At 42.7% G+C, this 576,716-nt stretch overlaps 1 protein-coding gene, 3 long non-coding RNA genes, 1 other non-coding gene and 2 pseudogenes across 9 annotated transcripts; 4 read left to right on the top strand and 3 right to left on the bottom strand.

The window, feature by feature from the left end:
• Positions 1-52,067: 52,067 nt before the first annotated feature.
• Positions 52,068-52,248, bottom strand: LOC113592531 (uncharacterized; annotated as a pseudogene).
• A 172,546-nt stretch (positions 52,249-224,794) lies between these two features.
• NBAS (NBAS subunit of NRZ tethering complex) lies at positions 224,795-556,122 on the bottom strand. Of its 3 annotated transcripts, none has more exons than XM_027077936.2 (52): positions 555,921-556,121; positions 553,553-553,607; positions 551,319-551,355; positions 548,557-548,634; positions 548,153-548,200; positions 542,752-542,795; positions 532,821-532,954; positions 530,222-530,355; positions 528,397-528,495; positions 503,093-503,231; positions 494,909-494,977; positions 486,510-486,638; positions 476,527-476,590; positions 475,309-475,502; positions 473,860-474,117; positions 473,007-473,132; positions 469,215-469,366; positions 468,173-468,313; positions 467,834-467,912; positions 462,252-462,356; positions 461,464-461,600; positions 435,043-435,126; positions 428,455-428,608; positions 423,203-423,388; positions 421,353-421,526; positions 411,365-411,498; positions 405,371-405,433; positions 402,876-402,998; positions 398,633-398,735; positions 394,721-394,950; positions 391,513-391,625; positions 385,025-385,156; positions 379,847-379,960; positions 375,164-375,321; positions 374,064-374,153; positions 354,533-354,697; positions 351,339-351,452; positions 350,894-351,017; positions 340,027-340,103; positions 339,506-339,643; positions 327,303-327,532; positions 323,148-323,258; positions 315,119-315,369; positions 313,711-314,045; positions 277,250-277,468; positions 274,148-274,350; positions 271,732-271,821; positions 261,702-261,897; positions 248,197-248,336; positions 244,374-244,518; positions 237,721-237,849; positions 224,795-225,216 (listed from the first exon to the last, which is right to left on the bottom strand). In XM_027077936.2, the coding sequence occupies exons 1-52, from the start codon at positions 556,035-556,037 to the stop codon at positions 224,941-224,943; spliced, it is 7,140 nt and encodes a 2,379-aa protein (XP_026933737.1). In that variant the 5' UTR covers positions 556,038-556,121; the 3' UTR covers positions 224,795-224,940. The 3 variants fall into 3 exon arrangements, with proteins under 3 accessions (XP_026933737.1, XP_026933738.1, XP_053057193.1); XM_027077937.2 differs by having other exon boundaries at positions 385,025-385,138; XM_053201218.1 differs by lacking the exons at positions 224,795-225,216; positions 237,721-237,849; positions 244,374-244,518; positions 261,702-261,897 and having other exon boundaries at positions 248,198-248,336; positions 555,921-556,122.
• Positions 251,818-278,983, top strand: LOC106980365 (uncharacterized). 3 transcript variants are annotated; one of them, XR_008289673.1, is made up of 4 exons: positions 251,818-252,120; positions 256,265-257,232; positions 258,745-258,983; positions 269,453-269,496. It is a non-coding gene; the product is annotated as an uncharacterized LOC106980365 (long non-coding RNA). The 3 variants fall into 3 exon arrangements; XR_003426993.2 differs by lacking the exon at positions 256,265-257,232 and adding an exon at positions 278,575-278,983 and having other exon boundaries at positions 251,836-252,120; positions 269,453-269,524; XR_008289674.1 differs by lacking the exons at positions 256,265-257,232; positions 269,453-269,496 and adding an exon at positions 278,575-278,983 and having other exon boundaries at positions 251,837-252,120.
• Positions 279,288-280,221, top strand: LOC128311312 (uncharacterized). The gene is made up of 2 exons (XR_008289676.1): positions 279,288-279,553; positions 280,070-280,221. It is a non-coding gene; the product is annotated as an uncharacterized LOC128311312 (long non-coding RNA).
• LOC128311311 (uncharacterized) lies at positions 344,532-350,881 on the bottom strand. Its single transcript, XR_008289675.1, has 2 exons — positions 345,899-350,881; positions 344,532-345,676 (listed from the first exon to the last, which is right to left on the bottom strand). It is a non-coding gene; the product is annotated as an uncharacterized LOC128311311 (long non-coding RNA).
• On the top strand, positions 449,356-449,461 carry LOC113592547 (U6 spliceosomal RNA). The gene has a single exon (XR_003412454.2). It is a non-coding gene; the product is annotated as a U6 spliceosomal RNA (small nuclear RNA).
• LOC106980346 (60S ribosomal protein L12-like) lies at positions 503,646-506,477 on the top strand (annotated as a pseudogene).
• Positions 556,123-576,716: the final 20,594 nt, after the last annotated feature.

Genomic DNA, 576,716 nt, shown 5'->3' with positions numbered 1-576,716 from the left:
TCCCCCATCTGCTCTCCCTAGCAGCACAGCTGGGCTTCTAACATGGCAGCCCAGTGCTTCCAAACACATGTGGTCCAAGAGGAAGGAAATAGAAGCTTTCAAGCCCTCTTCAAGCTTGGACTCAAAGCCCAAGAATATTACTTGCCCCACCTTCCATGTTAAAGCAGTCCCAAGCCCAGTCTAGATGCAGAGTGCGGGGTCAAAAGAGCTATCCAGACAGGCCTCAGAGGCCTCTGTGCAGTCCAAATGGCTGATGTGCTTGGGTAACACTAGCTCCATTTCTTGCCTGCAGAACATATTCACCAAATAATGTCAAATGACTGAATGAACATGTAATTCTCCATAGTCCAGATTAATGCTTTCATTTTTGGTTAAATAAAATCAAGGAGGGTTACATTTGTGGCTGGCTCACCTGTAGCAGCTGCCATTTAGAATGTTGTCAGGCTCGGCGCCCCACGGGCTCTTCAGGGAGATTATTTTCCATGCCTGCTTAACTAGCAGTTGTGTTGATAGGCCATTCAGGAGCTTTCAGCAGAAACGTTGCTGATTTTACCACCCCATATTTTAAAAAAGAATATGCCTTGACATGATCATAACCAATAACACTTGGAACAGGATGTGTGGTTGCTATTTTCAAAATATTTCTGTTCATTATTTCAGAGTCTTTTCAAAACAAAGATGTGGCTTTTTTTCCCCAGCCCATGTGTCAGGCCAAGGTTTACCCTAGAAAAGAGGCCACCTAGAGCCTGTGATTTCGGGGGCCCAGGAAAAGAGACAGACCTCCAAATCTGTGGATTTCTCACCTGCTGATTGTTTTCTGGGAGCAAACTATGTATTTCATTCCATAAAGTCACATCTGGTTTAGAAGGAGGACAGAGTGAGTAGAATCCTCACCATGTATCCATGACTACTGATAAACGTCCCAGGAGGGCAGGTTACAAAAGAACAGGGGGAGATGATACCAGAACAAAGGGATCCCTAAAAGGTAGGAAGAGGGCATGGAAATGAGAGTTTTTTGAGACAAAATTTCGGTTACATCCTTCTCCCAGCCACACCACTGACAAAAGATAAGCCAGCTCCAAGCTCAAGTTAATAAGGAATGTTGACTCTGCTTCTTCTCTCCCGTTTTTGGGGTTTTTCAGCTTAATATTCAAGAGGCCCTCAGTGACCCAGCCTATCTTTCTAGCCTCCTAAGACACATAGCAGTGTGCCACAATATTTGTGGAAGGAATAAAGGCATGAATGAGAAACTATCCCTTTCCCAGTAAACATGCCTGCTCCAGCCACATGGAAAGCCGTACTGTGACCCAAAAAACAAAAACACAGAGTTTTGCTACTTTTGCCTTCTTTTTTTGATGTGTTCTATCCCATGAACTTGCACCACTGAAATTCTACTCTTCCGTCATGGTTTGATTATAAACACCATGTGTTTTCAGAAGTCTTCCCAAATCTCTGCATTGATAAAGAATTCCTTCTCTCTAGATCATCCAATCACTTCATCATTACTTCCAAAAGAATAACTCTTAAGTGTGCCCGGTATTATCATTACTTGGACAAAATTTTCTGGATGGCAAATTAGGAAGTGGGGATACAGTTCTGAATAGAAGGCAGACCATGCTTCAATACTAACCACATGCAAAGGCTTGAAGAGCTGAATCTCCACGCCAAGTCTGCGGTTGCAAGTGGCTCTCCAGATGGTAAGTGATGCTAGAGGTCAAGAGGAAGGCAAGGATCAGATCACTTACAGTCTTGGGTTCCACCTCAGGAACTTGTACTTCCCAGGGAGTGATGGAGAGTCACTGCCGGGATTTAAGCAGGGATACGGACCATTTCTTGTCCATCTTTGTAACCTAGGGTCAACAAACACAGTGCCTGGAAATAACCACATGGCCAGGAATTCAGTGCTTACTGTGTGCCCAGCACTGTGCCAATCACTTCACATACATCAGTTAGTAGACTCCAATGAAAGTTTATGCCATTAAAATGAATGGAATTTCAGCTCCATCCTATCTAGCGTAAAAATAGAAACTGTCATTATAGCTTCAGCAGAGAGAGTTAGAAAATTATAAGTTTAAAGAAGTTTAGTCATGAAAAAGGAGAAGAATAAAGGAGAGAATTTGATTATTGCTCAGCTAAAGGTCAAACCAAAAAGATTCAGGTGATAAAAAAGGATGGGTAATTTTTTTAAGTGGTAAAAGAGCTAAAAAGGATTTTATAAACACTTTAGGGGAGGAAAAGATAAACCACAGAGAAAAATGGGTCTTCTAATAAATGAGTGGGAAAAGAGAATTAACAATAAATGAGAACAGCTGAAATATTGAACTCATCCTTTGCAAGAAAAATGAGAGGAAATAACTTAGATTCTGAGCAAGTAATAAAAATCTTGCAAAATACTTAATAGGGATAGAAATCTAGTGAGGGAATATTCATTAAATTTAATTTATCATTTTTAAATAGACAGCCTAAAGCCCTCACAAGGTGCTTTGCCACTGGAATCAGATCAGTTCGTTCCCTCCCTAATTTGGCTTCTGAAGACACTGCCCCTTAGGAAAGACACCGTCAGTATCACCCCCTCAGGGTCAGCTTCTCACTAGAATGCAAAAGGGACATTTTGAGGAAAAATTTCACATTCATACAAAAATCATGCAGCTGTTTTTCATCAGAGCAAAATAATGATCAAAATCCCGGTTTCAAAGAAGTCAGGCTCAGAGGGGTCCATGCTGGCGTTTCACGTTGACTTTTTATAGCTGAGAAAATCAAGGCTCCGGGGAAGGAATGGCTGTCCCACGATGACGCAGTCACATCTGGTGGGATGTCAGACATAACACAGCCTCACCCAGGAGCGTGGAGCAGGGCTTGCAAGAGGAGATCCGGGTGAAGTTATCACCTGCCCCAGCTCCTCTGAGCCTCTCCTTCTCCACTGCCCTGTTAGGCTGGGTTGGGCGCCCCCTTCTGGACACTCAGAAAAATACGGGCATTTCTCAATCTTTGCTTTCACCCTGTTTCACACTGACTTGTCTTCTCCTCTTTTTCCTCCAGACTGCGAGTTCTATGAAGGGAGGGACTACACCCTATTAAATGGTGTCACCCAAGTGGCTACTCAGGAAATGCTTGTTGAATGAACAAATGGATACATGAACAAAGTGAAGACTCCAAAAGTAGATTGTTGAACACCCTCGAGATGTAACTATGAAACCAGAGTGGAGACTCTATAACCAGGAACATATGTGCTGTCTCCATGCCACCCAGCACCCACCCGCCTCATGGAGAGGCACCTGGAGAGCTGGACCAAAAACTCAACTCTCTTTGGTGACCCTTTCTTGTTCCCTGTGGGCTCCTCCTCAGGGAATAATTAACCAACAAAGAGCCTGGCCAACAAAGAAATAAGCAGGATCTGCATAATGCCACTGACCTATTCACCTGCTTCCCTTATGTGGCTTGAACTGAATGCCATGCAGGGAAAGCGGCCCAGCTGAAGCACTTGAAATCTGGGAAGAAATGGGATTCATCACAATGAAGGCAGGGCAGACCACACGCGGCTCAGGTGTGTGTTCAGGAGGCTGTGAGTGGAGGTGACTTCTGAGCAGGTGCCTAGTCTCCTCCTGGAATGCCTTCATCGCTCAAGTCCAAATCCGTTGGGCCCAAAGGTGGCTTCCCCAAGGGGGCTTGTCTGACACCCCAGTCAGAAGTACCTTCTATCTCTAAACTCACAAGGCATCTTCTTGGTCTACTGTTAGCCTTTGTCACAGTTGGCTCTATATACTGATTGTGCAGTGTTGTCCGTTGGGAGCTTCCAGAGGGCAGGAAATATTCCGAACTCATCACTTTATTCGTGCTCTCTAATTCGATTTCCAGACCACAGCAGTAAGAGTGGTCGTAAGAGTGGTAAGAGTAGCAGGACTTCATAAGAATCGTGGTGAGTCACACAGCCGAGGGCAGCAGCAGCATCACAAGCGGGGCACCTCTGAACACCTGCTATTCTGCCGGGCACTACGCACAATGTGTGTCTCCCTATTTCACCTAATCCTAAAAGCAACCCTAAATAGCATGTGTTTAGTATCTCCTTTTTACAGGCTTCTCCTCTCATAAGAAAAAAGAAAGATAAGCGGGATCAAATAACTTACTTACAGGTGACAGAGCCAGGATTTTCACACCCATGGCTCACGGACATCGGAATCTGCTCTCTAATCAAATGGGTGCACTGGCTTGGCTACTAAAAGGTGCAGAAATCCTGCCACTGGCTGCAGTGTCAACCTGACTTCAATGTCATCCCGAATTCAAAGGCACCACTTTTCCTGGAGACCCACCTTCAGTCTCCACTGCTCCTAAATGGGCCGCCATGCTCCATCTTAGAGAATGTGGGAGTTGTAAGGCCCTCGGAGATAAGCTCACCTGGGACGGAAGCCCTGGAAGTTCACGGCCTGCCTAAGTCACTGGGGCTGAAAAGAAGCAGCAGCCTGGTAACCTGGCTCCCAGAGGCCAGACACTCTCTTTGTTATTCCTCAGTTTTTCTGACATTGAGATGCCAGGCTCAGTAGAAAACCCATGTGGAAGCACAGAACAATTGCCTTCTGCTCAATTCACGATGTCAGAGCCCAGGACTGCTGTTATTTAGCATTGACGACAAGGGAAACACCATCAGCATGGCCAATTTCCCCTGCTCTAGTCTGCCTCCTGTCCTTTCCACCCCCACACTTACTGTCTGTGAGTTGACAGCAATCCTTCAAACAGAAGCTCTGTTTATTGGGGCGCCTGGGTGGCTCAGTCAGTTGAGCGTCTGACTTAGGCTCAGGTCATGGTCTCATAGCTCGTGAGTTCAAGCAGCGCGTTGGGCTCTGTGCTGATGGCTCACAGCCTGGAGTCTGCTTTGGATTCTGTGTCTCCCTCTTTCTCTGTCCCTAACCCACTGGCATTCTGTCTCTGTCTCTCTCAAAAATAAATAAACATTAAATTTTTTTAAAAAAATATTAGAAGCTCTGTTTATTACAGAGCTGAGAGCTGGGTTTCCATGCCTGCCCCCAACCTCCTGGTCAATGAAATTAACAGCTAGGCCTCTTACCAAATGCATTTGCTTCCTGTCCCTCTTCACTACAATTTGTGTCCCCTTACTGCCCTGGCCGCTGTGGGGTAAAGAATGCCTGTTCCCTCTACTGGCATCAGGTGAGAAGGTGGGTCTCTGGGCGGGCTAGTTTGCTGCCCCCTTTCTCTCGTGATCAGTTCATCTCACCTCCCATGGAGGCGTACCTAATGGAATGGTGTCTTCTCTATCAGAACCCCAGTAATGGCTTCCTAATGTACTTGACTGTCCCTATGAATGAGGCACATTGGCACATAGACACAAGGCCTGAAAAAAATTCCAAAGGTTCCTTCCTGTTCTATCTGCAGTGCGATACTGGAAAGAACACAGTATCTCATTTCCTCTTGTGTAAACGTGGTATAATATCCACCATGGTTCTGAGAAGTCAGTGAGGCTAAATAGTAAAGTACACACAAAGCAGTAAGCAGTGTATGGATACATACTAGACGTTCGGTGGCCAGTAGTTCTTTCCTTCCCCTCCAACCTTCCCTCCAGAGGTAGCTGCAATGCAGTCACTTTCCCCGAGCCCTCACTGAGTGCCTTTCTCCGCCCCAGCCCAAATTATGAAGATGTTTCATTGACACTCATAATTTCTCATGACAACGGTCACATTCTGAGTTTCGTTATTACTATTCACGGATCTTTGAGTCCGTGACAGGGATCTTGTCTTATTCCTCTGGCTTGTGGCAGGTGTATGGAGTTTCACTGGATTGAAATGGATAGGACTTCACACTACTGGCACCACCCTGAGCTTGCTGTGTGACCTCTCTTTGTACCTAAACTCACGTACTTACAATAGAGGAGGGCAAGGCTAGAAGAGAGGCTGCTGTCTGAGGGCATCAGCTTGCAAATTGTCCTCCTCACATCTGCAACACCAGCATCACCTGGGAACTCCTTCGAAATGCAAAATTTCAGACCCCCACCCTACACCTATTGAACCAGAAATCCTAGCGCTGGGTCTGAAAGACCTGTGTTTCACTGAACCCTCCAGGTGATTCTGATGCCTGCTTATTGAAGATTGAGACCCACTGACGTTGGAGCTTCTGAGAACTCCCAGAGTTGTATGCAAACAATGTGTGGAGTGTGTGTGTGTGTGTGTGTGTGAGTGCACATGTGTGTGAGCACACACAAACACACGTGCAGGTTCAGTTCCAGACCGCCACAACAAAGCAAGGATTGCAATAGCATCAAATAAATTTTTTAGTTTCCCGGTACATATAAAAGTTAGGTGTACATTATACTCTAGTCTATTAATTATTCGATAACATTATGTCTAAAAAAACAATGTATATACCTTAATTAAAAAACATTTTATTGCTGGGTGCCTGGGTGGCTCAGTCAGTTATGCATCCAACTCTTGATTTTGGCTCAGGTCATGATCTCATGGTTCGTAAGTTCGAGCCCCACATCTGGCTCTGTGCTGACAGCGCAGAGCCTTTTTTGGGATTCTCTCTCTCTCTCTCTCTCTCTCTCACTCATGCATGCTCATTCTCTCTCTCTCTAAATAAACTTTTAAAAAGTTAAAAAAATCACTTTATTGCTAAAACAATTCTAGCCAACATCTTGAGCTTTCAGCGATTCATAATCACTGACCACAGATCACCAAATATGACACAGATACATTAAATGAGCAAATGCTATTGGAAAAATGGCACCACGAGACTTGCTGGAAGCAGAGTTGCCCCGAACCAACTCATAAAAAACACAGCATGTGCGAAGTGAAGTATGTTTGTATACGTATACTATGTTTTATACTAGATCACATATACTATATATTACACAGTACAGAATATGTAATTAGGCAAGTATGGATATATACTCGCATGTCCTTTCCCTCAAGAGAGTCTGCATAACTTTCATTGTATTTGCAAAGGTTTCATGACCTTAAAAAGAGGTGGACACCCTTGGATAAGCCTTGCCCTGCAGTTCCTTCCTGATAAAAAATATCTTGAGTCTTACTAGAAAGAAGAAGCACATGTGACGATGAACATAAATGCTACCTAATTGCCACACTGATTGATTAGATGAACATGAGCTAAGGGACTGGGAAAATGTGCCAACGTGGAGTTCAAAATGGAATGGTCTTTTTTTAAAAAAAAATTTTAATGCTTATTTATTTTTGAGAGAGAGACAGACAGAGGGTGAGTGGGGGAGGCATAGAGAGAGTGGGAGACACAGAATCTGTAGCAGGCTCCAGGCTCTGAGCCCTCAGCACAGAGCCTGACACGAGGATTGAACCCAGGAACCTTGAGATCATGACCTGAGCCAAAGCCAGAAAGTTAACCAGCTGAGTCACCCAGGAGCCCCCAAAATGGAACAGCCTTTACATAAGTCTGCCAACTGCTTCCAGGATGAAATCCATCCTAGACCTCTGTTCCTCCCCACACCCTGGTGCCAGTGCCCCTTCCGTCCCTCAAAAATCACAGCTTCTCAGAGGTAGGAGGGTCTTCAGAGTTCAGCCGAGCCCCGGCTATGTATTAAGACCCACTAGGGAATTGTAGAAAGTACCAGAGGCAGAGCCTCCTCCCAGAGACTCCTCCATAATTGGTCTCTATTTTTAGAAGTTCCCCAAGTGATTCTAAGGCATGGAGGGGAGTGTTTCTCAAAAATTATTGTGTCTGTCTCCCTGCACTGCAACAAAACCAGGTCACTTTTAGGCGTATCCGCCACTGACCCTGCTATCAAATGGTAGAGGCAGCAGCAGAGGCTAGGGGAGAAGGGCTGTAAATGAGGACTTGGAATTAGAATTCATTCATGAGCTCAGATCCCTGCTTTGCCGGTTCCTGCTCTCAGAACCACCCGGAATCTCATGATCTTTGGAAACGGGGTTTCTTTGGCGGTAAAAGAAAACAACAAAACAACAAAACAAAACAAAAACAAAAAACCAGGGGCGCCTGGGTGGCTCAGTCGGTTAAGCGGCCGACTTTGGCTCAGGTCATGATCTCGCTGTCCGTGAGTTCGAGCCCCGCGTCGGGCTCTGTGCTGACCGCTCAGAGCCTGGAGCCTGTTTCAGATTCTGTGTCTCCCTCTCTCTCTCTCTGCCCCTCCCCTGCTCATGCTCTGTCTCTCCCTGTCTCAAAAATAAATAAAACGTTAAAAAAATTTTTTTAAACAAAGCAAAAAACAAAAAGGAGAGTCCACATGCTGAGAAGGAAATGAAGCCAATGAAGGAATTTGTAAATGGTGAGGCACTTAGGTGTGGTGATAAAATGATGCTCCAGGGAGGGGGTGGGGGGGGATGAGGGCCCACTGACCATCTCGGTGGGAGGCTGGTGACAAGCTTACCCTCAAAGAGTCAGGTGGCACTGGGAGGGGAGGTGGCGGCAGCAGCCCTACTGAGCTTCTTCCCCAACCTTTTGGAGTGAGGAGCACTGAAGGGTTAACGTACTCCAAAACTGATGCTCTCAGGCTCTGCCTGCTGCTGGCAGGATTGCTTTTGTTCATGCTAATTAAAAACAGGTGCATTTGCCTGCGACTCAGGCTGGGAGGCCTTCTCAGGCCTGGTTGTCCTGGAGACTGCCATCTCCACAGGCAGTCAGTTTAGGGGGAAGGGTTCTGGCTTCATTTGCATGTGAGAACTCGGGTTTCACCTGAGCTTCATAAAAAGAACAGAAAAAAATGATAGGTGCTTAGCTGTTCTCCGGGAGAGAAAATGGCTTGACTATTGCCGCAAAGGCAAAAAGTAGCAAAGAATGAACGCGGCTGCTTTAAAGGCTCACGGGCAAGAGCCTTTGTAAACGGGCAAGAGCTGCGGCTGGCAAGCCAGAATTCGGGTTCCAGAGCTGCCTCAGTGCCTCTGTCTGACCTTACACAGCTGGACAATCATACCTAACATTGTACACTATCTCCTTTAAGCCTGTTTTTATTCCAAACTTAAAGAGGTGAAACTGAGGTACCAGGGGACCCGTTGCTCAAAGTTACTGGGTAAGCACGAGCCACAATCCAAATCCAGCTCTCCTGTGCTTTCCTATCTCCACCATGCTGCTTTCTCCTGCTCTGAGCTTCCAACTCCTTCACAAAATGAGGAGTTCACGCTATCCTCAGCTTCCTTCTTGCCTCCCCGCCCAGAACACGGGTCCACCCCACTGTGGAAGAATAGACTGTTTTTCCTCCAGCCTAAACCTGTTTTGCCATCTCAGAATCAAGACCCCTCAGCCAGTCCGAGCCTGGGTTTTCTGACCCAGCTAAGGAGTCAAGGGGTAGTTGAGAGACAACACTGAGAAAGAGACCGGCCCATGCAACAGACCAAGGGCACCAAATATTAATTTGACTTTGAACTTGGTGGTGAGGCAGACTTAAAGCTGGTGGGTGATATGGATGTCAAAATGAAGCCAAGGTCTGATTTATAGTGGCTAGGATCTGCACCCAAGGATTTGACATCAGATTATGACCCACCCATCCCCACTTTTTAATTTATGGCTCTTGAGCCAATTTAATTGGATTTGTCTTCAGTGGGTCTGTTTATTGCCATTTGAGAAGGCAGGCTTATAAGAGCCTTTGAAATTGTGTTGGGATGGTGAAGAATCCGAAGATAAGAATTCCAATACTCCTTCCTAATTTCCCCACACAGTGTGAAGCAGGGTGAGAAGAGTCTAAGTTAGTGCATTACCAAGAATGACTTGGCTGGATTACAACTTGGGAAAAGTTTAGCAAAATCAACTTCTTTTCTCCAAGTCAGTCACTTGAGGGTTTGAAAACTTGTCTCTCTGTTCCTTCCTTTGAACAAAGAAGCTCAAAGTTACCTCTCTGAACCTTCCCCTCAAATTTAGCTCTCAAATGTTGTTGAAAGCAAATTTTCGAACAATCTACCAGCTTTTCAAGATCACTCAACTTAGCTGTCACTCAACAACTCTGAAGGAGCTGTAAAAAAAAAAAAAAAAAGGCAGAAATTGCACTGGTCTTGAAGTCAGAAAATGTGCTTTTGTTTTTTATCTCTACCTTGTTTGACCTTGAACAAGTCACTTCCCTTTTTGACTCAAGGATTTGCTCACCTATAAGACAGAAGAGCAAGGACCTCTACCCACCCCCCCTTTCTGCCTCAGGAATCCATGAAGATCATCTGGGATGGGAAGGATACATGCCAGGCAAATCTGAAACACTCTCATCACTTACACAATCGTGCTGGCTCTTCCTCAGGGCCAGGGATCATGAGGCAATTGCCCAGTGGTAGCACAGGACAGTACATGGGTTTTAGAATGAGGCACACTGAGATCACACCCCAGTTCTACCATTGAAGACCCTCTCCTATGACCTCTGAGCCATATTTTCTGCTATAAAATAAAAGTAAGATATCACTCATTTGTTGTCAAGATCAAAGAAAATGATTTAAACCCCAATAGCTAACATAAAAATCTCCTGTAGTCTAGTGGTTAAGCACCCAGTTTCTACTGACTGTCTGGTTCAGACACCCTATAGAACTTCTTAGCTGTGTGGTCTTGGACAAGTTACTTAACCTCTCTGTGTCTCAACTTCCCCATCTGTAAAATAGGGAGAATTGTAGTATAGTCATAAGGATGAGTAAATTATTTAAAAAGTGCACAGAAGGATGCTGTCCATGGTAAGTGCTACCTGTCAAGTCATTTTAACAAGAACGAATGCACATCTCTTCTTCACCCAAGCTGCACTAGTAGACAGAACTAATCATAGGAAAGGGTAACCCTAACTCTGACCTTCATCACTACCTCAAAAAGACGAACTCTTCCAATCAGGAAAATCTGCCTCCCACAGGCACATACCCAAAACAGAACAAACACAGAGAGAAGAATCCCATGAAGTCACCACCATGCCAAATGACCTGGTGGCTTAAAAAAGAAGTGAAAGGGGAGACACAGATGTGTCTGACAGCCCTCTTCTTGTTTCTCTGGTTTAGATCTCTCCTTTCATGTGCTTAGTCACTGCAGAAACTGGGAATCCATCCTCTGACACACTGAGCTTCTCTGGGTAACTTATAAAATTTCTCACCAGGTATTTATTTAAAAAAAAAGAAATCCCTTTAACAAGTCAATTTAGAAGTCCTATGGTGTTCATCTGTTACAAGGGGATTTTTATCTGAAATAATGTTATAGGCCAAGGTTTCATTTTGCCTGCTATTCTATATCCTGGTCTGGAGCTATTTTATTTTAAACAACACAAGGCATAGACTGAAATTTCCCAAGAGCATTTCAAAGAGCAATTTTTCATTTCCTGCCCCTATGAATTTATGTTCTTAAAATAGAATTGTGCTAAACATTTTCTTCTGAAATCAGGTTAATATGAACATGAAATGAGAAAGAAAAAAACTTGAAGGAACATTAAACCTCTTACAAAATGCATTTATAAGAAGCTGTATCTTCCTCATGAAAATGAAAACAAGCTACTCATTGGCATTGGAATGTATTTAACTTCCATTCACTCATTAATTCACAAATATGTGTGGAATGCCTTCTATATTCCAGAGGCTGCCATCAGCACTGGAGTTTATAGTCTGTCGGGAAAGAAGGACAAGTAAAGAGATAAGTAGAATATAGGCATGTGCTGTAGTAGAAGCAGGCACAGGTGTGAGTGGAGTTCAGAGCTCGATACCCCAATCACTGAAAGGTGATCAGGGAAGGCTTCCTGGAAGAATATCCCAAGACCTGTAAGAGTTAGGTAGAGAAGAAAAGGGCCTTCACTACAAGGAGGAACTCATGTCTAAAACCACAGAGGCCCAAAGATCGGGAAAGAAAGCAAGGGTAAAACATGAAAGTAATAGAGGGCTAGAACATGAGGCCAGAGAGAAAAGCCAGGACCAGACCAGGGAAAGACATGGAACCTCAACTAAGGAATTTCACTTCTTTCCTGACAGGTATAGGAAGCCAATAATGGACTTGAAGCAAAGAAATAATGTCTTCAAGTCTGGGTTGTAAAGGGATAACCTGGTTACTGTGTGGGTAGTGGAGTGAAAGGCATTAAGGCACGGGAAAGGAGACCGGTAAAGAAGCTTCTATAATGATCCAGTGAAAAGTGATGAGGGCCAGAATAAAAGGCAGTGAATGTGAGAAAGGAGAAGCAGGCACAGCTCTGAGGGTAACTGGAAGAAAGACACCAAAGACTGGTGTTTTATCATCTTCCATTCACCCCATCACTGAGGCAAGGATTTCTGCCCTAGTAGCAGAGATGACCAAACATACCACACTTGACACTGGACAGCAGATGAGACAGCCATTTATGAGTTGCATATGTTTACAACCGGGGCAGAGGACATCACACACAGCACAGGGCCACATGGGGAGGGCCTGGGAACAGACTGCACCAGCAGAAATAATGGGAGGCAGATTTTATAGTATCAGTAGGGTGAGGTGCCCCGTGCTTCCCATGGGAGGATGTAATGGGCTTGTTTGAACAATTCTGTGAGCTGGCAGGGAGATGAAACCTGTTACTCGGGTATAAGCAGGAACCATGCCTTGTCCCATGATAAAAAGCATTGTTTAGCTAGGGGACCTTATCTGCAAGAACAGAATTGGGAACAGAACAAATGGTTAAGCCATTTGAGGGTCTTCCTGATTTTACCAGATGTCAAAGAAGCACATAATAGTGAGTCAGAATGTTGGGTCCTACACCATAGCATGTTACTGAAAGAACATAGAAGGAGAGAGGAAAGTGCAGATATCTCTGGGATATCTGACTTTTGGAATGATGATACACTTCTCTGAGATAAAGGGTTCAGAAGGTGCATATTTTAGAGAGATCATCATGTGTTCACTTTGAGCACATAGAGATGAAGAGACAGAGTATGAAGTTCATAGGTCAAGTTGGAGATGCCTAATAAGTAACTGCATATAGATATCTGGAAGGTCAGGGAAGTTTCACTCTCCACCTTCTGAAATTCTTTCTCTTTACATACACCCTATTCATGGTTTTTGGCTTAAGCTACCAAGTTTTGGAGTGTTTGTTATGCAGCAAAAGCTAACTGATGCATGCACATTGTAAAGTAAGAATGAGAGCCAAGTTTCCAGTGAACGACGGGACTGACCCTGGAGGGGCAATAATGGAGACAGAGCAAGTGCATGTGACGAGTTTAATTTCCTTCCTATTTTTCTAGACAATCAGCTTATTATCAAAGGTTTCTGGTGAGAAAAATTATTATTTATATATCTGCTGGTTCTTTGTGGAAGAGCATTTAACAAAAGTTAGGAGCCCTGTGTCAGGAGGTAGTATAGTTTAGTGGTTAAAGGCTGAGACTCTGGGGTCAGAAAGAATTGCATTTGACTGTAAACTCCTTGCTTCTCTTTTATAAGCTGTGTGACATGGCACAAGTTACTGAACCTCTCTGAGACTTGTGTGGGTTTTTTTTTTTTATCTGTAAAATGGAGATAATGATGGTACCTATTACATTGTCATAAAGATTAAATCAAGATGCTTGACAACATGCCTTGGGGGTTGCTGGTATCCTCTCTGCATTAACCTGCCTTACCATACAGAGAAAAGCCAGACCCCCACTCTCTGACTTTGGTTTCCCAACTGTAAAATAAGAAGTTTCCATTAGAAAATCTCTGAGTCCCTTTGCAATGCTAACATTCTATGAAAGCAAAGTATTCAATACTTATAAGGCGAAAACATTCTGTGCATTTTTAAAAGACATTTAAATAAGTGTATTGCAGCTTTACAGGAAATTTTCATTGTTTTCTTGGATTTTTTTTCCTTAAAAAAATATCAGAGAGCTGCTTGTCAGTACCAAGATAAAGCATATCGCATCTAAGTTATATCCCGCTGACAGTCTGTTTTGTAGCATTGCTAAATATCATGCCTGGATTGCTTTCAGTAAAAAAAAAAAAATAAGAAAGATAGCATACATCAAGTCCAAAGAGCAATTTTTCTCACTGTAACTACTGTAACGTGCCACAGCAATCTTGCCTAGCAGATGGACCACTGTGTGATGGTTAGCTGCTAAGCCCTGTTTGATAATTTATTGGCTCTTCCTTGTCTCAGCAGATGCCTCATGTATGCAGATATGGCTAAGCCCACAGTCTCTGAGTCTGAGGTTATTTTCTTTCCGGTCATCCCAGCAAGGCAGACAGTGCATCACATGTACAATGTTTATTGTTCTCTTCCCAAGCCTGTTCTCAACTCCCTGTCCATAAGGTAGGCCAGATTGTAACATATTCCTTCTTTGTCACCCATGAATAATATGAGAAAACAGAAACAACACATGTGCTTTTTCATGTTCCTCCCAGAAACAAGTCATGTGCTGGCTGGACCATGTGCAAGAAGATCCAAGGATTCTGATCTACATAGAAAGGGTCAGAAAGTTTTAAATGAATGTATCAGTTACCTGTTGCTACGTAGCAAGTCACCTTAAATTTGCAGCTTGGAATAATGCACATTTATTATTTCACAGTCACTGTGGGTCAAAAACTGGGCATGATTTAGCTGGTTCCTCTGTTACAATCTCTCATGAGATTGCAATCACAGTGCTGGCCATGAGTGAGGTCTTATCTGAAGGCTTGACTGGGGAAGAATCTACTGCCAAGTTCACTCACAAGGTTGTTGGTAGGATTCAGTCCCTGAAGGCCTTTGTTTCTTGCTGGCTTCTGGCCAGGTGCCACCCTTATTTCCTTTGTCAGATGGACCTCACCAACATGGCAGCTTGCTTCATCCAAGCCAGAAGGGGGAGAGTCTACAGGAAGATGCAAGTTATTGACTTCTATAACCTAATAACAGAAGTGCTGTCCTTTCACCTTTGTCATATTCTATGGTTAGAAACAAGTTGAAAGGAGAGCATTACACAAAGTGTCAATATGAGGAGGCAGAGATCATTGAAGGAGATTTTAGAGTCCACCTGCCACAGCAGAAGTCAAAACTAGGCTTCCACGCAGGGTTAGGCAGTGGGGACCGTACGGCCTGGACATTGCTCTGCTCCCTCAGCCACATGCCCTGAAGCAGCACTGTGGCCACCCTGGATAAGAAATACAATTTATCTGACATTTTACACAAAGGTACCATATGTACTAAAAGTAGCCTCCAGTCAAAAATGCACATGCCTAGGGAGAGGGGCACCTCCATAACCAGGAAGAGGTGGGGTCTATGATAAACTGGCAAGGTAATGCTCCCACCCAAAGGCATTCAAATTCTTCCTCCCCACCTCTTCCTACCATGACCTCCCAGATACAGCCTCTTCCAAACAAATCACATGTCTGGGCCAAACACAGCCAAGGCCTCCAGATGTGACCCTTTTTGTATAGCTTGCTGCACCTGAGATTCAGCCCCTTCCTTCTGGGAGGGGAGAGGGTTCACAGTCCTTGTGAATTTGTGTTCCCTTCCATGCTTAGTCCCGAGAGCCAGCCATGGAGTAATGGAGTAGGGACTGCCCTCTCTAGAAGGCAGGTCTTAGACTGCTGACCTCACTCTACCCTGGGATCATCTTGCCTCGCATCCTAGTTCTTTGTGCTTCATCCATTCAGTGAGGGATTTCTGAGCACCTACTCTGTACCAGACACTGCCGGAGGATGGAAGGATGGAAATGAGATTCTTGCCCTGGAGAAGGCAGAAATCCATGCAGAGAAATCAATGCAATGAAGTTTTCTCTGTACATAATCTCAATCTGACCCAAGCAGAGTTGGGGCACAAAGGGATGATGTCAGAAAAGAGTTCAAGGAGGAAGAGATGTTTGGTTTCACTAAGCCTTTTAAAACTAAGTGAAGAGAAGTACTGTGGGCCAGAGGAGAGCATGCAAAGTCAAGGAGCGTCCTCTTAGTGGCCATATCTGTAAGACAGATGCAAGAGACTGATGCCACCCGAGAGCTGCAGCCCCAACCCTGAGGGTCACCTGGACCATACTAACAAGTCTGCACTTAGCCCTGTGGGCAACAAGAAGCCCCTGAAAAGCTTCTGACAGAGGCCACAGGCATGATCAGATTGGCATTTTATAGAGCTCACTATGGCCTCAGTGGGGACAGATTAGAGAGGTCATGCTTAAAGCTCTGGGCCAGGCATGAAGCTTCCTCAGTGATCCAGTGGGGAGGGAGGTGAGGTATGGATGGAGAGATGTCAAGGGGCAGGGCTGATGGGAGAATGATGGTGAGAAGCTAGCCTGCACTGGGACAGGAGGACTAGGGGTGGCACAGAGGCAGCCAGAAAAAAAGAGTTCCTGCCAAAATCTCAGAACCATTTAGAAGGAGAAAGGAGAGTATAGGGGGCAACTCAGTAGATGGTAGCACCAATTTCCAGAATAATTAGCATAGAACCTGGAGCACCTTTGAGCAGAAAGATGTCAAATCTGCTTTTGTACATGTGGAACATCATGTTCCTGTGGCTTATTCCAGTTGAGATGAACAGTGAACAGGTGTATGCACAGGTCTAGAGCTCAGGGTAGTGGTCTTTGCCACTTTCTTAAAATCATAATTTTTTTTTCTTCCAGAGAGGATGGTTTTAGGCCTGTCCACCTAAAAATATATAGAGTCTTAGTAAATAAACTTAAGAATGAATGTTTGGATTTTAGCCTTTTACTGTTGCAGAAAAAGGAAATGAGGTTTCTCTCATTCATCTGTGAGCCTAGAAGGTGTGATGTCAGTTCCGAGCTGCTAAGAGAAAGAAGTTGCTCCTCGAGCATGAGATGCCTTTCAAGTTCAAACCCAGAGCAAGGAATGACCTGGACTTAAGGGACCATCTTCATGTCATGTGTTGTGAGTGAGTGAATGAGTGTAAGCGAGCGTGTGTCTGTGTGTGTGAGTGAGCATGTGTGTGTGTGAGCGTGTGTGTGTGTGTGTGTGTGTGTGTGTGTGATTTGTAAGCTTCAGAAGTCATCCTCCCCAAGCACTATACCTGACTGGAATCTAAAGAATGGTAACACATAGAATTGCAAAATATAATTTCTACTATATATTTTTTACAACTCATCTTTGCTATAATGACAAATATGGTGCTAAACGCTTTTCCATCTTCCCTACCAAAATCTACCCACACTCACACCCTTTTTCAAACTCAAATCTTCTAGCCTGCCATTATTAATATTCAAGGAATATTTATTGACTATCTGCTATATGCCAGGAACCCAGGTAGGTACCTGTGTGTTCAGAAATTGAAGGTCCCTATTAAAATGAAGATGTCACCTTGGAGATAAAGCATATGAAACTAAAGGTGACTTTGGTATTTTACCAATTTGGGAAGCCTGGACCCTGGCAGGACCTGAGTGACCAGACAGCAGTGACTGAGGGAAGTTGTAGGAGGAGGGCACAGGCTATGGGTGGAGGAAGGTGGGTCTGCTCTGGGTCCTACTATTTCCCGGGTGTACTTGAGTAAATCACTCTCCTTTGCTAGACAGTGACTTTCTCATCCCTAAAATAACGACATAGGTTAGAGATCATTTAAGTTTTACTGATGGTGAGGTGGAGGCATCTGAAACCCTGTTGGGAAGATGGTGGTTTTTGAGAAATGGTTGGTAAAGGGGCTGGTTACTCACAGGAAGTAAAAAAATATCAACTACAACTCACATTACTATTTTCCCTACTACTCACCTTGGGTAAACAGTGTTTACTTATTCATTCATCACTGCAAGCCAATCTCGGGCCAAGCTCTACATGGACACTGGAAATAGACACTTCCGGGTTCCCCTTCCTTTTAGGAGCTCGGAGTTCATGGGGAACAGAGCTATGCACAGATCACTGCAGTGGATGGTAAGTGCTGATGGAGTTTGTACAAAGTTCAGTGGAAGCCAAGAGGGCTAAGTATGGCAGGTAGGCCCACCAGAAGTGACACTTCATCCATCCAACATGTGCTTCTCTAGTGTTTGCTCCAGAACAGGTGGTAGTCCCTCCCTCTACAGTCCCAAGGTGAACCAGACAAGGTCCATACTCTGCAGTGAAAAAGCATACATTAGAGTTCAAAAGAAAAAGTAGAGATTTATTTATTGAACAAGGGAAACAAAGATATCCCAGTACAGAGGAAATGGCACAGGCCACAGCTTACAGTGTGGAAGAGGCAGGGACATTAAGGAGCTTGCAAGTGACCTGCTCTGGCCTATCCCAGCCAAGCATGCATTCTGAGGAGGGAGAGGAGATGAAGTTTAGGGACAAGGCAGGTGCCCCGTGCCCTGCAGCCCGGTGGACCACCCAAGCTGAGGAAGGGGATGCACAGGAAGGCATCAAAGTTCTCTCAGCTGGAGATCTGAGGGCCTGATCAGATGTACATCTTTTGGAAAAATCTTTTCTGCAGCTGGGAGAGACTAGTTTGGAAGAAAAAAAGACTGAAAGCAAAGTTTTGCAGTCATTTAAGAAGGTGAACTTTGGAAAAGAACTGTTACTACACTCTCTTTAGTCTACTTTTACCGCACTAGCCTGCGGTATGTGGTCATTTCTGCATGCCACGTTCAGCCAACCCTCTATGAAACTCACATACAATGCACCTGCCGCGGTAAGGACACATCTCCTTTCTGATATTCCCAAGAGTCCGCACATCAATGTGGAGGGTGGAACAATCTCGAAATTTAAGGGGAAAGAGATTTTGAGTGATACAAACTAAGATCAATCCAAGAACAACACAATCAAATAATTTTTTCCAGGGAGCTTCTCCGGAACCTTCAGAGAACACTGAATGCAGGTTACGGCCACTGAGAAGATATAAGAGATTTTAACATCTCCCGAAATATATGCAGGAATATGTAATGGACTACTTGGTGCTCATTTGAAATTCTGCTTCAGACTAAATCTCCAGAAAGAAGTTGCTTTATATTCCTTTTACTACCGGTGCCTCACAGCTGAATCCACAGAGCCACAGGCCTGCCCGCTACATCTCCTCTCCAGACATATGCAGCAGGCTTCCAGCGTGCATTCATTTATCAGACATTGACATTGACAACTGAGCAAATTTAAGGCAAATCCTAAATGCTGTCCTCGGTGGAGCAGAAATACTCCAGTGGTATCCCCTCAGGTTCCTTGTTATTTCATATATAATAGTGTCCCCTAGTTATCTGAAAAGACCAAGCTAGAGGTTTCCTTTTGACCAGAAAAAATGGCCTTCTGTGAACTTCAGTTCTCATTTTCCCCTACAAAGTAATGAATGCCAACAGTAGTCAAACCTTTTAGGGAAAGGTGCTGAGGCTCTCACTTCGTTTTTTGGCAGTTCAGAGAAGTGGAGGAATTTCCCTCCCCCTATACAATCATTTCTCCAATGAAAACCTCATTTAGATTCACGCGTGATACTTCTAAAATGCAAGCATATCCTACAGGAGAGCTTTCTCTGCTTTCCCACCTTCATTTGAAGTATATTGATTCTATGATTCTCCAGCACCTCACTGAAAGCTGCCTATTCCTGGACTGACAGTTTCGATTGGAAACACATGTGTGCGATTTAGACAAGGGTAAGTACATTTCTACAGTGACTTCTATTTCCCCATAGCTTCATGACATAAAAGGTATGGCTTTTACAACGATCAATTTTCAGACTCAGAGCCTAGCACCCCAGGTCATGCAGATGAGGAAAGTCTACATGGTGCTCACAATGTTTTTTATTATAATTATGTATCAATAATAATTACTCATGTTTTTACTCTTTTTTTCCAATATACAGAATTCTCACAAAGATATCTCATGAGCACTTCCACAAGGAGATTTCTAGGCACTGTCCCTAGCTCTTCCCCCCCGCCCCCCCCACCCCACACAAAGAGATATTATTCTAGAAATTTCCCAACTAGAAATATTCACAAACCCTAGAACTCAGTTCTTCTCTTGGTATCTGCCATGACATAACAAGACTACCCACTCCCAATTTGTCAATTATTCACAAAATCATTTAATGTAGCCTTATTTGTGACCTACAAAATAAGCTCATAAAACTTTAGGTTATGATTATGTAAAAGTTCAGAAAGTGTCCAGAAAAGCACTTTGTGAGCGGCATCACCCTCTGCATTTTGGCTCGTGTGTCTTCTCCTTTTGGAATGGAATTTTCCCCTTTTCCATATGACAAGATTATATTCATCTTCAAAGTCATTGTTCCAATGGAATATTTTCTGAATCCTTCAAAGCCATTGCTCCAGTGGAATATTTTCTGAGTCCCCACCCACATGGAGTGGTTTATTCAATCCCTCCTCAGTGATCCTCGCATATCCTTGTTCTTGCTACAGTTCTCATATGGCTAGTTGTATATTTTCTTGTCCTCTTAGTAGACTGTGAACCACAAGAGGGCAAGAACTGTGTCTTACTGTTAAATTAAGCTAAATTAAATATGGTGGAACGGAATGAAATTTATTCATCCAAATTTTCAAATCCCCCCCCCCCAGATCATTCTTCCCATGAGAACACGCTCCTAATTTCAAAATAGAAGTCAATGATAATGTGAGATTCACTTGTAAGAATCCACTCATCCTGTAGCCTTGTTGCCCCTGTTGGCCACATTTGTTCTGGAAAGTCTGCACTGCCTCCTAATGCAGTGAGTCTGAAAGTTGAGTGTGCTTAGAAATCCCTCAGGAAGTATTCAATTCATATTTCTGGGAAGAGTGTGATTGGGCCAAAATGCTACAATTTAACAAATTCATTAGTGGTCCTGATACAGGAACTCGTGAAATCTCACTTTGGAGAAACATGGTCTTGGTGAAATTAATAGAGATCTCACACCTAGTCCCCCTGAAGCTCAAGAGACCTGAAGCTCAGAGCTTCTCATCCAGCGACCACCTGTCATATTCTAGGCTTCCCTGGAAAGTGCTGGCACTCTGCGAGGCTTTTCAAACAGCAGTGAGGTAAACTAAAGAGTTCTGATTGAAGGCAGAGTGACCTTCGTTCCAATAGGCTCCACTAATGATTGGCTCTGTCCCAGAGTATAAAAGTTGGGGGCAATACCATTATTCCAGTTAGCAGTTGTGCAGATAAGGAAAAATGCATACAATAGTTCCTGTTATATAATAGTTGCTCAATAAGAGAGAGCTTTCTTCTCTTCTTTAAAAAATTGTGGTACACATAACCTAAAATTTACCATTTTTAAAATTAATTAATTAATTAATTAATTTATTTATTTATTTATTTTGAGAGAGAGAGTGAGCACACATGCATAGGGGAGGAGCAGAGAGAGAAGGAGAGAGAGAATCCCAAGCAGGCTCCCTGCTGTCAGTGCACAACCTGATGTGGGGCTCAATCCCACAAACAGTGAAATCATGACCTAAGCCAAAATCAAGAGTCAGACAGACACTGAACTGACTGAGCCACCTGAGTGCCCCTAAAGTTTACCATTTTAATCAATTTTAAATGTACAGGTCTTTGGCATTAAGTATATTCACTCTGTTATGCAACCATTACCCCATACACATCTAGAACTTTTTCTTCTTTCCTGACTGAAACTCTGTATTCGTTAGACACTCACTCCCCATTCCTCCCACCCTTCAACCCCTGGAAACCACCATTCTACTTACTGTCTCTATGAATTTGACTATTCTAAGAACCTCATATAAGTGTTCTATGTGTCAGTTTGGCTGAGCCACAGTGCCCATATATTTGGCCAAACATTATGCTGGATGTTTCTGTGAAGGTGTTTTTAAATGAAATTACCATTTAAATGAGTAGACTTTGAGACTGCCATCCATAATGTGGATGGGCTGTATCCAATCAGTTGAAGGTCTGAATAGAAGAAAAGAATGATCTCCCCTGGTTAAGAGGGAATTCTCCAGCAAACTGCCTTCAGACTTCATCTGCAACACTGGCTGTTGCTGGCTTTCTCGCAGACTGCATTTGGATTCAAACTGCACCTCTTTCCTTAATCTTTTGGACTTGAAACCCTCCACAGTTGCATGAGCAAATTCCTTAAAATAAATCTCTTTATACATGTGAACATATATTGGTTCTATTTCTCTGGAGAATCCTGCCTAATACAAAGTAGAACCACTCAATATTTGTTCTTTTGTGACTGGTGTATTTAACGTAGCATACTGTCTTCAAGTTTCATCCGTGGAATACCCTGTGTCAAAATGTCCTCCTTTTTAAGGCTGAATAATGTTCCATCATGTGTACATACCACATTTTGTCAATCCATTCATCTGTCAATGGACTGCTGAGTTGCTTCCATCTTTTGGCTGTTGTGAATAATGCTGCTGTGAACACAGGTGTAGAAGTATCTGTCTGAGATCCTGCTCCCTTTTGGGGGGAGTGGACTCAGAAGTAGAATTGCTAGTTTGTATGGTAATTCTATGTTTAATGTTTTAAGGAATCACTATATCATTTCCACAGCGACTGCACCAGTTATATTCTCTTTAGCAATGCACAGGCTTCCAATTTCTCCATATCTTTGTCAAGATATTTGGTTATTTTCTGTTTTGTTTTGTTTTTGGACAATTGCATCACAAGTTTGGAGTATTATTACATTTTGGTCTTGATTTTCATTTCCCTCGTAACTAATGATGTTTAGCATCTTTTCGTGTACTTATCGGCCATTTAAGTATCTTTGGAGAAATGTCTATTCAAGTGCTTTGTCTACTTTTCAATTGGGTTTTTTTGTTTTTTGTTGTTGAGTTATGGGAGTTATAGAGAGAACTTAATTGTTAACAAGGGTTATGGATTTTTTTCCACAGGGTATTTTGTCTTTTATTCCTTTATCTTTTTCGTATTTACTGTTTTCCACTTTATTTTTCCCTTTGTCTTAATTTCTCAAGACTTGTTAGCTTGCTACTTGCTAGTTTTGTAGGTTATTAGCCTCTTCCTGTTAATCTTATGCTGTACCAGAAACATTCAAATAAATGTTTTCTTCCTCTAAACAACCCCTTCTAGTTTCTTCTTCTGACTTGAGAACTCCCTAGTGTCATGTCATGAAGACCTAACTGCACGATCTTCTGCCTTTGATTCCAAATGCCAGTCTCCTGACTATATAATGACTGGAATCCTGGGGTGACTACTTTTATTTCTAAGTACATACCTTCCCACAGCACATAGGAGGCAAACAAAATGCTTTTCACAATAGAAAGAAAAAATATAAGAGTTAGATACATTTTTGTTTGTGAGAAGCTTATATCATACTTAGGGAGAGCTTTGGTAGAAAAAAAGAAAAAATATAATGATTATTTACATAAGATACGGTTATGTAATATAAAATAAATACATAATTCAATGTAGCAATATTAGCATACTTCTCATTTTTTGGTATATATAACGGGCAATCATTTTCATGAGTCATATTTTTGTCACTCAAATATTTCTTCATTGATTTTTACCTGAAAGAAAACTCAGTTTAGTTTAAAGAGTTAGTCAGGTTGGTATTTTTTTTAAAGACCATGTATGTCACCATGACATTAATTGCTATGATACAAATCACACAATAGGATTTTATAAATCCTATGATAGTTGGAAAGAACCAAAGGGAAACAGTGCCCTTTGCAGAAATGAAAGAATTTTGGACAGGGAAGAGCTACAGCTGGAATCTGTTCCTGTAGGTGCATCAGTACCCTCTCCACCTACCATTACTATGCTCTCGGAGGGCAGAGGTTCAGCCCAAGGTAAGCGCAGGGTCAGCCCTTAGTCCCCATGTTCCAGACAAAACTCTGGCATTCATTTGTAAGCAAGTTCTAGGTGACCTTAAAGCATCTGGAGTGCAATAGATACCTGGCTAGGAGCCTGCTCCTAGGAGTAGAACTTTACAAGGGTCAGACTTGAGCCAGACAATCGTTTCAAACAGTCTGCCCTTTTGTCCTCAGTGTAGGATTAGAATAATGTGGACCTCTGCTTCCAGCATGGACTAGAGAGCACCAGAATTGCCCGGAGTGACGTTTTTTTAAAATTGTGGTCCAAGACCAGCAATTTCAGAATCAAGAAGGGGAAGGGATGTTTATTTAACATGCAGATCCCTGAGTTCTATCCCAGACCTACTAAATTAGAGTACCTGAGGATAGCCTTGAAGAAGATCTACTGTAACCAGCTCCCTCAGTGACTCTAAGGCTTGAGAGCCATGGGCTGAGATCTAGAACTGCTAACATATGTCAGAATTATATACCAAAATGTTCGCTGACATTTCCATGGTCAGCAATTTTCCCCATGATGAAAAGGATTTAATGTTGAAATAAAAGTTTGACTTTTTTATAGTTCTTTATATAACACATATTAAATGGGACTTTTCTTTGTTTTTGAGTTTCTGTTCAAGTTCCAATGTTAAGAAAAATGACCAATACTCACATATTTTAAGGAGAAAGCCAATGCTTATAGGCTTTGCCAAGAGACAGCAAAATCCGTGCTACAACTCTATCCCACCCTAAAATTCCAACTTATACAAACTTTTATTATTATTATTATTATTATTATTATTACAAATTCAAAGGATACTGATCAGAGTGAGACTTTCTTTGAAAAGCATTGTCAACCAAGAGAACCATGGCACCATGCCTGTCCTTCCCACGGGAGGTTGCTCACCACTCCAGTCTGCAGCTGTAAGACGCAAAGCTTCAGTGAATTTAATTTTTGACATTGGGATCACCCCAGGGCTGGATGTTTGCTGAACTGCAGAAATTCATAGCTTCATCCTAAGCTGCTTAAAGAGGAACTTGGTACAAAGAATTCTTGGGACAGCTTGGCTTCTGACCCTTAAAGTCTGGTATGGTACCAAGACTGGTGATTGGGGCTGCCCCAAAAACAGAGACTGGAAAGAGAGGTTCTTCAATAGGAGCAATCTGTATTTTCACTGAAGGAGGGCCAAGGGAGCAGCTGCTCCATGGCCGAAGGTGCACCCTCTTGAAAAAACCTCACCCAAGACAACCACAAGGAAGAACAAGGAGCCCCCAGAAGACAGAGGCTTTGCAGGTAAACCACTGAAGCAGCTGAAGAGGAGACATAAGAAGTCTGTCTGTGAGCACACTTACCGGGTCAGGGAATCCAAAGGGGGAAGAACTGGAGTGGGCCTCTGAATATCCCCATGGAAAAGTCAGCATCTGGGAATCTGCTGCAGAAAGGGAAGTGACTCAGATTTCAATAATGCCAGTCATGCTGGACTTTGCCCCTCTCCTTTACCTTATCCTGAATTATAATCCTGAAAACCACAGAAACTTCACAGGGGCAAGGAGGGGGGATCAGAAGAATACAATGGAGGGACAGTGTAGGACAGACCCTGTCGTGCCCATCACATCTTGCTGTAGAATTTTAGAGTCAGCATGAGCTGAGAGACCGGAGGAGCATGGAATAGGATGAGCAATGTAGGTTTTGATTTAGATTGGACTGGACTTTTTAATATCTGAAAATCAGACTGCCCTTGCACCTGAGAATGGCTGAAAGCTATGGGCTCTGCCAGCAAAATCATCCAAGGACCGGGAAGTGATATCTGACAGAGCAGGACTGGCGGGGGGAAAGGGTAAAATAAAGTCGTTTTCCGCTTGCACTTTTTGGAGTCTCACCTGTTCAATAAACCAATTAAAACCCTGTTGTCACCAGAAGCCCATGTGTGGTTTTCGCCAATGAATCCTGAATGGACAATAAAGCTGAATATTTTCTATGTTGTCAGCATAGGAGAGCTGGCCAGGCTTTGACATTGGAGACTTAAAAAAAAGATCCCAAAGAGAAATGGATCACATTATTGACCAACTGCTTGCAGAAATATTGCTTTTTAAGTCCCAACCCTTTGTAGTAAACACCACTTTTTAAATTATTATTATCACAAAACAGCAGCTGGAGAAACCAGAGAAGGGGTAGGAAAATGAAGGTATTTAATTGTCTAAATCTCACGAGCTCCATTGCTAACTGAATATCTACCCTTTTCCAACAGACAGCGAGAAGAAAGTCAACTCAGCTTTGGAATGGGGTTTCTGTGAGCACAATGGCTGGTGCAGGGAGCTCTTCACTGAGGGCAATGATGTTGGAGTACTGAGGCCAAAAGACCAGAAAAATGAATGAATGAATGCATGAATGATGAATACCTAACAAGAATGTTAGGGAATATGATCCCCAACACCACATTGGAAGAACTGATAGCCTGGATCCATAAAGACGCCATCCTGATGAGGGAGCCAGGGGAACATACTGGTGGTGATCTCCAAGCTTTAATTGTCCAAGAAACTCCTGGAGTTTGTAGTTCCTTTTCTGCAATTACAAGGGCATGGTGTGTAGGTGGGCTTGTTGGGTTTAAAGAATCAGAAGTAGACAGGCTCCTATCTCTTCCACATTATTGATTCCAGGGCAGGCCTACGGGAGACAAATGTATGTGCACCACAGTCCTGGGTGATCTGTGATCACACGCAATGTGTGACACAAATTTGCTCATAAGCAATTGGTACGTTGGGAATGAAATCAAAATAGTGCAGAAGTCACAATTCACAGCATTTTCTCCCAGCATCATCTTGTGGTACAAGTGACAACAGCTGCACATAAGTCCACAACCCATCTGTGGGCAGCAAGACTTGGGAGGACCCAGCACTCAGCGCTATGGTATGTACCGTATGCACCTTCTTCCTCCGGGTGTGTTTGGCCACATGGTCTGCTTGTAAGAGCTCCCTACATGATTCTGCCTGACCTATGTGCATTTTGCTCTGGTCTCTTGCAAGAGGCAGCCCAGCCCTTCCTTACACCCCCTTCTGCCAAAGCACTTCTACACTTTTCACAGTCCAATTCCATATATACTCTAGTATTTTTCTTTTACTGTGCTGGTGTTTCTGTTATGAATCTTATTACTTTTTCTGGTGGTATGGTAACAAGGTTGAGTGACGTGGCCGTGATTTTCAGTGCACAGTTCTGTAGAATGTGAGGTATTTCCAGATGATCACCTTACAGCAGAATCGTGTTTACTTCCTTCCTGTGACAGCTTGGCAGAGTGAAGTTGGAAGAGTGAGGGTCCCCGATTCCACCCCAGATGCATCTCAGGACCTTCAGGGTAAAGCTGTACAGCAACCTGGCCCTTCGTCCTGTTTTCCCCCCCTTCCTTGTCAATGCCTGTCTGGGCTGGCATGGAGTAACCTTTGAGACCAAGATTTCAAACCGGGCACCTAGCTCCTCTAAAAGGCCTCGAGAGTGACTGGTAGGGACAAAAGAGAATTATAGGCAGAAGTCCACGGCTCCCCACTAATGATCCACTTTTATCGCTTTCATAGATTGGGCTCCAAAAACAGTAGATGTGGGTAAAAAAAAAAAGCTTTTAAACCATTGCTGGGCATCATCTAACCTATTTCACAGTTGAGGACATTGAGACACACAGCTGGCTGATGACCGAGCCAGGAGGAGGCTCCTGCTTTGCCTTTACTTTCAAAGACCAAACTGAAGAAGAGGGTTTATATAACTTGCCCAAGTTTGCATAATATTAAAGGCACCAACACGACCAAGGCATCAACTAGCTTCCTGAATGCTATTTCCTGAACTGAATCCCTAATCTATGCGAAAGAAACTGCAGGAACACTCAGTACTTTTAAATTATGCTGGGGTTATGGCCAGACTGCTAAAAGGGAAGGCAGTTATGGCAAAAGCCATTGTTTATACTCCCACCCTCCTTTTTGTTAGTTTTCCAAAGCCCTAAAAATGTTAAAGTCTCCTTACAATAGATACCGTCAATGTGGTTTCTATAGTTACTTTTGATAATGAAAAAAGGCACGTTTAGTTGAGATTGGAGATACTGGAGACATTAGAACTAATATTCCACTGAATACTGTTAAGGCAGGCAGCTCCCTGCAAGCTGTTTTTTGTCAAAAGAAAGATGCTTCTACGCAGGAGCTTTATTCCTCGCTTATCATATACAGTTATAAAATGTGAAAGCTGGAGCAGTTTTTCAAGGCCTTCTACCACAATCCCCTCATTTTACACAGGAGGAAACTGAGGCCCAAAGAGGTTACATTACTTGCTCGATAACACACAGTGCAAACTGGCAAGTCTGGGGTTCACGTCTGATTTCCAAACCAATGTGCTTTTCACTCTACCATTATCCTCTCTCTCTCTCTCTCTCTCTCTCTCTCTCTCTCTCTTTGAAATGTGTTTATTTATTTTGAGAGAGAGAAAGAGAGAGAGAGAAGAAGCAGAGAGAGAGGGAGAGAGAGACAGAGAGAAGAGCAGGGCCCGACACAGGCTTGAACTCAAGAACCACAAGATCATGACCTGAACCAAAATCAAGAGTCGAACGAGCCACCCAGACGCCCCTCCACTTTCCTTCTCTTAATTAATAGACACCTTCACTGAAGCCAGATGGAACAAAAATATTTTGTGTATAAATATACTCCTCAAACATCAACAGTTCTTTCAATAACCTTCTAGTCCTCTCTTTGTCCATAAGCAACCATCTTTAAAGGTGGAGGAAAAAAACACAAAACATAAACCCCACAAGTTCAATAAAATGATGGATGGTCCAGGGCGACAAGGTAACTAATTATTAACTGTAACATTAAATAAGGAGTTAACAAAGATTAATCTTCCAGTCTTATGCAAAGTACACAGATAACTCATTAGTTTTGCTAATTCCTCTTTTTTTCTGGCATCCTGAATAAATGGCCCACTTTAAAAAGAGAGAGAGAGACAGAGACAGAGAGAGAGAGAGAGTGATCTTGCCTGTGAGGGAGGACCTAGCAAGCCAGGGGTGAGCAGGTTTCCTGAAGGATATCCAAAGTCAGCAGAATTGATGGGAATTCAGTAAGAGGAGACTGTGATACATGAGCTGTTTTCCCAGCACCGCCACGTTTGTGATAATCTCTTCAATTACGTGGAGCTGCTTTGCAATTATTTTTGTCCCAATATTAGAAATTCTATAACCGGTTTTTCATCTTGAATTTTAGCTACTAGAAATAAAAGTATTTCATTTTGAAAAGACTTGTTTGTATAACATCTACATGTATCCACGTGGAAGGTACACTATTCTAGGGTGAATCTAACATATGTGGTTTTCCCTTCATTGAATTGGAAAAAAAGAAAAAAAAAACATAGTTGGTTTTTGAGGGGTGCATATATGGGAGACTCATATAAAGCACTTTGATTTTAAGTAATGAGGTACCCAGGGAAATTTAAACCCCAGGATCTAGCAGACCTCAATGGTCTGAGATTTTACAAAAAGCAAAGGAAAGATTGTTTTCTATTAAAATAATGTTTATATTATCAGAGGACTATGAAAAGTAAACTTGACCCCATTTTCTCCACTCCTAGTCCCCCTCACTCCCCATGGGCAGCCATTACTCACAGCTTGTTTTAAAACTCTTCCTGTGATGTCAAATAATGTAATCCAACCTCTCTGCCTTGCTTTGTCCGTTTTAGATAGAAACGTCCGATTTTCCAGTATCAAACTGGGATATAAACAATGATGAAATTACACATTTATACAAACTTCAACATCTCCCCCCTCTTCCTCTTGCTTCTACTAGTGCTAAAATGTAAACTGAGGCACATTAAAGTTTTGAAGAGTTTCTCGGAGAAACTATCCATTAGAATAGGGCAGCACAAACCAAAGTGGTTAAGAATGCCCCACCTATGGGAGCTAGGGGAGAGGTTTTTATAGAGAAGATACAGAAGCAAAACAAGGAAAGTATCTGATTGGTCACAGCTTACTCAGTTACCTTATTTGGGGAAGTCTCATTGGCTGTTTGTGATTGGTTTTCCTTGGGTCTCACTCTCTAATTCAAGTGCATTGACTCCAGCTTGGGTTTCGGTTTGCTGACTGACACAAACTATCACGACATTGGAGCCACTCTAGTCTGATAGACTCCTTGCTTAATTACTTTGACACTAGTTAAGGATTATTTATGCTCTGTCAAGGTTTATAATACTGAAACCCTCATCTGTAACTTCTGTAAGTCTTTAATACTGAGTCTATAGGTTAATTCAAAGATAGAAAGAACCAAGTAACATAACTGGACCCATAATGGAAAAAAGTCCTATGTAATACAAAAGAGAATTTTCCAAGCAACCACGGTCTAATGAAACCTCTTTTCATTTCCATGTAGTTTTTTTCATTCACTTAGGTCAGTGCAGTTGTGCCCTCTTTTATACCCTATCATCCTCTTTTGTGGATTTCTTTTTTATTCTGCTAAAATAGCTCCTAAAGAAATTTTTTTCATATAGGGTACGTGAAAGGTGAGCTCTGAAATCATGTACGTCTGGAAGTGTTTTTATTTTGGCTTTAACTTGATTGATGGTTTGTCTGGATACACAATTTTAGATTCAAACCATTTTCTCTCAGAATATTAAAGACCATGCTCTATATCTACTCCCCCAAAGCTGCTAATGAAAACAATCTATGTTGGCCCAATGCTTGTTTCTTTGTAGATGACATGTATTTTTCTCTCTCAGAGCCTATAAGATTTTCTTTCTCTCCTGGGATTTCTGAAATATATATTTTTCATTAATCCAGGATATATATTTTTTGACTAATCTAGTTCAGCCTTCAGTGCACCTGCCCATGTGAAGATTTAACTGCTCAACTCAGAAAATAATATTCCTTTTTTTTTTCTTTGGATGACTTCATTTCCTGCATTGGTTTTGTTTTCTCTTTCTAAAATTGTGTTTGGATGGATGTTAATCCCTTGGATCTGTCCTTCACGTGTCTTAATTTGCTTCTCCTGTTTTCCACCTCTGTCTGTTGATCCTACATCCTAGACTTTATCTTCGTGATCAGTTAGTCATATCTGTGTCCTTATCCAGGCCACCCATTGACATATTTTCATTTCATCATCATATTTCTTTAATTTCCAATGTCTGGTTATTTGCTGACTGCTCACTTTTTCATATGGGCCTTTCCACATTACATTGACACAATACACTCTCAGATCTAAAGATAATGAATAGTTTCTTTAAGTGTCTTATTGCACCTTGAATTTTCTCTGTGGTTTATTTAGGTCCTTTTTCATGCTATTGGATTTTGCTCAAATCTAGTGATTCTTAGTTTTCCAATTATACTTATGGATGAAGGATAATATGGACTCATTATGGGTACTGTTAGGGTTTTCCTCAGTAGTTGCATAAGTCTGTTAGGCCAATAACCCTCTCCCTTTAACCAGCCCGTTACAACAGGCTAAGTGCCATACCTGTCTGCTTGCCAGAAATACATCTCCAGGCTATTTCAGAGTTCTGCAGCAGAAATTTTTGCACGTGCCCAGGCACAGATCCTTCTGGTCTCTGTCTTCTTCAGGATGCTCATCATGCCCACATATTCTTGACTCTGCTGCTAGACCTCCCTCTTGTTCACCCTTGGGTGCCAGTCTGGAGCAGGGCACCATAAGAGAATCTGTTGTCAGTAAAACCCTGGCCCACTCAACCTCTTCCAAACATAAAAGTACACGTAAATATGTGAGTGCTGAACCCCATCTCCCAAACCTTCTCCAGATAGTGCCAGCCTGGAAGTACTTCTAGGTTGTTTCTACTGAAACAATCAGAAGAATTACTATATCTACATATAAAGTGCAAGTCAACACATACTAAACTGGACCAAAAACCAATGTGAGAGCACCACACCCTTGCCAAAATAAGCACTGAACAGGAAAAACCTCAGCAGAATCAGGGGATCTTTTAGGAGAGAGGCCCAAGATTTTTCTACTCTTCCGACAAAGATAAATAAACTTCCATTGGCACAGGCTGATCCATTGTCAACCAAAATCTCATTCGTATATTTTTATTTTTTAGTTTTGGGGGAATGAGAATGGAGAAGTAAAGGCTTGGAAACTGCAATTATAACGGACTTATGGGTGAATTGGATATTAAAGTATCTTCATACCTACATCGGTTTTCTCTGTTGTATCCCTGAGAGCCAGTCTGGGGCAGAATGAAGAAGGATTCTGCTTCAGGTGAAATTTGAGCCTATTCAAGGCAATGAGAGCATTCTCTGAGAAACAAGGTAGAAGAATTGGATGTAGCAGGTCACCTCATCTCTAAAGTCCTCTGTGACCATACCAGGAATAAAAGGCCACCAAGCTGATAAATATGGTATGTCCATGGTCTTTCTTACTTTCTCATCTTTAGCCAGTTTGGAGTAGATGCAAAGTTGTGACTTATTGAAAGAGCTTGGATGGTGGGGGAGTGTGGACAGAGGGGAGGCAGAGTGATGTGCTGGAGAGAAACAGATGGATGGGATGAGAAGGAAATAGGGCACCAGAGTGGAACCTGCCACCAAGTAGCCAATCTTTTGATGAGAAATGGACCCCATGGCACTGACAGGCCAAGGCCATAACCTATCTCCAGAAAGTGTGGGAAGCCCTGCTGTTTAAGAAGCAGGGTTCTGCTAAGTTAATAGCTTCTAGAGAAACCTAGGGATGTAATTCTAAGAGATTATTGACAAGGGAGTCTTGATGCTGTGGGCTTAGAACCATAACACTATTATAAAACAGGTATATTAACCTCCTAGGAAAGGCTATCAGCTTAAGACAAATCCTGACACTGGGCACCTGGGTGACTCAGTTGGCTAAGTATCTGACTTCAGCTCAGGTCAGGATATCACGGTTCATGCATGTGAGACCCGCACTGAGCTCTGCACTGACACCATGGAGCCTGCTTGGGATTCTCTCCCTCCTCTCTCCGCCCCTTTCCCATTCACTCTTTCTTTCTTTCTCTCAAAATAAATAAATAAGCTTAAAAAGAAAAATCAAACCCTGATATATAGATTTCACATTTAAAAAAATAGAAAGAAGTAACAGAAGAACAATGCAGGGGTGTGGAGGGAGGAGGCGGGAGACTGTCCTGCAAGCCCCCTTCTCTTAGGGTTAACCCATCAGATGAGCAGGGGAGAGCCAGGGAAAAACAGGCATTTCTCTTTGAAGCAGAGATTTTTATGTCTAGGAGGAAACCATGAGTTAGGGAAATTAAGGGATGTTACACAAGTTGCTCTGCTAATGACAGTCAGAAATTTGGAACCTGATCAGTCTCATTCAAAATGAGATCTCAAAATCTCCATGCAGTAACAGAGAGTACACTGAGAAAAACTTGGCAAAACATTTCTCTAAAAGTTCAACCGTGATTTACGTGAAAAGTATCATTAACACCAGATTCTGTCCTGCCCTGGACAATGCCTGGACACAATATTTTTTTAATTTAAATTCAAGTTAGTTAAAATACAGTGTAATAATGGTTTCAGAAGTAGATTTAGTGATTCATCACTTACATATAACACCCAGTGCTCATCTCAACAAGTGTTCTCCTTAATGGCCATCTTAATCACCCATCTAGCCCATCCCCCCACCCAACTCCCCTCCAGCAACCCTCAGTTTGTTCTCTGTATTTAAGAGTCTCTTATGGCTTCCCTCCCTCTCTGTTTTTATCTTAGTTTTACTTTCCTTCCCCTATGTTCATCTGTTTTTTTTCTCTTAAATTCCACATAAGAGTGAAATCATATTATATTTGTCTTTCTCTGACTGACTTATTTCATTTAGCATAGTATATTCTAGCTCCGTCCACATTGTTGCAGATGGCAAGATTTCATTCTTTTTCATTGCTGAGCAATATTCCATTTTATGTATGTATGTATAGATATAGATGATATAGATAGAGATAGATAGATATAGATATAGATATAGATATAGATATAGATATAGATATAGATAGATATACCTAGATAAATAGATAGATAGATAGATAGATAGATAGATAGATAGATAGATAGACACCACATTTTCTTTATCCATTCTTCAGTTGATGGACATTTGGGCTCTTTTCATCATTTGGCTATTGTTGATAGTGCTGCTATAAACATTGGGATGCATGTGCCCCTTTGAATCAGCATTTTGTATCCTTTGGATAAATACTTATGAGTACAATTGCTGGATCATAGAGTAGCTCTATTTTTAATTTTTTGAGGAGCCTCCATACTGTTTTCCAGAGTGGCTGCACCAGTTTGCATTCCCACCGACAGTGTAAAAGGGTTCCCCTTTCTCCACATCCTCACCAACATCTGTTGTTTCCTGAGTTGTTAATTTCAGCCATTCTGACAGGTGTGAGGTGGTATCTCATTGTGGTTTTGATTTGTATTTCCCTGATGATGAGCGATGTTGAGCATTTTTTCATGTGTCTGTTTGTGATCTGGATGTCTTCTTTGGAAAAGTGTCTGTTCATGTCTTTTGCCTATTTCTTCACTGGATTATTTGTTTTTTGGGTGTTGAGCTTGATAAATTCTTTATATAGATGTGCAATTTTAATGACAAGAGAGAACTATGCTCCTTGCCCCTTTCTCTTACAAAGCTTACCAAGCAACTGTACCCAAGTAACCTTCTTTAACATTTCAATACAACTGCAAGCCGTGTGATTATGATTATCTGTATTACCTAACCAAAGAAATTAAGGTCCATAGCATTTAAATGTGCTGCCCTATTAACTCTGAACCCTCTTTCCAGGCAATCCTCCACTCACGTGGCGTGGCCACGGGAGTAATGCATAGATCAGGAAACCATAGTTCAACAAAGCCCTCTCCATTTGGCATAACCAAGGAAGCAGATTGTAACTTCCATCCAGAACAGCCTTTCTTAGTGATACAAACCCCTCCATGTCTCACCTTCCACTGCCAATTGCTGATATCAGGATACCCAACCCATCAGGCTCACAATTGCCCTTACACCACTCACCCCTATTAAGGACACACAGTGTCATTTCCTCACCAGGGGTACAGACCCTCCCCACCCTTCCACAGAGGGTGGAAGTCTAGAAGTCCTGGAAGGATTGGGTGTACTGGTTGGGTGCCTTCAGGGCAGGGCTCTGACGTGTTGCCCTGGCCTGGCCCTGAACTGGTGGTTCTGATACAATCTGAACACTGACAGCTGGATTTCTGTTCCATACAAGTCACTACTACCTTCCACCCTCATCCAATTTCTCATCTGTCTAGTTTTTACATCTCTGCTTCTGTTTCCTGTTCTATCGCTTGCTGTTTCCTATCTCTATTTCAGGAAGACTTGAAAAGGCATTCCTGTAAACTGTGCAAGACAATGGTGTAAAACTACTGCTTTTCTTCAGTATTTCAAAGCACCCTAGAGCACTATGGACTTGGACAAAGACCTTCTGGCTCCAGGCTCTGTGGACTTTCCTCCCTATCCCCTGCTGCCTCTTGGCCTCTATTTCACCATCTGCAAGGTTTGAGGTGGGACTAAGCCAAGGAACCTTAAACTGAGTTCATAGGCTTTTGAAGGATTCTTTAATGGGCTTCATGAGAAATGCAAACCCTCTGAACCTCTTTACAGACCACATGTGTTATAAAGATAGACATGCATTTTTCTGGGAAACAGTGTCTGTGGAATTTCTTTAAGTTTATTTATTTGTTTTGAGAGAAACAGAGATAGCATGAGTGGGGGAGGGGCAGAGAGAGAGAAAGAGAGAGAGAGAGAATCCCAAGCAGGCTCTGCACTGCCAGCACTGAGTTCAATGTGGGACTCGAACCCACAAAACTGTGAGGTAGTGACCTGAGCCAAAACCAAGAGTCAGATGCTTAACCAACTGAGCCACCCAGGTGCCCTGGGAAATTTTTTAATAGATCAAAGATGACCAAAAGGTTAAGAATCACTTTTAGAGGTTATGTCAAAAGTCTCTCCCAGCCCTAACATTCTATAAACCAACGCAAAATGCTAGCATGGTCTTGTTTAATATTAGTCTTCTCACAGGTCAGAGGACTTAGAAGGAGACATACAGATATCCGGCTCAATAAATAAAAAGGGAAAAAAACTCAGGAGAATTTTCGGCTCACATGAAATTTTATTCAACCCTAATACATTCCAGAGCATGGCCTGGCCCTTCAGCCTCTGGCTTGCCCTGCAGTAGCCAGCAGGCAGCACCCCCACAGAACTAGTACACAGGGAACAGAATCTGAAATCTCTGATTAGACTCCATCTTCCCGAGAGCACAAATCTCCGCTACGACCTCTCCAGCTGCTGCTTGAAACTCCAGTAAAAAGTAACCTGACGCCTCAGACATCTGATTGCTAGGAGTTTCTTACATTGAAAGGACATGTACTTTCCCAATGCTTTCCAGTTCTATGTACCGGAGCCACAGGACAGAATTGTAAACCCTTCTCTGCCAGACAACGGGGCAGGTGCAAGCGGGTCCTCACTGCCACCTGAGTCTTCCCTTCTGTCTTTAACAATCCAATACCCACCCTGACCCTCCGGAGACAAGATGCTACCTAGGGACCTACTCTGGGTTGTCAGGGCTGCTCCTGATGAATGGTGTCCAGACTTGAACATACCACTTGGGGAAAGTCTAGAACTCCCAGGAAAGACCAGCATCCTCACCTCTCCCTCACACACAGCTCCATTCTCCAACTTACCACATAGCAACAAGCGCCTGCCTACATTCTGACTCCCTCACTAGACTGCAAGCCCCCAAGAGAGGGAACAATCCTCTCCTTATCTTAACACCTTCAGCCCTTTGTCCCAGTCCTTTTAGACATGTATGAAATTCTACTATGTGCCGGGCATTTTTATAGACACTTGATATTCAGCTGTGGACAAAACTGACAAAATATTTGCTCTCCCGGCACTTTGCAAAAGGGATGGAGTGTGAACCGAGGCAGGGTAGAATTTGTCACATAGGAAGCATCTAATAAAACATTCATGAATGGATAGAGTAAATGGCCAGGGGAAAGGTAGGGAAGACTCATAACCCACTTAGTAAGTGCCTTCGTTCTTTCGGTGACAATCCATGCACCTGTGGAAATTCTAAATGTCCTGTTTCTGCATAAATGCGTCAGAGGGCTCTGGGAGAATGACAGGCCTCCTTCCCACCCACAGCAATGAGGGGAAGGAAGACAGGCAGCTCACTTCAGCGGAACATTTCCACGTAAACCTCTGCAAGCTTCGAGAAGCGTTTGCCCTTTCTTCCATGGCTACTCCCAGGAAGAACAAAAAGCTCTTTTTAGAAATCGCTGACCCTCATCTAAGTGCAAAGGAACATGGACGCTTCGGGTGCACATCTCTCCTGGCCTTCAGCCCTGGGCTTTCTTGCAGATGCACTTTTCAGGAAGGAGGAAGGCAGAGCAGATGGATGGTTTGCTGAAGGGCTCAAAATACTTCCTGGAGTATAGAAAGCAGGGTGATTGCTGTTCATGCTGCCGCTGTGTGTCACCCACTCCCAGGGAGGGCTGCACTCAATTAGGAGACTTGAAACTCAATTGTCATAGCGACAGATTATCTGATTGTCAAGATTTTCTGCTGATTTTTGTCTTAGGAATTGGTCCTATTTTCAGCCGCAGAGTGTTATTGGATTTAGTATCTCCAGTCCCTTCTACACTCTTGCGTATTCTGGTCTCTGCTTTCTCGACTTACTTTTCAACATGTAAACATAATTCCCGCACAGAACAGAGGAAAGACTCTCTGCTGGTTTGAAGATGGGTTGCAATGGTCGTTGCTTCCTTTATCCAATTGGCAGGTTTACTATGTCTCTCGGACTAGTTGGGAACTTTTCCAGCAGCGTCACCGATATTCCAGACCCCAAACCATGGAATATTAGATTGGGGGATGATGCTTCAGGAAATTGTCTTCCACGGGCTCCTGGGTGGCTCAGTCAGATGAGTGTCTGACTTCACAGCTCAGGTCATGATCTCACAGCTTGTGAGTTTGAGCCCCACGTCAGGCTCTGTGCTGACAGCTCGGAGCCTGGAGCCTGCTTCAGATTCTGTGTCTCCCTTTGTCTCTGCCCCTCCCTTGCTCGTCCTCTGTCTCTCTGACTCTCAAAAATAAATAAACATTTTTTAAAAACTTTAAAAAAATATAAATTATCTTCCAAACTCCCTACTTTATCATATAGAAACAGGCTGAGAAAAAGGAGGGGATTTTTCCAAAAGTTTCTCAGAGAGTCTAAGCTAAGCCAAGGTGATTTTGCTGCCTCATTTAGGATTTTTCCCCCCAGTGTTCAGGGCCTGCCAGCTGACTTTAAGGGACCCTGAGTCCCATTTCTCACAGGAAAACATGGAATGTCAGATCTGGAGTCCAAACCCTCTTTGACACATGGGAAGAGGAAGGTCAGGAGAAAGGAAGGATGACACAGTGTGCTCAGGCCTGACCCACGCACATGGTAGGGGCTCAATTCAGAACAGCTTAGTCTGAAACTGAAGTGGAAAGTGATTTTCATTTATGCTGAAAGCATAATGTTAGTGGTGTGGTCCCTTTCTTTGGAATCTCAAGCCCAGTAAAGAATGGTAAGACCCAGCTTCTACTAGTGCAAGAGCACGGAGCCAGGGGCCTCTCAGCAGAGCTGGCTTCTCTGAATACACCAGCTTCAGCAAAGGAAACACAAAGAGGGGTCTCCTTACAGTTTTACCGCAGCTAATAAACACTATGTTCCTTCTGTACTCATTCTGAGCATGAGGCTATTCGCATATTTGCCAGGCTCTTGCCTTCCATGCTTGAAAACACTTGCATAAGTTATCAAATGAAACGCTATTTAAGCAGAGCTTCTAGTCATGTTCCTAATCAGAGACTCTCAATGGCTCACCAAAACCTTCAGAATGAAGGGCCGCCAGATACACTTGCAGCAAGCTTTCTGCACCTGTATCAAAGAGCCTCTCTATTCCCTCAACCCTACGCATAAGCAGAACTCAAAGGGCCACTAAGAGTATACTTTCTTAGCAACTTCACGTATATTTCCACATTAGAACCTAACTTTAATCCAGAAGTTGGAAACGTTCTTAGTTGGCAAATAATGAGTGTATCTGCTATAAAATTAGCTACTGATTATGGTTCCTAGAAGCTACATAATTCCACTGCAGTGTTAACCTAGAGAATTCATAGAATCCCAGAATCTAATATCTGGAAGAAAATCGTCTAGATTCATTAATACATCCCCTCCTCCTCCAATAATTAACACAGTGCCTTGCATGTTGTAAATATTCAAGAGATCTTTATGTAATTATTAATTAATTAATTAATATTCCTCAATCCCACTTAACCTCTGGAGACTGAGTCTCAGAAAAGAGGTGTGGTTTACCCAAGCTCACAGAATGTCAGATTCAAAATTTAAAATTAGGTGCTCGGATTCTTTTATTTTCACTTACTTTTCACTTTTCTTACTCACTATATCCCTCATACGATCCCTTCCATTTTTTAAAATTAATTTTTCACATATCATAAAAATAACCTCAAGATAAACTATTTTCTTTTCATTTTTTAAACTTTTTTCAGCTTCACTGAGATATAATTGACATATAACATTGTGTAAATTTAGGGTATACAGTATGATGATGTGATATATGTATACATTGCAAAACAATGACCACAAAAAGGTTAGTTAACACATCCATCACCTCACCTAGCTACCTTGTGAGTGTGGGTGTGGGGGTGTGGGGGTGTGTGGTGAGAACATTTAAGATCTATTCTCTTAGCAACATTAAGTATCTGATGCAGTATACTGATAACTGCAGTCACTATGCTGTACGTTACATCACAAGATTCCTGATCTCATGTAATCTAAATCACCTCCCCAAACCTCCATCTCCTAATACGATCACTTGGAGCTAGGGTTTCAACATAGGAATTATGGAGGACCTGCAGTCCATAAAAGACATCTATTTTTTTTTTCCCCTTCCTCTCCCTTTGGCTCTTTGGAAATTTAATCATGCAAACGTGTTCAGCACCTACTTGGTTCTAGGCTCCGTGCTAAGCAAGCAGAACTTACAGATAATTTAGCGTCTGATCAGAGAAAGAACATAAAACAGAAAATTGAGGCTGATGGGATAAGAGCTATGGGGAAGGCTTGCCTGTATAAAGTACTCTGGGTACACGGAAGAGGAGCAGGTTCATCTGGCCTGCCAGGTTGGGGGCATTTCATACACCACGCTGGTCTCCATGCTGCCAGTAATGCATGCTTTTAAGCAGAGAAATGACCCGGTCGGTGGTGTTTCAGAATAATCTTTCCAGCAGCGAGCATTTTTAAGGTCAGAAACACCCAGCACTCAGCAGAGAACCCAACAGAGAGGTCAGTGATTCTAGTAACACTGATGGAGTTCCTACAATATGCCAGGCTAAGGACACATAATGTGGAGAGTAAAATCCCTGCCCTGAGAAAGGGAGACAGTCATGTAAACAAGCTGTTAAGTGCTAGGAGATAAGTTCACTTAGGAGAAGCAGCTGACCCTGTCTGGAGAGTGTCAGCCTGGCTGCCCAGACAGGATATGTAAGCTGGATCATGATAGAGAGGTAGCAGTTAACCAAAAAATGAGGCACAAGGCACGAGAGGAGATGAGCAGGGAAGAATGTTCTGGGAAGAAGAAACAGCATACACAAATGCTAAAGGCAAGAGAAAGCATGTCTCAGTCAGCAGCTGGCCTGGCTTGGTGTGGCTAGAGTTGAGACGAGCGGGACAATGGATGCGGCAATGGACAGGACACGTTTATCCCCCTGAACTGAAATGGCTGCAGGGAGAACGTAAAACCTGGAGGTGAGAGCATAGAGGCAAGGAGACCATGGACGCCAGAACAAGGCGAGTCTGATGGGAGAAGAAAGATGGGAGCTGGGACCGAGGTGGTAAGAGTGGAGATGGAGAGAAGGCACTGGATGGGACCAGTTGACTGAAGATGGGGTCATCACAAAGACACCAGCAGACAGAGGGGGAGGATTCACGTCCATTTGAGTACAAGGTACAAGAAAACCTTAAGAACACTGCACAGGGCACATGCCTCCGCAGGGGTCTCCACCTCAAAGGGGCAAACTCCCCCTTGGGATTCTAGATCCCAAAGATGGGATCTCCTGACAGAAAGACTGCCAATCGAGATGAGAGCTCCCCACCCCCATGGAATATCTGTTTTGGGTCACCACCAACTTTCCTAGACGTTTAGCTACTCACCTGCCTTTCCAGGTGCAGAAAATCAGCAAGAACCCTTGCCAGTTGCTGAGACCAGTCTCCTAGGGGCTCCATCTACCCAACATGTCCAGGCTTTAGACGTGCCCCAAATCCTATCCCATGGGAAATGAGGAATGAGAGAGCACCAGAATGGCTCCCAGCGTGGATTGTGCTGTGAGCACTGAGATAGGAGGCGGAGGAAGTTTTGTTGGACATGATGGAAGTGAGCAGAGGGAGACAGAGAGGACAGAGGGATAAAATTATAAAAAGGAAGATGTCTCAGAATATATAACCATAGAAGGTGATGCTTCATGGAAAGCAATGTGGTGCCATGGACAGGATAGGCACAAACGGGTGCCTGAGCATCAGGGGTCAAACACCAGGGCAGGATGTTTTACCTCCCTGAACCCCAGAGTCCCCAGCAGTGACGTGGAACCACAATCCCCACCCTGCTTCACTCCTAAAGTTCTCAGAAGGAGCAGAAATGACATGACACACGTCAACGTGCTTTGTGCACAAACCTTGTGCTGATTGATGTAAAGGCAGAAATTATCTCAGGAACCTGTAATCACTATGAAAATAGCTCCTGAAAAAGTAAATTGAATGTTCAGAGCGGGAATGCCATGGGCCACGTGTTTTACTACAATGTGCCACAATGAATTAATCAAGTTCCTGCTGTGTGTGAGTGCATGCATGTATGTCGTGGGCATGGCACAGGATGCAGGAGGCAGGAACAAAGGCACAGAGCATGCGCAGTCACCATGTATCTGAGGAAGTGTGATCCTTACTACTACCCACATTCGGCACCACTGTACCTTCCAAGCAGCCGCAGACCACCAGGCTGCTGTGCATCTTGACTTTCTCTACCTGGAAACACGCTTTGACCCTCCATGGGGATAAACTCAATAAATGTTACAGGTTGAATCGTGTTCTCCTCAAGACTCCTATCTTAAAGAACTAATCCCAGTCTCTCAGAGTGTGACCTTTTTGGAGGTAGGGTCTTTATAGAGGTAATCAAGTTCAAGTGAGGTCCTTAGAGTAGGCCCTTATCCAGTATGACAGGTATCCTTATAAAAATGGGAAATTTGAACACAGAAACATGCAAAAAGAGAAGAGACATAGAGAAGATAGTCATCTACAAGCCAAGAAGAGAGGCGTAGAAAAATCCTTCCCCTCTAGCCCTCAGACTCTCTTCCCCTCCAACCCTGCCACCATCTCTATCTCAGACTTCCACCCTTCACCACTGTGAGACTCTGTTCTTTAAGTCACCCAATCTGTGGTCCTGACAGCAGTCCTGGGAAACTAAAACAATAAGGATCTAAGCAGATCCAAAAAGCTCCCAGATCCCCTCTGGGAGCCCTAAGGGATAGACATCCCATCCACACTGAGCAGTTGTGGCCCAACAACAGTTGGCCAAGCAGCTCAGACCAGCATATCTTTGGTCCAGAGGGAGGGGAGCTAGCTATCCACAGAAACTGGCCCTGTTTCTCTGGGCAATACCCAAGATCTTATTGGTGTTTAGTTAAAAAAAAAAAAAAAAGCTCTGTGATCAAATAAGTTTTGGAAATGCAATGCTTTTATTTCTTGACAATTTATAGCATATATTAACTTTTCAAAAGATTTTTTGAGGAAAGAACCTTGTTTAGCTATATATAACCCAGGAAATTCCTAAGTATATCTGACCAGAAAACATCTACTAACCTTGCATCGAACTCCAGTGTTACACAAAGATCAGACAGGAGATCAGGGCACTAGGATGTCTTTCAGGCACCTCCAATTCTAACATTATATGAATTAATCAACTGGATTTCAAAATCTTCTTGGGGAAGTTTCCAATCCCATACTCATCTTCGTAGCCATGTCCCATGACTTCTCCTCCAAAACCCCTTCTTCAACTAGGTTGGGTTTTTTCTTGATTCCATGTTACACCTGCCCCCATTGGTGCCAAGCCTTGGCCTTACCTAATGATTCTGTCCCTCTTTCCTTCATAAATACATACAATTCAGCCCTCTGTACCTGTTCCATCCACTGCACCAAGGAAGCCTCCCCAGCTGCCATTTATTGAGTGCCAGTTAAGTCCCAGAACACTTGTCACTTCATGTCTTCAACACTATGAGCAACTCGAAACTCAGTTATACTCAGGGGCATGCCAGATTTACTCATTTGGTAAGTAGCAGATATGGATCCAAACCCATGTCATGCTGACCCTGGAGTCTAGGGTCGTCTTCTCTAAACCTTTTTACCTGGGTTTATTCTCTGACTCCACCAGGTTCTCACGGATGGAAAATTTGCCTTGTCCTTTAACTTGCCACATTTTAAACTTGTCATCAAGCCAGACTGTGAAGTCAGGAACTATACCTTCCACTTCTTGTGATTGCCCTAGAGTCATATTTAATTTAAGTTAATATTTTCTCTGTAGAGACAGAAGGCAAGGTGAAAAGTGGGAAAAGCCCAGAATGAGAGCAGCAGACCTGGGACATAGTCTCCCCAACAACCAAGGGCCATGTGTCCTTGGAGGGTCCCTTTCTCTCTTGGAGTCTTTATTTTCCCATCTGTAAAGCTTTGGGTTTAATGACAGCTAACTTTCCTATTGGTGTTTGGCAACTAAATCAGCAGCACCTGAGAGCAAATGTTAAGGGGCATCAGAGCTGACCTGTTCACAGACAGGAACCAGCTCAGCAGATAAGTTAGCAGACGGGAAGGAGCCAAGGGGGCCCGAGTGGCAATAATGAAGCAAATTTATCACTTGGTTACTGAGATTTATATTAAAGGAATGAAAAATGAAGGGCGGAGACCTAAAAGAGGAAGAATGTTTTAGGAGTGATTGGACATAGTTACCTGTTATGAATCTTCCACCTTTAATTACTCTTAAAGGTGGTTATTAATTTAATACTTTTATAGGGCTTGGCTTTTGAAAAAGTAGACAATTATGGAAAGAAGGATGAATGATACACAGAGAGTGACTTTGAAAAGTAATCAAAGGAATACACAAGCTATATGCCTTGAACTTAAAAATGAAGATGGGACCCCACATCAAGGATATGATGGGGTCCTACTAGGTCAGAAATAATAGGGGCTTTGAGATCACAAACCAGATGACCCAGAGCATTGGAAGAGTAAGTCCCAAGGTTTACAAAAGGGATCTGGAGGGAAGGAAGGCTGGGGATGACAGGGGACATGGAGAAAAGACGAAGTGACATGAAAGAGGTTTGGGTGGTCCAAATTCAGGATTTCAGGTTCATGTCTTTCAGGATGATGAAGAAGGAAGGACCTGTGGAGATGATTATGCACATGGAGCAAAGGGCACTGGGATGGGGCTCCAGATACCTGTTCCCACCTTTCCTCCACCATGACTGCTTGGCTCTGAGGCCTTGAACAAGTCACTTTACCTGAAAGAAGATGCTTCTTCCTCTGAAAAATGAAAGGTAATACCTACCTGATCTAAGGGAGTGTTACCAGCGGCAGGTAAAGTCTGTAATGCACTAAGAAGCTGAGATGTGCCATACAAATCCAGTGTCTTAAAACAGCCAAGAGTCACTGTGCTCACTCTCTGGTGGCATCAGACCCAACCACTCACCAGTCTCCACAGCACCTGCCCTTCTCTAGACCTCACAATCCTTGCTTTGACCGTTGCAACCACCTCCCATTTTGTGATTTCAATCCATCATCAACCACTTCCAAACTGCAAGTGTGATCAAGTGTCTCTCTTTCTTACAACCCTTCCCATCATCCTAGATTGCACTTGAAGCATATGAGGCCCTTCACGAGCTGTCTTCAACCCTCCATTTCCAAACATTGCTAACCCCTTGCTGTCACAATGCTCTCCTACAGCCAAGTTGATCCACTTGGAGTTCCCTGAAGACACCTTGATCTCTCATGATTCCAGGCCATATCACATGCTTGTTCCTTTTCCTGGAGTAGCCCTTTCCATATGGCATGTTCCAAATCACCCTTCAAGACCTGATTCAAATACAATCTTCCCTGAGAGGCTTTCTCCAACTCCCCAGGCCCTTAATACTTCTGTGACTTTTGATTTTTACCAAAACATTTGTGTGGTGACACTGTAATTTCTATAATTTCCCTTAGGAAAAAAAATGTTCCATAAACTACTTTTTGAGTTTGATTCTCTACTTTTTTTCTTCATAGCCCTGAAAATTCTTCCTTATTAACAGCTCCAAGGGCTGTGTTTTAGAAATGATGTTTTCTTTTATTTTACATTACTTGCTAGAGCTAAGTGGCCTTGGGGAAAAAATGGATATGAGTGGTAGGTCATCATCTGCTATATGGAACATTTCTGTAAACCTAAGAGATTCACAGAGGGGAAGTCACCTGCTTTTGTTAATTCTGGAGAGTCACTCTCTCATTGAAGATTCCCTTCTGTGCCTTCACAGTGCTCCATGCACAGCTCTAGCAGAACCTTCATCCCAGTATTTATGGCTATCTACTTCTCAGCCTCCCGTAGAGGGCCCTACATGGTTTGTGGCCTAGAACTATGTCTTTATCTCCATACGCCCCAGTAGGTAGCCCATTTTGTGAGACATGGCTGGCATTCAATTTAGAAATGTTCAGGGAATGAATAATACTACCTAACATCTATGGAGTGCTTGCTATGTGCCAGGCAGTGTCCTGAACACCTTTTGTGTATTAACTCATCTCATTCTCACAGTAATCCTGTGAGATAGGCATTATAATTATCCTCATTTTAAAGATGAGAAAACCAAGGCCCCAAGGTTGTGTAGAAGCCTGATTTGGAATTGCAACATTCTAACAAGAGAGCCCATATCTCCACCACTACCCTGCCCTGCCTCTCGTGTGGAATAAATAAACCCTTAGGGGTCCCATTCTAATGGAGCTTCTTAGCCTTTTATCAGTTTTGAGAAAGAAGTAAGACAGGTAGGCCTAAATGCTGAGTTGTTTCATTCAGTCAGTATTCAATGAATGATCACTTTGTGCCAAATATCTGTCCCAGGTTCTGGGGGATCTGACATTGTTTCTTAAGAAATGAACAAAATCTGGGCTTCTTTCCAATCCATCACCCAAAGTAACATTTCATATAACCAAATAACATTGATCATATGCTATGTTTGAGGTAGGGGGAGGTTCCCTGCCAGAGGCCAGCTTCCTAGAACCAGCAGGTTAACTTGACAGCCACAGACTTAAAGACCTGCATAAGGAGGCCATCAATATCCAAGGCAACAAGATGGAGGGAACATTGTTTTCCCGACTGCTGGTCCAGAATTCCCCTTAGGGAGACAGTTTTCTTTGGAAGAGTTGAGTCCCTATGATATGGGTGGTCAGCTGCCCCCAAGCTTCTACAGAGGAGAGCTAAAGAGATGAATAAAAACTCACTGCTCCAGGAAAGCAATCTCAGAGGAATAGGGGTGAGGAAGGAAGGTGAGCAGGGAAAGAAGAGAACCAGGCAGGATTATACGAGAAATTATCATTTAGTCCTTGTAACAACCCTCTGATATAGGCACTGTTGTTATTCCCGTTTTACAAATGGAGAAACTGAGGCAGAGCAAGGTTGAGTTGGCAGAAGTGTGTGTGATTTCTTAACTCTTACCAAATTTTTCCAAAATGCCTCAAAATTACTGGTGAGTGTAATACGGTGAATATTTTTGTTGAAAGCAAGTGTTAGTGCTAAGTTTCAGGTATCGGTTGAATTCGTCGGAAGAAGAGGCTGTAGCATATGTAGACACAAGTCTTTTGGGACACGAGGGAATTGAGATGACAACACACATTATCTCTGTGAGAATAACCGCCACCAACCCAGGCACAGGAGAGAGGGCTACACATGTGCGCTATAATTGGCTGAACTGCTGGGAAACAGAAAGGATGTTCTGTAAATCTGATGGGATTCAAACTAAAGTGCCCTTGGAGGAACGGAAGAATTGTCGATGGTTAAGTGACATTTAAAGGAATCTCTCTGGACTCTGCTTCACCTTCCAATATGTTCTTTGTTAAAGTGATGTGCATAAGACCAAGGTGGTGATGGAGGGTTGGGTTCTTTCCCTCTTCACAACTGCCCTTCTCACATTATATGGAAGTAAGCGTATTTCTCACTCTTTCCCAAACTGGAGATGATGCTCTGCTCATGTGTAAAACTCACCAGGGCACAAAATAAAGTATTCAAAATCCAGTGAAGAATCTTCACGACAGTGAAAATTCAGGTCTCAGGTCATTAGCCATCGACTCTCGTGTCTGCAGAAGACTCAGACCTATCTTTTCATTAATGTTCAGTAGGCCATCATTATAGGCCACTGAATCTTCTTGACTGGTGTCTATAGTCAGCTTCTAATAAATTGGTGTTGCTGTTGCCAAAGGAAACAGATTCTAAACTTGTGTGACATAGAGGCTGGCTAACTGGAATGTGTAGGTAAACCCAACCTTGTACCTTTTTTAATAAATAAGGTTCTATTAAAACACAGTCACACTCACTTATTTACATGTAGTCTATGGCTACTTTCATGCCACAACTGCAGAGCTGAGTAGCTGAGACAAAGACCATCTGGCACACAATGCCCATAATATTGACTCTGTGGCACTTTACAGAGAAAATTTGATGTAATACACACTTTTTCAAGTCAGGTAGTTCAAAAAAAAAAAGAGACTAAAATGATGGTTTCTACTGAAAACGTGTTTTCATTCTGGGAATCTAGAATTATGGTGTGTGCTAGAAAGAGGGTGCCTACATGACCAGTGTCCAGTTAAAACCTCAGATGTTGAGTCTCTAATGAGCTTCCCTGGCTGACAACATTTCACATGTGTTGTCACAACTCATTGCTGAAAGAACTAGGGTGACTCCACTGAGAGAAGACTCTTGGAAGCTTGCTCCCCATTTCTTCTAGACTTCACCACATGTGTTTTTTCCTTTACTGGTTTTTCTTTGTGGGCTCTCCCTGAAATAAATCCTTGCTGTGGGTATGACAAACAATATGCTGAGTCCTGTAAGAATTCCTAGCAAATAATCAAACCTGGGGGTGGTCTTGGGGACCTCAGACACAGTAGAGTAATAAAAAGACTTTCAAGCATAAAATATATTACATTAGGATAACATTCTATGAGAAAAATGAAAGGGGAAGGTAAATTCTAAGAGCAAAAGGAATAAGGCAAAATTTTCCACTATTGAAGAAAATTTTTCTCACTATTTTTAAAATGGAGAATTATGAGTAACCATTTGAATGATGTTTAGAACCCACTGGATACATTTAAGAGTGATATAAAAGGTTTATTTTTAAAATGTCACTATTTATAATTTGTTGAGATTGAAATGTATAAAATTTAGAAATATGTGAAGGAATATACAGACTTACAAAATAGGTAAATAAATACAATTTAAGGCTATGATGACTACTAAAATAAGTGTTTCTCGATCTTATTGAGGGTTACATACGCTTGAGAAACTTTGGTGAAAGCTGTAATAACTCTCCAGAAAAAGCACACATATACATACATATACAAAATTTTGCATATGGGAACTTCTGCTTCCAGCCAAAATGAACAGAGACTAGATTTACCCTACTGACTCAAACAACAATAAAGGATAAAACACATAAAACAACAATTTCAAGGCACTGGATATTAGGCAACAAAGGACAGTGGTCCATGAGAGACAGGAAACAAAGCAGGTAAACCTTATGATTACCCAGGTTACTACCTTGAGAAAGTTCCTAGCTGTAGCACAGAAAGGGACAATCCAGGCAGAACTTCACTGACCTACTGGGTTGAGGAGATGGAGTTGAGAGTCCAGGTAAACCTGAGTGGCTAGCCTTCACAAAATACAATCTCAGAGAGAAGAGAACTGCACAATTATATCTGGAAAGTTGCAAAGGTCTTTCTCACGTAGTCAGCAGGCTAGCAAAAAGGACAAGATAAAATAGTATTCGGTCCTCACAAGGGACAAAAATAACACCCATTCCCATCAACAAGACTGGAACACCTCATCATTCATGGAACATTGGAGAGAGTACTCAGAAGAGTCTTAGTTCAGTATTGGAAAATAATTAGCCCTAGACGACACCCTGCTCATTCCACCAAACGAATCTTAAAAGCAAGACCCGAAAGGATCAAACTGTTCCCAAGTTACTTCGCTGATCTTCTCGGCAAACGTCAAGAATATTTATAGGTATACGATATCCAACACCAAACAAGGAAAAACTCATGATGCCTGGCCTCCAATCAAAAATTACCAGGCATGCAAAGATGGAAAAAAATAGGACCCAAAGATAAAATAAACCAATAAACTGAAACCATCCATAACTGACATAGATGTTAGAATTAGCAGGCAAGGACATTAGAGTAATTATTATTATAACTATTCCATATGTCCAAAGAGTTTAATAAAGTCATGGATAATATTAATGAAATCCAGATCAAACTTCTAATAATGAAAATTATATCTGAGAATTAAAAAACAGGATTAATGACAGATTAGGTATTAAAGAAGAAACTGCAATGACACAGCAGCAGTAACTATTCAAAATGAAACACCGAGGAAAGAGAGGATAAATTCATCAAGAGCACGTAACAATCCTAAATGTTTATGTACTTGACAAAAGAACGTCAAAATACATGAAGGAGAAAGTGATAGAACTACAAGGACAAATAGACAACTCCACATTTATAGTTGGATGTTTTAATACTCAATGTGGATGACTATTTAAAAAATAACCAGAAAATCAAGAAAGATATAGATAACTTAAAAATAAATATGAAACAACTTGACCTAATTAGCATTTATGGAATGTGCTACACAACAATAGTGCAATACACATCATTTTTAAGTGTACATGAACACTGATCAGGATAGACCACATTCTGAGCCATAAAACAAATCTCAAAAAGGTTAAGGGATTCAAGTCATAAAAGTACATTCTTCCATCAAATGGCATTAAATTAGACTGATAACTAAAAGATCTCTTTAAAAATCCCCACATATTAGGAAACTGTGCAACATATTTCTAAATATCCTATACATCAAAGAAGAATTCAAAAGAGAAATTAGAAAAGTATTTTTAAAAGAATGAAAATAGAAACACAAGATATCAAAATGTATGGCACAGTATGCTAATAAAGCAGTAATAAGAGGGAAATTTATAGCACTAAACATCTGTATTAGAAAAGAATAAAGTCTCAAATAAATGGCCTAAGCTTCCATCTTAAGAAGCTAAAAAACAAATAAATAAATACAAAGAAAGGAGAAGAAAGGAAACAATAATGATCATAATGGAATTAATGAAACTGAAACAGAAAAACAATACAGCCAATCAATGTAACCAAAATCTAGTCTTTTAAGAGACTAATAGGGATACCTGGGTGGCTCAGTTGGTTGAGTCTCTGACTCTTGATTTTGGCCATGATTACATGGTCATGCGATTGATCCCCATGTCATGCTCTGCACTAACAGTACAGAGCTTGTTTGAGATTCTCTGTCTCCCTCTCTCACTCTCCCACTCACACTTTCTCTTTCAAAATAAATAAATGAACTTTAAAGAGACTAATAAAAATGATACCTTTAGCCAGACTAGTCAGTAGAAAAAACTAAAACAAGGCATAAGTCACCAAGAGCACTACAGATTCCATAGTTATTAAAAAGATAAGAGGGAACAGCATGGAAGTTTTTTGTGTGTTTTGCATCCATGAAATACAAACAGACCAACACTAAACCATCCTGCACACCTAGAAGACTGATTTGAGGATTAACACAACAATCTGCACAACCTGAGCCACAGAATTTAGCAGTAATTCCTTTTCTCCCTTCAAAATGACAAAACGAAGAAATTCACCCCAAAAGAAAGAGCACAAAGAAATGACAGCCAGGGATTTAACCAACACAGATACAAGCAAGATGTCTGAACCAGAATTTAGAATCACGATAATAAGAATACTAGCTGGAGTTAAACATAGACTAGAATCCCTTTCTGCAGAGGTAAAAGAAGTAAAAAATAGGATGAAATAAAAAATGCTATAACTGAGCTGTAATCACGGATGGATGCCACGGTGGCAAGGATGGATGAGGCAGAACAGAGAATCAGCGATATAGAGGACAAACTTATAGAAAACAATGAAGCACAAAAAAAGAGTGAGATTAAGGCAAAATAGCACGATTTAAGAATTAGAGAAATCAGTGACTCCTTAAAAAGGAACAACATCAGAATCATAGGGGTCCCAGAGGAGGAAGAGAGAGAAATAGGAGTGGAAGGGTTATGTGAGCAAATCATAGCAGAAAACTTTCCTAACCTGGGGAAAGACACAGACATCAAAATCCAGGAAGCACAGAGGACCCCCATTAGATTCAACAAAACTGACCATCAACAAGGCATATCATAGTCAAATTAACAAAATACTCAGGCAAGGAGAGAATCATGAAATCAACAAGGGGAAAAAAGTCCCTAACCTACAAGGGAAAACAGATCAGGTTTGCAGCAGACCTATCCATAGAAACTTGGCAGGCCAGAAAGGAGTAGCAGGATATATTCAATGTGCTGAATCAGAAAAATATGCAGCCATGAATTCTTTATCCACCAAGGCTGTCATTCAAAATAGAAGGAAAGACAAAAAGTTTCCCAGACAAACAAAAATTAAAGGAGTTTATGACCACTAAACCAACCCTGCAAGAAATTTTAAGGGGAACTCTCTGAGGGGAGAAAAGATGAAAATATACATACATACATACATACATACATACCCAAAACAACAAAGATTAGAAAGGACCAGAGAACAACACCAGAAACTCCAACTCTACAAGCAACATAATGGCAATAAATTCATATCTTTTGGTACTCACTCTAAACATCAATGAACTCAGTGCTCCAATCAAAAGACATAGGGTAACAGAATGGATAAGTAAATAAGATCCATCTATATGCTGTTTACAAGAGACCCACTTTAGACCTAAAGACACCTTCAGATTGAAAATAAGGGGATGGAGAACCATCTATCATACTAATGGTCAACAAAATAAAGCTGGACTAGCCATACTTATATCAGACAATCTAGACTTTAAAATAAAGACTGTATCTGGGGCGCTTAGGTGGCTCAGTCAGTTGAGCGTCCAACTTCGGCTCAGGTCATGATATCACAGTCCATAGGTTTAAGCCTCGCGTCAGGCTCTGTGCTGGCAGCTCAGAGACCGGAGCTTGCTTTGGATTCTTTGTCTCCCTCTCTCTCTGACCCTCCCCCACTCATGCTCTGTCTCTCTCTGCCTCAAAAATAAAATAAACTTAAAACAAAAAAAATACTGTATCAAGAAATGCAGAAGGTCATTATATCATAATCAAGGTGTCTATCCACCAAGAAGACCTAACAATTGTAAACATTTATGTGCCAAATGTGGGAGTACACAAATATATAAATCAATTCATCACAAACATAAAGAAACTCATTGATAGTAATACCATAATAGTAGGAGACTTCAAAACCCCACTCACAGCAATGGCAGATCATCTAATCAAAAAATCAACAAGGAAACAATGTCTTTGAATGACACACTGGACCAGATGGACTTAACAGATATATTCAGAACATTTCATCCTACACTTGATCTTAGCCAAAAGGCCGAGAAGTGATCAGAACATTTCATCCTAAAGCATCAGAATACACATTCTTCTCCAGTGCACATGGAACGTTCTTCAGAATAGACCATATACTGGGACACAAATCAGCCCTAAGTAAGTTCAAAAAGATCGAGATAATACTGTGCATATTTTCAGACCAAAATGTTATGAAACTCAAAATCAACCACAAGAAAAAATTTGGAAAGTTAACAAATACTTGGAGACTGAAGAACATCCTACTAAAGAATGAATGGGCTAACCAAGAAGTTAAAGAGGAAATTAAAAAGTATACGGAAGCCAATGAAAATGACAACACCACAACCCAAAACTTCTGGGACACAGCAAAGGCACTCATAAGAGGAAAGTATATAGCAATCCAGGCCTTCCTAAAGAAGGAAGAATAACATCAGATACACAACCTAACCCTACACCTTAAGGAGCTGGAGACAGAACAGCAAATAAAACCCAAAACCAGCAGAAGACAGGAAATAATAAAGATTAGAGCAGAAAGTAATGCTATCGAAACCAAAAAAACAGTAGAACAGATCAATGAAACCAGAAGCTGGTTCTTTGAAAGAATTAACAAAATTGATAAACCACTGGCCAGTTTGATCAAAAAGAAAAAGGAAAGGACCCAAATAAATAAAATCAAGAATGAGAGAGATCACAACCAACACAGCAGAAATAAAAATAATAATAAGAGAATATTATGTGCAATTATATGCCAATAAAATGGGCAATCTGGAAGAAATGGACAAATTCCTAGAAACATATACACTACCAAAACTGAAACAGGAAGAAATAGAACATTTGAACAGATGTATAACCAGTAAGGAAATCGAATTAGTAATCAAAAATCTCCCAAAAAACAAGAGTCCAGGGCCAGATAGATTCCCAGGGGAATTCTACCAAATATTTAAGGAAGAGTTAACACCTATTCTCTTGAAGCTGTACCAAAAAATAGAAATGGAAGGAAAACTTCCAAACTCTTTCTATGAAGCTAGCATTACCTTGATTCCAAAACCAGAGACCCCACTAAAAAGGAGAGTTATGGACCAATTTCCCTAATGAACATGGATGCAAAAATCCTCAACAAGATATTAGCCAACTGGATCCAACAATACATTAAAACATTTATTCACCATGACCAAGTGGGCTTTATACCTGGGATGCAGGGCTGGGTCAATATCCACAAAAAAATTAACGTGACTCATCACATCAATAAAAGAAAGGCCAAGAACCATATGATCCTCTCAATAGGTGCAGACAAAGCATTTGACAAAATACAGCATCCTTTCTTGATAAAAACCCTCCAGAAAGTAGGGATAAAAGGAGCATACCTCGAGATCATAAAAGCAATATATGAACGACCCAACGCTAGTATCATCCTCAATGGGGAAAAACCGAGAGCTTTCCCCCTAAGGTCAGGAACAAGACAGAGATTTCCACTCTCATCACTGTTATTCAACATCATATTGGAAGTCTTAGCCTCTGCAATCAGACAACACAAAGAAATAAAAGGCATCCAAATCAGCCAGGAGGAGGTCAAACTTTCACTCTTCGCAGATGACATGATACTCTATATGGAAAACCCAAAAGATTCCACCAAAAACTGCTAGAATTGATTCAAGAATTCAGCAAAGTTGCAGGATATAAAATCAATGCACAGAAATCGGTTGCATGAAGTGACAGAAAGGGAAATCAAGGAATTGATCCCATTTACAGTTGCACCAAAAACCATAAAATACCTAGGAATAAATCTAACCAAAGAGGTGAAAAATCTGTACACTGAAAACTATAAAAAGCTTATGAAAGAAATTGAAGAAGACAAAAAAAAAAAAAAAGGAAAAGGATTCCATGCTTCTGGATAGGAAGAACAAATATTGTTAAAATGCCAATACTACCCAAAGCAATCTACATATTCAATGTAATCCCTATCAAAATAACACCAACATTCTTCACAGAGCTAGAACAAATAATCCTAAAATTTGTATGGAACCAGAAAAGACCCCAAATAGCCAAAGAAATCTTGAAAAAGAAAACCAAAGCAGGAGGCCTCACAATCCCAGACTTCATGCTATACTACAAAGCTGTAATCATCAAGACAGTATGGTACTGGCACACGAACAGACACTCAGATCAGTGAAACAGAATAGAGAACCCAGAAACGGACCCACAAACGTATGGCCAACTAATCTTTAACAAAGCAGGAAAGAATATCCAATGGAATAAAGACAATCTCTTCAGCAAGTGGTGCTGGGAAAACTGTACAGCGACATGCAGAAGAATGTACCTGGACCACTTTCTTATACCATACACAACAATAAACTCAACATGGATGAAATACCTAAATGTAAGACAGGAAGCCATCAAAATCCTCAAGGAGAAAGCAGGAAAAAACCTCTTTGATCTTGCCCGCAGCAACTTCTTACTCAACACGTCTCCAGAGGCAAGGGAAACAAAAGTAAAAATGAACTATTGGGACCTCATCAAAACAAAAATCTTCTGCACAGTGAAGGAAACAATCCACAAAACTAAAAGGCAACCGACAGAATGGGAGAAGATATTTTCAAATGACATATCAGATAAAGGGTTAGTATCCAAAATCTATAAAGAACTTATCAAACTCAACACCCAAAAAAACAAATAACCCAGTGAAGAAATGGGCAAAAGACACGAATAGACACTTCTCCAAAGAAGACATCCAGATGGCCAACCGACACATGAAAAAATGCTCAACTTCACTCATCATCAGAGAAATACAAATCAAAACCACAATGAGATAACACCTCACATCTGTCAGAATGGCTAACATTAACAAGTCAGGCAACGACAGATGTTGGCAAGGATGTAGAGAAAGAGGATCTCTTTTGCACTGTTGATGGGAATGCAAGCTGGTGCAGCCACTCTGGAAAACAGTATGGAGGTTCCTCCAAAAAATAAAAATAGAACTACCCTATGACCCAGAAATTGCACTAGTAGGTATTTATCCAAAGGATACAGGTGTGCTGTTTTGAAGGGACACATGCACCCCCATGTCTATAGCAGCACTATCAACAATAGCCAAAGTATGGAGAAAGCCCAAATGTCCATCGATGGATGAATGGATAAAGAAAATGTGGTATATGTATATATACATATGTGGTATATATATATATATATATATATATATATATATATATATATACACAATAGAGTATTACTTGGCAATCAAAAAAGAATGAAATCTTGCCATTTGCAACTATGTGGATGGAACTGGAGGGTATTATGCTAAGTAAAGTTAGTCAGTCAGAGAAAGACAAATATCATATGACCTCACTCATATGAGGACTTTAAGAGACAAAACAAATGAACATAAGGGAAGGGAAGCAAAAATAATATAAAAACAGGGAGGGGGACAAAACATAAGAGACTCATAAATATGGAGAAAAACAGAGCGTTACTAGAGGGATTGGGAGAGGAGGGATGGGCTAAATGGGTCAGGGGCACTAAGGAATCTACTCCTGAAATCATTGTTGCGCTATATGCTAACTAATTTGGATGTAAATTTTTAAAAAATTAAATTAAAATAGAAGCAAAAAAATAAGAGAATGCTAAAAATAATTTTATGCCAATAAATTCAACAAGTAAGACAAAATGGACAGTCTTTGGAAGACACAACAACCAAGTCCACTCAAGAAGAAATAGGTAACCTAAATGTCCCAATATCTATAAATTAAGTATTTGTAGTTTAAAACTTTTTACAAGAAGAAAACTTCATGGCCAAATGACTTCACTGAAGCAGTCTCAAACATTTAAGGAAGTAATATTACCAATGCTACACAATTGATTGCAGTAATTAGAAGAGGAGGAAATACTCTACAAACCATTCTGTGAGTCTAACTTTGCCTTGATAGTAAAACAATAAAAATAGTATTAAAAAAAGCATTAATAAGGGCGACTGGGTGGCTCAGTCAGTTAAGTGTCCAACTTCAGCTCAGGTGATGATCTCATGGTTTGTGGGTTCGAGCCTTGCATTGGGCAGTGTGCTAAAGCTCAGAGCCTGGAGCCTGCTTCAGATTCTGTGTCTCACTCTCTCTCTGCCTCTCCCCACTCATGCTCTGTCTCCCCTTCTCGCTCAAAAATAAATAAACATTAAAAAAAATTAACGATATCCCTCATGAAGATAAGTGCAAAATTCCAAACAAAATTTTAGTGTATTAGTCCAGAATACCTTTTTTAAAAAATAGTACATCATGATGGCAGTGAGTAGAATTCTGTTCCCTGAAAAGGTATGTTCAAGTTCTAATCCACATTACCCTGTGAATGTGACCTTATTTAGAAATAAGGTCTAGCGTCATATTGGAAGACCATGTCAGCACAATATTTTAAGAAAATGAAATAAAAGCCATACATATTGAAAAGGAAAAAGTAAAATATGTTTTTTTCACAAATAACATGATCATCTATACAGAAAAAAGTTCTGATGGAATCTATAACAAAGCTACTAGAACTAATAAGAGTTTAGCAAGGTTATGGGATACAAAATCACTATACAAAAATCAATTGCATTTCTATATTCCAGCAATAAACACTCACAAATTAAAACAAAAAATACTATTTACAATAACATAAAAAATATCAACCACTTAATAATAAATCTGCCCCAAGTGAGCAAGACCTATACAGTGGAAACTATAAAACACTGCTGAGATCAATTAAAGCCTTAAAAACTGGAGGAAATAAACTGTGTATGTGGGTTGGAATACTCACTGTTTTTTAAGGTGTTGATTCCCCCACAAACTGATCTATGAATTCATGCAATACCAATCAAACTACCAGTAATATTTTTTTGTAGAAATTAACATGCTAATTTCAAAATTCACATGAAATGCTAAGAACCTTGAAGAGATAAAACAGCTTTGAAAAAGAAAAAAGTTGTAAGGCTGATAGTACCTACTTTCAAGACGTTTTATAAAGCTACAGTAACCTAACAAGGTGATATTGGCATGTAGACAAATAGATCAAGGAAATAGAATAGAAAATTCAAAAAGAAAAAAAAAGAAGATATATGAACAACCAAATTCTGACAAAGGTACAACATCATCTAAGTGAGGAATATTTAAGAAAACAACTTAAAACTGATCACGTACCTAAAGGTAAAAGCAAGACCCATAAATTTTCTGGAAGAAAAAAATGGGAATAAATTTAAAGCAGTGGTTTCTTAGAATCAACGTAAAAGCACAACTGCAAAAGAACAAAAGCTAGACCTAATGAAAATTAAAAACTTTTTGGCTGCAAGTAACATCATCAAGAAACTGAAAAAAACAACCCACAGAATGGAAGAAAATACCTGTAAATCACTTATCTGATAAGGGATTTGTACCCAGAAGGTTAAAAAGGCTGATTCCACTTCTGGTGCTTGACAGCTCTTGAGCCTCATCACTCCTCTTTCCCCTTCTGCCACACACTTGGCATGCTGATAAAAAAAAGCTGAGGTCTTGCCTCCTTTGGCACTGTCAAGAGCCCCAACATGTTAACAAGAACCATCCTCCTAGCTGTATCCCCAACTGCAATAGAATACAAGTCAATCTCTTTCCTTACTCTCCCAAACCAGATGTAGACTCACTTAGAGGTTGGGGAAGGCTACTTCCTCCCCCCTAAAGAGACTAATTATGTGAGTAATAAAGCGTCCCATACCCTCTTGGTGCATGTGTGGTGATATTAGTATTGACATCCAAATCAAATTTGGGATGAGGGGTACATTACACTTCTATAGGGTCACCACAACACAGAATATATAAAGAAATCTTACAACTTGATAATAAAAAATAAATAACCCAATTTAAAAATTGGCAAGAGATTGAAATAGACATTTCTCCAAAGAACACACGTAAATGGCAAATTAGTACATGGAAAGATGTTCAATATCTTTAGTCATTAGGGAAATGCAAATCAAAACCACAATAAAATACCACTTCACACCCTCCAGGACGACATAATAAAAAAGATAGACAATAGCAAGTCTTGGCAAGAATGAGAAAAAAATGGAACCCTTACACATTGCCAGTGGGAATGTAAAATGGTGCGGCTGTTTTGGAAAATAGTTTGACAGCTCTTCAAATTACTTCAACATAAAGTTACAGATGACCTAGCAATTCCACTCCTACACATGTATCCAAGAAAAATGAAAACAAACACCCATGCAAAAACGTGTGTAAAAACGTTATTCAAAATAGTCAAAACATGGAGACTCAAATGCCCATCAACTAATGAATGGATAAATAAATGTGGTATATCCACACAATGGAATATCATTTGACTATGAAAAAGAATCAAGTATAGATACGTGGTACTACATGGACGAACCTTGAAAATATTAAGCTAAGTGAAAGAAACCAGTCACAAAAGAAGTCACTCATTGTATGATTCCATTTATATGAAATGTGTAGAATAGGTAAATTAGTGTTTGCCTGTGTCTTAGGGAAGTAGGTACCATGAAGTGACTGCTTAGTGGGAAGGGTATTTCTTTTTGGATTAACAAAAATGACCTAAAATTGATTGTGGTGACAGTCGGGTAACTGTAAATGTACTAAAACTATGGAAATGGGTGAACCTTATAGTATGTAAATTATATCTCAATAAAATAAATCTTTCTAACAACAACAAAAAAAGGAATTCAATGGAGAAAGGATAGTTGTATCAATAAATGGTACTGGGAAAATTAGATATCCGTAAGCAAAAAGATGAAATTCAATCTATAGTTCTTTGTCCCAAATACAAAAGTTAACTAAAAATGGGTCCCAACAACAAAGGACCAGGAGAAAAGAAAAGTCAAGACTGGGGAGGGGACAACAGCTCTTGAGACAATGAAGGCAACAGAAGGGTTCCTTATACAATAAGAGCTAGGGACACTCAATAGTGGAATTTCTGAAACTTGCACAAAGACAAGAATTGTCCAGAGAGACCCCTTAAAATAAGCTTTTAAAAAATCAGTAACTCAGACCCCTATTGAATCAGAGTCTCCATGGGAAAGTTTAATATGCATCCCATGTGAGCCTATTGTTAGGAAATACTGCCCTGATGCATACTTTTTTGCTTGTAAATGAATATAAAATATAACTAAAAATTTCAAATGACCTATTTGGATCTTTAGTGATTCCAATGTACAGTATAAAACTCATTTGTAATATGAAAGGCTATACAGTAAAGTGTTTAAGAATCCAGACCTTTACAGCTGGATTGCTAGAATTCATACCCATGCTCCGCCAGTGGACAATTTAAATCTATCTTCATCAACAAGATGGGACTAATAAAAGCATCCAAGATGCTCATGAGGAATGAATGGAAAAACATCGCCATGAAAAGCATTTAGCACAGTGTCTAATGAGCAGCAAACTTTCCATAAACCAGAGCTCATATCATGATCATAGAACAACAAAACCTTCTCCCCAAATTCTGTTTTAACTGGCATTGCCTTCTAACAATGATGGAACCCCCATCAGCTCTGCAAACCCCTTTGATCAGTTCAGGTATGCTAGTGATAAATTCTTCATAATAAAGGGGTGAGAAATTATAAAGAGAGGGCCCAGACCAAACATGGCTGAAAAGGGGCAAAGGTAATCCAATCCCCCATTCTCCTCATCCCTGGAGAACAGTCCATCCAAGAAGGGACTCTGAGAAACAGAAATGTCTAGTATATAGTTTTACATTTTGCTGGGAAATTATGACATAAACTTACTCCTCTGTCTCTCCCATAAGAACTCTAAATTGATCACTAAAGCTTTTCTGAACATCTAGTCTTTAAGGGGAACATGAAAGTAGTACTCTGTTGACAGGGTTGACATAGTGGGAAGCTCCAGGTATGGGCACAGGCTCCAAGGACTGGGAACAAGTCCTGGGTCATAATAAAATAATAAAATAAGTTTGCTACTATTAAAAAAACCTATGTTAATATGAAAATATTGTAATGAAATTTATCCCCAACAAAACCCTACTCCCGAAGGTAAAGGTAAGGCTCTCCCCTAAAGAGCACAGGTATTCCTGGCTTAAAACACCAAGAGACAGGTTCTCTAGTAGAAAACTAGAGTAGGCAAATCTCAGACAGGCAGAGTAGAAGTCTTCTCTGGACCTTGGTCTCTTGGACCTGGATTTGAGGAATCTGATACTCTTGGGAGCATTCCAAGTGGAGTTAAAAGCTGAACTGGGCCAGATGAAGGTGGTCTGGGAGTCAGATTGGAAGACCTCTAAAGTTTGGGCTAGGTGACCCCAAACTTGAAGACATGTCAGCTATCCCTTGTGAGACCAGATAGAGAGTCAGGTGTCATTCATTTCCAGCCTGCCACCATCAGCTCTTAATAAAACTTCATACAGCTTCAACACAGCCATGCTATGGGATATTAAAGCAAGGTTCTGTTGCCTCCTGTTCAGTATCATCCTTGAAGAGGGAGCAATGCCCCCCAGGGGCCAGCAGGGTGGTGACAGTGACTGGTACAACATTCCGAGGGAAAGTGAATCTCCAGGAAGAATCATAGCAAGATCAACTAGCCCCCTCCTATTCTCTCTTTATTGTCAAAAAATGTGGGTTTAAACGTTATTTGTTTCTCTCATAGCTATAAATTTTAGCTCTTGCTGAACCAATGTCTTGAATTGTTTTCTTATTTCTACATAAAATTTGGTTCAACTCATTAATATAATATAGTAGATCAATCATAATTTGATCATTTTATTGATGTGAAACTGCCAGAGCCATTGTTTCTTAAATCCTTTCACTTTCTCTTTTCTTCCACCACCACCAACAACCTGTTGGCCTTCTTTCTTTTACGTGCCGCAAAGAACATTTCACCCATCACAAACCTGACTGCTTACTAACAATGAATATGAAACAACAACACCACAATGAGATGTGGATGCTGAACAGCCAGCCAAGGTTACTCACCACTTCACGGATTCATGAAATTCATATTTGCATCAGATTATAAATGACTATACAGGTCATGGGATTTACATGGGTCATGGATCGTCAAAACCGTGAGTACGAAAATCGTCAAATACCAAGACACTACTGCATAAAATCTCACTGTGATAAGCTAAGTGGGCTAAGCCATCCCTATGGCTCTTGCATCTCCATCAACTAGACACATCAACCACCAGTGTTCATAATGATGCCCATGATGGAGTATCTAAAGAAGCATAGGGACATTTCTAGTTCAACTCTGCAATTCTCCCAATGCCTAACAGAGATCTGTACACAGGAAAAAAAATGTAAAATGTCAATCAATGCTTGTCAAATGCTATGCTCCATTAAAGAAGGCAGATAAAAAATAGAGGCTTCTAAAATTAAAATTCATTCACCATACTAATGAAATTAATCCAAACAGTATTGGATACCTAATATGGACCAAACCTTCCTACACATGATGATATTTTATGCAGGCTAAAAGAAGTTAAGTGATTTCCTTGGGTCACACAGCTAGTAAGCTGTGGAACCAGATGTTAAGTCTAGGTCTCCAGAAGTCTGAAGGAAGGGCTGCCCCTCAGAGAAAGCATGTGGAAAGAACCTTCAAAGAAGAGGGAAACAGGAGATGGCAGAGGGGGCTATATTTCTAGCATCCCAAACTGATAAGAGGCCAAAGTAAAAGACCATTCTGGCTGTCATCTAAGCCCTCAGTTGTCCCCAGGGCTGGGATATGCTGAGTCATCAAGTGTTTTTGAAATCAGAAATGATGTCTGACAAATGATAATTGTAAATAATACTTGGCTATAACCATTGAATGCATGATGGGGAAAGGGCCTTTCCCTTAAGATGGTCCCTTTCTCCACACCCTTCACCAGGGCTCAGTCTACCCCTTTGGTATTCTCATGACACTCTTTCTTAACCCAGTCTCGGGTATTGTGGTCCCATGGAGCTATCAGCGGCTAATCCCAACATAAAGGTTTTAGCTGTAAGGTATCTCAGGCCTTGATGTGTGAATTTCAGAAGCATCAATAACCCTGGTGTCTACATGTGAAGATCAAGGATAAGCTAAAACCTTCCCAGGGGTCATGAAATGGCCACCTATTGATGGACACCTAGTCCCAAAAAGTTAGAAGACCTGCTGCATCAAATAGACTTGGACCTATGTGACTGCTTTTGAATTATGGTACATAAAATTATTACATAAAATAAGCCTCTACAATCAAAGGGATGACAACTTGGGAATACCTTAAGACGTAAAATTGATTTGATTTTATTTTAGGAAGGAATTTAAAAACTGGCTTTGAATGTGTGCATTCATCTGATTCAAAATATGCTTTTGACAGACATAGGTAAAGCAGCTGAGAAAAAAAATAGAATTTAAAATGTATCCAGGGCTTTCAAAGCATCATACGAGCTTCATTGACACACACAAAAAAGAAGCTTCAAACCACAAAACAGGAACAATAGAATCAAAGGCAAAGGAAAATGAACAAACAGGATAAAGCTAGGTATTCTTTCTTCCCTAGGAATATTTTTAGTTTATTACTTGCTGTTAAAGTTTACTGTGTGCTATTAAAATCCTGGGCATGTGTTCTTTATGAATATTTTAATTGCTTTGTTTCAGTAAAGTTTGTTGGGAAGAGGTGATCGCCATTATTACACGCATTTAGTATAATGCTCCCTGTTGCCTACTGAATCAAGCTAAACTCTTCAGCCTCATTCGAGACCCTACAAAATGATTGTAGCCAATTTCTCTAGCCTTTTGCCATGAATCCCTCTGCCTGAAGGGCCATTCCTCCTTCTCTATGTGCCCAAATTCTTGCCATCCTTCAACACTCAGATCAAAAGCCAACTCTCCCCCAGCATGCTTCTCAGATTCTCCCAGGGGAAGGGATGATCTCCTCCTCCCTTTAATTTTCATAGGATTTAACCATAAATTATCACAACCAATTTATAAAAACACCACATTTGGCCTTAAATAACAGTTATTATTATTTATTTTTCCTACTGTACATTGAGCTCCCTAAGGGAAGACACCATGCCTTCCTTATCTTTGGAACCCTGGGATTATCTAGAAAATAGCTTGTCACATAGAAGGGGGTCAAAAAATCCAGTGAATGAATAAAAAAGCTATAGTGTCTATAAGCATACTTGATGAATAGAAAGGTAGAACAGGTGTATAGCAGGACTCTTTGGTATAGAGTGGAAGAGGCAGTCATGCGGTGGGCCAAAGAAATGACTTTGCTTGTGAGGGAAACTATAGGAATACTGTGAACCCAGAAATGTAATCAAGAAGACATTTTGCAGTGCAAGTTGATTAGCCAATATTAGAACAGCAATGAATTAAGATTACTATTCCAGGTCAATGACTTCCCACAGTATGTCCCTATTTGCAGTCCTCATTTTCAGCAAATGTTTTATTATGAACCCTGCTTTAATAAAATACTCATAAAATCTCAAGACTGAAAAGGACCTTAAAGTTCATCTAGTCTTGAGGCCCAGTCTATGTTTGAGATGGCTGGATAACATCCCTGTTGAGGGGTCATCTATTCTCTGCTGAGATGTCTCCTATGGCACGCAGAATTCTAAAAATAACCTCCAAAATTACATAGCCCATAATCCCTGAACCCTGAAACACTGAACAATAGACAGCACTGGACTGTGGTCCTTGAGAGAAAGAACTATAAGAGGTGTACCAGTCTGGGCCCTAGCAATTAAGGAGGCAGATTTGGAACTAAGAAGCAGTAATTGGTAACTGGAACACAGGCTGAACCTCCTGCTTCCCCTAGCTTTCAGCCTGAAGGCACTTTTCAGACTGCAATGCAGGAAGATAGAGTCTAAGCAGGGCATAGCACTGTGACTGAGCTGAGATGTAGGGATCAGCATATGGAACAGTTGTTCTCAAAAAGGGAAGATTGCCTGAGTGGCTCTAATCTAATCACAGGAGCCCTTAAAAGCTGAGAACTCTCTCCAGCTGATAGTAGAAAAGGGAGTCAGAGATTCAAAGCATGAGAAGGACTCAATACCTCATTGCTGGCTTTCAAGATGGCAGAGACAACAAGCCAAGGACTGCAGGTAGCCTTTAGAATCTACGAACAACCCCCACCTGACAAGCCACCAAGGAATGAGGACCTGACCTACAACGTCATGGAACTGAATTCCGTTAACAACTTGAATGAACCTAAAGCAGATTCTCCCTCAGAGCCTCCAGCTAAAAGTCCAGGCCATCCATATCTTGATTTCCAACCTTGCAAGACTCTACACAGAGTAATCTGCTGAGCCTGCCTGGACCTCCAACCAATATAATCGAGATAATAAATAGGTATTGTTTTAAGTTGCTAAATTTGTGGTAATTTGCGGTAATTTGGCAGCATTAGAAAACTAGTACACTTCCAATGACACAAGGTGACTAAATACACTCCTCCAGTGGCAGCCTCTTCTATCTTTGGAGCACTATGGTTAGTAGAAAGCTCTTCTTTTCAATTCAACAAATTATTCCTTCCTATAACATGCATTGATCCTACCCTATTACTTGGTTTACTTAGTGCAAATTCGATCTTTCCTCATGACAGTTTTTCAAAAATTAAAGATGTTTCTCATGTCTCGTCCTTAGTCTCTTATAGCTTTCTTTATATTGCATGGTTTTGAGTGTTTTTGCCATCCAGTTCATCATCTTATGCACATGGCCTCATTTATCCAGATGACTGATAAAGTGAGGCACTCTTGAAAAATATGGTGTCAATGCACCCCGTGTTGGCCCTACACCACTTCTGAATGTCTTAGGCCAGCACCACCAACTTTCTCTAGCTTGAAGCCCATGTCCAATGTGCATGGATAATTGGTACTGCAAGATGGATTACCTTTCAGCTTCCAAAGAGAAACTGCCTTGATATCTCTGGGTCAGCCATTGTTTTATCGTGACTGGTAGAAGAAAAAAAATGGTCCAGAAGAAGTCTGATTTTCCAGGCTCCTACTTGGCAGCCACCTAAATATATGCACACTTTATGAAGGAACACCCTTTCTGACAATGATGGAGTAACTGCTACCAAAGTAGCCCTCCCACTGTCGACAGCCATAAAACTGGGAAACAAAATATATTAAGCAACTCTCTTCAGACACTGAACAATAGACAGCACTGGACTGTGATCCTTGAGAGAAAGAACTACAGAAGGTGTACCAGTCTGGGCCCTAGCAATTAAGGAGGCAGATTTGGAAATAAGAAGCAGTAATTGGTAACTGGAACACAGGCTTAACCTCCTGCTTCCCCTAGCTTTCAGCCTGAAGGTATTTTTCAGACTGCAATGCAGGAAGATAGAGTCCAAGCAGGGCATAGCACTCTGACTGATGCGAGAAGTAGGGATCAGAGTTCAGAGCTGATGTTTTGGCCAGAATTCATAGACCTGGGTACCATAGGGAAGGAAGAAGCACAGAGAAAGTGCTCCATAATTCTGTATTACGGGTCATCTTAAGTATTGGGCTACATATTTAGCTGGGCATGTGTAGAGAGACTCCACTAGGTCTGCTAAGAATAGTTCTGAAAGGCGTAAGAGTTCTAACTAACTAGAGTAGACTGAACTTGCTGCAAATTCATTTGAGATGCTGGAAAGTCCATACCTTAGGAGAGTACAACACTATCTCTATAGGGAGGACTATTCTAAACCTAACTATAGTGGAGTGAATACTAGTCTCAAGAAAGATAGGTTTATATTCTAACCATTAAAACTTGTGAATGTGACCTTAGTTGGAAAAAAAGTTTTTGCAGATGTAATTGAGTTCAAGATCTTGAGCTGAGATTATCCTGGAATATCTGGGTGGGGCCCTAAATCCAATGACAAGTATTCTTATGAGAGTGAGAAGAAAAGACACAGAAACATAGGAAGCCAAGAGAAGATAAAGATGGAGATTGGAGTTATGCACAAGCCAATGGATGCCTGGAGCCACCAGAAGATAGAAGAGGCAAGGAAGTATTCTCCCCTAGGGTCTTCTAAGGGAGTACAGCCCTAATTGCAGCTTGATTTCAGACTCTGAGCTCCAGAATTGTGAGAGAATACATTTCTGTTGTTTTCAGTCACAAAGTTTGTTGTAATTTGTTAAAGCAGCCTAGGAAAATAATATACCACCCTAACAAAACTGAAAAACAAACATCAAGAGGGTCAAGCTGACCCACTAATAATATGCCACCCAAAACTCAAAAGTCTTTAGAAGACAATAATATTCAGACCTTCAACCATGTAACATTTACTAGCATACAATAAAATATAATAAGACATGCAAAGGAGCAAGAAAATGTGACCCAGCAGCAGAAGAAGAGGAGGAGGAAAGAAAAGAAGGAGGAAGAGGAGAAAGAGGAAGAGACAGTGGAGAAGGAGGAGGAAGAGGAGAAGGAAAGAAAGAAAGAAAGAAAGAAAGAAAGAAAGAAAGAGGGAAGGAGGGAGGGAGGGAGGGAGGGAGGGAGGGAGGAAGGAAGGAAGGAAGGAAGGAAGGAAGGAAGGAAGGAAGGAAGGAAGGAAGGATGGGAGGGAGAGGGAAGGAGGGAGGGAGGGAGGGAGGGAGGGAGGGAGGAAGGAAGGAAGGAAGGAAGGAAGGAAGGAAGGAAGGAAGGAAGGAAGGAAAGAAGAGGAGTGGGGAGGGAGGTAGTGGGAATGGAAGGAAGAAAGAAAAGACATGTTGGAGTTTGCAGACAAGACTTCAGAACAGTGATTTTAAACATGTTTAAGGATTTAAAGAAAAGGATACACATAATAATTGAACAAAGCATCTCAGTGAAATGAAACTAATAATAGTAATAAGGAACCCAATGGAAATTCTATAACTAAAATATACAGTATCTTAAAAGAAGTTTGTAAATTTCTGAATTTTTATGTAAATTTTATCTCATTTAAGAAGTAACATGACACACTGGAAATATCCTAAGGCTTGACATTCAAATTCTGGCTTCACAATTTACGAGCCATGAAATTTTGGACAACTTACCATAGTAGATAATATGTTTTTTCTGATCTGAACAGCATCCCACTTTCTCACCCCTTTCTCTTGGCTTTGCTTTTTGTCTCCACTATAAACAAGGGTTCAGGTGAACTTAGCCATGTTATTAGAAATCCCATTCTTTGCCACAGTGATTGGTCTGGAGAATGGTAGCACCTGACCCAAACGGAGACGATTAGTGTCTCTTGGAATTTTTAAATAGAATACGAGAATAGGGTCAGGTTTTTCTTGGTCAGAAACTCCCCTATGTCTAATTAAGTAATGCTCTTCTCTCAGGGTTCCTGACTGGCCTCACTGCTACTCTTCAGTACACATTTTTAAGTTAATCTACTTCTATATATCAAAGTAGAAAGTTGCAGAATTTGGAGAGGTCTTGATGTAAATGTTTTTATGTCCCCTCCCTCTGCAGTTGGGAATAGTAAACAGTCTCCTGCTATTCTTCAGCCATACACATTATACCGCCACCCATTATTTTCCCAAAAGCCCATATTCTGTCATGCCTCTACAACTTTGCTTATGCTAAGTTCCACCTAGAACTCCTCTCTCTTCTCCTCTTACCAAAATTCTATCTATTGCTTTAACACTCAGTCTAAAGATCATCCCCTCTGTGAAAACTTCCTTGGTCCTTCCAAATTAATCTCTCAATTCTAGAATTTTGTATGCATTGCCATGAAATTTGTGTTAAAGCTCATTCTGTTGGTGTCTACCTTTCTTACTTGAAGTGTGGGCTTTGGGAGTGGGGAAGGGAGGCAAAAATTGTGTCTTCATTCATCTTTGAAACACTCACTGATCCTGCCCAGTGAAACTGTGCACATATAATGATTAATCAATATTTATTGAATTCAATCAAATTTTGCATTAGTAAAGACTTATCTCAAAGAATTTTATTTATGCACATATTAAAACTATAAAGAAGGGTTGAAAGAACTGGGATTGATTTTCTGAGTATAGAGAAAAAAAATCAATAGAGTGCTGGTTTTGAGTGTAGCTAGCACATAGTAGGTAGACAATGAACACTTGTTAAAGTGAGTAGCATGACCCAGACCACAGCTGAGAATCAGAAGAATCAAGTTTCTGGATGCTCTTTCTTTGTGTCACATGCACTCCTTCTCATTTACATTCTTGTCTTTGTACTTCAGTAAAACCCAGTCTTTGCAACATTGCATTTCAGTGATGCTCCCTCCAGCCCCTACTACCTTTCTCCCAACTCCTGCCACAGTATAACACCTGGTATCTGTATGAGAAGACTCCCCTTTAATCTCACTTTTCAGAGAACTCTCAGGGTGCCTGGTAGGGGATTCCGATTGCAAAACTTGAATATGAGGGGGCATGGAAGTTCATGGAGAGCTCTTTTCTACTGAATTCCATTAGTCATAGCCAAGGTTGGGGGAGAAAGTTTTCATTTTTTGTGAGTCACTGTTTATCTGCCTATAAATTTAGTAATGAAATGCTTATGCCACAGGGATGAGAAGAAATTTCATTTTTGCTTATAAAATCCTCAGGGCATGTTTGGATACAAAGTGCAATAACACTATAAAATATTGCCCTGATATTGCTATCTCCAGGCCTGGAACTCATTTCTGCATTATGAGAAGCAAAGAAGATTTATGGGAAAGATAAGGAGATAGCTTTTCTCAAGTATTTAAATGAGGTTTTTCTTTAAATAGATAGTCATTGTGTGCTCGTGTCCTGTTGTTAGGGACTGAGAAAGTATATGTCAGTAGCTCTGGAAACGTATCTATCGGTAGTGAGGTTAATACTCCAGTAGGAGTAAGAAACAGTGACAATTTATTAAGCATCGTTACAAAACCACTTTCTACCACCATTATCTTAAATCTTCACAACATTGTTGTAGAGTAGGTGTTATTAGTAGTTCACAGATAAGGAAATTGATGTTCAGAGAAAGTTGAGCAAATTTCTTCAAGTCACACAGCAAAGTAGTGGCAAAGCTGGAATTCATAACCAGATCCTTAGGACTCTGAAACCTTTGGCTTTCTGCATTACTAGTCTATTCAAGGCCAAGTAACATAGATCCCTAACCTAGATCCCTAACCTACTATTCACAATCTGATTTCCAATTCCTATCCTTGGAAACATCTGGCAACTCCTCATTGTCTTTAGGAAAAAGAAAACAGTTTAAAATTAAATACAGATGGGAGAAGGATGACCCCAGCACATGGTGTAGATGTGTTGCAAGCCGCTTTGGGCCTAGGTTTAAGTGCTCTGGGGAAAAGTCTAGGCCTATAATTTTAACACAAATGTAAGTGTGGGTCTCCTTTGTTTACATAAAACCCAGCAGGTAATGGTATCAACACCACCCCCATCCTGTCCCTCTCCAAACCTCCTGAAGGAAATTAAAGGCACAAAATAGCTATAAATCTACAAGGTCAAACTGAATAGAAAACGAAATATCCACATGTAAAACGTTTCCAAAAACTGGGAGGCAAGAAGCAGACGCTCTAGAAGTTCTGCTCCCCGCACACCAGCAGCCCGACATATGCATCATCCCCTAAGCACAGAGATCACTGTGAGGAGGAAGCTGGGTGCCCCCTCTGAAGAGACTTCCTGGCAGCGACTTGTGGAGACTTCCTGACAAAAGGACAACTTGTTGCCAAATCACTTCATAGGGAAGCTCATCACAGGGTTATCCCCACTCAGAGAATTCAATCATGTAATTCTTAATTGTTTGATTCATAAATGTGAAAAGTCAGGGCGGGGGGGGGCGGGAATCACTAGATTTGTGAAAATGGCCTCTAATGTGAAAGACAGAGGCAAAAATAAATAAATAAATAGGAATCTAGACATAGAGGAAGCAAAGAATAAAAAAATGTATTTTTTGAGAAGATAAGAAAAGATAACACATCCTTTGGACAAGAACAAGGTGCTATAGAAAAGTAAAATCCAGAAAGCAAGAAAAATGCTTTTTGAAAGTTAATATTTGGTAGCCAAAACTTTTTATTTCAATAAAAGCATTGAAGGATGGAGTGGGGCAATCTCTCTGAAAGTAGATCTAAAAGAAAGAGAGGAAGATAAGAAAATTAGGTAATGAATCCAAAGCATCCAACACCTATTAATGTGAAAAAGGAAAAAAAGGGGGGGGGGGAGAAAAACTAATAAAACAGAAGAGAAAAATGTAAGAGATAATGCAAGAAATTTTCCCATAAATGAAGTACATGAGTCTCCACCAAGTGCCTGGCAAACGCCCAGCACAGTGAATGAAAACACCGTGTTAAATTATAGCAAACTGATATTCAGAACCCCAAGGATTAGTAAATGCTCTTCAGGACGTTCAGGGAAAAAAGCAATTCACAATTAAGGAGCAAGAAGTAAAATGACATTGGGTTTGTGGACCTCGCCTACAGTGAAGTAATGCTTTCAAAAACAAGAGGAAAAATTATTTTAACCTAAAATTCTCTTTATAGTCAATCTATTAATCATGTGGAAGGTTAGATTAAATGTATTTCTTGATAGGCAAAGATCCAAGTATTTTCCTCCCAAGAATTTTTCCCCAAGAAGCTATTAGAAATTGTGCTCATGAAAACAAATATGGCAGAAACAACTAGCTATCCATCAGAAATCGGAATCTCCCTTCCATCCATAGACTTTTTCCCGGGAACCTGCTACCCAGGCAGGGACTACTTTCCCCAGTGCTGTTTGTATCCGGATTTGGCCACGGGACTACTTCTCAACAATAGAATGGAGGCAGAAGTAAAGTATGTTGTTTCTGGTCCAAAGTGGTTAAGAAAGAAGAAGAGGTTTCTTCTATGTCCTCTCTTCTCCCATCTTCTCCCATCTTCTACCCTCTAGGGTAGAGCTTTTAGGACACCAAAGCTCTAGGGTAATGTGGAGACATAAAATGGAAGGGAAGAGATGAGAAACATGAGTGGAAGATAAAATGTCATTGTGTTAAGTCGCTGAAATGCTGGGGTTTATTTATGATGGCAGCATTACCCTATGTGGCAGCTGGTCTCAAACATGGCTGCCAACCAGTCCTTCCATCGCTCTACACACATGCTGTTCCTCATGTCAAGAGAGGACGTCTGATTCCTCTTCCTGGAATCAATGTTTGCCTTAGTGACTCCTTTGAACACTAGAATGCAGCGAAAGTGATGTTCTAGGACATCTAAAGCTAGATAATAAGTCTGGCAGATTACCTATGGGCATCTTGAAAAGCTCATCCTTGGGATGTTCCCTCACAAAACCCAGATGGCATGCTGTGAAAAGCCCAAGCTACATGGAGAGGCCATGTGCAGGTGCTCTGGTTGACTGCTCAAGCTGAGCTCAGCCAACAGGCAGCATTAACTGCCAACCGTGTGAGGGAACCAGGACAACCAAACCCTAAGATGACTGCTGATAACCCAGCACCCAGTCACTACCACATGAAGCAGACCCCGCTAACCCACTGAATGATGGGGATAATACGCTGCTTCAAGCCAGTGAGGTTTGTTATGCAGCAGTAGATAACTGGAACACTTATATAGTATGGCAAGGGAATAAATCAAGAAGAGGAAGACATGGATTCCAGGAAGTAAGAACAACCACTACTGATAGTTCTAGGAGGAGAGCAGTGCAGCAGAGCTAGAAAACAACTGGTCACTTCTGGAATGGGAGAACGAGGATTTCAGAAGAGCGAGCTTTAGGCAAAACAGAGTTGATGAGTTTTCTAATGTAATTGAGCATTTGGAAAAAATGCTGGACAGCATATGACATTGGATTGAATGTATGGGAAAAAAATAAGAAAAGATATGCAGGCAACCAAGCAAATGAAAAATGAGGCAATTACTTGTTCAAGAAAAATAAAAATTAAATGAGAAAAAAATACCATCATTATAAATAATGGAACCCTAGGCAGAAGTGAGACCTCCATTCTATTTCTAGAGCCAGCAAAAACTCTGTCTCTTTATACTTCCCCCCCGCCCATGCTCCCCACCCCATCTCCATCTCTCACTCCGAGGGGAGTTGACTTGAACACTGAATTGGCCAGTTTCCATCCAGAACACTGACTCGTCATGGACACCATGCTAAAGGTCATGTGCATCCATATGGACATTTCTTTTCTTGCCTCCTTCCAAGTGGCTGCGTGGGTGGGAGACCCATACTGTGAGATAACAGGTAATAGACAAGCAGGATTCCTTTAATATTAGGACTATGTCATCTTTGGCATTTATAATGGCAGAAAAACTTCCTTAAATGTTTTTAAATTAAGGTCTAAGATTGAAATGTAAAAGCCCTGTAGTCTGGAATACTATGATTCAAAGAATTAGCTTTGTCAAAGGCAGAGGTAAAACCATAGTAAGAGGCTGGGAAAGCTTCAGAATTAGTATATTTGCAAAAAACTGTTGTTTAGAAAAGGAACATCAGAAACATAAGAAATAGCTCTGGTTTTGAAAACAGATTTTTGTTCTCTAATCAAAAAAAAAAAAAAAAAGGAAAAGAAAGAAGGCAAGAGAAGATGAGATTCTCTCCTCTAGGAAACACTACCAGTCTTACACATGATAAAGGAAACATGAGGACAACTTCAGGAGTAGGTCAAAATTTTTAAACCTATTTGAAAAACTGAGAACAAACTGAGGGTTGATGGGGGGTGGGAGGGAGGGGAGGGTGGGTGATGGGTATTGAAGAGGGCACCTTTTGGGATGAGCACTGGGTGTTGTATGGAAACCAACTTGACAATAAATTTCATATACTGAAAAAAAAGAAAATAAAATAAACCTATTTGGGACAGCCTGAGAAAAGGAGGGTATGACAGAGACACGGAGCATGTCCCACCACTGCAGAAATAGAGGTGGCAACAAAGAAAGCTTCTAAGCTGCACTAAAGTAGAATAAGACAGACAAAGTCTGTACACCTAAAAAGCTGAGATAAGGCAAGGATTTGGAGACGGGTGGATAACAAGGATAAATGGTTTCTCTCTGAGCCTCTGGAGCTTAGACTATGGAAAAACTACAGTTTCAATTCAGAAATCTATTGAGGACAGGAGTCTTTTCTATATACCTGCATCAGAGGACGTGGAACTGTGACTGTTGGTTTACCTGTCTAGAAGCTGGCCAGGTACCTAAATAAAACTAGTCATGTTGTTCAACGAATGTTCGTTATATGAGTAAGCAAATGGCTGCCATTTGACTTCTGAATCTCATATGCTTAATTTGAAACCACTTGAACACAAAACAACAACAACAACAACAATGAAATGCAATAAAGAATTGTATTATTAATTCTGCAATACACTGAGTAAATTAGTGTGTTCACATATGGTACAGCAGGGCACACTTAGAAATCTCAAGTCTACTGATCATCTAAAGCCAGTTTCTGACAGCAACCACACAACCTTCTATGAAAGCCTCAGGGTGGATAAGTAAAACGTTAGCCACAGCCACATGAGTAGTTGAAATAACTAAAGATCCTTTTAAACACCGAACTCACATGTAAATTGCGGATGTTCATCACTTTATTAATAGGATACTATTTTCAGTGTGTGTTTTAGTTAGGAGTTATCTTACAACTATCCCAGAACCGGATAAAATTGAGCCTCATTTTCAGAGGTTTAAATTTCTCACAGGTGTGTCTCTGGGCAGCATAATTGGTACGAGGGGGAAAAAGCTATTTTCAACTCTCTAACGAAAAAGATATGGATTGGAATGTTCCATTATAATTCCCATATTAATATCCCCTGCCAACATATAAAATGGCCCATACATTTAATACCACCAAGTAGAATGTTGTTAAAAAATTAGTCTAACACATTGAGCCTCCTCCCCTGAGGATACACTATATAAACTCTGGCTTGCACCATAATACCTTCAACCACTGGAAAGAAAAGGAGGTTTTCATATATCACACATTCCGTCAGTTTCCTTAATTTCTCTTCATTTCCTATTTTTTTTAAATAATCTAACAGAAGTTAGATCAAGACTATTAAGACTTTCTCTTATCTTTTAAGACTTTCCTATTAAGACTTCTCTTTTACAGTAACAGTTTTCATGCATTTTTTAAAGAAATTGATAACAAACTGCTTCGTTTGCAGAAAATACACCATAGTTTGTAATGTCAAATTCATTTCCTTGAACTTGGCAATACACTGGGGACCACTCCTCTGGACATTGACTGCAAAGAGGCAATCCTAAATTCAGAAGAACAAATCTTCATCCTACGTCACCACTGCAGCATCATGCAAACCTGAGCAAACACGGAGTATGACCTAAATGTCCAACACCTGGGAGATGCACGTGTAAACTGTGGCACATACACTTCAAAACAAAACATTACATTGCCATGAAAAGAGATGCTCGTAGAAATAGTAATAATACGAGGGGATGATATGCCAGAATTTCAGGTGAAAAAGAAAGGCGTAAAATGGTTCACAAACAGCATCATTACAACTCTGTTTTAAAAAGCTCTGGATGGTTCCGTCAGTTAAGCTCCAGCTTCAGCTCAGGTCATGATCTCACAGTTTTTGTATTCGAGCCCCACGTCAGACTGTGCCGACAGCTTGGAGCCGGCTTCAGATTCTGTGTCTCCCTCTCTCTCTGCCCCTCCCCTGCTCACACTCTGTCTCTCAGAAATGAATAAACTGAAAAAGAATTTTTAAAAAAACCGCTGCGTGCATAAAACAGACTGCAAAGAAATCTACCACAATTTTACCAGTGTCTGTTTGGGTGATAAGATTACGGGTAACTTTTCTTTTTTCTCTCTTCTTTTTTTTTTAATTCCCTTTCTTCTGGTTGATTTTAAGTGACCCTTTTTCTCACTGTAATTCTTAAATTGTTAAAACAGCAAGAATACTTGTTTGTCAATTGAAAATGTCGGGCGCAAAATGCTTATGTTGGTCCGCATCTTGAAAGGCTAAGATAAAATTGGTAAGTAATGACAATATTACTATTAATGATAATAGAGATATTAGGTAATATAATACAGAGATATTAGATAATATAATATTATATTATTATCATATAATAATAATAGAGATATATTACACTGAGTATCATGCTTTTAACTTTCCAAAATAGTGTTTTTAATCTTCCAATTTGTCACAGTCTTAAAACATCTCTCTGAAGCAGATTAAGTTATTTTACCACCCTTTTTTATTCAACATAAACTTACCGAGCACGTCATGTATCAGTCCCTGTATTGTGTGTAGGGAATACAAGAAAACAAGTCATGGTTCATGAATTTGAAGGGCTCACAGGCAAGAAGAAGCAAATGAAGAGACAGACACCAGTGGTAATGGGGGAAGGGGACGTGGGAGGGATGAAACGCGCCCGAGGGAAGCAGGAGCATCTGAGCCTGGTCCCGAGGCATGAGTGGGAGTCGGCCAGCTGGAGGAGGAGGGTGGAGGAGTGCGTTCCTCCACAACCTGGACGTGACTCTCAGGAGCTGACAGACCGCACCGCCCAGGAGGGTGGTCCGCAACTGGTACCCACGGGGGATGGAGTGAGGACTCCAAAGTCGAGTGGCACCAGCTCAACTGTCAGGGCTGGGACTCGACCAACAATCCTGGGTTTTCTCTATTGACCTCAGGGGGAAAAACTTGAATTTGGAATTAAAAAAAAAAAAAAAGTCTGATTCATGGGCACCTGGATGGCTCAGTCCATTAAGTATCGGACTCTGGCTCAGGTTGTGGTCTCGCACTTCATGGGTTCAAGCCCTGCATCAGACTCTGTGCTGAGCCCTTGCCCCATCTCTCTCTGCCCCTCCCCCATTGGTTCATTTCCTCTCTCTCTCTCTCTCTCTCAAAAATAAGTAAACTTTAATTAAAAAACCTGATTCATGACTCTGCTCTGTAAGAATCACCTTGCTAAGTCTGCGTCTTGTGTGAAGAAAGGGCTCCTCACAGGTTGTGTGGAGCTAATGGAATAGTGGCTATGATCTTAAAGTCCTTTGTGGACTCTCATATAATAAGGCACCATTAACACTCTTCCTGGTTTTACAGGGAATCACGCCCTTCCTTCCAAAAGTTGCATAGTCATGGCCTATTTCCCTGCAGTATTACGGCTCTCAAACTCTCCTCGATACTAGAAACCCCTGCTGCCAAAGTGCACCCTTATTTTTTAAATCAGAAACCCCAGATGTGTGGTCCAGGCATGGGTCAATTTAAAATTCACCCATGTGGTTCCAATCTATAGTCAAGTTCAAGTTCTAGAGTATGAGTACTCAGCTACCCAGAGGGTGGTCCAAGAACCAGCAGCACTCAGGAGAGATATAGAATCTCAGTCCCCACCCAGACCCGCCCTGTGAGAACCTTCCTTTTAGCAAGCTCTCCAGCTGACTGGTGTACCTTAAAATATGAAAAGCACTGTTCCAGCCAGATTCACTCATTCAGCAAATATTCTCAGTTCCTACTCTCAGTTGACTGTCAGAATAGAAGACAATTAGTCCCAGTCCCTCCCTCAAAGATGCTCTCTAGTAAGCAAGGTAGGCAAGCACATGGGTTACTGAGAGGGGGGAGGTGCACCTTTCTCCGAGTTGCAATCAGGGAAGGCTTCCTGGAAGAGGAAGCATTGGTGTGGAAGAGGCAGATACCGCAAAGCTCTGTGGAAACCACGTTAGAGGCAGAGGCTTGCGGTTTGGAGGTTTCAAGTTTAGGGAGGAAATCCAGATTGGTGACATAATGTGTGTGAAAATGCTCCGTAAACTGTAAATCATTATGCAAATGAGAGCATATTATTCCTCGCAAGTTCTAGTGGTCTTTCTCATAATAACGTTTCTGGGAAATTAAACTAAACTGTAGCTAAAGGAAATCATCAAATCAAGACACATGTTCAGCTACGTGCTGCAGTCCAGTGAAAATAACTCCCGACAACACTACCTGATGTCAACCATGCTCTGCTCAGGCTATCTGCCAAGGGTCACAATACACTCCGCTCTGCCGGGACAGTCTTCATTGTGCCTGACCTCCCAGCACAACCTTTATGATGCCTCCACTCATTCTCAAAAGTGTCCCACTGTGGATGATTAATATATATGGTCACCCTGTGTTGGACCCATCAGTGCTTCAAAAAAATAAATAAACAAATGGGATTTCTTCATTTTCCATTTCAGGACTCCACCCCGCCCCTACACCCCAGCAGGTTCAGTATCCAGGCTTGTGTGGAGCCAGCCCTGAATCCGAGTGTTTTCTTTGCTCCAACCAGTCCCGGGAGCCCCAGACATTATGCCCGTCCTGCTCCCGTGTCCTTAGGCCAAAAGTCCTGAGTGAGAAGCAGCAAAGGCTTCCAGGTGAAAAAGGACCCCACCAGTCATTGATTTGGCCCCCAGTTGCTGCAAGGTGAGGGAGGGAGGGGACGATGCAAGTCACAATAATGCACCATTCAACAAGCCTCCACTTGTACCAGCACCCCTGCCCTTTCTTCACTAGAGACCCCAGCCGCCGCCATCAGGCATGTGGCCAGTTGCACAGTCATGTCTCCAGACTTGGATTCCAAGGAAGCCAACCATACTGCTCACGGAGTCATCCAAAAGAATAATCTTATGATGTTTGTGCGAACTTGTTACTGATTTCTGAACTGTCACTAAGCTCCCCACCGTTGTCCCTGGGAAGGGACCCATAAAGGGAGTGGCCATTTGTTGAGCACACACTACAGGCAAGGCATCCTGCAGGGCCCTTGACTTGTATTATCTCATTGGACCTTTGCTCAGAGTAGCCCGGGAAGAATGCACCAGGCCTGCCCCTTTACATCGAAGGAAAATGACACCGGGGGAGTTTTGACTGCTCAACGTCACAAGTTAGTGTACTGTGACCCACGTTTTAACTGAGATCTGCCCCATGCTTTTTTTATTGCTAACACACTGAAGACAGATTATTCCAGTGTACGACATCAGTAGGGAACAAAAGAACGAAATCTGAGGAGCCACCTTCCACCTGGTGTTTCCACTCTCGTTCCCCTGCTCTCCAAACCTCTGTTTTTCCTAAGACAATCTCCAGCCATTCCTCTCTCACTGGGCATGTGGACACGATACTTCTTTCTAGAAGGACGCTTCGCCCGCCCTAAGGAAAATCATCCCATTCAATTGCACCAGTCCTCTCATTGGCTCAGATAACTGTGTGTCATAATCTGCCCTTTCAAAGTGCTAGCAGATTCTTTGAATTCGGAGTTGTCTAAAAACGCTCAAACCATATTTTATCTTTACTGCTTGAAGTCAGTGTGTTCACACAAAGCCCAGGAACTGGCAGAAGTAAAACAAAATCCAACTCAAACTCTCCTACATCTGCTTTGCCAGTAGCCTGGCATATAATATATTCCTAAACATCTTTTAAAGGTAACCAAATAATCACATAGACTGTAGAATTCAATCCAAACCAAATCAGTGAATATCTACGGAACACCAGTGTAGTTCCCTCCATTGTTTCAGAGGGTTGTAGTGCAAAAATGAATGAGCCGTGTCCCTAGCCCTCTAGACAAATTAGGTGGGGGAGATAAAACATGCACAGAAATAACTATCGTACAGGTCCTTCTGGAAATTGGAATTTACCCTTATCATAGGACTTGACACTCTAAATGCCATTTGTTACCTGCATTTTTCTTTCCCTGCACTGAGCTCCCTAAGCACTGGGAACTTGTCCTAATTTTTGTCTTACATTCCAGCACCAGACTCCAAGATTGATTCATAATGTTTACTCAATACATATGCGTTTAACTGGATCGAATTGCCTTAAACTTGAAACTGATGGCAATAAAACAAAACTGGCAACCTATGAGAGATGACCATTTTAAGTAACCCTTGAAGGAAAGTGGAGGTTTCGGCTAGTGAGAGCTGGTGAAGGGATTATTCCCAGTGGTGGGACTAGAGAGGGGAAAGATGAGGCGGGGGGAGTGATATTCACCGCTGGAGCTCAGCCCTGCTGAAATTCTCTGCCACCCTCAATGCCCAGCGAGGTTTGCAGCCTGAAGCAGCTCACGGGTCAGAGAGCCCACCCTGCAAATGCCAGGATGGAGTGTGGGAGGGCAGGATGGAGGAGATATGGAATTCTGCCTCTGCCTCCGGGAGCTCAGGATCTTGGATGTGGCTCATGCTCCTCAGGTCCCTTCTAACAAGGTTCCTAGAGAGCCACAGCCTGGGAGGAGCCTATGTGCCACTTCCCCCCCAACTCCGGCGAGGTCTACCTGCCAGGCGTGCCCAGAGCTACTCCTCATCCAGTCTGGGGTTCCCCACCCCCTGCCGATCCCACCTGGATGCAGGTTCTGCCAGGAACGAGGCTTCCTTCCTTATCTTCCCTAACCTGCCCTCAGCACAGGCCAGAGCCCCTTCAGCCCTAAGAGCCTTGCATCAACACAGGCATCAGGTAACCTCTCACGGGAGAGCTGCTCTATTCCTAGCTTATTCCCTGATGGGCTCCACCAGTGATGACTAAACCCCCATCCTTGGACCCCAGGGACGGCTCACTGCAAAACAATCCCGGGACTACACAGTTCTAGTTCCTACCCCCAGAAATTCGAAGTGGGGGAAGATGTGTTGCAAAGGAATCTGCATTTGTAACAAGCTCTCACTAGACTCTGAGAAACATCGAGGTTTGGAACTCACCATTCCTTCCATGGCCGCTGCTGCATCTGTTTGAAGCCCTGTGACAGCTCAGCATCTTCCAGCCTCATGCTGGAGAGACTCCCACCTTCCCCGGCACCTTGGCCTCATTGCTCAGCAAAGGCGGAACTCTTGCCCCAAACTGAACTAACATCAGCCTGGGCGCATCCTTCTCTGGCATTCTGCTGTTCCTCACAGCTCAGGGCTGAGCTGTGGCCCCCATGGAACTTCTCTCTTATCTTCTGATGTCCAGCCTGGCAGCCCAAAGCCCACCATACAGGCCCCCTTCTCCCCCTCCTCTCCAACCTCCCCCCAAAATTACATGCACAGCATTGTCCCAACTGTGGCCCACCAGGTCCTCCCAGAAGACAGCTTAGACTCATGTGACAGTGGCATTCTCTTGTGTCTTCTTCTGAGGTTGATAACAGATAACATGAAAGCCACTGTCTGTCACAGTGCTTGGCACACAGTAGATCTCCAATACCCATCACATGGACCTGAACCTAGAGAAGGCAGAAGAGCCCCTGCTGGGTCTGTGATGGCCAAAGTCTTGGGGACACTAATAACAGTAACAGCTGCTAATATTTATGTACTATGTGCCAGGCATTATGTTAAGACCTTTATATATATGAGCCTGTTTAATCCTAATGACTCTCCCAGTTAAGTACCCTCGTGATTCCAATTTATGAATGAAGAAATCGAGACCCAGAGGGGTGAAGTAACTTGTTCAGGATCACACAGCAGACGCGTGGCAGAGTTTCGATTTCAACGCAGATAGTCTCAACGCCAAATTGCATGCATCACCACACTGCAGTGCTACCCTCCAAGGTCAAATGCCCCCCCCCCCCCCAGATCAGGGGACATCTGCTCTTGCCTTGTCCACCTGCCCATGTCACAGCCCAGAGGGAAATACTTCCAAAATAATTGCTCTGGGCTGTTGGAAGATTTTGTTGCTTCTTCAAGATGACAGACGCCCTCGTGTGCTAGGAACAACGTTCACAACCTTGAACTGACAGGGCTGAATTTAATACTGTGAGAAGGAGCGGTGTGCCAGGGACCCTGGAGCTCCTTCTGTTTTCCAAAGGGCAGAGAAGCAGATGCTGATATTCTAAGAAAATCGCTCCTTAGATAAACCAAGTACAAAATGTTTCAAGGGCTCAAAAGAAAAGAGCTGCCAGCCACCCCACCCCCCAGTTTTCTCTCCAGCAAAGCTGTGTGCAAAGTTAAGGTCCCTCCTCCCTATCTCAAGGAACCCAGTGGAGACACACTGGAATTTTCAGAAAATTCTTGTCCAAGCAAGAGGAAAAATAACAACAGAGACTTAAAGAAAAAGCCTCTGCTTGAACACAGAAAGTCCGAGTTTCTAGCCCTATAACGGCATTTGTGCTTTTGTTTATAAAATAATGTGATGCTAAATACTTTAATAAATTATAAGCTGCTTCTCTTCTCTCTCTAGTCAGACACATAAACTTGCTCTTCTGCCAAATAAACTAGGTCGGATTCAGTTCAGTTCAACATTTGCCCAGTACGTCTTGAGTAGGTGGAATTAGCAGTTTCTGGGCGCAAAAGGAATGTGAGATGAACATTCATTTTGTATGCTCCCTCTTCCTTTGTCCTCATTTCTCCCATCCAGAAAGCTGCCTCTCCAAGGGACTATTCTTTACCCACCTGCTACCTGTAAACATCACAACCTTCCAGTGAGAGACTTCGAATGACAATAGCAACCCCCCCCCCCATCCACAGGGGATACATTCCAAGACCCCTGGTGGTGCCTGAAACCTCAGATAGTACCAAACCCAATATATACTTTGTTTTTTCCCATATACATACCTACGATAGATTTTAATTTATCAATTAGGTTCAGTAAGAGATCAATGACAATAATAATAAAATACAACAATCCTAACAATATATACTGTCACAAAAATTATTCGAATGTGGTCTCTCCCTTTCTCTCTCTGTCTTGAAATATCTCATTGTCCTGTTCCCATCCTTTTCGTGATGATGGGAGATGATAAAATGCCTACAAGAGAAGGTGAAGTGGGGTTACGCAGGCACGTGACGAAGCGTCAGGCTACAATTAACCTGCCAATGGGTCAGGAGGATTATCAGCTTCTGACCACAGTTGACTGGGGGTGGCTGCAGCTTTGGAAAGCAAAATCCCAGATAAGGGGGAAAGCAACTACTGCAAACTGTGACCCCAACCAGGTGGATTTCGTACTTTCCTGCTGGTCCCTGGGAAAGAAGTGTGGGCCCTATTCCCTATTCCCTGTGTTCTAACTTTTGCCCAAACATGATACTACTCTGGGTAAGTTGCTTGATCCTCCCTTTGACAGATTTAAAAATCAAAGACAAACAGAAAAAAAAAATGTAGGCTCTGGTTATTTGAGAGGCATGTCCAAGTTTACAGAGCCAGTAAGTGAAAGCTGGGACTCCACCCAGGCTGTCTGCCAACAGGGCCCTGGTGCCCACCGCTCTCATGGATTGGGCAGCAGAACTGTCTCCAGAAGCAAATGCCAGCTTCTGGAGACTGTTACAAGACCCTAACTCTTAGACGCCAGTGGCTTTGTCCTCAGAGTGTCCTTGGGCAAGGTGGAACCTGGCCTACATGAAGCCAAGGAAAGAAAGGAAACAAATGAATGCACTTGGTTATTGGCATGTTGCAGAGAGAATGTACAAGTCGTGGAACGCACTAAATCCAGCATCAGGCTACCCCAGGGGACTCCAATTCCTTTCCCTCCCCAGATCCACATTCTAGATTTGCATGCTGACATGAGCTGCTATTTCTCTTCTGATGCATATATTAAACACACACACACACACACACACACACACACACACACACACACACACACACTGCAGTTTCCATGGGAACTGTCCCTAGGAACTTCCCATCTTTTATTCAATTAAAATTTCACCCTCACATCTTCTTGAAGTGGAACACACTTTCATTCACAAGAGGACAGTGAGAAGAAGGTACTCTGATGGGGTTCATTTCCAATGAGCAGGCTGTATTTCTGCAAACCTGATCATCTTCCCAGAGATTCACAGCGTGCTGGCAATCACCGAAGCAGTCCTAATTAACGTTCGGGCGAGCAGGCACGCTCGGGCGTGGACCTGGGGGAGCGGGAGAGGGGGGCCCTTGTAGCCACAGCTCCACGCGTCCAGCCAGCGGCCCTTTCAGGGTCACACACACTTCCCATGCCCCTCCAGCCACCGGTGGCAACTAGGAAGAAGGGGGCAGTGATGCCCATTCATTTGGGCCTGCAGGAAGTCTGCCCTTGGGAGGGTCCTCAGAGGGGCCCCACTGAGGTCTCCCTGCCCGCTCTCAATTGAGAACAAGGATTACAAATGAATCTTGTAAATACAATGGCCAAGGAGCCATTAATGGAAAACAGCCAACTATTTGGAAGCACCACAGAGGAGGCCATTTACAAACTTACCTGGTAATTTCCAAGGAAGCAGATATAAGGACCGCTTGAGCTGATGCACAGATGTGATCGTTTAAAATCATTTTTATCTATTCATTAAAGCATTGGGTTGGAAGCCAAAAGACCTAAGGTTCACGTCTCATTTCCAACATGACGGCCGGTGTGTGGCAGCAAATGACTCAAGTTCCTTGAGCCGTCAATTTCTCATGTGGAAAACAGGGCTAATAATACATATGGCATAAACCAGATAACTCAGTAAATGAGAAATAAAGACTGGGAGAACTTGCCAATTGCAAAATGTACCTGTTAGTTGGTTTTATTATAATTATTGTCTATGAGGCAACACTTATGTGCAACTTGTTTGCCAGCCTGGGAGTATGGAATCACAGTTCTGATTTTTGTAATTTTTATTACTTCACAAATGTTTTGAGGGACCAAACAGTGAGTGACTAATATCAGGGCCCATTTATACATGGATAGGTACCATGCTGGCTAAATGGGGCTGAGATCCAACTTTTTTTTTTTTTTTTAATATGAAGTTTATTGTCAAATTGGTTTCCATACAACACCCAGTGCTCATCCCAACAGGTCAACAGGTGCTCTTCTCAATACCCATCACCCACCCTCCCCTCCCTCCCATCCCCATCAACCCTCAGTTTGTTCTCAGTTTTTAAGAGTCTCTTATGTTTTGGCTCCCTCCGCTCTAACCTTTTTGTTTCCCTTCCCCTCCCCCATGGTCTTCTGTTAGGTTTCTCAGGATCCACATAAGAGTGAAAACATATGGTATCTGTCTTTCTCTGTAGGACTTATTTCACGTAGCATAACACTCTCCAGTTCCATCCACGTTGCTACAAAAGGCCACATTTCATTCTTTCTCATTGCCACGTAGTACTACATTGTGTATATAAACCACAATTTCTTTATCCATTCATCAGTTGATGGACATTTAGGCTCTTTCCATAATTTGGCTATGGTTGAAAGTGCTGCTATAACCATTGGGGTACAAGTGCCCCTATGCATCAGCACTCCTGTATCCCTTGGGTAAATTCCTAGCAGTGCTATTGCTGGGTCCTAGGGTAGATCTACTTTTAATTTTTTGAGGAAACTCCACACTGTTTTCCAGAGTGGCTGCAGCAGTTTGCATTCCCACTAACAGTGCAAAAAAGTTCCCGTTTCTCCACATCTTCTCCAGCATCTATACTCTCCTGATTTGTTCATTTTAGCCACTCTGACTGGCGTGAGGTGATATCTGAGTGTGGTTTTGATTTGTATTTCCCTGATGAGGAGTGATGTTGAGCATCTTTTCATGTGCCTGTTGAGCATCTGGATATCTTCTTTAGAGAAGTGTCTATTCATGTTTTCTGCCCATTTCTTTACTGGATTATTTGTTTTTCGGGTGTGGAGTTTGGTGAGCTCTTTATAGATTTTGGATACTAGCCCTTTGTCCGATATGTCATTTGCAAATATCTTTTCCCATTCTGTTGGTTGCCTTTTAGTTTTGTTGATTGTTTCCTTTGCTGTGCAGAAGCTTTTTCTCTTGATGAGGTCCCAATAGTTCATTTTTGCTTTTAATTCCCTTGCCTTTGGGGATGTGTCAAGAAATTGCCTGCGGCTGAGGTCAGAGTGGTTTTTTCCTGCTTTCTCCTGTAAGGTTTTGATGGTTTCCTGTCTCATATTCAGGTCCTTCATCCATTTTGAGTTTATTTTTGTGAATGGTGTAACAAAGTGGTCCAGTTTCATTCTTCTGCATGTTGCTGTCCAGTTCTCCCAGCACCATTTGTTCAAGAGACTGTATTTTTTCCATTGGATGTTCTTTCCTGCTTTGTCAAAGATTAGTTGGCCATACTCCTGTGGGTCCAATTCTGGAGTCTCTATTCGATTCCATTGGTCTATGTGTCTGTTTTTGTGCCAATACCATGCTGTCTTGATGATGACAGCTTTGTAGTAGAGGCTAAAGTCTGGGATTGTGATGCCTCCTGCTTTGGTCTTCTTCTTCAAAATTACTTTGGCTATTCAGGGCCTTTTGTAGTTCCATACAAATTTTAGGATTGCTTGTTCTAGCTTCGAGAAGAATGCTGGTGCAATTTTGATTGGGATTGCATTGAATGTGTAGATAGCTTTGGGTACTATGAGTTCCAACTTTCTTATCAATCCATCAAAGCAGGATTCCTGCCCAATAGTAGCTAGCAGCTTTAACCCAGAATGGTCAGTATCTGCAAGTAAAGCCCTAAAGCTTAATTGAAACACTGAAAGTCACAACCCCTGGATGTCCTCCTAGGTAATTCTAGACTAGTCTGGGTTCAGGGCATAAATTCTCTCTTTCTGCTACTTAACCGAGCCCTGCAAATAGGTATAAAAATGAGCCATTTTCTTCAGAAAGTGGGAGATGCCACTTTGCAGAGGGCAGGAAAACAGTTTCTGTAAGGACAGAGATTGTACGTAACACCCCCAGTGTGGCACTTCAGAGTCTATGGTAGATGATTGCAATCATTATAACAGAAAGCAGAATTCTCCAGCGTTTATGCCCTGCCTACCTCCTTTGTGGTCAGCTTCTCCCAGGTGATGGGACTATAATGAATGTTACAAAGAAATTGTGAACGAGTAGTGATGAATATCAAATAAACAGTGGCAAAGCAAAATAAAGAAATGCCATTTCTAATTTCCTTGCAAACGAAAATGTTCCATAAGACCAGAAGCATGCACGGCCTTTGGAATGGCTCTGATTCTAATGGCAAGGGTACTCAGGGCCACTGCTTGCTGAGAGCTCATGATGTGTGAGACACACACAGGCACTTGACCATCACCATCGCACTTAACCTTGCAAAGAGCCTGGTGTGGTAAGAATCCCTCTCCCAGTTTTACAGGAGCAGCAACTAAGGTTCAGAGAGGTTGCAGGATGCAACACACAGCTGCCAAAGGAAGGGAAGAGCATTTGAGTATAAGCGTGCCTGATCACTGGTCCCTGACCCCCACTGGGTGGGGCTGTGGAGAACAGAGCATTTGTCTCAAAGCTGTTCAAATCAAATAGGCTATACAACACATTGTGAGTCTCCTGGGAAACTCAATAGGTTATGAAGAGCTCAAGGTTGATGGCAGAGTTGTGGAATAATCTCTTTGCTGTGGAACGTCCGCTGTCCTGATCTTTCTTACAGGGTTTTCACATGTATCCTACCACAATTGGCTGCTTATTCCAAAATTATTTATTGAATATCTACCATGTATGATGCAAGATATTGGACATTTTAGGAGACTAAAAAGATGATTACAATTTAATTCTTAATCTCATGGAGTTAAGAGTCTAACAGGGAAAAATCTACAGTTATATTACAAATATAATCATACTATAATATAATGCAACATAAAACAATGTCAAATCCAATTACAGGTAATATTATATAATATCACCTGTTATATCATATTATATTATATGGCCCAATATAATATAAAGCATTAAAAAAGACTCTAGTGTTCAGAGCAGAGATAGATTAATTTCCAGAGCAGAGGTCAAGGTAGGCATTTAGGGGGTATAGCACTTTATCTGGGCTTTTGGGATATGAGTGTTGCAAAGGGAAGGAAGAGGAACAATCTAGGCATGAGGAGCTGATTCTGTGTCCAGCGCCTTTTGAATGATCAAAGAAAGTTTAGACGTGTGAGGACAGTTTGGGAGTGCTGTGTATTATTGTGTTCAATAATTACTCACTTCTTCTTGCACGAAGAAGTACTCGGGAGCAAGTACTAGGGAGCATTTACCTGCATGCAGGTAAGGTTCTAGGTACTCTAAACACAGCGGCAAACAAAACCAATAATTTCCCGTATTCACAAAGCTTACATTCTAATGCAGGGCCTGCAGGTAATCAGTACATTCTTTGGCATCATCAATGTTCAGGGAAGAGATGGGTTGTGCTGTTTTTATATATACAGGTTAAGGAAGGTCTTTCTTTCTCTCTTTAAAAGATGAGACACTTGTGTGGACTGCTGTCTGATTACCCAGAGCCCTGGTTTCCTGAGCGTGAGAGACAGGAGACCCCCATTTCTCCCTCTCCTAGACTGAGTCCCACTAAGAGATCATCAGCACTTCTGATGGAATTCAAGATCTAGCTTCCCAGAAGTCATTGCCACTTTGTCACTTTTTTGAATTAGATTCTAACCAACCAGGGGCAAAATATTTATGTCAAGATAGTTCTGGCTGCTAAGAAGGAACTCACATTAAAGCACCTGATATTTCAAGTTCGTGACTGGATTAGTTTTAATTAGAATGCTCTCCCGCTCCTGAAAGATAAATGCAGGACACAGTATCAGAAAATCGGCTTTACTCTTGTGACTTGTGAAAGATAAATCAACTTGAGAAATTTCCAGTCATTTCCAGACATCTATTTTTTAAATGCCATAAAAAATTGGGACATACTTAAAATTATTTTTTGGCCACTAGAACCTATTACATTTAGGAGAGTTTCAGAGCCCAGGATTCATATGTATAATCTCGAGTTATCTTCACAAATTGGATTCCTGGCCCCTGGTCACTAATAAACTTAGTCTCCTTCAAAGTATAAAATAGTTTCATTACCATCCAGTTCACTTAACACCGCCTTGGCTTTGTCCTACTTTTTACTCGTGCGTTCTGATTTGATGCCAAATTTTCAAAGTAAGCAATTCCTAGATCTGCAAATGTATGCAAACAATTTACAGTTTCTGAGAATTTAAAAAATCACCTTCACTTAGAGATAAGGAAAAGTGCTCACAAATCACCTTTTTAAATATTTTTTCATTAGCCTTTCCTGATATCTTAATGTACTTCAACATTTTAGATAAGAATCCTCGAGAGTTTGCCCCCACCAAACTGGCATCTGGTAATGTATTGCTTGCCAAACTCGGTAAGGAGATACTGTTATTTTTATTATTTTGATTACTTTAAAAAATGTTTTTAGGGATCAAACAGTGAGCAACAGATACCAGCCTTTATCACATGATGAAGTTTATATTCCAGCAATAAAATGATGTCAGTAAGACAGCCAGGATCTGGATTCTCCTAGAAAAGCCAGAAGTGCCTGCCAGTTCGGGAGTGACCTTAATACCAAAGATGACAACAGTTAAACACTGTTTCACTCATACTTGCTACAATCCACGCTACAAATTTTGGCAAGTCTAAGTTACTTGTGCTTATAAAAATAAAATCTTGAGATGGAAATTCTTCAAAATTGTATTTTATTGTGGCAAGAACTCTTCCCACGAAATCTACTCTCTCAGGTTTAAAAATGCACAGTGTTGTTATCTATAGGTGCAATGTTGCACAGCCCAGCTCTGGGACTAATTCATCTTGCAACACTGAAACTTCATATTTGCTGTTTAGCAACTCCTCCCCCTCCCCTCCCTTCCCCCCTCCCGCCACCCCAGCCCCAACCACCATCCTACTCTTTGTTTCCATGAATTTGACTCCTTTAGATACCTCACCCTTTGTGAGGTTCTTTATTTAGAAGAGCTCGTCGTTGACTGACAGCCTAGTGTGCACAGTGCACTTTATCGTTACACGGCATCCTCCAGCTTCTCCAAGAGGTGGGCATTACTGCCACGGAGGTTAAATGACAGCCCCAGGCCATAGGCAAATGGATGGTGAAGGCAGGACTGGAGCCCAGGAAGATCTAACTCAAAGACAGCGGCTTTGCACTGCACCACTTTCCCATGGCAAGGTAAGAGATGGGACACCCTCGCGGTATTTCTTCCACGTAGATTCTCTTTCCAGAGGATCCTTGGCCGCCACTCTGCCAGCATTTGGGAAAATGCACGACCCCAACTGAGGCAGGCTCTCACTGCACGAATCTCAGGAGACTATCTAATTCCACATTTACCAAGCAGTTGCCCAGAACCAGGTGGTGTGGTAGCCTGGGCCGTCTTGTGGTGGCTTTCCATGGAGGGTAAAGAATTTACTTCAGGAGACATGGAGAACCTTTGAAATATTTGAGAACAGGTGACAGGATTAAGGTTTTGATTTTAGGAATAATTTCCAGCAACATGTAGAAGATGGATGGGATGATGGTTAGACCAGGGTCAGGGAGACCAGTTTGAAGTTAATGCAAGATAAATGAGCAAAGAACATGAAATAATGTCAAGAAGTATGTTTGGCAAACAGCTTGGGAAAATATTCCATTTTAATAGAAAGCCAATACATTTAAATGATATTAATATATGCTTTTAAAATTAAATCAACCAAGTCCAAAATTAAGTACACCTGGTGCCAATGAGCATATACTATAATAGACAAACATCACATAGTTCTTTTGTCAGTACGTACCAAGAACTTATAATATTCTTTGATCCGGAAATTCTTTTTTTGGAGATTAATCCAAAGGAGCTCTTTAGAAGACAGGAAATAAGTTTTATACACAAATATGTTCATTATGGCATTTTTTTATAAGAATAAAAAATTGGAGGGGCACCTGAATGGCTCAGTTGGTTAAGCATATGACTTCAGCTCAGGTCATGATCTCACAGTTCGTGGGTTTGAGCCCTGCGTCGGGCTCTGTGCTGACAGCTCGGAGCCTGGAGCCTGCTTCAGATTCTGCGTCTCCCTCTCTCTCTGCCCCTCCCCTGCTCATGCTCTGTCTCTCTCTCTGAGAGACATTAAATAAACATTAAATCATTTTTTAAATTTATTTAATAAACTAAGTATTTATCTCAAAAATAAACATTAAAAAAATTTTTTTAAAGAATAAAAAATTGGAAAAGATAACTAGATACAATATAGATATGGTTTACTATGGCACAGCTGTTCAAAGAGTCATTACAAATCTATTAAAATACATAATTATGAAGATGGTTTTAAAAAAGAAACAGCTTGCTAAATAATTACCGAAAATATCATATAAATTATATACACAATATGATTACAACTAGACTTTAAAAAATAAAATCTACACTAGGAAAGATAGGAAGGATTCCCATGATAACAAAGGTGACCTCTATTTGGTCATTTTTCCTTCTCTGTCTCTATAAAAACATAAACTTCTTATAGTAAGTATATTTACAATTAAAATATAATCTTTTAAGTGTCTTTTCCAGATTTCCAGGAACTTTCTCTGCAAACTCAGACATCCACAGAAGCCACCTGGTTATGCATATCCAGCCAACAGCAGTACTCAGGACATGCCAACAAATTCCTGCAGGCCCCCACAGGCTAGCAAGTCTCTGGAGCTTTCTGAGTTTTGTTAATCCTGGCTACCGCAGGAGGAGGCCTGTGGTTATCCTGTTGCGGATTATTGTGTTTCTGACATTCCTTTGTATCTTCTCTATTCCTTGATGTTGGTTGTGAGCCTCCACTTAGGATCCACTTAAAACATCCTTAAACGCCATTCAGTCCTGCTTTGTCATCATTAAGGCAGACATTAAGCCAGTCAGGAACTCTCAACCACCCGAGGGGGAACTTGGACAAGATGCCAAGGACACATTTATCATTTCCCTTTGCTTTCTTCCAAGGGCATGTGTAATACATGGGCTGATTTTCATCCTCGCAGAATTTGAACTAATTTTAAAACTAAATTATCAGGATACACTAGGTGAGCCAATGATCTAAGGCCAGCCACTGAGTGCAGCCATGATCTCCTTTTCCCCCCACATAATGAGTAACTCCACTTGGAAGCCAGCAGTGACGCTGAGACTCATTGAGACACTTGCTGTTTGATAGGTGGGAAGCCAATTCTACCAATGTTTTTGATTTTCTCTTTTAATATTTGTCTCATTTATTCAAGAATTTTAAATCCAAGCACATTGTATAATGTCTCTCTCTTTTTTTTTTTTTTTTTTTTTTTTTTTTGCGCCATCCTGGTTTTTAAGCATATATAGTTTATTTAAGGGAAGTAGATGTCTTGGGGAGCCTGGGTGGCTCAGTCGGTTAAGTGTTCGACTTTAGCTCGGAGTCATGATCTCTCAGTCCATGAGTTCGAGCCCCACATCGGGCTCTGTGCTGACAGCTTGGAGCCTGAAGCCTGCTTTGGATTCTGTGTCTCCCTCTCTCTCTGCCCCTCCCCCACTCTGTCTCTCTCAAGAAATAAATAAATACTTAAAAAATTTTTTTAAAAAGGAAGTGGATGTTTTTATTTTTTCTTGTGGAAATGTTTTTTTCTTACGAAAGTTTTTTTTTCCTTTGTGAGCTCTATATCTTGCTGAAAATTAGTGATAGCCAGTGTAGAAGGTCCCTGTTAATTAGCTTGGGCCCTACCCCAAACTTTCTGAGCTTCCAATTATCAGATTTTTCTGGTGGGAAACTGTGGTTCTTTCTCTGGCGAGGATGTGGAGAAAGGGGAACCCTCTTGCACTGTTGGTGGGAATGCAAACTGGTGCAGCCGCTCTCGAAAACAGTGTGGAGGTTCCTCAAAAAATTAAAATTAGATCTACCCTAGGACCCAGCAATAGCACTGCTAGGAATTTACCCAAGGGATACAGGAGTGCTGATGCATAGGGGCACTTGTACCCCAATGTTTATAGCGGCACTTTCAACCATAGCCAAAGTATGGAAAGAGCCTAAATGTCCATCAACTGATGAATGGATAAAGAAGACGTGGTTTGTATATACAATGGAATACTACGTGACAATGAGAAAGAATGAAATGTGGCCTTTTGTAGCAACGTGGATGGAACTGGAGAGTGTTATGCTAAGTGAAATAAGTCAGGCAGAGAAAGATAGATACCACATGTTTTCACTCTTATGTGGATCCTGAGAAACTTAACAGAAGACCAGGGGGGAAGCGAAGGGGGAAAAAAAAAGTTAGAGAGGGAGGGAGCCAAACCATAAGAGACTCTTAAAAACTGAGAATAAATTGAGGGTTGATGGGGGTGGGAGGCAGGGGAGAGTGGGTGATGGGCATTGAGGAGGGCACCTTTTGGGATGAGCACTGGTTGTTGTATGGAAGCCAATTTGACAATAAATTTCATATTTTAAAAAAAGAGAGAGAAAGAGTATACTGCAAACAAAAACTACCTATACCCAATGCCAGATGTTAAGCAGGACTTTCACTGGGATGAGAATAAAGGCCGAAGAATATGAAGTAACAGGATGTGTTGAAAATGAAAACAGCCTGGGTTTAGCATTCAATCTAAGTTCAAATCCCAGCTCCACAATTTCCTGTACACATGACTTCAGGCAGGTTATTTAAACTTTCCAGGTGTCAGTTCCCACCTCTGTCAAATGCAGATAAGAATACCCGAATTATAGAACTATCGTGAAGATGTATAAAATAATGTTTCAAGAGTGCCAAAACATAATAGGAAGTTTAAAATGACATTATTTGGTCCATCCAGCTGAGTGAGAAGTCCCTGTGCAACAGATATTCCAGCACTGACACTTTCCCTATTACTTGGGGCAATACCTTCCAATAATTAGGACCTTCGCGAACCACTCTCAACAGCAGTGATAATCGACAGAGCTGATCACACCCACTAACAGCCCTCAGCAGTGGCAACTCCATGAACAACTGTTACCAGTGAAGAGTCTCCATGGGGCCTCATCATCTCCTGCCTCCGGGATTCTGTAGTACACAGTGACTTCCTCAGTTCTGTCTAGAGGGAGACTACACCACTGTTCTATGCTTCAGGATTCTACTGAAGATGCATTCTTTTTGGAACTAATCCACTTGGGAAGTCTTGATGCACCTCCAGTTCTCTCCATGGTCCCCCAAGGGCCAACCCAAGTTCGTGACACCTCCTCTCTCCAAGTGCTCTCCCAGCCCATTCACACCTCCTGGAAGCACAGTGCATTTGGGTACCCAGGGCTTGGTACCCAGTGCATTTAGGTGCCCAGTGTATTTTGGTACCCAGTGCATTTAGGTACCCAATGCATTTAGGTACCGGGGCTTGGTACCCAGTGCATTTGGGTACCCAGTGCATTTGGGTACCCGGGGCTTGTTACCAAGTGCATTGGGTACCTAGTGCATTTGGGTACCCGGGGCTTGGTACCCAGTGCATTTGGGTGCCCAGTGCATTTGGGTACCCAGCGCATTTAGGTACCAAGGGCTTGGTACCCTTGTGCATTTCAGTACCCAGGGCTTGACCAGAGCCTAAACTCCCCTTTCTCATATCCCTTTCAGCAGGGCACTACCTCACCGATATAAATTGTGCTTCAGAAATCACTCTGAATACCCATAGATTCTCAAGGTACAGACACCTCTATTAGGGGCTACTTGCTTACTATGTAACATAATTTCACGCTCTATCATAATACTTAAATGTCTTCCTGAAACTTATAGAGAAGATTTAAAAAATGAGCAAAATTAGGCACACATTGTATTATTCCCCCCTCCCCCCCACCTTGAAGTACAATAGGAAGAAGCACATCCCCAAATCAGACATTTAAATTATTCTAGTGACCCCCAAAATTTTTTAATTAAAATTTTTTAAAACCTTCATATAGTCTAGCCACTGCCACCTCATAACCTAAAAAGTCATTTCCTACCCATTGGCCCATCTGATCACCATAAAATTCCTGTTAAACAATTCAGTCATCCTAATGTAACTCAAGTGAAAACAAACAAGGATCAGCAAATTGAAGTGATTTTCCCAAGGCCATCTAACTACTGAGTGACAGTCAGTATTAGCATCCAGTTCTGAGGAGGGTTTGGCTCTTAGTTCAGGGCTGTCTTCAATGCACCAATAGCTGAGGGAATGTTAAACTACCATCAAGCATGACCTCTGGTTAGTGACAAATATCATAAATGCCACCAAGTAAAAATCTTGTCCCTTGTTTCCCAAAGATTAGTGGAAATAGACAAGAAACCATGAATACTCTCTTGACCAATATCATAAATGCCACCAAGTAAAAATCTTGTCCCTTGTTTCCCAAAGATTAGTGGAAATAGACAAGAAACCATGGATACTCTCTTGACCAGTATCCAGCCGTCCCATGCATACATGATAAGCTATCTCCACAACATTCAACAGCGGAGAAGCTGGCGACTCCCTCACAGACCGACAAATACGTATCACACCATCAGCCTCAAGTTGTTTCCTTGGTGTAGTAAATACCCATTAGAGAAAGATCTGCCTATTTCTTTCAAGGTTGCTTTTAGAAAGCCTCTAACTCTCGGCCCAAGATTCCTAAATTTGAACTGTTAAGAATACTAATCATCCCGAGAGCTCCCACTGAAGGTCTTTGTGGCTGCTACTTCAGGTAGGCTCAATAAATAATGCAGGAAGTAATCGGTAAGGCCCAAACTGTGAAGGATGGACGATGTCTCCACACCTGTGGTGAGGCTCAGATGTCCCTGTGCACTCAGCAGTTTGCACTACAGGAGAAGAGCCCCCAAATTATGAAATTCAGAGCTTATACAGGGACTGCTGACACATCCACCCATCATCCCTCTCAGAGAGAGAGAAAGAGAGAGAGGGAGAAAGAGAGAAAGCCTATATTTTACTCTGGAAGGCAAACAAATCCTGTCAAGGGAGGGGAGGGCAAGTCTCCAACCCAGAATATAAACAATTATCTGTGGGGGAGATGAAAAGGTGTCTCTAAAAAGGGGAGCAAATGGATCTGGAGGAGAGCAGGCATCTTCTCTCTCTGTAGTTGGTCAATTTCTATTGCACAGAAGGCCTGAAATGGGCAGGAACACCAAGAAATCCAGGGAGGATTGTGTTCTAACACTAATCAGTCTAGCAAAGAACTATAAACCCAGGAAACATATTTTTAGACCAGGTGATATGAGGTGATATCTACACTGCTCTCCAGCCTAAACAAAAAGAAGAAGGAGGAGAAGGGGAAGTGGGGAGGAACGAGGGGGGAAGGAAGGGGGAAAGAGGATGATGGAGAGTAAAAGGCCCTTGATTTGGGAATCTTCTGACTCAGAGGACTCTCTGAGCTGCTGGAGAGAAAGGGAGGCAGCAGGGAACTTCCTCACTTACACCCTCCAGATCTCAAGGACATCCTTTGCCTGGCCTGATAGCTGAAATGAGAGAAACCAGTGTGAAGGACACTCAACCAAGTCCAAGTTGCTAGTCACACAACTCAAGTTGGGACCTGTCTTTGAGCGCTGCCCTGGCTCAGCCTCACTTCCCAGTATGGATGCCTCCCCCTAGTGTTTCATGGCAAATCATAATCTTCCAACAAGCACTCACTCCCACCGCCTTCTTTGTTACTCAAGACAATCCTGTGAAAGGGGTAGACCCACAGGTAGAACTAGCTCTGTTTTATAGATGAAAATAGACTGTAGCTCCAGAGGAACAAATAACCAACAAGACTGCACACGGTGGGTGAATGGCAGCAACAGAATTTAAGCCCATTTCCTGTGTGGAGTTTCTGTGATTTTGTGCGAATGAAACACCACTTCCTGATACCTACACTAGAGCAACACAACCATGAGATGTTAAAATTTAATAAATAATTTTGGCTCCTTGTTGGGTCCTTAAAACAAGTATGATTATTTTCCACAGCATCGGCTTAGCTTGTCATTGTGGTTGCTATTGCTTTAAATATTTAAAAGATCATACAATGATTTTGGTATTATGAAGCTTGAACGTTTCACATTGACATATGAGTTAAAAAATTGGGTTGCATTTTATCCTCCTTTCTTAATCAAGGAGTTAATCAGTTAATTAATAAATGTCAGTTGCAATGCAAGACTGTTCCTAAACTTTGTTCCTAAGTGTGCAAGGGTGAAAGTTATTTCTGCACATAATATATACATAGGCCCAACGAAGACAACCTTAATTTCTGAGAATCAGATAAACACTGTCTTTTTTCCTGAAATGGCAGTTGTTTTGCCATGTTTTGCACATGTTTTTTGTTCTTTCTTTAAACGCACCTGACTTTTAGTTATTTTGCACAGAACTTCATGCTCGTATAAGAAAATATTTCACGCAAAAAGTTGCAGCCTTTGAGTGCTGTAAGTTTGTCCACCAACTGTGATTATGTACTTTATGCAATCCAATAAGCCACAGAAGAGTCTGGTTCAAAACATACAGTTTAATGAAATGGTAATGATTTCATTAATATATCAAGCCATGTCTAACTTCTTTCAAGGAACCTAAGACAATTTATATCCACTCTGAATGCACAACAAGTTAATAGTGCAATTGGCAATAGATTAACTGCGTTCTCTACAGAGTCTTGATATAGATATTTTTGCAATATCATTAGAGATTGTTGTAAAGGAACATGAAATGAGGTATAACATTGAAATGGCAGAAAATTTATTTTTGGTGTTTTTTTTTTTTCTGGTTATAATTATACATGAGGTGAATAATTGAGCCAAAATTCAAAGACCTACTTATTAAAGGTTTTATATTCACAGATGCCTACCTGCCTTGTTAAAAAGCCAAAGTACTTCCTTTATATCCCTTCATTCATCGTTCCTTGGAGAAACCTTCGTTGCAGGGTAGGCAGAGGAAAGGGGGCTGTAGTCAGAGAGATAGAAAGGAAACCAGGATAGTGCACAGACATGGAAATCAAAAAGGGTTGATAAGGCAGTGATACGCTCTGAGGGCCTCTGTGCCAGGCAAATCATAAATACACCATTTTATTTGAACATGATAATCCTATTTAGACTTTACAATTATCACCCCATTTTCCAGATAAGGAAGTGGAGGTTGAGGGAGCTGTCCAAGGTCATAAAGCTACTATTGTAGAACTGAAAGGATAACTCCATTTTTATTAACTCTTAGCTGCATGCTCTTCCTCGCTCTGCCACACTGTCGGACATCTCTCCAGGGGAAGAACTTCCAAAGGGAAAGAGGGTCAACAGTTTTAAACATCCTAAAGTGGTTGAAGATAATGAAGGCAAGACTTGAGTTGAGAGTCATGATATTCTCAGTAACACTTTCAGGAACTGGTGCCTAGAATTTGTGAATGAGGAAAACACATTGCAAGGGGGGGGTGGGGTGGGGATGAAGAACCAAGGAGAGCAAACATAGAAACTTTTCTTTGAAGAGGTGTGTGGTGAAAGGGCAGAGAAGACACAACGGGACCCAGAGAGGATAGTGGACTTGAACGAGACTTCTTCGTGATGGGAGCATGAAGGCCGAAAGGGGGGCTGGCCATGAAAGCAAGAGCAGTGATAACAGAACAAGATTCCACAGGAAGGGCAAAGGCTCTGTTGAGGAGGATGGTGAGAGGAGTTGGCAGAAAAACAGAACCAGTCAAGGCAGAGAGGGCGTTAGAGACAGAGGAGAAAGCTACAAGGACTCCATTCTGAGAGCAAGGGTAAAAAAGGGGGAGATTGGGAACATACAGTGTAGAGTTTGTTCATCTTGCTGTAGGGTCCTCAGAGATGAGATATGACAAGTGGCTTTTATGGGTAAAATAAGTGCTGCATGGTGTCTCCTTTATTTTGAGACATCCCAAACAAAACTCGTTGGCATAGTGGGGGAGAAAGCACTATAATCGTGCTCACGTTAGATCCTGAAGCTATGGAAGTCTGAAGCAGAAAGATGAGCTTAAAGTCACTAACAGATTAAAATCAACCACCACTTACCCAGTGCTCTGCACCAGATGCTATACAAAAAGCTCACAATGCAGAGATAAATAAGGTGGTGACCCTGGAGAAGCAGAGTCCAGTGGACGAGGCCAAGGTATAAGTAATTATCACCCAAGATGAGTCCTTGAGAGGAAGAAACACAAAAGGGAGTGATCACAGAGGAGTACGTAATATTACGTTACCTCCAGGGCCTGCCGCATAGTAGGATCTGCATTGTTGTGTTGTCGGCTGAATTAATTAATTCTGCCTGAGGGAAGGCTTCAGAGAGGAAGTTACAGGTATCATAGGCCTTGAAGGATGCATAAAACACATTCAGTCTGGTTGAAATGGACTCTGGGGGCCCAACCTAGAGCTAATTTAAACATCCACCTTCCTTGGCCTGATTGAAGGGACCTAAAGACTTCTTAGAACAAGCAGATCTAGGCTCACAGGCATAAAGAGACACACAATGGCTTAGCTCCTGGCTGTTGATAGCTGTTGGAAGGCTCTGGACAGCCCTTAGCAGGTTAGGAACACCAGATTCCAAAGGGCCACATGCGTGCCTTCTAACAGAGGTTATCCCAAGGCTCTCTTAGGTCATGGAGAAAGAAGAGAAGCTTTTTAGTCAGGAGAACTGGATCTAAGTTCCACATTAGCCATTGACCACCTGAGTAATCTTGAAGGCTCAGGTTCCCCAGAAAACAGACTCTGAAATGGTGAATTGTGAGCAGATGGTTTACTGGGGACTGCTCTTGGGAATGTCACCTGAACAGAGTGAGGAAAGACGACTGGGAAGAGGGAGAAGTTGAATGAGCACGAGGCGTCAACAGCTGCTGCAGGAAAGGGTGCCTTGGTTTTCAAGGAGACAGAAGGGTGATGCGCCCAATGATATCAGTCCTGCTGGCCTAAGGAAGGGACAGTCCTTGCCACTTGGAGTCTATATGTTCCTGCTTGCTTGACCTTTCCCAATTGATTTGTAAGAGGCATCTCAAACTGTTTAAATACTCCCAAAGGGAACTCTATATTTCTTCCCCACCCAACCCATTCCTCACTCAGTCTATCCTATCCGTAAAATGGATCCATTGCCCACCAAGCTGCTAAGGCAAAACACTGGAAAATCATCCTTGAGTCCCGTCTTTACCTTTCAACTCCCTCCATGTCCAATCCATCCGAAGATCTTGGCAACCATAACTACCAAGACTTATCCCATGTCTGTTCACTTCTCGGGTCTCTACCATCACTTCTGAGCCCCAACCAAGATCCTCTCTCGCCTTCGGCACTAGGTGGCCTCAAAACTGCTCTCCCTGCTTCCGTTCTTGCACACTATACCCATTCTTGTCATATCACCTGGAGTCATCTTTTTAATAGTTAGAATACCCTTGGTTTTTGAAATCTTTTTATTTCATTATGTGTACACATACACATACGTATATAATTTTGTGTGAAGGTTATTGTTCATATGCTTTTTTAATTAGTCTTTTCTCTGTTCCTGTTTTGTCTGGTTCTCCCATCTTTCCCCTCTACTACATCAGCCTCCCCACTCCCCAAACATCACAGTCCATGCTGATAAGCTATGTTTCTCCACGTCTGTACCCATGTTATTCTCCATTACTTCAATCCTATGAGATACATATGGGCATATACATATATCTGCATGTATATGGAAGACATTTTGTCAGTTTCATTTACAAAATAGAACCCTAATATGTATATTTCCTGCATCTTGCTTTTCTCACTCAACAATACTTAGTGGGAGGTCCTTCAAGTCAACTGAATACCTAATTCATTCTTTTAAAGACCATATAGCATACCATGGTTATAGTCTGTGCCATATGTATCATAATTATGTGCCATCATTTATCTAATGATTGCCTTATGGTGAGTATTCGCCAATTTGTTTCCACTTTTATTTTGTTGTTGTTTTGCTTTGCCATTATGAATAACGCTCCATGAATCATCTTTATTTATGAGTCCTTACATCTTAGGAATTTAATCTCTATAAGGAAGGTCACCAGGATTAGGTCAAAGAATATATGTACTTTTAATATTAATAGATGCTGTCCATTGCTTTGTAAAAAGGCTATAAATTTTGAAATCTCCAAGTGAAGACTGAAAGTGCTATTTTCCTTTCATACCTGCCAAACATCAGTTTTATATTTCCCTTTAATTTTGCCAGTCAGTGGGTGTAAAATTATGTCTCATTGTGATTTTAATTTCCATTTCCTAAACTGAGAGCTCATTTAAACATCAGTTAATGTTTACCGGCCACTGGTATTTGCTTTTCTCTGAATTGACAATTTATGCCTTTTGTTCATTCTCTTAATGGTTTCTTGCCTGCTTATCAACTTGTAAGAAATCTTTGAATATTCAAAATACCCATGCTTTGTGCATTACTGCAATAAAAATATTATCACAGCATATCTTTGGCAATGGACTTTACTTGTGGAGGTTTTTTTTGTATATATAAAATTTTAATTTTCATATATTCAGATATGCCTTCATATTCTTATACAGCTTTTGGGTTTGCACTGTTAATTAAGAGGGTATTCCCAATTCCTACACTATACATGTCATTTTCTATATTTGTCTGCATTAAACTCTTTAATTCATCTGGAATGTATTTCTATATATGGCAGAGGATAAAATATGGCCTAGGCTGGGTGTCTGTTTTTATTTTCTTTCAGATGAACAGCTGGCTGTGTCAGCACCATTTATTAAATATTAAAGTCCCCCATGTAAAATAGGCATATTTACAAGTTCTCTATTTTGTGTCCCATTAATCTACTTGTCCATTCATAAACTAACCTCATACTGACTTGATTACAGTGGCTTTATGGTCTAAGGGTACCTAGCAAGGCAAATCTCTACTCTCTAATTGGCATGACCTTAACATATAATACTAATTAAGGGTAATTAGCAAGTTTGTGATAGAAAGTCTTCCTAACCAAGAATAATGTATATATTGGGGTTAGGCTGCTTTTTTTTTTTTTTTTGCATCTTTAAATAAAATTACTGTAGTTTTCTTCATATAGATTTACTGCTTTTCTTGTTTCATTTACTCTTAAGTGCTTTAGATTTTTGAGTATTATAAATGAATTTTTTTTCCATATCAGATGAGAAAAGCATCAAATTTTTGTAGGTAACTTCTATACCCAGCCACCTGACCATAGTCTCTTAATAACTGCAATAATTTCACTACCGTCTCTTGGGTTCTCAAACATAAAATATATTATAAGCTCAACAATATAGATTTGTTTCTTCTTTCCAGATGTTTGTTGCAATTATTTTACTTTCTTGTGTTTTGCTGTGTTTGTTGTTGTTGTTGTTGTTGTCATTTTATGTTGAGGTACATTCCCTCTAAACCTACTGTGTTGAGAGTTTTTGCCATGAATGGATGCTATGCTTTGTCAAATGCTTTTTTCTGCATCTACTGAAATGATCATATGGTTTTTATCCCTTCTCTTATTGATGTGATATATCATGTTGATTGATTTGTGAACATTGATCCACTTAGAATCCCTGGAATAAATCCCACTTTGTGGTGAGTAATTTTTTTAATGTATCATTGGATTCAGTTTGCTAGTGCTTGTGTTGAGCATTTTTGCATCGATGTTCATCAGAGATATTTGCCTGTGATTTTCTGTAGGGTCTTTATCTGGTTTTGTAATGGGTGTAATTTTGGCCCTATAGAATGAATTTGGAAGCTTTCCTTCCTCCTATTTTTTTATTTTTTTAAGTTTATTTATTTATCTTGAGAGAGTGAGCAGCAGAGAAGCAGAGAGAGAGAGAGAGAGAAAGAGGGAGAGAGAGAATCCCAAGCAGGCTCCTCGCTGACAGCATGGAGCCCAATGCAGGACTTGAACTCACAAACTTTGAGAGCATGGCCTGAGCCAAAACCAAGAGTTGGACGCTTAACCAACTGAGCCACCCAGGGACCCCCTCTTCTATTTTTTGGAATAGTTTGAGAAGACTAGGTACTAATTCTTCTTTAAATGTTTGGTAGAATTCACCTGTGAAGCCATCTGGTCCTGGGCTTTTATTTGTTGAGAGTTTTTTGATTAGTGATTCAATTTCATTGCTGGTAACTGGTCTGCTCAAATGTTCTATGTCTTCCTGATTCAGTTCTAGGAATTTAACCATTTCTTTCAGGTTATCCAATTTGTTGGCATATAATTTTTCATGATATTCTCTTATAATCCTTTGTATTTCTATGGTGGATTTTCTTATGTTTTTGTATGCACTAAAATCTCCCTGACTATGTTAAGTAATGGAGGGAACAGTAGACAAGCTATACAGTTCCTGATTTGATTAAAAAAGCTTTTCCATTTAGAATGATGTTTACTACCAACTTTTCGTTGTTAATATTGCCCTGGTTGTTGTGTTCAGTCTTGCTCATACTTACCTAGTTTTACTTGGTTCCCATTTTTCAAGTCTTCATTAGGAATTGCTGCTGAATCTTACCAAGAGCCTTCTCAGCATTACAATGATACAGGTTTCTCCAGCAGTTTGTTGATATCGTGAATACTGCTGACATATTTCTTTGATGTTGAACCTTAGTTTTCTGGAAAACAGCTCTGCCTCATCATCACATATTATTCCTTTGATACATGGCTGGAATGTATTGACTGATATTTGGAATGCTTGTCTTTATAGTAATGAGGGTGGTTGTTTTTTAGTTCTGTGGAGTAGATGGATTACCACAGAAGAAACCAAAAGATGACGGAAGGTCTACCATTGAAAAACTCATCAGGAACCCATGAGCTCCCAGCTGAATTTCATCTGACCTTTAAATAACAGATAATTGCATTGTTTTCTAATCCAGCGACTTTCAAACTTCGGTATGAGTAAGAATCATTCAGGGGGCACCTGGGTGGCACAGTCGGTTAAGTGTCTGACTCTTAATCTCAACCCAGGTCTTGATCTCAGGGTCATGAGGTCAAGCCCTTTATTGGGCTCTGGACTGGGCATGAGGCCTACTTTAAAAAAAGAAAAGAAAAAGAAAAGAAACAGAATCATCCAGGAAACCAGGTGGAAAAAGTAAATAAATAAAATCTGAAGCCCAAACCCTGCCGTACTTCAACAAGTGCAGGACTCGATACCTTTTTTTTTTTTTTAATTTTTTTTTTAACGTTTATTTATTTTTGAGACAGAGAGAGAGACAGAGCATGAACGGGGGAGGGTCAGAGAGAGAGAGGGAGACACAGAATCCGAAACAGGCTCCAGGCTCTGAACTGTAAGCACAGAGCCCGACGCAGGGCTCTTGAACTCACGAACCGCGAGATCATGACCTGAGCCGAAGTTGGACGCTTAACCGACTGAGCCACCCAGGTGCCCCCAAGAGTCGATACCTTTAATTAGCTTTCTAGAGGATCCTGACACACACCAATGTTTGAGAATTTCTGTTCTAAACCATTTAAGATGCTCCCAACTCAGGGCACCTGACTGGCTCGGTTGCCGATTAAGCAACTGACTCCTGATTTTGGCTCAGGTCATGATACAGCTCAGGTCATGATTTCACTGTTTGTGGGATTGAGTCCTGCATCTGGCTCCATGCTGACAGCTCAGAGCCTGCTTTTCTCTCTCTCCCTCTCTGCCCCACCACTACTAGGGCTCTCACTCTCTCTATACAAACAAACGGACAAAAAGCTCCCAATTCACTTTATGAAGCCAAAAAATTTTAATACCAAAATCACATAAATCTAGAGCATTTTTATCTTTTGTAAAACATAAATCAGATTGTGTCAATGTCCTGCTAAAAATGTGAATGGTTTCCCATTGCACTGGAATAAAACCCAAATTCCATACTCTGGCCTATGATGCCCTGCATAATTTCACATGCCGTATTCCTCTGATAGCATCCTGCTCTCTACACCACAGCTTTTCTACCCTCAAACCCAACAAGTTCAGTCCACGTTAGGGGCCTTCACAATTTCCTCCACTCAAACACTCCTCTCTGGATGTTGACATGCTCACTCCTTCTCAGCAGTATCAGTACCAGCCTAATCTGTCCCTTGGGGCTCCTGGGTGGCTCAGTCAGTTAAGCAACTGACTTTAGCTCAGGTCATGATCTCATGGTTCCTGAGTTCCAGCCCTGCATCGGGCTCTGTGCTGACAGCTCAGAGCCTAGAGTCTGCTTCAGATTCTCTGTCTCCCTCTCTCTCTCTACCCCTCCCCAGCTCATACTCTGTCTCCTCTCTCTCTCTCTCCCTCTCTCAAAAATAAATATTTTTAAACATTTTTTTTAAAAAGTCTGTCCCTAACTACAGTCCTAAAGTCGGTCCTTATCTCTGATGTTTTCTCTTTTATTCTATCTGCCTGTTTAATTCCCTCTTTCTCTTTCTCCCCTATAGAATATCACCTCCATAACAGCAAGTTGCTCATCTGTCTTGTTCACCACTAAATTTCCAACAACGAGAATAATTCACACTGAGTGAATTAATTCGTTCCTTTATTAGTGTGTAGGCTTCAGGAAGACACACCTTTGTCTGGCTCATATATGTGGCCCCAGAGCCTGGTGCTCAGGAGGCATTAGCTCAGGATATGTGTACTCAGGAGGCATTAGCTGAATGAGCAAATGAATGCTTGTTGATTTTGTCTCAGCTCCAAAATTCATAGTAGAGGGTAGCTGATTTCAAAATATTGCTTTTAGAGCTTGTCAAGCACTGAAAACTCTGTAAGAAACAGGAGGGGAGACTGGCCTTAGGAAGAACGTCCCTCTAGGAGGGTCCAGCTACAAATTCTCATCAACGCGTCTTCTCCCAAAGGTGAGACTACCCTTAAAACCATACCTGAACTATAAATCTTAAACCAAAATAAGCTGAAAATGGTCATCTGGTACACTCTCTGCCTTCAGGTTCACCATCGTTATTTTACTTTACAGATAGAGCTTGTTAGTAACAAAAGAAAATAGAGACCTTGGGATTAGAAAGGGGGGAAAAATGAGGTAAAAATACACAAGTCGAACTAGAGAAATTTCAGCGAACTGTTGGGACAGATAAAGGAATTTGAAGAAACCTATCCCAGGGCCGTGGAATACACCCCTGAGTGTGCTGAGATGAGAAGTACATGAAAAGAGCTGATGGTGTCTGCTCAGGATCTCATGCTATGTGTTGGCATTCTTGTGTGTCCTGCTCGGGTATCATCAGGTGACAGCAAAAAGCAGGTGAGGGGTGGGAAAACAGAGTTATTCAGAAAGGGGACTGATGACTGGAGCTAATACCATACTGAATACCAAAGATTTGCCAAGACAGTAGATTTCAGGTGCTGTCCTCACCAAAAAAAAAAAAAAAAAAAAGGTAACTGTATGAGGAGATGATATGTTAATTTCTTTGTAGTAATCATTTCAATACATATATGTATATTAAATGACCACACTGTATACCTTTAATATAAACAATTGTTATTTTAAAAAAATAAAAGGAAAAAGGATGGAAAGGAAGCAGTCAGAGGACAAACATGTCTTCCAGCCCCTCTCTGCCGCTGACTGTCTGAGAGGCTCTGCCAGGGCCCTTCCCAATGTTTTCTGTTAAATAAAGGACAGTGGGCAGCATGGGGAGGGGAGAGCCCTGAGGAGGAGGAAGGGGAGGGGAGAGGGAGAGCAGAAGGGAGAGGAGAGGAAGAGAAGAGGGAGAGGAGAGGAAGAGGAAAGGGAGAGAAGAGGGAAAGGAGGGGAGCAGAAGGGAGAGGAGAGGGAGGGGAGGGGTAGCAGGAGGGAGAGGGGAGGGAGAGGAGAGGGAGCTGCTAGATGCTTTCAGCTCAGAGTCTCAAGTCAAATATTTGCAGTATTCTCTCAAACACGGCTGAGAATTCAAGAAGGATATCACCTAAAAAGGATTCATTCTTCAAAAACTGTTGGCAATTTAGTCCTCTGAAAGGCAGTCTTTTTCGTATGAAAAAAAATTCAAGCTCACAGCCTCCACAGCTTACCGGGAAGGAAACTTTTCATCATGCTCTTTCTGCTCTTAATTGATTTAAGCATCTGTCTGTTGTCTTCAGAAGATCATCTTCTGGGAAAGCAAGAAAGTTGATATTTTTAAGCCCAATTTTTCACCTCAAATCACCTGGAAGATTGTAACAGGAAAAAAGAGCTGAGCGTGTTCTGGAACAGCTAGTTCAGGGGGATAGAGCATAGGATGGGAAGGGGACAGCAGAAGCAAGGCAAGGGTTAAGAGAAGGTCAGAGTCTGAACTCTCTGGGCCACAGTCATGCACGAAGCCAAAGCAGTGGAGCTTTTTAAGTAAGGGGACAACTGGTAGAGGTTTGAGCAGGGTAAATCCAAATAAGGACATCACAGGCACATACTCTGAACACGAACAAATAGCCAGACACGAGAGTTCCCGCACCCCACACTGGCCTTGGTGGTGGATCCCTTTCCAGATGCCACAGCCAAGAAGGAGGCTGGAGCAGGTGTGGGAACCCCCCTCTCGGCCAGGATGAGAACAAAGGCAAAGAGGCATGCTCTGTGCATGGGGTACAGAGAGGACTCCAGCTCATGCCCTGACCTTTTCCACCTCTGCATTTCTTGTGTAGAGCCATCAATACAGCTTTTAGTGTTCGTGCTCTAGAAGGACTTCTCAGCCTCAGCACTACTGACATTTTGGGTCAGATGACTCTTGGTTGTGGGGCTGTTCCGTGCACTGTAGGATGTATAGCAGTATCCCTGGCCTCTACCTAATAGATTCCAAGAACACCCCTCCCTCCCAGTTATAACAACCCCAAATGCCTCCAGATATTACTGATATCCCCTAGTCAAGAATCACTGCTAGGGGCACCTGGAAGGCTCAGTCGGTTAAGCATCTGACTTCAGCTCAAGTTAGGATCTTGCAGTTCATGAGTTCGAGCTCTGCATTGGGCTCTGTGCTGATAGCTCGGAGCCTGCTTCAGATTCTGTGTCTCCCTCTCTTTCTGCCCCTTGTCCTCTCTCTCTCTTCCTCTCTCTCTCTCTCTCTCTCTCTCAAAAATAAATAAACTTTTTTTAAAAATTAAAAAAAAGACTGCTAGAGATTATGTGGGTCACCTAGCCTCTCAGTTAAGAAGTAGAATTCCTAGGAGCAACAACCACAGCCATTTCTCCTTTATCGCTCTTACTCCCTTAAAAACCTAGTTTTGAGTCTCAGATCTGCCACTAAGCCTCCACTCTATCATTTGATTATAAATATAAAAGAAGAATAGCATTTTGATATGTTTTCATACAATTCTATAGGTTCTATACTAATATACCAATTACTGGCAGTCGAAAAGTATGGAGAATCAAAAGAAAAAAAGCATTAAGAATCTCACGCTTGGAATTTATGATAACTGATGTGAGACTGAGAGCTACAGAGGTTGTTACCAACCAGGGATCTCATGTAATTAACTGCAGGCCCTGTCACTAAGCAGCTGTGTGGGCTTGGACACGTTGTTTGGCATCTCTGAGCCTCCGTGACCTCATTTTTGACCTGAATTATTTAAGGACCATAATCTCGAACTTTCTACAGTCTGTTAACGAAATCATAGTCAAGCTGCATGACATTCTCAGTGAATGTTACCTGGAGCCCCTCCAATCTTACTTCTGGCTGAGGCCCCCAGACAGTGAATGCCAACTACACCCGCAGGACATGGTGAGGTAGAAGACTGGGCTAACTACCCACACCAGCCATATTGGACGTTATATAAAGGACAGGGAACACTGGAGAGAGGATTTGGGACAGGCCATCAGTGTTCGATAGTTCTTCCTCCTCCCAAATTCCAAGCCTGTAACAGGGGCTTCAAGACCACTGGGAGAGCTCGTCCCACATCCCCAGAGTTTGTGGGACACAACCCACTCATGCCTGAGAAATCTGAAAGTCAAGGGCACTGTGGCTGACACCTGCCCACAGGACAACCTAGCAAAAAGAAGCTGTGGCCCAGAACCAGAAAAAATCCCCACGACACAAGGTGTGTGACTAGATGGGAACACCATGAGAGAAAACTGGCTGGGAGTTATCCTAGAGCCTGCCCAAAAAGACCTCTTAAAAACCCAAGGATACCTCAGCCAGAAAAATCATAGACATGTATCCCCGAATGGCCAGGATCTTCACCACTGGTATCAAGAGCCAACCAGAGAAGGGGGCCGGAGGGCAGTGCTGGCTCCACAGGGTGGAAAGAGTTGGCTTCTTTTCTGTCACACTCCACATGGCCCATCGGTTACACGGGTAGTCTGCACCCAGACTTTACTGTCCTCCTGGACTGCAGCCTTCACAACCAGCAAGTGGACGTCCTCTACACTCAAAACAGCCTCCACATCCTAGCCTATACCCCACTCGTCTCAAATAATTAGATTCTTAACTCACTAGTGCCTGGTCACATTTTTTTAAAATTTTTCTTTACATAAGTAGTACATGAATATATCTACTTGTTAAAAATTCGGACAAAGCTTATTAAGAAAAATACTCTAGGGCCCGGTGAAACCAGCTCTTCCTCAGGGAAAACACTATTACCAATTTGGTTGTTTTCATTCAGCTTTTCCCCCTGGCCAATCACATGCACAGAAACCGAAACAGAGAGTATGGTTTTCTCATCGTTGTTGTTGTTGTTTTTAGCATAAATGATACATTGCTCTATATTTTAATTTTTCACTTAATAACATTAGTCCAAGGTCTTCCCACGTCAGCATGTATGGATTAATTCATTCTTTTTAAAAAAAAAAAAAAACTATCTGTAGTATTTCATAGTACGGTTGTACCAGCATTCCCCGGCTGATGAGTATTTAGGCTGGTGTTTGTTTGTTTTCTTCCAGGTTTTCACTCATAAACAATGCTGCAATGAAAACTCTTGCAACTGTTTACAAGAGTTTATAGATAATTTACGTGTTTAAATGTTTCCTTAGAGCAAATACCCGAGAGGTTGAATTGCTGCATTAAACGCGCATACGTATTTTAAATTTAGGTAGAAGTTGTGAAATTGCTCTCTAAGAATTCAATTCATACTCCCACCAACAATAAATGAAAGGAGTTGCTTTTCTGTGCCCTTTCTAATATCTGAAGTACCAATATTTGGGCTTCAATACGTTGTATTTTTTTTAATGACATCTCATTTTTGTTTTAATTTGCATGTTCTTGGCTACGGATGACCTCAAGTCCTATTCACGTTTGCATCCCTAATACCTAGCAGAGTCACGGACATGAAATCAATACCAGTAAGTATTTTTATAAGGTTTTCCAAATGCAATCGCAATGGCAAAAACCACTTACTATATGATATGTTAGGAGGTATGCTAGGCACTTTATATGCATTCCTCATTAATTCCCTCAACTCAATTATTTTTCCTTCCTATTTTATAATGAAAAAAAACTGAAGCCCTGCAAAATTAAATAAATTTCACAAGGTCAAGATAATCAGACACTACAAATTCTAGCCCAGGTTGGACTCCAGAAACTGAGTCACATTTCACCTCATCACCCCCAAATCTTGGTTGAGCACCTGCTCTCTGCAAGAAGCTGCGGGGGGGGGGGGGGGGGCTCAGTTCATTAATGCTGTGCCCACTCCAAGCATGACCAGAAGGGCCTGGCGTTAAGTACTGAGCACCAGCATACAGTGGAAGTTAGCACACAGCAGAGAGCTCACAGCCACCAAATGCTCTCTCCCCATGCACACTTGCTACTCACTGTAATTCCTGACGATGAGAAGGCAGCGCTCCATCCCTATCTGACAGATGTCTGAGTCTCAGAGAGGTTGTGAGCTGTCCAAGAACAGCAGTAGGAGATGCCAACTGTCTGTGGAGCGGCCTAGAGTGGGAAAACATTTGGAGTAGCTGAGGGAGGTCCCTGTAGGCTGAGCAAGCAAGGAAGGTTCTGGAAGAACTTGACAGAGGCCTAGAATACGGGTAGGCTTATGAGGGGACATGGAACACAAAGAATCAGTTTGAGGCTTCCAAACGCCAACATCAAAAAGGCAGGAGTATTGGTTCAGATTCATGAAGGTGCTTTGTTCTTCTCTATGGTAGGAGCTATAATCCCTCTTTCCTCCACTACCACTAAAGTCTCTGGACACGTCCTGAGATCTTGCCCTCAAGAACCCTCATTGATTTATTTATAATATAATATAATATAATATAATATAATATAATATAATATAATAAATATAATATAAATTTATTGTCAAATTGGCTTCCATACAACACCCAGTGCTCATCCCAACATGTACCCTCCCCAATGCCTGTCACCCATTTTCCCTCTCGCCCACTCCCCCCATCCACCCTCAGTGTGTTCTCTGTATTTAAGAGTCTCTTGTGGTTTGCCTCCCTCCCTCTCTGCTTGTATCAATTTTTCCCCTTCTCTTCCCCCATGGACTTCTGTTCAGTTTCTCAAGATCCATATAGGAGTGAAAACATATGATACCTGTCCCTCTCTGACTGACTTATTTCACTCAGCATAATATCCTCCAGTTCCATCCATGTTGCTGCAAATGGCATGATTTCATTCTTTCTCATTGCCAAGTAGTAGCCCGTTGTGTATATAAACCACATCTTCTTTATCCATTCATCCGTTGATGGACATTTAGGCTCTGTCCATAATTTGGCTATTGTTGAGAGCGCTGCTATAAACATTGGGGTACAAGTGCCCCTATGCATCAGCACTCCTGTAGCCCTTGGGTAAATTCCTAGCAGTGCTATTACTGGGTCATAGGGTAGATCTATTTTTAGTTTTTTGAGGAAACTCCACACTGTTTTCCAGAGAAGAACCCTCATTTTAAAAGGTTGGCATTTGGGCCATGAGAGGGCAACATGGGACCTGAGGCATACTGCTTTGGCTCTGCTTTGGCTTTGGGTCTCTTTCTCTGATGACACTAATCATGGAGTCCCACTGGGGCCTGTCACCCCCCCTTTATAAATTCCATCAGAGTAGGGGCCAAATATTCTTCGTACCTCCCCGCCCCATCCTGACTCTCTCTGCCTACAGGATCCAGCATCACTGCTACCAACACATGCACAGCACTGCACAGTCACAGGCTTTCTCTCTAGCCAAGAGCGGATATTACTTACCTGATACCGGGAACTTTTACCATATGAGGGACCCGCTACTAAAAAATTAGTATAGAGTAACTCACAAAAACGAGGTGAAAATGAATAATGATTCGGAATTGGAAATAAATTATTCCAAATTGCCAAGTTTTACAAGCAGACAAATACGATAACTATCACAAGATCTAGAAAGCAACATAACCATCTGCCTGATACACCCCAACAATCTTTTTTTCTACATTTTGTGGCTGCATGCTCTCTGATCCTCCTTTCTTTTGACAATGGTTGGCTACACCTATTCATATAAAGACAAAAAAAAAAAGCTAATGCAATCTCTCCTCCAGCAGGATTAATTAATTTTTTTATTAGTAGTAGTTGGGACGCATAGAACATGGGACTTTATATACAGACATACTTGCTGATTTGATATCCCTGCAGATTAGTATTCTACAAATATAGTTATTCTGCGAAATTCCACTTCACGTATTCTCATCAAATAACCAAAGTAGAGTGAATTTAAAATTATATACATTATTGACTATATTCTCAACAGGAAAACTTCCCATTTGGTCACTGCATGAAAACCGGACATCCCACTTAGAGTTTTACGCATCTCATGACTGGAAGAATTTCCCACAGCTTCTGGCTCTTTTCATTTCATGTCTGGTTTCTCCTGTGCCACTCACACAGGTTTGATGCCTGCTGCCAGGGAATGTGTTCATACTGCATTATGACCTCTGACCCCACACCTTTGTGTTCTGATCCCAGTTGAGTCAGCATGGCAACCCAAGGAGGGTCACTGGAAGCCCTGACCCCCCCCCCCAGGGCAAGCAGCAGTAATTTATCCCTGAAAGTGACCAGGATCATGTCAATATATCCCACTGAGCACAGCAAAAGCATCCCCCAAATCAGTCTACTTTGGCCAATCCCACAAAAGCCTGCTGCCACTCCATCCCCGCTCCCCGACCTGAGGAGAAGAGATGAAACGGAAACCAGGGTGGAGTAAAATGACGGTCTTAACCAGTTACAGGTATAATATCTTACTTTTGCAAACTTTACAGAAAGACCTGATCATGTGACCATAGGGTGAGGGGCCCTGAAGCTTCCTCTTCATTGGCCTCTTGGTAAACCCACCTCTGCTATGGCACCTGGTTCCACGGAAAACGTGAGTAAACCTTTGTAGTAATAACCGACCTCTTGTGAAAACAGAAATAGTGGAAGCAGAAGACCTAAATTTGAATACAGACCCTGACTCTGACTAGCCAGGTGTCTGCCTTAGCCAGGGCAGGCGACTTATCTTTGTTGAAACTTAAGTTTCCTAATCTATAAAATGGGAACAATAGTACCAGTCCAAGAAGCCCTTGCACAGCGCAATGAGAGCGTCGAGCACACAGTGGGCATGCTCACTTTGCAATAGTTGCATATTGAACGAACAGGTTGAAAAGGGACAATCAGGAGGCAAGTCTCGGCTTCCTGTGCTAACAACCTCTTAAGTGCCTTCGGCTCAGAAGCGTTCTATGATTCAAAATCCCCATAGAAATAAGCCGGGGAAGGATTTAAAGAAATGGTTACATATGATTCTTCACAGGCTAATCTGTGGCTCCATGTGGGTCAAAGAAGATTAAGGGCTCCTGGAAATTCAAAGGCTGATTACTTCAAATCCCATCCCAGGAGTCAAGGGGATGCAGTCCAGCTCAATATTCTGTGCACAAGCCAGAATTTTTAAGAGAAGCATTTCAGGGGAAGCTAACATAAGGTGAAGGGTTTCCAGAAAGCTGTGACTTAAAAAAAAAAAAAAAACAAAAAACTCCACTGAAGCAGAGAGCTACTCACAGCCTCCACACCACACCCAATCAATCGGTTCCCTCTCTGAGCCTGTGGCCAGGTCCCAACTCCAGCTCAGGTGCCCCTGCTACTGAAAACCAATCTCTCCCTGCAGCCTCTGAGGCCCCGGGGAAGGCAGAAAGGGCCACCCTGGAAGCCAATCATGTCCTGACTTCGTCACTTCCTACCCAGCTCCTCCTCTAAGCTCTGCCAAAGGTGAGGAGGTAAGGATGTGCTGCCCGTAGAATGGGGAACAAATTAAATGGCAGTTTCAATCTTGTAATGGTCAGGCAGGTGGTGACGTGAGTAATGCCTCGTCAAGAAGGTGATCCACCTTCTCTGTCTCTGGGGAGGAGGGTAGATCCGCAGAGAGGGACAGAGGGGAGTGGCGAACAAGCAATCAGGGAGGGCCTAACCAGAGGGTAGGCATCACTCAGCTGCCCTGCAGGCTGGCCCAGCTCAAGGCTTCTGGAAGACTCCCTGGAGCTTGAAGTACCTATAAGGAGAGAAGTCTGATAGCCGAGAGGGGGCTCAACAGCTCCTTCCCCAGGGCACAGTGCTACTCATCGCCAGCATTTCCTGCTGGCCCACTGAGAGTCGGACACATTCCTTATCTCACTGAATCCTCACCGCAGCCCAACAAGTATGACCACAGGTGGGAAAATGGAGGCTCAAAGAAGATAGCAAGACTGGTCCAGGGCTCCACAGAGCCCAAATTCACAATCAGGAAAGGATCTCTGATGGGTCTAAGGTTGCAGATTGGCTTGTTTGGTTAAGCAAGTCTTTGCCCAGTCTTAAGCATGTGCCCATGTATGACCTTGAACCCTAAGAGGCTCTGAGGAAGGGCAAAAACTTCTTGGAAAATTGGTCAGAACCAGCAAAAAACAGCGTGATGGTGCAGTTGTGCTGGCCAGACTCAGCAAACAGACCTGTACTCACAACAACCAGCCAATCTTCAACTATCACCTGAAGGTTTGTATAAACCCACCATCCATGCTTCCTTCTCAAGCTCTGAGTTGTTGCCTTTACGAGCCCCGCCTTTGCCTTTGACCTGGGAGACTGTCCACAGGGCCACTCCCCGCCAGACCTCCCCTCTACTAATCAGTCCTAGGTCTCACAGCTGTCCCTGGTCATTCTTTGAGGTTGAGTCCAAAGATCTCTATCCCGTGGTGCCTCATCCCTCTGAGGGTGATGCTGGCCTGCTTTGCCTGGAGGTAAATTCAGCTTAATACTCACAGGTCTCAAATTCTGCTTCTCTTTCATCAGTGGGTTTTCCTTGAACTACTGCCTAATTAAGCTTTCCTCTCCAGGCTTAATCCCCTCCAATCTAACCTACGATCCCTGGCAGATTAAATGTACCAAAGCTTAGCTTTGATCATGTCAGCTTCTCCCCAGAACCTTTCCACAGGAGTCCCCTTTGAATCAGGTCGGACTCCCAAAATCAGTATTCACATCACGTGTTCAAGCAGAGCGGAACTGCCTAATGTTCCTTGAGCAGAGAGCATACCTCACGCTGTTGAGATGCTCTGCTCTGCACACGTGGTCTCACCATGATGGCACTTCAGGCCTGGGTGAAGCTAGAGAGGCCTTTCTGGAGGAAGGCATTGCTGAGTCTCCGTGGTAGGAGTTTCAGGAACCTCCTCAGGAATCAAAGAAGTAGACGGGTACCAATGCGGACATCTGGGTCCGTCTCCGGGGGAAGCAGAAACCACATACGGGGCAAATAACTGAGATCCAGGAGCATTCTTGCTCTCCCACATTTGTTCTCTGTGTCTGTGTTCTTTTCCCGTAAAAACCCTTTCAACAAAAGTAGCGACAGGGCAGGGGGGCCAGAGGGATGATGTGTCAATATCCCCCTTGTAGGAGGCGGAGGAATCCCCAAGGGAGGCGGTGGTGTTAGGTGAGATCATCATGAAGATGTGCCTGTTGGTCCACCCATGAGGTGGACCTAGGCCATCGGAGGCTCCTCATCTCCCCTATCCTCAAGACTGTACCAAGGACATAGCCTTGAGAGAGTGATGCGGTGCTGAGACCATCTAGGTGACATACATGACTGAACCCAGCTAAAGCCTTGATATAAACTGCTAGGCTTTGGTGGGCAGGTGCACAGCCCTACTCACCTTGCAGCGCCCAAGCCAAGCCTCATATAGAAGTTCCCTTGCTTCTTAAATCTGACCCCTCCCCATCTGGAGTGGCCACCTCCTTCTTCCTTCTCTCTGCTCTCAGAGCCCTCAGGCAGGTTACAGGTTATTCCTGGGAAGCTCCCAAAACCAACAAGTAGCTGTTGAAAGGGGAATAAACCAGGGTGAATGGCTCGGGTGAGCCAGAAGGGAAGGCGTCTGGGACAGGGAGATGTCCTAAGTGGCTGAGACATGGGAGGGGCGTCCGGATCTGGTAATTCGTTCAGAACAGCAGCGGTCATATTCTTTGACTGTATACCAGATGAAGGAACAACTGAATCGTGACCAGAGGAAGAAATCCTCTGCTGCCCAGCACCTGCCCAATGGTAGACCTGTGCAAACAATGAGCGTGGCACATTGGTGCCCTTGGTGCCCCTGCACCATCATGATGGTGAGAAGCATTGATGACATTTCTTCCGAGGGCGCTGCCAGCATCAATGTGCTATACCTTTCTTTCTTCCTTCCTTCCTTCCTTCCTTCCTTCCTTCCTTCCTTCCTTCCTTGGACTATCTCACCATATGCACAGATTTCTTTCTTTCTTCCTTCCTTCCTTCCTTCCTTCCTTCCTTCCTTCCTTCCTTCCTTCCTTCAGTACTGAATAGAAATAAGCCCTGGGAAGGTGGGATCATTTTCAGGGTTGAAAGCGCACGTTGCAAAGTAGGCTTTGAAACAGACTCTATTTTAGTGACTGAAAGTGAAGTGAGAAACGAAGGTGATTTGTGTTTGTGCTTCGTATGTTTCTCTATTTGCTTTAAACATGGACAGTGTTTAATAGCACATGCAGCTTCTAAATCCTCCTGATATTTTTGGAGCTGAGAATTGCTGGAGGCCTAAGCATAAAAACTCTGTCCAAATTGGTTCCTTTGGTAAGAAGAGGAATAACAAGGAAGGGAGGGGACCCTCAGAGGCTGGTGGCCTTTTCTCTGCATTCTTGTCGGTCTCGAAATGGGTAATTACCATCCTCAGGGTGAGAAAAGGCAGAAGAGACAACGTCATGCACCAGCTGGAGCTGAGTAGTGCAGCATTAGTGACTGCTGGGCAGTTTGGTTCCTCTCTATGATTACACAGGGTGTTGATGAGAATAGAAGAAAGCAGAGTGTGCGGAGAGGGGAGCAGAGAAACAAAATCACTCCAGGAAATCGGGAGAAATAAGTGACATGAGCAGCAATAAGGCTAATGACCAGGGAAAAAAGGAGAAGGAAGGAAGTACAACTTTCACAGGGAAGCTGTTGGCACTGGTCTCATTTGCGTCTCTTCCGAAGGGATGACCCAGGATGAAACCAGCTCAACGCCACTCACCAATGCGCTGTGCGTTCTCCAAGGAGAGGAGCCCCGAGGGGCTGTGACCTTGACTGCACCCCCTTCCTCACCAGAAGTCATCCCACACCAGGTCCAAGAGAAGCCAGATACCCACAGGAACTCTGGCCTCCTGCCTGATAGCAGTCAAATCAGTAAGTGGAAGAGATTCTGGAATCTTCCTATGTCAATTAATAATTAAATTTGGCAAACCATAACCGAAGACTTAACCCAGAAGCCAGCAGTCTTTGTCAGAAAAGGGCCAGAGAGTAAATATTTCAAGGCCACACGGTTTCTGTGTCAGCTGCTCAACTCAGCCATCATGGCATGAAAGCAGCCAAGACAATACATAAACAAACAGGTGTGGCTGTGTTCCAATAAAACTTTATTTACAAAAACAGGCGGCAAGCCAGATGTGGTCCACAAGCTGTCATTTGCCAACCCCTGAGTTCAGTGATAATAACAAATCCTATTTGACAGCACTTTACCATCTAGGCAGCATCCTTGCCTCCTCACTGGCTCATCTCGGTAAGTTGTAAAGAGGCAGAATAGGGATTGCTAGACTCATCTGACACACAAGGAGCTTGGGGTTCTCAGAAACCAGTGCAGGGCACAAGGTCCCACAGTCTAGACCTTTCTCAAAGTCAGATGTTAGCATAGCACACACTGCCAAGGGCCTATGACCTACAGGATAAGTCCTACCCTTCTTGGCTCAGGCCACAGGGATCCCCCGGCTCTGGCCTCTGCCTCTCCATCCTCCACCCTTTGTTGAGATCTCCTAAACCCCAGCAACTTCAAACAGTATGGCATGCCCCCAAGTCATCGCCCTGTGGCAGTCCCCTGGGCCTTTCCACATCCTGCCCCTGACACATGAAAGCCCAGCTCCACTCTCCACCCCTTACTCCAGGAGTTCTTAGGCAGGCCAATGTGCTATCTAGAGAGGACCCAAGAATTCCCCCAAGAGTGACAAAACCTGGCTTCTCATTCTAGTTCTGCAAGGGGGTACATGGCCCTCTACTGGTGAGCCAGCCCTCCAGCACTCAGCTCAAGGTCTCTGCCAGAGGATGCCTCTGACCCCACCCCACAGGGCACCAGGGCTCCTGCTCACATCTGGGTGATGATCAAAGCCCTCCGCACCCCCAAGTGTCAAGTCTTACTGTTCATCATCTGCAAACTTGGGTGTTCAGGCAGAGACCCTCGTGTCCACCTGTGTCCCCAGCACAAGGCTGAGGGTCTGGGACGGAGCCAACCATAGTGAATGGTGGTTGACTGGATGGATAGAAGAATGAACCAGAGGACAAGGGTCACAGATGAGGAAATGGAAAAATTCTCACACGGCCATTTCTAATAAAGGGTGAGGCTGAACAGAGGGAAAAATTTAAAATTTCCGGGGTACTTGGGTGTCCTGGTTGGATGAGCAAATGACTCTTGATTTCGGCTCAGGTCATGATCTCACTGTTCGTGAGATGGAACCCTGTGTCGAGCTATGCGCTGACAGCAAAGGAGCCTGCTTGGGCTTCTCTTTCTCTCCCTCTCTCTGCCCCTCTCCTGTTTGCATGCGTGTGCTCTCTTTCTCTCAACATAAAAAAAAAAAAAACATTTAAAAAAATTAAAAATTTCCTTTGCTACGACATAAAATTTAGACAATTCCCCAGTGGTGTTTCCGATGACTTAGATTCCAAATAATAAAATGAGCATTCTATGAGACTGCCTGTTAATATGCTGATGTTGCATGATTTGTAGGTAAGGAAAGGGGAGGGGAGAAGGTCTGTGCATGGTTGAGTCCCCACATTGATGAAGAATCGGTGACAGCTGACTTGACAATAAACTCCCGCTCCGAACCCCCGCAGTCCAATTATTTCAGCTATATTCAAGCCTATTGGTGCTACACATGCAGAAGAATGAACAGCAAAACTGTATTAATGAGGTTCTTCATAAGAAAGAAAAATAAATGCAATGTGCAGCAAAACATACTAACAGGGGGCTCAGTGGAGTATAGAATTAAGATTTCACAAAATAACTACAAAGGCAGGGTTCATTTCTGGTGTGGCCAGGGAGAATATGGAGGGGAAAAAAATTAACCTAGGAGTCAGAACACAAGCCTTTGTCCTGACTCCCCATCTCTAGCAAATGACTTTACTTACATAAGACTCAGCTTCTTCATCTGCACAACATGGGTAATGATCAATGCCCTGCTCACCTCACAGAGTTGTGAGGGTTTTAACAAGATGACCTCATTTTCTCAACTACAGATAGCTATAAAGAGGCAAGGTGTTACCCAATGGCCCAGGCTTGCTTCTATTCAACCTAGCAATTACCTTCACTGAAGGACAGCAGGATGCTTCCCGTACGAGATGAATTTGGCCCATGTTTTGCTTTCAACACTGAGACTTCTGTTGGAAATGAAACCTAAATGCACTGGCTAGCACCAAAATATAATTGGGGAAAGGCTAGCATGCCACAGTGAAATGCCACACGTTAACAGGAGCTCCCAAAAGGATGATGTATCGAAATCAGATTTCAAAAGAAAGAACCCATTCTGCTCAGTTAGCAAAGACTGATCAATTCCTAAATATGATCTCCCAAAATAAATATCAAAATCTCAACCATGTATTTTCCAGCTTTCCAGAAGCATTCCAATTAGACAAATCGATCCAGGCAGCGTTAATTGACCAGCCCCACTGGGTCAGACCCTGTGCTGAGACTTGAAAATACACTATGCTCCACTCTTGAGCTCCTAGGCTAACAGCAAACCGGTCAGGAAGAGAAAGTATTCTGGAATGGCGTGACAGGAGCTAATGCTGAGGAGGCACAGAGAGGGAAACCATTCTCTGCACATGTGTGGGCAGTCATCCTAACCACCAGGAACACCGATCCGCTGGAGTGTCCCCACTGTGCTTTGTTTATCTGAGATCATGGAAAAATGCTACCCACACCCCCACTCAAAAATGCCCTTCCTGGCATCAGATGCAAGGGCCTGAAACCCATTACTGGATTTCAGATAAAAAATATTGCCATTTCTAATTTTTTCAAATCCCTGCTGGTCTTGGGCAGGGGAAGAGAGGATTGTTTCTCTTTTTTTTTAACGTGAATTCTAGTTAGTTAATATACAGTGCCATATTGGTTTCAGGAGTAGAATTCAGTGATTCATCACGTACTGTTTCAAGAGAACTCCAAGCGCATAATCTCAGCCAATCCCCATTGCACTAGAGTGAGACAGGCTACATTAATCCAGTTAGAAAGGAAGGCACTGAAGCTCAGAAGGGTTAAGCAGCTTTCCCAATGTGGCACAGCCAGCAAATCCTGAATCCTCCCCTCTCGAGTCTCTTCAAATACTGCACACCTCAAGCATCACAGATTCCATTCCATCCTGGGACTCCCCACCCCCACTCTTTAGGGCGAAGGAAGTACAGGTGAAGCAAGTGCCCTTCTATTCCTAAACTGCTGATGTTTATGTCAGAAGTAGGTGTTAAGTTTTGCCAAATGCTTTTCATGTCTCTGTTTATATGATCATATATTTTTTCTTCTGTCATCTCTTAGAAAATTCGTCGGACTCGAAGTGTTAAGCCAACTTTGCATTCTTGACATGATTTCCACTTGGTGGAAGACCGATTTACTAACATTTTCTTGAGGGCTGCTGCATCTATGTTCACAAGGATTATTGGTTCTATTTTCCTGCAATGTCTTTGGCTTTAGTAGTAGAGTGATGCTAACACGGAGCTCGGCAGAGTATAGAATAGAAGACAAAGTCTCTTCTATTTTCTGGAAGAATTTGTAGAGAACTGACATTATTTCTTCCTTGAATGTTTGGTATCATTCACTAGTGAAACCATTTGGACCTTTAGCATATTAATCATACTTCTCCCTGCAATTCCTCGTCAAATAGTCTCTCCATCTGTGCGGTATCTGTGTTGGATTCTGATGGTTGCTCTGTTTCTTGGGAGCATGTTGCTTTTTCTTGCCTTCTCTTGCCTTTTCACATACTCCATGATCCTTTGTTGCAACCAAGATAGGAGCGCAGGACAGGACAGACTGAGGTAAATCATTGTACGTCTAAAAAAGGACACACCTTTCCTTTGGGGCTGAGTCCTGCTGGGGCTCTCATGTGAGGGTTTGCGTTAATCCAGTCAGGTGCTGGGCTGGGCTGGAGCTTTGTCATTGCATCTGTCTTGATGCTGAGTTTTGGTCTCCCCATTATGCTGTGTTTCAGAAAGGCTCTCTTTCTATACTCTTGGTCCTCTCCTGTCCCTCCCCAACAGTACCCTGCTGTCATTTGTTACTGAAATCTTAGGTTGGTGGGAGGGATGGGGGTGGGCAGACCCATCTCTGTAGTTCTGATTAGCCTGTACTCAGGCCTGGGTTCCTGGAGTGTGGCCTTCCAGGAGCCCCTGCCTCCTCCCTTCTGCAGTTGTGGGCTCCACACTGGATCCTTCCCTTCCCTGGGGATGAGCAGAATGGCCTTGCTTGGGGCCCCAGATGCTGAGTGACTCTGCAGCAGACATGGAGGGAAGGGTGGGGCCCAGTTCCTGGCACCTCCCACATGGCCGCTGTTTCTTTCCTTCACACCTTGTGCCCGAGTCCCTCATACAATAGTCGGGGTTCATAGGTCTGTGGGAAAAGCCTGCAAGTGGGTCCAGACCCCCAGTGTCAGCAGTCCCAGAGGCTTGGCTCTGTCCCTCCAGGGCATGCCCAGCCCTCACCAGTGTGTCAGCTGCTCTTGGCCAGCTTATCTTGCTCGTGGGGTGCCTGCCCCACGGGGGATATGTTCTCACACCTCCCCCCCGCCCCTCCGAGGCACAGCCTCTCCTTGGATTTCCCCCAAGTCGCTACCCCCCATGACCTCGGTCAGCTCTCCACTGGGTTCAAAAGCAGTCATGAGTTTGAAGGAGGCCCAGCCGTCTCTCACTGCAAGGGCGGTAGCAATACTCTGCCCCCTCTCTCCATCCTGGGATAGAGGCCAGATTCAGTATCCTTCTATGGCTAATCTTTATTTTAGTTCTAAGGTTTAATTTGAATGAGCTGAAAACCTACCTTCACTGAAATGTCTTCTTCCAGTTCACACAAATCGTAAAACTTAAAAAAAGAAACTTTAAAAATTATCATCATATGTCTAACTCAGAGAAATATCTTTTAAGCATGGTACTCACATAATTACAGAACTGGGGGGGGGGGGGCGGGATGGATGATCACTTAGACCCAAAAAACAAACTCTGAACATTCCGTATTCTTTAGGCTCCTGAAGCAATTAAAATGAGAATCATTTGAAGGCGGACAGAAAGCAAGTTTCCTTTCTGGAATAACAAGAAGGTGGTGCTCCTGCGTGGAAATAGAAAAAGCGTTCTATTTTTATTTATTTTATTGTTTGCCCCTCTAATACTGGCAGTGGCTTTATTTTTAGTTCACTCCTAATTAGTCGTGCAGAAGAAGTCAGACTCAGTCCAAAGTGGAGAAAAGAGTTATTCTAGGCAACTCCACACTCACGATAACCTGGAAGGTACTGAGCGAGAGATTTAACTCCCAGTATGCTCAACGCCAGGGCATTGGTGAGGGGTCACCAAGGAGGTGACTGGGCCCTGAAGGGTTGGGTGCTGAGAGGCAATGTGAAGGCAGGGCAGAGGCCCAGGATCACAGTAAAGGGTTCCAGAAAGACCCATGAATCAGTGAGGTGGGTGTCGGCGGGGGCAGAAGAGAAAGCCAGGGGTCCGCCGGAGGGCGGTGTGGGGAATGTGCATTCCGTCTGCCAGGTGCTCTAAGGGGCTGAATCTGTTGAGCAGGATGGATGCTCAAGGGGTGAGGCTGGCAGCGAAGCAATCAGGGTCTCCCCTCGGTGCTGGCAGGACGATTGAGACAAAGGTTGGAGAGCGATGACACAGGCAGAGGAGCAAGAGTGGCTCGCGCCTGAACGGGGTGAGCAAGGAAAGGAGGAGTCAACAGTGGCTGAGGTTCTGGGCCTCACATCCGCCTTAGCAAAGATGTGGTGCTAATGGGGGACAGGTGGCTGAGGCAGGCCAGGCGGCGGCTGAAAGGGCTGGACACGGGCCGGCGAGGCGGGTGCTGTGTCCTGGGAGGGAGCACACGCCCTGCAAGCAAGAGACCTGGGCTACCGCCTCAGCTCTGCCCCTTACCAGCTATGTGACGTCGGGCAAGTTACCCTACCTCTCTGTCCTAGCTTCCTCAGCTGCAACGCGGGGATACTGGTCTCTGAGCATTCGGTATAGCCGAAATTAGAAAGCTGCTAGAAGAGGGGCTCCTGGGTGGCTCAGTACGTTCAGCGTCCGACTTCCGCTCAGGTCAGGATCTCATGCTTCGTGGGTTCGAGCCCCGCGTCGGGCTCTGTGCTGGCAGCTTGGAGCCTGGAGCCTGGTTCGGATTCTGCGTCTCCCTCTCTCTCTCTGCCCCTCCCCCGCTCCCTCTCTGTCTCTGTGTCTCTCAAAAATAAATAAACATTAAAAAACAAAACAAACTGCTAGAAAAGGCTTAGCGTGGTCCCTGGTCCAGAGCAAACAGAGATTGTTCTTTAATCCTGTGCCCTGAAAATGTCTATGGAAATCTTCCATGTGCCCAGTACTCTGCCCAGCAGTGGGGCCACGGCAGGGAGGAAGACAGTCATCGTCCCCGCCCTCCGGAGCTCGAAGGCCCCCAGAACTGCCGGTGCAGGGAGAGCTCTGGGACCGGGAAGGAGTAAGCTGGTGCACAGAACAAAACCACCCCTGCAGCAGGGAGAGGAGGCAGAGGAGGCGAGAGAGCAAAGCAGCCTGGGCGGCGGGTGACGTGTCCCCTCCGTCCGCGCCTGACGCTGCCTCTCTGCCCTTGAAGGCCCTTGTGCAAGGCAGGCCCAGGCCCTCGTGAGAAGCAGCCCCATCTCTCTCCACCCACCTCCGAGCACAGGCTACCTTCTCCATCAGCCTTCTCTCCGAGGCCGGAAGCGCCAACCGCAGCAGGCTTTCTGGCATCAGGAAACAGGATGGATCAGCTTCAGGCTCTGCCTGGTACTGACTTTGGCTCCCTTACTTCTCCCTCTCTGAGGGCCACTTACAGCCTCAATCCTACATCAAGTGCTAACTCCTGTTCAGCCCCAGGTCAGACTGAAGGGAGCCCGGCTCAAAATCCAGAGACCACCACCATTTCGAGGCCGTGGCCCCCGCTCTGCCTGGAACTCGGTTCAACACCACAGCTACTCCCTTCATCCTAAGACCAGCAGCTCAGCCCTGCCCTACGCTGGGCTCTTTGCTGGGCATATATCCCGAGTCTTACACGGACTGGGCGGTGTCCTCACACTAGGGCTCAGCCGGATAAGACACTGCCTCCCACCACGAGCTCTGTCTGGGATGATAACAGGCCACCAGAAGGCACTGTGGTCAATGTGCAGCAGAGAGAAGGAAGTGCTGGGGGACACAGAGGACAGGCTCCCAGCCCAGCCAGGCGAAGAGCCTGGCAGGCAGGGCAAGGAGCCGAGAGGACGGAGGATGGGTATTTAAGGAATTGCACCCTTCTCAGTGCAGCTGAGCCTTTCTCCAAAACCTGGAACGTCTCCTCAAACGCCAGTTCCATCCAGGACTCATCGTCTGTGCCCACGGCTCCCAGATGCCGGCCGTCTGCCTGCCAAGAGCTCAGGTGTCACCTGCTCTCAGACTTGCCACCATGCGTCAGCCACCTGCAGGGGCCACTCTGCTCCCCCGCCCCAGGCTCTCCCATGCCACCACCTGCTTGGGCGGCCTTGTCTCACCTCGTTTGTCACAGTGCTCTCTGGGGCACTGCCTCTGGGGCTTTCCTGTCTCCTGCAGATAGGAGGACCCCTGCTGCTCAGTGGCTCTCAGCTCAGGGCACCAGAACCCACTGGACCTGTCCGCTCTGTGCCGGCCCCCAGGACATGGCCCCCCTGAGCTGCGACTAGCAAAGGTCTGCCAGCTATGGGCACCTCCCGGAGGTGGGGGGTGGCTGGAAACAACCCTCCTCCCAGCACTTCGGCACCTCGGGCCTGTGGACCTAAAACAAGAACCCCTAAGCCATTTGCTCTCCGAAGTGGTGCTGAACTCTCCCGGTGGAGAACCTGCAGAGACACATGTCCTCCTCCGGGGCTGCCATCGGGCAAGCGACATAAGTGCCCACTGCCTCGCCACACGGGACTGCAAGGCTGGCCATGCATCCAGCTGGGGGGGGGGGGGGGGACAGGTGGGGGGGGGTGCAGACAAGCTGGTGACAGAGCCCAGAAGCCAGCAGATACCTGGGGAGCCACCAAAGAGGGACACACAGAAGCTGGAAGAAACCTTTGTCCATGTGTGTGTGTCAATACCAGAGGCGCTGGGGAGGCCTTCCCAGCTGCCTGCTCCTGGCAGCCCCAGCCCCGGCCGCAGGGCTGGACGCCTTAGGTGCCCTGGCCTGGAGCCCCCACACTGGATTTTGCCTCCTCAACTGAGACTCTAATCGATGTTCCCTCTCTCTGCACCTCAGCTGTATCATCCATGAATAACCCGAGGCTTCAGCTCTTTCCACAACATGAGGTCTCCGTTACATGCTTTCCACTTCACACATGTCACTTCTCTTCGCTCGTGCTGTCCCGTCACCAGCCCCAGCATAACCCCCCACAACACTCCCTCTGAATGCCCGCTGCATTTGATACGTGCTTCCTAAAAATCTTTCTTTCTCTCTCTCTCTTTTTTATGACGAGGCTTGATCTCTGCTATAGGTCTACAATCCTTTCTCTGAAACCTGAGGGGGCTTCAAAATTCAGAGTTTTCCAGATTTCAGAAAGGGGCAGAATGAACATCATGTCTAAGGTGTGCGTGGCACCAGCTACGTTTTAGGAGGCGCCTGGCCACTCGGCATTAGCGACTCCGCAGCAAAGCATACAGATGGGAACCTGCACCCAGAACGGGATCAGGGTGACTCAGCTCAGCTCAGAGCAAACACCAGGACTGCTGCTACAGGGTTGAGAGGCCGCGGTAGGCGGTGTGGGTCACGGCAGCATGGGGTGGGCCACGCAGCCCCCTGGAGCCCTAGAGGGCTACAGGCCAGTGGCACAGAGAGTTTGTACAAACGGGGCTGCTGGTGACGCGGCTGCTGGACAGAGCCCAGCCCGGGCATCCGGATTGGGCTCTGCTAGGGTTTTCGCCTGCCCCGTGTGGATGTGGGCAAGTTCTGTATCCTGAGCCTCATTCTTACGTTCATCAGGAGACCACGATACTGCCCACGGGCTCATAATGACAGGAACGAAGGAAGCCGAGAGCGATAGAAATCTAAGGAATGGCGGGAGGGTCCTCTGGGCCTGCCCAGCCCTGGTTTTCTCCACTGGATCATGTTAAGTGAGGGTCTGCTTGTCCCCTCCTTGGCAAGCCCCTCAGGGCATGTGCTGAGCTTTTTCTGTCCCTATTTCCAGTACCTAGAAGAGAGCTTTGCAACAAATGAGGATTCCATAAATGTTTGTTGAATGGATGAATGATAGAATGAGTCATGGAGGATGTACTCAAGGGTTACTTGGTGGCTGAACAATGAACACATCCCACATCCTCTTGTCCCCCTCGTGTTCCACTGTCCTCTGAGCAGCCACCCTTGGCCACTGACAACCACTGTGTCAACACCTGCAGAACTGACTGTGCATCAGTCAGCAACCTCAGCAGAACTGGGTGATGGGCACCCTGCCAGGTGAAACAGGTGCAGAACGTAGAGCCACAATGGGATTTCATGGAGACATGAGAGAGAAGAAAGCCAGTTACAGACTGCGGCAGGAACACTGATTCTGAGTTGGACCCATCTGCTTGTAAATTCCAACTCAGCCCCTGGCCAGCTGTGGTCCTGGGGCAGGAGCCCTGATCCTTGAAGGGCCTCAGTTTCCTGTTTTCAGTGAAAATAATAACGAAACCTGCCTCCTAGAGTTGTTGTGCATATTAAAGGCACAAAATAAGCAGCCAGAAGGAAGGTGTTATTATTTTACAGTGCAGACAATTGCTCTTTAGAGTGAGATGCAGTCTCATACCATCACCATAATTAGGTTAATTGCTCTAATATATATTGCAATTAAGGCACCATGTTTGTCTCGGGCATTTTATCACATATCACTCGATGCCATTCTGAATGTCACGGAGGGACTTTGATCAAGTCAGTGATTGACAGATGGCAAACATCAATTAAGGAGCAACCAGGTTTATTTTGTCCTCCTTGCCTCCTTCTAGAAATACTTTTCGAACCCTCGCAGACTGTTCAACCCCTACCCACTTTTTCAAGGGCCAATTAAAATGAAACATGCCCTAGGAAAACGTTCTTTCTTGTTCCCCAGCTGTAAATACTCTCTCAGCCCCATGCACCTGCCATAAGGTCCCATCACTGTATTACAGTGACCGTGGACTTCTCTCATCCCCCTTCTTGATGTGGGGCATCTGGAGGGCAAAGGCCAGGTTTGACTCATCTTTGTCTCTCTGGTGCTCAACACAGAGACTGGCTCTTAAAATACCCCCAGCAACTTCATATAACCCCATTATATGAAGCTGGGAGAAGAAAGAAAATTTCCAGATCCTGAGTTGGGGAAAGCAAACTAAAGCAAATGAAACACATCGCCTCTCAACGAGAAAGAATGAAATCTGGCCACTTGCAGCAACGTGGATGGAACTGGAGGGTATGATGCTGAGTGATAAAGTCAGTCAGAGAAGGACAGGTATCGTATGTTTTCACTCCTATGTGGATCTTGAGAAACTGAACAGAAGTCCATGGGGGAAGAGAAGGGGAAAAATTGATACAAGCGGAGAGGGAGGGAGGCAAACCACAAGAGACTCTTAAATACAGAGAACAAACTAAGAGTGGATGGGGGGGTGGGGGAAAGGGAAAGTGGGTGATGGGCATCGAGGAGGGCACCTGCTGGGATGAGCACTGGGTGTTATACGTAAGCCAATTTGACAATAAATTATATAAATAAATAAACAAACAAATAAAGAAATAAAAATTTAAAAATAAACACATTGCCTCTGTCTTCAGTGGGACACTTAGGACCTAGCCTGTGCCCATGTGCTCACCTTGACAGCCATAGTTTTTGAGTCAGGTGCGATGGCCCTGGAGATGCTGGGGACTTTCCACAAAACCCCAGGGCATGGAGAATGTTGACACAATCAACTTCTCAATCCTGGACTTTTAAATACTCTTTCCTCCAATCCGACCTAAGAGAACAGTTGGGGTAGAGGCTGGCTTCACGGTGCCTCTCTCTGCCTCCCCTTTCATGGGCATCCTTCTCCCACCTCCCACCATGCAAGAGAAAGATACACCTCTTCCCCACCTGAAAGCCTCTCAGACTGTGCTACCTTGGAGCACGGAACAAGGAGAGTGGAAGCTCTCCGAGTCCAGAGCCTCCTCGGGCATGGGACAACAACCACCTGATCCATCTCGCAAAAACATAGCTTCCAACAGAGTTTACTTTTTACGTTTAGTTAGTAAGTATAAACATTTGTAAGATGCAGCTATATATAAATGGCAAATTAAAATTATTGTAATAGTAATCCAGGGCAGAAGAAAATGTTGACACTTAAGAGCCTTAATAATTAAGGGAATTTACAAATTATATTTCAAAGCATGTACATGTCTTTGTGGCAGAGATGTACGGTAGGGTGATTAATAAAAGACTTTAGGTGTAAAAATATATACTGTGTTCACTTAAAACCCTGAAGGGGAAAAGGAGTGGAAATTCAATATCAAGGATAAAAAGGAACAGTATAAATCTGCAGCCGTTAAAAAGTAGGTTACTCGTGTTACAGTTTTAAAGATGAATAATGGTGAGTTAGAATCACTATGGTTTTTATATTCCGTTAAATACATTAAAAGAAGGGATGGGACATTTTTATTATAAAATGTCAATAGTTTACAGTAAGCCTGAAAATTACATCATTTGTAGCTCTTTATAAGTATGATTAAAATGTTTAGATATATACATTGATTTTAAAATTGTTTTAGGGCTATGGCATGTTTCTCTGATCTGGATTTCTACATTTTAACAAATAACTCTGTTGAAATCTGAGAAAGCAAAGGTGAAATGAGGAAAATACTGCAATAGGCGATGTCCCACCCCACCCCTAGATTTATATGTTGAAGCCTAACCCCCAATGTGATGATACTTGGGAAGGGGAGGCCTGTGGGAGGTAACTAGGTCATGGGAGTGGAGCCCTTACAAATGGGGCTGGTGCCCTTATGAAAGGGATCCCAGAGAGCTCCCTCCCCCCTTCCACCTTCCGCCACCCCTGCCACTATGTCCCTGAGGACAAAGTGAGAAGGTGCCATCTGCGAATCAGGAAACAGATCCTTACCAAACACTACCTCTGCCGGTGCCTGAATCTTAAACCTTAAATTTCCAGCCTCCAGACTGCGATAAATAAGTGTTTGTTGTTTAAGCCCCCCATTGGGTTTTTTTACTGTTTACTTATTTGAGAGAGAGAGAGAGAGAGAGAGAGAGAATGCATGTGCACAGGAAAGAGGCAGAGAGAAAGAGGGAGAGAGAGAATCCCAAGCAGGGTCCATGCTGTCAGCACAGAGCCCAACAGGGGGCTCGATCTCAAAACCATGAGATCGTGACCTGAGCTGAAATCAAGAGTCAGACGCTCAACCCACTGAGCCACCCGGGCACCCCTGGGCCCTGCATTCTATAACATTCCATTACAGGAGCCTGAACGGACTAAGATAATACCCATGAAATTAGAAAGTCAAAGAAGTTAATATGGCGTGTGTAGGGGCCGGCCCCAGATTCTTACCCTGGCAAACACCTCCAAGTCACCGTGTGACCTTGAACACCTCCCTTCCCTTCTCTGAGCCTCTGTTCACCCACAGAATGGGAGAAGTAGACAGAAAGTTCTATAAAGCTCTTTGTAGGTTTAAAATACTTCATCACCTAATTTCCTAGAAAGCAGACCCAGCTCAGAGAGGTAAAATAAAGCCTCAACAGATTTAGTTTGAATTCAACTACTCAGAAACAACTCTCCCCAGTCCTGGGTCCTCTGAAGGAGACCTGGTGTCCTTCCTCCTCATGGTGTGGGACCATCTCGAGGTCTAGTGACCAAGAGGAAGGAGGCTGGGGTGCACATGATGTCCTCCAAGCCTTCCCAGGCGGCACATTTGCCTCAAGACCAATTAGCAAATGAAAGGGAGAGAAAGAGAGGAAAGAATGGACCTCTCTTCTTTCTGAGCCCAACTTCAAATCCAAAGCAACAAATGAGGCCAATTTACCTGTCTCCTCACAGTTTAAAAAAAAAAAAAAAAAAAAAAAAGCTAGTTGCTGGAGTTTGGAGGCCTTATGGTGCGGTGGCTGAGTGATGTCCCCAAATCAGCCGAGACAATGGCTGTGTCCTGGGGGTCAGTCCCCTTAACACTGGACTCTTCGACGTATGCACTCTTTAGAAGCATTCTGCTCGATATTTACTGATTCTACAAGCTCAGCCTCTGCGCTGAGCTCTTTACACAACTTCTCTTTCCATCATTTCAGCAAAGCTTGAGACAGGTGTTGTCTCTCCATTGCACGGATGAGGAACTGTTTGTTCAGAGAGGCTAGGAAAGGTGCCCCAGGAGGTCAGCTCCTGTAACCTGCAGTGTTGCTGTAATCTGCTGGTTGCTGAAACCTGGGTTCGAGTGCAGTTCCACGATTGGCCACTCGGGGACGCACTGACACTCCCAGAGCCCCATCTCCCTGGAAAAGAGGGTAGGAGGCCACCGCAGCTGCCTGTGGCAGAGGGGTGTTCTTTTCCAGTAATGAGAGGATAGCACACATAACGGAGTTCTTGTCTCACATCCGCCTTTGGAGTAGGAATTTTCTCCTGTGCACTGTCCGGGTAGGGAAACTGAGGCTAGGGGCGCAGAAGTAACTTGCGTGTACACAGCAAGGGGCCTAACCTCACCTTGAATCCTGCACAGCTGTTATGATAGATGTGTGGGGTGCCCAGTTTAAGGGAACAGATGGGAATTTCACATCGGCATCTCCGCATCATTCAGACGGACAGATGCACACTTCTGATCCTTCTTCTAAGGAACCTCCAGATGGTCCAGCTGAGTATGACATGTCAAGTGCGCTCCTGGATACGTCTTCCAGAGCACCCATTAAACAATGCTTGAAAGCAGCAATTTCTATGCTGAGCTCCACTAACCGCCAATGTGTTTACAAAATGTTAAAACTGACTCCAAAAGGAAAAACAAAGGAAAATTTGGGAGAAATCAAATAAATGTGGGACCGGGATTATCACCCTCGAAGATTCAGAGTGTCCATTAAGATGTTCAGAGGCTTTTTAAAGCCCTGTAGCAAAGGGATTTGTTTAACTGAGCTACTGCCTCTGGCTTTGGCCTATGTCATTCATTATGTCCAGCGTTTGGTAAATGACATTGGTCGATGGCTACCTGTGTGATCTTGGGGTGAGATCGCCTGAAACACTGATATAAAAGGAAAAGAGAGAGACACTAAGGATGAATCATAAGCAATCGGCAATGTTCTAGGGGAGAGCAGAGAAAAAGACCAGTCAAAAGTTTAAGAACCTAGTGGAGATATGATAGAAGAAATAAATACTGAGAGAGAGTGGAGGTTTATGAATCAAAGGAAAGAGTTTCAGGAAAGATGCATTAGCACGGTATCTGCCATTAAAGGATGGAGAGTCAGACGGACATGGGAACACCAGTGGCTCCCCAGACAACGGGGGTGAGATACAATCTCACCAGCTCTTCCTCTGCCTTCTCCTGCTCCTCTTCCTCTCCTCTTCCCTTCCTGAACAATTCAGTCCTACAGACATTGGGTGGAACTGAGCTAGGTGCTGGTGGGGTGGGGGTGGGGGGGGGGAGGAGCCACTGTTCCTGGTGAGGGGCACAGGAGCCGGAGAAGGAGGAAGAAGCTTCCGTGAGCCTGGGACCGGGTGGGAAGGGATGCCCGGAGCAGGGAGTCAGAGCCTGAACCTGGGCAGCAGCACAGGCTGGGATGCCGAAGTCTGGACAGGTTGGGGGACTGTGTGTGTGGTAGACACGGGTGCAAGGCTGGTTACCCATGGGGCAAAGATGAAAAAAGACAGTCCGTTACCAGAGTGGGAGTCAGATTTCTCACTTTCAGGGAAGGGAGTTACAAATACGGAAAGGATGAAAACCAGAATGAACTTTCTGTCTTAGACTGAATTACACCTATTATGTGAATTTATGGTTTTCAATATCCAGCGTGTCCCGAAATATAGGTATAGTTTTAAGCTTTGATAACTTCAGACTATAAATACTGCAAAGTTACAGAACACAGCATTTGAAAGATTAATCATTTACGTTTCTTTTACATGTATTTAGTTTGTGAATTTTGAGGTACAAAGCGTCCGTTTTCTCAGTCCTTCTGAAGATGCAAAGCAAAATTTTATAACGTATTCAAAATTTTCATAATTAAAAGAGTGTGATGGAAAGTTAAAGAATTAAACTTTCAAATACTGTTTTTTTGTGTGTGTTTGTAGTCTTTATGCTTCTGACATTATTAAATCTTAAAATGCCACTAAAATCATGGCATACTATATACAAATGCTATTGGGGTGATACAGAGCTAAGGAATGTGCACGTGTATATGTGTATTTATAAATACACATATACTATTATACTATACATGTTTGTATTTTTTATCTACAGATATCAGTGTTCTACATGGCAGAGATGAACACCACTAACACCCAAATCTTGGTTTGTAAATACCGTTCTCCATTAAAAGGAACACTATGTATACAGAAGATGCTTGAATAAATTAGCCTTAGAAAAACACAGCTTCACCTCTACTATATTCTTGCCAAAGAACATAATCGCCAAAGAACATTAGACAAACCTCAACTGAGGGACAGTCACCAAAATAACTGGCCTGAAATCTTCAAAAGTATCATAGTCACAAAAGTCAAGAAAAAAGTGAGGAAGTGTTCCAGACGGAAGGAGACTAAGGAGACAGGACACGAGACATACGAAGCAGCCCTAAAAACAATGCATCTGCTCTTAAAGACATCAGTGGAGCTACTGGCAAAACGTAAAAGGGATCAAGGGTTGGCGACTTTTTCCAGTCTTTTTCAAGTTTAATTCAAGTTTCAAGTTAATCAATGTTAATTTCGTGGTTTTGTGTGTATGTTGTGGTTATGTGCAAGACTGTCCTTGTCTGTAGGTGTGACAGGGCACCAGGCGGGCAACCTCCCCTCAAATGATTCTGGAAAACAGAAGTGATCTGCACTGCACTTACAACTTGTCCATAAGTTCAAGGCTGACTTAAAGGTTTTCCCAGTGAAATGAAAAGGAAATATTGATTCTGAAGACACTCCATTTATTCACCTGCCAAATGAAGTGTTGGTGGCTGCCGAGGCTTATTGAGAAGACGATAATGTGCATACGTTTTTCTGTTGCCTAGGAAAACACCTTGCAGACATTCAATATGAAGTACAGAATGACTGGAGGGACAGTGGAATACAAAGAAGCCTTGGGGAAGGTTGGATGAGCCAATGGCAAGAAGGAGGAAACAGCAAACCAGTTCTGGAGCAAGAAAGACCTCACGGAATTTGAAGGCAAGGGACTAAGGATGCTGCACTCACTTCCCCATTTTGCTGACATTTGCCAATATTGTCAAGGCCAATGTAGAGTAGTTTCCCCCTACCCTGTGAATGGCAGGCCCCTTGGGCAACCAAAGAGAAACCACTCACTTTTCTGCCTCCTTCCTTCCCTTTAGGTTCCCACATGCAAGGTCAGTGTGCATTCAAAAATGAACAGTGTACCTTTGTTGTAAACACCCAAAATACCAAGTTAAAAAAAAATTGGTTGAGGGCTGCCTCGACGGCTCAGTTGGTTAAGGGTCGGACTCTTGGTTTTGGCTCAAGTCCTGATCTCATGCTTCATGAGTTTGAGCCCTGCATCAGGCTCTGTGCTGGCGGTGAGGAATCTGCTTGGAATTCTTTCTCTCTCTTTCTCTCTCTCTCTTCCTTCTCTGCCCTCTCCCACTCACGCTGTCTCTGTCTCTCTCAAAATAAATAAATAAACTTAAAAACAAGTGATGGGGAGCTGAGTGGTTGGGCAGAAGAGGAAGAGAGACTATTCTTATACCCTTTGTTATCTTTTCAATGGAAGATCGTGTCAGTAGATCAGTGATTCTCAATGGAGGGGGTAGCAGGCAATGTTGCCCCCTATAGAACATTTGGCAATGTCTGGATTCATTTGGATTGTCACAACTGGGGAGCAGGGGTGGGGAAGAGAGGGCATGGCTGTTACCAGAATCCAGTGGGTAGAGGTCAGGGGTACTGCTAAACAGCCTACAAGGCACAGGACAAGCCACAACAAAGAATTATCCAGTCCAGAGTGTCAATAGTGTGAAGTTTGAGGAACCCGAGAAATATACACAAATTTAAAAAAAAAAAAAAAAAACAAAACCAAAAAACAAAACTTTGGCTACTGCCTTGAAAAAAAAGTTTTTTAATGTTTATTTTTGAGAGAGACAGACAGACAGACAGAGCATGAGCAGGGGAGGGGCAGAGAGATTAAGAGACACAGAATCCGAAGCGGGCTCCAGGCTCCTAGCTGTCAGCACAGAGCCTGACGCGAGTCTCAAACCCACGAGCAGCGTGATCATGACCTGAGCTGAAGGCAGACGCTCAACTGACTGAGCCCACCCAGACTCCCTGGCTGCTACTCTGAATAAAAATAAACATACCAGAGATCACTGAGCAGATGGCTATTGACGTTTTAATGGGCTGAGCCGTAGAGAAGACAGAGGATGTAAGTTCCTATTCACAAGGCGGGCATGACAGGGTACTTATTGTACATACAGCCACTTATTCTAACCTAGGCCATTGTGGTTGGGAGGCAAGATGAAGTCCTTGAGGCACAAGTGGCACTGGGTAAAAGGAAGCGGCTGGGATGAAGGGGTCAGAGGCCAAAACTTAATTTGAGTTCTATTGATTACTACTTTCACAGCCAGCCAGGAACTTCCACCTTTCCCTATCTGTAAAAGGCAGCTAATATCCTCACGCGGTCATCCGCTGAAGCCTGGATTCTGGTGGCCCTCACTCCACACACAGGCACCACATAAAAGCAGACCTGGAAGGCTGGCATTTGTGTTAAGCGGCAGCCCACATCCCCCAGGATTCCTTCGCTCTTGTTCCTAACAGCTCCCATTCTCCAAGTCCTTGCTTCAAACACCAGCTGAAGTGTCTGCTGTGGGCCTGTGTGCCTGAGCAACATTCTAGCCTCCCTGCGGGCCTCCGAAGCCTGTCTCAAACTCTCCATGCTTGACGCTGTTTTGGAGCATCCCCCGATCTTTCTGATCCCCAGCCCTTGCAAAATCTGTCACGAGACTGGGGTCGGTGCTGGTTGCACTAGTACATCGTGTTGAGGTGCAAGGGTCACTATGACATGACGGAAATGGAAAGAATCTGTAGACTCAAATATGCTCCACATGTGGGGAAGTTATTCTTGTTAAGACAACCTCTCACTGTGTCCCTCACATCCTTAGAGCCCGGCATAAACCGATGCACAACTGATGTTCAGTAAATGCTTCTTGTTGGTGAAGGTCATGGGTGCAGGGTGGGGAAGGAGGGGAGAAGTTGAAACACAATGCCCAACCCCTCAAAGCTTACACACAGTGAGGAAGGAAGACAGAAGGCTCTAGAACCAGCAGAGAACCCTAACTGGAAATGGACAGGTGGGACAGGTGGACATGTCCCCTTCAGAGACTGTGTCCCTGAGAGTGCCAGCGGCCCCAACATAACCAGCAGAGTCCTCCCTGTGCACAGACTTGATTAGATCCACCCTGGGGTACTGAATTTGTATTTCTCATGATATACATATCCAGAAATCATCCAAAGAAGGCAAACAGGGCTGAGAGACTCTGGACTTCTTCCTAGAAGGACAGACTGAAGAAACCAAAGATGGTGACCCTAGAGAAGAGAGGCATGGACTAGAAACATTCTGTGTAACCCTGGGGACTGAAATGGGATGATGGGAAGGATTTCAGCTCAACGTCAAGAATTTTCCAGTAATTAGAGTCTGTCCGCAGCAAGAAGGCTGGGCTATGGGGAAGTATGTACTCTTAGATGTGGAGGATTTCAGCTCAACGTCAAGAACTTTCCAGTTCCTCAAAAAATTAAAAATAGAACTACCCTATGACCCAGCAATAACACTACTAGGAATTTATCCAAAGGATACAGGAGTGCTTATTCGTAGGGGCACACGTACCCCAATGTTTACAGCAGCGACTTCAACAATGGCCAAATCGTGGAAAGAGCCCAAATGTCCATCAATTGATAAATGGATAAAAAAGATGTGGTTTATACATACAATGGAATACTACTTGGCAGTGAGAAAGAATGAAATCATGCCATCTGCAGCAACATGGATAGAACTGGAGGGTATTATGCTAAGTGAAATAAGTCAGTCAGAGAAAGACAGATATCCTATGTTTTCACTCATATGTGGATCTTGAGAAACTGAACAGAAGACCATGGGAGAAGGGAGGGGGAAAAAAATAGTTTCAAACAGAGAGGGAGGCAAACCCGTAAGAGACCCTTAAATACAGAGAACTGAGGGTTGAAGGGGGTGGGGGGTTGCAGGGGTGGGGAAAATGGGTGACGGGCATTGAGGAGGGCACTTGTTGGGATGAGCACTGGGTGTTGCATGTAGGTGATGAATCACAGGAATCTACCCTCAAAACCAAGAGCACATGGTATACACTGTATGTTAGCTTGACAATAAATTATATTAAAAATAATAATAAAATAAAGCAAAGTAAAGTAACTTTCCAGTGATTAGTGTCTGTCCGCAGCAAGAAGGCTGAGCCACGGGGAAGTATGTACTATTAGACGTGAACAATGATAATGGAGAAGGATGCTGGAGCCGCTTCAGAGGTCCATGCAGAGGCTGGTCACTTAACGCATCAGACAAAGGCCTAATCACGGGTAGGTCCCCAGGACCCCACACTTGCTGAGTGATGCTCAGTGAACCACCTAATGCCCCGGGGCTCTGCTCCATCCTCCATGAAAGAAGGATAATTGTATCTGTAAGCATCAAAGTGAAAGAAGATCTGCAAGTTCGCTCGCCCCGCACAGGGTGTGGACTTGGGTTGCAAGTCTCCCTCCCCATGAGATGTTCTCTGGAATGCAGCTCTGCCCCACCAGTGTCCCTGGGGGCTCACATCTCAGGGCCACCATCTGTGCCGAAGTGAAATTTTCTGCGGTGGAAACAACACAGTGAGAGCCCTGGATTTAATGAACTCAGTGGACTCCCCGGGCTGTCTGCATGAAGATCAGATTTTATTGAAAAGAGGGACATAGTACAGGGCCTGCAGAGCCCTTGAGCCCTGCTCTGACGCGGGCATTCACCAGGCAGTGGCTTCCTTCCCACTCAGGGGGTCCGCAGCCATCCCAGCCTTCCAGGGCCGGCCACAGGTCAGGGAGCACATCCAGCCAGGTGGGGCGGCGGAAGGAGGACAGCTCTCCAAGTCAGGGGTCCCAGGGACCCTCTCTGAGGCTCCGTGTTTCACCTGTCAAACTAGGGAGAGCATCATAATCCTCTTTGAGGCTACAGGGAGGGTTACGGGAGACAGTGCCGGGCACAGAGGCACGTGCCCACTCCCCCTGACTGCCCAGAAACAAAAACAGTGTAGCTGTGCAACATGGGACAGGAGCCTCAAAAGTATAAGACATCGGCTACATGTCACATAAATCAGGTTCAATTATTCATGTCACGTAAATCAGGTTCAATTGTTCATTCAATTATTGTACCAGTGTAAAAAAAAAATTACAATTATTTCACCTATACAGAACCCTGAGTACTCCCTTCTGAGAGAGGCTGAAGAGGACAGATATGAGGACAGAGAGGGATATGGTGATAAAACTGTGTCCTAGGGGATTTGGAACCAGAGACACAGAGCTTGCTCCCCTGGTATAAAACCCCGCCTAGGTATAGGTACTCGAAAACACACATGTGGGCACAGACACCCACACATGCAGACTCACACACACTTGAACCCAAATAGGTCTAAAATGTTCACTGAGAGGCAGCCTGGTGTGGAGAAAAAGCAAAAGCTTTGGAGTCCAAACTACATCCTGGGTTTGGAGTTTTCTTATTAGTTTTATGACTTTGGGCAAGTTTACTCCTCCAATCTTCATGATAACTAATTTTCAAAGTCATAGAGAGTAAATTAAATCATATAGGTAAATCGCCCAGCCTAACGTGTGATTCGTAGTATTTGGTAAGTGGGAGTTTTGGGTGGTAGTCCTTTATTAATGCATGGGATTGCATTAACATACACTGTGTGTTGAAGAGTCCCCCACTTGGGCGGACAGCTCCGGGGCCACATGGGACACAGTGGTTGGAGTAAGAACCCATAGGTCCCGCTCCCAGTCCTGAGCTCCACCCACCTGCTCCTCTGTGAGTGTGGCTCCGAGGGAGACCCACCAAGTGAGAGAACCCAGCTCCAGCCAGGAGCCCTATCAGTCTTCCAGCTCCCTCCGAGTTATTTGCACAGAGACAATCCAGCAGGAAGCAATCTCAAATGTTTGTTTATGGAAACCATTTGTTTGCAAAATTCCTTTTTGTGTACATCACTAAAACTCTTCATTTGTAATTCCCCATCTGTGGCTTCCAGAAAAGCAAACCTTAAGGAAACCTTAAAGAAAAGTGTCACATGAGTAAACCTGCAGAAATATACATGAATCAAGAGGGCCTGGCAGGGAGGAAGAAGAAATCCAGGGGCCCAAGCGAGACACGGTCCACCAGCACCCCCTAGGATGGACAGCAGAGACCCCAGGAAGCCCCCTCCAGACCTCTGCAGTGAGAAGAGAAGGTCCCATCTGCTGGGCATTAGCAGGGCCATCCACGGTTCTGGCTACCACTGCTGTCACCAGTAGGGATAGAATGGGTCCTCTGGGGACTCACTGTAGAAGAACAAACCTGTATTGTTGCTGTCCCAGCTGCTGGCACCTTTAGCATTTCCCCAAGACTCAGGTTTTGCAATCTCACCTGCCACAGCTTTGAACCAGAGAGAGTATCTTCGCCATTGAGCTTGAAGGCTACCTCTCAGACTATCACCTATTATCTCGTGTTATCACTACACAGAAAATGGACTCGGTCAAACCACACAGAACAGCGAGACGCAGGGGCTGCCAGTGGGGCTGTTTATACTGGAGGAAGGATATTTGAAAACCCATCTCAGAATGTAACCCAGCATGATCCTTTTATATGCAATTATCCCCCAGTTTGGCATGAAATTCAAATAAATGTTTAGAAATGCTCCAACCTCCGGATGAAAGCTATAATTAATGTATCAATGATTTTTTTTTTCTAAAGGGCATGCAATCAAAAAGAGGAGCCAGCATATTAGAGCAATTAATGGAAATTATACAGAGTTGTGAGGACAATGGGTTTGCATTCTGGTTTTAAACATTTTCAGGATTTAGACACTGTCAGGTCAAAATCTGTTGTGGCTGGAACCCAAACTCTGATTAATGTCTGTGGCTCATGAAGGGCAAATGGCACAGGCAGGGTGAACTTTACAAATAGTAAAAAACAAAAGACAAGATCCTGCCACATGGAACTCAAAATCTGAACAATATGTAAACTAAACAGCAGATGGAAGCTGAGTTTTCAATCAAAACAGTGTGGACAGGGAAAGGACACTAAGTCTAGGCAGAGGTGGGGAGCTTCTGGAAGGACCGAAATGGAGCCAAGGTTATCAGCACAAACAATGCCTTGTTGCCAACATTGGGTCCCTGAGCCACGCGTCTTTGCTGTTCCCCAGCAGCCAACTTCCGATGGCTGAGCTGTGCCACAAACATTCCTGTTTATTATATTATCAACGCTCGAACTGCTCTAAAATCACCCTTCTCCTGCCCTGCAGGCAACTCAAGGGCAAATGCCCGACTTTGTATTGTATCCCTCAGCTCAATGCCTGGCAGAGTAGATTCCCAGGAAATGCTTATGAAATCACATTAGATTGAGTGCTCACTTCTCATATCTATTTAATTTTTAGGCAGGGTCTTCTCTTTGGGCTTCTAGAAATGTACATGCATCTTCCAAGACTCCCTGTATGTTGCCTCCTCCCAGATGCCTTCCTGAACTGCCATAGCCCGTGGTAACTTGACCCACGTCTTAGCTCCAAAATCATTCATCATCTCTATATTTCTTTAGGTATCTCTACCTGACCTGAAAGCTCCTGGCAGATGAAGAGAATGTCTTCTTCATCTTTGCATCTTTCACAACTGATTTTTTAAAATATATTAGATGTTATGGACTGAAGTGTGTCCCCCAAAATTGACATGTTGAAGTGCTAAGCCCTGTACATCTCAGAACGTGTATTTGGAGATGGGGTCTTCAAAGAGGTCATTAAATGAGGGTCTTGAAATGCGATCATATGGGTGGAGCCCTAATCCAACAGGACCGTGTCCTTAGAAGAAGAGGGACAGACACAGGACTGTGTGCACAGAGTAACGGCCACGTGAGGTCACAGCAAAGACATGCCTGTCTACAAGTCCAGGAGAGAAGCCTCCAAAGAAATCAACCCTGCCGGCACCTTGATCTTGAACCTCCAGCCTCCAGAACTATGGGAAATAAACTTCTATTGTTTAAGCAAAGGGAGATCAGAGAAAGAGGGATAGATTCAGCCTCCAACTTCTGAATTTGACAAGCACATTGATAATTTCCAGAATACTCCTAGAATCAAGGATATGCATAAGTTAACTGTGAACACCAATTTAGGACAAGGCAGAAATGACTTAAAGTTGACAGACTTTGGAAGGAAGAGAACTGGGGTTGAAGCATAGCTCTGTCCTTTATAGGTCATGTGTCATTTCAAGTCCCGGGACCTTTGTTTGCTGATATTTTTTTCCTCAGGTTTGAAAAATCTCATCTAGTGTAAGCCCGGGACTGCTGCGAGCATTACTGAGTTAATGTGGGTAAAGTATCTACCCCACTATTGGCACATTCCAGACGCTGAATTAAATAGCAGCCATAATTAAGAAGGCACCCAAGGTGGGAAGGAAAACAGAAATTCTGGAGACACCGAGGATGATACGTGCTCAGTATATGCTTCCTTGGAAGGTTCTGGGCCCACATCTCTACTGAGAGCCTTCACTCACGCTGGAGTAAGAGGCAGAAGTGATGAGTCCTGACGAGGACTCTCCTTGGCCAAACTTTTGCCAGGCTCCCCCAAGACCTTGATCTCCCAGGCCCCATCCTGGGACCTTGTCCTCAAGAGCAAGAATCCTGCTACATCAGTGCGGTGAGATTCTCCTACCCTCAATATCTAGTCATCCTTGATATTTGGCCAAATTCCTCCTTTCCCTTTATCCCCCCTAAGTGACATCCTATCACTCTGGCCTGGCTTCAGCAAGAATCCAGTATGGTCAGCTTAGCAAGAGTTCCCCTACCTTCCTGGTAATTTTCCATCCACCGACCCCCCTCAACTCCATCCCTTGGCCATAAATCCCTTACTTTATTCAGAGGGGAGCCCCATCTCTCTCCCCTATTTACAAAACCCCATGGCAGCGGTCCTTCCAATAAAATCTTCCTCACTGTCTTTAACAAGGGTCAGAATAATATTTTCTAACACTCCAAAGCTCACTGTGTGGGCTTGAATACAGTCTCCTCTGGGGGGCAGAAATAGCATCCTAATCATCATTTGAACCCCCGTAACTATCACATGGCAGTTCTGATACACTATACTCATAATAGTAGCAGTTGGTAAGCATAGGAAGACAAATCGTCATTCCTACTCAGATTTGCTTTTCTAAACAGCATGCTGAATTGTTCTGACCGCCCCAGCCAGAAACCACCCCTCAGGAAGGTGCCTGCCCCTGGCTCCTGTCGATTCTGGATACATCCCCGTATCTCCCAATGAGAGAAGAATGTGAGGACACACACACTTCGCCTCTTTCTGTCTGGCTTGTCAAAACTCTTGCAGCAGAATGCTCAGGCCTCCCTAAAATAGCTCCTGATTACCATGCCCAGCAGAAAAGCTGCTCTGGAAATTGTCGGGTTGCCCAGAGAAGCGATTCCATCAGTCATGACAAAAGCCTATGTTGTCCCTCAACACTCCAGCTTGCAATGGTTACCATCAGAGCCTCCTGGGTCATGCTAATGAGTTCTTTTTCTGAAAGATCTCCATCTTTCAGAGCACCAAGCTTGGAAGTCATGCTCACGGTGGGAACTACAGCTCTTATGGTTTTGTGAGGCTCAAGAAAAAAAAAAGCAGATGTGGGAAAGAATTAGGGAAGATGGCAAATGTCACCACTGAAACCGTTTTCCAAATTCTGAAGGATTAAAAGCCAGGAGGCTTTTCTCACCTCATCTCTGTAAAATCTCCAGTCATGTTCAGGGAGAAAGATAAATAATTAACTTTTCAAGGCTGTTTTTCCTCAGCACCTACATACAACATGGATCCAAGCGCAAAGATAGACCAATGCTTGACTGAAAGTAGAGAAGCATTATGACAGAGAACCAGGGGTGACGCATGGAGCGGGAGTTGGAGTTACCTGGTTCTTGATCCAGATACACCTGGGACCCCTTGGATGACATCGGCGAGGAAAAGCGCTCCTGACCCAGGTGCACCACCTCTGGTGAAGACCTCCACCATGAGGGGGTCAGAACTCTTTATTTAAAAAATGAATTCACTCGGAGCACTGGGTGGCTCAGTTGGTTAAATGACTTTGCCTCAGGTCATGATCTCGCAGTCTGTGAGTTCGAGCCCCGCGTCGGGCTCTGTGCTGACAGCTCGCAGCCTGGAGCCTGCTTCGGATTCTGTGTCTCCCTCTCTCTCAGCCTCTCCCCTGCTCATGCTCTGTCTCCCTCTCTCTCTGCCACTCCCTCGATTGCTCTCTCTCAAAAAGAAATACACATTAAAAATTTTTTTTAGTGAATTCACTTTTTAAAGTGGAACTCGATGGTCTGTTGAATTGCTGTCCCCCATGGGCCTGCTTGCAGTGCAGTGTCCTGGTTTTTTCTGTAGGTTTCCCATTTGAGGGAAACCAAGGGCCGGGAAGAATGGCTCTACAGCCCATCTCACTGGTGCCCCACATCCCGCCCCCAACAGACCCAGCTCTCCCCTCAGACGTCCACCGCTGAGGCCCCTAATCAGGCCTTGGTTGGCTCTTTTTGTGTGCCTAGGCTCCATCCTGGCCCCTCTCGTAGCATGGATAAAGCTCAAATGCATCCACATTTAGACTAGAGGACTCCACAGTGGCTGCACCTGCTGTTGGCTCCTTGCTGCTCTACCAGCTTCATGCGTCAGCTCCTCAACAAGAGCAGGCACATTCTATGGCTCCCCTGGGCCTCCCAGCCAAAGGCCGATCAATTTTCCTGCCCTAGGTAACGGCTCTGTACCAGGACCACCAATCCCCTGCCGTGGAAAACTCCATCCCCCCTCACACCAGGGTGTGCCCTTGTCTTCAAGACCCGCACCGCCATCACAGAATAGGCACCTTAGCACATTTCTCAGTGTACCGGTTCATCACGCCTCTGCTCCATTACACCATGACAACATTTCTTTGGAAGACCACAATGGAAAACAGATCAAGTGAAGCTCCTTTGGGAAAAGAAAAAACGGTACCTAGCCTGCTCCTTTATCTTGCAGCAGCCCACACAGGGCCTCTGATGAGCAACTTAAAAGCAAACGATTCTAGCTCTAATTCTTCACTTTGGCAGATGGAGAAACGGAGGCCCAGGAAACGACATGACTGGCACGAGAACACACAGTGGGTTAGTAGTGAAGTGGGTGTGGCCACAGCATCCAAAGTCACCCACTCCAGTGTAAACCCACCCCGCATGCTCTTCTGATGACGTAAAATCAACACACCTCCACTGAGAAGAAGGATTTATGTTCCCAACCCAGAGGAAGAGGAGACAGACATTCCTAGTAAGACTAACTCTTTAAACCAGAGGCAGTTTGCCCCTCCCCCAGGGGCAAATGTCTAGAGACATTTTTGTCACGACTATTTTCCACTGGCATTTTGGGGGTAGAGGCCAGGGATGCTGCTCTCCACCCTGCGACATACAAGACAGCCCCCATCACAAAGGATTGTCAGCCCCAGACGTCAACAGTGCTGAGGTCGAGAAACCCTGCTTCAAGCCATGGCAGAAAAACACCAACCAGAAGCAGGAAGACACATGGCTTCACGGCACACTAGAGGGAGGATGTGGATTGGTCCCGTCTAAGAGGACAGTACAGTACACATCTACACAGTGTCTTCGTCAGCTGGCAGTGAGGGAGAGAGCAACAAAGATCTAATGAAAACATTATCAAGGGAAAAAATGAAGTATACTGATTAAATCTTTGTAATCTAAGAGTTTGTAGAGTAAATAGACACGCAAGCAAGGATGGGTATACATACGAATGAACATTTGCATTTTTCTGCCTAATTTTTCAGATGGATCTCTAGAAGAGATTCCTGTTTCTAAGGTCCTGGCAATATTTCCTCATTACTTTCCAAAAGTGTCACCAGATAAAACCCGCACCAGCAGTGTATAGAGTAGCCACCTCATGGCCCTTGCCAATTATTTTTTTGTCTTATACTTAATCTTGGTTTATATAGCAGGTTAAACGGTCACCTTGTTGTGTTGTTTTCATTAACGTTGGTAATGCTAAGATTGCTTTACTTGTTTATTGGCCATTTGCATTTATTCTTCAGTGTATTTCCTGTTCAAGTCTTTTGCTCATTGTGTTCATTAGAGTTTTAGCGTTGTCTCATTGATCAGTATAAATATTTTTATATATAAATGTATGAATCCTTTACCGTGACCATAAATATTCTTCTAATTTCTCATTTGCCTTTTCAGTTGTCTTAGTAGTAACGAAGCTTCTTAAAATTTGTTATTTAGTCAAACCATTTAATTCTTTACCATTTAATTCTTCTAGAGAGAGGACTGCCTCTTTTAACAGTCCTTACCTGCCTCTTTTAACAATCAGGTAAATAGTTTCCTATTTCAACCCTGGTGTTGTCTTTATAGTTTTACAAACATTTAATTATAAATATTTAAAATTCTCAATAGGAAGCAATAAGGGGAATGGTAAATATATTGCCAGTTGGAAGTCACAGAGAACTGAAAATATGATATTGATGTTCCTCAACTACAAATGAGTATGTCTTGGGGAGCCTGGGTGGCTCAGTCAGTTGAGCATCTGACTCTTGATTTCAGCTCAAAGTTGTGGGATCAAGCCCCCCATCAGGCTCTGTGCTGAGTGTGGAGCCTGCTTAAGACACTTCCTCACTCTGTCTCTCTCTTTCTGCCCATTGCTTGCATGCACATGTTCCCTCTCTTGAAAAAAAAATTAATTTTAAAAAATAAAAATAAAAAAATAAAAAATGAGTATGACTTCCCATTGTATTTATGACTTATTTTACATACTCAATAGACCTTTTTAATTAAAAAAGAATTATAAGCATCTAAGACATATAAAAATGTATAAAGAATAATATAACAAAGTCTCCTGTATCTCAGCTTTAGGAAATAAAACCATATCAATAGACAGGGGAAGGCACTGGAGTCTGCCCCCAGCCATACCCCCTCCCTGCCACACTACAAGTAACCATAATCCTGAACTTGTGTTTATCATTTCCATGCATTTCCTTTCACTTTTATTGCTTAAAAAGTAACAGACAAATCAACAGAATAGTTCAAAGAACTCAAAACTAAACCCAAGTTCCTATGAAAATTTGTGCAATGTCATAGGAGACATTTTAAACCAATGATAAAAACAATGATTTAATCAAAAATGTTGGGATGACTGGCCAGCTATTTAATAAAACTAGGCTGGATTTCTATCTCATTCCAATATAAAAATTAGTTTCATTTGGATTAATAATATAAACATGAAAGAAAAAGAAGGAAAGAAATGAAAAGAAGAAAGGAAGGAAGGAAGGAAGGAAGGAAGGAAGGAAGGAAGGAAGGAAGGAAGAAAGAAAGAAAGAAAGAAAGAAAGAAAGAAAGAAAGAAAGAAAGAAAGAAAGAAAGAAAAAGAAAGAAAGAAAGGAAGAAAGAAAGAAAGACAGGCGCCAAGTGGTTCAGTTGGCTAAGCGCCCAACTTCTGGCTCAGGTCATGATCTCATGGTTCATGAGTTCAAGCCCCGCATCAGGCTCTGAGATGACAGCTTTGGATTCTATGTCTTCCTCTCTCTCTGCCCCACCCCCGCTCACACTCTGTGTGTGTGTCTCTCTCTCTCAAAAATAAATAAACATTAAAAAAAATAAAAATAAAGAAAGAAACAAAGATGAAAGAAAGAAAGAAAGAAAGAAAGAAAGAAAGAAAGAAAGAAAGAAAGGGAGGAGAAAATATAGAGGAAAGAAAAAAATATGTGTATAATCTCAGAATGAAGAAAATCTTTTTAAGAAAGCTATGACCACAAAAAAATTGTAAGGAAAAATACCAACAAATTATATTTTGTTAAATAAATAATTTTAAAGAATCCATGGGGGTGGAGAACCATAAAGTCAAAGACAAAGATCTGTGGAGGGAAAGATCTACAACTCATGTGACAGATACAGGGCAAATTTCCATAATAAACGAAGAGCTCTTACAAACTACTACGGAAAACCTGAAACCCACAACAAAAAAACAAGTAACAGATTTCAAGGAGTGTGCTCACACACACACACACATACACACACACACACACACACAATCAATGGATATATAAAGAGGGTCAATAGAACTCACAGTGAAAGAAGCCAGTATATCTCTTTTTACCTACAATAATGGCAAGGATTAAAGGATGGACAATACCCAGTGTTGGAGAAGGTGTGCCACCTCTGTTAGACCCAGGGCCCTTGGGTTCCAAGCCTGTAAGTCTTTCCCCTCCATTCCACGCCAACAGCAAAGGCCAATGTGCCTTCTCTCTCCTGGTGATATACCATCTCACCCATGCTAATGTGGAGGAGGCTGAAGGGTAGAAAATGTAAAGAAAATGTCTGTGAAAATGTCTCCCAGCATCAGACTTGGATGGGGACCTCCATACCTGAGGCGACTGCCATTGTACTGTGGCATCAGGTTCTCAGATACCTTCATCACTGTTGGCCAAGTTCTCAGTTGAGCTGCCCCCAATGGATTCCTTCAAAATGGCTGTCACCATGAAGCAGGCTAGTGGAACACTCGTGGCTGTCCGTCAGCACTGATTTAGAGGGCCAGTGCTTGTGCACCCAGTCGTACATTTGGATGTCCTACCCATGATTCCATACTTTGTTAGTCCCTGTTTCACGAAGAAACAGAGCAATATTTCACAACTGCTCAGAGCTTTTAATAGGAGCGGGTAGGATTGCTGTATCATAATTTAAACAATCAAGAATGAAATTAACAACCTTATTTATGCTATACAATCAAATCACAAATTACACAGAGAAATTCTGTATTTTTCAGTCAAGATGTCTCTCTTTTCTATATGTTATTTCATAAGGCTTACACCACTAGGCCCTGATGTTTTTCCAGCATGTATGTGGTCCAAACATTTAGTCCAACAAACTTCTTTCTGTGTCAGTCATTTGCTAGGCCCTGGGATACAGTGATATGAATAGGACACCACCCCTTCCTTCAAAGGTGTTTCATGTAATAGTGGGAGCATGGATGAGGTGCTGATATGGTCCTAAAGTGTGTGATGCCTTTGGGAGGAGAGAGAGGGGCAGGAAGGTCATGGAGGAAGTCTCTGGATCATGACTTTGAAAATTGCATGGGAGTGTTCAAGATGTACAGAAAGAGAAAAGGCATTTTGGACATTGGGCCAAGCATGTGCAAAGGCCCTGAGATATAGTTGGACTCGCAGAGGCCTAATGCTCAGAGTAGATTGTCAGTAAATCATCTGACAGAATCAAAGTTTATCTTGCAGGCAATAGGGAACCCTGAAAAAGTTTCCAACAGGGAGTAACAAGGTCAGATGAGTAGTTTCCCTATGGTGGCTGGGACGGGAACAGAGCTAGCAGGGGTAACACAGTATTACTATTATGAACAATAATGGGAATACTAATGAAGCTAGCATAACACATTCTCTCGCAGGGCACCTTCTTTTACTGCTAGAAATAAATAACACCTTGTCCTACACTGGGTCTTTCTTTTAGGAAGTTCAAAGAAACTTGTTGACTTTGCCTCTTTAATCTTTTCCAAATTCTCTGAGAGATAGGATGAGGAAAATGACACTTCTATTTAGGCACTCACAAAGACTTTTTGAGTCTAGTGTGTGTGAACTACACACATGAAGGGCTTTGATCTCTTTCAATATCACCCCACCCTCTTCAGGGGAAGAGGCCCTAATCCCTGGACCTTTGGGGTGAGGACAGAGCTTTCAGACTCTAGATCTGACTGCAGTAACTTTCCCAAAGCTTTTCCTCGTAAAAATTTGAGACCACAGAGAAAAAAAAAAAAAAATGAAAATCACAGACACGAAAATCAGTAGTTATTCCATAACCCAAAGATGATTACTTTTCACATTTGGATGTATTTCCTTCTGGTCATGTTGGCCACATAAGAAAATGAGGGAGGATCCAGAAGAATATACAATTTTGTACCCTAATAAATTTAGATCTTACACAAAGTAGAGTGGGACACAAGAAAATGTGCATTATATAGGGAGGAAAAAGAGGAAAATGTACTGCAGTTTAAGATGACCCAGTCCTGCCAGACAGGAAACTGCACACAAGTGAAGGTCACATCCACAGTAGCTTTGCTAGACTGCTCTCAGCTAGGAAAAGTGCAATGAAGTTTTAAGTTACAGGGGACTAACGAGGTGGCCTTAGAATCCCCTCCAAATCCTGGATAATCTGACGATGAAACCGTGAAATGACAAAGTACCAGATTAATCTCAGAGGCTTTAACCCTGATTAAGTTTGATTCTTCTGAAAACAGGAAATGTGAAATTTTGAATCAAACCAGGGTGAAATGAACGAATTCAGCCGCTCAACCAATGACCTTGATCAAAACACTGAGCTTCTCTAACCCTCAGTTTCCTCGTCCATAAAGTGGGAATGATAGTTCCTTCCTCATGAATGTTTAGGAATTTAAAAGAGAGAATACTTAGGCACGCAGTAAGCACTCAATAAAGATGCTCCTCACCATCCTGTCACTTTCTGGTCCCTAAGAAACCAATCAGAAGCCACCACCCACTTTTGAGACCTCTGGTGGGGGTCTATCGGGTCCACCACCTTCATGCCTCCTTTCCACACACATTCCCAAGAACGCAGGACCTTCACGTGCCCTCTACTCACCTGGATCCCTCCCTGTCACCCCTGCCACCACCTCTGGAGCAGCAGAGCCTGAATTATGACATATTCACTTTCTGAAGCTCTTTTCAGGAAGACCTCCAGTCGTGCTTCCATCTGATGTGCCCAATCCTTTCCCGAGAAGTTCTTGGCAGACGTTGCCATCCTCCCCTGGGCTTCTGCTGCCCTCGGCACGGTCCCCCAGGTGGCACACACTCTTCACGTTGCAATTCTATTTCTCAGCCCTCCGACAGACAGTGAGCTCTTCGAGGGCAGGGCTGTGTCTTTGTCATCTCTGTAGAGCTGGTCCCCATCTCCAAGGGCCAGACACAGAGTAGATGGCCAATACCTGCTTACAGAAGGAGTGATGCTTATAATCACTCGATCTGTATGGCATGACTTTTTACATCGGCAAAGCAACAGCTCTTCTCTTTCCATGTTTGACTTTGATATAGAATAAAGGAATAGAAGAACTCAAGCCTACCCTAGAGGTTCATAGTAGACGAAGGGAGCAAGGAGCACAAGCCAGACCTTCTGCCCCAGAAGCCAGTCCTGTCACACCACAGACATGCTGGCAATGCTCCAGGCAAGCAAGCAAATAGGTCTTCTCATTCAGCACTAGTGGATTAGGCAGGCTCTTAGCTGGAAGAGGACAGCATGTTCTCCTCCAGAAGACCTGAACCATCACGGTTAATGCCATCTTCTTGAAGCCCAAAGGGCTCCCATACACCTAGACATGTTTTATTAGATCTGAGCTGGTGAGAATAAGGCCTGGGTCCACACAGATTCAACTTCAGAGCAACACCATCCTTAAACACTCTCATGTGCCAATTACACTTCCTGCTGCTCTCCACAAACATTGGTCTCATGACTAACACTTGAAGCCCTCCCCAGTTGGGACAAAAAGAGATCTAATTGTTCTGGTTGTCTATTACTGCATAACAAATTCCTCCAAAGCTCAGTGTCTTAAAAAAAGTGCGGGGGCAACAATTGACTATATCTCATGATTTTATGGGTCAAGGACTTGGGGAAGGCTCAGCTGGGTAAGTCTTCTGCTCCATATGGCATTAGCTGAAACTATGCAGTGGAATCAGCTGGCGGATGGGCTGGTCTGGAGGACCAGATGGCTTCAGTCTCATGTCTGGCACCTTGGTGGGGATGGCTGGAGGGCTGGGCACAGCTGGGCTGAAGGGTCATCATGCGACCTTTCCAGCACGATGATCTCAGAGTAGTAGTCAGACTTCTTACCTAGTGTCTCAGAGCCCTTAGAAAGAGAATTCAAGGAACCCGGAAGTATAAGCTTCCAATTTCTTAAGGTATGTAATAGCATCACTTCCATCCTAGTCTATTGGTCACAAAGCCCACTCAGATTCAAAGGGTTGAGATAGAAACCCTGTATGTTGGTGGGAGGGCTCCCAAAGAATTCACAGGCAACTTTAATCCTTCAGATGGAGAAGGACTATCCTGCAGAAGCGGCCAACTTCTTCCCCCTGAATTCTCTCTGTCTCTCAGTGATGTTTTCACAGCCATACCCACGGTCATCTCTGTGGAGCTGGTCCCTCGCTCCAAGGGCCAGATACAGAATACACAGCCAATACATGCAAAATCCATTTCCCTGTGAACCCAACATCCCCAGGCCTCACTGGCCTGTGAGGAGCAATGGGGTCATGTTAACTTCAATGTAGGATTTTGACTAGCATGCCATCCCTACCTGTACAGTTGTTAAACCTTCACGGTTCACTCTCCACAAGCTACTTCTGGGAGCTCTTGAGGGGCTTCTCCAAGAGGGGTGTGTCCAAGATGGTTTATTCAGAAGTAAGTCCTCCCAGGTTGTGCCTTACCCTTCATTGAGCAACTCAGCCTAGACACAGCGATAGAGAGACAGAAAGAGATCTCACATGCCACATTCACATACCTCCTACCATGTTACTGGGACCATCCAGTGGACCCCAACAAGGCCACTAACACTGCACAGCCAACAGTCCACAGGCTTCCCGGACACTCATGCCCTCTTCTGTCCCATGACCTCTTCATCCACAGATGCTACCCAAGAATCCCATTCTGTAGAGAGCTGCTCACGAGGCAGCCACATCCTTCTTCAGGCCTCCTCACCGGAGAGAAGCTCTGTGGGCCCGCAGGCTCTCTCTCTTCCCCATCCCATGTAGTTACGGCCAGGGGCCTTGTCCTTATGGACCCGAGCCCAAACTGCCCCACTCAGTGTGTTAGATGACTGCCCTCATCAACCGGAGTGATACAGGTATGGCTCTGACTGGTTGTGTCCTGAAGCCTAATTGTTTGCGACTTTGGAAGCCACATCGAAGGCCAGCTGTTTTTGTCCACCCACGGAGGTCGTCTTTTCCAGAAGGCACAATGCCACAGCCAACAGAGTAGTGTGGACTCAGGCACATCTGGGTTTGAGTCACAACTCCCTAGACGTGGAACCCTCAGAAAAGTTTTTCACCTCCCAGCCTCGGTGTCCACGCCCGTGAGACAAAGATAACGACATCTGTCCCACGGGGGGATTGCAATAATTAAATAAAACAATTTAATGTAGAATCTGGCTTTAAAGAGTGCTCAAAAATAATAGCTATTAAGAAAGTGAGGGCAGTGGTAGTGGTGCTGGAGGTATTATCAGACCGATTTACCTAGTTCTGACTCCAAGCCCTCTGCCGTGCCCGGGGCCTAGGACCATCTGTGACTCTGTGTCACCCACCTCCTGTGCCCGGCTCAGCTCCATCTGCTGTCACAATGATCCGTGTGCCAACCTTCACCCCCTCGCCACTCATCCAGCAGTTCATTCACACACAACACGTGCAGAGAGGTAAGGGACAACGTTTCCCCCCCACCACCCCCCCACACTTTTGAGGAGTTTCTCCTCCTCTGGAATATTTCCATTCACACAGGTCTCCCTGTGGTGGGCATAGCAACCCAGAAATAGGGCAGCAGATATGTGAAGCCTGGGGCAGGTATGTGGGGTAGAGCGGAGGGGAGGTGACGGGTGCCACCCGAGGGGCAGGGGCCAGCCACTCCCCAGTGCTTTCCTCCCAGTACCCCACTGTTCCAGAGCCTTGGAGTGGGTGGGCTTCTGCTTCCTGCCTCCGAGCTCGCACTTCCGTGGCTCACAAAGGGCAGGGCCTGCCTCCCCCCCCCCCCCCCCCATCTCCCCAGTGTGAGCCCTGAGAGGACCCAAAGCTGATGACGGAGTACACAGCAGCAGCCTTTTAGCGTTTTTTAACTAAAAGCTGGGTTTTTGTTCTCCCCCACCCCCGGTTTGTCTGGAAGGAACAAAATGTCCTAGTCTACTCCACATAAAATATGTACCTCCTTCAGCACCATTTGCAAAAGTGTTCTAAAATTGAAAACTGTTGTGGGCTAAGATGGTCTGCCCTCTCCTGCATTTTTTATTCTGTCTCAGAATTCTGCCGTGATGAAGGAAGCACAGATGTTCAATACAGGTAGAGCCCGCTTTTACCAACATAACACACAGGATCATCAAGCCATTTTCACCCATCACGACAAGACTGGTTTTTCCAGATCTGTACAGATGCATCCGGGAGGGGAGGGGCATTCAGGGGCCCCTGGAATGGCTGAGCAGTTTGTAAAAAACCAGCCTGTTCTCCTGAAGGTGAGACTAGAGAGATGGGAAAACATGAGCCTTGTAAGGATCAGCGTGTCAGCCTCGGCTCTGTGCTTCCCAGCTCCGCGACCCAGGACAAGTGGCTCAAGGTCTCTGAGCCTGGTTTAGCATCTACAAGATAGGAACCAAAATGCACACAGTGGTAGGTTTGCCGGTTAGATCGAATAAGAAAACATATAAAATAGCTACCATGGTAAATAGTACATGGAAGGCACTCTACAATTGCTTTTGTTGTCATGATAGAAGGAATGTTCAATGAATTGCAGCTCTCGTTACGTAATTAATCCATCATTCCCGTGACTTATTTTCTGAAGAGCCAGTATTAGAAATAGCCCCGTGTCTGATATGAACTCTATCCTGCTGACTCCAGATCACCTGCTGGGAGTCCCCACGCTTCTTCTGTTCCCGTCCCTCAAGGCAAGACAGAGATCCCAGCGCTCGTTAAACTAACACATCGTACCCTCTATCTTCCCGTACTGGTCTCAGGAAAAGCTGACTCTCACACACACACACACACACACACACACACACACACACACACACGGGAAGAACTTCTCACGGAGGACTGTGTGCCCCTCACCCCCACATCACCCACCCACCTCTCTCTCTCCCATTCACGGTAAAGATAAAATTGCAGAACACTTAGATACTATAAGGCAGAACATATTATGCTCAGGTACTGTAAACCACTTTAAAATTATTCACTATATAAAAATCTATTGGTTGGTTTACTATAAAGATTAATTTTATGTGTCAACCTGACTGGGCTACATACAGGGTGCCCAGATATTGGGTCAAACATTATTCGGTTTCTGTGAGGGAGTTTTTAGACGAGATTAACCTTTACATCAGAAGACTGAGTAAAGTAAATAGCCCTCTCTAATATGGGTGGGACTCATCCAATCAGTTGAAGGCTTCAAAAGAACAAAAAGGCTGAGTAGGAGGAAACTCCTGCCTGATGGCTTTCAAACTACAATATCTTCCCCCCATCCCGTCTTTGGACTTGAACTGAACTGAAACTTGGCTCTTCTCAGGTTTCAAGCCTGTCGTCTCCAGCCTGGAACTAAACCATCAGCTCTCCTATTTAGTCAGAAATTCTCCAGAGAATTCTGACTAATCCATCACTAGATGTTGTTCTTGTCTGTGCATTAAAACGGGTATCTGAGTAACTTCTAAGCAATACTGGTCACATACTAAGAGGTAGTTAAAGAAGATAAACTGAGGGGTTTTTGAACGTGATGTGTGTAGTCAGGCTTTTCTCCTTCCTCGCTCTGCCCTTCATCCCTAACTGGTCAGGCTAATGGTGTTTGGCTACAGATATTACAGATAAGGAAGACAAAGTGCCCAGCTCGCTCCCCCTACAACAGTGCCCCTAGAGGAAGGAAAATAGTAAGTGTCCTCGGGAACTCATCAGCCAGTCACTCTCTGAGGCACCAAAAAATAAAAAAAGAAAGAGACAATCTTGAAAATCAGATCCTTTTCAGAAGGACCGCCACCAGCCAGTGGTAGCAAAGGAAAGGAAATGCCAGCTGGTGTGACGTTGACGAAAGTGAAGACAGAAGCCATGTCACGTGGAGCTGGCACACGTTGACCTGGGTGACACGTGTTCCCAGCTTTTCTTTTTCTAGCTCACCCCTTCATTCACTCCTCGTGTAGCCACAGGACAAATACTCCCTGAGCTCCCATGGTCCCAAGCTCCTGCAGCAGGGACTCAAGAGGGCCTGACTGGCTAACTAGGTGGCGCAGGAGCGGGAGACGCAAGGGAGGGGAAATCCTTTAGGACAGGAGGCAGCGTGTGCGGGCCAACAGTGGCTGAGTCAAGGGCAGGGAGCGGACAAGAAAGAGCACTGATCCGGGAAGGCGTCGGGAGGGAGAGCCCGCCTCTGAAAGGAGAGGTGCGGTGGGCGGGCGCAACAGGGATAGGGACAGCTCTCAGGCTGAGAGTCACAGTTTCCCTGGTCCACGAGCAGCAGAAGGTAGCCGTGCTCTTGTCTGGAGCCACAGGGGAAAGTGCCAGTCAAAGAGTTTGCACCTGATACATGACTCCACAGGGACGAAGAATTTTGGAGTATGTCCTAAGAGCTGTGTTTTCAAAAAAATCAGTCTGACAGGGGACATATTTTTTTCCAATTTCCTATTTTTCTGTTAAATTCTTTCTTTCTGTTTGTCTATAAAGGCCCTGATGCTGAACATGCAAGACCTTTAAAAGTGGAGAAAAAGGTGACAAGAGGCAGGTGTTTCCCTCCTATGGTAGAGTCTTCTGTACATGTTTCATGTCTCCCACTGGAAGGAAGGTTTCTTGAGACTGGCGGCCAGGGCTGCACATGAGCCCCCGCAGAGTCTACGCCCTGCCCCTGACACGTTGCACAGCCGTCTGCAGGGGGGCCCAGCAACTTCCGTGGGCTTTCCCTTGATGCTTCCTATTCAAGCACAGGATGAACCTTAGGACCACAGGATGTTAGATCTTGAAAACATCTCTTCCAATCTTACAGAGGTGGAGACAGAGAGTGGATGTGAACACCACCAAGCAATGAGTCCATGTTGGATCCAAGACAAGAATCCAGACCAGCTAACTTCTGGTTGAGTGTTGTCCTCACTCTAGAAACTGACTGGGATGGGAGAGAGGACACCTGCATTCAGGCCGATCGGGGGGCCTGTAAGACAGACGGGGCTCTACCGAGCTATGCCGGATCTAGGCGGCCAGCACCAGACAAGCACAGAGCCAGGGGATCCACCTCCGTCCCCACAGCCCCGTCCCCACGGCAAAATTACTCTCTCTCTTCTCCCAGGAATGTTCCCAGCCTCTGGAAGGCTGGATCTCATTATGCCAAATTACAAATGGTTTTGTAGTGCTTCGTGAACGTTAGAATGCTTCAAGGTCGAAAAAATGTAATTGCCTCTCAGTATATGCCCAAATAATTATTTTAAAGTCCCTAATCATCCCAGAGTCACAGAATACTCTGGACCCTCTCTAATCCAATTCTTCATTTTACGTATGGGAAAACTGAGGCCTGGGGGAAGACAAAAGACTTGAGACCTGCCCAGAGTGGTGTTCCCAGCACTGGCTTAGAGCTGGGGCCACCGGCTCAGAGACCCACAGACAGCATGTGGCGGGGCATGCAAGGCTGGGGTGCAGGAGAACGGGGTGCACTACAGGGTGAGAAGGGCTGCAGTGAGTGATCCAGCAGTCGTCCTGACTCAGCTCCAGAAATTGATGTGGGGACACACCGGCTCAAGGTCACAGGGAGTTCTTTCCCAAAAAAGCTGAAAGTCAGATTTTCCTATTGTCAACAGTGAGGATTTTTTTTTAACCTTCTATGGACCAAAAGCACGTGTCTGTGGGCCAGGGGTGGTAGGCACACCGGGTCCAGCCGCGGCCGGTCTCGTGGTCTCTGCTGCCTTGAGCGCTGGTCTTTTAAGCCTGATTGAGGGGTGATGTCACATCTCTTGAGTCACTGGGGACGCAGAGGCTGTGAGTTTCTAACTTCAGCTCTCTCCACCGAAGCTGACCCCCTCAGTACAGGCAACTCGGACCTCTGGGTGCATCACTTCAGCTCTGTAAAGAATGGCTTCCCAGGGACGTACAGTCTTAAGTAAACTTGACATAAGACATCCGCCTGGGGACCATAACGGAATGTGATGGGCTGATCCCAGCATTAACATTCCGGTATCCATGTAGGGCCCAGGTGTTTTCAGTAGCATAGCTGCAGGACAGTCACCCAGCTCGAGCAAGCTATAAAAACCCAAAGAGAAACAACGAGAACATCCCTTTACACTTACGCCCAAACCCCACTGTTGAAAATTACCAAGACATCTATGAAATTGTGCTCCAAATTGAAAAGTAATTAAAACAGGAAAACATGGCCTCATCTCATTATGTTTCCCTCACTGGGGAGAACCCACCTGAGGCTGTAAAATCCCTCTGGGTAGGTAGCCAGCTAACGCGCCTGCTGCCCAGATGCAGATTTATGTTGACATTTCTGCTGACAAAATGCCCCTCTCCTTATTTGGAAAAGCCACAGGAAGCCAGAAGGCTTTCATGCCGGGCCTCTGCAGCCCTGTAGTAAAGGCATTTCAAACAGTTTTCACCCTGTAGCCTTAGGTAGCCTACAGTGTGAGATTCGAGGGGGATGTCCTTCTTGGCAGTCTCCTCCTGCACAGAATCCTCCAGCTGACGCCGTGTCCAGCTAAGTCCTCAGAAGCCCTGAGCTCTGAAAAGATTATGGTACCTGGTGCCCAACCCTCACCTACACCTGTAATTCAAAACACACTCCAAGCCCTAACACAAACAAAACTTAAGCAGTGATAAAGTCAAAATAGCCTTTTCCTAGATAACTATGGTTAAAAACTTCTGGATAAGTCCATGAAATCGGAATTTTTTTTTGGTGCCCCAAAATGTCCAGGATACCTGTTGAGCAACTAGCGACTGAGTTTTGCAGAAACAGGGTCTCAGTGAGGAGAATAAACCTGGGCCACCCTCTGACACAGATACTGCCACGAGGGCTCCCTTAGGGGTCATCTAGTTCAGTGACCTTCACCTTTGGCAATGGAAACAGTGGCCCCCGTCCCAGTAGCGAGGTGTGAACTTGATCTCAGAAATTTCCAATACACCGTACTGCCTATTTTGATTGCCAGTGAGTAAAATGCCCACCCAACAGGCGATTTAAAGATTGCCAAGTAAGGTACGCTTTGGATGCTTCTCATACGAACTCCTCATTCCATCATTGAACTGCATAGCTGGTGGTGAGTCAATTTGCATACATTTCAAAAAACTTACCTGCTCTGGCTTCAGGAGCCCAGCGTGATAAATTATGCACCCTTGCCAAAGTAGGGAAGTGCATGCTCCAATTAGTTAGGAATGCAAAACACAATTAATTAGGTATGCAAAACGCAGTGAGTCCTGGACCTGAAACAAAGGAAGAGAGAGGGAGTTCAGGGTAAAAACAGAAAAAATATGCTCCCAAAGAAATGAAGTCATTCCTTCTGCTTTTTGTCCCCTCCCCACCTGGATGTGCTCTGCAAATATGTTACAAGTCTTAGTTTTCTTTTTAGCCTTTGATTCGTTGACATTCCCTGTTTCTGTAGTGATGTACTTCCTTCACCAGGTTCAATGCTCCCTAGCTGTGGATGCAGTCAGAACTTCCACCAATGTGTCCAATTCACGGATAATTAGTCCAAACTAAAAACATAATCTGTTCAGGGTAATTGACTCTATATGAAGTAAGGTTCAAAAAAAAAGGAAACATGTCTACTTTGGGCTTCACAGGTTTGCATATGGCATGATTATTTCTTAAACCAAGTTGAAATCATATGAGGTCTAATCCCCTTTTAGATCTGGTGGGTCACTGCTGGGGGAAGAAGAAGCAAGCCGAGTTCCATAAACAGAGCACTGAATCTTTACGCAAAACTCAGAATTTACGTGGAATTATTCTAACATGTTTTGGGGGGTTACAGTTACTCAAACACAGCCAAGCATTTATTCCTGGCACCAGAGATGTTCAAGGCCCTCCACGGGCTGGCCTAGCCACCTTTAAAACCTCAATTACTGATAGTAATCCAGGAAATGAACTGAAATTAAGAAGGTACTCTTCTATTTCTGCCTAGCGATGTTCACAAACATGTTCAAAACATACTTTGTAAGTTCCTATAGGAAATATAAATTGGTACAACTTTCGGGAAAGCCAATTGGCAATAACACTTGGAGTTATTGGAATTACTCACAGTAATTTCACTTCCAGAGATGACTCTAGGAGAGTAATTGGCAATACTGACCAAGAGTTTCTATAAGGAAGTTTATCATAGTGTTATTTACACGTATGAAAACTTGAAAAAATTTAAATGACCGACATTAGAGAATTAGGTAAATAAATTATGTTACAATCAATGGTTAAATATTATGAAGCCATTTAATATGGTGTCTACCAGGCTCCAGGCCCTGAGCTGTCAGCACAGAGCCCGTCGCAAGGGTCGAACTCACAAACCGTGAGATCATTACTTGAGCCAAAGTTGGATGCTTAACTGGCTAAGCCACCCAGGTGCCCCTTTTTTCTTTTTAATATAGAGAAACATTGTATTTTTCCAATTTATTGCAATGCAAATGTATTCCTCTTTAATACAAAAGAGTTTTTAAAAAGAAAAAAGACAATTCTTTATACTTTACAATTCTTTATAAATGTAAACTGTTTTTGAATTATAGTAGATGTTATAAGTCAGTTTCTAGCTACTAAGTTAAGAGACATAGAAAGTGAGCTGTGTTAATTTTAATAATAGTTTCAGAAAGATATACAATCTATGGAACCTTCGTTCCTAGCCAAACTGGAAAATCAGCTTCACATTTGATGGATCTCATTTTAAAACATACAAAAGGACGCTTCTATAAAGCAAAAGCCCGTAAAAAAGTCATTTGCTGAGACCTGTCATTCCTGTCCAGTTCGGCCCTGGCTAGCTATTAAGGTAACTGTTTGGAAAGAACATATTCCCCTCTCTGGTAATCAAAATGCATCTTTTCCTCCATCTGTCTCATAATGAGAAGTCATAATCTTCTTTTTATGACATCACCACAAAAGACATCAATGGAACAAAAAAATACCTTGCTCCTGGTAATAATAGTGTTTGTTATGGAAACTGTAAAATGTTCCCATATAGGTGCAATCCACTTTAATGAAGCCTTGTCAAAGAATACATTTTCAAAACATCGAAATCAGATATCGCAGAGCCATGAACTTGCTGTCTTGGGAAAAAAAAATGCACCTCAGGGATTAAGCTTGGGGCTGAATCAATTTTCTTATTAAGAGGCTGCATGGCTCAGGACGTTTGCAACAGAAGCCAAGCCAAGCCTCTCACTTTATGTTCAGCCCAGCAGTCCAGAACTGAGACTCCTTTGAGCTTACAATCTGGGGACTGATGGTCCCAAAGATTGTGCCAAGCTTCCCTCAGCAGGCTGAACCCTGCGGTGCCCCCACAGGCTCCCTCTGCCATGCTCTCCTCCAGACTGAGCCCTAATCTAACCGGAGAGACAGGGTAAGAGACCCAAAGGACTCCCACTACTGACTCCGGGATTCGGGAAGTTCCCAGAAGAGGGGCATGAGGCAGTCTGGACCCAGCCACATTCTAAGAAGAAACCATAATTTTCTTTTCATGTTACCTAACCCTTTTATTTAAATTTTTTTCAAAAATTTTAAGAGTGACATCTGTGCCCCATGATTTTAAAAAATTACTAAAAGGTACAGTAAAAACTAATCTTCCCTATGGCCTCTGTGGTTCACCTTTCCCACCCCTCTTAGGTAACCAACGGAGATAGCCTAGAGTGTATCCTTCCTCACTTTCCTTCCATGCTCATAAAACATACATGGGGGGGGTATTCAAATAAGGGCATTCACTTAGTCCTTCAGGCCAATAGCTATAGATCTAGGAAAACAGCATTTTCTCTCTTTTTAATTTATTTTTAACATTTATTCATTTTTGAGAGAGAGAGAGAGAACACGTAAGTGGGGGAGGGGCAGAGAGAGAGGGAGACACGGAATCCAAAGCAGGCTCCAGGCTCTGAGCTGTCAGCACAGAGCCCAACGTGGGGCTTGAACTCACAAACCATGAGATCACGACCTGAGCCGAAGTTGGATGCTTAACCGTCTGAGCCACCTAGGTGCCCCAGAAAACAGCATTTTTAACCATTCAGTTCTGATCTCCTGAACACTCACTCTGTAACAGGTGGTAAGCTGCAGATAGGACCTGGGTGGGGGCCCCTATCCTGGGTGTTCCTTTGTAGGGCGACAGACACATGCCTGCAAGAATGCCTCAAGGAGGTATGAAGTCAATGCCAAGGAACATCCAACCACATCACCCCAGACAAAGTAACAATGAGAGCTAGGTCCAGAAGGACGAACAGATCTCACCTAGGGTACAAGGATAAAAAGAGCATTCCAGGATGTAGGGACAGCAAGTACAGAGGCATACGGGCATTAAAAGAAACAATAAGAAGTCTGGTATATCTAAAGCTGGGATTTGTGGTGGGCAGAGCAGTGATAAGAAATGATAATGGGTATTTAAGCTAGAGTCAAACCTAGGAAAGGCTTTTTGTAGCAGACCAAGGAATTCACTTTTTATTCAATAGGTAATTGGGAGCCACTGAAGGTTAAGAGCAAGGAAGGGGCCATTGCAAAGGTGGAAGTCAGGAGGAGGGAGGACCCTGGGTATCTTCCTCCCCATCTCTGCTTCCTGGGGCATCTTTGGATGTGACTCGTCTCCTCCAGGGTCTCCAGGCCTATGTGACATTTCCAGACCTGCTGAAGCTGCCACCGTCCAGTCCCTGCTTCTAGATAACTGGTAACAGCATCACCTCCCCTGTTCATCCAGCCCTTGATCTAGAAAGGGATTCCTGCCACTGCTAATCTCTGGGTCGTTCTCTGGATCTTCTGCTTGGCTGTGGGTTCTGTCACTTCCTTCACCCGTGTAACCAATTCCCTGCTGAAAATTCTACTAAAATACTTAGAGTGGTTCCTATTTTCTGCCAGACCTTCACTGATACATAGTCCTTCCATTTTGTCAGGATATTACGAGGCCATTAAATTTGTTTCACAAAGGGTTTTAGTAAAGTGAAAAGGTATTTATGTTATAATATGAAAAAAATCACAAAATACAGACCCATCTACAGTTATCACCTCAACTATGTTTTTAAAATGAGATTTTTTAAGACCACAAAGGCAATGTTAAAATGTTTATAGTTGTCTCTGTTTTAGGAAGTAGAATTTTTTTTCTTCTTTTCACTTTTCCATATGCTCATAATTTTCAACAATGAGCATATTTTAAAGTGTTTTTTTTTCTGAGAAAGTATTTGAGTATTTTTACTCAGGATAAAAGTATACAAGATTTTTTTTTTTTTTTGTAAACAAGTGCCTTGAAGTTTAAATTTGTGGCTTATGTTTCTCCAATAGTTTTTAGATAGGTTTTTGAAAAGTTGATTCAGAAACGCTCAAATGGTACAAGACCTGTGGAAGGGGATTTGGAATATCCAACAAAGGTAAATGAATATTTGCCCTCAAAGTCTATTTATTTATTTTAATGTTTATTTATTTATTTAGAGAGAGAGAGAGAGAGCGTGCGCAAGGGAGGGGCAGAGAGGAGAGGCAGAATCCCAAGCAGGCTCTGTGCTATCCAGAGCCTGAGGTGGGGCTTGATCCCACGAACTGGGAGATCGCGATCTGAGCCAAAATCAAGAGTCGGATGTTTAACCAACTGAGCCACCCAGGTGCCCCAGCCCTGAAAGTTTATTTTGTAAAGCTGTCGTCTCCTGGACGGAGTCCGACTGGGAACCAGGCACATAGCCCGTGACTCCCTGCTTCCCCAGCTGTGCGTGAACAGGCCCGAAGGAGCCACGCCGCGTCCCCTGCCCCGGCCAGCCCTCTCTCCCGCTGCCTCCCGCCACCACCCGGAGGTCTGGAGCGAGCAGGACCTTCCCTGTGCACATTAATACCCCTCCCCCTCCCATGATGAACACGGCCCGTGGTTCGGTCGGAGGCCATGTGGTCCCCTTCCCCCAGGCCCTGGCAGGGAGCGTAAACTTCCCCTGAAAGCTGCACATGATTACCTCCTGGGTGGTTCTTCCCATCCGCTGTTCTGCATCCCCACCGCCATCAGAGGGCAGAAGGATCACAGTGTCTGCGAGCCCATAGGAGGCTGTCCTAGAGGACGGGTCTGGAAGCAGTGCCCGGGTTCCCCAGCCCTGGAGCTGCCCTGACCCAGCACAAGCACAGGCCACGTGAGGCTTGACGGGGGGCAGACACTCGGGTCTGGACTAAAGGCACCTGGGCCGGGTGCCAAGAGGCCTATCAAGACACAGAGCTTGCGGCCTACCTTTGGATCTATGAGTTCTGTCAAACCAGCTTTTCTCGAGACGCTTCGCTTTAACACAAAACAACAGCTCGGCTCAGATGTACAAATATGAGCAGTTGCCCTCAGCCCCAAGGTTTTCCAAGCCCCACATTCACTGCTTTGCCTTTTCCAGGTCAGCTGGTCCTTTAACATGAGATGGAATACTGCCCCCCCACATTCACCAGCCGATCAAAGAGAGACAAAGACAAATTAGGTAATTAACAGCCCTTCCTGCTGTGATTCAAAGCCACAGCTGACATCCAGACCCAGCCTCCTGGGCCCCCAATGCAATCATTAGTGGCCCTCATTGAGGCCATTCTGGGGGCCACAGAAAAACTCTCTGCAAAACAAGTAAAAAACGAGAAAGATCTTTGGACACTCAGAGACAGTCCTGCAGCCCAGGAGCCCTTCTTAAGGCCATCCCAGTGCTTCACACCCCCAATCCTCCTTGTGGAACCCACAGTCTCTGAGACCAAGGACTGTCTGCCACCCACAGACAGCAAGATGCCATGCCACCAAGCACCTGTGACACTCGGGAGCCGTCAGCAGAGCAGGAAGGAGCAAAGAAGGGACTGGGTTTGCATCAGTAGGTCTGAGGCTCAGTCTGAGGGTTTGTTCCCTGAGCTCTCTGTCGTGATTCTCGTAGGCCATCAGCCACTTCACCCACGATACAAACTTGCTCTTTCTGACCTCCCTAGAATCGATTTGTTACCATCGCAACACAGACAAAACCAGGGAGATAATCTTCATTGAGAGTGAGCATGGGAGAGAGATGCGCAAGGAAAGAAGGAAGGAAGTGGAGCCTAAAACAAGGGAATGGGTGAGATTTGGATGCATAGCCATTATTATAAAGGTAATCCGTCTACTCTGAACATACATGCCTTTGGCTTTAAGAGTGAAAAGCGTTCAGAAGATGGAGTTTTTAAAAAAGTCTCTTGTTCTTCCTGCCGCAGCAACATGACCAATATTACACACAGCTACAATATGGCAACACGGTGGTAAACTAAATTGCGTTCTTTGTCAGAAATAGCTTTGGGAAGATACACCAAAATTTCTGTGTAGGAACATTTGGGGGAAATGACATTAGAACACATTCTATAGTATCAATGTTTTTCCAGGCAGTTGAATTAACGTGTGGATGTCTCCAACATGTCCCGTTTCATGGATTTCGATTTGAGGTGTTTTATTCCAGCACCGCGTGCCTCCTACAGTTGCTCAGGTTGTGCACTGCACAGTCCAGAAGGCATCGTGCACGTTTTAGTCTATGGGATGTGTGCCCCTGACACTGTGCAGTGCACATTCTGGGACCATGATGTAGTGACCTGAAATGACACATGGGAAGAACTGCTTTATATAAGCCATGAACGGAAAGTTGTATTGGAGAAGATACAATCTCAACAATCAATTCTGTAATAGTAACTGTGTTTTATGGGAACACTACAGAAACATAACCAGGAGAATTGAAAAACAATTCCAGAGTGAGGTTACAGAGATAGCATCACACATGAAATTTATCCACAGCATCATTTACCAGCAGGCTATCGCAGCAAGGAAATATAAGACACTAGGTGCACATAGTGTCACAGAATACCATTCACATGATTATATATAAGGGGAAAAGGATATTTGAATAGTTGAATTTTCACAAATCTTCATAACGATGTAAGGTATGACCATGAACTTCTTTTGGAACGCACAGTGTACTTGAAATAGTGACTGAACTGGAAGATGGGTTACGCATTTTTCCTTCACAAAGAGTGTCAAATTTGGCGACCTTTTCTGTGATGATTCAGTGGCTCTGAGCAGTGTGCCACAGGTTGATTTTTTTTTTAAATAAACACATTTAATCTGACCCTTTGGGGTGAAGAGTGAGTGATGAAGTAACTGCTTTGCTAAAGGAACTCAGACGGAGAAGAATACTTTTGAAAGCATTTCCATCCCTATGTGATTTTCTTACCAATATACTTGATTATCAACTATAACAACATTCACACGTGCACACTTAAATGGATGTCTGCAGCCTGCTTAAAATCTTCCAAATGAAGTTTCACTGGGTTTTGGACCCATTTGTTTACAAATGTAAAAATGAAATATCTTCCAATTAGTTTGCAAGAATAACTGCCTGACATCAGGAAGACAGAAATTTACTAGCCCAATTTCAACAAAAACCTTTGCATAATTGGTGGATGGCACTGAAAAATGAGAATCATGATTTAGTAAACACAGCCGCCAATGCCCTTCTTTCATGTGGATGGACGCCTCTTTGTAAGGAATCCTTTTCAACTCTGACAGCCACTAAAGCCAAGTTTTTTTCCTTTTTTTAAAAGTTTATTTATTTTGAGAGAGAGAGAGAGCATGGGGGAGGGACAGAGAGATAAAGAGAGAGAGAACCCCAAACAAGCCCGGCATCGCCAGTGTGGAGCCCAACGCAGGGCCTGAACCCACAAGCCGTGAGATCATGACCTGAGCTAAAGTCAGGTGCCCAACTGACTGAGCCACCCAGGCGCCCCAAGCCAAGTATTTTTTTTAACTGAACTTAGAACGTTGCTACCTTGCTATGTCATCTAATGTTAAAATTTTGAAAATGAAGCATATCCAGCCTCAATACTGGATAAAATATCAATTCTAGAGGGAACAGGGTGGCTCAGTTGGTTAAGCATCCAACTTTGACTCAGGTCATGATCTCATGGTTCACAGGTTCAAGCCCCACATCAGGCTCTGTGCTGACAGCTCAGAGCCTGGAGCCTGCTTCGGATTCTGTGTTTCCCTCTCTCTCTGCCCCTTACCCACTCATGCTCGCTCACTCGCTCGCTCTCTCTCTCCTCTCTCTCTCGAAACTAAATAAACATTAAAAACATCTTTTTAATAAAATCAAATATTAATTCCAGTGCAGAAAACAAAAAGTGGCAGGTAAAAAAGGATTTTATAAGGCAGAACACCTGTAGAAACTCATTTCCCTGAAAGATGATAGAGGGTGGAAGAAGAAGGTTCAGGAAGGAAGGTGGACCTCAGTCTTCAGCGAATAATCTGAGGGCTCCTGAGTACACAATCCATCTGTGAGAGTAGAGATCACTGGGGCTTCTCCCTAACCCTCCAGAGGATGCCTCTGCATGGCTTTGGGGCCATTTCTCATGCTCCCGTGCTCAGTGACCTGCCCTTCAAGACCCATCTCAAATGTCCTTTCCACGACGTTCTCTAAGCCATGAGTTGGAGGTGAGTTCCGCTTCCCTTCAACCACCCTGTTCAGCAGCACAAGTATGGCCTGTTAGGGAAATTCCAAAGAAGAGGATCCTAAGTGTCCAAGGGTAACTACCCACAGTGACATGAAGGAAACCTCAAAATCGTGAGAGAACACGCAGGTTCAAAATCAAGGAGGCAATAAAGCATCAAGGTGGTGGGCTGATCCAGGTGCGTGGTCCAGGACTGCATCCATACACGACACTCTCCACCCAGGCTGGTGTGCTCCCGTCCCTATCACTCAGTATGCCGGGGTGGGGGGGGGGGTGGGCGGGGATCAAGTTGTAGCCATACATCCATGTAACAATATTTAAGAAATATTGTCAGATATTGTCAGATGCAGGGCCAGGCTGGGCACCTTCTACCTGATGTTGTAGTTATTTCTGCTCCTCCCTGAATTCCCCTACCCAACAGTGCTCCTATAGGGCAGACCTCTGTTCAGATTCGCAACTCCATGGGGTCTAGGATAAGGGCCCTCACAGATTTGATGAAGAGAGAGGGGATCTGTGAGCCCATCGTGAAGCCAAGGGACTCTCTCCAAAACGAGAGGCAGCTGGCTTGATTACAGGTTTCAGCTACCCTGGATAGCTCTCTCTTTCCTCCCCCCACCAAGACTAGTTTTTGTCTTCATGTCAGACTAACCTAGAATAAGTGGAAAGAGCAAAAAGATAATGCGGTAACAATTCCAAAGTGTTTTCCTTGTCTCTACCCTTGTCTGGACCTCTGCTCTGGCCAGATAATCCATAGGCCTTGAACCAAGACTCAGTCAGACTGTTTGGAAAGAGGTCTTATTTGTTGAGGCTTACAGCTTTTGGAGGGTTGCATGTGGAACATTGAGGAAGGAAGGAAGGAAGGGAGGGAGGGAGGGAGGGAGGGAGGGAGGGAGGGAGGGAGGGAGGAAGAAGGGGAGGGAGAAAGGGGAAGGGGACGGGGACGGGGAAGGGAAGGGAAGGGCTTGCCCAGGCCAGCCAGCAGCCAGTCAGTCAACAGAATCACCCTGATCGTGGGTAAAGAGGAAGAAAATCAATCTCACATGGGTCTGCTCCCAACACAGCCATGTTCTTAAGCCTCCGTCTGAACCTTCAGTCCTGTTGTCTGTGAGTCTAGAATGTTCCTCTGCCCTCTTTCACTGTTGTGATGGTTAACTGTATGTGTCAACTTGACTGTGCCATAAGGTGCCCAGATTAAACACTATTTTGGGGTGTGTCTGTGAGGATGTTTCCAGATAATATCAGCACTTGAATCATGGGCTCAGCAAAGTAGATTACCCCTTCCCCCAATGTGAGTGAGCATCATTCAATCCACGGAGGGCCTGAATAGAAACAAAGGCAGAGGAAGGGAGGATTCCTTCCCTTCCTGTCTGTTTCTTTGAACTGAGACATTAGTCTCCTCCTGCCCTTGGACTGTGAATTACATCATTAGATCCCCTGGTTCTCAGGCCTTTGGACTAAAATTACACTCCTGGCTTTCCTGGGTCTCCAGCTCACTGAGAGCAGATGGTGAGACTTCTCAGCCTCCATAATCTCATGAGCCAATTTCTCATAATAAACATATGTCTGTATATCTACCAGTTCTGTTTCTTGTGGAACTTGACTTATATACATGTCAAGCTTCCTTTTGAAAAATTTTACTGATGCCTCACCCTAAAAGTAAGGTCCATATTCAACATCATTACTATCACCTGAGGAACATCTTAAAATCCAGATTCCTAAACCTACTGATTCTCTGGCAGGTGACACATGCATTGAAGTTTGAGAAGTTTTATTCTATTCATTCAAAAGGCATACACTAGGCACGTAATCTTTGCCCTCACTGTACTAGGTTTTTCCTGAATGTCTTCACTTTGTATAATAGTTCTTTATCTTCCCCCACTATTATATTGCAAGATACTGGGGAAGAAGGACCATGTCTTACATTCCTTTGTATCATTGGGATGTCTGGCACAGAAAAGTTGCTAACTAAATGATTTTAGATTAAATGATTAATCAAAATAATGTTTCTATATCTCTGGAGAAGCTGTATTTTTTCACCTGAAAGTTTTATTTCAAGAGTTTAATTCAGGGAGCCTGGCACTGGTCCCAGAAATGAAGGAAGTGCAACAGTTATGGTCTGGTCAGAACAGAACTGGCACCTCCATGGTCTACACGGCTTACATACATCACACGTCCAAAAGAAAAGTTAGCTATTTTGAGGACCATATAAGTTTATTATTATGAAACTGACTAGCAACTGAAGATCATAATGGTGTTCACGAAGCAGCTAAGTCCAGCCTTCCTATCTCCCCCATTGTGCACCAGTGAGAAATTAGCTTCTGGATGGAAGGTAGGACTTGTAATTATGCATTCCATTAGGAATCACTTATTGTCCCTCTAACCTGCACTCAGCTGTCTGCTACACTCTGAGATACAGAAATAAAAGATAGGCTTCACTTCCAGAAGCAAACTATGTCACAGGACCACTTATCTGCTACATTTTTATTAGACTGAGGATGTCTCAGCATAGAAAAATCTTTTGATACTGCACTGATTCAGTCACCCCAAGTTTTTATGGTCCCTCCCCACTTTCTAGAGAGTAGGAGATGTCCTCTATGGCTCATTGAAGACACCATTTAAAATCCATTAAAGAGTTCAGAACCAAGGACAGAACTCTCTGGCACCTGGAGACAAAAATTCAGGTCTAGTTTAATGCAAACATTTAATTAGCCTCTACCTACTAGGTAATTCAAGCTACTCGGGATTCAGGGATTAAGGAGGCACAACCACAATCCTATAAGAAGCCCCCAAATATGGCTGTGACAGGGACACAGCACACATGTACAGTGTGATGTGACAATGATCATCAGTCATGTTCAGATGATATTTCTCCCCTTGTCCTCGAAGATCGTCAGAACTTTATCAGTCGTGTCCTTTTCCACAGAAAAGGCTAGGGCTTGTTTGGAATAGAAGTTGGCAAAATATTTCACAGATTACGATTGTCTTTTGCCTTAGGCTACATCTGTCCAAATTGGATTTACTTGAACAACGGGATAGCTATTACAACAGCAGTCTTTCAGCACTGTAATCTAATGAGATGGCTGTGGATACTATTAAAAGTTAAATCAGTCGATAAATGAAATATTAAAATCACCAGGGAATTGGCCCAATGTACAAAATATTAACACTGCAAGCTCTAAATCAAGTGCTGAACATGAATTTTAGCCAAAGCCATTAAAAGAGTGTGGACTCTGTCCTGAATTTTGGAGCTGTGCCTGAGGAGAGTTTTTCAAAACCTCAGGTTCTCCTCTTGTTGGAGCCTTGGTGTGAGAGAGCTCCACACTGAGGGCTCTCTCAGGACACTTGACACTGGAAAATCTCTGGAGCCCACAACATTTGGGAAATGATGCATCAAATCATAGGGCAATGTGACGAGTGCTTTATCTATTAATCATCACATTGCCCCACTAGACCATGATGGCCTTGAGGACAGGGGCTGGGTCTCACTCACCTCTGTATGCCCTTCTCTTAGCACAGTGTCTTTCAGAATACAGGTGCTCACCAAATGTTAACTTCAATCTCCTTCCTCTGATTCCTTCTCTCCCTTCCTCTCTCCCTCCCTCTCCCTTTCTCCCCTTTCTCTCTGGGTGCCATAAGAGTTCCCTGTCAAAGCTGTATGCACCCTTTAAGGCTCAGTTCAAACACCACCTCTTCTTGGTGTCAGAATCACACTCTCTTCCACAGTCAACCCCTCCTCACATGGCTTGATGTTTGAACGTTTCTTGCACCATTTTTTTTTCCATTGAGTTACAGTTACCTGTACAAACACATATCACTGTCTTTTTTCAGGTTCTCCTAGACTCAGGCCCTGAGACAAGGATTCAAGTTCAAATGGTTTACTTGGCAGATGGAAGGAACACTTGAATGGGAGCAGCCTAGAAATACAGGAAAGAAGGGTGGTAAATAAAAAGTGTGGTACCAAGCCAGTTACCAGTAGGTGACTGGTACTTTATCTCAAGAGACAACTCTGAAAAGCGTATAAAAACCATCCCTCCAAATTATCCACCTAAGGGGCAAGATAGCTGGGGTATTTATACACCAGCTTCCAGAAATACTTACTTAAGGACTGCTCCCAGAGATTGCTCCCCAGTACATCTAACCTGCCACATTACAGCCTCCTTCCGTAATTCCAGGGGGAAAAATTCAAGCACAGGGTAGGCTAGGTCTCTTCCCCCTACCACCTCCAAATTCATATGTTGTAAGCCTTAACCCTAATGTTACTATACGTGGAGATAAGGCATTTAGGAGGTAATTACGGTTAAGTGAAGTCATAAGGATGGAATCCTAATCCAATAGGATTGGTAGCCTCAAAAGGAGAGAAAGAGAAGTCTCCCTCTCCAAGTGCATGCACCAAGGGAAAGCCATGTGCGGACACAGTGAGAAGGCAGCCATGTGCAAGCCGGGAAGAGAGCATTCAGCAGAAATGAATTGGCAGGAACCTGAATCCTGGACTTTCTAGCCTCCAGAGCTATGAGAATAAGTTTCTGTTGTTTAAGCCACACAGTCTGTGGTATTTTGTTACAGGAATCCGAATGTTTGGAGGGTTGTACACTGAAAGGTCAGAAGAACGTGGGAGGGACACTGAAGGTATCTCTTTTGTCCCATGTACAGGACCGTGAGTCCAAGAGCTTCGACCATGCAATGTTGTCTTCCCTGAGTACAAACCAGAGAGAGAAGGGAAGCAACACTTCTTGAGCCCTTACTACATGTCAGGCACCATGCCAGACATTTAAAAAAAATCTACTTTATTAAGGCATCATTCACATACAATAAAATGCGCACATTTTAAGTGTAAAATTTGGTGAAATTTCACTAAGGTGCATAGACATGTAACTCCCCCCACAATCAAGATATGGGACTCCTTCTTTCACCCAAAGATTCTCTCGCGCCCCTCCCCAGTTAATTCCTACCCCACCCCTGGTTTCAGGTTACCATTGATCTCTTTCTTTCTTTCTTTCTTTCTTTCTTTTTCTTTCTTTCCTTCTTTCTTAGGGAAAAAATGTGTATGGAGGAGGGACAGAGGGAGAGAGAGAGAGAGAGAGAGAGAGAGAGAGAGAGAGAGAGAGAGAATCTTAAGCAAGCTCCACATTCAGCATGGAGCCCAATGTGGGACGCAATCCCACAACCCTTGGATCATGCCCTGAGCTGAAACCAAGAATCCAGATGCTCAACGGATTGAGCCACCCAGGTACCCCACCACTGATCTGCTTTCTATCACTACTGATCAGATTTCTCTTACCTAGAGTTTCATATAGAATCATAATATGGAGTCTTTTCTGTCAGGTCCCTTCTGTCTGCATGTTTTTTGCGAATCATCCATAATGACTCATGTATCAACAGTTCATTCCCTTTAATACTAAGCAGAATTTCATTGTATGAATATATCATAATTTATTTGTTTGCCCACTGGTGGACTTTTGAGTTGTTTCCAGTTGAAGCTATTGTTAACAAAACTCTTATCAATATTTGTGCATAAGCTTTTCTGCAACAAATGCTTTTATTTCTCTTGGATAGCTTCCAAAGAGTCAAATTGCTGGGTCATATGGTAAGTAAGTACATGTTTAACTTAATTAATTAATTAATTAATTAATTAATTAATTAATTAATTTTGGAGAGAGCACATGAGTGGGGGAGAGTGGCAGAGGGAGAGAGAGAATCTTACCGGCTCCATGCTGTAAGATTGGAGCCTGATGGAGGGGCTCAATCCCACAACCCTGGGATCATAACCTGAACTGAAATCAAGAGCCGAACACTCAACCAACTGAGCCAGCCAGGTGCCCCAGTGCATGTTTAACTTTGTGTGAAATTGTATGCTAGGAATTCTTAATTTATCTCATTTAATTTTTTCACCACTCAACAATGAGGGTAGAATTAGTCCTGCTTTTTGAGTACACTGAGGCTCAGAGAAGGGAAATACTTGCCTAAGCTCATACAGCTGGTAAGGATGGATTTGGGATGCACACCCAAGTTTATCTATCCCCAAATCCTGTGTTTTTTCATGAAATCAACCCGCTTTCCTTTACTGACTCAGCAAGAAGGACTTCACGTTGAAACCACCCCCCCCCAAAAAAAAAACCAGATAAAGACTTACTTACATCCTTCTAATCCCTAAAATTACCTAGTCCAAGAAAGGTTAGATGATCCCATTGGGGTGAGGCAACCTTGGGATGGAGAAAGAAAGATGATTACAGAGGCAGAGAACTTGGCTGGGCCAGACATAGGACAAGCACAAAGATACTACCAGCTACCACAAAAGCTGCCAAAATGGAGAAGACAAGCTTATACCTACCAGTGTAGAGCTCCTAGTTCTGAAAGCCATAAGTGATTGCCTACAGCCTGACAGGCTGAAAATATAACCAATGAATAATGAGGATGAAAGAACCAGTCCTTGCTTTTCAGTCAGCGTCTGAGAAAGAGTTTTAAAACTCTGCCAGTGTCGAGGCAGCAAAGTGATTGCTGACCAAAGCAATCTAATCAATTAAAACCTAGTGAATACTCCTCCACACAGGCTTCAGAACTCACAAATGGGAGAATCTATTCACTGGAACGAGGAAGTAGTTGGGGTCAAGTTCAGATCTCTACAATCTGTAAGGGTGGAATTGACCTGTATGGCAAATCTGTTACTGCTAAAGATGCCCACTTTGGCTAAAGTCCAGAAATAGATACTATTAAAAATGCATTCGAATGGCCATGTTTACATCTCTATGGTCAACTGAAAGCCTCTGCTCATATAAAATGAAGCCCCCTCTGTATATTATAGTCTTTAGTGCCTGTCAATACACAATAATGTGCTTGAATTTCATATAATTAGAGTTCTTGAAAAAGTGGGGAATATTCCGTGAGTGCATGGCCAGTATAGGAGATTAAACATATACATTACACAACAACAACCAGGAATCATACATTTTAGTGTGACCCAGTCACCCTGATGAATCACATAACTACTGGGGGTCTCCGCCTTGCCACTTGGAACTAAGGGAAACAACCTCTAGGCAACTTACCTCACGGGATGCTCTAATGTAGAAGTATGCCAGAAGGTACTTTGGGAATAAGTGGTGCTGTGTTAATGTAAGGTTTTTAAACATTTAAATTGCATAGCTATTAAGTGCTTCTCTGTTTGTGTTAATTGTTCATTGTTAAGATGTATTTCTGGCAGATGGAACACATATGTTAATCCCTTTCCCCTCGAAAGGTCACTAAAATGGCAGCAAAATCATTTTAAAAGTGTGAATCCACAGAGACGAAGGGACTAGTACAGGAAACCACTGGAAGTAAGAGAAGTCGATTAATTTCCAAAGCTGGAGGAGAGGCTAAGGGAAGCTTCACTCAAGGACTATATTTTTTTAATATGAAATTTATTGTCAAATTGGTTTCCATACAACACCCAGTGCTCATCCCAACAGGTGCCCTCCTCAATACCCATCACCCATGATCCCCTCCTTCCCACCCCCATCAACCCTCAGACTGTTCTCATTTTTTAAGAGCCTCTTATGGTTTGGCTCCCTCCCTCTCTAACTTTTTCTTTTCCTTCCCCTCCCCCATGGTCTTCTGTTAAGTTTCTCAGGATCCACATAAGAGTGAAAACATATGGTATCTGTCTTTCTCTGTATGGTTTATTTCACTTAGCATAACACTCTCCAGTTCCATCCATGTTGCTACAAAGGGCCATATTTCATTCTTTCTCATTGCCACGTAGTACTCCATTGTGTATATAAACCACAATTTCTTTATCCATTCATCAGTTGATGGACATTTAGGCTCTTTCCATAATTTGGCTACTGTTGAGAGTGCTGCTATATACATTGGGGTACAAGTGCCCCTATGCGTCAGCACTCCTGTATCCCTTGGGTAAATTCCTAGCAGTGCTATTTCTGGGTCATAGGGTAGGTTTATTTTTAATTTTTTGAGAAACCTCCACACTGTTTTCCAGAGCAGCTGCACCAGTTTGCATTCCCACCAACAGTGCAAGAGGGTTCCCGTTTCTCCACATCCTCGTCAGTATCTACAGTCTCCTGATTTGTTCATTTTAGCCACTCTGACCGGCGTGAGGTGGTATCTGAGTGTGGTTTTGATTTTTATTTCCCTGTTGAGGAGTGACGTTGAGCATCTTTAATGTGCCTGTTGGCCATCTGGATATCTTCTTTAGAGAAGTGTCTATTCATGTTTTCTGCCCATTTCTTTACTGGATTATTTGTTTTTCGTGTGTGGAGTTTGGTGAGCTCTTTATAGATTTTTGATACTAGCCCTTTGTCCGATGTCATTTGCAAATATCTTTTCCCATTCCGTTGGTTGCCTTTTAGTTTTGTTGATTGTTTCCTTTGCTGTGCAGAAGCTTTTTCTCTTGATGAGGTCCCAATAGTTCATTTTTGCTTTTAATTCCCTTGCCTTTGGAGAAGTGTCAAGTAAGAAATTGCTGCAGCTGAGGTCAGAGCGGTTTTTTCCTGCTTTCTCCTGTAGGGTTTTGATGGTTTCCTGTCTCACATTCAGGTCCTTTATCCACTTTGAGTTTATTTTTGTGAATGATGTAACAAAGTGGTCTAGTTTCATCCTTCTGCATGGTGCTGTCCAGTTCTCCCAGAACCATTTGTTAAAGAGACTGTCTTTTTTCCATTGGATATTTTTTCCTGCTTTGTCAAAGATTAGTTGGTCATATTTTTGTGGGTCTAATTCTGGAGTTTCTATTCTATTCCATTGGTCTAGGTGTCTGTTTTTGTGCCAATACCATGCTGTCTTGATGATTACAGCTTTGTAGTAGAGGCTAAAGTCTGGGATTGTGATGCCTCCCTCTTTGGTCTTCTTCTTCAAAATTACTTTGGCTATTCTGGGTCTTTTCTGGTTCCATATGAATTTTAGGATTGCTTGTTCTAGCTTTGAGAAGAATGCTGGTGGAATTTTGATTGGGATTGCATTGAATGTATAGATTGCTTTGGGTAGTACAGATATTTTAACAATATTTATTCTTCCAATCCATGAGCATGGAATGTTTTTCCATTTCTTTATATCTTCTTCAATTTACTTCATAAGCTTTCTATAGTTTTCAGCATACAGATCTTTTACATCTTTGGTTAGGTTTATTCCTAGGTAGTTTATGCTTCTTGGTGCCATTATGAATGGGATCAGTTTCTTTATTTGTCTTTCTGTTGCTTCATTATTAGTGTATAAGAATGCAACTGATTTCTGTACATTGATTTTGTACCCTGTGGCTTTGCTGAATTCATGTATCAGTTCTAGCAGACTTTTAGTGGAGTCTATCAGGTTTTCCACGTATAATATCATGTCATCTGCAAAAAGTGAAAGCTTGACTTCATCTTTGCCAATTGTGATGCCTTTGATTTCCTTTTGTTGTCTGATTGCTGATGCTAGCACTTCCAACACTATGTTAAACAACAGCGGTGAGAGTGGACATCCCTGTTGTGTTCTTGATCTCAGGGGGAAAACTCTCAGTTTTTCCCCATTGAGGATGATATTAGCTGTGGGCTTTTCATAAATGGCTTTTATGATGTTTAAGTATGTTCCTTCTATCCCGACTTTCTCGAGGGTTTTTCATTAAGAAAGAATGCTGAATTTTGTCATATGCTTTTTCTGCATCGATTGACAGGATCATATGGTTCTTATCTTTTCATTTATTAATGTGATGTATCACATTGATTGATTTGCGAATGTTGAACCAGGCCTGCAGCCCAGGAATGAATCCCACTTGATCATGGTGAATAATTCTTTTTATATGCTGCTTAATTCGATTTGCTAGTATCTTGTTGAGAATTTTTGCATCCATATTCATCAGGGATATTGGCCTGTAGTTCTCTTTTTTCACTGGATCCCTGTCTGGTTTAGGAATCAAAGTAATGCTGGCTTCATACAATGAGTCTGGAAGTTTTCCTTCCCTTTCTATTTTTTGGAACAGCTTGAGAAGGATAGGTATTATCTCTGCTTTAAATGTCTGGTAGAATTCCCCTGGGAAGCCATCTGGTCCTGGACTTTTATTAGTTGGGGAGATTTTTGATAACTGATTCAATTTCTTTGCTGGTTATGGGTCTATTCAAGTTTTCTATTTCTTCCTGTTTGAGTTTTGGAAGTGTGTGGGTGCTTAGGAATTTGTCCATTTCTTCCAGGGTGTCCAGTTTGTTGGCATATAATTTTTAATAGTATTCCCTGATAATTGCTTGTATTTCTGAGGGATTGGTTGTAATAATTCCATTTTCATTCATGATTTTATCTATTTGGGTCATCTCCCTTTTCTTTTTGAGAAGCCTGGCTAGAGGTTTATCAATTTTGTTTATTTTTTCAAAAAACCAACTCTTGGTTTCATTGATCTGCTCTACAGCTTTTTTAGATTCTATATTGTTTATTTCTGCTCTGATCTTTATTATTTCTCTTCTTCTGCTGGGTTTGGGGTGTCTTTGCTGCTCTGCTCCTATTTCCTTTAGGTCTGCTGTTAGATTTTGTGTTTGGGATTTTTCTTGTTTCTTGAGATAGGCCTGGATTGCAATGTATTTTCCTCTCAGGACTGCCTTCACTGCATCCCAAAGCATTTGGATTGTTGTGTTTTCATTTTCGTTTGTTTCCATATATTTTTAAATTTCTTCTCTAATTGCTTGGTTGACCCACTCATTCTTTAGTAGGGTGTTCTTTAACCTCCATGCTTTTGGAGGTTTTCCAGACTTTTTCCTGTGGTTAATTTCAAGCTTCATAGCATTGTGGTCTGAAAGTGTACATGGTATGATCTCAATTCTTTTATACTTATTAAGGGCTGTTTTGCGACCCAGTATGTGATCTATCTTGGAGAATGTTCCATGTGCACTCGAAAATAAAGTATATTCTGTTGCTTTGGGATGCAGAGTTCTAAATATGTCTGTCAAGTCCATCTGATCCAATGTATCATTCAGGGCCCTTGTTTCTTTATTGATCCTGTGTCTAGATGACCTATCCATTGTTGTAAGTGGAGTATTAAAGTCCCCTGCAATTACCACATTCTTATCAGTAAGGTTGGTTTGTGTTTAATTGTTTTATATATTTGGGGGCTTCCGTATTCAGTGCATAGATATTTATAATTGTTAGCTCTTCCTGATGGATAGACCCTGTAATCATTATATAATGCCCTTCTTCATCTCTTGTTACAACCTTTAATTTAAAGTCTAGTTTGTCTGATATAAGTATGGCTACTCCAGCTTTCTTTTGACTTCCAGTAGTATGATAGATAGTTCTCCATCCCCTCACTTTCAATCTGAAAGTGTCCTCAGGTCTAAAATGAGTCTCTTGTAGACAGCAAATGGATAGGTCTTGTTTTTTTTTATCCATTCTGAAACCCTATGTCTTTTGGTTGGAGCATTTAGTCCATTTACATTCAGTGGTATTATGGAAAGGTATGGGTTTAGAGTCATTGTGATATCTGTAGGTTTCATGTGATGTCTCTGGTACTTTGTGGTCCTTGCAACATTTCACTCACAGAGTCCCCCTTAGGATCTCTTGTAGGGCTGGTTTAGTGGTGATGAATTCCTTCAGTTTTTGTTTGTTTGGGAAGACCTTTATCTCTCCTTCTATTCTGAATGACAGACTTGCTGGATAAAGGATTCTCGGCTGCATATTTTTTCTGTTCATCACATTGAAGATTTCCTGCCATTCCTTTCTAGCCTGCCAAGTTTCAGTAGATAAGTCTGCCACTAGTCTTATGGGTCTCCCTTTATATGTTAGAGCATGTTTATCCCTAGCTACTTTCACAATTTTCTCTTTATCTTTGTATTTTGCCAGTTTCACTATGATATGTCATGCAAAAGATCAATTCAAGTTACGTCTGAAGGGAGTTCTCTGTGCCTCTTGGATTTCAATGCCTTTTTCCTTCCCCAGATCAGGGAAGTTGTCAGCTATGATTTGTTCAAGTACACCTTCAGCCCCTTTCTGTCTCTCTTCCTCTTCTGGAATTCCTATTATATGGATATTGTTCCATTTGATTGCATCACTTAGTTCTCTAATTCTCCCTCATACTCCGGGATTTTTTTATCTTTTTCTCAGCTTCCTCCATAATTTTATCTTCTAATTCACCTCTTCTCTCCTCTGCCCTTCAATCTGAGCTGTGGTAGCCTCCGTTTTATTTTTCACCTCATTTATAGCATTTTTTAGCTCCTCATGACTATTTCTTAGTCCTTTGATCTCTGTAGCAATAGATTCTCTGCTGCCCTCTATACTTTTTTCAAGCCCAGCGATTAATTTTATGACTATTATTCTAAACTCCTATTCCATTATATTGCTTAAATCATTTTTTGATCAATTCGTTAGCTGTCGCTACTTCCTAGAGTTTCTTCTGAGGAGAATTCTCCCGTTTCGTCATTTTGGATAGTCCCAGGTGGCAGGGAACTGCAGGGCTCTTCCCCTGTGCTGTCTGGAGTAACTTGCGTTGGTGGGTGGGGCCGCAGTCAGACCTGATGTCTGCCCCCAGCCCACCGCTGGGGCCAGTCAGACTGGTGTGTACCTTATCTTCCCCTCTCCCAGGGGCAGGACTCACTGTGGGGTGGTGTGGCTCATCTGGGCTGCTTGCACCCTGCCCGGCTTGTGGTGCTGCTTTGATGGGATCTGGCGTATTAGCCGGGGTGGCTCCACAAGGTGCACAGGGGCGGGAGGGGCAGGCTCAGCTTGCTTTGCCATCAGTGGTCCCCTGTGGGAGGGGCGCTGTGGCACCAGGAGGGAGGCCGACCCATCAGAGGGATGGACTCACAGAAGCACAGCGTTGGGTGTTTGCACAGTACAAGTAAGTTCGGTGAACTGGTTCCCTTTGGGGTTTCAGCTGGGGGATGGGCGAGGGAGATGGCGCTGGCCAGCGCCTTTGTTCCCCACCGAGCTGAGCTCTGTCTTCCAGGACTCAACACCTCTCCCTCCCAGTGTCCTCTCGCCCTCCTGCTCTCCGAGCAGAGATGTTGACTTTTAACATTCCAGATGTTAAGTCCTGCTGGCTGTCAGAACTCATGGAGTCCGGCCCCTCCGCTTTTGCAAGCCAGACTTCGGGGGCTCTGCCTTGCCCAGTGGGCTGCCCCTCCACCGTCCCGGCTCCCTCCTGCCAGTCCATGTAGCACGCACCTCCTCTCTGCCCTTCCTACCCTCTTCCGTGGGCCTCTTGTCTACGCCTGGTTCCAGAGAGTCCGTTCTGCTAGTCTTCTGGCGGTTTTCTGGGTTATTTAGGCCAATGTGGGTGGAATCTAACTGATCAGCAGGCCGCAGCGAGCCCAGCGTCCTCTTACGCCACCATCTTCTGAACCTCTCCAAGGACTATATCTACAGGAAGTCACCTAGGAGCTCAGGACATAGGGTTACCAGGTCCCCTGAAGGCAGGTGGGAGGCATAAGGCACAAGACAAGGAAGGAAGGTGAGAGTCTACACAGAGAGGGCAGATGCCACTGGAACTCTTCCCTTCCAGACATTTATTCTTTGATCAGATGTACACGCCCCAGAGGGATGATATGCAAGATAAGTCACTGGGGTATGGGAAGAAAATACTAGAGCTTCTATTTCTAGTTTTTCTTAACACAGAAATAAAACTAGGCTCTACTAATACTTACTACACTGATCGGGAGTCATACATGTAAGGTGCTCATATATATACAAAGATGGACAGCAAGAGCAAAGTCAATGTTAGCTCAAGAGAAGTTGGACCAGAGAGTTACAGCCTGTTTGTCAGAGTAAGAGAGACAGCCTGTAAACAGTGGCATTACATGAGTCTAACCACCGAAGAGTGGAACACTCTGACCCCCTTTCTGTGTCTAAGGAAATACTTCCCATTCAGGAGATGGGAAGGTACCTTTCTGGAGAATATGGTCAACTGGAGGGAAGATCAAATCATACTGACAGTCAGTGTGCCCCAGTGAAAACTGTTGGAAACTCAATGGTTCCACTTGTAGGCAAGCCCTCTCCCACTTGTATTGTATACAAAGACACAGAGAAAACTCCATTTCACTTTTGATGTCACTTGTAAATATGAACAGACAACCTGAAAGAAACAGAAATCTGGGGAAAGCCTCTAGCATGAAAAACAAGGACCAAAATAAAAAACTTGAAGGAAATAGAAACAAAAAAGACAATACAATGAAGAATTCCAGAATCCCAAAATGATTTCTGGGGACAAACAAAGCAAAACAAAAATATGTATAAGAAGAGAAACAGGAACATAATATACGATTTGAGTATAGAAATAGTAATTAATAATGACTTCATCGGGAAGTAACTATAAGACAAGAACGGAGGGTGTGTGAGTGGGCACTGGGTTGTAAGGAAGCTAAATTCCTGTCCGCCATACTGGGAGTCAGTAGGTGATGCCTTAACATGGCAAGCCATGAAATAGTACAGGATTCTGGGAAGATGGCAGTGAGATCAGTGGTTTTTAAAATCTAAGTCACAGCTCTAAAAACACATAGAGCAACTAAGGTGGAAAACACAAAAACCCACATATGACCTCTACAACAAAACCAGGTGTCAGGATACACCCATGAGCTCCCGAGTTATGAGTGGGTTGAGGACAAACCACATGCAGGCTCTCAGCGTCTGCACAGAAGGACGCAGCGCAGCAATGGGTAGATGCAAGAACTGTAAAGTAACCAACAAGCACTCACCAGAGAGCTCAGAGGGCCCATGTTGTGACAGCCAGAACCGTGAGGGGTTTACACACCCCAGTAGCACTTGAGTCCATGGTGCCTTCCATATGCTGGGAGGGGGATGGGCCAGTCCGGGCCCCGTGAATTCTCAGAATCACTCAGCCAAAGTTTTTTTCCAGGAAGAAGTAACCACAGTAAAACCACTGCTGGGAACAGAACCTACACTGAGGAGGACAATAAAGGGAAAAGAAAAAAAAATAAAGTCTAGATAAAACTGGAGAAGGAGAACAGAGCCAGGAATGCTTAGAACAATAGAAGAGGGAACTCTCAAGCCACAAAATTAGAGAAACTCTCCCAAACCAGCTTACTTTCTGATAGTTCAAGAAGACTAAATCATTAAAAAAAAAGAAAAAAGATCGTCACAAGGCATCAAGACAAAATGCAATGCAAAGTTATAAAAACAAAAAAAAAGAAAAAAGAGTAGAATAACATCACTAAGGATAATGAAAGCACACCAGAAAGACAACTCAACAAAACAGATAAACGCTACAACTTAATATCTCAAAATGGGCTAAAATATATTGAAAGGTGGTACAAGCTCTGAAAGAATAATATTATTCAGACTCATAAAAAATTACAAATGAACTAAAGAACACAGAAAATTAGACATTTGTAAAGTTCACTTCAGAAATGAAGGCAAAACAAGGAGGCATAAACACAATAGATAATGCCTTAAGAGAAGTAGACCATTAAAGGAGGGGGGCTGGAAGGAAAAAAAAGTTTTTAAAGAAAAAAACGAAAAGAATTGCAGATTAAAAAATAATGAGAACACAGGTAATGAAGAACATATATAATGGAGGACCTCAAAGACCAAAAACCTCAATAGGGGAACAGATTAAGTTCTAGATGTAAATATCGATTGATAGAAAATACAAAGGATGGAAGAACACATTAAACTATACTGTGTTAATGCAATCAGCAAAATCCCAACTGTGGGAAACCCAACAGGACAAATAATCTAGAATCTCCCACAAATAAATTACAAGGAAGTCAACAAAATGGAGAGGGATTCCATTAGTTGCTAGAACTGCCATAACAGAGTACCACAGATGGGGAGGGATGCTTAATCAACATAAGTTTGTTTTCTCACAGCTCTGGAGGCTGGAAGTCCAAGATCAAGGCGTTGGTTTCTTCTGGAGCCTCTCTCCTTGGCTTGCGGATACCCACCAGTTCTGCCCTATATCTGTGTCCTAATATCTTCTTATAAGGACAGTAGTTACATGGGACTAGGCCCCCATCTTAATGACCTCATTGCAACCGACCACAGCTTTCAAGAGCCTAACTCCAAATACAGTCACATTCTGATATACTGGAGGCTAGGACTTCAACATATGAATTTGGGGGGTGGGGGTGGACATAATTCAGGAGCCTGTAGATTAAAAGAGACTTAAAGGGGCACCTGGGTGACTTAGTCAACTGAGCGACCGACTCTTGATTTTGGCTCAGATCACGATCCCAGCATCAGACTTCGCACTGAGCATGGAGTCTGCTTAAGGTTCTCTCTCTCTGACTCTCTCTCTCCCTCTTCTTCTGCCCCTCTACCCCACTCAAGATCTCTCTCTCTAAAATTAAATAAATAAATAAATAAATAAATAAATAAATAAATAAATAAAAATATAAGAGACTTAAAATTAGCACCTTCACAAAGTAAATATTTGGGCGATAAGACTATTAAGAAAAGTAAAGACGTGGAGACAACAGTTAGGATAGCAAATAATTTAGGGGGGAAGATCGGGGCTGTGTTTGGCCATGGGCATGCAGAAGGCATCGAGGGCGACTCCAGCTTCTATCTCTTGACAAGGGAGGGGTTTACAAGGGAGTTCCTCTTCTAGATTTTTTTCTTTAAGTAACCTCTCTACCCAGCATAGGGCTCCAACTCATCACCCCGAGATCAAGAGTCGCACGCTCTGCCGACTGAGCCAGCCAGGTGCCCCTGGAGCTCCTCTTGTAATAGTTCATTATGCTGTACGTGCTTTATATAGTATTTGTGTTATGCTTAACAAAAATAAATAGAAAAATAAATATGTTGGTATTCTGGAACATGATGATAAATATAAGAAGTAGTTGAAAGGATCGGAGGTTTCTGCATTTGGGAGAAATGGAGGCAGGAACTGCACATACATACTTCAATGCCTACAACATAAATCCTGTAGTTGCTAAAGGCTTTTCATTTACCTATAGTATACCCTTATGAAAAGTATAAAAATTTAAATTAAAAAGCATATATTCCCATTTGGGTCTGTCTTGGTAAACCGTGTGAACTCCAGTGACTAGCCCATTGCTAGAAACTTAGCACACATACCCAATAAATAGACTTCTAACACATGGACACTTGATTTCATTCCAGAATCAGAGACAGACAGTATCTAAACCCAGGTGTGCCTCGTTTACCTTGGAAAATGGCTTTATTTTTTTATTTTTATTTTTTTTGAAAATGGCTTTAATCTGTGCCTAGAACATGGGCACATCCATGTAGGAAATCACATGCTAAAACATACAGTAGTAAGATCCAGAGTTTGGATTTGATTATTTAGGCAAATTCACTTCATAAATAGTATTGTGGGGGAAGATTTGATTATATTTAGGATATGTAAAAGTGACCAACACTTTGTCAGTCTCATAGTAGATGTGCAAAAAATTTTCAGTAATTATTAATAGAGCCACCAACCTAGGGCCTCAGCGAGTGACACTAAAAATGGACAATGAACACTGGCCAAAGCTCTTCTTTTGCTAAGTCACAATCCATATAGAGATATTTCCAGGCCAATAGCTAATCTTCAGCCCTTTGTGATGCTTGAAAAGAAGGTTCAAGAACATCTTCTCACACACAACATATAAACTAAGTTTTCACAACCAAAGACTGTGAGGGTATTAGCCACAGAGAGTTGCAAAGATGGGCTGATGTTCAACTCAATTCTATTGGTCTTTAGGTAGTACTCAGCCACCTTTGGATTTTCCAGACTCCACTGAAATGATGGTCCTGCGCTTCATTGACAGGTACAGACCCCCGTGAAGGCTCACAAGGAAATTTTCTTTTGAAAAGACATCAGTCAGCTCAGGCTGCCACAACGAAATACCATAGACTGGGTGGCCAAAACAACAGAGCATTTATTTTTCATGTTTTTGGAGGCTGAGAAGTCCAAGATCAAGGTGCTGGCCAAGTTGGCTCCTGGTGAGCACTCTCTTCCTGGCTTGTAGACGGCCACCTTCTCACCATACCCTCACATGGCCTTTTCTCTGAATGCACACGGAGAGGAGGAGACCACTGGTGTTTCTTCTTCTTATAAGGGTGCCAGCCCTATCAGATTAGGGATCTGCCCTTATGACATCATTTAACCTTTGTCACCTCATCAGGGGTCCTATTGCCAAATACAGCCACACTGGAGCTTCTACAGTGAATTTTGGGAGAACGCAAACATTCAGTCCATGACAAAGGGCATCATCAGTAACAATCGTATATTGATAACTTACATGTTGTAGCACTTTACAGTTTACAAACACTTGCACACCCTATTTTCGTTTGAACCTCTCAGCAGAAGGCAAGCAGTGAAAGGATTATTGCATCACATTTGCAGATAAAAAAAAGTCTTGGGATGTTTTAAAAGATGCAATTAAACCAGCTACCTTTCAAGAATTTCTTGATTTAATGCATATACAGGTTGGGTGTTTTTATAAGAAAGAAAACAAAATCACATTAAATATGTATGTTAAGCTCATTTTACCATTCCAGCAAAAAAGATTTGGAAAAGTGGAGTGATCCTTTTTTCTTTCTCTCATGAATTCTTTTATTGTTTTTTTTCCCCACCAGATGCTAACAAGACCCAATTTTCAAATCAATGCTCTACAAATTAGTCACAGTACAGGAAGTCATGCCCCTCTGCTATATACATCAGCCCTCACGTGGCATCTGGAGCCATGCAGGGTCAGTTCATACACAGCCACAGCTTGAAGGTCTGGGTCAAGAAGCCGACTACCCCCAGTACCACACTCACTGGGGCAATGGAGCCTGCTCGAAACAGCTCGGCACTCAAAAGGCAGCTGGCCTACCCCAGTAGGCAGGAAATTAAGCCACGGCCACTCCAGACCAATTTCCCTGCCTTCTATCCAACCCATCCACTCTAGGACCTACAGAGGACAGACTTTTCTCATCTGGGACTCAGCTCCTCCTCTGCATCTGATGGCTACACCTCCCTGACTTCCCTGAGGAAGACCTTGCAAAGTATGTCCCCTCAGAAGGCCGGTCTCGAAACTTAACCCCAAGAAGAAAAGGAGACTCTGTTGAGAAGTCTGGAAGTTCTTGTCTGAGCAGTCAGACATGTTCCTAACTGCTGGCCTTCTCAGGGCCTTTGCTGTGCGGATGCACTGATCTGCTAAAAGGAAAGCATTAGAGGGGCGCCTGGGTGGCTCAGTTAAGCGTCTGGCTCCTGATTTTGGCTCAGGTCATGATCTCACTGTTTGTGGGATCCAGGCCCTCGTCAGGCTCTGCGCTGGTAGCCTGGAGCCTGCTTGGGATTCTCTCTCTACCCGCCCCCCCACCCCCCGCCCCTCCCCTGCTCATGCTGTCTCTCTCAAAATAAACAAACATTTTTTTTTAAAGGGAATCATTAGAATGTACGCTTTTCCTACAGTGTTGGGAATCCCTTACGGGGGACAGTAATACCTCTTCCCACCCCTAGGGCTGATGTCACCAGAAATGCTTTCTGAGAAACACTGTCCTGGGGGGCAGGGACTGCACTGCCTCCACCTGCTCTTCCTGTCTGTGGGCCACCCTTGGCCTGTCCCAGATTTGCCTCAGCCTCACCCATCCTCTCAAGAGACAGGGTGCTGGGGCCACACAGGCGCCTGCTGGAACATTCTGTGTCAACATTCTGCTATGCACCTGGAGAGCAGCCAGGACTGGGCCACATAGGAGGAAAGGCAGGACGGCAGAGCTCTACTCTCACTCTGCCCTGGGTTCGTCGGGAACTGGCTTTATTACCAGGAAAAAAGAAGCAGTTCGTTATTGACCGGCCCTAGTCATTTGCTGCCCCTTGCTCTCACTCACAGGACGCCCCTCTCGACCCTGACGGTGAGCAGGGGAGGCCTTCGAGGGCCTGCGCGGACAAGGCAGACACTATTGATCCTCAAGTCTTTTGCTATCGCTGGTTCTCGGCCTGAGGCAGTCATTAATCAGGAATTTTGCGGGCAGCTGGACCAGCACGAGTTTATCAGTGAAGTTCACCGTGGAAACTCCTGCAGAAGTTTCCATGTAGACCAGACGTGGGTTTATGCTCGGCCACTGTCGTCATTAAAGGACATGGAGAGGGGTGCCTGGGTGGCTCAGCCGGTTAAGCCTCCGACTTCAGCTCACATCATGATCTCACGGTCCGTGGGTTCGAGCCCTGCGTCGGGCTCTGCGCTGACAGCTCAGAACCTGGAGCCTGCTTGGGATTCTGTGTCTCCCTCTCTCTCTGCCCCTACCCCACTCACACTCTGTGTCTATCTCAAGAATAAGATAAATGTTTTTTTAAATTAAAAAAAAAATGAAGGACATAGAGAGCCCCAGGTGCCCCCCACTGCCCGTTTTTGTAACCAGGTTGCCACATGGTGTCTGGCTGGCGGAGGGAGGGGGGAGTCAGATGCTCTCTCAGTTCCAGGCCCTACTGTCAGGAAGACCTGGCGGCTCTGCTCCGACGACGTGGGGACTCCTGTGCCGCCACATAGAGCTCATCGCCCTGCAGGAGGGACTGCGTGGAGAGGCCACGTGGAGCGGCCACAGAGACCACAGAGAGCGGCACCGCATCCCACCAAGCCCAGCCTTCCAGCCTTCCCAGCCAAGGCGCCAGACGATGAAGAAGCCAGCTGGGTTGTACGGGTCCCCACAGACATCACGTGGGACAGAGGTGAGCCAGCCCCACCCTGCCCGATCCAGTTGCTGCCCCACAGGAGCCTGAGAGTAATGAACGTGATCACTTTCGGCCACTGCATTCTGGAGTCGCCTGTGAGGCAGCCGTAAATAACTACAATGGAGAGTAAGCCAAGGGTTACAGACTTTGGAGTCAGGATCCCAGAGCCAAAGGGCGAGCCAGCCGGAGGGGGTGGGGTCAGCAGAGGGAACGGCTGAAGACCCAACGGGCCCAGAAAGGGACACGTCACAGAGGGGCTCAGACTCAGCCCAGACAAGTGCTCTGTGTCTTCTGTTTCTTTTAAAGTTTACGTATTTATTTTGTGAGAAAGAGAGAGCACGGGCATGGGAGAGGGGCAGAGAGACAGGGAGGAGAAAATCCCAAGCAGGCTCCGCGCCCAGTGTGGAGCTCGACGTGGGGCTCAATCTCACAATAGATCACAACCTGAGTCGAAATCAAGCATCAGACACTTAACCAACTGAGCCACCCAGGAATCCCAAAAGTGCTCTGTGCTTCTGGCCGAGCCTGCGGTCTGCAGCAGGCAGAGAAGGGAGGAGCAGGGTCTTAGGTCTGGTCACGTCTCGTGGCCTCATGGAGGAGTTGGCCACACCTGGCACGGAGTCCCTGCCGTCTAAAGAGACACACGCTCCCGCACTCTCGGCGTCTTGGCATGAAACCTCATGCACACACATGCTATCAGAGATCCTCACCCCAATCTTTTGTGGCCAGCAGTGCCATCACCCCATTTTATGGCTTAAGAAATGGAGGCTCAACTGTAAGTGACAACCTGGAGGCATCGGACAGTGCACAGAGCTGGTAGGACTCCCGCCGGAGTCCTGGATGTGGGACATGTGGAACGTCCCCTGTCATCGCTGGGCAAAGGAGGTGAGGTCACTGCTCATTACTTCTTCCCCTGGATGTGGGTCTGAAGGGCACACACTGGAAGTCCAACCTTCCCTTTCTTAAAATAGCTAACACTGGCAACATGGGTTTGGCTCCCAGCTCACCCCTGACCCGCTATTGGAACCCTGGACCACTTATCTGAACTTTCTGGGCCTTTGTTTCCTCCTGAGTCAACACGGATGTCGATAGTATTTACCTTATATGGGAGCAAGTGCACAGTTGGGCCTCTGTGGCCCTTCCTGTGAATGAGGTCGGAGAACCCAGGACAAGCCTCCAGCCCCACTCTCTGTGGAAGGTGGGGTAGCCAGAATACATTTTCCTCTGTGCTGTCTTCCCCACAAAAACTGTGATGTGCACTACCATGGGGTTCTCTAAAGTCTTCGAGAAATGCAAGAATACGATAAGCAGGACAGAGCTAACAAGTGCTGAGCACTTAATATGGAGACTGTGCATCCAGTTCGTGTGCATTACCTCCTTTCTTCTCCACCATAATCCTATGGGGTCAAGACCATTATTATCAGATGTTTTGTTGTTTTTTTTTTTTTTTTTTTTTTTTACAGACGAGAAAGCTAAGACTTAGGATAAGTGACCTGCCCAAGGTCTTGAAGCTAATACCAGGGCTGTTACTAAAATCTGCTTTGAAGTTGGTACTTCGACCCACCACGTTACATCATTATTGGTGATCAAAAGGATAATATCAACAGCAAAAACTACTGGGATTTTAGAAGCCATGTCTATATGATACGGCAGAGCTGCCCGAGGGTAAGTGCACTTGGCTGTGGAAAGGGCTGGGACTCAGGAAACAAAGGGACCTTGATTGAAAATACAGGCTGCCCCTACAAAAGCTCTCTTCAGGGCCTTTAACAGCGGCAGAACTGAGCACCTGCGGGGTTCCTGGTGCTCGAAGCCCTACACCATTCATCCACACACCTCTGCGCATAGAAGTCACCGCCCCTTTTGCAGCAGAGGAAACTAACAAAAAGGTCACCAGCCAGGAAGTGGCTGGGCTGGGGCAGGAATGCAGGAAGTCTGTGCCCCGTCCCCACACACCTCCAGCCCATAGCTCTCTCTGGTCTGCCAGCTACCCATGAGGAGGGAGGGCAGGGCTCAACTGTTTCTGGAGGTCCTGATGACCAAAAATGTTTAGAACCCAATGTGGGGCTTTAGGTGGGCAAGTTTGAAGGACAGCCTGTCAGCCAACCGAGCTCCAATCTATGCCTCCTAAAATCTGAAGGCCCTCGGTCCCACCCGCGACACCAGAAGCTAACAGAGGCTGACCATGAACATGTTTCTTTTCTCACTTCAACCAGCAAGTGCCTGTTCCATGTCAGGGTGTTGGTTGATAAACATTCTTGGCCACATTGAACGCCCACCACACACCTTCAACGTGGATATATTTGTATCCTCATTTTAAAGCCAAAGAAACTGATGTTTAGAGACGTAAGTGACATACTCATGCCTGTTCCACTCCTCCCTCGCATTCTTTCTACTCTAGGTGTGTCCGAGGGATAGGAAAGGGTGGGTTAATCTTGCTCAACCACCTGAGGTAGAAAGCTGCTATATTCTTCCTTTTCAGGTAAGGCAAGTGAGGCTCAGTGAGGTCGAGGGCTCCTAAAAGCCCCCAGAGGTGAAGTGAAGGATTTAGGATTTGACCCTGAACTGTCATTTGACCGTCATTTGACCTTGATTCCCTCTGCATCATCCCCTTTGAGGGCAGGGACCTGGCTTGTCCCCCTTTGGCACTCCACGCGTCAATGTGCCCTACACAGAAAGAGGATGGAACCCAGGAAAGACAAGAAGGAATGGGCACTGGGCAGGGATGTGTGACACGGTGAACAAAATGTGTGAGGAATATCAGGCAGCCCACAGCCTCCGCCTCCCCGCCACGCTGGGGGCCACTAAGGCACCCCTGAGCTTTGCTTTGCTTCCACAAGAGGTATCTCTGGGCCCCGGCCTTTCTCTCCGCACGTAACCTTAATCCCAGTAGGATGCCTTTTGCCACTGTCCAACGGCCTATTCCCAGCTCTCCTCAACCTCTTTCATTCCTTTTTGGCTTCCACAACATCTATGTTTCACTCAGCCAATAATTTTGCTCAATATCTAATTCATCTTCTGTCTTGATAGAAAGCCAAATGGGGACGAGATACAATTATTTGTGGATTTCCAGCCAGCCCATATGTCTACCAGCGTGAGGGTCGGGTTTTCCTCGCAGGCAATCTTTGTTTTTCGTGGAATTACATTCTGAGACAGTGGCCTGCTTTGACATCCTAAAGGACAGGCAGGACACATCTTTCATCTCTCGGTGCCTCGTAGCCACGGTGCTTAAAGCCCTTCTGTAGCCAGAGTCTGCGGCCCGCCGCTGTCGCCACGACCAAGGCGAGAGAGGAGTGTGCCCAGGGGACGGTCGAGGGAGCAGCGGGCAGAGTGTCACGTGAGCCACGGCTGATGTGGGGATTCCTCTCCTCACGCTAGCAAAGGTGGGAAAGGCCGGAAAAGGTTTCAGGTGCACGCGAAAGCATTTCTTTCGTCTACGGAAGTGAGCAGCAAACCAGGAAGTGTAGCTAGCCATGCGACTTCGCCACCATAGACATGCAGGTATGTTTATATCATGTGACAGCGACTGCAGGTATATCAAAAGATTGTTCACGCACATGACTACTTCAAGCTGGCGGGAGTTATTACATCTAAACCAGATCGTGCTATTAAGTTTGTTAATAGAAGCACAAATAGGACTAGATCACAAATTGAGGATTTAAAAGTTTTTCTCTCTAGCGTATCAACATAATCAAACATTATTTATGTCTCACTCTCTGTAATCCTATGTAGTGTTTTATTTTGTGCATCAGGAGACGCTACTTGGAGAAGGGGATCCGCAGGCTTCATTGGACCACCAAAGGGGCCCACGGCGCATCAGTGGTTAAGATCTTCTACTCCAAGGGAAGACCGAAGCTCTTCTACCCCCTCTCCAATGGCACGTAGAGAAAGAAAAAGGAGGAGAGAAAACAGAAGGAGGAAGTGAAGGAGAAGGAAGAGGGCTGGAAATGGTACCAAAGGAATCCAGAGGACCAAGAAAGAAAGCAGATTTGGAGCTGTACAAAACCATTCTAAGAATATAGCAAAAAAAACTCAGTGAAGGAAGGAGAGATTTAAAATAAAGAATCTGAAAATAAATCTTAAAACTCTACACTCGAGTATCTACTGCAAGACAAACACTGAAATGAAGAACCAAACACCCAGAGGACCCCGCTCTTGTTCCAGGGACTCCTAGAACGGCTTCTGCCTGAACCTGCTGAGGCCAAGGCCAGAAGGAGGAAAGTTCTGGGTTTTTCATGGGATCCTCCTGTGGAATGATAGGACCTGAACGCCTTCTCCCCGGCCGCAAGCAGCAGAGGATATAATCCGGCCAATGAGCTCCCGGATGACGCTGAGCTCCAGCTCAGTCCTCAGGGCAGAAGTGGAGTCCCCCTGTGACTTTCTACGGGGATGGCCCAAAGCAGGCGCCACCACTGAGGCAGGGGTGGGGGTGGGGTGGGGCCATGGGCTGCCGTCCCGGCCACACAGGTTCCGGGTCAGAGCAGCTACTGGACCAGCACCCTGCCCTCTCTGTTTCCCCTTCAGTGTTTGCGTCAGATCAGACACAGCCTTCCAACACCGATGTAGCCGAGGGGGCTGCTGGGACCCACGCCCCTATGCCCTGCTTTCTAGCATCGTCCCCCACCCCTTTCACCAAGGGAAGGAGGTGGAGAGAGACCTGGCCGGAGATCAGGCTCCCCGGAAGCAGACCCTGACAGCAGGTGAGGGGTGAGGGGGACCACAGACAAGGGAAGGTGGGCAGAGGACTGTTTTCAAGGCAGCTACTTCCGGGGGGGCGCAGCGCTCAATCCCACTGCGGGAACTCTGCAGGCCCCGTAAGCGACCCGCAACTCAGTTACCCCGCAAGGAGCCAGGGAGCTGGGGTACAGATGGCCCACATCCCCCCAGGGCCTGGCTGAGGGCTGACAAGGTGGCACTGATGGTGGTGATTGGCTCTGGCAGCAGCAAGAGAAAATCTACCCGCCTAAAAACGCAGGTGCTGGCATCTGGAAGCCAGCTGGTCAGCACTTGAGGAGGGACAGGGTAGAGGACGGCAGGGCCCCAGCAACAGGGCTCCGGGGCTGAGATTTATTGAGCTCTTATTAGATACACACTCTCCCGAGTGTTCTACACACTTTTCTTATCATCACGTCCCCGGAGGATGAACACAACTGGCTCCACTTTACAAAGGAGGAGTCGGGGGCTCCCTGCTCTGTGTCCAAGGTCGACCAGGCTGTAACATGCAAAACTCAGAGCTGACCACAGGCTTGTTTGGCTAGAATTTGGCTCCTTGATTTTTCTGTCTGCGTCTCAGAAGGCCCTGCGGCAGGGCCGGCTTCCTGGGCATGTGACCTGCGCGTTCACACAGGGCTCTGGGCTCCGAAGGGTCCCCTGCTTGGTTCTGGGCTCTGCAATTTCACCCTCTTCAAACTACTTTTTGAACAAGGGGGCCTGCATTTCCATTTTGCGTTGGGCCACAAATGACACAGCAGGTCCTGACTCAGGGCCGTGCCCACCCAGGCTCTAATTTCTCTAAGAAACGCATCTCAAACCCTTAGCCACTCAAAACCTGACTGCCTCGACAGAAATTGAAAAATCCCCATCATATGGATGATAATCTTCCTCCCCAAAGTTACACCGAGAATTAACAGGTGATAATGGTTTAACAGCACACTCCCAGCAACAAAGACAGGCCAAATTATTTCTCAATGGCCCTGGCTGTTTCTTTAATCTTCTTACTTCTTCTCTCTGTCGTGGCACAGCAGTTAATAACTTGCAATAAATCCAAGCAGCTGTGACTTGAAAGCTACTGAGGCCCAACCAAAAAACAGATCTATATTTTCTTTGAGGGGTGGCATCTAGGTTACCTGGGCCCAGCAAGGATTCCTCGATATTAAGGCTGTTCTTTTAAGACCCACACCGACATCTCTACAGTCTCACCCAGGGACTTGTATTTTTCCTTTTAATCACCTGCACCCACCCTTCTCCTCTAACCTTTCCAGCCGGCTTGCTCTTTAAAGCGCAGTGGCTGGATTATCAGACAGCGGTGATCACAAACGTGGCGTTGAGGGCAACAGTCGCAAAGCCTGAAGATGTTGGTCCCCCCAAAGACCGTGTTCGAGTCCCATTCTGGGGCTGCAGCCATCGCCCGGGGTACCTGGACACCGACGTGCACAATGTTGTGCGACTCCAGAGGATTTACTGAGGCCAAGAAGGCATCACGTACACCTCTGCGATTGCAATTTCCCCGTCCGGCGAAGCCCTCTCTACTTGTTTCTTAACATTTATTTATTTTCGAGAGACAGAGAGAAACAGAGCATGAGCAGGGAGGGGGAAGAGAAAGGGGGAGACAAAGAATGCGAAGCAGGCTCCAGGCTCCGAGCTGTCGGCACAGAGCCTGACGTGGGGCTCAAACTCACAAACTTCGAGATCATGCCCTGAGCTGAAGTCGGATGCTTAACCGGCTGAGCCACCCAGGTGCCCCAGCCCTCTCTACTTACAGACTATGTGATACAAGCCAAGTCTGAATTACTCCCGTCTGCCTGGCAGAGTGTATAAACGGGCCCCTTTATTCCCTCCAGCCGAACCCCAGAGAACACGAAAGGGCATTCCCAAGGGACCACAGGCCCAGTCTCTCATCCCAGTTCCAACATCAAAAAAGCTCAGAAAACTAAGTTTTTCTCGACTTATTTGGATTATCAGACAGCAGTGATCACAAACGTGGCGTTATTTGATCAAAACCTGTCCTGAACGTGACTGCAGCCAATACTGTCTTTAAAGATCTCTTTATAAGGAATATTCCCACTTTCGCAGCAGAAGTATTAACGGTTTGACTACAAGGTCCCACCCCAGACCTCCAGGGCTATTCCATGATACAGAACACACGCACCATGTAGCGGTCCAAGATCCGAAAAGTCCAAGTTCCACACCACATGCATTTCCTGGGGTTCGGCTAAACCCTTAACACAGCAACCACAGGGCACTCACAGCTCAGGGCATCCTGTCAGGCAGTCTCTCGTCCGAGAGAAGGGATGAGACACATTGCTGCTGGGGAACTTCCCTGGTGGCATCTCAGACTGGCCCTGCACTCAGAAGGCTGGATACGGAGGGCAAGGTGAGCTGGGAAACAGAGGCAGGTCCCCGCTGGTAGGTCAAAGGTTCAATAAGGAGGAAACTTACATCCAAGGCTTGTCTTGGGCACCACGAGACTCTGCGCCTGCCTAAGTCTTAAAAGCGTATAGAGGGGCCTCTGGGTGGCTCAGTCAGTTAAGCAACAACTCCTGATCTCAGCTCAGGTCATGAGCTCACGGTCTGTGAGCTCGAGCCCCGCATTGGTCTACCCACTGCCAGTGCCTGGAATTCTCTCTCTTTCTCTCTCTACCCCTCCCCCACTCATGCTGTCTCTGTCTCTTTCAAAATAAACAAACTTAAAAAAAAAAAGTGTACGTAGAGGCCTTAACTGAGTTCAGCCATGTACAATGTCCAGATGGCCACCTTGCTCTCTCAAGGCTGCATCTGTGAAATCGCTCTGCTGTGGGAACGCTGGACGAAATACACAGGGAAGGGGGCAGGAGTCTCCGATTGCCCGGGGCCATCTCGCAGGTCACCCTGTGGTCATGTCCCCCGGATGACCTCTACCCCGACACACACGCATAAATGAAGTATACAAAGTAGGACACCATCATTTCTGGTTTGGGGTGGGGGAGGGGGAGTGCTTCATGGAGGAAATATAACAGGACCAGGAGATGGCCTGGGAAGGGGAAAGTCATTCCCAACCAGGCAAAGGCATGGAGGCCGGAAGCTGTGGGGAGATGTGGGACGAGGGAGGTCACTTTCAGAGAAGCCAAAGGTCTAAGGGAGAATAGGAAATAAAGCTGGAACGCCCACATGGGGGTGGGGCGCTTGAATGCCACACTGAGGCCAAGCTTGGCAGGGCCACTGGGGCCGTTTTCGGGAAATTAAATCCTGGCAAGGCTGCAAAGAGCCCAGAGTGGCCGAGTGGCCAGGAGGCAGCTTCTGGAATCCCATGGAAAAATGACTAAGCTGTGGCCCAGGCGGTGACTGGCTGTTGGAGTCAGGGGGAGCACACGCTGGAAAGACGACAGACGGCCTAAGCGAAAGGGGCCTGGGAAACATGGGCAACCCCGGGTCTCGGGCCACAGGAGCTGGACATTTGTGCCGCAGCTGGGTGGGCCAAGGCACCCACGGGTGGGCGCCACTCCCCTCGTCGTGAGCTCACGACTGGTGCACCTGTGGCGACCCCACCGGCTGCACCCGTCAGGGCTCAGTACCATCAGCAAGGCTTTTCTTCATTTGTATTTCTCTCCCGACTTAGCCAGTGAGGCCTAATTATTTAAATCTCAATTAATCTCCATAAGGGTTCTTGCATGAGAAGTTTGTTTAATTACCTCCTTTCAACTCCCTGCTGCACATGGCCTTGTTTGGCTTATTGATCACTCGGCCTCCACACTTCTCTCTCGGGGCTGGCAGCTCAGTAGCTCAGAGGACATTCTTCAGCAGCACATCCGCGGGTTACCGAGCTCTTCCTGTTACTGCCCAGGGTGCACCCCGACAGAGGACGGGGCTCGGGACAGCCATGTAGTAGAAAACGAGGTGGAGGGGCGCCCGGGGGGCTCAGTCAGTTGAGAGTCCGACTTCAGCTCAGGTCATGATCTCGCGGTTCGGTTTGTGAGTTCGAGCCCCGCACTGGGCTCGCTGCTGTCACCCTGTCAGTACAGAGCCCGTTTCAGATCCTCTGTCCCCCTCTCTCTGCTCCTCCCCTGCTTGCCCTCTCCCAAAAATAAATATTAGAGAAAAAAGAAAAGGAGGTAAGAGTCTCACCAGCAAAGGCCCCCACCTCCTGTAGCCACGAGCATCTCTGGCCAGTGCCAATGATCCATGCGAGGCATTCCACGCCCCCTCATGCTGGCCAGACATAGGTCCGCCCTGTGTCTGTGCCCCCACGGACTCTCCCCACCACTCGGTGTGCTGCCTACCCTTTGCCCATGCGAATCCCTCCCTTCCTCCAGGGCCCCATTCATGCCCTACCAGCTCCAAAAGACTTTCCTGCACACCCGCCTTCCCGTCACCTCCGTGTTCCCAGAGCCTTGCTCAGCACCTGGACGGGCAAAGGGACCCCTGCTCCTTGGAGCTCTTGTTATGGACTGAATGCGTGTGCCCCCCCCCCCCCATTCACCTGTTCAAACTCTGATCTGATGGTATAGGAGGTGGCTGCATGTCTACACAAGTCTGCCCTCTAACACTCAGGCCAGACTGCAGCATGCATGTCCAGAAGCTCCGAGAGATGAGTTCAGGAAGCCACTTCTGCCCTCTCACATGAAGGGGGCAAAGGCGGGGGGGGGGGGGGGGGGGCGGGGAGGAGGAACTCAACACTGAGCTCCCCAGGCAACAGGGAGCTTCTGAGGAATCTGAGGAGAGGGGACAAGGAGATTTGCATGCAGCAGGTTACAAAACAGTATGGCTGGGACCATCCCATTTTTTTGGTAGAAGTGTGTGTGTGTGTGTGTGTGTGTGTGTGTGTGTGTGTGTGTGTCTGTGTGTGCGGGTGTGCGCGCATGTATGTGTCTTTGTTAGCTGAATTCTAAAAATCAGCATATATAACTTTCACAACAGAGAGTGAAACAAATTCACTTCCTTTTCCAGCAGGTACTATGTGCCTTTTTGAATGACTGCTGTTAAGAGCAGAGTACCGGTTAGAAGAGACTTTCAGACTCGTCAACAAGATGTGTGTGTGATTTGAGCAAATCTTCCGCAGAATTGTGAGAAAACCACCTCCACACCCACCCCTCTGCCCACCTCCACACACCCCCCCTCTGCCCACCTCCACACACACCCCCTCTACCCACCTCCACACCTAACCCTCTACCCACCTCCACACCCAGGCTCTACTCTTTATTATGCACATATGCAACATTCCTCTCCATGTCTCTCTCTTTCTCTGTTATGTACTGAATGTGTCCCCCCTCCCCCCACCCCCGCCCCAAATTTAAATGTTGAAATCCTAACCCTCAGAGCTGATGGCAGTAGGAGGTGTGGCCTTTGGGAGGTAATTTAGGTCACGCCTCCTACTACCATTACCAATTTAGGTAATGAGGGGGAGCCCTCAGGAATGGGATCAGTGTCCTTTAAAAAGGGACCTCAGGGAGCTCTTTTGCCTTCTGTCTGCCCCATGAGGACACAACGAAATGCGGGCAGTCTGTGACCTGCAAGAGGGTTCTACTGGAACCTCTTGTCATAGCAGCCCTCCCTGACCCTCGCTAGGATTCTGGCTCTCCCCCTCACATGCACACATCACATGTGCACACGCAAATCTCTAAGGTCCAAGAAGAGAATGTCCTAGAAGATCAATATTCAGACCATCTCAAAAACAAGAGTGGAGCACCTGAATGCAAGGATCCTGACTTCCGCTGGAGGCAGACATGCCTGTGAAGCAGACGGATGGAGACATAAACACCGTGCTACCTGTTGGACTCCAGGCTCACCTGGGGCTCAGAACTGGGGGGGCTCTTCACTCTTTCATTCAAGTTTCCCCACCCCAGATCACACTGATGACACTACTTAAATCATTTGCTTCTTTATGGCTTTTATATCTACCCCCTTTTTCTAATAGTCTATTTAAAGCTGGAAAATGAACCTCATTTTTTCTAAATGTAATTTGAGCAAATTTGCATGATACACGCAGTAACAAGTGGGTCCTGAATTATGTATGATCCTTCTAATGGGCCGGAGCTTGTTGGGAATGTGTGATCTTATAAACTACTGGGTTTGCTTTTTATGGCAAATTGAACACCATTCCCCCCCTCTTGCTTTACATATTCTCCTAATTAGGGGAGATAAAATAGATTTTAGACCTGAAAAAAGTGATTTCTTTCCAAGAGCCTACATTTGTATGGAAAGTTAAGCTCATTGCAGTCAGCTGCACCCTCTAATTTAGAGCTGTTGTCAGCATAAAGGATAATCATAAAAGATTTCCCCATCAGGAGCTCTTACGCAGTCGAGATCCTAAGGTGACATTTTCAAGTTAAGTAGGGGACCGTGAGCTGTGCTCCTGCGGGCGGCCTCAGAGACTTTGGGATGGGACTTGGATTTCACTAAGGAGGATCGATTTAAAGGTGTTCTACATGTGGCTTGTCTATTCCTCAGGAAGCAGAGTTAAGTTTGAAATTAATAACGATTGCTGCCCCTTATTGAACGCTGACAGCACGCCAGGAGAGGCACTAACTGCTTTTGTGCTGTGGTCTTGGACAGGAGGCGGTTCGTTGATGGCACAAGGCCACTCGGCAGTGACGGAGAACCCCTACTAGGGATTCCAGGGGATTCTGGAGTTGCAGTGGCCTTTCTTGCCCTTCTGTACAGGGGGAGAAGTGGGGTGGGTGAGGGTGGAGGGTGTGAAGAGGTGCGGGCACGGTGGGTGGAGGAAAGTCTATAATTATCCCGAAGTATTGCGTCATCATGAGCCTCGTAGTGGGGTCACTTCTTTCTGCTTTCACCCCAAACAGGAAGACATTCTTTCAGAGACTTTAAAATCCCTTCCCCTCGCTACAGGCTATCAACACACCGACCCTTTGGAGAGACCACACACCGGCTGACTGGGTTCAAGAGAGAAAGCGCCAGAACCCACCACCATTCTCAGGGTGAAAGAGGCACAAGCCTATCCTTTCCGGGGCCCATGGTGGGGGCCTGAAGGGAGAGGCTGACAGTCTGAAAGCAGTGGCTTAGCCTCCGGCCCCTCGAGAAGAGAGAGGAGGAAGAGGCCCCCTCCTGCAGCCTGCCTTTTCTGGCCTCGTTTTCAACCTGGGCAAGCCCTCCTGTCAGGGCGGCTGCCAGCGGGACTGTCTTCTCCTTCAGGAGGGACCCCATAACCACACAGATAGTCAACCCCAACAAGACAGTCACAGAACACAGTGATATCGGCCAGGGGGTGGCAAACTGTCTCTGGAAAGGGCCACATAGTAGATATTTTTGGCTCTGTGGGCCATACCACAACCGTTCAGGTGTACCACTGCAGCAGGAAAGCAGCCATAGACAATATGTAGATAAACCAGTGTGGCTGTGGTTCCAATAAAACTTTATTTATAAAAGGAGGTGGTGGGCCGGATTTGGCCCACGAGTCAACCCCTGGTCTAGACATCCTGCATGTCTCAATGGTAAATAACATCACACCGAGTATACTAATGATCTAGCCATGCTGTTTATGGCCTCTTCTCTAGTAATAGGTGAAAACCTGCCTGTCTTTCTGTGACACTTAGTATCTTGTCTTGATTGTCTGCTAAAAACTACTGTGAATAAGAACATTCATGTCCCCCGGGCAAGCAACTCTTGCACGGAAGTCCATTCCACACTCAAGAGAGCCACGAAACATCATAAGATGTGAGAAAAACACACCAGCTTCTTAGAACACAGCTCTGACTGCTACAATTCCAAACAAAAGGACTTTTCTGAATCAAACATCTGCAGTCAGGTTAATGGCTCCTTCAGTTTTCCCCAAGAGCAAATGGAAGGAGGGTCTTCACTTTGCATTTCTGTAACAACCTGCAGAGATTTCTCTTGGGAATAAAAGCATCATCTTTGCACAGGGGAATTCACCTCTCTACCCCTGGGAGGGGGGAAAGTGTGCTCACAGCTATTCATCAGGATTCCAGAAGAAGTCTCAGGATTCTGATGCCGCTACCCTGACAGACAATAAATGGGCCCAGGCCCTGGGGCAGAGCATGGGCCAGATTTGGGGCTGGAGGAGGTCACATCTGAGCTAAGATTGGAGGGTAGGCAGCAGTTAGGCAGGTGAAGGGAGAGAGAAGAGAGGCTCAGGTAGGGGAAACAGCAGAGGCAATTTCTCTCCTTGAGGAGAAAAAGAGCCCAGAACCTTCTAGAATCTCAAATAGGTTCAGTGGGGCTTGAGGGAGGAACTCAAGGGTGGTTCTGAAGAGGTAATTAGGGGTTGGGTGATGCAGGCTGGTGAAAGTCGAGTTATATGATGTTGGGAAGAGGGTCTGTGAAGCATTTTAAGCAGAAAGGTGATGTCATCACATTTCGCTATGGAAAGAACAGCGATCAGAATTCATGGAGCATTCTGCTCTGCACCAGAACCTGCGCTCCGCTTTTCAAACACTATCCCGTTTATCCCTGGGAACAGCCTGGTGTAATGGCGACGAGCACAGGGTCTAGAAGCCAATTCCGAGGCCACACACCAGCAAGAGAACCCCAGGCTCCTGGTTCTCCTCTAACCTCAGACCTCAGAAATGAGCTGTAGGCCTTTTGTCTTCAAAACAATAGTTAACAAGTGAAAAGATCAGCCCCCACCCCCCCAATATTCAGAAGATGCTCATTTCGTGGCTAATTTCTTCAGACTCAGAATGCATCACTTTTGTGCAGTTGCTGAAAGAGACCCCATCAAATCATAAAGAGAATTTATTCTATAAAGAGTAGGGTAATTAAGACACATTAGTTAGCTCAGCGTGAAACAAAGAAGCCACTCAAAGAAGTCACCTTTCCCTGGAAGAAAAAAGAGAAAGAGAAGGTAATCTTTTGTTTGCTCCCCTTTGCCTTCCAGATGCCAAACTTACTTTTCACATCTTAATTTTTCTGCTGATTTTTTGTTTGTTCTTGGAGGGTAGGAGGTGGGCGCTGTTTTTGCTCAAGTGCCCTGGCCTGGATTCCGGGAGCAAGGCCAGTGTGAGCTGCAAGACAATGAAGTAAGTTCTGCCTCTTTCGGAGGCTTCAACCACAGCATGACAATGACCCCAGCTGTGCCTCTCCAATTTACTTTTTTCCTCTGAAATGTCACAAACACAGGCCATTATCATCTTTTTAAAAAGTAAGAGGCTTTTTAAAACTACCAGAACGCTGGGGGTGGACAGCAGTGGGCAATGCTTGGAAAGAGAAGACAGAATGGAGATTGTGAGGGCGACTGAAGACCGTCTGATGTCACCAGCAGGCCTGGCCCTTCTGCCTTGACTTCCAGAAAGCTCAGAGCTTGACCCTGTGTGTAAGTAGTGTAGGTATGATTTTAAGATAGTAAGTGTGGTTTTAGTGTGAGTTGCTGTGTGTTTTACTTTCTGCCTGTATGTGTGGTTTTTGATCTTCTGTGTGGGGTGTGTGTATGTGTGTGTGCATGCCGTATGGAAAGCCACCTCAAATCTTCTGTGGAATTAGGCAGGAAAGAGACATTTCAGAAACCAGAGAATCCTGCTGCGGTGACCATTTGTTAGCCCCATTTGTGAAACGGAAGCATGAGAGGAACCATTCCCCGGAAACTGAGCAAGGGTCCTTGGCCCCCAAGCAGTCCTTCAGGACTAATAGCAGGGGTATTAGAGTGCATGCCAGCTTGTGTTTTACAAGCCACAATAAACCTGCTCTTCTTTTTTTCTTTTTTTAACATTTATTCATTTTTGAGAAAGAGAGTGAGCAAGCAGAGGAGGGGCAGAGAAAGAGAGGGAGAGAGAATCCCAAGCAGGATCCACACCATCAACACAGAGTCCAACGTGGGGCTCAAACCCACAAAGTATGAGATCATGACCTGAGCTGACATCTGACCTGAGTCAGACCCTTAACCGGCTGAGCCACTCAGGTGCCCCCCACCTGCCCTTCTTATAATGTCACTTTGACATTCTTCCCATGGAGAGGAGAGATCTGTTTCCCCTCCCAGAATCTGGCAGGTTTGTGGCTACGGTGGAAGGGACGCCATGTGGCTCCCAAGGTGAAGTCATGAAGGTGATATATGACTTGTGTTCAGCTCATTTTTGGACACTTGTTCCTGGAACCCGGCCACCATGCTGTGAAGCCCAGGGAGCCGCATGGAGAGGCCACATGGAAGTGCCCTGACCCCCAGCCCTCGCAGAGCTCCCACCAACAGCTAGCCTCCACGTGAGACGAGGGATGGGTTTCCAGATAATTCTACCTTCCAGCTGTCACATCACCCCAGTCTTCCAGTCTTCCCAGCTGGAGCCCCAGACAACATGGAGCAGAAACAGCCCTTCCTGCTATGACCTTTACAAATACCTGACCACGGGATCCACGGGCAGAACACTCTGGGAGTTGTCTGACAATGCCTGTAACTGGCACACAGTGGAAGGGGAAGGGAGTGTGAAGTTTCTCAGCACTGTCGACAGTTACCACTTGGTGACCTCCAACAAGTCATTTCACCTCTAGGAGGCTCAGGGTTCTCATCTGCAAATGGGAATAATACCTCCCTCATGGGGACTTGTTCAGAATTTTGTATAGAAAATTTTGTACGGAAAAGCATTTGATAGATATCAGGAAGCACTGTTCAAAGAGGAAGAATTATTATCTTTAAATTTCAGAAATGTCACCAGTAAGCCAAAGGCAAATTCAGCAGGAATCTTATATGACTGTGGGTGACAAGGCCGGATGGGGTCATTAGGACAGGGTGTCTCTGTCTCTCAACTTTTAACTGTGACCTAAAAGGTAGTCATGAGAATCCAGGAAGTGAAAGTGTACATGAAAAGCATTTAATGACATAGTCCTACTAACTAGCATTGTTTTGAGTATTAAGTTGTAGAACACGTTTACATTAAGGTTGAAAATAGAACATTTCTTAGGAAAGCCCACAAGTTTTCGCTTGTAGCCAGGAGTATACCCACCCCAGTAGGAGACTGGGGATTCTTCTCCAGGACAAATGTCCAGGGTCTGGCAATTTCGTAAGAGTTCAGTAAATGTGGACCATTGTTTCTGGTGCCATCTGACGTGGTTTTATTTCTGTGCAGAATATTTCTTTTGGAGGAAATCTCCCTCTTGGGGATTTCTTGGATCAATTGGCTAGCTCTTTTTTGGTCCTGATTTCTCCCTCCTCATTCCTTATTCCTTCCTCCTATTTCCTTATTTCCTCCCTCCTTATTTCTCTTTCTCACCCTCTCCCTCTGTAAGTCTCTCCAATTTGGAGGTTTGAGTTGGTACAACTCGCTATTGTGAAGTTCCCTCTCTTCAGACTCAGCTCCTGCTTGTAGAGTGTCTTCTCTGAGCTCAACACTCCCCCGCGTGCGGGCGCAGCGAATCCTGGTGACTGACAAGGTAGGGATCGCTGCTCCCATTTTACAGATGAGAACAGAAAGGCTCAGAGAGACTTGTGGTTTCATCCAGAATATACCACGAGAGAGGCATAGCTTGGATGGAAGCCCAGGCCTCTGACTTCACTGTTCTTTCCTCCCCATTCCAGCTAGGCTGAGGGCAAGCTCCCCTCCTTTGTCCGCTTCTACCTCCATGTTCTAGAGGCTTGGGATGATGTCACTGCATTTTAAGTAATTTCAATTAGCCCCTCAAACTGAAGCAGGAGGAGTGTCTGCAAGTTGGTTTTATGAAGGCTAGACTCATTTTGATACAGAACCAAGATATTTCATGTATAATGTTGGCATATTGTCGATTATCCACAGAGTCTGTTTTTTCATCACAAGCCCAAGGGTTCCCTTTACCAGATTACACTCTTTCCCCAACAAGAAAGGGGCTGGTGGGTACTGGAGAGGGTTCGTGTCCGACGTGACTGAGTCGGGCATCGCACAAACCCAGATGTTATTACATCTGGATGTTTGTTTGTTTGTTTTTCTTCCTGGAAAGAGAAATAACGAGCTCTTGAAATTCAAATTCCCATGGACTCTGAAGTCATGAACATATTTAAAACCAGTGTGAGGCTGTGACATTTACAATCACCGAATTCATGTCGGAGAATAAATCCGGAATCACCTACATATGGAATATCCATTCATCTCCAGCCATGTGTTGGGCTATGTATGCTTCAGCACTGAAAATATTCAGAAAAGGTGACAGGCTCGTGTTCTGGAGGTAACCACCCTCAACCGCCAGCCTCTAGACACTCAGCACATGTGCTAAAAATCAGGGGAACCCAGAGACACAGCAGCAGGGAGGAGAGAACGGAACAGCGGAGAGAGACAGGGCCTGGCCGTTTGTCAGCTCCTACCTGAACGGGCGCACTTGGCTTTGCCTGGAGACACAGGTGTGTGGGCTGACCGCAGCAAAATGAATGTCACAGCCGGGACAGGCATGTGAGTTTCTCAGCCAGAAACGCATCCCCATTAAAACCAAATGAGGCTCCCGCAGATGACGTCGGGAGCGCTCAGCCGCTACTGCCAGAGGGACAATTTTTGAAGAGCTAAAGATGCTCACCTCGGCGAGGCTGACAGGCAAACACATGAGGGACGCTTCACTGGCCACCTACCCTTCTGAGGAGACATCTGCCAGCCCTTGCTGTGTGAGTCATCCCGGGAGGCCTTGCTAAAAACTCCAAATACAGGTTTATTTATGCTGCTACCTCCCATTGTCTGGGGGGTGGGCTGTGAAAGCTTCCTGTCTTCCTCCTCTCCAGCCTTGTCGTCCTGTGTCTGGAGAGGGTGGGGACCCCACCATGGCCGGAAGTAAACACCCAGTGTCCAGATCTCTCGAGAGCATCTTTGTTTTACTTTCTGAACCTGTATCTGGCACACTGGTGAGAAGAGTGAAAGCGCTGGAACTTCAGAAGAACCATTTCTCCACATTTCTCATCGGTTTTATGCCTAGAGGCCAAGAAAAGGAAACCCAAATATTCATCCCGCCCTCCCTCAGCAAGTAATTTTTGAGCACTAGTTCTGGGGAGCAAACAAAGTGAGCCACAGATTACCTCCACACAGCTTCCTCCGCTGAAATGTGCGCATGGTGGTTTTCTGCTTTCAGAGTGTGTCTTGTCACCTCAAAGAGAGAGGAAGCTTCTGGAAGCCCACTGTTGTCTACTCCTTCGGGCCCCCCGCAGAGCTTGGCCACGTGTTCAGCACCCTTCTAGGATTCCTTATCTCACTTAAGGCCACAGCCACCCTGTGAAGTCAGTTAGGACCCTCGTTTTACAAATGAGGAATCTGAGCCTGGAGAGCCAGTGGTTCTGCAATGGACCGATGTTTGTGATGCTCTGGTCCAGGCCTCTGAGCCCAGACTGTGCACTGTGTTCATACCGCAAGGCAAGGAAGACACAACGCTGATGAAAGGAGTGAAGTTTTGATCCCGAGGCTCTTATAGTTTAATGGGCGAGTCAACTGAACATCAGGAGGAGGACTGAAGTTGGGAGAAGCCCAAAGAACTTAAGAATAAGGGTAAGGGGAGGGCACCTGGGTGGCTCAGTCAGTTAAGCGTCCTACTTCAGCTCAGGTCATGATCAGTCTGCTCTTGGGCTCGAGACCCGCGTCGGGCTCTGTGCTGACAGCTCGGAGCCTGGAGTCTGCTTCAGATTCTGTGTCTCCCTCTCTCTCTCTGCCCCTCCCCCGCTCACACTCTGTCTCTCTCTCCCTCAAAAATAAACAAACTTTAAAAAAATTTTTTTAAAGGAGGGTGCCTGGGTGGCTGAGTCGGTTAAGCATCCGACTCTTGATTTCCACTCAGGTCATGACCTTACAGTTCCTGGGATGGAGCCCCGCTTTGGGCTCCACACTGAGCCTGCTTAGGATTCTCTCTCTCCCTCTCTCTCTGCCCCTCACCCCACTCATGCTCACACTCTCTCTCAAAATAAATGAATAAACTTAAAAAAACAAAAAAGAATATGGGTAAGTCTGGGAGCTAAGGTCATTGGCTCAACGCTCCATCCAGGGGCCTCGTCTTGCCACTGGGGCCACAAGCACCGCGTCTGCTTCTCTGCAGCCCGTCAGAGGTTTGCCAGTGGTGGCTCTGCCCCTCCAGCTGCCCTTGGTCGGACTGTCATGCCTTTCACTGCCTGGCCCCGGGGCTCCCATGCTCACTCTCCCGCACTTGGTCACACATGACACCATAGCATGCATTCCACACATCAGGCAGTGTGGCTTCGGGCCAGGAGTGCCCCTCTACCCCAGCTGCCTTGACAAAACTTCCAGAGCCGTGTGCACCAAGGCGATTTCCAGAACTCATCCCAGGAAAGCCTGTCACAGACCCAACTGTCAAAAACGTCACTCCCTCAGAACTCCTGGCAATCTCCGAATCTAGTTAAAGAAAGGTAAGATTTGTTTACTAATGGAATGGCTTCTGTGTTTCACCCGTTTTATTACCGACTCGACTAGGGTTCCATTCAGAAAGCCCATATTGAGCAAATGCCCTGGGTGGGGCAGCGTGCAGGCGCTGCGGCAGACGGGAGGCCAGGACACAAGCCTGGCCCTCCAGAGCCCCTCCCCCCCCCCAAGGCAAAGGCTCACTATGCGGCCATGACACAACACGTCCCAGCAGCCCACGGCTGCTGGCTTTGCTTTCTGTGTATTCATTGTTTAATAAAGGCAGCAGAATAGGAAAAAGTAGGGGGCTTGTAGTCAGCCAGCTTCTTGCCTAGGGCCTGACACGGCCTGATTCCTCAGAACACACTGGAGATAGTTGCCCTCTCTCCGCGTAGTCAAGGCAGCTCTGTGCCCTGCCTGTACCCATCACCTCCCGTATCCATAGCCCCGAAACACAGGGTGGTTGCTGGGATGTTGAGAGACATAATTATCACATCACTTCATGAGCGAATTAGGAGCAAACAACTCATTTCCTGGGTCTCCTGTCGAGTTTAAATACAAGACAGCAGCCTCAGACAGGGAGAAATCTGGCAGATCTTACCTGGGGCCCGAAGCTAGGCTAAACACCGTCTTTGAAAAAGAATGAAAAAGGCAGAGGTGAAGGTGTGTGTTTCCAGACTCCTGGCGCCCAGCTCTGTGCCAGGGGCGGGAGAGGTGGCAAGGACCCTCATGCCTGCTCTCTGTGCCCCTGGGAACCAGCCTGAGGTGTGGGACTAACATGACACAACCAGAGACCCTCACTGTGTGGTGCCGTGCTCCAGGGACTCAGAGGGTGGACAGACTCAGGTCCTGCCACTGAGGAGTCCCTGTGTAGTGAAGGACATGCAGATGTCCGTGGTGACTACAGTCCCCGCCACGAAGACCCAGGTTGGGAGAAGGCGAGTGGCAGGGCCCTAAACCCAGTCTGGGGGTGTCCAGACAAGCTCCCAGCAGGTGAAACATCACCTCAATTCTGGAGAACAAGACAGAGACGAAGAGGAAAACATTCCAGGTCTAGGGCAGCACTTACGAGTACAGGACTGGGGACATGTTCAGGCAAGGGGGTGCTGGAGGTTTACCGGACGTGGGGTCTCACCTGATCCTGAGAAGCCACACAGGATTAGCCCAGGAGAGGACGCTTGACTTGTGTGAGCCCTGGGACTGCAGCTCCATGGGACAGCAGTGGCTGAGGCCTCGCTCACGCCTGTAACTGCAGCCTCAGCAGGATGGCAAGACAGCTGAAATCCTGGCCTCATCACAACTGATGGGAGATATACAGAAAAGAAAGAATTAAGAATAAGAATACCTGTAGCCTAGAGATTTGAGACTTATTTCCTTATGTAAGTTCATAGCAATCAGATGAAATGACCCAGAGAGAATCTTCCATGGCTAATCTTCCCATTGTAGGAAAGAGAAAACCTTCTTAGATCCCAAGCTCTGTGGCCCATCAGTATGGTTTCCTGAGCGTGGGAGATGAACCTGGCATCGGGCATTTTGGTTTGTATCTGGGAGCGTTTGCCTGGATGGTCCCTGGTAAGCAACTTACATCCAGCTTGCCCTAAACCCCTGCTCTAGGAAGCCCTCCTCACTTACCGAACCCCTTGATCCTGTAGGGTGGACTAGAGCCACAAACTTTAATCCTAAGGTTCTAAGACTACTCATTAGGCCTTGTTGGAGGGGGGTCAGGGGCACAGGCTTTCTCAGAGCCAAGCCCAACAAAATCACTGCACACAGCCTTGGGCAGGACTCTCTATAACTGTCTATAAGATGAAGGGGGGCAGGCAGCTGAGTGGGGTGTGGGAGCTCAGAGGGCATGCACGGGATACAGGGGAAAGGACAAGGGAACAAGAATCAGACAGGTCTGGGTTCAAGGTCAAATCTCTCCAGCTTACAAAAGCTACGTACCTGCCGGAAGTCAGGTGACCTCTTGGGGTCTCAGTTTCCTCCTATGTCAGCTTTCAGATAGCATCCGAACTCTTATCAGGAGGTAAAAGCTTTGTATTATAGCCAGAAGACAGTGTCAACATCTGGTCAGTTCCCAGGACCCTAGAGCACAGGGACAGTCTTGTGTAGATGTTAACTTTACTGACCAAAGGCCCTGAACAGGCTGAAAGGCCATGAGCCAGGTTCACAGAATAGGAGTCAGCAGCCTGGTGCCCAAACCCCTGCTAACAGAATCTCCCCTGAGGAGGACCCAGGAGGCTACTGGCTCCAGAGCGAGGAGGAGCAAATCTGATTCTCCTATGAGTCTGAACAAAGAGATGTCCACCCCAGTGAGTCTGTAGCTGAGCCAAATATCGTGCACCAGAACGAGAGTGAGGCCTTCCCCACTAGCTCTCCCTTGGCTCCACAAGATCCAAGTTTTTGGAAGTTCTCTTCTTTTTAAATAATTTTATTTTATTTTTTATTTGAGAGAGAGAGAGAGAGAGAGCACGCTGGGGAGAGGGGCACAGGGAAAGAGAGAATCTGAAGCAGGCCCCATGCTCAGTTCATAGCCCAATGCAGGACTCAATCTCACGACCCTGGGATTGTGACCTGAGCTGAAATCAAGAGTTGGACGCTCAGCTGACTGAGCCTGCCGGGCACCCCCCTGGCAGGCCTCTTCTGAGGCACCCTGGAGTGTGCCTGTTCTAACAAAGGGTCCTGCTAGTTATGTTTTGCTAAAAAAAATTATGTTTTGCTGAGTAAATCTGAGGATCTAATTGGCTTTATTAAGCAATTCATGAAGTGGACGGCATTCCCTCCAGCAAGCAGATGGGAGCTCCACAGAGGGGCACCAATGGATGGTTTTCATAGGGAGGAGGGCAGGGTATGAAGGGATTAGCGAAAGAAAAGAGGGTTCCAGGCAACATCACCTTCCCTGAAGGGGAAGGGAAGGGGGTCTTTTGGGGGGGATCTCCTCATCTTCCTTCAGAGGATGGAGAGAGCCCACGTGACAGATTACCTCATTGGTGCCAACCAGAAAATTCCAGATTGGCTGGCTTAAAATTTCTTGCCTGGAGAGGTTGAGACTGCAATTAAGTCTTGCTTTGCTGTCCTGGGGGTCAAGTGACTCCATCTTGGGCCTGTGGCTTTCTTTCTAACAGTTTATAGCAAGAAAAGCATTTCCTTCTGAGCCGGGTCCAGTCAGCTACAGAGAGTGGGCACCTTCCAGCTCCTCCCTTCCTATCCAACCTTGCCCACCAGAACCGTCTTTATTGAAGCAAAGGCACGAAGGACAGAAGTCAGGGTTGAGATCCGCAGCCAGCTGGGACGGAATACATGAAACACGGTTAAAGGGAGTTTCTAGGCTCACACAGGTTATAGAGCAAGACTGAAAAAACCTCGCCAGGATTTTTCAAAGCCACTTCAGGTAAGAAAAAGTATGGAGAATGATTTCTGAAAGCGAGGGCAGATAGAAATTCAGAAGCTCCAGCCCAGTTAGCTTGATGTCAATTCTGGGCAGAAACCTGTTGATGGGGATCAGCCAGATGCATGAGTTTGGTCGGTGACACTGACATTGCCCGTCTCACTTTAGAAATGTGCTATGGGCAGAATCCAGCTTCTTTCACCCAAATACTTGGTAAAATGCTTTTTTCAAAGCAAGATGAGGAAGGAGAAACGGCATAATGTGCGTTGAGGTAGCCATTCACAGAGTGGAGCTATCCCTTTGGAAGCCACTTCGTGGGAGAGCTGACCCACTGGTTGTTTTTGCGTGGAAATCCACAAGCGGGTTTTATATGGTGGCAACTTTTGCCTCAACTTGCCAACAATCAGAGCTGTTCAATAATACACTGACATCCTCCGAGAGGGAGCTCCCCGTCACAAAAGGTATTCAACTAACATATTAACATCTGCTAGCATGGCTCTTAGAGGCGCACACAGTGTCGGGGTACAGAACGAAAAGACCCAAACGCCAGGATTTGCTTGGCCAATCACCACCTCCGCGACCTTGGGAAATTCCCTTAACCGTTCAAACTCTCGGCCAACTCTTATGTAAAATGAAGATAATTTTTTATAGGGAGGCTGTGAGTTCCAGGAGATGGTAAGTCATAAATTAAATGAGATAATGTCCATAAAAGCATTTTATAAACTAAAAAATGCTGTACTGATGTGTGTTATCATTAAGATTTTAGGGGCTTGGAAATACAGGACTCTTGAGGCTGGTAGCATTTGGTGCAGATTGCAGTATTTGGTGCTGGCGCTCTGAAGCCTGGATAGAAATAAAGTGCCGTGGAGCAGATCACGCCAGCTCTGGCATGTGGTGCGCAGATTATTACTCAAACTTCTCATTCAGTCGTAATGATTATTTTAAAGCATCAAGGCCAGGCTAGTTATATCGGCTTGCAAGTTGGCATATTTTTATCTTGGTCTATTCCAAGTTCGAAAAATGATATATTGGGTATGCTCTAGGTCCGGCGACAGTCCAAGAAATCCCCTACCTAATTAAAGAGGTTGACAGATGGAAAGGAGTTCGGGACACGGTATCCCCAGCTCACTGCTGGGCTTGGAGCAAGGTTGCCGGCTGTGCACGGAATCTCTGTGGGGAGAAGGATGCCAAGCTGGACAGGGTGGCTTTCCTCCTTCTGTCTCGCTGGGGCTACACAGGCACTGCGTCTGGGGTCGGCTTCTCAGCTGTGACTTCTGGCGACTGGCCTCAGTTGCACCGAGAGCTTCCAGTTGGGAGAGTCGGGTGCTGGCATCTGGGGCCATGAGTCCTCTTGATTCTCATTCGCTGTGTACCGTCTTTCTGGTAGAAAGGCCGTTCGGCGAGAACTTGTGGAACAAGTGCTCAACCCAGCAAAGCTTTTGTCTCTTCTGAATAAGACTTGAGCGCGGTCTTGTCCCAACTCAGCACCTTCTAGCCCTAAAAGCCACCAGAAGTGAGAACGGAGTCACCAGCTGACCCTGCACTCACTACTGTCCTTCCGTTCCCTTGGGTTCTAGCCCTTCACCCGTGGACGCCATGAGGGAACCAGGCCTGGGGAGGCAGGTGAATTCCAGTGACCCAGTCTATCTGGTGGTGGAGCTAGGGAGAAAACACTTCAACAGAAGACGTTCCTTACATTCTCTGGGATCCCCACGCTAAAGGATGGCTGAATTGGGTGATTCCTGAGGATGTTTCCAGCGCTCTAAGCTATCGCACATTTGCTGCTGAAGAAGAATTACATTTCTAAAATATCATAAGACAATCTAGCAGAGAAGCACCAGCTGGGGGGGCTGCCACTTGACTGGCTGAATATCCTTGGGCCAGCACTTGGTCTCTCTCATATTCCATTTTCCACCAAAAAAAAGAGGATGAAACTCTTTGACTCCCAGAATGAACTCAAGTTCTAGAGAAAAACAGGTATGTCAAGCCCTTAAAAGCTTGAATCGTACCTAGTAGGGGTTCAATAACTCCTTGTTTGTTCCTGTCCCCTTTATCTCCAACAAGGGATGGACAGCATTTTTTTTTAAGAAAGTGAGGACTCCTTTGTCTGGAGGCTTGACAGATAATGTGACAGGAAAGAGGGGAGCTGGAAGGACCAAAGTCACGTGAGAGAGATCGAGGCTCCCGTCTCCTCCACGGTGGGGTGTTTCTAAGACTACCAACCCCTGGTGGCTGTGGGGGGGGGGCTCCCTTCCCACACTCCATGTGAGTCCCCGGGGGGCTGGTGCCATTTCCCGGTGGCTTCGAGCGGCACTAGATGCCCCTTTCCTGAACCCAGGAGCAGGCAATGTCCCACCACGACTCCAGACGGCAGGGCCACCCACTTCCAAGCTGGGCCGTGTTCCGGACGCTGCATTTTATGGCACGGTATTCGCAAGGCTCTGCATTTCTTGACGCAGTAAATCTTCCTCCTTCTTCCTGCAGAAGGAATTGCCATACGCGCATAAAAGTGACTGTAGGAGAAGTTTTAGGCATCTCTCTGCCCCTTTCCCACCATGTAAGCATTCCTGCGGATCCCGGCTTGGTCGCCCAGATGGTCTATGAGAAGAAATCCACAGCAACTCATCACCGGGCGTTTCTTCTTGCCAAGACGCACAGAAGGTTTATGTTTCATGATGGAAAGGTAAGTATCTCGAACAAGGCAGAATCCAGGGTAATAAAAGCTCCTTTTATTTCATATTCTCTTTCGCAGTGGTGGGTTTTATTCTGAATCTCACTAGACGCTTGACAAGCATAAAAAGCAACCGTTTCCTGCCTTAAAAATGTTGCCTTCTGAGGTCTTTTTGTTCCCTTGAACCCAGCCAGCCTAGGTTCTCCATGGGAGGGCAGAGATGCTGAGAAGGATACCATTGTTTGCACCGGAATAGCAGCTGTGTGGGGTGGGGGTGGGGTGGGATCTCTCCCACAGGCAGGGCGACAGGTCCCCTGGCAGAGGGTGGCAAAGCTTGTTTGTTTTCTTCAGGTATCTGTGTGTGAAGCTAACCCGTGTGACTGCCGCAGCCTTCTTTCCGTGCACGGGCCCTGTGCCGGGCACACACTCTACATACCGGATGCAATGCTGGTGCTTCCAGTTCTGTATCCAGCCATTTGCGTCACCCTCAGAAAGGTTCTCATCCACTGTTGCTGGATTTCAGAGAACCCAGAGAAAGCCATGGGCGTCTTCCTTCTCTCTCTCTCTTACACACACGGAGTAACAACGCATGCAATTTCGTGGATTCCCTGGGCCCCCTTCATGAAGCCCATCCATTAACCCACAGGATACTGGACCTCCGAGCTAAGAAGTTTGCTCTAATTTGTGCCCTATCTGGGAAGTAGCCTCCAAAGGCATCTTTCCCCCTTGAATGTGAGCTCTGTGGGAGCAAGGTCACCTCACATTCAGCTCTGCGTTCCCCACAGCCCATTAACCCAGGACCAAAGTGACAATGAGAGATAGATTCCAGGTCCAAGTCAGCAAGGGCATTAGGACCCACCAGATGACTCTGCTTAATCCGTGACTGAAAGAGATTCTGCCCACCGAGCAGAGGGTAGAACGATAGCACAGCTTAGGCAGAAGCCTCTTTCTCGGCAAACCCTTCCCCCCCCCCCAAGATCTGGGGCCGTGCTCCCAGTCCTCTGCAGCGGCCAGCATCTGCTCCAAGCACCTTCACAGCAAGCACCCCCCACCCCTTGCATCTGCTTGCGGGGACCACGTCGTCACCACCCAGAGGCCCCCTCCTAGGGCGACTATGGTACTGATCCGGCCCGAGTTGAACAGGCCATGACACTCACGTGTCTTTTTCCATCAGAAGCAAGATATCTAGGTATTTCACAGAAAGCTTCATCGAGCCCATTTTTTGACCCTAGAGATGAGAGCCGGTCTGTGAGTGTCACTTGGATAAGCCAAGGTGGTGGTGACAACTGTGGGAGGGCCAGGGAACAGAGGCAGGGATCTGGAGGGAAATAGCCAGTTTCCATCCCCACCCTTCTGTTGAGAGGCAAGGTGACCCTGTCCTCACCTCCGTTTGCTCATCTGGAAAGTGGGGATGACAGTACTTCCCTCGCCCTGTTGTTTTGAGAACCCAAGGCTGGGGATGGGCCTTGATACCTGTGGAGAGGGCTGTACGGGAAGAATATGAAGAGCGCCACCCTGAGTGCACAGCCCCAGCCTCTCCGCACACCCGGCGGGCAGGGGCACCCTGCCTGCCAGCTCATCCCACAGGGTGGGGGCCCTGAGCCACGGCACTGATTCCAGAGACCCCGATCCCTGGGGACAGGACATCTCCAGGTCTCCTCCTCCGGGACCAAGAGTGCTGACCTTACCCAGCAATTACCCTTCCCTGGTAAAGCTCTCCAGCTCCCAAAACTCGAAGCCCCGCAGTTAACAGCCGGCGAGAAGCTAATAAGCCCTGAGCAGTGAAGAGCCCCGGCCCGCGGATCCTGTTGCCATGGCAACTCCTGCAGGTGTTCCTGAAAGGAAGGAGGAGGCCAAGGGGTTCGGGTTGCCTTTGGCTCCCTTTCCGAAAATCTAACAGTAAGAAAGGTCATTGGGTGAGAGAGGCCTCCTCGCGTGGGCAGCAGACACAAAGGCCCTCGCCCGGGGTTGCACGGCTAGTAACCCGCACGGAGCGCCACCATCAAATCCGCTCTTCCCCGCTCCGCCCGGGCTGCCGTCGCCGGGAGTTGGGGAGACTGTCTCTGCCGCCCAGGCCTCCCACCTTCTTGTCTAGGTCTGCAGACACCTGTTCCCTCCCGTTCCCTGTCACCATCCAAAGGAGATCTCAAGTAGGACAGCTGCTGAGCCCCAGGTCCCCACCCCTGCCCTGGATGAAGGGGGCACACGGAAGGGGGCTCCCTTTCCTCCTGGTGTCCCAGCCATTAAGACTAAGCCCACCAGGGGCTATAGGTGGCCGGTGAGCCCTGCCTTGTGGAAAAGGACCAGAGAGAGAAACCCACAGGCAGGGAAACTCACAGAGGGTTGGTAAAAATAAGAGGGGCTCTTGTCGCGTCTGAGCCCCTAGATCTGGTGTTCCCAGAGGTCCCCTACACCCTGCCCCTTCTGTGGTTGGTTACGGGAGCAAACAGTCGCCCCTCCCATTGCTCTGAGCTGTGCTCTGTTAATAGCACAGCTCCCACCCCCCACATCCTCTAAGGCTGTGGAGACCTCAGCTTGGTGCGGGGACAGTCACCGTACCTTTCTGCTAGATCTTCTGTCTCCTGCTCCTGGCACCTGAAAGCCTCCACCCCAGGGAAAGGCTTAGAAGGAGCATCAGGAACAAGGAGGGAAGAAATCGGGGCTGGGGCTGCCTCTGGGGAATGCCTTTCCACATCCCTAAAACACCCTGCAGGCAGCCAATCACCTGCAGGGGATACGAGTAACATCACGAAGTCTGGGGAACCAGGAGGTGATTTCAGTGCAGAGAGCTCTGACACTCACAGCAGGGGGACCTCACCTCTATGTGCCTCAGTTTCCTCATCTGTAACAACACCCACCTCACAGAGTTGTAAGGATGGAAGTTGAAGAATGGAGATGATGCACAGAGTGCCAGAGTTTGGGCAGGATGTACATGGGTGCCTAAGCCCTGCCCCGCACCCCCCCCCCAGCACTTACTATAATCGACAAGGAAAAACAAGGGAGGGGGATGGTACCCCAGACCTCAAACCAGAGAAGTCCAGCCACCTGTTGCAGACCTAGAGGAGTAGCAGCTTGTTATAGAGCAGATGGGACTGGATTGAAGGAATGTGGTAAACACGACTCTCAGTCCCTCAGCCCTCCACAAAATCCATGCAGGCTCCCAGGAGGTGGTGGAGGATGCTGGCAGAAACTCACTGAGCCCTTGGGAAGACAGCACTGAGTGCTGGAGGTGAGGGAGGGCCACGCAGAAGCCCCTCACAGAGTCAGGAGTTGCTCTCGGACAGTGGGGGAAACACCAGGAACTAGAAGTTAATGACGGATGTCTACGGACGTCACAGACACAACTCCTAAGCAACTTTAACCAACCCGCAGTAGCAGCAGGTCAGAAATGAGTGGGAATGCAAACACGATAAATCAAAACTTAGAAGATGAGGCCAAAGTGACCTTTCAACCACCCAAAACACCCCAACGAACTTCAGTTTGCCTAATCGAGAAAGAGGAGAAAACCCTAACGCACAAAATCAGAAATGATAAATTGTATATAACAAAAAAATACAGACACAGAAGACAAAAGCTTTTTATAATTTTAGGCTATTATCTTAAATCTCAAGAAATGGGTGATTTTTGAGAACAATACTAATTTACCCCCCAACTGAGTCAAGGAGTAGAAAATGACTCTGAAAAGACTGATCACCATAAAAAAAAAAAAAAGAAACAAGAAAAAAGAAACAACTGAAAATGTTGTCAAAGAATTAACTCCATAAAAGATACTAAGTCTCAATGGTTTTGAGTGAGTTCTTCCAAACTTTTAAGATTCAGTTAATACTCACGCTAGGTCAGTGACTTTAAAGCGTTAAAAATACTTTTCATTTTATAAAGCCAGATTTAGTTCATCTAAAATCTCAGACCTTGATAAAGAGAATCTGGATGTGCACAAACACTACAAGCAAGTCTCATCTATTATGAAAAAATGTACACCTTTCACATAAAATACTGTGGTTGCATCCAGCGCTAGAGCAAACAGATGATTCACTAGAATCCCCAATTAGCTCTTATCGAAGAAATGCAAAGAATTTGAAAATAGGCAGAAAATGCAAGGTTTCATAGTAGGAGAGTTACCAGTTCAGCTCTTCAATTGATTGAAGAAAAAAAATTAGTAAGATTATTCTATGTTGAAATACATTTGATAAAATCAATATACAACCATTTCTGACTTAAAAAACAAAAGCAAAAAAAAAAAACCACCTCTAATGTTTTAAAAGGATTCCTCTAGGAGTAGAAGAGCTCTCCCTTACCGTGATGGAGGTAAAACCCAACTGTCTTTGGAGCTGACGGCCAGTCTTTTTCCCGGGGCCCAGGTTCCTCGCCCTCCCTGGCAGTCCACCTCCTCCCCCTCCCTCCAGCCTCTGCCCCTCCAAGTGGGAATGGGTCTACAGGTCAGAGGCCACCTTTTCAAGGGGGGCTTGAGGACTCACGTCTGAAACTTGTAGGCCTGTGCTCCCAGGATTCATTCACGGTGGGGACTCCTACCGCTGGTACACTTCCAGATCACCAGCAAGCTCTCTTTCTGGGATTTATCCTGGCTCCCCTGGAGCATAAGCCATCCAGACAGAATCCAGAATGTTTCCCCCTGCAGACATTTGCCACGGGATAATATTACAACCTGGAATAGATGAAGGCGGTGAACACGACGTTATGACCACTGCTCAACACCCCCCACCCACCCCAGCCCTACTCCCAGCTCACTGTAGGCCTTTCCACACGACGGAAGAAGGCTCCACTTTAAAGGAGGGAGATTCTGAAATATGCTGCCACACGGAAGAACCTGGAGGACATCATGCTGAGCGAAATAAGCCAGTCACCAAAAGGCAGATAGTATGTGATGCCACTCATGTGAGGTTCCTAGAATAACCCAATCTACGGAGACAGAGAGTAGAAGGGTAGTTGCCGGCTGGGCAGACAGGGAGACGGGGAGTTGTTGTTTAATGGAGTTTGTTTTGCCAGATGAGACTACTGTGGACAGTAGTTGCACGACAATGTGAATCCACTTAATGTTACTGAACTGTGCACTTAGAAATGGTTAAGATGGCTAATGGTTTTGTTTGTTTTTACCATAACACAACACACACCCTGCTGCTGCTGTTACTACTACTTGGGACACGGGAGTCAAGCAGGAGTTTGAGGCTCCTGTCACCTACTGGCTGCGTGATTTGGGGACACTGTTTAAGCGGTGAGGCTCACTCTACTCTGTAAGATGTGTTTTAAAATGGTATTATCCAGGGGCACCTGGGTGGCTCAGTCAGTTGAGTGTCCTACTCTTGGTTTCGGCTCAGGTCATGATCTCACAGTATTGTGAGTTCGAGCCCTGCGTTGGACTCTGCACTGGCAGCATGGAATCTGCTTGGGATTCTCTGTCTCCCTCTCTGCCCCTCCCCAACCCATGTCATCTCTATCTCCTTCAAAATAAATAGACTTTAAAAAGAAATGATAATATCTAGCATCAAGCTTGCTGTGGAGATTGCTTACAAAGGATGTTGCACATTACAAGAAAGTCACCAATCCAAACATGATGTAAATAAAAGGCTTTGATTATCATGCTAGGGAGCTTATCTTGTAGAGCACAGAGAGCCACTGGAGGCTTTAAGTTGGGGGATGACAAGATTTGCTCTGTTTTAGAAAGATGGCTCTGCTGGTTGTGAGAAGGGTCCCTGAAGTAGTGAGAGTGGAGGTAAGGACACTGGCTACCCTAGTGTGGGATCCAGGTGACGATGGGGGTCTCCATGCCCACTGCAGTAGAGACAGCAGCTTAGGGAAACATTCAGGGAGTTGGCCCAACACATGTGGGCAAAGGTGTGAGAGAAAGGAGGGCCCGGTGGTGCTCACTCGAGCATCACAGCAAGGTCCCCTGCAAAGGGAGATGCCAGGCATGTCCAGGGGATACAGCAGAGGGCTCAGGAGGCACCCTATGCCTGGGATGAACGGTGGGGCAACCTTCAGGCAGAGGCTGGGCCACCTGTCAAAGGCACCGAGCAAGGAAAGAGTCCCAGCGGGGGGGGGGGGGGGGCTGGGAGGCTGCAGTAGGGGACCTCCAGAGATCCCTCCCACCCATAGGGCCGATTTGCTGCTCCCTCACAGAGAAACCAATCTCATCCCATCTACTCTAAGGTATTTCCACCAACTGTGTGCGTTTACTGGGAATTAGGTCTCCAAATGGGAACATCCCTCCTCTGGGTCAGGAGGATAAAAACGTCCACTCCAGTAAGAAGTTAGGGCTCAGAGGACTTCTCTTTCGCCTAATAGATCCTGGATACATTTTGGATCATCTCCTCTACACAAGGAGACCTTCTGGCTGTGGTCGACCCCTTGATTCAAAGTGCGTGGCCACAGAGACTATTAACAGGACATGCGACGCCGGGACTCTCCAGGAGTGTAGAGTCACACAGAAGTTAGGCTCTGGAATCAGACTGGTGTGACTGGTCCTGACCCTCTCTGTTTGGGCGACCTTGGGCAGGTCAGTTAGCACCTCTGAATTCCTCTTCTCGTACGTAAACGGGAGACAGTACCTACTTGCCTTGCCGGAGTGGTTCACGGAGATGAGACCTTGCGCTACACGGGTGCTCAATAAATTGTACTTTATCTTTAGGGTGCCCGGATGGCTCAGTCGGTTAAGTCTCCGACTCTGACTTCAGCTCAGGTTATGTTCCCATGGTTTGTGAGTTCAAGCCCCACATCAGGCTCTGCACTGAGTGTGGAGCCTGCTTGGGATTCTCTCTCTGCCCCCCCTCGTCCCCCGGTCTCACTCTCTCTCTCCCTCAATAAATAAATAAACTTAAAAACATTTTTTTATGTTTATTCGTTTTTGAAAGACAGAGAGAGACAGAGCACAAGCGGGGGTGGGGCAGAGAGAGAGGGGGACACAGAATCCAAAGCAGGCCTCCAGGCTCCGAGCTGTCAGCACAGAGCCCGATGCGGCCTCTTCCAAAGAATAGAGCAAGGGATCCCATGGACCGAGAGAGAGATCATGACCTGAGCCAAAGTCGGACGCCCAACTGACTGAGCCACCCAGGTGCCCCTAAAAACATTTTTTAATAAATAAATACATAAATAAAATAAATTGTACCTTATTCTTATTGCTAATAGTAGCAAAGAGTACAATTCTTCGGTTAAAGCAAAAGAGTTATAAAAAAAAATGGGCTACAAGCAAATTTATCAAAGGACAGGAGGAGGCCTTTTCCAGTCTCCCAGGAAGAAGACGTGAACAGTGGGGCTAACTTGGACAAAGGGAGGCAAGGGAAGCCAGCGCGGGGAGGACAGTGCTGGAGACACACAACACCGGAGACCTTCAAGTACCCAGAAGAGAAAGTCAATGCCTTTTCTAAGAGACAAATGTCTCAGGGATAGGGTGGCTTCACCCCCCGGCCTGGGCCACAGGCTGGGGGGAACAGAGACCCTCTTGGAGTGGCAGCAGAGACCCACGCGGCTCGGCTGCCGCCACTGTCCTCAGAGCCCGGGATGCCCCTTGCAGTGTCCTCATTGGTACACAAAGGGGCCACCTGCCTCCTCCCAGAAGGAGAATTCTGAGCATCCTGACTGCTTGCCCTCAGCCCGGCCCAGGCGTAGCGGGGGGCCCGTGACACTGCAGGTGCCAAAGAGCAGCAGAGGAGATCGGGGAGGTCACCTGAGGGTCTTGGAGACCACTCCCGGACCCCAGCTGTGCGGACTGTCCGTCCTGGTGACGAGCCGTCTCCGCGGCTGTCCTCTCCTCCGGCCTCTGCCCTCATTCTGACACACCCTCCCCTCCCCGAAGACCCCACGAGAAGCACTGCCCTGCTGAATGGGGGCCTCCCAACGATGGAGAGGTGGAGTCAGGAGGCACACAGAGAAAACCAAGCAGGGAAGCTGCCCAGATTCACGAATTAGGCAGGCCGGTGCTCAGACCCAGATCCGGGCTCCAAACCAGTCCTTTGGCCCAAGCGGCCCAGACTCGGCAGCAGGCCCGCCGTTCGGTGTCCAAATTCCATCAGGAGAAGGGCTGCCTGTCTACGGTGGAGTGGAATTTCCACACTGGCCCCTTCCCATTGTCAGGTGAAACATCAGGAGAGCCCCTGCCTCTAGAGCCTCTGCAGGGCCACCTCAGTCACCTCTCCGACAGCTTTCGCCACTGCCCGACTGTCATTGAGGGTCTCGGTCTCTGAGATCTGCCTCGCGTGCTCTGAGGTCCCCTTTCAGGCCTCTGACAACCACCAGGCAGGAGCTCACAGTCCAGGAGTTGAACACCAGCATCCAAACCAGAGGTTACACGTTACTCCTGAGTCTGACGTGCGCACGCCTGGCTCGCGACCCTGAGCAGGTTGCCGCGCGGTGGCTCTGGGGTCTGCAGCATCCGACTGTAGGGCCTTTGCTTCTCGCGTCTCCCATGGCCGGTGGAGAGAGAGAAAAACCAGCGCGTGGCTGCTCAAACAAGACCCTTCCTCTTCTTCTTTTCAAGCCCCGGAACAGATGCTAGCCTATTTTCCCATTGTCTCATTTTCTAAGCCATCTTCAGTTTATAATGAGTTTAAAGTTATTAAGAAGAGATACGGAGTCCCAGGCGTTGGAGCGCAATGAGAGCACAGAGCTGCTGCGTTTACAGTAAGCTGGAGAAAAGGCAGCCTCTTCCAAAGAATAGGGCGGAGCTGCCTTTGAATGCTCTCCTGCTACACTGACCACGATGAGTTTCTTTCCAAAGAGAGAAGGCCCGGTTTTCAGGGGGAAGGTTAACGTACCACAGGCAGTGCCGTTCGGACACGGGGAGCCAGCTGATTCCGGCCGCCTCGACTCCACGTCTAAATTTAGTGGCAGGTTAAGCAAGTGGTGGGTCTTTTCATCCTTCTGTGAAGCCACTCCCCTTTAAAGGCAGCACATGCTCACCTCGCAGGTGAGGGCCTGCCAGAGTAGGCGGTGCTGGCCGGCACTCCCAGACCAAGGACTCCAGCCCCTCGTGCTCCAGGCCACCTTTCCAGAGTGAGGCTGGTGTGGACGGAAGAGCCACATTCAGATCCTGTCCCGTTCCTTGTTTGCTTCTGAGTGAAAGGCAAGCGGGTAGGGACACGGCTAACGAGAGACAAGAAGCCAATGACATAAATCTGGTTCTCCCGTTGGCTGTGGCTTCCCGTGATTTGGTGCCTCACCCCTGGATAACAGTCGGCGTCACGGTGGGGGTCTCAGCATCAGTGAATTTTAAATTCTCCTCAGGTTATTCTAATCTGCAGCTTGATCCTTAACCACGGGTCCTGATGAACTTCAAAGTGGAGATGGGCACTTCTGAAACCCTTGGCTCATCCTCCTTTTAGTAAGCTAGGTGATGCCCCAATAATTTTCTACAGACAACAGGCATGGTGGCCAAAACCACGTGTACGGTTTGGGAAACATGGAATGCCAGGGAAAGTTTGAACAAAGGCCCCTAGGTATTGTGTGGGAAGTGGGGGAGTCTGGACATTTTCCAATCTGAGCTCTTGAACAGAGATCTCAGAAGGCTGGGATACCAGCAGGCAGCTGGGAAGACTCAAAGAACATTCCATAGACCCCTTTGCCATATGATCAGCTCATGAATGGAAAAGAAAGATGGAAAATACAGCCCAGTGCCATTCAGATGCCCACCAGGAAGTTCACCCGGGTTCTTCAGCAGAGGGAGAAGGCGCCACGACGACTGGGGTTTTACCCAGCAAGTGGCCAAGGTTGAATCAGACTACCTCAGATCACCAGGCAGTTCCATTACTTACTAGCTTTGTGTCCCTGGGCAAATAACTTACCCTCTCTGGACCTCATTTCCTTATAAGGTTATCATGAGGATTAAATGAGTTAATGCATTTCAAACTTGGGGTGTATGTTTGGGGGGAACTCCCTCGGCTGAAGCAGGGCCCAGCACCACTGACAGAGAGGAGTCCTAGGCAGATGGTGGGTTCAGCAGGGCACAGAGCAGGCCACGTGGTATTACCTTAAATACCTGGAAGGCATTATTAGCCCTACTTATGCGTAAGAAGACGAGGCTCCGAGAGATGAAGTTATCCGCTGAACGTGGCACTGTGTTCACACCCAGGTCATCAGATACCAAAGGCTCACTCCCTACTCCGCCCACCGTTGGGTCCACTTTCCAGGCCAGCAAACCTTTAAAATCTGGGTGTGAAGGGGCCAGGGCAACCCTTTCTTATTCTGCTTCGTGTGCAAAGAGGAAGGTTTGAGATAACTACTAGGAGCTTTTTACAGGCTCTGTGCTCGCAGCTCGCAGAAAATAAATTATCTCCTTTAACATGCATGGTGCACATCCTAAATACCGACACAGAGACCACCTCAGTCTTCTAGAGTATTTTATGCAGTTGGGAGGAATCTGGAATGCATTCCTTCATTTTTTCTTTCCTTCATAGAAACTGTTCAAACTTTGCAAATTTGATTTCTGGTAAGGACATGAGTCAGATCAGAGCAACGTAGTTTATATGAAGGACTCCCTTCCCCCCCTTTTTTTTAATATAAGGGGAAATTTATTTTAGTATTATTTATAAAAAATCAGAGACTAAAATTCCAACAATGAAGACATCATTACATTATTACAATTGGCTTACGAGTAGGTATTAACCTGCTCTAGAATAATTTTAAAGATAATTTCCATGGTATGTATGTATTTAACGTAATTTATTGTCAAGCTAGCTAACATACAATATATACAGTGTGCTCTTGGCTTTGGGAGTACATTCCCATAATTCATCACTTACAATCAACACCCAGTGCTCATAACAACAAGTGCCCTCCTCAACATCCCATCATCCATTTTCCCCTCTCCCCTGCTCCCCTCCCCAATCAACCCTCAATTTGTTCTCTGTATTTAAGGCTCTCTTATGGTTTGCCTCCCTCTCTGTTCGAAACTATTTTTCCCCTTGCCTTCTCCCATGTTCTGTTCAGTTTCTCAAATTCCACATGAGTGAAAATATGATACCTTTCTCTGACTTATTTCACTCAGCATAATACCTTCCAGTTCCATCCACGTTGTAGCAATGGAATTCATTCTTTCTCATTGCCAAGTAGTATTCCATTGTATATGTAAACCACATCTTCTTTATCCATTCATCAGCTGATGGACACAGCCACTCTGGAAAACAGTGAGGAGGTTCCTCAAAAAATTAAAAATAGAATTTATCCAAAGGATACAGGAGTGCTGATCCATAGGGGCACATGTATTCCAATGTTTATAGCAGCGCTATCACCAACAGCTAAATTATGAAGGACTCCCTTCCACATAAGCACTGCACAGTGGCCGGCTGGGGATGTGGAGACCCACAATTTGCTGTTGGCCTCCAGCAAGGCACTTCAGCCCTCTGGCCCTCAGTTTATCAGTCTATAGAGTCATGGTGTTATGTTCATGTCTAGGGCCTATAATTCTGCAAGTTGGAAGAAAAACATGGCTGGATGGATTCCATTCAAATGGTATCTCAGAAGAGTGCTCACCTTGTTTTCAGTCACCTGAAATGATGGAAGGTATCCAGAAGGTTAGAAAAAATCCATGTGACCAGTAGGCATGCTTCCTGAGAGAGGCTTGATCAGTGCCATCTGGTACAGCTGGTGCCCTCAGAGTTCTAGGAAGGCCTGTTTGGCCTTGTGGATCTCTCTGGACAGGTGTTCCCTAACTGGGGAGAAAAATGTTGACCCCTTTCCTTTGAAACGTTTCAGAGGCTTGTGTAAGCCATTCCCAAATTCCAGGTGCTACCAAAGGTTTGGACAAGGAACTCAGTGCCGGGGTAGACAACAGGTCAGGAGTCAGGGGAGTGGGCTATTAAGCCAATAAATCTCATCCAATGATGAAAACTTTTTGTTGTTGTTAGAGGACTCTGTGGCTACATCCACAGGAGTAGAAATGAGATGAAGCCAATGATGAGGACGATGGTAGGGAGTTTAAGGTAAAGCGACATTATTCTTAGAGTGCGTGCCCAACCAGGTAGGACACTGGTGACAGTGTGGGGAGATGTGGAGACTAGGCTGCCCCGGTATGCCACACGCCGAGACCCACACTGAGCCACATTACATGCAGCCCACAGGCTTTGACAGAGCAATATAGAAACGGACCATCGGTTACCTTTTCAAATTAATAAAAAATTCTTCCTTATAACAAAGGATTATCCTATATAACATCATCCCATCTGTCTAAGTTAAACCTTCTTATTAACACACGGCCACCTCCCACCTTCCCTCCTGCCACGCACTTCTTTGGAGTTGGGGTAATGACCAGTGTGCGTCAGATGGGGCCTCACCTGGTCCGCTGGTCACCGAGTTGCTGTGGCTTGAATCTGGTGTGAGGCGGTCACAAGCGCAAAGTCCAGAACTTCCATACCAAGACTCCACCTTCAAGCACCCACTTCTACAGCGGAAGCAAGTGCCAGGGAGTCATTCATGGGGATCCTTATCCCCCTGCACGGGAAACACCCCTTCTGTGCGGGTTTTCCTGAGTGTGTTGCCATCCACACCTTTGCTATTTGCTAGGATCAGCTCTATGCAAATTAGTGATCCCCTCACTAGGAAATGTGTGCATACCAGTTAGCCCACCCACCTGGTTATCTAGGTGTCACAGACATGCAAATGTGCCAACCTTAGTACGGTGATGGTGTAAGTATGGGGACCCCTAATGCAGTAGGCATCTCATATGCTCGGGTTGATCTGGCTGTGGCCTCAAAATCATGATTCACATACTATAACACTAATGAGTGAGGGTAACATTTCTTGGGCCCCTACTATGTATCTCACAGAGCCTAAAGCACACAACCTCACATAACTCAACAACCCTTGGCACAAAAACAGACACTCAGATCAATGGAACAGAATACAGAACCCAATATTGGGCCCACAAATGTATGGCCAACTAATCTTTGACAAAGCAGGAAAGCATATCCAATGGAATAAAGATAGTCTCTTCAGCAAGTGGTGCTGGGAAAACTGGACAGCGACATGCGGAAGAATGAACCTGGACCACTTTCTTATACCATACACAACAATGAACTCAACATGGATGTAAGACATGTAACTCAACCTAAATGTAAGACAGGAAGCCATCAAAATCCTTGAGGAGAAAGCAGGCAAAAGCCTATTTTATCTTGGCTGCAGCAACTTCTTATTCAACACATCTCCAGAGGGAAGGGAAACAAAAGCAAAAATGAAACTATTGGGACCTCAACAAAATAAAAAGCTTCTGCACAGCGAAGGAAACAATCGGCAAAACTAAAAGGCAACCGATGGAATGGGAGAAGATATTTGCAAATGACTTATCAGATAAAGGGTTAGCATCCAAAATCTATAAAGAACTTATCAAACTCAACACCCAAAAAACAAATAATCCAGTGAAGAAATGGGCAAAAGACATGAATAGACACTTCTCCAAAGAAGACATCCAGATGGTCAACCGACACATGAAAAAATGCTCACCATCACTCATCATCAGGGAAATACAAATCAAAACCACAATGAGATACCACCCCACACCTGTCAGAATGGCTAACATTAACAACTCAGGCAACAACAAATGTTGGCGAGGATGCGGAGAAAGAGGATCTCTTGCACTGCTGGTGGGAACGCAAGCTGGTGCAGCCACTCTGGAAAACAGTATGGAGGTTCTTCAAAACATTAAAAATAGAACTACCCTACGACCCAGCAACTGCACTATATCCAAGGGATATAGGTGTGCTGTTTTGAAGGGGCACATGCACCCAATGTTTATAGCAGCACTATCAACAATAGCCAAAGTATGGAGAAAGCCCAAATGTCCATCGATGGATGAATAAAGAAGATGTGATATATCTATACAATGGAGTATTACTTGACAATCAAAAAGACTGAAATCTTGCCATTTGCAACTACGTGGATGGAACCAGAGGGTATTATGCTAAGGGAAATTAGTCAGAGAAAGACAAATATCATATGAGGACTCATATGAGGGCTTTAAGAGACAAAGCAGATGAACACAAGGGAAGGGAAGCAAAAATAATATAAAAACAGGGAGGGGGACAAAACAGAAGAGACTCTTAAATATGGAGAACAAATAGAGGGTTACTGGAGGGATGGTGGGAGGGGGAATGGGCTAAATGGGGAAGGGGCATTAAGGAATCTACTCCTGAAATCACTGTTGCACTATATGCTACCTAATTTGGATGTAAATTTAAAAAAAAAACAAGAAACAAAAAAACTCAACAACCCTGCGACATAACAAAACCCTCATTTTACACATGGTTGACTAAGGTTCAGGGAGTAGAGAACTTTGCCCAAAGTTGCATAACTAACTTGAGGCATTCCTCCTCCATCCCAGGACATCTGCTCCAACCAGTGACCATCCCACACACACTCCGTTTCTAGCGCAGCCCTACCCACCTCCACATCCAAATGTCTTTATTCGCTGTATTGTATCCAGAAAAGATGGTTCTGAATAAAGGGTGAGGAGTCGAGTCTCTTAGTCAAGAAGAAAGTACATTGACCGGTCACGGCCAGAAAGAAAACGTGTACACGACGCTCATCACTTATATACAGCTTTATTTGCATTTTTGGAACCACTGAGAACGATCAGCAGGTGCACACGTGGCCCATGGAACAGCATTTGGCTTTGGGGTTCCTTCCCACCGGGTGGCTGAGAAACCTCGACCATGCAGGCCCAGACCGGACTCACACCCAGTGCTCTCCCGCGCTGAGCGCCGCGTTGAAGGTTCGCAAGGCCCGGTGCGTCCCCCGCACGGCCAGAAGGAGCGACCCAGCTTCGGCTCCGTGGCCGGCCTCCCGCAGGTGTCTGGCCAGCCCCTCCGCATCCCAGGGCCCCTGCTGCGGGCTGGCCAAGAGGTGCTCGATGATTCGCGGGTAGAAGGGAGTAGAGATGCACTTGGCCAGCAGCCTGGCGTCCAGGAGCAGGGAAAGAAGTTCTTGGTCGCAGTTGGAGTCATTCACCTTCAAGAAATGAGACAGGCAAAACATGAGAGGGGCCCTGCTCACTTCTTCCTGCCAGAGAACTCATCACGCACGCCCCCCACTGGCTGCTCCACGCCGCCTTTCTTCCCGCTTTCATCATCCTGCACCCTTCACCGGGGTTCACGGCGCTCACGCCAAAGAGCACACACGGGGGCGCGAGCCTGAGCTCACACACACACGGGACCACAGACACGGTTCCCCGGCAGCAGCAGACGCAGCCACGTGCCAAGAGCCCCGAGCCGCTGCCACAGCTACCAAACACCGAGGGCCAGAAACTGCCAACTGTGTCCCCATCAGCCCTGGAAGTCACGGATCAGGGAAAGGAGGGTAAGAACGCTGGCACACATTGTGGCAAGTCATGCGGCCAGGACGGAAGCTGAATTCAGGCCAGTCTTGACTTCAGAGCCCAGGCTTTCAACAACCACAGTTACCATCTCGTTGGTGCTTCGCCACGGCCCATTTTCTTTAACCCCAAACCTCTGCTGTATGTAGAGGCCCAGGCAAACAATTCTTTCTACAACAGAAAAACCTGTTTACTCCACTGAGAAAATATATCCATCAACCCCACTGATGTAACTAGGAAGACGGACAGGAAGGCTTTAGGTCGTTCTTGCTTAAGCCTCTAGAAAGCTCAGTACCCAACTTACCTTTTTAAGACATTTTTGTATTTTGGAGACCAATGTCATGTGGCCTGTTTTACAGGCTCTTTCAGCTCGGATATCCTCTGTGTTTCCTCCCTGGTCTTCTCTGCTTAGTCTCTGTATGGTTTTCGACAGGGTTGACACTTAGCATACGCTTTTCTATTTTCTATTATTTCCACATTTTTTTCTATAAGGAATCAATCAACGCTCGTCGCACGTCAAAATCCGGAGCTCCTCATTTACATGGGGCTGTCATAAAACAGCTTCAGGACAGTCCTCCCTAATGTCACTGAGCATTTTTAGCAATTTTGGTTGTAGGGACCACAGGAATAATGTGGCATTTCAAAGCCAATGAACTAATGTTTGGACCAACTATGTTATACAACTGTTCACAGGGTGCTCGTCCTGCATGTTCTGTGACAAGGAGGAAACGCTACTGAAGACGAGGTCAACTGCATCTATGGACTGCAAGAATGAAAGCCAGAGCTGTTCTGAGAATGAGAGTCACCGCCCGCTGTCAGAGAGCATCCATCTTTCCTGCAACTTAGTGATCCTTTAAAACCAACCGCAACGTCAGTTTCAAGGCCATCTCCTGGGTGACATTTTCCCTACGTGTCTCACCTAAGCTGATTCCTCCTTCCTTACAGATGTTCTTCTGCGGGAGTAATTCGTAGGTCTGGCTCCCTTGCCAGACTGGGGGCTTCTTCAGGGCACAGAGGCTTTATCCTCCTCTCCCAGCATCCAGTTTAATCAACTGTTGTTACGTGGCTGGACGAACCCACATCATTGAATGCTGTCACACTTTTGTCAAGGGCACAAGGACACCCTAACAGCACTATCCCAGCAGAGGATCTGAACAGAGCCAGATTCCAGGACTGAAGAGTCTCTTGCAAACCCTGGGCCTCGTGCTTTTGTCAATACGAGCACATGCAGCTCATCCACTTCAGACTCAGGAAGACACTTAGGTTGAGCTCAATTTAGCATCTCTTGCTGGTTTTTGTTTGTAGAGGTGGGATGGTGGGAAAGGAAAGGGCTGTGGAAGACCGGTGAGCACTCTCCACTGGGGTCTGCTTATGGGTTCTGTGTCTCTTCTTTCCTTCCAGCTTCCCTCCCTCTCTTCTTCAGAGCTAGGAAACAGGAGTCTTACCCCTATGTGAGTGCTGCCCCCACTGTCACAGTGTCTTCCATTTGCTGAGGGCCATCCACGTGCCAGTGAGCACTCAGTCTCAACCTTAAAGCATCCTTGCAAGACAGTTACAATCTCATTTGATGGATGAAGAAGCCAGTTCAGTGAGGTCAAAGTCAATGTGCCCAATGTCATGTGGCTGCTGAACGGTGAGCTGGACAATGAGCCCTCATCCTTGACTAGTTGTGTATTATTTGTTTACCTCCAGAGCAACGATCTCGTCTTCCTTGTTTATCCCTGCATCCCCCATGGCCAGAACAGTGTTGGCCACAGCTGGGGGCTCAGCAAGACTTGTAGGATGAATCCAAGAATGAGTAACCCTAAAGCTCTCACCCTTTCCTTGAACACTACTGCTTTCCTGAGCACATGTGCACGCACACACATAGGGCATCTGAGTTACTGTGTATTTTTTTGGTTCACCCTTAAAAACAAAGAATCCCTGCACCCAGCCCTCTAGGAGGGAACAAATATGTGCCAGGATGCTACAGGCAAATGTTTGATACAATAGACAGATAAAAGACTCAGAATCCAAACACTGCAGGGCAATACATTCTTCGCTGCCCTGAATAAGTCTTCAAGGCTAGGACACCTTTATTATTCTCTCTGTTTCCTCACGAACCCTTCCTTTGGGGGTCTGAAAGACTCCTAGAAAGGGAGTGATGGATTTTTCCAGCTTGAGGAAGAGAAAGGGGTTCTGTCAATGCTCACAGTTACTACTCCTCTTATCCCTCTCTTCTGTTTGCTTCTCTCCAGGGCGAGGACATCCTCGAAATCGGTTTCCTGCTGTCCAGGTTGAGGTCAGGGGCGGGCGGCCAAGCACTGACCCTCTCAAAGCTCTTGGTCCACTCCCTTGGCTAAGAAAACAGAAGGGGTGCCTGAGTGGCTTTGTAGGTTAAGTGTTGGACTTTGGCTCACATCATGATCTCATGGTTCCTGAGTTCCAGCCCTGCACTGGGCTCTGCACTCTCAGGACAGAGCCTGCTTTGGATCCTCTGTCTCCCTCTCTGCCCCTCCCTCGCTCATGCTTGCTCTTTCAAATATAAATAATAAAACATTAATAGAAAGCAAGCAAGCCAGCAAGCAAGCAAGCCCAAGGCAGAAGTCACAGAAATGAAATACAATGATTCCCCTTGGGCCCTGGCCCACTCAGATGTTGCTGACCTCCACTGAGCTCTGTGGTGGCCCGGCCAAGGCCTAGGGGGAGATTCTGGTTTAGCTTCTCGTAATCAGGTCCTGAGAAAATGGGAGTGGCTGCCTTTGTTCTATTTCCTTTCTCTGACCTTGCACCTGGCTCTGGCCCTTTGCAAAAGGTACAGAATGGTCAGAGCATACTTTGTAATTGTCACGCACACAGGAAATACCGTGTAGACACTTATACTGTGCACATTTGGGACAAAATAGAGAAAGAACACAGAAAGAAGGATGGCCTTTGTGAGGACTCGTTCCAACAACTGCATCTTAAAGAAGAGGGGCCTGAGGGTCAGAGAAGAAATGGATTGGCCAAGGTCCCACACCAGGCCTCCTTGCCTCGGGGGCGCCAAGGCCAGACTGAGTCACTGTCCTCAGTCCGGCACGGTGCCCGACGGTGCCCCAGACCTTCCCAAGCATGACGGCCACATTCCGAGCTGCCTGCTTAATGTGTTGAGCTTCAACTTTTCTTCATTTTTCTTGTTTTTGACTGAAATTCTAACAAAGTACTACAAGTCTGGTAGCTACCCATCCCTCATTCTAACCCAGTGTATTTTCCTTTTTCAAATCAAGAAAAAAAGAAAAGGTGGAAATAGTTTGAAAAAACAAGTCCTCTATATGTGGATCCCACAGGAAAATGACTTCCCTCCTTTCCTCTCTAGTAATTCTCCACGTGCAGAGATTTTGTGGTCTACTTCATTCACAATATATTGAAAGATTCGTAAGTGCTTTTACACAGTTTTCATTCTTAAAGATCGCAATGGCTACAAAATAGTCTATTGAAGAGAGAGAACAGTTATATACCTTCTCCTGCTACGGATATGTCAGTTGTTTTTAAATGTCTGATATTATCGAAATACCAAAAATCAATTTTTTTTATGTAAATGCTTTCTCTGAGTTCTAGAACTTAAATTATCGACCCTGATTTTAGTTGTAATAAACATTCTAATCTGTTTGCTATTCTGTTTTTATTATTTGTTTTACAGAAGTTTTACATTTTTATAATGTCAAGAAAAAAACTGTTCGTTTATGATTTTTTTCTATTGCTTTAAATATTAAAAGTTTTAGTAGAATTCCTCAAAGGATCTGATACACACACACACACACACACACACACACACACACAATTTTACTGACTTTTAAAAATATGTAACTTTTTAATTGATCAAGACTTATTTTGGTATACAGTCTGTAGAAAATCACACATTCCTGACATTTGCTTGATTGGTGCTTTTAGAGCTTGAGGAAAAAAATATGTTCTGTCATTTCTGGACTCAGCTGGATGTTGGAAATAAATATGAGACAAGTCCAGGAGGATCAGCTGATTTAATTCCTCTGATCAAATAATTCGGAATTCGAGTCAGAGGCAGTCTGGTCTTGGGAAGAGAAGACAGACTTTGGGCTAGAGACTAATTTCCAATCCTGGTTTCTTTGCTGGACAGCTGTGTGACCCTGTTAAGGACAATCTCTCTGAGCCCCAGACCCGTAGACCTCAGACTATCCCTGCGGGTTGTGATAATCTATGTTTTTAAGTGCCTAACACAATGCCTGGTGCAGAGTTCAAGTTCAGTAAATGGCCAAAGTTGTTACAGTCAGACAAACCAGGCATGATGCATGTTCCAGAAGGAGAGGACATACATCTATCATAAAATGACAAAATGCTTGCCATCTTGGTCACTGATTGTTTCTTCTGTCAGTAATTAATTTTTGAGAATAAAAGAAACTTTGCAGATCTTGGGAAATAAATCTATTAAAGCACAAAGTGCTATCATCTTCCAAGCCATTAAAACGTTATCTTCTTAATTCCAGTTTCAACAACAGGTAATGAACTTTCTCTGAATTAAAGTCTCCGACTTTATGGATCTATACAAAACTAAGAGTAATTATAGTGATGAGGTAAGCTGAAATTCGGTAGGTACCTGAAATGTATGCAGGGCCTCATTCCAATAATTCTGCAGAAGATTATGTACTATTATTTCACTGTTTGCTGGAGGACAGGGTACCTGTCTCATTTTTACATATACTGCTACTAATGAAAGTTATTAAACATCAACTGCAAGGGCAGAAAAATAAAAGGGCAGCATGAGTGTATACTCGGATAAGGAAAATGCCTGCAGGATTTCTTTTGTTTTCTGTTTATTTGAAAGATATTCAGACTCCACTTCTCAGCATAAATACCAGCCTCTCCTAGCACAGGATTTCACAGTATGCCTCTTCTGAAACCAAAATTAGGGCAAATCATCTAACTTCTGCTCTAACACTGAGAGAGAATCTTTGAAAAGCCGAGTCTGATCGCTTCTATGACCACAGCAAGCACTGCATCGTGGGCCCTGAGTTTTGCCGGTTCCACACTTTGTACTTACCCTGTTCCTACCTTCGTTTCTTGTGCTGTTATTTCACATATGAATCTCCATACCATTCCTTTAAATAGAGGATGTGATTTTATTTTATCTTCACAAACATCCTGCCCATTCCTCACTCCTACACACACTAACAGGCTAGCACAATGGATGCTTAGCACATCTGCTCACACTAAGTAAGTCAATCAACCACCAATGAGGCCTAGAAATTGAATAGATTAACTGACAGAGAGTGAGCTGCCTGTCACCAGAGGCATTCAGCTGAGAACTGTGAGAAGGCAGTGTTGAGGGAGCTCTTCAGGGTGGAACAGACTCTCATCAGGGAGGGACTAGTTGGAAGCCTGGATAGAGTTAAAGAGGAGACAAAGAAAGGAAGAAGGTTTCTTGGTTTTGCATAACAATGTTAATCCAAACGTGTTTTCCTGAGCATCTTTAAGGCTCTCCCTCCTCTGATCTAGACACAGTGCAGTGTAAGTAATGTCTGTGGGCTCCAGTGCCTTCAAGGCAAGACAAAAGAGGCTAAGAGTCACCAATGCTAAATATGTGAAGGACTGTCCATGGAGGCATCTAATCCTGAGCAACTCCATCGGGCAGGGCCAAAATCAACATGTTCAAGGTAAAGGTGCAGCTTTCAATCCCAATCCAGAGGTGCTCCCTTACTATGAGGTTTATCAAAAAATGGCCGAGAGCACCCCGGGAGGTGGTAAGCTCTCAGCCCCCAGCAGTGCTCACCCAAGACCCAGGTTTCCTAGTGGGTTTGAAAAAGGAAGCCCTATAGTGGGCCACTTATTAGACCAGCTCAGAGCTAATATGATTCGAGATGCTCTCAGCAATTTCATTTCTCTGCAGAGACAACCCGTTTCCAGGATAAGACAGCCTGCCTCGTCACATGAATGCAAGCAGCATTACAGGCTTTGAACACTGGATCTACAGTTTAAATTTCAGCTCCAGCCGTTCCTAGCTGTATGACCTCTGGGTGTGTGTTTCCATCTGTGAAACTAGAATGCCACCTTTTCACAAGATTAGTAAGAAGATAAGGTGAGGATGTGCCCGTAACGATGTCAGGAAAAGAGCCAGTACTGGAAAGACACGGGTTGTCACTAGCTTCAGAGAGGAATGCTTAATTAGGTGACAAGGTCCGTAACCCCTCATCTGTCACCCCTTGAATTCTTCTTTCACTAGGCACTGCAGTCCAGGACAGGCCCCAGGATGGAGGCCGGGCAGAGGCGGTGAGCAGCACTGACGAGGAGGAAGGAGTGACGAGCAAAGCTACCACAAGTCCGGAATTATGAAACGGGGGGTTTCGGTATACAGAACTCTTAGCGATCGATGTCTGCTTACTCTGAGGAAATGAGCGAGTGACTTTCCCAGTGGAAAATACTCCAGAGACGAGATTCGAACACAGCAGCAGGAAGATTCTTCTTGGAGAGAAGAAAGTTTTGGAGGTGAGCTCAAATCTCACTGGGGTTGATGGACGAGGGGACCCAGCAGTCCATACCGACGGCCCCTGACTCGCAACACTCTTACAATTTTTTGACTTCACAGTGGTGCAAAAGCGATACACATTCAGTAGAAGCACCACTTTGATTCTGCATCTTTTCCTGGGCTAGTAATACCCAGTATGATCCTCTCTCATGGTGCTGGGTGGTGGCAGCGGCCGCGGCTCCCCATGAGCCACACGACCACGAGGGTCAACAACCAATATGCTGACACATCTTCTGCACCCGGACGGCCGTTCCGTTTCTCACTTTCAGGACAGTCTTCAGTAAATTATATGACACATTCATACTTCGTCATAAAGCAGGCTTTGTGTTACATGATTTTGCCCGACTGTTGGCTAACAGAAGTGCTCCGAGCACATGTGAGGCAGGTGAGGCTAAGCTCCAGTATTTGGTAGGTTAAATGCAGTAAGTGCCCTTTTGACTCACGATATTCCCAACTTGCGATGGATTTATTGGGACGTAAGCCCATGGTTAGCTGAGGAAGATCTGCACCACGCCGGGGTTTTAATTATTCATCGACAATATAAGCTCTAAGAAAGACTTTCTCTTGCTCCAGCAAAGAGGCTGCTGGCCATTTGCAAGAGGTTACATGCTGAACACTAGAGGCGGGCAATTGCAGAAAAGCTTCGAGAAGGAAATGGAAGAAATGCGGTCCAATCTCTGGCATCAGCACTTAACGCACCACCCGCTGAGCTGTAAACACCTGTAAAGCTGTCAGCCTCTTGTAACCAATAGTGAAGTAACACGTGCCAACATCAAGCACGTGGCGCTGTTTTCCCACGTGGATCCACGTGCTGCGCAGGCGCGGCTGCCTACCAGAGGAGTCCCTTGGTTTTGTCTTTTAATGTCAACGGGAACTACCGTCAATAACCACAAGGGAGAAACCGAAGTTACTAATGAACCCAGGCCCTCTACCAATGGACAGAGTGAATAGCAAAATAAAAACAAACAAAAAAGCAAATGTTATTATGTTTTCCATTGCAATACCACATATGATTTCAAACAGAAAAAAAATTTAATAAGCCAGAATAAAGACAGCTAGTCAGGAGTCCTGTAAAAAGGCCTACTGAAACTCTGCCCTTAGAGACGGGTCACATCACCTTTTAATGGTGCTGGGAGAGCAATGGTGAACTACAGCTACGTTCTTATTTCATTTATAGAGCATTCTTGAAGTGACAAAGTGACAGAGATGGAGAACAGATCAGTAGTTGTCACAGGTTGCTGTCACAGGGGGGGAGCATGTGGGGGAGGGAGAAGGTGGCTGTGGCCACAAAGGGTCCCCCACAAAAGATCCCTGGGATGCAACTGCTCTGTGTCTTGACCGTGGTGGTGGTGACACAAATCTCCATGGGACAATATTGCACAGGACTTCACACCCAAGTGAGTGCCTGTAAAACCACTGCCATCTGAATAAGGTCCAGAGATTGAATCAGAACATTGCACTACAGCTATGCAACATGCTACCGTCAAGGGAAACCATGTGAAGGGTACAAGAGATCCCGCTGTACTATTTCTTCCAATTGAATGCGAATTTGAAATTATCTCAAAATAAAAAAGTTAAAAATTTTTAAAAACTGGAAAACCCTGCCAAACTTCAGCTCTTGGGAGGATGCACAAGGTCTGACGATACTCAGCATTTCCATGAACACATTTTAAGGTCACAGATGGGTTGGCCTAATGTAAAAACTCAACCTCAGTGCAGGGAATTGCAGTTAAGTGCCATTACCAACCTCCCCCAGGTAAGGGCCTCAGTGGTCGGTAAGTAACTCACCTCAGCAACTGACATCTCCGGTTTTGATTTGTGGATCTGAAGGCCACTGAGGTTTTGGGTGTCATCATCACAACCCCAGACAAACCACCCACAGTCTGAAGGGCTATTTCACAACCACAGAGCTTTAGCCCAATGCTGCCCATGACACGGAAGTGTTATGGAGGTAACTCAGCACCATTTACAAATGACTTGGGTGTTGCAGTGTGCCCACTTGGTTTCTTACTGTGATAGCCAGTGGTAGAGGGTGTGCGTGGGTGTGTGTGAGCGTGTGTCAGGGGCGTGTGTGTGCGCGTGTGAGACTATGTGCCAGGGCATGTGTGAGCATGTGTGTCAGGGGTGTGCGTGGGTGTGTGTGAGCGTGTGTCAGGGGCGTGTGTGTGCGCGTGTGAGACTATGTGCCAGGGCGTGTGTGAGCATGTGTGTCAGGGGTGTGCGTGGGTGTGTGTGAGCGTGTGTCAGGGGCGTGTGTGTGCGCGTGTGAGACTATGTGCCAGGGCGTGTGTGAGCATGTGTGTCAGGGGTGTGCGTGGGTGTGTGTGAGCGTGTGTCAGGGGCGTGTGTGTGCGCGTGTGAGACTATGTGCCAGGGCGTGTGTGAGCATGTGTGTCAGGGGTGTGCGTGGGTGTGTGTGAGCGTGTGTCAGGGGCGTGTGTGTGCGCGTGTGAGACTATGTGCCAGGGCGTGTGTGAGCATGTGTGTCAGGGGTGTGCGTGAGCATGTGTGTCAGGGGTGTGCGTGGGTGTGTGTGAGCGTGTGTCAGGGGCATGTGTGTGCGCGTGTGAGACTATGTGCCAGGGCGTGTGTGAGCATGTGTGTCAGGGGTGTGCGTGGGTGTGTGTGAGCGTGTGTCAGGGGCGTGTGTGTGCGCGTGTGAGACTATGTGCCAGGGCGTGTGTGAGCATGTGTGTCAGGGGTGTGCGTGGGTGTGTGTGAGCGTGTGTCAGGGGCGTGTGTGTGCGCGTGTGAGACTATGTGCCAGGGCGTGTGTGAGCATGTGTGTCAGGGGTGTGCGTGAGCATGTGTGTCAGGGGTGTGCGTGGGTGTGTGTGAGCGTGTGTCAGGGGCGTGTGTGTGCGCGTGTGAGACTATGTGCCAGGGCGTGTGTGAGCATGTGTGTCAGGGGTGTGCGTGGGTGTGCGTGAGCGTGTGTCAGGGGCGTGTGTGTGCGCGTGTGAGACTATGTGCCAGGGCGTGTGTGAGCATGTGTGTCAGGGGTGTGCGTGGGTGTGTGTGAGCGTGTGTCAGGGGCGTGTGTGTGCGCGTGTGAGACTATGTGCCAGGGCGTGTGTGAGCATGTGTGTCAGGGGTGTGCGTGGGTGTGTGTGAGCGTGTGTCAGGGGCGTGTGTGTGCGCGTGTGAGACTATGTGCCAGGGCGTGTGTGAGCATGTGTGTCAGGGGTGTGCGTGAGCATGTGTGTCAGGGGTGTGCGTGGGTGTGTGTGAGCGTGTGTCAGGGGCGTGTGTGTGCGCGTGTGAGACTATGTGCCAGGGCGTGTGTGAGCATGTGTGTCAGGGGTGTGCGTGGGTGTGTGTGAGCGTGTGTCAGGGGCGTGTGTGTGCGCGTGTGAGACTATGTGCCAGGGCGTGTGTGAGCATGTGTGTCAGGGGTGTGCGTGAGCATGTGTGTCAGGGGTGTGCGTGGGTGTGTGTGAGCGTGTGTCAGGGGCGTGTGTGTGCGCGTGTGAGACTATGTGCCAGGGCGTGTGTGAGCATGTGTGTCAGGGGTGTGCGTGGGTGTGCGTGAGCGTGTGTCAGGGGCGTGTGTGTGCGCGTGTGAGACTATGTGCCAGGGCGTGTGTGAGCATGTGTGTCAGGGGTGTGCGTGGGTGTGTGTGAGCGTGTGTCAGGGGCGTGTGTGTGCGCGTGTGAGACTATGTGCCAGGGCGTGTGTGAGCATGTGTGTCAGGGGTGTGCGTGGGTGTGTGTGAGCGTGTGTCAGGGGCGTGTGTGTGCGCGTGTGAGACTATGTGCCAGGGCGTGTGTGAGCATGTGTGTCAGGGGTGTGCGTGAGCATGTGTGTCAGGGGTGTGCGTGGGTGTGTGTGAGCGTGTGTCAGGGGCGTGTGTGTGCGCGTGTGAGACTATGTGCCAGGGCGTGTGTGAGCATGTGTGTCAGGGGTGTGCGTGGGTGTGTGTGAGCGTGTGTCAGGGGCGTGTGTGTGCGCGTGTGAGACTATGTGCCAGGGCGTGTGTGAGCATGTGTGTCAGGGGTGTGCGTGGGTACGTGTGCGCAGCAAAGCCAGTCTGCAGGTGGGGAGCCCCAGTTCTAGCTGCAGTCCTCACGGATGCACTCGGGATGAAGAATCTTTACAGTGAAACCTGATCTACTGGCCTCTGGAATTTAGGAAGCACTAAGGAGCTCCCTGCAGGATGAGTACAGAAGGGTGATGGATAACACATCTCTGTAGTCTTCTCAGAGAGGCCCATGGCCAATTTAGTGGGAACGCCTAAGCAGAGACACTAAGAGACGACAGTGGGGAGAAGGAAAAGCACTGAAAACATGGAGCCTGATTTTCTTCTGTTGCTCCCTTCTTCCTAATTTCTTGGATTTGCAATAAAAAATGGGCTAAAGAAAAAAAAAACATTGTAATTCTTGGGTTCTTGTCCATTGCCAACACTATGCAGGGTTTATCTGAGCACAGTTGGATGGGGGGCTACAGCAGACAGGTCCCCTCTACTCCCTACTAATGCCTTGTTTCCAAAGAGGCCCCTGCTATGATCAATCATCAGTGATAATGAAGAGTGGTCATAAAAATGTTTGCAGAAGCTTTATATTATTTCAGAAATACATCTCAATGAATAAATGCATTAGATTCTTTTCATTTTGCTCATTATGACAATTTCCAAATGGAATTATTGTCTACTTTCTGTAACCATAGACCTAACTTTCTGTATCCGTTGTCATTAAATCTCTTCACGGTCTTGTTTGGCAAGTATGTACCCAGGTTCTAGAATTCTCTTCTCCTCTCTTGTCCCTAGAAAACATCCTCTAACATTTTTGTTAAAAAAAAAAAAAACCAAATATAATTGTGTGTGTGCGTACATGTGTGTGAGTATACACGCATACCTAAAATTATATCTGTGTGTGTACACACTCACAAAGACACACACACACACACAAATTTTACAGTGAAAGAATGATCTCTACAGAAGGATTTCAGTAAGGATCATACAATGGAAATTCATTAAAACACAACTCTGAGCTACCTATTTCTAAAGTGTAAAATTTGAAAAGGGAAGTGAAAGTTTCTTCCTTAATCACGATAACAAGACAACCAGCCTTGAGGGAGAAATCTCAAGCCTTGACTTTAGTACGTCATTCCTCAAGCCCAGACACTGCTTCAACGGCGCGTTAGTTTGCCAGGGGAAACAGGGCTTGAGATTTTAGAAGGTGCCAGTAAACATTACCTGCAGCCACTGTCTCACCTTTAATTAGCAGGCAACCAAACACATACATCCAGGCACAGAATCCTGCCTGACGCGACAAATTCCTGTGATCTACATTTCAAGTGGCAAGGACACGTCCACTTGTCCTGGGCTGCTCTGACATTTCTTTAAAGGGTATACAATAAATACACTGGCTTCTCCAGAGAAACTGCTTCATCATTCGGATTTGTATTCTCAGCACATGAACACAGAGTCTGGTTCATGAGAGAGGTTTAGTAAATGTTTATAGAATAAACAAATATTTACTTCTTAGACAAAACAGAAACAGCGTGGTCAGAGAATACTGCAGACAAAACAGCCTTAAATCAATCACGGATGTTACTTCTGAGAATGACAATGCGAATTCGTTTCTCCGAAGCACAAGCAACGGTAAACTCCACCGGGGATACCTGGACGAAGGCGGTGATGTGCTCCAGCGCCGTGGCGTGAAGGCCGTCGTCCTGGCTCTCGAGGAGAAGCTTCAGGGCTGGGAGCGGCAGGGACTGGCTGAGCAGCAGTGAGCTCAGCGCCCTCACACCCTGGAACCACAAGGGCAGTTACGTGAGCAAGCAGGCAGGAGGCACCCCGGATGCCAGGTGCTAATCTGGCGGCGTCTTTCCACACCTTTTCTAGGAGGGTGTGTGCAGAAAGCGCACACGGGACCACACGGATTGTTTGGTATCTGCTTCACTCACTTCACCATGTATATTGTAAACATCTTTCGGCCCTATCAGATATTCACTCGATATTCACCAGATATTGCGTTTAACAGCTGCAAAGTCTCCCTCCGGGTGGACACAGGACTGTAATCTATTCTCCTAATCTCTCAGAGCCCTAGTTTCCTCACAAGTAAAATGGAGGTAATTATATCTACTTTGCAGTTTTGTGCCTGCATGCATGCATGCGTATGCATGCGTGCGTGTGCATGCGTGTGTGTGTGTGTATGTGTGTGTGTGTGTGTGTGTAGACACTTAAATGATACAAATGATTACAGGTTGTTAATATTATCACCAAGATCCAGTTATCCTCTGCAACAATAAGAATCAGCAACTTACGTATTGAAAAACGTGTTTATAATTCTACTGTCAAGGTGAACTGAATGTTTCATGAAAAGTATCTGTAGTCCAAAAAACTGAAAATGCATTTGGATTTTATTCTCAGCCCTTTATTACCCTAGCTGAACCTGTCATCAGAGAGCAAGAGTTTATACAAGATAACAAACGATGGCCCTTCACAACAAAAGTACAAGAACACAGGATATCTGCAAGCTCTTCCTCTCCGCGGAGCTATATGCTCCCCCGGTGTCCTGAATGTAGCTATAACAGAAAGAACAGAACATGTGCACTGAGGACCAGAGAGTGCAACCTCCTTATACAAAACAGGGGTTGTTTTTGAAAACTAAGAATCCCTGTCCCCCATGGGACTGGCCTTTCTCCTATGCTGCTCCAACAGCAGCATTCCAGAGAAGAAACACTCTAATTTATGACATTTTGATAATTTCTTTACATTATTATAAAGTCTAGATAAAACAAGGGTGACACGAAGAAGCTCTTATTCAAAGCCCCCAGGAGAAAAGCGTTCTTCAGAATCCCACTCACTGGAGTGTTTTACCCTTTTCTCCTTAGCACATCTCGGCTGGAAACCAGCAAGGCCTTCAATTTCAGACTGGAAGGTTGTACTATGTGAACTTGGGTGGAAATGATCAATACCGGCAGGGAAACATGTTTGTAGAATGTGCACTTCAAGCAACATGGACTCTACCTCACACTCTGTATGCCCTGAAGCACACGGTCCTACGAGGAACCTCACCGAGCTCCTGGGCCAAAGAGAAATGCGGATCTGTCCTCTGGGATGCCACAGCCCACAGAGAGTATTTGGGAGGAGGAAATACAGACTCTCACACACGACAATTTCACGCAGCTGTCCTGCACCAACTTGCTTCTGTCGCCCTCCACCTCCTCCTCCTGGAATGTCACAGCGATGTTCCCCCACCTGCACGTTGCTCAGACAGCGCTCAGACCACACTGCCCAGGAGACCTCGTGGCCACGACAGACTATTCTGTCCAACATGGCAGCCAGGAGCCTCACGCTTATGAGCATTTGAGATCTGGCTGGTGCAACTGAAGCACTGCTTTAAAATTTTTATTCCATTTTCCTGAATTTAAGTTTTAATAACTGCAGGTGGCCAGTGGTTACTGTCCTGACGGTACAGCTACAGTTTTGAGTTTCTGCAGACCTCTGGGTCTGTGCACAAGAGGTGACCTCTGCTGTTTCTTTTTCTGATGGACCCCTATGGGTTCATTGAGTCTCCGCTGAAAAGGGCACAGGAAAACCCCATCTCCTACCAAGCTGCCTCGGATCTCCGACGTTTGGCAACTCCTATATTCCGACTACACTATTTGTCATCTTGCGATATTGTAATTAACTCATTTGTTCAGCTGCCTCACTTGAGGGCAAGGATATTTTCCCTTCTCTGTATTCCAAATTTGCTTGGTATAGACTATACCTAAAAATATTTGTATATCACTCCCTCCCAGCCCTCACATTTACTTACTCACTAAGTTCTCTGTAACAGGTAAACAGGTATTTCCCAGCAACTTATGATATTTAGACTAAGCGTATCACTTGGCTGACCTTAGCTTTGATGACAACTTTTACCAAGATAACCTGTATACCCCTCTGACCAGGCACGATGGACAGATTATGCCAAAGTACATGTGCCTACCTGTCTGGGACATGGTACTTAAAGGGACTTACCTTTCCCTTCGCCCCCACTTCCCATCCCCTAAGTTCCCGTATTTAGAAGGTTGTTTTTTCTTCGTGGCTCTTTAGAATGCTTTTATGTCTAGCCCGTTACTGCTCACGGTACTTGCTGACTTACGGCCATGATGGTTTTGCTGACAGAAATATACTTTACCTGAAGTATAAAGTCAAGGACATCCAAGAATGGAGGAGTACTTTTTGAGCTACTGAGTACTTTCTATCTCTTAGCTAACAGTTACTGGCTAAATACTTACTCTGTATTAAAATACTCTACTAGGTCCTTCGGTATGTTCCCCTGTGTTACAAGAAGAGTTTATCGGGAGATTTACAGGGGGTTCTGGGAAGCTCTAAGAAAGGACAAAGTAGCAAAGAGAACCATAAAATACCTCATCAGCACCTTCCCAGCTCAAACCTGTCTGGCCATCAGGATACAGAACGAGAGGCCTTGACTCAAGAGGAACAGGTGCATCTGGGCCCAAAGCCAGGCCAGAACCCCGCACAAATGTGATTCATGGTGATGTCCCCAAGGCATGGTCCCTGTGGCTGATGGTTGTCAAAGAAGCAGGACCGGTCTACTAATGGTCCTTCTGTCCTTGCACAGCCCTCCTGCTCGTCCTGGGGTATCCTGCACCCAAACGTGCTGCAGGATCTACAGCAGGAGCAGAGGGGCACAGAGATGCAGGTCATCTGATCTGCAAATCAACTCTAGACTCTATCAAAAGTACCTCAACTATGAGAGAGAACAATCACACTGAGACTTAGAGGCTGCAGATTAGCTAGGCTCGCTCATTAGCTGGGCCTTTAACTCCCAAACACCTGACCCAAAGCATGTGTGTGACTCTAGTTCATGCTGTGCTTCAGCAAAACCAGGGGCTTTCAGGGTCAGTCACAAAGAGCTGCAACTTGGAAGTTTAAATTTGTAAATGCCAAGAAACTGTTTTATGCTGGTTTCTAATTCTGAATATCCCCCATTCCTGAGAATGCTTCATATATTGCCATGGATACAAGCTAAGAAGGATACAGAACTTTCAAGACTACAGAAATATGATCTGCGAGCAGCACTGATCTTATCCTTCTGGTAATATTTTCCATCAGCAAAACCAACATGGCGGGAAGTAAACAAGAACCAGGAACAACGGCAGGCATTGCATAAAGACATTCTGAAGAGTCACGAAGAACAGAAAACAATCTCTAAATATGGGAACTCAGTGGGGAGACAGGAAATGTGGATGAAGTACCCTGTCCTAGACAGTTGGACAAACGTACTTTATAAACCACAGAGTAGAGCAACCAAAAGTAATAAATTTTAAAAAACTGAGTCATGGATCATTTTACCACCAGAGTGATATTAAATATTATGCACTTCTGAAATTAGACAATGTAATTTCCAAAGGTGGTAAAATAAACTTAAGAAGACATTTCCATTTCTTAATTACCATGTTCCTTCCTCTGTAACCATTTTAACTCACATTTGAGCACCTTTAACAATCAATAAAAATAGTACCTAACATTTGCAAGGTTCTTTTAATCATGGCATCCTAAGAAAAAAAAAAATCTGTAAACATACCCAAATTCAAGACAGAAGAGAGGCAGCGTAAGGAAAATAAAGAAAAGTCACTGTGGCAACACAACTCGTTTGATAATGATTATCTTTCACCTTATCAAACCGGAACTGAGAAGCGCTAATGGCTTACTTCAACATGGGCTTTAATCCAGTACCTTCCCCCCTGCCCCAAGATGGAAACTCGTGATTAGCTGCTTTGGGTGCAGTTGGAAATAGCCTCCAGTCAGCCTCCTCAAAGGCCTGGAGACCTTGGGGAATACTCAGAACTAGAGTCCCCTCGGAGATCACATGATCTAACTCCTTGTTTGTTTCCGGGGCCAGAAAAGGGAGGGGCAGAGCATCCGGCGCTTTTCTCATGGCCACAGATCACGCTGTGGCCCAGTCCGGAGAAGGACAGTACAATTTGCTGCATCACCAGGGCTCCTGCTGCTCTTGTACATCTGATATCCCCTGCCCTTCAGGTGCTCCCAGTCCCAAGAAAGAGGACAGGCTCTAATCCCCTTCCCTGGTGTGTGAGGAATACTCTAATAGACGTGTGCTTCAGGCACTGTGCTATGTATTCTGAGCTCCTTAAAACACCCGGGAAGCATTGGTCCGATGATTCTGAGATTAAGCGGGACCACTGTAAATAAAATATTATTCCATTTGTCAAGGCACCTCAACCTGGCCGTAGAAGCATATTAGGGAGCTGAATCATTATAGTTATTTAACTTCTCGTTCAGTCACCAACTTTTTTTTTTTTAATAGGAAACAGAGCACAATTTACAATGCGTTGGTCAATAAAAAGAAGAACAACATACTTCTCCCTGCATGTCCTCGAAGGTCGCCCCTAAACTTCACATGCAATGCTGACAGCTCTCACTACTGCTTTGGGCACTCAGATAGGTTTATCACCCGCTGCCGGGTGGCTGCAAGATAACACATGTAACTGTTACTGAACCTCAAATATGTAATGAATGGTATGATGTCAAGGTCAAAGATGCAGTGGCCATGTTCTCAGCTAACTTACATTCCTTGCCTCAGAACTAACGGTAGTAAAACCAAACCAGTGAGGATATTTAAATAAAAACCAAATTCTCCAGGTAATGATAGAGATCTCGACACACTAGAGCTAACACACTACACGCCATTCTTGAAGGAAGTATCATAGAAAAGGGGGATGACAATGAAGCTTATACAAGCACATAAAACATGCACATTCAATATGCAGACACCCCAAGCGTAGGAAGCATGGCTCACTAGGAAGTATTTATTTTCCAAGCATTCAAGTGGAACGTCGGTTTGATGACCAGATCTGCCCTTTGTTGCCCGAGTGACCAGGAGCCAGACCTTTGCTCTCAGAGCCTCAGTTCCATCAGCTGTTAACTGAAGGTCAAGGAGCCTCCTTACCGGTGGTGGAGAGGGTTAAGTGGGACGATGGAAGTTGAAGCCCAAGAGTGGTAGCAAACGCTAGTTTTACTGCCATTACCACCAGCCTGCGATACAGAGACAGTCGGGCCTAAATAGTGCTTCCCTAACTCAGATTCGGCAGAACTGGCATTTCTGGGGTTTGGTCCTGACCTAACGGTGCTTGATTTTAGGTTACGGTAAGGCGAAGGTGAACCCCTCGTCACGTACATACCACTCACCCTGGTGAGGGCAATAAAGTGTGCTGAGTCCCCGCTCCACACAGTAGGTTGAAACCCGCTGCAGGTGAGTGATGACACAGCCACGGTTCCCACCCTTCCAGTGCTCACAGTGCAGTGCGACAGATCACAGGTAGGTAAGTAGCGGAGACAAGCAAATCACACACTCTGGCATAAAGGGAAGTTATTTCTGCTGTTGGTACTTTAAATATTTTATACAAGAATTTTGTCATTCTGGTGGTTGGAAACCTTTAAATGGAAAAAATATTTTAAAATTCGATCAGAAAACACTTAGCCGGTCCCTCATTCAGAAAACAATCCATTAAATGTACATTCATAATGAGAATATCTTCCTTGAGTGATTACTGTGAGGATTCGAAGCATCATATTTACAATTTTATTTTCAAGTTTACCTCCTATGTGGCAGGAACCTGAAAACCAATTAATCAATTTAGTGCCATTATCCAAATGCTTATATTTAAGACATGTAGAAGTTGCTCAAACAGCATACTGCTGAGGTCAGATTCACAGCAGGGAGCTGTAATTAATATGTACTTATTTGAGAATGTACAAATTTACATACATTAAACAAATGCCTCAGTGACAGCCAAATTATGGGCTCAGAGAGAGAATGGTGGTCAAAATGGAGGTGGCTGAGTCTTTATCGTGTTTACAGAGATTAAACATTGTGGTTATGTGATCTTCCTACAACAATGGCAGAAAGCACGGAAAAGCGAGAGCGGCTGGCCATCTGCCCAGAGGGGTGCTAACGCTTCCCACTCCATCACCACCTGGTCCGGTTCGGGCAGAGACAACACAGGGGCTGGCTACGCAGACCCCTGGGGACGTAAGCTTGAGTTAGACATGAAAGGGCATCCAAGAGGAACTGGAAGCTGAGTCACACCCTAAGATTTGCAAAGGGAATCGGCTTCAGAGCATCCTTTCAATACGACTTTTCTTCATTTGATCTACTGGAAATTATGGGCCTTTGCCTACTGATAACTTCAGCCAAGTGTTCCTCAAGCAGAGTCGCTGATGACTGCTTCTAATAAAGAGTTTGGACAAGGAAAAGGGATGCCCCCCGGGAAAGCCACTTGAAATACCCGCTTACCTCTGCGGGGAGCATCTGCTTGGTGTCATATAAAGAGCGGCACATTCTCAAAACCTCATTCCCCAGTCCGTCCTTGTTCTCCGATGTGCACCTGGTCAGCATGGCTGTTGCCAGTCTCACCCACGGATTGCTGGTTATGCTGGACCTGAGGGAGGAAAACACGAGACACTGGGAATGGATGATTAACGCTCTAACAACTGCGGTGCGGAATTTTTAAAGAGAAAAGAAATGCCACCTTTTGAAACAAAATGCTTTGGGCAAACTACAGTCTCAATCTAGATGCTGCGTTCCTCCTTCAAGTCTGTATTGTAGAAGGGAGAACATCTCACAGAGAAAACAGCTTGCTGTGGCATTACCAAGTGCCCAGCAGCATGGAGGCCGTGGGCAGACACTATGAGCAGAGGCCTCCCTCGGGCCATAGGCCGGCTCCCTGGCTTCCTACTTGGGTGACTCAGGGAAGTCACTGAAACTCTCTCTGCCTAGTCATTTAGTGCTGGGGAAGCCACCCAACCTCTCTGGGCCTCAGTTCTTTTTCATTCTGAAAGAGCAATTTAATGTTTTCTTTGCAAAATTGCTTTGTTCAATGAATGATGTTTGTAATTGTGAATTATCGCTCTTAATTGCAGGCACATTTCACTATCTACTACCTAAATAATGGCTTTTGTTTATCATAGGATTATGACAGACTCAGGGGTCAGGGCGGGGCTGAAGGACACAAGGGCGCAGCAGAGGTCAGCCTGTGAGCACAGACCGAGGAAGCAGCACATAAGAGGTAGAGACATCACACTTCATACAGCTTCCTTATTTCTGAAACATAAAAGCATCCAAAAGTTTGCTCTGTTTCCTTCCTCTGGATGTCAGGACCTCATGTTTCATACCAACATCACAATTTACATTTCAACAGACAAGGTAAAGCACATTCATCCCATGGCCTCAGGAACAGGGTACCAATTTTACTTAGATACATTAAAATAATTTTCCTATTTATGAAGATTCTGTTGTCTCATTAGCATGGCTCTAGAGTCTAGACGCTGAACACCTAAGGATGGTTCTTCCCTTGAAAGGGCCTTATCCCTCGCCCCCTAAGAAAAATGTCAAGTGTAACAATGACAAAGGGACTCACTAGCCTCTGGCAAAGCCTTTGTGTCTCAGCTCAAAGGAACAATGTGTGAGGATAAAGAGTCCTGCTTCTTCAAGGTACAAAGCTCTGAGAGTGTCTGGTAGACTGAGGGGTCTTCTTACATGCAAGGACCCACCCTCTGCTTTCCTGTTTCAAAGTCTGAATTCCACCTTTCTGGGTTTTCCCTACCAGGCCGCCTCACTGCAGTAGGAACACTGGCCTGCCCAAACAGTGGGCCCTGATGGGCCTTGTGGCTTTGACGACAATTATCAAGATGTACTTTGCACCAGCCAGCTTTGATACACTGGATGAGAATTATACATGTCCCATAAGTACGAATCTATTATTCTTCCCATGCATTTTCCCACAGGGGAATAAAACTAAAAAACCAAAATTGGTTCCAGTAAATTAGCAATCACGTGGATCAGGCAGATTTCTCAGTTTTTACCTTTATTGGGTTAACTGGCAACATTCCGTCATTGTCACACTATCCTTCCCTTCCTCCTGCCTTTCCTGATTTTTCTCCCCTCTTTCCTTAACGGGGGGTGGGGGGTGATGATTTTGGAAGTGAGGTCACACATTTGATTGTCTGGGAACAGAAAAGGGACTCAAAAGTACTTTAAAGAATCTATTGGTAAGGTGTCCCATCATACAGTGTCTTGTGGTGAAACACAAATTCGGGAAAGGAAAAAAGCCACAAGAGACCACTTTATTTGACTTATCCTCAGGTACCCGCTTGGATGGAGACACAGCTGGTCAGAGGGGTTAGGCAGACTGGTAGTGCATTGTTTCGATTCTAATGATTTCGTAAAGGAGGTTTTTAGAACACAGGTTAGCAATTTAGTGGTTTCACCTCATTCTGGCCACAAAAGAATATACCTTTAAAAACTTAGGTTTTAAAAACCTGCTAATGCATTAAATGTTTAAAATGCAATACATGCCTTAAGCAATTAAGCTGAGTTCACTTCGTGTGGGTAAGCCAGTGTTTCGAAATGGTCGCTGTTCTAAACGTCACAAGAAACTGTAAAACCACAGTAAGCTCATCTACTAGACGGTATCGTTTTCCGATTTTGAAAAATTCTCTTTAGACTGAGACATCCGTTTGGAGGGTATGAAGGAATCCGCAACGCAACCCTGATTACTTTCTTAAAAAGCAAAGCGTTACTGACAATCTAATTAGTGAGTGAACCGCACACCATCGTCACATGAGAGCTGCTTGGGACCCTTCCAGAGAGGCGGGCTCAGCAGGCCCAGCGGGGGACCCTGCTCCCAACGAGAACCCGTGGGCTCCGGGGCAGCCCCGCCATGACAGCTGGGACCCAATGGAAATGCTGCTCCGATACAGGGTCACGTGGGAAACTGAAGGCTTGAGTGTGAGAAGCTGTACTGCAGGGCCTCAAATAGGGAAGGTGAGACCCGAATCTTAAAAGCTACACATCCGCATGTCATCTATGCCACAAACGGTAGAGATCAAAAGAAACGGTCTTCCCCCTTTCTGAAAACACTCGTTCGGACACAAAACAAAAACACCGCTCTCCTTGGTTGGCTTCAGGAATTCCAACAGGCTCACCCTGGGGTTAAGTGAGAGGGCCTTTGCCGGCTGTTTGGTAGCAGTCCTTCACAAACTGCACACGGAAGAATGACTCTTCAGGGAAAACCTCCGTTAGCTCCTGGGGGCACAGAGGTGCGCGCTGGCGCGGGCAGAGCCGGTTGCTGGGCCCGGGGCGGGGAGGGGGGGGGGGCGCGGGGGCGGGCAGCTGAGTCGTGGGGCAGGCGGGCCTGTGGAGCATTTAGAAAATTGGATGATGTCACTCTCCATGCAGGTTTACTGAATGAATTAAGACTAAGCGTAAACCGCACGTGACCCTGTGTGTCCTCACTAAATGGGAACTATCAATTGATTCCATTCGGATTCTCAAGTCGGCACTGCAAGCTGTGTTGAAAGAGACTCAGAACATTTCCCGGTGAAAATACTGGAACGGAATTATTTTGCTGACGTTATAAATCAGATGTTATTATAAAGCACTGATATTTTTGAATAAAATATTCAGCTGTAGGGGCAAGGAGAAACGGAAAGAAACAGCAATGTTTCCAAAAAAAAAAAAAAAAAAAAAATTTCAATTTTCTCCAAAGGTTGATGCTGATTTTATATATTTCTTCTCACTGGCTCTTTTGAAGGTACTGAATTAAAGATTTTTTTTTTTTTTTTTACTCTTTATTTATTTTCAAGAGAAAGAGACGGAGTGTGAGTGGGGAAGGAACAGAGAGAGAGGGAGACACAGAATCCGAAGCCGGCTCCAGGCTCCGAGCTGTCAGCACAGAGCCTGATGCGGGACTCAAACTCATGAACCATGAGATCATGACCTGAGCTTAAGGTGGCCACTTAACTGACTGAGCCACCCAGGCTCCCCTGAAGGTACTGGATTTTTAAATTTTTTTTTTTTAAAGTTTATTTATTTTTGAGACAGAGAGAGACAGAGCATGAACGGGGGAGGGTCAGAGAGAGGGATTCTCAGAATCTGAAACCGGCTCCAGGCTCTGAGCTGTCAGCACAGAGCCTGACGCGGGGCTCGAACTCACTGACCATGAGATCATGACCTGAGCCGAAGTCGGCCGCTTAACCGACTGAGCCACCCAGGCGCCCCCTGGATTTTTAAAAGTAAAGAACAGACCAAGGAAATTTAACTTCATGTTAACACTCACACGTGGTCGTGTTTCATAGGCGGCCAAGCTTGCAGGAGCAAAACCAAGTGCTGAAACTCAACCTCCTGGTGGCTACATTCCAGGAGCTCCACGAAGAGAGAATAGCGGTTTTCTTCACTCTCGATGTCAGCTATGTCCACCTGGAAGTGGAAATACACACTTGACACTGGTGGCAAAGGCTACTTCACCGGTTTACAGAAGAATTCGTATTTGATGACTTTGAGGAAACATTCTCGAAAACTTTTACAATGTGTTGGGAGGTAAGATTCAACACCACCACCTTCACCTCCTCCCTACCGCCCCACCACCCGCAAAAAAAACCTTCAAAAGCTCTCTCCTTTACCCAGCTTAAAACGTTAGAACAAATCACAGGAAAGTTCTGAACGTTCCTTACGAAAATAAATTTAAACAAGTAGATTTCCAGAGAGCTGGCTTAGTGATCTCCTAATATACGTTAAGTTAAAATACAGAATTATTTTATATGAAACTATAATAATTCGTCTTACTTAACATTAGCCAATTTTTTTTAGTTTAAATTATCCTCCATGTACTTCTACTTTTCATTTTAGCATTTTTTTTTATTGCTGAGTCTTCATGCTGTCTAGAAAATTTCTCTAGACTTGACTAAATTGTATTTGTTATGATTTTTGTTGCACATCAAAATAAAGCAAAATATCTTTTATTTGAATCTCCATTTCTGATGCAAAAGAAGTCCTGATCAGTAAAAAACACTAATTTTTCCTCTCATCGCATAACTGAATATTTCCTTTATTTACACTGAGGGAGTCCTGAAACGAATCACATCTCCAACACCTCTGTGGATGAAAATGTTTGCTATGTTAAGTTAGAAAGCAGTTTTAAATATAAAAGTAAGCCAAAAGCCGTTTTGCCTGTTCCCTAGCCTCTCTTAATACAGATGCGCCGCATTTGAGTACATTACATACAGATGATGATAGAGGCCTTGAAAGGATAAAAGAATGGATGGTTACCTACACATTTGTTAAATTTTCTGTACAAATACATATTTCCAAAGCATTTAATTTAATGGTCATTCTGGCTCTGGTCCCAAGTAGCCACCTGAAAAGTCACAGCATATAGTCTGCATTCTCACAAAAGCTGACATGTACTATGAAATGTTCAGTAATTATAGGGGAAGTCCTGCTCACATGGTGACCTGGCAGATCAAAACCTGCTTGAAAGCTCCACGTCCTTCTTCCGTGGACTAATAACCCAAAAGCATTTTACAGTTTGGGAAATCATTTCATGACCCAGGAAGAGTTCACCCTTATAACTGTTTTGGGTGGAGAACAGCACAGGTGTTATTAGCCCCCCTTTATAGATGCAGAAACAGGCTTATCTGTCCCAATAACAAGGCGAGCAAGTGGCAGAGCCAGTAGGTAATTATGATCATATCAGAATGTTCTGGAATTAGAGGACTCAATAAGCTAGACAAGCCCTGAAATATTTAAATAGGGGGTCTAATTGGGAGTTAGGCAACATTTTCTCACCTATTTATACAGAAATGTTTAAAAAAATTCCAAACTGAAGAAATCCACCTGTTTTTCACCTGACCTCCCACCTTCAACTCCTCTCCAGGCTCAGGGTCTCTCATATCGTCCGCATCCACCACGTGCGCCTCCCCTCGAGAACTTTGATCTTGTTTTCTCTGCCTGCCACATTCTCTCTGCAGATATCTGTATGGTGCATTCGCTTATTTCCTTCAAATTCCTCAAATGTCACCTCATCAGGGAACGTGCTGTGTAACTGTCCACCTTAAGTAGCATATTCCCCCACACCATCTGTCTCCCTCACCTTGTTTTGCACTTACAAGGATGGGACATGTTTCATATGTATTGGTTGATTGCCTTTCTTCCTCTGTAAGAATGGAAGCTCCTTGAAAACAGAGACTTTCACTTATTTGTTCACTGGTTTATCCCTACTCCTTAAAATAATGCCTGACAGACAGCAGATGCAGAATACTATTGAGTGTATGAACTAATGCGTATACAAATGAATAAATGAAGACAATCCATCATTTATAAAATATTTTAGCACAGAATAGTGATACTAAATATTCACGAGTTGCCGTAAAGTTTTGGCTCTTCTCTCTCTTTTTTTTTTTTTTTTTTTACTGGAGACAGACATGAGGCTTAAAACGAAGATGCCAGTGAGAGGGGGATCACTAAACATGACTCAAAGGAGGCCCACGTATTGACATGATGTCTCCACCAACAATGCCCTGTGGCTACTTGTGTGATTTCAGTGCAGTCCCTCTCTTTGGGTCCTATTTTCCTCATTTCAAAAATGTGCTCCCAGAAGCCCTGAAGTTTCAGAAGATCTGAGGAGGTGCCTGAAGGTCTGTGAGAGGGAAAAGGGAAGGTAAATGGCTGCTCTTGTTGGAGTTACAATCCAAGCTTTTATAGCCTTTTTGTAGGAAAGGTTTTGTGGGTTTTTAAAAATGTTTATTTTTGAGAGAGAGGGAGAGAGAGCGCGCGCACACACATGTGAAAGCGAGCGGGGGAGGGGCAAAGAGAGAGGGAGAGACAGAACCCCAACCAGGCTCCACGCTGTTAGCACAGAGCCCCACGTGGGGACTGAACTCATGAACCATGAGATAATGACCTGGGCCAAAGTCAGATGCTTAACCGACTGAGCCACCCAGGCAACCCATGGGTTTTGCATTTTAAAAATAGTTAAAAACAACTGAATGATGCCTCTGGTGTCAGTCCTCCAGTTTCCATAATTAACGACTGTATGATGAATAACAAGCAGTTGCTCCTTGACATGAAAGGCAGAGTCTACATAGGTTTCCTGAGGACACCACGAAAAGGAAGAGATTAGGAAAAAGTGATTCTTGCTTCCAAGATCATTTAGATTTTTTAAAATATCTTTTGAGAGAGAAAGAGAGAGAGAGAGAGAGAGAGAGAGAGAGAGAGAGAATCCCAAGCAGGATCTATGTTGTCAGTGCAGAGCCTGACGCAGGGCTTCATCTCCTGAAACATGAGATCATGACCTGAGTTGAAATCAAGAGGCAGACGCTTAACCGATTGAGCCACCCAGGTGTCCCAAGATCATTTAGCTTTATTTTCAGAAACTGTAACAGCCTGTACATTTTTAGGAAGTGTAGTGTATCTAAAAGGAGAGAAAGATTTTTAAAAAACTATAAATTAGGGGCGCCTGGGTGGCTCAGTCAGTTATTTGGCTCAGGTCATGATCTCATGGCTTGTGAATTCGAGTCCCGCTTTGGGCTCTGTGCTGACAAGCTGGAAGCCTACAGCCTGCTTCAGATTGTGTCTCCCTCTCTCTCTGCCTCTCCCTGACTTGTGCTCTCTCAAAAATAAACATTAAAAAAAATAAATTTTAAATAAATTTAAAAAAAGCAGTTTTAAATTATCTATCACTGTAGCTGCAAAAGCTTCACCTTACATGAGAGAAGAAAATGGGCCTGAAAATGGACTCGAGTGCATGTTTTTTTAACACGAGAAAGAATATGCCTTGCCAGATAATCAGTACACACAGTAAAACCTTAGATTATGAGTAACTTGTTCTGTGAGTGTTCTGCAAGACAAGCAAACCTTTCTAATAAATTTTAACTTGATAAACGAGCAATGTCTTGCAATATGAGTAGTATATGACAACAAATCTCATATGATCACCAACGGAGCCAATGTTTCTCCCTCTCCCCCTGCCTCTCTCGCTGTGGGACTGTGGGTGATCACCAATGCAATGTCACATTTCTGCAAAATCCTCAAAAGGAGGCAAAAGCAAGTGTCATTGGCCAGGTTCCTTGTTCAAGTTGCACTAAAAGGAAAAGATTCCACTGAGCGATAGATAGTAGTGATTCCATTAGTGATAGTGAAAGTCGTGCTACACAATAACCCTCTTCTCTCGTCTCCCTCATACCAGCCACGAAGGCTTTCAAAGGTAAGTGCAGGTTCATTTGTTTATTTTTCTTTACATTTTGTATTTTCTTTATTATTTTGTATTATATTACAGTATTGTAGTCATTTTTATGTGAGTATTTTTGGGTTGTGGAACGAATCATCTGAGTTTCCATTATTTCTTGTGGGAGAATTTGCTTTGATATACAAGTACTTTGGATTACAAGAATGCTTCCGGAACAAATTATGCTTGTATACATATTAAAATATCTAAATTGATCTAAATTTACCAAGATAATATAAGCTTATCTTGCTTATCATATCCTATAAGATTTTAAACATAAATTCAGGTAACCAAAACAAAATGAATTTTTGTATAAAATATACACATATACAAAGGACTTCCAGCCGGAACAAAATGGCTTTGACCCATTTTTCCCTACTCCTCTCTTAAGCACAACTATAAACTTTGGAAATAATGAGAGAAAACAAAAGAACTCTTAAAGGTGGTAAAAAGAAAGTTAACTAGTTGGGACCCGAGGACTGGAGAAACAACACAGGTCCGGGGTCTGGCATCCCCTCACCCAACCGAAGGATACTCAGACTCAGTATTTCCTGACTCCTGATCGAAAAATACAAGACAGGCCAGGTAAGGTCATTTCTCGTCAGAGTTCCAGAAGGAAGGGAGAAAGAACGTGGAGTTTAAAGAGTATTTTAAGAAGTAACATTTAAAAACATCCCAAATCTGGTGGAAGACATTAACCTACAGATTCAAGAAGATGAGCTAACCCCAAACAGGGGTTAGTGAGTCCAAAGAAATCCATGCCCGGACACATCATAATTAAACTCTTAAAAATTAAAGACAAAAAAAAAAAAAAAAATCTTGAAAGTGGCCAGAGAGAGAATACAGTACCTATAGAGAGAAAAGCAATTTTAATAACAGTGTATTGCTTATGTGAAGCCGCAGAGGCCAGAAAGAACTGGCCCAATATTTCTCAAGTATTAAAAGAACTGTCAATTACAAATTCTATATACAGTAAAACTATCCTTTAGGAAAAAAAGGGGAAATGAAACCATTCTCAGGGAAGGAAAACTAAAAGAATCTGTCACAAACAGCCTTCATCTTAAAGACTGGCTAAAGAAACTTCTTCAAATAGAAAGGACATGGGTTTTGGCCCAATATATTTTTCTATCACAACTAGTAACGCTCCTCATTAATGGCTGCAAAAATTAAACAATCTTAAATTGAAGAAAATCACTGTGTCATATATCTGACAAATTATCTGGAAAAACAAAAGAGGGAAGTATTGTTTTGAGTCAATAAAAGAGAAAGCAATGGGTCTCAGAACCTGCAGAAGTCATGGGAACATGACATCAACATTAATACCACAGGAATTTAAATTCTCCAAAATACGTGGACACAAGGTGTCGCGTGAACATGAATGCAGACCTAGGAAACAATCAGATTCTCTCTTTTCCAGAGGGTAGCACAGTTCCTATTCAAATATGTATTCCCAGATCCTAAATACACTTCAGGCAAGGGTGAGCAAGCAATACAGTATCTAAACAGCTACAAGATGAAATGGCCATAGAACATATTTTAACATAGAGGGAAAACCAACTGGAGGTGGCTAGCAAATGCTTCCTCACACCTCACCAAGGAGACTGTAAAATAATGATAAAGGACAATTTGGTGAAACACGCGGCTTTCAAGATAGTGCTGATAGAGTCAAAGTAACATGGAAAGACGCCATACTTTGGAGGTGTTGCTGGACCTTTCTGACCTTAAGGGCCTCTTCTGTAAGATGAAGGTAACATAGTGCATGATAGTTCTGGTTATTAAATAAGAGAGTGTGAATAAAATAGGCTGCAGAAAGACTGGCCCATGGTAGGCACATAATAAATGACAGGTATGATTTATATTACAGCTCCATATAAAAATATGGGCTGTGATTTCTTCTAATAAGAACTGGGTCAACAGATTAGATGGGACAGGAGAAGAACACAAAGAAATGTGGCTGTTTTGGGATAACGGAATCATGGGTTAACTTTCATCCCTTTTTAGAATCTCATTTATTTGTACAATATAGGATTTGCAATGGCTTTATAGCATGCCTTCTAGAGATGAGAAAAAATAATTAGCAATTCCTCACAAGTTTTTCTTCTATGTTTTGTTTGATTTTATCCTTTTTTCCCTCGAGAGAGAAAGTAATAATATGCCTCTGTCTCTCTGAGTGAGCGGGGGGCGGGGGGTGGTGGTGAAAATGTCCAATATTTCACAGGCACCCTATAGTTCGCGATGATTCCATACAGACACCTCGAACTGAACATTACTGGATTTTAAAGGACAAAATTCACATGTGAGTCAAACATAAAGATATCTCTTTCCCTTTTGTCTCTAAAAGCAATGCTTCTGTCTTCACTGAATTAGGTGACTTTAGCCCTTGCTGTAAGTCAATTTGTCAAGTAGCTACAGCCTCCTTATCAGACATTGAGTCACTGTCCTTGAAAAAGTGGACCGAGTCACCTATTCTCAGATGAAAACAGCTTTAACTTGAAATTCCTCTGTGGCTGCCGACAGTGAACATGACTGTCGTAAACTGAGGCGCCCCTCCTGAAATCTGCATCTTCCCACAGGCACGGACAACGTGGCTTATTTGATCTTCAGATATGTGTGAATATGAAATCAGTATTAATGCACATAACCATACTATGTGAACAGAAAATAATTAGCGTCACGTAAAGGATTGCTCTCAATGTACTAACATCAATCACCACAGTCCTACCTTCCATATGGGCTGATGAGCTGTTACACTGCCTCTCCGATTTATGAAATTTTGGGGGTAAATCTGAAATTATTTCAAAACTAAAAGTTAAAAGAAACAAACGAGAGAAGTCGTCCCCAGCTACCTCATATCCTCACCACCCTGCAATATGCAAACGCTGGGATGTTTCCTGCCTCTCCTCCCCTTCGTCCTCCAACCCTTCTCTCTAAGCCCGAGAAGGAAGGAAGGGACAGCACTGCTATGCACGACGTCAGGAGCACCACCTGTGTGGTGAAGAAGGTTCTTGCACCTCTGGGCAGGAGGCTCTGGATGTGATTCCCCCTCTACGGACAGAGCCCAAGAGGCTCCCCAGCTGACCTGGCCCTGGGGGAGGTGCCCCGGGGTGGAGGAAGCAGTCCCACCCAGGAGCAGTTGCTAAACCCGAGTGTGCGTCCCAGGAAGAGGTTGCGGTGACCCAGGAAACGTACAAGGCTCTGAAGAAGGTCTGCCTAGTGAAGGGGAGAAGCAGGGCCTCCCCATCTGACCACACCACCCCCCACCCCCCAAAAGCGTCCTTTTGAGTGAAAACACAGCCCTGACCTCCAGTGTCTTTCTCCACAAAACTAGTTTGTCCTCTGCTCTTTCCTCATGCTGCTCTGTCTTTAGCAACTTAAGCAAACCTCAGAGGGGCACTAAATGTGTTTCTTGTCCCCCCACGTCTAAGCAGTCACCGGGCCCCCTGGGATTAACTCCTTCAGCTCTCTTTACCCTCCTCTATCTTCACAGCTGGTACCAAGTTCAGGGCCAAGTTTGGGCAACCTGACCCCTGCTTTTGTCCCCTGCCTGGCACCCTCCAGTCTGTTGTTCGTGAAGAGGTCAGAGGGTCTCTCCTAAAAATGCATCTCTGATCACGCTGCTTCTCACGTCTCTCTCTCTCCCACGCGGTCTCCGCACCACCATGGTAAAATGTGCACAGGACACTGGGGGCTCTGCTGCGCTGAACTGAGTTCGGGAAATCACCTCCTCAGAGCAGTCTCTCCTCACTGCCTCCAGGCAGGACGACTGCATGCCCTGCCCTGAACCCTATGCACTGTGCAGACTCTTAACAGCAGCGTTAGAGCCTTCGGGGTACGGACTTCTTTGTGCATGTATCTACGTGCTCCGCTGGATTGGGATCCCCACACGAACAGCGTACATTTACCTGGACCGGAGTTAGAGACACACACATACCATCCCATTTAGTCTTCACACATCCACGCATTACGTCCGTTTTACAGACGAGGAAACTGAGGTTGTGAGAGGTTTAGTAACTTCTCCAAGGCCACAGAGCGAGTGAGTGGTAAAACTGGGATCTGAATGCAGTTTTGTGTGAAGCGCCCAAACGCTTTACTGCTAACTGTCTGGTCTCTTGTCTATCCCCAGAGTATACAGGGAATGGTGCATAAACCATGCCGGAAGAATCTTCGGTGAATATTTCACAGACCACGGTTACTAGGCATGGCATTTTTCAGCATGTTTTAATTGAGCAGCAAAGAACATACGCAGTGCTCTGTACTGAGCCAGGGAAAAATGTTACTGGATGAAGCAATGCTTTCTGTTTTCTGAATCAAGCTCCTCATTCCCCTTGCCTAGTCACACTCAACCCAGGCAGTCACAAGCAGAAAGACAAGATGAACAGAACACACGTGACATGGTGCAATGCTACCCAGACGTTAGAGCTGAGTATCTTTCCCTGGCAGATGGGAAGAAGTGTGGTAAAGGGCCAAGAAGACAGGCATTGACATCAGACAGAACCAGGTTCAAACTCCAGTACGATCGTTCACAAGCTGGGTGACCTTAATAGGTTATGTGACCTCATCTCAAACAGAGACTGGTAACGACTTTGCAAGCTGTTCTAAAGAGTACACGCAGTAATGTGCACTTAATACACATTCCTCAGTCCCATCTTCTTCCTTCGACGATGCCCATGACAAGAAGGAATATCTTTAAAGGAAAGGAGCCCTAAGTCATCAAGAGAGGCCTTCCGAGGTGTCCAAATAGTTGCAGAACCCAGTAACACTGACGCTCTCTCAACCTGAAGAGGCACATCAAGCTCTATTAGAACATTTCAGATCTCTTGCTTCTGTCCAGACAAACATGCTTGTGAATCATTTGCTTCCATACGAGAAGCAGCCGGCTGGTCAGAAATCACTGGGAGCAAAGTACAGCAAATTAATACAAAACAGTATCAGTCTAAAAGCACCAGGCCACTCTGTAAGGAAACCTTTCCATTATTCCAAGGAAATCATTTTGCTTGTACATAAGCGGGAAGCAGCATGGTCTGAGCCTTCATCATTCACGGCAAGAACAGCAGATTGAAGCTCAGGGGTCCTGGCCTTGCCATTTTAAAGGTGACCTTAGATAAGTTTTTAAAAATTGAATATTCATTTATTCAGCAGATATGTACTGAGTGTCCTTAAGATCCATGTTCTCATGTTATTTATATTCTAATGGAAGAAGAAAGACATCATATAATAGAATGACAGACAGAAGGACAGGCAGGGAGAAGTGAGCAGATACTGGTGATCAGAAGAAAACTCAGAGGTTGCGAAATTGATCGTGACTGGGGCCTGATTTAGGATGCAGTATTTTAGAAATGGTGACATTTAAGCTAAAATCAGAGGAAGTAACTTCTTGTTTCTGGACAGCATGTCCTTTTCTATAAAATGTGACTTCGGAATTGGCATGCTTTTGAAAGTCTCCTCTGGTTCCAGGAATCGGTTTCCATGGCTAGCAAAGATATATTACATGTACGGGTAATTCACATGTGTGGGATATATTATATGTGTGTGGGCACATAGGCACATATATTTTTAACATCAAATCTTATCCTATACTTGATTAAGCAAACCATTTAGGGCAGGGAGTCTTAGCTTTGAAGACATTTAAGGTGACAGTAAATTCTTTGTAAGAAACTAAATCTAGCTTTGCATCCTGAAGCTGTTCCACTGGTCTTGGTCTGATAAAGAAGTGTGTATTTTGTTAATGTTTTGGCAAAACAAAGCCAAACTGGCCTTTGACCAGAGGAGTTAATATGTCCTTGCATGTTTCAAAGTAGGCAAAATGCATGAATTTGTAATAAGATTAGGAGTTTCCTTAAACCAATTTTTCTAGTGATCACTTACAACCACAAATCCAGACAGATCGAAATTTTAAAAGGTGAAACTCTAAGCCACATGTCCCTTTTTATACAAAAACAGAAAAAACAATAAGGTGAAGGGGTATGGAATCTTTTAAGGAAACATCAGTATTTTGACCCATATTTTTCATGCACCAGTTAAGCAGAAAATTACAAAACCTGAAAAACTCAGATAAATTATACCAAGGGAAGTAATACAATACATTCCTCCCTTCCCCCTCAAGTCTTCCCCCTTCCTTCTCTCCTGTACTCCATGCTGGGGCACTTTTCTGGAATGGAAAAGGAGGCCTCTCAAGCTGTTGAAAAATGAGGGCCTCTGAATTTTTAATTCTGTTAACTAATCCTTAGAAAACTAGGAATTGCTGTCTCTCTGAGAACCAGTGAGGTAGCAGGCTCCACAGACTCTGCGTTTAATTTTGCAGGAGCTGGCTGGTTTCCCGGCAACACATTGATTTGTAGGGCCACTACTTTGGGCACCTCGAGGATAATTAAATATTAAGTCCCTCTTTGATGTATGCAAAGTCTGCCTAAGAGGATTACCAGCCACAGCAAAGGTAGCAGTCCTATGTTTTCTGGTAATTGAACGTTGCAATATCATTATCTATTCTTATCTTTGCTCTGTAAGAATCTGCCTCTACCCTTAACATTACCTTTGAGAACAGAGAAAGGGGTAGGGAGTGGAGAAAACGAGAGCCTGTGGAATCCACATTTTGGGGTCTTCTAGGTGTTTGGGGTATGGAGATGAAGAAGACTCTAATGTGTGTGGAAGAAAGAAGAGTGAGCAAACCATCCTCTGCCTCCTCCAGCTCAAGGTTCCATTTTGCAAACCAAGAAGGCAAGGCTCACGGTTTAGGAATCTTTTCCAAGATGATGAAGCAATGGAGGTGGGAGGGTGGCCAAGATAATAGGCTTCTGAAGGATTTGTGCACCAGCACCCCGATCTTTCTACTGCTCGAGTGAAAGGTAAAACAGTTTTTTAAAAACAATAATGGAGACGGCTTCAGATTTGAACTAGGAGCGTACTTCTGTAACACTCTACAAGTTGCGGCCATTCCCACTGTGAAGCCACAATTTTTCCACATTCGCTTTCCATGTAGCAGTTATTTACAATAATAAACAGAGTGCCCTGGCCAAATACGCTTGCCCTCCAAAACAGATTTCACACAGCAATGCCAGACTGACACAGAATACTTAATTTTTATAGGAGGAGGAGAGATACTCACTGATTTGATTTATTTTGGAAGCGTATAGATGAATGACATAATTAAACTATGGTAGTTTTGTTATTTCCACTACCAAATACTTTAAAGAAACTCAGCTCAATAGCTCCAAAGAACAGGGAAATTGCTCTTGTATGAGGACAAAGTAAGAGGGGGAGAACCGAAAAGGGGTAAGGAGGCACGGGACGAGTTTTACTGGAGTCAGGGGTGTTGGGAGAGAGGTTTTCTAAGGGCCTGAAAAAGTTTTCGCCACCAGAGCAAACGGTGGTGAAATGAGACTGTTCGTACACACCGTGCAAAGGACAGAAACCAGACTGCGCTCAGTGAAATGGTCAGGTCAATTTAGAAAAGTACACGAGAAAGGAATCTTAACAAAAGGCTGAGCTCCCTTAAATCCTGTATTTGGAAAAAGTTTTGCTATAAAGAAATTAAAATCTCAGAAATATCCAGAAATCACTGAAATCATATAAAAGATGGTATACCTTTTATACCTTGTTCTCTGGGTAACTGGAAAGTTAAGAAAAGCTTAAAAGAAGAAATCATGGTTATACTCCTACTATTTCTGAAGCATTTTGGCCCAAATACGAAAGTGTGTGTTCTACTGTTTCAACATGACAGGTAAGATAGATGTTTTCCCTTTCCCTGGCCTCCACATTGTTTGGTAGTATTTTTGGTACACTGATCTCACATAACGCGAAGTGAGGCTCCAACAGGAGAAACCGGCCTCATCGTTCTGCCAGGCTTCAGCCAACAGCGAAGATGAAACTGAGCAAGGTTGAGCACTTGAAAAATGGAGGTTCTGTCGGAAAAGTACCTAACAGTAGGGGCGTTCATTTGTTTCAGAATGAGTCAGAATCCAAGATTCCACGTGGCAAAAATAATATGACCTAATTTTGAGTTTAACTCAAGAGATGCTACGTGAACCTTCCTGTCACTAAAAACAAGCATACTTCTAACGTCTACTGTGCCGGAGACCCGGAATATATTTTGTAGCCTATTGCATCTGTGTTCATAGACCACTCTTTAGAAAGACTGTTAGTGATCCCTTCATGTAATGCAAGGCAACATGTTGAGACTAAGTATGTTGGTAAGGTCATGGGGCTTCAGAAAGAGTATTATTCAGATACCAGTGACTTTTAATACAACCCATTTCAGGAATTTGGCAAGATTAAGAAAATACCTGATAATCCATCTCTTCTGAATCTCAAATTCTCTAATTCTAAAGAATACATAAGAGTAATTACCCACTTCTCTCATGTAGGAAAATAAGAATACTTAAAATAATAATTGTGAAGTTCTGAGATGAGTCTCAAGATATTCTTAATATCTGATGCATTTTTTAAAAGAAAAATTCATTGTTCTTTCTATGTAGTAATAAGGACATAAACATTAATTAGAAAGCGAAGCTTTAAAATTAGAAGGTACATTGAGTTGCAGTCAGACTTCCAGGAAAGTCTCTTGCAGAGCAGATTATGTGGGAAGCCTTATTTTTTTGGCGTATGGTCTGCAGGCTGACACACTTGACTGAGATTACTGATCCTTACATCCTATGTCTTTAGGCTGCATCAATTTAGAGTTTGAGCCAAACTTCAATGGCTACCGTATTTCTTTGATTTAGGAATCAGTATTCTCATTTACTCAATCAACAAGTATTTGAGCTCCCAACGTGTGCCCAGCATACTTAGGGGAATTCAAAAGACAATATATCCTCCAGGGCTTCTGAATTTTCCACAGTAGTGGGGAGACAAGACAATAATAGTAACAACAATAATTATTATAATTATATTATAATTATAATTATTATATATTATATACATAATTATATATTTATAATCAAAACATACATAATTATATATAATAATAATGATTATTATTATTATATAGCTAAAGCTCAAATGTGTGGAATTCAAAGTTTAATTAAGTTTGAAGTGGTCAGGGAAGGTTCCAGAGAGATGGCAGACCAAGTGAGTCTTGAAGGATGAGTGGAGAAACTAAGATCTTGTGTGTGCCTATGTTGTCAATATAGGGACAGAAGAGAGAGGAGGGCACCTGCCTGCCTGGGTAGAGTATGAAAAAAGTGAATTAGCTAAACTGCACACTGAATTTCCATTTAGATCCGCATTTCTCCAGGGACAGGGAGAGTTGCGATAATTAACGGATACTGTCAAGAATCCTGACTATATCCTCTGAAGAGAAAAATGCCACACACATGTGAAGTGAATGAGACATCGCTCCAGCACCTATGCACGTTCAAACACATGGAAAAATCCAAACCAATTCAATCCAATCCAATCCAATCCAAACGTATTTAACTACTAAACAGCTGGACTGAGGAACACAGTGGAAAATCTGCATTACCAAGCTGATTATTCACTGGAGGGTGGTTTGAAGTAATCGAGAAATAACCTCCAATTATTTTTAATAGGGAAAGCATGCAAAAACCAGTCGGACACTCCCTTACCTGTCTCTGGGGCCAAGCGGCTTTGAGAATGGCTTCCGTTCGAAAGAACACAAGGAGCTTGCCATCCTCCTCAGTCAGGTTAAATGACTGTCCCAAAATCTGCAGCACCTGAATGCGGGGCCTCACGGGCCAGGTGTCGTCAGCACAGAAAGGCCGCAGCCACACCAGCAGGTCCTCAGAGGAAACCAGGTCTTCCCTGAAGGGCAAAACCAAGGGTTAGGCAGAAACTCCTAAACCTTCTTTAAAAAAAATTCCAGTAACCCAATATAGTGATTGAGCCAAAGACTTGTTTGTTGGGTGACCTTGCCTTTTTCCTATTGAGAAGAGAAATTGAGGTTCTTCTTTTTTTTTTTTTTTAATTTTTTTTAATGTTTATTTTTGAGAGAGAGAGAGACAGAGACAGAGACAGAGACAGAGACTGAGTGTGAGCAGGGGAGGAGCAGAGAGAGGGAGACACAGAATCCAAAGCAGGCTCCAAGCTCTGGGCTTTCAGCACAGAGACCGACGCGGGGCTCGAACCCACGAGCCGTGAGATCATGAACTGAGCTGAAGTTGGACGCTTACCTGACTGAGCCACCCAGGTGCCCCGAGAAATTTAGGTTCTAAATGGCTTAAAGAAACCATATTAGGTATTTAAAAAATATGTAAAACGAATGTAGTTTTTACATATTTTACAGTATCATATTGAGTTACATAAAGCAGATGAAAAATAACCATGTTCTTAGCTACTCTATTTCTTATGAAAAGCTTAATAAGTATGTATTTCTATTAATGTTACTAACAGAGGTAGGCATCATTCTAAGTAATTTTAGGTAAACTAGTTTATCTAAACTAGCTGACAATACCTATGCAAAATCATTATTATAAATATTCCATTTTATTTAATTTTTTTTCCATTTGCAGAGATAACTGACATAACATCATATAAGTTTAAGGTGAATAATATAATGATTTGATATATGTATATTGTGGAATGATTATTAATAATAAGTTAACATCCATTACCTGACATAGTTACAAAATTTTTTCTCGAGATTAGAATTTTTAAGATCTACTCTTTTAATAACCTTCAAATATATAATATTGTTAACTGTAGTCCTTACGCTGTACATGTAAATTCCTTTTTATAGATGAGGAAATAGCCTTTAAGGAAAGGCTATGATATGCCCACACACATCTAGAATAGCGCAATATGACCCCAAAGTCCATGTTCTTTCTACACTTTTCTCTCTGATAGAATTTCAATACGGGGTTAGAGTATCAAGTTTTCTACTAAAGATAAAATATGAATGCAGGTTATTAAAGACCTGGGAAGTCTGAAAGGCTTCAGAGAAGGGAATATTTGTACGACTTTCTATCCAGTGCTAGAATCTATTCCTTTGTAAACCCAAATGGGCCATCTCAGAAAAACAACTCCTTTGATGATGATGTCAAAGAATTACTATTGATTACGGTTAAGAGGCCTCATATAGATACCTCACGTGCACAACAGCCCCGGAGAGCAGTGCTACAGCACTGAATCATACAGGTTTTGCTGTAACGACATCCTTATGAGGCTTCCAGCAATATATCACCAAGTCCCAAATTCCACGACCCAACAAGACCACAGGATATTTTTTAAAATTCTACAATACCACTGATTGTTTCTGTTACTACACATTCTATAATACACCTGTCAGTACAGTTTCATGGAAATTCAAATTAAAAAACAATTCATCATTTGTATTTAGGAATAAAAGAAATTCTAAAACACCATGGACAAGTGGCTTAAGCATTTTCTAAATCTACGAAGTCGTTTGTTAGTTTTAACTATGTGAGCCCTTGACATGTATCAAAAACGGCAAAATCGGGGTGCAAGAGAAGTAGATTTCTTGGAAATCTATGTGCAAAGTGAGCAGATGGTATCATGTGGGGGAAGAACATTTTGGGGAAACGTGATGGACCTGTGAGCCCTGGCCCCACCATGTGCTAACAACTCTAGATAAAAACCATGAATGTCATCATTCCCATTTTATAGTTAGGTACCAGAGGTCCTGAAAGTCTGTCTCTTGGGAGTCTGTGAAATCTAGATAATGTATAGAACGTACTTAGCCACAGTACATGGCACAGAGGAAGTACTTAATAAATAGTAAGCATCATCTGCATAACGATCATTATGATTATTATCAGTATCATGAAAGCACCAGCTTGTGCATGATGACACAGGGATGAAAATTATAGGATTCCTGCCTTCAAAGAACTAACAATGGTCCAGAAAGATTTTGAAAGTGACTACTATTCAAATTACTAATATATGTAAATATGAACAATCATTTTGGAGGAACAGAGAGTAGGGCCAGGGAAGGCTTCACCGAGGTCGTGGCATTGGAACGGGATCATAAAGGTCAAGTGGGCTACGTGTCAATGGCAAGGTGAGAAAATATCATCCAGATCAAGAGAACAGCAAGAAAAAAGAACCAAGGATTTCCAAGGACAGAGCACGTTCAGGGAGCAATGCAAGTGGGCGGTAAAAGAGAGGAGAGAGCTAAGGCAGCACAGGCCTCCTCACCTGGGTAACCGAGAGCACGCACCCCCGGCCACAAAAGCAGTGCAGCTTCCTGCTTTGACAGCACAGGATCTGCAGCTGTCAGGCTCACATTCAGCTCCCAGAATCCCCTCTTCCTGACAGCATGCCAGTGACCGGGAAGTCACTTAATGGCTCTGAGCCTCAGTTCCTCATTAGTAACTTGGAGAGAAGTACAACCCCTTACTTTTGAAGCTTTTGAGAATTAAACAAATATGTGAGTAATAAATTTCAAGCACATAATACATTATCAGACCTATAACTAAGTGCTTCGATTAACTGGCAACCATTATTACTGAGGCCAATATTTGAACTTGGACTCTCTTACTGCCGTTATCAATGACTACACGATGCTCCCGAACCAAATAGGGGATATGTTCCAGAACACTGTGGCAGCTGATTAAAATTATTTAGATACTGATGTGATATAGAAAGATTATTATAATGTTTTCCAAGTCAAACTGAGTTCGATTCCATTTACATTAGAGGTTATCATGCAGTTGATAACACTTGATATTTTGGAGGAATCTGCTCTAACTGCGGGTTGACAGTTCAAACACATAATGAAGTCGGCAAAATTCATCCCCAGAACAGAAATGCTGTGTTCTGGAAGCACCGTGTTCCAAATGAGCTTCACTGTATGTCCACGTGAATACTGGTGTTCAATAAGACCACACAGAAACGAAAGGCAGCTCTATAGGAGAGCTACCCAAGGACATGGCCTGGACGCTATCTCCCAAAGACATCAACTGCAAAATGGTTAACATTTTAATTTCAATCTGAGTTTTTAAAATCCATAGTCAGTCACTCTCATGACTCATCAAATACACATACACACACGTACAGAGAAAGAGCAGGATTTTTGATAAAATGGTAACAAATCGGCAAATCAAGGGGAAGCGTACATAGGTATTATGTTTTTCTATCCTTACAATTTTTCTGTGGGTTTGAAATGTTTGAAGTAAATAGGTGGGTGAAAAATAACCAATTATGACTTTTATAATGTCAAAAAAAAAAGACTGAGAAGAAGGAAAATGATTCCATTTTTAGAGTATCTTATGAAGGCAAGGAGAGGATTTAATGAGCTTAGGAATAAAAAGAACATTATTTCAAAACATTTTTACTTTATTATGAAAGTCATACAAATGTTTTTAAAAAGTTATAAACAGATAAAAGAAAAAACTGCTCATAGTTTCACTGCAAATACATAGACATTTTCCACCTTTTTCTCTACGAGTATTTTCTGGGGAGGAGGTTTTTATACTGCACAGAGTAACTTACTACTCTATTTAAAGAAAAATTAACAACTACTGGAAACACGTTCATACAATCGGTTTGGGATCAAAAAACAAAGAATCCTCTGAAATAGCTCTATTAACGGAGAAGGACAGCAGCAGCAACAAGAACAACAAAAATATACTCGCCAAACGATTAGTTCTATAGTGGAGCATGACAGGATACTCACAAAAGGAAGGGAACTGTCAACAAACAAAAGCAATTATTGAATCAAAGCAAAAAGACAGGTTTTGAGAAAATTAGTAAGCCAATCCTTGGTAAAAGAATTTTCAGATTCTGCCTGGCATACTCATACGAGGAGAACTCAACCTTGCACTTAAACAGTTAAAGTACACGAAAAGACATGGCAAACACAAAAAGCACTTTACATAATCTTGATGCACTACACAAAATGAAATTACCGTTCTCATTTGAGAATGGGGGAAGGAAAGATACTGCATTCAAACAGGAAAAACACAGACCACTGTGATTTCTTGTAAACATGAATGTCACAGAATCTGAATGCCTAAAGGGAACAGAGGGTCACTTAGTTCAATCTTCTATATTCGAGTTCAAACTGGCAGCCACATTTGTGTGTTGCCTTGCACGGCATACGACAATGTTTCAAAATTTAAACATTTTACAGAAAAATCAAGATTTTCCAGTTCCTTTTCCCGGCCTCCCCCCAGTTTTACTGAGATACTAGCGACATACGGAGCTAAGTTTAAAGGTGTAGAGCATAACGATTTGACTTACGTGTACTGTGAAATGATTACACAATAAGTTAACATCCATCACCTCATTGAGATTTAAAAAAAAAAGGGGGCGCCTGGGTGGCTCAGTCGGTTAAGCGTCTGACTTCAGCTCGGGTCGTGATCTCATGGTTCGTGAGTTCGAGCCCCGCATCGGGCTCTGTGCTGACAGCTGGGAGCCTGGAGCCTGCTTCGGATTCTGTGACTCCCTCTCTCTCTCTGCCCCTCCCCCTGCTCACACTCTGTCTCTCCCCAAAATAAATAAAACGTTAAAAAAAATTAAAAAAAAAAAAACCTTTTTTCTTGTGATGAGATCTCTTTGGATCTATTCTCCTAACAACGCAGCCCCTCTTGAAAAGCTGAAAGACGACAAGCGGGCCACTGTTTCCTTTAGACAAGGCGTGTGTGAGCTCCCGTGCCCCTCAGCCTCCACCACCCCCAACCTCTCCTCAAGCCCAGCCCACCTTGCTCATGTCCGTTACCTGCCTGGCCTCAGTGGGAAATGAGTGTGCAAACCCTGATCTGTAAAATTCTAGGTGAGGTTAAAAAGGGAGGGAGGAGGGGCGAGCAAGTAAACGTAAGTGAGCGAACAGTGAGAGACACCAACACTCATATTCTAAGTAGGTCCCTTGACTCAAGTCACGGACCCACACGCCACGCACACTTTGCTCCCTGCATACAGGGCTGGGTGGGGTGGACGCTCCCCAGTGCAGTACCTTCTGTTTCCTGGCTCCCATGAAATAACTGGGTCCCGGCAAGGAACAAGAGATAACTGCAAATAAATGAATGCCGGGACACATCAATGGTATCGCAGGAGTGTAGGAAGAAGTGTGACTTTTCTTCAAATAATTAACAGAATTAAATTCTATGAAAAGTTCCTGCAAATGACATCATTTCGACGTGCATACACGTCCAATCTCAAGTCTGAACTTTTGACAAATACTAAGAACCTCTTTGTGGCTGCTCTTGAATGTATGCAACCCAGAATCTCTTCCTCAGGTTCATTTATCAGTAAAAACCTGGGTGCATCTCACTATAATGAGGCAGGAATGACAGCTATGAAGTCTTAAGCAGAACCTGAGCTGGCCTCGAGAAAGACCGCAGCGGGAGGGTGGATCCGCCGTGCTGCCCGTTGACCAGGGCTGTTGGCAGGGCTCAGCGTCGCGGCACATGATGTTCATGCTTTGGGGGCACTCGGCGAACATCTGATGATTTACTCTGTCCCACAGAGCACGAAGACTAAGAAGAAATCAGATTCTATTTGCTTTAGTGGGCTTTCTCTCTTTTTTTTCCTTTCATTTCCTGTGCTTAAAAATACTGTGAAATCGCTAGGTAATACCATAGAGCTCAATGCAGTCTGAATATCTGACACTGCTGAGTATACATGAAGCTTTTACACAGCTGAAGCTGGACTGTGATCGAGGAGCAATTTAAACAAACAAATAAAATCTTCTAAAATACTCCAATACTTTTGGAGGAAATCTTTCTTCCTTTTTGAGTAGCGTGCAGAGGAATTCCTCATTAATTATCTGTTTTCTGAGTGGATTTATTTCTGCACGTCCTTTTGAGAATCACTAATATGCCGGTTCACACCCATGGGTCATTCCTGTTAGGAAACTGTTTAAAGGTATACGAAGGCAGGGAACAGAAGAGGGAATGAGGCCAAGGCAGAGAGAAGTAGACAGAAAAGGCGAGAAAACTGAGGGAGGTAACGCCTGAAGACCTTGCTACATGAAGTTCAGTCCCTGGACGGAGGAGCACTAGGGAGCTAGTTACAAATGTAGAATTTCAGACCTACTCTAGTAAAGTCTGTATTTTAATAAGACCCGCAGGCAATTCCAGGGCACGATGGCATTTGAGAGGTGCTACCTCACTCACTGTCCATTGCAGGCTCTTTAATGTCAGAAGCAGATGAGATATGGTGAGAGAAATTCATAGCATGTCGTTAGCTGGGCGACCCCGGAAAAATAACAAAACCTGTCTGAGCATCATTTCCTAATCTATAAAATGGAGACAACAATAATAGGATAGGGTGGTTGTAAGGATTTGGTGAGTTGCTGAGAGCCATTCCGGAGATCTTGCCACTGACTGATAGATGCTCGTTAGCTTTTTGTTTTTAAACGCATGATGATATTTTCTTAATTCCGGGTTTACCAAATATATTGTTTTAGAAAAATATTATTTTAGTTATTGGAGGCTTTTAAAATCCATTTTTCTTAAGCAATCTAATTGATTAGTTCTTAACTCAAACAGGAAATTTGGATTCTATTCTTAAAATATGTTATAGGCATACATAAAAAATGGGAGAAAACATACTCATCAATTTAATGTGCACGAGCCTCTCAATAATTAATTACCCTAAACTCGTCTTCAATTGTAGAGGTTGTACAAGATTTTTGACACTATTTCAAATTCTTACGATACTCCCCCCTGATGTCCGGAGGCAAGAATGTGGTGACACTGGAAAGGAAGTCTGTCTGTCCAGACACTCCACTGGTGGCCTGTCTGGGTGTGGTGGCTGTGGTGGCTGACACTTAGCACAGGTGAAAGAGGAGGGAAAGAGGGCTTTACGAATGGGGCAGAAGCTGCAGGTCAATGGCAAATCATACTTGTACCAACATAAGGAGTCAAAGGAGGATGTACCCACGACGCCATAAAACCCAACACGTGGTGGTAGCCATGACTCTCCGTATGCAGTCTGCCTGCCAGGACACTATGGGATGGCGTATGCCCAACCTAAGAGCACGTGAATGTGTGTGACAGCTGACAGTGTGCAGAGAAAGAGGCGACTGGCTCTCTAAACATGCCATGGAGGGCAGTGGATGTTCAAGTTTGGGGGCGGGGACCGAGGGAGGCTGATGGTATGTCCCTGAAATACCCAGGCCTGGTGTGGCCTCCTGGGGGTCAGGCAGTCAGGTCAGGCTAAGTAGTGAGTGACTGAGAGGGTTACTTCAAAAGGGTCCGAGTCCCCATGTCGCTCCAAAGACCCCACTGAGAGCTACGTGGAAAGGAGGGACTCCCCCATGTGACGCTGCTGGGCAGAGTTTTGGGAAGAGAAACTGAAGCCAAGGATTTGGGTTTAAAATCCTTGTGGATCCAAAAACTACTTGTCAGGAATAAAAGTTATGACTTTGTCTTTCTTCTTCTTTTTCTTTTTTAAGAAAAAAGAAATTGTTCGCTGAAGTTTTTCTGTTGAGAAGACTTTGTTATTCTGTGTCTCTGGAATAAAAAAAGTAAGATCTCGTCTGTTTCTCCATCCCCCGGTGTCTTCCTCTTTGGAAATCAAAGCTAAAAGAAAAAAAAATAGTCTGTATGCAAGACACCCGAGTTGGATTCCTGTGTATCTGTGGCTGGAAACCCACTAAGAAAAATACTGCCTTCTAATCCCTCTGTGACGTGTCCCCTGGAAGGGGCTTAGTGCCCTTCCAGATCCCTGTCATCCCGCGAGGCCAGGCTCCGGGGCGTCCTGCCCTGAGAGCAGCTGTGCTCTGACAGGAGCGGCCGGCAGCGAAGGGGCGGCCGGGCAGGTGTGAGGAGGCGCACGTCTGGAAGGGGGCTGAGGGTCTCCCACGCGGCGTCTCTGCTCTGCCGCATCTGCAACGCTTCTGGTAGTTTCCTCAGCCCGGAGTACCGTCACCCTCCTCCTCGTCCTCACAGACTCACATTTCACAGACCAGGCCCAACGTGGCCCCTCGTGTATCCTGCTCTGACCTCCCCAGGCAGAATAAACTGCTCCCTCTTACTGTGCTCTCTGTCCAGCACCTGCCCCTCCAGAGTGTGGTAACCAGGGCTGGGGGAGGGGCACGGGGGGCTTGTCACCCCTGCAAGACTGAGCTTCTGAGGTTGGGGGTTATTTCCTCCCCGTATCTTACTCCTCGTGACTCAGCACATGGTGCACATGTAGGTCATCTCATTTCTCTTTAGAATGAGAGGTAAATCGGCCCCTGCTGTGGCTTCCTTCTTACTGAAAGACCCACGAGCAAAGGGGATCAGAAGAAGCGTGTGAAGCAAAAGGCTGAGTCGGTAGAGGCCCCTGACTGCCGTGTTTTCCCACTTTGACCAGTATGGCTTATCCTCTGTCTTCCAGTCAAACCTCGGGCACAGAGCAATGCATGGAAATAGGCTGCAAAGGCATCTGAGAGCTGAATTACGACTCAGAGCCTGGCTGGGATCCTGGTTCCATCTCCCAGGCCTACGACTGGGGGCAAGGCCTCCTCCGAAAATGGCAACAGCGTACGCAACCATCAGAAATAATATTCAGGGAAGCTACAAAGACCAATGGGAAGACTCACAATAGCAAGCAAATAAAAAAAGAACAGGAAGTGTTTATATATTTTGATTGAAGCTATATAAAAATACATCTGTACCTGCACAATAACTAGAAGGTAATGTACAAATAAAAACAATTACAATACTCAATGAACTATGAGGAGTTTTTGCAAATATTTCTTCATTGGTATTATTATATCATATTTCCTATTAAAAAGAAAACGGAGGGGTGCCTGGGTAGCTCAGTCAGTTAAGCATCCGACTCTTGATCTCAGCTCAGACCTTAATTTCAGGGTTCTGAGTTCAAGCCCCACACTGGGAAACCTATAGGAAGGAGAGGGAAGGGGAGGGGAGGGAGGGGAGGGGAGGGGAGGGGAGGGGAGGGGAGGGGAGAAAAAAGAAAACTGAGGGGCGCCTGGCTGGCTCAGTCAGTAGAGCATATAACTCTTGATCTCAGGTTTGTGAGTTCAAGTGCCATATTGGATAGAAAGATTTTGTTAAAACAAACAAACAAACAAACAAACCCACAAAAACAATATAAAAAAAGGAATTGGGGCCCGGCCTTACAGGGATGACATGAGTAAAAGCCACAGGAAAGATGTCTGTAAACTCTGGTGAATATATAACCACCCACTTGATGCTATTAACCCTGTCGCTGCCACTGGACCTAAATGAAAAATTCTTTCTAAAAATGGCATTAGAGACACACATCTTTCTAGACTCATAAAACCTGTACACTCATAGTCCTCCGACAAGACAGACCTAACATGTATAAAGCTCTAAGAAATATATAAACATTCTAGAAATTTCCATACTTCACTCAGTCCAGCTAACCTCTCGGAGATGTGAACCCCTCTCTCCTAAGAAGCTCAGAGCAGCTCCCCCTCCTGGCCTCACTCAAGAGGTGGTGAGAAGAAACCATACTCTCCCTGCAGAGGGGGCTCTGGAGAGAAGGGGGGTGTCCTGCTGGAGCTGAGGAGTGAGAGGGCAGCTGTGAAACTGTGTCTCCAGATGGAGAGCCTCTGTAGTGACAAAGTTCTCGGCAATTCCTTCCGAAAACACCTGGGAAGACTGCTTCCTCTCGGCAGTTTCATAAATATGGATATTCACAATAATTCTAAGATCCTGCGGAGTGCCACGAAGCGAGACACGCGAGCCGTTCTAGGCTTACCCCTTGTCCACGCTGGCGTGGACGGCTGCGACAACACCTTCCAGGACCTGGAGGGGGTCCCTGGGCCCACCGAGCTCAGCGCTGCCTCCGCTGCGAAGGGAGAGAGAAAGAACCGGTTCAGAAGGGGGCTCCGGGCTCAGCAAGCAGCACGGCGTTCGCACTCGGAGCCCGGCTGGGCTGTGGCAGTGCGCGCTGCCGGCTCCCAGCCACGCGGGCTGCGTGTGGTCCGCGAGGGCACTGAGCCCTACACGACGTGCCAAAGGTGTGGAAACGAAACGCCTTCTGCCTTTAAGACGCTCACGGTCTCATATGTGCTTGTTTTGCTGGCAAGAAAATACAATCTACCTGCCTCCTGTCCTCCAAAAAACAGTCAATGGACATTATTATACGTGTGCATTAAATACATAATCATCCAAATTCTCCAGCTGGACTTAAAAAAAACCCTAATATTTACGTGACGCTCACTAGGCACGAGACACCGTTGAATGCTGTACGCACATGTACCATTTAATCCCCAACAGCCCACAAGGTAGGTACTATTATTATGCCCATTTTACGAGTGTATATATCTGGGACTCTAGTAAATTTTGAAAAAAAGCGACAGAAGACAAGTTTTAGCTGAGTGTTCTGAATAATTTCAGCGGTAGGACTTAAATCAACTGCTGGATTCAGTTCTTTACACGCCTTTGTTGTTTCATATCTACCAAATTCTACTAACTTTCTAAAAGGTGAACGTTATGGATGTTGTCAGTAGCAATTTCTTTTCCTTTGAAAAGGAGGTAGCTGAACTTCTGAAGTTCCCTCTCCTCCCACTACTGAAAGATTTAATTCACATTTATTGAATATCTTCTGTGTGCTAAGCATAACGTTTATTAGGTGAGAACCAAATCTTAGTAAGTGGAGCTGGGTGCAGGGAAGGAGAGAGAAGTGTAATTTCTGGCACAATTTTACAAGGGTCAAAATATCACATATTTTCATTATCTACAAAAATGGGCAATTTTTAGGAAACAAATTCATCAAAGCACCGATTTTTCAAAATGTTTTGTTTTTGTGAGGTTCATCTGTATTTTGATTTAAGAAACACTAAAAAGATAGCCATGAATCAAAAGGTGCAAAATGTGACCAACGAGGATCTGTCATCAATGAAAAGAGGAGAGGGGCGCCTGGGTGGCTCAGTCAGTTAAGCATCTGACTTCGACTCAGATCATGACCTTGAGGTCTGTGAGTTTGAGTCCCGCGTCGGGCTCTGTGCTGACAGCTCAGAGCCTGGAGCCTGCTTCCGATTCTGTGTCTCCCTCTCTCTCTGCCCCTCCCCTGCTCGTGCTCTGTCTCTCTCAAAAATAAATAAACATTAAAAAAAAAAAAAGAAAAGAAAAGAAAACAGGAAAGTGGGTGGCTCTTATAACCACCACCACCACCAAAACATAATAAGCTAATAACAGAACACTGCTTTATTAACTTGACATTTGTTATTTCTTACAAAGTGTTATATTTTATTTCTCTATCTCTATCTCTGTCTCTGTCTCTCTCTAAACATTACCAGATACCTCAGATCATTATAAGGTGAAAACTGTATGAGGCTGGGGTAATTAAACTGATAAAGGCTCATTTGATTTCAGTTCAGCTGTGGAAAACTGACATGCATTTAATCAAAAAGTTCCTCAAGAGCAATGCAGAATTACAAAGAATGCTTAAAAGGAGAATACATTAAACACAACCAAATCTTTCAGCCTAATTGCATTATTCACAGAAAGCACTTCATGCCTCATTCTTCTTTTAGCTTAACTTTCCCCCTTTTCTAACCCTCCCGGATGCATTCCCACGAAGACACCCGCATACTGACATAAAGCTAGAATTTCTCAATTGTTGGTTTCAGACCATTAACTGCAGGTAAATAAAACTCTAAGAGACTTAACAGATGTCTAACTTCTTCAGTATACGATTAACCTTGCCTTGTGCATACTTCGAAAGAAGCTTCTGGGAGCCATTTTGCAAGCTCTGAAAAGAAGTGTGAGTAGAAAAGTCAGGATGTGTACATCCCCCGGGGGTCACATGATGACCTGACATTTAGCTACCTGCTAATCTTGGCCCTTCCCTTACTTCAAGAATTATTTGGGGATGGGGATGATGGCGGGAGGAGGGGGAGTGGCAAGAGGGTCTAACCAGAAGTTAATTTCAGGGTGGGTTACACACAATACCAATGGGGAAACACTTTCATGGTTCTCCACCCTTGAGGTATTTTAAGACATAAGACTTTGAGAAATCTGATAATAACCTCTCACTTTTATGAAGTACTTCCTAGTGAATAAAATGCCTCTACGTACATGATCGTTATTTTTACCTTCGTGACTGTGAAACGAGTGCCATCACTGGCAAACTATCGCCTCGGCTTTCCGGGGACTCTTTTCTGGCTTACCTCAGGGCAGAAACTATTCTCCTCACTGCATTCTGCACTACGTCCTTGGGCGAGATGTCGAGAGGGCCCACGGCCACCTGCAGCAGCTTCTGGATCATTCTCAGAGGCAGGCCATCTAGACACATGGCCACAGCTTGATCGTGAACTTTCCCCTTTTCTGATCGGGACAGATCATACAGGCGACTGTATTTCTGCAGCGCTTCCTGAAAAGATAAGGGGCACAACACCTAAACATCAAGTAGAAATAAGGTGTGGCCACATGTACAGAGTGAAGCAGATTTAGACGACTCTCAAACCAAACAAACACACTCGAACTACAAAGGCCACACGGAAGGAGATGTAGTGGTTTGCAAGAGCTTGGGCTTCCCGGACACCAGGCTGGAGTACAAATCCTTGCTTTTTCGCATTTATTAGTTGATGAGCCGTCGGGACCTGCAAAATGAGGATGATGACAGAGATTCTTGGGAAGAGAGGGTGTTGTGAATGTTACGTGAGATCATATAAGAGCCAGGCCTTTTTAGCACAATGTCAGACACAAAGTGAAACTCATGAAGTCTGAGTTTCTTGATTATTATTGTGATTATTATTATAACCACATAACAGCTCTGATCTGCACAAACCCAGGTAGTACACGTGTGTTACCTAATTTAATGCTTAGAGTGAGCCTGCAAAGAGTTTTAATTAGCTCCGTTTTACCAAAAAGTAAATTGAAAACCAAAGATGTTAAGTAACATGCCCAAAGGCACATGGGGATGTTCAGGGGGACTAGGATCAGAATCCAAAAGACTACATCTCCCCACCCCCATGCCACACAGCCTGCCCCTCTTCGATAATATCTGTAAAAATTAATGTGACAACAAATAATTTATGAAATGGGCCACAAACTACTATTTTTCATCATACCAAATGTGGTCACTTAATGTTTAGAATGCTTTCCAGGTTCTTTATAAGCTTCTCGGGTAACCTAGAATGCACTGTTTTGCCTTTCAGAACCACCACGTAAAAATCCGTTAACTGGACAGTTGATGATACTGAAGAAATACTGTTCATGTTTTGATTGTGATAATGTTGCAGTGGTTGTGTTCACATGTATCCTTTGAGAAAAAGATAAGGAAATATTTAAGGATAAAATGAAATGATGACCGGGATTTTCTTGAAAATAATCCACAGGAGTGGGGAGAGGGTAGGGGAGGTAGGCATGAGATGACGGGTCACATTCTGATGACTGTTGATGCTGGGAGTTGGGCACATGACATTTCGTTTTACTCTTCTCCCCACTGTGAGACTTCTGATAACAGAAAATGCCCATGAGTTCAACAGAACAGTTACTCAGGTCCCTGCTGAGCAAGAGGGAACTGAGGCGTCACAGGATAAAAACCTCGAGTTTAGACCATGCTAACGTAGGGTGTGAGGGATCTTCTTTCACTGGGTGTAGAATTAAAGAGGTGAAAGTTAAAGCCTGAACTCAAAAGGGACAAATGTATGGGGATAAAGGTTATTTCCAGTGTTTGCTATGAGAGGAACTCTAATAAAATCAAATAGGGTCCAATTTAGGAACCAGAAGAGTATCCTATTATGGACCATCCATGGTCTGACTGAATAGCGTTTGCAAGCAGTCATTCGGTACCTTTAAATCTCAGCCTATTTGAAACAAACAGCTGTTTTTGTTAATAACCCCCCTGGCCCCATAGACGTGATTCAAGTCACTAAAAGATAATACTTGTTCCAAGGACAGTAATGACAATTCTCCAGATTTGAATATAGCATACTTAATTAAAAAACTAAGCAAGACAAGTATGTACATTTTTATACTAATCAGCATAATCATTTTAACTTGGAGGAATTCAAATTTTACCCTAGTTCTTATAATTATGGATTACAGTACTCTACATGTCAGTAGGATAAAATCAAGATTGGAAAAGCTGATCCGTTCCCTGCAAAGGCTTCTATCTGGCTTGCACATCATTTAATGTTATTCATTAGGCAGGCGACTAGCACTGAAAAATACAAAATGAAATAAAACTGCTATCAAACTTTTGAATTCTGCTCATTATCTTTTCCACGAGAGTTTGCATTTATGTGTCTCCTTCACATTTTGAAATCTTCCTTTTGTTCATTATCTGAACTGCTCTCCACTGACCGATCTTTCTAGTCAGGAATATTTCTTTACAAGCCAAGAATACGATTCAATCAATATGTAAGGTTTTAGAAAAATAAAAGAGGAGATTAGTGGCCACTTACAGGTTCATTTACCGTAACATTAATGGGGCAAATGAAATATTGCTTATATATCTAAACATTGTTTTTACCTATATGAATCCATTTACTTATTGATCTGTCAACTCCTCAGTTATGGAAAAGAACAGCTTAAACTCCCTCGGCTGTAACAATACAGAAGAAAAACTAGAAAAGCTACAGAGGGTTCCCCTGTGTTGTCCTAACACCCTGTCCTAACTGCCTCAAGAATCATCCTGGGCAGGGGGCTCCTGACTCTCACGAGAGTATTTTCTGAGACACCATGAGGGTCTCAACCAGAAACCATGTCGGAACAATTGTATCAGCCAAAAAAATGCATATCGATAAAATTAGGTTGGAAACAGAAAACATAAACAGGATGGGGCGTATAATTAAAAAAAAATCTGAAGCAGGCATGGATGGCTCTTTCTGGACTTTTTGGAAAATTCGGGGGAAAAAAAAATCTATCATTTTTCAGTTGGAGAGCAAAACACTTACCGGCTAGAAGCAGGGCTTGCAAACCACCGACCCCATCCTTTTTCAGCCTCAGTGACCACTCCTTCCCCCAGGCACCCATCCTGGGCCATACCCCCCGGGTGCCCATCCCCCACCCCAACCACCTTCTGTTCCTCAATCCCGTTAAGTGGCCCCAAATCCTCTTCAAAGAACCGCAAACCTGCAAATGGGAGTCCACAATCAAGAGGTGATGAAGAGGCTAGAGGATAAAGGGTTGAGGGACATTTGCAAGGACATCTGCAAGAATGAAACCTCTATCAACACCACTAATACGGCTCTAAAGGACGAATGTAAGCCCTACTGAGGTTGCCAGAGGGAGTGAGCATGGAGAAGAAGTTTTCCCTTCATTACCTGCTCACTATTCCTCAGAGAAACAAGGAAGCTGTGGTTGAGGGTTTCCAGGTGAGCAAGTGATTTCTCCAGATGGCCCCGGGCATCCGCATAGGTGATTTTAGAGTCACTAGCTTCTTGAATGCTGTCTTCTGAACTTCTTTTCCGCGGCTTCTCAATAAAATGCTGGACTGCCTGGACAGCCTTTCTAGTCATCTCTTTGCGTGCTTCCACGGACAGCTTCAACACAAAAAGGTATTGAAGGGCAGTGAGACAAACTGGCCCTGCATTTGTATTCAATACGGTATTAATAAGGTGTATTTAATAAGGTGTTAGCGAAGTAAAGAGAACAAGAGTGAAACGTTGATATACAACTTTAATTGGTGCCTAGGACTTTTGCTGTATTAGTTTTTCTTCTGTGAGGAGAACAACAGTGAGGTGCCATATGCACTATTAAGGTAGTAAATCCAGATTTTTTTTTAATGCTAAAATGCAAAAGTAGGTGGTGTTATGATGAAACTAGCATTCAGATAGATTACTGGTTACAATGCAGAAATGAGGAGTCATTTCTACAGTTACAATTCCCAGTTTCAATCATTTATTACAAGGAAATGATTAAAAAGAAGAAAATTGTATAGGCATAATGATTTCAACTGGAATAATACTCTAAAATAAAATCTCAAAAGCAACCTAATTGCCTGGTAATAACAGAAATGGTAACTAACTTATGATAAATTACTAGATAGAACATTATGCAGCCGTTAAAATTAGATATAAAATCAGTATTAGCAATTTGGAAAGTGCTTATCATAAAATGTTGAATTTTAGGAATCAGAAATCATAAAACTGTCTACACCACGCTCGTATTAAAATCCGAACGAAACCTGTACGGCTGAACAGAAATACATACACGCACACACACACAGACACCAGTGACTGTTATGTTAGGGTTATGAGCAATTTTGTTCTCAATTTTGTCAATTTTCTACACTAATGTATTCATTCAATTACTCACCATTTGAGTTGTGACACGCGAAAGTCACTTTCTCAGGTATGCACGCGTTGTCTTTTTCTCATAATATTAAAAACATTAAGCTTGCTTGGCCTCAAGTCTAAACGTAACCCATCTTGACGGACACACCACAGACTGGTGAGCCACGCTGGGCTTTTTGAGGCCCCGCTGATTTGCGCTGTTTTGGATCTTAGATTTAGCCTCATGTCAACTACTCAAGCACATTTTTACTACAGCCTTAAAAGGGCTCTGTGTTGATTTAAGTAAATAAAATAAAAAACAGATGAGGAGTCTTAGGACAAAATCTTATCTTTATTTTCTTTCTCAACATCAGGTACCCTGTGTGTCTGGTTATTCTGAAAAATACCACAGACATCAACATGGCACCTGCAACCACACCAGGAGGCAAACCCCGCTCAACCCTCCCCACCAGCTGCCTCCAAGTCACTCTGTGTAGAATTCATGTGGCATAATGAGGACAGCTGACATTTTCTTCGGTCTATACAAATATGAGTAAAAAGGAACTTTAGGAAAGTACTATTTCCACTGAACTGTAATTAAGTGTGTGCTTTGCAAATGCAGCTTCAAGTAAGTTTTGTGGCCAGACTGCTACCCCCAAGAACCTTGGCATACAACAACATCAGAAGCGACTACTGACCATCAGTATCAGTTCATCATTCTCCTCCCTTGCATACCCCGTGAACTCTTTTCTGTGGTTGAGAAATACAAGATCACAGAACTTGTGTTTAGTTCAACAGCCCTCCTTACTTTCCCCCATCATATGGATGGAAGGACTGAGCCCTGGGGAGGTTCTGTGATATGTTGGGGTTCCTCGCATGAGTGCAAAAAGGAAAAGCCAGAAGGCAGGGGCCTTGGTCATGGATCTGGTGCTCCCCTTTCACTGCACGTCACACAGCTTCCACTTTGCCATTTCTACCCCCTCACGGGCTCTGACAGAGCGTATGATGGGTGCACACTGGCCGAATGCTCAACAGAAGGAAAGACAAATAAGAAAATGGCCTAGAGAGTCCTTCCTTTCGACTCACTCCTATCTGCTTCCCCAAGAAACACGGGTTTGGGGAATGTTTGGATATCCAGCTGGCCAAATGTCTATGCTCTCCCAGCCCATCAAAGGGCGTGGAAGGTTTCCACAACAGACTGGCAAGAGAGTAGGAACAGGACAGGCAATTCCCCTGTGTGGAAAGCAGCGTCCTGAGAGAAACCACTGGTCTCTGTGCCCTGGGAGGAGTCCAGACGCCATCTTTGTTGTCCGAAGTCAGTCTTGTGACTGTCAACAACCCCTGGAATAGTTGGTAAGTGTAGGGAGAGCACTAACCTCACAAAACCCGTGTTTGATTTTTACTACCGGGGTGACACTTGACAACATGCTTCAAGCCTTCGTTTCTTCATGCATAAAATGCAAAAAAAGTCATCCGCCACACAATGTCATTCTGACCATTTAAATGAGAGAATATGCAAAACAATCAGCAAAATGCCTTACCCATAATAGTAGGAAACTCAGGAAATCGAGGCTCAATTCTAATTTGACCAACTGATACACCACCCAGGCCGTCATCTACCTGTTAGGTTTTTATCTTCCTAGTAAATGTGCCATGTAATCTCTTTTAGAAAAACCTTTCCATAAGCTCCGCAAGTTCCTTGGCATGGCAGCTCGAGGACTCTCCCAAGCTGGCCCCAAGCTACCCCTCTAGCCTCGCAATGTAACCGTAGCCCACACTCTAGGCTCCACACGCGGAAGCTTTTCTTCATTCCCCAGTGTCAACTGGTATCTTATCTCAGTGAAACACTGTCTCTTCTCTTCTTTGCAGGGCAAATGCCCGGTCATGACTCAATACCGAGATACACACAAGTCACCCTGGACTCGGTTTCTTCAGCCTCGACAGCTGGTCCACTGGCAGGCCGTCTGCCCCAACAACCAAGTGCATACTCCATGCTGACATGCGTGTGGACCCCAGCTGCCCAGCAATACTGAGCACAGGCCTCACACTGACATCCGTGCTTTCCTAGAATCTGCTATGGAACCGCCACAGAACAGCCAGTAGAGGCGAGTGAATTCTCTAGGAGTTTAAGTTGTTTGACCTCATCACCAATCTCATCAGAAAAGTACCTCCCCCCGTTATTCTTAATGATCTTTCACGGTTACTAAGAATACAGCGTGTAAACAAACGTAAACGTAAGTTAATTTCCCTGAGGGAGCCGGGGCCTGTACAAGAGGCAGAATGATATGATAAAAGATGCAAAGGCTTTTATTTGCCTGGGCACTGTGCTTGATTGGATATTTAAGCTTTTCACTCTTTGTGAGAACAGGTTCATTGCTGAAAGTCCCTAGGGTGAGGGGCGCCTGGGTGGCTCAGTCCATTAAGCGCCTGACTTTGGCTCAGGTCATGATCTCACAGTCTGTGAGTTTGAGCCCCACGTCAGGCTCTGTGCTGACAGCTCAGAGTCTGGAGCTTGTTTCAGATTCTGTGTTTCCCTCTCTCTCTGCTCCTACCCCATTCATGCTCTCTCTCTCTCTCAAAAATAAACATTAAAAAAAAATTTTTTAAAAAGACTATAGGGTGACATTAAATACAAGTTTCACACCGAGTAAGTCTATTAGACTTATTTTGCTTAAACTCTTCCATGATAGAAGAAATAAGAAGTAAAAGAAAAAAAAAAAAGATAGACAAATGTACCAGAGAGAAAAATCACAGTTTCTTCACTGACCCTAGTGGCCGCAAGGTACTTCTGTTCCTAACCTTCTATTCTGAAGCCCACGGCATTAACACATCACTCATACACATATTTCTATAATTAGAAATCAAAGATTTTGTACAACTATCCCCTGACAGCAATTAGTAACTACTTACTATTTAAGAAACTGTGGGTTGTATAAAATAAAGTTAATTGTTCTAGCACTCAGTAAGTATGTACTGTGCATCTATTTCGTAGGCCCTGTGGAAAGACAGGAGCCAGGCTCAGAGAAATCACATTTAGTATAGGAGATAAGCTGGTGGGAAGGGGTTGAAATCTAGGAGTCATCCCCAACATCCCTGAATCTCACTGGGTCTACCTTTGAAATATATCCAGGTCTACCCAATTCCCACCACGTTCACCGTCACCGCTCAGTTCTAGGCCACATCACCCCTCTTGTACTGCAATGGTTCTAACTGGTCTCCGGATGAGGCAGAGAGTGCAGCAGTCAGCAAACACAAGGATTCCGTGGATTCTACCGCATTTGCCAATTCCCCTGCAGCTAGGATGAGTCATGTTCCAGGCAATGGAATCTGAGCAGAGGTGACACGTTTCTTTTCTGAGCCAAGGCAACGTATAACCCACGTGCGTCATTATCCAGTCTCCCTTCTTTCCCAGCCGTGGCAGAGAGTGCTGGTCCCAGATGGCACCAATACAAGATGGCAGAGCTCCCGTCAGCCTGGATCCTACGTGACTTTGTGGTAGACAGCCCTGTGCAGTCTCTTACTGGATTGGGAGCACAAGGGAATATTAACCTTGGTTGTGTTAAGCCACTGTGATCCTGGGGCTAACTGGGTACTCCAGCATTACCCAGTTGCACGCGATGTTTTAAAAACATAAATCTGATCATGTCACTCCTCTGCTCAAAACTATTTAACGGCTTCCTAATTTACGACAAATAAAATCCAGCCTTCAATGCCCTATGAAGCCCTATGATTTGTTCTTCACCCCACCCTATCTGTCTAATCCTACTTCCTTCCTTTTTCTACACCCCTGCTCCGCTCCAGGCAGACTGGTCTCTGTGTAGTCCGTCAGCGCCTTTCCACATGTGGGTTCCTCCACTTGTGATGTTCTCCTCAAGGCATCCTCACGGCTGGTTCCTGAGCTTCGCTCAGGACTCGGCACCGATGCTGCCTCATCAGAGAGGGCTCCCCTGGCCACTCTACGAAAGCTAGCACCTCCTGGTGCTCTCTCTGTCCTTACTCTGTGTTCGTTCTTCTTCATAACTGACACCCTGTCTTTCCATCTGCTGGCTGCCTCCCTGTCACTTACATTCCTAGAGCCCCAAATCCAGAATGGTGGCTCGTAGGGAACAGCTGCCCAACATGTTGAATGTACAAGTGGGTGAATGACAACATTTTATCTGTTTATTTTTAATGTTTATTTTTGAGAGACAGAGAGAGACAGAGTGCGAGCAGGGGAGGTGCAGAGAGAGAGGGAGACACAGAATCTGAAGCAGGCTCCAGGCTCTGAGCTGTCTGCACAGAGCCTGATGCAGGGCTTGAGCTCGTGAACCACAAGATCACGGCCTGAGCCAAAGTTGGATACCTAACCGACTGAACCACCCTGGCACCCCTCTCGGTTCCCATTAAATGGGAACACATTGCCAGACAATCTTACTTCAAAGAAAAATATGAAAATGCAGATATCTGAGGAAAAAACATCATCCTTTCTCAAGCCTCCCCTCATCTGTCCTTCCAGAATCTGTTCAGAGTTCACACATCTGGAAGCGTCCCCTGACATCACCTCTTCTCCGGGTCATAAACCACTCGCAGGCGCTCTTAAAGCACTCTACGTTCATCCGCATCGAAGAACATATCGCACCACATTCACATCGTTGGGTTACTTTTACATCTCCTTGACTAAACAAGGAAATCCTTTCAGGGTAGAAACTGTGCTTTTTAAAATCTCCGTGTTTCCTACCACCCAATTCAATGCTCGGCACATTGTAGACAGACAAAAAACAGCTGTTAGATTACTCAACTCTGATCAACGCGGTAGCTGGGGCTGGGGGAGAACCTTCAGAGGAGCAACGAAATGACATGCTCTCAATACGTCCCTAGAAACCTGTGGTCCAGAATGGGGCCAAAAGGCTCCGATTTACCGCGGCGTCCTGTTCCTGTGAGAGGGCCTTTGGAGACTAAAATTGCAAAAGGATATTTTAAAGGACTTGAACAACAAAAAAACCCGTGATCGGATGTGTGCCATCAGGACAATGCCACTTGTGGCAATCGGAAGCCACGCAGGAAGAGACACCGGGACATTAAACCCGGGGCGACCTTGAGCGTATGCACTGGATGCACACCCGGTGAACACATGGTGTACGTGTGCCTTGGGCCGGATGCTGGCAGCACAGACAAAATTAGTTCAGGTCCCTGCCCCCGGGTACGGTCAAGTCCAGTTTGAAACACAGAGAGACAAAAGATGTCACAGAGCAGCACGGTTGTTACAAAACTGCAATAGGGTATCTAGGAGACGGTGCACAGGCCTCAGAAGGGGTGCCCCGGCCGACCGGAAGTGAGTCTTCCGAAGGCGGCCACTGCCAAGGCCAGCCTCTGCGGTACGTAGGCATGAAGACAGGCCACGCATCCCGAGGGGTCAGCAGGTCAAAGGGGCAAGTGGGGAACCCGGGAGTCGGCTGGCTCGGCTGGAATCCGGGGTGCACGCAGAGGTCTGCCGGGGAATGAGGAAGAGCCGAGCAGGCGGGGGGCACACGGAGGGGCCCGCTCGCCAGGCTGGCCGGACGGCTCTCTATCTCCGACTGGGGAGCGGGGGAGCTGAGGCAGAAGTCGACACAATCAGTGCTATCATTTTCAGGTAATGGCTTGATTCAAAATTCACCAAGACAACTCTTCTCATCTGCGCGTACCTGAAGGCCGATAAACCTTGCAGAGCAGAGACCGTTTGCTTTCTTTTTAAAATGAACACAGCATGGTTTTGAAGATAAGGCTGGTGTTTAGGAAATGGCAGGTGACTCAAGAAAACCCAGTTGCTACTTCCAGTCAGCTGGAAAAATCAGCGTCTGCATATACCGTTCACGTTGCTAATAGTAACTATGGAAGATGATGGAAAAATCAAGGGCAAAATTCTTCACTTCTCTTTTTTTTAACATCACAGCAAATATGACAGATGGAAGAAAATCTCTGGCTGATAAAGGACAGACCTATAGCCTCTCTTTTCAGGTCCCCATTTAAAACCTCCTGTACTTTGAGGTGCCTGGGTGACTCTGTTGAGTGTCCGATTTCGGCTCAGGTCACCATCTTGCGGTTCGTGAGTTCAAGTCCCGCGTCGGGCTCTGTGCTGACGGTTCAGAGCCTGGAGCCTGCTTCTGATTCTGTGTCTCCCTCTCTCCCTGCCCCTCTCCCACTCGCTAGAGCTGGTCTTGGCACAGGGGATACAAAGGCAAATTAAGACACGATCTCTACCTCTGAAGAACATACATCGTACTGGGAAAGCCAAACACAAAATAAGCACTTCTAAAACGTAACAAGTATAAAACTAAGCATGGGGGGTGTATCAAGAAAAAAAACGTCGGTCTCGGCAAGGCAGTGAAGTCTTTACAAAGGAGGTAACATCTGAACCAGAACTTGAAGGATGAGCAAGAATTCACGTGCATGAAGCGGGTGGGGTGGATTTCAGGCAGAGACAGCAGCATAGGGACTTTAAAGAAAGGCTTTTATAAACGAGAATGTTCTGCGGCTGTGACTCTAGAACACCTGAGGGAGCGAGTATCTTCCCCCCACAACCAGCGGCTCACTACCTCAAAGAATCTCAGGGAGGTGGAGGAGTGGGTACAGAGCACCAGCCAACAGTGCATCTGGGAAAGGAGGAAGAAGTGTTTTTGGAGACAAGTGGTCCCAGGACTTCGATGCTCCCCCGGCTCCCCCACAACCCCATCCCCACAAAAAGCTAGGCACTACCTCCTCTAGCGTTACTCCCGCACGAGACCTGGACGGTCACTGTTCGAGGGGTGAGGAAAAGCCCACGGCGGTGTCCACGGAGAGTCTGCGGGTGCTTGGGCAGGAGACCGTCCTGCAGGGGAACAGATGCAGAGGAGGGCTGGGCTCCCCAGGGGGCCCAGGGTGAGGCGCTTACACATTCTCCTTGAGGCCAGTGAGCCGCACACAAAGCTCTTCTGAAGGGTATGCCAGGGCAGAGAGTGTTAAGGGAATCAGTTTCTAAATCTTCACCTTCTCTAAACCCTCTGTCCTAAAACTGATCTTGAGAACACTCTGGAAGTCAGAATGTCAACCTTATTTCTCCTTCTCGACTCTCCTTTCACAGAGGCCTTCCTCCACTTACATAAGAAAGACACACACCACATTTTTCCTGAATCTGACTCTGCCGCATGGACCCGGAATCTACAAAGTTCCAGACCACCAAACAAGGGACAGCTGACAATCCTGGTGTGTGACAGGCCTCCGACAACTGGATAATGAATGTCTTTTTGCACACAGCACGGTTTCCCCTTCTTTTGTTTTCAACAAAATTTATGAAAGATTTAATGGAGTTGTCAGTTGATAAAGCCTTAAAAATAATTTTTAACAACAGATTGACAAAGCTCCTTCCCCATCCACTGTGAACAAGGTTTTTAAATATTCCTATCTCTGAAAATGTAAAAGGGAAACAACTGATGTTGAAGGCAATCTCAATCTAGCCGTAACTAGTGCTCATCAAAGGGCACATAAACTAATTAAGAAGCAATATTTAAAGCCCTAAGCATCTCATTAAGAGGTACATTTTAAATACACTTTTAATGCTATGATAAATTCTTATGGATCAAAAGTTAACACATTTATGTTATTTTCATCAAATGTATGACTGAAACAATAATACAGAAAAAAAGTTTTAAAAAATCTCAGAGCGCTTTGGTCACAAGAAAAACTTTAAATGTTAATTTCTCTCTCTATAATTCTTTTTGATGCAGAGAAAGGACTTGTAAGTATAAAGACGTATACTTTTAAGTATAAAAACACTGCATTGGCACAAAACAACTCAGTGTGTTTATTCACCAACTCCCAAACTCCTTCACTAAGAGACCCGAGCAGACTACTGTGAGATCTAGCAGTTTAAGTCTATGTCTCTGTCTCTAGGATGACCAAAGTCTTTTTTAATGTTTGTTTGTTTGTTTGTTTGTTTTGAGAGAGAGAAAGACAGTATGAGCCGGGGAGGGGCAGAGAGAGAAAAGAAGACACAGAATCTGAGGCAGGCTCCAGGCTCCGAGCTGTCAGCACAGAGCCGGATGCGGGGCTCAAACTCACCAACCCATGAGATCATGCCCTGAGCCCACCTGACCCGACTGAGCCACCCAGTCCCCTTAAGGTGACCAATGTCTCTCTTAAGATTCTTTCCTGAGAAAGCTCAAAGCTGCCAGTAGGATCTACTGTTTATTTCAGTCAAAACCCAGAGATAGGCTGATAGGCCCCTGAACCCTTCTTGGAGCAGTGACTTTAGAAAGCTTGCCATTATAAATCCTCTCTCTGCCGCTTTGAGATGTAAATCTGGAAGCGTCTCTTTAAAACACAGACATCCAAGGAGACATCCACGGAGGTGGTCCATGCTCCCAACCCCGTGGCAGGGTGGGGGCACAGCGTCAGTGAGCCCCTGCTCCACCCTGCACACTCTCTTCTGTCATAAAGACACAAGGAGTTGTTTCCCTTCTGGGTATGCGTCAATTAGCAAAGAGAGAGCGGCCCAGTTCTAGAAACCAGCCCCTGAGGGCCTTTCCTTTAGCACACCCCAGCGTTTGGTCTCCTGCCTTTCATTTCAGAGAAGCTGAGCTCAATTAACACGGGCTGTCCTCCCTGCGGCAATAGTTACCGCTAAATGAAATCTGTCTTGGGGCGCCAGGGTGGCTTAGTTGGTTAAGCATCCGAATCTTGGTTTCGGCTCAGGTCATGATCTCATGGGTTCGTGGGTTCGGGCCCCGCGTCAGACCCCACGTCAGGCTCCGTGCTGAAGGTGTGGAGCCTATTTGAGAATCAATCTCCCTCCTTCCCTCCCTCCCTCCCTCCCTCTCTCTCTGCCCTTCCCCAACTCGCACCGTCTCTCTCTCTCTCTCAAAATAAAAAAATAAACTTAAAAAAACATCAGTCTTTATTGCCTTTAACTAGTGCCCTTTATTTCTTGTTGACAAAAGAAACAGAGTACAAGTCATTGGAAAAGAACATGACCTTTCTAACGCTAGAGATGTGCTTGTTCTTGTACTTTTTAAAGGGGCCGTGGTAGTTATCAAATCACTGTGTGATTTGTAGATGACTCTGGACACAAACAGAGCTACCTAACAGTTTTACTTTAATGCCAACATTTAAAATATAGAAAATTACATCCTCCTTTGTACCCATTTAAAATTATGATTAAAAAAATCTTAGATAGCAGGTGCTAGGGTCTGAATGTTTGTGTCTCCTCAAAATTCAGATATTCTGATATTGAAATCCCATCCCCCAAAGGTGGGGCCTGGGGGGGGGGTACTTCAGTCATGAGGGTGAAGCCCTGGTTAAAGGGATTAGCGCCTTATAAAAGAGGCTCCAGAAACCATAAAAGACTCTTAAAAACTGAGAATAAACTGAGGGTTGATGGGGGGTGGGAGGGAGGGGAAGGTGGGTGATGGGCATTGAGGGGGGCACCTGTTGGGATGAGCACTGGATGTTGTATGGAAACCAATTTGACAATACATTTCATATTTAAAATAATAATAATAATAATAATAATAATAATAATAATAAAAAGAGGCTCCAGAGAGCTCCCTGCCCCTTCACTATGTGAGGACACAGGAAGAAGGTGCCAACCGTGAGCCAGGAAGAGAGCTCTCACCAGAACTCGACCATGCCTGTGCCTTTATCTTGGACGCTATTTCCCTGAGGTGTGATTTTTAGACCACGTGCATTGAAATAACTGAGCGCCACTGCAAAAGTGAGAATCCCCGAGCCCTTGCTAGACTTACAACTCTCTCTGTGGAGTTAGGGAAGGCACTGGCACCGATGGAAAGAAATCTTTCCTTTGCACAAGCTTCCCCAGGTTAATTCTAATGGTAAAGGAAGCGTGCGACCTCTTACTGTAAGCTCTGTGGACTTTAAACTTCTGAAGGACCCAATCAACTGGCTGATGGAGAATGTGGGATGGCTGGAGGTGGCTTCTGGGATGGCAGCTGAGGGACAGGAAGGAGGTCACTGCAAGAGTCCAGACAGGTCGGGAGAGTGGGGCAGGAGAAGACGAAAGAAGGCGGCAGTTCTGGATTTAGACGACATTTGTAACAGAACTAAGGGATACCAACACGCTGTCCTGGGCTAGGTGCCCAAGGATGTGCTTCCCCTGGTATATGTAGCCAGCCTATCAGCTGACCCAGCAGCTTCCAAACCCTTTTGTCTAAGACCCAGAGTAAGAAACACACTGCATACCAAAACTCACTGTCTGTATCTATAATATGCATATATTAAAAGCAAACAAAAGTTTCCCTAAATAATACAACCACTACTCTGGTGGGACGCATACTGACATTTTCTGATGTTAATCTACATACTAGTCTTTTTTGGTTTGATTGTTTTTAATACTGATCACAACACTTAATTACAGGCCGCACTAATGGGTCATAACTCAGTCTGTAAAACACCTGCAAATCCGCTCCAGCGACAACAGGATGGTTTGCAGGGGCCAGCAAACATGGAGGCTACAAACAAAGTATCAAATTGCCTAAGTCATATTGAACTGACTTCATTAAAGAAGAAATTGCTTCATGTTTTACTGATGGCATAACATTAATTTCTGTGTGGACACTGAATGCTGCACAGATGTTTTATTTCTAAGTCTGTTTTCCTTATTAGATTATGAGATCCATCAGAGCAGGGCCCATATCTTCTTCATTTTTTATTCCCAATGCTTAGATAGCATTTTAAGCACCGTTTTTAAGTTACAAATATAAAATATTATGACATAGTATCTTAAATATTATGCAACAGAAAATGAAAAATGAGAAGTCTTAACAATTTTGCTTTAATATAGTTAACCAGATATTCAACCACAAAAATAAGAAGGCAGGTCTTGTCACATTCGGCTATATACTTCACAGAAAATCAATGTTATAACTTTGCCTTTTTGCTTTAACTATCAATTGCTTATAATATAATAAAAATGAATGATGCAGGACACAGAGGCCACTTTATCTCTGCCTTTTGCCTTATGAAATAACCACAGAAATATTATTCTTCAGCAAGTGTGAATAGCCCTATCTTTTTTACTATTCACGTTCAGTGGTGACATAAGCTTCTCCCTTCCTAAGTTTTTCAATAGCTTGAAGGTCACTTTTATCTTAATAGGGAAAGACGTGAAGAATGCTAGAAATGAGATGAGATATTACCACAATCGGTAATGAATGCTACCGTCCACCGCTGTTGTGCGTATACAGGTTTTAGCAAGCTCTGAAAGCACACATTCACACTTCCATTTAAAAACCTTTTCCTATCATGTAATTATTAAGATCACTTTACACAGAGCCACTAAATTGATATCACAACCAAATGTAAATTTGAAAATCCAGATCTTAATCCAACACTTACAACTACACAGGGTCATTTAAAACCGAAACTGTGGCTAGAGTTTTCAAATTGGACCCAGGAGAAATCGATGGGTATTTTTTGTTGTTTTGTTTTGTTTTGTTTTGCTTTTACCTTCTAGGTAAGAATGAAATAGAGTGATAAATAAAAGCAGAGGGGAAGCGACTAATACCGCGTACCTACTTGCACCCAGATCTTTATGAGGGTTATTTTATTTAATCCTCACAATAGCTACGCGTGAACATGTTCCAGATATCGTGGGCATCTTCCTGATACCCACTCAAAAGCACGTGTACCAAGAGCTGACCGTGCAGTCTGTAAAGGACCCACTCAGTGCTGCTCTGGAGAGATTTCAGGTAGATCATTCAGGGGACCCCACCCCTCTCACCACAGTGATTATTAGTGCAGGTAAATCCAGATCAAAGCCAGTCAGGACCTGGCATACCAGGGCCACAGGGGTTGGTTCGGGGGTGATCTTATCGGCGTAAACTTAAAATTTCTGTGTGGTGCCTGTGGGGAGCTTGCTCACTCGATCTGCCTGGATGTAGATTAGGAAACAGCATAGCCCCAATTACTTCCAGCCATCACACTGAAGCAAAGAACCTTACGATGAAGCTAACACCATAAGACAGCGGGGGGGAAAAGAGATGGAAAGAAATTGGCTCCTTGATGACCACTCACTGCTGGGTCAGACGACCCTGAAGTCAGCCCCACCTCTGGACCTTTCAGTTCATCAGCCAGTAAATTTTCTGGTCAATTAAGCCAATTTAACTGGATTTTTTACTTGTGTCTAAAAACATTCAAAAATTAATCTGTATATATATAGTAGTGATTATTGTTCTCCATTATACAGTGAGGAAAACTCGGAAGATAGAGTAATTTTCCGAAGGCCCAGCCAGATGGCAACTCAGGAAATCTGACTATAAACTTGCCTCTTTCTCCATCACCAGGCTACCATCAAAAGAACTTAAGATGCGTCTAAAATCCATCAACACATCAACATTCAATTCAACATGTTGAGAAGCCACATTATTAACGTATGACACTTTTCAAATTCCTGGGTCAGTGGTGATTTAAACTTGCTTTTCTCTGTTCTCCTCGTGAGAATTTTTGACATCTGCTGATCAGTGGCATCAATGTCTCATAGTCTTTAGACAGAGAGGTGGCATTAAATATCCCTCATCAGACCAGGTATACTGGACAAAAACTGGTTATGCTCTGATTAAGGAACTCTGCTAGGTGATTCAGTGAAGACAAAGAAAAATAAGGTTATATAGTATGTGGAATTTCCTCACAGGATGTTTAGAAAAATGTGCTACAAAAACAAATACATACAGCACATATACCAATACTACAATAATGATCACAAGTCAGGTGAGTCTGGTGTTGATGCCTTACCCTGGTCCGTCACCATCACCCAAAAGACACTGCAATGACTATCAACAAAACCAAAAGGCAACTTACTGAATGGGAGAAGATATCTGTATATGATTTATCTGATAAGGGGTTAATATCGAAAGTATATGAAGAACTCATACAATTAAACACCAAAAAACCACAGATAATCTCATTAAAAAACAGGCAGAGTACCTGAACAGACATTTTCCCAAAGAACATATACAGATGGCCAACAGACACATGAAAAGATGCTTATTAGTAATCATCAGGAAAATGAAAAACAAAACCACATGAGATACCACCTTATGCCTGTCAGAATGGCTAGTATCAAAGAGACAATAAATAACAAGCGTCCAAGAAGATGTGAAGAAAAGGAAACCCTCATGTACAACTGATGGAAATGTAAACTGGTGAAGCCACTGTGGAAAACAGCATGGAGGTTCCTCAAAAAATTAAAAATAGAGATACCATATGATCCAGCAATTCTACTACTATTCACCCAAGAAGAACAAAAACATTAATTTGAAAAGATATATGTACCCCTACGTTCCCTGCAGCATTATCTACAATAGCCAAGATATGGAAGCACCCCCAGTGTCCACTGATAGATGAATGGACAAAGATGTGTTATAAACACCCAACAGAATATTACTCAGCCATAAAAAAGAATGAGGTCTTGCCATTTGCGACAACATGGATGGACCCAGAGGGTGTTATGCTGTGTGAAAAAAAAATCAGAGAAAAACAAATTATCATATGGAATCTAAAAAACAAAACAAACAAAACCGAAACAGACCCATAAATACAGAGAACTGGAGGTTGCTGGGGGGGTGGGGGGTGGGGCAGGTATTAGGCCAAATAGGTGAAAGGGATCAAGGGCTACAAACTTCCAGGCATGAAATATGTAAGTCATGGGGATGAAAAGTATAGCACAAGAAATACAGTCAATAATAATGCAGCAACTCTGTATGGTGACAGATGGCAACTATACTTACCGTGGTGAGCACTGTTATCATGTACAAAATGGCGGAATCATTGTGTTATACACCTGAAACTAACAGAACATGGTATGTCGACTATACTTCAATTTAAAAAAAAGGAAAAAGATGTTGCAGTGGTTTCACATTGGAGTTTCCCTGTCCCCAGGCTGGTGCCATAGGTTCCTTCTCCAATCGTCACCAAACTGATCTTTCTTTTTTGTTAAGTTTATTATTTAGAGAGAGAGAGAGAGAGAGAGAGCGCACGTGTGCACGTGTGCATGTGTGAGCCAAGCGGGGGAAGGGGCAGAGAGAGAGGAGACAGAGAGTCCCAAGCAGGCTCCGCACTGCCAGAGCAGAGCCTGAGGTGGGGCTCGATCTCATGGTTTGTGAGATCGTGACCTGAGCCAAAATCGAGTTGGACCCTGAGCCACCCAGGTGAACCCAAAGTGATCTTTCTAAAGTGAGAATCTAACAGCATCACTACGCGGCTTAAAATTTATGTCTGATCCATGACCAGGACAAAACATAAACTCTTTAGTCGGGTATGTGAGAGTTTTCATTACCAGGCCGTGCCTTATCACTATAGCCTCATTCTTACCCTCTCATTCATACCATATTTCTTGTAGTTTACTGAAGGTACTAGGTTTTGGGGTTTTTTTGTTTGTTTGTTTATGCCTTTATGACAACTACTATATCTGTCTGGAATGTTCCTCCATGGTACTCAAGCTTTCCCTGCATGGGGTACTCATGACAAAATATCCTCATTTATTAAGACTCAACTCGAAGACTCTTCTTCTCTGGGGCCTTTCCTGGCTATACCCCAGCCCTACTGACCATGTCTACCTTGCTTCTTCCACATCATGAATCACATATATCAAATCATCAATTACGAACCTATCACAAATGTATCCGTTGACCATCTTTCTCTGTGAAGAGTACCTCCAGCTGTCAAGTAGACAAAAACAACCAGTATCCCGAGGTGGGCGTAATGACACCGGATCTTCCCACCGGTACCAAGGCTCAGAAAGGGCAGTAGGCAATAGCTCAGAAGAGGGGGCGTGGCTTTTTATTCCAAATTCCTTTGCTGCACAGGCTGGAGAAGTATTCATAGAAGAGCGATTAGGAGGTAAATCCGTTTACAAGTTTAAGCAGTACTAAAATGAGAGAACGGAGTTTACAGGCCGAACAAAGAAAGGAGAAGTCAAGAGAAGCCATGGCACTGAGGAATTACAACCGCACAAGACGCGGTTCGGAACTGGGGAGTCGGCCGGGGAAGAGCATTTCAGTAGGGACGGTATTTTCAGACTTCTCCACTGCTTTATTTTCATGGTAAAACATGCTCTGGCATTTGCGGCACATGATTCTGAGGTGGCTTCTTTATTCCCGTGTCATCCCCACGACTTCCACCCGCTGCGGATTCAGAGCCTGCGGCCTTCCCTGCAAGGGGCGTGCCTTCCTTCTTGCACTTCCTAACGGGGAGGCCTGCAGGGGGCGCAGAAACACATTCCGGCTCCGTGCCCCGCCAGACTCGTCTTCGGGAGCAGGGGCACCATCATTTATGATTGGACTGGCCAATTTTCAATCTCTGTCACTAACTATTACTTTAGCCAATTTGAAATAATTTTCCCAGCACAAACAGAATGCGTTTTCAGTTTGCCAGTCAGGCCAATAATTATGATCGCCCCAGATGGGCTTCCTGCAGCCAAATTTTTCAGGCAAGGGAGATAACAGAAAGCGAGATTTTGGGAGCAGGCCTCTATGTAAATCCGGACTTTGCCACTTTTAGCTCACAAGACACTGGGAGCTGTTATTCAACTTCCCTGAGCCTTCATTTTCTTTCCTGTAAAAATGGTGATAAAGCATTTACTTCCCAGGGCTGGCTGGACAATTCACAGAGGAACATGACAATCAACACGGTCTTCTTTCTCTTCTGGCATCTGTTTGGAAGGCTGGATGTGAAGGGGTAAGTGAAGGCAACTGGTCCACCCATACCAGTACTCGGCCCGGAGGACTATGGGTAGACTTTTGGAAGGGAATATCAGTTCCCCGTATTGTTGGGGGAGTGACGAGGACACTGACTGATGTTTAAGGGCCAACTTTTAGACTTCTGCACGTCCCAATATCCACGGCAAAGGCACGTCCACAATCCTCCTCTGAGGAAGCAGCCAAAAGGAGCCTGTTAAAAATAGGTTATCTGCTTGGCTTCAGAATCTGAGCACAGCTGATGGCACCAGAGACTAGCACTGCGGCCAAAGGCAGCCACAGAGGTTGGACGGTGAGACAATTAAAAAGGATCGGGTCAGGGGCAATTTTCATATGCACGGTGTGGGGGTTCACACCTCCAAGTCATGACTTGTGAGTTGTTCACTGAGAAGTTTCCTTCACTCACATCCTCAGTGGACACAGTATTCTTACTATCACGCCCCATAAACTGAAGTGATCAGACTTGGGGTGGGCGGGGCTGGGGGGGGGGTAGGTCCTTACAGCCTGAAAGAAACCAACTGTCACAGAATTCTAAAGCAGAGCTCACTGTACATCTGCCGTAGCAAAGAACACGTGGGACTGTCCTTCCTTAGGTCCCTGAGCTAGTGCTCAAGGCTAACTCCATGCACTACACGGCTCCGTTCTGAGCCACACTCGTGTTTACAAATAAGATGTACCAGGCCACCTGGGTGGCTCAGTCAGTTGAGCGCTGACCTTGGCTCGGGTCATGATCTCATAGTTTGTGAGTTCGAGCTCTGCATCAGGCCCTGTGCTGACAGCTCGGAGCCCGGAGCCTGCTTCAGATTCTGTGTCTCCCTGTCTCTCTCCCCCCCTCCCCAGCTTGTGCTCTGTCTCTCTCTCAAAAATAAACAAACATTTAAAAAAATACAAAATAAACAACAAATAAGACGTACGGAGCACGAGCATGAGGAAAGCGGAGGCTGATCTCCTCCTGCCAGTTTATGTTTCAAATGTTTTACACGTGGAGCCATTTCCAGGTCACCGCCCTGACAAAGGCACCTCAGTTTTATATTTTAGTGACTGTCCCCTAGCTGCCCCACTACCCTGCACAGACGATGTTATCAGTTTAAATTAAGTAAGTGAAAATAAATTTGTAAAATAGAGCTACAGTTTTTGTATAAACAGCATATTCAGAACAAGGTTTCAGAATATGACAAACTTAAAGTCGACTCCTGGTTCTGTCACTCAGATGCTAGCAGTTTAGGTTAAGTCCCCTAGCTTCTCTGAGCCTGTCGTATGCACCATGAAAGAGGGGCGGCATCGTCTACCGCACCTGGTGGTTACAGAGAGCGGATGAACTACACTAGGCACCAGCACCTGGACAACCGGGCACCAAGCCGCTACCTCTCTCCCCCTATTCCGCGGTCCTTCCCCAGGCTGTGGCCCTTCACAGGCGTCCACTGGCTTAACTTCATCTCCACGTCACATTCAAAATCACTGGTCTTTAGGGGACTCTTCACAACAGAGGCCCATTTGGACCAAACTCTCCAACTTACTAAAGTTAGACTTTTTATGTGTTTGTGAGCCTACAAAATAATGATGTCCTGGACCTCACTTATTTCAGCTCCAGTGACCTTCCTTCTCAGTTCCTAAAGCAGAACTGTGTCATGTGATCACCGTCAAGTCTGCAATCGGAAGACCTGGGTGTGAAAATGGGATTGGACCCTTAGTCCTATTTAAAACTCAGGACGGTGATCCTTCAGGAATCTGACCTTCCCACTGGAGATGGTAATATCTGCTCCATCACCACCGGAGCCTTGGGTTCTGGGACTGGGATGACCTAACGTACGGGGAAATTATTACACTAAGAGATCTGGGACTGTAAGATGACCTAACGTACGGGGAAATTATTACACTCAAAAATCCATGTTCATTTTCATGCTGCCTTGAATTCCTTGCTGTGTTTTTACCAATGTTTGCCTTGTCTTCCTAGGTCGTTAAGGCCACTGAAAGCGGGGATCACATCCCACATTTCCTTGGGGTTTCCTGCAATGGACCAGCACAGGGCTCACTAACAACAAAAGCAGCAGCAGCAGCAGCATTAGCAACAGTAGCCAACATTAACTTTAATATTTACTGTGCCCAAGCATGGTTCAAATCACTACACTGGTATGAAGTCATTTAGGTAAGGAACCCTAATATTTGCATTTCATCATACAGAAACTGCTGAAATGAAAAGGAAAAAAATTCAAGTATATGTTTTATGAACATATAAACCTTATTAAGGATAAAAATAGGCATCTGGCAAGAGGAGGGTCAACCGTAGGGTCAAAGCCAAGGCTCCGGAGTGGGGGTAGGTGTGTCCAAAACATGCAGATTCTAGGGATGGGAGACTTACTAACATTTCGGGAGCTCATCATCAGGGTTACAATGAAAAACTGGGAGAGGCACTTATTAAAATGCTAGGAGGTGGCCAGCGATCGGACGACATTTCCCTGTTTTTCCCACTCTCCTATATGATTACTGCTTCGTACCTTCTCCTGTCCCAAGTCTCCACAGTCCTGGGGTGCCTGGGCATTCAGCCAGTTAAGCATCCGACTCTTGATTTTGGCTCAGGTCACGATCTCACAATTTGTGGGTTCGAGCCCCACATCGGACCCCGCAATGACAGTGAAGAGCCTGCCTGGGATTCTCTCTCTCTCTCTGCCCCTCTCGTGTACTCTCTCTCTCAAAATAAATAAACTTAAAAAAAAAATCTCCACAGTCCCTGCTTTATACTCATACCGAGTTTTCTTTCTTTGCCTCTTCGCTGAGAAAACAGCAGCAGCGAGAAGCTAATGACTTCCATCTCCTATCACATCTGTGTCCATCGGTTCTGCCTCCCTCTATCTGCTATCATGGGAAGCAGACAGGGATCTTGGCCAAGGCCAACCTTTCCATCTGGCCTCTAGGGCCTGTCCAGTCTCACTAATTACAACAGAAATTAGTACCATTTTTTTTTCATTCATTACTATGTCTTTTCCATTAATGAATAGAAAAAAATTGTTATATTAAAAAAAATCTTAAGTCTGCCTGTCAGTGTTGGTTCTTCCTCATCCTCAAGTCCTAATGTTGGAGTGCCCTGCACTCTTTTTTTCTTCTCCACCTACTTGCTCCCGTGGGAATTTTACCCAGCCACCTGGCTTTGACTCCTCTCTATATGCTGACAATTCTGAAATGTATTTCTGCGGCCCAGACTTTTCTGTTGACCTCCAGATTCATACTGACAACTTCCTGTCAACAGCCTGACTTGAATAAGAACCACATGGTCCTCTCAATAGATGCAGGGAAAGCATTTGACAAACTACAGCATCCTTTCTTGATTAAAATCCTCAAGAAAGTAGGGATGGAAGGAACGTAACTCAAGATCATAAAAGCCGTATGTGAAAGACCCACAGCTAATATCATCCTTAATGGGGAGAAACTGAGAGCTTTCCCCCTAAGGTCAGGAACACGACAGGGATGTCCCACTCTTGTTCAACATCGTGTTGAAGTCCTAGCCAAGGCAATCAGACAACAAAAAGAAATAAAAGGCATCCAAAACACTAAGGAAGAAGTCAAACTTCCGCTTTTTGCAGGCGACACGATACTCTACATGGAAAACCGAAAAGATTCCACCAAAAAACTGCTAGACGTGATACTTGAATTCAACAAAGTCGCAGGATATAAAATCAACGTACAGAAATTAGTGGCATTTCTATACACCAATAATGAAGCAGCAGAAAGAGAAATCAAGGAATTGAACCCATTTACAACTGCCTCGAAAACCATAAAATACCTAGGAATAAACCTAACAGAAGAGGTAAAAGACATCTATGCTGAAAAACTATAGAAAGTTATGAAAGAAACTGAAGAAGACACAAAGAAATGGAAAAGCATTCCATGCTCATGGATCAGAAGAACAAATATTATTAAAATGTCGATACGACCCAAAGCAATCTACACATTCAATGCAATTCCTATGAAAATAACACCAGCATTCCTCACAGGGCTAGAACAAACGATCCTAAAATTGGCATGGAGCCTCCGCTCCCGTTCCTCTCCTCTCTCATCCCCCTTCAGCCACAATGGCCTTCTTGCTCCTCCTCCAGCACATTCCACTTCCCCGTCCATTTTACTTCTGCTAACCAAAGAACTTGTTGCCGCCTTACTTCCTTAAGATGTTTGCTTGAATGTTACTTTCTCAGTGAGGTCTTCTTTAACCATCTGATTTTAAATTGCAGCCATCCTGCCCTCCTGAGTCCTTTCCAGTTTTATTTTTCACTTGTACTGATTGCCATCTCACATGTCTGAACTTAATCATCCTTCTTTATTGTCTGGTTTCCACCTGTCCCTAATGAACGGTCCCTAAAGCCCCAGGTGCCTGTCTATTCTGTTCAGTGCTATATAGCCAGCAATGAGAACAATTCCTTATATGCAGTAGGCGCTGATAATGACTTTCCATTGCTGTGCAAAAAATTACCCAATTTTAGAAGCTTATTTATTCTCTCATAGTCTCTACAAATCATGAATCTGAGTGTGGCTCTGGATCAAGGTCTCTCATGAAGTTATGATCAAACCATTGGCCAAGACTGTGGTTTCACGTGATGACAAGGCTGGGTGGCAGGAGAAGATCCACTTCTATGCTTACTCATGTGGTAACGGTAGCTGTGGTCTCTTGTCAAATGGAGCTCTTCACAACATGGCAGCCACATCCCCCAAGAGTAAGTGACCAAGAAGGAAACCACAATCTTTCTGTAACTGAATTTTATACATGGCATCCCATCATTTTTGCCGTATTCTGTTCATTAGAGGAAAATCAATAAATCCAGCCCATACTCTAGGAGAGGGGATTACACAGGGGATTAAATACTGGGAGGTAGGGATCATTAAGGGCCATCTTACAAGCTGTCTTCCCAAGCACTCGATAAATATTTGTTCAATGAATGAACAAATTAACCAATGATGTACACTTGAAAAAAAGAAGATCCTAAGCCAAATGGGAAAATCAGACTGACTTCTCTAGGAACTTATGGATTTTTTACTCGTAATATATGGGAAAAGGGCAGGTAGGACAAATAATCAACTTTGGAGGTATAAACACCATGTAAAACCTTTACCAGAGGAGACTTTCTTTAGAGTCGTGTGATAAAAGGTCATTTTTCTCAGGACTATCTGTATTTTATTTATATATGAGTAAATTGTGTTATGTTATATCAAGTTTCAAAAACTATATTCTCTATCCTTCAAGTATTCTCTGTTCCCATTTATTCTGTGCCTTTGACAGTCATAATGGGAAAAGAAAAACAATTCCTTTTTAAATTTCTTCTTCTATGCTTATCTCCCAAGCTCCTGGGTTTTTGTTTTGTTTTGTTTTGTTTTTGCATTTTTGTCAAGATAGGATATGCTTAGCGGACTAAACCCTCACCCTTGAAAAGAGAAGGAAATAGTTCCTTAAAAGCAAAAACATTCAGGAGGAGGAATGGAAAGATAATGTTCACAATGACAGTAATATACACAGGCTAGCTGAAAGTCACATGGGAGTGATGTGCTCTGCACATTTGAAAATCTGGAAACAATCGTCACTATTGGGCATCATTAACAAACATATGCCTGAAACAGAAGGCCTTCAATAAATGTTGGTTGTGTCTTCCTTTCTACACAGAGCATTTATTAAATGCTTCAACAGTACTTTTTACATTAAATTATCACTCATCTGTTACACATGCATACATTTGCGCCAATCAGCCACGAGCTTCTCAAGGGCAGTCTTTTGTTTACAGCATCTAGAACAATGGCAATGAAAAAGCGCTCACTTAAACATTTCCTCAATGTATCTGGTATGAAAAAAACTCATTCAGTTCAGAATCAAAGGAGTCAAATGATGACTATACCATAACCAGAGATCAATGGGAAAAATACTTATTATGAAATTAAAAAAAAAAAGAGTTAACATTTAGTCATCTTGTAACACTGAGTAAACATTTTATAATACTTTCATAGTCAAGCTTAGTATGGTTATAAAATAGCAACAGTGAACACCGTAAAATCTGGGGAGGGGACTGACACATAAGTATAACCCGTGACCTTTGATAAAGGAGCAGAGGAACTATAACGGGACGAAAGTCTTGTCAACAAATGGTGCTGGAACTGGACATCCACATGCAAAAAAGTGCATCTAGACCCAGATCTTACATCCTACACAAAAATTAACTCAAAATGGACCACAGACCCACCCATAAAACATAAAGCTATAAAACTCCTAAAAGATTACAAAAGAAAAAAAATCTAGATAGCCTTGGATATGGCTGAGAATATGGCTGTGAGTTTTTCAAGAGTACCAAAGGCAAAATGCATGAAAAAAATAATTGATAGCCTGCCTTCATTAAAATTAAAAGCTTCTGTTCTGCAAGACAATGTGAAGAGAATGAGAAAAGAGTCACAGAGTGGGAAACATATTTGTAGTAGTCATATTTGGTAAGGGACAGTTCTACAAAATACACAAGGAATTCTTAAAACAATTAAAAAATACTGATAAAAAAATGGGCCAAAAGATCTTAACAGATACCTCACCAAAGAAGATGTAAAGATAGCAAATAAGTACATAAAAAGATGCTTCACATCATGAATCTTCAGGGAAACAGAAGTTAAAAGAACAGTGAGATAGCCCTGTGAGATATGCACCCACCAGAATTGTGAGAATGACTTAAAATACGGAACAGTGACAACATCAAATGTTGGGTGAAGGTGTGCAGCAGTAGGAACGCTCACCTGTCGCTGGTGGGAATGCAGAATGGTGCAGCTGCCTGGGAAGACAGTTGGGCAGTTTCTTACAAAAGTAAACATACTCCCACCATATAATCCAGTTACTGCTCTCCTTGGTATTTACCAAAAAGAGTTGAAAACTTACGTCCACATAAAAACCTGCACATGAATGTTTATAGCAGCTTGCTTCAAAACCACCAAAACCTGGAGGAGACCAAGATGTCCTTTAACAGGTGAATGGATATATAAACTGTGATACATCCAGACAATGGAATACTATACAGGACAAAGAAGAAATAAACTATCAAGTCATGAAAAGTCAGGGAGGAAACTTAAATGCGTATGACCACGTTTAAGAAGCCGATCTGAAAAGATCACATAGTGTGCAATTCCAACTCTGTAACATTCTGGAAAAGGCAAAACTATGGAGACAACAGAATGATGTAGTTGCCAGGGATTGAGAGTAGAGGGTGAATAGGCAAAGGACAGATAACTTTCAGGTCAATGAAAATATTCTGTATATTATAATGATGAGTAGATGGGTACACTGTCCACACCCATACAATAAACAACACCATGAGTGAGACCTAAGGCAGACTACAGACTTTGGGTAATGATGATGTGTCAGTGTAGGCTCATTGTACAAAATGTACAAAAATGTACCTTCTGCTGAGGGATGTTGATAATGGGGGAGGCTGTGCATGGACGGGGGCAAGTGGCATATGAAAAATCTCTGTACCTTCCTCTAAACTTTGCCCTGAACCTAAAACTGCTCTTAAAAAAAAAAGTCTTTTTTTTTATTTTTTAAACTTTTTTTTTAATGTTTATTTATTTTTGAGAGAGAGAGAGAGAGAGAGAGATTGAGAAAACAGGGAAAGGCAGATAGGGAGACACAGAATCCGAAGCAGGCTCCAGGCTCTGAACTGTCAGCACAGAGCCCAATGCAGGGCTCAAACCTACAAACCGTGAGATCATGACCTAAGCTGAATTTGAACAGTTAACCAACTCAGCCACCCAGGCGCCCCCCCCCGAAAAACCAAAGTCTTAAAAAACATAGGAGTATGCCACTTTCCACCTAGAAAACAGGAGCTTCAGAAATGCAGTCAGTGCTTCCTAAGACAAATGTGGGTCAAATATCCTTTCAATTTTAAAAATCTTAACAACAGGGGAGCCTGGCTGGTGCCAGTCAGTGAAGCACGCGACTCTTGATCTCAGGGTTGTGAGTTCGAGCCCCACAGTGCGTGTAGAGATTACTTAAAATCTGTTTCAAAAATTATAATAAAAAGATCATTTAATATTCCAATAATTATACATAAAAATCCCTGTGGTTCTTTCTCTGTCTATATATATGAATAAATAAATATATACATATATACATACATATACACACATCAGAAATTAGAAACAGATACATGTGGTTTATTTTGCTTTAAAATGTTATATATTGAATAAACTAAAATCCATTTACTTACAGATAAAAATAGATTTCAGCTTTGAGTTAAATATTTTTTTCATTTTCCCAGTTTGGTTTTAACTTCAGTTTTTGTTTTGTTTTGTTTTGTTTTTTCTGTAATCTCTATACCCAATGTGGGGCTCAAACTCACAACCCCAAGATCAAGAGCTGCACGCTCTTCTGACTGAGCCTGTCAGGCACCCCTAACTCCAGTCCTTTTTTAAAACCTTATTATAAAGCCTATAAGGTCTCTAAGCCCTTAGTGTATGTAAAGGTATAGGCAGGCACAATTATGGTTCCCAAAGAGGTCAACACCCTAATCCTTGGAATCTGTGAATATGCTCCTTAGATGGCAAAGAGACTATGCATATGTGACTAACAATACGGACCTAGAGATGGGAAGACCATCCTCCATTATCCACACAGGCTCCAATCTCATCACATGGATCCTTAAATGTGAGAACCTTTCCTGGCTTTGGTCAAGACAGGAAGATGTGAAGACAGAAGGGTCAGAGACAGGCTACTGCTGCTGGCTTTGAAGATGGGGACAAGGAACCCTGAGCCAAGGAATGAGGGCAGACAGCCTCCAGTTATGCATAGGAGAAGGCAAAGAAATGGATTCTCCCCAGAAGCCTCCGGAGACCTTGGTTTCTGTTCACTTCTATCTTAGCCCCGTGAAACCTTCGTCTGGCTTCTACCCTACGGAAGTGTCAGGCAATAAATTTGTATTGTTTAGGCCACTAGGCTCCTGGTAATTAGTTACAACAGTGCTAGGAAACTAGACACAGAGAAACCTTCTCTTTTTCTTTTTTTTTTTTTAAAGAGGAACACATAAACCATTGAGGACAAGATGAATCGATGTAAAGTTCTGGGTGATATGAGGCCATAACTTATTCTATTACCCAAAGAGCAATCATGAGGAGGGCAGGTGGCTCTACTCCTCAGTAGTTACAGAACGGAGGGATCAAGAAGGCAGACGTGGAGCCCATATGAGAGAGTAACAAATAAATGGGCCCAGTAAAGGAACAGGTTGCCTCCGAACATAGCGAGTGGGCCCTGCCACATGGAGTAAAGACGATCGTTGGCTGAAGACCTCTAACATGCAGTAGGTAAGACTAGGAATGGCATTCTGGCTCAGCTACTAACTTGCTTCTGACCTTGAACAAAGTACTTAACCGCTGACCTTCAGCTACTCATTTCTAAACTGAGATTGAAGGCTTCGTTGCAGGGCTTTCACGATTAGTAGAGATAAAGTGAAATGTCAAGCCGGCACCTGGAACCGATGGTAAACAACCAATGGTAGCTATTATTACCATTATTGTGTAGCGGGGACAGTGATTTCTGGAGATGGGAGATAACGGCTCAGGTCTTAGAATTTATTATTATTTAGCTGGACATCCATTTGGGTATGTGTGGGAGGAAGAGTTTTCTCTTGCTCTGGAGTGCCTACCTTAGCTGTAAAGCTGTAAAGCGTCTTTGGACGCCAAGAAAGTAAATGGTGCTTCCACTTTCACTTCTCAAGACAGGAGGAGTGACACCTGGAGCCACAGGGAGAAGAAACTGATGACGGGTGGCTAGTCCTTTTCTTTCCTTTTTAAGACCTGCCTGGCAGCTGGGAGACTACATTTTTCTTCTGCTCTTCTCCTTCCAGTGGTAAACACTTGTGGGTCAGGCCCAGACTCCGGTTCCCAAGAAGCATTATCCGTCCAACGCATTCTTGTGACTAATGAGTATCTGAAATGTAACTCGTTGGAACTGATACGTGCTTTAAGTTAAGTACACCCTAGATTTCAAAGACCATTAAAAAAAAAAAAAAAAAGAATCAGTGTCTCATTACTATTTTTATACTGATTCCATGTTGAAATGATAATATGCGGGACAATTTCACCTATTTTGTTTCACTTTTTTAAATTTAGCTACTTGAAAACTTCAAATTCCACACGTGGCTCACATCATATTTCTATTGGGCAGCCCTGATCTAGAGGCCACTTCTCTGAGCCCCACAAATAAAACTCAAGTTGGGAGACTGCCCTTCTGAGAGAGCGTATAAGCTCTGCAGCCCTAGAGTGTGCCCGGCAGAGCCGTCTGAAGGCCATCTGAAGGTCTGGCACAGGGAGCGACACGCGGAAGCCTGATGTGGAGGGTCGAGCCACATCTGTCACTCCCAATTTGACCAAAAACAAAGCTGTGATTTCCAACCACCTGATCTATCTCTTAACTGATCATAACTTGAGAAGAAAGGATGTTATTTATTGTTCTTTCCCCATCAAACCCCCAAAACATGATAGAAATATTTCTGTTCTCATGAAGTAGCACAAACATAAACTCCGGGTACACGTACCCAGGGAAGGTAGTGTAAAGGTAGTGGTCCTCTTTAGGTCCAAAGGGGCACAGCCTTCAAAAACATCTCCATTGATTTCAGCGGAGGGCGGTTTTCAACCAAAATGAAACGTGGGCATGAATGGCAAACTCCCCCAGGAACCTGGGTTCTGAGACACGTGGGACTCTGCAGCAAAATGGCAGCAGCAGCCGTGGTGGGATTCGACTGAGAGGAACGCAGGGACTAAATGATGCAGCGCGAAGCAGGAAGGCAGGGTGACTACCAACAGGGACACGCAAAGTAAATCCATCTCGGAGAGGAGGCAGTACGGCTGGGTGATTTTCCTTCCCGCCTGGTGAACGTATGCCACAGTCAACTCCAGATAGGCGGCTTTCTCAACCCATCTCCTTGCTTGACTTCACCTGGCATCCTGGCAAAGCTAAATCCGGAGGGGTTCCCGGGTCTACTCTCCTTCCCCCCGTGTCACCGAGCCACTTCTGTGCTCTCCAGCATTCTAGGACGGTGTGTCCGGATTGAACTGAAACCAGGCCTCTAGAACCATGTTTCGCTTGGCTGTTTCATGGCTGGTTAAGTTGCATGGCTATGGAGCTGATGCTGATATGATTTTTTTTCTATTTTTAAAATGAGATGCATGAAGAACTGCAGGTGGGATTAATGTAACTTCGGATGTGCTGAAGAAGCTCCACTGCTCCAGTGAAAGAAAGTGCATTTTGCTGAAGGAACCTGCGATTACCCAAACACCTAAGTCAGACCTCTTTGGCTACGACAGCAGAAACCCGGGAAAATCATCCGTGGGCCTTACCTTTGTGAACTTATGAGTTTTGTATTTTGATGTAACTGAACTCTAACTAAAAGGGCAAGAGGCTTTGATTTTGGGGGTGTCAGTTTTTCCTCTGGGAATTTAAATTGCGACTATTTTACAGTTGCTGACCTGTATTACTTGGCGTATTTTCTATCCTCGCTTAAACTCCTTGTTTCATTTCTGAGGAGTTTTAATTATCAGTCCAGTCGGGCAAAATCTGAGAGGAAATGATGCCTGAATCTGGTGTTTTGTCTACAGGGAGTCAGAAGAGTGTGCTCCTCTGATCTATTTCAGAGCCTTCTGGAAGCAAAGGCCACTAAGGGTCTCAGGAAGACATAGCATGAAACTCGTCTGTGTGAGAGGAATGGCCTCGTGAAGTGGGAACACCAGGACCAGGTTCTGAAAGAAGTCGCACCCCTTTCTCCCCTCGTTGGCAACAGCTTTTGCGATTAAGCCTAATCAGGTAAGGGAACAAAAAGCCCACTGCCCGTGCCCCATCCTCCCCTGACAGGGAGAAAACTTCACTCCAAACAACGGACAGGAAACTACAGGAGGAATGCTTGTGGCATCTCTCTCCCTCTCCCTCCATAATCTCCCCCACAGGAGAGGAGCTGACTGGAAGCCCTGGGGAGTGTGGCTGCCCCCTGGCTGCGGCCTGCCCGTCCACAGAATGACCTTCTGGAGCAGCTCTCAGGAGTCAAGTTTCACGCAGGTGTAAACGTGACAGAGAGGCCATTGGGCCGCAGACCCAGGCCACTCTCTCCAATGCCAGCTGTTCCAACAATAGCTATTAACACTTATTGATTGTGGATGTTTTTGCTTTCAGCTTTCTGAATCCTAAAGTGGGTGTTAGTGAAGTAGAGGAACATATTTAGGCATCACCCTCAAACACTGCAGCAAAGAGACCTCAGAAAAATCACCTTTTCTCCGATCTGATACCCTGGCCTGGGAACACAGTTGAGGGTCTCTTAGGAGACGCCCCCTCATCCAAGCCCTGTCTCCTTTTGGATACATCTCTCGGTCACCTCCCAGAGAACTCCCTGCTGAGCTTGATTAACAACAAAAGATGATGTGCTAATCAGAAAAATTAGAGACTAAACTGTGAAGAAAGAAAACGGATAGTGCACAATTCACAAGTTCAAAGGGTGGTGTAACGGCATTTCTAGGCACACATTCCATCTTGCATTTTCAAATTATTTACAGAATCTCCACATCTGGACACTGATAAGAAATTAATCTCTTTTAAGGAACTGAAAATTTAAGGCAATCCTTTATGCATTTATCAGAACAAATCTTCATGATTCTTATTTATATTATAAATATTTAGGAAGCTGAAATGATCTCTCACATACGTACCAAAGACAGTTGTAGTTTTAAAAACAATAACTTATGACAGTGGTTCTCAAAGTGTGGGTCACAAACCACAAGACTCTTTCAAGGAGTCTGCTGAGTCAAAATTATTTTTAGGACTCTAAGACATTATTTATCAGTTTTTACTGTATTGACATTTATAGGTTGGTAAAAAGGCAATGGTGGACAAAAGTGTGGGGTCTTAGCACAAATCAAAGGAGTGGCACCAGACTGGACTAAGAGTCACTGTGTTCTTTGCTGGCAAAGTTTCACTTAAGAGTGTTATTCTTCTTCTTTTTTAATACATTTATTTATTTTTATTTATTTATTTAAATTCAAGTTAGTTAACATACAGGGTAGTACTGGTTTCAGGAGGAGAACCCAGTGATTCATCACCTACAGAGAACACCCAGTGCTCATCCCAGCAAGTGTCCTCCTAATGCCCATCACCTATTTAGCCCATCTCCCCCCCTCCACTCACCTCCCCTCCATCAACTCTGTTTGTTCTCCATATTTAAGAGTTTCTTATGGTTTGTCTCCCTCTCTGTTTTTATCTTATTTTTTCTTGCCTTCCCTATGTTCATCTGTTTTTTTCTTTTTTTAATGTTTATATTTATTTTTGAGACAGAGAGAGACAGAGCATGAGTGGGGGAGGAGCAGAGAGACAGGGAGACACAGAATCCAAGCAGGCTCCAGGCTACAAGCTGTCAGCACAGAGCCCAACACGGGACTCGAACTCACGAAGCATGAGACCATGACTTGAGCCGAAGTCAGACGCTTAACTGACTGAATTACCCAGGCACCCACATCTGTTTTGTTTCTTAAATTCCACATACAAGAATGTTCTTGATGAAGGAGTAAAAATTACTAATATTATTAAGTCTCAAACATGGAGTGCACGGGTTTTTAATATTCTGGGTGAACTGACATATATACACACAGCATTTCACTGTATACCAAAGCATAATAAGGAAAAAGCATTTGTGTGATGGTTTGATTTATGAACTGAAGTAGTTTCTTTTTGCGTGCATGATCATTTTTGCTTAAAAGAACAACTAATAGAAAACTCTGGTTGTTCAGACCTGGATATTTCGCAGACATTTTCTCCAAAGTGAACAAAATGAGCCTGTCACTTCAAGGAAAACGATTCATACTATTTGTTGCCACTGATAAAATTTGAGCTGTCAAGCAAAAAATTAGAATTTTGGAAAACTTGTATCCACCACTGTGAGACTGACAGCTTTCCCATACTTAAAGACTCATCTGCTAAGAGGAGTGCTCATATTAGTACATGTGACTGTCGATACTGCATAATGCAATTTATCAACATCTGGTTGATCTGCATAACTCAACGGATCACGATTTTCCAAAGGCCTAACGCGTTATATTACAAACCATATATTACATGGGTAAAAGATACACCCAGAGTGCAACATAGACCAGTGGTCTTAATGTAACAGAGTACAAAGGGTTCAACGATATGGTTTTAGATTCCACACTGCAATTGGCCTTTAAAAAAATCTACCACTTGTGGAGTTTCAGTGTAGGATCAAAGGAGAGCATGCCAACTCATAGGCTATGAAAGCACTCCTTCCTTTCCAACCTCGCATCTGTGTGAGGCTGGGTTTTCTTCATTTACTTCAACCCAAACAACAAAAACTGAAGGCATAAACACAAGAATCTAGCTGTGTTCTCTTAAGTGAGACATGTAAATATAAAATAATGTTAGTCTTTCATTAATCTTTTTTCTTTTGGAAGCAGTTATTTTCCATTAACATATGCTATTCATGTCAACCCATGTAATGGGTCTATTATTGGTAGTTATAAGTGAATTAAATAAGTGTTTCTAAAATTTCTTCATTTCAATTTCTAACATGATAAATATCTATAGATATATCCTTAATAAACAAACTCTTTTTACAGTTTTCAATAATTTTTAAGAATGTTAAGGCACTCAGATCAAAAGGTTTTACCATCACCAGTTTTGATAATAACTGTTTAAACAACACTGAAGGAGTTCCTACTTCATACTGTGCTAGGAACTGGAGAAGTAGATAAAAGGCAGCATCCCTAGCCTCAAAGAATTTCTAATTTCATGAAGAGTGTAATTCTCAATTATAACAATTTTACTATAAAAAAGAAAAAAAAAACATTTCAACTTTCTTAGGAATGTATTTACATCTTGATGTTCTCAATGGCAACTAACCTTGTATATGGCACACAGCTGATATCTAAATACTTAGTGATTCAGTCTGAATCTACATAATATGCATTTGATTTGTGCATCAGAAAGTCCTGTATCTGCCACATACTTAGGTACTGGGCATTGCCTAAGCATTTTTACATAGGATTCAGACACTGACTGCTCTTTATGGTGACAAAGGTGCTCCGTCCTTAGTGAAAAGACCCTGAAGTTACAGCAACAGTGCAGCCTTTCACCGAGACAAACCTTAGGAAATAAATTTTATTTTTAGGTCATATCATGGTTTTTAAGACAAATTTACTCTTCCAGATTTTATATCAAATAGTCTGGATAACAGGACGAGGGAAGAAACGGTAGCTTATTTCAGGAACAATCATAACATGAAAAAGAGATTCCCTTATGCTGTTTCCATAGCTCTAGAAGGCAGAACCGAAAGGTGGAAACTATAAGGAGCCTGAAAAAAAATGTGTTTTTACACACACACACACACTAGGGGCAGTAACTTAATTATCAATAGGTATGATGCTTGAGGGTCAGAGGTCAGACCTATTTTTCTATTTTCCCCCACTCTAACCCAAAGGAGACGGCATGTTTCCATCAGAAACAAATGGTGGGAGTTGAAACAGAGAGTGCAACCAGGGTGGGGTGAGGGTGGTCAATGTCCATCCAACTTCAAGTTGAGAAGCACCTGGCAGGAGGCAGAAGGCCTGTGTTAGTTCTGTGATTACCTGGGGCTCTTAAAGTAGGGTCCTAGCAAGCTCCTGGGCAGCAGTTCATAAGCGAGCAGAGGATTTCCCACGTCGTCACTTAAGGATGCAACCCTCCCCGCCATTCCCAGTGCGTGGGGGTATAAAAGGCTGGGAGTAAGGAGAAGGCTGAGGTCGCACCTAAGTCCCGTCTTAGCACATCACATCTGAACCAAGCACACAGTGTTTTGACCCCAACTGCAGCTTCTTTGATCATTTTCCTGGATTTCTAACCCAGTAACTTGCTCTCTGTCCCTTCTACAAAATGTATCTAATTGCTCAACCGGAAAAGCAATAGGAAAGCAACTCTTACCTGACTCCACAAAAAAAACAAACAATTTAGATTTGCAGCAAATGAACTTTAAACATTTGTGTTCCCTGAAGCTTCTGCATATTCATCACCTCAAATGTCATGAAAATTCAATCTCTGCCTATATGACATAATACCACTTTGTGCATATTTTCCCCAGAATTTCCACAAATTCTGCCAATGCAAATGGCAACTGAATGACAATGATCTCGAAGGCAAACAGCCCTCTCTGGCTTATTTTGTCGGAGGAAGGGTACAAAGTGCAGGCTTCTGGACCCTCCTGTCTGAATTCTAGCACCTATACAACAGCTATGTGCTCTTGTCCCGCACTCTAGAACTAGCTCCCCAGTTCCTTCCACAGTTCGGTTTGGAATTAAACGTGGGTACACATTTGAAACCCACACACCACATGTGAGCAGTACAGACTTATTTTACATTTTTAACATCATGTGCGAGCTGTGGGAACATCTGGTGTTTTGCAAATTTGGCCAAATCCAGCTGCACTTCCTTTTCCAAACGTGTCCTCTGACATGTAAGGGTTGTATTTCAATTTGAATTTCTCTCGCTCTCTGTCTCTGTCTCTCTCTCTCTGGCACAGTACTGTGGGACTTCAAGCAAGCACTGTACCTAAACTTTATACTTTTCCTCTCTCAAAGGAAAACTGAAAGCTTGCCAATTAATAACATGAGGAAAAACAGCTAGACCAAAGATGTAAAATTAATTTTAAATGCTTCTCTCTCATTTTCCTATAGCTTGCCTGACTCAGTAGAAAACCATCTCTTTTTTTTATATTTATTTAAGCAATCTCTATCCCCAATGTGGGGCTCAAACCCATAACCCCAAGATCAAGAGTCACATGCTCTTTCCTACTGAACCAGCCAGGCGCCCCGAGATAGTTGACTACACAAGGGTATCTTGCTAAGGATGACACCATCTGAATGGAGAGAAAGCAATGCCATAGTTATTGACTCACTCTTTACTGGGTCAGCCAGACACGTTCTCCTCAGGAAAAGCGCGCATGTGTGCACAAACAATTGGGTCATACGTTTTCAGGTGGTTGGAGAATGTGCTGTGACCGAAAATCATCGGACTTGAAACATCATAAATAACAGCTCAAATTCGGAGTGGATTCTATGTCCACGTCTTACGTTTAATCCTGAGTAAATCACTGCTGCTGGAAATCTAGACTCATCTGTCCCCTTCCATACACATGCTCGCAAGTAGCACATGGCCTCGGCGATGGCATGCTACTCTTTGTCCTGCCCTCACATAAAGCATTGAAAACCCACATCAGGCTGAGGGGAAAGAAACGGCCTTAGAGTGAGCCCCCCCAGCCCCCCCACCCCCCCTCCCATCTTCCTCGCTTCCTGCCTGGTCTGTTTGCTTGTCCAGCTCCTGTAGCCAGTTCATGGTCCCACCTCTGGAGCCTTTTCCTTGCACCTCAACTCCCCACTTGGTTCCTTCCCTTCCCTGTATGTGTACTTCCTTGGACTCCAACCCTCTTCTCGTTCCGGGAGATTCCAAACCCACGTTTGCTGGACTCTTGCCTTTTTCCCATACTTGCCAGGTTCCTGCCCACCCTTCTTTGTTCAGACTCAGCCCTGCTCTGGGCACATCCCAGGCTACTCCACTTGGACTGAATGTCCCTGGGGCTCTCTGGGCCCTGCTCCCCTACAACTCCTACAATGGCCCCAGGCCCTTGACTCTAGCTGCTGGTTCCAGGGCTCCTCACATACAGTACAGTTCGGGGGTTAAGAGCAAGGACTCTGGAAAAAAGCCTTCTCGACTTTACGCTGTGGCTCCTCTATTACCAAATTAATTTTGTAGGCCTCACTTTCCTCACCTGTCAAAATGGGGGTAATAATATATCTGTACCACAGATTACTCAGCCACAAGGAGGGAGAGGTCTATCAGATTCCTCAGTCTAAACCACAGAGCTATTAAGTTGCAGGTTCAAAGTTCAAAACCAGGTTCAAAGGACTTGAAACACGTACTCTTTTCAAATATATGAGGCTATCTTCCTTTAAAATCATTTTTAGTTGCTTCCTTGGAAACAACAAAAACGATCATTTCCTTTTCGTAGCAGTGCTTGTAAAATTTCTTTAATGTTTGTTTATTTTTGAGAGAGAAAGAGAGAAAATGTGAGCAGGGGAGGGGCAGAGAGAGGGAGACGCAGAATCCAAAGCAGGCTCCAGGCTCTGAGCTGTCAGCACAGAGCCCAATATGGGGCTCGAACTCGCAAACCGTTGAGATCATGACCTGAGCTGAAGTCGGACGCTTAACCAACTGAGCCACCCAGGCGTCCCTGCAGTGCTTGCAAAATTTAAAACCAAGTTATTAACTAAAGTGCTTGAGTTCTAATAGTCAGTGATGAAGTCCTTGGTTCCATCCACAATTGTTAATCGAATAAGTTAGTTAGAACTAGAATTCCCCACAGATGTTTGAACCTCTACCTGTATCAACCTCCAAATGAATGACTTGAATTCTTAGCCTTTACACTAAATTTTCAGGCTAATATGAGCCACGTGAAAAATACCTGTAATATAAAAAAAAAAAGGATGCATCTCCAAAAGAGATTCAAAAGAACTGTATCTCCAAAACTCTCTTTTTTTCCAAAAGAAAAAAAAAAGTACTCGCGATAGTGGGGCACCTGGATGGTTCAGTCTTAAGTGTCCGACTCTTGATTTCTGCTCAGGTCTTGATCTCATGGTTCGTGGGATCGAGCCCTGCATCAGGCTTGGGATTCTCTCTCTCCCTCTCTATCTGTCCCTACCCTGCTCACTCTCACTCTCAAAATAAATAAACTTTAAAAAAAAAAAAAGTTTAAAAATACTTGTGATAGGGTACTGGATAGACTTGCCAGCTTAGAGACGGGGAGAGCAGCAGCAAAGACCGGCAAGCAGAGGAGGAAAAAGTTCCAAAGGGAACAGAGCTCAGCAGTTGAGACCAGAGGTGGAAGGTGTTTTCGGGAGAGACATTCCCCGCCACCAAACAGCGAGAATTTTGTTTTACAGTAAGGTCCCGAGACGGCAGGAAGAGAAGGAGAAGGACTCACATTATTTACTCTGTATGAAACTAGGTATTGTTGAAGGATCCAGAGCAGGAATTGGGAGTCCAGTTAAAGGTGCTCAGACCTAAGCGTGGAGCAGACATTAGAAAATGTCTACATGGGGCGCCTGGGTGGCGCAGTCGGTTAAGCGTCCGACTTCAGCTCTGGTCACGATCTCGCGGTCCGTGAGTTCGAGCCCCGCGTCAGGCTCTGGGCTGATGGCTCAGAGCCTGGAGCCTGTTTCCGATTCTGTGTCTCCCTCTCTCTCTGCCCCTCCCCCGTCCATGCTCTGTCTCTCTCTGTTCCCAAAAATAAATAAACGTTGAAAAAAAAATTAAAAAAAAAAAAAAGAAAATGTCTACAGAGACTTCCGTGGATAATTCCATCACCAAGTCATACGCTACATGGAATTCATGCAAAAATTTTTAGGGGCTCGATTTCACCACAGCTGAGCTGTCGGCCTGCCACTGAAAGCAGGTAATGTGGGCGGGGCACTGGACGTGCTTCCCGCTTCGCAACTGGAAAGAACAAGGTGGCGTATTCACTGTGACACAGGAGAACCGTAAGGTGTACAAGACGCACACGTGAATCAGAAAGAGTCAAGTCAGATTTAGGCTACTTGCACATCTGTGACAGAGGAAAATGATTTCCCAATTACAACATCTCGCGCTTAGCAAGAAACGAAAACGTCAAACACGTTAAGTATTCTCCATCCCAAGAACGGAAATAAAAACAATCTACTGGATTTAAGAGCCATTTTGGTTTCTTCTACAGCATTCAATGCACTTTCAACGATCTTTTCAGTTACCTTGGTCACAGCTTTCGGAGAAAATGTAACGGCATCCACCACCGTGAGGAGGTCGCCGGGGTGGAGGCGATCAAAGTACTTCACGCAGACGTCATAGGCGCGGAGCCACTCGGGTGAGGACTCCGGGACTTGTTTAATGAGGTGCGGGTCTCCAGTCCAGAACAGCTTCTGCAGCCAGATAGCGTACAGAGAGCTCGGGGAAAGCATGTGTCCATCCTTTGCGGGGATTTTGGGAACAAGTTTGGAAATAGATAAGATATTTTGACTTGAAAGAACTGGCTCCAGGGCTTCAAGAGGATTCGTGCTGTCATCGGTCAGCTTTTTGTAATTAAGACCTAATGGAACGAAAAGAAAAAAAGGGAGTGGGTTCTTTCCAACATAAACATACAGGAGCTTTCACACACACACACACACACGCACACACACAGCCCTCTGGACTGCTGAAGGGAAAATTTTATCTACCAATTTATAGCAGATACTCTGTCGATTACAGAGATCAGAAGATGTGAGCTCCTGTCCCAGCCTTCGAGGCAGTCAGCTGTGCGGTCCTCCACAGGCCGCCCGCTTCCGCGTGCCTCAGGTTTCCTGGCGTGCACACTGGAGAGGGCTTATCCTCTGGCTTCCTCCATCCTTCTACGTCCTTCCACGGCACCTATATTTCCTTTGACCAGCATGCTCGTCGCACTGCATTCTATCTCCCCATAGTTCATCTGCCATCCCATCAACTACCTGTAGGCAGGGATGCAATTTTGCTCCTTTTCTTGCATCTGGTCCAGCTTCTAATTTGGTTACTCGGTAAACCACTGACAGACTGAAATAAATTCTCACAACTGTTTTAAGTATTGAATGAATATAGATTTCAAAGTAAATTATAAAGTATCATACAGACCGGAGAGGTATTAATGTGTTTAATGTCTCAGTTAGGAGCTTAGAGAGACAGGGATAGCATTCCAAAGACTGCCACCATTTATCAAAGGTGCAAATGCTCTTATTTTAAGGGTTTCACACATCCTTAAAACACAGAGTCTCCAGTGAGGTGAAATTCGGCCAAATTGCCAAATGTGAAGTGTCCCAGCCCTGTCCTTTCTATAGATAAAATAGAACCACTGGGAGTAGGGCACAGACCTCTGGAGGATTAGTCAAAACTCCAGATCTCAGCACCAGGCCTACTGTAAGACAAAGTCAATGTGTGACTTTCCATAGGTCTCTTGTAGTTTCTTTGGTATTTAATTCCTTAAACAGTAAGTAAAGGAGTTGTAAAGATAATAACTAAAGTCAATTAGCATCAGATCCTGTGATTTCTGATCTCTGCCAGTCACAAAATGCACAAACATGACTGTGCACAAAAAAAATTAATTCCTGGCTTTAGTTTAAAGAATGAGTTCAAGCAGGGAAAGGATCATCTTACCTGCAGCAACAACCTTAAATTTCTTCAGCAGCCGAATGTGCGTTTCTGGCTTAATGGCATATTGCCCCAAATCTGCACAGCCACAGCTTTCCAGAAGAGAGAAATAATATAGCAACCTTTCGTGATCAAAGCCACCTATAGCGGGGTAAATATACTTGACCATGTGCTTGTGAAAGGCTTCAGGATCAGTCTTCAAAGTCTCAAAGAGATGAAGGGCTTGGGCTCGATTTTCAATTTCTACTGTGGACAAACTGAAATTAAGGAGAAAGAAATTGTGTTAAGATTTGGTCCCTTTAGTAAACAATTTGTTGTTGTTTTTTTTCCCCCTGACTGAAAAAGACAGGCTGCTTCTTACAAGTCCCTTCTTCTTGTCAATCAATTTCAGCAAACCACCAGAATGTGGGCTGTTTATATAAGGGCAAATAGGAGTGTTAAATGCTTACTGTTATACAATTTTCACGTTCTCTCATATGGGTCACAGCAACCCTGTGAAGTAGGGTTCACATTCCTTCAGACGGCAGAGCCACCCAACGCTTAACATCCAGGAGATGAACCTAGACTTGTCAGCTTCCGTTATGCATTATTTATTCATGTCACAAGAAACACTTAAAATCTGAGCTTCATTATAGAAATGTAAACAACCTCACTATTTCAGGAATTTAGGAAATGGTGGGGGAGAAGAAACAACTCCAACTTTGAGGCCTATAAGTTTTACACCCAAGAGCCCCGAACTGCTATTCAATACACCCAAATTTGATACTGTGTTCAAAGAGAATTAAAATGGGAAAGAACAGATATGTTCATTTGACTTATCTGTGGTAATGAATGCCATTAGAATGAACACACTTCTTGGTATTTTCACCATGATTTAGAGGTCTTTATAATGTAATAAGAAAAAGGTCATTTAAGGTTAAAGTACTGCAAACAATTTTTAAGGAGTCTTAGTTTGGTCAATCAGTTTTTATTTCTGGGGGTAAAGGGGAAGACTTAATTTTGGTCTTGGCTTCTCCCCGGACAGAACATAATGCCTCCAGCCAGGTGTAACCTTGATGCCCCGTGCAGAGTGAGTCAGCACTCATAGAAATGTCCAGTCTCCGGGGCATTCAGCAGTAGCATACAAAGGATGCGAGGGGTGCCAGGGAGACTTCTGGTGGAATCAAAGTTAGATCACATACAACTGAAAAGCAGCATCTCTGAAATATGATGCCCTGTTTAATGGAATTCCCACTTTTCGGAAATGCCAAGACATGTTTTTTGGTTTAAGGACATAAAGTTAATACAAATTATGTTTTGAAATTTTTATAAGGGTGTGATGATACTTGGGATACCAGCAGCAATCCATAAAGTGAAAATATCAAGTAATTTTTTTAAATACTCTTTTAACTGTCACTTCTCAAGAAACTCTGTTTTTCTATTAAGACATAGTTCAAACATCTATAAAAATGTCCCCAGTCTATAAAAATGTCCCCGACTGCCTCCTCTGAGCATCCTTCTCTTCTAGCACTCATAACGTGCTGTAACTTTTCATTACCTTGTCTGTCTCCCTCACTACGCTATGTACCACTTGATGGAAAAGATGATACCATATCTTCATCTTTAGTTTCTCAGTTCCAAACACCAGTGTGTGGTAAAAAGGAAACATTCAACATGTGTCTTATGAATGCCAAACAGATGGGTGGATGAACAAAACGTAGGTGTCCTCCAGGGACCAGGCACCCTGCTCATCGTGGGGGGAGAGTATAAAGATTTACAACAGTGGCGCCTGGGTGGCTGAGTCGGTTAAGCGTCCAACTGTTGCTTTCAGCTCAGGTTATGATCTCACGGCTCCTGGGTTTGAGCCACACTTCCAGCGTGGAGCTTGGCTGGGATTCTCTCTCTCTCCCTGTCTCTCAAAATAAATAAATAAACTTAAAAGAAAAAAAAAAAAAAGATTGACAACACAGAGCTCCATCCAGCAGTTTGAAAAGCTAGTTGGAGTTCTAAATACTTAAGAGTTAAACCACAATGCAAAATAATGGTAAGGACAAAGGCCACACAACCATATTCTAATTAACAGTAGGATCACTAAAGCTGTATCTTGAGAGGAGGTAAATGTCAATGTTAACAGAAGGCTTACTGAAGGAAGCACTTGAGCTTGGCACTGAAAAAAGGAATGAAGCAAAGAGAGTTTAACAGAGGTATCGAGACAAGAAAGCACAAGGTCTGTACAACAAATGAGTATAAATGAATGGCTGGTCAGAAAGCAACCTTGATAGTATCACTATTCAAAGTATGCAATGTCACCTCTGAAATATACTGTACGCGCCGTCGTGTATGAACGCGATTCACAGAATTTCTGATGTTTCTGCATAATTTGTAAAACGAAGTCTGCAGTAAACAGCAAACCGCGTAACCCCATGAAGACAGGTCATATGGATGAAAACTTGCAGGCAGAACAGCATGCCGATGGAGGGGGGAGGGGAACACACGTGCACTTCCTAGGCTGATTCCTAAGCAAGGTAAGTGAAATCTAAGTAATTACCAACCTACAGACGAGAAACTGCCATCAGAGAGGTTAAGCGACCTGCTTAAGACAAAGGGTCCACATCTGTTTGGACTTGGCGTGTGTTCTGCTCAGCTCATTGCAAAGTAGCCTTTGACTAATGAAGGTCAAGTGTCTGCAGTACCAACCATGTCAAAAACAGGAGTTTTTCTGTAATGAACATTAGTTCTCTCTCCCAGCGGCAATACTCTCAAAGAGTTCTCCTGTCATACTTCATTCTTAACACCCTGATAAACAGAATACTTGAGACAGACTCATCTACAAAGTGGCCAGTGATTAAGCCCTAACGGTTTTAGTTCACTGGTGATTGGCTTCATTCTGAATATAGTCTCTCCTAACCAACACGACTTTCCCCTTTGCCCACCCACTTATTCTTCTGTGCCTACAATTCGGTTTGTCTGATGTGCAATTTTACCTACTTATCTTGTCAAGAGAGATCTGGAATACCTTTAGTGATACATGATTAAATGCCAGAACCTGCCTCTTCAGTAAATTACAATGTGCTAAGATCTTTTATAGACGCCAGTAATCAATAACCCATTTTAATAGTTTCCATTGAAAGAAGCTGTTCTCTTCCCTTTGGAACAAGAAATGAAAACTCTGCTTGGAAAACAATTCCAAAGAACCCACATTCAAGAGAATAGGAAGAAATACCATGAAACCACTATGGACTTTTCACTAATCAAATTAATGATTACCCTTGAAAACAGTTTAAGTGCTTTATCTTGAGCCTAGTTTTAGCCATAAAGCAGCTTATATATATAATGCATATTTAGCTTTCAGAGATTAACTGAAGGAAGAAACTAGCATGAGTTGTACCCGGTGCACAAGGAATAAATTCATAGCACTAATCCTTTGATTAGTGTTCTGTAATGGCTTCAAGTTGTCAACCACCCAAAAACGTGATTCAAGAACAGCATGTATTGAAAGAACTTATATTCAAATAGGAAAACAAATTTATTTAAATATGTTTTTCTTTACTCAGTCTGAGACTCATTGATAATAAAGTTCTATTACCTGTCTGAACAATACCGAGAAGAGGAAAGGAAGGCAAAAGGACAGTGGGACAGGAGAAGGCAGACGGCCGCTGGGAAAGGCAGAGACAAACGGATGGGGATATGGCCTCACACAGTCCAGATGTACTAACTTCCAGGCATTTCTGCCAAAGACTAATCCTAAAAGTTTAAAGACATATGGGTCCAAATTCATGACCCTGATCATGAGCGAACAGGGTTCCTCCACTGATGCCTGTGCAAAGAGACAATTCTACCCTCTAAGTTATAACTACTCTGACCTGAGGGAAACAATCCAAGGTATTCACCACACAAATGCTCAGAATGAACTTGACGTGGCCGACTTGATGTGCAATGCTGCCTGACAGTTGCACGTGGGACTACAAAGAGAAAATAAGGTCAAAATAGCCGTGGCATTTTTCAGTTTTGCCAACATTTTGGCCAAGTCTTTGTAAACTGAAAAATGGAATTTAATTTACAAGTTCACCTACACAGTTGATGGGATGACCAATAATGAGCATCTCTGTCTATTTCTTGTCATATAACTACTCAGATCTTCTGCGGAATGTTGTATATGAACAGAGCATGATGGGGCAGGCCATGAGAATAGGCTTCGTCTCCTCTACAATGACAATCCTGACACCTTAGATTCTCAGTGGTTTATATAGTCTCATATTATTACCTAACAAAAAAAATATTTTCAAAGACACCACAGCACAGAAATAGATGAATAGGTATCATTTACTGAGCATTTAGATGTTAAGTGCCATGTCAGCTCATTTATTTCTCACAAAGCAGATACCTTATAATTAATGTTGACTTGAAAAATAACTATTCAAAGATAAGATGTACAACGTTGGGCTAATACTGGTCACAGGATGGGTTTGGTGTATATGATCTGTTTCCAGAATTAACAACAGCTGTTTTTTGAGCACCTACCACATGTCAGGTATTTTGTATAAATCTCTGAAATCTCACAGCAGTTTTGTCAAATGGAATGAGAAAACTCATTTTGCAGACAAGGAAACCTAGGCATACATACAGGGCTGAAGCAACGTGTCTACCTGGCAAGAACACTTTAGTAGGAAGTGACAGAGCCAGAGTTTGAACCCAGGATTCAGAGTCTGAGCACTGTCACCAGATGGAAACAAGCCAAAGTGCATTGTCTTGCTTACATTTTATGCCAGTGTCAGGAGCTTTTGACAGTTTGGGAGAGAAGTGGCCTTAATGGTCACAACATGGAAAGGAAGGTTGCGGATGTATGGAAGGAATGGCTTCCATTTTGGTAATGGTGGTAATCAGTTCTTCCACTCTTAGGAATGGCAGGTTTCTTCTTAGGCACAATGCAAATCAGAGTGTGGGTCATGATCCACAACCCCCCGCCCTTAGGCCAAAAGAAAGATCAAAACCAAATTTAACGACTACAGAAGGCCTATGACCTGAATATCTATATTCAAACTTCCTACTCTAATATGGATTTTTTTTCCTGGTCCTGAGTTTTTATTTTATCCTAATTTTCAATGTTATGAGCTACTTTTAGTAAGCCGAGCTACCTTAAATCCTCTCTCTATACACTAACTATTCTCACACTAACTCCTCAACCAAGCCAGGCTTCCTTAAGGGAGGAGACAGAGAAAAGACCAGGATTTAGAATCCTTTACAGTGTGGCCGTGTGGACACAATTCTGCCTCTGAGCAGCAGCAATCCTGGGACACAAGTCCCGTGTATCTTCTGTTTCAATTCAGAAAGAGACAGATGCCTTACAGTTTATTCATCCTCCCACAGCTAGAACTTGCCCTGGTTCATCCCTGTACCTGAGAACAAAAGAATCCTACCAAAGAATATGAAACTGATTGTGAAAAATAGAAGAGTGCAGGCAGGTTCCATGCGCCAGGGGGCCCCTTGCCACGCCTCTAAAGGAGACTGAGAAGACGGTATCATGATCTCTGACACTTGGGTAATCACCTGGTGATTCAAAGGTGGCTATCAGAGTGAAATGAAAATGCAGGATGCAGGCCTTCAGATCTGCTGTTTAATTAAGAAGGGAAACAATGGAGAGTGTCACCAAGGATGACAGTCGAAGGGAGTTCTGGCCCCTACTTAGTTCTCCAGTGCTAAGGTGCCATATGCTCCAGCCACAATGGTTTTCCTTTAGTTATGCAAAATACCAAGATCTTTCCTGCTCCAGAACCCGTTCCCTCTGCCTAGACTGCTATCTACAACTTGTGCACTTCCTTTATGGTACTTACTAGGACTAGCAATTTACTTTTTGGCTATTTTCAAGTGCATGCATGCGTGTGTGCGTGCATGTGTGTGTGTGTGTGTGTTGAGAGTGGGCACGTCTCCCCTATTACAATATAAGCTTTGTGAAGGTAATAATGTGTCTGTCTCATTCAGCACTTAAACCTAAGCTTAGAATAGGAAGACACTATAAAAATAATATGTAGTGAGTGAACAAATGTGGTACTATTCAATCGTCTAGAAGCATCCTCTGGTATTTTAAAAATGATCTTGTGTCCAAAACTTAAAGATGCTCACAGAGTCAGCAGAACTGACAATAATAAGAACAGGAATAATGCAACAGTATGAGAGAGCAGCCAGGCTATATACTTTCCACAGATCCTCTCTTACCTTTAGAACCTTACAAGGTAAGGATAATGGTCGGATCACTGAGGAAACAATGACTCAAGAGGATTAAGAGGCTTGCTCACAGCTACATAGTTGGGGTTATGGGCAGCAGATGCGGACCAAATGTGGCCAGACTCCAAAACCCGTGCCCTCATGCTAAGCCACACGTACACTGGTAGTTGATGGTGTAAGTATTTCTGCTGGTCTCTTCTAAAACGTCCCTCTTCTAAAACATCCAGAACAGCCCAGAAGTGAAGGTGGCCACCGAGGCTGTAGTGAGTGATAGATATACATCAGCCCTGCTGATGAGCATGGGGAGCTGAACATGCCCTGCAGAACAGCCGGGGTATGCCAGCTGGAAGGGACGCCAGGCACACATGGCCACTCAAAGTCATCACTGATATTTACAATGACTAAGAAGAAAACAATGGGGGCGCGGGGGAAATAAGGGGAAGAAGGAGACCAAGAATTCAAGTATGGGTGTTTACGATGATTATCTCCTTCTCACAGGAGTGAAATTCCAGGAATAACTGCCAGTAATGATGTACTGGTCATGTGAAAAGGGGTGCAGGTTTGATATTTTACCGTGAAGTCATTTGATTTTTGTTATCCCTTAGAGTTGAGGAAAATAAATTCCCGAGAACTGAATGACCTTGCATCGGGACATACAGCTAGAGACTGACAGTTAGTATTTGATCCAGCTACGGTGATTTGAAGGCTTATGCTCTACTGCATAACGCTGCCTCACCCAAGACGGTGTGCGCCCCTCTGTATGTGAGCTGGGCAGGGAATATCTCCAAACTCAACCAACAGGAAAGAGAATGTAAAATTATAGGAAAATCAACTTTTCAGGGAAAATGACTTTTTAAAGGGACAGAAAAGCAAAAATCTTCAGGAGAGGAACATTATTTTTCTGACCTATTAACTTCTCATAGGCATTAACTCAACAAGTAAATGTTGGGCAATCTCTCTTCTATTAACAAGGCTGGTTTCAAATGCCTGTGATTAAACAGTAAGGCGAACCACATCTTTTAAGTAAGGAATGAGGGGCACCAAACACCACTTGCTAAATCAATATTAGGTGTTTTGTCACTCACAAGTAATGATGCCAGGCGGTAATGATTTCCTGCTTTTGTAATTGCTGTGCGTCTCCATAATCACACTGCTATCAGGTATAATGATATGCTGTGAACAGTCTTGCACATTACTAGATTGCCTAGTAATTTATAATAAATTCAGACCAATGGACCAATCCTGCTTATATAGATATGATACCCTTTTATGTAACATTCAACGAAAGGAAAAAGATATTTAATAAAATGCCAAGATATTTTTTAAATGCCAATGTGCATAACAAACATTTATTTGAACCTATTACTGGACTTTAAAAACGGTGCAGTGCAATATTTATCACAGATAAGACTATCACCCGTGTGGTCATTTGTTTAGCATAATCCAATTATAATCTGTCGCCCACACTAGACTACAGGTTCCAAGACAGCTGGGATGCCAGTGTTTGCTGACCACTGTAACCTGAGTATCAACACTGTTCCTGGTACACGGTAGATTCTCAATAAAAGCAAACAAACAAACAAAAGAAACCTCTGAATAAACACACCAACATTACAGTAACTCAGGGCTATTATTACTGAAAAACAAAAACTAATAAACTGCTGTTGGAATATGGACGTATCAGGAGACATATAAAGGGAGAAGGTACAGATGTTGGTCTACTACAGGTCAAAAGGAAAGGTGAAATTGCACTTCACAAGGTCAAGATCCTTCTAAAATAGAACTGAGAAAAGACAGACACGGAAATAAACGTACATCTGAACCGTGCACTTACCCGCTGTCCGTGAACAGGAACTCCAAATGTGTCATGAGAACTTCCCAGTGGGAGACACTGTAACGCTGTGCCAGAGAAAGGGCAATGCTGTAGACGTTCTCCTCAAGTGTTCTTCAAGAACGTCCATCAGCCACAGGGAAGGGAAAGAAGAGAAACACATTACCCTTAATCAGCAACGAAACTATTCATTAGGACTCTCTCCAGCTGCAAGGGGTGCAGCCGGCACGGGCCTTAAAAAGACATTTCACAGCAATTCAGGAAACGTACTTCCCAGGCATGTTAATGCTCCTTTCTCACCGCGGTGCACTGCAACTGACCAAGGAACTGTCCAGAACAGTGGTTCTCCACCGAGGGGGATTCTGTCTCTGATTATCATGGCAGGAGAGGAGGAGGACAACGCTACTGGCATCTGAGCGGGGAAAGGACAGGGATGCTGTCGAACTTCCCGCAAGGCACAGAAGGCTCTCCCACAAGGCATTATCCAGTCCAAAATGTACGGAGGTCAAAAAATTCTGGTACAGACACCAGAGCCTACAGGCCAACAACAGTGCAAAGGAAATGTATCCCTGCCCTACAGGCATGGATCTGAGAAAGCACAGTCACTCAAGAAATGTTTATGTTTTCCAGACTGTATCAGGTATTGTGCTAGCTCCGTGGGACACAAAGACAAACAAGACATTTCTTGAGGAACTCACAGCCTAGTGGAGGATGTGAGATGTCAACCAGGAACCAAATACAACGGGGGGGGGGGGGGGGGGGGAGGCGGGGCTCCCAGAGGACTTCAAATACTGACAGCAGAGATGAGGGAGTGATCGATTTGAGCTGAAGCCTGGAGGATAAAAAAGCAGAACTGAGGGAAGGTAGTTACGAGAGAGAAGAGCCAGAGGGCTTCTGAGAGAGAAGGCATGGGGGGTGGGGCAGGAGGGGTTCCTGCCAAGGGACCTGCACCTTATCCTACCGGCAGTGGAGAGCCAGAGGAAGGTTTAAACCAGGGCATGGGGTCACCAGACTTGAGACCTTGTAGGTTTATGAAGAATTCTGGGCCCCAGCACCCACCATGAAGGCCATTCTGCAAAGACTACGGCAGCACCTCTATTTCTCAGAAACAGAGAAATTCTAAGGATGAAATTCTCGTTTGGAAGATTGGTGGACAGAACCACAGGAACAGAAATGAAATATCTTCTTATTAAGGGATATTGCTAAGACTATATACATGCTAACGGAGAAAAACAGGACGTTTACTTCTATGTTTGATTAGCCCACAGTTGGTAAACATCTTCTGTGAACAGCAAGACGGTAAATCTTTTAGGCTTCGCGGCCATACGGTCTCTGTAGAAAATTCTTCTTTTTATTATTTTTTTAAATTCTTGTTTTTCCACAAACCTTTAAAAATGTAAAAACCACTCTGTGTATGTGGACTGTAAAACACAGGCCCAGGGCTGGAATAAGTCTGTCACTGCGTGAAGTACTAGGTCATTGCCGATCAAAAATTTCTTCAAGTATTTACTGAGTATACTCTATGGAATGAGAAACCCTTGAGAATAGCGACCATTAGCAATTCATCCTTTCTCTGAGGGGAGTCTGACACAGTGCCTGACCCCAGGAACGTGCTCACTAGGTACCGGTACCTTCATCACCTGAGAAAGGTGGGAAGAAGCCAAGCTCTGTGCGCCCTCCTCCAGGTTACCCCAACGAAGCACCGAAACCTATTATCTAAGATACACGGGCAATAAAGGACGGATAAAAGGCACTTATAGAAGGCCAGTGCCATCCAAATGGATGCACGATTCGCAAGAAAACAAAGACTGGTCCCGCTGTGTACAGTGAGGGGGCGGGGGGGGTGGGGTGGCTGCAGAACAGGAGGAAGCAGACGCGTCAAGGATTTTTGTAACACACTGAATGCCCGCCTCCAAATCGGAACTGCGAACTCAAAAACGCCACACCCACTCTGACATTTTAAACAAGCCGTTCAGAGAATGTTGGATATTTTTCTAGGTAACAAATTGTGGAGAAGGTTCTATGGTATGTTTGTCAAAAGCATGTATTTGTCCTCTAGGACACACTTCAAATAGCATCCTGGATACTTACAAAAGAAAGTAAAGGACAAAAACCCCGGCAAAATGTAACAGATGATGTTAAGACATGCCTTACCTCCTAACCTGCATTCTGCATAATAACCTTCTTCTAAGAAACCATGAGCATGGGTGGCACCCAGGATCACCAAATGCCCGGAGGAGAAGCCCACTGGACTTGGCAACGGGAAGCCGAGTCTCACCCCTGGGCTGTGTGACCTCGAACAACTCTTTAAAGTTCTCTGGTTCTCAGATCCCTCTTCCGAAAGTGAGGAGGCTGGATTAAGTGACCCCTTCGGTCACTTTCAGAGTAGACATTAAACGGCTCCATGACATTGTGAACCTCCAGGAGAACAGAGGAGGAGAGAAAAAACTATTCCACATTTCTCTTAACTAAATCCCACTACAGGCTGTTCTTACTATCTTTTCTTTGATCTGTCTATTCCCCGCCTTACTCTAAAGAGAATTTGGGGCGGGGGGTGCCGGGGTGGCTCAGTCGGTTAAGTGTCCGACTCTTGATTTTGGCTCCGGTCATGATCTCACAGCCCGTGAGTCTGAGTCCCGCATTGGGCTCTGTGCTCGCAATGCAGAGGCTTCGTGGTATTCTGTCTCCCTCTCTCTTTGCCCCTCCCCCGCTTGCTCTATCTCTATCAAGATAAATACAAATAAACTTTAAAGAGAATCTGGGGTGCTTATGGTAGGAAAGAAGCTTGGGCTCATATAAAGTTATTACAGAGTGCCAAGGGTACTTTGCCTCTTTCTTAGAGGTTTAAATAATAATAACGAAAAATAGCATATACTACAACCATAACCAGGGCTACATTTGTTATTTTAAAGTAATGTAGCAGGAAGGAAGAATAATCACTAAATATAGGCACAATTTAACCTTAGCTTCAAAGGCTGGAAGCCTAGACTGCGTTGCAGGCCTCGCTTGCCTGGGAATACAACCGTGCATCGGGGGTAGGGAGTGGGCGGGGGGGGGGGGGGGGGCACAGGGCGTTGTGAAGATGCGATGGCTTTGATAATTGAGAGATCAAGGCCAAGATTAATATCACAGTGATGATCCTTACCACCCATGTAAACTTGGGCCAGTTACCTCACACTGCCGAGTCTCATGTTCTTCAGCTATAAAATGGAAATACCATTTTACGCCACAGGGTTATTATGTTCGAGGAGTAAAAGAGATTTACAAAATAAGCTTTATAGAGCACCTAACACAGCTCCTTGCCCATGGGAAGTGCTCCACAAATTGTGATGTTAAGAACAAAACAACTCTACTTAATAACCATTATGGGTGAACACACTTTCCCGCTTTTTTTTTTTAATTTGTATTTTTTTCTTTTTTTGTTTTTTTCCACTTTCCCACCTTCTGACATGTAACTAATTCTCATTTGATCTCAGCTAAAAAAATGGAGACCAGTATTAAAACCAAGGGGCATCCCACGCCTCCGAAGAAATGCTTCGCACTGGGCCTTAACCTGTACTGCCATCTCACATGGGGCTTGCTGCTGAAAGGGGTAAGCGACAAAGGGAAAAGTGGCAGGTGCCATCGGCTTCCACCAAGAGAGACTGCTGGGCCTAGCTGGTCAGCTGTCCTTCCTCTGGAAACCCATGACAGATACAGGTGCCCTGAATCTAGACTCGGGGTCCTTCCCCCGGTACTCAGTCAAACAACATCTCATTCTCAACACACGGGGGAAATTAAACTGCCCCCTAGTTTGCAGTGAGACTTCCAGGAATAACAGGCAATCTTTTTAAACGTCTATAATAAGCTTCACATTTTTTATGCCGGTCATACCCTCACCCCGCTAACATGGTAAGAATGTTGGTATTGGGCTAGCCAAATCATGGGAAACTTTTAAATAATTCCCACGCTTATTATTTAAATCTGCAGGTTTACAACTTTGTCTGCCATCAGCTGATCCAACTGGGAACAGCCACGTGTCCATCACACCCCAGGAAGAAGGAAAGTCCTATTTATAACAACCACAGATGTAAACCTTCAAAGGACAGTGTCCTGACCATTCGACCTGTTCTTTTAGGCTTTAAATCCACCCCTTTAGGAGACAAAGGTATCCCTTACTCTGCCAAACCAAGGATAGTTTCCCTTTTATACTGGTCATCTGCCGTAAACCGCTGTACATCCACACCCTTCCGGAGGCCCTGAAGGATCTGGGCCTGCGTGAAATCCAGGAGACGTTCGTTGTAGTAGTGTAACTGCTTGGTCAGTGAAACCAGGTCCTCTGGCCAGGCGTCGTGTCCGTATCGAGTCACATGCCTGGTGACCATCTTGATGAGCTCCTTGGGATCAGCCTGTAACAAAAACAGCAACAACAAAAACAAAATAAAGTAACAACAAGACGACCACGTCTCCTGGGCAACCTGTTTGCCTCTTCCCCTGCTGCCATTTTATCAAGGCTCACAGCCACCCCGAGAAATCAGTGAAGGCTCACAGCCACCCTGAGAAATCAGTGGGGGAGCCAGTGAACTTTGCAGACCAGAGAGACAAGACACAGAAAGGAGTCTAGAAGGAGTTTTCTGGACGCCTGCTCTGTTCTTCCACCTTAAAAAGCTCCACCCGTTGAAAAAATAACGTACATTTGCTTTTTCAACTCTCATCACCCTACGTTAGATTGGGGGCCCAATTACCTGATCATTTATAATAATTCACCCTGAAGTAATTGTCATCTTCATTGCCCCTGGATAAATTTTCTTTGGACCATGTAAGTGTTCTCAATAACTAAGATGCAGCTCAGTAATGCCACTCTAAATGCCAAGACAGCTAAGTAGAAGAGTGTTTTCTCCAGGGATAAGTTGGGGGGGGGGGTGGGGAACCCATCCCTGTTCCTAAAATCACAAAACACTTCTAGTTGCATAAGAGAGCATCCAACCAATTTTTCCTCTGCTCAATTTGGAGCTCAGTGGGATATTGCTCTATAATTCTTTACAGCTTCTCTAACAACAAAAAAATTACTCAAAGAGAACAAAACCTGGAATCTGACAGCCGACAGGAAAGAAAAATAAGGGATGAACTGGCCACCTTTATTTACATTAAAGTTGGTCAGGGTGTGTCAACGAAGCAAAAGCAGCTCAGCTATGATTTTGGAATTGTTTAATAGGGAGCCTAATACTTGAACAACAGTAATTCAATCCCTCAATTCCTAGGAAGACATGGTATATATTTTAATATAAGCAAATTAGGGGGAAAAACTTCAGAATCTATCTTTGGTTCTTAGAAACACACTTACTTATAGTAAGCTGTCAGCATTTCTAACGCGTACGCCATTATTCTGAGGTACACAGGAGATTTGTCAACGTCGAGTCTGTATTACCAAACCTAGCCTGACATTTCTCTCTTGATCCTATTAGGAAACATTCTCAGAGAACCGATAAAAACCAATTAGAGAAATCTTCTCGGGTTCCGGTAGGTGGATTTGAGAAAAAGTCACTGTTTTTTTCCCTACCTCTATGCACACACTCGGTCCCATTGCATAAACCACAGATTAAGTCTCAAGTCAAAAGTCCTGGGTTTGAAAACTCACACTTCAAAGTAAGCTATGAGACCATCTTTCATTCATTCAACAAATATTTCTTGTGCACCTATTATGTGCCAGTGAGAAGATATGACCCTCTCCTCTAGGGATGCAGTCTCTGGAGAGAGACAATCAAGCAAATAATTGTAAAATGGTACAATACAGGTAAGCACAGGGTTCTGTGGGAATTCAGAGGAAGTCTTCTTGGAAGATTTAATGCCTAGACTAACCACTCCGGTATCAGCAGTGAAAACGCCAGGAAAATCTAGGGAGACAAAGTGCAGTGAGGGTTCAATATGCGCTAAGGCCTGGGGAGCTAAGACCTGACGGAAAGATGGCACGAATAAAGCAAATCTAACTGCAATTAGAAGAGATTTGGGAATCGGCTGCATATGGATGGTGTTTCTGGCCGTGGATTTAGACAAAGGGGATCCCACGCCTCAGCACTTAGTGCCGCCTCCACAGCTGCCATTGAGCCCCACCCCCTTTCCGCTCAAGGGCTGAAGCCTCGGGGCAGCACCCTGAATCATGCAGCAAGGGCTCAGCCGGCCCTGAAGTCACGCGGTACAGGGCCACTGCTCCAGGGCCAGCAAGCCCATCCACACCTGCTCTGTCCCCGCCCCCAGGTGGGCACCGTCCTTGCCTGCTTTCCCAGCCTCACCCTGTCAGCACTTTCTGGCCTCGCAGCAGAAGAGAGCAAGAGCGCATCTCCAATGATCGGGTTTCAGGGCGGCACAACCCTCCTGTCGTGGCCTGTCACCTTGTGCCCCGATTCCACACCCTGCCAGCAAACCCATGCTCACCACCAAAGGACAGCTTTTCCCCCACAGACGCTCTCACCCGGCGGTTTCGGACCAAAGCCCTGGGTCTGCACTTGCCCGCTGCATTTGGAGGAGAGGCTACGAGCATCCCGCCATCGGGCTCTCCGAGCCCCTCTCTACCAGGCTGTGGCTCCCACGCCTGCTCGTGGAGTCAACCGGTTCCATTCTCTCAAGGCTTCTCCCACAGGTCTTGTCTCCACATTCATTTTTCACTTTGTTTCCTGGCATCTCAAGGATTTGGCACCTGTATGGGGGGTGCGGCCTGCATACTTTTCACTTGACCTCAATATCGTAACGCCTCCTCCTTTCTATTCTCTTACACTTTAACGCTAATTCAAATTTACAATTTACACTGCTTTTTCTTATAAATATTACATTATAGCTTATTAAATTATGGCAGAGACCACGAGTATTTCGTGAATTTGTCTTCTCCAGAGCGCAGTAGCCTCTCTTGCACAAATCAGGTACGGGGTAAAAGGGAAAGACGATGAACAGCAGTAGTGGCTTTTGTTTATTTATTTATTTTGAGAGAGGGAAACGGAGATTGTGGGCATGTGCAAGAGAGGGAGTGGCAGGGAGGGAGGGAGGGAGGGAGGGAGGGAGGGAGGGAGAGAGAGAGAGAGAGAGAGAGAGGATCCCAAACAGGCTCCTCGCAGGCTCCTCGCTGTCAGCATGGAGCCCGACGTGGGGCTCGAACCCACAAACCACGAGATCGTGACCTGAACTGAAATCAGGAGTTGGATGATTAACCGACTGAGCCACCCGGGTGCCCAGGTAGCAGTGGTTTTAAAGTCAATAGTCCTTCTATTCCAGGTCCCTCAGTCAGTAGGGATGCAATTTGGGGCAAGTTATTTCAGATCCCCACTTCCTCACCATAGGACTCGATGCGCACACCGTCCTGATGGTTTGCTAAGAGGCACAGATAAATAAGGTATGTTAAAGTGCTCTTTCTCTATCATTATAAGAAAGCAAACTGGGCCCAGGGCTTACTCTCAAGCAATTAAGAAGCAGTGGCTGGCAAAGATGGGCACATAAGCAATTCACAGAAGGCATCTGCATATACCCACCATTGCCGAGTCACAAACCCAGAGTGCCAGGAACTGCGGGCGGGGAGCAATTACTCCTCTCTGGACTCTTCTGAGGCTCAGCTTCTTCAGATGTAAAACAAAGGAACATCACCAGAGGATCGCCTTTCTCACGCTAAAATCCCATGAATGTAGAGGAATTCAACCATAAAAATAAAATCCTTGTACATCCCTCCAGGTGTGGAATTAGGGAAGTTCCACACCTTTCCTCATGTATGCCTCCACTAAATATTCAGAGCAGATTTCTTGGTTAAAAGTACAATTTTAGACCAATGAATTGCAGTCAGTACATTCCTTCACAGTTTAAACAACTGTAATCTCTTTTCTTTTACTAAGTAGAAATTATCTAGCCACTCTGGAGTTTTTATTTCATGCTCTTTATACATCAAATGTGTTCGCTGTTCTAAGAAATATTTAAGAACAAACACCTAATATTTTTCGGTATTGGAGACCTAAAAGTCTTCGGTATGGAGACAGGCATAGAGCTAAACATACGTGAAGTGAATCTCACTTAAAACTAACCATTCGGTGGGACCAGTCTGCTAGTACCATCTGTTTTTACAGAGGCATTGGGAGGTGAGAAACTTGACCAAGGCTGCTGGGTTAAGTGGTGGTGTGGCATGTGACTCCCGAGCATAATGCCTCCCCAAAACCATCCTTGTACATTTGGCATGCAGGGGAGGGGATCTCTTGAAATTGTAAGGATCCTGACGAGACCAGTGTATACACAGCTCCCCCCGAATGTAACAAAGTCATGGCACCGGAGTCCTTTTACAAACGATCAACTGTCACTGATGGACTTAATGCTGTCATTTGTTATTACATCCAGATTGGCTTTTTTTTTTTTTTTTTTACACATAGGTACATCCTCCCGCACAACCCTTTTATACATGTATACACATATGTAAATACAAGAGACCATAGAGGACACACAATGGTAGGTGTTCAACTAAATACCTGATTCGAGCTGTATCTTCAAGTCTTTTGGTTTTGAATTCTCTAATGACAACAGAGAGAGTTTAGAATACCATTTTCTGTTCAACCCCTTGACATAAATATACCTTGTTTAAAATTCTGTCTTAATAAGGTGGTGAGACTAGGGGCATGCTATTAACCCTCTGATGATGACTTCCAAGTGTCTTCAAGCTTATGGATCATCAAATCTCTGCTAAATGTACAGAAAGGTTTTCAGTACTTCAACTGATTGTGTAAAACGTAATACTAATGAGAAGGGACAACTCACAAAGGCTTCTAAGAAAAAGGAAATCAGATATGGGTAAAAAACCACAGGAATAGGCATCAAATAACCTGGGTTACTGGTTCTTCTCCCCTGAGCCTCGGCTTTTCCATTATTAAAATGGAAGCAATTTCTTCTTTATGGAACCCCCAAAAAGATTAAATGAGGCTAGATGGATTAGCATGTTGTAAATTCTAGCCCTCTATGTAAATTATCTTCTTACCATTAGCATTACTACCTCTCTCTCTTCCTCAAGGAACTTCACTGGTCATGATTACTTCCAAAATTTGATTTAAATTTTAATCACCATTCTTCCCCTGAGCTTACCACAATTTCTCTCAAAATACTCCAAAGCATCCCCCACTCACCCCTACACGTTATTTCACACATTCAAGCGTCTAAGCACTCTGGCACGAATGTCATTTGACCCTCACACCGGCCCAGCAATGTGCACAGGAGACCATGGTTCCCATCGCAGATATGCCAATCTGCACCGCAGACATCCTCGGCTGGGGGCTGACAGCAAGGAAGTGAGTCAAGCCTCTTGATTCTCACCTACCGCGCTCCTTATGCTGCTAACAGGTCCCCACAAATGTTCTACACCCGAACTCACATCGCAAATCGCTGTTTGTGTGTGTGTAGACAGAGCCCTCCCTCTTCTCCCAACTAAGTCCAATAATGTGACCCAAGCATATGAAAGCTTTTAGCTTCTAAGAAGCTTTTGAAGGACTTTACAGGTAGCCTCAGAATCTCTCATATTTGGCATTCAATGTGATATTGCAAAACATCACAGGCTGCAAAAATAACCACATAAAAAGGCATCAAAAATTTTAAATGGAAAAGTGTGGAGAATTAAATTATTCTAAATTTTTCCCCGAATTTGGCAACACAGTTCTTCAGGGGGTGAATAAAATATGATTTCTTTAAAGAATATGGTCAAATCCCTGTAAAAACAAAATATGCATAAATATTCATGGCTACAGAATGCTCGATGACTTAATCTACTGCTTACTAGTAGAGGTAATAAATCCATTCCAGTTTAATAGTCTCCATTTCTTGGTAATATTGGTTGGAAAGTTTTAAACAGGTGGTGCGTTTCCCCTCTAGGGTTGTTATTTGCTTGAGATAATTTTCTACTTAGTATTTTCAATTAGTAGCTTAAAAAAACCACATTTAGAAATGGTCTACCATAAAGTTTTGAATTTCATCCCCTGCTGGGTTTGCTTCTCTAGCATATAAAACTGAAGGGCATGTTTCCATTTTTAACTGATTTTATCTTCTGAAACTTTAAAAAAAATGCTAGCAAGATCACACTTACACAGATGCATTTACAATAATTATAAAGGTAAGGTATAAATGCAAACAAAATCAAGGTACCTAACAGTGGGTATATTCACATTTGTATAAAAAACGTTTCCATAAATACGTATATCCATACACCATGTCTGGAAGGAAACAAAAGGGAACCACTGACTTTCTGCTGTATACCATTTTCATCGTTTGAGTTTTGTGGCCACATATGTATTATTTCTTAAACATAAAAACAAGTCTATCAGGACAAACACAAGGAGAGAAAACTCTCTCCAGCTGACCATTTGTCAATTGTTACTATAGGTCCCTAAAAAGAAGAGTTGAGGTAAGGTGGGCTGCTCCAAAAACGATCTAGAAAAGCCCCAGGAGCCTGTGCTGGCAGGCTTAGGATAGTGCTTCCATTAGGGTGCACAGGCCTTTTGTCAGAAATAACCCCACAAATTCTCTCAGTACCTGTATTCAAACCTAGTAATCATCCCGCAGCTCAGAACTCGGGTTGGGCGGGGGGGGGGGGGGGGGGGTAGAAGGAGAATTCCTGAGGACTGAAAATTGAAACGAGCTGAAGTGGCAAGTGAGGGAAAGCTAGCTTCACTGAGTGCTGTTATGTGTAGGCAACAAATCGAAACCACTTTGATTCCAATTTCTACGATGACTCATTGGGAGTTTGTTATATTTAATTCCAAACTTAGCAGTGTTGTTTTATGCAAAGGAAGATGCTGAAAAGACTCCAACAATGAGCCGCCCGGTTGCCAGTGGAAAACTCTATGTACTTAAAACACACAGCTACTGTTTCCATCCGCAATTCCTTCAAACCAAAGAGAGCGGGAACTTCAAGCTGCAGAACTCGGGCCTGAAGGCCGCCCTGACCCACGGCAGCTGAAATGCCTCCTGAAGCTATTCCTGTGCCGATAAACACCCACTGAGCCACTACGATGGGTGAGGTCCCGGGGACTCGGAGAGAGATGGGGTCCCTGCCCTACCACAAGGAGAGGGGGCAGCTGTGTGTCACCTACAGTACCACGGAAGAACTGCTCGCGGGGCGTCCACGCTAGAGCAGTGAGACATGGAAGGGACCCGTGTGTGCTCAGAGGCAGAGAAGGCTCCACACAGGAGGCTCTTTTGAGTCAGACTTATCTGCTGAGAGTGGGAAGAAGGAGGCACTTCAAGCGGGGAAATTACATCTGCACAGGCACAGAGGTATGAAAAAGGATGTTAAATGCAGAGAAATATAAATTCTGAACAGCTAAAACATAAACTTCAAAAGAGCTAGCATCAGGATCGTGCTGGCGGGGTAACGAAGAGCCAGTCAGCTCAGGGAGGGTCGTCTCTGTCACACAAAGGAGTTTAGATTTCACCTGTAGCCAAAGCGGAGCTTCCCGCAGCGACCGACTCATTAGACTGCACGCCAGAAACCGCTCTGGTGCAAGCAAAAAGCAGGTAAAGCCTAGAATCAGGAGCTTTAAGTGACAGGATGTCACTTTCCACCAGGGCAACCTGGAGCGAGTAACTGGATTTCTCCGAGTCTTATCTTCTGCAAAATGGGCTTGCTCAAAGGATCAAGTGGCAGAATAAATGGGAGAGGTACTTTAAGACAGCCAGTGCCTTCTCAGGGTTAGTCTGATCTTTCTAGCGTCCACTGAAAATTCCCATAGGCCAGACCCTTGCTGCTACTGCCCACCCCCCCCCCCCACACACACACGCCTTTTGACACTTTTAGCTGGACAGGGGAGACCCTGCTGGTCACAATGAGGTCTGGTCACAGACTGAATTTCTATCCTTTCCATCTGGGGTCAGGCAACTCTTCAAAGCTTTGAGTTTTATGGAGTAAAATTTCAATACTCTCTCAAACACTTTCTGAAAAACTGCCACAGTATGGAGGATGGGCGCAGGGATGCTTCAGTACCTTCGTCATGCTATTCCCTTTGTTTGGAAGGCTCTTCCCCTCCCATCTTCCTGGCTCTGCCCTCGTCTTTTTGTCCTGTCAAAAGTCACTTTCTGAATTGAGGCCTCTCCTGAGCCTGTTTAAATTGTGCTCTCCACACACAGGCGCACGCGCGTGTTGCTTACTCTTCTTTGCTTTTTGTTTTCATAGCTCTTGCCCCCATTTCACAGAGTATATATTGTATTTACTTATTTTGTTGATGGTGTCCTTTCCTCAATGGAATGTAAGTCCCAAAAGGGCAAGGGTTCTTATGTGTCTTGTGCGCTTGTGTTTCCCCAGGATCTAGAACATGGCCTGGCATAATCACCTGATAAATCCCTGAGCGCATGCGCACGCACACTCACACACACACACACACACACACACACACACACACACTTCAATCATTTCACATGTGCCGAAGAATTATTCATTAATTTTCAATAATCTACCCAGTGAAGATTTATTTACTCCTTTTTATTATCCAGGTCCTGCTCTAAGCATTGGGAAAAACAAATACCACTCAGACACTGGCCTCAAACAGCTCATTATCTAGTGAGATGAAAGATACATAAATGCAAAACGAGAGTGTAAGCACAATGACTGGAGTAAGTACAGGGCACTACAGATGTCCACAGAAGAGCACCAAACACAGCCTGGGGGCACTGCCGAGTGACGGCAGGGGACAGGAACCCAGCCTGGGCGAGGTAACACCTGAAGCAAGTAGCTAAGCAAAGAAATGCTGGGGGAAAACATCATAGCAAAGAACACAGGTTTGAAGACAAGGAAAGAGAACGCACAGGGCATCTGAGAAATTTAAGTGGCTTGGTATGGCTGGGCAAAGGAAGATGGAGTTGGAGAAAGAGGCAGAGGCCAGACCGTGGGGGACATGCAGACCTTGCCCGGACAACAGGAAATCACTGAGGGATTTTAGGCACAAGGCAGGGTGACCAGATCTCCATTTTAGAAACACCACTCTGGCAGATGTTTGGGAAAGGATACAAAAGTAACAAAAGCAAAGACAGGGTGGTGTTTATGAGACGGTTACAGTGCTCCAGGTGAAGAACCATGGATCCCGGAGACTGAATTAATTTGAGGACCTGGGGCAGAGAGAAGAAAAACAACTGGAGAGGTGGTCGACCTCTCCCACGCCCTTTTAACACATCTATCTGGAAGAATTTCAGAACATCTTTGCATCTTGATGTTAAAAAAAATCATGGGTACTTTCTACCTCTTCAGCTCACCTTTCAGACTACCAACCAACCAAATGCTTTCCACAGAACTGCCACGAAGTCCCTGGAGAATGGGCTGGCCCCTGAGCCGGCCATGTGCTGTCTTAACGCTACCGGAAGAGACACCTGTTTCTGCCTGCAGCAGCCGAGAAGTTAGAAATCATGTGTTGAAGCAAACACGCGGGGCTACGTGGACTTTACTGTTTCTGTTCCCACGCGGCTCTACTGCAGTTTCCTGAAGAGAGGACCCTGAACAGCAGCTGCCTTTTGCTACCGGGCCCAGAGACAGAGGAGGAGCAGGTGTCCCGAGCCATGCCACAGGGTAGGTGAAGAGTCTAACAACCAAGAGTCAGAGGCCCAGGGCTAGGGCAAGACAAGACAGCTCTGACGGACATCTTCAAAGGAAGGATAGTTTGATAGGAGGACGGTGACGGGAACAAGGCCCAGAGTGGACAGGTGGCGGGGTGACATGAGATGGAAGGAAGAAACAGAAATTGTGGTTAAGGGTCAGAAAAGGGCAAGAATCAAGTCTCACTGTTCTTCTCACTGTGATGCCAGGCTCCAGGTCGTTCACACTGGGCACTTGATAAACACTGGATCTATGGCAGGATATACAAAACACAAGATCTGGAAATAAAATGTTCACACTTCTACTCAGTGAAAAGAACTGCTGGGAACACGGAGGAAACCAAGATGGAAGCACCTTTACTTCTAACCCTGAGCTTTCCATGTTCTTTGTCTCTTCCCATGGTTGAGTTGGGGAGATGTTCAATGGGGCTCCTTATGGGGTGACTGCAGGATCTGAAGAAGGAAACAGTGACTGCCAGACATAAAAGTCGGGGTGGACTTGAATGGTTTTCTCCCAACTCACCTCTCTCACAAACAGTACATGATTTAAGGACTTTCAACTTTTGGCACAAATAATTTTTTATAAAAATAATTTATTACCAGGGAAAAGAGGAACATATGTTGTACTAGAATTCTCCTCCAAGAGGACTACTTTTTGAGGAGGACTACTTCAATTAAGATTTTTTAAGAAACGACACTGAAGACTGGGCCAAAATGTAGCTCTACAGCAAGCTCTTCGGCCCTTACGGGCCCAGTGAGTCTGTGGTGCATCGGTCTGCAGCGCTCTCCTGCAAAGCCCGTCCAGTCCCCTGCATGTAACTGTCTTCTCTGCATTTACAGTAAGCGGCCGGTTCATGGCGCTCAGGCAGCCATATTCGTCTTTTCGTCTTAATGCTCAGAGCCCACGGCACGCACCCAGATGACTGACCTTTCAGTGCTCTGTATTCATGGAAAGTGCAGCACAGTGCTAGGCACACAGTGTGATCTTGATACAGAGTACGTACATGGGAACAAGAGAGGGCGATCCCACTCCAGCACTTGGATCCCATGCCAACGGTACCCACTTAGAAATCGCGGTCAAGGAAGTCCTGAGGACACAACTGACTTGTGTTTGTAACAAGGCACAATGCTTTGGGTCAAAGTAAAGCTTCACTGCGTTTCAACACGCTTGGTGTTTTGGAGTAAATTACTTGTTGCTTATGTATGTGCCCAGCACTAACGAAAGACAGACACCGGCAAATCTGCCGCGCACCATCTCTGACGGCCACCTAACATAACAAAGACAGTGAGTACGCTGTTCCGGAAGGACATTCGCCACGCTTCCACCTATGTGATCACTTCTGTCCCTCAATTTACAGCGCAGTGGTTCAATTTGTTATTTCACACAGAAACATACCTGAGACATAAAAATAAAGCAAAGGAAAATTACTAGAGTATGGAATCAAATCACTGCACAAAGCAATAGCTATAAAAGACAAAACAAAAAAATTGTATGTATGTACACACACACACACACACACACACAATCCCCAAAATAAAGTAATATATTAAGTAGCTAAAAAGAAGAAAACGTTCCTTACCTGGCCAACTGTCATCATGATAAAACTATGCCTGAGGACAATACAGGTCTAATAACAGTATGCCCTTGCAAGATTAACGTGTGTTCTAGATGATCCCCCCTCTTTCTCTTTTTAAAGAAAAATGGATGAATGAGAGCCATGAATTTTTGCCACAAAGGGAATGTTTTCATGTCCTTGTAGATTCCTAGAGATGTTTGGGAAGGCTGAGGCAGCTAGAACTTTGATACACACTTGGATTGTAAAAGTACTTCTTTAAAGTGTGCTCTGAGGTCAGGACAGAAAGAATCCTGCCACGAAATTTGACCTTTTTTCTGTACACATAGTGGATTTCCAAGTCCGATTTGCTTATCTACTCTTAAAGTAGTAATTCTCTTAAAAATAGCTCCGTACAAGGGCACCTGGGTGTCTCAGTGGGCTGGGCGTCCCACTTTGGCTCAGGTCATGATCTCACCACTCATGAGTTCGAGCCCAGCATCGGGCTCTGTGCTGACAGCTCAGAGCTGGAGCCTGCTTCTGATTCTGTGTCTCCCTCTCTCTCTGCCCCTCCCCCACTCATTCTCACTGTTTCTCTAAGTATAAATAAACATTAAAAAAATACACCAGTACAAAAAAAAAAAAAAGTAGATAATTTCCCAAGGCTGATAATTAAAACTGGTATATATACAAGTAAACCTAGAGGGCTTTGATTTTCCAGTGGCATCCGTAGTAAGTCTGTGTCCACAAAAGAATGCACACATAACTTGAGGCCACACTTTATAAGTTATGTAAAAGTTGTCTGGAGCTTGGTGGCAAGTAGACATAACATGTTTCAACATTTCTCGGCACAGTAACTACCCTCGTATTTCTGGCTTAAAAATAAATAAAAGTACAGCACTGCTCAAAGAACTGCATTGCCTACTGTCCTAAATTAGAGCCATCTTCCTTCCGGGAGGTGAATTAAACACTCAATTCTCCATTTCTCCTCTCCTACTACTTTAACCTTTCCTAAGAAGTTGTAAAATAAAATAAATGACAGCAAAGTTGTGGGAAGAATCAGCATTCACAATAACATGAGGAACTACCTCTTCCAGTGCCTGGAAAAGTTATTACATCCAATGCTGGGAATGCATTCTGGATATAAAGCACATCAGTCCCTCCAAAGATAAACACGTGTTTTAACTATTTTAGACAAGTAACTCAGCTCTGCCTGTTAATAAAGTGGAAACGAGGAGGACTCACCCTGTAAAGAGGATGGCACTTGTCCCTGAAACATGGAGCCAGTCGGGCATAGATCTGGAGGCTATAGTAATATGCTGCCAGCTGGAGAGATAAAGCAGAGTGGGCCTGCTTTTCAAAGCACTTGTTAGCATCTAACACCTAGAAAGGAACATGACAGAATGAACTCAGCTGAAAGGAAATTAAGAAAAGCATCATAAGCCATTACATTTCTAGCCATCACTACAGAATTTATGTTCAAAGTCTCCATCACATCAACGCAAGCTCACGCTCAACTGAACGGGACGACGTTAAAATTCAGAAGACACTGTAAAGGCAGATCCTGTGATGGAGAGGCAGATTTTGAAATGAACACTTCAGCTAAAATGGTAGAATTTGCTCTCTGAATACTGACACCACAGTCCTTCCAGCACATAAGAACAATCAGAAGGAAGTGAGACATATAACAATTTATTGGTGAAAAATCCCCAGCACAGATTTTTTTGTTTGCTCATGAAGTCCCTTCTTGGTAACGGCAAACTCACCTGTGGTAAGGCCAGGAGGTACGCCAGAGCCAAGGTCATGTCACTTGGTAAAGCATCACTTGCCAGCTGCAGCAGAACTGAAGGCAGGGGGAAAAAATGCATGATTTTACTTGAAGATCTATACGACATTCATGGTTACTACGTGCCATGTTTTCAGTCGTACATGATTTCAACAGATACCTAGCTCGAGAGGACTCTCTGAGACCTTTTACAAAGGTCTATGCATACCATCTAATACAGATCACATGAAGCCATGCTATTAAATAGTAACCTTGCCTTAACTCAGACAAACTGTGCTATTCATGACACTTTTAAATAGGAGAAAATTCTGTTAGTGCAGGTACAAAGTCTAAGTGCAAAGAGATCAGTGAGGATGGTTTCTTACAGCTAATCTTTTGGTTATAAAGGCCCAAGCCATGCTATAAAATTATATGTATCAATGACAGCTGACATGGTAAACGAGCATATGAGCAACACAAAGCAAAGCAACAAGAAAGCTATGTGAGTGCAAATTTAGGATAAATCTTTTGAATACTACAATGGATAGGTTTTGTTCCTTCCAAGAACATCCCTCTTCATCACACTCCACAAAAAGCCCTTGCTTTGATTGTATAAGATCTTAAGATTCCCAACTATTAACAACTTTTCCACACATTTTTTTTTATATAAGCAACGACTTATCAGTCTCATGGCTTTAATAAAAGAGAGCACACTGCCAACAAAGCCTGTGTTTATGCGTGGTTTGTATTAACACGGGATTCATTTAGGGTTTTAGCGACAAATACCAGGTAGTCGTATGTAATCACAACGTAATCCTTTATTTTTAAAGGACACAGAATCTCATGATCTGCACTAATGAAGGAGAACTGTTATGTGGATAATCCAAAGTAAATGATATTTGACTTCAGAAATACACCACATAATATTTTTCCAGAAGATTTACCTTCCTAATTGTGTCTCACTTGAACTAAAATTTAAGTCATTTATATAATCTGAGTTTAGCTAACAGTCTGGACAATGAGACACTGGTGGGGCGAGGAACCACCTACAAGTGGATGAAGTGTCAAAAGCTGACTTAGAATTCAGAATCTCCTCTGGATGACTCACGGGAGGGATCTGAGCTTTCCCTGCTGCACCTTACAGAGGCAATATTGGTTCTCTAAATACTCATTTCCTCTGTATTCCCCAAACCTTATGGACCAAATTGGACCACCAGTCAGCCTCAGGACTTCCGAGGAATCGCACTATTTTAGAGAGGTTTTCTACTCAAAAGCTGCTCATTTCAAGGCCCATCTGCAAATTCATTCCTTCATTCCGTGGCAATGAGAATCTTCTCTGAACCAGACATTGCCCTAACAATCAGTCTCTGCCCTTGGGGATAAACACACTAGGACAAGAGAAAGTCTCCAAATAAATAATAAAAAATACAATCCAAAGAGCCCAAATCAAATTTTCTACAAATAACTGAGAGCGAAGAAGAAACAGTACTGGTGAGTGTGTTGTGGAACACTATTAAAACTGAAGGATGAAGGCTTAGCTCTATCTTTGGGACGCCAGAAGATAAAGCAAGAAAAACATGGAAGTTTAATCTGCGAACATTCTGGACAATATGCGGCAAATTTACTTCGCGTCTAGAAATTGCATACTGTACGTACACACACACACACACACACACACACACACACACACACACACACGCATAAAACCCCTGGGCTACCATTTTGACTTCTACCTGCCTTATATCTTCTACCATTTGATGCCTGCCTAATAGTCCTTCAGGATCCGTATTTTGGAGGGAAAAAAAGTCCGATAGTTTCACATACTAGTGATTTTTCCCTTTTAATTTTCTTTCTTACATTATTTCTTATAAAGTGACCTACAATCTCACCCAGTTTTTTCCTCCTCCCATTCTGTTTTCAGATACTTCCTTTCTTTGTGCACAAGGGAAACCAATTTCCAAATAAGCATATCTGAACCCACTCATCAAAAGAGCCCAGTCCCGGGGCGCCTGGGTGGCGCAGTCGGTTAAGCGTCCGACTTCAGCCAGGTCACGATCTCGCGGTCCGTGAGTTCGAGCCCCGCGTCAGGCTCTGGGCTGATGGCTCGGAGCCTGGAGCCTGTTTCCGATTCTGTGTCTCCCTCTCTCTCTGCCCCTCCCCCGTTCATGCTCTGTCTCTCTCTGTCCCAAAAATAAATGAAAAACGTTGAAAAAAAATTAAAAAAAAAAAAAAAAGAGCCCAGTCCCCTCAAAGTTCAGGAGCTTTTATTCAGGTGTATGGCTGTTTCTCCGGCTATTGAAGGACCATCCCTCCTAAGAGTTGTGACAGGGGCCAATCTGACGCCTATCTGTCATTAATACCAGTTCCATTACTATCTTCCAGTCAGATCTATTTTTTTTAAATCCTATCACTGACTTCATCTTTCACTCCATTTAATGTGCATTTATCTGTATCCCCAAACCAAAGCACCCTCAAGTGAGGAAAATACTCCAGGAGATATTCCAATGAATATGCTACAGACTCTGAAGGAAATTCCAAAACAAAAACAACCCAACAACAAACTAAAACGACAGAAAGGAACAACTGACAACATAATTGAAATAGATGCAGAGTCCTCAGGAAAGATCATTCAAGGGGAAGATCTTCATCTGAACACCTAAATTCCAGTAGGTTTATTTTAAAAAGTTATATTATTACAAAGATACAACTGACAAGATGATCTCTAGCATTTCTTGAACATATAATAACTGAATACAAAGCTTATTACAGCAGGAAAGATAAAAGAAATACTTCATTTCCATTAGCTCGGACTATGACAAAAATCACCCTCAGAAAAAAGTCTAAAGAATCATCACTGTTACTTTTACCAGTAACAATAATCACCCTAAAATATAAATGTTTGCTTCAAGTGAATAATATCCACACAGATTTTATTTCATACGCACAAATGTGTTAATCTTTTTTTTTTTTTTTTCTATTTTACGATGTTTTGACATTCTGGGTGTTTGATAATCCTGGAAAGACTGCCCTTCTCAGAGCTAGAAATTCCTAAAGATAGCAAACAAATTACTCTGAGCACATCTCTGATATGCAAACCAACCAATTTAGAGCCAATACTCTGAACCACCTTGTCTCCAGTGGCTTTTATATTCCTCCATTCTAACCACCCCAGGGCCAGCCACTGGACAACCAGAGAAAACTACAGCCTGGAGTCTTACAAAATTATTCAAACAATCTATTTTAGGCTCGCTCAAATTTGCCTACAATCCCTCCCCTACTGTTCCCATGGAAAGTACAATAAAGACTTTTGCCCAGGCTTTCCCCTCACACCTCCGCCTCCTCTGCCTCCGACCCCAGGCTGACCCAAGTGTTCCCCCCTGTGCTGAGAAGGAAAGCGGGCAAGAAGTGATTTTAAAAAGGCCAGCCAGGTGTCCGAGGCCGGATACTCTCCTTGCATGCTTTTGGCTTCTGTAATCCTGCTTGCCTCTTGCATCAGCCAACTGCCCACGTAGCACAACTGATAACGCCTCCCACCCACCCCGTGCAGCCAATAGAAGGTTTCCAATACCCGGAAGCTAGCCAGGCATAAAAGAAGGCCAGCGCCAGGGCTCACGGCTCAGCCTTTGGAGGTGACTCCGCTGGGCCGACCCTGGTGCGAAATAAACAGTCTGTTCTGATTCCCCGAGTACATGTCGCTTGTCTCTTCCTGGGCGTCAAGTATTTGCTGTAACAATGGGGCCCTGGGTGGCCTGTCCTGCCTCCTATGTCTAGGGATCTGCAAGTATAAACTTCCTTCATGACCATCATTTCCACGTCTGGGTGTCTTACCATACCTAACGTAAAACCAAAATCCCAGGTACATTTTGGAACAACTAAAACAGCATCTGTAAACTATAAAAACAGGCAGAATGATACAGTAAGTTGGGAACCACCTTCAGAAAGAGAACCCAGACCCACCATTGATTTATTGCATGGCTCTGTGTCCCAGAATTCAGAACGTTCTGAATTTTCAGGAAGTTATGCTAGAAATGTATCACATATGACATGATACCTTCAGCACGTTCTGAGAGCACCCAGAATCAAAGACATTACATTTGTGCTGTAAAACATTTGAATGCTCACACTAGATGAGATAAAGCAAAGATGAAATAACTTCATGTCAGTTTAATTCAGGTTTTGATGCCAAACAAGTTATATGAAGTCCTTTTGGTTTTCGAAGCATTGTGAATTTTAGATCAGAGCCCTAGTTTTCAACGTGTATCATCCCTTTAGCATATAGAAAGCATCTAGAAGTTCCCTCCCCCCACCCCCACCAAACAGTATAGACTTGAGGGAACAAATGACTTTCTTCAGTTAGGACACTTTTTGATTCCCCCACAAAGATGATGGATAATAGGTTCTTCTGTTAAGAACTGCCAGAGCGGTAACAGAGGCAATTACTTCCATTTCATATAAATCATAATAATTATTATTTTTTTTAATGTTCATTTATTTTTGACAGAGAGAGAGAGAGAGAGAGACAGAGCACGAGCGGGGAAGGGGCAGAGGAAGAGGGAGACACAGAATCTGAAGAGGCTCCAGGCTCCGAGCCATCAGCACAGAGCCCGATGCGGGGCTCGAACCCACGAACTGCAAGATCATGACCTGAGCCGAAGTCAGACACTCAACTGACTGAGCCACCCGGGCGCCCCCAAATCATACTTGTTAATGAATTAGCTGCTGCATTTAGGCGTGGAGATGGACTGCAGCAGGACGACAAGAGCAGACATGCACACACCCGAGTAGCGGGTGCCCTTCTGCCATCCCTGCTGTTACTCAGCCTCTTCTCACTGGGACCCAACCCTCACTTAGCTGCTCCTCCCAACCTGTCTGTGGAAGAAGCTCGCGGTTTTCCTCAGTCAACAAAAAAGAAAGTCCCTTTCTACCGGTCCTGTGCCAACACATAAGTAAATCACACCGGTCTTGGGGAAAAAAGGTTCCTCCCTTGGGAGCTCTCCCTTCTAACCCACTCTGCAGGCCTCGCCATCGTCTCTCAGATCTCGCCGAACCACAAGGCACTGCCACCTGGTCCCTCCTTGGCTTTCAGGGTCACAGGGTTCCCCGCAGCTGTCCTCAAATGACCCTCCTCCGTGTCCACGTCACCAGATCGCCTTCTCCTCGACCGCTGACTGTGGGAATTCAGTTAGACTATTTCATCCCTCCCTGTCAACTCCACTTCACGCTCTCTTCCCAGGAGAACTCAGCCGTGTTCTTCATTTCAGCTCATACCTCAGTACTTTCCTAATCTTTATCTCTAGAGCCCTGATCCGTTTCCTACGACTTATATTACCGACCGGTTATTGTGACACTGCCACTCAAATATCCCCCCACGTTCCTAATTCTCTCCTCGGTATCATTCATATTTCTGAAAAGGGTGCACTATTCTTCCAGTTAGCAAAACACAAAATCCCAGAGTCACCCTGGACTTCACCCTCTCCCCTGCTTCCAACCGTCAGCCACCCAAGCAGGCTGATTCATTTCCCAAGAACTCATTCCCACAGACTTTCTACTTCCACTGCCACACACTCTCCTTTAAAAACTGGAATCTTTCAACCCTACTTGATGCCTTCCAATCCATTCCAATCCATTTTAAAACCATACTTTCATACTAACTTCCTGTTATTTTTTTTTTTAACGTTTATTTATTTTTGAGACAGAGAGAGACAGAGCATGAACAGGGGAGGGGCAGAGAGAGAGGGAGACACAGAATCTGAAAACAGGCTCCAGGCTCTGAGCTGTCAGCACAGAGCCTGACGTGGGGCTCGAAATCACGGAGTGTGAGATCATGACCTGAGCTGAAGTCGGACGCTTAACCGACCAAGCCACCCAGGCACCCCCTTGTTATTTTTCATCAAGCATCAGTGTAATCGTGTCTCAACAGCTTAAAACACACATATACACAAATGCAATGCAGATATGCAGCTCTTCAATGGTTTCCCATTTCCTGAAGAATGAAAATTAAATTTTATTTGATGTTCAAGGTCTCGATAAATATGGGCCAACCTTAATTTACAGTTTTAACTGGTATTATCCCTGTCCTACACACCAGCTAAATTAGTCTGAATCTCTAATGATTTATATGCAAACTCTCTGCCTGCATTCATGCCATTTCTTTACCCAGCAATAATTATTAGTATAAAACAAAAATACCTATAATTTTTAAAATATCTGCTCCAACAAGCCAGATATGAGAAAGACGCTTTGCATGAATTAGCTCTAATTCTTTTTGCATCACAAAAACCCCCCAAAGGAGACAGTGTTATCCTGCTTTCTACACGGGCTTAGAAAGCTAATGTAAATCACCTACACTCAGAGAAGTAGCTAATTTGTAAAGACAGTGTTGTGAACAAACTGTCTGTGCTCCCTTGAAATTTATTTGTTGAAACCGCAATCCCTAGTGTGACGGTATTTGGAGATGGGGCCTCGGGATGGTAATTAGGGTTACATGAAGTCACGCCTCTGGGCATTAAAACCTTCTAGGCGGCATGGAGACTCCAGGACTTCTGCAAAGTGAAAATCAAACCCCACATACAGGAAGCTGCTCAGTCTTTGAATCTGAAGCCACTGAAGAACATTCGACAAAATTATCAGTGAGGATGTGAAGTAGACTGATCCCAAAAGGTCTCACTGGGATTCACCAGGTGTCATGATGACTACAGACTGAGTCGGCGTGATTTTACTGTACCATTAAGGTATATGGGGGGCGGTGGGGGGGGAAGCCTGCCTTACATTTAAAAGTGTATATGAATTTAATTTGCAATGCTGGCTCTAAAATCTTGAATATAATGCATTTTCTAAACAAGTTATACAGTCAAAATCAGATGAAATCTATGCATAAGCCTCCAAGCACTAATTCTGTGCAAACTAAGTGCCTCTGGAAAGCACTCTATGATAAATTTAATTCCAGAACTAAATTCACATAGGAGAGCTGCCCATATTATTGATTTGGAAATCATTAGCCATTAAATCATTCATTTAGCTAAATAAATAATGATCAATTTTCTTCAGCTAGTCTCCATAAAAACCTTTTCATCAACTTTATTAAAAAATTCTGAAAAGCCAGATCATATTGGGAAGTTTAATTTGTATTATGACCTATTTCTGAACCAAAGTTAGAAGTCATATTATCACAATTTCTATTTTGGGTCAGTTAGCCTGTATCACTCTTCAAATCTGCTGAGTTTCTGACAAATATTTGATTTTATAAAGTACCCAAAGACACCTACCTCAGATAAAATAGCATTATCAAGGGATGTCAAGTGTTGACAGTGCTTATGAACATGCATCATAAGTTGCATCCCCAAATGTAAACTAAAGAGATTATTAAAATCACCTCTACATTTAAAAAAAAATTCATTTTTAATATATACAAGCATTCTGAAATCTTTTTCCCACTCAACTGAATAATATTGGGAAAAAATTTTTAATACTTCAACGGACTTGGATTCTTTCCCTTGGTGGAGTAGTAAAATCTGAGCGTCAGAAAAGACAATTTGATGAAACGCCAGGACATGAAAAAAAACCACCTGCAGTCCCACTAAAATCTCACAGACACTACTAAGAACAGCGCACACGCCCCTGGGAAGTTAGAGTCGGATTCACCAAGAGCGTGGCCTCAATTCCTGTCCCAGCAACTGACGCGCACACTGTGCTCACTCTTGTCACCGTGGAGACGCTGATTTCACGTCTGCCATGTGGAAAACCTGAGCAGGCCTGTACACCTTAGAAACAGATAGGACACGCAGGGTTTGACCCCCAATGGGAAGAGAACAGACACAGACATAACAGGTATCGGTGGCATTCTCCGGATTGCCAGGTGAGAGGTTTACAAAGCAAGTGTGTCGGTTTGAAGAACAGACACGTGATGGGTAGGGAGATGCTAGCGTGTTAAGTGAAACTTCCAAAGGGTCTTCACCATGGCTTCCCAAGTGAATTGCCTTAGGAACTCTAAAAATATTTCATGCATGGGCTGCACTTCAGACGTTCTGAAATACAAGGTCTGTAGTGGATCCCAGGCATCAGCACTTCTTAAAAATTTTTCCAAGGGGCTCTAATGCGAAACAACTCCCCCTGCTCTTTTGATCTACGTTGCCTTTCTTCATCCTTCAAATCCCAGGTCAAGTATCACCAGCTTGGAAGCCTCTTCAGGCCACCTTTCCACGTGGCTGTCACACGTCTATAATCCCAACACCTCTTGCGTCTGCTCTCATAGCCCTTATCACACACAAATGTGTCTGTCTTGTCTCCTCACCTGGACAGTAAGCCCTTGGAGGACAAGACCAGGTCTTCTGTGACTTTATATTCCAAGTGTGTGGATAATGTCAAGCACACAGGTAGCTCAAGGACCACTCCTTCAGTGAGTAAAGGACGTACGGTGAGAAAAGGCACTGGAAGGGGTCCCCTGGTCCATCATTAGGCACGTGTCCCCTGCTCCACACAGCGCCTGAAGAAAGTCTCTCTAACCTGCTTCATGTTTCAAGATCACTTGAATGTCCCATCATTTAGTTACCAAGTGCAGCAGAGATGGTCAGGTACTCTCAAGACCCTATGAAAAGGGGAGGCCTACTAACCCAGAAATCTGCACCTCATGAGGGCCTTTCACTTTCTCAAAAAAAAAAAAAAAAGAACACAGCTCTGGAAAATAGCAGAAGCCTTAAATACACTGAGAAATCAGTCTGAGACAGGATGCTTGCTCTAAGAAGGCATCTGCAGGTTGGACAATGTGATGCCACTGTTTTGCCTTTGGGCGAAGCATGCCTTTTGTATGACAGATACCCTCATCAGCACATATATGTATGATGCAAGCTGAGCAAAACACTGTATCAATCCATGTTTCCAAACTTCCCGGTTATGATTTTAGTCCATTATTATGCCAATCAATGGGTGATACACTTCGACATCCAACCCACTATTTTCCTAAGGTCTTAGATTCTATCTGTGCAAAGCAGCTCAATAACCATTCATACTTTGATCCACAAGCAAACAATTACAGAGAATTTATCCAGAAACAGTTCTGAGGAACAAATGGGTGAAACAGAGGACACTTCCTACTCCTCTGGTATCCCTGCAGAACATGAGTATGGACAGGTCACACGTGATAAGATGAAAAAGGAACAAACAGTGATTCCATTTTGAGATGCTTTTACTCTTCAGGACAATTTTTTCTCCTGCAAACTCCACCCTGCAAAAAATGGTATCTTCGACATGTTAACAACTTTTGAATAGAAAATATCAAACTAAGTGACACTGGCATGTTTTTGTTCGTTGCTGTTATTATTTTCGATTCAAGGTCTAATGCAGTCCCCTGCAGAGGCTGGCAAAATGGGGAGAATACTACCCACTGCAATGATCAACGCTGAATCTGGACTCGGTTCAACCAACCCCTGGCTGCGTAACTTAAACAAAACAAAACAAAAATGAAAACAAAACTATTCTTATCTCTGAGACATGCTTCTTTACACTGTAAAATATGACCGATGGTAACTATCAGGTGGTCTGTTATTCAGATTAAATAAAATACTGTACTAATAGCATTTGATACGGGGCTTCTCTTGCAGTAGGCAAAGCAAATGCCGCCTACCAATAAATGTCTATGGAACCGAAAAAAAATACTTAAAAGACAATCAAAAAAAGAAAAGCAAGCAGTAATAAAGAATAGTTAAAAGGGGAAACAGCAATGTAACTACACTCTTCATGTATATTCAGCATTGTTTCTAAGACGTGCCATGAATTTAGTAATAGCTTTTTGGAGAAAAGCAGACAAACAAAAACGTACTCATCGATTGTGAGACACCCTGATTTCAGAAATAAGAGGTAAAAAAAAAAGAAAGCATACATTCAGAACTGAAGGAAAAAGGTATACCTAATGAAAACCTCTAGTATTCAAGAGGCCCACACAGTAGATAGAAAAGTGGTATTTGTTCCCCCTCTTTCCAACTACATATAAATACTGATTGAAAGAAGGATTATCCAAAAATGAGTGACAAGAACAGGATTCTGGGAAAACAGCAGTTCTATCCCACATACACATTTTCCCCAATTTTATCCCATACATCGATGTGCTCAGTTAAGACAGCATCATCCAGATTTACTGGCGGTGAGAGACAGTCAGAAATATGTAAGTGGCAGGTGTGGACAGGTCTGCCAAGGACACAATGTTTTGCCCTCCCTCCTCTTTTCTTCTTACTGATGCCTGGAATATAGACAAGATGGCCGGAACTCCGGCAGCCTTTTAAATCATGAGGTATTCACTGTGGATGACGGAGCAGAGAGAGAGGGAAATGAAAGAAAACAGCTGAGGCAACTACCCTGGAGCCTTAAAAAGAAGTAAGGAGATGAGAGAGAAAAAAAACACACAAATGGTAAGACGCCATTGGTGAACTTGCGTACACTGAATTCTTTTCAAAAAATTCTACATGGAAAGATATGCTGCCACACAGAAAATTCTTAAGTGAAATACACATCTACGTTCTGTGACGCAAATATTTCAGAGTTCTTAATTAACACATAAAATCGGAAAGCATCGAATATTTATTGAGCACTTTATACCATTCACTGTAACAATCACTTCACATAATTAGGAACTTAAATACAGGAATCCTATCATCCTTATCCTTTTAAATCCTCAATATTAGTAAGTATCCAGAAAACGGAAGGTACTCAATAAATGTTTTAAATAAGTGAATGGTGGTGTCAGGTTAAGCTATTCAAAACTACTGAAAACTTATATTCTTGTTTTTCCCAACTTCCATTCACTCATACAGTTTTTCACTTACGGATCTCCTAGTAAGACTTACACACAGTCAAGGAGCTGGAACTTTCTTTCATACCTTCTGTTGTTGGAAATACCTCCTCCCCTTCAGTTTTCGTCTCAGCCAGTTTTCCAGTTCTTAGCAATACTTCTGCAAAGCTTTCTACTGGAACGTGCTGATACGGGTCACAGGTCACTGCAGACTAGACAGAAGCGGTTACACCATTTAGTAGGGTGTCTTTTCTTCTATGAAGATGTTCTAAGAACAGAATCATAGGCTTTTACATCTTCTGATGATGCGAATTATAACTTCTCACTTACTAAAGCACATTATTTTATGTAAAGTTTCAAACAGATTTTAATCTCATAATATGGCATAATAGACACAAGTCATATAAAACCAGGGAATAACATGAGTACGAAGCCAAAGATGTACATTTTCCACAATATTTTAGGTTTTTTTTTACTGAAATGCCACAAGAGCATGACAGTTGAGCGTACGTTCTTAGGCGCACTGTCCTTACCTCTGTGACAAGGGGATCGGAGAGGACAGATTCATAAAAAGGATGGTAGCCTTGTCTTTCTAGCCCTTCATTGGCTATGGTTCCCGTTGCATAAGCACCGCCAAACTCTCGCCCCTAAATAGAACAAAGTGAAGAACAGTGGGTAAAAAGAAAGGCCCTGGGGGTGGGGGGAGAAGGGAAACAGGGGTGATTTCAGGAGAAACTGACCCACGTGCAGTGTGTGAGCTACAGAGGGTGTCACAGTGACACAGACACCCAGCAGAGGACGTAGGAGTAACAGGTGCCCTCTAAGCGGCGTTTCCACCTGACCCTGCGGTGCCTCTGGATTCTCCGGTCACTTTGACATCAGGGAATCAGAAACAAAGAAGCAATCAGTGTTCGACTCACGGCAAGTTTTCTAGCCTAGAGTCAGAATAACCTTCCTCAAACATCACTTGGTACACATAGCTCCCTTGCCCAGCTTTGAACAATACCAACAGGCGGCAGCATCAAGTCTAAACCACGTAAAATAACACTTAAAGTTCCCTGAGGTTAGTTAACATCATTAGTTAACATCGAAGGCTAATTCTTCCCTCCAACCAGCCGATCTACTACACGCATCATACCAGCTTCTAGGCCTTTCTTCCACTAGGAGCGGCCTGTCCATTGCTGACTGCCTCGTTAAACCACCCCCCCACCCCCCTGCTTGCAGGCCTGCCTCATACCTCACCGCTGAAACCCTCCCAGCTGGACGCTGGAAGGAAGTGCGCCCCTGTCTCGTCCCCGCTCATGTCCCCGCTACCCCACACCCCACCGTGTGCCAACCATGACCTTGGGCAGCAGCAAAGGCCCTTCTGTACATGACGATGACAACTACAACGGACACTTACCAAAGATGACCCAGTATCAGGCACAGGGCTAAACATTTCATCTGAGACACATACCCCCAAAAGGTCCACGAGGGGAGGCAGCAAAGTGACCAAAATCATAACCCCAGTGACGCACACCACGCTAGGAGATGCAGGGCCGTCCCCCAAAGGCAAGCACTCTCCATCGCAGTCAGTGGTGCGGACATCTACCCAACCGTCTCGGCCAGGTCATCCTCGGTTCTCCCCCTTCCCGCAGAGTCCACACCCAGACCACCCGCAGGTCCACAAAACGCATCTCCCACTTCCTCCCTGGCTCTCCAGTCACCCCAGCACTACCTGTCGCCTGGAGCCTCCTTGCTCCTACTCCTGACTCACCCGGCCAGCTCTCTACACAGCACTCAGATGACCTCACATGGAGGTGGATCACGCGACAGCGTTGCCTGCACTCCACACCAGCTCCCCGTCCTACTCAGAATAAGACCTGTGGACCCCACCGGTGTCTCTACAAGGCTCTGGACACCAGCTCCTTCCTCTCATCCCCTACCACTCTTCCCTGCTGCTCACTCTGTTCATGCTACACAGGCCTCCTTTCCGCTCTACAAGGATGTCTGCCAAGCACCTTCCTCCGAAAAGGGCTCTGCACGTGCTCCACGTGGCTCAGTCAGGCTTCTGCTGAGAGTGCGTCCTGGGAAGCCCACCTTCTATCCACGTCAGACATCAGAACTCCCCTGTCCCCGAAGCGGATCCTTGTCCCGCCACCTTGCAGAAGCCTCCTCACCGTCCGCATGACTGCCCACCGCTACATTACCGCGCCATTACTTCATCGGCGGGTCTGTGTGCAGGCTCTGCCAGGCGAAGGGCTTGCCTCCCTGCTCCCAATCACTAGCTGGGGCTCTGGCACACCGAAGACGCCTGAAGAGTACTTGGACAGCGAACAAAATGAACGCTACGCCCAGAGAGCATCTGGGGTGACCTGGTAAACAGCATGTTTCTCTTTCCTCTGAGCTTTCCGGAGAGCCCAAGGACTGCAGGGTGAGAACGCACGGAAGTCAGCAGAGGAGCAGTGGGTTTCATGCGTCATGGACAGCACAGTCGCTCAACCGCTTGTCCTGACCTCGACTTCCAGAATGGGTGCAAGAGGCTGGCACGCTGCTCTCTTTACCCACAGCACCTACTAGAAACTGAATGTTCGTGTCACCTGCTGCAATTCACATGTTGAAATTCTAAGCCCCAACATGACAATTAAGAGGTGGGTGGGGTTTCTGGGTATATATACACGGTGAAATATTACTCAGCCATAAAAATGAATAAGATCTTGTCATCTGTGTTGACATGGATAGGCTTAGAGGGTATTATGCTAAGTAAAGTAAGAAAGACAAATAAAATATGATTGCACTTAACCATGTGGAATCTAAAAAACGAAGTAGCAAACCAAAAGAAAAAAATAAAAAGGCATAAACAGACCCATAAGTAAGAGAACCGGTGGGAGCCAGAGGGGAGGGGGTGGGGGACAGGCAACATGGGCAAAGGGGAGTGGGAGGTACAGGCTTCCAGTTACAGAATGGGTAAGTCACAGGTAGGAAAGGTACAGCATAGGGAACATGGTCAAGGCCACTGTAAGAGTGTTGTATGGTGACAGATGGCAGCTACGTTTGTGGTGAGTACAGGATAGCATATAGAGTTGTCAAATCACTATGTCATACCCCGAAAAAAATAAGAGTTGGGACCTTGCAGAGGTGGTCAGCTCTGGGAAATGGAGTCCTCATGAATGGGACGGACCAGACCTCTTATAAAAGAGACTCCAGAGAGCTCCCTCACCCCTCCCACCATGTGAGAACATAGCAAGCAGACCCCAGCAGACACTGAATCTTCCGGAGCTTTGATCTCAGACTTCCCAGTCTCTAGAACCGTGAGGAAGAAATGGTTGTTGTTACGCCCCCCAGTATGTGGTATTACTGTTATAGCAGCCCAACAACCTCAGCCTTCCTGCCAGCTTCTAGCGCTTTTTCATGACTACTGGCCCACAGAAATACAGCAAAAACAAGTAAGCACTGATGGAATCACTTTCCTTTTCATCCCCCTAAATTCTAATTCTGACATCGAATCACACCTAAATCTGTAGCAGGGTCTTTTGCAAGACCCTATAAAATTCTATAAAACAAATGCCACATTCTATAAAATAAATTACTCTTCCCCTGGATGATGGGAGGCTTAGATTTCTTAACGGATTACTTTAAGGATCTAGAGAAGAGAAAGCTGTAACAACATGAACACAACTGAAAACCAGTGCTGATGGACTGACATAAGCCACACAATGGGTCTTTAGAAAAAAGAGGCATCGCTTACTTGAAGTGGCCGAAGGTAAGTTAAAGACTTCTTCCACCACTGCCCATCGCTCACGGCCTGCAGCACGGCCTTGGTGGTAGTCGTGGTGCTGGACAGGACTTTCATGGTGGCCGCGGTGCCCCAGTGGAACAGGTCTGTGTTGCTGCCAGGAACACCGGCTTCACCCTAGTTAGAAAAGACAATGGCAAGATCAACAATGTGGGCTGTCACCGTCGTAGGAACGGAGGGTGATCACGGGGTTACCGACAATTATCAGACACAAAGATACATTGTAAAATCCACCTGTGGGGCACCTGCGTGGCTCAGTCGGGTTGGGCGTCCGACTCTTATTTTTGGCTCAGGTCATGATCTCGCAGTTCTGTGGGTTCTAGCCCCGTGTCGGGCTCTGTGCTGACAGTAGGGAGCCTGCCTGGGATCCATTCTCTCTCTTTCTCTCTCTCTGTGCCCTTCTCCCACTCATGCTGTCTCTCAAAATAAATAAACTTAAAAAAAAATAAAAATAAGAAATAAAATCCATCTTGGCTAGCAACAAAAAAACGGGAAATGAAGCATTATTGGTATATCGTACCTCCTTGGAGCACTTACAAAAGAAAATTTGGTAAAGGAAAAACCATCATGATGCATCGCCAAAGAATCCCCTTCAGAAACATTTATAAAGCAAATAACGGGTTCTTGATTTTTTACCAATCTAATATCCTACAAAGACAAACTCCCATTTATTTCTTAGACATTCTGAAATATTTGTTATTCAGGATAATTATGAAATAAATTATTCATTTGAACAATGCTACTACGACCCAGACAAAGGGAGAGAATTCAGAGGGCCCATCTATAAATGTTGAAAGGTATTTTGTTTTTCATCTAAACAACTTGATGATTAATAGTGTTTAAAAGGTTTATACCATGAAACTTCCTGCCAATCTTGAAGCAATCAAGTGAAAATTCTGACTCCCCATTTACTCACCTGAGAGATTCCATGTGGGGAAAAATGCTAATATATTAACTTCATTTTAAATGGAAATGACAACAATCACATCTGCTTCTGATCAAAGAAAAACATTACTTGTTCTATAAAAACCAAGTTCTTGGTTTAGTGTTTATCTACTTCCGCTTATTTTAAGTTTCCCATTTAATAGAAAGCAAAAATTGAGGCCTAGTCCCACTATTTCAATAGCCTTCTTAATACTAATAGAAGGAGAGTTTAGTTTGGCTATTTAGATCCATATCACAGCACAGGCAATAAAAAATGTAAACTCTGTAATCAGTCAGTAGTCTCCAGGGCATTATCACACCACAAATAATGCACCATTGCAGGCTATCCGGCCAGTTGCCCTTTATGGTAAGTACCATTAAAGACCCCCAAAGATGTCCACGTCCCAATCCCTGGAACCTGGGAATACACTGCATTTCATGGCAAAGCAACTCTGCAGATATGATTAAGGACACTGACCCTGAAGTAAAGATTATCCAAAATTATTGGTCCTTTAAACGAGCCTTTAATCACACGAGCCTTTAAACAGAGAAGCTTTCTCAGTTAGGGTCAGAGAGAGGGTGTCCGGGACATGCCATGGGGGGAAGAGGCAAAGAGAAACCTGAGGCATTGGAGACTCAACCCATCGTCGCTGGCTTTGAAGATGGAGAAAGCGACCACAAGCCTAGGCATGTGAGTGGCATCTAGAAGCTGCAAACAGCTCTGAGGTGACAGCCAGCAAGGCTACAGGGACCTCCATCCCATGACCACAAGGAATCGACTTCTGCCAACACCATGAGTGAGCGTGGAAACAGATCCTCCTTTGAGGCTCGAGAAAAGAGCACAGCCCTGTGTGCACCATGATCTTGGCCATGTGAGACTAAAGAGAGACCCATCAAAGTCTGCCAGATCTCTGTCCTAGGGGAATTAGAAGATAATTTATTTGCATTGTTTTTAAGTGGCTGAATTTGTGGTAATATGTTATAGCAGCAATAGAAAACAAATACATCATGTTAGGATACTTAATTTCTAGAAAACTTTGTGAACTTTACTCTTACTTCCAAAAGGAAATGAATTTAAGCTTTACTAACCAATGCTTACAACTTAACTTATCCAGTTTTTGTTGAAGGCTTCTGGTAAGATTTTCTAAACTGTGCTTTTAACATGAAAAAAGTTGTGTCCCAACACTAGAAGAAATGATAATTAGGTGACAGAGTAGTGGTGTTAGCTAAGCTATAATGGCAACCATACTGCAATATAAATATGCCAAATTAATAACCTTATGCTAAAACAATGTTTTATGTCAAATATATCTCAATTTTTAAAAAGTTTTAAAAACTGTTTCCTGTGGGCTCTTTGGACACTGAGAAAAGTATAAAATACCAACTCAATGTAATCATTGTCATTTGATTATAAAAACAACATAAACACTGGATGTAAATATGGAAAAAAATCACATTAAGTTGCCTGTATACTTATAAGAGCAACAATGTTAAAAATAACTGAGGTTTAGGTGCCAATAAAACACAATACCTCTCCTGGGTTTCAGATCATCTCAGATACTGCAGCTTGGTTCACTGAATGCCATTCTGCCCCTACAAACTGTCCTACTACTGTTACAAGTTGATACGTTAAAGACTACATCTCTCAGACTCCCTATATTGGCATTGCACACATAATCTAGTTCTCCTCTCGTAAATGCACCTGCTGCATGGAATTTGGGAGGCGGCACTCTAGTAGAGACCGCAACTCTGTTACTTCTGCCTTCCGCTGCCTGCCTGCCTGCCTCCCTCCCTCCCTTTCATAGTCTTAGTTATTCTTCTACAACAGTGGTAATAGAAGCCCCAGTGCCCAGACTTGAGCTTTATGCGTGTAAAGGCTGGCTTGTATCCTGGTCGTCAGTTACCACTGGAGCCAACCGATAAGGAGTGGCCTTCTGCTTTCCCAGCTTATTTGTGGCAGATTGCAGCTCCCCTATAGCAGGCAGGTTCTGTAATTTTTCTAGTAGTTGGTCTTAGAAACGCATCTAAAGCCTGCTCCTCCAGTCCTTTCAGTGATTTTTTAATCCCAGTCTCCATAAAGCCCTTAATTTTCCATTAAAAAAAAAACTCCTTCTGCTAAGAGCTAGAATATTTTCTATAACCCACAACTGAATCTTGCATGATTTTTTTAATTAAAAATATATAAGTAGGAATCAGAGAAATCAGCAATACCATCTTCATTCTGGAATAGAGAACATGGCTTAAATCCACTGTCATAATTAGGCTAAAATTTTTCTGCAAGTCTTGGAGTAACTTTTCCAAGGAGGAGTCGAGTCTACAGAGTAGACAAGCCTAACCAAAATCTCCATGGCAGCTCAGAGGGAAACTGAGCAGAACGAATACCCAGAACTGCCTCAAACCAGTGCCGTCCAACCCATTAGCCACAGTCATGCGGGGCTATCGCACGCTTGATACGTGGCTATTCCAAAATGAGATGTGCTGTAACGTACCACACTGGATTTCAAGGGCTTTGTACTAAAAATAACAAATAAATAACATAACCCTCATGTGCGTAACCTCAAGGAACAAAGATCAAAGCAGAATGCACCCTTTGTGTGGACAGGCATAAGCAGGTGGGAGCCCAGCTGGGGTGGGGTGGGGTGGGGGTGCTAAGCCTTACATTTCCAGTTTCTTCTCTCAATTTCAGCAATCGGGACAATTACACACACACCCTCTCCTTAGCATGTGTTGGACGGAGGGGGTGAAGAGCGTGGAAGGAGAGATGATGAGAGACTTAAACTCATCATCCAAACCTCAAAGGACAAGGCAGGAAGTCCTATGTAGGAAAAACCAGACTTCTCCCTTCAAGAGTAATAATGATGGTAGCTTGCTATGTGCCAGCACTTTACAAAGTGCTTCATACATGTACTGGGCATAAGAACCAGAAGGAAATACACACACACACACACACACACACACACAATAGCTTCAGTGGTAGCATTACTAGAATTCCTTTCTGTCCTTAATCTCTTCGCTATGTGAGGAGACAGCAGTGGAGCCTCATTTAGTCACCGCTTTGGTACCACAAACAGCTGGTTCATCAACAAAGAAAAATAAGCTGATTCCAGCTCCTGCCCTGCAGAGGCCCCTCTTCGCTAGTAAGGCCACAGCCCCAGCCAAGGAGCATGTGATGTCACACAGTGGCAATGTTACCTCCAGCTCCTGTCCCGCATTTACAGGGTGTGGACTTAGTCCCCTGGTCCGCCTGTCATCGTGCATGTGACCCACCAAGTCCGTCCTAAGCACACCTCTCCGGGCTACCGAAAGCTGTGGAGCTCGTGTATACTCTGCTTCATTCTGTGTCTAAGATCCCCCCACTTGCCAACCGTGCGTGGAGAGGAGAGAGCTCTAAGTGTCCCTGTGTGAATAACACTGCCAAAAATAGTTCTTCGCCAGAAATAAATCTCAGAAGGAATCTGTGTCTCTTTATACAGATATAGGAGATACAGATATATATGTAAAATATACAGCAAGCATCTCGATTTATTGGCTATATTTCTGAATTACTTAATATTTACAACTGGAAAAAAAAACACAGAAGCAAATTAGAATTCATTCACTTAACACAGCAGTTACTGCGTGACTCTCATTCGGTGTCACGCCCTACACCAGGCAATGAGGTGACAAAAACAGGGAAAACACAGTCTGTGCTCTCAAGCTGCTCAGAAACCAGGGAGGGAGGCAGAGATGTGGACACAGCCCTGCAGTACAATCTCAGCCTCTAAAGTAGACAGACATCTACGGTGCCACGCGACACGAAGAGAGGCCACACCTCCTCTGCCCAGAGGCGCAATCACAGAAGGCTTCACACAGAAGGTAGTATCTCATCGGGAAAGAATGCAGGCCCCCCCACCCCCCAAAGGAGGAAGAGAGACTTTCAGGCAGACTTACACAAGAACGAGAGCGTGAAATGAAACGACACAGCAAACTGGAGGAATCTTGATCAAGTCAGTGAAGGTGTGGACAGTGGCACGCGAGGGCAAGGGGCCGATCGATCACCAGCATGGAGGGACAGAGAAGGAGCTGGAGCGAGAACCCCGCTGACCAGGCCAAAGCACCCCCGCTGCCAGCCTGACAGACGGGAAGCCACTAAAACCGTTCACGCAAAGGGAGTGGCAAACTCAGATCTGTGTTTTAGAAATATCATTCCAGGCACAAGAATCCAGTCAGGAGGTTGGTGTGTTAGTCCAAGCTTAAAATAATCACGGGCCAAATTAGGATCGTGATGCTAGGAATATATGAGGTTGCCATAAGGGTATTTTGCCACCTGAATGCATATATTAAATTCAAATGTTTTTATTTCTAATTCTTCTCAAAGTGAAAAGGGCCTGAGGTAAGTCAGATAAGCAGAGAAATTCAAGGATTCTGACTCCAACTTTCTAAGAAATAAAGTACATGGTCACCAAGCTGGGTCTTAGTGAAGAGCAGAGAGAAAGAAGAGAACAGAAGATAAGTCAGGAATCCAAGCAAACATTCATGGTTAGCTAAGCAAGGTGAGACGCAGTGGGGGAAAAACAATGAACAATGCAAGTTACTGAGAAAGAATGAAGACAGGACCAGGTTTGCAGAGAGGAATAAGAAAGATCAGGGGGCAGCTGGATGGCTCCATCCACTGAGCATCTGAGCATTCAGTTCAGGTCATGATCTCAGGGTTCGTGGATTCGAGCCCCACATCAAACCCCGCACTGGGCCCAGCACTGACGGTGCAGGGCTTGCTCGGGATTATTGCTCTCCCTCTCTCTCTGCCCCTCCCCCACTTGCGCTCTGTCTCTCTCAAACTTAGGAAAAAAAGATTATATATATATGTATATACACACACACACACACACACACACACATATTTTTTTTTTCTAGGAGTGATGTCTAATAGGAGTCTGGTTTATATTACATATGCGACATGACGGCTACCATTTACTAAATGGTTCCTATGTGTCAGGTGCTGGGCAGGTGCTTCCTCTGGTCATTCCTGGGTTTTAGAATAACACTGCAAGATAGGTATGCGGAAGCCATATGATGCACAAGTGAAGTGCAGATGCTGCCCACACGCAACTGGCCTGGGGTGTCTCCTCTTTCTGACCAGGTCGGGCTATCAAAACATGTGGTCCACTTGTTCTGCAGAGGGATGTGACACACGAGTAACCTCACAAGCACATACGAATGTATTTGAGAGTACTTACTCTCCTGTGTCATGAAAACACGATCTCATTAAAGATGGTTTGAAAAATTCAAAAGGTTAGGGGGAAAAGAAGATAGTACTTATTCACAGCATCGCAATACAAAGACAATACTGCCAGGATACAGTCTCTCTTCCTGTCTTTAATCCAGGCTTAGAGATCTTTCTTTAAAACCTTTTATCAAAGAAGAAGATACATTAAAAAATGTATGCACGCAAGCATACAGTTTGGTAAATTATAACACACTCATGCAATCAGCACTTAGACTAAGTCACAGACCATCACCAGGATCCCAGATGCCGCTTTTGAGATCACTTCTAGCCATCCCCGTGGCCGAGGTAGATGCTACTCTGACTTCTGGTAGTATAAATTAGTTTTGCCTATTTTTATACTTTATATGAACGGAAGTGTGTCTTGGGGTCTGATTTCTATCATTCAACATAAATTCATCCATATTCTTGCAAGTAGTTGAAGACTGTCCAATTCGTTGTTAGTGTAATAACGTTACACTGTTAATGTAACAGTGTTACATAGCGTGAACATATCAGAACTTACTTATTCTTTTTTTCTATTGATGAGTATTTGGATATTCTCCAGTTTGTAGCTAATACCAATAGTGCTGCCTTGAACATTCCATTAGTTATCTTTTGGTGAATATATGCATTTCTGGAAACAAATCCAGTAGGGGGATTACTAAAACATAGAGTATGCATATGTCCAGACTTAGTGAATAGTGTCAAACATTTATACTCTAGCCAGCAATTACAACAGTCTGGTCACTCCACATCCATGCCAACATCTAGCATTACATGTCTATTTCCTTTTAGCGGTAGCACTGAGGCTATAATAGTATCTCTTTGTGGTTTTAATTTGAATCTCTCTGATGACTAATGAAGTCGAACAGCTTTTAATAGATTCACTGGTCATCTGACCATCTTTTGTGAAGTGTCTGTTCAAGTGTTTTGCCTTTCTTCTGTTGGTTATCTGCCTTTCCCACTCACCTCTAGTTCTTCACATGTTCTGGACACACATCCTTATTACATGTACAAATTGTGAATATGTTTTACTACTTGGCAGATTATATTTTCATCGTCTTAATGTTGTCTTTTGATTAATAGAAGTTCTTAAATTTTACATTACTCTAATTTATCATTTTTTTCACTTTACGATTACTATTTTTTGTATATTTAAGAAATTGTTGCTTACTCCAAGCTCACAAAGATGTTCTTCTATGTTTTTGTTGACCTGTAATATTTTTGCTGTAAGTAAAATCCTGTTAAGACAGTGTCCCACCCCCTCTCCTATGCACCTGGAGCATCAGATGCATCCTTTCAATGCACTTACCATAAAATTTTGATAATCTCATCTTTTTTCTTTGCCTTCCCAACTAGACAGTAGCTTTTCAAAGGTAGGGATTATGTTTATTTACCACTATATCCTCAAAGCATGGGAAAATCCCTAACTTATAGTGTATATCTGTAGATATGTAGAAGTCTGGCTTTACTGCACTATTGAAATGTTTGAGGATACATTTTCTCAGGCCTACTATGTTGTGCCTATAGTAGCTAATGTTATTCAAACAAGACTTCATGCCACATTTCAAATCTTGTTCACCTTTATAATCTTCTTAATTGAGAGGGTGTATTGAATGGTTAAACTGTCATCAACTAATCCAAGTACAGAATTAAAACTACAAACAAGGTAAGAAATAAACGGCACTTGAACAGAGTGCAACTTCACTCAGAGGAAAATCAAGTCAACTGAAAGATATCAAAAAATATAGGCTATAAAACAATCATTCCATTTCATAAAATGAACCTAAACTTTACTTCTCTATTTCATACGGATAGGCTAACTTCAGACAGGACATTTAAGACATATGAAAATTAAAAGCTTGTTCCAGAAGATAAATGAAATTGACATGCTCAGAAATGTATGGGATAAAAGGCTCGTAAGAGATTCCCTGATGAGGATTACAAAAAAGAAAGTAAAATAAAAGGCTCATTTGGACCACAGAAGAAGCATCGAACTTTGGGACAGTCTACCAGAATTATACTCTACCTAGAATAATTAATGAGGAAAATAGTTTTCATTCAAATACATATAATGGGGGGGGGGGGGAGGCTGGGCAAAACTTACTACTGAAACGATTATTACTGGCACTTTTTATATTCATAGTTGCACACTGTTAATTAACTTAGAATGTATAACAGCAGAAATAGATTAATCCCCCAAACCAAATCAACAACTGCCAGCATAAAATTTAACATGAAATCTCATTAACGTCAATATGTTACACAGCTCAGAGGTTAACTTACAAAGCACTAATAGTATCTCTCAAATTCTACAACAGACACCATTACCGACCAGGTTCACGAGAACAAGAATAGTTCCACATCTCAAGTCTGGCTTACAGAGTCTTGTTGATCAAGGACTATAATGAATACTCTATTTTGGAGTTGCTATCTCTGGTATCTGGTAACATAAGGGTTAGTTTCTGAGAAATCTGTTTGCCTCCTATAACCTGAGTTGGTGGTACACATAAAATAGGTAAGGATTACAAATAGCGCTCGAACTGAACTCATCCACCATCCCTTCCCTTCCAACAGATCTTTAGATGATCCAAAGTTCTTCCCTGCACCCAACGCTTCTAGCAAATTTCACCCAGAACCTAAAATATTAAGAATATAGTCTTTATTATTACTGGTGATACTACTTTTAGAAGTGTCTGAGGAAAAAGAAAGAAAAAAGAAAAGAAGGAAAGAAAGGAAAGAAAAGAAAGAAAGAAAAGAGAAGGAAAGAGAAGAAAGAAAAGAAAGGAAGGAAAGAAAAGAAAGAAAAGACAAAATAAAAAAGAAAAGAAAAGAAAAGAAAAGAAAAGAAAAGAAAAGAAAAAAAAAGAAAAGAAAAGAAAAGAAAAGAAAAAAGAAAGAATGAATCTGTCAGAAGCAGCAATAGAAAAATACCCCATGGAGCAAATCGCTCCAAGGTCTGACTCTGCTTCAGTTTATCTGCTAAGTAACAGGTCAGGTTATATAATTCAGATGTTTTCACCTTTGCAAATCATGAACCCCTACACAATTCCGATCAAAGCTGGAAGTCATTCCTCCAGAAAACAGAATGCACATGCTGTGCACACACAGGAACACACAAAGTCACATACACCCCCCCCACACACACCACACACACACACACACACACACACACACACACACACACACACACACCCAAATACAGCACACTACTTCAGGGGCTTTGGGAATCAAACCCTTCTTGAATCTGCTGGCATTCCTGGACCAAGATTAAGAGACCTGTAGTTAGGAAAAATACAGGTATGTGAAGTATATTTTTATTCTCTTCCACCATGCCAAATTTGTAAATCTCTTTTGATTAAACAATTTGGGGTTCTAAATCCATCCGCAAAATAAATTTACTGAACATATACCTCTGGCATGCTTACTATGTTTAAGACCCAGTGCTAGGCAACAGGGTTACCACAATGATTAAGACATTGTCCCTGCTCTCAAGGAACTCATAGTACATTAGGAAAGACAGGCAAACAGGAAATTTGCCTTATTTCACCAATGAACTGAGAACTTATCAAATTGGATCCCACTGGAATATTCCTCCCCTTATAATAAAAGAATTTATCCACGCCCATCATATCCACATCTTAACCTTCCTCATTTATTTTCTTCACATATTCAACAAATATTTGGACATCAAACACAACAAGGACACTTGTAGTAGATACTGAAAACAGAGCAGTGAACAAAACATGACTCCTGCCACCCAGAGCTCCTCTTGTATTCCAAGAGGAGATAAGCCAAAGATAAATAATAAAGCATGTCAGAGAGGTGTATCAGATAAATGACAGGAAAAGATCTAGGAAGAAAAATAAAGTGGTATATTGGGAGTAGGGGGAACACTGTAATTGTGTATGCAGGGACTGGGGAAGCTCTCACTGAGCAGACATTTGAGCAGAGACCTGGAAGGAGCGAAGATAAGTCACTGAATATGTGAGAGAAAAACACAGCAAGGATAAGGACCAGAGGGAATGTTTAGAGAATGGAAAGAAGGGCAGTATGCCTGGAGTACAGTGGGCAAAGTCAGTGGGGGGTTAAGGAGAGAAGAGATCAAGTCAAACAGGTAGTAGGGAAGATAGATCACGGGTGTCCTCATAGGAGATCATAAAAGCTTAGCTTGTACTCCACGGAATGTGGCGCGATCTGACATATTTTTGAAGAATCACTCTGGCTGCCTTGTTGAGCACCAACTAGAGCAAGGAAAAGGGCCGAAAGAGGCAGACAAACAGAACACTACCGTAAAACTCTAGGTGAGACACGGCAATAACTTAACCAGGGTGCTGGCGGTGGTGATGGTAAAATATGGCCTAATTCCAGGTCCACTGGGAAAGTGGAGCCACCAGGCTTTCTTGCCAGACTGCTTGCGTTACACAGGACAAAGAGAACTGAGGAGGATGACAAGGTTTATGACCTAAACAACTAGGAAGACGGAGCTGCCATTTTTTGACATAGGAAAGAGCACAGAAGGAACACCGCCGGTAGCTGGGGTGAAGGGTGCGATGCTAAGATCAGTGGCTCACTTTTAACACGCTGAGATGCGATGCCTGTAAGAAAGGGAAGTACAGATGCCAGATTGGCAGTCGCGCACACAAGCCTGGAACGCAGAAGATCAGGGCTCAAGCTACACGTAGAGAATCATCCGCACAAAGTTGCACGATCACAGGTGCAATCATCTAGGGAATCGGCAGAGACAGAGAAGAGATTAAAGACTGAGACCTGAGGTATCTAACATTTAGCTAGAGAAATGAGGAAGGACCAACAAACACGGTGAGAGTACGTGGCCAATGAGGTATAAGGAAAACGAATAGACTGTCCCTGAAACAAGTACGTATCCGATGTTACTGATACGTCACATAAGATAAAGACAGACTTGACGCGTGAATTTACCAATAGGAGGTCACTGGTGACCCAAACACAAGCTGTTCTGAGGAAACAGTGAGGAGAAAAAGACGCATGGAGAGCACGCAAAAGACAACAGGAGAAAAAGATGTGGCCACTACTGTGTATAAAACCAAAGCGTGTACACAAAGCCCCTCAGCATGGTACAGATGAGCCGTGTGTTCAGATCACAAGGCCTCCTTAAAAGGAAAGGAAACTGTCAAATCCCCCAGATTTCACTGAAACTGAGACATGTTATTTGAAAAGTATCCTTTGCAAGTGAATTTAAATCCAAGTCTAGATGAAAAAGTAAAAAAAAAAAAAAAAAAAAGTATTCTTTGTTACTGAAAGAGTCAAAGAAACTTAAAGAAACGAAACAAATGTATTAGAAATGCCTGTACTCTGTGAAGAAAGGGCAGGATGGAAGAAAGAAGAGAACCTGGAACATGAGTGGCAGAGCCCGGTGAGGAGGCAGCTAATCTAAGCCTCTCTGAGGAATGGAAATCCGTGGCCCCGATTCTCCGAGCCAATCAAAGTGACAGGATTCACAGTCCTGACCATCAAGCCGTGGACCGAGCGACCACAGTCTCCTACAAGCATGCCGATGGGCAGAGCATGCCCTCTTTCGGTCAGACCTCAGTGAGAGAGGAAACACCACATGGTGAATGAAATGCAGGAGTCTTGTGAATCGTGCTGGCTCTGCGTTATCATCCAGTTCGCGATGTCACAGATCACCATGAACTCAGTCTCACGTAAACACTCATCAGGCAATGTTATCCAAAAAAAAAAAAAAAAAAAGTGAATAAGGACCTACTCTGTTCCCAGTGATGTGCTGGTGTCACAACAGTAAAGAAAGCAATCGGCACTTAACAAAGTTATGGAGAATACATTATAAGAAGACAGGAAATTCTCTATCTCAGGAGCTCATTGCCACCACTTTATCCCAGAGCAATGCAGGACTACACAAAATGTGCATGTAAAATGTTCACTGTGGCTCAGTCTAAAAGAGAGGAAAATCAAACATAATCTAAATGTTCAAAAACAAAGCAAAAGATAAATTTTTGTACATACATCAAATGACCGCTAACCTGCCATTATATAAATGGTCTGTATATAAGGAGAAGGGCAGCTATCTGTGACAAATAACATTACGTGGAAAAAAACAAGCTTTAAATTAATATGCAGGGGCACCTGGGTGGCTAATCAGTTAAGTGTCCAACTTCAGCTCAGGTCATGATCTCACAGTTTGTGAGTTCGAGTCCAGCCTCGGGCTCTGTGCTGACAGCTCAGAGCCTGGAGCCTGCTTCAAATTCTGTGTCTCCCTCTCTCTCCGCCCCACCCCTACTTACACTCTGTCTCTCTCTGTCTCCCCAAAATGGGTAAACGTTAAAAAAAATTTTTTTTTAATGTGGAATTAATGTATGCAGTACGAATCCATTTTAAGTTTAAAAAATAATAATTCTCCAGGAGATAGACAATAGCTATCCAGAAAATCTGTTCATACTCAGAAAAATTCTGGAAGATATATATAAACTTAAAAATGTTTACCTCTAAGCAGTGGGCCTCATGGTATGGGTAGAAAGAACTAAGAGAAGAAAGAGAACTTATATACTAATGTACTGCTGATTAAATTACTTCATAATTTATTATTTTTTTAATGTTTATTTATTTTTGATAGACAGAACCTGAGCAGGAGAGGGGCAGAGAGAGAGGGAGACACAGAATCCAAAGCAGGCTCCAGGCTCCCAGCTGTCTGCACAGAGCCCGATGTGGGGCTTGAACCCACAAACCGTGAGATCATGACCTGAGCTGAAGTTGGACACTTAACCAATTGAGTCACCCAGGCACCTCTATTTCATATTTTAAAAAGTAGAAGGGCCAAAGCTACCATAAATTTCCATGTACTTCTTATCAAAAGTTAACAAATGTTATTAATATTTTATCATAGATGTTTTACATTTCTTTTTTTTTTTTAACTTTCAGGAATAAAATACGCTAAATAGTGTCAGTTATCTGAACCCATGCCTCCTCTTAAATGGATTGCTAAAATAAAAGATTGTGTTATTTTTGTAATTAAGAAAGCCATTATGAATTCCAGTCAGGATGGAGCAGTGAACTCCTGTTGCAATGTGCTCATGGTACTCCAGAATACTAAGGGTAATTAAAAACAAAAGTAGTAAGGCACTCACGTTCAATGGAATTCAACATTTGGGGGCTCGGAACTGAGATGCTGACAGTGGCTGTGAAACACTCCTCTCGAGGGAACTGTGAATCGAAAGGATCCCCTGTAAGAGGATCAGACCCACTGCCTGGGATTATGTATTTATATAAAATTGCAGGAATAAAGAGGCAGAGAACTAACAGGGCCCAAGTCCCTCGTTGGCTCCATGCCTGGATTCCTCAGATCCTCAACATTACAAGAGGTTGGGAGTCCCACGTCAAAAGGTATTAATAGGACATGAGATGTTCTGGACTGAAGCACTAAGGGTACAGACTGAGGAAAACCACAAAACTATAGAATCCTTAGAGAAGGTCTAGGGAGATAAAAAGTAAACAGAATGGAATGACCCCCCCCCCCCCCCAATGAGCTTGGAAACCAAAATTCTACAATACATCGGGGGCGGGGGGGGGCGGGGTGGATAGTAAAGTGATTTTTAACAAAAATCCATTCCAGATGAAACTCTTTCTTTTCAAACTTCAAAATATTAATGTCTTTGTGCATACCAAATATGAAATTTAAAATCCTTGGCATGCCTGCATGGCTCCGTTAAGCATCCGACTTGGCTCAGGTCAGGATCTCACGCTTTGTGAGTTCGAGCCCCACGTGGGGCTCTGTGCTGACAGCTCAGAGCCTGGAGCCTGCTTTGGATTCGGTGTCTCCCTCTTTCTCTCTCTCTGCCCCTGCACTGCTCACACTCTTTCTCTCTCTCTCTCAAAAATAAACATTTAAAAAAATTTTTAATTCTTTATGAAAGAGTAAGCTGTCATAAAACATAAAAGAAAACAAAACAAATACCATCTCAATGAACTAATTTTTGTGTATGTTAAGAAGCTCTAATTCACCTTTTCGTATATGAATATTCCTCAAGCGTACAGTTATTTCACACAAAAAGTGGATTATTACTTCCTTATCAATAAACACAGGAGCCAAAACTATAAAAAAAAAAAAAAAAAAAAAAAAAGCATAGGGATAAATGCCCACACTCTTGAGTTATGCGTCCATGTCTTAGATACAGTACCACAGCACAAGCGATACAAGAGTACTGGTAGGCTGGACTTCAGCCACATGAGACATGTTTGCACTTTATGAAAATGAAAAAGTCAAGTCACACACGGAGAGGAAAACGTTTTCAAATCACCTACTCAGGGAAGGATTTGTAGCCAGAATTTAAAAAAACAACACAAAACAACAAAACTCTTACTCCTCAATCAGCAGCAGCACAAAAACGGATGTTCACGATCATTAGTTCTTTGGAACGAGCATACCAAGATGGTAACGAGATACCACACACATCCCCCCGAAGGACGGCTTTCGCCAAATCCAGGCAGCAACAAGCGTTATGAGAATGTGGAGACGCCGGGATCTGAACACTTCCTGGTGGGAAGGGAAAATGGTGCGGCCACTTTGGGAAGCAATCTGCCATTTCTTCAAAAGTTGAACGCGTGCATGCGCGCAATGTAGCAGTTGTACTCCGATACACCTACGTGGAAATCGAAACCTATTTCTCTATTTCCACATCTTCCAGCGAATAAGTAGAAATAACCCGCATGTCTACCACCTGCTGAATGGAAAAAGAAATGGTTTCCTATGACACTGAAAGCCAACTGTCCTTTTGCTCACTTTTAGAGGTTTCTAAACAGTCCTTTTATAAATTTGAAATCGCTCCATGCTTCGCCCATGCCACAGTTATAAACATTAATTAGTCGAGTTGTATAAATCTATGGCCACTTAAAACGCTCACAACAAGTTTTCCCACAGTGAAAATGATTTTTTAATGGGAATCTTATATATAATCCATTTCCAAATCTAATTGGATTTATCTGGGGGGAAAACACCATTGGCTAAGTGATACAACTAATACTAGCTAAAAACAAACATTAATAGGCTCTAAATGGCGAAATACTGCTACATCTAAAAAGCATAATAACCAACACTAATAAGAAACTGGAAAATTGTAATTTTGGTAGTTGTTCACAAAATATGCATTCTGGTCTATTTATACACTAATATCTTGTTCATGGGGACAACAGCCAATATCTTCAAACCTGTAGGCTCTACTTGAACTAATGCAAATGCTACCGCATAGCAATTACATCTTTACTTTGCTCGGATATATAAATAAAAATTATTATTTTCACAACTGAGTAATGAAAGTCTTGAGCATTAAGCAGATTACATATATAGTCAGCTCTCATTTATGAGTTAGGATTTAGTGTGGTTATTAGATCTACTGTTAATGTGTAACGCACAGCAACCTACAGCTGAGCACTGTATTTTAATCTAATAATAGTAGCTATAATATTCTGAAATGTGCTTCATGAATCAAAGCCATAATGTGTTCATTGAGGGTTTAGATTTGCACTTCATGAGATCTAGATTTTCTGCAACTTGCTGAGAAAGGACACACGAAGACAAGAAAGCTTTTTAAGGAGCTACAAAAAAAAAAAAAGAGAGAGAGAGAGAGAGAGAGAGAAAGATTTTAAAAAATAAATAAATAAAACAATCATTTTGGAAGAATCCCTTTTCCTTGCTAAGTAGAATGTGTAAAAGACTGCCGTGTAAAGGTGGTCTCCTTCATTCACTAAAGAGACTAATGGAGCAGGATGTGCCCACTTGTGGAGACACAGCATGTCCTTCTCCAAAGAAGCCACTAAAGGGCCAGGTTGACACTTTGTAATTTATTGAAGAAGGAGAAAATAGGAAACCCAACGTCACAAAGGCTTTTCATGGATTTTATAAAGGACGGGGATTCAGAATAAGCTTAGAGAGCTGAACTCAGCAGAAACACTTTGCAATTCTATACTGAACAGAGAAATCACACACCCCGTACGCTGGCCAAAACATAACAGATCTCAACAGCCACCACAGCACATACATATGAGTTAAATGGGAAATTCCTTTTATTTTTAAGCTAAAATCTACTTTATAATTAGTTTTTACCACAGAATAACCCGTATGCAGACGGCGTTTCCAAGCGGGCTTTGTCGAACATTTCCTACACATTCACCATGGGACAACCCCGTTATGGACAGTGCAAAGATAAATGACCTACTTCCAGTTACCACGTAATACCAAAGCATACGACGTACATGCTGACACGACGATGTGAGAATGTGTGGGGGATACAGAAGCAACAGTAATTAGAGAACTCGAGGAAAACCTGACGAAGAAAAGGATGCTTCAGATGGGCTCAAAGCGTAAAAGAGATGACCAGAGCACAAGGCAAGAAGGGCAGCAGAGGCAGCCAGGAAAGTAACACCAAAGGGGTGACAGAGGCAACTCCGGAGAACGGTGGCAAGGTCAGTAGGACTGCAGCCCAGCGCATGTTTGGGAGGCGTGAAAAGAGACAAGGCGAGAGAGACAGACGGGAAGGTGGGAGGTGTGGCTGAACCACTGGAGAAGCACCAGAGGCTCAAAGGATACAAAACCTGGGATGAACAAGATCTCACCGGAAGCAGGTCTTCACCTGGACCCTGAAAGATGGCACAATTGGCCAACTTCCTCCTGATACACAGGACATTCGGTGACTGCTGGCCACAAGTGTTCTGAGTCCCACGGAGAAACCACCACAGAATTTAATGGGCTCTCACATCCAGTGAAAACAAACGGTAATCAGTACGACTACAAGTCAAAGCATGCCAAAGAAGAAACGTATCCACCACACTCCAGGCCCCTAGAAAACACTTCGGCTTCCATCCAGAGGGAGGAGTCCAACGACAAAAAAGTCCACTGTCTGCAGTGTTGACGGTGGCACACAATCCTCCACCCGGTGTCTAATCTTCTCCAACTGCGATACCTAAGCTGGTAGCCAGTAGCCTCATGTGGCTATTTAAATTGAACTAAAATGAAATTAAATTTAAAATTTGATTCCTTCGGTGTGCTAGCCACATTTCGAGTACCCACGGCATATGTGGCTGGCGGCCACGGTGGGATACAGGACGTCTTCCTCACTGTGGAAAAACCTGTTGGTGGATGCTGTCCTGGAGTCACCATCACAGGAAGAATAGGGGAAAACTCCCGAAGCACAAAAGGATCTCCCACTCTGAGATCCTCAGATCACTCGGCACTGAACTAGGGTTACACCGGTATATTCAATAGGTTTGTCAAATTGAATTTTAATAGAAAAGAACGAACTGCGGAAATGGCGTAGTCATATATAACCCACGAGGAATAATATCTCTGCAGAAACTCTATGAATAGATTCTGCAACTGAAACTTTGTATCAGATGTTTAAAAGTAACTATATAGTACACAACTGCAAAGGAGTTTGGCAAAATGGATACAGCCAATTAAAAAAAAAAAAAAAAAAGATTAGGTGCAGCTAACTTTCCACAATAGATGGCTTCCAAAATAGGTATCAGAAAAATGAATGACGTTTCACATTTTGTAAGTGAAGCTTAGGCGCACCTGGGTGTCTCAGTCGGTTAAGCGTCCAACTTCAGCTCAAGTCATGACCGCGCTGTTCCAGAGTTCAAGCCCTGTGTCAGGCTCTGGGCTGACAGCTGGGAGCCTGGAGCCTGCTTGGGATTCTGTGTCTCCCTCTCTCTCTGCCTGTCCTACTCCTGCTCTGTCTCTGTCTCTCTCAAGAATAAACATTAAAAAAAAAAAAAAAAAAAAAAAAGTGAAGCTTACCATTTAAAGGAATCCTGTGGAAAACCAATCTATAAAGAGAATTACTATCTCTTAATTGACCCAATTAGAATGTCAAAAACTGGACTACTTTCTTCAACCTAAAAAAAATGACAATTTTATGTTTTTAGAAGCAGGTCTGGAGAGTGAATGGCCATGGAGCCAGCACTGACCAAAAGAAAAACGGTGTCAGGGCGCAAGTATTCTTCCTTTCTCTCCCAGGATGAACTATCCCAAGGCACGTACACACTTAGGTGGCTCAGACATATTTTATTCGCAAGAATCTCAGTGAGCCAAGGGAAAAGGAGAAAAATTCTATAGAAAATGGGCAAGAGAACTGAACAGACACCTCACAAAAGAAGATGTCTCCAGAGCTAATTCCATCTCATTAGTCATGAGAAAAATGCAAACCAAGATCCCAAATAGATACCGCTAAATACTTAAGAGTTAAGATTTTTAAAAAGCTAACAATGCCAAATTGCTAGGTTGGAATAAATGGCAAACCCAAACACTGCTCCTGAAAGTGCAATCGGGGGCGTCTGGGTGGCTCCGTCGTTGAGCGTCAGACTCTTGATTTTGGCTCCGGTCATGATCTCACATCGTGAGTTCGAGCCCCACACCAGGCTCCACGCTGACAGTGAGGAGCCAGCTTGAGATTCTCTCTCTCCCTCTCTCTGCCCCTCCGTGCGCGTGTGCAAGCTCTCTCTCTCTCTCTCTCTCTCTCTCACAAGATAATTAAGATAAAATAAACTTGAAAAAAAAAAACAAATTAAAAAAAAAAAAGAGCAAAATGGTAAAACACCTTTGGAAAATCATTTGGGATTCTTGACGGAGGCTAAACGTACAGACACCCGCTAACATACGCTTCCAGGCCGAGGTAAACAGATACTGGACAGAATGGTATGCACATGTGCGCCAGCAACACGTAGAAAATGCTGATGGAGCCTCATCTCTAGTAGCCAAAAGTAAAAAGACACCAATGCCAGTCAACATCGCAATGGATGAACTGTAAAATACGCACACCGCAACTAATTTCTCCACAGCAGAACAGTGAATAAACTATACACGTGTAAGAACATGAAGGAATCTCACAAAAATTATGGAGCACAGCCATTTCTATTAAGTACAAAAATAGGTCAAATCATATTGGGAGGGGTGTGATGGGTATTAAAATTCCTTAAAATAAGAACAAAAGCCACAAAGATCTGGTGTCACAACACTGGTGATTTCCAGAAGGAAAAAGAAGAGCTAGAAACTAAGCTGGGACAGGGTGCAGGGGGACTTGTGGAAGGCTGGTCATACTAATTTCTCTATCTGGTGGCTTCACGGCTACTTTCTCTGTGATAATTTATGGAGCTGGACACTTTTCTGTACTTTTTCTTTTTTTAATATGAATGTATTTCACACACACACACACACACACACACACAAACGTTTAAAAGAAAAAGTTTTCACACACACACAGCCAGGCGACTCCCATTTCACTCCACTCATGGTCACCTTTCAAACTCCTCCCTCGCAGACTAACTCACCTCGTGGAGCGCTTTACTAATTAACGGTGAAACACTGATACTCTCTCCTCCTTCTGGATGGATCTGGACATTCACTTTTTGATAAAGAATCTGAAAAGAGAACATGACATACTGTAAAGGAACTGTTGGTTTTTTGTTTGTTTTTTTTTTTTTTTAATGTTTATTTATTTTGGAGAAAGAGAAAGAGACAGAGCCTGAGCAGGGGAAGGGCAGAGAGAGAGAGGGAGACAAACAATCTGAAGCAGGCTCCAGACTCCGAGCTGTCAGCACAAAGCACAAAGTGGGGCTCGAAGTCACGGACTGCAAGATCGTGACCTGAGCTGAAGTCAGACATTTAACCGACTGAGCCACCCAGGTGCCCCTAAAGGAACTGTGTTTTAAATTTGCCTTACTTTACAACATAGACTGGAAATTTTGAAAGCACTCTTTTGAGGAAAAAACTGCTACTTCATAATGAACACTTTTTGGTAACAGGCTTACTTCAGGACTTCCTGAATGGCTTCCCAATTTGAGAAGTGGGCACCAATGGTGAAAAACCTGGTGTATAATGTACTGAATGACGAGGATATGAAAAGGAGAATTCCAGAATCTCCTCCTATATTCTTATACCCTCTATTTATTTCTTCTATATTTTTTGCAACAAAAGTATTATCCACTCTTAGGCAGATCCCGTAAATTTTGGGAAACTGAGCATCTCCCCAACCAAAACTCCGTCCTCTACCATTTCCAAAGGACTTCCAAGTTCCCTGGTGGTCTAGTGGTTAGGATTCGGCACTCTCCGAATGACTTCCGGGGATGGTATCACCACTGGTTTTTTAACATATTTTCCATGACCATTTCTCATGTTTAATTCTTGACAACACTAATTTCTTCCATTATATCCAATAATTTACCTCTTAATATTGCCTCCTACCTTTCTCCCTTACTATAATAAGCCAACAACACCACCTTCTATCCAATATCTTCAAATCCCTTTTCACATAAGTGACAAGCTATTTTTCTTCCATATTATTTAAAAAAACAATCCCAAGATCTCAGATCCACACACCCAACAAATCAGATTTCATACAGTTTGGGAGTTACTTTACTGGAACACTTACTTCTGTCTGCAGATTGCTGCTCGCTGCCAGAAGAAGTTCAATGCTGCCAGGAGGGCAATGTGTCAAAGCAAAAGCCATGAGCTCCTGACGCGTGGCCAAGTCCTGGTAATTTTCTGACTGTCCTAACTGGCTACAAACATCCCAACTCTTAGAATAACCTACAAAATGAGCAAGAAAAAACAAACGGATTTTCACCAGAAGAAAAATCTCCAATCTAACATGAGAAACTCAGTGGATTTCTGCTCAGGTCTTGTGTCACCAAAGCACAATCTTGGTCATTAGAGATGCGTAACTTTTTTTATAAGCAGTAAGAAACACATAAGGATCTAAAGTAAAGTAGAAAAGAAATACTGGGCTGGCTTATTATCCAGAAAGGTTAGCAATATCCCACCTGTTTTTCTGATAAACTCTGTTTCCTTTTAGAATACCTGACAATGACTACCCGTCATCTACTTAGCTTTGACAGTGAGTAAAAAGCTAAGTCAGAGATCTGAATTCGGAAGACCTGAGGATACAGCCCAACACTGCTAATATTTAGCACTTGTGTGTGCCTGAGAGAGTCCCAGATGTCACAGCTCCTTTACTACCACAAAGGGACAGTAATAATGCCTTCCTCCTTGAGTTGTTGAAAGATTAAATCACGTTTATATTTAAAAGCCACTTTGTAAACTTGCCAAGTGTGAGAAAAGAAAAACCATTACAGGCAGCTACACAGACACATTCACTTTATAGAAGACAGAGATCCAAGGACAGCGCAAGGCACGCTCTCCGTCGTGGCACTAAGCAGAGATGTTTGCTGCACAATGTTATACTCCAGTAAAATATAGTTTTATCTGTCACTGAAGGAGTTCTAGTTTGAAAGGGTTTGTTTGTTTTTTCTAAGTACTAAGTTCCATTTTGAAAGGGTTTGCTTTTTCTAAGTACAAAGGCCTGGGTCCAGAACAATTTCTCTAAACATATGAAGTAAAAATCCAGGTACTACGCCTTACGGGAATAAAATTCTTTAACAAAGCTCTCTAAATAATTTTAGAATAATACACGTTTTCTTCAGACAACCATAATTATTCTGAACTTAATGTTACAAAGTCAATATTGGTTAATATCAATAGTGGCTTAATAACTGGTTAATGTTAATATTGGTTGGTATTCTGAATGTAGGTAGCTTTTATGAAACGGATTTTCTAATGCTGATATTACAAACCACAGTGCTTTCCCCTAGACTCTTAAACATTTTCATAGATGTACTGAAAACGATTTTTTTCTTTGACCAAATATCAGGCTCTGTTGAAGCTTCTTCCCAACTAGGCCTACACCTTGGCCTGGCTGAGCCTGCATACTCCAGTTTCAGCAATAATCCTACAAAAAAGTCAGTTTAGAGAGAATCTCCCACCCTTGACAACTGATCATTGCTGATATGTGAGCAAATTCCCCATCCCTCATCCCTGATATCTAATCACCCTGGCCTGCCTTCAGCAAGAATCCTGTTAAGGCAGGTCAGAAAGAATGCCACGAACCTTGATGTCTCGTGCTAATTTTCCATCCACTGACCCCCTACCATGCTCCTTGGCTTTAAGTCGCCAGCTGTCTTTCTCGTATTTGGCATTGAGTCTCTTCTCTCTCCCTTAATGCAATAGTTTTAACATCTATTGCAAAAGTCCTGAATAATGTCTTCCTTACAATTTTTAAGAAATGACAGAATATTTTTCTTTAACGGTATACACGAAGTGCAAAACTCTTAAGTGCACACTCCATGAGTTATTACGAGGTGAAGCACTACATTTTTAACCACTCGCTATGAAAGCAAAGACACTAGGTAAAAAGATACGCTTGATTTTTTTTGTTTTTTAAATATGAAATTTATTGTCAAATTGGTTTCCATACAACACCCAGTGCACATCCCAACAGGTACCCTCCTCAATGCCCATCACCCACTGTCCCCTCCCTCCCACCCCCCATCAACCCTCAGTTTATTCTCAGGCTTTAAGAGTCTCTTATGGTTTGGCTCCCTCCCTCTCTGTAACTTTTTTCCCCCTTCCCCTCCCCCATGGTCTTCTGTTAAGTTTCTCAGGATCCACATAAGAGTGAAAACGTATGGTATCTGTCTTTCTCTGTAGGACTTATTTCACTTAGCATAACACTCTCCAGTTCCATCCGTGTTGCTACAAAAGGTCAGATTTCATTCTTTCTCATTGCCAAGTAGTATTCCATCGTATATATAAACCACAACTTCTTTATCCACTCATCAGGTGATGGACATTTAGGCTCTTTCCATATTTTGGCTATTGTTGAAAGCGCTGCTATAAACATTGGGGTACAAGAGCCCCTGTGCATCAGCACTCCTGCATCCCTTGGGTAAATTCCTAGCAGTGCTATTGCTGGGTCATAGGGTAGGTCTATTTTGAATTTTTTGAGGAACCTCCACACTGTTTTCCAGAGCGGCTGCACCAGTTTGCATTCCCACCAACAGTGCAAGAAGCCTCCCGTTTCTCCCCATCCTTTCCAGCATCTATAGTCTCCTGATTTGTTCATTTTGGCCACTCTGACTGGCTTGAGGTGGTATCTCAGTGTGGTTTTGATTTGTATTTCCCTGATGAGGAGTGACGTTGAGCAACTTTTCATGTGCCTGTTGGCCATCTGGATGTCTTCTTTAGAGAAGTGTCTATTCATGTTTTCTGCCCATTTCTTCACTGGATTATTTGTTTTTCGGGTGCAGAGTTTGGTGAGCTCTTTATAGATTTCGGATACTAGCCCTTTGTCCGATGTCATTTGCAAATATCTTCTCCCATTCTGTCAGCTGCCTTTTAGTTTTGCTGGTTCCTTTGCAGTGCAGAAGCTTTTTAATCTTCATGAGGTCCCAATAGTTCATTTTCGCTTTTAATTCCCTTGCCTTTGGAGAAGTGTCAAGTAAGAAATTGCTAGGGCTGAGGTCAGAGAGGTTTTTTCCTGCTTTCTCTTCCAGGGTTTTGATGGTTTCCTGTCTCATATTCAGGTCCTTCATCCATTTTGAGTTTCTCTTTATGATTGGTGTAAGAAAGTGGTCCAGTTTCATTCTTCTGCATGTTGCTGTCCAGTTCTCCCAGCACCATTTGTTAAAGAGACTGTCTTTTTTCCATTGGATATTCTTTCCTGCTTTGTCAAAGATTAGTTGGCCATACTCTTGTGGGTCCAATTCTGGAGTCTCTATTCGATTCCATTGGTCTATGTGTCTGTTTTTGTGCCAAAACCATGCTGTCTTGATGATGACAGCTTTGTAGTAGAGGCTAAAGTCTGGGATTGTGATGCCTCCTGCTTTGGTCTTCTTCTTCAATATTACTTTGGCTATTCGGGGTCTTTTCTGGTTCCATACAAATTTGAAGATTGCTTGTTCTAGCTTCGAGAAGAATGCTGGTGCAATTTTGATTGTGGTTGCATTGAATGTGTAGATAGCTTTGGGTGGTATTGACATTTTGACAATATTTATTCTTCCAATCCATGAGCATGGAATGTTTTTCCATTTCTTTGTATCTTCTTCAGTTTCCTTCATAAGCTTTCTATAGTTTTCAGCATACAGATCTTTTACATCTTTGGTTAGGTTTATTCCTAGGTATTTTATGCTTCTTGGTGCCATTGTGAATGGGATCAGTTTCTTTATTTGTCTTTCTGTTGCTTCATTATTACTGTATAAGAATGCAACTGATTTCTGTACATTGATTTTGTACCCTGTGGCTTTGCTGAATTCATGTACCAGTTCTAGCAGACTTTTGGTGGAGTCTATCAGGTTTTCCATATATAATATCATGTCATCTGCAAAAAGTGAAAGCTTGACTTCATCTTTGCCTATTTTGATGCCTTTGATTTCTTTTTGTTGTCTGATTGCTGATGCTAACACTTCCAACACTATGTTAAACAACAGCGGTGACAGTGGACATCCCTGTTGTGTTCCTGATCTCAGGGGGAAAACTCTCAGTTTTTCCCCATTGAGGATGATATTAGCTGTGGGCTTTACATAAATGGCTTTTATGATGTTTAAGTATGTTCCTTCTATGCCGAACATAAAAAGATATGCTTGAGCTTTCCTACATTCAGAGACAGCTACAGAAAGCAGATCATTTAGTAGAGAGTCTATGATCAGACAACATCAATTCCTACCCCATGGGGGAATATGTTCTTTCATAGTGAAATTATTCTACACACACACAGACACATACAAATCTGACCTTCCAGAGACTGGAATTTAAATTTCAATATAGAAAATTTTAGGGTTGCAGCCTACTTCCTAACTTCTCAAGATCAGTGTGAAAAGCACTACGTTATCCTTTTTTAAAAAAAATTAAAGACTAGAAACATTACTCACAAATCATAGATAATTCAAAAATTTCAAATTTTCTTTTATATAATACATGAAAAGGCATTAAAATATTTTATATAAAATTGTTCTTAAAATTATGAGCATATTTTTAATAGACAATGGAAAGCAACCAAAATCTCAGCTAAAATATAACCCCTGAGCCCATTAAGTACTTACATTAATATATAAGCACAAAGAATACAGACTGATTAGTGCTCATAAAAGGTTTCTCAAGTCTTTTGAAGAAAATGTGCCTGGCTTCCCAATCAGGCCAATTGATTTCAGAACAGACCTTTTCCATTACTCATCATGCAAAGCGGACCTGGGCAAAGTGTTAAGTAATTTGTCTATTTCACCTGTGGCCATCAGCTCCTGACAATGCACATTGGCTGCTTTGTAGTCATGGAAACGAAGTGCTTGTTCCACTAGAAGGATCAGAACCTGTCCACGCCTTTCTTCTGGGTCTTCACCTGTAAACACATGCAAACAACTTAATGATTATGGCAGCATCAATTAATAAAACAGCTCATTAACATTGTATTTTGAATTAATTAAAAAATAAAAGGTAGAGATTAGACTGATTTTTTAAAAGATTATAGGAAAAATGTCAAGGCAACTTTGACCTTCCAATCTATTTATTAATCCTGGAATTAGCTCTCATTCTCCTAAGAGATCAATGATCAGTATCAGCCCCAGACCAACCATTCCAACCTAAGTGGGGAGAGAAAAAGTTTTCCTCCCAGTAGTGGCATTAAATATTTTGCTATTTTTTTTTAATATTTTGCCCTTTGAAAGGTCTATTTCTGATTATAATTAACAAATGACAAATACAAAGAGGGGAGCCTTAAACACACAGTAAAGTGGTTATAACTTTATGGTTTCACTAACAGTACTATCTTTTATTTATCATAGTAAGCATGCAGGCTCTCAGAAAACATACCAAAATTCAGTTTACGGTAACACAAGATCTTAATCTCTCAAAAAGATTCTTAGAAGTCAATTTAGATGTGATGTCCTTCTTTGACATCTCTACACTTCCTTCACAAAAAAAGTATGGTTTAGGTGACCTCCTACATGTTTCTTCACTTTTCATTTTCAGAATACCAATTTATTGGGATTATTGTTTTAAAAATCTACATCTAGCATCAGAATTTAAGATCTCTCAAGACAGGGGTCCCTTCCCTTGTTAAATTCTCAGTACCTCCAAGTCATACATATAATTGGGGTTCAAAAAAAATACTCAGTGAAATGAGTAGAGATTCTATTATAATTCAAAGTTACAACATAAACACAATTTGTACACTTAGGCAAAAAAAAAAAAAGTAAACAAGTTATATGTTAATCAAGTAATGAAACTTTAAAATTATTTTCAATATTTCCAAAAAGAAAAAGGAAAAATGCAATGATCCTTGCATTTTTAAGCTATAATGCAGTTTGGAAGAAAAAGTAAACATATCACAGAAAGGTTTGAATGAAAGTTTTAAAATATGTTACCGTTAATCTCTATCCTGTGTTTCACAGATTTAAAATCCAAGTATTGGCCTAAGCTAATTGAAAGGCATTAGGTTTTGCTTTTTTTTAAGAGAGTATAGAACACTATGATTCATAATAGTATTATTATTAGAACAACAAACCCATGTTCTGTAACACTGACACATAATACTGGAAATGGAACAATATGCACAAAGTTTCTCAAAAATACATGCACATATCACACTTAATATAAAACCTATTTCCTAGATAATCCTCTCAAAATGTTTGCATTTATTCAGAATATCTAAATAAAAAAATGAAAGGACCAAGGGTGATTTTTTTTTTCATAAGACAGCTTGGCTAGGTGGCAAAGATATTTTGCAGATATAAAGCCTCTAGTCAGCTGACTTTAAGGATCCATTAATTACCATCATCCAACAATAACAAAAAGGTGGAAAGAAAGGATAAGAGTAAAGGATTCAAAGTGAGAAACTTCTTAACTGTGAAATCATCAATAGATTGTTTCACTTCTTTATCCCTGTTTTCTCACATTCAAAGTAAGAGTCATATCTTTGCTATAAGGGCAGTAACAAGTAACTTAGATAAGAATAAAAGCATAAGGGGAGGATTATTATTGTAGTTAATGTAAACTTTTACATGGAGATAGGTTAAATGGTCACCTTCAAGTCCAAAGTTCAAATATTTAACTGTTTTTCTTTCTAGAAAGTTCCAATCTGAACAGGTGGATTAGTGGGAAAACATAACCAAAAACAGCCTAAAAGAATGATCTAGAAAAATATTGCAAACAAAACAAAACAAAACAAATTCTTAACAGCCAGGAGTATGGCCAGACAAGACACCTATTAAAGGAGCTCTTGGGTGGCTCAGTTGGTTAAGCATCCAACTTTGGCTCAGGTCATGATCTCACAGTTCATGAGTTCAAGCCCCGTGTTGGGCTCTGTGCTGACAGCTCAGAGCCTGGAGCCTGCTTTGAATTCTGTGATTCCCTCTCTCTCTCTGTCCCTCTCCTGCTCATGCACTGTCTCTCTCAAAAACAAGTAAACATTTAAAAAAAAAAAGCCATCTATTAAAATGATTCTGATATTTAGTCTGAAAGACAGAGCATAAATGGTGGCATGATAAGGCTTTGAGTATATGAAATATAATTTAAGCCACATCCACAATTTCTCTGACACTCCTTTCTAAAGATGGAGCACAGTGACCCTCCCATTGACAGGGACTGGTTAGTGATTTACTTGACTAGACTTCCAAGACTAGGTCATAAAGGACACGAGGGCTTCCTCCTCAGTCTCTCATGGTTCAACTGCTTGAGGAACAATTAGGTGTCATGTTGACAGAACAGTTAAGGAGCCCTATGAAGAGGTCCATGTGGCAAGGAACTGAGGCCTCTTGCCACCAGCCAGGAAGAAACTGAGGTCTCTTCCAACAGCCGAGTAAGCCAGCTCAGAAGCAGATTATCCGGGCCCAGTTAAGCCTTCAGGTGGGGCCCATATGTATTTCCCTTATACTTGGGAGGGCCCATGTGACTGCCTCCATGAATAAGACACAATGGCAATGAAACTGCCCAAATTCCAAAACTGGATTAGAAAACTCCATGAAGCTTTTTCTGGTTTCTCTCGGAACACTGACTCTGGGACCCCTCAGCCATCACGTAAGAAGTACTGGGACTCTGAGGCCACCATATGGAAAGACCACAAGGAGAAACCATAAAGAGAAGAGACAAGGTCCTGACTATTTTATCTCCCAGCTATGTAAGTCTTCCCAGACCATGTGCCAGGCATGTAAGTAAAGCAACCTTTGAGATGAACCCATCTATCTCTCGACACTATCTGAGTGCAATTTCATGAAAGATCCTGAACTGCCTGGCTGAGCCCAGTCAACCTCCAGAACTGGGAGAATAAAAATCAAATGATTTTGCTTTAAGTCACTAAACTTTGGGGTGGTCTGTAAGGCAGCAATAGATAACCAAACACCCTGTGCGCTTCAGATCAATGTCACCAGCTTTGTGATTCCTTTCTTAATTACCCTCCTCACTGGGCAAAATATTAGCATTGCCTTTCTTCCAACCTCTGTAACATTTGGTTGCAGAAGCCAGGTACACATCATGTCCTGTGTTGCAGCATAGTTTTCTGCTTCCTCAGCCCTCTAAGATTCCAAATGCCCGGAGGGCAGAAGCTGCGTGGAACAGAACTTTGTATCCAAAGTATCTAGCGGTACTACTTTACCTCTCTGTGCTTCCGCTTCCTCATCTGTAAAACGCAGGGAACAAGAGGTTGTTGTACATCACCGAAGAGCTACTACATAAAAAGGAGTATCCGGGCACCTGGGTGGCTCAGTCAGGTTGAGGATCGAGCCCTACACTGGGCTCTACACTGAGCATGGAGCCTGCTTAGAATTCTTTCTCTCCCTCTACCCCTCTCCCCAGCTCATGCTCTCTCTAAAAATTATAATAAATAAAAAAATTTTTAAATGTTTATTCATTTTTGAAAGACAGAGACAGAGCACAAGCAGGGGTGACGCAGAGAGAGAGGGGGACACAGAACCCGAAGCAGGCTCCAGGCTCTGAGCTGTCAGCACAGGGCCTGACGCGGGGCTCAAATTCACGAACTGCGAGATCATGACCTGAGCCAAAGTCGGATGCTCAAGCGACTGAGCCACCCAGGCACCCCTAAAAATTATAATTAATTAATTAAATGAATGAATAGTACAGAAAGGGACTGAAAGAATGTCAATACCATTAAAAATTCCTACAATTTACCAAGATCACTGATATTCCTGTTTCGTGTCAACATGACACAGGACAAAACGGGAAATTAGTCTTAGTGGGTACATAAAAATGCTGGCAGTATCCCTGAGCTGCTTCATTAGTTTCTGTGAAATTTCCTTACGAAAATTTTCCCTGATGAACAGAGCGCTTCAAAGTTTACGAAGTGCTTTTATAGGCATTAACTCCTTCGGGGATCCTGTAACTTGGAGGGTGAAGCAAGGGTATCATTGCCAGTCACCAGAGACAACAGCTGGAGCTAAAGCCACTTTGCAAGCATATGGGACAGTGAGGACTGAAGCGGTTTTCTGACTCCCTGCCCCCAATTTCCGCCCCCACCCTGTCATCCAAATGCCTCACGATGGGTGACAGGTCCCAAAGCTGCAGCGGGCCCACAGGTAAAGATGCTAACTCTCTGCTTTCAGAACTAGAAGAGGACAATGACACAGGACAATTTACTAAAACTGTAGCCCTTAAGAGTAAGTCATTTATATTAAGATTTAAAAACATTTATAAATGTATGTCCCCTAAATATACTAGATATATATGTTTTTAAAAGTTCAAAATATAAACAGAAATCTCACTTACTTTTGAGCCTATGCTATGTGGTTTGGACAAGTCTAACTTCAAACCACTGCTTATAAAACATATGGCCAACAACTGTTTTTGTGGAGATAAGCTTAAGTCAAAAATACAAAAGAAAATTATTAACAGACTCTGGTAAGCAGAACACTGTGGTTAAAGAAACATGAAAGAGTCAGAAAGACTCCTCAGAAGTCAGGCTCTGCTATTTAACCCTGCTGAGCCAGATATTGGACTTCTCTGATCCTTAATTCCCCTTATAAAATGAGAAAAATACCATCATCACCACCATTTAATAGGAGATGAAGTAAGATCACCTATGTGAAAACCCCACCAAACAGTAAATGCACGCATTTTTTTAAGAAATTGTTCAGGTTCAAAAACGCCACACCGAATCTGGGCACCGAAAGTGACCTGGTAGGCCTGACCTGTTCTACACTTAAGCTTTCTGGTGATAAATGCTAATCCTGGCTGCTACTCTTTGTAGCATCCTGAACGAGCCTGTCCTCATTTAAAGGACCAGCAGCTCAGTATGGGTACCCATTTTTATAACGTGCCAATCTTTGCAGAGAAGACAAATCCTTGCTCAAGAACAGCTCCCTGACACCTGGAGGTAGATTTTCTGACTTTAGCCTGGGATGATGGCAAGAATAACACAGAAACCCTACTCTGCAATTTAGCATTCAAAGCTTACCTGCTACCCTCAGCAAGTCAGCAAGGCCCAGAAGCTTGGCGGACTGTCTGTAGCACGTGGGGGATTGGCAGATACACTCCTTGATGAGGCCGATCCGATCAGAGCACAGTCGCACTAAGGAAGAGAGACATACTAAAGACTGGTAACCAGGGACATCACGGAAGAGTGTCATGACTGTCCAAGTTTTAGGTGAGTGAACACAATGAAAGCTTTCAGCCTCCAGATCAAAAAGAATTAAGACACAATTGTTTTTAAAAAAATTACAATTGTTGTTGCTTTTGAATAAATAATGTACAGCTTGGATCTTTTGTCACCCAGCTTCTGAAAGAGTGAAGGTGCTGACGTTCGGGAGCTATGACAAAGCGTCACCTTTTCAACTGCCATGTAAGGCCTCGGAAAATTTTAAAGAATTCACTATCTGTCTCTGAAAACGTCAGATACTTCCTATCACACCTGCACCCCCATTCACCTAACCCCTCCACCCCAAAATCCATCCCATATTCCAAACATCCATATTTCTACTGCCACGTCATCACCCCTGTTTTTAAAGGGCAGGGATCTTTCAAGTGCTCACAGTTCCAATGTATTAACCTTTCTCCAAACCGGCCCTATCTTCTCACTTAAGACAGATATTAGGAAAATAAAACATGTCTGATCACAGTGATTCACACTATAAGATAATTAAGGACACTTAAAGGGAGAAAAAAGCTTCAGCAAAGAGTATTATGTATATGCTACGAAGAGATGTTTTTTTACTTAAGGGAGAGGTATCAACCTTTAAGAAGCATGTCACTATCGGGGAGGCCAGGCCCCCATAATTACAACAGTAGGAACTATAATGACAGCAGCTGACATTCAGTGAGTATGAGCTATATCCCAGACACTGTCATAGGTAATTTACATATATTAACCCTACAAGGCAGAACTTGTAAGGCAGATGCTATTATCTTCAGAGGAAAAAAAGGTACAGAAAGGTCACTGACAAAGTGATGGAACCAGAATTCAACCCAGTCCCTTAAAATGTTTTTCATACCTTCATTCCTTTACCCATTCCCAAATCCATGACTTTATCCCATATATTCTGGGTTCTCCCAAAACTTCTTATAGGTAAGTGGCAGGGGGCCCAGGGGTTGGTGAGATAAAGGAGAGAGGTAGTAGTTTTCTTTGGAATGGGCCCTTTTATTGTACGTTTTCATTATGATTTAATTTCAAACTTACAGAAAAGTTGCCCGAATGATACCAAGAACTCTGTACGTTTTGCCAAGAATAACCACTTGCTAATAATCTGCTCCATTTACACATGCACGTGTGCAATCATGCAGGTGAGCACTCCCTCTCCACACATATACGCACACGAATGCCTGTGTGCACACGTGTGCGCGCACACTCACACACACACCTGTTTTTTCTGAACTACTTGAGAATAAGTTGCATATGTCACATCCTTTTATTCCTAAATACTTGAGTGTACACTGGGTTATTTTAAGAGGGCTATTCATGCATCTGCTAGTACAGTAATCCCTTGTGGCCTTCACTATAAAACGGAAGGTAGACGCAGACTTCAGTTCCTTGCTTCACAATGAGCCGTGCCCCAAATACCCACCTGACGTTAGACTTAGGCTTGGTCATGTGATTTCTGTGGCCATATGCCACGTCTGAGCAAATGTTTAAGAGTCACCGTGGGATCCCACTCCTTATCTTCTTCCCTCCCATGAGAACGCCACTTCACAAAGCCAAGCTGCAGAAATGCCAGTGTGCGAGAACTCACCTTCTATTCCATGGCCCTGAGGCTTTCGAGACTTTTCCTATAGCACAGGCTAGCAAAAATTGACTGATACAGCGTTCTTCAAACTTTTCTCAATCAAAAAATTGTTTTGTTTTTTTCTTAACATTTGCTACTGTTTTACGGGTTTTCCTCCTTGTGTGTATTTTAAGAAAATGTATATTACTACCTCATTATTTCAGATGCAATTACTATGAGAAAGGTACTTTCTGCATGTTTCTCATTTGATTTTCCAAATAAAACCTGCCCTACCGAGATCTCATGGTCAGTCTACATATGTAAGAACCTGGGGTTTCTGTACACACTTTTATAGCCACATTTGATGAATGCTGGTTCTCTCGGGGAAACCCTGGTTTCAATAACTTTAGTAAGCTGACTTCCTTACTATACAGCCATTCTTTCTCTAGTTCAATAAAATCAAAGTTCTACTTTTTCAGTTTTCTAAACTGAAGTCACACATAGCAACAGATCTTCATTTTCTCTGAAGTTCCAAGTTTGGTTCTTTGTCTGTTTCTTGCCCGAAGCAAGGCATAACTACTAATATTTTAAGGACATTAAGTAAATTTGCAGAGTGGAATTCTAATAGAGTGCAATTGCCTTATTCAAACGTCTTTTTACTTTATTTATTTCTCTATTTTTTGAGCCTCTGGACAATCACTAGACCAATTCTCTTTTACTGCTTATTGTAGGACATGCTAAATTATATCTCAAAATGTGATTTCTTGGTTAGGCAAATTCAAGACTTAGATGTTATTATATTTCTATGAAGGAAAGGAGTCTCCGACACTTAAAATTCCTTTTCAAATGGAATTAATGACCATGAAAAAGATATGCACGTATGCATCTTTTAATAGTTGAGGATCCCTCATTTTCCTGTGGATCTCACAAATATAGATCCAGTGTTTTAAACGCACACGCACACACACACACACACACACACACACACACAACTATAACTCTCACAGACACACACACATCTCAGACATAAGAAGCTCTTACCGACCAGCTACACACATGCCAAACGCTCTCATCACCACTTTGTAAGGCACAGACAGGGAATCATGCCCAACAAACCACAGATGCAAAATACCACTTTCAGTCGCTCACGAATGGCACCAAATGTACACAACAGCACAGGCAGTTACTCGTGACATTGCTGAAGTACAAATCTGAATTGGACAGGGGAAGAAGGTGACAATATGCAGCAGTCACTTAGCCGATGAGCAAGAACACCGGAGTTTCCTTATTAAATCTTTTACTTTCACACCACTTCATCAGAAGAGTATGGTCCACTCTTTACAAACACAGGTTTTTGTACCAAACTATCTAGCTTTGAATTCTAGCTCCATCTCTAACTGCGTGACCCTGAGCAAGCTATTTAACCTCCTCTATTTTGATATCATTATCTGGAAGTTGGAAACAATAATAGACACTACTTCATAGAAGACTTTTGAGAACAAATACATATACTTAGAACATGAAAGCTACTCAATAAATGTTAGTTGTATTACTACTACTGACATATGCACAGAAATACTTGTGAAGTATGAGATCCTCTAATGTAAAAATTCTCAATGTTTCAAGACAGAGTTTTCAGGTCTATCTACAGAATATTGTATTATTATCTCCAACTGAGGAAGGGGACATTCAAAAAACACGAAGATGCCACAGGTCACAAAGCTCAGAGCAGATGAATCAGAATTTAAACTCCTACGTGACACTCGTGTGACTCTGTCTTGTTATCGGTGTTAGTCCCCCCCAAGTCAGAAGTGTGCCCTATTCTCTTCATCATTTCAGTTCCTAGAATAGGGTAAGAAGCTAACTTGGGTTTTGAATGGAAGGAAAGCAGAGTAGGAACACGAGAGTGAAGAGATGGTGGGGAAAAGGAACAACGACAAGCAGGTAAGACCACTCGAATTCCACCACCAATTAGACACTAGAACCTCCATGTAAAATAACAAAGATGACACTTGATGCTTGCACGGCCCTTACGATATCCCAGGCACTGTGAACACATGGCCTTCATGTCTATTAGCAATTCTAGAAGTTGTTTATTAGCATCCCCATTTTGTGAATGAGAAAACCTAAACAAAAAGAAAGGTGAAATACGTGTCCAGTCACTAGCTGGACAAAACTGGCTGTGGGTGGCTTTAACCACAGTGCTGTAAGACTGAAAAGTGATTTACCCTACTATAGAAAACACAGGGGACAACTGAAATATCCCACATCTGCCCATGTGAATATTAAGAATAATTTACATAAAACATGAATTTCCAAATGATGGGGAAAAGCACACACGTGTACACACACACACACACACACACACACACACACACTCAAACGTAAGGAATCATTTTTACATGCTATTTCTGTTCCTGTTTTCTATGAACTCTTGAAGTGTCACTCAGTACCCTTAGCCTTCACTTGGTGACCAGTACCAACTCCTGGAGTGTAGGCCAAGGCTTCAAAACAAAGCAGAGTGACAAAATAAACTATGTATGCTATAAAAAAAAATACCTGGACCTTAAGTGTTTAAATACCAAGTTATGTGGTTTGTCCAGTATCCCTGATGACTACAAAAGCATCTTAACCCTAAATTGTATCTACGGCATAAACACAACACACAGGATACAAACGCAGTATCCCGTGTCCCCATCCAGAAAATTTTCTGACATTCATTCCAACAGGAAGCTCCAAATCAATATATCAAGCTGGAAAGCTGTCTGTCAAGACATGAAAGCAAACGTCCTTCTTAAAACACTCTTCAGTCAGGAAATCTCTCAGAAGTAACAGCAGGATAGCAGGTTCAGTCACAGATTCTCAAACCCATCAGATGACGTGCAAACACTGCCAGCAAAATTCCTACTAATGGAGCACCACGGAAAATTACGAGCTCGATTTGTTATTTCAATTCAATTGAACGAATTCATTTGCATTTGGGGAACTGCAAGAATATGTTTTTGTATTACATCAATCTGCCTGGATTAAATAAGCAGCTAAAATACACTCATAGACAGGGGCGCCTGGGTGGCTCAGTCGGTTGAGCATTCCACTTCGGCTCAGGTCATGATCTCACAGTTTGTGAGTCCCAGCCCCGTGTCGGGCTCTGTGCTGACAGCTCGGAGCCTGGAGCCTGTTCGGATCCTGTGTCTCTCTCTCTCTCTGCCCCTCCCCCTCTCATGCTCTGTCTCCCTCTCCTTCAAAAATAAATAAACATTAAAAAGAATTTTTTTAATAAAATACACTCATATACAGAGTCAAAGCTATGAGGGCTTGGCCCAACCAGGGCAAAAGTTTCCTAGTGCTGTATACTCTCCCGGGCTGACGGGCTGAACACCTCAACTGAAAATATAAGTGTTTCAGGGGAGACAGGTAATGATTTAAGACATCTCAGAATAAAATGAAAATGTTTTTTAGTAACTCTGATGAATCTTCACAATTTTAAAAAGCTTTGAGCTCAAAAAACACAATTTTCCAGTGATTTAACAATCTCCTTAAATGTACTTGTTTAAGATGCTACAGGATATGTATAATCACCTAGAAATTACTTCCAAACAATAATATTCAAGGTAACACAAATACTACCTTTTTCAAGTCTAATAAATTTATCTGACAAACTCTAATTTGTAGTAAAACTACAATGGAAACCCACATGAAAACACGAGAAGGTCTCAACTGACTTCTATCCCCTAAGATCCATCTGACTCAAACCCTACACAGGACAAGGACACCAAGGAACCTGTAACAGGACACCACTGTCCAAAGGTACAAGGAGTTTTGGAGGAGGAGGAGGAGGAGGAGGAGGAGGGGGAGGGGGAGGAGGAGGAGGAGGAGGAGGAGGAGGAGGAGGAGGAGGAGGAGGAGAAGAAGAGCCAATGCTAGTGAAAATGCATCAAAAACCAGAGACGGAAACAACTCAGCTATAGCTTCCCCACTCCCAATTCCCAACATTTCCAGGTTTAAGAATAAAGATAAGAAATTACATGGAAGGCACCAAGCATACTGCTAATGATCAAGCTACCCGCTTTATTTAGGGCACGGAGGTCTGGAGTTCAAGGCAACAGAAAATCTATCTCCCACTTGTCACGTAAGGTTCAGGACACTAGGAGACACACACTGTCCTCACCGCACAAAGTACATAATGATCACAAGTGACTGTGTATCAGCAGGCTTGTCTTGGGTGGTACTTACTCAACCTGTACATTTAGGTAAAAGAACTTGAGCATTGTTAAGATATCGCTAGGAATTAAACTCTAAGCAAGAGCTTCCTGTCATTCTTCCTTTTAAAAAAATAGTATCAATTTAAGAATAGTCTGTACTGAGCATAACAAAATAAACTATGATCATGTACAGCTACTTAAATGTATGAAACTGAAACAAAATACAGAAACACTGCATCATCAAAAACTGATGAAGATCTGAAAGTCTATCTGTAATCCCCCATTTCTTTTTGTTTTTATCCAATAGCCTCACGGCTGTTACTAACATTATTCCTTTTAATGGCATAACTGAGAACTTAAAAAATAAATTTATAGTAAGACATCGGCTCTGTTTTTTTTAGATATCCACTTAAGATTTCATTTGAAAATGGGGCAGAGAGTAGGATCTATTGCTAATGGATTAAATGGCCAGAGGTAATGCTAATAATTCAATGCAAAACAACTGAATACTAAGTTAATAATGCAACACTAAATGGAAAACTCACCTTGCAAAGGCAGGATCTTTACCCCAAATTCCTCAAGACATCCAAGGGCTTGGATAAGATCGAGCTCCTCTTGAATGGCCACAGGTCTATCTGTTATCAGCTGTAAGCAGCACCTAGGGGAAACCAGGTAAATTCTGTTGTTTTGGTTTTTTTTTTTTTTTTAAATAACACACGTTTGGCTAAGTTGCCTTTCTGTATTCAACAACGTGAGATCCAACACACATTTATCAAATACTCACTCCACGCCAGGTTCTGCTAGATGCTGTCTATTACCTTCCTGAGTCCTCATAGCAATCCTGTGTGATAGGCAAATAGCATCACCTCCTTTCTAAGGAAGCCAAAATTGAAGCTCAGAGAGGTGAAGTAAGTCGCACAGGGTTATGCTGATAGTAGGTAATGGTACCACAGTGTGAAGCAAAATGTGTTAACTCTGCCTTTAACACTCTTTTTACTGCTGACTCCAAAGGTGATAATCATACAGGAAAGGTTTAAAAAAGGAGACAGATTTCAGGTAATTTCCACTTATTCTTCTAGGGAAAACAAACATCTTGTTTCGGTGACAATTTTGTTTCCCAAAGGAAAAAAGACTAACCTAAGAAACTGCACAAAGGATATTTTTCTGATCAGAAAGAAGAGTCTGTTGGTAATGCAATAGTGAAATGAAAGCGAAACAGGAGAAAGTGACTTTGCTAAACTAAGAATTTGTGATACCCTATGGAGGATTTTAAGCAAGTTTTTAAAAATCCAAACAAAGTGTCCTTAATAAATATTTTAATTAACCAACTTTCTGAAAGGTGCATGTGGAAGGACATTGAGACACAAGCCTAGAAAGACTGGTAGAGATCAGGCCAGGAAGGGCTAATGGTGCTAAAATCATGGACCACCTGATGAAGATCCCATGGCCCCAGTACCCATCTGTATGATGGACAGAGGTCTACCTTGCTTGCAAAACTTTAAAATTTAAATAAGATGAGCACTAACATATACTGCTGACTCAAGAGGAAAAGCGACAGAACCTTGTGGTATCTACCAAAATTCTATCTTTGAACTATCTTTGAACCCAGGAATTCCCAGTTCTAGCAATTTATACTACAGACAGACGAGCACACGCCCACACATAAGTAGGGATGTTGAGTATCATGGTGTTTTTAAAATATAAGAGGGACACCTGGGTGGCTCAGTGAGTTAAGCGTCCAACTCTTGATTTCAGATCAGGTCATGATCTCATGGTTCATGAGATCCACGTATCAGGTTCAGGAGTCCATGGCAGGCAGGCTCTGTGCTGATAGTACATAGCCTTTTTGGGATTCATTCTCTCTCTCTCTCTCTCTGCTCCTCTCCCACTCATGCACGTGGACATGCTTTCTCTCTCTCAAAATAAACTTTAAAATATAAGACAATGCATTAAATCACAAGCTAATCAAATAAATTCTAGAAAGTCAAACAATGGAATATTCTACAACCATCAAAAGAGAATGAATCAAGCCTACAGGCACTCATGAAAAAACCTTCAGAATAGATCATAAGTGGAAATAACAAGATGCAGAAAGGTATGCATCCATTTGTGACTTAAGAAGAGGGTAACGTTCAAGAAGGTATTTTGGAAAGATACATAGGAAAATGACTTAAAAAGATAGCTAAGGGATAAAGTTAGGGCAACAAGAATGAAGAGAGAATTATCAGAAATATCCATTTTTCTATTGTTGAATATTTTTATCTCATTGGATGTATTACTTCCTCAATTAAAAAACTAGTTCAGTGGTGTCTGGGTGGCTCAGTCGGTTGAGTGTCCAACTTCAGCTCAGGTCATGATCTCATGGTTTGTATTTGAGCCCCGCACTAGACTCATTGCTGTCAGCACGGAGCCCGCTTTGATCCTCTGTGCCCTCTCCCCCCACCTCCTCTGTCCCTCTCCTGCTCATGCCCCTTCTCAAAAACAAATAAACATTAAAAAACTAGCTCATGATAATTTAATCAATAAGAATGTAAGGGCTATTTTCTATATTAAATATTACTGTCAACATTTCAATATACCCAGCCTTACAGATCATAATCAGTCTGGTGCCACCTTACACACACATATGGCATCTTTTCCAAATTAACGTGTGTCCTTGTGGGAGAAAAAGGGATGGGATGAGAGGGAAATATCAGAATTGTAGATTTAAAAACAATCTCTGAAAACTCCTGCCAAAAAGATTTAGGTCAAACACAACTCCCAGTTTTAAAAGCTATTCTATTTGATATTTTCATCGTCTGAAATAGAAACACAATCCCTTAGGAGAGAAGAAAAAAAAATTTACTATTTTTAACAACTCTGTCAAGTCCAATAACACGGTTTGAGAAAACATGGTTCTCTCTGTAATAAGATATCACTGGTGGGGGGAAAGTTTCCTTTAAGCTTTTAGCTACTAGTCATTTGGGGGGGAAAATTAATCTAAATAGGTACCACAATCACTACAACCAAATTAATTCCTAATGGGCCTAAAATTTCTATGTGAAAATATAACTATCAAAGTAGTGAAAAACAACATGAAAAACTCTTATAATGGTCTTGGGAATTAAAGGTCTTTCAAAGGATGACACACAAGATAGAAACTATAAAAGAAAACAATCAAAATCTTTAAAGATTCTGAACAGCGATTTGAAAATCATACATAATAAAAACTTGACAATGTGGTTAAAACATGTAAGAGATGCAAAGGGTAAATGTAAGCTCTTAAGAATCAACAGTAAAAAGATCAACACTAAATCTCCAGGACAACAGGCCAAAGAGAAACAGAATTCACAGTCCAGAAATTTCCACCTGGAAGGGACTTTGAAGCTTTATCATCTAATCAGGTCCCTCATCCCCAAACAGAGCAAAGTCATGCAAAGCATATGGCCATTGCCTAAATGTGCTAAAAATTTCCAGAACTTGAATTTACAGGCCATCTCATAAATCCTTTCTAAGAGAAAAGATATACAATCTTACAGATCATCAGCCAGAAAGACTGGGAAAGTATGCTGGAGAAAAGGGGTCACGGGAAAGCTGATGAATATTCATAACGTAATTATCTTTCTGTATTCAAGCAATAAGTAACTGTGCCCCGTGGAGGACAGTCAATCTGCGCCTGTGGTGATATATTTTGTAAAGAACAAAACCAACAGTGGAGTCTGTGTATTCTGACTTCCCCCCTCCCTCTTCTGGAAGAACGTGGAATTACTCTACCTGGCCAGATCCATGCAGCTATCAGTGAGGCTGGTAGAAGCGTTAAAGTACTCTCTGCTGGCGGCCAAAACCAAGTCAATACTTCTTTCATAACTGACCCTGCACTGGGTCTTTCCTTTACGGGCCGCGCTAGCTGGCGGATTTACCGAACAAGCACTGCAGTGCATCATGTGACCAGCTAAGTGGATATTTTCAAGGCGACTGGAACACAAAAGGCTTTCTGTAAATATCTGGGGGAAAGAAGAAACTGGAATTAGCCTCAAAGAGGGCAGATACAGTGCTTCTCAAGAAAACGAAGGCTCTGATATCCAAACGAAATAGATTAAAAAAACATTCATCGTACAGGTAGCAGTTGCACAAGTGACACTGAATGCACTAAACGGCAAGGAAGTACGCTTTAAGTGGCTACTTTTATGTCATGTGAATTTCACCTCAATAAAACAAACTCATCTTTTAGGAAGAAGAAATCATTTAACTGAACGCACTAATAGGAAGCATAATACAGTTGACCCTTGAACAACACAGGGGCAGGGGTGCTGACCTCCCCACGCAGTCAAAAATCCCAGTATAACTTTTGACTCTCCCAAAACTTAACTCCTAACAGCCTACTGTTAAGTGGAAGCCCCAGTGATAATATGGACAGGTGATAAACACATATTTTTTATTTACTGTATTCTATAACTATTCTTACACTAAGGTAAGCCAGAAGTAACATTAAAATCACAAGGAAGAGAAAACACATTTACAGTACTGTACTCACCAAAAACAAAAACAAACCCGTGTATAAGTAACTAGACCCGTGTGGTTCACACCCATGCTGTTCAAGGGTCAACCATACCTCAACGTGTACAATGAACATTTGAGTCAAATATCTGAAGTTCATGTTCATTAAAAACAGAATTCCTTAGACCTACTGTCCCATACTCAACAGGGCCTACTCTGCTTAGACTATTTATAGTAGTTCAATTTTTAAAAGAAAATCTCTGAATATGACACCTATAATTTATGACTGCTTAATGCATCTGAATTCAGGCTTACATACTAGCCAAGCTGCAAATATAACATGGACTTTTTTTTTTCCAACCTGCAAATTAAAAACTATTGAAATAAAACAAGAGCCACTGATAGAAGGTAATCATGCAAACACTGTATTCTACTAGGCAACTAATAGCATCAATATAAAATTTACTGTATAACTGAGATTATGTGCTTATTACTTAGTCCAAAAAAAGTCTTAAAGAGACTCCTTTAAATTTACACTAATAACGTCAATATATAATTAGTATAACAACTTCCCCAAGAATATTCTTCCCTCTTAGGACTCCTCTGTAGGATAAGGATAGCACAGAAACAGAAGCAAGAGTTGAAAAAAGTAGATTTCATGGAGAATAGAGTTTTCTTACAATTAAGGCGACTACCCAATTTTCATGGGATCCCCTCCTTTTCCCTTGTTTCTAGGCCTCTAGGGAAGGTAGTATTTTCAGACAGGCCTTTATTGAAATGACTGATAAGGATAATATTACTAATATCTACATGGGATCTTCTATAAAATACATATTGTGACAGAAAGCAAATTACCAACAAGCAGCTGTAATCACTTACAGGCGACAAGTGAAAATGGCTTAATCCAAGGGACCCAAATGACTTAGATATGACAGTTTCTCTATTCCTTTGGGTTATTCAAGTAAGCCATAGAGAGTTAATGCCAAGTATTGAAAAATATAATTCACTCACTCTAAAATTTAAAAGTTTTTGCTAAAATAAACAATATAGATTTCTGCTCTACCTGCTGTATCGAAACGTTTAACATTTTCAAAATTGTGCCATTGAGCTTTCGAATATCTCCCAAGTATTGTTGAAAACTCCAACATAATAGCCAAGAGTCAGTAGGATAATATAGCATAACTTAAAAGGTACTAAAATAGCATTTAAAAATGTAAGTTTGAAAAAAAAATGTAAGTTTGCCAAATCTGTATTACCTTCCTCTATAACCATTTCAAAACTGTTATAATATGCTTTCAAATGTTTTCTCTAAGAACTGAGACTAATGGCCAGAAGTCATTAAAATATCAAAGTCTAATAAAAAGGTGTTAAAATATAAAACAATTCAATATGTCAAGCTGTTATGCAATTATACAAGAGCTAGTTAAGTATAATATACTTATTGCCAATTTGCAATGAAAATCAAAAACAGGAAAATAACAAAACAATGCCATCCCAACTTAAAAACACTACTGCAGACATATTCATGATGGTTACGTTTTGGATCCCATGTGAATATAGACTTTCTCCTGGAACTGGATTTCAAGTTTTCACTTTAGACACAAAAGGGGAAGCTCCTGGCAGTTACATGTACGTGGTCTGAGACTATAATCATCAATGTAAACTCCATTCTCATTCAAGCATTTAAAAACCTGAAGTTCAAATATAAAACCATTTCTCAACAGTCTATATTAGCACTGTTTTGTTAAAATCACCTTGAATAAAAATGCCAACCAATTTCACAGAATACAGACCTATATTTATAACTCTCATCAACAGGTCATGCTTTGCGATGTCAGAGCAGAGCAACACAAGAAATATTCTATACAATTTCATGCCTGGTTTACTGACAGAAAAACTCAAAACAGGAATCTGCTTTTAAACTATCTCTCACTAAAAGTGGGTTAGCTGGATCATTTTTCCACACGGACTATGAGTAATTGGGTGGTATGACACATACCTTCCAAAAAAAATCATTCAATCCCCTGGGTTACATTCCTAAGTCAATTAGCAACCATATCTTAAGTCTCCTTTGTGTTCTGGACATTCCAATAAGCACCGGGGCACAAGAGGATGAACATGAATACGATAATGCCTACCCTAGGGGCCCATGACCAAAGGGAAGAACCACATGTGGAAACAAGTTACCGCATTTGAAAGACCATAACAGAGACAAGTTACATGAAAGGACAAAGGAAGGCATCCTAGAGGGCATAATTAGTGAAGTGAGTCCTAAAAATTACCAGCAATTTTCAGATAAAGGAAAGAGGGATATATCCAGGCAAAGGGAACGATGCCGGCCGGCAGAGTCACAGAGACGTGAAGCCACATGGTGCGTGCAGAGTCAGGGCAGATGTGGTGGACGTAGCGAAGGACGGGGTACACGGCGACCCTTGCGTGTGCAGAGTAACACAGGAGAGAGCGGACGGGAAAGCTGGTGTGCTGTGGCTTTCTCTGCCACGCTAACAAGCACGGCTACTTTCTGAGGCTGAATGGAGCAAGCAGCAAATGTGAAGAAGGGGCGCGTCACGAAAGGATGTGTTTTAGAAGAATGCTCGGAATCAGTGTAGATGAGAAATACGGAGGTCGGGAGACGAGAAGAATTACAATTTAGCAGAGATGAAGACAGGACGGATTTGACAGACCTTTCCCAGGTACATCAAATACGCTTTAGTGACCAGTAAAACTGAGAAGTGAGAGGAGACAAGGATGTGTCCCTTGGCCCCACTGGGGAGGAACGCACTGAATAACAAAGACAGGGAAGACAGGCGGGGAAGCGCTCAGCTTGGAGAGCACTACCAGGGCGCCTGGCTGGCTCAGGCCACCAAGCGACAGGCTCTTGATTTCAGATCAGGTCATGATCTCATGGTTCCTGAGTTCAAGCCCCGCGCCGGGCTCTGAGCTAACGGCACAGAGCCTGCTTAGGATCCTCTGTTTCCCTCTCTCTCTCCGCCCCTCCCATACTCTCTCTCTCCCTCTCAAAAATAAACAAACTCGGGGGAAAAAAAGAAAAAAAAGAAAGCACTACTCCCTTACTCAATAGTATTACTTATAATGAAGCCTATGGTCATCACCTTTGTGTCCGATAAACACACTGTAACAACGAAACCTTCCGAATTAAGAGGCAATAATTCCCATGTGTAGAGTTACCTCATAGCAAGCATCAGAATCCAGGCAGGTGTAAACATTCTGCTGCATAGTTAACATGTCCTGCAACAACATTCTCCAATGAGACTCAGTGACGGGAGGCTGCCTGTGGAGGGCGGGGAGGGAGGGAGGGAGGGAGGGAGGGAGGGAGGGAGGGAGGGAGAAGAGGAGCAGAAGAAGAAAATAACTCATGAAATCTCTCTTCGATTGGCCAAAAGCAACAAACAAACAAACAAACAAACAAAACCATCGGTGTCACCATTCTATGTGCCACACAACCCGCAAGTGATCAACAGATATAATCTCATTTGAATTTCCAGGAAACAACTTGGATCCGAGGAAGAGTTGAGCGGCTCTGCATCAATGCTAGAGGCTTCCAGAGCTGCCTCAGTCACAGGCCGCCTACACTCCAAACCGGAACAGCATTACGTGATAACAGCAAAGCTAAACAAGCTGTGAGTTTCTGAGACAAAATAAAGCACAGCAAGATGTAGCAGGGACAGCACTTGGACACCAGAGTACTATTGCAGATTCATCTTCATCATACCGCAAGGCCCCACAGGGGATGCTCTGGACCCCGCCCACCCCTGGCGTCCGTCGAGAGGCTGGCGACCCCGGCTCACCAGCAGAGCAGCGCCAGTCGCTCCTTCCAGTGGGGTCCCTGCGGCAGTCCACAGAGCGACCGACCGGGCACTACAGGGGTTATGCTCACCCGGGTGACAGCCCAGGTGCCAGGCGACAAAGCCTTAGAGGTTAGTGGCAGGAGCTGCCCTGTCGGCCTCAGGAGGAAGTTTCATGCCCCACAAGAATCAGTATCTTTCATAACAACTCCATAGGCACAGTTTTCAGGGTCTCCTCAAGGACATGTCAGCGACCACCCTCAGGAAAGCCCAAAGCACAAAGCCCCTCTCAGGTTTCCCAGTTCCTTTCCAGTTCCTCCGGGTCAGAAGCAATTTACCAACCAGGGATCAGTTTTACACAACCAATGAGGCATGCACAATCTCATTGATCAAATACCATTTTATGTTGGAAACCAGGGTTACAGAGTTTGAGAAGTCAACGGTTCACATGGTCTTGCAGCAGGCCAAAGGGGTTTGTTAAAAATTTCACTAAGAATCACATATTAGCTGCATGATTATGAACACTGAATGTTCCTGAATTTCAGTTTCCTCACTTAAAACCCATCTTGGAAAGTGATAAAAAATGGAGATTAATTCTTATAAAACACAGGCATTGAAGCAAGATGTTCTTAAGTTTAAAAACAAGCTCAATCACCTATATGGATTTGAAGAGGTCTCTGAATTTCTCTGAGCTACAGATTCCCTTTTTGTACATTGTGAGGATTAACTGAAACTAGAATGTATGAAGAAACACTCCCTCTGTTTTTCTGGTATAAAGTAGTATTCAATAAATGTTAATGAGTGAATCTGAAAGTTACAAACACATTTCTTTGGTTTCTATAGTTATATACACGATTGCTAATATTGTTTAGCAGGAAAGAGAAAGTTCTGTAATTCTCTCTGCCTCCCCCAAAAGTTCACCTTCGTTGAATATACATGAATTTGGAATCATTACTTGTTTACTTGCTAGTCTTGTCGTTCTACATAATCATGAATCTCATTGTTTGAAAAGGGCAGGTTTTGTTTTATTTTGATTGGCATTTGTCATAAACCAACTGACCGTTTCTTTACCACACATCTTCTCCCTTTTTAATGCATTAAGAATGGGACAAATAGACTATTTGTGTATAATATCATTGCTATAGGGAGAGCCTGTGTTTGGGATCATTGTCGTCAAATCTCTGGTATCCAGGAACTTTTTCACCTAAAATTTTTTATAAGCATATGCTTCATTTGCTTACAGTAGCTTGTATTTATTACACAAAACATATAACTTGTATCCCATATGCAATAAAGCATAAGAGAATGCATTTTTCCCCCAGGAAAAAAAAAAATGACACATTTGCACATTTTCCAGGATCATCCCTGAAATGTGTCCATTACTTAGACCTTGGTAGGTTGAACTCTGTGGCTGAACTTCAAAGAACTGGAGGGCTCTTTCAGATGTGGCTTGCAGGTAAATAAGTTGCAAAATGTTTGAAGTGAGTGTCCATCTTGCACCAGCTGGATAAAATCAAACCTAAGCATTGTCTAGCTGAATCAAATTCTCATAGCCCAGCTGTTCTTCTGGAAGCCATCAACAATGGGACAGATGGTATTAATGTTTTCTCACACATGGCTAGCCATAAGTACAGGTTCTAATTGAAATAAATTATAAGACATTATTTACAATGGCCTTTGCAGAATACATTCAGTAAATATGAACCAAAAGTAGAACCTGAAGGCACTATACCAGATTTGCAAATTAACAGAGAGATCCCTAAATACAAACATGATGTATTAGTTACAGCCCTGGAACAAAGGAATATTTTCCAGGAGAAATAGCATTGCATTCAAGATGGTTAAACTTGATTTGTGTAGATTCAATGAAATCTGCTATCATTTAATATATGCATAAGGATATTCCATAGATGCTGAAGGCCAAGCTATGGTAGCATACATGAAATAATTAGGATTCACTTCAAATTAACTAGTTTGAAAAAAAAAAAAAAGAGGCCATATTCTCTTACATATTCAAAGTAGAACAACGATGAGAAATGAACTATAAGGACTTCAGAAGTATTTGAGGGACTCAAAGGAAGGACAGGAAGTAATATAGCTGCAAAAGCAAGGCTTTCTTGAAGACAAGGTTCTAGAGTCAACATGATCAGAAATACTGACCATTTGTTTATAGTTTTTAAAAAAAATCTTAAGGGGCACCCGGGTGGCTCAGTCGGTTAGGCGTCCGACTTCGACTCAGGTCATGATCTCACAGTTTGTGAGTTCGAGCCCCGCATCGGGCTCTGTGCTGACAGCTTGGAGCCTGAAGCCTGCTTCGGATTCTGTGTCTCCCTCTCTCTGTTCCTCCCCAGCTCGCACTCTGTCTCTCTCAAAAATAAATAAAGATTAAAAAAAAAAAAAACTTAAGACTTGAGTTGCGAAAACTTTTTAAATTATTCATTTAATAATTATTGGGAGAGGACCATCGATATATGAGGTCCTCTATTAGATGTATGGGAACTATAACACTTGCCCCAGAGAAGCTTATGATCTCAAAAGGAACATAAGGCACACACATCAATCACTATGAGTACACTAGTGAAAAAGACAGAGATAGGGAGAGACAAATACAAAATGCCAGGGGATTTCTTAGGAAGGAGAGTTCCTTGAGCAAACCACCAAGCAGTTTGCTACTGTTGACTGGGACAGGATTCCCGGAGACATCTGGGTGGTGTATGTTCACCCATCTACCATCTCAAGGCTGTTATTGTTTATAAGTAGGTCTGAAGGGTCTTAATGCCCTTACAGTCCCACCATAACTACGTGGCACGTGGCAGGTTGGCTCCCTCCAGCTCAGACCTTGACAGAAAGGCCTAACTTATGTATTACCTACAAAAAACACACTTCAAATACAAAACCATAAATTAATTAAACGTTAAAGGTATACCATGCTATATACCAAAAGACACATCATGCTAACACCAATAAAAGGAAAGAGAGAGGAAAATTGTATACAAGGAACTAGAGCTGTCTCTATTTGCAGATGGCATAATATTCAGGAAAACCTACTGGAACTAACGCAGGAGTCCAGCAAGGTAGGAAGACACAAGCTCAATATATATCAAAATTTTTAAAAATATATTTTAACACATACCAATAACTCTATACACTAGGAATGAGCAATACAAAAATGAAATTAAGAAAATAATTCTATTTATAATAACACAAGAAAATAAAATATCAGGAATATTTTACGGTACATGAATATTCATAGCTTTATCTGTAAAAGCCAAAACTCAAAACAACCCACATGTCCCTAAACAGGTGAATAGGTCAACAAAGTGTGATAAAAGTACAGATCAGTGGTAGTCTAGGGTAGGGGTGAGGGAGTGATGGGGAGAAGCTGAAGGGAGGGGAACATAAAGAGGCAAAAAGCAGCTTTTAAGAGTGACAGATTTATTTATTACCTTGATTGTGAGATGGTTTCCTGAGTATATACATATATCAAAACTTAACAAATTCTACACTTTAAATATGTGCAATTTATTGTTGGTCAATTATAACTCAATGAATTGAAGAAAAAGAAAAGAAAAATACTACTATTTTTAACCATATACAAGTATTGATTAATTATGTTCATTACTTACTTCCGACCAGTATGCCTGGTCAATCTGACCATCAGCGCGCGTGCCTCTTCTGAACTAGACTGAGTGTTCTTAACAAACGAAATCGGTTTCTCAAGTCCGTGTTTCTCCAAAAGCTCTGACACACTTAAAGTGAGAAAAGGATATTTTAAATTTTTTTTTAATGTTTTTATTTATTTTTGAGACAGAGAGAGACAGAGCATGATCAGAGGAGGGGCAGAGAGAAAGGGAGACACTGAATCTGAAGCAGGCTCCAGGCTTTAAGCTGTCAGCACAGAGCCCAAAATGGGGCTCAAACTCACAGACTGTGAGATCATACCTGAGCTGAAGTCAGACGCTTAACCAATTGAGACACCCAGGCGCCCCGAGAAAAGGATATTTTAAAGTCTTGTTACCAAACCAAAAAATCTAAGAATCTTACACACGTAGCATTTAGGTGTTTAGTATTTAAAAAAATATATAGCATACAGAATGACCCAATTTTACAAATTACATTAATTTTCAGCCAAAAAAAGTTAACAATTATGTATCCAATTTTATATCCCATACTCTTATGACAATGTACTTAGAACTAGTAACTATTTTTTCAAAAGTATGACATCTCTTTATCTAAAAATAGTTTTTGTAATTTTCCTGCACTCTAAAAGCATCAAATCAGTAAAACAAGCAAAATCTATCATTTCAATATCAAGCTTTAACTCTGAACAAACCTGCTGAGTAACTTATTATAGGCAAGGCTGTTAGAAAAGCAATAAACGGGGTGCCTGGGTGGCTCCGTCAGTTGGGCGTCCAACTTCAGCTCAGGTCACGATCTCGCGGTCTGTGAGTTCAAGCCCCGCGTCAGGCTCTGTGCTGACAGCTCAGAGCCTGAAGCCTGTTTCCCATTCTGTGTCTCCTTCTCTCTCTGACCCTCCCCCATTCATGCTCTGTCTCTCTCTCTCTCAAAAATAAACAAACGTTAAAAAGAAAAAAATTTTAAAAAGAAAAAAAAGAAACAATTTTAGAGTTGGAGCCCCAGAAATACCACAAGGTTTAATCTCCCTCCAAAATCTATTCTATAAAAATATAAAATATGTCACAAATTTTGTCTCATATGAATCTTCTTGAGACCTGGTTTGCCTCCCCGAACCTCACATTTATGAATTAACTACTACTGGACTCACAGAGTGACTGGTTAGACTTCACTAGCTCTTCATAAGAACAGGTTTCACAGGTCATGTCACCTGGTATTAGGTACGCTAAAACATTTTTCAGTGATTGGTGGCTATGAAGTGGAACAGAAATAAAAAGTCCTTATTTTAAACAATGACTTAAACTAAAGAGGCAAAGGCATGGGTACCATCCAGAAACTGACAAGGGGTTACTGTTTCCTTGAGGTTCTAAGAGCATAATGTGACATCAGGACCACTCATGGTTACGCCCAGGAAACATATGTGAAATATACCGTGTTTATTTTACTGTATCTTTGTGAGATAACTGTTCTCAATTTCATTAGGCGAAAAAAACTGTAATCCTCAAATTTGTAAGGAATGATTCTATAGTGGTTTAATCCACTAAGCTTTACTCAAAACGATGCTCAACTTTTCAGGGACATTGGGGACAGAAGAAACACAGCCAACCTAAAATAAGCAAAGCTTGAAAACAAAGAGCAAGCTTGATTTATTAAGCATTTTTCAAGAAAAAAAAAAAACTATAACTTTCAGAACACAAAGTAACACCTTTCAGTCTAGGCAATAATAAATAGAGGAAACAGAGGTCTGGAGGCAACTGAACAATTAATTCTTCATTAAACTCCCATACATACACAGCACATAAAAACACTGTTTCCTTAAATACAACTTGAAACATTTTTATACTCAAGCCCCTTAAATTGAATGAATAAAACTTCTAATTAGTAGACTCCAAATTATATACTTTACTATTTTATCACCACTATAAAGTGATGGTATTACCTATTATTCTATAGTTATATATATTGGAAAAATTCTTATCCCTAAAATTTTAATACAGATATTTAAAAATTACTCAAGCATCTTCATATACACATATAAATACTAGTAAACAGCACATAGCTTCCTAAATAGTAAATTGGGAAATTTCAGGCTCCAAGACAAAGTTTAATGCTTCATTTTGACAGTAAAGAATATGACTACAGAGTTACTTGAAGGCTTTAGTGCAGTTTGATCTAGTTCATATAGTCCATCAAGTGCAATACGCCCAAAAAATGAAAGTCAGGAGTATAATAAATATTGTTTGCTGAAAGATACAGTAATTGCTGCAGAAACTAACATTTCTGTATAGGAGGCATTTTAAAAACTTCATCTAACATTAATCCCATAATCTCCATGAGTTTGAAATTCTAAATAAGAAAGCCGAAGGCTCAAATATCACAGAGCCTGTAAGTGGCAATGCTTGGAATACACTAGACATACTAAAGGTAGTATTTCTTGGACAGTCCTCCTCCCTCAGCACAAAGCCAACAGATTCATTTTTCTCACCTGAGAATTTGTTCCAGTTGGTCGACCATATCATGAAGAGCTGGGGTTGCCTCGGTTTTAGGACTAAAGGATTAAGAGGAAAAAAAATTAAAAAGTTTCAGGAGTAGCTTCTTATATGAAATATAAGACTCAACGAAGTGAAAAAGAGAAACGATGTTTCCCTTATAGTTAATATACAACAATATTACACTGCCTGGGCAAAATTTTAGTCATCTCCTGAATGCATTCAGCCAGCATCTTTCACAACTCAAGAGATGAAAATTAAAAAAATATTGGACTAGAATGATATTCTCTATTACTGATTAGCATGATATGGACAGGTATTTAGCGAAGAACTTTTTGCTCAATTCTGCTAAAAGCAACAAGGAATTATAAGTCAATTTTAGTCTTCTCTTAAAAAAAAAAAAAAGAGGTATAAAGTAAAATCACCATTTGGTTCTGTTCTTTTAACCAAGAAAACAGGTTAGGAAGCATGGCCCTGCACATTGGCTTTCTCCTCCACCTGTCTATAACCCTACCACCCCCTAGAAGTTTCCATTAGGATTCTGTATACTCAGAAGATTTCTCCTGTGTCATCATTCCCTCTGCACCCACTTCAATATTAAGGAACCAAAAAAAAGCAAGGCTATCATGTAGATAATCCCTGGAAGGTAGTGGAGATAAAAAGCAAGGCCTCTCTGAGGAAGCATGTGGACAGGGGACTAGGAGAAACATTATCATGGCAAACATCATACACTAATACAAATGTGGCTGGTAGATTTAGTATGGAACAACACATGTACAAGTGAATGCAGAGATTTGGCACAAAAGCTGAGACGCTACTATAAAAGTCCCCTTCCATCCGGTACAACTCTGCGTCCCTAATATGGAGGGACTGCCCTCAGCCGAGCAGCACCACACCTGATGCTCTCCAGTGCCCCCCACCCCAATGATGCAGCTGAATCCCAGCCAGGTCTTAGGGTTTTATTAGTAAGATGACCGAATAAAACTCTTCATCTGAACTTAGAAAATTAAAAATGTCCTAACTTGAACCCCCCAAAATACTCACTATAAAACTATCAATCTTTCCTGGTCTCAATCTATTTGGCAATTATTTGTGCAGTTTACAAAGATTACACTATCCTTTAAAACCAATTTGAGGCCTTGACCTAGAGTGTTAACACTTAGGTTAACATTAAGTTAGGGTATGTTCCACTTAAAGTCCTTCAGAAGGTCAATTGTCACAGCTACCTTCTATTAACCCACAACAGTAATTTCTTAACTATCATTGTGTAGCTCTACAATAAACATTTGTCACTGACTTTCAAGAATATGGTGTTCCTCCGTTGTGAATTGATAATTCACGAACATAATAACTTTTTTTTTTTCAGCCAGATGGAACATGCTGCCTACGTAAGGTACACGAAAAATTAATGAGGTTAAATAAGTGTTCATTTCATGGCGAAAAAACACATAGTTTACCATTTGGGAAATAATCATGTAACTGCTAAAAACAAACAACTAATCACAGGAAAATACAAACTGACAAACTTGGCATGAAGAAAAAAGAGAACCTCAGAAAATACTCTGAGGCTCTGAATTTTAATATGGGGCTAATTTAAAATGACATGTTATTTAGAAAATTATAAATGTGAAATATAATCATTAAGAAATAAATGGAAAACAAGAGAGTATCAGGCTATTTTTTTATTTACAAAAAAAAAATCTGTTAGATCAAATATCATTAATCTAAAGCCAAGATAAAGAGACATTTCTTAGCCTAGACACTCTTCAAAACCACACTAATTCTGTAATGTAACTGTAATGTCTACATTAAAAAAATGTTCTTTTAATATCATTCCACTGATACTTTACAGTAGGCAAATTACTGTTCAAAAATTAATAGATAGGCTCTAGTTGATATTTATGCTTATTTGATCTTCCTGAAAAACAAAGTCTAATACATTTATTCCTAAAAATTACACACATTACTTGGACGTCAGTGAGTTTGACTAGCAGATTCAAAGACCACAACAGAGGCACAAAGCTGAAAGACAGACCATCAAGTTTCCCAGCTGGGCCATCGAAGGGAAAAAACTCCCATCACTCTGCTTTCGGACACAGATGTTAAGAGAGGCCTCTGCATCTCTTGTAACCCTCTGCAAAGAGTAGTTTTACTACTAACACCCTGACAGCCACTGGGTTGAGGTTTCTAAATGATGGGTACAAAATCGGCTACTACATTCGGTAACTGAATGTAGGTTGCTACCAAATCGGTTACTACAGTCCCTTTACCAGCCTTCTGCTGCCTACTGAAGGCCCATGGCTCTCAGGGGGGCCCACGGTTCCCACAGACACACCTGCTGTTCCTGTTGCTCTTGACTAAGGATGGGAGGTGGCCAATGGTCATAGCTGTATAGGTCTGGGTAATACATACATGTAGAGTCACTCTGTGATTTACCTTTCCCTACATGAAGATTCCTTCAACTGAGACCAAGGAAGGAAAGGATGTATTAAGCACTACTATGGTCTCCATTTAGCTTTACTTTGACAAGTCTCATTGCCTGCATTCCTTCTTGGTGGTCAGTACGGAGACCCCTGCTGAGCGGAGATGAACGATCAAGATCTCCAAACTACCCAACATCTCTACGACATAATGGACAACATCTGAGAACACCACAGACACAAAACATCCAAAACTGAAACCTGAAACAAGAGGACAAATGAGGTGCTCACACACAAGGCCACCCCTCAAGCACTCCTATCATGAAAAGGCTTCAGCCTGTCATAGGCTGCCAGACAGCTTTTTCATGTCTTAGATATGAAGTAATGGCCAAGAATCACTGGACATGAAGGAAAGTCCCTAACGGTAAAAGCAGAGATACAAACAAACAGGATATGAATACTGAGAGACCATGGTGAGAACGTGGGTAATGCAGGGAACAGAGGAACAGGTACATGTGCATCTCTGAAACAAGACTAGGATACTATTTTATTTTAAATGTTCCTGGAATTTAAATAAGAAAGCCAAACTAAATTTTAAAATTTGAAAGAGGGATGAGAAGATAAAACTGAAGACACTCTTAGATCATTTAACAGAAGATCAAAAAGTGGGCAAAAGAATAAAAGGGGTAGTAAACAAAGAAGAAAGTGCAAAAAAAAAAAATAGAGAAAGAAAGAGAGTAAAAAAGAAAAAAAAGGGAAGGAAGTAAAAATAAAATTACCAAGGAAACTGATTAGGGAAAGAATATAAGAAAATTTCCCAATGATCTGAAAGACAAAAGTTTCCAGACTGGAACAGACTAACTAAGTGAACACCACAACAATGCATTTAGACTCACAATAAAACACACCCTTACGATACAGAGATGAAGAGAAGGTATTGAAATATCCAAAAAGGAAGAAAAGCCATATATAAAGTAACAACTTAGAATGATATGGGACTACCTGACAATCCTGGGAGGAGAGGACAAGACGGATGCCTTCAAAACTCACAAGGAAAAGATAATTATAAACCTAGAACTGCAGACACAGCCAAGCCTACTATCAAGTTTAAGGGGGCAATTCTGGTTATCTTTCTGACATGGGACAGTCTTCAAATCAAAATGCCTCCATGTAACCTTTGACAGGAAGCTATTAAGATTTTGCTCCATCAAAATGAGAGAATAAGCGAAGGAAGGAGAAGAGAAGAGATCTCAGAAATGCAATATGCAACACAAGAGAGGCGCAGCAAGTCCCGGGATGGCAGTTGCTCGGAACACACAACAATTAATTCACATCAAAGCAAGAGAAAAGACAAGTCCAAGACGGAGGCTTCAAAAGGAAGACAGGGGGAGAGAAGACAAGAAAAAGGGAAGGAACTGAGATATCTTTGTAAAGAAGAGTTTTACGTTCCATCGGAAGACTGAAGGAGATAAATGGGAACAAAGCAAACAACAATAAAGGAAATGATCCAATTCAGGGACAACAAAACGCTGCAAAAAAAGGAAATATAATCATACGCAGCTCTGTAGAAACAACATTTACTAACACAGTGATGCAACTACGGCCTTAACCACACTGACAGAACAGTAGGACAAGCAGGTATGGGGAGAGGTAGACCTCCATGAAAGGAAGTCAAGAATCATGTAGCACTGCGGCAGCAGCATGAGCCTACTGTTTTAGAGGAGGCAGGCAAAGACCAGAAGAAACCCATCATCTACGCAAGTGTTCCTGTTAGAAGACAGGTGTTCGAGCGTGACGAAGTGGGGCAGCAAACAACTGTTTATCGATCACAAGTCTTTCGATTCCTTCACTTTCATGATGTGCATACATTGCTTTATAGTTAAAATTTAGGAGATGATGATGTCTGTTTGGACTCTTGATTTTAGATCGGCACCTCCCACCCCCACTCATTTGTTTCTCTCCATGATGCGGGCTTTTCAAAGTGAGAAGACCAGTTGACTTGCAGAGTGCCTCACCCTCCGTATGTATCTGTTTCCTTCATGTGTTCTTGGACTTGCTCCCCTATCCCCTGATTTACTGTAAAGCAGAAGTTCAGCTCAAGGACTGTAGATTCAGAGTGAACAATTTTACTCGTAATGCATCTCTGCAGGAGGCACAGAACACCAGGCTGACCGTGATATCACACGTGGTAGCTTGATTAAAGATGGTGGCAGTCAGACTTGTACTTTATAAAGCTAAATCTCCCCTTTGAAACAACAAAAGAAATATATTAAAAATATGCTGAGCTAATACTTTGGTATCACGCAAATATCTTTTACCCATCAATCTTTCACCTGACCACAGTCCCGTTAATGACTGCATGAAACCATTATTTCACACTGGGATGCAAAATTGGTGATTTCTATCATTCATTTCACAAAAAATAAAAATCTCCTTAAAGGAAAAGAGAGAGGCAGCAGCATTAGTCACAACAGTCAAGACATGGAAACAACCTAAGTGTCCATCAACAGATGTATAAATCAAGAAAAAGTGCTATTTACATGTACACAGTGGAATACTATTCAGCCACACAAGAGAAGGAAATCGTGCCATTTATGACAACATGGATGGGATTTAAGGGCATTATACTAAGAGAAATAAGTCAAAGACAGACAAATACTATAAGACAGTCTCACTTATATGTGGAATCTAAAAACCACCACCACCTCCTCATAGAAAAAAATCAGATTTGTGGTTACGGGGGATGGGAGTGGGTAGAGTGGGAACCGAATAAAGGTGGTCAAAATGTATAAAACTTCCAGGTGTAAGAGAAGTACGTACAGGGGACATAATGTGCTAAGACGGTTATGAAGCAACATGTTCCAGTCAAGGAACAATCTGGGCAAACATCTGAAACCAACCAAAACACTGCTGTATGCTATTTTCAAAAGAGTAAAAGATCTCATCACAAGGTAGAAAAGTTACTTATTTATGTATGTATGTGTGGATGTATGTATCTGTAGAAGATGAGGGATGTTAACTAAACAGACTTGTCGCTTTACAATGTATGGATATCCAGCCATTACGTTAAACACTTCAAATTTACACGGTGCTGTATATTAATTACAGCTCAATAAAACTGAAAGAAAAACAAACTAAAATAAAATTATTTATATTCATCCATGATTACTTAACATGCTTATTGTAGGCAAGGGCCCAGAACAAATAATTCATAGATTACCCCAAGCCCATAAATATGAAAAAAGCTTCATGAAAAACACAACTGAAAACAGAGATATCACTGTCTATGCACTTAAAATTAAGAATTTTTCATCGTGGTGGTGGTATTTTTGTTTGTTTTCTAATGGATAATTTATCCAAGTTGACAAAATTACAGTGACTGCTCATACACTGTTGGAAAAACAAAAGTTTATCTCTAGGCTACAGGTTTGCAGATGATTTCATTTTCTTCTATACATGTTTTTATATTCCCCAAATTCTCTCTAATGAACACTCGGGGAAACAACATTTTCATTTCAGCTGTTAGGACAAAAAAGACGACAATAAGACTGGCACACTGTGGATCCTCACCCGTATCCTCTTTGTGGAAGACATTCTAATATGTCATAACAAAGGGACAGCTGGTCATTTCGTTCACAGTTGTAGATACACTCTAGAGCGACTGCCATCAGTTGGTCCTGATCAGGAATAATTTTTTGCTGCAGCTACAGAGAAAATAAAGCATGCTGTAGTAAGAGTCAGATTTATAGTCCGTTTTTCCCTAGCCCAGTACAACTGTCAATAGAATATTAAATAGTGTAATTAATCACCTGCAAAAACAAATCTTGATTTTTCTTTAGCTTACAGACTTTTGGGGTCTTTAATAATTCTAAATGAAATCACATTTTAATTACAGAATCAGCTAGAAAAGATAATTTGTACCCATAAGCTTTGCATATGCTGAGAACAGATTCTTCAATTTATGACCCATTCAAGATAAAGTGGATAGAAGAAACACAGTGAATTAAAAAGGCACTTCATTAAAAACATTTCTAACCCTAAAGCCAAATTTTATGTGTTTCAATTACAAAAATATATAAAATTCCTTAACTAATATTCAGAGATGTTTGAACCTACTATTTTTCAGTATGCATTATATATTAGTCATGTAACTAAACAGCACTGACAGTCTATTCAAAAGAAGTCACACTGTAATGCAGTAATATTCAAATCACAGAGCACACTCTGGTGCAGAAAGAATGGCTACTTTGGGTCACTGTGTTCTATAGGATACACCCTTTCCATCGCAAATCAGACTCCCATTCTGGAGTATTTTCTAGGATATAAAAATACTGTATTTGTGCCTTGTTTTTCTCATCTATACAAATGGATATTAACAACTCTCCATAATGTCACCGTTGTGAGGACTAAATAAATTAATACGTGAAGAACGCTGACATGATTACCACCAAAGAAATGAAAATAGAAAGCTGAAACTATATTCTTAGAGCCCTATTCAATGACAAAATAAGTTTAGAGCCCTCAATGACAAAATAATTTCCATAATAAAGACCTAGTGGGGTTCAGCATTTTAGCAGAAATTCACAAAACAGATAAGAAAGTGATGGAGAGAAGCTACCAAAGGCATCTATTGTCTCGCTGGAAAAATCACATGGATGGACGGAAGAAGAAACATTCAAGGTTATGAGGAAAGTACAGTTTTCTGAGGTAGTATGGTTACAGGAGTTCTACAGATTTCTTCAAGGTGTTAAGAGAAAAACATCCCATTAACTTGACATCGACAGGTGACAGTTATCCAAGGTTGCAAAGTGACAGACTGGTTAAAGAGACAAACAGGGCACAGTAAAAGTCATTATTGTTTAATTAAAATCGCTAACTTTTCCTGATTTCTTACTGTGTGCCAGGTACTATTTCTATGTGCTTCACACGCATGAATTTTCAATTCCTCAAACCACCCTGTAAGGTTAATACTAGTTCTATTTCAATTCTACATAAAGGGGAAACTGAGGCCCCAAGAGGCCCTATAACTTGCTCACGGCACAAAGCTGGCTGTGGTCAGGCCGGGAGTCCAATGCAGGCAACTGGCTGCAAAACCAGGGCTAAGGATACCTGCTCTCACAGCCCCACAGCCTGCAGGAAAAGCCCCTCAGCCCTGCAGGAACAGGCCCGCGGGAACATTTCACAGTAAGAATGGGAGAGACTGACAAAAACTACAGTACTCAACAATGCAACTCCTACAGGAAAATGAAAAAAACAAACCAGTTTGAATGAAAAGGAATAAATGGAAAACCAACTGCAGCAGAAGCCAAACTCTTTGATGTTTCCCTGGATTCCCCTGCTTCCTTTCCTGCCCTCCCTGCGACACTAAAGAATCACTTGGAAGTTAAAGGTTCTAAAGTCCATACTTGATCATATGTGTTCAAAATCTCCTGCTGAAAACCCTTTTGCAGTCCTACAATGCGAAAGGTAAAAAATGAACTTTCTGCCTTCCACTCAAGTCCTTCGTGCCTGGTGCCAGCTCACTGTTCTGGTCCTACAAACCTCTATGCAAATTTTAGTTCGCTCAAATTCAATTACTTGCCTTCATCTAAACATGCTATTAGTCTGATTATGTCTCCTTGTCGTAGTGTACTTCTCAAAAACTCAGTCTTGCCCTATCTACGACCTCCCTAATAATCCAGTTGTATCTCTGCCTGGCTTGAACTTCAATTGGACTTGGCCAGATTTTTACAGCCTCTTACATATGCTCCATAAATGTTAATCCAAAGACTCTATCCTCATTCTACTCTGATACATAAATTATTTTTTCCTCTTTATATTCCTATGGCATCTTTTTGTTTGCTTCCCATGCCATTCAGTATATCTTTCCTAATGCAATCTATTAGCACATAAATTGTAATGATCACCATTTTAAGGCACTTACCATTTGTGCTCTGTTCATCTACCTACAAGATGTCTAACTTCATGAAGTGTAAAACACACTTCCTCTTATTTCCATCATGCCTGCCCTAATATCTCAGTAGTGACTATGAAACCATCATTTGCCCCCCCTCAAGCTAACAGAAAAGAGCCCCTTTAAAACTTTCTAGGAAGTCAGTGAGTCTTCCCCACCATGAGTAGCAGATTATTCTCCATGCTACACAGCAAGGTAAAGTGTAGGAAGATTATAATTTTATTTTAAAGAACAGTCTTGGGTGGCTCAGTTGGTTAAGCGTCCGATTTCACCTCAGGTCATGATCTCACGGTTCATGGGTTTGAGCCATGCATTTGAACCTGCTTCAGATTCTGTATCTCCCTCTCTCTCTGCTCCTCCCTCGTTTGTGCTCTGTCTCTCTCTCTCTCTCTCTCTCTCTCTCAAAAATAAACAAACATTAAATGAATGAATGAATAAATGGATGAATGAATAAATGAATAATAAATATATATATATATATATATATATATATATATATATATATATATAATCTTAAAATTATGCACTCCAGGCAAGTAGATGAAGAGCAGATGATAAGACAGGATATCTGGAAAACCCCAGAGAATGAAGCAATACAAGAAACTAGTAAAGGGGCAGAATACAAAATTAACATACAAAATGAATAGCTTTCATATATAAAACCAACAAACAGAGGAAGTGAAGGTAGAGAAAACTTAATTTATAATAGAAAAAGAGAAAACTAAAGGCTTAGGAATAAATTTAACAAAAAATGTGCACAAGCTACATGAAGAACATTTTTAATACACCTGAAAGACAGTAAAAAAAAGACAGAATAGAATGATACCCTCTCTTTTTTTTTTAATACGAAATTTATTGTCAAATTGGTTTCCATACAACACCCAGTGCTCATCCCAACAGGTGCCCTCCTCAATTCCCATCACCCACTTTCCCCTCCCTCTCACCCCCCATCAACCCTCAGATTGTTCTCATTTTTTAAGAGCCTCTTATGGTTTGCCTCCTTCCCTCTCTGTAACTTTTTTTTCCCCTTCCACTCCCCCATGGTCTTCTGTTAAGTTTCTCAGGATCCACATAGGAGTGAAAACATATGGTATCTGTCTTTCTCTGTAGGACTTATTTCACTTAGCATAACGTTCTCCAGTTCCATCCACGTTGCTACAAAAGGTCATATTTTATTCTTTCTCATTGCCACATAGCATTCCATTGTGTATATAAACCACAACTTCTTTATCCATTCATCAGTTGATGGACATTTAGGCTCTTTCCATAATTTGCCTACTGTTGAAAGTGCTGCTATAAACATTGGGGTACAAGTGCCCCTCTGTATCAGCACTCCTGTAGCCCTTGGGTAAATTCCTAGCAATGCTATTACTGGGTCATAGGGTAGGTCTATTTTTAATTTTTTGAGAAACCTCCACACTATTTTCCAAAGGCACCCGTTTGCATCCCCACCAACAGTGCAAGAGGGATACCCCCTCTTTTTGAATAGGATGACTGGATGTTATAGAGATACTGGTCTTTTGCTCTCTCTGCCCCTCCCCAGCTCATGCTCGTGCATGTGCATGAAATTAATTAACTGAACCTTAAAACTTCAATAAATAAATAAATATTAGTCTTGCTAGGCTAATTTACAAATTTAATATAATCACAGTAAATATAAGCTATTTTATGGAATCAAACAAGTTGTACTACAGTTCAGATGAAGAAACAAACTTTTATAAGAGCTTAAAAAAAAAAAAAAACCTAGGGAGAAAAACTATAAAGGAACACCACCCTTACCAGACTTTAAAAGCACACTATAAAATCTCTATAATTAAACAGTTGGTCCCAGTGTACAGACAAACCAGTAACAATATAAAAACTCTAGGGGAGCCTGAGTGGCTCAGTCGGTTGAGCATCCGACTCCGGCTCAGGTCATGATGTCACAGTTTATGAGTTCAAGCCCCACGTCAGGCTCTGTGCTGACAGCTTGGAGCCTGGAGCCTGCTTTGGATTCTGTGTCTCCCTCTCTCTGCCCCTCCCCCGCTCACACTCAGTCTCTCTTTCTCAAAAATAAATAAACTGGCAAAAAAATTTTTTTAAGTCTAGTATTAGAACTAAATGGAAATCTGATATAAGACAAAGGTGGCATCTCAAATCACTCTAGAAAAGACCAAATTTGTAATAAATGGTGCTGGGACAACTAGGTAGCCATCTGAGGAAAGAAATTAGACTTCATGTCACCACACAAAAAAGTGAACTCCAAGTAGATTATGGATCCACACAGAAAAATAAAATCATACAAGTACTGAAAGAAAATGAGTGGATTCTTCTTTGACCTTGGAGGGAAAGGCTTGCTCACCATGACTCATAATACAGAGGCAATAAAAAATTGCTCAATTTGTCTACACATAGAGATAAAAATTCTGGCTGACATAACCCACCAGCAACAGAGTCAAAAGATAATCTACCAACTGAAAGAAATATACACAATCCATACCATTAAAAAGGGGGGTAATTATGCCAATGTACCTGAATTTCTACAAAAGCAAAGCACAAAGGAACAAAAATCCAAATGGAAAATGGGGAGAAGACAGGAATGGACAAGTCACCAAAAAAGAGATAATCCCCTCAAATACATGAGGACATTTCAAATTCACTCATAATTAAATGCAAATTAAAACACCCCTGAAATACCACTTTCCACTTCCCACATTAGTAAACATGTTAAACTATGGCAATGAATTCTGTCCACAAAGCTGTAGAGCAACAAGCATGGTCTTATACCGCTGGTAGGAATGTCAACTGGACCAACCATCCCCCGTCCCCACCGCCCCGAAGGAAACTCTGGCAATGCCAACACAACCCTTGCCTGTAGGCTCAGGATGCCCATCGTAGGAACACACCTTGAAGGCATACCAAAGACACAAAACCGGGGCGCCCGGGTGGCTCCATCGGTTAAGTGTCCGACTTCGGCTCAGGTCGTGATCTCACGGTTCATGGGTTCGAGCCCCACATCGGGCTCTGTACTAACAGCTCAGAGCCTGGAGCCTGCTTCGGATTCTGTGTCTCCCTTTCTCTCTGGCCCTCCCCTACTCATGCTCTGTCTCTCTCTCTCTCAAAAATAAATAAACGTGGGGCGCCTAGGCAACTCAGTCGGTTAAGCGTCTGACTTCAGCTCAGGTCATGATCTTGTGGTTCATGAGTTCGAGCCCCATGTCGGGCTCTGTACTGACAGCTCAGAGCCTGGAGCCTGCTTTGGATTCTGTGTCTCCCTCTCTCCCACTCACGCTCGCACTCTCTCTCTCTCTCTCAAAAATAAACATTAAAGAAAAATTTTTTTAATAAATAAATAAAATAAACATCAAAGACACAAAACCACATGGGAACAAGTTATTCACTATAGCATCGTTTGTAATTACAAAATACTAGAAATAACAGAAAGCTGGGGAGACTGAATAAATGAATTTTTACTTTTATTATTTTAATTTATATAGCCTCACATGGCTAGAGGTTACCATATTTAACTGCATGGTAGAGTATAAATTTTTCAGTTCCCTAAGGAGTATGGGCCAAAAGCAGGCAAGCAGGAAATCGAAGACAAGAGTTTAAAGTGTTAAGTAGACTTTCCCATTTATGCCACTGCTGGGATACAGGGCCTACGTCAGCACCCAAAGCTTCCAAACTCGGGCCTCTGGAGGACTGCACCATAGAAATATAGGATAGCTGGAAAGAGGAAAGTCCTTCTGAACCTTGACACAGTTTGATTCCCCATCAGATGAAAGTGACCTTCATCACTAAGAGAACGACAGGAGGAACAGAAAAACAGGAGTGGGAATTATTTGCAGCATATAGCAAGTGGATTTCCACCAGAATCACTGGATAAATCGTCAAGTGCACATTGCAGATCCCTACCCCCCAAATTCTCATTATATCTGGGTTGGGCCTAGAAAACTGTTATTTTTTTTAATGTTTATTTAGTTTTGAGAGAGAGAGAGAGACAGAGACAGAGACAGAGACAGAGACAGAGAGACAGAGAACAAGTTGGGTAGGGGCAGAGAGAGAGAGGAAGACACAGGATCCAAAGCAGGCTCCAGGTTCTGAGCTGTCAGTACAGAGCCTGATGTGGGGCTCGAATCCACAAACTGTGAGATCATGACCTGAGCCGAAGTTGGTTGCTTAATCGACTGAGCCACCCAGGCGCGCCCCCACTTTTTGTTTTAAAGTCTTGGGCACCTGGGTGGCTCAGTCAGTTAAACGTCCAACTCTTGATCTGCTCAGAGTTTGTGAGTTCGAGCCCCAGCGTTAGGATCTGCGAAGACAGTGCAGAACCTGCTTGGGATTCTCTCTTCCCTCTCCCTCTGCCCCTCCCCTGCTCACACTGGCTCGCTCACTGGCTCTCTCTCTCTCTCTCTCTCTCTCTCTCAAAATAAATAACAATCAAAAAAATTTAAGTTCATAGTTCCCATACACAGATGCATTTTTAAAATGCTAGTACAGCAGACAGAGAACATGAGAAGGCAGAATATTTTATTCGCAAATCCTCTTCATCCAGACTTGCCCAAGTTCCTTCACAAGTTCTATTTTCCAAAGGGCCATTCAAGCAAAGAACAGCAGCTTAAAATCACAGAGGAGTGCTTAAAATCAGGATGTTATACAAAAGAAGAAGAGTTTGTAGCATACACTACAGTTAAAAGGGCAAGTATGTATCTGTATTATTGTCCCCAAATATGCACTCCCTTCTTCCCAAGACAGGATTATGCTTCCCTGCCTTATTAACATCAGGCTTGGCCACAGACTTCCTCTAGCCTGTGAAATGTGACCGGATGTCACGTGACATACATTGAGCTGAATTTTCAGAGTCACTGTGCGGTTCTACTTTGTTCTTTTTCCCTGTGCCACAGCTCAGCAAAGGGGGCCTGCTCTTTTAGCCACGTCCCAAAGCGAACAAGACATGGAACACAAGAGAAGCCCAGCCACAGCCTGTATGACACTTGCAAGTGATGAATGTCTGTTCTAACCTACTCATTTGTTAATGCAGCGTAGCTTAGTCCAAGCGGTCTGATACAGAAATCACTGCTCCCGTGATATTACTGTAAATACTCTGTGCCTAACACATGGCAGATCTTTTTGGAAAGGGCCAAGTAAAATAAAATAAAAACAATGCTCCAAGCACAATCCTCATAAGCAAACAAATGGAATCAAGTGACCTAAAGCATCATAATGAAACCCAGTTTCAGTCCCTCGCTCATCATCTGCCCTCACAAAATTTACTGAGCACCTGCTCTCTACAAGGCACTGACACTCTGGCAACACACAGATGCAGGGGACATAGAGAACACACATAGGAAACAAGGGTGGGAGAGACAAACATGAGTGTTTTAATAAAAATAAATAAACACCAATTATGAGAGTGTGACATGGGTTATTACAGAGGCGGGGACAAGACCTGTCAGAGCACAGGTAAGTCGCAGATGTCCCAGCAGAGGGAATCTTAGACAACAGGATCTTGAAGGGCAGGTAGACGTCTGCAAAGGGAAGGGAAGAGAAGTTGACCATCCCTAACAAAGGAGACAGTCTATTAAGACATAAAGAGGCATGAAAGACCGAACAAGGTGAAGACAGGGTGAGAAGTTCAGTGTGAGTGAACTAGCACATTCCTTCACAGAGGGAAATGAGGCTCAAGAGGCAGACTAGAAACAGACCACAAAGAACCTGCTAGAGAGCCTAACGTTTACCCTGTGGACATTGGTAAGCCACTGGAGGCTTCCCATAGATCATGATCCATGAACATGAGCAAAGTTCTGTTGTGGAAAGATAATATTGTTAGAAATATAGAGGTTGGATCAGAAAGGAAGAGCCCAGCAACTCCACTGTTCTCTGCTTTGATGTTTACATATTTCAACAAAAGCAAATGACCGTATGTTTTATTCAAAAGGCACATGCTAAATTGCCAAGTAAAAACAACAAAAAGCTGATGACATACAAAGGATTTACAAGACTCTGTAAGGAAGAAGTATCACAAACAAGATTACTAGAAAGAATTTAAAGTCACTTCCTTCTTCCTCATAAAACATTCATTTTCAATCCATCCTGCTTCTCACATTGTGTTCTGCGGTCTTAAGCAACCCACCCTTGGCTCACAGTAAACCACCCCAAATTCAAAACCAGAATACTAAACGGGAGCTGCTTATGAGAAGATAGAAAATTTTAAAACACCAAAGAATAGATATATTTCTGACAAACGACCCTTTCAGAAACCAAAAAATGTGTAAGGTTAGCTAAGCAACGTTTTCCTTTTTTATCTGGATTATACGGCTTAAGACCATACACTTCAGAAGACTTCAGACTGCAATAAAGGTTAGCTCAAGGAAGTGCACTCAATTCGAATTCTGGATTGGAAGAAGGCTTCAATGGCCTCTGGCTTGAACCCCCATCCAACCCTTTGACTCTCACTACAAAGTCAGGGCGTTCGAGTGGCCATGCCACCCCGCTTGAGCCACTGCCAGCCAACAGAACGGGAGCCAGTATCTCTTAAAACAACATATTTGATTTATGGCTAAATTAAGAGGTTATTTACTTTGCTAAAGTATACTGTACTTAACAAAATGACTTATTGCCAGTGAATGTGAACGACGACTTGAATTCTACAGCAGTACAGAGCTTTAAACACAGCTGACCCTTGAACTGTGTGTCCACTTATATGCCAATTGTTTATAAATATGGGACAGGACTGTAAATGTATTTTCTCATCCTTATGATTTTCTTAATGACGTTGTCTTTTCTCCAGCTTACTTTATTATGAAGATACAGTACAGAATACATCTAACATTCAAAACGTGTTAACCGGCTATTTATGTTATTGGTAAGGTCAACAGTAGGCTACTGATAGTTGGAAGTTTTGGGAGAGTCAAAATTATAAATGGATTTTCACCTGCATGGGGGGGCAGGGGTTGGTGCTCCTAAATGTTGCATTGTTTGAGAGCCAATATATAGTAGTCTTAAGCAAATACAAGAGATATTAAGAAAAATCAGAGTTCCTTAGGACATCCTAAAGATTTTCATAAGTATTTTGAAGGTCCTAAAGGGTGCGAATCTTTTCTTCTTCTCCTGGCGTTAGGGTAAAGCATACCGGTTAAGAAAACAGCTATGAAATTAGAATACCTACGTGGGAACCCAGGACCCACTCCTAACCTTGTGACCCTGGACAACTGCCTAACCACACTAGATCACAATTTTCTTTCCCTCCAATATTAAAAAATATCTACGTCATAGGATTGCTATAAGGATTAAATGGGTTAACACTTGTAGAGTGCCTATCTATAGTAAGAATTCAGTATCTATCAACTATTAATTTTTTTGGTATTGATATATATCTATATATATAATCAATATAATAGAAAGTCAACAAACTTATGAGTAAATAAATCAAAGTACATATAAACTTCCAAAAAATTAGTGGACTGAACTGTTGAAACATTTTTGAAGAATAATATGACAACCATTTTCTTGTCTGTTTCAAGTGAAGTTACTTGCAAAGCCTATTATAACAAACTGACAAATAAGACATAATTATGCAGAGGAAGAAGTGCAGAGATTTTTTTAGAAGTTAGAGTTTCTACTTACATCTGGTCTGGAGTGCTGAAATATCTTCAGGGGAAATTTTAAGTCCCCTTTAGCTAAAGTTACTAAATATTCTTTTAATAGCTCATTAGCCACACCAGGAGACTGTTTCTCACAACGATGAAGGAAGGGAACCATCCACTGGTAGGCACTTGTCACATACTTGTCCTCAGAACACTGAAAATACAATCAACCAAAACAAACACACATTAAATACCTATCATACCAGACAACAAGTTCATGAGACTGATGTTAAAGAGTTGAAGGCCAACACTTCCTAGAACAGACACTCTGGTTCACCTCTCCCAGGCAGCCTGAGAGGTAGCAGAATGGCCTTCTGCCTGGGGCTTGTACAGTGGACAGCACTTGGGGCCCTCTCTTCAAGACCAGGGCCACTCTGGGTCCCTCACAGCCTATGCTCGGCTCTGGAAGACAAAAATGTTACTACTACTGCTCCAACATGAGGTCTCCCAGAGTAAAGAGAGGTTCTACCTACAAAAGTGTGTGTGTGCGTGTAAAAGATGTCTCAAGAGATGGAGAGAGAACAAGTGAGCCCAGAGATGGGAAGAATAAAACAGAAAAAAGCAAAGAGACAGAGGAGCATAAAAAAAGCTCTAGACGGGGGGCAGCTGGGGCTCAGTTGGTTGAGCATCTGACTCTTGGTTTCAGCTCAGGTCAAGATCTCATGGGTTCAAGCCCCTGTCGGGCTCTGCACTGACAGTGAGGAGCCTGCTTGGGATTCTCTCTCTCCCTCTCTCTCTCTGCCCCTCCCCACACTCTCTTTAGCTCTCTCTCAAAATAAATAAACTTAAAACAAAACAAAACAAAAACCTCTAGAAGACAACTACTTCAGAATAGTCTCTGAATCCCAGAGTCTCTCCCTTCCTTTTCCTTTTCCTGTTTTGTTTTTCCCCTTTACATCCACCTTCACAAAACTCCAAATGACACACAAAATTTTACTCATTCTCCCTGACATTATACAATTCCTTCTTTTAATTACCCCAGGAGATACACCTAAATCCCCGAAGAGGAGTCTTACATGTAACACAAATCAATTCTCACTGGCTGGATAATCGGTGGGGGAAAAATACTAGTAAGCAAAATGGAAGGCAGGGCCAGAGGGAGAGAGAAAAGGCTGACTGATAAGAGGGAGAAAGAGGACAAGAGAGAAAAAGCAAGGAAGACGAAAAAGAAAGTACATGAGAAAAAAAGAGAAGAGTCGGGGAGAAAGGAGAGCGCGTGGGGCAGCGCAGGGACAAGGATTCCATGCCTTCCCGGGCCGCTTAGACCCAGTCTGGCCTGTGACAGCTGGCCCCCCACAGCCCCACCGTTCTGGTCTCAAAGGTGCCTCTCTATTCAGTGGGTTCATGAGAAACCAGGTTCTAACGTTGGGGGGTGTATTTCCTCCCCAGGGTGACCCAAGAAGAATCTAAAAGTGGCTGGGCAAACCCTCCTGAACTTACGAACCACTAAGCCAAGATGTTTTCTTCACACAAGCACCCAGCCCTCTGAATCCAGTACTTTCGTGTAAGCAAAACAGAGAAGTAATTGGGAAATTTAACATAGTGAAGGCCTAGAAACATGACTCCTAGAATGACCAGCTACTTTAGAAATCTGCTAGCTAAAAGAAAAAAAGAAGTTATATACAGATGATTATGAATAAAGGGCAAGCAAGGTACAAGAACAGCCAAAATAGTTTGTGATGCCTTCAGTAATTTATTCAAAAACTGGATTTTATTTTAAGTCAAGAAACCTTCCTTTATTTACTAAATTCTCAGGTTTGGAGACCATTTTATCTTTGGCTTTGAGACCCACATTAATCCAAGTACACAGAAAGTTAAGATAAAACATACACTACTCATCAGCAATCTTAGTTTTTCAATGTCTTTCATCTGCTGGAGTTCTTTCAGGGTTAGGGTTAAATCGCACCCGGCTTCATAAACCAAGGCTTCCAGGGTAACCAAATTATCACAGAGAACCAGCAAACCGGGAATGTTCCGCTCCATTCCGAGTCGAATGAGTGACAATGCACAGTCGACCTGAAACAGAAAAGCGACAGGAAGACTGAGTGTTTCATCTCCCACATCTTCTACAGTCAAAGCCTCCTGTACAGAATCGGACTCTTGTGATCATCTTCTATAAGACTGCGTTATCAGTAACATACATTTATTTAATACAAAAACATTAGAGTTCTTTAGCAAATATACCAGCAAACTGTTTCAAAAGGATCAGTAAGAAATACTGAAGATAATGAAAGACAAACATCTTAAATTCATAGAGCATGACAGTTTAAGAGCAATTTCATATATATTTGTCTATTCTTACGACATTAACACGGGGGGCGAGGGGGAGCTATTTAGTGATAATGCCAAATTAATCCTATTTTCACTATATCATTCTGCTCCAAAAACAAAATGTTTGCTTTCATATTCCTGTTCACTACCTACCCTTCCACAGTGCCTCCTATATAAAAAACATTCAACAAATACTTGCTGAATGATGAACTCCGGTAGACACTTTCTCTGTCTCCATTCAAATATTTGCCCTTCACTGAGACCAAGACGAAGTATGATTTTCCTAGACATGCTCAGGACACAGCAATTTGACTCCCTATCACTTGATTGGGTTTATGAAAGGACATAATTCGGGCTGATGGCAAAATCATCTAACGTGGCCTTAACTCACCGCTTCTCGTACTACTCACTTATACCCTCATCCTAGACTACCAGTTATTTACTAAGGACCTTCCGTGAACCAAGCACCATTCTAAGTGTTAGGAATAGAAAACTGATGAGGTCTCTTCCTTCAATGATCTCCACCTCATAGGAAAACTCACCCAGTAAATCAAAGACTGACTAGAGCAAGGATGAGTGGGGCCTCAAAGAAGGGGGCACATGGCCCACCTGCGAGTGTCACAAAGTCTCCCTGAGGGAGAAACACTTAAAATGTGCTGTAAAGAATCCGTGGATACTGGGGTCACCTGGGGGGCTCAGTCAGTTAAGTGTCCGACTCTTGATTTCAGCTCAGGTCATGATCTCGTGGTTCGTGAGTTCGAGCCCCACATTGGGCACTGAGTGAGGATCCTGCTTGGGATTCTCTCTCTCTCTCTCTCTCTCTCTCTCCCTCTCTTGCTCTCTCTCTCACTCAAAATAAATAAATAAACTTAAAAAAAGAAAAAAAGAATCTGTGGATATCGGCAGGTCACAAGGAAGGAGGGCAAGAGAACAGCATGGAAGGCAGAGAAGCGTCCCGTGTTGTGAAAGTACAGTTCATTCTGCAGGATCCCAAAGACTGGATGAAGCGAAGCAATGAGCAAAATGGCTGGGGCAGTAGGGAGGCACCACCACAGAACAGGGAACACTGTTTGCTTAGCTAAGGAAGGGGCAGGTTATCCTGAAATCCAAATACGGCCAAAGGATTTTGAACTGAGGCATGTCAGGAGCAGATGTCCGCCCGAGAAAGAACATTCGTTTAGTAAGTACGTGCTGAATGGTGGGCTGGAAGTGGACTGAACAGGAAGCAGGCAGACCGGTTCAGAAGCTGCACGTACTGGTGTCAGAAGACTCTCTACTAGTGACAAGAGCAGCACCCTGGGGGACAAAGCCAGAAGACATGGGCCACCCAGAAGAGATGAAAACGAATGGCTAAGACAAGGATGAGGGGAAAGCACGAGGGCATCATAGAAGCCACACAGAGGAGCCTGCGGGAAGGAGGAAGCAGTGGTGTCAAAGGATGAAGCAGTAAAGTAACAGAGGAAGGGGACTTGACATTAAGAAGCAGTTTCAGTGGAATGGCAGGGGTGGCCGGACTCCAGACAAACGAGGAGCAAAGAAACGTGGAGAAAGTGATCACAAAGAGCGGAGGGGACTATGTCCGAGCTGAGCTGCGACAGAAGGAAGGCAGCTGCAGTCAAAGCCAGGGAGAATATGGCTCTAACTTTGTTGTTGTTGTTGTATTTTAAAAAACAGGAGTGATTTCAACTTTAGGACCAAAAAAAAAAAAAAAAAAAAAAGTTGACAGAGCAGAGAAGGAGAGGTTGAAGACACTGGGGAGAGAGAAAAGATGACAGACAGAACAGCCCTGAGCAGGGGGGAGTGTGGACTCCAGCAGCCTGAACGCAAGAGAAGAGACCTCTTTCTCTGGGAAAAGCCGGAAAGAGGAAGGACAAAGAGAAGCGAGTTCTCAAGTTTCCCAGTGAAACACAGGCAAATCATCTTCTGGGAATGAGTGGGAATGAGGCCGAGGTAGTAGATCCGGGAAAGCAGAGAAGGGGGAGGGACAGCGCATCAAGGTGAGGCAGGAACAGCAGTATTAAAGGACCACCCTCCAAGCCCTTCTAATAAGACCCAGGCACTGACTGGTACAGATGCAATGAACAAAGAAGAAATGCATATGGTGCCAATAAACACACGGGGGAAAAACTGTCTGTAGGTAAGGCATGAGGCAAAACAGGAATGATGTGGAAACACTTCAACAGATAAATGCGTTTTTTACCTAATTTCTAGTAATAAAAACACAGGTCATGTCTGAAAAGACAGATTTACCTGTATATCAATTAAAAAAAAAAACTATCACATGTGAATTTTCAGAAAGCATGAAGAAAACCTGATGCATGAAACACAACTCTGTGCAACTAATAGTTTGAAGACATACACAGCACATTAGCCATTTGTAATACACTCACCAATTTTGTGATCCAGATTTGTTTTTCTAATATCGGCCTTGAAGTTGTGGCTCTCCCAGATACTTACTGAAGTACAAAAGCTTTGGAACCAAATTACTTGACACCTTAAATGAAAGTGGGCTCTAATACAACTTCAATTTGGCCGTGTACCCCAAGCCCTCACCGGATACATTTCACATTATACACATTCTCTAATCCAACAAACAAGTTCTGCTAAACGCATTTGTAGGCACTAAGGAAAAAGAAGTCCCGCATCAATTAAGTCTCTAAAAATGAAACAGATGAAACTATGTTAGATACACTTCGTAGCATAAGCCACATGAAACATTAGTAAACAAAATGGAGCAAAAGAGCAAGACTTCTGATAAAGGGTTTTTAAATAAAGGAAAGGGATGAAGGAATACGAAGCAGATAAATAAAGCACCCCCAAAATCACTTTGCTTCCTTTATAATTATTCCCAATTCCTCAAATGATGAATTTAAGAGGTCTAGGAATTCTTGCTAGACTGTCAAAAAATTTATATTTCAGGGGTGCCTGGGTGGCTCAGTCAGTTGAGCATCCGGCTTCAGGTCAGGTCATGATCTCCTGGTTTGTGGGTTCAAGCCTCACGTCGGAGTTTACACTGATGACATGGAGGCTGCTTGGAATTTTCTCTGTCCCTCGCTCTCTCACTCTCTCGAAAATAAATAAACATTAAAAATATTTTTAATTTCAAAGAGCTCTGCAGTCTCCTTTCTGTTTATTTTTTATAGACTTTACCTTTTAGAGCAGTGTTAGGCTGACAGCAAAACCGAGCAGAAAGTACAGCAACTTCCCACACAGCCCCTACCCCCACTTACCCACAGCCTCCCACACCATCTACATCCCCCACCGACACGGTTCGCTTGTTACAATCGATAAACCTGACACATCACTGTCACCCGAGGTCCAAAGAGCACAACGGGAGCACCTCCAGAGGTTCTCTTCAAGCACCTTACGATTCTAGACATTTTCAAACATACTATGGTCCTTAGCCATCTTCAAAAACCTGGAAAGTCCATCATAAATATTCTTGGCCCGCCCCCCCCCCAAAAAAAAAAAGTTTGGTGTATAATAGTGCCATCAGCTCCAATAAATAATTCACCTCCAATTCCATGACTACTAAAAATAGGAATGAGATGGAAGCAGAAATTCAAGAAGACTATCAAATGGAGACACAGAGCTGTGCAATCACTAAGTAGAAATTTAAACAAAGGGATGGAAGTTCCTTCCCACAGTGCTGCTGCTCATCAGACCTTTTAGAATCGGCCTTCCCGTGAAGTGGAAAACTGATGGTAGGATGGGTGGTCCAAAGCCAAGGCCGCAAGTAAAAAGCAAAAGTCATGCATCGGCCGGACCCTGAATGAGGTTTCAAAGTGCCTTCTGCCATTCTTCAGTCTGAATTGCCAACTTCTGTCCTCTAAGCCGAAGACAACTATTGCTGATATTTGCAAGGCCCTCAATTAGCAGAATTGGTAATGTTCTCTCCTGTGTATTTTCTTTGTTTCGTTGACCTTGGTATAAGAAGCAACCCCATGAGGGGCGCCTGGGTGGCTCCATCGGTTAAGTGTCCGACTTCAGCTCAAGTCATGATCTCGTGGTTCATGAGTTCAAGCCCTGAGTCGGTCTCTGTGTCCAGAGCCTGGAGCCTGCTTCAGATTCTGTGTCTCCCTCTCTCTGCCCTTCCCCCACTCACACTCTGTCTCTCTCCCAAAAATAAACAAACACTAAAAAAAAAAAAAACTAACCCCATGAACAGGCAGAAAATAAACAGGCAGAAAAGGTAAGTGGCAGGTTCAGAGTTACAAGGCGTGTTAGCAAAGAGTTAAGATGAGTATTCAGATCTCCTAAGCTTCCGTACAATCTGCTCTCTCTCTTCCACAGCCCGTCTGATGCAGTTCTTATGTGGCTCCAAAAAGGCACAGGGGAACGGAGGGAAATTAGGCTTCAACTTAAGGAAAACATGAGAGACAGCCTCAAACCCAAATTCCCAAAAAGCAAAATAAAAATCAGCTGCCTTACTGCAACGTGACAAGGAGCTAATCAGGCATTTCTGGGGTGATACGGTCTTTTCAACTAGCATGGTATTAAGCCTATTAAAAATCTTTGGAAAATCTGGGACAGTGGGCACCATACTTCGCAGCTTACATTTGATTTCAGAGTAAGGTTGTGAACAACTTTTCTTACGTGTATTTGCTCTTTAAGAATCCCCAGAAAGGCCACAGGAGCTTCTGAGGCAAAGGATAAAAGAACAAAAGTAGTAAGAGAGATTCATCTCGTCTCTGCAAACCAAATACAGGCTCCCTGGCACCACCGTCAGCTGCCACGACGTGCCCTGAATCCTGAGGGCCTGACGCGGCTCTGCCGGCATCGCGGAGTCGCGGCTGTCGTCCGCCCCTCACCTGTCGAGCATAATGCTCTATTTCCTCTGCTCTTGTCTGATACCAGTCCACAACCTTCTCTACTGTGAGCGGCGGCGTCCTGTACCTCAGCAACTCAGGCTGTGCAGCATACAAGAATTCACTTTCATCTTGCAGACGCGGCTCGACCACCATTCTGCGAGGCACAAAAGGAACAATTAGTCACTGGAATGCTGGGAAAAGTTAGAATTTTGTGCAAGTCAGAGAGAGAGAGACAGGAACAGGGATGGGAAGGGAGCGGTCACAGAGATGGGGGTATAGTGTATGTGTGTGTGTACAAAGGGGAGGGTGTCCGCGTGTATCTTTTCCCGTATCTATGTGCACACTTACACAATAAATGGGACATGTGGGGGATGCCTAATCTATTTCCCTATTAGGCTTCCCAATGTAAAAAATCAGAATGGACGATACACCAAAACTGCTATGCCACAAATCAATCCAGTGAGTATTAACAAAATCAAAATCAGCCTGGGAGGCACATTTTAGGAAACGCTTATGGCTGGGTGCCGGCCACAGGCGTACCAAATCAAAATTACCTGTGATGGCCGGCCAGGCCTCGTTCAGGTGAAACGCCTCCAGGCGATTCTGACTCAAATATAAATTCAGAAACCTGGTTTTCTCTGTTCATAAAAACCAAAGGAAATACGCCTTATTTACACTGATAATATACGGTCAGCAGGCATCAGCAATGTAGTACGCTACGGACATTTGCAAAGACAGGAACGACTTCAGGCCGGTTGCCGTAGATTAAAAAGAAGAAGGGGGGGGGGGGGAGGAGGAGGAGGAGGAGACCAAGAGGAATGTATGCATGGATGACACCCGAGGGATCACAAATTATGAGGAGTTTTTGGGAGGATGATCCCGGCCAAGTGGACCATCAAGGCAAGGGGCTTTGGGGTCAGAACTGAAGCGCATGCCATTGCTGAAAGGCATGAAACTGCACAAATTACAGAGCTAACACTTCTCTTAGATTCTTTTTATTCAGATAAAATGGGTAAATACTATGCCAGAGTGTTCAAAATAACGTAAAGTAGACATAAAACATCGTATGACGGAGCGGGTGCTTAATTTTTTACTTACAGGTATTATTGTTGTTGGAATTGTTAGTAGCTGTAATGTAGGAGCAGACACAAAGCCCATAAAATATCTGGGCATTTGGCCACATGCCTCAGACAGCGTACTGTGCTTATAGCCAGCAGCCCTCTGCCCAGCTGGTCTCACAACCAACATTCACTTTCTGGCCGGTGGTTTTTCCCATCACTACCACGAGAAAAGTCACATACATATCCCGAAATCATTAAAGCCACACATGTCAGCAGGGAAAAATACCCATGAGCAACTCTGAGGTCCCCTGGTATTTTCTTCAGTCCTTAGTATTTCCCTCTCAGCACCGTTTGATGGAATCTCACCACGTTCTTCCAGAAACAGGCTCCCCTTCCCTCACTCCAGTATGCGGTGCCGCCTGCCGTCCCTCGTCTTCCTGGTGGCTCCTTCTGGGTCACTTCTGCTCAGATAGCCCCTCCAGCTGACCCCTGCATCCTGGCTCCTCCAAATTCCCAGTCTGGCTCTCTCCTCTCTCTGGACTCTCCCTTGGTCTCACCTCTGACTCTACAGTATCAACTACCACACACATTATTACAACAATGACCATGTTTTACCCCGAACCCACCCTCCGCTCAGAAGCTCTGAAATCCTCCTGGCTTTTTGCTCCTCAATGGTTCACAGGCACTTCAAATGCAACAAGATCCAAACTGAACTCACGATGTCCTCAGGTAACAGAGTTACCTCTTGAAAAACAGAAACGTGGCTACATCATCCATGCCTACTTTTAAAGCCTGTGATCCGCCACAAAATACTCTAGCCTCCTCTTGGTGCCAATCTCACTCTTACCCTGGGTGCTTCAGCAATCCACATCCTTGTTTTGAGTCCTGAAAGAGGGCACCGCCTTGAGCCTCCTTCCAACACGCTCTTCCCTCTGCTTAGAACATGCTCCCTCTCTTTTGCCAAACTCGCCCTCACTGTTCAAATCTCAGATTTCACAAGATTTTGCCCGGGACAACCTTCCTTGTCCTCCACCAAGTTGAGATCTCCCTGCTACAGGCCCCCGGCGCCCCAGCCCTTGTCTTTCCTAGCCCTCATCCCATTAGTCATCTACAACAGGATCATTTTCCCCGCCAGGTTATAAGCCTCACGAGTTACAGGGACCGCATCAGCTTTTCTTTGGTATTCTCGCATCTAACAGAGGACAGACGCCAATTAAATGGATAAGCAACACGGTATGTCCTGGAATACTGAACATCTGTACCATCTTCAAAAGCATCTTTTCCTCTGTGAAACTTTTGACTTTTCATTTCTAGTTTTAGGAGTTCTGGCACAGCAAGCCTGGCTTACGTTTCGGCTTGCTGTGGTCGCTCTGAGAGGAAATGCCCTCATGCCTTTCATCTACCTAGAATCAAGCAAAGGCGCAGGCCGCGGGGACCTGGAAGCGTGGGATGAAGGGTGCGATGCTCCGCCAGTGCTATTCTCTCAAAAGCCCATCCGGAAATGAGAGAGGTCACTGTCAACGGTGTCTCTGCACCTCTGCCTGCCACCCTGTCAACGGCACTGACCTCCCGCCGTCTTCGGTTTCCCTACCTCTTCCACCTCTCATTACAATTGTTAAGTGATGACTTCTAGCCCAAATGGTGGATGAATGCCATGCATTTAAGCTCCACTTTTCCCTGCAACGCCCCTGAAATGGCAGCACAGGATCGTTAAGGGGTGTGGGGTGGAGGATGTCCCACACACTCTCAAGAGCTGCAGGGTACATGCTCAGCCACTCCCTTCCCTTCTAGAAACCCACAGGTAATGGCCAGAACTTAAAAATCAACAAGTAGCTACACAATGGTTATTCAGAGGTACGGAACACAAAAACTATCATCTACAAGAACTAGAAGTAATTGCTTCTGGAGAGCAAGAAATGGGAGAAGGAAACAAAAGACTGAGGGTTTGGGTTTTGCTGTTTTGTTTTTTTTAATTGTCAAGTTAGTTAACATACAGTGTGGTCTTGGCTTCAGGAGTAGAAACCAGTGATTCATCACCTATGATACTAAGTGCTCATCCCAACAAGTGTCCTCCTTAATGCCCATCACCCATTTAGCCCATCTCCCCACTAAACCCCCTCCAGCAACCCTCAGTTTGTTCTCTGTCTTTAAGAGTCTCTTATGGCTCGCCTCCCACTCTGCTTTTATCTTATTTTTCCTTCCCCTCCCCTGTGATCATCTGTTAAGTTTCTCAAATTCCACTTATGAGTGAAATCATTTGATATCTGTCTTTCTCTGACTTATTTTGCTTAGCATAATACCCTCCAGTTCCATCCACATTGTCACAAATGGCAAGATTTCATTCTTTTCCATCACCAAGTGGTATTCCAGTATATGTGTGTGTGTATGTGTGTGTGTGTGTGTGTGTGTACGTACATAGGCTACATCTTCTTGATGCTTTTTTTTTTTAACCACAGCTTTGTAGAAAAATTTTAATCTACTTGCAAATATATACAACTCTGATTTTTAAACATGAAAATCAAAAACAGCTTTTAAAAAGCAAACAGCAAAAACACAGCAGAATATTCAACTGCTATTACACTAAAACTTTTGGGGGGTAATAAAAGGTACCTAAGAGTTACCTACTCCATTATCTCAGATATCCAAAATACAACAAAACAAAGAGAAACAGCCAACATTAGCACGAACATTAGAGAGCTTTCGAATGTCATCTGCAATGATCGACACTACGGGTTTTTATCATTTATCAGACAGACCGTACATATACATAGCTTCAAAAATCCAAAAGCATGAAAAGACTCCTATCAAAAAGCCAGCGATTCCATACACAGTTGACATCTTTGTCCCCCTCCATGTCTTTCAGCCACGTTCCTGGATTTTCCTCTACACATCCAAACAAACAGTACGTGTGTGGGACTGTTCCCTGACTTCTCTACTCTACCTGTTGTTCAGCGGTCTTAAACAACAACCTTCCACTCCCCTTACACTCTTTCCTCCCACTGTGGCTATATCACAGTTGGGATTAAACCACTAATTATCTACAGTCTGATTATGTGAATGTTACCTTCTCCTGAGCCACGTGGTACATTATCATAACTATTGTTCTTTTGGAACAACTTTTCATTTTCTGGAGTTAATAAACGCCAGTTGTCCTACGTGTCTCATTCACTATCATATGCATTCATTGCTATTTTTTCCAAATTCTCCAAAAGATGTATTAATAGCAAAATTTAAAAGCTTTCCCCAAATAGTCAAATACATCAGACAATACACCAGTTCCGTTTTTAAAATTTTTCCAAGACACCTGGCTCTTGAAGCCATCTACCCCCTTCGCAGTCTGTGCTGGCTGCTCTCTCACCCGACAAGAACACAGCTGTCATCCCAGGCCTTCTCACTGCCATGGCCTATGTTAGAGCCCAGTTCTGAATCTAATGGCTTTCTTTTTTTCAATTGACTCCTTCATTTTAATAAAACACATCTCCTATGGCTTCCTGGAATGAGATGTACATGGATGGTAAATTTTACAAGACCTTACATGATTAACCTCATACTTGAATGATGATTTTAGCTGCATCAGGATTCCCGATCAAAAAGTATGTTCCAGCAAAAGTTTTTCTTCTAGCTCCTAGTGCTGTTCTGGAGATGTCTGAGGTCATTCTAATTCAAACTTCCTTTTATGGAATATGTTTTTCTCTCTGGTAGACTGTGTCCCTGATATTTGTGAAGGTCATGATTGTATGCTTTAGTGTAGTGGGCATTTCAGTATGAAAACTCATAGCCTTCAATTCTAAATACTAGACTTGAAATATTTCTTATTTCTTCCCTTCTATGATATGTCATCTCTTTCTAGAATGCCTGTAATTTGAATATTAAGCTTGTTTTTTATCTTTGCTTGCTTATTATCTAGCTCTATAATAGTTTTATTCTACTTTCTGGGAAAATTCTTTGCTTTTATCTTTCAACTTTCCTAATTGTTAGACACCAACTATCTTATTTTTTTATTTCCCCAAGTGCTCTTAGTTCTCTGTCCCTGTTTTATAAAATCCTTTTGTTATTTCACAACTACAGTATCTTATCTCATGGGCAACATTAATTATAATTTTTGAAGTTTTCTTTTTGTGTGGTCTCTGACTTCCAGTTCCACCTTCTGTTGGCTTTGCCTTTCCTGTCTGTCCTGCCCACTGACGCCAACCCTCAAACGTCCAGGAAGCTCAGTGTGCTGACAGGACTCGTTCTTTTGCTGGCTTCGCTGTGACCAGGTAATGCACTGATCTTCTGGGACTAATATCTCAATACCTGGAGGCCTCTTCTCAGACACGATTCCATTTCTCTAGAAAAGAACTCTCCCAACTTCTACTTGGGGAATATGCCTGCACTCTAGGAGCTCGGAGGGGGCGGGTACCCCTAGGCTCCAACATTCAGACATAGATTTTCACTGAACGCTCAGAATTTCAACCCCAGCACTCCACCCCCACCCTGCGCTGTGCCTAATGCCCAGGCAGCTGGAGGATTTCTGGATCATCCTGGAGGTTCTCTGCCTTAATTCATGAATCCAAAAAATAAACATCTGATTTCATGCAGGGGAAATACAGAAGGCTAGATGGTGACAGAACATTTTCCTGACCTTGAGGAGTGAGGACTAAGGGAATTCAACTGCTTTCAGCCCCAAACCTCCTCTCGCACCCCTTCACCAGTAGTTGATGCCTCCACATTCTCAGGCTTTCTAAGGTTAAGTCTCACAAAAATAAAAATGCAAATTGAATCAAGAACGAAATTAAAGGAATATTTTAAAATGAAAAGAGCTGCTATATAAGGATCATTTGTTTAGAATATTTACTTTGTAGAATTTAATATTCTTCCATTAAAAAAACCTGTAACAGGGGCGCCTGGGTGGCGCAGTCGGTTAAGCGTCCGACTTCAGCCAGGTCACGATCTCGCGGTCCGTGAGTTTGAGCCCCACGTGAGGCTCTGGGCTGATGGCTCAGAGCCTGGAGCCTGTTTCCGATTCTGTGTCTCCCTCTCTCTCTGCCCCTCCCCCGTTCATGCTCTGTCTCTCTCTGTCCCAAAAATAAATAAACGTTGGGAAAAAAAAAAAAAAAAACAAACAAACCTGTAACATAGGGCTGCCTGGGTGGCTCAGCCGGTTGGGTGTCCGACTTCGGCTCAGGTCATGATCTCGTGGTCCGTGGGTTCGAGCCCCGCGTCGGGCTCTGTGCTGACAGCTCAGAGCCTGGAGCCTGTTTTAGATTCTGTGTCTCCCTCGCTCTCTGCCCCTCCCCCTCTCATACTCTGTCTCTCTCTCTCTCAAAACTAAATAAAAACATTAAAAAAAAATTTAAAAAAAAAAAAAAAACCCTGTAACATAATGGAGTAAAATCAAGCCAAGTGTTTAAAACAACCGCACCTGAACTCCCTACATCAGGGACCACCGTCAAGTACGTGATCGCTGACCACATGCCACGTCCACAGGCCCTCTGCGTGACCCTCCCAGAGGAATGAAGGTCCCTCACGCCAGCTCACCCTTTACCTGCGCTCCGGCTCCTCACACCAATCTTTCTCCCGGTGTTTGTGTTCACGCCAGGGAATGAGCACCAAGGAGTCTCCGTTATAACTTAAATGAAAAAAAAGAAAGTATTTGAAATACACATTACCTCAGTGACTGGCTACACAAGGAGCATGATGCAAAAAGTTTCTCCACAACCTTAAACCTCCACTCCTGTTTATGACATAGTAAGTCAAACACAATACAGGCTACATACAATACGTAAGTGGAAAATACCAAATGGTCGATCTCTCTTGCATCAGAAAATGGTTCAAGAAGAAAAGGATAATTCAAAACAAAAAAACTGGCAAGGAACTGAAGGACAACGCAGGTATATGCTCACTCACTCATGTCAAAGCTTTCATCAAGAGCCTGTGTTGTACGTTCTTAATGTAAACATAAATGTTCCCATGCCCTCGAAAGGCTTAGTCTAACTTCTTGTGATCGTAGAAATGTTCTGTAACTATGCTATCCAACATAGTAACCAGTAGCTACATGCACATGTATTAAGCACTTGAAATATGGCTAAGAGAACTTTATTTAATTTTAATTAGTGCTAATTAAAATTTAAATAGACACATAAAATTTAATTTAAATTTAAATGGTGGCTACCGTATTTGACAGTACAGACCTGGAGGGAGGTAAATATTGAGGGAAGAAATGATTTTGCAGGTTAAAAATAACACTAAATGCTAAAAGATGCAGATTTCCAGGAAAACAGCACTAGGGATGGAGGGTACAACATGACGAGAGAGTTCACCCTGCTGCAGGATATATGGGGAAACTGTTAAGTCAGTAAATCCCGAGTGCTTGTCACAAGGAGAAACATTTTTTTCTTTCTCGTCTTTCCTTTCTACTTTACCTATAGGAGGTGATGGATGTTAGCTGAACCTAGAGCGATAATCACTTCACAATGTATGTAAAACGAACCATCGTGCTGTGGACCCTCAACTTCTACAGGAATGTATGTCATTTATTTCTCGATAGAAGTGGAAAAAAAGTGTATCAGCAAAAGATGATAGCAGGAGAACTAAAAAAGGCAAAAATAAGGCCTGATTGGATGGTTTTAGGAATAAATTTAGACAGAAAAGCGAGGTAAAGACAGTAGGGTGCGGGAACAGAGCAGAGCAACAGGCGCATCGGGAAGCCCGGGAAACAGAAGGCTGGCAGCGTCTCGGCGAGCCGTGCGGTCCTCGGCACAGGCCTTTCGAAAGCGAAGCGCTCCAAACGCGAGCTCGAAGGTCCCTTTGGGCCCTAATAGTCCATAAGCCCATGACAACTGAAACATCTGGAATTAAGACAATTCTTTTTAAATGTTCATTTATCTTGGGAGAAAGAGAACAAACACACACACAAGAGCATGGTTGGGACAGAGCAAGAGAAAAAAGAGAGAAGAGAGAGAGAGAGAGAGAGAGAGAGAGAGAGAGAGAGAGAGAGAGGGAGAGAGAGGGAATGAGAATCCCAAGCAGGCTCCACACGGTCAGGGTAGAGCCTGACCTGCAGCTCAATCCCACAAACTGTGTGAGATCATGACCTGAGCCTAAACCAAGAGTCGGATGCTTAACCAACTGAGCCACCCAAGCTCCTTCCCTAAGAAGACAAAAATTGTAAGAACAAATTTCAGTTGCTCTGCTTTATAGTTCAACAAAACATTTTCTCTACTTCTGAGTATTCATGGTAGCAATTTTCTAAAATGTATCATAGCCCCAGAGAAAGGACTGCACTTCCTGATATCAGGTTGTATTTTGTACTTTCCTCTCTTACTAGGTAATGTGGCATGCCTTGCACAAGAAATACTTTGTAAACATTTGAACACTACGTAGATGGAGGGACTAGTCCTCTGGACAAGCCCGTGGGATGGTTTCAAGTAGAAGAGGGAAGCCAAAAGGCCTGAGAACGGGCAGCGTTGTGCATCGATCAACAGCATTCCCATCAAGTTATTACTGGTGCAAATTATCCAAAGTCAAAACTCCCCTCTAGATACAGACAAAAAGAAATGTACTTTACTATATTTTTTAAGCACAGTATTTTACCGCTTCGTAGCTAGCATGTACAGATCTTGCATACTGTGTACCAGATACATTTTTGAAGGTATCTGAGTTCGTTTCTTAAATTTCTGCATCACACAGATGATTATTTAGCATGGATGCCACAATCACACTATTTGTCACCCAATAAAAAACGATTTTATTTCCTTCCATGTCGATAGCTAATACTTTACCACAGGCTACTGAAATGGAAAGCAGAAGAGAACATGGGGATACAACAATGATGACGATGTTCACTCTTCCAACAGAAGAATAAATTGTAGCAGTGAACTGAGGAACAAGGGGGAAGAAAAACGAACAAACGATTACCGCCTTTTCTAATTAAAGCAGACACGGTTCCATAGCTACACAAAATGCTTTCTCAAAGAATTTTAGAAAAATGTATCACAAGTTGAGATTTGTACTTTCTATACAAAGTGCATATTAGATACAAGGGTTATTACTAAAATGATTAATAGTGGCGTGGGCCCACTCAGCAAAATAATAGTTCATTTGGTAAAGACTAGAAAGCTATAAAACTTTGTGAAGCTTCACTGAACAGAAATGGGTATGAAAACATACCTATTTTTATCAAAACACGTATTAAAGGCAAGTTCCAGCTCTGAGGTGCACTCCAAAAAGTCGTCCTGAAGAGTCCTGAGTTACTAAAGCATTTTTGCTGCATTTTCAAGGCAGAGCACAACCGAAGGTTTCTAAGTGTGCTGATCACCACCGACACGGTAACAGCACTACTCGTCCTACTGTTAGCATACCCCCGATGATCGGCAACATTTATCAAGCTCTTACTATGGACTAGACAGGATGAAATGCATTTAACACACAACCCTCATTTAGTCCCGCCAATCTACTGTAGTTGGTGATATGATCTTCCTCATGTCACAGTGGGAAAACTGAGGCCTGGCTTAACTTGTCCGTCCTCATAAAACTAGTAAATGACAATCAGAACCCCAAATGTGGACGGACTTCCAGCTCGCACACTAGACTACCTGTAGAAAGGGCTCAGGGGCTCCAGTGTAGCCCCCAGCCACAAATCCATTCTCTTGTCACCACTGCCTTGGTCCACACCTATGAGTCACCAGGCAAGATCTGTAGGTGGCAGGTAGGGGTCATTTGAGCCTTCCCGAAATTTAACTTTAGACAACCCAGTAAGGACCAGTTGCATGCATATTTAAACTACAAAATAAAACCAAACTCAATACAAGTAGATTACTAATATGATAAAGCTAGCTTCTACCAAATACGGCTAGACCTTAGGTCTGATCACCAACACTTATGTAAAAACAAAACACAAAAACCTTCCTTCTACTCTCTCATTTCCTTACAGAATGTTTCAACAAACCAAGTTATTTTAAAACAAATTTTAGGAGTTTAACATGCTTGCTATAAAAATACTCTAAGTTCTTTATCCTGCTTCAAATAACAGCATTTCAGAGACAAGATCTCCTCCTCAACCAGAATATAAATTTCTTGAGGGCAGAACTTTTGTTTATTTTGTCCACTGCCTCAATAACTGAAATAGTGCCTGGCATTTAGCAGGCTCTAAAATAATATGTCAAACGAATTATTCAATAACAGCACAAAGATTTCTTAAGTGAGGACTATATCTCATCTATAGTCAATTCTTTCATGAAAGTGCTCTCTTGAGTATCACAGAAATTCAAAATTGGAATAAAGCAAGGAAGGGGCACAATCTAGTCATAAACATAGATATGCCACGGAAGGGTGTGTGTTTGTGTGTGTTTACGTGTGTATGGAGTCTGCAGAGCTGCGACGGAGAACACGAATGCTTTCCTGTAGAGCCCACGACCCTGATGACACAGCGAGCCATGCCAGTGACGGCTCACATCTCATCTGGGCAGCTGGCTGGACATGTCGTGTTCTGGGGGGGGGAGAAAACTTCAGAATACCTATTTCTCTAAATCTCACCATTCTTCACACTTGAAAATAACTGCTTATACCATTACTTTTGTTAACATGCCCAAGTTTTAGCTACTTATTCTTTCATAAGGTAAGTGGAGCGATAGCATTTCATTAATTCTGTTCACACTGAAGATAGGAATCATGTGAATCAATCTGTAAATGAGGTCGGTGACACTGTGGTTCAAGAAAACCCAGAAAACAGTTGTAGGAAGTTGAGTGACTTGCAAAAGTTACACTTTGAATCTCAAGTCCCATTAACACAGAACGTGTACATACACTTGATTTCATCTTGGTCTCTTGTTGTTTCCACTTGGCCTAAGACATCTTAAAACCTAACATGTATCATCCCCCACTAAAAAAAGGAAGACCGTGGTAAACTTAAACGACCTCTTTACAAAGTAATGGCTGCTTAATTTTAAGATTCTTTATATGAGGACTCGGCTCATTGTTTTATTCCAAACAATAAACATGCTGGTTTCATCCGAAGGTAACATTTATTTGTCAGCAGGAAAGGAATGAGTATTGCAAGTTCTATTATGTCCGACTATTCTCTCACCAGTGATTTCCCACACTAAATATAAATGTTTTATTTCAAAGAAATTTTATGAAGAATAAACTTACAAAAAGTTCTTTTGTTTGTATTCCATGACTTGGAAACAAAAGGATAAATAGACTGCATGTTACTACTAATTGCTACCTTTTATGCAATGGTTTTAATATGTGGAGTTAAATTTATTTCTATTATTTAGCACAGAAGAAAATGTTCTGGTAAATAAAGGACAAAAAATAATAATTTGAGCCCACATATATAACTACTCTGTGGTTACCATCACTGAACAAATCAAACTGGTCTGAAACTCAATGGGAAACCAATCAAAAAGCTAGTTATCATTCAGAATGCCAAGTTGCAAAAATGCTATCTAAAGGCATCATTCAGAGTTCTCTTCTGGAACAACAGGATTCAGTTTCATTAATAAATGACTTAGAAGATCCAGCAGATTAAAGAGCTATCTTGAAACTTCCCAGTATTCTCGGATGTTAGCAATGTGTGAGAGAGACCACAGTGAAAACACCACCACTCCAGGACTTGGACTCTCCCCCTGTCCCCACCAGCTATATTCCTGGGACCCACCTGTGTAATCTATTTGTTAAATACTGTAATATTATCTGCCCCAAATGAAGACAAAACTAGACAAACATTCTTGAACTCTAATCCATTATAATTAGGAGAATGGTCTCCAAAGTCTAACCTCTGTGACAGAACGCCACCCTGCACAGCTGTGAGGTCTTGATCAAGTTATTCAACCTGCCTGTGCCTCAATTTCCCCATGAGTGAAATAGAATAATAGTATTAGACTCATTTGGATTTGGGAAGAATCAAATTAGTACATCTAGAGACTTTAGAGTAGTACCTGGTATATAAAAAGTGTCCAACCATTATAAAAAGCATCATTATTCCCAACACCAGCAAGGTTTTCATGGGCAGTGAAGTACAAGATCTATGGAACTGGGTGACGTTTCAAGATCTACCTGATGATGAGTAGTAACACCACATAAGTAACATCAATGATTATACTGACAAATACCTAACAAGTGCAATAAAGTCTGCGGGACACCGGCCTCAATAGATGGCACCTAGCCAACGCAATGCGCAGTGATAAGAAGCGATGAGCTGATCGATGAGGCAGAAATAAGCAACAACATCCACAAGGCATCATCTCTCTCCCAAATGCTTAACGCAAAGATTGAAGATAAATTTTTTACCACAGGCAAAGGGTGGCTTGATTATTTCTGAGAACTGGTCTGCAAAATCACTGGCACTTAAGGGAAAGCCACAAACTCCAAAGGAAGAAACTGTCAGAAAGGTTAAGAAAGGCTACTCTTGGGGTGCCTGGGTGGCTCGGTCGGTTAAGCGGCCGGCTTCGGCTCAGGTCATGATTTCGCGGTCCGTGAGTTTGAGCCCCACGTCGGGCTCTGTGCTGACAGCTCAGAGCCTGGAGCCTGTTTCAGATTCGGTGTCTCTCTTTCTCTGACCCTCCCCCATTCATGCTCTGTCTCTCTCTGTCTCAAAAATAAATAAACGTTAAAAAAAAAAAAAAAAGGCTACTCTTCACAAAGATGTTTGCTGTCAATAAAACAAGGGGCGACAGAAGAGAGAGGTCAGTGATAGGAAAACTATCCCCTACACCACCACCTCCGTCACCTGTCCCTTGGACAGAGGGCCCTGATTTTGAGGAACAGGCACTCAAGGTCCCCGAACAACGAATACTTACGTTTGCTATAAGGAAAGTTACTAGGAGAAAAAAAGGCATTCTCAAACCCAACTTCAATGGCATATATTTCACTAAGAATAAGCTAAAACAGACAACATTAAAAAAAAAAATCCCCCAAGCAAAACATTTATGTAGTAATTTTTACATTCAGCATTTGGTGCTACACACAACCAATATTTATAAATGTTTCTATTTTTTTATTTTTATTATTTTCATATTTATATTTATAATATTGCACCTATCAGAAATAAGTGCTCAACCTAAAACTGGTAAGTTATAACCTTCATTTGTAGCATAAACTCAACTATAGTTTCAGCACTGCCAGGATTTCATGCAGTAAGGGGAGAAGCTATATCACATGTGATGATACTGAAAGATCTGAGGTCTAAGAGCCAACTCTAAGGATTGATGAGGACGATCCTCATCCTGGGGAGACCCAAAACTACACGTGCCAACTATCATCAGGGAAGTAACACAAGAGAAATCCAATTTCACTCCCTGTTCTGTTACTTAGACTGACATAAAACCAGTAGAGAGAATAAAAGCAACACTCTCCTTTCACATTACTTGAAGATAACAAGACCCTGACAAATCTCCTTTGGTCTATTAATTAAACCAGAAAAACCTTCCAGGACAAAGATAGAAGTATATGACATCTGAATTTGTCAACTACAAAACTAAAGAAATGTACCAAAATGTTTATGAATTGTATCACCGTATATTACAAGCTCTGACCTGTGTAAGGTTTTGGTGCTAAGAGACTTTGAACGAAAGGATTAGAGAGGAAAAGAATTTTTTTATCTTCCTTTTATTCATATAACCAAATAAAATGGCAAAATAATGCCTGTGCAGATCCCAAGCCACAGGAAGTGTAATTTCCCCACTGTCACCCTTCAAGATCGTGCATAGTCCTACCTCTAGACCTACATTGAATGGACATTTCAGACATAGTGATTACTATGTATGAGCACAAATATAAAGTTGTAAGCAATTAAACATATTCATGAATACATGAAGTCAACAGTCTCGAGAGACAGACATTATCTTTGCCCTTTTACAGGAGAGAAAACAGTGGCACAGAGATGTTTACTAAGGTGCAACTAACAGTTGCAGCTGGATTTGAACCCAACAGCCTGGTTCCAGAGCCTGCGTTCTCATGCACTAGAATATCCTACCCATCTGACTCCCACCTGTTCCAGCTCAAATCCCCGCCTCTCACGGATGTTCTCGGACCATCCCAGGCCAGACTGCTTTCTTCCTAAATTCTCACTATTAATAACTAGACAATTCATCTGGCATTTACTCCTATTTAACCTTATGATAATATACAGGTAGTACCTTCTCTGATTTTCCTGGAGTACTTCTCTATTATGTTCTTAAGTTCCTAGTATATATTTTGTTTCCCCATTAAAAGTAAATATTCCAGGGGAACCCCGGGTGGCTCAGTCAGTTAAGTCTCCAACTTCAGCTCAGGTCGTGGTCTCACAGTTTCCGAGTTCGTGCCCCACATTGGGCTGTCTGCTGTCAGTGCAGAGCCGGCTTCAGGTCCTCTTTGTCTCCCTCTCTCTCTCTGCCCCTCCCCCACTCACTCACTCTGTCACAAATAAATTAAAAAAAATTTAATGTAAATATTCCATTCTTGTAAGTACTCCTTTGCATCCATCACAACTCCTAGTTATATAGGCATAGTATTACATGAATAATAATTTATAAACGCATTATTTCATTTCCTCCTCAAACACCCCATAAGCTAGATATTACAATTATAAATTTGCAGGAAAGTAAACTACATGGACTCAAAAATGTTCACTGACGTACTGAGTGAATGCATAAATGATTTATCAGTAGGAACGGATCCAGTAATGTTATCTTAATTCTAAAATCGGAGCTCTCAAAAACAAATAACAACAACAACAACAACAACAAAAACCCTGAAGAATTGGAAAGGTGAGATTTAGTCAAGATACAAAACTTAGTCTGAACCACATGAAAAATTGCTCAATATCACTAATCATCAGGGATATGCAAATCAAAACCACAATGAGATATCACTTTACATGTGTCAGAATGGCTAGACTCAAAAAGACAAGCAATAACAAGTGTTGGCGAGGATGGGGAGAAAAAAGACCCTTCTTCATGCACTGTTGGTGGGAATGCAAATCAGGCGTAGTCAATGTGGATAACACTACGGAGGTTCCTCAAAACTATATGATCCGGTAATTCCATTACTGCATATTTACACAAAGAAAATGAAAACACTAATTTGAAAGGATATGTGCACCCTTATGTTTACTGCAGCATTATTTACAATAGCTAAGATACAGAAGCAACCCAAGGGTCCATCAATAGATAAACGGATAAAGAAGACTGTACACACACACACACACACACACACACGCACGCACGCACACACGAATATTACTCAGCCATTAAAAAAGGTTGAGATCTTGACATTTGTGACAGCACGGATGGGCTGAGAGGGTTTTGTGCTCAGTGAAGTGAGACGGAGAAAGATAAATGCCATATGATTTCACTTACATGTGGAATCTGAAAAACAAAACAAATGAATACACAAAGGAAAAGTAGAAACAGACCCATAAATACAGAGAATTGATGGCTACCAGAGGGGAGGTGGGTGGGGGATGGGCAAAATGGGTGAAGGGGAGTAGGAGATCCAGACTTCCAGTTGTGGAATGAATCGGTCACGGGAATAAAGGCACAGCACAGGGAATATAGTCCATGGTATTGTAACAGTGCTGTATGGGGACAGACGATAAGCACACTGCAGTGAGCACAGCATAATGTATAAATGTGTCAAATCACTATGTCGTGAAACTAATTTGACATTGAAACTAATCTGACCCACAGCGTGTGTCAACTATATTTCAGCTTAAAAAAGGAAAAAAATTAATCTGACCAATAAATGAAATCTATAAAAGTCAATTAAGACGACATAGCTAGGACTGATTCCTTTACAGCATATACCTCACTGCTACTGAGATTATCTGTACACATGGGTTTCAGGGTAGGGGCACTTTACACCCTCAGTACCTAACTTACAGAAAAATCTCAGCAAAGTGATTCAATCAAGTAATTACTCAGCAATGCTTCACAAGGGAAGCATTGTGTTACTCTAACTCTTGAAAAACTCTTCAAAAAAAAAAAAAAAAAAGAAAAGAAAAATTTACACTTCGGAAGCCAAGTTGTATACAGCGGCAACAGGAAGAAAAAAATGTAGATTGATACTTAAAAAGACTCATAAAAATTATAAATTCAGCACTTTAGCCTGATCTGAATGGATAGAAAAGTAGTCTTGATCCATGGAATGCATATTTACAATGTTGTCTTTAATTGGGCCAATCAATGCAGTGATCATTAGAAGAGAAAAAAAAACTGAAACCTTCTGTGATGTTCCCAGATGAAGCCTCCCTGACTTTCTTCCGTAAGACTAAGCTTTGTATGTATTCCCGTTACTGCTGTCATTGCACAGAATTACAGATAGATGGTTCCACTTAGAATGGTTCAATTTATAATTATTTTACTTTACGATGGTGTGAAAGGGATATGCCCTTGGTAGAAGCTGTACTTTGGATTTTGAAGTCGGGTCTTTTCCTGGGCTAGGGTCATGCGGTAATGGTCCTCTCTCACCATCCTGGATGGCGGCAGGGAGCCACAGCTCCCAGTCCACCAAGCGATCACGGAGGATAAACCACCAATTTACTTACAACCCTCCTGTAATCATGTAACCATTCTGTTTTTCACTTTCAGTACTGTAGTCAATAAATTACATGAGGAGGCTCACCACTTTATTATAAGACAGTCCTGTGTTAGATGATTCTGCTCAATTGTAGGCTAGCATTAAGTGTTATGAACATGCTTAAGGAAGGCTAATCTGAGCTATGATGTTCAGTAGGTTAGGTGTATTAAATGTATTTTTGACTTAGTATTTCCAGCAACGGGTTTATCGAGATATAACCTCATCATAAGTAAGATATGCACAATTATTTACTTGTGTCTTGCTCCTTCACTAAACTATAAGTTCTTTCAAAGTGTTAGTCATTTTTATATTCTTAGTACAATACTTGGCATTCATTGAAAGCTCACTAAATACTTAGTGGATGGACAGACGGACAAACTGAAGGACCAATGGACGAATTTGAATAAGTAAACAAAAACAACCACTGAACTACAGGGGTATTTACAGCTTAAGATCATTATGCTTGCTCTGTGGCTAAAGATTCAGACAATGTACTTTAGTGTTCTTTCAAATGTTTCTGATTTAAGATTTCTGCAACGGACTGTACAACTTCCTACTGTATATCGTCCCCTCAGGAACACTGTAATACTGTAAATTGCAGGTGACTCTGGGCCTATGTGTATGGGTACGCATAAGCACAGAGATGTGAAATGTCCTAAGCTTTAGACAAAGAAGCACAAAGGTGGTTTGCCTTAAGATGTTGCTGTACATGTCTATCCACAGCCTTTCCATCATGAGTTCTTTGGGTCTAGGCCAAATTACACTGCAGACTGACTTACAGTCACAACTAAAGAAATGAAAACCCCAGAAATGAAGAGGGAGAGGCTCTCATATCAATTGCGCAGGCTGTGGTTAGAAGACAATGGTCCAGGTATCTGTAGTGCAAGTAATTCTAATACATCTCTACTGCTGATGAAGTTCAAAGTTAAACTAGAGATTGTAGGAAGAGAAAGAAAGCAACGTGTTGGAGAATTTGGAGGAAATGGCATTTCTTTTTTAAGTTTTATTTATTTTATAATTTTTTTAACATTTATTTATTTTTGAGACAGAGAGAGAGCATGAACAGGGGAGGGTCAGAGAAAGAGGGAGACACACAGAATCTGAAACAGGCTCCAGGCTCCGAGCTGTCAGCACAGAGCCCGACGCGGGGCTTGAACCCACGGACCGTGAGATCATGACCTGAGCCGAAGTCGGACGCTCAACCGACTGAGCCATCCAGGCGCCCCTTATTTATTTATTTTGAGAGAGCAAGTGAGCAAGTGAGAGTGAGGGAGGTGTAGAGAGAGAGGAGAGGGAGAAAATCCCAAGCATGCTCCGCGTGTTGTCAGCACGGAGCCCAATGCGGGGCTTGAACCCACAAACTGCCAAGACCGTTACCTGAGCCGAAATCAAGAGTTGGTGGCTTAACTGACTGAGCCACCCAGCAGCCCCGGTCTTATATTTTTTAATATAGATTCCTACTACTTAATAAGCACTCATTCACCCAATCAGAAACAAGAAGTACAGGAAGAGGCGAAGGAGTTGACCCTGGAATAAAAACAGGCTCCATAAAAACAGGCTCCAAGTTATTCACTAACAAAAAATATCAAATAAATAGCCCTATACCTGTATTGCTAGGTCGTTTTCTATAATTTTCAGATTAAGGAAACCCATTACAGATTAATTTCACCCACAGTGTGTAAATTAAGAAATCCTTTTGGATCAACTTCACAGAGAAGCTAACTTTAGAGCACACACACACAGTGTGATTAAATAAAAGTGCATTATGGGAAAGGACAAAGTATGTTCCATAACAACCAGGATAGGAACTCAACTAGTGAGATGAACAAACCCACATGTCCAGCATCCAATCAAAAATACCAGATATGTAAAAAAGCAGGAAATTATGGCCTGTAACCAGGACAATTACCAATTTATTTAAAACACCAATATACCATGCGGTAGACATAGGGAATTTTTTAAAAATCCAGATCATACTCCAAGGAATGAAAATTCAGCAGCAGAGATGAAAAACGCACCGATAGCATTGATAGCAGACATTGCAGAAGCAACCTATTTACAAAGACATAGTAATAGAAACTATTCAAAATGAAATGCAGAAAAACACCGAAAAAAAAAAATGAATTGTAAGACAAGATCAAGTGGCCAGCACACGTGGAAGCGGTGGCCCAGAAAAGAGGGTGTGTTTTAAGGAGAGGAGGTGGAGTGAGAAACGGTATCTGAAGAAGTACTAAGCACGTAACTCCTAAATTGGGTGTAGATCCAAGAAAACTCAATCAGCAGCAATGAGAATAAACACAATGAAAACCACATCAAGGAGCATCATAATCAAACAGCTCAAAACGAGTTATAAAGAAAATCTTAAAAGCATCCAAAGAAAATAAGACCCATGCTGTAAAAATGCACAGTTAAGAATGACAACTGACCTCATGGAAGACAACGGGAGATGACAGTGCAGGGAAACCCTTGAAAGACTAACAGGAGAAAAGTGACAGCCTCGAATTCCACACCCAGCAAAAGCATTTTCCAAAACAAAGGCAAAAGAAAGACTTCCTTGGGCATACAAAAGCCGAGAACGCATCACCGGCAGATTAGCCCTGTAAGACATGCCAAACAGAGTCTTTCAGACCGAACAAAATTGATACCAGATAGAAATTTGGATCTACTAAAAGCAATGAAGAGCAGCAGAACAGTAAATACATGTGCAAATATAAAACACATTTTTAATTTTTTATATTTCATTCTTATTTTATTTTTTAATGTTTATCTTTGAGAGAGAGTGAGTGAACAAGCATGCTAGCAGGGCAGGGGCAAAGAGAGAGGGAGACACAGAATCCCAAGCAAGCTCCAGGCTCTGAGCTGTCAGCACAGAGCCCAACGCGGGGCTCGAACTCATGAACCTCAATATCATGACCGGAACTGAAGTCAGATGCTTAACCAACTGAGCCACCCAGGCACCCCTTAGTTGTTTGTTTTTTTTTTTAATTTATCCATTTATTTTGAGAGACAGAGAAAGAGAGAAAGAGGAGGGGGAGGAGCAGAGAGAGAGAGAGTGACAGAGAATCCCAAGCACGCACCACATTGGCAGCACAGAGCCCAACGTGGGGCTCCAACCCAAGAATCATGAGATCGTGACCTGAGCCAAAACCAAGAGTCAAACGCTTAATTGACTGAACCACCCAGGAGCCCCCATTTTTACTCATTAAAGCAAAAATGATAAAAAGGTATAGTTCATAACATATATAAGAGTTAAATATATGACAACAGTCATTCAAAAGCCAGCAGGGAGAAAATGGAAAAATACTGTGGTAAGGTTCTCATCTTATACTTGAAGTTCTATTATACTATTTGACAGTAGACTATCATAACTACAGAAGTGTAAATGCTACAGCAACCACCAAAAAAGAAAGTATAGCTAATAACCCAATAAGGGAGATTCAATGGAATTCTAAAAGGAACCAGTTCAAAAGAAAGCAGGAGGGGTGCCTGGGTGGCTCAGTCAGTTAAGCGTCAGACTTCAGCTCGGGTCATGATTTCACGGTTCGGGAGTTCGGGCCCCACATCGGAGTCTCTGCTGTTAGCACAGAGCTGGCTGCAGGTCCTCTGTCCACCCCCCTCTCTCTGCCCCTTCCACACTGGTTGTCTCTATCACAAAATAAATAAATAAATAAACTTAAAACGGGCAGGAAAAGAGAAAAAGGCAAGCAAAGAAAAAATGGAACAAGTGGTAAACCGATACCAAAGTGTTAGCTTTAAACTGAACCACACTGAACTATGCATTATATATAAACTGCCAAAGCATGACCATCAAAAGGCAGAGATTCCCCGATTAGATAAAACAGCAAGATTCAGTTACAGTCGACCCTTGAACAACGCCGGTTCAAACTACATGGGCACACTTATATAGATGTTTTCTGATAAATACAATCTAGTCCTATAACTATTTTCTCTTTCTGAGGATTTTTAAAATAACATTTTCTCTCCACAGCTTACCCTATTGTAAGAATACAGTATATAATATAGACAACATACAACGTGTGTTGTTTTTGTTATTGGTAAGTGCTCCACTCAACAGTAGACTATGAGTAGTTAAGTTTGGAGGGAATCAAAATTTAAATGTGGATTTTTTTTTTTTTTACCATACGGGGTGTCAGTGCCCCTAACACCCACATTGTTCAAGGGTCAACTGTATATTCTGTCCATAAGAAACACACTTTAAATACAAAAGAACCAAAATATCAATGTACATCCAGCATTAGAAAGGTATTCAATCTGAAGGACATCAGAAATCTCATCTCTGGTGCTCGCTTCGTGACACATATACTGCAATCGGGACGATACAGAGAAGATCAGCATGGGCGCTTCACAAGAATAATGCCCAAACTCATGAAGCGGTCTGTTTTTTCCAACAAGATATAAAAAGAAAAAAAAGAAGAAGAAGAAGAAATCTGATCTCTGTTGAGAGGGGAGAACAGTGCTCACAAGCCACTCCGTTTGTTTCACAGATGAAACTAGGCTGTGACGTCAGGAGTCAGGACAAGCGGTCCTCTCGGATGAGAGGACTGCAAGATGGTAACAGGAGAGGGGGTAAGAGATGCTGATAACGTCTTTCTTGGTCTCATCCAAATATCCAGCAAATTGTGCGCTTACGATCTGTTCGTTTTCCTGTATGTATCATTCAATCAAAAATGAAATTAAAACCTTTAACTGCATTGGAAATAAGGTTCGCTAAGCAACTTCTGGAGTGATCATTTGGAAACTCGGGTACCTGATACCAGGATAAGGGGTCCTGTCCCAGAGGAGCAATCCCAGCATCAGTGTCATCAGGGAGGAATACTCCCTGTTATACACATTCTGTTTATTCATCAGTGCACTAGAAGCTGAAAGATATCCGTAACTAACATTCTTATCGACATGTACCCAAAACACCGGTACGGCTGCTGTCACTGCTACTCCTTTATCCTCTGCTACTACAACCACTGCTGTATGCTGAACGCCAGCGACATGCCAGCAACGGGGACAGACGACAGCTCTCTTCAATGACTTAACCATCACAATACCTCCACAACGTCCCCATTCCGCACCTGAAGAAACTGATGCGCGTCAGTGCCATGTCACGTGATCCCAACATTTACGTATGTCATGGAGTTTTTCTCCTACAGTCATTACAAATAGTAGCTAAACTTTTAGGATTAAAAATGGGAGTACACATGGAGGTCAAAACATTTCTTAAAATAATGCATATACTTTGTGTATGAAATATGAATTTGATTCTTAATAGAATTTTTCTTATTACAAATACAATATTTAAACAGGCTTGCCTATATCAGAAATTGGGAAAGTGTCTCACAGGGTTATTTATATGTTAATTAAATATAGTGTGATAAAGAGATTCACTGCTGTTACAGACAAGTATTTACATATTAATGAAATCTTGACTGGAAAAGACATTGTGTGATCAAGAAGAATTATAGGGACTATTTCCCTAAGGTAATTCAACCATTCAGAAGATGTTATAATCTACTTAAGGATCACATGTACTGAATTATTGGTCAGGAGACTTAAACTTTGGAGGAAAATGAATAATGAAAGAAAAATCTCATCTCCATGAAAAGAGTATCATTACCACTAGCTAATGCTGAATTTAGTAACAGATTTTTAGGAGAATGTATTAGTTTAAAAAAAAAAGTACCCCCTCAAAAAGATCTTAATTTCAAATAAATCAGAAACTGTAACTGTATTAAGCCATATTAAAAACATTGGACAATGTTACATATACATATGTAAAATGATAATGCAATTAAAATTATTTTTAAAATAATTCCCTATTTCAGCATACATTTCAACTAATGTCTTTCAAGTTTTCTGCCTGAAGGCAGGAATAGAACTCCCTTCTCTGCTTATCCCATAAACATGCTGTGAGAATTACATGTGAAACGTAAAACTGGTTTGTAAATTAAAAAAAAAAAAAAAAGAGTCCCATGCTCCAAACAGGAAATGAACAAATCAGTACACCTTTATTTCTTTAGTACTTCTCAGAGTACGAAATACACAACAAGTATCAACACACTTTCCAAAGCCCATACAAATTCCTCTGAAATAAGATTCACTTCTACCTTCTTAATCAAGGAAATTGTCCTAAATCCATTTTGTGGTTTTAAATAATCAGAAAGACGAAAACTAATGGAGTCAAGATCTAACGTGCCCACAGTGCCAGGAGACATGCAAACCAATCGCCCCACTGCCAGCCCCAGACCCTATTCCCAGACAGTTGAGGTGACAAGCCTTTCCTTTCTGATCCAAACGCCAAGTTATCCTTGGATCCAGAAAGTGCCAACATATCCAACATTTGTAGAGGACTCTATATTCTTCTGTACTGATAGTCACCACAGAAGACCAGATACTTATCCCCAAGCCTAAATACAACCCAATGTATTGTTCTTTGTTCACAGCAGTTCAGAAATAAACTGTACATATGGGAATTGCATTCTGATTAGGTAACTAATCAACTTTTCAGTGTGAAAGGGAAAAGAAACACTTTTATTTTTCTCTTGAGAATCAAACAAATGAATGCGATGCCCCAATTTTTTCCATAATTATTTCATCATCCAGGCTACAGTTTGGATAATATTTCCATTACAACAACAAAAATATGGTGGGAATGACCAATAGAATGGCCAACAGAAACTGCTTTTTAAAAATTTCAGAGAAGAAAAAAGAAATCTTTATGAACAAGAGCAAGCTACATAAAAACATAAAAAGAGATTCCTGATTGTTTTACTGGAAATCCTCTGCATTAATTCATTTCAACTAACAAATTAATTGGCAACATCTTTTGTACCCCGTGACTAAACAGTGTAACACAGGTAAAGACTCAGGTAAAGACTGGGTAGGTAAAACAACTTCATGTTAAATATTCAGATGACTCTTTCCTCTTTGAACTTCCCAATATCAAAATCACACTCAACTTTCAAGATCTAGAGAAAACCTTCCCTCTTCCAAGAAGGCTTTCCTTCCAATAATAAGAGAATATCATGAGCAATTATATGCCAATAAGTTGGGCAATCTGGAAGAAATGGACAAATTCCTAGAAACATGTAAACTACCAAAACTGAAACAGGAAGAAACAGAAAATTTGAACAGACGGATAACCAGTAAAGCAATTGAATGAGTAATCAAAAATCTCCCAAGAAACAAGAATCCAGGGCTGGATGGCTTTCCAGGGGAATTCTACCAAACATTTAAAGAAGAGTTAACACCTATTCTTTTGAAGATATTCCAAAAAATAGAAATGGAAGGCAAACGTCCAAACTCGTTCTACAAGGCTAGCATTACAGCATTACCTTGATTGCAAAACCCAAGACCCTACTAAAAACGAGATCTATAGACCAACTTCCCCAATGAACACGGATGCAAAAATTCTCAACAACATACTAGCCAACCAGATTCAACAACATATTAAAAGAATTATTCACCACAGTCAAGTGGGATTTATACCTGGCAGGGCTGGTTCAATATCCACAAAACAATGTGACACATCACATCAATAAAAGAAAGGACAAGAACCACATGATCCTCTCAATAGATGCAGAGAAAGCATTTGACAAAACATGGCATCCTTTCTTGATAAAAACCCTCAAGAAAATAGAGATAGAAGGATCATACCTCGAGATCATAAAAGCCATATATGAAAGACCCACCGCTAACATGACAGGGATGTCCACTCTCAACAATGTTATTCAACATACTGTTGGAAGTCTTAGCCTCACCAATCAGACAACACCAAGAAACAAAAAGCATCCAAATCAGCAAGGCAGAAGTCAAACTTTTACTCTTCACAGATGACATGATAATCCACGGGGAAAACTCAAAAGACTCCACCAAAAAACTGTTTGAACTAATCCATGAAATCAGCAAAGTTGCAGGACATAAAATCAATGTGCAGATATTGGTTGCGTTTCTATACACCGATAATGAAGCGGCCGAAAGAGAAATCAAGGAATCAATCCCATTTACAAATGCACCAAAAACCATTAAATACCTAGGAATAAACCTAACCAAAGAGGTGAAAAATCTATACGCTGAAAACTATAGAAAGCTTATGAAAGAAATTGAAGACGACACAAAAAAAAATGGAAAAATACCCCATGCTCATGGATTGGAAGAACAAATGTTGTTAAAATGTCGATACTACCCAAAGCAATCTACATATTCAATGCAATCCCTATCAAAATAACACCAACATTCTTCACAGAGCTAGAACAAACAATCATAAAATTTGTATGGAACCAAAAAGATCCCAAAAAGCCAAAGCAATCCTGAAAAAGAAAACCAAAGCTGGAGGCATCCCAGTTCTGGACTTCAAGATGTATTACAAAGCGGTAATTATGAAGACAGTTTTGTGTGAAGACACAAAAACAGATCAATGGAAAAGAACAGAGAACCCAGAAATGGACCCACAAACCTCTGGCCATCTAATCTTTGACAAAGCAGGAAAGAATATCCAATGGAATAAAGACAGTCTCTTCAGCAAATGGTGCTGGGAAAACTGGACAGAAATATGCAGAAAAATGAACCTGGGCCACTTTCTTACACCATACACAAAAATAAACTCAAAATGGATGAAAGTCCTACACTTAAGACAGGGAGCCATCAAAATCCTAAAGGAGAAAACAGGCAGGCCAGGGAAACAGGAGGCCAGGGAAACAAAAACAAAAATGAACTATTAGGACCTCATCAAGATAAAAAGCTTCTGCCCAACAAGGGAAACAAAAACAAAATTGAACTATTAGGACCTCATCAAAATAAGAAGCTTCTGCACAGCAAAGGACACAATCAGCAAAACTAAAAGGCAACCAACAGAATGGGAGAAGATATTTGCAAATGACATATCAGATAAAGGATTAGTATCCAAAATCTATAAAGAACTTACCAAACTCAACACCCAAAATACAAATAATCCAGTGAAGAAATGGGCAAAAGACATGAAGAGACACTTTTCAAAAGAAGACATCCATCCAGATGGTTAAGAGACACATGAGAAAATGTTCAACATCATTCATCATCAGGAAAATACAAATCAAAACCACGAGATACCAGCTCACACCAGTCAGAATGGCTAAAATTAGCCACTCAGGCAATGACAGATGTCGGCGAGGATATGGAGAAAGAGGAATCCTTTTGCACTGCTGGTGGGAATGCAAACTAGTGCAGCCACTCTGGAAAACAGTATGGAGGTTCCTCAAGTAATTAAAAACAGAACTACCCTATGACCCAGCAATTGCACTACGAGATATTTATCCAAAGACTACAGGTGTGCTGTTTTGAAGGGGCACATGCACCCCAATGTTCACAGCAGTGCTATCGACAACAGCCAAAGTATGGAAAGAGCCCAAATGTCCACTGACAGATAAATGGACAAAGAAGATGTGGTATATACATACATATGAAATCTTGCCATTTGCAACAACGTGGATGGAACTAGAGCGTATCATGGTCACTATCATATTGGTCAGAGAAAGACAAGTATCATATGACTTCACTCATGTGGAATTTAAGATACAAAACAGATGAACATAAGGGAAGGGAAGCAAAAATAATATAAAAGCAGGAAGGGGGACAAACCATAAGAGACTCTTAAATACTGAGAACAAACTGAGGGTTGCTAGAGGGGGTATGGGCGGTGGATGAGCTAAATGGGCAAGGGGCATTAAGGAGGACACCTGTTGAGATGAGCACTGGGTGTTATATGTAAAGGATGAATCACTGGATTCTACTCCTGAAATCATTATTGCACTATATGCTAACTAACTTGGATGTATATTAAAAATAAATATTTTTAAATATTAAGTAATTAATTTAAAAAAAGTAAACTTCTGCCTAATATTTCAGTTGTGAAGAATGGAAATAATGTCATCTGATCTCTTTAAGGACAAATTATTAATCATTCAAGTTATAAGGCAAATCAATTTGACCTAAATCAAATTTGTCCTACTTGGAATTTTAATAAAATGCATATTGATGTTTTGCTATTTTAGGACCTAATTTTTATGTTATTGTAATTACAGAAAAAGGCTCCATGTTTGGCTATTCAAACACAAGTGTTAGAAGATATATTAGATATATTTTAGATATAGTCCAAGTTCCCTTCAGTTTGCACACCCTATTTATCACCAAGAGATGGAGAAGAGGCTCTCCACAGGAAGTCCAGCAATAATGGTAATGTAACCTTGCATCTCAAACTAGAGTTAGTTTGTCCTCATCCTATTCTTTGTTCGAGAAGTACTTTCGCAGCATAAACAGAAACATGACCCAGAGATGGCAAGCCACTCTACGCCCTATTTAATTGTAATACTAATTTCACTGAAAGTATAGGAGTATGCCTTGAGGATATTATGCTAAGTGAAATAAAAGAATCATAAAAAGACAAATACTGCATGACTCCACTTTTAGGAGGCACCCAAGAGTAAGCAACTTCACCCAGACACTAAGCAGAATGCTGGTGGTCAGGGGCTGGGTTGGGCAGAAAATGAGAGTTGTTTAATGGGTGCAGGGTTTCCTGAGGGTAAAAAGAGTTCTGGAAATTGGTTGAACAAGGGGAACAGACCTACTAGGGAAATGTATGCTGAAAAGTGGTTAAAATGGTAAATTTGATGTTGTATGTTTTTTTACAATTAAAAATTTTTTCTTGAAAAATAAAACAAAAACATTATAATGGTCAAATGGTCTTAACAGTCCCTGCACTTAACAAAGCCAAAAATATGCAAAGCTCAAAATACGATTTACAAATGCAAGACAGATCTAGTCATTCTGAATCGGACTGTTGAAGAACACAATCGGTCTATCACCATGCTGCGTTATCAAGTGGGGCAGAGAGCACCAGAAAGGGATTCAGGCCTAGGAAAAGCAGGAATGATTCAGGGTTCGCAAGGGAATAAAATGCCAGGGACAAACACGAGTTAAAGTACGCGCGGCACAAAAAAATCCCAGGTCTGCAGGTCACAGGAAGAATGCTTCTGCCCATTAGGTGCTCGTACAACTTATACTGTTTTTTCAAGGTGGCTCCAAATGAACACAGGCGAAAGTGGTTTCCAATTTCTATGCTCTGGAAAAAGAGCAGTTTCTAAATAGCCAGGTATATACTGACATGGGATGCGGCTGACCTCCTAGATGATCTAAATAGCTGATCACTTCACATCTTTTAGCCAGCCCCTTTGGATGTTAGCCTTAACGGTACGTCACATAAATTACTGTGGAACTAAAGGCAGACAGTGATTAGAAGTCAACAAATAATTCTTACAATCACAAATTCAGAAAAGAAATTAGAAACGTCAACACATTTTTATGGTTCACACAAGTACAATCTATCCACATGTTATAGCACACTTTCGCGGTCCAACCTCCAATCGCCAAATAATTAACAAAACTCAGATATTTATAAGCAAACGAACTGCCAAGTTACCACAGTAACAGCTCGTCTAGGAGACAAATGTAGTGTGCCGGATAGCTGGATAGTCTACTTCCATCAACAGAGTTTTACCACTTACAATTATAAAATAGTTTAAATACAGTAATATCCCCAAATACACTAAATAATGGAATCTTTCCTTGCTGATTCTGGAAACAATCCAGGAATATAAATATGAGTATCAATTTTCATTATCTAGCAAATACATGTGTCAAAGAATTTCCTGACTGACAGATATTGAACGGAGTTTATTTCTACATATTAAAAGCAAATGAAATCTAAATGCAACGTGGTATCCTGGATTGGATTCGAAAACAGAAAAAGCATATTAGTAGAAAAACTAATTACGGCCAAATAAATCTGTCATTTAGTTAGCAGTATTGTGCAGTCGGTTCTGCTATCCTGTTTTGAAGATGCAAATTTGTTCCAGTGATAGATATGAGGGAACAACTTGGGCATAACACAAGTTTTGCATTTGCTGATGCCAAATTTCATCCCCAAGAAACACTAGGTGCACACAGAAAACCGAACCCAGCCATGTCAGGCGACGCGTGCAGAGACGCCCAGACAGTCACCAGAAACCTCGGATCACAGAGTATGTTAGGAAGCCCCCATCCACATCTGGTGACACCACTTTCCACCAGATTTCCAACCACCCTCTTCCTCCACTTCCCAGTGACGCAGGACCTGCAACTCTCCCGACACCCACTTCCACGTGCAAAGTCCTTCTAGGGTCTTTTTCAACAGAAGTGCCATATTTTAGTATCTGTGTGCCTATTAACCCTTTAACACATGTAAACAGTGTTAGTCAGGACTTTCATTTAGGTTCCTTTTTTTCACCGAACAAAGTTTTTGAGTCCTGGACCACTAATCCCACTGTTCCCATAAGCCCTGTGGTTTTCACTGCAGGATCCCACACAGTCAGTGATTTTAGGAATGTATAGGTCATGTTATAGCAGAACTGACTATTCCAGCGATAAGTTCTTAGTTTTGACAAATGTGCTACGATTATATAGGAGAAAAGGGAAGCTAAGTGAAGGGTATCCAGAACTCCCTGTATTTTCAACTTTTCTGGAATTATAAAAATATGCCAATAAGTTTAAAACAGGAAGCATGTGAAGTATACAAGGCCAAGGGGCTAATATAGGATTCTACCCTAACAACAGTTGCTAACACTTAAGTAGCATTTATTTGGTGCCGAGCAATGCATTAGCTCATTAAACATTCTCACAATGCTGAGGACAATCCGTGTCCATTTTACAGGTGAGAAGACCAAAGTGCATTTACGAAAGTTATCCAAAGGCATGAACTAGGCACTCGGGCTCTAATAGCAAAGCTCCTAGCCCTCTTCTGCTACGCTACTTCAACAGACAACCGTTCAAAATACCACTTTTCAAACTAGGTTACTTCCATCATTCTGGAAAAGATTCTACACTAGGGAAAGAGGCATAAAATGAAAAATCTAAATAATCTTTCTAAAACATGCCACAAGTACCAAAAATCCCCAAAATAAACAAGAATTCCTTTATAAAAATCTCTATTAACACATATTGTGGGAGCTAATGAAGACAGTAAGAAATGTCACCTTTGTACTTTCACACAGTCAAGTACACTATAAAGTGGAAACATTTTATAGCAATGATAAACTAAGGATAGACAGCTAATAAAAGGATGTGGCATCTATGATGGAAAACGTAATTTCAAAGTTTAACAAAACCTGGTCGCATTTCATCATCGTCAAACACACATGATAATTTAAGAATGACAATATAAAACACAAGAATACCACACACCACAGAAGTTTCCCAGAAGTCATAATCATCAAATTTGGTGAGATCAAAACCGGTTAACCAAACTTTGGTTAAATGTCAAAGCAAAAGTTCTGCCTACTGGATCTCAACACAGGGTAGGTAACAGGTCAATTTGCTGGCATAACCTACTATCACTTTCCAAAATATTACACAGCTTGAACTCTAAAATGCAAAATGCTACCTACCCTCCCATGTACATTCTACACAGGGGAACAAGACACGAGGCCCTTCCCTTATGGATTTGATATTCAAATATTCATTCATTTATTCATTCATTCATTCAACAAGTATTTACTGAGTACCTACAATGTGCCAGGCAATCTTCTAAGTGCAGGGTGGGTAAGGAAGGGAAAACACAAAATCCCTGTCCTACTGGGGCTGCTGTTTTACTGGGGTGGGCAGGGGGCGGGGGGAACAAAATAAATAAGTGAGTAGAACACAAACTAAAGTAGCAGTGATAAATGCTAGCAAGAAACTAAAGCACGAAAGGAGGGTTTAAAGTGAGGGTAAAATCGTAAACAGGATGGCCGAGGGAGATCAGATAAAGTGGAGAAGACAAACGACCACATAATATGTTAGGTGTGAGCGCGATGGAGAAAAACCGGGTCGGGCAAAAGCTGTGGGAGGGAGCGCAGGCTACCTGAAGAGAGTGGTCAGAGAAGGGGTTTCTGAAGAGGGAGCCTTTGAGGGGAGACTCAGAAGGAAGTAGGAGGCCCAGTCACATGAAGATCTAGAAGGGCACACCAGGCAGGAGGCACACTGGCCACAAAACCAGCCCCACGGCCGAGGCAGGGTGGCAATTTAAGGGACAATGAGAGGCTCGGGTAGGCAGGAGGGAGAAAACGGGGGACTGTATGCCCTCCTTACCCTGACAGCAAGCTGAAGACTGAGCAGAAGTTACACAGCCATTCTGCATTCTGGGAGCCACACATTTAGAGTTCAAATGTGTTTGACTTGTTTCAAAGCAATTTAACAGATTATTGAAAAGTCATTATTACTTGCAAAATTCAAGTTGAGACAATGAAGGGCACTTTATAAAGCAGGATGAGCCAGGGGCTCTGTGGCTGAACAGTACATACAGCCAGAAAAAAAAAAGGCATGTGCACAGAAAGTTCTACAGTCCTTGAAGGCAGTAAATGAGGAAGTGGGAAGATCATGTTACTAGTTTTCAAACACTGCAACTGAGGGAGTTAAAAAAAAAAGGGGGGGCAGAAAAAGCTTCAAATGTATTTAGAGTCTTTTCGGCTCATTTCTTGCTCAGTTTGAAAGCGTGACGCCGTAAGCAGGAATTTCTGTTGATATATAAAACATACCTGATTAGTCTTGTGAAAGAACAATATTTTACGTGCTTCGCAATCCCTCCCATAGTGCCAGGCACAGGGATGGTGTTCAGCAAACAGTGAGCGGGGAAGTAGAGGGGAACACTCATACTCCAACAAAACAGACACTTTGTGTTCATCTGACTTGAGAGTGATTTAAAAATAAACAAACACCAAGTATTCAAACAAGAATAAACTTCCTCAAAAAGGAAACAATTCCTATAACTAGATCTTCCTGATCCAGGCATCCCTTAGAGTAGAACTTCAAACAGGGTAGAAGAACAGGGCTTCACCCACAGGCTAAAGAAGCGCCGGAGTTGTGAATGAAGGCCGGAGTTGTGAATGAAGGCCGGAGTTGTGAATGAAGGCCGTGGGAGCCTTGGTGGAAAGTTCACCAGGGCGCCTCCCTTGTTAAAGGTAAAGTATATTCTACCGCACTCCCGTCAGGACAGCTTTTGATCTCTTTTATAAATGGCCACAAGGCGGATCTACTTTATCCAGTCAGCAAACATTTTCAGACACTCTGCTGCACAGGTACAACCCTGGACTGTGAGGATCCAAAACTAAGGAAGAGATGGTCTGTGCCTTAAAGAGTTGGTTTCGGGCTTCGGGTTGGATATTTATTAAAGATGGAACAAGAGGGAGAAGAGCAGAAATGAAAATGACTGAAATATATTGTAAAAGGGGTTATTCTACAAGACCAAACAAGACGATCAGAACACAGGAAAAGGAGGACGTTTATGGAAGAGGCTCCTAGAAGAGGCCCCGCCCTGCTGGATGTCCCACAAAATTACAAGGAGACACAGACACAGGTTACTGTTAAAACTTATTATTTTTCCTCATGTTTTCCACCTGGAGCAAAATATACTCAACATGACCTTGAGAAACAAAAATTAAGCAAAAAAAGAAGAAAAAAAAAACTTCAACTATATTCATTTTAAACACATGGAGAAAGTAAAGACTCCTAAGAAACCAATCTTTTCAAAGTTTGTCTAAGCAACACATCCCGACACAATGATCCCACGTAACTTTATCTTCTGATTACCGCACCCCAAAACACCACAGCACTACAATATGATATACCTAACATATTTCTTGCAATTTAACTTGGTAACGGCAGCTCCAGTAAAGGAACCACGGGCATTCAGAGATAATCCAGCGCTGGGCATTTAAAAATATTTTGCAAACCAATTCTGAAATTTCAGAAAATCGTATGGTTAAGTAGACATCAGAAGACGACAACCATAAAGGAACTCAAATTACTTTAAAAAAATTTTTTGGAACAGTAGCCCCCTCTTTACTTTTAAGGGATAGCCCTTTATGTATACTAACAATTTACAGTAGAAAAAAGTCATTTCTATTAATATTAGATCTATTTTTGCCAAGGGGCAGAAAATAAATTATATTCTAAAACACTTGTAAATATAAATTCACAAAATGCATTTTACATATCACTATACAGGAGTAAAAGAAATATGAAGATGAAAAGAGCACCTCAAGCTTCTTTTTGTTCACTTCTATCATCAAAAGACTTTTTTTTTTTTTTTTTTTTTTTTAGCTTTCAGAGAAAAGCAAACAAAAAAAAATAAACAAAGAAAAGTTCATGTTCATTAAATTAAGGTCATCCTGTTAAGCTAGATGCATTTTGGCTCTGAGATCATTTAAAAATAAAATAGAAATAATTTTATAATCAGAAAAAAGTTTAAGTAGATTACATTAAAATTACTTTTGTTTAATACAGATTATTCAGCATGAGACAAAACACTTATTATTTAGAAAAAAGATAAAATTCAGTAAACAAAGTCACATACCAAGCTTCAGGCAGCAAGACAGAATATTCATGTGGAGAAGTGGTCTCCGGGAAGTTGGAGAGAATCGCGAGGCGATGAGGAAGCAGGTCTGATCCATGATAAGTGAACAGAATTTCTAGGGCTTGTACATTACTTTCCTGTACAAACGGCAAGGGTTAAGTTTCCAATGTAAACCTCAGGAAAAAAGGAATGATTTTGTAGGACAACATCCAAAAACCTAAAATTAGCTCACTATGCAGTTCTGATATAAAAGGTACTTGGAAATATTTCCAATTCTTCCTAGTCTGCACCACATATCTCAATCTAATGCTATGAAAATTACTTATTTTTAAAACTCAGAATGATAAATAAACATTTTTAAAAATATAGTTCCAGGAGTGCCTGGGTGGCTCAGTCGGTTAAACACCCAATTCTGGCTCATGTCATGATCTCACGGCTCGTGGGTTGAAGTCCCGCATCGGGCTCTATGCTGACAGCTCAGAATGTGGAACCTGCTTCAGATTCTGTCTCCCTCTCTCTCTGCCCGCCCCCCCTGCCCGAGCCCGGCCCTCCCCCGCCCGAGCCCGGCCCTCCCCCATTCATGCTCACTCTCTCTCTCTCTCTCTCTCTCTCTCAAAAATAAACAAACATTAAAAAACTTTTTTTAAATATGGTTCCATTTTCTCTACATTAATACTACAACAAAAAATGAAATAATGGCAAATGCATGCAATAACATTAACCGAATGGCTCAGAGACTTAGAAAGTGTTAATAACCATAATTATTTTATTTACAAAAAAGAAATTACCCGAGCATACGTTCTTGCTGAGAGAACAATATTCTGATTCCTGAACTTCTTAAAGAATTCAGCATCATATCTCTGTTCAGATGCATGAGGTACTCCCAGGATTTCCTGAGGGGAAAGAGCGACTTAATAATGAAAAGGCTTTTAAATATGGGTGACAAGAAAATATTAAAAAACCTTTACAACTCTGCCTCCCTAAATAAATAAGCCCTGAATTAAACTATCAACTGTTAACTGAAGTAGTACATCTGCATTCTTGCCTTTATTGTGAAAATGGCTGTATTTATAAATGCTGTTAATATAAAGGAAAATTAAAAAGTAAATGAAATAGGCAGTAAAAAATTCATTAGAGTAGGACAACCAAAACCCACCACCTGCTAAAAACAAATAAGCAACCATTATACACAGCTGTGTAGGACAAGAACCTGTGTCTGTAGGGGAACTTTAGATTCACCTTACTGCTGCTGGTGATCTATATAAAATGCAGATGGAACCATTCATTCGTTCAACAAATATTTATCGAGTGTCCGCTATGTGCCAGGGGCGCTGTGACAGGCAGCAGCGATACAATGAACAATACACTTGCCCTGCCCTCCAAATTGCTTAACACCTAGTAGGGAAGACAAATGAGCAGCTAGGAACAGAGAAAGGGAAACACGCACACATAGGAAAGGTGCTATGAAACTAGTTTGGGGAGGACGGAGAAGGCTTCCCAGAAGTGGCACCGAAGCGGAGACGTAAAAGACAAACGGGAAGGAGTCGGCCAAGGAAACTGCAGGTGCAGATCTCCCCTCTGCCACGTAGGACACAGGGCTCACATCTGCCATGTTTCACGCTGAACCCCAGATACCTAGCAGACTGCTTTCACATAATAACCGATAAATAATTTGTTGACTGAATTAATTTACTGAGGTAGGAAAGAGAGAAGAATGAGGAGGTGTGGAGGAGGTGAGGGAGGGAGGATGGAGGGTTGAGAAGGTCACTTGCAAACATGTTGGGTTTGGAACTTTAGCAAGTCTAAAAGACGCTTCCCAGAAGGCAAGTGGATGGATAGATCTGGAGTTCTGGGGTAAGGTATGCGTTATGTAGAGGATGTATTGTAATTAATACAAAAGTGACTATGACTTTTGGGATGAGCACTGGGTGTTGTATGGAAACCAATTTGACAATAAACTTCATATATTGAAAAACAAAACAAAAAAACAAAAGTGACTATGATTTCGAGGGGGATTAAGTTGAGTGAAACCAGCCTTAAGGAGGGAGCAACATCATTTAAAGGATCGGCCAAAAAAAACAAAAAGTAGAGTAGTGGGGGCGAGAGGAATCTGCACCTGAAAAGCAGATGGAGGAGCCAGAGAAGGAAGGGGGAGGGGGAAGAGTTTAACACATACTCATGGAAACCAAAAAAGCAAGCAAGCATTTCAAAAGTGTTCTCCACTCCCCGACCTCATCCACAACAGTAATTTCCTTTATTCCCTCAGTTACACATCCTAGGACCGCCCTGGATCTTTCTTACCAAGAAGGAACTCTCTGGACACCTCCAAGTCAAGCCCCAGACTTGTGAGCGACCGCTCCTTCCACCCACCCCGTCCCTGGCATTCCAGCAACTCCTCAGCCTCACGGACACATCCAATCCACCGACCCTAGGCTTTTTACCTGCTCTCTCTCCTCAAAGTCTCTTATCCCTTCTAACCAACTTAATCCCTGGCCCATCATTATACAGAGATTTCTTTAATCCCTTGCTTCTTTCCCTTTATCATATTCACCTGGCAAAACCTAATCCTTAGTCAAAGGCAACTATGAACCCTGATTACAAGTTACCCGAAGTCTCTGCAGAAATACTACAAAACCAAGCTGACAGTTCTCATTTCCAGATCTCAACACTGTTAGGGCCCCGATTCAAATGAACTAACTGTAAAAACATTCGTGAGGCAACCTGGGGAAATTGAATGTGAGGCGGACATCAAATGATGTTAGGGAATTACTACTTATTTTGTTAGAAATAATACAGTGCTATTGTGGTTATTTTTTTAAAGTCTTTACCAATTATAGACACTACTTAAGTATTTATGGGTACAATGATAAGACGTCTAGGATTTGCTTTGAAATGACTAACTGAAAGAAAAGGCAGGAGTGGAGAGTAAGATACAAGATTGGTAAAATGGTTGAAGCTGGGCAGTGAGTACATCCAGGCTCATTATACTCTTCTCTATATTTTAAAGAAAGTTGGAAATTTTATAAACTCAATTCAAACATGCTGTCCCACAATGCTACAACATTTCCCTAACAGGCTTTCTCTCCTATTCTGTTAAGAACTTTTCCACAATTCTTTCATTCTTTCCAAACCTCCATCACCTTATTCCCATCTCCATTCTCGACTAAAAACTTGCTTCCTATACTTTAACTGACACTATTAGATGGGAAAGCTCTCATTTTCCAACCCACTAACACTGTACATCTACCTGTACCGATACCAATAGGATTTTCCTTCTGTCAGTTACAACAGAAAAATTATATACATCTGCTCCCAAAACAGCCTCAAACCCCACTCAAGCTCCGGATCCCATTTCTCCTATTTCTACAATCATGCCATTATCTCTTCTTTCTTCTGTTCAGTAAATTCCTCCTCACCCTCCACTGGTTCATTCCCACTGGTATACGAACAATACGTCTTCTTCCTTCCATGGGGAAAAAAAAAAAAAAAAAAAAAAACCTCCTGATTTTATATACCCTGTAGCTACCCCCACCTTCTTGGCTCCCTTGAAACAAAATTTCTTGAAAGAGCTGCCCACAACTGTCTCCACTTACCCCCTTCCTGTTGTTTCCTAGACCCACTCAATCTCTAACAATTCAAGTTCTTACACAGCATGCAAGTCCTTTCATCATGTATCCAGAAGCTATTCTAACCACCCCTCCTCCTTTTGGTCTGTGCTGCCCCTCCGCCAAACCCCACGAGCTGTCTCTGCCAGGTGCACCCCATCTTCTTAAATGCCGCTAGGCCTTTCCTCATACAGCAGGCTGCTCATCAGCACTGGCTACTGAATACAAGAGACTTCATTAGGAGTTCTTGCTTTCTACTCAAATTACCTTCCTTCCCCAAGTCTCAGTTTTCACATCCATAAAACTGGAAGGATAGTACCAGCCTCAAAGGACTGCTGAGAAATAATCTGGATTAAGTTCACAGCACAGTGGCTAAGTCCTCAACAAATGTGTTGGTATTTATTAAGGTACTGTCTGACCTACTGATTGCTTCAACAAATATTTGCTGAGCTCCTCAATGAGCCAGGTATCAATCTGAGTTTAGGGATGTCAAGACAAACAAGACAAATCCCCTATGCCTTTACGGAACTTCTATCATCATGTGCCCCTCATAGTAATCCCCCCCCCCCCGCCCCTAAAACCCGCCTGCCTTTTTTTAAGTACTAGTTGCACTATCACTTCCTTTGAGGCATCTTCTTGGGACACCCCCAGGACTCCACTATGCCCCCTCACCAGTTCTTTGCACATTATTATAGTCACTTAGTGCCTATAAAGTGAAGACTCCAGAAGGACAGCTCCCTATTCTTACCTCCACCTCCCGCATGACAGCTGGTACTTACCAGGCACTCGTGTGAACTTTAAATGAATCCATTTTTATCTAATTCATCACAGAATTAATAAAATAAGCTATGCACTATGATTAAAATGCAATGCCTGTCTCTACCACTATCCAGCTGGTTAGCCACTGTATCTGAACATCTTCATTTTTAAGTTTTAATAGCCAAATTCATCAATTTCACCTACTTTTTGAAAGCTTAATTAGCCTAATTCACTAAGAAAGTGGGCTCGACAAATACTTTAAAAAATGTAATAGTACCTCCTATTATCGAATCGGAAATATTACCAAATAGGAAATAGCAATTCAGTAACTAAAGGGCAATAAAAAAAAATTAACTGCATAGTCAAACTCTGAACATTTTATGGAACTCCTTAAGATCTCAAAATCAGTAAGATTTAGTAAAACAAAGGCTAAGAAAAAATAATAAACTATATCTGTACCGACTTCTGCAGTTCATAACACGCTTTTATGTATTACCTCAAAATATACGTCCAACACAGGATGCCTGGGGGGCTCAGTCAGCTAAGCGTCTGACTGTTGGTTCCGGCTCAGGTCATGATCTCACAGTTCATGAGTTCAAGCCCCACATGGGGATCTGTGCTGACAGCTCAGAGCCTGGAGCCTGCTTCGGATTCTGTGTCTCCCTCTCTCTCTGCCCCTCCCCCACTCATGTTCTGTGTCTCTCAAAAATGAATTAACGTTAACAAAAAAAATTTTTTTTTAGAAGAAAAAGTCCAACACAGTAAAAGGTAGACTTTAAAATAATATGGCCATCCAACAAACTAGCAGTAGTTACAGACAAAAGTATTTTCACTCTTATGTGGATCCTGAGAAACTTAACAGAAGACTATGGGGGAGGGGAAGGGGAAAAAAAAAAAGAGAGGGAGGAAGGCAAACCATAAGAGACTTTTAAAAACTGAGAATAAACTGAGGGTTGATGGGGGGTGGGAGGGAGGGGAAAGTGGGTGATGGGCATTGAGGGGGGCACCTGTTGGGATGAGCACTGGGTGTTGTATGGAAACCGATTTGACAGTAAATTTCATTATTAAAAAATAAAAACAAAAAAAAAGTATTTTGTATGAAAATGATATACTCACTACTATGTTTTCTAATAACCATAAATAGCCCTCTTTTGTCATTGGTATTTTGTCTGAAAACACTTCTATTTTATTACCAGGTGGGAAATCAAAGTCTCTTGGATTTGCCTGCAGGTAGGATAAGGATTAAATACCTGCGTATTAACACAGGGACAAGATCACATCATCAGGTGTCACATTTACTGGGCATCTGCTGTGCCAGTACCAAGGCCCACAGAAAGGAGGCTTAACAGAGACCGAGGAAGTAACCTGCCAGGGAAGCCTGAAAGTTGGAAATTTGTATTAATTTCTGGGTAATTTCGGCTAAAAGGGTCATGTGAAAAAGCCACCTAAGTTATTTATATTTGCTGAAATAGTTTTAACAACACTTGAATCGTGCTACTGAACGTGGTTTGAACATCAGGGTTTGTGTCCCCGAAAGAAATAAATATAAAGTATACTTTTTTTAAGCTCAAGTGTCTAATTTTGGCCATAATTAGAATCAAAGTTCAACCAACTAAATTCGACAAATCACTGAAATAAAATGAGTAAGAAATATTCATATTAGGGTTATGAAAACCCAGTATATACTGAAAGTTGGCTAGAGACAGCTACACACCATACCTGAAAATAAAAATGTAAAATAAAAGTAAATCAAAAGGGTCATACATCCAAAAAACATATATACCAAAACAGCTAGTCTTTCTATTCCCTAGACTAACACAACTTGTGCCTTCCACAATCTCTAATTTTTACCAAAGCTGGTATGCAAGAGAAACTGCTGCTGCACAAAATGATATTTTCGTAAACAACAGTTATAAAGATCAGATCTGTCAGATATTAGGGCAGCCGTAGCATTTATAATAACAGATCGAACAAACATAATTGGTTTGATTAAAACTACTCCTCACCTCGTATGTTGCAAGCCGATCTAAGTAGGTTAATAATTTCAGCCGACAACGGCAAAGTTCCTTTTGCTCCAGTGTTAACCTGTTGTGAATAATATTAGGCCACTTATATTAACACAGAAGCACAGTTCTCTAGGAGTTAAAATAGAATAAAAATAACCAGTATTCCACTAAGCCCCAAACTGACAGAACAATACCCAGAAGCACCAGGGTGAAATAAGAGCAAATGCATTTGATGGAAGTTGCTGGAATAATTGAGAGCAATTAATCCTAGTAAAGAACACACTTAACTGACTAGTTATTTTAAAGACAGTAGCAAATGAACAGCAATAAATCATTTACTTCGAAAAGTTTACTAATTTAAGTAGTTCCTGTCTCCTCTTCATCTCCTTCTCCTTCTTATTCTTGGCAGACTCTTCATCAGGTGGTGAAAGCTCTTCATAGGGGAGACTGTCAATGTCTACTTCACCAGGTAATGTGAATCTGCACGAAGAAACAGAAGACCCAAAGCTATTCGTGAAAGCAGCTTTCTCCTACTTTGGCTGACTACTTTGGCTGATTTTATTACTAAGTTGATTTTCACAGAAACAGAAACAACCAATTATTTGAAAGAATGCTTTTTGTATTGCAGGCAAAGAGATGCACACGCTATATCCACAGGATGAGCAAAACGTCATCACTAATCATCACATACAGAAATTTTAGAATCATGACAATAAAAACTACTTAGGAAAACACGGGAGGTTATATTCACCCAAGGTGAAACGGCCGATGAAGAAAATGTTGCCCAGAGTTTATAATCTGAATCACTTCTTTTTAAGGTTTTAAAATGGTAATGAATGTCCGTCTCATTTACGTTATTTATTTATCAAATACACAATCACGTTTGTAACTTTGAAGAGTTCCAAATGTCTGATGAGCAATGCCTCTTGTCAAGTAACCTTACTACTATTACTAACAGGCATTTGTGTGGTACTTAAAAGCTTATGAAGTGCTTTTGCAAAACACATAATTTAAGCACTCCAATTCTCTAAAGAGGGTACGAGGCCAGAGACAAAGTGAATGAAGCTCACACTTGCCCGGGGGGTGCTTCTGACTAGTGAGCACACCCAGGTCCATGCCTTCAGCCCACAGCTTAGAAACTGCCAGCATCCAATAACACTTCGTAGAACTTGCTCTTTTCTTAGCACCAAGCTCTCATATGTACAATACTTAACTCAAAGTAAAGAAAGCTGTGACCTCAGATAAGGGAAGCATTGATCGAAGGCAACTGTCTCATTACAGGATAAACCTAAATCAAGAAGTTTACCTTTCACCACGTCTCAGCTTAAATGTTTTCACAAAGTCCCCTTTATTCCTGAACCCAAGTCTTTCTGTGACCAACCTGCCATCATCTGCTCCTTTCCCTATCGCCACCAGGGCCTCCAGGTCCGTGCCTTTCAATCCATACTGAAGCAGTTCCTTTGCAGCGTCCACATTTTCGGGAACCCTTTCCAAACACTCATGAAGAACCCAAGATCGTTTCTTTATTTCACTCTGGATACAAATAAAAAAGAGGCATTACACAACCCATGACATGTGACAGCACCTAACAGCTGCCTTCTAGAATTGTAAAGCCATACCTAAGGGAGTCTAGCTACCTATGCCCTTGGCCCACAGGAAAAGGAAAATTCCCCAACAATGATTAAAATGGGACGTAGAGAATGAGATTCCTACAGCGTTCCTTTCTCTTCTAATGAAGGGAAACCCAAAGCTGAAACCCAAAGCTTCAGGACTCTTTTTCAGAAACATAAAAAAGATCTGCCCAGAGTTTTATAGCTGCTCGTTAGTTTGCATTTGGGCTATATAATAGAGTCGAAAATAAAGCAGAAAAGCAAAGTGAGATATATCCTATTGTAACAAGCATGTTTAACTTTGAAACGAAACTAACGAGGCACAGCACATCACGGTTCTGTATTTACTTGACCATGAGATGTATCACAAAGTGCGGATGATAATTTAATCATCAAAGTCATAATATGCTATTCTTTGGAAAGACCAAGGGCCTACTCCTCCCTCCCAACTGCTTCCTCTGACTCCACTCAAAATCCCTGACTTTCCCTCCTCTTAGAGTCATTGTGGTTATAAATTTTAAGTGACATTTGACTTTTACCCTTTATTCTTTTTACATATTTCATTCTATCAATTCTTCCTTCAAATGTCTCCTAACTCACTTCCTCTTCTCCAGGTCTATGGCCTCCATACCAGTCTATGTCATCAACACATAACATCTGTGACACCAGAAGGGTCTCTTGCCCTTAGAGGGTTTCCCCACCATCACTCGTCTTCTACACCACCTCCCTCAGCACCTCCACAGTCAAAAATCCACAACACTTCCCGTTACCCTACAGATAAAAAGCTTAAGTCATCACAAGTCTTCAACATCCTCCAGAACCCAAATCAGTGTATCTTTCTAATCATATTTCCCCAAGTTCACTACTGTTGAATACCAGATCCAGCAGATTGGTTTACTTACAGAGCTCATTTACTCATCCAAGAAATAGCTAGTGGGCACCTACTGGGGACCAGGTACTAAACTAGACACGAAGCAATGATTAGGACAGATTTAGTCAATGCCACGGGTCATGCTCATTTTCTTCTCATTTGCTCATACCATTTGTCCCATGAAGAATGCCTTCCAATCTTTTAACTCCAGGAGGCCTGCTCTGAATTCTCTCAAACCTGCTCAAAACATCTTAACTACAAAAGGCCTTCCATAACCACTAGGTCTAAAATGATTGCTACTTTCACTGGGTTCCCACAGCATTTATCTGGAATCTTCCTGCATAGTTATTTATATTTATTTTTTTAATTTTTTTAAATGTTTATTTATTTTTGAGAGAGAGAGACAGACAGACAGACAGACACACAGCACAAGCGGGGAAGGGGCAGAGAGAAAGGGAGACACAGAATCCGAAGCAGACTCCGGGCCCCGAGCGAAGCAGGCTCCGGGCCCCGAGCGAAGCAGGCTCCGGGCCCCGAGTGAAGCAGGCTCCGGGCCCCGAGCTGTCAGCACAGAGCCCGACACGGGGCTCAAACTCATGAACTGTGAGATCATGACCTGAGCCGAAGTTGGACACTTAACCGACTGAGCCACCCAGGCACCCCTAGTTATTTATATTTTAGACATGAGGCTTATCTTCTCAGAAAGATTATAAGCTCCCTAAAAGGGAAGGTCATATTTATGTCTCTCCTGTACCCCTTTCACCTCCCCTTGTCAAGTGCTTTGACTCTTAACTGCCTATTTATTTCACTGAATTAAGTATTTCTCCCAATAAAAAAATGTACCTGCTCTCTCTTAACACCTGTCAGCTCCTTCAGAGACCAAAACTGTCCTCTACTGTGTTCCAGAAAAATCCCTAAACGGGTATACATAAACTCACAACTCACTGTCTTGATCACAAAAGAAGAAAGATAATATAGCTTTGGTGTTCTGCTATTCTAAAGGATATACAAGCAACTTTTTCTCTGTATTTCATTATCTCTCACGCTCTCTCTTCTCTGGCGTCTTACTTGTACTAACAGTTTATCTTCCAGTTTTATTGAAGCATCAACTTCTTATTTACAACTTTTTCAGATTTTTATTTTTAATTACTCGTGTACATAAATTGTAAGGAAAACAATTACAACATTTTCCCAACATTTCTTAGATCTTCCTACAGGCAAAGGTATTTTCTTTTCTAAACGTCACGTGAAGAACCACACGCCTCTTGAAAGCATGCCAGAAACCCAACCACTCCCTCACAAAGGTGCCAACAGTACAAATACACAGGCTACAACACACGTTAACTCAGGCAGCAGGAAGCAGGAGGAATCCAGTTGGAAATTTTACACTTGATCTTAGCCAAAAGGCCGAGAAGCGATTCCATTTGGAAAATTTAAACACAAAGGGAGAATTTGGCAGGCTTGTTACATCGCCTCTCAGCTTCAAAAGTTCTCTTCACAGCTATCTCTGGGATAGACAGGAGTTCCATTTTTTAATGGACAGAATATCAAGATTCATCAGGAGAGGGCGCTAGAGGGCCACTGTGGAGGAAAGGCTCTGGTTTCTAGTCCTAACAGGCTCAGGTTCTAAACTTCTTGCTCCTGTGGCTTAGCAGCCAATGCATGTAGGAGCCCTCCAGAGTGCTTACTCCTCTCCTTGCTCTGCTGAACACAACTTCCCCTGAATGTCAGTTGCACTCCTATGGGCAGATTCCTTCCCAGTGAATCTCCCAGGCACCCAGCAGAAGGGGAGGTGTCTTTCCAGACTATCTCCACCTGCATAGCAGGACCTTTTTCTTTTCAGTCATGGCCATGGGTCCTTATCTGAGGTCTTCTGACCCCTAACCTCTGCTTACTGTTGCACCTAGCGGCAGGCATCAGTTTGCTCATCCATCCTACCTTTTCCTACCTGCCAACCTTGGCATCTAAGAACCAGCCCTGGCCCAAGACACCGCAGAGAACTCTTCCTGCCGATGTGCTGCAACCACTCTTCAGTGAGGTCTGAATCCCAGCTCCCTTCCAAGTCTGTTCCCTCCTTGGGTATGCTCCTTCAGCCCTAGGGTAGTCCTTAATGTTCTCTTTACCCCTTTGTAGGAAATCTCACTAGAAAATAATGTTCCAGGGGTGCCTGGGCGGCTCAGTTGGTTAAGCGTCTGACTCTTGATTTCAGCTCAGGTCATGATCTCAGTGGATGGAGCCCCACGTCAGGCTCTGTGCTGACAGTGTGGAACCTGTTTGGGATTCTCTCCCCCCTCTCTGCCCCTCCCCTGCTTGCATGCACATGCTTTTTCTCTCTCTCAAAATAAATTTTTTAAAAATGCTCCATATTAAAACTTTCCCTGTCCAAATTACTAGGTGGTTTCTGGTTCCTGATGAGACCCTGAATGATGTAGGTGAAGAAAGGTAAGTGATGTAGAGGAAGAGAAAGGATTAGACCAAAAAACCAGATAGTTAGCTGGCTTATCAGTGAATATTTGTTCACACATCTTCAGCACCAAGGTCCAGCTGCAGGGCCAATACAACCGGATAACTCCTCCAGGTTGAATAAGCTTTAGAAATGTCAGCAATATATAATGTTCCCAAAAAAAGGCCCGTAACCAAAAAATATCCCATAATTTGAATTTTACCACATTACAAAAATATGTAAACATACCAAGTAACTCTGAATGGAAGCAATGTTGACCGCGGACTTCCTCCACTGTCTCTGATACACTAGGTCAGTGTCCAGGCCGTACGTCTGAGCCAGAGACAAGGCTTCCTCATATTCTTCACTTTCAATCTTGGGACAAGGAAATGGGAACAGGAACGTGACATTACTGAAGCGCCTCTCATGATGTCACTACCATGATGCGATCACCTTAACCCTTACAGCATGTTATGCATTCCCAACTATTCTCATAGGCACTGTGGCACCAGGAGCCCAAAACCTTGAGTGGCAGACAGATCAAGCGCTTCTTTCCACTCTTTAACAGACAGCTGAGAGACAGCTGAAATGCCCATATTTATGGAGTAAAATGATGGTGAAACCAAGACAAGGAGAACCGACAGCCTGACTCCTGGTCAGAGCCCACCCCGGACACTACAGCACCCGGCACAAACAACTAGAACGCTCAGAGTGGACCAAATCTGCTTCCCAAGCAGATGCCTGATTAGAAAGCAAGTCTGCATTTCTTCCCTCACCATCTGCAGTCTGAGGAGACAGCTGCACTGAACACAGATAAGGTGAGCGCTGAAGGCCACGTGAAGGGCAGCAAAGACCCAGCTAATCCACAAAGTGGACCAACGGTCTCAGTGAATTCATCTTTCATCCACTGTTTTTATTTTGATTCCTCAGGCACAAAAAACAGCATTATTTTCAAAAGCTCTATAATACCGATATTTCTAACAGGTCAATGATAGGACGATCCCTCTTTAAATTTCTGTGTTAAAAAAATTAGTTTTTCTCATTCCAATAAAATAAAAGCTGGATGCCTATGCACTCTGACAGCGATAGGACGCTCCCTCACCTTTCTCTGATAAAGCTCTTCTGGAGTCGTGGAGCGCAAACTCACGAGGCGGTAGTTTTTAGTAATGGTTCGCGGGCGTTTCCGTGGAGGCGCAAATCGCTCCATCTCCGTCACCAGGTACAGGCCCTGCTTTATGTAGCCGAAGTAGCGAGCCTTCGCGGATATTTCCTGATCGGAATCAGAATCCTCTTCACCTTCATCTTCGTCTCCACCCCTAGTCTCCAAACGAGATCGTTTGGGAGCAAGTTTAATCTCACACTAAATTGAAAAAGGAAATGTTAAATCAGTAGTGAGGAGCTGAAGACAAGCTTTAGAGTGAGAAAAATATTTTTAATTCTGCTCTGGTTCAATGCATGACACGAGCCATGTGATTAAGAATAAGCTTCAAGAGAACCCAATACAGACAGTATATACATCAACACTTCCAGAAAGAAGTGTCTCTGTCTTATTGGCTCCAAATCTCCAAAACCAAAGCCTGTTTTAAAAACAGCTCATTAATATGATCTCCCAAATATATGCCTGACAATTATTTTAGGGAAACAAAAAGAATGTTAATATCTTCACTTTGGTATTTTTGTACCTGCTGCAGAAAAAACAGGAGTTTTTCATCTATTTAGAAAATGAACATGAAGGTATTTATTTGCTTTACTGAGACTAGCTTTCCTGCCCTCCCTCCCTTTGGGGAAAAAAAAATGTGTAACAGCTTCATAAAGTTCTGAGTCCGAAAGCCTGACTGTTGAAGATAACTTTCATTCCAGACTTAACAGAGTTGGCTTAGATTTTAAGCCATGGTTCTTTTTAAATCACATCTGTAGACTCAGTAACAAACTTTGAGATTTAAAAAAAAAAAAAAAACAAAAAACTTGTGAATCTGCACTGAAATGAAAGCTATTGAAGGTCATTACACTTGAAAGACTTAGAATAAGAATTGTTCATGATAAAAACAGAACTTTATGGGACTAGCCTCAATTTTCAAGTCTTCTGTCATGACAAACAAGCTTTCTTTACTAAAAGAACCAGAATTTTTAAGTTCCCAAACTTCAGGGAAATAGTTTAAGACCATACCTAACTAGAAATACCTTTTACATTTTAAGATGTCCAATCTAAGAAAAAGAACAAAATATGTCATGTCCGTGAAGAAAAAATGCTTTTACAAAGAGCAAAATGACTCCATTTTCTCCATTCTTTTACAGCGCAAATTTTTTAATTGACTCAACAATAGATCTTTCTTATTATCCTCACTGAATCTCTGATTCCAGTCACAGGGTGGTGTTTTTAAAAACAAGATTAGATGATGGGCTAGCTAAAATTTAAAAATCAAACGTTTATCCATACTTCAATAAAAATAATGGACAAAAATCACTAAAAACTAAATCAGGTGTTTGGATTTTTGGTGAAATACAGGTTTTCTTTCCAACACACTAGCTGCTCCAAAAGGGAAAGCATTACCTCCAAACTTAAAAATCCTCCATCATGGGTAGCAGTGACTTGAGGTGATGGTTCAAACCACTCACAGGATTTTCCCAGTAAATTCTTCAAAGTTTTCACCGACGAAACCGTCAAAGCACCAGAACAGCGAGCCAAAGTCACTGCACCGGCTGCCCACCAATTTACATCAATCAGTGGGTAAAAGGACTCTTTATCTAATGGGGAAAGTAAATCAACACAAGCGCATCGTCAATGTGCATTAACTACAACACATTTGGTCCAATGATCAATTTAAAAACCATATTTGGGCCCTAAACGTGTTCAATAAGAAAAAATAAATTAGAAGTCGTCACCCAAATTTTTACAAAATGGTACCTGAGTTCCGACAATTTGTCAAAGTCCAAAATTCTAAGGATGCAGGAGCAGTAAATATCTTTAGGTCTTCCCTCTCAAAAAATGAAGTCTACCAACACATGTCAACAGAACAGGTTGAAATGTTGGTGTGTATGAAGCATACGGATCATAAAGGTTCTAAAAGGTTTTGAAAAATGTTCACATATCCCTTTTCAGACTAACAATAGGAGAGAATCATACACTTAAAAAAAATTTCAGACAGACATATAATAGTTTTCACTTCTAAAGTTTATTTTGAGGGGGGAGGGGCAGAGAGAGAGAGAGGGAGAAGGAGAATCCTAAGCAGGCTCCATGCTGTCAGCTGAGAGCCCAACTCGGGGCTCAGACCCAAGAACCATGAGGTCATGACCTGAGCTAAAACCAAGAGTCGGACACCCAACGACTGAGCCACCCAGATGCCCCAATGCTGATTTCCTCTTAAAGATTTGAAGGAGACCAGGACTGCCACCTCAAAATTGACCAGTTTGACATAAGAAATATTTTAAGATGCAGAAATGAGTGAAACTCAAAGTTCTTTTTGTCTTGGCACTTAATAATTTTATTGTTCCCTTGATAAGATGCTGCGGAAAACCAACTTCCAACCAACCCTCGGAGTCACTCATTTCTGGGTACTACTCCCAACGTACATGCTAGTAACTTCGGTTTTGTTTTTCTCCTGTTAATCTGTCTTCTGTCAATCTAATTTTACAGGGCCCCAGCCAGAGAACCGTGGAGGGTAAAAAGAAAAAGATTTGTTTTCATCCCCTACATATATCATCAAGGAGCACCTTTACTATATAATTACTGTCTCATAAGGTTTCAATTATCATATTTCATACAACTCACCTTTGATTTTTTTTCTCTTCTCAGGAGAGAGCCTCCAGTCAGGATTAAGGTCGTCATAGCCTGGCTAAACATGAAAAATATGCACAGGACTTCTTGAGTCAACAATGTAAGAAAATTATATGAGCATCACTAACAACTATGGATTTTTTGAAATAACAAAATATGGAAGCGATGCTTTCCTTCGATCTCTTAGTCGTATTCTACCTAGCTGTAATCTATTCCTCTTAATAACCTTGCTCTTACACTTAAAATGTGCACCTGGAACCACTGTAACTCAATTTAATGAAGAAAAGAGCATGCAGAAGAAAAGTAAGAGAGCAAGTGTGCAATTAATACGATGAGAGCAAGACACACGAACATTCGTTCTGTGCACACTCATATACACACACTTACACTCCGGGAGGAGAACGGCTATGCTGTGGTGAATAAGCACAAGTCTGGGTACAAGTCCTACTCCTATAACTTGTAAGTGGAGTGACCCCTCCAGGCCTTAGGCTCCACAGCTCTGAGATTAGACTCTGCAACCTCCATGTTATCCCCGGTTCTAACTTCCTAGGACTAATTTACTACAGAAAAAAATATAACCATGCGATTCTCAAGCTGCCTCCATTCATATTCTAATTTCATGGAACATAATGTCATGCCCACCTTTGAGAAGGTGACGACACATCAATCTCTCTCCACTATTATACAACAGCTGAGATGAACACACTGCCAGACCCCCTCTGGGCTCACTGTTAATTACTGCATCTTCAGAATTACAGCAGTATGGGAAAAGACCAGCAAAAATATCATTTGGCTATGTGAAATCTTAAGCCTAAAAAAAGGTAATGCTATATTTAAGTCAAAATGCGCTTTCTCATTTAATATATACTTTATCAACAATTTCTCAGTGGCTAAGCCTTAAGAGTATTAAAATTGATACTTCTTTCCAAGGCCTAAAAGAATTTCCTGATCTCCACTACTATGATAAATCACTCACAGCAGTCACTGAAAACAGAAGATATAATTCTTTAAACTTTACCCAAAAAGTCACCCTAAAAGCCTATTTATTTACTAACAGAAGAAATAGATTGTCTCGGTTTACTTTCTCATAATTAACTTTCAAGGATTCAGAATACCAGAAGGTATAGACTAGTGAAACTAATCAACTTGGATTCCTTAAGATCAAATCTTCTTTGGTCACTTATAGGGCACTTCAGACGTTTTTAGAGCCTCCGAATCATCAGCTGTACGTGCTCCCACAGCACCTTCGTATGGGGACATGTGTGCTTCCCTGCTGAATTGTGGAGTACACAAGGGGAGGGTGGAGTAACACTTTAAGTCCCACAAACAACAAGGATGATTCGGCCTTGGGGGAATTGAAGTACATACAGATCACAGTGAAATTTAACAAGAAATCTCCAAAATCTTTTCAAACGAAAACCGTCTCACTAGTAGAAGTACATTGAGAATTCAAGGTGGGCTTGTCTTCATCAGAGTCAGCGATGAGGAAGAGCACCGTGAACAAGCTGCACCAGTCCATGAGGGTCAGTTTTCAGACATTTCGGGACTAGACTGTTCCATGCAGATGGCTTTAATAATGGATGTCTCTTGTGAATTTGATTTTAAACACAAGACGAAGATGTGTTCTTCCGCAACCAGAACTCTGTCAGAGTCATCTTCGTACTCCCAGACCTATCACAGTACTCACCTGTCACGGCAGCTAAATGCTGAATAAGTGAATCAATTACTTTTTTTTTTTAATGTTTATTTATTTTTGAGACACAGAGAGACAGAGCATGAACGGGGGAGGGTCACAGAGAGAGGAAGACACAGAATCCGAAGCAGGTTCCAGGCTCCAAGCTGTCAGCACAGAGTCTGATGTGTGGCTCAAACCCACAAGCCATGAGATCATGACCTGAACCGCAGTCGGATGCCCGACTGACTGAGCCACCCAGGCGCCCCAGGAATGAATTATTCTTTTAAATCACTGCACCCTAATTAGAATGGCTAAGCCATAGGAAAATTAGCTTAGTACTAGTATTCCTGCAGCCTCTCAAAGGTGCGGTCTCTTCTGCTATTTAGTCAATGAACACTGTGCACTTACACTGTGAGGGGGAAGAGAAACCATACATTACTGGCCGCACAACTCAAGCAGGTAGAGAGCTAAGAAACAGATGTGAGTGACTATAACCCAAGTTCAAATATAACAGCTGCCCAAAAAGAGGTATAGATAAAAGTGGAGGGGGTCTTCAAAGGTTGAAGAGGTCATTTTGAATATGGCCTCAAGAAAGACAAAGGGGGTTCAAGAGGTATAAAGGAAGTACTACACTGGGTGCCATACGTTCAAGACTGGATAAAATCTGGATATGGCAAATGGGTGGAGGAAGACATTCCAGTCAGCAAACACAGAATGAACAAAAGTACACCGGTAAAAAAAAAAAAAAAAAAAAAAAAAAAAAAAAAAACTAAACTTATTCAGGAAAACAGTGGGTCAGTTTAACTGAAGTACAGGATATCCATTGTAATTATCTGCATTTTTGCTTGTCTTGGGGTTTTGGCGGAAAGATGGGACTCGCGATGGCATTTTTTGTTGTTGAGCTAAAATTCACATAATGGAAAATTAACCATTTTAAAATGAACATTCAGTGGCACTTTGTACGTCCACAGTGTTGTCACTTCCATTTAGTTTCAAAACATTTGTGTCGATCCAAAATAAAACCACTTACCCGTTAAGCAGTGATTTCCCACTCCCCATCCCCTCAGCCCTGTCCGCTACCAATCCACTTTCTGCCTCAGGGGATTTACCTATTCTGGATATTTCGTATAAATGAGTTCATACAACACGTAACCCCTCGTGTCTGGCTTCTCTGGAGGAGCAGGAGGTTCTCAAGGTACATCCATGTTGTAGTATGTATCCGCACTTCATTCATTTTTACGGCTGAACACAGATTCACGCTAGATATCTGAACTAAATGTTTACTTTCACAATATGTGGGAGTTGGATGAAACTATCTGCACAGTACATTTAAGAAAGAAGCCCAAACATAACTCTGCTTCAGGCAGAGGTGACCTACCAGACCAGTATCCTGACACAGCTGTGCCTCACTACTCTCAAAGCAGACATTCCCACTGCCTCCCTTCATACGATTCCAACTACTTATGGACACGTCTCCTCAGGCAAGGGATGCAAGAACAAAAGGAAACTATTGGGACTACCCCAAAATAAAAGACTTGTTGCACAGCAAAGGACACCATCTGTAAAATGAAAAGACAACCTACTGAATGGGAGAAGTTATTTGTAAATGGCATGTCCAAAAAGGAGCTAATATCCAAAATATATAAAGAAATTACACAACCCAACACCAAAACCAAATAGTCTAATTTAAAAATGGGCGGAGGACACGAATAGACATTTTTCCAAAGAAGACAAAAAGATGGCCAATAGACACATGAAAAAAATGCTCAATTATCACTCATCATCAGCGAAATGTAAATCAAAACCAGAATAAGATCTCTCACCTCACACCTGTTAAAATGGCTAGAAAAAAAAAAAAAGAAATAATAAATGTCATTAGGAGCTGTTTCCACTGTTGGTGGAAATGCAAACTGGTCCTACCACCGTGGAAGACAGTACGAAGTTTTCTCAAAAAGTTAAAAATAGACAAAGCACACATTCCAGTAATCCCACTACTAAGTATTTACCGGAAAATGAAAGTAAGCAATGAAAGAAGAGAAAAACACTAATTTGAAGGGATATAGGAGCCCCATATGTTCACTGCAACATGATTTATGACAGCCAGGATATGGAGGCAACCCAGTGTCCGCTGATGCACGAATGGAGAAAAAAGATGTGGTGCATAACGTATGATGGAATATTACTCAGCCAAACAAAAGAATGAGATCTCGTCATTCACATGGCAACATGCACAGGTATTATGCTACGTGGAGTAAGTCAGACAGAAAGACAAATACTACACGATTTCACTCATGTGTGGAATCTGAAGAGAATATAAATTGACTCATAAACACAGTGAACAAACTGGCAGTTGTGGGGATGGGGAGAAATGGGCAAAATAGGTAAAGGGAATTAAGAGGTAACAGAACAAAACAAAACAAAACAAAGCTGATATTCCCATTGCTTCTCTCATCCTAGTCAAACTGGGCCAGACTTCCCATCCTTCAACCCTAAAAACTCTGTGAGGGGCCCGTGATCTGGCCATGCTTTATGGTATCTGATACACACGCTGTAGGCTGGTGTTTTGAGGGCAGGACCACCAAGGACCCACGGCCCCTGTGAAAGCACTCCCGGGGTGCTCACTCCTAGTGCCATGTTGATATATTCTGAGAAGCAACCTCCCTGTCACTCCTCTGTGGGTGACATGCCACCTCATGACTGAGAACATCCTACAGTGACAGCGATAGCACTGTTTTCTTCAGTTAGGAATTTTGATTGTTGACTCTCTTTAACAGCTAGAAGCTAAGCATAATGAAGGCCGCTGCCTCCAACAGCATAAAAGCAGCCTTTCAACTGCTTATTCATTCCACAAACACTTACTAGTATTTTTTTATGCCAAGCTCTATGTTAGGCCCCGTAGAACAAACATATATTCAGGGTCTTTTCTCCAGGAGCTCACAGTTGAGTGAAGCTGTGAGGACAGCTGCGGATTGTGTCAAGACCAATCACATTAACTGTCATCTTCCCACTTATCTTTCATTGATTGATCCATTTAACAAAATCTGTCCAATACCTACTATTGTGGCAAAGAGCAAATTGTAGGAGAAACAAAACTTATCTTTCCTATTTTATCATAGGATGTACAAATAGAAAAATGATAAAACTTCTTCAGACAAAAATTAAGGCCAAAAATGAGATGGAAATATATAAACATAACATATGGGAAATGTTTGAAATGAAAATCACTTTAGCAATTTAGCAATTTTACTATATTCCACACATGAACAAAACTTAATACTCACAGATTTCTAGCCAGATGGATTTTCATATTGACAATGAAAGCTGAAGTATTTAATCAACTCACAACTGGGTAGAAGTAAATCAGAATAGGCACTTCCACAACTATCTTTAATCATTAGATTTTAAAGAGAAAATACTCAATTACACAAAGCATATTATGAAAACTAATAAAGTAGTGAATTACATGAAGAAAGCCCCAGATGAGCTGAATTCACGATTTGGTAAAAGAGGCTACAGTTGTATAGGGCAACAGTAACACTAGCTTCTTCTCAGACAATGTTTTAGCTAAAATTATAAGCTGGCTCTATACTATATGTTACCATATAATCTATTTTAAACATACTGGCTTGGCCATTTCATTTCCTAGAACAGCAGTAAGAGAGGCAGAGCCCTGTCCTACCTGGCTGACCCGAGGTCCCTTGACTATTGCAGGACGAGTAAGAAAGGAGCAGCTGTTTAAGGGCTCAGCCAGTGATGAGTACACAAAATGACACCAATATATTTGGTATATGACTTGTTAATAGTTTCGTGTTTCCAGTGTCTCTGCATAACGAATGCTGAACTCCAGAAGCATCGTTCACATCAACTGCATGGACTCTCTCCCTGTTTTCCATTAATATCATCACTACTACCTCACTCACCCAGATAAAAGTCACGATCTAGGGGTGCTGACTTTGGCTCAGGCCACGATCTCACAGTTCATGAGTCCGAGCCCCATATCGGGCTCGCTGCTGTCAGCACAAAGCCCGCTTCAGATCCTCAGTCCCCCTCTCTGCCCCTCCCCTGCTGGTTCTCATTCTCTCTCTTTCTCTCTCTCAATAAATAAATTTAAAAAAAAAAAAAAAAGTCAAAATCTGTCAACATAAGGGCTACAAAAGATACTCTGAAACAAAGGCTTAACCTATGAAGTCCAAGAACCTGAGTCCAACCAGCATCTTGATTCTAATGCAGCAATGCAAGTTTACTTCTTTTTAGCACTATTCCCATCTATTAGAACACAAAAACATTTGTTACTTACTAGGACTGTAGTGAAGCAATTGAAATAGGTTCCTGTCACTCAGGGTGGACAGCCAAGCCTTAGTAGACAAATGCTACTTACTCCCAACAATCCTTCCCCCCAACTGGATTATGAGTCTTTCCTCTGAGCTTATCTTTTCATAATATTAACATGTTACTCTGTTGATTTGTTTATAATTCCCCTTGCAAGACTATGAGCATCTCACTGGGACTTACTGCATTCTCTACTCTAAAACTTGGTAAAGATTCAATAAAGAGATGAACTCTATTATTTTATGATTATTATTATGAATACAGTAACAGCTTACTCTTTATAAAACTGTTACACACAAGCTTTATACCACTTACTGTGGTACACTAAATTTTGCTGACTCCCTTCATATAGTACCCATCCAAATCCAAAATGGCCAAGCCAATGTGATGAACTCTCAGGATACAGGTGAAAGACTCAAGCAAAGTATAGTTTTTCAAACCCTTTGTGCTGAAGAAAGAGTTACCACTCTCACATACTCTCCCAGCACATCATAAGTACTGCACAGATCTATTGTAAACTTCAGGGTTTACCAGCGGGAAGCTATGTCAATTATTTACTCCAGTTTTTGGTGATACACACTAGCTGGCTCCAGAGTTCAACACATCTGAGAAGGCTGAAGACTCTGTGTTCTATTCACTGGGAAAAAAGATTTATCTCTGTTCTTCTAAAGATCAAATAAATAAAGCCTAATAAATATATTTTCCACCTTTTAAAAACTGTATCCATTTTTGCACAGGGTCATGGGAAGAGCATCTACATCAGAGTCAGAGAGAGACGAAATCTCTCTGAAATCTCAACTCTACTGCTTACTTGCTAAATAACTCTGAATAAGTGCTCAATAAATAATTGAGGTTATTATTACAGTAAATTTTGTAAAAGCTACAAGAATACTATCTACATGAATCGTGACCAGAGCTACATAAGCCTAAAATGTGTATCAAAAAACAAAAAACAAAAAAAAAAAAACAAAACAGAGTGTTCTGTGAAAATGATGAAGCCTCACAAGAATTTGTTTATGACAGAATGAAGAATGACAGAATGAAGAAAGGATGGGACAAAAGCAGGGAGCAGGGAGAGGAAAGTTCAGGAAGCAAGTGTGAAGCAGCATAATGATCCAGGTAAACAAAGGAGTTTGCATTTTGACCACAACTTTAGAATTTTAAAGAAAAGAATAGATGAAATTAAAGTCTTGCTTTTCAACCCTGGACAAAATTTCTTTTGAGACTAGAATGAGGAGTCTCAAAGCAAGATCTGTTCTATTCAGCTCCAGTCCTTCCCTGTGCTGAGCGACAGCGCGAGAAGGGCGGGGCTGACCGCCACAGGCCCCGATGGGATGAATTCTGGAATAAGGCGGTGTGCTGAGCAGCAGGAGAAATAGCAATAAAGGTAGGATTAGGTTCAGTAATTCTCACTAAGCCACTGTTCCCTCAGCAAGGGGTTCTACCACCTACAAAACGTCTGCAGTGGTGGCAACCAGGTCCATGGTTTTCAGTTTTGTGAGCCCCAAAACCTGTTTGGTTTTTTTTTTTTTTTCCTGGTTTGCTCAGGCATTCGAGGGAAATAATTTATGGCGACCCAATCTGAAAAACACGGATATATTACCCTAAAAATTGTTCAGTTTGTAATAATAGCTAGAACTGGCTTGAGAATCAAGCTACATCAACAGACAGCCTCTACAGACTGTGCGATGGGCGCTAAACCACAGCCACAAGGGGCGAGATGGAAGCACACTGTAGCACAACAGAACAGTCTAGAGCAATTCCTGATGAGCTGCCCTTCTACATTCTCAAGGGTCAAAGAGTCTCACCAGGGAAACACAGGAGATCAACTTCTGGCATAAACTCTTCTCTCTTCCCACCATAAACCTCTTTTGTCATTTTCTAATTTCCTTCCTTTCCTGCCCCATTACTCTTCTGATGGCCTATTCCAAACTACTGGGATATTTACATTTACTCATTCAAGATTTTTAAACAATTTTTAAATTATTTTAATAGAATCGCTATAAAAATCAAAAAAATTAATGAATAATATTAATGAGCTAAAGAGTAGCGAATTACAATGACACTGATTGGCAACTAATGACAAAAAAATGTCTAACTACTTAAAAAGTTGAGTGTATGCCAATAAGGGTTACAACAAATGCAATTTATCTTCACAAGAAGGGTATCCAGAATTCCAGTAAACAAAAGAGCATACTAATAAATTTTGCCTAAATAGTCCTTACACTACATGTATGCCATTCTAGAATACTAACAAAATCAAACATTAAGTGTGCTTCAAACTTGATCAATATTTCTATTAGGTGAATGAAATAATTTAAGAAAATGAGTAAACTTAAGAAAAAAAATGCCCAAATGTAAAATATTGGAAAGAACAGAGTCTTTCCAAATGCAAATTTATCACTATACATTAATAGCCATGAAAAATACATGGTACCTTTTGCATCAGTTATCCAGTGTGCATGGCTAAATATGTTAAACAAATGGTTTTAGAGTTGATCCACTCCACTTCTAGAGGGAAGATATAAATCAGGTTAGCTATCAATTCCGAGGAGAGAAAAACAATGTTCCTTGTATTTAGATGCTGAGATTGAAGACTGAGGAACTCCTCTTCTGTTTAGAACAAATCGAGATCCAGGGCCAGAGTGAGTGGTAGAGGTGCAGAGAACAAATTAAATTCAAGGTGAGTAGGAACTAAGGGGAAAAAATCTTGCCAAACTTGTGTATTAAAACAGAAAAAAAGGGGTGCCTGGGTGGCTCAGTCGGTTGGGTGTCTGACTTTGGCTCAGGTCATGATCTCACGGTTTGTGGGTTCGAGCCCCGCATCAGGCTCTGCTGACAGCTCGGAGCCTGGAGCCTGGAGCCTGCTTCGGATTCTGTGTCTCCCTCCCTCTCTGCCCCTCCCCCACTTATGCACGGTCTCTCTCAGTCTCTCAAAAATAAATAAATGTAAAAAAAAATTTTTTAACAAAAAAAATGAAGAATAATAGCAAAAACAAATTTAAGTCTGTGAAAAGTGTAAGAAAATATACAGCCAGTTTCTCTTTCCCTCTGCTATTCTGGGAATAACAAAATGCTCTTTGCTTTTCAAAATTGTTTTAATAGCTCAGATTAACTGATGAAATGAAATTAAAAAGAATTCTGAAAAAAGACATCAATCCATTCAGACCATTCAGGGAAAAGTCTCCAGTCTTAGAATCACAAAACTATCCACCAAAGCTGGTGAAAAGATATTTCTATAGAAAAGGGAAATGGAGAAGTGAGAGGAAAAAAAATTAACCCATAAGTACTGAAATGCCAAATCACCATCAGAGGAGTAAAAGATTTAGAACATAAAGTTGTATCTAACTGAGGTCTTTCTTTTCATCTTCACTCTATCACAATACACAGCATTATATGCACAGACCTTATTTGCCCATCATGATTTTAGAATAGAACAAATGATGATTCTGTTACTAAACCACTAAGCCTTTTCATTCTTAAAACCGGTCATTTCAAGACACTAAAAAATTAATAGACTGTATCTTCACTTCCTACCTTTTGAGTGAAGAGGTCTCCCTTCAAGCCTTAAGCAAGCCCAATATTACGTTAGTGTTGCAAGATTTGGGAAGAACTGTAGCCCTTTTAGAATACTGACCCTCCAATTTTTTTACCATATTAGTTGGCTTTTGCTACAAAATTAGCATCTCCATTCTGTATTTTTATAGTAAGAAAAAAGGAGAAGGGGGTGGACAGATTACAGTCAGTATACAGAATGTACTGCACTACAAATTAAAGTCAGCACACAGTGCTACTCTGTTCTTAATTTATCCTACTATGCTGATGATATTCTAATTTAACTAAAGCTTTGGCATGCTAAGCATGAATAATAGCTGTGAGCTGCAGTCAAACATCAACCAAATGAAAGCATTATTGTCAGTACTCACCCTTAAGCGAGAACCATTCTAATAATAATAATAATCAACAGACATACCTGCTCATTTTGATTCCATTCCCCTTGCTGCTTCAGAGACGGAATGGCCCAGATGCTTAGTTTCCCTGAGAAATGAATGGCAGCAAGGAGGGTCCCATCTGGAGAGAGGCTCATCTTAAAGATCCCATCCTATACAATAATATTACATTAATGTCAGATCAAGGAACTTGTAGCTGAATAGAAGTAACCTCCAGAATTTAATAACACTCTTTAGAGGGTGCCATGTCATAAATGATCTCTCATATTAAAGGGTTCCAACAGCTTCATACACTATAAATGTGCTCCAGCATAAAGAAACAGAACTCTTACTCTTAAGGAGTTTTTTTTTTCTTTTTAACCTATTTTATAGTGTTATAATTCACATATAACCAAAAACCAAATATATGAGCATTATAAAAACACTCCTTTACATCACACATCAATTACCATGAGTTCTCATTAACTTTTATGGGTCGATATTGACCAGATGGTGAATTTCCTGAATTTGGGGTTCACGTTTTCACAAGATTCTATATGTACACAATATCTGGAATATCCTGTCACAGGCCACAAATTTATGCTGTGTGGATGAAAGGGAAGGGAAAGGAGGAAGAAGAGAGTTGGCAGAAAAGAAGGTCCAATGGTGATGGGAACAGAGGCAGCCAGGGGGGAAATGCATTCCTTAATTTAAGGGGCACCAGGAGTGTTTATTTTCCAGATTTCCTGGTAAACATGAGGAATCTACTCACTGCTACAGAAAAGAGAAATTTTGTTAATACACTGATTTTACATGGCCAAGCACGGGGTGCACAGAGAAAGTCTTGTCTTTTCAAGGCCTATTTGTCCACACAATCTCTCAGTCCTTTCTTGATGAGAAACCAGACAAGCAGAGATGTCCCCTGTTCATCGCCTAAGCAGAAGCAGAAGAATCAAACCAACACTAACTGGACATCTATTGCCCACTCAAGCATTTACTGAAAGCAGCGTCTAAGGTAGTTTACCCACAAATAATAAATCAGACCTAAAAATGACAGCCTACAACCATATGTGTCCTTAGCATTTAGAAAATCTGGCAACACAAGAGTCCACCACCACCTTTTAAGGGTGAGTGCGCTACCCGGTCACACCAGGGCAATAATCAGGTGGGGCTGGACAGCATATGCATGCTTCAAAGGATCATAAGCTTTCCAGTAAGCCAAAGCCCCCACCATTCTTGGTTATGGCCCTACGATTAAGGTCAAATACTAGCTATGATCTGAAACTTACACATGACTATACTTTAAAAAAAAAAAAAGGAAAAAAAAATTATGCCTGGCTCAATTCACCACATTATCTACCTGGTCTCTACAGACACAAGCTTAAGTCCTCAGGTCTACAATGACTAAGGCGTATTAGTCATCAAAAGGAAATAGAACAATTTCAGAAAGTGAGAAACACTGCTGGATGAGTACATAGATGAGAAGATTAGCATCCTCTAATCTCCTCACTAAGGACTAAAGTCACTTTAACTGGATATAACACGTCTATATCCCAGATTGCCAGAATTAAATGTAAGAAAGATTAAAATACAAAAAGAAGCAATAAAAGCAAAAGCACTGAGAGCAAATGTTAACTACATCCCATCCCCTCCTCTGTGACGGAGAGGAGGTCAGGAAGAGAAGACGAAGGGCCTAGCACCTTCCATTCACAACTCTGGTCAATACGCTCCATGGTTTAGCAGCAGGTGGGATCACAAGCATAAATTTTCATTCTCAAGAACTCTCCCTGCATTCTTCAGAGTTTGCAGACAAAGAAACTGAAGATCCCAAAGGTTCAGAAACTTGCTGAAGATCATTCTAGTATAGATAGCAGTACCTGAGCTAGATGCCGCCTTCAGTCCCAGCCCAAGTCACTTCCACCGCACGGTGACCACTGCCGTCCCCAGTGCCACAGCCTTTCCAGGAGGCTCCATGCTCCTTGGCAGCAATCATGATCAAGTATACTTTACTGTTTTCTCACCTAAATAATTAGTCACCAGTGGTCTGTATGAGAACTCCCTGGTATTATAAATGCTTCATTAACCAATTAATAAAAGTGCTCTGAAAGCAAATGGGAAGTTGATGAATCTCTTTAACAAAAACAAACAAAAGTATATTGTGTAATGTGAATAATTTAACAATAGCCTTGTGATCTAGAAAACAATAAATGAATATGCTAAATTATGCTTCGTTTTAATCCTTCTCTCCCTCTTACCTTCCTTTTCTCTCTTGACATGAAGAACTAAAATGTTACCACTTGCTTTTAAACTGGTGGCTTCTTGAATCCCCTTAAGTTTCATCTGATACTATGATCTCCTTGCTGAAAACTTAACACTCCTTTCTTGAAGCATTTTGCTGTAGGAATTTGCACTTACACCCACATGTAGAAACTAGAGTATAACGAATACCCATGGAACCAACAACCAGCTTATCAACAAATACCAACTTTTCACACTTGCTTCACAAACCCTTCCCCAATCACCACAATGTTCTTGGGTTTTTTTTCCCCCTGGAGTACCGTAAAGCAAATCCAGACATTAGGTGTATACACATTAAGTATGCAGTTCTTTAAAGTCCAAGTTACCCGTTTAACTTTCACATACACGCACAGTGAGAAGACAGTTCTCAGCAGCAACCGAACTGCAGCCTGTCAGACATAGACAAGCCACCTATGTTACTTTAGAAACACGATGTTTTCCTTCTGGAATAAAAACTCCATTTTATTTGTAGAAACATTGCAGAGCGTCTACAGCACACAAAGTATCTCTGGCTCAGGGAATAATTTATTTTCCTGACAGTAGCTGTTACACAAGATCTAAAGCCACAGTTAGAAAATCCAGGCTAAAGTCTGTGAACCGAGCCTGCAGTATTTGGAAGTCAGAATGTTTCTTGCTTGGCTGGGGAGAGAATTTCTTTCAAATTATTTATTTGGAAATAAGAGGAAATGGCTTTTCAATCAACTGCACATCACACTAAAAGTAAACCTCAAACCTTCAAACCATAATTCCTCTTACCGTATTCAGATTTCTCAGCATAAGTGAATAATAATCGTTCTCTCGTCTTCTCTATTTGAATTAAGTAGTTCCAAAAGCAATATAATTTAGCTGCAATTTTTACTTCAGTTAAAATGTGTCTGGGTTTCTTTCATATTCCTCAAATATGAACATCATGTTTATTTTAATCATTACAACAGCTGGAATGATGGTCAAGAGTATGTAACTTGGCAGTGAAAAGAGGGAAGCCTTTTCTCTGAGAACAAGAACATGACAAGAAAGCCACTCTTGCCAGTTTTACTCAACACAGTACTGGAAATCCTAGCCAGAGCAATTAGGCATGAAAATAAATAAAAGGCACAAATTGGAAAAGAAGTAAAATTGTCTCCTTACAGATGACATGGTATATTTAGAAAACCCTAAAGACTCCAACAAAAAGCTGTTAGAATAAACAAATTCAGTAAAGCTGCAGGATACAAAAATCAACATACAAAAAATGACTACTGTTCCTGTACCCTAACAGTGAACTATCAGAAAGAGAAATTAAGAAAACAATCTGTTACACTAGCATCAAAAAGAATAAAATACTTAGGAATAAATTTAACCAAGGAGGTGAGAGATCTATACAAGAAAGGCCATAAATTACTGATCAAAGAAACTGAACACAAATAAATGGAAAAATATTCCATGTCCATGGATTTAAAGAACATTGTTAAAATGTCCATAGTATCCAAAGTGATCTATAGGTTCAATGCAATACCTACCAACATTCAAATGGCATTTTCCACAAAAATAGAAAAAATAATCCTAAAATTTGCACAGTACCACAAAAGACCCTAAGTCCCCAAGCAGCCAAAGCAATCTTGAAAACTAAGAACAAAGCTCTAAGTATCACCATTTCTGATTTCAAACTACTGTTACAAAGCTATAGTAATCAAAATAATACTGCATTGGTATAAAAACAGGCACAAAGATCAATGGAACAGAAGAGAGCTCAGAAAGAAATTCATGCATAAATGGTCACTTTACAACAAAGAATTCAAGAACACACAATGGGGAAGGGATACTCTTTCAATAAATGGTATTGGAAAACCTGGATACCCACTGGACCCCTACCTTACACCATATACAAAAATCTACTCTAACCAGATGAAGATCTGGAGCATAAGCCCAAAAACCCTAAAACTCCTATATGAAAACACAGGGAATAAGCTCCTTGATATTGGTCGTGGCAATGATCTTTTGTATTTTTCACTAAGAGCAAGGTCAAAAAAGCAAAAATAAACAAGCAAAACTACATCAAACTAAAAACATCTGCACAGCAAAGGAAACCATTAACAAAATGAAAAGACAATTTATGGAATGAGAGAAAATATTTGCAAGCCACATATCTGATAAAAATATCCAAAATGTACAAGGGACTCCTACAACTCAATAGCAAAAAAACACAAATAACCCAATTTAAAAATGAGCAAAGCATCTGAATTCACATTTTCTAAGTAAAAAAAAAAGACATACAAATGGCTAACAGGTACATGAAAAAGTGTTCAACATCACTAATCATCAGGGAAATGCAAATCAAAACCACAATGAGGTATCACTTCACACACATCAGGATGGCTATTATGAATAAGAAAAGGCAACCAATGCTGGTGAGGATGTGGGGACACAAACACACAAACTGTCAATCGGCCTTTAAAAAGGAAATCCATGGGGTGCCTGGGTGGCTCTGTCAGGTTAAGCATCCAACTTCAGCTCAGGTCATGACTCATGGGTTCATGAGTTCAAGCCCCACGTCAGGCTCTGTGCTGACAGCTCAGAGCCTGGAGTCTCCTTCAGATTCTGTGTCTTCCTCTCTCTCTGCCCCTCTCCTGCCTGCACTCTGTCTCACTCCCTCTCTCAAAAATAAATAAACATAAATAAATAAATAAACAAACAAACAAACAAACATAAAAAAGAAGGAGGAGGAGGAGGAAATCCTGTCATTTGTGACAACATGGATGTAGCTGGCTGGCATTATGCTAAGTGAAATATGTCAAACGCAGAATGACAAATACTGAGTATCACTTATATGTAGAATCTTTAAAAAAAAAAAAAAAATCAAACTCCTAGAAACAGATAGTAGAAAACTAGCCGCCTACCAGAGGCAGGGGAGTGAGTGGAGGAAGTTGGGAGAGGTTGGTAAAGGGTAGAAACTTTCAGTTACAAGATGAAGAAGGTTTGTAGATCTAATGTATAATATGATGACTACACTTGATAACACTGTATTATGTAACTGAAACTTGCTGAGAGGAGGACCTGAATGGTTCTTACACACACAATAAAAATATACATATGTGAGGTAGTGGATGTGTTAACTCGATGGGGCAAAAGCTTCATTTACATATATGCAGATCCAATCATCACATTATACACTTTAAATATCTTACAATTATACCCCAAAGAAGGCGAGGAAAAGATGGGGCACTTGGGTGGCTCAGTCGGTTAAGCGTCCGACTTCGGCTCAGGTCATGATCTTGAGTTCAAGCCCCGCATCTGGCTCAAGCCACATCCGGGCTCTGTGCTGACAGCTCAGAGCCTGGAACCTGCTTCGGATTCTGTGTCTCCCTCTCTCTCTGGCCCTCCCCCGTTCACGCTCTGTCTTAATAATAAATAAATGTTTCAAAAAATTAAAAAAACAAAAACAAAAGGTGAGGAAAAGAAAGAAAGAAAATGATGAATTTCACTTACTGCCTGCTTCAGTCTACTCTATTCCATGAGTATCTACTGAAAGGCAGTCTTACCTTGTAAGTTACAATGGCACAAAGGGAGTTGGTTGACAAAGATCATTTGCATGGTCTTCTTTCACCATGAATTCATCTATGACCCTTTTAATTGAGCATACTATCAATTCTATTTACCTCCTTGTATCAAAATCTCTTCCCACAGCTTTCCAAAAGATACTTTCCTCTTACCTCACTGAATCTCTTGTGTAGCAATGTGATACCAATACTACTGAAATTAATAACATGAACAGGATTTTAACTTTCACCTCTATTTCTCATTTATTAAACTACTAGCTCAAACGTCCATTTGATCTTTTGTTAATTAAAAACACTAATTAAAGCCTCTACTACTGGCAGCAATAGAGTAGGGATTGTGTCTTCTCTCAAACACTACAATAAAACCTTTAACTGTCCTTTCTAAGAGAGTAATTCTTTTAAATTTAAATATCAATCTTAGCACTGAGAGTACTTTAACTTACCTTTCTTCAACTGCATATCTACACAGAACAATTAAAAATGAGTGATTTCCTATTTCATTACACCTTTCAAATGTACACGCTACATGAAAATTAAAGTACTGAACTCTAGTACATACATTCAAAATGTTCTGAATTACTATATAGTCTTAAAGGTGAATTCGTAAGTGCTGCTCTTCCCACATTCAACATGAATAAACATATCCAGTAATACAGATTATATGCCAGGTATGTCTGACACTGTGGGAAGCTAGCAGCAAGCAAAACATAAATCCTGCCCTTAAGAAGTTGAGCTGATATTCTTGCCCACTGTGGTTTAGAAGTCTGACCTCAATCGATAGATAGATAGATAGATAGATAGATAGATAGATAGATAAATCATCCTCAAATGCCTGGTTAACAAACCTGGGGCTAGTGAGCAGGGGGAGACACTGCAAAAATACATAGGAAATAAAAAGCCCTTGGGAAAAAAATTTTCCAAGACAACATTCTTTATAAAAGAACACACAGAACTTTTATTATTAATATACTCTTTGAAAGGTAATACTATATGCCAAATAAAACTAGTGTCTACAGCCCAGCAAACTGGAATGTTCCAGCACTGCCCTCTGACACTTCCAGGACTTGGCAAATGCCGCTACCAGGCTGGAAATGTCCAGTGTCCCTCTTTCTGTGTGAGGAACCCTCACTTCTAAATTGAGTATCCTCTCCAGAATGAAGGGCTCCCTCTTTGTGCACCTCAATGGTACTTCATATTAACTTATAGAAGGGGTTATAAAATGCCTAAGACTGTATTATTTCCCAGCTGCTTCTGTAACTGTCTCCCCCACTACACTGAGGGCTGCTTGAGGAAGTGCAATGCATTTTATTCATCAATTTATTCTCAGCTCTAACATTATGCCTGGGCTCAAAGTGAGTGCTGACTGACTGAAAAAAAAAAAAAAAAAAAAAAAGAATAAACACTGAAATGACATATAATTGCTTTAATAAAGTCAACAGAATTTTAAAAGTGAGTCACTTAAGATTTGTTAAAGATAGTAATCTAGATAGTATTAAAGAGAATGCAGAAAAGGATGCAGGAAGAAAAAGTAAAATAATGCTATCATGCACCAAAATGGTAACAGATCAACAGAGGCGATACAGAGAACTAAGTCCATGGCAGAGGCCAAGCCATTTGATCTTTCATATGTTTCTTCATCTGCAAAATGAAAACAAACTCCATGAAATGCCTGAAGAGAATGCTAACTGGAAAACAGTGCCACCATAAGGGGATTCAACATGAAAGTGACTTTCCAGACATCAACAGCAGTGGTACTGCTCACTTTTGTAGAGACAATGCCAAAACAATCCAGAATGCATGACTTAGTTGAAGTCAATGGCAGAGAAAGAACTCAAACTTTAAATATATTAAATGCAAATGCAGCACCAGAATGGTCATCTGATTTCTCAAGATTTCTGTACTTTCTTGTAATTTCCCTTGGGTAAGTAAAGAAATTGAAGAAACAGAAAAATGAGGCAGTTTGAGTCTCCCCAAAACAAAAAAGGTAAGATCCGATGCTTCCATATAGGCCAAGACTCTCGTGAGAGCAAGAGAGAGAGTGAAGTAACCATCTCCATCAGAGGCAGCTCCTAAGCACCTCACTCACATCAGGAGGAAACTGACAAACATTCTTGTCAAGGATCCATGCATCTCTTGGAAAACAGTATAAAATGGTTTTTGAAGCCCAGAATCAACATGGCTTGCTTCTCCTTGGAGTTTCAATAATCTCAGATTTAAAAAAACAAACAAACAAAAAAGGATATATTATGGACAAGGAAGGAAAATTTGCAAGTAAGATAAAATTAAAAAAAAAAAAAAAAAACACGTCAAACATATAATGGTTCCAGGAGATTTGTCTTCCATTCCCAAACTCAAGAGGACTAAGTTCATTCTTCACCCTTTTTTTTTTTTTTCAAATCTTCGTTACTGAGAGAAGAATGATATACAGTAAAACACACAAACCTTCAGGGAATAGCTCCAGGAATTTTTACTTATGGATCTGTCCACGCAGGGTACAATTAAGAGCACACCCAGATGAAGATCTAGAACACTGAAGGTTCATTCCGCTGTGCTTTAAAGGTACTCTGGTGAAAATATTTGAGAAGCACAAGGTTAAGCTTGTGAGTTACCTGTTCTTGTCCCGGGCGACTATAAAACTTGACACTTAACATCCTTAACAATCCCAGGGTCTTTGGTACCTACAAAATAAACGCACATCATACAAAGAAAAATTAATGGAATGCTTCCTCGCTGTAAAAATCCTTTTATCGCGAAATGAAAACTATAAGAAATCTAACATTTTAAGAAATAGTTAAGAAAACCAGCAATAGGTGTCAGAGATGTACTCACAATAGCCAATTTATTAACGAATTGATCTTATGCTTCAAAAATGCCAGAAAAAAGAAATCAACATTTAGAAACCAGTATTTGAAATAATAGGACACAGACTCTCTTTAGACTTAACAGATGCATTTATAAAATCAAGAGGGAGAGAAGGGTGTAATTTAAGAAATTTAAAACAACAAGTATTGTTGAAGATGTAGAGAATTTAGTACGCTGCTTGGGGTGGGGAGAAGTAAAATGGTACAGCTGCTGTAGACAAGTTTCATGGTTCCTCAAAAAGTTTAACATAAAATTACCCTTTGACCCAGCCATTCCATCCTAAGTATACGCCCAAAAGAATTGAAAACAGGTATTCCATCAAATAACTATACACAAATGTTCATAGCAATACTATTCACAACAGCCAAGAAGTGGAAACAACTCAAAAGACCATTAACTAAAGAATGAACAAAATGTAATATATCCACACGACAGAATACTGTTCAGTCATAAAAAGGAATGAAGAAGTGATAGATGCTACAACTTGGATGAACCTTGAGAACATTATTCTAATCAGAGAAATCAGAAACAAAAGGCCACATATTATATGATTCCAATTATATGAAACGGAATAGGTAAGTCCATAGAAACAGAAAGCAGACTAGAGGTTGCCAGGAGCTGGAGGGAGGAAGAATGGGGAAGGACAAGTTAATGGGAATGAGGTTTCCTTTTGGGGTGATGAGAATGTCTTGGAACTAGATAGTGGTGATAGTTGCACACATTGTGAATGTACTAAATGCAACTGAATTGTATATTTTAAAATGGTTAGTGGTTGGTTTTATGTTTTATGAATTTTACCTTGAAAGAAAAAGGCAAAGAAGAGTACAGTTTTGTTGAGCTTAAAAATTTTCCTATCAGAACTTCTGAGTAGTTAAAGCCATCAGTGGTGGCTTAGCTCCGTATCTCCCAATACTTCCTCCAACAAAAAAAGAAAAAGAAGGGAAAAATATGAGGTGCCTGGCTGGCTCAGTCAGTAGAACACGGTCATGAACTGAAGCCCCACACTGGGTGTAGAGCTTACTTGAAGAAAAAAAAGTGGGGCGGGGGAGTAGAAAATAAATCTATATGAAAATCATGTCCTCACCTTAACTTGAAGACAGAAGATAACACAAACTTCAAAATAACTGTAAGTAAGAAAGACAAAAAACACCAAATCCCAGGGTGTAATCTCCACTGCTCCTGCCAACCCCCATGTCCCCATGACGCCTACTACCAGGCCTGGTGTTGAGCAAAAGCAGATTGTAAAAATACTGCAGGGTCAAGGAAGGACAGATGAGGGAAGGTAGCAAAGGGATCATGTAAAACCACTGTCAATGAAGCAACAGAAAGACAAATAAAGAAACTGATCCCATTCACAATTGCACCAAGAAGCATAAAATACCTAGGAATAAATCTAACCAAAGATGTAAAAGATCTGTATGCTGAAAACTATAGAAAACTTATGAAGGTAATTGAAGGAGATTTAAAGAAATGGAAAGACATTCCCTGCTCATGGATTGGAAGAATAAATATTGTCAAAATGTCAATACTACCCAAAGCTATCTACACATTCAATGCAATCCCAATCAAAATTGCACCAGCATTCTTCTCGAAACTAGAACAAGCCATCCTAAAATTCATATGGAACCACAAAAGGCCCCGAATAGCCAAAGTAATTTTGAAGAAGAAGACCAAAGCAGGAGGCATCACAATCCCAGACTTTAGCCTCTACTACAAAGCTGTCATCATCAAGACAGCATGGTATTGGCACAAAAACAGACACATAGACCAATGGAATAGAATAAAAACCCCAGAACTAGACCCACAAACGTATGGCCAACTCATCTTTGACAAAGCAGGAAAGAACATCCAATGGAAAAAAGACAGTCTCTTTAACAAATGGTGCTGGGAGAACTGGACAGCAACATGCAGAAGGTTGAAACTAGACCACTTTCTCACACCACTCACAAAAATAAACTCAAAATGGATAAAGGACCTGAATGTGAGACAGGAAACCATCAAAACCCTAGAGGAGAAAGCAGGAAAAGACCTCTCTGACCTCAGCCGTAGCAATCTCTTACTCGACACATCCCCAAAGGCAAGGGAATTAAAAACAAAAGTGAATTACTGGGACCTTATGAAGATAAAAAGCTTCTGCACAGCAAAGGAAACAACCAACAAAACTAAAAGGCAACCAACGGAATGGGAAAAGATATTTGCAAATGACATATCGGACAAAGGGCTAGTATCCAAAATCTATAAAGAGCTCACCAAACTCCACACCCGAAAAACAAATAACCCAGTGAAGAAATGGGCAGAAAACATGAATAGACACTTCTCTAAAGAAGACATCCGGATGGCCAACAGGCACATGAAAAGATGCTCAACGTCGCTCCTCATCAGGGAAATACAAATCAAAACCACGCTCAGATATCACCTCACGCCAGTCAGAGTGGCTAAAATGAACAAATCAGGAGACTATAGATGCTGGAGAGGATGTGGAGAAACGGGAGCCCTCTTGTACTGTTGGTGGGAATGCAAACTGGTGCAGCCACTCTGGAAAGCAGTGTGGAGGTTCCTCAGAAAATTAAAAATAGACCTACCCTATGACCCAGCAATAGCACTGCTAGGAATTCATCCAAGGGATACAGGAGTACTGATGCATAGGGGCACTTGTACCCCAATGTTTATAGCAGCACTCTCAACAATAGCCAAATTATGGAAAGAGCCTAAATGTCCATCAACTGATGAATGGATAAAGGAATTGTGGTTTATATACACAATGGAATACTACGTGGCAATGAGAAAAAATGAAATCTGGCCTTTTGTAGCAACGTGGATGGAACTGGAGAGTGTGATGCTAAGTGAAATAAGCCATACAGAGAAAGACAGATACCATATGGTTTCACTCTTATGTGGATCCTGAGAAACTTAAAAGAAACCCATGGGGGAGGGGAAGGAAAAAAAAAAAGAGGTTAGAGTGGGAGAGATAAGCATAAGAGACTGTTAAAAACTGAGAACTGAGGGTTGATGGGGGGTGGGAGGGAGGGGAGGGTGGGTGATGGGTATTGAGGAGGGCACCTTTTGGGATGAGCACTGGGTGTTGTATGGAAACCAATCTGACAATAAATTTCATATATTTAAAAAAAAAAAAAAAAACCACTGTCAAAATTATAATCCAAGAATTCTTGCCAGAAATAGAAAAAGATATATACGTTGAAAGAGCCAACGGGGATTCTCTGAGAAAATTAACCCAGAAAAATCAACTCTGAGAAATATCCTAGAAAAGCTATTAAATTTCACAGACTAAAAAAAAAATCCTCAAGGCCTTCAAGTATAATGGCCAAATAACATTTGTATATTATTTGTATGATTCCCTTTGTAAGGAAAATAATTTAACTTCAGTGAGAATTTCCATATTCCACATACAAAGCAAAGCAATAATGGAGTAGTGGGTTTTTCTGTTTTTTGTTTTTTTTAAGTTCAATGAAAGAAAGGATAAACTAAGGATTTTATATCCACACGTTTTCCTTCAAATACTAGACTACTAAAAAACAATTTTGAACATACAAGAACTTAAGGAACTCTTTCCCCATGAGCCCGTCTTAAAACATCTTCTAAAAGAGGGGCGCCTAGTTGGCTCAGTCAGTGGAGCATGCAACTCTTGATCCCAGGCTGAGTTTGAACCCCATGTTGGGTGTAGAGATTACTTAAAAGTAAAATCTTAAAGAGCGCGTGTGTATACACACACACACACACACATCTACTAGAAGATAGTTTCACCCAACGAAGAGATGACTGGGAACACTTCAAAACAAGAAGTGACAGCATTCTGAATCAGAAATGGACATCTAAGACACTAAAGAAAGGTGAGGATGAAGGCAGAAACTAATGTGCAAATATTATGTGTTTTGTCAAAGTAGCAGTAGTACAAAAAGGGCAGAGAACGGAAAGGAAGAAAGGAAAATAAACTGATTTTTGTAGAAGCAATTAGAAGAGATTAAAGAATACCAATAAAATTGATGCATGGGTAAAATGTTGGGAGGCCACTGATAACATCAATAGGAGTATTTCAGTGAAATGATGGAAGTAAATCCCCATGCAACAGAATTCGAATTCAAGAGAGAAAAGAAAGAGGAAGTGCGAGCAAGTATAGACGACTCTAGAACACGTTAAAGAAAGGGAAATAAATGGGGTGGTAGCAGGATTTAGTGGGGTCTATATCCCCCAAAGGCAAACAAAAAAATAGTTTTTATGATGGAAAAATAAAAGCATGTTGTACGCTGATAAGTCTAACAGACAGCACAATTCATGGTATAGGAAAAATATTCTTCCATGAACAAGTGTGAGATCTGGTAGAAACACAGATGGGTTGGCCGTAGCCGGTACAAGGACAGTTTGTCTGCGATAACGACAGAAGAGGTACAGATGCAGGCAGGTGGTGGGGTCTTATGGAAATATTCCTCTGATTACTTCTATATTCTGAGGGAAATAGGATTTCTCAGAGAAATGGGTTTCCAAACAGCCTGTGTCCCTTCCACAACAGCCTTTACCAAAAAAGCAGCGTAGCAGTAACATAAAAATTAGTTTTGTTCCTTTTTATACTTTTTCTAAAATTCTGATCTTAAAAATACAAACATAGTAACAATGAACACTCTAGATCACCGTATGGCTTATCAAGTGCCTTCAAATATATTCCCTCATCTAATTGTCGCAAAAGCCTTACCCACAGAGGTGTAAAGTGTTGAGGCAGAATTCCCATCCCAGACTTCTGACTCCCGAGTCTGGGTTCTTTCCTTTCTCCCAGTTACTGAATTCAAACCTGCTGTCTGTTATAGCTTATTGCCTCTATTTGTGGACACAGCTATATCCTCCCATACAGTAAACCCCGTGAGGGCTGCTACCTCTCTATTCCTAACACCCAGCAGTGACTCAACGTTGAACAAATGAATACATAAAACTACCCAACATTAATTTGAAACTTCGGTCAATGCACATATTGAATCTTGCACCGTCTCTTAGACAACCTGGCAGCCTTGTGAGAGACTAGAATATATGTGTCAGCAGCATTTTTTAGTCAATATCCATCCGAACACAATAGCAACCTTAAACAAACAAGCTCGATGAGGACAGTATCTGCCACCTGACAAAAGGAACTACTCCCAAAACTCAAATTACTCTGAGGTAGGGGCAGGCTATGTAGAAGGACTGGACGTTTAGCTGCAAGACATATTTAAGAGCCACTAACGTAATTAAAATACCCTTCGAAGAAATTAATCATACAGCTGAGCATTCAATTTGCTATTTAATGTTTTTCCCCACTTATTCTGTCAGGGCACGGGCAATTTTCTTTTAAGAGACTGCAATACCAAAGCTTCAGGCTGGAGAGGGAAGGGCCATAGCAAAGCAGATTTCAATACTTCAGGGAGGAGCGAAGTGAAAGCACATGAGAATTCAAAGAAGCCAAGGTGAAAAGAGGGTTCACGGTATGCGAGAGCACTGTGTGACTCTTCGTCTCCCAGACCACTCTGTCACAAATGTGCCCGATTATACTGACCTGAAATGGACCTCCACAGTTCGCCTGCTTCATCTCTCCTTGTATCCTCCACACTTAGCCTATATTTTCTCTTTTGCCCCTCAACCTTTGACAAATTTCATAGCTACTGAAAAGCGCAAGTGATGGTACAAAGAAACACCAGTATACCTTTCGCTTGGGTTCACCAGTTATCGATGCTTTGCCATTATCTATGTGTGCTTTATCTATGTGTGTGTATACACGTCTTTTAAATTATGGTTTTGACTAAACCATTTAAAAAATAAGCTGCAGACATCACACTTAGATTCAAGAGCCAAAGCTGTTCAAACTCTTTCCAAGATCTGCCCTGAATATCTCACACAGAAAACTACAAGCTGGGTATGAACTACATCGAGAGAAACAGGAAGAACTTCCTGCAAAAACGAAATAATATGTTTAAGCAACTCTTACCCCTTTATGAATTATGGGATAATCACAGACAAATCTGACAGTGCCACTGAGACAGGCATAATCTCACACGGGGAGTGGGGGAAGGCGCTCAACGGAGTCTAGAAGATCCGTTCCACCTGTGTTCCCTACTTTTAGTCATGAGATCTTAGGCTCCTTATCTGTGAAGTGTGGCTACCAAACCCCAATCCGGACTCCTCTGGGTCCCGCAGGAGAAGAGGCAGGAACTAGCATCAGCAGAGGGTAGCACATGGAAGGAACAGCACGAAAAACAGTCCTCGATTATAAACTCATCCAGAAATACAACCAGATACAGGGTCTAGTGTCACATAAACCACTAAGTTGAACAAAATTTAAAAAAAACAAAAACAAACGGTGCCTGGGTGGATCAGTCAGTTAAGCATCCGACTTTAGCTCAGATTATGGTCTCATAGGTAATGAGTCCAAGCACTACTTTGGGATTCATTCTCATTCTCTCTCTCTCTCTCTCTGCCCCTCATGGGATTCTCTCTCTCTCCTCTCCCTTCCTCACTCACCCTTTCTCACCAAAAAAAAAAAAAAAAAAAAAAAAAAAAAAAAAAGCCACATACCCAACCCTACTTTGTTGAGCTCAATTCACAATAACATACTTCGGAATATGCTGAGAACTAAAGAAAAAAATGAATGGGAGCTTACAATAATTGCTTAAGATTTTCTTTTAAAAGCATTTCTTCATTAGTTCCTTTTTAACACCAGACGTTTAACCATTCATGGTTTTAGGGTATTATTTTAAAATCAGTGTATCTTAACACAGAATTAACAGGACAAATACATTCACTATAAGAAAAAACAACATGACACATTCCCTTATACTGTGCTTTACTTTAATTTCTTGGTTTCTTCCCTACTGGAAAAAATATCTGAGCAGCCACTGGAAAGAAGGCACTGTGCTAAGAACAGGATACATAATTTTGATCAAGTGCTTGATTTCCTGCAGTTTACATAAATAACCAAGATATATAACATTACAGGGTGGTCAATATCGCCGATAAATTATTCACTAATATCTCATTTTTCTTGGCTTTCTGGATACACAGAAAAAACAATTTCTCAGGCCCCTTACAGGCAGGAAGGGCCATATGATTAGTTAGAACGCATGCACTGTGAGCAGAAGTAACAGCAGTTCTGGTTTAAAAAGTTCCACCTTTCAGCCCTCTCTTCCCTCTTCTACAAACTGAGACAGTGGAACCTCAAGAGGTCACCAGCCTCTGTGTATTCTTCAGTCATCACTTGGAACAAACTGTTCAGGGGAGTCATGGCACCAAGAGCAGGCTCTGCCACAAATAAGGGATGAGTTGTTACCCGGTAAAACACAGAAATGTCAGGAGTTTTCGTCTATGTAACTGTTTTTATTATCACAGCAGAACCTAGCCTATACTGACTATTCCAGCACACCAGAATACTCTGCTATACAACAAATGAATGAATGGCCAGGTTTATCACCCGGGTGAACACAGACGAAAATGTCAGGAAGTGTACCATGGTGGTGAAATCTTGAACAGGGGAACTTCCGTTGTACTCTGCCACTTGCTAGCTCGGTGACCCGTGGTAGTTACTTAACTACGCTTTACTTTTGCCATCAACAGACAGGCTAGTAACAATACCTATCTCAAAAAGTGGGGGAGAATTAAGTGGGCTAATACATACAATAGCACTCAGAAGAGCCGCCAGCACAGCAAACATGTGGAATGAACGTTAACGTTTAAATAAGCAAATGTAAGTAACAGGACTACTGTTGTTCTTCTAACATCTGCTAATACCGTTACTAAAAATGAGACCAAGTTAAACACAAAATGCTTTAGATAAATTTGATGTTTGGAAGAAGTACCAAAATTTCACACAAAGTCACCTTCCTCATCCAAGACAAATTATTTCCTCCTCTCCTGCCTAAGCTCTATTAGCAGAGTGAAAGGCCATAACTAATACTTACTGCAGTGACCCTGTCTCCACCATTAGTAACCTGCTTATAATAAGGCGATCCTGAAAGAACTCTCCAGGCAGATAGGCCATAGTTAGACGCTTTGGATATGCCCACTTCAGCAGTTTCGCATCCACCAACCAGTAAAAGTCTAGAAAACAGAAAAATAAAAAGAACTGATAAACTGTAATATGAGTAAGAGGACATCAAAACAAGGAGAGCAGAAACAGTCACCTTCACAAAGAAAACTGAAGTAAAAGTTGCTATATACTAAACCCAGAAGTAAAATATTTTAGAAGAAACAACCAGAAGAAAACCAGATGGTTTTTCACCTAGAATTCCACCTTCATTTATACAGAGGTAAGGCTTAAACACTCAAGTACCTGAAATCCAGATGGGAACGGTAAAGAAAGAGTAAAAATGTTTTAAGGTTGGCCCCTGAACACTGAAGAAATGGTCTGTATCAACACCAATAAACTTCATATCCAGATGCGTCCCACACCCAGATATAGGTATATTCATCACAGCATTATGCACAGTGAGGACACAATTACAGATGTTAGGGATGACAGCCAAAAGCGCTGTGGATAGAACAGTACCCTACAATAATAACGACACTGAAACAAGACGACGCGGTAGTTTACACGCACGTTATGATCTGTTTCCTCCAGTTGGTCTACTTTGTGAACAATTAGAGGCAAGCTGCCAACAGGGCAAACAGTCTGACATATACTAGAAGGTAAAAGACTGTGACACTACACAGACTAAACTCATTAATAATGAAAACCAAACAGTCATGATGTTTTTATTGACATATAAATGATACATAGCATATTAGTTCAGGTGTACAACATAAGGATTCAAAATTTGTAATATACTGTGAAATGATCGCTGTAACTAGTTAATATCTATCCCATACACAGTTACACGTTCTTTTTCTTGTGATGAGAGCTTTTAACATCTACTCTGTTAGCAACTTTCAAATATGCAATACAGTATTTTTAACTGGAGTCAGCACCAACACTCAGGATTTTTAAAGTCACAGCATTCACTGAATCTAGCCGAGAGCTATGTAACAGGCATTATAATCATCTATCGAAAAAGAAATGTTTAAAGGTAAATTTATGATAAGTTAAAGGAAGCACTACACCTACCAGTGAATTATTCATTGTTCCCAATGACAATAAAGTGGAACACTAACAGAAAAGAGAAGTCACAGTTTCACTGGTCTTGTCCATGTAACACTGCCCCAACATGATCTACCACTGTCCCAAATGACAGAAAATAATGATCAAGCTCCCTTTAAAGCAAAACACTCATATTGTCACCAGGCTCCCATTTTGTCAAAAAAAGGATGTACTTCATCACACAAATTAGTCCTTACCTTTTTCTAGACCGTGTTCATAGAAACAGCAAAACTTAAAAAACTTTAGTTTCTGCATAGAAAATACAAGGTAAACGAAAACAACACTTTAAAAGGCTCTTTAGAGTTGGTGTATCAAAAGGATTTACTTAAAAAAAGGGTAGAGGAATGACCAGGGATATACCTATGAAATAAGAGTGGCCACGAGTTGACTGTTGAAACTGAATGACAGGCACAAGGAAGTCAATATATTATCGTCTCTATGAACACGCTTCAAATAATCCACAATGAAATTTTTTTCAAAAGTCATTTTGTTTTAAAAAAAAAAAAAAAAAAGCAGAAAACAAAAAAAAACTCTGGGAGTGCCTGGCTAGCTCCATCAGTAGAGCATGCGATTCTTGATCTCAGGGTTGTGAATTTGAGCCTCACACTGGGCGTGGAGATTACTTTATTATTTAATATGAAATTTGTTGTCAAATTGGCTTCCATACAACACCCAGTGCTCATCCCAACAGATGCCCTCCTCAATGCTCATCACCAACTTTCCCCTCCCTCCTACCACCACCCCCACCCCCGTCAACCCTCAGTTTTTAAAAGTCTCTTATGGTATGCCTCCCTCTTTTTTTTTTTCCCCTTCCCCTCCCCCATGATCTTCTGTTAAGTTCCTCAGGATCCACATAAGAGTGAAAACATATGGTATCTGTCTTTCTCTGTAGGACTTATTTCACTTTAGCATAACATTCTCCAGTTCCATCCACGTTGCTACAAAAGGCCAGATTTCATTCTTTCTCACTGCCATGTAGTATTCCATTGTATATATAAACCACAAGTTCTTTATCTATTCGTCAGGTGATGGACATTTAGGCTCTTTCCATAATTTGGCTATTGTTGAAAGTGCTACTATAAACATCGGGGTACAAGTGCCCCTATGTATCAGCACTCCTGCATCCCTTGGGTAAATTCCTAGCAGTGCTATTGCTGGGTCCTAGGGTAGATCTATTTTTAATTTTTTGAGGAACCTCCACACTTGATCTCAGGGTTATGAATTTAAGCCTCACACTGGGCATAGAGATTAGTTTTTAAAAAATCCTCCGAATAAACAGAAACAAAACAGGTAATCCTGAATATTGATATTTCTGAATATAATCTCAGTGTTTTTTCAAACAGAAAACATGTTTTTCATAAAACATATCTTTAAAAATTAGCAACCTATCATTATAATAAACATAAAAACACTAAGAATTCAACAAATTCCCAAAAGACCAGGATAACTAAAATAATTTTCCTCTGCTCAGTGTACAACATATATATTTATATTAACAACAGTATAATTCTTTTCTCAAAGGATTCAATATTATTATTTACTCTGCACTACTATGTCATGGAGGGGACATATCTAATTTTCAGATAAAAAATATACACAGTTTTTGGCTCTCGGCTTGGAGGAGGCAAAGGTGCAACTCTCTTCAGTCATCCAGAATCTGGGTTCATCCGACACCAGCCGCCTCCACCACGCCGCCTAAATTCAATCCCAGCAAGATCTAAGTTGTATACCTGAGGTACACCAGTGGGGAAGTCAGTGCCACATCTGCCCTGACCCCCAAGACTGCCCCAAGTCTGTCTCCAAAAAAAGGTTGGTGATGACATCTCCAGGGTAACCTGTGATCAGAAGGGTCTGAGGCTGACAATGAAACTGACCGTTCAGAATAGACAGACCCGGATTGAAATGGTACCTTCTGCCTCTTCCCTGATTATCGAAGCCCTCAAGGAACCACCAAGAGAGAGAAAGAAGCAGAAAAACGTTAAGCACAGCGGAAGTATCACTTTTGATGAGATTGTGAACATTGCCCGACAGATGCAGCACCATTCTTTAGCCAGAGAACTTTCTGAAACCATTCGAGAGATCCTGGGGACTGTCCAGTCTATGGGGGGCAATGTTCATGGCCACCACCCTCATGACATCAGAGATGCATGAACAGTGGTGCTGTGGAATGCCCCACTAGTAAGAACTACAAAGGAAAATTTTTCAGTTAGAGGATCATTTGACAATCAAAAAATAATAATATGTATACATACACACGTATATGTATAAAACTAAGTTGCCTGACTACTGAAGAAGGAGATACAGAGTTAACTGAAATCTCAGATTTCTTATCTCTTGTTCTTCATGCTAGAAGACATGTCCTCGCCATGATTTTTGAGAAATATCATAGCCATGTATACATCAAACTGGCTACATGCGAACTCCATTAAGAACAAAAGAGATCCAGGGACGCCTGGGTGGCTAAGTCAGTTAAGCGTCCAATTCTTGATCTCAGCTCAGGTATTGATCTCGAGGTCATGAGTTCAAGCACTGCATTGGGCTCCTCACTGGGCATGGAGCCAACTTCAAAAATAAATAAATAAACAAACAAACAAACAAATAAATAAAACAAAAGAGATTCAATACCTGCTTCCAAACCTTTCCTCCATTAATGCCTAATTGAGGAGTAAGCGGAAAAAGAGGCAGAATGATGGAACTAATCACATACTGTCCTCACTAGATGATAAAACCATGTAACTTGAATGAAAACAGTCAATGAAAAAGAAAGAAGTCTGAGGCCCAGCCCAGCACAATATACAGAATAAATGTTTCCTGAGTAACTGAATTTAAAGCTCCAACTTTCTCCTTAAGTAGCACAGTGAAAGGTGCCAGAGCAACTGCACTTCCCCCTGCCAGTCCCCAAGCTTGCTGGTTTCAGCAGCGAGGTGTGAGAAGATGAGGCAGGGAAAAGGGGAAAGGTCAAGGCCACATCGGGGAGGGAGAAAATGGGGGAAGGGGATGATTCACTGATAAAGATAGAACTAAACAAGGCTAAGCCGATAATCTGATAAAGGAAAGTGTTAAGAAAAAAATTTCAAACTATTGATGAAAGACTAAAAGCCATGAACACAGAGAAAAATACCATGTTCTTTGACACACCCTCAATACCTGAAAGAAGTCAATTCTTCATCTATAAATTGAATGCAATTTCAAATAAAATCCCAACAGAATTTTTCATGGGACTGAACACATACTAAAAGTAGACAAATCTAAAACTTACATGAGAGTGAGCAGTTCTAAGAAAAGCTAACTCCGTTCTCACTGCTAATCATTCCCTTTGTGAGCTGTGCTTTGTGCGTCTTCATCTGCAAATACTTTCCTACCTGGGGTCATTAAGACATTCTCCTTCAAATTCCACCATATTACACCTAAAACTTACAGGGGTGCCTGGGTGGCTCAGTCGGTTGAGCGTTCAACTCTTGATTTAGACTCAGGTCATAATTCCAGGGTTGTGGGATTGAGCCGCACGTCAGGCTCCATGCTGAGCGTGGAACCCACTTAAGATTCTCTTCTCTTCTCTCTCTCTCCCCACCGGCGTCCCTCCCCTGCTATGCTCTCTAAAAAAAATTTTTTAATTTCTAAAAATTTTAAATTTCTATTTATACAATGAAAAGATAAATCACACACCAGATGAACACACAAAAGTAACAGAGTATTAGCAAAGAATGTATATGGATCTCCCATAATCAGCCCAAAACAAAAATGGACAAAGCATTAAGCAAGTCACAAAAGGAGAAATCCAAAAGTCAGTAATGCAGATTAAAAAAACAGATTTAGGGGCGCCTGGCTGGCTCAGCTGGTAGGGCATGTATGTGACTCTTGATCTTGGCATTGTGAGTGCAAATCTCCATGTTGGCCACAGATACGTTAAAAAAAAAAAAATGACTAAAATACAGAGAATGTTTAAGAACACAGTTAAAGTACGGGTGAAGCTTCAAATTGGAACGATCATTTTGGAGAATGATGTGGCAAACCTAACAAAAAGACATACCTGACAACCCCATAAACTATGTTCTAAGGACACTCTAGAGAAATTCTTGTACAGGTATATTTATCTCATGGTAAAAGAAGATTTTGTGCAGCACTATTTATAATGCAGGAGAATTAGATGTATTTTAAATGCTTAAAAGGAATGGATAAATTTAACAAGTTATTCAGGAAAACATATACAACAACAATAGAATGGATACGTAGATAAGATGGTAGGTAAAGAAATGGGGGTGGGGGGGAGGCATGCACCAAAATCTTGAGAGCAGCTACCTCTAGAACGGGATGAGGAGACAAACGAATGGAAGGAGGGAGTTTGGGGAATTCTGTTTGTACTGTCTCTTTTACTCATGTATGTGTATGTACACGGACACACACACCCCTTAAGTAAAAAAGAAAACGTTAGTATTTGTTAATTCTGAGTAGTAGATACTTAGGTATTCATGACCTCATTCTCCGTACTTTTCTCTTTAACTTAAAAACAGGAACATCGAGATACAGTATCCCAAATCATGTACATAAATTTTGCCAGTTAGTGAAGTCCAGGAAAGAAAATGCAGTAAACTGGCTTTAGCACATAACACCCACCCACAAGTCTAGTCAAATACTGAAAATAAAATCAGCGTATCATTTACTTTGTGGCATTTAGAGGTTTTCATACATTAACGGTTATAGCTTAAGCATTCCGTGATTTACTGCTGAAAGGATCGTTAGATTTTTGCAGAAGTCAGCCCGCACACAGATAATACTCCAGAAAATAACTTACAGCATTAACAGTGTTCTGTTCCAGTGAATTCCTCCACCCAGAATACTTCCTTAAATATACTGGATATTTGGCTTAAGTGCTTACTTTAAGAATCATATTTTGAAGTAATGGTTTTAAAATTTTTCTATAAAAACATAAAACAAAACAGATTTTCTACAGTGCAAATTAAGTTCTCTAGATTAAAGCACATGATGTGTGGGAATTGTAACTGTACTTCTTGACAAAAAGGAGAGAAAGACTGACCTTCCCGGTAATCTTCAACCTCAAAATTTTGTGGAAAATAGGAATATCATAGGTCTAGGTATCAGGCATCAGATTCCAGTACGTCTGCAACAAAGTAACTATGTGATGTTATCCCATCAATATTTACTAAATGCAAATTGTGTGCTAAGCAATGCGGAATATGGAATTATGGCAAGCAACTGAAGAAGCTTCGTGATGAACCGTTTATAATTCTTCTTGGAATCCATTTGTAGTGTTACAGTATCTCCCAGTTCATCAGCATCGAGCACGGGGTGGCTCTTAGGGCCGTGCTTTCGATCCCCACCTGCTTTCCTCTGTTGGCCTTAGAGGTACACTGATTGGCAGGAATGAAAATGAGCGGCCCCACTCCTGGGGGGGGGGTGGAGGTGGGGGGGGGGGGGAAGCGGGGAGGGACAAGTCAACACAAACCACTGCCGCACAGGACCTCTTCAAAGACCTCGGAGGTAGGTACAAAGACAGCCAAAAGGACAGTAGATGGAGGAAGGAGCCAAGGAAGGCTTCACAGTGAAAAGTTTATCTTTTAAACAATTTCCCGAATAAAGGGATCAGGTAAAGAACATTCCAAGCCCTGGGAATTCAATGTCAAAAAGCAGAGTGTTGTTTGTGAAACGGTGTTTGGAGAACAATGAATGCAGTGTGTGCTTCTAGCCTATAAAAAGGGAAGCAGGAGGGGGAGAGAAAGTTCAAAGGGGTCCTGAACACTACAGAATACTTTGTCTTGCTCCCTTCTGGGCACTTGCCACCTTCCACCTTACCTTCTCTACCAGAAGTTATTTAAATCACGCCTCCATTAGCAAACTTGGAGCCACTTAGGAACAGGGATTGGATGTGCCTCCTTCATAGCATTTACCACAATTGTTTCACGCAAAACACATCTATCTGTGCGCTACGTGCAAAGCACTACAAGGAACAACGATAAATAAGACACAGTCCTTGTCCTTGGCTTAACCTCCCCGGGCTTCAGCTCTCCCACCTGAGAAATGAAGGGGCTGAACCAAATGACGGATGAACCTCTTCCCCAGCTCTGACATCCTAAGAGGCTCAAACTCAGAGCAGGAACACAGGTATCAGACAACAAAAATAAACTGTGACAAATGGAGCCAAAAACACAAGAAGAGGTGAATTAAATGAGCAGGAGTAAAGGCGGTGGCCGAGCAGAACAAGGGGCAGCGATACGGAGGTGGTCAAGGCCATCTGAGGAAAGGCAGCTGGGGACAAAATGTGTGTCCCTAGGCATCGCCCCACATGTGACACTGATGAACCGGGAGAGCTCCATGTGACACTACAAATTGTTTCCAAGAAGAATTGTAAATCGTTTATTAAGAAGGTCCCTCAATCTATAATTGTTGAAAGAATCTGCCATCTAGTGGCTCAAACTTCTGAAAGCAGAGGAAGGAAGTTTGAAATAGGAGAAACAGCTGTATATGCTCCGTCCAGTGACCGGTGGGCTTGTGGCATACAACCCACAGAAAGGGAAGAAGGAAGAAAAACACTACAGCTCTCAAAATTTTAAAGCGCCTAAGATCACGCCTGTCAAAATAAGGGCTCAAGAATTGTTACCTACTGCTTCACAGCTAGAAGTCACTCCTCTCTTGGGATAATGGAAAATGTTCTCCTCATTTTAATTCATCTTCAGTGTACCTTACACATTCTTGATTTCAAAACCTTTACTACTTCCAAATTTAAGATTCCGCTGATCTCGTTATTAGATTAAGAGCTTATAGGAAGAAAACACACATAATTGGAACTCATTCAACAGCAGTGCTTTTCAAACGTTCGTATGCATCACAATCACCTCGAGCGCGCTCGTAAAAACAGACTGCTGGACCACACCTCCAGAGGTCTAATCGAGTTGGCCTAGGATGGAGTCCAAGAATCTGAGTATCGAACAATCTCCCCCAGTGATTCTGATGCTGCTGGTGCAGAGACCACACTTTAAGAACGCAGCTTTGTAGGATGTTTGAATCTATGATCGGAGCTCTGGAGGACACGGCTCACTAGAAATCAAATTATGAAGCATGGCACGCTTAAGGATGATCACAGAAAACTAATTTTAATGAATGGTTAGTTTTTAAAGGCAAAACAATGAGAATTTTTCTTCAATAGGAAAAACACTATAAAAGACTGGTTAGTTTAGTAATAAAAAATCATTCCATTTTCCTACAGTTTAATAATTAGGCATTTAATATATTTAAAATTGAGGGGTACCTGGTTATAAACTCCTTAAAACACAATTTATAATAATTCAAAATCAAGAGGTGTGAGGAAATATATAAAGTTCAATACTCTTTATTTTAGATCTTTCAAGCAGAACTGAACCCATACTGAGATAGATGGTTGGATGGCATAGAACAGAGGTCAGCCAACATTTTCTATGAAAAGCCAGAGAACACATATTTTAAGCTCTGTGGACCATAAATGGTCTCTTTCACAACTACTCAGTCACAGTACAAAAGAGCACAGACAACATGTTAAAAAAAAAAAAAAAAAGCATTACAAAGTTCTAATAAAATTTTATTTGTGGACACTGAAATTTGAACTTCCTATAATTTTCATGGATCATAAAATTTTGGGGGGGGAGGGGGGTTTCCATTTTTTAAAATGTAAAATCCATTCTTGGCTGATAAGCTACCTTAAAGCAGGTCAGATTTGGCCCACAGCCCATAGTTTTCTAGGCTCTGGTACAGAGAAAAGCTTACTGGGTGTGAGTATCAGACGACCTGAGTTTACCACGTAGAGTTGTATCATCCTAGGAGACACTATTAACCTCTCAGAGCTTTGGTTTCTCCAACTATACAAGAGCAGCTATAATACCATCTTATTGGATTGGAGATTGAAATTCAATAAATATCTGGTAGTCCGTAAAGACTCTAAAATTTTTCAATTATAACCTTAATACCTTCAGGTTTAGTCAATTCAGTATCAATTCAGGAAGCGCCTTCATTTTTCAAGGTACTGTGCTAGCAGTGTAAGAAATGCTTCGTAGGGAAACCAAATTTTCCCTGCCCTGAAGGAATTTACAGTCCCATGGGGTAATGGGGCTGTGATTTCACCTAAAAAAGGCTTGAAAAAACCTGTTTCAGGCCTTCCATTCATATAGTTGTTTAACCTGAGCTCTCACATTTTAATTCTTCCACTCCCAGGCTTTCATTCATTTACTCAACAAATATTTCATTGAGCGCCCTATGCACCAGGCCACATTCTAAACTCTGAAAAAAAACAGCTACAAATAACACAAAGTTCCTGCCCTCACAGAGTTTACATTCCAGTGCATCAGTATTGCTTCTCCCCTTTTTCATGCTTTAACAAAGCCAAGTAAATGTTGACAACTGAACCATAATTTACTGATATTCCATGCAAAAAAGCATGTGATAAGCATTGATAATACAGTGCTAAGACCAGTGCAGATAAATGAAGGGAAAAAAAAGCAAAAAACAAAAAAAAACAAGGACATTCCAAGCAGAGGAAAAAAGAAGAACCACGAATACCTTTAAGAACAAAATCATTTTGAGAAATCTAAGAATATATGTATATATATATACACACATATATATGTGTATATACATATATATGTGTATATATATACATATACATATATGTGTATATATATATATAGATATAGATATAGATATAGATATATATAGTTATCTAGAGCAAGAGTCAGTAAACTACAGTCCCTCGACCAAATCCAGCCCACTGCCTATTTTTGTGAATAAAGCTTTCTTAGAACACAGTCATGCTCATTCATTTATATATTGTTACGGCTGCTTTCAACACGGCAGTGCAAGAGTTGAATAGTTACAACAGAGACCATGTGGTCCTTTACAAAAAAGGTGTGCCAATCTTGGTGTAGAGCAAAGAAACATGAGGGGATGTGGCAGAAGGTTAGAGAGGTTAAAAGACCAAATTATAAAAGGCCTTTAATACATTGGGGCGTCTGGCTGGCTCAGTCTGTGGAGCATATGACTCTTGATCTCAGGGTTTTGAGTTCAAACCGCATGTTGGGTGTGGAGATTACTTAAAAATTAAAAAAAAAAATTTTTTTAAAGGCTTTTAACACTAAATTAAGGAGTTACATCTGTATCTCAATGGCTAAAGGAAATTAGAGGATTTTTAAGTAGGTGATCAGACTTATATCGGACTTGTACTCCGTGCTGGAAACACAACAGAAAAGAAATTAGAGGAGACCAGACAGGAAGCAGGGAACACACTTGATAAAGTGGAGAGTGTCTGAGCTAGAAGGATGGCAGGAGAAATAAACAGGCAGAGACAGATTTAATACATTGAAGAGAAAAATAATCAAGTTGTTAAGATTCGTAAGAATGAGTTAAGAATTATCTAAAGCAAATCTCAGGGCACCTGGGTGGCTCAGTTGGTTGAGCATCCGACTTTGGCTCAGGTCATGATCTCACAGTTTGTGGGTTCGAGCCCCACATCAGGCTCTGTGCTGACCACTTGCTCGGAGCCTGGAGCCTGCTTCAGATTCTGTGTCTTCGTCTCTCCCTCTGACTCTCCCTCTCTCTCTCTCAAAAATAAATGGACATTAGGGGCACCTGGGTGGCTCAGTCGGTTGAGCGTCCGACTTCAGCTCAGGTCATGATCTCATAGTTTATGGGTTCGAGCCCTGCATCAGGCTCTGTGCTGACCCCTTGCTCGGAGCCTGGGGCCTGCTTCAGATTCTGTGTCTCCTTCTCTCTCCGCCCCTCCCCCGCTCACGCTTTGTCTCACTCTGTTTCTCAAAAATAAATAAAGGTAAAAAAATAAAAAAATAATAAAGCAAATCTCAGGGTTCTGGCCTGGAAGAAATGCTATATACCAAGATTCAGGAATACAAGAGAAAATGCACATTTGGAGGTAAAAAGCGATTAACAGAATATAATTGAACATGAGGAACTTGTGAGCTAGCTACCCAAGAAACGATGTTCTGTAAGCAGGTGAATAAATAGCTGTGTGGCTTACAAGTGACTTATGGGATACAAATTTGGACGATATCACATACGCATTTAAGTGCTGACTGCTTTGCTTAAAGTTGCCTATAAAAATATATAGAATAGGTAAGAAAAACAATGGCCAAAGGACTCCACTGAAAATCTACTAGAATTAATAATCAGGCTCAGCATGGCTATAGAACACAAGACCAATATACGTAAATCAATTGTATTTCTATATACTAGTAATAAGCACTTGGGAAAAAAAATTTAACTTTTCCAAATTTTCAGACACCAGTGTACCTCTTTCAAATGATTTATGGCACACACAAAAATATTATTTATAACACATTTATTTAAAGTCAACATGCTTTTCTTTTTAATTTAGCTTGGTCATAATCACAACTCTGTTGACATCATGGATTTTCTATACAAATTAGTATCAAATAAAGACTTGTGCATGTCCTACCTAAAGCCACCACACATGTACCTGTTACACTTTGGGAGAGACAATGTAAGCAGAATAGAAAATAACACGTAAGATGGACGAATTTCCCGGATGCCCAGGTGACGGTGGTGATCCCTGTCATAAGAGGTACAAGGGGACACACACAGGTTTTTGGAAAGGCAGATGTTCTTGACTGAATGCACCGGTGTGCAGGTCTTGTAACTTGTCCCAGGCCAAACTGGGGAGTAGGGAAGTGATGGCAATGCTGCGTCGGTTTTTCGATGCACGTGCACACACGTTATACGCATATAAAGAACAAACACGCTCTTAGGAGGTAGAATTTGGATACAAAAGTTCTACTGGCAAAAGCCAAATACGTTAGATGATGCCTGTTTTAATTTATTGACGAGGGGAATTCTTCCACGATGTATCCATACACCAAATCATCACATTACACACTTTAAAAATACCTTACAATTTTGTCACTTCTACCTCAATAAAGCTGGAGGAGGGAAAAACAGCTCTACCGGAAAGGCTATTCTTACCATAGCATGGAAAAATCCAGGCACTTCAGCTAGGTTTATAATGCCCTTTTCCTGTCTGTACTTACTGAACAAATTTTTTATTATATTTGGGCTTCCCATATCGGTCTGTTGAGACAAGTGGCCTGGCTCATGGGAGTTCATTTTCAAAACAAAATATTAAGTTTTGAGTTAATATTTATTTGCCAAGACTTTAAGGTCTGTGTCTAGATTTTTTTTACATGTGGATGTGCAGTCACTTAGGACTATTTGTTGAAAAGACTGTCTTTGCTCCATTGAACTGCCTTTGCTCCTTCATCAAAGATAAGCTGGCTATGGGCACCTGGGTGGCTCAGTTGGTTAAGCGTCCAACTCTTGATTTCGGCTCAGGTCATGATCTCAACAGTTCGTGAGACTGAGCCCCGGGTCAGGCTTTGCACTGACAGCATGGAGCCTGCTTGGGGTTCTCTCTCTGTCCCTCTCTCTGTCACTCCCACCTACCCACCTCACACATGCCCTCTCTCTCTCAAAATAAATGAAATAAACTTTAAAAAATTAGCTGATAAAAAAAACCCACATAAATATTAACATCAATCTTTTGAACTTGGTTAGTTCCTGAAGGTGATACACTCTCTGTAAGCTGAAAAATTCAGTTGCTGGGGCTACAAAGCCGGAGTATTGACTGGGGTAACCTTGCTAAAGAAATGCTTGCTAACTGGTGGAAAACTGTTCGGGTATCAAATCATGCTCCACGAACTTTTGTTTTACTCCTGTTTGTCATCCCTACACCCCACCAATGCCTTAGCAGCCTGGCACGCAACAGGCTTCCAAGGAATATCTACAGGCATAGAATAAACACACTCGTACGTTCTCTCCCCCTGTCGCACCCCATGGGGCTACACAAGAGAATAAAACCACCGAGCTGTGTTCCTTCTACACTTATGTCCTACACAGTCAGCTCCTGACAGGCTCAGATCTGGCCTCGGAGCACTTCTCAATCCAGTATTCCCAGCAGCCACAGCCTATGGAGAGGAGAGACACCTAAAATGAAATTTATTCCTATCCTTCATTAGGACAACTTCAAAAGCAAGGATATCTTGTATTCATTTTATTTAATCTTTCAGAGCTTTAGCGCAAAGGTTCTCAAGAGGGATGGGGGATTATAAAGCCTTTTAACACATGCTGAGATCCCATCCTACACCTTACCTTATCAAGCCTTCAAGAGTACAGCCTACGTATGCGCATTTTTTTTAATTCTCAGTAAGTGATTCTGTTGTCCACACCTCGTTAACAACCAGTAGCCTAGCAAGCAGAATGTCCATAGAAATACTAATAATTTAGATTTCCCAGATGTCCCTGACCCTGTTTCCTTCCCTCAACCCACAGCTGATGCCAACGGTCATCTAAAGACTTAACTCCCTTCCAATCCTTAGGATGGATTTAAGCAACTCTTCTGCAAAAGCCCAGTATGTTCAGCATCCACCCATCTGGTCAATTTCATGCCTAACCTTGTATCCAGATTTCAGAACTACCCAGGTTCTGAAACTAAATTCACCTTCTACTCCAACATTAGTAGTTTAATTATTAAAGTCTTTCTCAAACTTGTTCTCTCAGGAAAAAAAGTTCTCCCTCTGAACCCTAGCTCCCCTCTCTAGTGAGCCCCATGGACTGCTAGGTATCCCTGACAATGGGTCTATCTCTAATGCCTACTACTAAAGTCCCTACCACAATCTTCCTCTGTTAAATGCTCCGTAGTAGTCTATACTAGACCGAAGGTACTTGAGCAGCTTAATAAAACCATCTACTGTCTGTGCCCAGTGCAGCGCCAGCAAAGAACAGTCCAGAAAGAAGGACTTCCCTTGAGATTACACAGCTCAACAGTAGAAACAAGAACAGAATTGAGATCTCCTGTCTCCTAACCCACTACACATTCTACTATGTCAGAAAACTATTTATTTTTTTTAGTTTTCTATTTATCAATAAAATAAAATTAAACATCACTCCTTCATTCCTATAAAATAAGCTAAGAGTCTTCTTTTAGCTCTCTACTGCCAAGAGGAAGGCACAACAGCTATCATAGCTCCAAGTAGAAGCAAAAATTCAATCAGGCCCAAGTTACTTCTTTAAATTGCATTTCCGTAAATCTTTGCAGAGGGACTGTACAGTAGTCCTTGTAAGGGGGGAGGGGGGCAATAACTAAAGTAAAAGATTTATAAAGGTCTTTTATAAAGACCTTTTTATACATAATTGTAACAAATTGTTTTTAATGTTTGTTTATTTTTGAGAGAGGGAGAGACAGATGGAGCACAAGTGGGGGAGGGGCAGAGAGAGAGGGAGACACAGAATCTGAAGCAGGCTCTAGGCTCTGAGCTGTCAATACAGAGCCAGAAGCTGGGCTCAAACTCACAAACCATGAGATCATAATCTGAGCTGAAGTTGGACACTTAACCAACTGAGCCACCCAGGCACCCCTATGTAACTGTAACATAAAGGGGATGAGCCCCCCCATCAAAGAATCTCCAAACATAGGAGTCTTCAACTTAAAAGACCGCCAGCTTGGTGCGTACCTGGGTGGCTCAGTCGGTTAAGTGTCTGACTCTTCTTTTTAGGTCAGGTCATGATCTCATAGTCCATGGGATCGAGCCCCACATTGGGCTCTGTGCTGGTGGTGCAGAATCTGCTTGAGATTCTCTCTCTCTCTCCCTCTCTCTCTGCCCCTCCTCTGCTCACTCTCTCATTCTCTCTCAAAAATAAAACAAACATTAAAAAAAAAAAACAAAAAAGACAGGGGCGCCTGGGTGGCTCAGTCAGTCAAGTGTCAGACTTTGGCTTAGGTCATGATCTCACAGTTTGTGAGTTCGAGCCCCGCATCAGGCTCTGTGCTGACAGCTCAGAGCCTGGAGCCTGCTTCAGATTCTGTGTCTCCCTCTCTCTGTTCCTCCGCTGCTCGCAACTGTCTCTCTTTCTCTCTAAAAATAAATAAAGATTTAAAAAAAAAAAAAAAAAAAAAAGACAGCCAGCTGAAAGCTGCTAAGGACCAAGAAACTGCTGAGTCACACATGACTACCTATCTGTAACATATTCTGATGAAAACAGATCACAGGATACAGCCAAGACACTCCATTTCCCTGTCTCTCTGAAGACAAGTGCCTTTAAAGCCAAAAAATTTAATCTGTGAAGCTCAGAAGTCCCTTATTCACATCCAAAAGCTTTCACCTCTATAAGACAACACAGCTTTCTCTACAGACAACAGCACCCTTGGTTTCTCCTCAAAAAAACTGACCTGAACTTAAAGAAAGGAGAATTTTCTCATGCTGGAGAAATGAGAAATTGAGAGGTAAAATGAAAAAATCCTTAATATAAGGTCAACTCGATTACTGACATTCATACTTCTCAGGTACAGTCTGCACATTAATCTCTCAAATGCCAATAGCCAGTACATTATCACAGGCCAAATGTACTCTCACTGCAGTGGGAGATAATCAGCAATGATCAGAACTACAGTATTCTTTTCTAGAAGCAATCCTTCATAAAGCTATTAATCTTACCTAGTTAGAGTTTAGGAAAAATTCTTAACGCAATTTATACCTAACTGGTCCTCCAGCTGTCAATATAGCATATCTTTTCTAAGTTTATTTATTTTGAAAGAGACAGAGACAGTGTGAGTGGGGGAGGGGCAGAGAGAGCAAGAGAGAATCCTAAGCAGGTTCCACGCCATCAGCACAGAGCATGACATGGGGCTTGAACCCACGAAACCCTGAGATCATGACCTGAGCCGAGACCAAGAGTCAGACACTTAACCAACTGAGCCACGCAGGTGCCCGAGCGTATCTTTTCACTTACCAATGCCCAGATTCTCACAGAATACATATGACCTTAAGAACCAGAAAGACAGGCACTATTACAGCAATGTAATGTCTGTGAAAATCCACTCACTGACTTCCAAATGCATCTCATAGGTCTAAATAGAACTTATACCTCCTAGGAAAATAAAATTTGCCTGAGCCCTTAGATAAACCTTTAAGGTAAGGAACTCTCAACGCTACTCTCTTCACAAGATCAAATTTCAAGATTTATGGGACTCACCTCCATTTTCCCAAAGGTGATATATGAACAGACTGGCCCTTCTGCATACGCTGCTGAACCCCTTCCCAATCTATGTCCAAGACTCTTTTCCTTCCATTTTGTGCCAGTGAAGTTACCATCCTGTCACCTGAGAACTCATCACACCACAAAATTTTGGACTTCCCACTAAGTACTAGCTTTTTTTTTTTTTTTTTTTTTTGGACTACTGCCTTTATCCCATGGGTATGAAGCGTTCATGTATCTAAAATGGCTAAGGTTTTGTTTAGGGGAAATCAGAAACCCACATGAGATGACCAGATCAACGCGCATAAGGCATAGCCCTCTAACACTTCAGGATGCCATCACTTAGAGGTATTCCTCAGTCTCCTCTGAAATGAACAGCTTTCTGCAGACCATGGCTTCCCTATACCACCTCTGAGCCTCACTCGAAATAGCAGCAGCTCCAATCAGTGCATCAGTTACCTAACTACTCTACAACTGGAGTCCTTGTAATCTGTAACCTACTTTAAGGCAACCATAGCTTATTATCCCCTGGAAATGCTGTTTCAAGTTCCTTCTATTCAAACTGTATCTGCCCTAAAATAGTTGATTAAGATGAAAAAAAAATTATGATCATCCAAACGCTTGGATTCTTCCTTTGCACAACAGTGACACACATTATTTATTAGTCATGGTTCTTTTTCCACAGACAGTAGGAGTATCTTTCTTAACATAAACATGAATAGCTTTCTTAATATAAAAAAGGTTCAAATGAAGTCTTGTTTAAAGGGTCTCTTTTTCTTTCTTACTCATCCTTTATATATTACAGTTTTACTGAAGTATGATTTATACTCCATGAAACTTGCCAGCAGGAGAGAGAGTTAGGGGTAATGGAAATACCCTAAAACTGATGGTAGTAGTGATTGCACAATTATGTACATTGACTTTAAAAATCACCGAAGTACACACAAAATCAGTATCAAAGAGTCATCAAGGATTCAAGGCATGGGTGGTTCTCTGAGGCGTCGGAGAAGGCATGTTCTCAGAGACTTTTTGACACTGTTGAGATGTAAATTAGAGTCTAGGAAAAGTTACATTCAAACACTCTTTGTGTAGTTATCAAGGAATTTTTCAACCTTCAAAGTTGACTACATCAGATTTTGCTTACAGAAATTTACAGTAGGGGCGTCTGGGTGGCTCAGTCGGTTAAGCATCAGACTTGGGCTTAGGTCATGATTTCACGGTTTGTGTGTTCGAGCCCCACATCGGCTCTGTGCTGACAGCTTGGAGCCTGGAGCCTGCTTTGGATCCTGTGTCTCCCTCTTTCTCTCTGCCCCTCCCCTGCTTATGCTTGGTCTCTGTCTCTCAAAAATAAATAAAAATGTTTTAAAAAAATTTTTTAATTAAAAAATTTTACAGTGAAGTTAGAAACAAAACTTAAAAAAAAAAGTGATTGCTGTTGAAAGTGGTGTCATTTAAAAATAGATGAAGTCTTCAATTTGAACTCAACTCACACTGAGCACCCTTATTTGTGAATAGGACTCCCAAAGTAGACTGGACATAGCCAGAGGAGAGACACTACATCTGAATCTCACCACTGAGCACAGCACTCAAAGCAACTGCGGTCCCCTGTAAGAATGCAGAGGGGGTAAGAAATTCCTCTTAGCTGTAATCAAGGTGCCAGCTAAGCCAAAATTAACAAATACTAAAAATAGAAATGAGGAGGCAGGGAGGTATTGGGGTGGGTCTAGAAGGGGCGCAGGACCAGTAAAGGAGGCAGAGAGGTGGATAAAATACACTCATTAGGCAGTGAGGACATGTAAAGAAGGAAACGGCCAAAATCAGCAAATCCATACAGGTAACCTGAAGCTACTCAATTAACTTATGTTTCATATTACCCAATTTACCACCTCGATTTCTCTTCTTCAACAGTGCTCACAGCATTAGGCAAAACAATCAATTTCATAAAACTTTGAGTTTGTACATTACCAATTTATTCCAACTCCTCTCTGGCTGATTTATTTCACATTTATAAAATCCTTGTAGATGATAAATATCACAGGCTCACATTACTAGAGTAACCAAAAATAAATAAAAATGTGATGAATATTTCAGCTTCTTTCATTTAAGAAAAGACTGCATAATGGAAAAAATAAACAACCTAGCAATATTTTTGTCAGGCACAACAGGGCATTTACATGTAACATACGCCTTGCTTTGTAACAATTTTCATTCAGAAACCTTAACGCAGTCATCCATCTTCAAGCTGACTGCTCTCAAGAATCGTATATGATTGCAGAACCAACAATAGGCCTTCCTTCTGTGGTTTGATAACATATTTAAATTTCTAAAATTTTTAGAGACCACCCCCCAAAAAATAGGGTGATCCTGGGCCAGAAAGTGAAAGCCTTAAGAGTAATAAATGGAATCCGACTTATGACAAATTGTTACGTAAGAAGTATTCAGTGAATGATAATTTCAAAAAGATGGTGCCAAGAGAACCCCACTTACCCTCCAGAAATAATGCCAGAAAAAAGAAGAAATCCAACATTGACCTTTATAATAAATCAAGACGGTGGAGAAGACCACAATGAAATGAACAAAGCAAAACAAACAAAACAAGAAAGTATTAAGATAGAAAATACGCTTCTTTTAAAAGGGGCAAGAAAAATAAAATAGAAATGTGAGGGACGAATAAGAACACAAAATAGAAGAAAAAAGGAAGAGAACAATCAAAACAAACTTAATTTTCCTTTCCACTCAGGCAATGAAAATTACTTATCCAAGAAACCCACAGAGGTAAAAGTATCATTCAGCAAAACAGAATCTTATACTAGACATGGGGGCTTCTAGAAAAACGTACACTATACATTCTTTGCCTTCAGGTACCTGACATTCCAAGGGGTGACAGAGGATCCATTCACCAAAACAGAAAGACAAATAAAACAAGAGGTGACTTATACATAAGTGGACATAGCAAGTCCATGTAAGAAAACAAATAGGCCCTCATTGCCTGTGGCCTGAACTGGGACATTATCAGCCAAGACTCACCCAGCCTCTAGCATCTCCCAACCGAACCAACATTCCTCCAACAAAGCTGATCATATGTTCTCGTCTCAGAAATCTGAGTTCCCTTAAGAACAAGCTGCCACTCAAGCTCCCAATTATCTGATCCCCAACTTGCCTTCCCAAGGCCCCACCTCCCATGGCGACCATCACCGCTCTTCCCCTGCCACACACGCCCTACAGTGGCAGCCAAACTACCCCATCTGCCATTTCCCCAAAGCGTACTGTGGCTTCCTTCCTCTGGTCACTGTTCACACCATCACTCTGTCTGGAATATCCACCATGCCCAGATTGTATCCATTCTCCAAAGCAACTGCGAGTGCTGCCTGCCACAGTCCTTCCTTGAAAGACCAGGGAAGTAAGTATCTCCTTCATCTGGATCCCCACATCACCATACCTGCACCTTTTTGAGGGCCCTAACATATACTGCATTCCAGTATACACACATACCCACATAACACATACACACGTACATATCTGTACGCACGTTTAAGTAGAGAAAATGCATATTAGACATTAGAAGTATATGTACGTGTATATAACATATGCGTATATCATTTCCCTCAAGATCTTGAGGTCAGGACCGTCCTTCACCCTCACATCTTCCACAACACCTAGTGGAGTGTGTTGCATGCAAGCCACAATAAAAAAGAGTAATGGAAAGCAAGCCAAAGATAAAACAGACTTTCTACCCTCAATCTTTGTAATGCAGACAACTCCTCTAACAGAATGCACTTTTCAATGGAGGACAGATTAAATTTTTATAAATGTATGTATGTGCTAAGAAAGATACAATATAAAATCTTTATAAATGTATGTATGTGCTAAGAAAGGTAGAATATAAAATTTTTAAATGTATAGAGGTACCAAGAAAGGTATTAATACCTACGCTTGAAAACAACAAAATCAGGTTGAATAAAACAAAGGCCTTGAAAGAGCAAAACAGCAAAACCTGTTTTATTTATTTATAATAAAATAAATAAAATAATAAAACACTGTATCCAAGAAGATGCAAACCAACAGGTCACCCTCAACAGAAATCAAACCGGCCAGCAGAGCGTCGTGGGTATAATACACACACTGTCCAGGCTTGGCAAAATTCACAACGGAAAGCTGAGCGTGTCAAAGCAAAAATACATGCTACCCCCCTTCTAGCGGCAAAATTTAAATTCAAGACTTAACGTGAAGCTATGCAAGGAAAACACAGTATCTCAACTATAAAAACGTACATTAAGAGGCCACACTTCATATAGGTTGACAAGAATAAAATAAAAACAACACAATTTTCTTATTGTTGTAATGTGTTTATTTTATAATCAAAAGAAATGTTTTATGAAAATGGCAGCAATTTGCAGCACATACAATTACATTCAGTTTTATAACAACGTAAAGACCGCTAACTGTGCATGTGGTCACTCAACCATATCCAAAATAAAAGTCTATTATTTCAGATTGGAAAATAATATGCTAAATACAATAAACAATTTTTTTAAATTCTTTAATTAACTAGACTTGCAACTGATTTTCCAATTTCTTAAGGAGACACCAAACCGACTCTTTAAGGCAAGAGCCACACAAACTAAAAGGAAGAAATTAATGGTATTATATCAACTCACTACTATCATTTCCTGAGTACCTACTATGTATCTAATCGTCAAAGCAACTAGTGACTCACTGAATACTCATTTCAATTCCTTTCTTCCCTTAAGAGAGATTCATAAAATAACTACAGAGAACTTCTAGAAAGGAGAAATACAACAACTGAAGCAAAAAACAGAATGCCTAGCTTAAAAAGAGGAGGCATATGGGACGCCTGGGTGGCTCAGCCAGGTAAGCCTCCGACTTCGGCTCAGGTCATGATCTCACAGTTCATGAGTTAAAGCCCTGTGGCAGGCTCAGTGCTGACAGCTCGGAGCCTGGAGCCTGCGTGGGGTTCTGTGTCTCCCCCTCTCTCTCTGCCCCTCCCCCGCTTGTTCGTGTTCTCTCTCTCTCTCAAAAATAAACATGAAAAAAAAAAAAAGAAGCCATAGAATTAGTAAAAAGAAAAAAAAAAAAGATATATCAGAAAAGATTACCAGAACAGATTTTTCTTTATAAATAGGATATCATATGTATCATTAATTCATTGTATTTATAATATATCTCAAAAGTGCCTCAAACTACTTTCGTCATGGGTGTCCATGTTTATATGGAAAGAATTAAAACAGCCTCTTTTTTTCAACAAAAAATAAAGGAGAAAAAAAGAGTGAGAATAAAGGGGAGTCCAAGGAGACTCAACATCTAGAGAACAGACATTCCAGAGAGAAAAGAGAAAACACAGGGGAAGAAACAATCAAAGAAATAAGTCAGCAAATTTTCCCAAAAGTGAGTATTCAAACTGAAGGGTCAACACTGTGGGTATAACAAAACTACTCTAAGACATTACATGGTCAAGTTTCAGAACACTGTGGGAAAATAAAAAAGAATCTGAGTTTCCAGAGGGAAGGGTGTCAAAAAAATAAATAAATAAAACAAAGAAAAAAGTGTATCAGAATTCTCAAGGGCAGCACTAGAAGCTAGACGACAATGGAGCAGTCTCTTCAAAATTCTAAAAGGAAAATTATTTCCAGCCTACAATTCTATCCAGGCACATTATCAATGAAGCATGAAGACAGAATAAAAGCCATTTTCAGACAGGCAAGGCCTGAAAAAAATATACGCTTCCCATGGACTCTTCCTCAGGGAATTACAGAGTTTCACCAAAACAGTGAAATAGACCAAAAAAGAAAAAAAAAACCATAGCATCCAGGAAACAGGTGATGTCACAAAAAATAATAACAATAATAATAACAAAAGCAATTCTCAGCATGATGATGAAGTGAAATTCTTAACAGAAGTTGCAAACCCAAATCAGAGCAGGTCAGAAAGTGCTGAGAAAAGACTACAAGAAGATGATACCTACAGAATATGATGTACTAAAAGGGGGTCTACACTAATGGGGGTGAGTTTAGGGTTAGGGCAAACAAACAAAAAAATTAACTACAAGAATACACACAGTTAAGAAGTTCCCAAACAGATCTTACTATAACCTACAAAGCCCCTCTATGATTTAGTACTCACCTCATCTCTTTCAGATCAGCATATTACTCTACTCACTCGGTCAGCTTCAGCCAAACTGGCCTCCTTGCTATTTCTAGAAAATGGCCAGTACACTCCCAACTCATTTTTCTTTGGCTGTTCCTTCTGCACAGAACATTTTTCCCTCAGAGAGCCAGATAAGTAAATACCCTCGCCCCTTACAGGTCTTTGCGCAAATGTCACTTTCTCAAGGAGGGTAATCAGTCAACCCGAATTAAAATTACAACCCGTGCCCTACTCCCCACCGCATCATGGCCACTGTCCTCCATCCCTGTTGATCCTTTTCCCCATTGCACTTATCAGTTCCGCAAACACTGTACGTCCATTGTTTGTCGTCTGTCACCCCTTCTAGAAGTAAGTTCCACAAAGAACATACCAAGGTATATAACAGCATGTGGCACAGAACAGGAAATGAATGAAGATTTACTAAATGAATGAATGAGTGAATAAATGAGTCAACGAATATTTAAGGATGAAAAGGCAAGGACACAATACTACAGAAGGTTCTGGTCTCATCTGTGGATAGCATCTAACCATAATATTCATCCAACAAAATCAAATGCAATAGGAGAATAAGAGAATACTCGCTTTGTGTATGGGAGACAGACTGAGTTAAGAAAACTATACACGCATCTTCCATAAAGGGACATTCATAGATAAGGTGTAAAACTGAGAAATTAAGAAGTAACAACATAAGCATTTTATTTTTATGGATGACAACAGCCAAAGCTACCAAATAAAATAGCTACATAAAATAGCTCAAAGTAGTTATCTTTGGAAATAAATTGGGTGAAAGTTTTTAAAAATTATTTAACACTTGAAACCACACACAACTATAACTCGTTAAAGATAAATTGAAAAAAATATGTTGGAAGAAGATACTCAACAGGCACATAATCCAAAGTTAATATCTAGATCACACTAAGAATGTCGAGACCAAATACCCAATAAAAATTAAGCAGTTATCTAAGAAAGCATTTTGTAGAGACAAAACATGAATGGCCAATAACTTGTAAAGGTGACCAACCTCATCAGTAATCAGGGAAATGAAAATTAAAACCACACAGTCAGAGGGGCAGCTGGGTGGCTGAGTCGGTTAGGTGTCCGAGTCTCGATCTTGGCTCAGGTCGTGATCTCACAGTTCATGGGATCGAGCTCTATGTCGGGCTCTGCGCTGACAGCATGGAGCCTGCTTGAGATTCTCTTTCTGCCCCTCCCCCGCTGACATGCTCACGCTCTCTCTCTCAAAATAAACAAACTTAAAAAAAAACCCACAATGAGAGACTCTTTTATACCTACCAGCTCAGCAAATATTTAAAAGTCTGGTATCGAGAACGCTAAAAGAATATGAAACTACAGAAACTTTCATACACTGCCATTGTCCACTTGCAGAACCATTCTGAAAAACATTTGCATTGCCTAGTAAAGTTAAAGATGTACCTCCTCAACAACTCAGCAGCTCCACTTCTACTTATACATCCTACAGAAACCCTTGCACGTATGTGTCAGAGGAATGCATAATCATTCTGGCCACAGTACAATTCTTATAACAAAAAAAAAAAAAAAAAACACTGGAAACAAAACAAATTTTCATCTACAGAGAATGAATAATTATGCTGCAATATATTCACAACATGAAATATCCTTTTTTTTTTTTTGATGTTTATTTTATTTTGAGAGAGAGCACACATAAGCAGGGGGAGGGACAGAGAGGGAGGAGAAAGAGAATCCCAAGCAGGCTCCACGCTGACAGCACAGAGCCCAATGCAGGGCTCAATTCCAAGAAACGTGAGATGATGACCTGAGCCAAAATCAAGAGCTGGACGCTTAACCGAATGAGCCAGCCAGGTGCCCCCCATAACATGAAATATCGTACTGGTAGTTAAAACTGAATCTCAAAGTAAGACCAGTGTGTCTTCCTTATGATTCCATTTATATAAAGTCAAACAGCAAAACTAAATATGAGTAAGTGCTAAAACTATCAAGAAAACAAAAGACTGATCAACACAAAATTCAGGACAGTGGTTCTCTCTAGTGGGGAGGGGGTCAGGGAAGAGTACAAACTGGGCTCTGGTGGATGTGGGTTCCTTTGCAGTACGAACATTTCATAATATAATTCTAAACACAAAAGGTCAGACCTAGGACTGAACAGAATACAAAAAAATGCATACCTTTTTTCATGCAAAAGACTTAAGTACAGAGAGGATCAGAGAGTTTAAGGACTTGCAAACAGACACAGACTCACTGTCAAAATTCAGAATTCAAGCTAGGTTTGCCTGATGCACAAGTTGATATTCTTCCCATCTAGAAAACCAAAAAGTTTGCGTGGCTAACTTAAAAAATAGATGGAAATTTCATTCTCAAATAACAAAATTAAAGGAGAGAAATCACTGGAAGTAGAAAACGCGCAATATTCAAGTAACCCTCAATGTAGGTGGCCAATACATGGAGAAGTGTCATATATGAAGAATGGGCGAGGGCTGTAGGGATGAGCTGTGCAGCAATGAGAGCAGCTCGAACCTGCCGAGAAGGAGAGGAGGAGGGAAGGAATGTCTACTGAGACCTCTTGGGCAAGGGTACTTCACATGCACGGTTTGAGGAGTTCTCGCAACACGCTAGAGTTAAAAGTTAGGTATATATTCATTTCACAGATGAGAAAAATAAGACTAAGTAAGTGAAGAGAGAAGAAAGGCTTCCTCATTGAATATTCCCCTTGCCCCATCTGGCTCAGAGCTGTCCGCCAGATGAACAGAAATGCTCACACAACGATTACATACATATTACAGATATTTAAGATAACTATGCACGAGAGGAAGAAACGAAAAAGCCAAAATAATCAAAATGGGCAATTTCTCCTCTCTGAAACAGTGCCAAGACGTCTACATCCACCTAATACTCTACCATATAAGAGAAGAAATGGTTACTTACCTGTGACCAGGATGGTAAATAGCTGTGTTGATTCCGTGAGGATAATGACTACTGAAGCTGAAACAGTGACTCTCTTGATAGCTCTGATTTGTTCCAACACTAAATTTAAGAAGGTAAATAAGAAATAAATACCAGTAAGGCACCGTGAGAGACCAAAAAATACCCACTGAAATGTCTACACTTAAAAGACAAACACCACCAGGGGCGCCTGGGTGGCTCAGTCGGTTGAGCGTCCGACTTCGGCTCAGGTCATGATCTCACAATTTGTGAGTTTAAGCCCCGCGTCGGGCTCTGTGCTGACAGCTCAGAGCCTGGAGCCTGCTTTGGATTCGGTGTCTCCCTCTCTCTCTGCCCCTTCCCCGCTCATGCTCTGTCTCTCTCTGTCTCTCAAAAATGCATAAACATTTTTAAAAAAATTTTTTTAATAAAAAATAATAAATAAATAAATAAATAAGACACCACCAAATACAGCTGAGGATGTACAACAACCAGAACTCAGATACATTATTTGTGGGAATATGAGTGATACAAAAACTCTGGAAAAAGGTCTAGAAGTTTCTTACAAAAATAAACTATATCTACCCTATGACTCAACAGTTCTGCTCAAAGATAGTGACCAAAGAGAAATGACAATGTATATCCACAAATAGTTAAATAAGAATGGTCACAACAGCTTTATGCACTGTAGCCCAAAACTGGAAATCAGAATTCCATCAAAAGAAGAGCAAATACACAAATTGTGAATGTTATGGTCTGAACGTCTGTGGACATCCCTGCCCACTACGGATTGAATGCCTGCATCCCCCGTAACATTCGTAAGTTAAAACTCTGACGCCAATATGATGGTATTTGGAAGTGGGGTGTTTGGAAATTAATTAGGTCATGAGGATAACACCCTCACGAAAGGAATCACTCTTCTTCCAAGAGGCCAGAGAGCTAGCTAGCTCTATTCCCACCACATGCAAACAGCGGTCTGTAAGCCAAAAGACCACAGCCCAACCATGCTGGTACCTAGAATAGAATTCCACCCTCAGGAAGTGTCAGCAGTAAATTTCTGTTGTTGATAAGTCACCCAGTTATGGAACTCTGTTGTAACAAATCAAACTAAGACACATGAAATATTCATACAATGAAACACAATGTATTATAATAAAATGGAATAAACGGACACATGCAAAAATGCAAATAAATCTCAAAATATGCTAAATGAAGGAAGCCTTAGACAGAAGGGTGCATACTATGAGTCCATTAATGTGAATTACCAGAACAGGAAAAACTTATCTAGAAGAAGAAAAAATAAAAAAAACAGCAGTTGCTCTAAGGGTGGGTGTAAACGGATTCACTGGGCAAGAGCATGAGGGAACTTTCTAGCATGATGGTAATGTTCTGCATCTTAATGGAGGTTTGAATTGCACAAGCACATGCATTTATCATAATTCATTGGCTGGTACACTTAAGATCTGTGCATTTCATTTCATCTGCAAATTTTACTTCAAAAGAGAAAACTATAAGCAAATATTGAACTTTAATTAATGACATGATGTGGAGGTATTTAAGTATTAACTCTGAAATTAATTAACAAAGAACACTGATTAAATGGCTAAATAGAGGGATGGACAGAAATGTGATATAGCAAGTATAATAAAATCCTCATTCTAGAATTTAAGTGAATGTATATGAATATTCACTATACAATTGTTTCAACCTATTATATTTGCAATTTTTCACAGTAAAATGCTGAAAGAAAAAAAACAAAAGCTGACACTAAGCCAGAGAAATAAACATTATGTCAAACCGGAGTTCCCAAATAAAGTATATTTTTTACCTTACGAGGTAGCTTTTAAGTTCTCCTCGGTAATTGATGACCAGGAGTTCTGCAGACCACTGTGCACTGGCTTTATATTCTAAAAATATCAACCCAGCAATGGCACAGCTCAAATCACCTGCTAAACTGGATGCCTGCAGAAAAGGGGTAAATTAAGTCACTAAAAAGATACCACACAGAAGTTAACATGTGTGCAATTGGAAGACGTCCCAGACATTGGCCCTGCCAGGTGCACATTAAGACAGCCCCAGAACTGATCTGTATACTAAAGAATCATGCAAATCAGAGTGCCTAGAACCAGACTCACAACTCTAGACCTGCCCTCCCAATCAAAGGCTAGAAGCACACAATCCTCTTTGGATGAGAGATTCTCCTAGATTCGTGAATTTCTGTTCAGACTGTACTTCTATTGTGTGGATGGGGGGGGGGGGGGAGGGGAGCAATGCCACAATTCAACTTCAAAGAACTCTAAGATACTTCAGATTCTGTGTCACCCTCTCTCTCTGCCCCTCCCCCACTCATGCTCGCTCGCTCGCTCTCTCTCTCTCTCTCTCTCTCTCTCTCTCTCTCGGTCTCAGAAATAAACATTAAAAAAAAATTTTTTTTTTTAAAGAACTCTGAGATACAGAACTCAGATATCACCTTCCAAATGTTGATTTGCATTGCCTGCAGGAAACAATGCTTCAAGAAAAAAGCCTCACTTAATTCCCATTTGCCCCATTAACAACTAAAAGGAAAAGGCACTTAAAACACTCATTCAATGGCAACCTTTTTCCATTAACTAAATATCAGGCTATATTGCTAAGGATTTGAAGGCATGTGCACCCTAGGAAGAACACATAATAAAGTTTATCACCCTGAATGACTCCTCACTGTCTAGAACCACCAAGACTGTGACCACATGTGGCTGCTGAACACTCATACATGGCTAGTCCTAACTGAGATCGGCTACAAAAGTAAACATGAAATTTCAAAGCCTTGGTATCAAAGAAAGTATCTCGTTAATACTCTTTACAGGGATTACATGCTGAAATAATATTTGTGATATACAGGATTAAATATTAAATAAATTTCACCTGTTTTCTTTAACTCTTAATGCAGCTACTAGAAGATTTAAAATCACACATGCGATCATATATAAAGTTCACATGACTTTTCTATCAGATAGTGCTTGGTCCAGAAAACAGGGATCCAAACTTCCTAGTTTGATTCCCCAGGACTTCCATAATAGGAGCCTAACACATTTTTTCAAGTTTTTCCACTCATTATTTCTGAACAAAAACCATTCTCTATATCATAAGTTCTTATCCCCAGCTTCTTGTTAGAATCCCCTGAAAAACCTGTAAACAGGGGCGCCTGGGTGGCTCAGTCAGTTGAGCGTCTGACTCCAGCTCAGGTCATGATCTCACTGTGAGTTCCACCATCAAGCTCTGTGCTGACAGCTCAGAGCCTGGAGCCTGCTTTGGATTCTGTGTCTCCCTCACCCACACCCTCCCCCGCTCACTCGTGCTCTCAAAAATAAACATTAAAAAATAAAAAAAAATAAAAAATAACCTATAAACAATATTAATTCCCAGAACCCACTCCCATCAATTAAATCAGAATTGTTATGGGTCAAGTCTAGAAAATCAAGTAATTTTTTGTTTTTTGTTTTCCTTATAAAGCTTTCCAGGCAATTCTAAGATGCAGCCAGAGTTAGAAATGCTGTTGTACCTGTCTCTGTATCTTGGGTCATTCAAGGAAGAAGGACACAAAGTGAAAAGTGCTGGGTCCCTGAAATTGTTTCACTTAGGAGCTGGATTGCCATGGCAACAGCCTGCCCCCCCCCCCGCCCCCAATTCAATTTTAGTTTTCCAAACTGTAAAGCGCAGATAATATCTGTCCAATCTACTCGAACCATTCTTGTGAACATTAAATGAGAATATATGTCAAACTCATTAATAAAGTATAGAGCACTACACAAATACAAGTTATTACTACCAGTCATTTCTTCACTCTCCCTTTCAATTTCTATCCTTTTAGGATGACAGACGCAGCTCCTCTGAAAGCTGTTCCCTATTGCAGCAGCCCGCTGACTGCTCTTCCCCCCTGGAACTTCTCAACAGCTTTCCATACCTCTGTTTAGCATTTACTTCCCACCATGGTTTTTTGGGGGGGTTGTTGTTGTTGTTGTTGTTTTAAGGTTTGTTTGTTTTTTTTTAATGTACTTATTTTGAGAGAGAGATAACATGAGCAGGAGAGGGGCAGAGAGAAGGGAGACAGAGAATCCCCAGCAGCCTTCACACCATCAGCACAGAGCCCAATGTGGGGCTTGAACCCCCGTCGAAACCAAGAGTCAGACACTCAACCGACTGAGCCACCGAGGCGCCCCACTTCCCACCATGTTTTGATGCCAATGGATTACCTCTGAACACCGCACTACAAGATACAAAGGAAAAATATTTCATGTACAGATATCTACCTACTAGATTCTCAATATCTTAAGTTCACAACTCACTCATACTTACATTTCTATTTCCCCTCTTTCACATTCATTCAAGCACCTTCACATACTTGTTTGAATGCCTTTCATGTAATGAGCTTCCGGTTACATACATACCGGGGTAATAACAAAGAGTTCGCTTCCCATGAGATCAAACACCCTCACGGTTCCTGTACTTTCAGCGTAGGCCAGCAGGGTACAATCGTAACTCCATGCTACACGTCTCCACTGGGGTTTTGGGTCTTTTGGAACTATAATGAAAGGAAAAGAAGTGGTTTTAACAATGTGTTATACAGATAGTTTAGTTGCAGTAACTATAAATGTAAATTATTCAACTCTATTACATCCTCTCCCAAGGATTTCTTATGCTTCAGTTCAATCGAAGAGAACAGTTCCCAGAAAGCCACTTCAAGTAAGAGTGGGACATACGAACCAGAGCCAGCTCTGCCCCGCTTACTCCCGAAGGAAAGACTGTGACCCCAGTGGTCTAGTGAAGGCTGAGCATGCCCTGGTGTGGCAAAGGCCTGGGAACAGCACACCTCAAAACACTCACAAAGTTAAAATGGATCAAAAGCAGAGAGAGTGGGCAGAAAATAATTCCAATCCAGTGAGTTCAGCATCTCTAACAGCAAAAAATGAAAATTTCACCTGAAATCTTCTAAATATACCAAATACAGATATCAAGGAAATACAACGCAGTATTCTGCAGAAGAAATATACACACGCATGTGTAATACACAGACACAGATATTAGGTAAATCAAGTACTATCCTGGATCAGTCATGCAATTATAATATTTTAATAACCAATCTTAACAATCTAACACCTGTACTTTCTCTGTTCTGAATTTTTCAGTACAATAATGAAGAAAAAAGCTGTCGGCTACAAAAAAACAAACAAAAAAAGGGACAGTGAAACTCTCGACTCTGTTAGCTTTGTTTGAGGCTTTTGATGTTTTGTGGGCTTCAGTTGTCCCTCATTAGAATGCCAGCACTGAAGAGGCAGGGCCACTGCCTTTTCCTTTACCAGCAGGGACTCCAGATGATTAGGGGACTGACAAGGTGACATCGCGAGTCAAGAGCAAAGAAAGCCCTGGACCTACGTGTCCTGCCGTCCCAAACAGTGAACACTTCACCACCACACACTCACCGCCTCTCGGTCAGAGTTTGGACAGGGCCTCAGGACGGCCTCAGAAAGGCTTCCGAGATGCACTAGCTTCTCTCTACTCCCCTAACAGAATCGCCCAGTTAAGACTTCGCTGTCTCTTGCGGAGACTCTCACAACAGCCCCCCCGCCAAGTGGTCTCCTCCCTTCCATTTTCTCCCCAATCCTTCCTCAATACTCTCCAAAGAGATCTTTCTAAGGGGAACAGATCCCGTCCTGCAGCTGCATGGTTCTCCATTTCCAACAGAATGAAGTCCAAACTCCTGCACATGCACCAACGGCCCCATACAAATAGCCCCATCACAGCCTTCCAGTGTCCCCCCCTACCACCACCACCTCCACATATCCGACGAGCCAACAACACAACTGGCAAAACAGCAAACCACGCGCACTCGAGTCTCAGCCTTTTGTACACATTGCTACCTCTACCCAGAAGGTTCTAATTTTTTTTTAAACATTTATTAATTTTTGAGACAGAGACAGAGAGTGAACAGGGGAGGGGCAGAGAGAGAGAGGGAGACGCAGAATCGGAAGCAGGCTCCAGGCTCCGAGCTGTCAGCCCAGAGCCCGACGCGGGGCTCGAACTCACACACCACGAGATCATGACCTGAGCTGAAGTCGGCCGCTTCACCGACTGAGCCACCCAGGCGCCCCAGAATGTTCTTCTTTAGTACTCCTCAAATGGTTCTCTTTTGTTACAACCACCTGTGTTAACAAGTGGTTACCTCCTCCTTCCTGGACATTCTCCCAAACTGACTGCTCTCCTCTCTGTGCCCCAGATATGCTGTACAAAACTCCCCCATAGCATTGATCGCATCGTATTATGTTGTTTCCGTGACTGATGCCCCCACCAGTTTCTGAACTCCATGAAATCACAGACAGTGTCCTACTCAACACTGCCATCCTGGGACCTGGAACAGAAAGTGATTAGTTTCACTTTCTAATCTTCACTAGTAAGTGAAGACTACGTCTTTCAGAGAAGTCTGTATTAACAGGACAAGGTAACAGTAGGAGTTTAGCATCCTTCAAGGACTACCAATTAAACATGAATCACATAACTGAAGACTTCTTTCCACCTAAAAGAGGTAACACAGAATTCAGACTTCCCTCTTATCTCTGTAATACCCATAATATATGTTCTTTATATGAGGAAAGTGTACCAGACATCAAGGAGTTTCTCTATTCATCAACAGGTAAAAAGCATACCAAAAAAAAACAAAAAAAAAAACAAAAAAAAACAAAAAAAAAACAATCCAAGGGGGTCTTTGAATACAGGAGGGTCTAGTGGTTTTATTAAAGACTAACAAAATACTACATACACTCTAGAAAAGCAACTTTTTTAATGATAATAAAATGAAGAAAAATATCAGTTCTCTGTCTTTATAAAGCTAAAAAAAATCTGAACTTGGAAGTAAACACAGGCACAAAATGATAAACAACACAAGACCCACATACACACAGATGCCACATAAACACCAGCAAGAGGACACTTTAATGCCCTGAAAAATATTCATGTGCTCAAGAAACACAGCAATATTTTTCCATTATTACTGTTTTACCTGTGATGACCGGGTTTTTTCCTCTTATTTCATTTTGCTAGGATAAACAGATTTATGCACCACATTCTGTTTCTGTCTAAAATAGGTTCCATCTAAAGGGGATTTGTTTTTACTATTACTTCTAGTTATAGCCAGTAGCTCCAGAAAACTCCGCATGTGTTTTGACCCAGATAAAGACGTTTTCATTACAAAATAAGATTTCACATAGCAATGTAAAAATAAAGGCTTTATCAACAGATTCTTCCAGCCGACTGTGTGGTTTTGGAGAGGAACAAACAGTCCAGATTTAAGTGTTAATGGGGTTGTCTGAAGGGTATTCAGAAAGGCTGCTGGTCAAGTTAACCAGCAGTCTGACAACCTCCACGTTCATGGTCAGACTGTTCACTCTTGCTCATATCTTGCACCAGCTGCAGCCCCTTCAACCTGCCTGGGTGCCAAGTTCTTTCCCACCTTACGCTTTTGTCTGCGCTGTTTTCTCAGCCTGGAACCCTTTCCCTAAGCCCTCTCCTGGCTCCTTTTCATCTTTCAGGTCTCACTTTATGTACCGCTTCCCCAGGATGCGTTCTCTGACCACCCTGGCTAAAGCAACCCAAGGCCCCATTATTCGCCACTGTCCACTGGTTTCATTTCCTCCACATATCTGATCCCAAACGATTATGCACATGTTTGTCTACTTTTTATCATCTGTCTATTCACTTAAACTATAAATTCCAAAATGCCTGGGCCTGGGTCCATCTTGTTCCGAACTGCCTCACCAGGGCCTAGCACACTGGTGGTAGCAATCAGCACTCAAGCGCTAACAGAGTACACGCTAATCCAGTGCTCAGCCGCCCGGATTAGAAACAGACACAGGACAAGATTACGAGGTAAGGAACACTGGGTTCTCTTCTCAGTGCTGCCATAAAACCAAGGGGTGTGACCTTGGGGAGATCACCAAGGTGCCGCTTGGTCATTTGCAAAATGAAGGGTTGAATGAACAATCTCTCCCGGACTCACTCTGACTGCTAAATCGAGAACCAGTGAGCAAAAGCAAACTAGTGGGGCTATGAAGACTTGGAGTCTTGAATGTTTGAAGTAAGTACTGGCAAAGACATGAGAAAAATCTTACAATCCTAGAATGAGAAAGGTCTAACCATGATGAGAAACTCTGAAATTATACAGGGAAAAGAAAAAAAAAAAAAGGCAAATGTAGTCACAAGAGAAAAAACAAAACAAAACACCACCACCATAACAAATTTCAAAGGAAATCAATTGGGTGACAATATTTGTAACATATGTGACAAAGTATTAACATTCATACAATCGAGCCAATAAGAACAAGTAAGCTAAGGGTAATATAGGCAAAAGGGTATGATCTAGCAATGCACAAAAAAATAAAAATAGCCACTTAACATATGCTGTACCTAATAACTAAAAAAAAATGCAAATTGAAAATGAGATACTGATTTATCCTTTGCCAGTGAACCTAACAAATACTTCTTAAATAGGTAACAGCAGAGCAAAAAAACTGCTTCCATCATAGCTTTTTCATAGTTGTATATATAGGTGGAACCTTCTGGAAAGAATTACAGCAGTAGCTATTTGAGTACTACACCCAGACACAAACAGGATGTCTTTCCAGCGCTGGTGAAGAGGGATGGGGGAGAAGATGGGTAAGAAAAAGAGGAAGGAAACAAGCCACTGTAAACAACGTAAATTTCTATCAAGAGGAGAACAGATGAATAAAATGTGGTTCACATTCTTACAGGGGAAGACTGTGGCTACGCTGAAAAGACTGAAATGCATCTGTACGCACTGATTAGGAAAGACATCGATATAGTCAGAGGGAGAGCAAGCTGGGAAGAAAGTCCACAATAGGATCTCGACTTGTTAATGACAAAGTCAATCCATATATGTACAGGTTTACAGAAGCAGAGGTTTTATATTAAATCATTAATATAAGTCCCTGTGAGAAATGCAAATGGAAAAGAAACTTTACGTTCTCTGCCTCTGCACTGTTTGAATTTGTTACCTGTATGTACTGCTTTTGTAATAAACAGGGTAACTAGTTTCAGACTAGATCTCCCACCGTGAAAGAAAAATATGTCAAAGACCCGTTTCAGATGTCAAAGACCCGTTTCAGACGTTATCTACAGGCAGTGCAAGACTGTGACCCCAGGGAGAGGCTGCTTTCAGCCGGTAGGCACCTTCTGGACTAGGCACCTTCTAGACCGCCTTGTGTGAAGAGAGACCTCCAGCTGCACGTGCAAATCTCAAGGAACTGAGCAGATAAAGAATGGTGTCACAGAGCTACACGGGAGCTACAGAGCTGAAAACCACCTGCAAGGCAGCTTTCCAGAGGGAAGTGAGGGAGGCAGAGAAGGAGATTGAAAAATGTGCAGAGATGAGCCCTGGGTCTTTGGCCACACACACACACACACACACATTCCACAGGGCCACACCGCTAAGGAGAAGGGGACTGACTATAGGCAAAAGCGACTTCCAGAGGTGGGAGAGGATTTGGAAACGTTTGAGTTCCACCTCATCAGAGTGGAGAGACGTTCATGAACACTCAGAGCTTTCATAAGACATCCCAGAAAGACTCCATCATAAAGTAGGACTAACCTAACCCCAAAATAAAAGCTATCCTAAACCTATGTTAGAAGACTTAAAAAAAAAAAAAAAAAAAGCCTTAAAAAATTAAGCTGATTAACTACTTCTCAGAGCAAACCTCAATACTCTAGTAGGGATGATAACAAGGCTCGCTAACTCAGCTCCATAATGTTGAGCATACAATCTAAAGTGCAGGAAAATATACACAATCATGGGAAAACCCAGCCAATAGAAACACGCCCAGAAATGCTACAAACTGAGGAATGAGAGACAAGGACTTCAAACCAGCTATTATAGCATAGTTGGGAATTCAAAGAAAAACATAAACATAGGCAGTATATAGAGAATGTCAACAGAAACGTGATGGAAGCTACAAAATATCGAGATATCGAGCCAGGTTCTAGAAATACAAAAACACAAAAGACGGTGTCTGGGCCTGGGCTGTCATGGGGCCCACCAGGCCACCAGTGCACTGAGGGAACCTCAGCTCCTCACAACAGGCGAACTACTGCTTGGTACCAGAAGCTCTGGTTTACGGGATCTCAAAATCAGAAATAGGAGAAAAATCTCTTAACATAGTACAGGTCTAAAAAAAATTAAAAAAAAAAGTCTAATTCCTTGTAGTATTATTTAGGTCACTATTCAAGACAGGAAGAGAAGACTAGTATTTATGGCCTGGCAAACAGAGCCAAAACAAGTTGCAACCCACATTTAAAACATTCTCAAATGGCATATATTTTATAAAGCAATAATTGAAAAATATCAAAGTGGAACCAAACAGTTCCTATTTTAGTTTGCAGACTCTGCAATATGTAGTTTCAAAAATGCATTAACAACAATCTGGCTCCTTTTCTGCAGGCAGACACAGGAAATCTCATTTGGCATAGGAGAGTTATTCCTATAAAGAAGAGTCAGATAATAAGCAAATGATCATTACCTCAAATTATATGAAATGGAAAGAAGCCATTAATGCAGCATTAAGGTCATAAATTCATACATTTGGAAGCCAACAAAATAAAACATTAGTTCGCAAAGCATTATTATCCCATCCATGCTGCCACATTAACTGTATGCACTAAAACCTCTAACAAATATTATAATTTGTGTGAAATACAGAGGGATAAGCTTCCTATTTTCATGTTAACTTGTAGATCTTTCAGTTTACGTACTGGGTAAGAGTGGATGTCTAATGTCACAGCTCAAAAGGACCCTGCATGTCTGAATCACTCCAACATGCTGAACATGCTTCTCAGCAGCTCACCACGGGCCCCCCAAGCCCTCACCCAACAGAAGCACAGCACTGGGAAAAACATAATTGAATATCTATCCCTAAATTATCCTTCTGGGAACATCTTGATCCTTACGCATTATTTAAGCCAGGTCTGGTCTACTTTAATAAGCACTGGTGAAGACTACTGAGACTAAATTCAGAAAATGCTAGTACTCCAAGCTTTAGAAATGCACACACACTACTCTCCTTCTATTATTCTCAACAGGTTACTAAGCAAACAGGACCTCTTATCTACCCTTATTGTTTGTGGCATGTATACACATTTGTGTGCAGTAAGAATAAAAGCATGGTGGGGGCAGGGGACACCTGGATGGCTCAGTCAGTTAGGCTTCCGACTGACTATTCTGGCTCAGGTCACAATCCCAGGGTTGTGAGATCAAGCCCCATGTCAGGCATAGAGCCCGCATAAGAATCTCTCTCCCTCTTCCTCTGCCCCCCACCCCCCACTCACTCAGTCTCACTTTCTCTTTCTCTCTCCCTCCTTCCCTCTCTCTACATACAAATTATAAATCTATATATATATATATATATATATATATATATATATATATATATACAGTCATGAACTTCTAAAACTAACTCACAGGAAATAGACAAATATACTTGGTTCACACACAAACTTACAAACATTATTGTAATAGTTCTCAAGTGTCATTACCCATTTGATAGGGTCAAAAACCGTGTGCCTACTATGGTGTTAGACACCATGCTAGGCACCAGGAACAAAAAAAAAGCTGAATAAGATGGGAGCCCTGCCTTCAAAGAATTTACAGTCTAACCGGGAAACAGACAAGCATAGCAACAACTAAGGGGAAAAAAGCAGATTAGCCTATATATGGTGATACATGTTCAAACAAGTCCAAGGAAAACATTAAGAAAGATGCACAAATGAGGAGGAAGCAGGCAGGGAGGGAGGTTTCCCAAAAGAGCTGATGCCTGAACTGAAATATGCAAGACTCGTTAATTAAATATAAAAGTGAGAGTTTCTAGGCAAAAGGAACTATCTGTACCAAGGCGTGAAAAGCATGGGGTGGGGGGGGGGGGGGGGGTGGTGCTGGAAAAGCACAAGAGGCTCTGTGCTAGAACACGGGATGTATGGCAAGGAGATCTTAAGGGACACACAGACTGAAAGGTCAGAAAAAAATGAGCTGTACTCTACAGTCAGTGGGGAACAAACGAAAGATTTTAGGCAGATGAACAGTACTGGTAGCAGTAGCAAAAGCGATCACTTAAGGTCTCCTAAGTACTTAGCATACATCAGACATTATGCTAAGAGCTTTACATATATTAGCTCATATTGTTTCCACAACCCAATCTATAGTATTATGCCCATATTACAGATAATTGAAGCTCAGAGAGGTACGGTAACATCCAAGGTCGCATTTCTAGAAAGCAGGGGAACCAGATTTGAAGGGTAACCTGATAGAATTCTCATTTAAGAGCAATGAATCTGGTGTGAAGTGTGGATCTGTTGAGAGGCAAACAGAAGAAAACCTTGTCAGGAGACTTACTAAAAAAAAAAAAAAAAAAAAAAAAAAAAAAAAAGACAGTGAAAATGTTAAAAACCAGTGCTAGGGCTGTGATGGCAGAAGTGCAGAAATGGAGGCAAGAGATATTTTAACAGGTTCCCAGAGCTTGGTGACATTAAGCTAAGGCAATGCTTCCCCACTGTGTCGCTCACTACAACTGCAGTGAATTATGTGTCTCTTCCCCTGATGGACTACAAACCCTTAAATCCAGGTCGTCTAAGGCTTACTCCTCACTTCACATGTAGCACCCAGGAAGAGTGTCTGGCACACTGTAGTAGCTTAATAAATATTTGTCAAAGAAGACAGAGAAGGAAAAAGGAGGAGAAAAGGAGGAGAAAAAGAAAAGAAGGAAAAAGGATTACTGGCTTGGTACAGCTAATGGTATCACTGACAATCTAGGGAACAGAGCCAAAGAACGGACTATTAGAAGGAGAAATAAGTTTATATAAACAAATAGGCAATGTTACATTTGCTTTTAAGTTGTAATATATACTATTTGTAAAGACAACTCCGTAAGAACTCTATTACTACCTTACCTACTAGCATGCGTGGAATTATAAAATTATTAGAGCAATTCTGACATACTAACAGAACATCGCCATTCATATGAAAACTGAAAACATTTTCCAAACATATGATCTTTAATTTTCAGAACCGATGTGCATGGCCAAAAATGGCAAAAATGAGAAGGAAACTCGCCCTGAGCCACTTACTGAGGGTGCATCTGACAAGGAGCTTAAGCATTTCCTTGCGGACGTTGGGGAAAATCCTCGATATAACCAGTATTTTGTAGATTTCAAAACTATTCATGTCTTCCTTCTCCTAGCTTTCTTTCGTTGTCGAGGATTTATTTTACCCTAATGTTACTTTAAGAGAAAATATGTACACCATGTTCTTCCAACTAAATGAGAAAATGTAAGTGAAACCCTAAATACAGTGGCTGGCACAGAGTAAGGACACTATAAATATTTGTTGTCACCATCGCAACAACCGCGATTACCATCGTTCTCATTCCTACAACTACTACACAAACTAACTAACCCAAGGTCAGACAGATGGAACTGCAGGTCAAGCAAAACATACATGGTGGTTGCATTTATCTCCCAATTTAGCGTCCTCCTAATGCTTCTCTTCCTGTAAGGTTCCCTCTGCCTTTTCCTCCTGCTCCTGCAGAAAGAAATACGCCCCATGGCTACTCTTCTACTCATCCTTCAGGCTGATTTCCAAAGTCACTTCTTCTTAACAATCTTGTCACACAGCCCCAGTTAAACTCTCACTCTGCTCTGTATTTTTCCTTCATCAGATTTGTCACAGTTTGTACTTCTATTTTGAGTGTCTATATACCTCATGAGGTAGGGGACAGTGACTTTTTGCTCACAATCATATCACTAGTACCCCGCAAAATGGTTCATATACGTAAAGGATAGTAATTGGTGTTGAACACGTCACCAGAAGAATGAGTAAATTCCAACACTTGACTTATACATTTTTTTTGCATTGAATTCAAAATAAAAGACTAGAGGTGCCTGGCTGGTTCAGTCAGTACAGCATGTGACTCATGGATCTCGAGGTCATGATTTCAAGACCCACACTGAATGTAGAGATTAAAATTTTTAAAAAGTCAGAAAAAAAAAAAAAAAAAAGATTAGGGACACAAATACTTTATCCCAAAACTGGCACAGACTTTTATTTTAAAAACAGCTTCAATTTCACATCTCTTCAAAATGTTCCAAAATGGACTAAAGCAAAACATTTTAAGACAGTAAGAGAAATCAGTTAAGATGTTTTAAAAGTATTTAATAAAGTCACAACAATCTTTGTTAATATTTAACATCTATTCTGACTTTTAAGAAATACTATTAACTGGTGCAACTTTGAAACTTCCATTTTGTAAATATTTTGGAAACTCTTACCTTGACATTTCCCAATAATGGATGTAAAATCATCTTTTGCGGACCTGCAAAATATGTGTAAAATTAAGCTAATAGTTTCACCATCACAACATATTTTGTCGTACTATGAAACCCCACAAAAATGATACAAGAGACAACTTGTCTGCACAAAACTAAACCAGTCCTTCTCTCAGACATGGATTTGTGCTCAAACAAGACCCTTTCATTGCCAACATTTTCTCCCAACCTTATCTCACCAGAAATGGAGCTATACCTAGAATACAGCAATACAAGAATGAGATTAAGCATGGTCTTTTAATACAATAGAGACATTGGCCCCCTCCCCAAAGATTCTGATTCAGCAAATATGGAATGGGATCCAAGAAACAATGTTTTTTTTAAAGCTCCACAGATTGATTTTGGTCACGAACCACGGTCTGTATCATATTACAAAGTTTAAATCACTTAAGAAAAAAGATCAGGGCACCTGGCTGGCTCAGTCAGGTAAGCATCTGATTTCGGCTCAGGTCATGATTTCATGGTCGTGAGTTCGAGCTCCACATCAGGCTCTGTGCTGGCAGTGCAGCTTCGGATCCTCTGTCTCCCTCTCTCTCTGCCCCTCCCCCGCTCTCTCTCAAAAATAAACATTTTAAGAGGAAAAAAAAAAGGTCTTGCTTTTAATAAATCAAATAGCTTTAATAAGTGACCATATTTGTTACCAGTGACCTATTTAAAATCTGTGATCTTGAAATATATGCCTAAGTAGTTTAATTATTATATGTTCAAAAATGAAAAGTTGGTAAACCATCTAGAAAATAATTTAGTAACAATTATCTAAAACCTTAACGTCTACGGTCATTTGATCCATTGCCTCAATTTCTATAATGAGGTTATCTCTAGGAAATAATTACAGATACACACAGATCTCAAGGAAATTCATGGAGACTAATTTATGAAAGAGAAAAATATACCCAGTATAAGATTAGATTTTGCCAACTGCACTCAATGAAATATTATGCAATTACTATATGTGACATGGAAAGATGTTCATAATTTTCAAAACTTATCAAGACATATCAAATAGAATGCAAAGTATTGTTAGACTAAGTATTACCCACACATACACACACACACATACACACACACCCACACACAGAAAAATTCCAAAGAACATACAACATTTGGCTGAACTGTAATTTGTAGTTCTTCTTTCTTGAATACTTAACTATTTTCTAATATTGGTAAAGTGACTAAGCATTACTTTTAAAACAAAGTTTAAACACTAATATTTTTAGCTATTTATTAAGATACCGTATTATGACAAAAGCCAATTATAAATATGTTAATAAACTTCCTCAAGAAACTGACTATTCAGCCTCCACATGGAAGAGAGAAGAACATGGTCTTTGAAGTGAAGCTGACCTGATTTCAGCTCTATCTGGGTAACCTGGACAAAATATTTAATAGGAGTTTCATCTTCCTCTCAATAAAATGGGATGGGTAATATCACCTTCATTGCTTAGGGAAGGATTAAAGAAGACATTATGCATAAATTAGCACAAACCAGACCTAAGTCAGTGTTCATTTCTTTCATCCTTAATACAGATCATCACAAATAATAATTGCTCTTTCGCTGAGAAAGGTGAAGGAGAGAGACATAAATTTGGTTTTGTCAAAACTTCGCAAATGTATTCACTTAAGCAAATTTGGGGGCGGGTGCCTTTTTTAGAAGAGTCCCTTATTTTAATGCTTTTTACTGGGTTCTGTGATGGTTCCTAATTCCCATATTTGTTAACAGCCCATAATCATAAGAAATTGTTACTTCACTATTTAGGAAAAAAGGAAACACACATTAGCCACATAATACCTACTTACTGCCAAATTACAGATTAAAGTAGCAATTCACAACAAGTCACTTTCCATCCATGTGAGCCCCACACACAAGCAGGTTAGGTGTGCCAGATAAGAGCAAGTGACTGGGGCCACCTGCCGCTCACCACACACACACACACACACACACACACACACACACAGCGGCCCTAGTCCGATCTTACAAAAGGCAGGGCTCTCTCTAAACTAAAACTAACATGTGTTTCAGCTTTCCATCTTTTTCCCTGCCATTTGCTATTTATGACTGCTTCCAAGTAACGAATAAGGACCCCAGACACTAGAGTTATCACTCATAGTCTAATACAATCAACAGTATTTCCCGAACTCCAGCGGCCTACTCCGATCACGACTGCGCCAATCTTGCATCGGACGTGTTCTTCACACCGGAGTACAAAATACACGTGGAAGAGCAAGAACAAAGGTCTTAAGTATTCAGGTTCGGCCACCGTTGACAGGGTTTACTTTGAGGATCTACCCCACCCCTTTTTCTTTAATGATGACTCCACATCTTCGCTCAGACTCTCCTTTCAGGTCCCTACAAACTGTGTGTGTCTGTTAATTCAGCAGAAGGAACGGACTGCCAAGGCTGAGCAGTCAGCGGACTATACCCGGTGAGGCACTCCCCGCGTCTGCTGCCTCTGTCCACTCGCAAACACCTTACTCATTCAGCAAACATCAACTAAGCACCGATTATGTTCAAGGAAATATCCAGTGCTCGGGAAAACAGACAGGGCCTGCTTCCAAGGCACACAGTGTAGCTGGACTCACAGACACCAGAGCCCATTCACACTGAATTTTGAGGAAAGGACAACCCTGGGGTTGTGCAAAGCAGCGGTGCTAACTAGACCAGGGGAAACCCACATGTAAAAATACAAGCATACATGGCTAAACAACGCAACCAAAAGGTAGTATGCATTCCTGGATAAGAGCAGGAAGACCGAAGCTGGGACAGCAGACTTCAAATCCTCAAGAAAGAAATTTAACCATTTGTGTCAGCTTCCTCATTTCTAAAATGGAGAAAAATAGCAAAAGCTACCTCACGGGGCTTCTGCAAGGATGAAATGAATTAACACCTGTGAAGTACTTGCAAGGGTGCCCAACGTCATCGGTGTTATCTTATCACAAAGTACAGTACTATGTTGATTATTTCAGGAGCGTAAAGGGGAGGATCCATAGGAAGTATGTTCCTGAAAGGCCTCCTGGTGGAATTCGTGCTCTACCACGTAAGAGTCCTCAGATACGCTAATGTGACCAAAAGCTTTTGCAAATTACAGACCAGATGACCAAGATTTCAATGAGCATCACTTCGGCTGCCTGGAAATCCTCCCTCAGCCCCTCATCTCGATCACCACCTACGTGAATGAATTCCTAGAGCTGGATGTATGTACAAGTTTTATAAATATTTTACACTCTACCAATCCAGTAGCAAATCCTTTTATAAAAACAAATGATTTTTTTTATTCCTTTCATCAAAAATGTTATCAACTAGTTCTAGAGACCCCCGGTCAAACTCCTCTTCACTGGCCCAAATATCAATCCCATCCCCACACGCACATTCTGACCCTAACACCTAAAATCATTCCACGGATGCTCTCATTTCACAGGAGAAAGATGGAGGTTTTGACAACTAACAGCTGTTTTTGTACAGTCACACCACAAGTACACATCTCAGACAGATTACATGTCACTACAGCACACGGAGAGCAAGTGCGAACCCATTTCTACCAGCAGTGCCAAGTTCAAAACTGTGCCAGCTTGACGCTCACTGATGCTGTGAAAAAAAGAAGGGTCTGTTTTTTAAAGCCATGCCAAATTAAACAATGCAGTTTTTTTTTAATGTTTCTTTCGGGGGGGGGGAGGGAGGGAGTGGGAGGGGTGGGGAGGGAGAGAGGGGGAGAGAGGGGAGAGAGAGGGGAGAGAGAGGGGGAGAGAGAGGGGGAGAGAGAGGGGGAGAGAGAGGGGAGAGAGAGAGGGAGAGAGAGGGGAGAGAGAGGGGAGAGAGAGGGGGAGAGAGGGGAGAGAGAGGGGAGAGAGAGGGGGAGAGAGAGGGGGAGAGAGAGGGGAGAGAGAGGGGGAGAGAGAGGGGGAGAGAGAGGGGGAGAGAGGGGGAGAGTGCACACACACGTGCAAGCAGGGGAGGGGGAGAGAGAGAGAGACAGACAGACAGAATCTGAAGTGGGCTGCAGGCCCTGAACTGTTAGCACAGAGCCCCACGTGGGGCTTGAACCCACGAACCATGAGATCATGACCTGAGCCGAGGTCTGGTGCTTAACCGACTGAGCCACCCAGGCGCCCCAAACAATGTAGTTTTGAAAGCCTGTCATTAGTGCCAATCCTCTCCATCCGAGGATTTCAAGAGGGATCAAAAAACGAAGCCTCCCCATCTGAAGTCAATGCCCCAATGGGGGCAAGCCCTCTGTCCACTCCCCAAAAAGGTGAGGGGTCCAGTTCTGTTTGAATAACTGGAAAAAGAAAGAAACTGCACAAAAAGCTAGCACCGGGGTGGGAACAACTGAATGCACGTTATACTATGTTTAATCAAAAATAATGAAGTATCGGTAAAAAGTTTTGACCAATATCCTAAAATTCTGATCTCCTTACTTATTTTTTGAAAACCAAGAGTCAGGCCTTGCCTGCAGAAAGAAGTAGCCTCGAATTTTAGAAGTTCAACACATTTAGTCTGCTAGTGCTAATTTCCAAAAAAAAAAAAAAAAAAAAAAATTAACTAGTTTTCCTGAGTTACTTTCTGTTGTTGCTACTTCTTTCACAACTGATATATTACTTAAAAATAAAGTACATGAGGGGCGCCTGGGTGGCGCAGTCGGTTAAGCGTCCGACTTCAGCCAGGTCACGATCTCGCGGTTCGTGAGTTCGAGCCCCGCGTCAGGCTCTGGGCTGATGGCTCGGAGCCTGGAGCCTGTTTCCGATTCTGTGTCTCCCTCTCTCTCTGCCCCTCCCCCGTTCATGCTCTGTCTCTCTCTGTCCCAAAAATAAATAAAAAACGTTGAAAAAAAAAATTTAAAAAAAAAGTACATGAAAAGCTCAGCTTAGAGAAGACTTTCAAATGTGTATATAATACCGACGAATGTCTCAAAAGGACAGAGAATATCACTGGTCTCAAGTAATACGTACTCTTCGTCTTGCAGACTCACATTCCACGTACAGCTTTAGGCCAACAGAGCAAGGCGGCCCCTACTTTTTCAATACCTTCTTGAGCATCTGTTTTAGTGGACTTAGCAGTGACCAGTCAACCAAGAGTGACTCCCAGAGTTCTGAAGATGTGCCTGGTCTACTGAAAAAGTAAAACTGCCCAAGGGAGAAGAGAGGGATCTGGGGAAGGAGACCATGTGACTCTAACAAAGCATCCTTTGTCCTGTAATTGGCAGAAGTTGCCATTTGACACCAACCCACAAAATTATGGGAGTTAAGAGCAAAAGCCCTTTAAATAAGCCCTTCAAAAAACTTAGTTCCCATAAATGAAGGAAAATTTTCTCAAGGGAAAATTCTGAATAGGAGTAATATTAACAATTACCTGATCTCCACACACTGATCTTGAACAGCAGCCAAAATTTTTCCATTGCTTTCACAGAGAGGGGAAAAAAAAAAAAAAATTACGTGAATATTTGTAGCCGTCTTCAAAGATGAAATTATTCTAAGAAGTTAAAAATTATTTTTTATCTTTTTCACACCTTCAATTATCCAACTTTTGACCTCAAAATTAAACGAGCATAAAAGGTACCAAAGTGTGCACAAAATGATTCAATACAGTGGAATTCATTGAAGAGACACAAATAATATGTAACAAATAATATGTAAAAGGAATTTATATACAATAAAAAACAAACAAGAATGCAAGACAAAAGGACCCCAATATCCATAACGAAACTAAAGTGCTAACCCCACTAAAGAAAACTGTATCAATTTTTAATACCTTACCTTGCAAGTACCAAATGCCAATGTATCTGTTTATTAACCAAGCGAACCAGTCCATCAGGGAGCAAAAAAGGCACAGGGCTGAAACAACACATTAACCAACTTAAAATCTAATCAGAAAAAATACATATAAGTAGATAAATGTTATAAAAAGCATACAGATCTATATAACAAGAGAGGATTTATTTTCCACTAAAATATAAAATTCGAATATGGGCAAACCTAAAACCCAAAGTTACTAATTGCTTATCTGAAACTTCTGACCAGGTACATAACTCTTTTTCCAGAAAAACATGGTGGTATATTCAAAAGTATAAATGTTACAAGCTTTCTAAGGAAAGGTTATGGATGATGCCAGTAACATAGCAGAGGTGAGCTTGTAAGAAACCTTTCCTTCTATGCTTGCCTAGAAATTCTGACTCAACGGTAACAAATTTCTTAAGAAAGAAAGAGAAATCTCCAAGCACTAGAAATGAAAAGGGAACTTAAAGTTAGAATTGGCTACAGGTATGAAATCAGGAGGGAACACCTGGGACAGAAAATGAGCCGCGGGCCACAGGGAGAACAGGAGTTGGAAGGGAGACTCCTGCGAAGGCCAGCACCCATCAGAGACTGCACGTCGACGGAAGAGCCAGAGCCTCCCAGGACCCCGGGGGAGGGGGGGAGGGTGTTCTAGAAGCTCATCTGAGTCTAGAATTTGGTCTGTGGGGGCATGGGAATGAACTCCCCTGTGAAAAAACAAAACCCCAAGCCTTTACTACATGCAAGATCAGACCGCGATGTCAAATTCACTCAAGTGGTGCAAGAGCTAAGCGGAAGCTCACACTAACATCATTCACAAAAGACAGGAGGGAAGGATCCACCGCGGGTGCGTGAGCAGATACAACAAAGCAAGAGTGACACAGGAGGAAATCAAGACAATAGGTGGAAAAGAATAAAGAAAACAAGCTAGTGAAAGAAAAAAAAAAGAACAAAAATTGTGTAAAATAGAAAACAAAAAAAGTAGGCTAAAAAGATCTGTAATTAAAATATATCGGTGGGCGCCTGGGTGGCTCAGTCTTTAAGCATCTGACTTCTGCTCAGGTCATGATCTCATGGTTTGTGAGTTCAAATCCCACATGGGATGAGCTCAAGCCGCTTTTCTCTCTCGCTCTCCTCATTCTCTCTCTCTCTGCCCCTCACTCACTTGCGCCTTCTCTCAAAAAAAATTTTTAAAAAACAAAATAAAATGACAATACTTGTTTTAGATAAATAAATAAAATATGTCAGTAATGGGGCTCCTGGTGGCTTAGAACCCACTTGGGATCCTCTCTCTACCTGTCTCTCTGTCCCTCCCCCACTCGCATACACTCTCTCGTTCTCTCTCAAAATAAACAAACTTTAAAACCAGTTAAAAATATATATATACATATATATCAGTACTATATGTTCAGTGTACTTGCATTCATTTCTAAAACACAAAATATTTAATACCATGGTAGTTACACAAATACCATAACAAAGATAGGAAACACGCATGTGAGTGATAGCATCAACAGATGGAAGAGAAGAATATCCATCCTCTCCAAGGGAAGTGGGGAGGGGGGGCACCTCAAGTTGTAACATTTTGCACAAAGAGAGAGAAGGCTATCTGGAGCAAACAACTGCCTAAATCACATGGAGGCATATGTGCCTACACAAGTAGATAATATAATAAACCCGTTATAACTTACAGTATCTATAATTCTGTTTGTAACATTTCATACTTAAAAGAGAAAAAAAAACTTTAAAAGAAAAAGCCACTTGAAACAAATATTGGCCCCAAAACCTTTAGTTTTAATTACCATAAACTGAAAGAGCAAAAACTGAACTTTTTTCAGTTAACTTCACGTTACTTATGAAAGTAACAAAACATATCCTCCAGAAGATTAGACAATCACTTCAAGGTACACTGGCCTATACTGGATATTTTCTGCCCACACTTCCCAAAGATGTTCAGGACTAGCAAGCTAGATCACCCAGTGAGCTCAGGAAAAAATAGCCTACTTCTAAACTCCTCTCCCATCCTTGCCCCTCCCTCCACTCTCATCTCTTTACCCTATCATACTCCACAGCCCCTAAAAAACAAGATTAAATTTACACACACACACACAAAGCATAAAAACATCAGGGCTAATCCTAGAGAAGAGCTAAAGGTCTCTATTATCTCTGGAGCGTTTAAGATTAAATGTCCTTAAGGAAAAAAAAAATCTGTGTTAAATAAATCTATAAAACAATCCCTATATACCTATCTAAGAGCAGACCTGTATCATTTGTCAGAATGATCATTCTTTTAAGGCTGAAAATTTGCACCATTCCTAAAACATCCTTAACACTAAAAAGAACTAAAAAGTCCCCAAGAACAGAAACATAAAGGACCCCCTGCCCCCCCATGCACAGCAACTGAATATTGATCACAAGAGTTGTTGATCCAGTAAAAAACAAAATTGTTCTTAAAAAGATCCCCAAGCTACAGACACATCATGTGGGCATTCAAAATAAGGCTGAGAATACTCAGAGAAAGCAGAAGTCATCCTGAGATAGTCTTAATAAGGACTAAGGAACAAAAATTACCCTAAGTCAACTGAGCTACCTTGTCACTATATCAAATGTTTGAGAAGGTCTATTTTATTCACCGGAACGTCAGCATCTGTATCACAATTTGGGATTCAATTCTGAAAACTCAAATCATAAATAAGATAATATTTGTATTTGACATTCATACTATTCTCTGAAGCGACACTCACCTGTACCAGATGTATTGGCGTAAAAATAATAAACGATCTGTAATAAAAATAGCAAAACCAAATATGAATCAGCTATTCTTTAGGAATCACTTTCAAAATAGCTTCATCGACAATACACCTAAAATATACTGCTGAGTCATTACAAAATATGTAGAACAAAATTCTTAAAATAAGGGAATATAATCTAATATGCACTGTAACTCTTATAAGATCATGTACTTTTTTATATTAAGGCCCAAGTTTTTGTTACTCAAAACTTTGAAGGATTTTCTAACAGTATAAAAAAGTAAAGGTGGTTTGAGATGTAAATTTCACCGAACAGGCTTTAATAAAACCATACAGTAGAAGTCACAGTAACCACCCTTTAAAACCAAAATATTTGTACAAAAATTAAGATACTATTATATTTTGTAGCAAAGATTTTAAAAAATAATACCTAAAATGCAGAAGTCAAGCAGACACAAATCTCTAACACACTGAAAATTAAGGGACACCTCACTTAAGTCGAGTCAGGAGGCCAGAAGGGAGAGCAGTACCACTTGACATTAACTACAAGAAGAAGCATCAGACAGACCTCAACAGAAGAGTCATCAACAAGAAAATATCCTGTTACAGGCCCCAACAAGGAAGAGATGTACTGTCACATCGCCAATAAGAAATCGACTACCTCTGCAATTCGGGCAATGAGAAACCATCATCACCCAGAACTCTTTTCTCCAATGGCTTTTTAGTTCAAAACAACTCCTCACAACTACTTCCTCCTCCAGAAAATAACGTTCCCCTCCTCTGTTGAACTTGGCTGTAGTTTTGCTGTAACTTGCATGTCCTGAATTGCAATTCTGTTATTCCTGAATAAACCCATTTTTACTGGTAAAATAACTGACAGTTTTATTTTTAAGGTTAACTATCCTATTGACAAATAATGTTTTATATGATCCTATCAAAATGTGTATGTGTGGCAGCACCTGAGTCGCTCAATCAGTTGAGCATCCGACTCTGGATTTCGGCTCAGGTCATGATCTCCCAGTTTGTGAGATCGAGCCCCACATCAGGCTCTGTGCAGACACCATGGAATCTGCTTGGGCTTCCCTCTTTCTCTCTCTGTCTCTCTCTCTGTCTCTCCACTGCTTACACACACCCCCTTTCTCAAAATAAATAAGCATTAAAAAAATTGAAAAAAAATAAAACATGTATGTGTGTGTGAACATGTAGATGTGTATCAATGAAAAAGATCTGAAGGGCAACAGGTTTTCTCTGGGTGGTAAAATGAGAAATTGTTCATTCAAGTTTGTGGTTTTCCATATTCTTTAAATTTCTCTAAATGAATTTTATCACCTGGGTACATTTTCTAAATTTTCAAAATTTCAAAACATTAGTCACAATGAAAACTGAATATGCTAGCACTTGTATCAGAAAATAATCTTTATCAGGAGATAAAATAGTTAATTTCAAGTACTCGACTCCTTTGAAACTGAATCTTCTCTGTGTAAGTAGCTCAAATTCACCAGCGTTATGAGGATGAGCTTTGGAGGCAGAAAGACATGCAGCCAAATTCCAAATGAATAATCCTGGGCAAGTTTCCTCATCTAAAAACACGAAGTCATAACAGTACCTACCTTGCTGGTCTGGTAAAGGACTGTATCAATAAATGTACATAAAGTCCCCATAGCACAAGTTTAGCAACAAGTGCTGAAGACTTGCTCTGATACCGTGAGCTCTGATACCGTGAGCTCGTATGTATATGTAAACTCTGTCAACAGTTACATGAATGCTCTGGTTGATAAAATATTTAATCTGAAGAACTCTGGCCAGATGTAGCAGAAATATCGTGTAAACCACTTAAAACAGCTGGTCATTGTCTTTTCACTTTCAATGTCTAGACTCTCTGGGACGCATACTGGATTTGATTTTCTTCATTTCTTCTAGAATACATTCATAATGGTTAAAGTTAAGCCATATTTTAGCTCTCAACTGCATTAAAAATGTGTGTATGCACACATATATCGGCATATACACCTATATACCCATATATCATACATAATTAATATGCATACATATAAAAAATTAAATTCAGGTAACATGTATGCTATTCACTTTTATCAGGCTTTCCGTTTTAAGTCTAAAGAACATTTTTAAAACTCCTAAAGTTTCAAAAACAATAAAGTTACAAATGAAATGGGAAAAAATTATCTGCTCTTATCATTATATAAAGAAAAATAAATAAGCTCCATTACCTCTAATTGCTTTGGTGATGATAAAGGATGCACCATGTTTTCGGTTGCCTCTAGACTGCAATTGGAAAGAAAGATGTATTACATTTGAGAATTTTCTTGTGATACTTACACAACATGTAAAATTATATTCTTTTGCTAATGCTCAGTACAGGGCACAGCTACCAGTATTTAAAAACTATTCAGAGACAAAAGAAGGAAAAACAGGACTGAAAACAGTGGGAGCAAAACTGAGCACAGTGGAGTTATAGGCATTTGTCAGCACAAACTTTGCTAGGGAATACAAAGATTCAAGATGGAAAGTCAAATACCAAACATCACGTAATTAATTTCTCTTTAACATGTATACATTTTTGGAAGACAGAGACAGAGCATGAGTGGGGGAAGGGCAGAGAGCGAGGGAAACACAGAATCTGAAGCAGGCTCCAGGCTCCAGGCTCTGACTCATCAACATAGAGCCCGATGAAGGGCTCAAACTCAGACTGCAAGATCATGACCTGAGCTGAAGTCGGACCTTTAACCAACTGAGCCACCCAAGTGCCCCTCAAACACCAAACAGCAAAACACCAGCCCAAGACCATACTAGTTGCCAGTCCAGCACAGGCTATTTGGGTGGGTTACAGTGGCCTAAAATAAGTTTTGCTTGGAAAAGTGGTCATACGGATTAATAAACTCGTATCTTGGGAGGCAAGCTTATTATTTGTTGTAGGCCCACAGAGGAAATCCTACTAACACACTGATATACAATTGCTGTATTAAATAGTTCCTTAAGTATAGACTAAACCGAGTAGGGTAAACAATAGCAGAAGCAACAAATAATGAATAAAACGCACTCATGTACTGTTAAGGAAGGAGCAGTAAGGTTAGACAGAAAGGTCTTAAAAGCACAGAAAAATGATTCCATTCCACAAACATGAACTGATTATCCGCTTTGCAGTTAAGACACAATTTGGTCCCGGGGAGGGTTATAAAGATGAATCAGATGCAATTGCCCTTCCAAGAGCTTGAAGTTAGACAGCTGAAATCAATAGAACCAAAACAAAACAAAACAAAAAAAAAAGTGCTCCGAGGTTTCAATGTAAGCTGATACTGTGCTTCTTTTTTTAATCAATTTAAAATGTTAAGCATTCTGAAACATTCCTGTAATTAACCAGTGGGTGCTACGCAATGAAAACCAGTATTTGTTCAACCAATAGCAGCAGCAACAACATCCTAGCTGCAGGACCTACAGTATTCACTTTGTTCAAGACAAACATAAAGTAAATACTGTACTCGAAAAACAGTAGTATGTATGCAGATCTCTGCCAGCCTAAAAAATACATTATTCAAGACAAGCAGAAACTGCAAGGGGGAAGGAGGTTAAAGAAAAACTACAAACTTTATAGGAAAATGAGTAGTTTCTCCAGTAAAGAAACACCCAGGAAAGATGTGAAAAAAGAATCCATATGGTGGGACTGCCTGATTTTAATAAAAGTCCTTTTGGCCCTTGCTGCATCCTCTGAGTCGAAAACAATGACTGGCACAAGTTAGGCACTCGAGAAACGTGTTGAATAAATGTGGATTCCTGGACCCTACTATTCACCTTGCGCTGAGAGGCCCCTCTCTACGGAATGACTGCAGACCCTAAGGTCCAGCGCAGGTTACCAACCTCTGGAACCCCTTCTTTAGCAGGAAACCTAACTGCGGATCAGCACCTCCTCACTTTTCCCTCTGGCAGCATTCTGTTCACACCACCAGCACAGCGCAATTACGCTAAGTGATGAAAAATGTTTACTGGACTGGCCCCAGTCTAGACTGCAGGCACCACAAAAGTTATTCACCTTCCTATGCCAGCGCACAACACGGTATTTGGGACACGGACGGACATACAAGCACACTAAATGCTTCTTTACTGAAGTACACAAGAATGGGCGCAATTCAGCCCCAAGGAGTAAAGGTTTCAGTGGCGGCCCTCCAGCTGCTGAGATGACTGTAGGGTCCTGGAAAGTTCTCCCGCTGCAAGTGAGGCTCAGCCCTGGTCAGCTCTTGCCTCGCCTTCCTGAAAGGACCACCCAGAGTCCAGACAGCAGAAGGACCCTGGAGTCCCAACGCTGTGCCTCCCCCTCCAAATACAATGAAACTGAGACCCAGAGCCCGAGGTTCTATCCCGACAACAGAATTAGGAGCCCAGGAGGGATCTCAGGTACCCCTGCTTTAGCGGAACCAGACCCCAGCTAGCCCGCGGTGCCGTTGCCAAGGCGACGGTACAAGCGGCGGAACCTTGCTCCCCCTCCCACCCAGCTCCACTCCCCGACGTGGCTCTAGATTACGTGGCTCTGCCCGGACAGCGTCCGCGCCATGCTGGCCGCAGCTCTGGAGGGGCCTGGTTCACCTGCACTTCTGTCTCCGAGGGCCACTCGGTGTTGACCAACAAGTCATAGAGAATCGTCTCCTCCTCAGCCTCCGCGGCGCCTGGATTCACCGCCGGCGCTGACTCGGAGGCCGCCATGTTCGCGGGGCAACTGAGCCACCGGGACAGGGCCACTACGGCATGCCGCCAAGGACAAGCTTCCTGCACCGCGGCTGCTTAAGACTCCCTGGGAGGGGTGGAGTTAGCTGGGCGTGGAGCTGCGCGTGGAAAGGAAGTGCTAGATTAACCCTTTAATGAATAGGAAGGACGGTGACTTTGGCTTGTCTGGAGTACGATTTAGGTCCTGGTCTCGGTGCACTGGTTGTTTATTAATCTGCGTCAGATGCGCCAAGTCTGAGCCCCTCGTATCCAGCCAGCTTCTATAAAACAAAAATGGTGAAAGTATCTCCCTAAGATGCTAACATTCATTCGTGTATTTGTTGGCAAATGCATAGAAAGAGTGCAAACTGTTTTTTTTTAATAAACACCAAAAATGATGCAACTCGGTAGATACTAAGCCAATGATTGCTGTCAGACGAATAATGCTATAGGAGCTCAGAAAAGGCAACAAAGTTCAGAGAGTCTGGAGCGGCTTCCCGGAGGAAGTGGAGCTTGTCCTGGGTCTTTAATATTAGGCAGAATTAAGAAGGTTTGGGGAGAGCGTCTCAAGCAAGCGGAAATGGGATGGGCAAAGACAGGCAGAAAAATATACAGTTGAAAGAGCACAGGCAGCTGAATAGAGACCAAGTGAGAAAAGGGCATGGAGGCAAGAAACTTGCAATAATACATTGAGAACCTACTTGGAGGGAGCTAAAATGCCAGCCTCATTTGTTCATTTATTCATTTAACAAGTGCCTCTATGTGGAAAGCCCTGTACTTGAAAGCAGAGCTTATTGTAAACCTAATGAATGCACAGTGTGCAAGGAATTAGCCTGTCTCACATTCAAAAGAAACACAAATACTGAACATTTCCTGCAGGAATTGAATTGCACAATATCCATCAAGATGCGTTAGGCAATAATGCAATTAAAAGCCTCAGCTGGGAAGCCTAGGCCTCCCATTTATTTCCAAGTTAAATGACCTTAAAGCCTGCCCTATTTCACCTACCAGCTCCCCTTGCCTCTCATCTCCTCTCCTGCTCCTCCCCCCTCCTCCCACCACCTTCAGCCACAGGGGCCTCTCTCCTTCTGAACACACCAGGCACATTTCCCCTGCAGGGACTTTACATGGGCTGTCCCCTCTATTTAGAAGGTTTTCTCCCAGGTATTTGTCTGTGTCTCTCCCTTATTTCTAAGTTTTTGCTCATATGTCACCTTATCTCTGAAGCCTATTCTGATTCCTTGTTTTTAAATTTGCAACCACCTGCTCTGAACTGTAGATCTCCCTTAACCTTCTCTGCTTTTTCCCGTAACACTTATCACCCAAAACGCTATATACTGTGTTTTATTGTATTTGTTTATTGTCTGTCCCCATTCACTAAAATGTAGGCTCCGCCATAACAGAGTGCACTACTATATGCATACAGATGTTAAAATGGAAAAAACTCAGCTTTTCACTTGTGTAGGGAAAATCCAGTTCTTCCCTACTACGTGTGTCTTCCCGGCGAGCCTCCTACTCACACACAACACTTCTGGTTACTAAATGTGCAGAGGTTTTTCCCCACACCATCAAGCAATTCTCAGACCAGCAAAGTCTCCAGGAATTCAACACTATCAAACCAGAGATAGAATCAGATTCCACGGGTTAAGGGCTCAATCTCACAAGACTTACCCCTGTCCAACACACACACACACACACACACACACACACACACACACACTCCCAAACATACACTTCAGATGCCAGTTGCAAGCCCAAGGTATCACCTGTGCTTCTGTGTAAGTACTGCATGCTAACCAATTATGCCATTGGAGCACCTTATCACTTGTGCTTCTGACCAACCAGCTATAGATCAGAGATTCCAAAGACACCTCCCCCACCTGAGGTCCAATTAATTTTCTAGAGCAATTCACAGAACTCAGGAAAACACCTCGGTTTACCAGATTGTTAAAGCATGTGATAAAGGATACAGATGAACAGCCAGATGAAGAGACACATAGGGCGAGATCTCAGAGGGTTCTGAGTGCAGGAGCTTCTGTTCCCTGGAGTTGGGGTACATCACCGCCCCCCCCCCTCAGTGTGGTTGTATTCATCAGCCTGGAAACTCTCCAATCCCCTGACTACTGAGATTTTTATAGAGGTTTCCTCATGAGGCATGATCAATTATTAATTCAATTCAATTTCCGGCTCCTCTCCTCTCTCTGAAGAATGGAGGATGGGGCCGAAAATTCCAAGTTTCTAATCATAGCTTGGTCTTTCTCGTGACCAGCTGCCATTGAGGAGTCATCCAGGGGCCCACTCAGACTTACTTTTGTTAGAACAAAAGACACTCCTCGTGCTCTTATCACTTAGGAATTTACAAAGTTTTAGGAGCCCTGGATTAGGGACAGAGTCAAAGACAAATATTAGAACAAGAGATACTGCTAGTATTATCATTTAAGAAATTATAAGGATGTTAGGAGCTCTGTGCTAGGAACCAGGGGCAGAGATCAATACATGTATTTTCTATCATCTCACACACACTATATACATCCCTGCCACATCCCCCAGAATATATTAACAGCACCTGGCACAGAGCACAAGACAAAATACATATTACTTGTTGAATAAATGAAAAACTTCCCCCCAAACCTTTTTTTATATGTTGTTTCCCCCTAAGTACTTTTCTTCAGAGCAGCAGACACCAGACATGTGCATGCAGATGTTGTATGCAATAGAATACAAAGGGGTAGGAGCTCCATTTATTCAGAACACACAGTGAGGGTGGTCCCTGAACTTGCGCGGCCTCAGTCCTGCCCTCTCCCAAGTCTGCGCACCAGGGCTATCCACTCCTCCCTATCTAATCCGAGTATTTTGTTTTTATTTTATTTTTTTTTCAACTTTTTTTATTTTATTTTTGGGACAGAGAGAGACAGAGCATGAACGGGGGAGGGGCAGAGAGAGAGAGGGAGACACAGAATCGGAAACAGGCTCCAGGCTCCGAGCCATCAGCCCAGAGCCCAACGCGGGGCTCGAACCCACAGACCGCGAGATCGTGACCTGGCTGAAGTCGGAAGCTTAACCGACTGCGCCACCCAGGAGCCCCTCTAATCCGAGTATTTTGGGCAGAGAATGAGATTGCTTTCTGTTTCATCCATGCCCTTCATGACCTCCACCTGATCAAGCACACAAGCAGCCAGGGGGCTCCTGGCCAAGCTGACACAGGTGCTTCCTTCTCAGCTGGTGTGTGAAGAGAACAAGTGCAAACATATCACCAAGAAAATGTGTTTCTTTTGGCATCATCGCACTGTATTAATTGCATTATCCATCGTCACCCCGACCCCACTTGCCCGAGCTTATACAACAGAACAGGAAACATAAGGCCATGCCTAAGTGATCCATGCAAGCCTCTATTCTGAAGAAACAAAGAGCATGGGCTGAAACTACATTATTTGACTGTACATTTAACTCGGAGCAATTTCCAGAGGGGAAATTCCACTCCCAGAGATGCTCTGAGCAGATAGGTAGGCAGGTTATGAAGCCCTCTTCATCACTATTTAATATCTGGAAAAGCCCAGGAAAGAGAAAGTGAGGTGACCACTAAAAGGAAAGAAAATGGAAAGAATATGTTCTGTATGTCCTGAGAAGAGCTCCAAGTGTAGAGCATCAGACACTGGGGTGGACAAGAAAGGCAGAGAAGTGATCAAAGTTCAAATCAAAGTTCAGCTGAGTCTAAGGATCAGGATGATTTAAGACAGATGGGGGGCTCGAGCCGAAGTGCTAATTGATTTTCAGTAACTGTCTGGTTAATTGTCCAAACTGAGACACTTTGAGAATGAAAAGATATTTTAATAATTCTATTAGGAAAATAGGAATGAAACAGGACTATCCTGGGCAAACTAAGATGATGGGCACACTAATTTAGAGCAAGAGAGTTGTGATAGAGTGAAGAGGGTGTGTGTATTTCATAAGTACAGCAAGACTCTTTTCCTGATTCTCTTAGTGTGACTGATGTAGTGACAGCGACCATTCTTTTTTTTTTTTTTAATTTTACTTAACATATGGTATGGTATTGGTTTCAGGAGTAGAATTCAGTGGTTCATTATTTACATACAACACCCAGTGCTCATCATAACAAGTGCCCTTCTTAATCCCCGTCACCCATCTAGCCCATCCCTCTCCCTCCTCCATCAAACCTCATTTTGTTCTCCACCTTTAAGAGTCTCTTGTTAGTTTCCCTTCCTCCTCTTACCCCTCTTCCCATATGTTTTGTTTCTTAAATTCCACATATGAGTGAAATCATGTGGTATTTGTCTTTCTCTGATTGACTCTTCATTTAGCATATAATACATTCTAGCTCCACCCACATTGTTGCAAATAGCAAGATTTCATTCTTTTTGATCGCCGAGTAATATAGTATTCCATTGTGTGTGTGTGTGTGTGTGTGTGTGTGTGTGTGTGTGTGTGTGTATCACCTCCTCTTTATCCATTCATCAGTCAATGGACATTTAGTCTCTCTCCATAGTTTGGCTATTATTGATAATGCTGCTATATACTGCTATATACATTGGGGTGCATGTACCCCTTTGAATCTGTATTTTTGTATTCTTGAGGTAAATACCTAATAATGCAATTTCTGGATAGTAGGGTAGTTCTATTTTTAGCTTTTTGAGGAACCACCATACTGTTCTCCAGAACGTCTGCTCAGCTTTTAGCTTTTGGATAATTGTTTCAATTGCTCTCCCTTCACTCAAGTCATGTAATTCTAGTGGGGCTGCCAATCCCCAAACTCTGCCTCTTCAATCCATATCTCAGAGAGCCCCATTCCTCTGACCTCAAGCATTGGGTAGAGAATTCTTCCCTGGGATGGATAGATGGATGGATGGATGGATGGATGGATGGAAGGAAGGAAGGAAGGAAGGAAGGAAGGATTTAAAATGGAAATGGAGGAAAAAGCACCTTTCTTTTTTGGATCACAGAGATGGAGGACACAAATTGGGAGTTTTAGCAGTCATCTTTACCACACACAAAACCCTATCTGCATGGAAAGACAATGAAGCCAGTGAGAATGAAAAAAACAAAACAAAACAGATAAAGACTTCATTTGATATTAACATGCCTGAAACAAGTGACATCTGTGTACTCCTGTCTTCCTAGCTAAGTGAGCCAGTGCATTCGTCTTAAGTTAATTTGAGTTGAATTTCAACACATTAAAATCACGTCTTTCAACATTTCTACCAACTGAACTTGCAGATTTATCTAATTTAGAATCTATATTTACTATATGGATATCTGCAATGCTGCTTCTGAGTTATTAATAATATATAAATGGTATTACTGCATGAATACATTGATAGTATTCATGGCTTATAAAACTCTCATCCTCATGAAAAACTGAAGCTCAGAGCAATCCTAGATCACAACAGATCCAAAATTCAAACACACTTCATCAGGTCTTGATCCTGTGCACTTTTCCCCACACCATAGCACATCACCCAGGGTATAGATGGAGCCCTTAGATGGTTGAAAGTGGAAATGCGTTGTTTTGAATGACAAGTACCAACATGTGGAATGGGAATACTGTCAACCTGTTCTGTCGCTAGGGAAAGTAAATATATTGTGTATTAGACTTTGTTTGCCAAACGCTACCATGATCATCCAACATACTTCTTAATTTAGCTGAGAGTCCAGGCCTGGTTTGAAGATGGTTTAAATCATGAATAAGTTATTCTCAAAGCACATTACGTTTTCCAAATAACTAACACAGATAGTAACTCTGTGAGCTGCTAAGTAAGATTGAAATAAAAATTGAGACAATTCCAAGATAGGCATTTTAAAGAGAAGCAATCTGATGTTTTTATAAGCCTTTGTTGAGGGGAAGGTAAAAACCAGGAAATAATTTTTCATTCTGAGGTGCCTAGGTAGTTCAGTTGGTTAAGCATCTGACTCAGCTCAGGTCTTGATCTCAGGGTCATGAGGTCAAGCTCTGCATTGGGCGCCACCCTGGATATGAAGCCTACTTAAAAAAAATTTTTTTTGTTTCTTCCTACCCTTACATCATATCATTACACCTCAGATGAACTAAAATATAATTCCCCTTCACTTTGCTGATAGCCATAGACATTTCTACCTTAGAATCAGACAAAAGTTATGTAACAATATCTTATGTAAAGGAATCATTTTTTCCTATTAATTTTTCCATGTTGAGCGATCATTAGCTGATATTCATTTTGTAGTTTCTATCAGCTAAAAAGCCTATTATTCCAAAAGCCATTAATGATTCAGCATTTAACCCTTTATGCTTCTGCATATTAAAAATCAGAGATTAATACATCATATGAAGTTGCTTCCATTTTTAATTTGAAATTGCATAATAGAATTGAATTTAGACACTTAAATGCTAACCTGTAATAGGTGTCATATATTTGTGCTTGACTGAATAGTAAACTAGCTCTTTATGAAGAGAATTGTAGTCGTAATAATAAAATAATATTGAGTGCAACTCAAGACATTCTATTTCCTCCAGAAAACTTGCAGAAACCCAGTTTATTCTTCTAAAACTATTCTAAGTCCGCCATAACATCTCTTGGCAGCCAAATACATCATAAAGTTCATAAATGGTATCAGGTAAGAAAAACTCTCCAGCCCTTTACTTAAAGATCCTTTACTCCAATTTGCTACACAATTCACACAGGCCATTCCCCCCCGCCCCCATTTTCCTTGCTCACAAATCATATGGAACAACCAACTTGGGAAAAGGCCTTTCAGACCCACATACAGTGACAAACGCAAACATAAGCAGCAAGTATGAGAGGTGAGCAAATAAATTGGTAAAAAAAAAAAAAAGATACATTAAATGTATTTAATTTAGATAAATTAATTTATATTAGTAAATAAGTCAATATTGACTTACCAGTAAGATGAGCTATTTTGCTTTATTTGGTTTAAAAACAAAGGTAGGGGAGCCTGGGTGGTTCAGTCAATTAAAGCATCTAACTCTTGGTTTCAGCTAAGGTAATGATATCACGATTCATGGGATTGAGCCCTGTGTCAGGCTCCTTGCTGACAGCGTGGAGCCTGCTTGGGATTCTCTTTCCGTCTCTCTCTGCCCCTCCCCCACCCACACTTTCTCTCTCAAAATAAAGAAACTTTAAAAACAAAGGTGGATGATCTGTAATATACTCGGAAGCATCAAAAAATAAGATAAAGTGATGGATGGATTGAGCTAAATAAATGGAAAGATGTAATAACACAATTGTGGAAATATTAATGATAGAATCTCAGTGGTAGGAATATGAATGCTCACTCTAAAATTCTTTCAACTTTCTATGTATGAAAACTTTTGTAATAAAAGTTGAGAAACAAGTCTGCAATTTTAGATAGCTCGACCAAGGGAAATGGGAAAAGGAAGTCCAATAAATAGTGTGGTAAAGTTCTTCCCAATTTGGGAGCAGGATTTAATACTAAATGACTTTAGATTTTGATAGAAAACATATGGTTATTATACATTTTCTTAAAAAGTTGGGCAGCTGGGTGGCTCAGTCAGGTAAGCATCAGGCTGTTGGTTTTGACTCAGGTCATGGTCTCACGGGTTCGTGTGTTGGAGCCCCACCTCGGGCTCTGCACTGGCAGGGCAGACTCTGCTTGGGGTTCTCTCTCTCTGCCCCTCCCCCACTTGCACTGTCTCTGTCTCTCTCAAAATAAGTCAATGAACTTTTAAAAAAAATAATTTAAAAAAAGAAAGAAAGAAGACCCATATCTTCCAAACTAGAAAATGGAATAAAGGAAATTTTGAAAACTATCAATTTGAGGCAGGGAAGAACAGAATAGTAAGAAAACATAGACCAGAATAAAGAGAAAATCCTCCCACTTGAATAAAGTGGTACAATAATCATTTAGCTAATGCCACTCACACACACACATCCATCCACATGTATGCCATGCACACACTACATACTGAGTTCCCATCTCACTTTGTCTCATGAAGAGTAATTTCAGAAGTTTGGGATATCATTTCTTCCCTGATCCATTCATTTGTTTTAATCACATATAGGAAATTTCTCGGTCATCACATCTTCAAATATTGCCTGTTCACCATTGTCATGAGAGCCATGATGGATTTTTTTTTCAATATATGAAATTTATTGTCAAGTTGCTTTCTATACAACACCCAGTGTTCATCCCAAAAGGTGCCCTCCTCAATACCCATCACCCACCCTCCCCTCCCTCCCACCCCCCATCAACCCTCAGTTTGTTCTCAGTTTTTAAGAGTCTCTTATGCTTTGGCTCTCTCCCACTCTAACCTCTTTTTTTTTCCTTCCCCTCCCCCATGGGTTTCTGTTAAGTTTCTCAGGATCCACATAAGAGTGAAACCATATGGTATCTGTCTTTCTCTGTATGACTTATTTCACTTAGCATAACACTCTCCAGTTCCATCCACGTTGCTCCAAAGGGCCATATTTCATTCTTTCTCATTGCCACGTAGTACTCCATTGTGTATATAAACCACAATTCCTTTATCCATTCATCAGTTGATGGACATTTAGGCTCTTTCCATAATTTGGCTATTGTTGAGAGTGCTGCTATGAACATTGGGGTACAAGTGCCCCTATGCATCAGTACTCCTGTATCCCTTGGGTAAATTCCTAGCAGTGCTATTGCTGGGTCATAGGGTAGGTCTATTTTTAATTTTCTGAGGGACCTCCACACTGTTTTCCAGAGTGGCTGCACCAATTTGCATTCCCACCAACAGTGCAAGAAGGTTCCTGTTTCTCCACATCCTCTCCAGCATCTATAGTCTCCTGATTTGTTCATTTTAGCCACTCTGACTGGCGTGAGGTGATATCTGAGTGTGGTTTTGATTTGTATTTCCCTGATGAGGAGCGACGTTGAGCATCTTTTCATGTGCCTGTTGGCCATCCGGATGTCTTCTTTAGAGAAGTGTCTTTTCATGTTTTCTGCCCATTTCTTCACTGGGTTATTTGTTTTTCGGGTGTGGAGTTTGGTGAGCTCTTTATAGATGTTGGATACTAGCCCTTTGTCCAATATGTCATTTGCAAATATCTTTTCCCATTCCGTTGGTTGCCTTTTAGTTTTGTTGGTTGTTTCCTTTGCTGTGCAGAAGCTTTTTATCTTCATAAGGTCCCAGTAATTCACTTTTGCTTTTAATTCCCTTGCCTTTGGGGATGTGTCGAGTAAGAGATTGCTACGGCTGAGTTCAGAGAGGTCTTTTCCTGCTTTCTCCTCTAGGGTTTTGATGGTTTCCTGTCTCACATTCAGGTCCTTTATCCATTTTGAGTTTATTTTTGTGAGTGGTGTGAGAAAGTGGTCTATTTTCAATCTTCTGCATGTTGCTGTCCAGTTTTCCCAGCACCATTTGTTAAAGAGACTGTCTTTTTTCCATTGGATGTTCTTTCCTGCTTTGTCAAAGATGAGTTGGCCATACGTTTGTGGGTCTAGTTCTGGGGTTTCTATTCTATTCCATTGGTCTATGTGCATGATGGACTTTTATAGCCTCTGTTTGTCACAACTTCCCTCTCCCACCTTGTATCTCATTTTTGTGTTTCTGTTCTGAATTCAGTATAATTTCTATCTCTCATCCAGTCCACTGTAGTTCACTTTCCAGGTTAATCTATGTGTAATCATCCCACCAGGTTCTTAAATTTTTTTATTTATTTTTGAGAGAGAGAGAGAGAGAGGGAGAGAGACAGAGCATGAGTGGGGGAGGGGCAGAGAGAGGGAGACACAGAATCCCAAGCCGTCTCCAGGCTCTGACCTGTCAGCACAGAGCCTGACGTGGGGCTCGAACTCATGAACTGGGAGATCGTGACCTGAGCTGAAGTTGGATGCTTAACCGACTGAGCCACCCAGGCACGCCCCAACCAGGTTTTTAATCTCAATTACTACTGATATCTTATTTCTGGAACTCATTGTCTTTTAAAAATCAAGTATGCTAGCCATTTTGTTAGTTTGTTGCTTCTTATGTTCCAAATCCTACCTTTAGAAATACATCAAACATAGTTTGTATTCTCTACCTGATATTTCTAATACTTAAAGTCTTTAAGGACCTTTTTAAAATTTCCTGCTGACTCTTGCTCATGGTGACTTGGTTCTTTATGCATTGTGTGTGCGTGCATGCATGCGTGTGTGTGTGTGTGTGTGTGTGTGTGTGTGTGTGTGTGTTACTGTTTGCTCATATGCTTTGGAATCCATTCTGTGAGCATTTTCTGAAACCTGAGTTGGATGGTGCCTTCCCCTGGGAAGACTTGCCTTCATTTTTGCAAGGCGCCTGTGGGACTTGGGTCCACTTTAAATTAAGATTCTGAATTATTTCACATGTTACAAATACTGTAAGTTCAGGCCAACTGTGACCACAAATTCTCAAAGGAAACTTTTATATCCACTCAGATTCCAGGCTGAGTGGACAAGTTTGTTTGCTTTCTGCCTCTGGTTTAGGAGATTTTATTGTAATAGTGTTGCTAATCACAGGTCATTTAGATGGATGGATACTCCATATCCCCTCCCCTCATGGGCCTGAGGCTTTGACCCCAGCTTCTTTATCCCACCACACCTCTATCATCTGCCCTGAAGTCAAAACTCATCCCTAAGGCAGCTGATGACCTCACTGCTTCTTCCACAAATTCTCCTGCCTGTTGCCAAGATTCAGGTTTTCTTTCGCTTTCTGACAAAACTCACCCATTTATTTTGTTTATTTATTTTTTATTAAAATTTTTTTTAACATTTATTTATTTTTGAGACAGAGAGAGACAGAGCATGAATGGGGGAGGGTCAGAGAGAGAGGGAGACACAGAATCCGAAGCAGGCTCCAGGCCCTGAGCTGTCAGCACAGAGCCTGACATGGGGCTCGAACTCACAAACTGCGAGATCATGACCTGAACCAAAGTCTGATGCTCAGCCGACTGAGCCATCCAGGCACCCCATCACCCATTTATTTTAAAAGTTCTGTTTTTGCTTTTATATTTCAGCTAGCACTCTTGGTGTTTGTAAGTGTCTTTCGGGGTGTCTTGTCTGACAAATTCTCTGAAATGAAACTCTCTGAATGTTACAGAGGGACACACATGGGGGAAAGCATTCTCCCCAGCTTTGCCACAAACAGCCACGCAGCTCAGATGTGCAGACCACACAGAGGGGATCAACAGTGGCTCCAAAGGGAGCCAACTGGCAGCATCTAAAAGAAATGGTGTTGTTTGCCAACATGCATAAGACACCTCTGGGGCTCCCCAGAAGTATCTGGTAGGGGAGTTTACAAAATGGCTGGGGGTCCTATGTCACCAAGTGGGTGAAACCAGTGAAATTACGGTGTTTCATGTTACGATGATGATTACCATTCATGTCCTCAGTCTGGGGACACCTAGGGAGTCTCAAATAACACCAATAATTCAAGAATTCAAAAGGCAACTACAAAACCAAAATACTGTAATTTTTGTGGACAGGAACAATGGCTTTTTAATCTCCATAAACCCAGCTTGAGGGTTGGCCCTGAATACATTTTTCTTGACTGCCTGAATTATTCATGATTGTGTTTGTCACTGTTACGGATTAACCCTTTTTTGCTTAAAAGAGAGACTGCAACTTATTTTCTCCAACAAAATACTAATTTTCTCAAGGAAAAATTCTCTGGATAAATAGCCCTTTCGTGAGCTATAATTTTTTCCCCTATGGTTGTATTGAAATTACGGTCAAGTCCAGTTTATCCTTGAGTTTCCACTAATGAAAACCTACAATGGAGATATTAACCAACAGAACAAGGATTCAATGAAGCTGACGAGAAATTAATAATGTGTTTGGTAGGGCAAAGTATGAACTGAAAATGTAGAAGCTATTACACCGGGATCAGACACTCTCTACAAAGCTAAATTAAACACCGAGGATTAAGAACCATTTGAGGTAGAATTATTAAATGTCTCTCAATTTTAATGATGTTAGCTCTTCAGTGGAATTTCACAGTCAACTGTTTCCTGGAAGTCCTTATCATTTTAGGTTTCTCTTTAAAGAAAAATGTATACCAGATGTTAAATTCTAAAGTTTTTTTTTAAGTTTAAATTGTTATATTCTGATACAGACATGAGATTAATGATTTTAAAAAGAAGCTTTCCAACCTAATTAAGTCCTAAAGGAATTAATGAAGAGAAAAATTAAAGGCATTTTAGAGGAGACACAAATCTTTACCAAATTTAGGTCACCAAGTAAGAAAATAGTATGTTAAAATCAAATGTACTGATATGCTAGAAATTGCTCTAGAATTAACATTGAATCCAAGAGATAAAACTCAATAGTTTTGTAGTGAATGCACATTTGTAGAATGTCATTTCTTCGACCCAGTGGATCTTGTACAATCTTCCAATTCCTTCCCTCCCTCTGGCATAAACTCTAGAGTCTGGAAAACCTCCTTTTGAATCACAGCTCTGTTATGGAATAGTTTTACTATTGCTTTGCACATTTCATTTAATCTATCTGTGGCCTGGTGTCCTAAAGTAGGAAGACCTAACGTAAGGCATTGTTCCCACAAAAATTTTCTCCTTGACCAAACTCTAGATGGGCTCTCTGAGTCTTCTTGACTGAGCCTCAACCTCAGTCTATTAAAATCAGTAGATTCTCAGCACAAATGATCTTGTCAACCACCTTCCCCTGCCATTAAAAGACTTAAACACTTAAAGTTGCTAACAGCTCCAGACACATCCCTAAGATGGTCCTAACCCACCCCTCCCCCACCCCAACGTGCCTGTTTGAGACAGCCGGCCAACGCCCTGGGTAGGTCCCAACCACTCTCTCATTCTCTAAAATGAGCTTAGAATTGGGAATCCTCCCTCTGTCCCTTTGGCACGTATATGTAGCTCCTGCAACTGTTTCTCAAGGACCTGAAAGCTTCCCTTTGAAATGTAATCCTCAGCAAGGACAGGGCCTCTGCCTCCCAGTCTCTGTGCAAGATAGAATCCTAACTTCTAATAACTGGCCAGCTAACTGACACAGATGACCTGATGTGCATCTCCACTGACCAACCTTTGCACTGCCCTGACTTTGCTCAAGCTTCCACCTCTGTCCTTTCCTATCCTCTCATTTGCCCTTTAAAATGCCCAACCACTTCTGCATAAGTCAAAGTTTGGTCTGGTTCATGCAGGACCCTCTTCTCTAAGGCAACAGTCTATTACTGATTAAAACCTGTCCTTGCCACTTCAGTGCCTGTTTTTGTTTTTGTTTTTTTTTTTATCTTTGACAGTTCAAGATGTGAGAAGAAATTTAGTAAAATAGAATATAAAATGAAGTAAGTAAAATAATAAAGTAGACATCGAAGAATAATGCCATGAAATCAACATGACCGAGCAGGTAAGCTCTAAAAATAACAACAGAAAAATGAATTCTAAAATAATCTTTCTACATATGCAGTCCAGGGATGCCTTCACACATCAAAACGTTTTTATTTTTAATTTTTTTAAAGACTTATTTTGTGACAGAGAGCATGCATGGGTGCATGCAGGCAGGGAAGAGGAGCAGGGGGGCGGAAACAGAGAGAGAAAGAGAGAGAGAATATTAAGCTGGCTTCATGCTCAGCACGGAGCCTGACAAAGGGCTCAACCCCAGGACCCTGGGATCATGACCTGAGCCCAAACCAAGAGCTGGATGCTCAATGGACTGAGCCACCCAGGCGCCCCCATCAAAATGTTTTTATTTATTATTATTATTATTATTATTATTATTATTTTAATATGAAATTTATTGTCAAATTGGCTTCCATACAACACCCAGTGCTCATCCCAACAGGTGCCCTCCTCAATATCCATCACCCACTTTCCCCTCCCTCTCACCCCCCATTAACCCTCAGTTTATTCTCAGTTTGTAAGAGTCTCTTATGGTTCATCTCCCTCCCTCTCTAACTTCTTTTTTCCCCCTTCCCCTCCCCCATGGTCTTTTGTTAAGTTTCTCAGGATCCACATAAGAGTGAAAACATATGGTATCTGTCTTTCTCTGTAGAACTTATTTCACTTAGCATAACACTCCAGTTCCATCCACGTTGCTACAAAAGGCCAAATTTCATTCTTTCTCATTGCCACATAGTATTCCATTGTGTATATAAAGCATAATTTCTATATCCATTCATCAGTTGATGGACATTTAGGCTCTTTCCATAATTTGGCTGTTGTTGAAAGTGCTGCGATAAACGTTGGGGTACAAGTGCCCCTATGCGTCAGCACTCCTGTATCCCTTGGGTAAATTCCTAGCAGTGCTATTGCTGGGTCATAGGGTAAATCTATTTTTAATTTTTTGAGGAATCTCCACACTGTTTTCCAGAGTGGCTGCACCAGTTCGCATTCCCACCAACGGTGCAAGAGGGTTCCCGTTTCTCCACATCCTCACCATCATCTATAGTCTCCTGATTTGTTCATTTTGGCCACTCTGACTGGTGTGAGGTGATATCTAAGTGTGGTTTTGATTTGCATTTCCCTGATGAGGAGTGACGTTGAGCATCTTTTCATGTACCTGTTGGCCATCTGGATGTCTTCTTTAGAGAAGTGTGTATTCATGTCTTCTGCCCATTTCTTCACTGGATTACTTGTTTTTCGGGTGTGGAGTTTGGTGAGCTCTTTATAGATTTTGGATACTGGCCCTTTGTCCGATATGTTATTTGCAAATATCTTCTCCCATTCCGTCGGTTGCCTTTTAGTTTTGTTGATTGTTTCCTTTGCTGTGCAGAAGATTTTTATCTTGATGAGGTCCCAATAGTTCATTTTTGTTTTTAATTCCCTTGCCTTTGGGGATGTGTCAAGTAAGAAATTGTTGAGGCTGAGTTCAGAGAGGTTTTTTCCTGCTTTCTCTTCCAGGGTTTTGATGGTTTCCTGTCTCACATTCAGGTCCTTCATACATTTTGAGTTTATTTTTGTGACTGGTGTAAGAAAGTGGTCCAGTTTCATTCTTCTGCATGTTTCTGTCCAGTTCCTCCAGCACCATTTGCTGAAGAGACTATCTTTTTTCCATTGGGTACTCTTTCCTGCTTTGTCAAAGATTAGTTGGCCATACTTTTGTGGGTCCAATTCTGGAGTCTCTATTCTATTCCATTATTGTTAAAATATCAATACTACCCAAAGCAATCTACACATTCAATGCAATCCCAATCAAAATTGCACCAGCATTCTTCTCGAAACTGGAACAAGCAATCCTAAAATTTGTATGGAACCACAAAAGACCCCGAATAGCCAAAGTAATATTGAAGAAGAAGACCAAAGCAGGAGGCATCACAATCCCAGACTTTAGCCTCTACTATAAAGCTGTAATCAAGACAGAATGGTATTGGCACAAAACGGACACACAGACCAATGGAATAGAATAGAGACTCAAATTGTTTTTAAATGCACATTCCTGGACTACATTTCAAATGTGAGCAATCAAAATCCCTGATGGCTGGACCCAGGAATCTGCAGTTGAAAGAGCTCCCCGGAGTAATTCTGATCTACTTAAGTTTGGAGATCAGTGGTCTAATTGATTAAGTAGAAATGTACAGGTGAAAAATTTCTTCTAAACGAGCAGATAGGGCATAGTACATATTCTGTTGGCCTTAGCACTTATTAGGTAAGATATCTCATATAAAACTGGGGGTGGAGGGAGGGGTGAAAAGGGATCAGGTATGGAATTCTGCCCATTTTCAATCAGAACCTCAAAGCACCTCAAGTCTTCCAGTCCTTCCATGGGGGGATACGGTCCCTTGGATAAATGCATGAAACGTATATGTCCCCTCTTCTTGAATCTGCACTGGGTCTATGCATGACTGTTCTTACATCAGAGCCCAGACTTCAGGGCCTAGCAGCTTCTGTTTCCTTCCTCTTAGACTCTGGAGCTGCCAAGAAGTCCCTGCTAGGCTACTGGAGAGAGAGGCCCAGCGGAGAAGCTCCAAAGTGAAGTGACTGGCAGCATCCCAAAGGAATGGACTTATTCGTCACCTTGCTGCCCCTCCTGTAATCTTCTTTCTCAGCTGATGCTAACACTATTCACCCAGCGATCCCCACTAGAAACAGAGTGGTACCAATGCCTTCCTTCCTCTCTCATTTACTCCTCTTCCTCTACCTACCGCCCTCTACCTGCCCCCAGTCAAATCCAACTCTGCCAGCTTAATGATATTGCCCCTACCTGTCCCTTCCTGTCTGACATTCTTTCGTTATCCTGGTTCAAGTTTCAGTTACAACTTACATGTGCTACTGTGATAACCTATTAGTGGTTTACCTCCACGAATGCATTCTTCACAAAACCACCAGAGTTATAGAAAATAAAAATCTGATCAGATCACTCTCTTGCTTGCTTAAAATCTGCTTCATCCACAACAGGGGTTCTCAAATGGTAGTTCCCAGACCAGCAACATCGGCGTCATTTGGGAACTTGTGAGAAATGCAAATGATAGGTCTGCTAACCTCAGACCAACCGAAATCAGAAACTCTGAGGGAGGAGGGCCCCGTGTCTGCATTTTAGCCAGTCCCACAGGCGATTCTGATGCACAGTGAGGGATGGGAACCACTAATTTACCGTATTAAACCAATCTTCTTCATTTGATATACGCAGTCCTCCCTGATCCAGTCTAGGTCCAAATGCTTTAGGCTTCTTTGTATCCATTTTATGATTTGTACTTGACATCTAAAGAATGGAGAAATAGTAGTTATTTTCTGGTGTAGGAGCTCATCTCCAAAACTGTCCTCCTACAATCCCAGCCTCCTTTTTTCTAGCCCTTTGTAGCTCGTCCATGTAACCAGTAGGATGTTGTGGCACTGATGGCATGAAGCACAAGGCAGGGAAACAGGGAGTGGGTAGTCGAAGAACGTAGTTGTAAATAATAGCTATGACCACATGACCAGTTTCAGAACTGTGGACTACAACTGCCATGAGTATTTCTCCCTTATTTTGTTATGAGTGTGTGTATGCTATATATATGCACACACTAAGCTAATATCTTTATATCCTTTCCTCTCTTATCCCTTTGTCATGTAACATAAGATGCACTTACTTCATGTCATAGTATTTAAGAATTGTTAACTTTACATCACGATATTCAAATTACACGATATCAAGAACAGTAAACGTCATGTAAGGACTCTGCATCCTCACCTGGGGAAAGGGTCAGTGAGTTATCGATAGTTATACACAGGACAGTTGTGCCATGTTAGGCGGGAGCGTGACCTTGTCATTGTCTTAGGAGATTAAGCATAGTTTAAGAAGATACGTATGGGTGCCAAGTTGACAAGGTGGATTTGCGATGCTTAACTTTATGCGTCAACCGGTCTGGGTAAAGTTGGGCCTCATCCAAACAGTGGAAGGCCTTGACAGAACACGATGCTGACCTCCCTCAAGCAAGAGGAAATTTTGCCAGCAGACAACCTTCAGACCCGAACCACATTATCAGCCATTTCCTGGTTCTCCAGGCTGATAACCCATCCTTGTAGATTTTGAACTTGCCAGCCTCTGTAATTGCATGAGTCAATTTCTTAAATCTCTTTCTTCATATATACACATTCTATTGGTTTGTTCTCTGGAGAACTCTAATACATGGCCACACAAATTTATACCCTGTCCCACGTGCTTTTCTTGTAATGAAGTGTTGCCACTCATACTTCAAATGCTACTATCTAGAATCCCCTTGAACCTGGACAGACCTTTGTAAGTGCCCCAATTAACAGAATGGGGAGGAAGGGATACTGCTCGACTTCGGGAGCTTGGTCATTAAGGATTACCTGGTCCTTGGGATGCTGCCTTTGGAATAGAACCATTATGTTGTGAGGAAGTCCACATGGAGAGGCCACCGCTGGCCAACAGCCCCAGCCAGGGCGTCAGTGACATGAGAGCATCAATCAGGGTGTGTGAGTGAAGGAACCTTCAAGTGATCCCAACACCTACTCTTTGAGTCTCTCAGTTGAGTCGACAGATATTGAAGAACAGAGGTAAGTCCTTCCTGCTGTGCCCTGCACAGGCTTCTCACCCACACAATCTATGAGCATCGTAAATGGATATTTTATGCCACCACATTTTGGAGTAACTCGTTATGCAGCCAAAGTAGCTGGAACATCACTATTCAGAGCTGTGCTTGAAGCAGCCTCCATGAATTCCCAGTCCCATTATTGTAACATCATAGGAACCTATGTCCAGGTAGTATGAATTTCCATATTCAGAACTATTCTCTCCAGGCATTTTGAAGAATTCTTGGCCATCTTTCTTATTGGCCCTGCGTTTTGTTTTTTCAGTATAGAAAGTTGTGTTGTTTCAGCCAAGTTTAAATAAAAATCACAGACCTTATTAACAAGAAAACCTGTGATCGGTTTCAGAGACAGGAAGGAGGTACACGGAAGTGAGGACACTAGGAAGGAGGCTAAGAAAGCAAGCCTGAAGCCTGTGTGCAGACGCAAGGACGGCTCTCTTCCGTAGGTAATGGAACTCAGGGGTCCTAGCAGATTCTGGGCAGCTGGATTCAGAACATTTTTCTGGTGCATAGTCTGTTCTTAAACACCCACAACCTCCAGGCCATGTTCTCTTGCTCAGGCTCCAAGTACAGCGCTATCTCCCCAAGAGCCACCGGCATCACTCACCGGGGCTGATGAGCACTCAAGATGGCGGGCGTGGGAGAGAGAGTAACATTCATGCCTGCCGGCCAGTCAGCACCCAACCATAAATCATGTCCTTGCCTGGCTTGCTTATAATGAGACCGACACAGTTAGTGAGATCTCTTTTTCTGTTTTACGGTCCCTCTGAAACTCATCTGGGTTGTCCTTTGTCTCCCTCTCCTCATATATCTGGAGTGATGGACTTTATGGCCACTTCTTCAGGGGATAGAGAATTATAGATCTCTGGATTTATGTCTGTTTGCCAGGCCCCCTCTGGTCTCTGCACCATAAGGTGAATGCTGGGGCAGCGAGAATGATGTTGCATTCTAATAGATCTGGACCAGTTTCTGACAGCTTATTTTGACAAAAGCATAAAAATTCAATGATTGTTGCTTGGCTTAGAAGCTGCAGGAAATTCAGAAGGAAAAAAAAGAGGATGTTTAAATGTGAAACTCCCTCTCTCCAAACTGCTTTCTGAGTCAGGAAAATTGAGAAAAACCAGGTAAGCTAAGCCAACAAATTTAATGACAACAATGGCTGGTCTAGAAGGAACATGATTTATCCCAGAGGATGCTGTAAAAACATACTGTTTCCTGATTTTGAGGGATTACCACCTGCTACGTGAACAAATCAGAGGTCTGTTAGGGAAGCAAGGGGCGGGGGGTGGTAGCTGTCCTCGAAGATGGCCCCCAAATGATCCTTATCTAACTAGTATTCACACCTCTGTGTGTTTCTACACTGAATAGGCCTTTGTGACCAATAAGCTATTGCAGAAGTGACTGTGTGGTTTTGATGGCTAGCCCATGAAAGATATCACTCACTCTGCCTTGTTCTCTAGGACCACTTGTTCTGGTGACAAGGGAGTGAGGTTGGCGGGGTACCAGCAGCCATATCATGAGAACTTTCCAGCAGCTGAGGAAGAGGTCTATGTGGAGAAGAACAGAAGCCTCCTGCTAACTGCCACACAGTCATGACAGCAAGCCACCTTTATAAGCTGAGCCTCCCTCCCTAGCCCCAGATGACGGCAGTCCCGGCCAGCAGACCGACTTCAACAGCCTGAATGACTCCCAGTGGAAGTACTCAGCCATGCTGCTCCTGAAGTCCTGTCCCACAGAGACTGTGAGTGACAATAAATGTTTACTGGTTTAAGTCACTAGATTGTGGGGCAATTTGGTTTGCAGCAAGAGATACCTAACGGGGATATATAAATTGGGATTAGCTTTGGCCGTGTGGGACAAAGAACCCAAAACAAACAAGATAGATGTTTATTTCTCCCCCATGTAAGAAATCGAGAGTCACAGTTTTGGCTAGTATGGTGCTCCTCACTAGGAACCCAAGCTACTTCTCTCCTTTTGTCCTGCCATACTCCGTATATGGCTCTCTTTTCGTGGTTCAGTATGGCTGCTCAAACTCCAGGCCAGCCAACAGGAACGAGGAGGAGGAAGAAGGATCTATGACCTCCCTTAAGGACGCGTTTGCGTATATGCCATTGGCCAGAACACAGGCCAGTCCCAGGGAGGCTGGGAAGTCCTTATTCTGGGCAGCCAGATGTCCACCTAAGAGTCAGAAATTTAAGAAAAAAAAAAAAAGAAATAAACCTCAGGGCAAACTAGCAGTATTTGCTAGCTAGGGATTGGCGTTAAACAGGATTTGCTGCTAGGTGCTAGCTTAGCTAAGTCTCCGGAATAACCAGGAGTGTGCCAGGAAGATAGGTGTGGTTACGCCACTGATGTCCTCAAACTCTTTGCCAATTACTGCATCAAAAGAAGGGGCTTATTTCCCCTTTTTATGAGTCTAGGTTGGTCATGTGATTTGTGTTGACCAATAGAAGTTGACAAAAGTGACATTTACTATTTCCCAGGCCGATTTACGAAATATGCAACATCTGCTTTCTATTTTTAGAACACATCCTCTGGGAACCCCACTGGCACCTGAGAAGTCTTTCTTCCCTGGGACTTACTTTGCTGTGAGAAGATCCAAGCTGGCCTGTGGAGAGTCCATGTATGGGAGCACTGTGGCCTCACGCATGGCTGTGAAGTCTTCTCAGATCTTCCAGCCCAGCCAGACTCTAGCTGATGGCATGCGAGTGAATGACCCCAGGTCGTGCCAT

The sequence above is a fragment of the Acinonyx jubatus genome, chromosome A3 (assembly GCF_027475565.1).
Source record: "Acinonyx jubatus isolate Ajub_Pintada_27869175 chromosome A3, VMU_Ajub_asm_v1.0, whole genome shotgun sequence".
In the NCBI taxonomy this organism is placed as follows: Eukaryota; Metazoa; Chordata; class Mammalia; order Carnivora; family Felidae; genus Acinonyx; species Acinonyx jubatus.
This window is presented reverse-complemented; position numbering and strand designations above follow the sequence as displayed.

Coding starts and splice junctions, on each gene's coding strand:
- NBAS (XM_027077936.2), bottom strand. CDS start 556,037: ATGGCGGCCTCCGAGTCAGCGCCGGCGGTGAATCCAGGCGCCGCGGAG. Junction 532,955..542,751: donor CATTATTGGGAAATGTCAAG/GTAAGAGTTTCC, acceptor CTTTCATTATAG/TTCCAAAAGACCCAAAACCC. Junction 375,322..379,846: donor TCAGGAGCTGATGGCCACAG/GTGAAATAGACA, acceptor CTCATTTTGTAG/GTTATTCTAAGAGTTGGGAT.